The sequence below is a fragment of the Ahaetulla prasina genome, chromosome 3, assembly GCF_028640845.1.
Source record: "Ahaetulla prasina isolate Xishuangbanna chromosome 3, ASM2864084v1, whole genome shotgun sequence".
Taxonomy (NCBI): Eukaryota; Metazoa; Chordata; class Lepidosauria; order Squamata; family Colubridae; genus Ahaetulla; species Ahaetulla prasina.
Window position 1 is genome coordinate 9,318,544 of NC_080541.1, and position 576,716 is coordinate 9,895,259.

The window sequence follows — 576,716 nt, forward strand, 5'->3', positions numbered from 1 at the left end:
TGCACTACATCTTACAACATCTTGAATCTCCAAAGACCTATGTAAGGGTCCTCTTTGTAGACTTTAGTTCAGCATTCAATACCATCATTCCAGACACTCTTCTAACTAAGCTAAACCAGCTACAGGTACCTGAACAGACTTGTAAGTGGATCACAAGCTTCCTAACAAACAGGAAGCAGCAGGTGAAGCTAAGCAGGATCACATCAGATACCTGTACAATTAGCACAGCCCCCCCCCCCAAGGCTGTGTGCTCTCCCCACTTCTCTTCTCTCTGTATACCAATGACTGCATCTCCAATGATCCATCTGTTAAACTACTGAAGTTCGCAGATGACACAACAGATTGGTCTCATTCGAGGCAATGACGAATCTGCATATAGATGTGAGGTCGAACGACTAGCCTTGTGGTGAGACCATAACAATCTGGAACTGAACACACTCAAAACTGTAGAAATGGTGGTAGACTTTAGGAGAAACCCTTCCATACTTCCACCTCTCACAGTACTTGACAACACAGTATTAACAGTAGAAACCTTCAAATTTCTAGGTTCTATCATATCACAAGACCTAAAATGGACAGTTAACATCAAAAACATCATCAAAAAAGGACAACAAAGAATGTTCTTTCTGTGCCAACTTAGAAAGCTCAAACTGCCCAAGGAGCTACTGAACCAGTTCTACAGAGGAATTATTGAGTCTGTCATTTGCACCTCTATAACTGTCTGGTTCGGTTCTGCAACCCAACAAGAAAGACACAGACTTCAGAGGATAATTAGAACTGCAGAAAAAATAATTGCTACCAACCTGCCTTCCATTGAGGACCTGTATACTGCACGAATCAAGAAGAGGGCCGTGAAAATATTTACAGATCCCTCACATCCAGGACATGAACTGTTTCAATTCCTACCCTCAAAACAATGCTATAGAGCACTGCACACCAGAACAACTAGACACAAGAACAGTTTTTCCCCTGAAGGCCATCACTCTGCTAATAATTCCCTCAACAATGTCAAACTATTTACTAAATCTGCACTACTATTAATCTTCTCATCGTTTTCATCACCAATCTCTTTCCACTTATGACTGTATGACTGTAACTTTTTGTTGCTATCACTAAGGGTTCAATTGCAACCTATGACCATCATTTGTGTTGTAAATGTTGTACCTTTGATGAAGGAATTTTTTTTGTTTCTTTTTCTTTTCTTTTATGTACGCTGAGAGCGTATGCACCAAAACAAATTCCTTGTGTGTCCAATCACACTTGGCCAATAAATTCTATTCTATTCTTCTATTATTTTTACCTTTTCCCCCCTGGCTTTCAAGATTTATCTTAACTTTTTTTTTTTTGCCTTTTTGATTTTTGATTTTCTTTTTTCCTTCATTTTTTATAATTGGATTGGTAATAGTTTTGGCATTTGATTTTTTTTTTGGGGGGGGTGATTGATTTTAATTTGTTTATTTTTCTATTTTTTATTTTTTTCTAATCCAACCATAGAGGAGGATCTATGGGATCTATCTATCTATAATCTCAGGGGTTGCCACAAAGAAGAGGGAGTCAAGCTATTCTCCAAAGCACCTGAGGGTAGAACAAGAAGCAATGGGTGGAAATTGATCAAGGAAAGAAGCAACTTAGAACAAAGGAGAAATTTCCTGACAGTTAGAACAATTAATAAGTGGAACGACTTGCCATTTTTAAGAAAATGTTGGATAACCATCTGACTGAGATGGTGTAGGGTTTCCTGCCTTGGCAGGGGGTTGGACTAGAAGGCCTCCAAGGTCCCTTCCAACTCTGTTGTTATATTATATTGTATTATATTTGGATTACAAATAAACCGTAAGTGGATTACAAATTTATTTATTATTGAAAAAAGTCAAATATTTAGGAATATGTTTAACTTCAAGATGTGTAACGATAAAAGAGGATAATTATTATAAGCTAAAAAGACAAATTGAGAAAGACTTAGAGAAATGAAAAAAAATTATTATTTATGCAATTATCATTTATGGGAAGGATTGCAACAATCAAGATGAATATATTGCCAAGACTATTGTTTTCATTCCAGACAGCCCCAATAAAAATTGAAAAGACTTATTTTCAATATCTTAACAAGACAATAAGGATATTTATATGGCAAGGGAAAAAAGCGAGAATAAACATAAAAATGCTACAAGATGAGGGACTACGTGGAGGATTTGACTTGGATGAGAGAATGGATTGAATTAAGAAATACAAGATTATTAACTTTGGAAGGACATGATTTACAACTGGGTTGGCATGCATTTTTATGGTATAGTAAAAGTAAGATGCATACCTACTTTCATAGACATTATATAAGAAATCCATTGTTATCGGTGTGGGAGCAGGTTAGAGATAAATACTATTTGAAAATACCAATATGGTTATCAACAACGGAAGCTTTAATGTACCCAAATACTATTAATTTTAGAAATATTGTTAGATATAAAGACTTATTAACAGATCAGGGGGAATTGAAAAGGAAATGAGAACTGGAAGAACAGGGGGTTGAGATGGATTGATATATGTGTATGCAAATACAACAAGATATGAAAAAGATGTTAAACTATATGGTTTGTACTTAGAAATGACAGAGTTGGATAGGATACTCACAGGAACAGAGGATAAAAGAATTTTTAAAAATTATAATTTTTTTACTTGGCATTGAACTAGAAGAAGAACAAGTAAAGGAAACAATGATAGCCCGAGCAAAAAATTTTGGATATTCAATTGACCTAGATAGATGGCAACAGTTATGGGAAAGGAATTATAAAATAACAATGTCCACTATATATAAAGAAAATCAATATAAAATGTTCTACAGATGGTATATGCCTCCTGAAAAATTGGCAAAAATGTTTAAAGATAAATCAGCTAAATGTTGGAAATGTCACCAGATACCAGGATCTTACTATCATATGTGGTGGACAGATTCAGAAGCTAGAAATTATTGGAGTAAAATTAAGATATGGTTAGAAGAAATGACTCAACAACATATTGATTTAAAAACGGAGCTGTTCCTATTGGGTATCCTTCCAGAGAAAATTAGTAAAGAAAATATATACTTTATTATACATGTAATAACAGCAGCAAGGATAGTATTTGCACAAAATTGGAAAGCGGAGAAAATCCCCTTGGAAGGGGAAGTAATTAAGAAATTTCTAGATTGTGCAGAAATGAATAGATTAACTTTGATAATTAAACAAAGAGAGGATAAAGAATATTTTAAGTTATGGGGTCAATTTTACCCCATAACTTAAAATATTGGCTAGAAAAGAGATATAGATGAATAAATTAATAGTTATATAAGAGAATGGTATAATAAAAATATTGTATTTTTGGAGAGAAGTGGTAATAGATTAAGAGAAAATGAAGATAGAAGGAGCAACAAGAAGAAGAAGTCACTGAAGAAACACTGAAATGATACACGGAACAACTGATGTATTAAGTGTTTGTTTGTGTATAAAATAAACATAAAAATAATAATTCCTCAATCATAGAATCATAGGGTTGGAAAGCATCTCAGAGGTCTCCTAGTCCAGGGGTCTGCAAACTTGGCTCTTTTAAGACTTGTGGACTTCAACTCCCAGAGTTCCTCAGCCAGCTGGCTGAAGAACTTTGGGGGTTGAAGTCCACAAGTCTTAAAAGAGCCAAGTTTGCAGACCCCTGGACTAGTCCAATCCCTAGCTCTAAGCAGGAGTCTTAGACTATTCCAGTCAAATACTTGTCCAATCTATTTTTGCAAACTTCCAGTGATGGAGCATGCACAACCCTGGAAGGCAAGCTATTCTATCAGATGTCGGTCTCACTGTCAGAAAATTTCTCCTTATTTCTCTCTTTGAGAAAAATAATCTCTCTTTGAGAAACTTCAGAATAGCAGAATAACAGCCCTTGGAGGCCTTCTAGTCCAACCTCCTATACAAGCAAGAGCCCCTATACCATTCTGGACAAATGGCTATCCACTCTCTTCTCAAAAATCTCAAAGTCTTCCAACGTTGGAACACTCATAACTCCTGAAGGTAAGTCGTTCCACTGGTTAATTGTTCTCACTTACAGGAAATTTCTCCTTAGTTCTAGATTACTTCTCTCCTTGATGAGTTTCCATCCATTGTTTCTTGTCCTCCTTCTGGTGCTTTGGAAAATCAAGGAGAGAAGCAACCTAGAACTAAGGAGAAATTTCCTGACAGTTAGAACAATTAATCAGTGGAACAACTTGCCTGCAGAAGTTGTGAATGCTCCAACACTGGAAGTTTTTAAGAAGATGTTGGATAACCATTTGTCTGAAATGGTGTAGGGTTTCCTGCCTGGGCAGGGGGTTGGACTAGAAGACCTCCAAGGTCCCTTCCAACTCTGTTATTCTATTCTATTCTATTCTATTCTATTCTATTCTATTCTATTCTATTCTATTCTATTCTATTCTACATTAACCCCCTCTTCTTTGTGGCAAGTTCTTAAATCTTAAACTCTGCTATCGTGTCATCCTTAGTCCTTCTTTTTACTAGACTAGAAATACCCAATTCCTGCAACCATTCTGTATATGTTTTAACCCCCAGCCTTCAGCACTCTTTCCAGAGTCTCAACATTATTATTATTTTGTATTTAGATATTCCACTAATTATGTCTTGTCCTACCCTCTGGCGCTCTAGAGAATAAGTCAATTCCCTGTTCTTTGTGACGACCCCTCAAGTACTAGAAGGCAGTTATGTTCATAGTCAATTTATTCTGTTCCCGCAGAAAGCTGAAAAGAAAGAGAAATAAGTTCTCAAATCAGTTGAAGCTGGATTACCAGAGAGATCCAACCCAAAACCAGAAATATTGCAAAGATATTGCTTACATTTAAACATACAACATGTATGTTCTTCTCTGTTTTTTGCAAGGAGATGGAGATGCAGGAGCAGAGAAATGCCAAGCGTTGGATTCCAGACTCTGCACCCTAGATGTAAACAGTTGTGTGCAAAACGCCGGGGATTTTGTGGTAATCTCCATACACAATTACAAAGGGAGAACTTTATGAAAGAAATAAAGTGGCAAACTAGCTGAGAAATTACTTTGGGGAATCTAAAAGGAGAAAATCTGGAGTATTTCATATCTTTTCACTAGGACTGTTAACATTGTGAGGTTTCTGCTATTTTAATTCTTCTGAGATATGTAAATATCTCAGAAGAATATGAGAATATAAGAATATGAGATATGAGATATGAAAAAAGAATCCTATCAACAAGTACAAACTTGATGGTCATTACCTTACTGATGACCTTCACCCTGTCAAAGATCTTGGAGTTTTCATATCAAATGACCTTAATGCCAAAGCCCACTGCAACTACATAGCAAAAAAGGCTCTAAAAGTAGTAAACCTAATTTTACGCAGCTCCTTTTCCAAAAACTCTACACTACTAACTAGAGCATACAAAACATTTGCCAGACCTATTCTTGAATACAGCTCATCCGTCTGGAACCCATACCACATCTCTGACATAAATACAATAGAACGCGTCCAGAAATATTTTACTAGAAGAGTTCTTCACTCCTCCGAAAATAACAAAATACCTTATACCACCAGACTTGAAATCCTGGGATTAGAAAATTTACAACTCCGTCGACTTCGACATGACCTGTGTTTAACTCATAAAATCATCTATTGCAATATCCTTCCTCTAAATGACTACTTCAGCTTCAATCGCAATATTACAAGAGCAAAAAATAGATTCAAGCTTAATGTCAACCGCTTCAAACTTCATTGCAGAAAATATGTCTTCTGTAACAGAGTTGTTAATGCTTGGAACTCATTACCTGACTCCATAGTCTCTACTCAAAATCCCAAAATCTTCAACCAAGAACTGTCTACTATTGACCTCACCCCATTCCTGAGAGGACTATAAGGGGCATGCATAAGAGCACAAAAGTGCCTACCGTTCCTGTCCTATTGTTCCCTTTATTATATCAAATTAATATAGCTAATGCATATTCTTTACTTATATATATATATATATATATATTTTCTTCATGATATGTTTTTTTACTTTTGACAATGTTTATATATACTGTTATGACAAAATTAAATAAAAAAATGTACACAGTTTTGTTTAGATAGATAGCATTACATTGGAAAGTTAGTCCGCATGAAATCAGCTGAAATTTAGGTGCCTATCAAGATATAAATATCACAAGAAAGATTTTGATATGAAACATCCGGTATGGAAATTGCTACTTAAGTGGACAAAGATTAATGCATTTGCCTATGCCTAAATTAGATTAGTTCTTCCCAACTTGTTACCTACCTGAATCTATTAATCCAAGGTCTTCAATGTTGGTGAGAAGACATGCTGTTGACGACCAGAATGATGGATGGAAAGCAGTACAAGTTGCAGAGAAAATACGATTGTTTTTAAGTCCTTTTTTTTTAAGGTTAATTGTAGTTCAGCAGATGACGAACAGTAGCTTCCAATCCTAATAGGCTTTTCTTACAACGTCCAAAATTTTGTCCATCATTGAGGCAAACCTGATACATATGTTGTTGAATACCTCACGGGATTTAATATCAAAGTAGCAGGTGATATAATAAGCGGATCTTTTGAAGCAAATATTCTTTCTGCTCTTGGACAGGGAAGCAGATCTTGCTAAAAGGTTGACACAATTAAATATATGCTGCATCTTGCCTAATCAGCAGGAACATCAAGTGATAAGAAGACCTAGGTCTTGTCTTTGCAAGATAATCTCCAATTGTGAACAAAGAATGAGGACATGCATGCAAACCTAGGCAGATAGCAGAAAATGGAATACACACACACTTGTGTTGGTCTCCTCATCTAAGAAGATTTATCACGAACCTCTGCTCCGATATCACTGATCTTCAAGCTAAAAATGACACAAATTCCTCTTTGTTTTTAGCTTTCCTCTACCCTGGCTCAATTAACACTTTAGTTAATTGACAGTTCTGGATTTAGGTAAAGGTAAAGGTTCCCCTCGTACATACGTGCAAGTCGTTCCCAATTCTAGGAGGTGGTGCTCATCTCCATTTCAAAGCCGAAGAGCCAGCGCTGTCCGAAGATGTCTCCATGGTCATGTGGCCAGCATGACTCAACGCCAAAGGTGCACGGAAGGCTGTTACCTTCCCACCAAAGGTGGTCCCTATTTTTCTACTTGCATCTACTAGCTGGGACAAGTAATGGGAGCTCACCCCGTTACCCAGCACTAGGGATTCGAGCCGCTGAACTGCCGACCTTTTGATCAACAAGCTCAGCGTCTTACCCACTAAGCCACCACATCCCTGTTCTGGAAGGTTCCTGCTGTTACCACCCTCCAAGGAGATTCCTCAAGGGACTTTCATATCAAGTATGGACTAAATGGTACAAGTGGTTGGAGAATAGGAAAACTAAATAGAAATAAAGGATGGAGAAGAGAAGAAAACAAATGTGTAAAATATTGTAAATAAAAAAAAACTAGATATAAAGAGATGATAAAGTCAAAGACAGTAAAAAGAAGGGAAAAGGGGAATATATAAAGATGAAAGTAGATGGAATGAAACCATCATGTAAAAAGAAAACACATATTATGTTTTTATGTTATGTATGTTTGTGTTGTGTTGTGTCGTTGTAATAAAATCCATAAAAACTTTTAAAAAAAGAAGTAAAGAATGATAAGTGAATTCATAATTCCTCAAAATTGGTCATGTCTTAATAATTACAACTTGTGAAGAGTGTCTTGACGACAAGCAATTCCATTTAATGGGAGTCCTATGCATCAGATAATAAATGCAACTGAGAATACAATAACACTTAGTATAAATGAACCCCGATTACTGATAGTGTCATAGTCCAAATATTCTCCAGTAGCATTCACGTTTGCCAGGCTGAAATTCATCAAGAGATTTTTGTAATGCTCCAATAATATCTTCTTTTAGAACGGAAATTCAAATTAAAGGGGAAAAAAAGTGGATTCAATAATTCCTCAGTCATAGAATCGTAGGGTTGGAAGGCACCTCAGAGGTCTCCTATTCCAGCCGCTAGCTCTAGGCAGGAGTCTTAGACTATTCCAGTCAAACACTTGTCCAATCTATTTTTGCAAACCTCCAGTGATGCACAACTCTGGAGGGCAAGCTATTCCATTAATTGTCTGTCTCACTGTCAGAAAATTCCTCCTTATTTCTAGGTTGTATCTCTCTTTGAGAAACTTCAGAATAGCAGAATAACAAGAGTTGCAAGTGACCTTGGAGCTCTTCTAATCCAACCTCCTACACAAGCAGGAAAACCTGTAGCAGGGGTGAAACGTAAAATTTGTTACTACCAGTTTTGTGGGCGTGGCTTGCTGGTGGTGGTGGGGCAATGTGATTGGGTGGGCGTGGCCAACTTTTTTTAAAAAAAAAAAGCATATTTTTTTTGCCTTTAAAAGAAAAAAAAAAGCCTCTGACAATCAGGCAATTCAGCTGAGATGGTCAGAGGAGCCTTTTAAAAGCATTTTTTTCTCAGGCCGAAGCGGTTGTAAAAAAAATTGCTTTTAAAAGCCTCTGATGAGCCCAGTTGAGCCAAATGATTATCAGAGGCTTTTTTTTTAATTTTTAAAAGCATTTTTTCGGTTGAAGAAAAAATGCTTTTAAAAGTAAAAAAAAAAAAACAACCTCTGATGATCGCACGGCACAGCTGGGCACGGGGGTGGGGAGCAGGGATTTTTGCTACCTGTTCTCCAAACCACCTGCCGCCATCGCTACTGGATCGGGTGATTTGGTCCGAACCGGGAGCATTTCAACCCTGCCCTATACCCATGAGGGCGAACCCATGGCAAGCATGCCACAGGTGGCACACAGCGCCCTCTCTGTGGGCATGCGAGCCATCGCCCGAGTTCAGCTCTACCGGGCATGCACCTCCTGTCGGCAAGCTGGTCATTGTGTGCAGAGGGGCATGTGCATGGGGGGCAGAGGCCACGTGCATGTATGGGGTGCATTGCATGTTGTACCCCCCCCCGAGCCGGGCCTCCTGCCAGAAAGTGACTTGGAGCCGGGCCTGCTGCCAGAAAGTGACTTGGAAAGTGAGGGGGAAGGGCCGTCAGGACTTATCTCAGGAGCACCGGCTTCCCTGGCTCAGCTCCAGGAGCCAGAGGCAGGCCAGGTGGAGGAGATAACGAGGCCTCCTTCCCCTGACTCTTTCCCCCTCCCCAGGCCACGCCTCTAGACCCAGCTGATGGCAATCAGGCTTGGTTGAACCCTAGGTTTCATAGGCAGGAGAGGAGGAAACAACAGAAGCAGGGGTGGGGCAGGCCTAGGAAGTGCTGAGTCATGGAGCCACACTCCACAGGATATAAAGGCAGTGAGCACTGTTGTGTCTCTTCGTAGCCGGCAAATCATCTGATTAACTAAGAGCTGAAGTGACTCACCAGCGTCGAGGGAGATATCAGAGAACTTGGCAGATGTTCGCTATTCTGCTGCCAGAGCTGATAGTGCCGGCTAATTAAGCCATCATTCGGATAGAGGCGAAGGAGGACAGAACATTGCATTTTGAGGGTTTAAGCATGCATTCACATGCGCACGTTGGGCACTTGCTCTGGAAAAGGTTAGTCACTGCCCTATACCATTCTGGACAAATGGCTATCCAGTCTCTTCTTAAAAACCTCCAATGTTGGAGCACTCCTAACTCCTGAAGTTAAGACATGACCGATTTTGAGGAATTATGAATTCACTTATCATTCTTTACTTCTAACAGGAACCTTAAAGCTCCTGTTATACAGCCATATATAACAAATTATAAAGCCATAATGCTCTATAATCTCTAAAGGAGAGATTAGAGAGCATTATGAAAATCTCTTGAGGAATCTCCTTGGCAGGGTGATAACAGCTATCAGAAAATGTATACACAGAGGAGTGGAGTGGGGGAGAGAGAAAGAGAAAGAGAGATGCATTGGTCTCCTCATCTAAGAAGATTTATCATGAACCTCTGCTCCCTTTTATCTTATCTTCATGCTAAATATGACACAAATTCCTCTTTGTCTTTAGCCTTCCTCTACCCTGGCTCAATTAACACTTTAATTAATTCAAAGTTCTGGATTTATTGGAGCACAAAGAGGTCTTCTGAAAGAAGTTTCAGGCTGTTACCCCCACTACCAAGGAAGCACTGTAAGAATTGCTAGACATGGTCTTCTGCTATTCCACAATCCACCTTCATCTCTAGCTTCATAGAGATAAGAAAAAGGTGGAATTAGGGATTTATTTATTTTTATAAAAAAGTTTTATTTTTTCTTTCATATCCAACAACTCATCCAATGTACAGTCATATACAATTAGTCGGGCTTGCCCAGTCACCGCCCCCTCCTTTTAACTCTCTTCCCTCATCTACCTTCTTCTACTTTCCAGACCTTCCTCCCCTTCTCTTATCTACATCCTTTCCTCCCTCCACCCTATACCTTCCTTCTCCCTCTTCTCCCCCTCTTCCTTCCTCTTCTCCCTCTTCTACCCCTCTTCTCCTCTTTCCTACCTCCTACTCTCTCCTCTTTTCTCCCTCCCCACCATTCTAAAATGGTAGCTGGGCAGACCCAACCCTACATTAATTATATTTATATATCTTCAACAATCCCTGTACATTAATCATCACTCCATCCTCTACCCTCAACCTCCCCCCAATTCCCCCCCTTATCCCCCACCCCTCCCCCTGACTTCCCAGATCAAAATGCAGGGTATCAAAACTAACAATCATAATCCAAAATAAATCCTAAATTATAATCTCTAGTCACTCCACACATAATCACACTCTCAATTCCCCTCTCCTTCAAAAATATATCTAATACAAAATATTTCCTAAATTTACTCATATGCTATTCGGTATTTTTTTATCTGATACTTATTTTGAATATAATCAATCCACATTTTCCATTCTAAAATATATTTTTCTTGTGTATAGTTTTTCAAATAACCAGAAATTTTTGCCATTTCTGCCAGATTTTTTTGCACAATTATAGAGATGAAAATTTGTTGCTTAATACGGTGTGTGTGTGTAAATACAGACACACACACACACACACACACACACACACGAAGGCACAATGTTAGAGGAAGAAAATAAAAGGAAATCAAAAGTCAAATCGGGCAGAGTTAATTCTGAAGCACTGCTCAGGAAATGCAGTGTCTTCTTATAAACAAAGACTGGATGGGGTCACTGAAGCAGTCTGCGTGAACTTAAATGGACTCCAGAGGATGGTAAGAGGACAGAAAGGCCTGGAGGAATGTTGTCCATGGGGTCGGGATAGGTCGGACATGACTTTGCAACTAACAACAAAAAGCAAATGTGCTCCAGACTTCTTTCAAGAGCTCTAATTGGGTAGACCGTTTGCCAATAGATGCGAGAAGACCAAAGACCAAAACTTCGATGACAGTTGGCTGATAAATCTGACCACTGAGGAAGCAACTCAGCTGATCATAATCATTCAACAGTGCAGCCTGTCCTTTCATTTTGATAATATCTTCTCCTTAACGTTTATTTGCCCTCCTTGGTCATTAGAAATGGGTATGCTTTTCTGACCATGCTGCTGCAGGGGACAAGGCAAAAGGGTTGGGTTGAAAGCCTGTTGTGAGAATTTTCCACTGAGTTTTCAATTAGCATAGCACACAATTTTATTTTTTTTTGTTTACATTTATATCCCGCCCTTCTCCGAAGACTCAGGGCGGCTTACAGTGTATAAGGCAATAGTCTCATTCTATTTGTATATTTTTACAAAGTCAACTTATTGCCCCCCCAACAATCTGGGTCCTCATTTTACCTACCTTATAAAGGATGGAAGGCTGAGTCAACCTTGGGCCGGGCTTGAACCTGCAGTAATTGCAGGCTTTGTGTTCTTAATAACAGGCTTTACCAGCCAGAGCTATCCGGCCCTTCAAAATTGACTTAAGCCCTTCAAAACAAGACCCTGCAGAAGAACCGCAGAATAAGAAAAAAAAAGAGTCATCTACAACAGTGCCTCCCCCCACAATTTTTGGGGCATCAGGAACTTCAACCACAATAATACATGAGCACACAATAGATACAAACTCAAGGTAAACCACTCCAAACTCGATTGCAGAAAATATGACTTCTATAACAAAGTGGTCAGTGCCTGGAATGCACTACCTGACTCTGTAGTTTCTTCCCCAAACCCCCAAAACTTTAACTTTAGACTGTCTACTGTCAACCTCACCCCATTCCTAAGAAGTCGGTAAGGGGGCGTGCATAAGCGCACCGACGTGCCTACCGTCCCTGTCCTACTGTCCCCATTTATTTGTATCCTTACCCTGTATTCATAATCGTGTTTATACTTATATCTGTTACACACGTTTCACAAATAAAATAAAATAAAATAATAAATAAATAAATAAATAAATAAATAAATAAAATAATAAAGTAAAATAAATAAATAAATAAATAAATAAATAAATAAATAAATAAATAAATAAATAAATAAATAAAAATCTCTCTTCTGTCTCTTTTGTAGGGACAGGGAGACCCAGGTATAGAGAATGACAAAGGTTTGTGTTTCCTATTCAAAACACCAGAAGGCAAGTCAAGAAACAGTGGATGGAAATTAATAAAGGATAGAAGCAACCTGGATTTAAGGAGAGATCTAACAGTGAGAACAATTCATTAGTGCAGGGATCTGCAAAGTTGGCTCTTTTAAGACTTGTGGACTTCAACTCTCTGGGAGTTGAAGTCCACAAGTCTTAAAAGAGCCAACTTTGCAGACCCCTGCACTAGTGGAACTAGTTGCTGTCAGAATTTGTAGGTGCTGCATTACTGGAGATCTTTAAAGTCTTTAACAGCACCTATCTCTTGTCTTCAACACAGTCCTTTCAACAGTCCCAAGAAGGCTCCGCACCATTTGCACTCTGATTCCGGTAACCCTGAGGGTACAGATGAATCTTCAAGTGGACTCTATGAGTCTCAGAGAGCTAAGGACCAACCTTCAAAGTGCTAACAACCAGATGACTGCAAAGAATGTATATCCTTCTATTCACCACCATTCAGTCGGAACTGAAGAATCTTCTTGGATGAGAAGCAAAATATTTTCAAGGAAAAGAAACCAAGAACGTCCAGTTGCCTTTTGAAAAGCACCTCTGCGATTACATTGAAAAATGATCCTAGAATAAGACAATTGAGATTTAAATGTCACAAAATATTCCGATGTGAAAAAATCAGGAGGAGAAAATACTAGTTAAGCAGATGAATATTATTGCATTGGTCTAAAATCTACCAAACATCTTACCTTTCTGAAGCAATTGGTCCAGGGTCTTCAGATTTGATGAGAAGAAGTTTGCTACAGGTATATCATGTAATTGACTGCTACAGTCAATTTTGCCACTGACAATGGCCAAAGCAGAAGACGTTGTAGAGAAAATATGATGGATTAGTATGAAAAGTGCATTAAAAAACCCAAAACCATCCATGACATAAGACCGTGATGGCAAGCCTATGGCATACATGCCACAGGTGGCACACACAGCCATCTCTGGGGGCACATGAGCCAATGCCCAGGTCAGCTCCACTGCACATGTCCATGCGCCTCCTGCCAGCCAGCTGATTTTTGGGTGTCTGCCAGGAGGTTGGGGGGGGCATCCTCCCGTGCCCTGTTTTTGGTCCCAGGAGGCTTTAGGGCAGGAATAAAATATAAAATTTTTTCCTACCGGTTCTGTGGGCATGGCTTAATTGGTGGGCGTGGTTTGGTGGACAGGTGACTGAATGGGCATGGCCAATAATAATAAATAATAAAAATAATAAAGTATACAAAACTTGGGAGCGCACCGATCTACCTTCTTTAAAAATAGAGGCACCAGTCTACTAATTGCCTTTTTTTGGATGGCACCAGTCTATCTTCTTTAAAAATAGAGGCACTGGTCTACTAATTGCCTTTTTTTGGGAGGCACCGGTCTACCTTCTTTAAAAATAGAGGCACTGGTCTACCAATTGCCTTTTTTTGGGTGGCACCAGTCTACCTTCTTTAAAAATAGAGGCACTGGTCTACTAGCAGCCTACAGTGCTGATCAGCTGTAGTGCAGGCCTTTGAAGTGCCGTGGCAGTCATTTAAGGCCGTTTGCAGCTATATCACCACTGAGAGCTTCAGGGGCAGAGAAGAGGAACAGCGAGGTGTAGGCTATGGGGTGGGGGGGGGCAGGGATTTTTGCTACTGGTTCTCTGAACTACCCGTCCCCATCGCTACCGGATTATGTGATCTGGTCCGAACCGGGAGCATTTCACCCCTGCTTTAGTGAGGTGTGCTATCACCAAAATGGAGCTGGAAAATCAAATCTAAATCTTTCCTGAAGTTTCAGTATAATTAAACTAGGAAATAACCACCATCCCGAAGTCTTACAGATCACGTTGGCCAAATGGGTTAGTTGGTGGGCTCTCCAGGCACTTCTTCCCCAACCTTATCCCTTGCCAGCAGAGATGACCTTGGTTCTCAAGAGAAAGCTCTCTGTTGTGTCTAGTATGGCATTCCAACCTCCCTCCCCCCTTCCCCCTTTGTGTGGCAACTGAGGAACAGAAAAATGGCTGCGGCCAGGTTCAGTTCGAAGTTGACAAATGTATTGCAACATTTACCAATAGTGTCAAATTCAGTCACTTTATCTCAGATTGAAAAATGAACGAGATTCAGTCTGTTCTGCTGCCGAGTGGGAATACTGTTGCCTCCAGATGTTGCAGAACTGTCTCTGGTATGAATCCTGAGACAGGTGATTCCATAAGTGGTGTCCTGAGGGGGTCTGCAGATATATCCATCTGACTGTAAATACAGGTAGTACTTGATCTACAACCACTTGTTTAGCGGCCATTCAAAACTGTATGTCAAAGACTGTGTTTGAATAGGAAAAAAATATGTAAACATATGGCTTGATGCTTCAGTTTTTGGATGGGGTCCAGGACCAGTTTTTTTTGTTCTTTCAGAAACAAATATACAAAGACACACAGACATGTACACACTCACAACCTTAATCTACCTAAATATATAGCATTTCCTGTAGGTGTATGTGTGCAAATCGCTCCGGTTAACGCAGGAAACAAATGGGATGAAGTTTCATATGGAAGAGAAGAGACAAAACTGATACAAGGGACAATGATGGGTAAGCTAATAAGGAAACGATAGGGCACCTTTTTCCCTTGATCTGAGGTTGCAGAGAGTTTATTTGCTGTTGTGATTCCTGTTTTATTTTGTTATGAAGGCTTCAGTTAGGTTGGAACCAGTGGTGGGATTCAAATAATTTAACAACTGGTTCTGTGCCCTAATGACCAGCTGGGTAGGTGTGGCTCGGTGGTCATGTGACCGTGTTGGCGTGGCCAATTAAATGTCACTCACATCAATGGTTGGTTCACCTTAGCTGTTACAATGCTCTCTGGGTTAACCAGAGAGGCAGTTTCTGTAAGCAGGACGATAAAGATTAGGCTAGAAACAACACCAGAATGTTTCAGTTCCTTACAGGATTAGCCCTGTAAAGTGGGGAAAAACAAAATAAGATTTCTTCCAACAACGGTTCTCCAAACTGCTTAGAAAGTTAACAACCGGTTCTCCCGAATAGGTGCGAACTGGCTGAATCCCACCACTGGTTGGAACACCCGAAAAAGTCAACTGCTCACTGATGCCACTGCCAAACTAAGAATTGGAGATTCTCTCCCATCCATGCCCTCTCCCCAGGTCCATCTGCACTTGTGCCATCCCAGTTACTCAGTGCACCATCCTTGACCCACCTTCCCCTGTTCATACAAAATCCCACTGGGGTAGGTTCCACTTACCTTCACTACTTGTTCACAATGGGAGTGTGTTTGTGCACTTCTGCTCATGTGCAGAGCATCTGTGATGATGTCTGGGTGGGTGGGCGGAGCCTCCTGCTGCCATTACTACCGGTTTGCAAGATCCGAACTGAACCAGTAGATACCTACCACTGAATCCCACGCTGCAATTTGCCACTTGCTCGCCTTCCCCAACTCCCTCACACATTTACCACCTTACCTGGCGGTAGCCACTTTCTCACCTAGTGCCTGGGACTGGCGATTTTCTGCCAGCTTCCCCACTGACCATTGTTGCAGGAAGCCAACAAGGAGATGCCATACCTCATGACTGTGGGATCCTGTTATTGGCAAACTTTGGAAGGAACAGTCTTGTTTCCCACACCTTTCTCCCACACATCTTCAAAATGAACTCTGATAGCATTTTTTTTTTGAGGCAAACAAAACTTGGCTATACTTTATTTCTGCAGCAAAAAAATAATAAATACAGTTTTGTATGCATAAAAGGTATCCAGCTCTAAAGAAAAGATAAAATATTGCATTTACAGAGGGTTTGAAATTGTCTTGATACGCTTTTATCAGATCTCAGGAGCTTCCTCTTCTCTGAAGACTCTTTGAAAAATGACTTTGATGCTCTCCCTGGTCCGAGCTCGTTTCTTTTTCCCAACCAGGAAATAGATCACCGGGTTAATGCTGCTGTTTAGGGAAGCACCCAGATCTAAGTAGCAAACCAGTCCATTAACATCAAACAAATCATTCTTGTTAGGAAAAAGAGTAATGAACACGTAGATATATAAAGGAAGAGAAAGAATAAGGAAACAGAGAAGAGTAATTAAGATCATCATTAAGAGTCTTCTACGTTTGATCTGTTCGGCTTTAAGACATATTTTGATGATCAGGATCACGGTAGAAATTGTGATCAGTGGAAGGCAAAGCACAGCAGTCACAATCAAATGGAGATCCCAGGTGGCGTTATATGAAAACAAACATGATATAATGTTATTTATTCCAAGGAGAAAAGAAAAGATCCAGAGGGAAACACAGACAGCAGAGGACAAATATTTTGGCCGGGAACAGTGATGCCAGATTGGGAAGAGGACAGCCACACATCGGTCAATGCTGATGGCCGTCAGAAGAAATAGACCGTTGATATAGGTAATAATGAAGAAAGGAGAAAGGATTTTCCAGAAAATTCCTGGCTTTGTACCATGTATAAAATGTCGAATGCAATTTAGAGTCATTGATATGAGAAATCCAAAGTCGGCAATAGCTAAATTAAGAATCAATATGGTGAAAGGGTTTCTCTTAATTTGGAAGCCAAGAAACCAGATAACAATTCCGTTTAAGGGGACTCCAATACAGCAGATGAGGAATACGACTGAGAAAATGATTTTTTCATAATAGCTGGGCCTAATTTGGTATTCGCCGAAACCTTTGGTAGTATTAGAGTCCAAATACTCTTCTGTAGCATTCATGTTTGCCAGGCTGAAATTCGTCAAGAGACTTTTACAATGCTCCAATAATCTCTTCTTTTAGAAAGGAAGTTCCTATTTTAAGAAAAGATAGCAGATTGGATTAAATAATTCATTTCCATTTCATTTCATTTCATTTCATTCATTCATTCATTCAGCCATTCAGTCATTCATTTCGTTCAGACATAATTGCACGTATAATATCATCATCGACATTAGCCAGAGGAGCTAATTTTGGCTGCACGAGATCAAGACTTAAAAACAGATGCATGCAAATCCAGAATTGCAACACATGGCAAGTGCCGTCTCTACAAAGGAGATAAAGAAACAGTTGATCACCAGATTAGCTGCTGCAAAAAGGTTGCACAGATGGGGTACACAACACAAAGACATGCAAATAGAAATAAAACAACTGTGGCAAAAGAAAGCAAAGGTAATATCAATAGTAATAGACACCTTGGGTTCAATCCTAAAACAACTGGAGAAGAAGCTTCTTGGATGAGAAGTGAAAGGTCTTCAAAAGAAAAAAACAAGAAAGTCCAGTTGTCTCCTGAAAAAAGCACCTTTGGGACAAACGTGACCTGGATGACTGAGAATCTCTACAGACTTTTAGCTATACAACTTGGGATGGACACCCTTGGAATGGTGTGGGAGTAGGAATGGATTTCCAGAAAAAAAAATGCAGACTACAGGAACCAGGAGCACTACTAGGTGACCATGACGATGCAGATAAATCTCCAAGTGGCCTCAATGACTCTCTAAAAGGATGCAAATGACCAGCTGTCTGCAAGGACTATCAATCCTTCCATTCCCCACCATCCAGCCAGAGCTGAGGAAGCTACTAGGATGAGAAGCAAAACGTCTTCAAAAGAAAAAACAAGAAAGTGCAAGTTGCCTCCTGAAAAAAGCACCTTTGGGACAACTGGACCTTGAAGCCCATTGGCATTGACAAATTCATCATCGGTCAATTGCAAAAGGCAGCTTTACTCAGAACAGCTTACATCCTGTGACAATACCTTTAACACCATCAAACATCAACATCTGCCTATCCCAAGTCTTTGGGAAGGACTCGATAAAGAGACAAATCACTTGTCACGGTTCACCCAGGTATAATGAGAGTTCAAATCCCAAGAAATAGGGATTGAGATTAAAATGGTCCTTTTTCTATGGCATCTCAAAATAATTATAAGTAAATATATATATTGGTAGTTGTTCCATATCTAAATGGCACCACAACCGCTGAATCCATTGCATATGCTAGATGTTTATTTCTCAGAAGCATCACCTACATTCTCATCATCCCTAATCCATGAACAATAAAAATCCACACACAACCAAAAAAGAACACAACATACAACCTCCCAGACCTTCCCTCAACCAAAACACCAAAACCTGTTTGTTTGTTTTTAAAACAAATGTATTAAAACTCAAACCAGCAAACAAATAAACAAAAGGAATCCTGTATGCTATTGGTATGTCTTTGCATTCACGTTTTTGTTAAGTGTTTTTAAGTGGAGGAATTTAAAATTTCCTTTTAAGGAAGCCCTCAGAACTTGTGGATATCCCACTGGGCCTTCATCAAATTCAGAAAAAGATCCAGAAGGAGCTCCTCCATAACCAACAAAGAAGAGAACAAAAAATTGTTGTTCCATACTTTGCAGGAATATCTGAAAAGGTCAGGATGATTTTCAACAACTCAACATACATGCAACCCAAGAATAACACTAACATAGAAGCTTGTCCATCCCAAGGATTAAACACCCAAAGCAAGGTAGTATATGCAATACAATACAGTGAAACATTTGCAGATCAGTATATTGGAGAAACAAAACAACCACTTCACAAATGCATGGCACAACATAGAAGAAGAAGAAAAACACCAGGACAAGTTTCAGCAGTTTATCTGCATTTGAAAGACAAAGGCCACTCTTATGAAAACAGCAAAATCCACATTCAGGACAGAGAGGACCACTAGTTTGAAAGAGGAGTCAAAGAAGCCATCTACTTTAAGATTGAATGGTCCTCTCTCAACAGAGCGGGAGGGATACAGCAACACAGATCTCTTGTCTACAAAAGCATTCTCAAAAAGGCTCCATACCATTTGCACTCTGATTCAAGTAACTCTGAGGATACAGATGAATCTCCAAGTTGACTCAATGACTCTGAGACAGCTAAGGACTAACCTTCAAAGTGTGAACAACCAGATTTATTTATTTTATTTATTTATTTTGTCACAACATCATACAAAAAGATTATATAGTATATACACATATAAACATATATAGGAAGAAGAAAAGAAAAACAATAGGACAGGAACGGTAGGCACGTTTGTGCGCTTATGCACGCCCCTTATGGTCCTCTTAGGAATGGGGTGAGGTCAATAGTAGAAAGTTTTTGGTTAAAGCTGATGACTGAAAAGAATGTAAATTCTTCTATTCTCCACCATCCTGCAGAAGCTTCTTGGATGAGAAACAAAATATATTTAAGGAAAAAAAAAACAAGGAAATCCAGTTGCCTTTTGTAAAGCATCTTTGGGATTCCAGTAGAAAATTATTCCAGAAAAAGACAATTGAGATTTAGATCACTATCAGCATATTAAATGTCACAAAATATTTTGATGTGAAAAACCAAGAGCAGAAAATGCTAGTTAAGCAGATGAATATTATTGCATTGGTCTAAGATCCACCAAACGTCTTACCTTTCTGAAACAATTGGAGCAGGATCTTCAGATTTGATGAGAAGACATTTGCTATATCATGTAATTGACTGTTACAGTCAATTTTGCCACTGACAATGGTCAAAGGAGAAGAAGCTGTAGAGAAATTATGATGGGTATTATGTCTTGTTGGACATACATCAAGGAGAACCTGTCAGATGTGTTGATGGATAATTTACAGGATTAAATGTCAGAGTATCAGGCGATCATAAGCAGATCTTTTGAAGAAAATATTCGTTCTGTTTTGGGAAGCAGATCTTGGTAAAAGGATCACACAAATATTTATTCTGTATTTTGCATAAACAGTGGGAACATCAAATGATAAGAAAATTTGGTTCCTGTTTTTGCAGGATAACCAGCAGCCACAGAAGGAGGAGACTTCCCATAAACCCAGACAACTCTGAGGATAAGGAAAATTATTTTCTATTTCAACTGGACTGGTTTCCTCATCTGAGAATTTTTATCATGAATCTCTGCTCTAAAAGCTTTGATCTTCATGGTAAAGTTTAAAACAAAAATGGGCTAAAACCATAAAAAGTCAATTGAGAAAACCCACAAGATATTTTTAGTAGCTATGCATTTCTAAATGGAAGATTTCAATATGAAATATCAAATGCCGAAAAACATAGCTACTAAAAATATCTGTTATTATATTTGCATATCTGTAGGTCAGATTAAGTCATCCAAAATCATGACACATGGTAGTGATGGATTAAGCCTTTCTCAGTTGTGAGTGGAAGATTATTGTCCTGGTATTATTATTTTTATTTATTTATTATTTTATTTGATTTTTATACCGCCCTTCTCCCGAAGGACTCAGGGCGGTGTACAGGCATAATAAAACCAACAATACAGTATACAAGTTTAAAATACAATTTAAAAAACTTATTTTAAATTAGCCCCATGATTAAAATTTACCATGCTAAAAACCCCGTTTAAAATTAATAAATTTACAATTAAAATCCCAATTTAAGCCAGCCCCGCGCGGATAAAAAGATGAGTCTTGAGTTCGCGACGAAATGTCCGAAGGTCGGGTATTTGGCGTAAACCGGGGAAGCTCGTTCCAGAGTGTGGGAGCCCCACAGAAGGCCCTTCCTGGGGCCGCCAGCCGACATTGTTTGGCGGACGGCACCGGAGAAGTCCCTCTCTATGGGAGCGTGCGGGTCGGTGGGAGGCATGTGGTAACAGCAGGCGGTCCCGTAAGTACCCAGGTCCTAAGCCATGGGCGCTTTAAAGGTCATAACCAACACCTTAAAGTGCACCGGAAGGCCACAGGCAGCCAGTGCAGACTGCGCAGGAGGCGGTGTTACATGGGAGCTACGTAGCTCCCTCTATAACCAGCGCAGCTGCATTCTGGACTAACTGAAGCCTCCGAGCGCACTTCAAGGGAGCCCCATGTAGAGCATTACAGTAATCCAAGCGAGAGGTAGCAGGCGCATGAGTGACTGTGCATAAGGCATCCCGATCAAGGAAGGCGCAACTGCGAACCAGGCGAACCTGGTGGAAGGCCCTCCTGGAGCGGCCGTCAAATGTCTTCAAGCGACAGCCGATCATCCAGGAGGACACCCAAGTTGCGCACCCTATCCTTTGGGGCCAGTAACTCGCCTCCAACAGCCAGCCGCGGCTGCAGCTGACTGAATCGGGGTGCCGGCATCCACAGCCACTCCCTCTTGGAGGGATTAAGCTTGAGCCTGTTTCTCCCCATCCAGACCCGTACACCCTCCAAACACGGGACAGCACTTCAACAACTTCATTGGGGTGGTCCGGGGTGGAAAAGTACAGCTGAGTATCATCAGCGTACTGCTGGTATCTCACCCCGAAACCACTGATGATCTCACCCAGCGGCTTCATGTAGATGTTGAACAGCAGGGGCGAGAGAATCGACCCCTGTGGGACCCCACAAGTGAGGCCCCTCGCGGTCGACCTCTGCCCCCCTGTCAACACCGTCTGCGACCGGTCAGAGAGATAGGAGGAGAACCACCGATATACGGTGCCTCCCACTCCCAATCTCCCCAACCGGCGCAGCAGGATACCATGATCGATGGTATCGAACGCCGCTGAGAGGTCTAATAGGACCAAGGCAGAGGAATATCCCCTGTCCCTGGCCCTCCAGAGATCATCCACCAATGCGACCAAAGCTGTCTCCGTGCTGTATCCGGGTCGGAAGCCGGACTGGAACGGGTCTAGATAGACATCTTCATCCAGGTGTTGGGGCAGCTGTCGCGCCACGGCACTCTCTACAACCTTCGCAACAAAGCGAAGGTTGGAGACCGGACGATAGTTACCCAAAATAGCTGGGTCCAAAGAGGGCTTCTTAAGGAGGGGTCTCACCACCGCCTCTTTCAAGGCGGCAGGGAAAACCCCATCCAACAAAGAAGCGTTGATAATCCTCTGGAGCCAGCCTCGTGTCACCTCCTGAGTGGCCAGTACCAGCCAGGAAGGACACGGGTCCAGTAAACATGTCGTGCCGTGAAGCCTCCCCAACAACCTGTCCACGTCCTCGGGAGCCACAGGGTCAAACTCATCCCAAATGTGCTCAACAAGACGTGCCTCCTCTCCCTCGCTTGGATCATCCCAAATTCGGTCCAGACCGTCCCTCAGCTGAGCGATTTTATCGTATAGATAACCACTAAACTCCTCGGCTCGTCCCTGCAAGGTCATCCGCACCTCCTGATGTAGGAGAGGCGGGTCACCCAGCTGGGGCGGCGGGCGGTTATCTGCCGGCGCAATGAGGGTGGAGGCGTAGGGCGCCTCGCTTCCTCATTGCCACTAGGTAGGTCCTAGAATAGGTCCTAACTAGTGTCCGATCAACCGGGCGACTGGACCTCCAGGTGCTCTCAGGCGTCTTCTCCGGCGTTTCATCTCCCTCAGCCCCTCGGAGAACCAAGGGGCGGACGAGATCTCGCCGGGTCAGAGGCCGCAAAGGCGCGACACGGTCCAGGGCCCGGCGCGGCCGCTCCCAGGCCGCGACCAGTTCCTCAGTCGTGCCGTGGGCCAGATCCTCAGGGAATGGCCCAAGCTCCGTCTGGAACCTCTCAGGGTCCATCAGGCGCCTGGGACGGAACCACCGTATAGGTTCCGTCTCCCTGCGGTGGTGAATGGCGGTTCGGAAGTCTAGGCGAAGGAGAAAATGATCCGACCATGACATTGGTTCTGTTACTAAATCATCTAATACCAGATCATTTAACCACTGTCCAGAGATATAAATCAGATCCAGCATGCCTCCCCCCATGTGCGTAGGGCCATCATTTACTCGAATCAGGTCCAAGGCCGTCATGGAAGCCTGGAACTCCCGAGCTGCCGTCGATGACAAGCCAACTGATGGCAAGTTGAAATCCCCCATGACTATAAGTCTGGGGGTCTCAACCGCCACAGCAGCCAGTACCTCCAACAGCTCGGGCAGGGCTGTGGTCACGCAGCAAGGAGCCAGGTACGCGATCAACAAGCCCAACTGATTCCTATGGCCCCACCTCACATAGAGGGATTCACAGCCGGCAATCTGAGGAACAGTGGCCTCCCTCGGCTCTAGATCTTCCTTAATAACAACCGCCACCCCCCCACCCCTACCTTGGGCCCTCGGCTGATGAAATGCTTGGAAACCTGGAGGGCACAACTCAACAAGGGGCACCCCCCCCTCCGGGCCCAACCAGGTCTCCGTAATACCCATAAGGTCCGCGGACTCCCCCTGAATAAGATCACAGATCAGGGGAGCTTTATTAGCCACGGACCGGGCATTACATAACATCAGCCGAAGATCCAAGCTCTGAGGATCATGGCCACCCGAGGAACGGGTAGGGACTGAGGGGCCGGAGCACGCGATCGCTTTGAGACATCGAACGCGTGCTCCCACAACTTGGTACGGCCCCTCCCCCCCGCCATATCTGCCTCTCCCACTTACCGTACAGATCGAACATCCCTCTAAACCTGGAACGTCCTCCCCCCCTGCCTTCAGACAAGATGGAATGATGTCGCGAACTAGCACAGGGGCTGGATCCCTCCCCGACGGGTTCTCACCCCCACCCGTCGAATCCCTCCCCCCCCTTAAAAAACCCTTGTTTAAAAAACGATTTAAAAAACCCCACAGATTCTTCTTCCTCGCATGCCACCTCTCCGGGTCCCAAGACCCCTCGTTAAGGCCGGCCCTCGATAACCCAGAGGGCCATTCCTGCGAGGCGGGGGAACCTCGCAGTCGGAGAAGGTCAGCGGACGAATATTTCATGCTAAAAATTAAATAACAGTGGGAAAAAAAAAGGTGTTCCCTAGCCACTTGATGTTATCGTAGTCTGTGGACAAAGTCAGGACAGTCACAAACCAGGGCCCAATGCCCGGTAAGGGCAATAAATAAGATGGAGGTTTGGCTGATGGATTCCGCCATTCAGTACTGCCCATAATGGATACAGCAAAAGTTTTTGCCCGCTGGTGCCGCCCATGATCAGGTCCAAGGCCGTCCAAGATTGATGCCATAAATAAATAAATACCGGGGACAGGAAAAAAGTTTTTCAGCCGCAGATGTCACAAGATGGTATATATAAGAGTCAGCTAAAATTCTAAGTTCCATAATGTCCAAGTATTGAGGGTTGGAGTGAATGGCAATGGCAAACCTATAGAGAAAATGTGATAAAGTCTTATTTAGATGAAATTCAGACAGTTCATTGACAAGAAGGAAAGTCCATTAACCCATCATGAGTGATAATGTTGAAATAATTGCCTGTAGAATTTGATACAGATGGAAGTAGAGACTTAACAGAACTCTTCAGAGGTGTTGGTTGGCTTGAACTATGTCAGTACTGATCCAGTTCTACGGAGGAATTATTGAGTCTGTCATCTGCACCTCTATAACTGTCTGGTTTGGTTCTGCAACCCAACAAGACAGACACAGACTTCAGAGGATAATTAGAACTGCAGAAAAAACAATGGCTACCAACCTGCCTTCCATTGAGTACCTGTATACTGCACGAATCAGGAAGAGGGCCGTGAAAATATTTACAGATCCCTCGCATACTGGACATAAATTGTTTCAACTTCTACCCTGAGTTGATTTCCTTTAGGACTGACCAGTTTGATCTCCTTGCAGTCCAAGGGACTCGCAGGAGTCTTCTCCAGCACCAGAGTTCAAAGGCCTCCATTCTTCGGCACTCAACTTTTCTTATGGTCCAACTTTCACAGCCATACATTGCAACTGGGAAAACCATAGCTTTGACTATACACACTTTTGTTAAACCTAGGCAATCATGAACCTAGGGAGCTGGAAAGAAAAGGGAAATTATTTTTTATTTCAGTTGGACTGGTTTTGTCATCTGAGAAGTTTTGTGTTGAACTTCCACTCATAAACCTCTCATTTTCATGCTAAACATATTGGAAATTCCTCTTTCTTTATAGTATTCCTATACTTTGGTTCATGCAGACCAAAGTGCTCATTTAAGGGTCCAGAATTATTGGGACCCGAGGGCCCCTTTGAAATGAAAATTATTTTTCATTCCACAATTAATCAGGGGAAAGACTTACACAACTCCAGAAGTTGTGGGTTCTCTAACACTGAAGGTTTTTAAGAAACGATTGGAGCACCAATTCTTTGAAATGTTAGAAGGTTTTCCTGCTTGAGCAGGGGGTTGGACTAGAAGATCTCCAAGGTGCCTTCCAACTCTGCTATTCTGTTATTCATCATCTCTCAGGGGAAGAGAACAACGATGGTTTAGCAATTCACAAATCGTGTGCGTTGAGTCCCCTTCTGCAAAATTATTTTTGTAATAGTACAGTAATGCCCTACTCTTAAAAATATCACCGGCTATGGCAAACCTCCTTCCCAGGCTGAAGGTAATCAACAACTGGCAGATGACCTGAATGAGTTTTACTGCAGGTTTGAAAGGAAACTACAGCCACCTATCTCCACAACCCCCATCTCAGACACACCAACAACAGCCAAGCCTCCTACAACTGACCCCATTTCATTGGGTTCACAACCCCTAGTGATCACAGAAAAGGAAGTGCAGGACCTATTTCACAGACAAAAGCCAGGAAAAGCTCCAGGCCCAGACAAGATAACTCCTTCTTGCTTAAAAGTCTGTGCTGACCAATTGGCCCCCATCTTCACCCATATTTTCAATAAATCACTAGAGATGTGCTATGTTCCTTCTTGCTTCAAATGCTCTACCATCATCCCAGTGCCGAAGAAGCCCACCATCAAGGAACTGAATGACTACAGACCAGTTGCTCTAACATCTGTAGTCATGAAAACCTTTGAAAGGCTAGTGCTTTCCTACCTGAAAACCATCACGAATCCGCTCTTAGACCCCTTGCAATTTGCATACCGAGCAAATAGATCAACAGATGATGCTGTTAATATGGCTCTGCACTACATCCTACAACATCTTGAGTCTCCAAAGACCTATGCAAGGGTCCTTTTTGTAGACTTTAGTTCAGCATTCAATACCATCATTCCAGACATTCTTCTAACTAAGCTAAACCAGCTACAGGTACCGGAACAGACTTGTAAGTGGATCACAAGCTTCCTAACAAACAGGAAGCAGCAGGTGAAGCTAAGCAAGATCACATCAAATACCTGTACAATTAGCACAGGGCCCCCCCAAGGCTGTGTGCTCTCCCCACTTCTCTTCTCTCTGTATACCAATGACTGCATCTCCAATGATCCATCTGTTAAGCTACTGAAGTTCGCAGATGACACAACAGTGATTGGTCTCATTCGAGACAATGACGAATCCGCATATAGACGAGAGGTCGAACGACTAGCCTTGTGGTGCAACCAAAACAATCTGGAACTGAACACACTCAAAACCGTAGAAATGGTGGTAGACTTTAGGAAAAACCCTTCCATACTTCCACCTCTCACAATACTTGACAACACAGTATCAACAGTAGAAACCTTCAAATTTCTGGGTTCTATCATATCGCAAGATCTCAAATGGACAGCTAACATCAAAACATCATTAAAAAGGACAACAAAGGATGTTCTTTCTGCGCCAACTCAGTAAGCTCAAACTGCCCAAGGAGCTGCTGATCCAATTCTACAGAGGAATTATTGAGTCTGTCATTTGCACCTCTATAACTGTCTGGTTCGGTTCTGCAACCCAACAAGAAAACACAGACTTCAGAGGATAATTAGAACTGCAGAAAAAATAATTGCTACCAACCTGCCTTCCATTGAGGACCTGTATACTGCACGAATCAAGAAGAGGGCCGTGAAAATATTTGCAGATCCCTCGCATCCTGGACATAAACTGTTTCAACTCCTACCCTCAAAACGACGCTATAGAGCACTGCACACCAGAACAACTAGACACAAGAACAGTTTTTCCCCGAAGGCCATCACTCTGCTAAACAAATAATTCCCTCAACACTGTCAGACTATTTACTGAATCTGCACTACTATTAATCGTTTCATAGTTCCCATCACCAATCTCTTTCCACTTATGACTGTATGACTATAACTTGTTGCTGGCAATCCTTATGATTTATATTGATATATTGATCATCAATTGTGTTATAAATGTTGTACCTTGATGAACGTATCTTTTCTTTTATGTACACTGAGAGCATATGCACCAAGACAAATTCCTTGTGTGTCCAATCACACTTGGCCAATAAAAAAAATTCTACTTTCTTTCTTCATTCTGTGACTACTAAGTATAATTTCATAATCACTGATTATGGTTTAAACCTGGAACGAACAGAGGCCACTTCCTCTGGGACTACCCTTGATGATGATCACACATAGTACTTTCCAATAGCTCTGCCGAACTGTATAACTTTTGACAGTTAGATATATTGATAATATAAATAGCTTATTTTAAGTCATCTCTCCTTTTGCATAATTGGTGCCATTGCTGTTTAGAAAGAAAGAACCAAAGAACGTGTTGAAGTGGTTGGCCTTAACGGTTAGGCCCTTTTAGGGGTGGGATGGAACTCGAGTCTTTAAGTTTGTTGTTTACAAAATTATAGAAGGAGCGGGTGGATTTTGTGCATAGTAGGTTTTCCTCTGGCTGGCTCTGGTAATTGATGCATTCTGCCTTTATCTTAATAATATATACTTAATAATATCAGAGTTGGAAGGGACCTTGGAGGTCTTCTAATCCAACCCCCTGCCCAGGCAGCAAACCCTACACCATTTCAGACAAATGGCTATCCAACATTTTCTTAAAAATTTCTGGTGTTGGAGCATTCACAACTTCTGCAGGCAAATTGTTCCACTGATTAATTGTTCTAACTGTCAGGAAATTTCTCCTTAGTTCTAGGTTGCTTCTCTCCTTTATCTGATGGCATAACGTCTTGTAGCGGCTTTTAAAGTTAGCAACGTAGCTGGTTTTGTTTTTCTGCCATAGAGATTTTTTTTTAAATTTGCATTTATATCCCACCCTTCTCCGAAGACTCAGGGCGGCTTACACTGTGTTAAGCAATAGTCTTCATCCATTTGTATATTATATACAAAGTCAACTTATTGCCCCCAACAATCTGGGTCCTCATTTTACCTACCTTATAAAGGATGGAAGGTTGAGTCAACCTTGGGCCTGGTGGGACTTGAACCTGCAGTAATTGCAAGCAGCTGCTGTTAATAACAGACTGCATTAGTCTGTTGAGCCACCAGAGGCGCCTTTTTGATTGAAGCTTCCTTATTGTTATAGGTAATTTGTTTTTTCTGGTTTTGGGGGTTATTAGTGGTATGTATAGTTTAATGACTCTTTTGACTTAGAGCAAAGAACAGCATTATAGTCAGTGAACAGAACTTGCCAATCAAGAGATGAGAGGTCGGCAGCTATGAGATCATAGTTGGCTTTTTAAAGTTATAATTTGGGATTCCGTCCTTATGATCATCATTGTAAGGACGTACATTGAGAAAAAGCCGATCATGCTGTGGTCACTGTTGGAAAAGGGTTCTTTTATTTGTAGACCATGAATTAAGTTTAAACTCTTGCAAAAGATGAGATCAAGGCAACTGTTGAGTCTAGTGTTGTTTATTACTATTTGATCCAATCCCAGACTGGTAACAGCTAGTCTAATTCTTGTTTCCCACATCTTTCCCCAAACTTCAGAATGAACTCTGATAGCATTCTTTTGCGGCAAACAAAACTTAGTTATTCTTTATTTCTGTAGCAAAAAATAAATAAAAACCCACAGTTTAGTATTCATAAAAGGTATCCAGCATTAAAGGAAAGCTAAAATATTGCATTTACAGAGGGTTTGAAATTGTGTTTGTACACTTTTATCACATTTCAGGAGCTTTTTCTTCTCTGAAGACTCTTTGAAAAATGACCTTGATGCTCTCCCTGGTCCGAGCTCGTTTCTTTCTCCCAACCAGGAAATAGATCACTGGATTAATACTGCTGTTTAGGGAAGCACTCGGACATAAGTAGAAATTCAAGTCAACAATATCAAACAAATTCCTCTTCTTAAGAAAATGAGCAACGAACACGTAGATATATAAAGGAAGAGTAAGACTAAGGAAGCAGAGAAGAGTAATTAAGATGATCATTAACAGTCGTCCACGTTTGATCTGTTTGGATTTAAGACATATTTTGATGAATAGGATCACGGTAGAGATTGTGCTCAATGGAAGGCAAATCATGGCAGTCACAGCCAAATATAAATTCTGGATGGCATCATATATATAAAAATATTGCATAATGTAACTCATTCCAAACAGGAGGAAAGAGAAGATCCAGAGGAAGACACAGACAGCTGAGGACAAATATTTTGGCCGGGAACAACGATGCCAGATTGGGAAGAGGACAGCAACACACCGGTCAATGCTGATGGCTGTCAGAAGAAATAGACCGTTGATATAGATAACATTGAAGAGACAAACGAGGATGTGCCAGAGAATTTCTGGCTCTATAGCACGTACAAATTTTTGAATGCAAATTATACCCATTAATATGAGAAATGCAAAGTCGGCAATAGCTAAATTAAGAATCAATATGGTGAAAGGGTTTCTCTTAATTTGGAAGCCAAGTAACCAGATGACAATTCCATTTAATGGGGCTCCAATACAGCAGATGATGAATACAACTGAGAAAATGATATTTTCATGATAGTTGGACGTAATTTGGTATTCGTAGAAATCTTCAGTAATATTATAGTCCAAATAATCTTCTGCAACATTCATGTTGGCCAAACTGAAATTCATCAAGAGACTTTTATAATGCTCCAATAATCTCTTCTTTTAGAGTGGAAGCTCCTGTTGGAAGAAAAAAGAGCAGATAGGATTAGATAATTCATCAATAATTGTCATATATTCATATCTAACAACTTTGTATACAGACTGAACCAATTTTTAGACCTCTGTTAATAATAATAATGATAGCAGTAGGTGCCTTGGGTGCAGTTGTGAAAGAACTGGAGCACCACTTGAGCACCATCAACACTGACAAATTCACCCCCAGCTAATTGCAAAAGGCAGCTTTATTTGTAACACCATGAAACATCAACATCTGCCTATCCCATATCTTTGGGAAGGACACTACGGATGGATATAATTTCCAACTCCAGTCTGAATTTCTGGCTGACAGTGTGACAAAACATAGTAAACAACAACAACAACAATAATAGAGTCAAGATGAAGATGATTACTACAAATTTATTTTATTTTTATTTATTTTATTTGTCACAACAATATATATAAGCATCACACAAAAAGATTATATAGTATATAAACATATATATGAGGGAATATTAGGAGGTATAAGCAGTGATGGGATTCAAGTAATTTAACAACCGGTTCTCTGCCCTAATGATTTCTTCAAACAACCAGTTTGCCAAACTGCTCAGAAAGTTAACAACCGGTTCTCCCGAAGTGGTGCGAACTGGCTGAATCCCACCACTGGGTATAAGCATATACAATTGCTCCCAGAAGCACGAAGCTGAAGCCTGAAGATGACGAATGAGACTTCGTCGAAACGTCGCCAAGACACTTCCAATTTTACACGGGAGAAAACCCGAATAACCAAAGACCTACATATATATTCCGCCGCGAGCTTAAGACACATCTATTTATCTGCGCAGGACTGGACTAGAATTTTAGAATTTTAAATTTTTAAATATTTAAATTTTAAATTTGGTTTTAAATGGGTTTTATTATTTATATCTCTATTTTAAATATTCGGCCTATGTAATACGTTTTTTAAATTAATGTTTTACCCTGTATATATATATGTTTTTTATATGGCTGTAAACCGCCCTGAGTCCCTAGGGAGATAGGGCGGTATAAAAGTATGAATAATAAATAAATAAAATAAAATAAATATATAAACATATATATATATATATATATATATATATATATATATATATATATATATATATATATATATATATATATATATATATATATATATGAAGAAAAAAAAGAAAAACAATAGGACAGGAACGGTAGGCACGTTTGTGCTCTTATGCACACCCCTTATAATCCTTTTAGGAATGGGGTGAGGTCAATAGTAGAAAGTTTTTGGTTAAAGCTTTTAGGATTATGGGAAGAGACCACAGAGTCAGGTAAAGTATTCCAAGCACTGATGATTCTGTTACAGAAGTCATATTTTCTGCAATCTAGATTAAAGCGGTTAACATTAAGTTTAAATCTGTTTGTTGCTCTTGTATTATTGCAATTAAAGCTGAAGTAGTCTTTAACAAGAAGGACATTTTTCAAGATGGCAACGTCAAGCCCACTGGGGTTGACGTTTAGAGCTGAATACATCAAGAGAGTGAAAAAGATCTTAAAATACAAACTCAGTGGAGGAAATACTATCAAGGCAACCAACAACTGGGCGATACCGGTCATTAGATACACAGCTGGAATAGTGAACTGGACTCAAACAGAATTAAAAGCTATGGAGAGGAAGATCAGAAAAATAATGACAATGAATCATCCCCTTCATCCTCGCAGCGACATTGACAGACTCTGCCTACCAAGGCAAATAGGTGGACTGGAGAAGATAACAAAATAAAAAATACCTACAAATAGAAATAGAATGACTATGGCGAAGGCAAGCAAGGGTAGTACCATTAGTAATAGGTGTCTTGTGTGCAATCCCAAAACAACTGGAGCACCACTTGAACACCATAGGCATTGACACATTTGCCATCAGTCAATTGCAGAAGGCAGCTTTACTTGGAACTGCTTCCATCCTGCAACGGTCAAACATCCAGTTTGCCTATCCCAGGTCCTTGGTAAGGATAGGTAGACCAAAATGCCAAACACCAGTCTGAATATCTGACTGACTGTGCTACGATTGATAACAAATAACCCATACCACATTTCAGACATCAATACAATTGAACGTGTCCAGAAATATTTTACAAGAAGAGTTCTCCACTCCTCTGAATACAACAAAATACCTTATGCCACCAGACTTGAAATCCTGGGTTTAGAAAACTTAGAACTACGCCGCCTCCGACAGAATCATCTATTGCAATGTCCTTCCTGTTGAAAACTTCTTCAGCTTCAATTGCAACAATACAAGAGCAAACAATAGATTTAAGCTTAATGTTAACCGCTTCAATCTTGATTGCAGAAAATATGACTTCTGTAACAGAGTTGTTAATGCTTGGAACACACTACCTGACTCTGTAGTCTCTTCTCAAAATCCCCAAAGCTTTAACCAAAAACTGTCTACTGTTGACCTCACCCCATTCCTAAAAGGTCTGTAAGGGGCGTGCATAAGAGCCCAAGCGTGCCTACCGTTCCTGTCCTATTGTTTCCTTTCGTTATATCCAATTAATATAGTTATTACATACTTATGCTTATATATATGCTTATATATTATATAGTTACTTTCATGCTTATGCTTATATATACTGTTGTGACAAAAGAAAGAAAGAAAGAAAGAAAGAAAGAAAGAAAGAAAGAAAGAAAGAAAGAAAGAAAGAAAGACTGGAGAGACCAAACTGACCTACAAGAAAGACCAAATGAAGAACAGAAATGAGTGATGGGAAGAAAAGACTTATATCGTCAGAACGTTAAAAAGGAAAAAATAGCATCAGAACAAATAATAACAAGGTCTTGCAATGCTAAGAGCAAGTAAGTTGAAGAAAGAGGCAGAGGGGCTACTTCTGGCTGCACAAAATCAAGCCTTAATAACAAATGCACACAAAGCTGGAGTTGAGAAGATAATAAGAGACGGCAAGTGCAGCCAAATGCATTTATGTTGACAATTCAGTCAGAACTGAAGAAGCTTCTTGGATGAGAAGCAAAATATTTTCAAGGAAAAAAACCAAGAAAGTCCACTTGCTTTTTGAAAAGTACATGTGCGATTACATTGGAAAATTACACCAGAAAAAGACAGTTGAGATTTAGATCATTATCAGCATATAAATGTCACAAAATATTCTGATTTGAAAAATCAGGAGCAGAAAATACTAGTTAAGCAGATGAATATTATTGCATTGGTCTAAGATCTACCAAAGGTCTTACCTTTCTGAAACAATTGGTCCAGGATCTTCAGATATGATGAGAAGAAGTTTACTATATCATGTAATTGACTGCTACAGTCAATTTAGCCACTGACAATGGCCAAAGCAGAAGTAGTTGTAGAGAAAATATAATGGACACACTCAAGGAGAAGCTGTCAGATGTGTTGTTGGACAATTTACAGGATTAAATGTCAGAGTATCAGGCAATCGTAAGTAGATCGTTTGAAGAAAATATTCTTTCTGTTTGAGGACGAGGAAGCAGATCTTGCTAAGTCTCCCACAACTATACTTATTCTGTGTTTTTCCTAATCAGCATGAATATCACATGATAAGAAGATTTGGTTCCTGTTTTTGCAGGATGATCAACAGCCACAAAAGGAGGAGACTGCCCATTAACCAGACAACTCCGAGGATAAGGAAAATTAATTTTTATTTCAACTGGACTGGTCAAATTATGACACATCTGAAAGTGATATCTTCAAAGTAGTGAGTGGTAGATTATCGTCCTAGTGTTGAGGGCTGAAGAGACTGGCATTGGCTATAGGAAATATGTGATAAAGTCTTATAACATAACATAACAACAGAGTTGAAAGGGACCTTGGAGGCCTTCTAGTCCAACCCCCTGCCCAGGCAGGAAACCCTACACCATCTCAGTTCTTATTTAGATGAAGTTCAGACAGCTCATTGACAAGAAGGAAAGTCCATTCACCCATCATGAGTGACAATGCTGAAAGAATTGCCTGTAGAATTTGATACAGGTGAAAGTAGAGACTTAACAGAAATCTTCAGAGGGGTTGAACTGCTTGAAGTATATCAGTACTGATCCAGTTCTACAGAGGAATTACTGAGTCTGTCATCTGCACCTCTATAACTGTCTGGTTCGGTTCTGCAACCCAACAAGAAAGACACAGACTTCAGAGGATAATTAGAATTGCAGAAAAAATAATAGCTACCAACCTGCCTTCCATTGAGGATCTGTATACTGCACGAGTCAGAAAGAGGGCTGTGAAAAATGACACTATAGGACACTGCATATCACAACAACTAGACACAAGGTCAGTTTTTCCCCGAATGCCATTACTATGCTTAACAACTAATTCCCACAAAACTGTCAAACTATTTACTGAGACTGTATAACTATGATTCTTCTCACCCTTCCTATTGCTTATCTCCTCCCACTTATGACTATAACCGTATTGCTTGTATCTTTATGATTTATATTCTTTTATTTAGTCTCCTAGTATGATTTGATTGCTTATTTAGTATCCTATGACTCTCCCTAAGTGTTGTCTCTTATGATTCTTGATGAATGTTTTTTATGTACACTGAGAGCTTATGCACCAAAGACAAATTCCTGGTGTGTCCAAACACACTTGGCCAATAAAGAATTATATTCTAGTTTTATAAAAGTCAAAGGATTAAGCATCATCATAGCAAGTGAGGATCAATCTGTTACAGAAAACATGGATCACTTTCTCTTTCGGCATGAAAAAGTAGGTCTAAAATACACGGACACATTCTGTGCCTTGCCTAAGTGACACCCAAGATGTGATCATTGGCTTCTTCAGAAAATCATGATTAATCAAATAATCATGCAACTGTCAACAAAGAGGAGGAGACATGCCAGGAATCCAGGAAGTTAGCATGAAAAGTGCATTTTTTAAAAACATCCATGACATAGGAACTCTTATCTACAAAACCAGATAATGAATTTCTTATCCAGATGTCTTATTTCTCATCCCAAAGATATAAGACAATGCAAATTCCTAGTTTATGCTAGAGAGAAGTTCCCTGGGGATGGTCTCCATCATTGGTCTGAAAGCGTGGAAGACAGAATCTCTTGGACCTGTGACCAACTCAGATTGGATTTGTCTTTTGTTTGTTTGTTTGTTTTATTCCTTTCTTCTTGTTGTTTATTATTTCATTTTAATGGTTTATTGTGTGCGTGTGTGTGAGAGAGATGAAAGACCTCTTTTAGGTTTTCAGGATTTGGGTGTTTCTGTTCCTGTCTTGTTTGCCACTTTTATTCCTTTGTTCCTATTTGGCATTTTGCTGTTTTCTCCTTTTAATGAGGTTTATTAAAATGTAATAAGACACTTTGGGTTCAATCCCAAAACAACTGGAGCTTGAACCCCATTGGCACTGAAAAATTCACCATCAGGCAATTGCAAAAGGCAGTTTTACTCAGAACAGCTTACATCCTACAACGAGTGGGATACCTTTAACATCATCAAACAGCAACATCTGCTTATCCCAGGTGTTTGGGAAGGACTCTATAACATGCCAAATCCAGTCTAATCCTGAAACATCTGGAGAACTACTTGACACCATCGGCACTGAAAACTTCACTATCAGTCAATTGCAGAAGGCAACTGCACTAAAAACATCTGACATCCTGAGATGATACCTTTAAGATCATCAAACACCCACATCTGCCTATCCCAGGTCCTTTGCAAGGACTGGATAGCTGGATAAAGATATCAAATTAAGTCTAAATATCTTGCTGATTGGAAGAAAGGTGTTTCAATACACAGGAAAAAGTGGTTTTTATATCTAATATTAAATTTCAGGACATTCTTCTTTCGAAGCTTCATTGGGATAAAAGAAAAGCTAAAATATTGCATTTACAGAGGGTTTGAAATTGTGCTTGTACACTTTTATCAGATCTCAGGAGCTTTGTCTTCTCTGAAGATTCTTTGAAAAATGACCTTGATGCTCTCCCTGGTCCGAGCTCGTTTCTTTCTCCCAACCAGGAACTAGATCACTGGATTAATGCTGCTGTTTAGGGAAGCACTTGGAGATAAGTAGAAATTCAAGTCAGCAACATCAAACAAATTCCTCTTCTTAAGAAAATGAGCAATGAACACATAGATATATAAAGGAAGAGTAAGAATAAGGAAGCAGAGAAGAGTAATTAAGATCATCACTAACAGTCGTCCACGTTCCTGTTTTTGCAGGATGATCAACAGCCACAGAAGGAGGAGACTGCCCATAAATCAGACAACTCCGAGGATAAGGAAAATTATTTTTTATTTCAACTGGACCGGTCAAATTATGACACATCTAAAAGTGATATCTTCAAAGTAGTGAGTGGTAGATTATTGTCCAAGTGTTGAGGGCTGAAGTGATTGGCATTGGCTATAGGAAATATGTGATAAAGTCTTAATTAGATGAAGTTCAGAAAGTTCGTTGACAAGAAGGAAAGTCCATTCACACATCATGAGTGACAATGCTGAAAGAATTGCCTGTAGAATTTGATACAGGTGGAAGTAGAGACTTAACAGAAATCTTCAGAGGGGTTGATCTGCTTGAAATATATATATATGTAGCACGACCAGAAAGCCAAACAACAGCTATGCAACTCACCAGCTCAAATCCCCCTGCAACACAGACTAAACTGAGCACAACCAAGCCCCCACCCAAACAGGACACACCCCCAGCCAATCAGAGCACAAAAAAAACCCCAGCCAATCAGAGCACAGCCAAGCTCCCACCCAATCAGTTCAAACCCCCACTAGCAGTTAAAAGGAAGAAACAGCTGCGATCACACATTGCTCCCAGAAGCACGAAGCTGAAGCCTGAAGATGACGAATGAGACTTCGTCGAAACGTCGCCAAGACACTTCCAATTTTACACGGGAGAAAACCCCGAACAACCAAAGACCTACACACATATATATATATATATATATAAAATATTGCATTTACAGAGGGTTTGAAATTGTGCTTGTACACTTTTATCAGATCTCAGGAGCTTTGTCTTCTCTGAAGATTCAGGCTTCTGAAGATTCAGAAGCCTGAAGATGATGAAGCCTGAAGATGCTTCAGAAGCCTGAAGATTCAGGCTTCTGAAGATTCAGAAGCCTGAAGATGATGAATGAGACTTCGTCATCTTCAGAATGAGACGAATGAGACTTCGAATGAGACTTCGTCGAAACGTCGCCAAGACACTTCCAATTTTACGCGGGAGAAAACCCGAATAACCAAAGACCTACATACAAACACCCGCGAAAACCTCAGAAAACAAATATATATATAAAATGCCTTGGTAAGGCCACACTTGGAATACTGCATTCAGTTTTGGTCACCACGATGTAAAAAAAATGCTGAGACTCCAGAAAGAGTGCAGAGCAGAGCAACAAAGATGATTAGGGGACTGGAGGCTAAAACATATGAAGAACGGTTGGAGGAACTCGGTATGCCTACTTTAATGAAAAGAAGGACTAGCAGTGTTCCAATATCTCAGGGGTTGCCACAAAGAAGAGGGAGTCAAACTATTCTCCAAAGCACCTGAGGGTAGAACAAGAAGCAATGGGTGAAACTAATCAAGGAGAGAAGCAATTTAGAACCAAGGACAAATTTCCTGACAGTTAGAACAATTAATAAGTGGAACAACTTGCCTGCAGAAGTTGTGAATGCTCCAATACTGGAAATTTTTAAGAAAATGTTGGATAACCATCTGACTGAGATGGTGTAGTGTTTCCTGCCTGGGCAGGGGGTTGGACTAGAAGTCCTTCAAGGTCCCTTCCAACTCTGTTGTTATATTATATTAACTGTATCAGTACTGATACAGTCCTACGGAGGAATTACTGAGTCTGTCATCTGCACCTCCATAACTGTCTGCTTTGGCTCTGCAACTAAACAAGACAGACACAGACTTCAGAGGATAATTAGAACTGCAGAAAAAACAATGGCTACCCACCTGCCTTCCATTGAGGACCTGTATACTGCACGAGTCAAAAAGAGGGCTGCAAAAATATCTACAGACCCCTCGCATCCTGGACATAAACTGTTTCAACTTCTACCCTCAAAACCACAATATAGGACACTGTACATCAGAACAACTAGACACAAGAACAGTTTTTCCTGAATGCCATCACTCTGCTAAACAACTAATTCCCACAACACTGTCAATGTTGTGACCCAGGCCCCCGGATCTGGCATCCTGGAGGAGGATGACTCAGAGAGTGAGGAGGAGGAGCTGGCAAGGCCTGATTCCCCCGGCCCCTCTTTCTCCCTGGCACCGCCGCAGGAGGAGAAGGAGGGGCTGACAAGGCCTGATTCCCCCGGGCCCTCTTCTTCCTTGGCAATGCCCCAAGAGACAGTTGTTGAGGACCAATCCTGGCTCGATGTGAGACTGCGAAGACGTGATAGGCGCGCGCAGAAGAGGAAAAGATGGGGCAGTCCCAGGGAGTGCTGAGTAATGGAACAACACCTCACACAGAGGATAAAAGCAGGAGGAGAAGCTCCGTGGCTCTTTGTGTTGGACAAAGCTGCAAACTCCTCGGACAATCATGGATCGAAGACTGAATCTCTTTTTGAGTGACTTTTGCTTTCTCTATAATTTCCTGGTTACCTCGGTAACAGACCGTCTCAGCTCTCTTCTACGAGATAAGAGATTTTGGCAGGCGCGTGGGGAAATGTGGCCAGAATATTTCTGTGCCAAAGGGAATCTGGCCAAGTGTATATAAACTTTTGGCAGAATGCCTTCGACTGGCTTATTTTCTTGGGAGTGTTGGGGGGGACAGAACAGTCAAACTATTTACTAAGACTGTATTACTATGATTCTTCTCATCCTTCCAGTTACCTATCTCCTTCTACTTATGACTATAACCTTATTGCTTGTGTTTTTATGATTATATTGTTTTATTTAGTCTTCTAGTATGATTTGATTGCTTATTCAGTATCTTATGACTATCACTAAGTGTTGTCGCTTATGATTCTTGATGAATGGTTTTTTTATATACACTGAGAGCATATGCACCAAAGACAAATTTCTTTGTATCCAATCACACTTGGCCAATAAAGAATTCTATTCTAGTTTTATAAAAGTCAAAAGATTCAGCGTCATCATAGCAAGTGAGGATCAATCTCTTACAGAAAACAAGGATCACTTTCTCTTCCAGCATGAAAAAGTAAGTCTAAAAAGATGCTGAGACTCTAGAAAGAGTGCAGAGAAGAACAACAAAGATGATTAGGGGACTGGAGGCTAAAACATATGAAGAACGGTTGCAGGAACTCAGTATGTTTAGTTTAATGAAAAGAAGGACTAGGGGAGACATGATAGCAGTCTTCCAATATCTCAGGGGTTGCCACAAAGAAGAGGGAGTCGGGCTGTTCTCCAAAGCACCTGAGGGTAGAACAAGAAGCAACGGGTGGAAACTGATCAAAGAAAGAAGCAACTTAGAACTAAGGAGAAATTTCCTGACAGTTAGAACAATTAATAAGGGGAACGACTTGCCTGCAGAAGATGTGAATGCTCCAACACTGGAAATTTTTAAGAAAATGTTGGATAACCATCTGTCTGAGGGTTTCCTGCCTGGGCAGGGGGTTGGACTAGAAGGCCTCCAAGGTCTCTTCCAACCCTGTTGTTATTATTATTATTATTAAAATATGCGCACACACTCTGTGCCTTGCCTATGTGACACCCAAGATGTGATCATTAGCTTCATCAGAAAATCATGATTAATCAGATAATCATGCGACTGTCAACAAAGAGGAGACCTACCAGGAATCCAGGAAGTTAGCATGAAAAGTGCATTTTTTAAAAACATCCATGGCATAGGAACTCTTATCTACAAAACCTGATAATGAATTTCTTTTCCAGATGTCTTATTTCTCATCCCCAAGATATAAGACAATGCAAATTCCTAGTTTATCCTAGAGAGAAGTTCCCTGGGGATGGTCTTCATCATCAGTCTGAAAGCTTGGAAGACAGAATCTCTTGGCCCTGTGACCAACTCAGATTGGATTTGTTTTTTGTTTGTTTGTTTGTTTTATTCCTTTTTTCTTGTTGTTTATTATTTCATTTTAATGGTTTAGTGTGTGTGTGTGTGTGTGTGTGTGTGTGTGTGTGTGTGTGTGATGAAATACCTCTTTTAGGTTTTCGAGATTTGGGTGTTTCTTTTCCTGTCTTGTTTGCCACCTTTATTCCTTTGTTCCTATTTGGCATTGTACTGTTTTCTCCTTTTAATGAGGTTTATTAAAATGTATTTGTTCATAAGATTTGCATCGCTTTCTATCTCACACAATGTGTAAACTATAATTGAGTAAAACAACATATATGAATACGATGGATCAACAGTGGGATTCAATTCCCGTCGCTACCGGTTCGCTCATGGGCACATGAGCAGAGACGTCAGGGCAGGTGGGCGGAGCTTTCCGCTGCTGCTAAGGTTCACCTGATTTGGGGTGAACCGGTAGCAACTCACCATTGCAATGGATGTAAAAAAAGGTAAAAACTATAAAAAGATACTTGTCAACAGTCAAGACAAATTGATAGGGAGGAACAGATAAATGTAATTATTCCTCCTCCTCTTCCTCCTCCTCTTCTTCCTCCTCTTCCTCCTCCTCTTCCTCACCTGATTTTTATGTCTTTCTCTCTCTTTGCTTACCTTTTCATCCCTTTTTCCTACTGAAGAGTTTCTGCTCAACTGCTCACTGATGCGACTGCCAACCTAAGAACTGCCGAGTCTTCCCTCCCCTCACCTGACAGCAGCCACTGTCTCACCTGAGTGTCTGGAACTTGCAACTTCCTGTCAGGTTCCACGCTGACCTTGGTTGCAGGAAGGCAGCAGGAAGTTGCCACATCTAGTGACGGTGGGATTTCCTCCATCTTCAAAGTGAACTTTGATAGCTTTTTTTTTTTTTTGAGGCAAACAAAACTTGGTTATACTTTATTTCTCCAGCAAAACATAATAATAATAATACAGTTTTTTATTCATAAAAGGTATCCAGAGTCAAAGAAAAGCTAAGTATTGCATTTACAGAGAGTTTGAAATTGTGTTTGTACACTTTTATCAGATCTCAGGAGCTTTGTCTTCTCTGAAGATTCTTTGAAAAACGACCTTGATGCTCTCCCTGGTCCGAGCTCGTTTCGTTCTCCCAACCGGGAAATAGATCACTGGATTTATGCTGCTGTTTAGGGAAGCACTCAGACTTAAGTAGTAATCCAGTTCATGAACACCAAACAAATCCTTCTTGTTAAGAAAATGAGTAATGAACACGTAGATATATAAAGGAAGAGTAAGAATAAGGAAACAGAGAAGAGTAATTAAGATCATCACTAAAAGTCTTCCACGTTTGACCTGTTGGGATTTAAGACATATTTTGATGAATAGGATTACAGTAGTGGCTGTGATCAATGGAAGGCAAAGCACAGCAGTCACCACCAAATGGAGATTCCAAAAGAAATACTGCATAATGTAATGTGTGCCAATTAGGACGGAAGAGAAGATCCAGAGGAAGCCACAGACAGCAGACGACAAATATTTTGGCCGGGAACAATGATTCCAGATTGGGAAGAGGACAGCAACACAACGGTCAATGCTGATGGCTGTCAGAAGAAAGAGACCATTGATATAGGTAACATTTAAGAGAGAAAAGACAATTTGCCTGGGAATTCCAGACTCTATAATATGTATAAAAAATTCAATGCAAAGTATAGTCATAAATACGAGAAACCCGAAGTCGGCAATTGCTAAATTAAGAATCAAGACTGTGAAAGGATTTCTCTTAATCTGGAATCCAAGAAGCCAGATAACAATTCCATTTAAGGGGACTCCAATAGAGCAGATGATGAATACCACTGAGAAAAGGATAGTTTCAGAATAATCTGACGTAATTTGATCGTCGTAGAAATCTTTGGTAGTATTATAGTCCAGGTACTCTTCTATAGCATACATGTTTGCCAAAAATTGAAATTCCTCAAGAGACTTTCATAATGCTCCAATAATCTCTTCTTTTACGATGAACGTTCCTATTTAAAGACCAAAAAAAAGAGCAGATTAGATTAAATAATTCATCAATAATTTCACAACGTCATATCTAAACAGGGACGCGGTGGCTCAGGGGCTAGGATGTTGAGCTTGTCGATCGAAAGGTCGGCAGCTCGGCGGTTCGAATCTCTGGTGGTGCCGTGTAACAGGGTGAGCTCCCGTTACTTGTCCCAGCTTCTGCCAACCTAACAGTTTCGAAAGCACGTAAAAATGCAAGTAGAAAAAATAGGGACTACCTTTAGTGGGAAGGTAACAGCGTTCCGTGCGCCTTTGCCGTTGAGTCACATGACCACGGAGACGTCTTCGGACAGCGCTGGCTCTTCGGCTTCGAAACGGAGATGTGCACCGCCCCCTAGAGTCTGGAACAACTAGCACGTATGTGCGAGGGGAACCTTTACCTTTACATTACATATCTAAACATCCTTGTAAGTGGAGCACCACAACGCCAGTAGCATTGACATATTCACCATCTGTCAATTACAAAAGGCCTACATCTTGCAACAATAGCCCCTTGGCCGGATAGGATGTGAGGAATGAACAAACAAACCTCACTCCTACAGCGTGTGAGCAGGGAGCCAGCCACGTGCTGGAATTACCGGCAGCAGATCCAGTGGAAGAGAATTCACAGTGGGAGGATCCCCGCTTCTAGTACAGGGGTGTCAAACTCAAGGCCTGGTGCGGGCCAGATCCGGCCCAAAGGGTGCTTAGATCTGCCCTGTGGGGTTGCCCTGGAAACAGCAAAGGACCGCCCGTTGTTGCCTCTGCCAGTGAAAATGGAGCTCAGGAGGACCATGGGCAGCCTTCCTGAGCTTCCTTTTCATGGGTAGAGGAGTGCAGGAAGCTGTCACAGCTGAAAACAGAGCTCGGGAGCCTGTTTTCCCTGGCAGAGCAATTGGACCGTTCCAGGCGCCCCCAAAACCCTAACCCACCCTGGCCCACCAAAGTCAAACACAGCCCTGATGCGGCCCTCAATGCAATCGAGTTTGACACCCCTGCTCTAGTACCAGCAAACATCCAAATCTGCCTCTCCCAGATCCTTGGAAAGGAGTCAATGGGTAGATAAAAATGCCAAATCCAGACTGAAGAGCTGGCACTCTGTGACAACATATAATAATAACATACCAGGAAGGCTTACTGAACATTGGAGAAACCAAAGGGTTGGCAAGAAAAGCAGTAAATGCCCAGTAAATAAAATAAAAATAAAAAACATATTTATTTATTTATTTATTTATTTATTTATTTATTTATTTATTTATTTATTATTCATATTTGTATACCGCCCTATCTCCCGAAGGACTCAGGGCGGTTCACAGGCAAGTAAAACAGATATATACAAATTAAGATAACCATTAAAAAACTTATTCTAAAAGCCAAATTATTAAAAATAGTATAAATATTAAAACCAATTAAAACCCCTGTAAATTTAAAATCTAGTCCAGTCCTGCGCAGATGAATAAATATGTTTTAAGCTCGCGACGGAAGGTTCGGAGGTCCGGAAGTTGACGGAGTCCTGGGGGGAGTTCGTTCCAGAGGGTGGGAGCCCCCACAGAGAAGGCCCTTCCCCTGGGCGTCGCCAGACGACACTGCCTAGCTGACGGCACCCTGAGGAATAGTCATTGAACCTTTGTCATGGTCAGATCACTCTCTCCTTCGCCTGGACTTTCTGGCCGCCATTCAACACCGCATTCAACCGCCATTCAACACCGCATTCAAGCAAAGCAGATCGTAACAAGACCTGCCAATGGCTAAGAGCAGGAAAGTTGAGTAAAAGTGGTAGAGCGACTAATTCTGGCTGCATGAGATCAAGCCTTAAGAACAAATGCATACAAAGCCAGAGTTGAGACGAAAGCAACAGACAACAAATGCCGTCTTTGCAAAGAGGCTGAAGACAACAGGGGATCATCATTGGAGAGACCTGGCCCATGCCAAGGGTCAGCTATAATTGAATGGATAATATCATCATTGACATTAGCCAGAGGAGCTAATTTTGACTGCACGAGATCAAGCCTTAAGAACAGATGCATGCAAATCCAAAATTGCAACACATGGCAAATGCCGTCTCTACAAAGGAGCTGAAGAAACAGTCAATCACCAGGTCACAAAAGATTGTACAGACTGGTTATGCAACGCAAATAGAAATAAAACAACTGTGGCAAAAGAAAGCAAAGGTAATATGAATACTAATAGACACCTTGGGTTCAAAATCCTAAAACAACTGGAGCTGAAGAAGCTGAAGAAGCTTCTTGGATGAGAAGTGAAAGGTCTTCAAAAGAAAAAACAAGAAAGTCCAGTTGTCTTCTGAAAAAAGCACATTTGGGACAACCATGACCTGGATGACTGAGAATCTCTACAGACTTTTAGCTATACAACTTGGGATGGACACCCTTGGAATGGTATGGGAGTAGGAATGGATTTCCAGAAAAATATCAGACTACAGGAGCACTACTCAGCTGACCCTGAGGATGCAGATAAATCTCCAAGTGGCCTCAGTGACTCTCTAAAAGGATGCAAATGACCAGCTGTCTGCAAGGAGTATCAATCCTTCCATTCCCCACCATCCAGCCAGAGCTGAAGAAGCTTCTTGGATGAGAAGCAAAACGTCTTCAAAAGAAAAAACAAGAAAGTCCAGTTGCCTCCTGAAAAAAGCACCTTTGGGACAACAGAGCCTTGAAGCCCATTGGCATTGACAAATTCACCATCAGTCAATTGCAAAAGGCAGCTTTACTCAAAACAGCTTACATCCTGTGATAATAGCTTTAACACCATCAAACATCAACATCTGCCTATCCCAAGTCTTTGGGAAGGACTCGATAAAGGGACAAATCACTTGTCACGGTTCACCCAGGTATAATGAGAGTTCAAATCCCAAGAAATAGGAGTTGAGATTAAAATGGTCCTATTTCTATGGCATCTCAAAATAATTATAAGTAAACATATATGTTGGTAGTTGTTCCATATCTAAATGGCACCACAACCGCTGAATCCATTGCATATGCTAGATGTCTCTCATACACAATGTCTCAGAAGTATCAACAGTGAGCCCTTATGCCTCCAACATTCTCTTAACCCCTAATCCATGGGAAATAAAAATACACACATATGAAAAGCATACAACATACAACCTCCCAGACCTTCCTTCAACCAAGACACCAAAACTTGTTTCTTTTTAAAGCAAGTGCATTAAAATACAAGCAAGCAAAAAAGCAAGCAAGCAAGAAGCAAAGAAGCAAAGAAGCAAAGAAAGAAAGAAAGAAAGAAAGAAAGAAAGAAAGAAAGAAAGAAAGAAAGAAAGAAAGGGCCTCTGGTGGCTCAACAGACTAATGCAGTCTGTTATTAACATAGCTGCTTGCAATTACTGCGAGTTCAAGTCCTACCAGGCCCAAGGTTGACTCAGCCTTCCATCCTTTATCAGGTAGGTAAAATGAGGACCCAGATTGTTGGGGGCAATAAAAGTTGACTTTGTATATAATATTAAAATGGATGAAGACTATTGCTTGACATAGTGTAAGCCGCCCTGAGTCTTCGGAGAAGGGCGGGATATAAATTCAAATTAAAAAAAGAAAGAAAGAGAGAGAGAGAGAGAGAGAGAAAAGGAATTATGTATGCTATAGAATAGAATAGAATAGAATAGAATAGAATAGAATAGAATAGAATAGAATAGAATAGAATAGAATAGAATAGAATAGAATAGAATAATTTTTTTATTGGCCAAGTGTGATTGGACACATAAGGAATTTATCTTTGGTGCATATGCTCTCAGTGTACATAAAAGGAATAGAATAGAATAGAATAGAATAGAATAGAATAGAATAGAATAGAATAGAATAGAATAGAATAGAATAGAATAGAATAGAATAGAATAGAATTTTTTATTGGCCAAGTGTGATTGGACACACAAGGAATTTGTCTTGGTTCATAGGCTCTCATTGTGGATAAAAGAAAAGATACCTTCCTCAAGGCACAACATTTACAACACAAATGATGGTCAATATATCAATATAAATCATAAGGATTGCCAGCAACAAAGTTACAGTCATACAGTCATAAGTGGAAAGAGATTGGTGATGGGAACGATGAGAAGATTAATAGTAGTGCAGATTTAGTAAATAGTTTGACAGTGTTGAGGGAATTATTTGTTTAGCAGAGTGATGGCCTTCAGGAAAAAACTGTTCTTGTGTGTAGTTGTTCTGGTGTGCAGTGCTCTATAGCGTCGTTTTGAGGGTAGGAGTTGAAATAGTTTATGTCCAGGATGTGAGAGATCTGTAAATATTTTCACAGCCCCTCTTCTTGATTCGTGCAGTATACAGGTCCTCAATGGAAGGCAGGTTGGTAGCAATTATTTTTTCTGCAGTTCTAATTATCATCTGAAGTCTGTGTTCATTGGTATGTCTCAGCCTCCATGTGTTTGTGAAGGGTTTTTAAGTATATTTGGCATCATATACAAACAGATGCTACAAGGAGGAGCAGTGAAGTGAATTCACATTTGTAAAAATATGAATCAAATTGCTCTGTTGCTACTATGACACTGTTGCATTTAATATACCTTTGTTAGGTGTGCAGTTCAGAAAACGCCACCATCTAGATCAGGGGTAGTCAACCTTTTTATACCTACCACCCACTTTTGTATCTCTGTTAGTAGTAAAACTGTCTAACTGCCCACCAGTTCCACAGTAATGCACTGTGTATTGTCATCTACGCATGCCTCTCGCGTATCGTGGATTGGGTTGTGGAGGGGGGGCATTGGCTACCAGCTCTGCTTGTCTGTTACAGCTGGGTGGTGTGGGGGGAGATGCGCGAGCTATTCTGGGACGAGGCTCTTTTGTTTGCGGTCGCACTATAGCGCCATTTAGTTTCACTTACGTAACGTGAACTAAACTTATGCGCGGGCAATACAAATAGTATATTTTCAGAAATTTAAATTGTCAAGGGGAATTTTATGAAAACCTAATGAAAATGCTTTTAAATAATGCTGTGATTTTTTTTAAAAAAAAGTCAATTAAATTAAAAAAAAGGAAAGTGCTTCAGTATCGGACAAAACCCCTACCGCCCACCATGAAAGCTGGAATGCCCACTAGTGGGCAGTAGGGACCAGGTTGACTACCACTGATCTAGATAACTCCACCATAAATGTTCTTTTATGATTGTTCCATGGTGCATTAAGGGGGGGGGGGGTTCAAAGGGGAGGAAGATCTGAAGAATGCATCTAGAGAAATAAACCAGCAAAGGAGTTGAAAAATAAAGTTGAATGAGCGAAAAAGAGGACTTTTGCAGAAATTCTCATTATTATATCAGGGCTGTTAAAATTGGGGATTCGGATAATTTAATTGCTTGTGATATATTTGCAAGATGATTTGTTTTGATGGACAGCATTACAGAAAAAAAATCATCAAATTTTAGGTAACTCTCAACATATAAATATCACAAAAAACTGATATGAAAAATCAGGTACAGAAACCACTAGCTTAGGGGACAAATATTATTGCATTTGCTTTTGCCTAAATTAAATTAGTTCTTCTTCAAAACCTCTTGCCTATTCTTACCTATTGGTCCAAGGTCTTCAAAGTTGGTGAGAAGAAGATTAATATTTCATGTTATTGATGGATGGAAGGACCGATGATGGTCAAGCCAGAAGAAGCTGCAGAGAAAATGTGATGCATTTTAAGCCCTGCTCAAGCTAATTATACTTCAGCATATGAAGAGCAGTAGGCTCCACCCATAATATGCTTTGTCAACTAGGTCCAAAATTTCACATATCAAGCAGAAACTATCACATGTGTTGTTTGATAACTCATAGTATTTAATATCAGAATAGCAAGCAGTGATAAGCAGATCTTTGCAGCTTTTGTATATCAGTGGATCTCGTGAAAAATTTTATGCAACTAGACATTATGTGAACATCAAGTGATAAGAAGATATCATTTTTGTCTTTGCACAATAATAATCAACTATGAATGTAGAAGGAGATTTCCCATGAACCTTGTTGTTGTTAGTTGCGAAGTCACGTCTGACCCATCACAACACCATGGAGAACGTTCCTCCAGGTCTTCCTGTCCTCTACCATCCCCCAGAGTCCATTTAAGTTCTCGCCCACTGCTTGGTGACTCCATCCAGCAACCTCATTCTCTGTCGCCCCCTTCTTCCCAGCATTAGACTCTTCTCCAGTGAGGCCTTCCTTCTCATTAGGTGACCAAAGTATTGGAATTTCATCTTCAGGATCTGGTCTTCTAAAGAGCAGTCAGAGTTGATCTCCTCTAGGACTGACCAGTTGGATCGCCTTGTAGTCCAAGGGACTCGCAGGAGTCTTTTCCTGCACCAGAGTTCAAAGGCCTCAATTCTTTGGCGCTCAGCCTTTCTTATGGTCCAACTTTCACAGCCATCCATTGCAACTGGGAAAACCATAGCTTTGACTATACACACTTTTCTTAAACCTAGGCAACCATGAACCAAGGGAACTGAAAAGAAAAGGGAAATAATTTTTTATTTCAATTGGACTGATTTTCTCATCTGAGAAGTTTTGTTTAGTTTAGTTAGTTTAGTTTATTTAGATTTTTATACCGCCCTTCTCCCGAAGGACTCAGGGAGGTTCACAGCCAAAATAAAAACAATACAATATACATAATAAAAACAATTATAAAAATCAGGCCAGATTAAAACTATTAAGAACATAAAAACCCCAAATTAAATCAGAATATTAAAACTGCTAAAAATTTATTTTTAAAAATTTCTATGCCAGTCCTGCGTGAATAAATAGGTAGGTCTTCAACTCGTGGCGAAAGGTCCGAAGGTCAGGTAGTTGTCGTAGTCCTGGGGGAAGTTCATTCCAGAGGGTGGGAGCCCCCACAGATTAAGACCCTTCCCCTGGGGGCCGCCAGCTGATATTGTTTGGCGGACGGCACCCCGAGGACTCCCTCTCTGTGAGAACGCACAGGTCGGTGGGAGGTCATCAGTAGCAGTAGGCGGTCCCGTAAGTAACCCGGTCCTAAGCCATGGAGCGCTTTGAAGGTAGTAACCAAAACCTTGAAGTGCACCCGAAAGACCACAAGTGCAGTCTGCGCAGGAGTGGTGCTACCTGGGAGCCACGAACAGCTCCTTCTATCACCATTCTGCATTCTGAACCAACTGGAGCCTCCGGGTGCTCTTCAGTGGGAGCCCCACTCATAAACTTCCACTCATAAACATTTTCATGCTAAACATGTTGCAAATTCCTCTTTCTTTATAGTATTCCTACACTTTGGTTCATGCAGACCAAAGTGCTCATTTAAGGGTCTAGAATTATTGAGACACAAAGGCCTCTTTGAAATAAAAATTATTCTTCATTCCACAATTAATCAGGGGAAAGACTTACACAACTCCAGAAGTTGTGGGTGCTCTAACACTGAAGGTTTTTAAGAAACGATTGGAATACCATTTCTTTGAAATGTTATAAGGTTTTCCTGCTTGAGCAGGGGGTTGGACTAGAAGATTTATATTTATTTTATTTTATTTATTTGTCACAATAATATATATAAGCATAAGCATGAAAATAACTATATAATATATAAGCATATATATGAACATAAGTATGTGATAACTATATTAATTGGATATAATGAAAGGAAAGGTAGGCACGTTTGTGCTCTTATGCGCGCCCCTTATAGACCTCTTAGGAATGGGGTGAGGTCAATAGTAGACAGTTTTGGATAAAGCTTTGGGGATTTTGAGAAAAGACCACAGAGTCAGGTAGTGTGTTCCAAGCACTAATAACTCTGTTACAAAAGTCGTATTTTCTGCAGTCAAGATTGAAACGGTTAACATTGAGTTGAAATCTATTGTTTGCTCTTGTATTCCCACTCTGCTATTCTGTTATTCATCATCTCTCAGGTGAAGAGAACAATGATGGTTTAGCAATTCACAAACCATGTGCGTTGAGTCCCCTTCCGCAAAATTATTTTTCTAATAGTATAGAGGAAAACTTCTGGTGCCCTTCTTCCTTTCTTCATTCTGTGACTACTAAGTATAATTTCATAATCATTGATTATGGTTTAAACCTGGAACAAACAGAGGCCACTTCCTCTGGGACCACCCTTGATGATGATCACACATAGTGCTTTCCAATGGCTCTGCCGAACTGTATAACTTTTGACAGTTAGATATATCGATAATATAAATAGCTTATTTTAAGTCATCTCTCCTTTTGCATAATTGGTTTCCAAATGCTGTTGGTTTTAAGGGCTTTGAAGAGCTGTCTGTTTAGATGGTGGGATGAAAAACCATATTAGGTTGGATGTTTTTTTTAAAAAAAAATCCTGTCCAATTTACCATCTTTTATTCCTTGATTCTTGATTATTCTTATTCTTTTATTGCATTATTTGTCTGAAATGGTATAGGGTTTCCTGCCTGAGCAGGAGATGGGAGAGGGGGGTTGGATTAGAAGATCTCCACTCCAAAGCTTCTCCTAACTCTGTTGCTCTTCAAATATTCTGTTATTCCTTTTCAGGTTCTCATTTGTAAACTGTCCAGAGGCATTGAGAAGTCGCAGTATATAGATTTAATTTTTCCTCCACCTCCACATAATTGTGAATAACTTAGGGCCTGACTTTTATCTCTGAAATTCAAAATGAAAGAGGCAACGTATTTGGACTATCCTGTACCAGAGTGGGAATACTCTGTGGCTCAGACTGGTAAGACAGTCTGTTATTAACAGCAGCTGCCTGCAATTACTGCAGGTTCTAGTCCCACCAGGCCCAAGGTTGACTCAGCCTTCCATCCTTTATAAAGTAGGTAAATGAGGACCCAGATTGTTGGGGGCAATAAGTTGACTTTGTATATAAATATACAAATAGGATGAAGACTATTGCTAACATAGTGTAAGCCACCCTGAGTCTTCGGAGGAGGATGGGATATAAATGCAAAAAAAAAAAAAAAAAGAATACTGTTGCTTTCGGCCTCTGGTATGAATGAGACAGGCAATTCCATAAGTGATGCCCTGATTTGTGTGCAGGTTTTTCAAGAGACTAACGAAACACAGGTCACCCTTGACCTATGATCATTCTTTCAGGGACCGGTTAAATTTAGGACAGGGTTACTACAACCTGTCTTTGGAATTCTGGCTACGCCAGTATCGCTATGGTCCACACAATTCTCATCTTGCTATTGATAGCTTGGGTTGAAGGCATCATCCTCAATTTTTTAACCTTTCCTGCTGGCTTGCCCAGAAAATCAGTGGGGAAGCTGGTAGACAAGATCACAGGTTGCTGGGATATGTCTTTTCCACTTATCCACCCTCTCCCAGCCACCCTGATTACTCGGACACTCCTACACATCTTCTTTGACTCTCCTCCACATGCCCATACTAAGCCTCAGATTGGGCTTTGTCAGTTGCTCACACTCCCCCAACTCCCACACACCTCTCACTTCCTCACCTGGCAGCAGCCACTTATCCACCTGCAGACCTGGGACTTGCAAGTTCCTCCCAGCTTCCCCACTTATTATGGTTGCAGGAAGCTGGCAGGGCTTCCTAACTGTCTCATCTAATAACTATGGCACGGGACCTGATTATTTACGGGACAGCCTACTGCGACCGATGGCCTCCCAGGGACCAGTGCGCTCCCACAGGGTGGGCCTCCTTGGGGTACCGTCAGCTAAACAATTTCGGCTGGCGACCCCCAGGGGGAGGGCCTTCTCTGTGGGGGCTCCAACCCTCTGGAATGAATTACCATCTGGTATTTGCCAACTCCCCGATCTCCGGACTTTCCGACGTGAGCTGAAAACATGGCTGTTTCATCGCACAGGACTGGCCTGATAGTTTTAATTGGGAATTTTAAACGGGTTTTAAGGAGTAGCCTAAATTTAAATATTTCGTTTTAAATTATTTTAATGTTTGTATACTGTTTTTTATACGGCTGTAAACCGCCCTGAGTCCTTCGGGAGAAGGGCGGTCTAGAAATTTAAATAATAAATAAATAATAAATAAATAAAAATAAAATGGCATTCTGTTAATGGCAAACTTTGGAGGGAACATTCTTCTTTCCCACATCTTTCCCCAATCTTCAAAATGAACTCTGATAGAGTTTTGTTTTCGGGCAAACAAAACTTGATTTCTGTAACAAATAATCCCACAGTTTTGTATTCATAAAATAGAACAGAATAGATAGAATAGAACTATTTATTGGCCAAGTGTGATTGGACAGACAAGGAATTTGTCTTGGTGCATATGCTTTCAGTGTACATAAAAGAGAATAGAATAGAATAGAATAGAATAGAATAGAATAGAATAGAATAGAATAGAATAGAATAGAATTGAATTTTTTTTATTGGCCAAATGTGATTGGACACATAAGGAATTTGTCTTGGTGCATATGCTCTCAGCGTACATAAAAGAAAAGATACATTCGTCAAGAATTATATGGTATACTAGTCATAGGATACGAATAAGCAATCAGGAAACAATATCAATATAAATCGTAAGGATATAAGCAACAAAGTTACAGTCATAAAATCATAAGTGGGAAGAGATGGGTGATGGGAACGGTGAGAAGATTAATAATATTGCAGTCTTAGTAAATAGTTTGACAGTGTGGAGGGAATTATTTGTTAAGCAGAGTGATGGCGTTTGGGAAAACACTGTTCTTGTGTCTAGTTGTTCTGGTGTGCAATGCCCTGTAGCATCATTTTGATGCTAAAAGGTATCCAGGATTAAAGAAAAGCTAAAATATTGCATTTACAGAGGGATTGAAATTGTATTTGTACACTTTTATCAGATTTCAGGAGCTTCGTCTTCCCTGAAGATTCTTCGAAGAATAACCTTGATGCTCTCCCTGGTCTGAGCTCCTTTCTTTCTGCCAGCCAGGAAATAGATCACGGAATTAATGCTGCTTTTTAGGGGAGCGCTCAAACGTAAGTAGTGATCCAGTCCATTAAGATAAAGCAAATTCCTCGTCTTAAGAAAATGAGTAACAAACATTAAGGTATATAAAGGAAGAATAAGAATAAGGAAGCTGAGAAGAGTAATTAAGATCATAATTAAAAGTCTTCTATGTTTGATCTGTTTGGATTTAAGACGTATTTTGATGATTAGGATCACCGTAGAGATTGTGATCAATAGAAGGCAAAGCATGTCAGTCGCAGGCAAATAGAAACCCTGGGTGGCATCATATATAAAAAAATATTGCATAATAGGCTGAATTCCAAACAGGAGGAAAGAGAAGATCCAGAGGAAGGCACAGACAGCAGAGGACAAATATTTTGGCCGGGAACAACGATGCCAAATGGGGAAGAGGACAGCAACACACCGGTCAATGCTGATGGCTGCCAGAAGAAAGAGACCATTGTTATAGGTAGCATTTAAGAGAAAAGAGAGGACGTTCCAGTGAATTTCTAACTCTATAAAACGTATAAAACTTTGAATGCAATTTATAATCATTAATATGAGAAATGCAAAGTCGGCAATAGCTAAATTAAGAATCAATATGGTGAAAGGGTTTCTCTTAATTTGGAAGCCAAGCAGCCAGATAACAATTCCGTTTAATGGGACTCCAATACAGCAGATGATGAATACAACTGAGAAAATGATATTTTCATGATAGTTGGACGTAATTTGGTATTCGTAGAAATCTTCGGTGATATTATAGTCCAAATAATCTTCTGCAACATTCATGTTGGCCAAGCTGAAATTCATCAAGAGACTTTTATAATGCTCCAATAATCTCTTCTTTTAGAGTGGAAGTTCCTGTTGGAAGAAAAAAAGAGCAGATAGGATTAGATAATTCATCAATAATTGTCATATCTTCATATCTAACAGCTTTGTGTACAGACTGAACCAACTTTTAGACCTCTGCTAATAATAATAATGATAGCAATAGGTGCCTTGGGTGCAATTCTGAAAGAACTGGAGCACCACTTGAGCACCATCAGCACTGACAAATTCACCCCCAGCTAATTGCAAAAGGCAGCTTTATTTGTAGCACCACGAAACTTGGACGAGGGGATAGATGGGGAACTCATCAAATTTGCAGATGACACCAAGCTGGCAGGAATAGCCAACACTCCAGAAGATAGGCTCAAGTTACAGAAAGATCTTGACAGACTTGAACATTGGGCGCTATCTAACAAAATGAAATTCAACAGTGAAAAAAGTAAGGTTCTACATTTAGGCCAAAAAAACAAAATGCACCAGTACCGTATATGTGGTACCTTGCTCAATAGTAGTACCTGTGAGAGGGATCTTGGAGTCCTAGTGGATAACCATTTAGATATGAGCCAGCAGTGTGCAGCAGCTGTTAAAAAAGCCAACACAGTTCTGGGCTGCATAAACAGAGGGATAGAATCAAGATCACGTGAAGTGTTAGTGCCACTTTATAATTCCTTGGTCAGGCCACACTTGGAATATTGCATCCAGTTTTGGTCGCCACGATGTAAAAAAGATGTTGAGACTCTAGAAAGAGTGCAGAGAAGAGAAACAAAGATGATTAGGGGACTGGAGGATAAAACATATGAAGAACAGTTACAGGAACTGGGTATGTCTAGTTTAACAAAAAGAAGGGCTAGGGGAGACATGATAGCTGTGTTCCAATATCTCAGGGGCTGCCACAAAGAAGAGGGAGTCGGGCTGTTCACCAAAGCACCTGAGGGTAGAACAAGAAGCAATGGGTGGAAACTGATCAAAGAAAGAAGCAACTTAGAACTAAGGAGAAATTTCCTGACAGTTAGAACAATTAATAAGTGGAACGACTTGCCTTCAGAAGTTGTGAATGCTCCAACACTGGAAATTTTTAAGAAAATGTTGGATAACCATCTGACTGAGATGGTGTAGGGTTTCCTGCCTGGGCAGGGGGTTGGACTAGAAGGCCTCCAAGGTCCCTTCCAACTCTGATGTTATGTTATGAAACATCAATATCTGTCTAGCCCATATCCTTGGGAAGGACACTACGGATGGATATAATTTCCAACTCCAGTCTGAACTTCTGGCTGACTGTGTGACAAAACATAGTAAACAATAATAATAATGATAAGAAGAAGAAGAAGATGAAGAAGAAGAGGAGGAGGAGGAGGGGGAGGAGGAGGAGGAGGAGAAGGGAAGGAAGGAAGGAAGGAAGGAAGGAAGAAAGAAAGAAAGAAAGAAAGAAAGAAAGAAAGAAAGAAAGAAAGAAAGAAAGAAAGAAAGAAAGAAAGAAATGGAAGGTTCTAGCTGCTCAAGAACAAGCACTACAAACTAATGCCATGAAAGCAAAGATACAAAAATCCACCGACAATCCAAACTGCCGACTTTGCAACAACAAAATTGAAACTGTTTCACATTTAATATGTGAATGCAGCAAAATTGCAGAAACTGATTACAAAGCTAGACACAACGGAGTTGCTAAATTAATCCAATCATTATGTAAAAAATACGACTTGCTTGTATCCAAAAAGTCATGGGAACATAAAGTGGAAAAAGTTATAGAAAATGAGAAGGTGAAGATCTTGTGGGACTTTCGAATACAGACAGATCGTCACTTGGAAAACAACATACCAGATATCACAGTTGTAGAAAACCGAAACGTACAATTTATTGACATCGTGGTACCAGGAGATGCCAGAGTTGGAGAAAAAGAACTGGAAAAAATCATGAAATATCGCGATCTGGCCATTGAAACTACGCAATTATGGATGAAACATGGAACCATGATACCCATTGTCAATGGGGTACTTGGTACCATGTCCAAGAATTTTATAAAATATATCAACAAATTGCAGCTTCCTGCAATAACACCAGCGGAACTGCAAAAAAACTGCATTACTTGGAACATTGTACATCTTAAGAAGGTACTTGGTTGATACCTAGGCGGCAATCTGCATCAACCATTAGCACCAGCCAATGGTATTTGTGATGCATTTTTGAATGTTCAGTTGACTGAGTTTCATGTTTGATGAATAAAGTAAATAATAATAATAATTTTACAGCGTACATGCTGCGGCAATACCTTTAACACCATCAGATATCAACATACCTATCCCAGGTGTTTGAATAAATGGATTGAATAAATTGACAAAATGCCAAATCCAGTCTAAATATGTGGCTGACTGTGTGAGCAAACAATCAGAGCTGCTCTGTTATAAACCATCAAATGAGATGAAATTTACAGAAACCTCTACCAAATGAGTTGTCATCTGGGTTAACAAGAACCACGCTGGGTGCTGGAATTCCTAGACATCTGGTGCCAAGGGAGCTATAGGATTTTACATAGTTGGCTGAGCAACCAGGGCTGGCAGCTGCAGGACTACTGGAAGAAGTTGTTGACTTATCACAAATATAAAAAGACCGAAAACAAAGAAAAAACCTGATCTGCTATTACCAGTAGTAATAGGCTCCTTAGGTGCAATCCTAAAACATCTGGAGAACTACTTGAATGCCATCGGCACTGAAAACTTCACTATCAGTCAATTGCAGAAGGCAACTGCACTAAAAACAACTTACATCATGAGATGATACCTTTAATATCATCACACCCACATCTGCCTATCCCAGGTCCTTTGCAAGGACTGGATAGAATAGAATAGAACAGAATTTTTATTGGCCAAGTGTGATTGGACACACAAGGAATTTGTCTTGGTGCATATGCTCTCAGTGTACATAAAAGAAAAGATATGTTCATCAAGGTACAACATTTACAACACAATTGATGGTCAATATATCAATATAAATCATAAGGATTGCCAGCAACAAGTTATAGTCATACAGTCATAAATGGAAAGAGATTGGTGATGGGAACTATGAGAAGATTAATAGTAGTGCAGATTCAGTAAATAGTTTGACAGTGTTGATGGAATTATTTGTTTAGCAGAGTGATGGCCTTTGGGAAAAAAACTGTTCTTGTGTCTAGTTGTTCTGGTGTGCAGTGCTCTATAGCGTCGTTTTGAGGGTAGGAATTGAAACAGTTTATGTCCAGGATGCGAGGGGTCTGTAAATATTTTCACGGCCCTCTTCTTGATTCGTGCAGTATGCAGGTCCTCAATGGAAGGCAGGTTGGTAGCAATTATTTTTTCTGCAGTTCTAATTATCCTCTGAAGTCTATGTTTTTCTTGTTGGGTTGCAGAACCGAACCAGATAGTTATAGAGGTGCAAATATAGCTGGATAAAGATATCAGATTAGGTCTAAATATCTTGCTGATTGGGAGAAAGTTGTTTCAATACATAGGAAAAAGTTGTTTTTATATCTAATATCAAATTTCAGGACATTCTTCTTTCGAAGCTTCATTGGGATAAGGAACCCTTTGAAGTTCTATGTAACCTTTCTGTTCAGTCCTTAGAAATAACTGAGGCTTTCAGACCCCAGAAGGCTATTGGCCTTTATGGATATTCCAGGTCTTTGTCCCAGGTGAAGCAGACTAGGAATATGCAAATGCATCCACGTCGATTGGTGGACATTTGCTTCTAACTAAGCTCTTCTCGCCTAAATATGTGGAGGTTCCTATCTGTTCCTTTCTTGGTATATCATAAAAAGAGATTCTTCAGATTATGTACCAAAGTTTGTCACAGTTCACCCAGTTAGAATGAGAGTTCAAATCCCAGGAAATAGGGGTTGAGTTTAAAATGGTCCTATTTCAATGGCATCTCAAAATAGTTATAAGTAAACATATACGTTGGCAGTTGTTCTATGTCTAAATGGCACCATAAAGACTGGATCCATTCCATATGCTAGATGTGTATTTCTCAGAAGTATCAACTATGAGCCCTTATCCCTCCTACATTCTTATAATCTCTAATCCATGAGCAATAAAAATCCACACAAACACAAAAGCACACAACACACAACCTCCAAAACCTTCCTTCAACCAAGACACCAAAACCTGTTTGTTTGTTTTTAAAACAAATGCATTAAAACTCAAGCAAACAAGCAAACAAAAGGAATTATGTATGCTATTGGTATGTCTCAGCATTCATATTTTTGTTAAGTGTTTTTAAGTGGAGGAATTTAAAATTTCTCCACTTAAGGAGAAGCCCTATGAACTTGGGGATATCCCACTGGGCCTTCAACAAATTCAGAAAAAGACCCAAAAGGAACTCCTCCATAACAGACAAAGAAGAGAACAACAAATGTTGTTGTTCCATACTATACAGGAATATCTGAAAAGCTCAAGAGGATTTTCAATAATGCAAGATAAGTGCAACCCAAGAATAACATTAACACAGAAGCTTGTCCACCCCAAGGATTAAACACCCAGAGCAAGGTGGTATATGCAGTACAATACAGTGAAACATTTGCAGTACATTGGAGAAACAAAACCACCACTTCACAAACACATGGCACAACATAGGAGAAAAAACCCACCAGGACAAGATTCAGCTGCATTTGAAAGACAAAGGTCATTCTTTTGAAGACAGCAATATCCACATTCAGGACAGAGAGGAACAATAGTTTGAAAGGGGGATCAAAGAAGCCATCTATGTTAAGATTGAACAGCCATCTCTCAACAGACAGGGAGGGATACAACAATACCGATCTCTTGTCTACAACACAGTCCTTTCAGCAGTCTTTCCACACCATTTGCACTCTGATTCAGGTAACCTTGAGGGTATAGATGAATCTCCAAGTGGACTCAACAACTCTGAGAGAGCTAAGGACTAACCTTCAGATGACTGTAAAGAATGTAAATCCTTCTATTCTCCACCATTCAGTCAAAACCGAAGAAGCTTCTTGGATGAGAAGCAAAATATTTTCAAGGAAAAAAACCAAGAACGTCCATTTGCCTTTTGAAAAGTACCTGTGCGATTACATTGGAAAATTACACCAGAAAAGGACAACTGGGATTTAGATCAGTATCGGCATATAAATGTCAAAAAATATTCTGATGTGAAAAATTAGGAGCAGAAAATACTAGTTAAGCAGATGAATATTATTGCATTGGTCTAAGATCTACCAAACGTCTTACCTTTCTGAAGAAATTGGTCCAGAGTCTTCGGATTTGATGAGAAGAAGTTTACTATATCATGTAATTGACTGCTACAGTCAATTTAGCCACTGACAATGGCCAAAGCAGAAGTAGTTGTAGAGAAAATATAATGGATATTGAACTTCGTTGGACATACATCAAGGAGAACCAGTCAGATGTGTTGTTGGACAATTCACAGGATTAAATGTCAGAGTATCAGGCAATTGTCAGTAGATCGTTTGAAGAAAATATTCTTTCTGTTCGAAGACAAGGAAGCAGATCTTGCTAAAAGTCTCCCACAACTATATTTATTCAGTGTTTTTCCTAATCAGCGTGAATATCAAATGATAAGAAGATTTGGTTCCTGTTTTTGCAGGATAATCAACAGCCACAGAAGGAGACTGCCCATAAACCCAGAAAACTCTGAGGAAAAGGAAAATTATTATTTTTATTTCAACTGTACCGGTCAAATTATGACTCATATAAAAGTGATGGATTAAGCTCTTCAAAGTAGTGAGTGGTAATTATCGTCCTAGCATTGAGGGCTGAAGTGATTGGCATTGGCTATAGGAAATATGTGATAAAGTCTCATTTAGCTGAAGTTCAGACAGCTCATTGACAAGAAGGAAAGTCCATTCACCCATCATGAGTGACAATGCTGAAAGAATTGCCTGTAGAATTTGATACAGGTGGAAGTAGAGACTTAACAGAAATCTTCAGAGGGGTTGAACTGCTTGAAGTATATCAGTGCTGATCAAGTTCTACAGAGGAATTATTGAGTCTGTTATCTGCACCCCTATAACCATCTGGTTTGGTTCTGCAACCCAACAACACAGACACAGACTTCAGGGGATAATTAGAACTGAAGAAAAAACCATGGCTACCAACCTGTCTTCCATTGAGGACCTGTATACTGCATGGGTCAAAAAGAGGGCTGTGAAAAACGACACTATAGGACACTGCATATCACAACAACTAGACACAAGGTCAGTTTTTCCCCGAATGCCATTACTATGCTTAACAACTAATTCCCACAACACTGTCAAACTATTTACTGAGACTGTATAACTATGATTCTTCTCACCCTTCCTATTGCTTATCTCCTCCCACTTATGACTATAACCGTGTTGCTTGTATCTTTATGATTTATATTCTTTTATTTAGTCTCAGTATGATTTGATCGCTTATTTAGTATCCTATGACTCTCACTAAGTGTTGTCTCTTATGATTCTTGATGAATGTTTTTTTATGTACACTGAGAGCTTATGCACCGAAGACAAATTCCTGGTGTGTCCAATCACACTTGGCCAGTATTAGATTCTAGTTTTATAAACGTCAAAAGATTCAGCATCATCATAGCAAGTGAGGATCAATCTCTTACCTAAAACATAGATCAAGCATTTCTCTTCCGGCATGAAAAAGGATGTCTAAAAAAGGCACAAACACACTCTGTACCTTGCCTATGGAACACCCAAGTTGTGATCATTGGCTTCTTCAGAAAATCATGATTAATCAGATAATCATGCGACTAGTCAACAAAGAGGAGGAGACCTGCCAGGAATTCAGGAAGTTAGCATGAAAAGTGCATTTTTAAAAAACATCCATGACATAGGAACTCTTATCTACAAAACCTGATAATGAATTTCTCATCCAGATGTCTTATTTCTCATCCCAAGAGTATATAGCATAATGCAAATTCCTAGTTTATGCTAGAGAGAAGTTCCCTGGGGATGGGCTCCATCATCAGTCTGAAAGCTTGGAAGACAGAATCTTTTGGCCCTGTGACCAACTCAGATTGGTTTAGTGTGTGTGTGTGTGTGTGTGTGTGTGTGATGAAAGACCTCTTTTAGATTTTCGGGATTTGGGTGTTTCTGTTCCTGTCTTGTTTGCCACCCTTATTCCTTTGTTCCTATTTGGCATTTTGCTGTTTTCTCCTTTTAATGAGGTTTATTAAAATGTAATAAGACACTTTGGGTTCAATCCCAAAACAACTGGAGCTTGAACCCCATTGGCACTGAAAAATTCACCATCAGGCAATTGCAAAAGGCAGTTTTACTCAGAACAGCTTACATCCTACAACGAGTGGGATACCTTTAACATCATCAAACAGCAACATCTGCCTATCCCAGGTGTTTGGGAAGGATTCTATAAGTGGACAACATGCCAAATCCAGTCTAATCCTGAAACATCTGGAGAACTACTTGAACACCATCGGCACTGAAAACTTCACTATCAGTCAATTGCAGAAGGCAACTGCACTAAAAAACAACTTACATCCTGAGATGATAGCTTACATCCTGAGATAATACAGAAATCTTCAGAGGTGTTGATCGGCTCGAACTATATCAGTGCTGATCCAGTTCTACAGAGGAATTACTGAGTCTGTCATCTGCACTTCTATAACTGTCTGATTTGGTTCTGCAACCCAACAAGACAGACACAGACTTCAGAGGATAATTAGAACTGCAGAAAAAACAATGGCTACCAACCTGCCTTCCATTGAGGATCTGTATATTGCATGAGTCAAAAAGAGGGCTGTGAAAATATTTACAGACCCTTCACATCCTGGACATAAATTGTCCTCTATCTATCTCCTCCCATTTATGACTATAACCGTGTTACTTGAATCTTTATGATTTATATTGTTTTATTTAGTCTCCTAGTATGATTTGATCGCTCATTTAGTATCCAATGACTATCACTAAGTGTTGTCACTTATGATTCTTGATGAATGTTTTTTTTTTATGTACACTGAGAGCTTATGCACCGAAGACAAATTCCTGGTGTGTCGAATCTCACTTGGCCAATAAAGAATTCTATTGTAGTTTTATAAAAGTCAAAAGATTCAGCGTCATCATAGCAAGTGAGGATCAATCTCTTACCTAAAACATAGATCAAGCATTTCTCTTCCGGCATGAAAAATTATGTCTAAAAAAGGCGCACACACACTCTGTACCTTGGCTGTGGAACACCCAAGATGTGATCATTGGCTTCTTCAGAAAATCATGATTAATCAGATAATCATGCGATTAGTCAACAAAGAGGAGGAGATCTGCCAGGAGTACAGGAAGTTAGCATGAAAAGGGCATTTTTTTAAAAACATCCATGGCATAGGAACTCTTATCTATAAAACCTGATAATGAATTCCTCATCCAGAAGTCTTATTTCTCATCCCCAAGATATAAGACAATGCAAATTCCTAGTTTATGCTAGAGGGAAGTTCCCTGGGGATGGGCTCCATCATGAGTCTGAAAGCTTGGAAGACAGAATCTCTTGGACTTGTGACCAACTCAGATTGGATTTGTCTTTTGTTTGTTTGTTTGTTTTATTCCTTTCTTCTTGTTTCATTTTAATTGTTTATTGTGTGTGATGAAAGACTCTTTTAGGTTTTCGAGATTTGGGTGTTTCTTTTCCTGTCTTGTTTGCCACCTTTATTCCTTTGTTCCTATTAGGCATTGTACTGTTTTCTCCTTTTAATGAGGTTTATTAAAATGTATGCTTTCATAAGATTTGCATAGCTGCCCATCTCACACAATGTGTAAGGAATAATTGAGTAGAACAACATATATGAATATGATGGATCAATAGTGGGATTCAAATCCCGTCGCTACCAGTTCGCTCATGGGCACATGCGCAGAGACGTCCGGGTAGGTGGGCAGAGCTTGCTGCTGCTGCTAAGGTTCACCCGATTTGGGGTGAACCGGTAGCAACTCACCACTGCAATGGATGTAAAAAAAGGTAAAAACTATAAAAAGATACTTGTCAACTGTCAAGACAAGTTGATAGGGAGAAGCCGATAAATCTAATTATTCCTCCTCCTCTTCCTCCTCCTCTTCCTCCTCCTCTTCCTCCTCCTCCTCACCTGATTTTTATGTCTTTCTCTCTCTTTGCTTACCTTTTCATCCCTTTTTCCAAGTGAAGAGTTTCTGCTCAACTGCTCACTGATGCAACTGCCAACATAAGAACTGCCGAATCTTCCCTCCCCTCACCTGGCAGCAGCCACTGTCCCACCTGAGTGTCTGGGACTTGCAACTTCCTGCCAGCTTCCCCACTGACCTTGGTTGCAGAAAGCAAGCAGGAAGTTGCCATATCTAGTGATGGTGGGATTCTGTTAATGGCGAATTTGGGAGGACAAACTCTTGTTTCCCACATCTTTCCTCTATCTGCAAAATGAACTTTGATAGCCTTTTTTTAGGCAAACAAAACTTCTTTATTCTTTATTTCTCCAGCAAAATAATAATAATAATAATAATACAGTTTTTTATTCATAAAAGGTATCCAGAATTAAAGAAAAGCTAAAATATTGCTTTTAAAGAGGGTTTGAAATTGTGCTTGTACACTTTTATCAGATCTCAGGAGCTTCGTCTTCTCTGAAGATTCTTTGAAAAACGACCTTGATGCTCTCCCTGGTCCGAGCTCGTTTCTTTCTCCCAACCAGGAAATAGATCACTGGATTAATGCTGCTGTTCAGGGAAGCACTCGGACGTAAGTAGAAATCCAGTTCATGAATACCAAACAAATCATTCTTGTTAAGAAAATGAGTAATGAACACGTAGATATATAAAGGAAGAGTTAGAATAAGGAAACAGAGAAGAGTAATTAAGATCATCACTAAAAGTCTTCCACGTTTGATTTGTTTGGATTTAAGACATATTTTGATGAATAGGATCATGGTAGAGATTGTGATCAACGGAAGGCAAAGCACAGCAGTCACAACCAAAGGGATATTCCAAAAGAAATACTGCATAATGTGATGTATTCCAATTAGTACGGAAGAGAAGATCCAGAGGAAGGCACAGACAGCAGACGACAAATATTTGGGCCGGGAGCAACGATGCCAAATTGGGAAGAGGACAGCAACACACCGGTCAATGCTGATGGCTGTCAGAAGAAAGAGACCATTGATATAGGTAGCTTTGAGGAGAAGAAAGATAACTTTCCTGGGAATTCCATACTCTATAAAATCTATAAAAAAATCAATGCAAAGTAGACTCATAAATACGAGAAACCCAACGTCGGCAATTGCTAAATTAAGAATCAACACTGTGAAAGGATTTCTCTTAATTTGGAAGCCAAGTAGCCAGATAACAATCCCGTTTAATGGGATTCCAATAAAGCAGATGATGAATACCACTGAGAAAAGGATAGTTTCAGAATAATCTGACGTAATTAGATCTTCATAGAAATCTTCGGTAATATTATAGTCCAGATACTCTTCTATAGTATATAGATACTCTTCTGTAGTATTCATGTTTGCCAAAAATTGAAATTCCTCAAGAGACTTTTATAATGCTCCAATAATCTCTTCTTTTACGATGAACGTTCCTATTTGAAGACAAAAAAAGAGCATTGAATTAAATAATTCATCAATAATTGTCACAACGTCATATCTAAACATCCTTGTGTACAGGCTGAGCCAAGTTTTGGACCATTGATGATGATGATGATGATGATAATAATAATAATGATGATGATGATGATGATGATAATGATGATGATGTAATTCTAAAATAACTGAAGCACCATAATGCCAGTGGCATTGACAAATTCACCATCTATCAATTCCAAAAGGCATCTTTACTCAAAAAAATCTACCTCTTCCAACAATGCCTCTGTTGTGCCTCGTCCTCCCTCCTCTCCTCAGCCGGGCCCCTCCCATCTCCTCCCGGGCCTGCTATCACATTCAGAGTCTGATAATGAAGAGGAACGGCCTGTCATGCCTCCAGCCTCCAGCCCCCAGCCCTGGCCCCTTGGCCGGATAGGATGTCAGGAATGACCAAACAAACCTCATTCCTACAACGTGTGAGCAGGGAGCCAGCCACGTGCTGGAATTACCGGCAGCAGATCCAGTGGAAGAGAATTCACAGTGGGAGGATCCCCGCTTCTAGTACAGGGGTGTGAAACTCAAGCCCTGGGGGCCACATTGGGCCCATGGGGTGCTTAGATCTGGCCTGCAGGGATGCTCTGGAAACAGCAAAGGACTAGCCCCGCGGTGCCTCTGCCAGTGAAAACAGAGCTCGGGAGGGCCATGGGTGGCCCTCCAGAGCTTCCTTTTCAAGGGCAGAGGAGTGCAGGAAACTGTCACAGCCGAAAACAGAGCTCGGGAGCCTATTTTCACTGGCAGAGCAATTGGGCCGCTCCAGGCACCTCTGATGCAAGTGATGTCGAGCTGGCCATGCCCACCCTGGCCTCCATGAAATTGAGTTTGACACCCCTGCTCTAGTACCAACAAACATCAAAATCTGCCTATTCCAGATCCTTGGAAAGGAGTCAATGGGTAGATAAAAATGCTTAATCCAGACTGAAGACCTGGCACTCTGTGACAAAATATAGTAATAATAGAATAGAATAGAATAGAATAGAATAGAATAGAATAGAATAGAATAGAATAGAATAGAATAGAGTTTTTTATTGGCCAAGTGTGATTGGACATACAAGGAAATTGTCTTGGTGCATATACTCTCAGTGTACATAAAAGAAAAGATACGTTCATCAAGGTACAACATTTAAAACACAACTGATGGTCAATATATCAATATAAATCATAAGCAACAAAGCAACAAAGTTACAGTCATACAGTCAGAAGTGGAAAGAGATTGGTGGTGGGAACGATGAGAAGATTAATAGTAGTGCAGATTCAGTAAATAGTTTGAGAGTGTTGAGGGAATTATTTGTTTAGCAGAGTGATGGCCTTCGGGAAAAAACTGTTCTTGTGTCTAGTTGTTCTGGTGTGCAGTGCTCTATAGCGTCGTTTTGAGGGTCGGAGTTGAAACAGTTTATGTCCTGGATGTGAGGGATCTGTAAATATTTTCACGGCCCTCTTCTTGATTCGTGCACTATACAGTTGAGAAAGTTGAGCAAAAGTGGTAGAGCGACTAATTCTGGCTGCATGAGATCAAGCCTTAAGAACAAATGCGTAAAAAGCCAGAGTTGAGACGAAAGAAACAGACAACAAATGCTGCCTTTGCAATGAGGATGAAGACAACAGGGGATCATCATTGGAGAGACCTGGCCCATGCCAAGAGTCAGATATGATTGAATGGATAATATCATTATCAAGATTAGCCAGAGAAACTAATTTTGGCGGATCAACCCTTAAGAACAGATGCATGGAAATCCAAAATTGCAACACCTGGCAAGTGCCGTCTCTACAAAGGAGCTGAAGAAACAGTCAATCACCAGCTTAGCTGCTGCAAAAAGATTGCACAGACTGGTTACACAACGCAAATAGAAATAAAACAACTGTGGCAAAAGAAAGCAAAGGTAATATCAATACTAATAGACACCTTGGGTTCAAAATCCTAAAACAACTGGAGCTGAAGAAGCTGAATAAGCTTCTTGGATGAGAAGTGAAATGTCTTCAAAAGAAAAAAAGAAGAAAGTCCACTTGTCTCCTGAAAAAAGCACATTTCGGACAAACAAGACCTGGATGACTGGAATGATGTAGGAGTAGGAATGGATTTCCAGAAAAAAATGCGGACTGCAGGAACCAGGAGCACTACTCAGGGGACTCTGAGGATGCGGATAAATCTCCAAGTGGCCTCAGCAACTCATCAAATTTTAGTTAACTCTCAACATATAAATATCACAAAAAAACTGATTTGAAAAATCAGATACAGAAACCACTAGCTTATAGGAGAAATATTATTGCATCTGCTTATGCCTAAATTAGATTAGTTCTTCTTCAAAACCTCTTGCCTGTTCTTACCTATTGGTCCCAGGTCTTCAAAGTTGGTGAGAAGAAGATTAATATCTCATGTTATTGATGGATGGGAGGACCGATGATGGTCAAAGCAGAAGAAGCTGCAGAGAAAATGTGATGCCTTTTAAGCCCTGTTCAAGCTAATTATACTTCAGCATATGAAGAGCAGTAGGCTCCACCCATGCTATGCTTTGTCAGCTATGTCCAAAATTTCACATATCAAGGAGAAATTGTCACGTGTTGTTTGTTAACTCATAGTATTTAATATCAGAATAGCAAGCAGTGATAAGCAGATCTTTGCAGATTTTTCATATCAGTTCCGGGATAAAAAGCAGATCTTGCGAAAGGTTTTATGCAAGTTCAGACAGTTCATTGACAAGATGGAAAGTCCATTCACCCATCATGAGTGACAATGCTGAAAGAATCGCCTGTAGAATTTGATACAGGTGAAAGTAGAGAAATCTTAAATATTCAGAGGGGTTGATCTGCTTGAACTGTATCAGTGCTGATACAGTCCTACAGAGGAATTATTGAGTCTGTCATCTGCACCTCTATAACCATCTGGTTTGGCTCCGCAACCCAACAAGAAAGACAAAGACTTCAGAGGATAATTAGAACTGCAGAAAAAATAATTGCTACCAACCTGCCTTCCATTGAGGACCTGTATACTGCACGAATCAAGAAGCGGGCCGTGAAAATATTTACAGATCCCTCACATCCAGGACATAAACTGTTTCAACTCCTACCCTCAAAACGACGCTATAGAGCACTGCACACCAGAACAACAAGACACAAGGATAGTTTTTTCCCGAAGGCCATCACTCTGCTAAACAAATAATTCCCTCAACACTGTCAAACTATTTACTAAGACTGTATTACTATGATTCTTCTCATCCTTCCAGTTACCTGTCTCCTTCTACTTATGACTATAATCTTATTGCTTGTGTCTTTATGATTTATATTGTTTTATTTAGTCTTCTAGTATGATTTGATTGCTTATTTAGTATCCTATGACTGTCACTAAGTGTTGTCTCTCATGATTCTTGATGAATGTTTTTTTTTTATGTACACTGAGAGCTTATGCACCAAAGACAAATTCCTGGTATGTCCAATCACACTTGGCCATTAAAGAATTCTATTCTAGTTTTATAAAAGTCAAAAGATTCAGCATCATCATAGTAAGTGAGGATCAATCTCTTACAGAAAACAAGGATCACTTTCTCTTCCGGCATGAAAAAGGATGTCTAAAAAAGGCACAAACACACTTTGTACCTTGCCTATGGAACACCCAAGATGTGATCATTGGCTTCTTCAGAAAATCATGATTAATCAGATAATCATGTGACTGTCAACAAAGAGGAGACCTGCCAGGAATCAAGGAAGTTAGCATGAAAAGTGCAATTTTTAAAAAACATCCATGACATAGGAACTCTTATCTATAAAACCTGATAATGAATTTCTCATCCAGATGTCTTTTTTCTCATCCCCAAGATATAAAACAATGCAAATTCCTAGTTTATGCTAGAGAGAAGTTTCCTGGGGAGGGGCTCCATCATGGGTCTGAAAGCTTGGAAGACCGAATCTCTTGGCCCAACTCTGTGACCAACTCAGATTGGATTTGTCTTTTGTTTGTTTGTTTCTTTTATTTAGTCTTCTAGTATGATTTGATCGCTTATTTAGTATCCTACGACTGTCACTAAGTGTTGTATCTTATGATTCCTGAGGAATGTACCATTTCCTTTTATTTACACTGAGAGCCTATGCACCGAAGACAAATTCCTGGTGTGTCGAATCACACTTGGCCAATAAAGAATTCTATTGTAGTTTTATAAAAGTCAAAAGATTCAGCGTCATCATAGCAAGTGAGGATCAATCTCTTACCTAAAACATAGATCAAGCATTTCTCTTCCGGCATGAAAAATTATGTCTAAAAAAGGCGCACACACACTCTGTACCTTGCCTGTGGAACACCCAAGATGTGATCATTGGCTTCTTCAGAAAATCATGATTAATCAGATAATCATGAGATTAGTCAACAAAGAGGAGGAGATCTGCCAGGAGTACAGGAAGTTAGCATGAAAAGGGCATTTTTTTAAAAACATCCATGACATAGGAACTCTTATCTGTAAAACCTGATAATGAATTTCTCATCCAGTTGTCTTATTTCTCATCCCAAGAGTATATAACATAATGCAAATTCCTAGTTTATGCTAGAGAGAAGTTCCCTGGGGATGGGCTCCATCATGGGTCAGAAAGCTTGGAAGACAGAATCTCCTGGCCCTGTGACCAACTCAGATTGGATTTGTCTTTTGTGTGTTTGTTTATTTGTTTTATTCCTTTCTTCTTGTTTCATTTTAATTGTTTATTGTGTGTGTGATGAAAGACTCTTTTAGGTTTTCGAGATTTGGGTGTTTCTTTTCCTGTCTTGTTTGCCACCTTTATTTCTTTTTTCCTATTTGTACTATCATCTCCTTTAAATGAGGTTTATTAAAGTGTATTTTTTCATAAGATTTGCATAGCTGTCCATCTCACACAATGTGTAAAGAATAATTGAGTAGAACAATATATATGAATATGATGGATCAATAGTGGGATTCAAATCCCGTTGCTACCAGTTCGCTTATGGGCACATGTGCAGAGACGTCAGGGCAGGTGGGCGGAGCTTTCTGCTGCTGCTAAGGCTTTCTGCTGCTGCTAAGGTTCACCTGATTTGGGGTGAACTGGTAGCAACTCACCACTGCAATGGATGTAAAAAAAAGTAAAAACTATAAAAAGATACTTGTCAACCGGCAAGACAAGTTGATAGGTAGGAGCCGATAAATATAATTATTCCTCCTCCTCTTCCTCCTCCTCTTCTTCCTCCTCTTCCTCTTCCTCCTCATTTGATTTTTGTGTCTTTCTCTCTCTTTGCTTACCTTTTCATCCCTTTTTCCTAGTGAAGAGTTTCTGTTCAACTGCTCACTGATGCGACTGCCAACCTAAGAATTGCTGAGTCTTTCCTCCCCTCACCTGGCAGCAGCCACTGTCCCACCTGAGTGTCTGGGACTTGCAACTTCCTGCCAGGTTCCTTCCACACTGACCTTGGTTGCAGGAAGCCAGCAGGAAGTTGCCACATCTAGTGACGGTGGGATTCTGTTAATGGTGAATTTGGGAGGGCAAACTCTTTTTTCTCACATCTTTCCTCCATCTTCAAAGTGAACTTTGATAGCTTTTTGTTTTTGTTTTTGAGGCAAAAAAAACTTGGTTATACTTTATGTCTCCAGCAAAACATAATATTAATATTTTTTTTATTCATAAAAGGTATCCAGAATTAAAGAAAGGCTAAAATATTGCTTTTACAGAGGGTTTGAAATTGTGCTTGTACACTTTTATCAGATCTCAGGAGCTTCGTCTTCTCTGAAGATTCTTTGAAAAACGACCTTGATGCTCTCCCTGGTCCGAGCTCGTTTCTTTCTCCCAACCAGGAAATAGATCACTGGATTAATGCTGCTGTTTAGGGAAGCACTTGGACTTAAGTAGTAATCCAGTTCATTAATACCAAACATATCATACTTGTTAAGAAAATGAGCAATGAACACGTAGATATATAAAGGAAGAGTAAGAATAAGGAAACAGAGAAGAGTAATTAAGATCATCACTAAAAGTCTTCCACGTTTGATTTGTTTGGATTTAAGACAAATTTTGATGAATAGGATCATAGTAGAGATTGTGATCAATGGAAGGCAAAGCACAGCAGTCACCACCAAATAGATATTCCAAAAGAAATCCTGCATAATGTGATGTATTCCAATTAGGACGGAAGAGAAGATCCAGAGGAAGGCACAGACAGCAGACGACAAATATTTTGGCCGGGAACAGTGATGCCAGATTGGGAAGAGGACAGCAACACAACGGTCAATGCTGATGGCTGTAACAAGAAAGAGACCATTGATATAGGTAGCTTTGAAGAGAGAAAAGACAATTTCGCTGGGAATTCCATACTCTATAAAATCTATAAAAAAATCAATGCAAAGTAGACTCATAAATACGAGAAACCCAATGTCGGCAATTGCTAAATTAAGAATCAACACTGTGAAAGGATTTCTCTTAATTTGGAAGCCAAGTAGCCAGATAACAATCCCGTTTAATGGGACTCCAATACAGCAGATGATGAATACCACTGAGAAAAGGATAGTTTCAGAATAATCTGACGTAATTTGATCTTCGTAGAAATCTTCGGTAATATTATAGTCCAGGTACTCTTCTATAGTATTCATGTTTGCCAAAAATTGAAATTCCTCAAGAGACTTTTATAACGCTCCAATAATCTCTTCTTTTACAATGAACGTTCCTATTTGAAGACAAAAAAGAGCATTGAATTAAATAATTCATCAATAATTGTCACAAGGTCATATCTAAACATCCTTGTGTACAGGCTGAGCCAACTTTTGGACCATTGATGATGATGATGGTGAGGATGATGATGATGATAATAATAATAATAATGATGATGATGATGATGATGATGATGATGATGGTGATGATGATGGTGATGATGGTGATGGTGATGATGATGGTGAGGATGATGATGATGGTGATGATGATGATGATGATGTAATTCTAAAATAACTGGAGCACCATAATGCCAGTGGCATTGACAAATTCACCATCTATCAATTCCAAAAGAAAACCTGCATAATGTGATGTATTCCAATTAGGACGGAAGAGAAGATCCAGAGGAAGGCACAGACAGCAGATGATGAATACCACTGAGAAAAGGATAGTTTCAGAATAATCTGACGTAATTAGATCTTCGTAGAAATCTTCGGTAATATTATAGTCCAGGTACTCTTCTATAGTATTCATGTTTGCTAAAAATTGAAATTCCTCAAGAGACTTTTATAATGCTCCAATAATCTCTTCTTTTACGATGAACGTTCCTATTTGAAGATAAAAAAAGAGCATTGAATTAAATAATTCATCAATAATTGTCACAAGGTCATATCTAAACATCCTTGTGTACAGGCTGAGCCAACTTTTGGACCATTGATGATGATGATAATAATAATAATAATGATGATGATGATGATGATGATGTAATTCTAAAATAACTGAAGCACCATAATGCCAGTGGCATTGATAAATTCACCATCTATCAATTCCAAAAGACAGCTTTACTCAAAAAAGTCTACCTATCCCAGATCCTTGGAAAGGAGTCAATGGGTAGATAAAAATGCTTAATCCAGACTGAAGACCTGGCACTCTGTGACAAAATATAGTAATAATAGAATAGAATAGAATAGAATAGAATAGAATAGAACAGAATAGAATAGAATAGAATAGAATAGAATAGAATTTTATTGGCCAAGTGTGATTGGACACACAAGCAATTTGTCTTGGTGCATAGGCTCTCAGTGTACATAAAAGAAAAGATACGTTCATCAAGGTACAACATTTAAAACACAACTGATGGTCAATATATCAATATAAATCATAAGCAACAAAGCAACAAAGTTACAGTCATACAGTCAGAAGTGGAAAGAGATTGGTGATGGGAACGATGAGAAGATTAATAGTAGTGCAGATTTAGTAAATAGTTTGACAGTGTTGAGGGAATTATTTGTTTAGCAGAGTGATGGCCTTCGGGAAAAAACTGTTCTTGTGTCTAGTTGTTCTGGTGTGCAGTGCTCTATAGCGTCGTTTTGAGGGTAGGAGTTGAAACAGTTTATGTCCAGGATGTGAGGGGTCTGTAAATATTTTTACAGCCCTCTTCTTGATTCGTGCAGTATACAGTTGAGAAAGTTGAGCAAAAATGGTAGAGCGACTAATTCTGGCTGCATGAGATCAAGCCTTAAGAACAAATGCGAACAAAGCCAGATGAAAGCAACAGACAACAAATGCTGCCTTTGCAATGACACTGAAGACAACAGGGGATCATTGGAGAGACCTGGCCCATGCCAAGAGTCAGATATAATTGAATGGATAATATCATTATCAAGATTAGCCAGAGAAACTAATTTTGGCTGATCAACCCTTAAGAACAGATGCATGGAACTCCAAAATTGCAACACCTGGCAAGTGCCGTCTCTACAAAGGGGCTGAAGAAACAGTCAATCACCAGCTTAGCTGCTGCAAAAAGATTGCACAGACTGGTTACACAACGCAAATAGAAATAAAACAACTATGGCAAAAGAAAGCAAAGGTAATATCAATACTAATAGACACCTTGGGTTCAAAATCCTAAAACAACTGGAGCTGAAGAAGCTGAAGAAGCTTCTTGGATGAGAAGTGAAAGGTCTTCAAAAGAAAAAAAGAAGAAAGTCCACTTGTCTCCTGAAAAAAGCACATTTCGGACAAACAAGACTTGGATGACTGGAATGATGTAGGAGTAGGAATGGATTTCCAGAAAAAAATGCGGACTGCAGGAACCAGGAGCACTACTCAAGGGACTCTGAGGATGCGGATAAATCTCCAACAACTCATCAAATTTTAGTTAACTCTCAACATATAAATATCACAAAAAAACTGATTTGAAAAATCAGATACAGAAATCACTAGCTTATAGGAGAAATATTATTGCATCTGCTTATGCCTAAATTAGATTAGTTCTTCTTCAAAACCTCTTGCTTGTTCTTACCTATTGGTCCGAGGTCTTCAAAGTTGGTGAGAAGAAGATTAGTATCTCATGTTATTGATGGATGGAAGGACTGATGATGGTCAAAGCAGAAGAAGCTGCAGAGAAAATGTGATGCCTTTTAAGCCCTGTTCAAGCTAATTATACTTCAGCATATGAAGAGCAGTAGGCTCCACCCATGCTATGCTTTGTCAGCTATGTCCAAAATTTCACATATCAAGGAGAAATTGTCACGTGTTGTTTGTTAACTCATAGTATTTAATATCAGAATAGCAAGCAGTGATAAGCAGATCTTGCGAAAGGTTTTATGCAAGTTCAGACAGTTCATTGACAAGATGAAAGAAAGTCCACTTGTCTCCTGAAAAAAACATATTTCGGACAAACAAGACCTGGATGACTGGAATGATGTAGAAGTAGGAATGGATTTCCAGAAAAAAATGCGGACTGCAGGAACCAGGAGCATACTCAGGGGACTCTGAGGATGCGGATAAATCTCCAAGTGGCCTCAGCAACTCATCAAATTTTAGTTAACTCTCAACATATAAATATCACAAAAAAACTGATTTGAAAAATCAGATACAGAAACCACTAGCTTATAGGAGAAATATTATTGCATCTGCTTATGCCTAAATTAGATTAGTTCTTCTTCAAAACCTCTTGCCTGTTCTTACCTATTGGTCCCAGGTCTTCAAAGTTGGTGAGAAGAAGATTAATATCTCATGTTATTGATGGATGGGAGGACCGATGATGGTCAAAGCAGAAGAAGCTGCAGAGAAAATGTGATGCCTTTTAAGCCCTGTTCAAGCTAATTATACTTCAGCATATGAAGAGCAGTAGGCTCCACCCATGCTATGCTTTGTCAGCTATGTCCAAAATTTCACATATCAAGGAGAAATTGTCACGTGTTGTTTGTTAACTCATAGTATTTAATATCAGAATAGCAAGCAGTGATAAGCAGATCTTTGCAGATTTTTCATATCAGTTCCGGGATAAAAAGCAGATCTTGCGAAAGGTTTTATGCAAGTTCAGACAGTTCATTGACAAGATGGAAAGTCCATTCACCCATCATGAGTGACAATGCTGAAAGAATTGCCTGTAGAATTTGATACAGGTGAAAGTAGAGAAATCTTAAATATTCAGAGGGGTTGATCTGCTTGAACTGTATCAGTGCTGATACAGTCCTACAGAGGAATTATTGAGTCTGTCATCTGCACCTCTATAACCATCTGGTTTGGCTCCGCAACCCAACAAGAAAGACACAGACTTCAGAGGATAATTAGAACTGCAGAAAAAATAATTGCTACCAACCTGCCTTCCATTGAGGACCTGTATACTGCACGAATCAAGAAGAGGGCCGTGAAAATAATTACAGATCCCTCACATCCAGGACATAAACTTTTGCAACTCCTACCCTCAAAACGAGGCTATAGAGCACTGCACCCCAGAAGAACAAGACACAAGGACAGTTTTTTCCTGAAGGCCATCACTCTGCTAAACAAATAATTCCCTCAACACTGTCAAACTATTTACTAAGACTGTATTACTATGATTCTTCTCATCCTTCCAGTTACCTGTCTCCTTCTACTTATGACTATAATATTATTACTTTTGTCTTTATGATTTATATTGTTTTATTTAGTCTTCTAGTATGATTTGATTGCTTATTTAGTATCCTATGACTGTCACTAAGTGAGAGCATATGCACCAAAGACCAATTCCTGGTGTGTCCAATCACACTTGGCCAATAAAGAATTCTATTCTAGTTTTATAAAAGTCAAAAGATTCCGCGTCATCATAGTAAGTGAGGATCAATCTCTTACAGAAAAGAAGGATCACTTTCTCTTCCAGCATTAAAAAGTATGTCTAAAATACGTGCACACACTCTGTGCCTTGCGTATATGACACCCAAGAGGTGATCATTGGCTTCTTCAGAAAATCATGATTAATCAGATAATCATGCGACTGTCAACAAAGAGGAGACCTGCCAGGAATCAAGGAAGTTAGCATGAAAAGTGCAATTTTAAAAAAAACATCCATGACATAGGAACTCTTATCTATAAAACCTGATAATGAATTTCTCATCCAGATGTCTTTTTTCTCATCCCCAAGATATAAAACAATGCAAATTCCTAGTTTATGCTAGAGAGAAGTTTCCTGGGGAGGGGCTCCATCATGGGTCTGAAAGCTTGGAAGACTGAATCTCTTGGCCCAACTCTGTGACCAACTCAGATTGGATTTGTCTTTTGTTTGTTTGTTTCTTTTATTCCTTTCTTCTTGTTTCATTTTAATCATTTATTGTGTGTGTGATGAAAGACTCTTTTAGGTTTTCGAGATTTGGGTGTTTCTTTTCCTGTCTTGTTTGCCACCTTTATTCCTTTTTTCCTATTTGTACTATCATCTCCTTTTAATGAGGTTTATTAAAATGTATTTGTTCATAAGATTTGCATCGCTTTCCATCTCACACAATGTGTAAACAATAATTGAGTAAAACAATATATATGAATACGATGGATCAATAATGGGATTCAAATCTTGTCGCTACCGGTTCGCTCATGGGCACATGCGCAGAGATGTCAGGGCAGGTGGGCGGAGCTTTCTGCGGCTGCTAATGTTCACCCGATTTGGGGTGAACCAATAGCAACTCACCACTGCAATGGATGTAAAAAAAGGTAAAAACTATAAAAAGATACTTGTCAACTGTCAAGACAAGTTGATAGGTAGGAGCCGATAAATCTAATTATTCCTCCTCCTCTTCCTCCTCCTCTTCCTCCTCCTCCTCACCTGATTTTTATGTCTTTCTCTCTCTTTGCTTACCTTTTCATCCCTTTTTCCAAGTGAAGAGTTTCTGCTCAACTGCTCACTAATGCAACTGCCAACCTAAGAACTGCCGAGTCTTCCCTCCCCTCACCTGGCAGCAGCCACTGTCTCACCTGAGTGTCTGGGACTTGCAACTTCCTGCCAGCTTCCCCACTGACCTTGGTTGCAGGAAGCCAGCAGGAAGTTGCCACATCTAGTGACGGAGCGATTCTGTTAATGGCGAATTTGGGAGGACAAACTCTTGTTTCCCACATCTTTCCTCTATCTTCAAAATGAACTTTGATAGCCTTTTTTTAGGCAAACAAAACTTCTTTATTCTTTATTTCTCCAGCAAAACATAATAATAATAATTTCTTTATTCATAAAAGGTATCCAGAGTCAAAGAAAAGCTAAGTATTGCATTTACAGAGAGTTTGAAATTGTGTTTGTACACTTTTATCAAATCTCAGGAGCTTCGTCTTCTCTGAAGATTCTTTGAAAAATGACCTTGATGCTCTCCCTGGTCCGAGCTCGTTTCTTTCTCCCAACCAGGAAATAGATCACTGGATTAATGCTGCTGTTTAGGGAAGCACTTGGACTTAAGTAGTAATCCAGTTCATTAATACCAAACATATCATACTTGTTAAGAAAATGAGCAATGAACACGTAGATATATAAAGGAAGAGTAAGAATAAGGAAACAGAGAAGAGTAATTAAGATCATCACTAAAAGTCTTCCACGTTTGATTTGTTTGGATTTAAGACAAATTTTGATGAATAGGATCATGGTAGAGATTGTGATCAATGGAAGGCAAAGCACAGCAGTCACCACCAAATGGATATTCCAAAAGAAAACCTGCATAACGTGATGTATTCCAATTAGGACGGAAGAGAAGATCCAGAGGAAGGCACAGACAGCAGACGACAAATATTTTGGCCGGGAACAGCGATGCCAGATTGGGAAGAGGACAGCAACACACCGGTCAATGCTGATGGCTGTCAGAAGAAAGAGACCATTGATATAGGTAGCTTTAAAGAGAGAAAAGACAATTTCGCTGGGAATTCCATACTCTATAAAATCTATAAAAAAATCAATGCAAAGTAGACTCATAAATACGAGAAACCCAATGTCGGCAATTGCTAAATTAAGAATCAACACTGTGAAAGGATTTCTCTTAATTTGGAAGCCAAGTAGCCAGATAACAATCCCGTTTAACGGGATTCCAATACAGCAGATGATGAATACCACTGAGAAAAGGATAGTTTCAGAATAATCTGACGTAATTTGATCTTCGTAGAAATCTTCGGTAATATTATAGTCCAGGTACTCTTCTATAGTATTCATGTTTGCCAAAAATTTAAATTCCTCAAGAGACTTTTATAATGCTCCAATAATATCTTCTTTTACGATGAACGTTCCTATTTGAAGACAAAAAAAGAATTAAATAATTCATCAATAATTGTCACAACGTCATATCTAAACATCCTTGTGTACAGGCTGAGCCAACTTTTGGACCATTGATGATGATGAGGAGGAGGAGGAGGAGGAGGAGGAGGATAATGATGATGATGATGGTGATGATGATGATGATGATGGTGATGATGCCCTATGCACGGTCAATCACGCCCTTGTGACGTCTCGCCTGGATTACTGCAACGCTCTCTACATGGGGCTCCCCTTGAAGGGCATCCGGAGGCTGCAGTTAGTCCAGAATGCGGCTGCGCGGGTGATAGAGGGAGCCCCTCATGGCTCCCGTATGACACCTATCCTGCGCAGACTGCACTGGCTACCTGTGGCCTTCCGGGTGCGCTTCAAGGTCTTGGGTGGCCCTCCAGAGCTTCCTTTTCAAGGGCAGAGGAGTGCAGGAAGCCATCACAGTTAAAAACAGAGCTGGGGAGCCTGTTTTCACTGGCAGAGTAATTGGGCCGCTCCAGGCACCTCTGATACAAATGATGTCGAGCTGGCCATGCCCACCACTAGAGCAGGGGTGTCAAATTGAGTTTGACACCCCTGCTCTAGTACCAACAAACATCAAAATCTACCTATCCCAGATCCTTGGAAAGGAGTCAATGGGTAGATAAAAATGCTTAACCCGGACTTAAGACCTGGAACTCTATGACAAAATATAGTAATATTATACCAGGAAGGCTTACTGAGCACTGGACATACCAAAGGTTTGGCAAGAAAAGCAGTAAATGGCCAGTAAATAAAATAAAAAATAAAAAAACATATCAAGTATAGCAGATCACAATAAAACTTGCCAACAGCTAAGAGCAGGAAAGTTGAGCAAAGTGGTAGAGCGACTAATTCTGGCTGCATGAGATCAAGCCTTAAGAACAAATGCATACAAAGCCAGATGAAAGCAACAGGCAACAAATGCTGCCTTTGCAATGAGGCTGAATAGAACAGGGGATCATTGGAGAGACCTGGCCCATGCCAAGAGTCAGATATAATTGAATGGATAATATCATTATCAACATTAGCCAGAGAAACTAATTTTGGTTGATCAACCCTTAAGAACAGATGCATGGAAATCCAAAATTGCAACACCTGGCAAGTGCCGTCTCTACAAAGGAGCTGAAGAAACAGTCAATCACCAGCTTAGCTGCTGCAAAAAGATTGCACAGACTGGTTATGCAACGCAAATAGAAATAAAACAACTGTGGCAAAAAAAAGCAAAGGTAATATCAATACTAATAGACACCTTGGGTTCAAAATCCTAAAACAACTGGAGCTGAAGAAGCTGAAGAAGCTTCTTGGATGAGAAGTGAAATGTCTTCAAAAGAAAAAACAAGAAAGTCCACTTGTCTCCTGAAAAAAGCACATTTGGGACAAACAAGACCTGGATGACTGGAATGATGTAGGAGTAGGAATGGATTTCCAGAAAAAAATGCGGACTACAGGAACCAGGAGCATACTCAGGGGACTCTGAGGATGCAAATAAATCTCCAAGTGGCCTCCACAACTCATCAAATTTTAGTTAACTCTCAACATATAAATATCACAAAAAAACTGATTTGAAAAATCAGATACAGAAATCACTAGCTTATAGGAGAAATATTATTGCATCTGCTTATGCCTAAATTAGATTAGTTCTTCTTCAAAACCTCTTGCCTATTCTTACCTATTGGTCCAAGGTCTTCAAAGTTGGTGAGAAGAAGATTAATATCTCATGTAATTGATGGATGGAAGGACCGATGATGGTCAAAGCAGAAGAAGCTGCAGAGAAAATGTGATGCCTTTTAAGCCCTGTTCAAGCTAACTGTTCCTCAGCAGATGAAGAGTAGTAGGCTCCACCCATGCTATGCTTTGTCAGCTATGTCCAAAATTTCACATATCAAGGAGAAATTGTCACATGTGTTGTTTGATAACTCATAGTTTTTAATATCAGAATAGCAAGCAGTGATAAGCAGATCTTTGCAGATTTTTCATATCAGTTCCGGGACAAAAAGCAGATCTTGCGAAAGGTTTTACGCAGCTAGACATTGTGTGTACATCAAATGATAAGAAGATGTCATTTTTGTCTTTGCACAATAATAATCAACTACGAATATAGAAGGAGACTTCCCATGAATCTCATTGTTATTAGTTGCAAAGTGGTGTCCATCACGACCCCATGGACAATGTTCCTCCAGGCCTTCCTGTCCTCTACCATCCTCTGGAGTCCGTTTAAGCTCACATTAACTGCTTCAGTGACTCCATCCAGCCACCTCATTCTCTGTTGTCCCATTCTTCTTTTGCCCTCAATCTTTCCCTGCATTAGGCTCTTCTCCAGTGAGTCCTTCCTTCTCATTAGGTGGCCAAAATATTTCAGTTTTGTTAAGTTCGGGAAGTAACGAGGCTGGAGACCAGGGTAGTGACAACAGCTCTTTAATATATGGTGAACCCAGCGACCAGGCTGGGGAAAAACCTCTCCTTATATACAGTTCAACCGGCGGCTTTAACCAATCAGCAACGTGCTTGTTTCCCGCCGAAACCATTTAAAGATACATTACACTCCTTCCCTCCCAGAAAACACTTTACCCATATTTACATATTATTTTTCAACGTAATCACGCAAATAGACTGGGCGTCTCCTGACTCTTTCGGACCTGCGCAGTACATTCCCTGGGAGTGGGTCGAGCTGACCGGAGGGGCTGTTTGCTCCTCTCAGCTCCTTTTCTAGGCCATCCGGCCCTGGATTATTAGCAGAGTCGTCCCTGCTGTTTTCTACTGGAACCTGTGGGCGTCGCTGGACCTCCGGAATTTCAGATAAGTCCTGCGTTTTTTCCGGGTTTGAGTCAGCTGTGGAATCAAACATTGTATAGTCAGGGCCCGTTTCGATTAGTTCAGATTGTTCGGCTATGCGCCAGATTTGGTCTATGTGGCGCCTCCATACTCGGCCGTCCTTTAACTCTACCAAGTATGATTTTGGACCTGTTCTGTTGAGGATTTGTCCTGCTATCCAGGTTGGGCCTTCACCATAGTTGTGTGCCCACACTCGGTCGCCTATGTCCATTTCTCTTGTTTTTCCTATTTCCCCCTTGTAACCCTCCGGCGTATAGTTTGGGTTTAGACGGTCTAGGGGGCACCTGAGCTTTCGGCCCATTAATAATTCGGCTGGGCTTCTGCCGGTTGTGACACAGGGGGTTCTGTGTTGGACGGCCAGGAAAACATCGATTTTTGTTTGCCAGTCGCCTGGCTTAAGTCTGGACAATGCCTCTTTTGCGCTCCGGACGGAACGCTCTGCAAGGCCATTCGTCGCAGGGTGGAAAGGCGCCGAGAGGGCATGTCGGATGCCCTCCTCTGCCAAGTACTCCTCAAATTGGGTTGCCGTGAATTGCGGGCCGTTATCGGAAACTAGCGTGTCGGGCAACCCATGGGTTACAAATAGGTGCCGTAGGACTGAGATCACGGCCTCGGCTGTCATGGATCTCATGAGAATGATTTCCAGCCATTTGGAGTAGGCATCTACTACGACCAGGAAGGTTTGGCCGTGGAAGGGGCCGGCAAAATCAATGTATTCTAGACCAGGGCCCTGGGGTTTCTCCCATTCGAACCGGGGCCGTTGGGGTAGAGGTCTGGACTCCTGGCAGGCCTGGCATTTCCCTACCCTTTCAGCAATTTCTGAGTCCATTAAGGGCCACCACACATAGCTTCTCGCTAGACCCTTCATCCTAACGATCCCTGGGTGACCCTCGTGGAGGAGGTCCAACACCCTTTTCCTCAATTTTTCTGGGATCACCACTCTATCCCCCCATAGCAGGCACCCCCCTTGAGCCGAAAGTTCCCCACGTTTTTTTACAAATTCTTTTAAACGCTCGCCGGGCCCAGCGGGCCACCCTCTTTGTACCCAACCGAGTACAGTTCTCAAAGTAATGTCCCGGTATGATGCCCGAGCCACCTCCTTAGATGTGACTGGGCCAGAGTCCAGAGAGTCAATTAACAGTATGGGCGTCCCCGGAGTGGGGTCTTCGATCGCCCCTGGTAGTGGGCATCTGCTTAATGCGTCCGCATGCCCCAACTCTTTTCCCGGCCGATGCTGCAGTTTGTAGGAATAGGCGGCTAAGAAGATAGTCCATCGGGTCAATCGTGGCGAAAGTGCCACAGGCGTTGGTGGGCGTCGCCAGCCAGTATCCCTAACAGTGGTCTATGGTCTGTCACAATTTCAAAGTCTCTACCAAAAACGATTCGTGTGAAACTTTTTTACCCCTGACACAATAGCTAGCGCTTCCTTATCCAACTGGCTATAGTTCCTCTCTGTCGAGGACATTGTTCTGGAGTAGAAGGCTATTGGGGCTTCTGTGCCATTTGGAAGCCTGTGACTGAGCACAGCCCCCACCCCGTAAGGGGAAGCATCGCAGACTAATACCAATGGCAATGAGCTATGATACTGAATCAGTAAGCTATCGCTCGAGAGTAGGTTTTTTACTGCTTCGAAAGCCCTAGCTTCCGACTTTCCCCAAGACCAAGCAGTATTCTTTCCCAGTAACTTATGTAGCGGCTCGCAACGGTTGCCTTATTTTTAAAAAGACCGTAAAATTCACTAGACCCAGGAATGCCTGTAGCTCTGTTTTGTTTTGGGCGCTGGAGCCTTTTCAGATTGCCTTGACCTTGCTTTCAGTGGGGTGAATTCCTCCTTGTCTATTCTGTAGCCCAAGAACTCTACGGATTCTACCCTATCTGGCATTTGTTCACTTTAACCTTTACCCCGGCAGACCGGAAAATGCCCAGAACTTTTCTCAACCGCTCCCCCAATTCTTCTAAATTTTCGGCTGATATCAATACATCATCGAAATAGGGGACTACCCCCGGGAGCCCTTGCAGAAGTCGCTCCATTAAATTTTGGAATAGACCAGGTGCCACACTCACCCCAAACTGTAACCGGGTACACTTGAAAGCACCTCTGTGAGTCACAATCGTCTGGGCTTCGGCTGTGTTACGCCTCACGGGCAGTTGTTGATAGGCTTGAGCCAAATCTAACTTGGCAAAAACGTGTCCTTGCCCCAGCGAGTGCAGCAAGTGTTGCACCACGGGGACCGGGTAAGCGCTTTTCTGCAAGGCTTTGTTTAACGTCGCCTTGTAGTCAGCGCAGATTCTAACTGACCCATCTGGTTTCACTGGGGTGACGATTGGCGTCTCCCACTTTGCGTGATCGACTGGCACCAGAATCCCCTGACTGATGAGCTTGTCTATCTCCTTGTCAATCTTAGGTTTAAGGGCAAAAGGGACTCTCCTTGCCTTTAACCTAATGGGGGCTACCTGGGGGTCTAAATTGAAGGAAATAGGGGTCCCCTTGTACTTGCCCAGGCAGTCCTTGAAGACATCTTCGAACTCGTTCATGAGTGTGTCTTTTAGGTTAAAGTCACTTCTGTAGATGCCAGTCACTCCCATGCCCAATGCACGGAACCAGTCTAGTCCCAACAGACTTGGCAGGGTCCCTTCGACTATCGTGATGGGCAGGGTCTTCTTGTGTGGTCCGTAGACGCCGGACGGAGGTGGTCCCTCGAACAGGGATGCGATTCCCTTGGTAGTCGTGCACTCGTAGCCGTTGTGTTTGCAGTTTGCGTTTGGCGATTCTCGGCAAAGCTTTTGCAAAAGTGTCCCAGGACATGATTGTGATCGCTGACCCTGTGTCCACTTCTAGTCGGCACGGCACTCCTTCGATTTTCAGTTTAGTGAAAATTTTCTTCTCGACGTGGGTTGCTGCACGGCCTATGATCACGGTCGTTCGATTTGAGTTCGCGCCCTTTTTGTTTTGACCAATCGCGGGTCGCCTTGCCGATCCTGCGCTCTGATTGGTTGGTTTGAATTTTCGGCGGGAAGGTTGGGGTGCTCGACAGACTTGAGCCAGGTGCCCCTTCTTCTCGCACCGCCGACATGTAGCGTCCTTGAACTTTTATTTATTTATTTATTTATTTATTAATTAGATTTCTAGACCGCCCTTCTCCCGAAGGACTCAGGGCGGTGTACAGCCTTATTAAAACACATAGGTGCACAATAAATTTAAAATACATTTAAAATGAAATATTTAACCGGCCAATTTAAAACTAAAAACGGTCAAACGACCGATATAAAACCCTAAACTATAAAATCACCATTAAAAACCCATAACTTAAAAAACTAACCCAGTCCAGCGCAGATAAATAAGTAAGTTTTGAGCTCGGCAAAGGTCTGAGGTCCGAAGTTGACGAAGTCCTGGGGAGCTCTGCTCCAGAGGGCGGAGCCCCCACAGAGAAGGCCCTTCCCTGGGTGTCGCCAGACGACACTGTCGCTACCGACGGCACCCTGAGGAGTCCCTCTGTGAGAGCGCACGGGTCGGTGAGAGGTATTCGCAGCAGCAGGCGGTCCCGTAAGTAACCCGGCCCTATGCCATGGAGCGCTTTAAAGACGCTCACCAACACCTTGAAGCGCACCCGAAGGCCACAGGTAGCCAGTGCAGCCTGCGCAGGATAGGTGTCACTCGGGAGCCACGAGGGCTCCTCTATCACCCGCAAGAGCTGCATTCTGGACCAACTGCAGCCTCCGGATGCCCTTCAAGGGAGCCCCATGTAGAGAGCATTGCAGTAGTCCAGACGAGACGTCACAAGGGCGTGAGTGACTGTGCACAAGGCATCGGTCAGAAAGGGCGAACTGGCGCACCAGGCGAACCTGGTGGAAAGCTCTCCTGGAGACGGCCGTCAAATGATCTTCAAAAGACAGCCGTGCATCCAGGAGAACGCCCAAATTACGCACCCTTTCCATCGGGGCCAATGCACAGCCGTGCATCCAGGAGAACGCCCAAATTACGCACCCTTTCCATCGGGGCCAATGACTCGCTCCCGACAGTCAGCCGCGGACTCAGCTGACTGTACCGGGATGCCGGCATCCACCGCCACTCCCGCTTGGAGGGATTGAGCTTGAGCCTGTTTCTCCCCATCCAGACCGCGGTTTCCAGACACCGACAGCACTTGATAGCTTCATTGGGGTGGCCCGTGTGAAAAGTACAGCTGGGTGTCATCAGCGACAGCTGGTACTCACACCGAAGCCACTGATGATCTCACCCAGCGGCTTCATATAGATATTGAACAGAAGGCGAGAGAGACCCCGGCACCACAAGTGAGGCGCCACGGGGTGATCTCTGCCCTCACAACACCGCCTGCGTGCATTGCATCGTTGACGCTGGTGTTGCCCTCCGCAACTTCCGCATTCATCCCGGTCTTTGCCCCTTCTCTCGTGAGGCAAACTCCTTCCTCATCCTCGCCGTCTGATTCGGTCTGGATTTCTTCATTGTGGACCGGGGTTGATTTCGCTTGCGCCGCCGCTGGCGTGAGTGGCTTTGTAGGGTTTCCGCCGCTTGGGTGGACATCTCATGAGCTCTGGCTTCGCCCAGAGCGCTTGCCAGCGTTAGATTGCTTTTGATAGCAGCCGCCTCCACAAACGAATGTCTCTGACCCCACGGATGAGTTGCTCTAACAGCTCCTCATCCAAGTCTCGTACCCACAGTCCTTGAGGCTTTTTCGCAGGGCGGCCATGTAATCGCTGATGGATTCGCCTCTTGCTGTCTGGCGCCCCAAATTCAAAACGCCGTACGTATTTGGACGGTGTTGGCGCGAAATGGTTCTTCAATAGATTTTGCAGAGTTTGCCACGATACCGATTGTACCGGCGTTGGCTCTGCCAGGGCTTCCGCAATGTCGATGACCTCAGGACCGCAGTGGCTCAGGAAATATGCCCTTTTGCGGTTGTCTGGAACTCCTTGCAGTTCGTTTGCTTCTAGGAAGCTTTCGAAACGGGTCATGTACGTTCCCCATTTCTCCCTGGCTGGGTCAAACGGCGCGGGCGGAGTGTAGCTGGCCATCTCCGCGTTTCTGCCCTGAGTTTGCTGGGTTCGGTTCCTCCGTGCTTCAGCTCGTTCCTGGTGCTCTTTAGCCTCGAGATCCCATCCTCGTCGCCAGTGTTAAGTTCGGGAAGTAACGAGGCTGGAGACCAGGGTAGTGACAACAGCTCTTTAATATATGGTGAACCCAGCGACCAGGCTGGGGAAAAACCTCTCCTTATATACAGTTCAACCGGCGGCTTTAACCAATCAGCAACGTGCTTGTTTCCCGCCGAAACCATTTAAAGATACATTACAAGTTTCATCTTCAGGATCTGGCCTTCTAAAGAGCAGTCAGGGTTGATCTCCTCTAGGACTGACCGGTTTGTTCACCTTGCAGTCCAAGGGACTCTCAGGAGTCTTCTCCAGCACCAGAGTTCAAAGGCCTCAATTCCTTGGAGCTCAGCCTTTCTTATGGTCCAACTTTCACAACCATCCATTGCAACTGGGAAAACCAGAGCCTTGACTATACGCACTTTTGTTGGACCTAGGCAACCATGAACCTGGGAACTGGACAGAAAAGGGAAATTATTTATTTATTTATTTATTGACTGGCAATTTTCATGCATTTATTTATTCACTGAAGTTATACACTGCAGTAATAAAAAACAGACTCCTTGAATTTTCATTTTTTCCCCCTATGGAAGACATGGTAGCATCTAACGTTATTTTTTTTTTAAAAAAAATACTTTTTATTAAACAGTTTTTAAAAACGAAAAGGAATCTTTAACAATTTTTTCTTTCCAGCAAGTTCACATCGGCAAAACATTTCTTAGTTATCCATTTTTCTCCCTTATTTCAATGCATCTTTTATTCATACAATTCTAATATTTATTTATTTACATGTATACATATAAATAACAGTATACACAATTTCATTTCTCCAATTTCTGTTTTCTCTTTTTCTTACGTTTCTACTCCTATATCTTCCACTATTTGATCTTTCTCCTCTAGCCATTCATACCATTTCTCCCATACTATATCATATTCTGCTTCCTCTTTTTCTTTGTATCTCTTTTGTAAGTTATTATTTGTAAATTATTTTTTATTTCAGTTGGACTGATTTTATCATCTGAGAAGTTTTGTGATGAACTTCCGCTCATAAACCTCTCATTTTCATGCTAAACACGTTGTAAATTTGTCTTTCTTTATAGTATTCCTACACTTTGGTTCATGCAGACCGAAGTGCTAATTTAAGGGTCTAGATCAGGAGGGAAATGCTACCGGTTCGGACCGGTTCGGCCAAACCGGTAGTGACGGTGACACATAGTTCGGAGAACCAGTAGCAGCGGCAGTATGAGGCTCCGCTCACCCGGCCAGACGTCATTACTTCCTGTTTTTTTACCAGGAAGTAACCTGTTTTTGAGCCTCTGAGCATGCGAAGAAGGCTTTGCACATACACAGACGGTCCAAGCATGCATGTGACCGCGCCCTTCCAAACCAATTGGGAAGGTAAGTAGATTTCACCCCTGGTCTAGATTTATTGAGACACAAGGGCCTTTTTGAGATGAAAATAATTCTTCATTCCATAATTAATCAGTGGAAAGACTTGCACAACTCCAGAAGTTGTGGGTGCTCCAACCCTGAAGGTTTTTAAGAAACGATTGGAGCACCATTTCTTTGAAATGTTGTATGGTTTCCCTGCTTGAGCAGGGGGTTGGACTAGAAGATCTCCAAGGTGCCTTCCAACTCTGCTATTCTGTTATTCATCATCTCTCAGGGGAAGAGAACAATGATGGTTTAGCAATTCACAAACTGTGTGTGTTGAGTCCCCTTCTGCAAAATTATTCCTGTAGTAGTCCACGGTACAGAGGAAATCATCTGGTATCCTACTTTCTTTCTCCATTCTCTGACTACTATGCATAATTTCATAATCATTGATTATGGTTTAAACCTGGAACAAACAGAGACCACTTCCTCTGGGACCACCCATTGATGATTATCATACAATGCAGTTTCCAAAGTTCTGGTAAACGGTATAACTTTGGGCAGTTCAATACATTGATAATATAAATAGTTGATTTTAAGTCATCTCTCTTTTGCACAGTTTGTTTCCACTGATGTTGGTTTTAAGGGCCTTGAAACCTGTTGCTTTTAAGGGTCTGTTTGGGCAGTGGGATGAAAGACCCCTATTATGTTGAATTGTTTTTATTCTTGTCCAGTTTGCCATCTTCTATTCCTTTATTCTTGTTTATTCTTAATCTTTTATGGAATTATTTTTCTGAAACGTTATACAGTTTCCTGCCTGAGTAGGGGGTGGTGGGTGATGGGGATGGATTAGATGATCTCCAAGGTCCCTTCCAACTCGGTTATTCTGTTGAATATTCTGTTATTCCTTCTCAGGTTCTCATTTGCGAACTGTCCGGAGGCATTGGAAAATGGAAATATATAGACTGAATTCTTCCTCCACCTCCACATTCTCAGGAATAATTCATGGCCTGATTTCTACGTCTTTTTCTGCTTTTCCCTATTATTTTCCCTTTTTTTCCCCAAATGAGTAATTTTTATCTTTTCTGATCATTAACAAATAAACTTCCAGCTATTTTTTTTTTAAAGTAGCTGAACTGGGAGGGGCATATGGGCTCACTGTAATATGGATTTAGAGATTAGCTGGAACGGTGCTGGCACTAAAAAGGAACAGGAAGGAACCACAATATTTACTGATAACGTAAAACTGAGTCAGTTTTTCTCAGAGATTCAGAATGAAAGATGAAATATATTCAGTCTATCCTGTAGCGGAGCAAGAATATTGTTGCTCCCAGATATTGCAGAACAGCCTCTGATGTAAATGAGAGCAACAATTCCATAAATTGTCCCTATTTATTTATTTATTTGCAGATTTTTCCATGAAACTGGAAATACAAGTCATTCTTGACCTATGACCATTTTTCTCAGGGACCATTTAAAGTTATGATAGTGTTGTGACCAAGGCCCAAGTAGTGATTACTAAACACAATTCAGTCCTCAACAAACTTATTTTATCCAAAACTTCATCCAAAGTTGAAGTTGGATCCAGCTTCATCCAAAACAAAATTCTTAATAACCAGTCTATCACCAACCTTTGATGTCTTTGGCAACCTGCCAAGGGCTTTTCTTGGCAAAACCCCCACAAAATTCAAGAGACGCTGACAAGAAGCATGGAAATCAATGTTGCTTTCCTATAAAGAACCCAATGGCTCGTTGCTGCTCTTTTAAGACTTATGGAAGGGGCCAATCATCTTCTGGCCTTACTCCCGAGTTGTCCTTTTTTCTTCAGCTGCTCTTACCTTCTGGCAACTCTTCGCATGCATGCACTAGGAACAGACTCCTCCTGTTCCTCTGTGTTGTGGTCCTCAGCAGCCTATGAAGCTGGCAACGAAATTGGACAGTGATGAGGCTGAGGTGAGGCCAGGGCCATCAGGAAGTGAGGTGCGGACTCCAGAGCCTCCAGAGACTGATAGTAGTGAGGCAGAGGATCAGAAGGAGCCTGTTCCTAATGCACACATGAGAAGAGCTGCGAAAAGGCAAGAGCAGCTCAAGCAGAGAGGACAACTCAGGAGTAGGGCCAAGAGATGATTGGCCCCTCCCATAAGGCTTAAAACAGACCAGCACTGGCATTTCAACTTTGTCGGAAAACAACGTTGTAGCTGCGTCTTCTGCTCCATCTTCTGCTTCATGTACGTCTTTGTTTTTGTGGCTTCTGGATGTTTGCCAGGAAGGGCCTTTGGCAGTTTGCCTAATTGAACTAAGGTTTGTGAGATAACTGAGGAATTTGTGTTGGGAGGCATTTGTTTTACTTGGAGTTGAATGACGCTGGTAATGAAGTAATTCCCAGCTGTATGAATAAAATTTGTTTTTCCATGGACTAAGTTTATTACTACCTACTTGTGCCTGGGTCACAACACTCTGCCTCTATGCTGTCCACCTCTGGAGGCTCTGGAGTCTGCACATCACTCCCAGATGGCTCTGGCCCAATCTCTGCCTCTGATGCAGAGCCCTCGTCCAGACCTTCCCCTGACTCCAGTACTGGCCCATTTTCTTCCCCAGCCTCCTCACTCTCTGACTCTGCTGCCAGGTCCTCAGGCTGCTGGTGGACCACAACAGATAAGGTTACTATAACCCTTCTTTGGAGTTCTAACCATGCCAGCTTCCCCATGGTTTGTCAGAGTTTGCAGTAGAAATCAAATCCAGAAAGCACACACAGGCAGACCGATGCAACAGGATTCATTCACTTCTTTATATACATAATAAAACATGAAGTACATTTACAATACCAATAGCAGATTTCTTCCAAGGTAGCAGTTACAAGCAAAACACAAGCAGAGTATAGCAGGCAGACAAGTTTGCAGCTTCAGAGCTCAGAGCTTAATACCGAGCCACGCCCAGGCTCTTTCCAGTTTCAGTTTCAATTCACCAATCAGCTCCCATTGGCTGATTTAGTTGCTATGCCTCTTCATTGGCTGACCCTGTTACCATGTCTCCATTCAGTCCTGATCTATTCCAGTCTATGAATATTCATACTCTGATTTCACACGAGGGCTTTCTTGGTGGCAACTTGTTTGCACTTATGATCCCCATTTCCAACTTTTCCTGCTGGTTTGCCCAGAGAGTCAATGGAGAGCTTGGCAGGGAAGGTCATAGGTTGCTGGGGTAAGTCTGTCCCACTCATGCACTCTCCCCCAGCCCATCTCCATTTGTGGCATCCCAGTTACTCAGACCCCTCCAAACCTTCCTTGGACCTCTTTCACATGTTCCTACAAAGTCCCACACTGTTGTTTGTCACTTGCTCACTCTCCCCAACTTGTTCAAACCCCTCACTTCCTCCCCTGGCAACAGCCAATTTCTCACCGGAGTGCCTGAGACTGGCTACTTCCTGCCAGCTTCCCCAATGACTTTAATTGCAGGAAGCCAGCAGGGAATTGGCTTAAGATAGCATCAGTGGTGAAATCCATTTTTTTTTACTACCAGTTCTGTGGGCATGGCTTGGTGGGCATAGTGTGGTGTGGCTTGGTGAGCATGGCAGGGGAAGGATACTGCAAAATCTCCATTCCTACCCCACTCCAGGGGAAGGTTATTGCAAAATCTCTATTCCTACCCCACTCTGGGGCCAGCCAGAAGTTGGTATTTGCCGGTTGTCTGAACTACTGAAAATTTCCGCTACCGGTTCTCTGAAATGCTCAAATTTTCTGCTACCGGTTCTCCAGAACCTGTCAGAACCTGCTGGATTTCACCCCTGGCTAGAATTACCTAATGACTGTGTGATTGTGTTAATGGCAAACTTTGGAGGGAAAATTCTTGTCTCTCACATTTCCCCCCAATCTTCACGATGAAGTTTGATAACATTTTTTGAAGCAAAGAAAACTTGGTTATACTTTATTTCTGTAGCAATAATTTTGTACTCAAAAGAGATATCCAGAGTTAAAGAAAAGCTGAAATTTTCTATTTACAGAGGTTTTGAAACTGTTTATAAATTTTTATATGGTTTCAGGAGCTTCATCTTCCCTGAAGATTTTTTGAAAAACGACCTTGATGCTCTCCCTGGTCCGAGCTCGTTTTTTTCTCCCAATCAGGAAATAAATCACTGGATTAATGCTGCTGTTTAGGGAAGCACTTGGACATAAGTAGAAATTCAGTTCATTAGCATCAAACAAATTCTTCTTGTTAAGAAAATGAGTAGTCAACACGTAGATATATAAAGGAAGAGTAAGAACAAGGAAACAGAGAAGAGTAATTAAGATCATCATTAAAAGTCTTCCACGTTTGACCTGTTGGGATTTAAGACATATTTTGATGAATAGGATTACAGTAGTGGCTGTGATCAATGGAAGGCAAAGCACAGCAGTCACCACCAAATGGAGATTCCAAAAGAAATCCTGCATTATGTAATGTATTCCAATTAGGATGGAAGAGAAGATCCAGAGGAAGGCAAAGACAGCAAAGGATAAATATTTGGGCCGGGAACAACGATGCCAGATTGGGAAGAGGACAGCAACACACCGGTCAATGCTGATGGCTGTCAGAAGAAAGAGACCATTGATATACATAATGTTGGCGAGAGAGAAGATGATGGCCCATGGAATTCCTCTATGTATAATATATATATATATATAAATCTGTGCAATATATAGCCATAGATAGAAGGAACCCAAAGTCGGCAATAGCTAAATTAAGAATCAACACCATGAAAGGGTTTCTCTTAATCTGGAATCCAAGAAGCCAGATAACAATCCCGTTTAATGGGACTCCAATACAGCAGATGATGAATGCAACCAAGAAAATGACGCTTGCAGAATAGTTGGACGCAATTTGGTATTCGTCGAAAACTTTGGTAGTATTATAGTCCAGATATTCTTCTATAGCATTCATGTTTGCCAGGCTGAAATTCATCAGGAGACTTTTATAATGCTCCAATAACCTCTTCTTTTTAGAATGGAAGTTCCTATTTGAAGACAAAAAAAGAGCAAATTGATAGATAATTCATCAACAATTGTCATATCTTCACATCTTTGTGTACTGAGCCAAGATTTTGACCTCTGCTAATAATAATAATAAGAGTAGTAATAAGTGCAGACTTCCGGTTTGGCACCGTAGGTGATGGCGGTGATCTTTACGATCACCAACCTCTGGATTATGTGGAATCGCTAGGACAGCTTAAATCTGCTGTCCAGCGGTTCGGAAAACCCCCTCTTCGGGAGAAGGAGAAGGGGTGAGCTGAGGCAGAGGTTGAATTCCCCTAAGGCCCCTGAGAAAAAAGGGGTTTGAAGGGTTAAGTTCCCTCCAGTAACCCGAAGTGCTCCAGATCCGAGGATTCTTCTGCTTTGGCGGAACCAATCACCACGACCAAACGCCGAGATTTATTTTGGACAATAAAGGATTATACCGGACAGAACGAAAGTGGGAGAACTTTAAGCAAGTAGCCAAGCCGATTCCCCGATACTTTGTAACAAGCTTGAAAACAGCAAGAAAATGGAGGCGAATTGTTAACAAGTTAACGAGTGGAAAGCGAAAGTGATACTTTCAGCGTGTGCCTCTGCAGTTGGTAATTTGCATGTTACTTGCTGCTTTAACTCTTTGCTGCCTGCTGATAGAATCTAGGAGATTTTTAAATACTGCTTTAAAAGACTGTGTTTTCAGAAGTTAAGAAGATTTAAAGTGAATATTAAGTTGGAAATAAATAAATAAATAATTTTATAGAAGATGGCAGCCAAACAATTAAAGTCTACTGTAACAAAGAGCTCTGGAACTTTATCAGCTGGTGCCTCTCCAGCTCATACAGCAGAGACTAGAACATTGAATTTAGAGGCGTTACAAGAGAACTTAAAAGGCTTTATAGAAGAAAAATTTAAAGTAATAACTGATGAGATGTCTGAAATGAAAGAGCAGATATCAGAAATTCAAGTGGGAAATAAAGAAGTTAAAGAAGGATTTGTAATGGCAGTACAAAGTTTGGCAACGAATGTGATTTTATTAGAAGAGGAGGTTGAAGTAATTAAGCAACATAATTTAAAATTAGAAAATAAAATGGCTGAATTTCAAAGTAAAATGGAAAAACAGATGATGAAATAGTTTTGATACAATACAGAAATATGGAATTTGCTCTAAGAATTCGTGGTCTGAAAGAGAATAAAGAAGAGGATTTAAGGAAATTTTTCTGAAGTATTTGCTGAGATATTAGCAGCTCGTCCAGCAGATGTGGCTTATCAAATTGATAAAATATATCGTGAATTCTTGGATAGCAAGGCAAAAAAGTTGCCAAGGGATGTTGTTATTTATTTTACAAATAGAACAGTGAGAAATCAGATTTTGCAAGCCTCATATAAGGGGAGAAGATTCAGATTGCTGGTCAGGATATTTTAATATTAAAGGAAATTCCACCAAAATGTTAAGAGCTAGAAAGGAATTTGCCTTCCTGGTGAATGAACTTAAAAACGTCAGATTGAATATAGATGGGATATTCCAACTGGTATAATAGTATATTATGCAGGAAAGTACATCGTCTCAATACAGTTGGAAAAGCAGAGAATTTTATGTTGAGGCATTAAAGTTGGAAGTCTTTCTCCACTGGATGCTAGAAGAAAGGAGACTGAAGTGAAGGAAAGAGAAGTGAAGCAGGTTCAAGAACAGATTGTGATGGAAGAAGATTTATTACAAGTGTTGGAAATACCTATGACGGGTCCAGATTCAAAAGAACAAAGGCTGACAAGAGCTGCTGCTAAACGCAAGGAACAAGAGATGAAGGCACAACAACAACTGGCAACTACTACAACGGAAACAGTGGGAGGAGCAAGGCCTAAAGCAAAATGTGATTTGCGGCTAGTGTTCCAAAAGTTTCCTTTGGCCGATAATGGCAATTAAACTATTATCTTGGAATGTTAATGGTTTGAATTCACCAGAAGAGAAGGAAAGTATTTCATTATTTGAAACAATTTAAAATGACATTACTTGTTTACAAGAAACACATATTAGATCTTTAGACCAGAAATATTTGATAAATTCAAAACTGGGAGTACATTTTGTTGCCTCCTCTTTGGAGAAAAAATGGTTTAGTTATATATATAAAGAAGGATATATCAGTAAAATTAATTGAGGTGGATAAGCAAGGAAGATACATTGCTATTGAACTCTTGTTGGATGGAAAGAAGACAATATTAATAGGAGTTTAGGCTCCAAATCAACAACAAGAAATTTATTTCAAGTTTTTACATAAATGAATAGTATTTTGGGATTATAAATCATATATATTAATGGGTGATTGGAATGGTGTGTTGGATACTCAAAAGACAAAAAGTTTAAGGAAGATATCAAGCGGAAATTACCAAAGGCTTTTTTAGAATTGATGGAGGACTTGGAATAAAGAGATATTTGGAGAGAACATAATACAGAAGAAAGGGATTTTAACTTCTTTTCTGATAGACACAAATCATTTTCGAGGATTGTTTTTATTTAGATTTCTAATGATTTGTATTCTAGAGTGAAGAAGACTAAGATTTGTTCAAGAACTTTATCTGATCATAGTCCAGTTTGGATTGAATTTGATCGGAAAAGGAGGCTAGGAGATCATGGAGGTTGAATGAGAATTTGTTTAAATATGAACAAAATGTAAATGAATGTAAAAACAAATGAAAGAATTTTTTATTATGAATATGAAAAAAGAGACATCTATAGAGATGATTTGGGACTCCAGTAAGGCTTATATGAGAGGAAATCTTATACAAATGAATATTAAATACAAAAATAAATTGCAGAAAAAGAAAAAGGAACTGGAAGAGGAAATTAAAATGAAAGAACAATTATTGATAAATAGCCCAGGAAATAGTAAAATAAAAGAATCAATAAATATATTGAGAGGTCAGTTTAATATGTTGATGGCAGATCAAGTAGCAATTAATTTACAATATGTAAAACATAATATGTTTAATAATGCCAATAAGCCAGGAAGATGGCTTGCCTATTTAATAAGGAAAAAACAGAAATCACGAACGATTGATAAAATAGAATATAGGGGTAAGGAAGTTTATCAAAAGAACTTGATTAAAAAAGCATTTTTAGAGTATTATAGTAAGTTATATTCTAGGGATATGGTTGATGATACAGAGATAGAAAGATATTTACAACAACAAAATATTTGTGAGCTTACAGAAAATCAAAGAGAAGAATTGAATCAATTAATTACTTCAGAGGAAATTTTCTTAGCAATTAAACAACTTAAAATCGGTAAAGCACCAGGAACAGATGGTTTAACAGCTGTTTATTATAAAACTTTACAAAATGAGATGGTTGAACCACTTAAAGAGTTATTTAATAAAATTCAAATGGGAGGAGATGTTCCCCCTTCATGGAGGACAGCCTTTATTTCGTTAATACCGAAGGAAGATCGAGATGGTATTAAAGCAGAGAATTATAGGCCTATATCACTTTTAAATACTGATTACAAGATATTTACCAAGATATTGGCTAATAGATTAATGCCAGTGATGAATCAAATAATTCATAATGATCAGTCAGGATTTATTAAGGGTAGGCAGATGAGATATAATGTGAGGCAAATCGTAAATTTACTTGAATATTTGGAACGAAACAACCAAGTATCAGCGGCATTCCTTTTTGGATGCTGAAAAAGCTTTTGATAGATTGGATTGGCAGTTTTTATTTAAAGTAATAGAAAAAATGCAATTTGGGGATTATTTTATTCGTGCAATTAAAGCAATATATCAGAAGCAAACAGCACAAATAATAGTAAATGGCGGGTTAACAGAAACTTTTAAAATTGAGAAAGGGACGAGACAGGGATGTCCCTTGTCCCCATTACTTTTTATTTTAACTTTAGAAATTCTTCTGAATAACATACGTGGTTCCGATCGAATAAAGGGAATTAGAGTTAAACATCAAGATTATAGATTAAGAGCTTTTGCAGATGACCTGGTTGTTACTGTATCTCAACCAATATACTCAGTAACTGGTTTAAAAGATATAATTGGTCAGTATGGTAAAGTATCTGGATTTAAGGTGAATCAGCAAAAGACAAAGATGATAACTAAAAATATGAATATACAACAAAAGAAGAGTTAGAAAGAACTTCAGGTTTTGAAATCGTTAAAAGGTTAAATATTTAGGAATATATATTACAGCTTCAAATGTTAAATTATACAAAAATAATTATGAGGTATTGTGGCAGAAGGTATGGAAAGAAATGGAGAGTTGGAAGAAGTTACAACTATCTTTGCTGGGAAGAATAGCGGCTATAAAATGAATGTTTTGCCCAGGTTTTGTTTTGTTTCAAATGATACCGGTGTTTAAGAATGATATTAAATTACAGGAATGGCAAAAGGGATTAGTAAATTTGTATGGATGGGCAAAAACCAAGAATAAAATTAAAAGTAATGCAGGATATAAGGGAAAGGGGGTCTTAAAATGCCTAATTTAAAATTGTATTATGAAGCAGTTGTTTTATCATTAATTACTGATTGGATTAATTTAACTGAGGAAAGAGTTCTGAATATAGAAGGTTATGGTTTGTTATATGGGTGGCATGCCTATTTATTATATGATAAGAAAGTTGATAAAATATTTAAAAATAATATAATTAGAAATGCATTATTGAGGGTTTGGAGGAAATATCAATACAAATTAGATGGAAAGATTCCAATATGGGCAAACCCGAGACACATGATAGAAAATATAAATATATATCAAAAGATGGAGGTAGTTACTTATAAAGAACTTCTTTGTATGGAAAAGGGGGAGTTACAATTAAAATCTAGAGAAAAGATGGGGGAAGAAGGGAAAAATTATACATGGTTCCAATATGGACAACTACAAGCTAGATGGAAATTAGATCAAAAAATAGGTGTTAAGCAAATTGAGGATAATTTGTTAAAACAAATGAGAGATCAAGGTCAACAGCATATTAAGAGGTTGTATAATGTATTAGTAGAAATAGATTCAGAGACTGATTTGGTTAAGGATTGTATGATTAAGTGGGCACAAAATTTTCAGCAACCAATAATGTTGGAAACTTGGGAAAGAATTTGGGTGAGGAATGTTAAATTTACACAAGCGCAAAATATGAGAGAAAATTTTATAAGATGTTTTATAGATGGCATTTAGACCCCAAAAATTGTCATGTATGTATCCTAATGTACAGGCTAAATGCTGGAGATGTGATTGTGAAGATGCTACTTATTATCATATATGGTGGACTTGCAAAAAAGTTAAAGCATTTTGGATTAAAGTATGGTGGATCATGCAGAATATTTTGAAAAAGAAGATTAAGTTTACCCCGCAGTTCTTTTTACTAGGAATAATTATGGATTGTACAGCTATAGAGACTAAATTGATTCTGAACTTAATAACAGCCACAAGACTTTTGATTGCTCAATATTGGAAGAAAGAAGAATTACCTACAATTGAAGAATGGACTCTTAAAGTATCAAATCTGGCAGAAATGGCAAAAATGTCTGCTTACTTGAAAGACTATACACAAGAAAAATATATTTTAGAATGGAAAATGTGGATTGATTATATTCAAAATAAGTATCAGATAATAAATATCAAATAGCATATGAGTAAATTTAGGAAATAATTTGTATTAGATATATTTTTGAAGGAGAGGAATTGAGAGTGTGAATAAGCGTGGAGAGACTAGAGATTATAATTTAGGAATTATTTTAGATTATGATTGTTAGTTTTGATACCCTGCATTTTGTTCTGGGAAGTCGGGGTGGGGGGTGGCGGGTAAAGGGGAAGGGAATTGGGGGGTTGAGGTTAGTGATGGAGTGATGGTTAATGTACAGGGATTATTGAAGATGTATAAATATAATTAATGTAGGGTCGGGTCTGACCAGTTGCCATTTTAGAACGGTGGGGAGGGAAAAAGAGAGTAGGAGGTAGGAAAGAGGAGAAGAGGAAGGAAGAGGGGTAGAAGAGGGAGAAGAGTGTAGGGTGGAGGGAGGAGAGGAGGTAGATAAGAGAAGGAGAGGAAGGTTTGGAAAGTAAAAGAAGGTAGAAGAGGGAAGAAGGTTAAAAAGGGGGGTGGTGACTGGGCAGGCCCGACTAATTGTATATAACTGTACATTGGATGAATTATTTGATAAGATTGTAAAAATAAAACTTTTTTATAAAAAAAAAAAAAAAGAGTAGTAATAAGTGCCTTGGATGTAATTCTAAAACACTGGAGCGTTACCCTAACTTGAACACCATCGACACTGAAAAATTTGCCACCAGTCTAGTGGTGGGTTTCAAAAATTTTTACTACCGGTTCTGTGGGCGTGGCTTGATAGGCGTGGCATGGCTTGATGGGTGTGGCTTGGTGGGTGTGGCAGGAGAAAGATACTATAAAAACTCCATTCCCACCCCACTCCAGGTGAAGGATACTGTAAAATCTCCATTCCCTCCCCAATCCAGGGAAAGGTGTCTGCAAAATCCCCATTTCCTCCCGATCAGCTGGGATTTGGGAGGGAGAGAATAGATGGGGGGGAGGCAGTCAGAATTTTTACTACCAGTTCTCCGAACTACTCAAAATTTTTGCTACCAGTTCTCCAGAACTGATCAGAACCTGCTGAAACCCACCTCTGCACCAGTCAATTGCAAAAGACAGCTTTATACTCTGAACAGTTTACCTCCTGCAACGATACCTCTAACACCACCAACAATCAATACCTGCCTATTTCAAGTCCTTGGGAAGAATTGAGTAGGTGGATAAAAATGCCAAATTCAGTCTTAACATGTGGTTGACTGTGTGACAAAACAGAGTAATAACAGACCAGGAAGGCTTATTGAGTGCCAGAGAGATCAAAACTGGCCTGTAATAATGACAAGGAGAACCCACCCACCAGATTGGAAAAAAAATAGTAAAAAATATTCTCTAATTTGTTGGAAATGTGAAATCAAGTTAGGATCATACTATCACATGTGGTGGAAGTGCCAAAAAAGCTAAAAAAATTCTGGCAGTAAATAAGAAACTGGTTAGAAGAGATGTTAATGGTCAAAACAGAGGTCAAACCAGAATTTTTCTTATTGGGCATGATGGATGGCAAATACGATAAAAATGTAACCTACTTATCATTGCATATATTAACCGCGGCAAGATTAGCATTTGCTCAAAAATGGAAGTGTAAAGAAATACCCTCAGAAGAAGTAGTAATAAGCAAAATTTACAATTGTGCAAAGACGGACAGACTTACTTTAGAACTCAAAGATAAAAGCAAATCAAGGTACTTTGAGGTCTGGAATAAATTCTATGAATGGCTTGATAGGAGGAAGAACGCCAAAAACAAGAGGTGATGAATGTCTGGAAATGTATATATTAACGTATATTGTACTTGTGAGGGTATAATAGATTTATTAAATATGTAGATAGTTGTAGGGGAAGTAGTAATATAGTATATCCTTAATATATAAGAAATTAGGAGAGATGTAAATTTGTATATAGACTGAGGAATATATGATATAGTAAGTTGCACTTGACGTAAATGTTAGAAACCAGAGATGTGGAGCAATATCCATTGTTTTTGTTTGTTTTTAAAACCAATAAAAAAATTCTTAAAAAAGAAAGAATGACTAGGAAAACAGAAAAGAGGAAGAAAAGCCTTATATTTTCAGTACATTAAACAAAAATAGCAGGCAAAGCAGATAATAACAAGGCCTGACAATGGCTAAGAGAAGAAAAGTTGAAGAGACAGAGACAAAAGGCTGGCTGCACAAGATCAAGTCTTTAGAACAGGAATGAAATGCTACCGGTTCAGACCAGTTCGGCTGAACTGGTAGCGGCGGCGGCACATGATTCGGAGAACTGATAACGGCGGCAGTGCGAGGCTCTGCTTATCCACCCGGATGTCATTACTGTTGTGTCTTGCCCGCTCTCAGCGCAGCCGGGGTCTTCTTATCTGCTTCCGAACGCTGAAGAATGTCCTAGTATGCCTCCCGGCCCCAGCCCTGGCTCCATGCCCAGACAGGCTGAGGAGGAGGGGGCACCTCCCGGCCCCAGCCCTGGCTCCATGCCCAGACAGGCTGAGGAGGAGGGGGCACCTCCCGGCCCCAGCCCTGGCTCCATGCCCAGGCAAACGGAGCAACTAGACCCCTCCCCCTCCCCCCACAGCATGTGAGCCTGAGGGAGGTTTATTACCAACAGCTGCCGACTGGAGTGACCCTCGCTTCAGAAGAATTGATAGGCAGCGGCGGCAGAAGGAAGGGAGGGGCAGGCCTGGATAAGTGCTGAGTCATGGAGCCACACCCCATGGCCTATATAAAGGATCTGCTTTCTGGCATTCTCTGAGTCAGGCAAAGTCTAATATATCTTGCTGAAGTCACTTTCTGGTCTCCTGCCTGCCTTGAGGACTTTGCTAGGACTTTGGCAGAGCTGCAGAGGCACGCCTGATTCGGATTTCCCTGACCCGGCCGTCAGCGGAGGAGTGGGACACGACAATTACTTCCTGGTTTTAACCAGGAAGTAACCTGTTTTTGACCTTCCGGATGCAAAATGCACAGTGGGTCCAGCTGCTTGTAGGGGAAGGCAGATTTCAAAATTTTTGCTTCAAAACAAATGCATTACAAATAGCAATAGCACTTAGTCTTATATACTGCTTCATAGTGCTTTACAGCCCTCTCTAAGCAGTTTACAGACTCAGCATAAATTCAATTCAATTGCTTAAATTCAAACTTGCAAAGTTTATTGCCTCCCTTTTCTTTCTCTTGTGCAGTACTGGAGATCCCCATCTTAGAATAGATAGAATAGAACAGAATTTTTTATTGGCCAAGTGTGATTGGACAGACAAGGAATTTGTCTTGGTGCATACGCTCTTGGAGTACATAAAAGAAAAGATCAGCAAGAATTCTAAGGTACAATACTTAATGATAGTCATAGGGTACAAATAAGCAATCAGGAACCAATCAATATCAATATAGACTCTGCAATCTTGCAAGTAAAGAGTGAGGCAGCTGACCTATTTCATACACAACCATGAAGGGAGAACTTTTGTCATGAAAATGAAGTAGCAAAGTAGTTGAAAAATAAGGTTGAATGAGGTAAAAGGAGAAATTATGGAGAAACATCAGGACCGTTAAAATTGGGGTTTGGGATAATTTCATTACTTGTGGGATATTTGCACTGGTTTATTTTGATGGACAAACCAGTGCAAAAGAAAATATATACATATATACTCGGTTTCCCCCAAAATAAGACATCCCCTGATAATAAGCCCAATTGGGCTTTTGAGCGCATGGCAATAAGGCCAAGCGCTTATTTCAGGGTTCAAAAAAATATAAGATAGGGTCTTATTTTTGGAAAAACATGGTATTTTAAAAGTTTGGAGACTAAAACATACAGGATTATGGGTATAATTACAGGATTTGGATATAGCTAGTCTAGAGAAAAGAAGGACTGGGGGTTACATGACAGCAGTGTTCCAATATCTAAGGAAAGAAGAGGGAGTCAGTCTATTCTCCAAAGCACCAGAAGGCAAGAGAAGTATAAGGGATGGAAACTAATCAAGGAGAGACGCAACCTGGAATTAAGCAGAAACTTCCTAACAGTGAGGACAATTATTCAATGGAACAACTTGCCTTCAGAAGTTGTGGATGCTCCATCACTGGAGGCTTTTAAGAAGAGACTGGACAGCCACTTGTCTGAAATGGTATAGGGTCTCCTGCTTGAGCAGGGGGTTGGACTAGAAGACCTCCAGGGCCCCTTCCAGCTCGATTCCAAATTGAATTGACAGCATTACAGAAAATAGTCATTGAGTTTTAGGTAACTATCTACATAATTATCCCCAAAAAGATTTTGATATGAAAAATCAGGTGCAGAAATTACTAATTTAGTGGACAAACATTTTTTTTTTTTGCATTTGTTTATGCCTAAAGTAGATTAGTTCTTCCAAACTTCTTAACTATTCTTACCTACTGGTCCAAAGTTGGTGAGAAGAAGATAATATCTCATGTCATGGATGGATGGCCGGATCATTGATGTTCAAAAATAGAAGAAGTTGCAGGGGAAATGGGTTGCATTTTAAATCCTGTTCCGGCTAACTGTAGTTCAGCAAATGAAGAACAGTAGGCTCCACCCATACGACGCTTTGCTAATTATGTCCAAAATTTCACATATCAAAGAGACACTGTCACATGTGTTGTTTGATAACTCGTAATATTTAACATTGGAGTAGCAAGTGATGGTAAGGAGATCTTTGCAGATTTTGCATATCTGTTCTTGGACAGGAAGGCGGATGTCGCTTTCTCATACAAGTCACACGCAACTAAACATTGTGTGAGCATCAAGTGATAAAAGAGTCTGATTGTTGCCTTTGCACAGTAATCAACAGTGACTGTAGAACAGGGGTCTCCAACCTTGTGAACTTTAAGCCTGGCAGACTTCAACACCCAGAATCCCCCAACTCCCAATTCTCCCAATCCCCCAACTCCAATTCTGAGAGTTGAAGTCCGCCAGGCTTAAAGTTGACAAGGTTGGAGACCCCTGCTGTAGAAGGAGACTCCCCATGAATGCAGGCAGCTGGAAAGAAAAGGGAAATTATTTTATATTTCAGTTGGACTGTTCCCCTCCTCTGAGAAGTTTTATGATGAACGTCTGCTCATAAATCTCTCAACTTCACGCTAAACATGATACAAATTCCCCTTTCTTTATAGCCTTCCTACACTCTGGCCCATGAAGACCAAGGTGCTAATTTAAGGGACTGAATTTATTGGGACACAAGAGGAAGTCTGCCTCTTTGAGATGAAAATAATTCTTCACTTCTGACAAGCACATGAATCCTTAACCTGCTCTGTTCAGCCTCTTCTTGAAAATTTCAGTTTTTCGCCAAGGAACCCTATGCTGTCTCTCTGCATACCAGGCTTCTTCTTCTTCTTCTTCTTCTTCTTCTTCTTCTTCTTCTTCTTCTTCTTCTTCTTCTTCTTCTTCTTCTTCTTCTTCTTCTTCTTCTTCTTCTTCTTCTTCTTCTTCTTCTTCTTCCTCTTCCCCTTCCCCTTCCCCTTCCCCTTCCCCTTCTCCTTCTCCTTCTCCTTCTCCTTCTCCTTCTTCTTCTCCTTCTTCGTCTTTATTAGTTTGTCAAACATGTACAGGTCTAAATATAAACATGGACATGAATGAAAGAAACAAATGCATATAAATGGGGACAGTAGGACAGGGATGGTAGGCACGCTGATACACGCCCCTTTTACAGACCTCTTAGGAATGGAGTGAGGTCTACGGTAGACAGTTTAAGGTTGGAGCTGTGAGGGTTTGAGGATGTAACAATGGAGTCGGGTAGGGCATTCCAGGTGTCGACCACTCTGTTGCTGAAGTCGTATTTTCTGCAGTCGAATTTGGAGTGATTTACCTTGAGTTTGTATCGATTGTTTGCCCGTGTATTATTGAGGTTAAAGCTGAAGAAGTCATTGACAGGTAAGATTATTTGTCTGAAATGGTGTAGGGTTTCCTGCCTGGGCAGGGGCTTGGACTAGAAGACCTCCAAGGTCCCTTCCAACTCTGATATTATTATTATTATTAAGATGTTGTAGCAGACAATTTTGTGTACTGTGCTTAGATCGAATCACAGGTGGTGCAGTTCCAGATTGCCCAAGCCCAAAATTTCAAGCCTGGTGGCATAAGGGATTCTATTGTGAGTAGAGGAATGGAGTACTCTTCTCGTGATGTACTTCTGGACCCACTCAAATGTATTAATGTCCGATATACAGCATGGATTCCAGGCAGATGAGCTGTATTTGAGAATTGGTCTGGCAAAGGTTTTGTATGCCCTAGTTTTCAGTACAATGTTACTGGAGAAGAAGCTTTGCAAAATTAGGTTAACAACTCTTAATGCCTTTTTGGCAAAGCTTTTACAGTGGGCTCTGGGGCTTAGATCATTTGAGATGAGTACTCCTAGGTCCTTGACAGAGTGAGGGTCGTCTATGAGGTCATTTCCACCCAATTTGTATTTGGTGTTCTGATTCCTATGGTTTCATTTTTTACAATGTAAATCACCTTTTTATTCTGGCTAACAATGAAATTGACCGGTTTCTATTTCTAGCTCTGTTTCTAATGTCCTGTTCTCATTAATCTATTCCCCACACATGCAGGGTGCTACAAATATTCCCCATTTCTCCACACAGGTGTTTATTGATTTAAATAACTAAATGTTGATCTGGTGGTCAATCATGCCTGCAGTGTTTCCCAAAGCCAGATGGGGGAGCTCAGGGCTACAAAAGTGTATATGAAAAGACCTCTAATTTTGATTGTGACAATGGACGAATGGCTGCAAAAGTTGATGGAATTAGCAGAGATGGGTAATTTGATCAAAGAAAAGAACGTAAGTACTTTTGTTTCTACTTGGAAACCACTTCTGGACTTTGTGCTTGAGGTGGGAAACAATGAAGCCTTGATTTTGGGTTTTACTGATTAGATAGATTTGTTGTTATAGAAATGGTTAGTTTATACTAATATGGAAAAGTAAAAAGTTGAGGTTTGATGTTAATGCCTTATTCTACTGCACCAAAGTGAGCCGGAAGTCTACACTTTGTCCTCCTCTGCTTTTCCTCCCTTTTTTCCTCCTACGATTTGCTTTTGAATTTGATATTATAAACTAATAAAAAAAAACTGTCAACTTGACCAAAAGACCTCTAAGCAAACAGGAATCTAAGCTGTGGAACTCTGAGAAATGTAGTCCAGGCATATTAAGTTTCCAAGGTTGAGTAACACTGTTCAAAGGGCTTATGTCCATGTAGTTTTAGGAAATTTCCTACAGTCTAAGTTGGGTTTTTTGCAATTAAAGGTATATTATCAGTGAGCTTCATGGGTGTATTGGCTTCAAAAGCAGAATCCTGCTTTTTATAGCTTCCTTTGGAAAGAGGCAGTTGTAAAGGCTCTGTTAATTCCGAAGCGTTTTGATAGAAATGCGGAGTATTCCTTATTATTTCCTTTTGTTTATAATGCTCTTTGTGTGTCTTTTTTCCATGCAGTGTTTCTGTTCACTTTTTCGCACTGTAGCAACATGACCATAGAACAGGGGTCTCCAACCTTGACAACATTAAGACTTGTGGATTCAACTCCCAGAATTCCTCAGCCAGCTTTGCCTTCAACCTTGAGCTTTGCCTTCAACCTTGAGCCTGGTGAGATTTGAGCTGTCAAATTCTTGGTAACCGACAGTCAGCAAGAAGTAGCCTGCAGTACTGCGCTCTAACCACTGCGCCACCCCAGCAAGAATCTTACTAGACCAGAGATCTTCAACCTTGGCAACTTTAAGACTTGTGGACTTCAACTCCCAGAGTTCCTCAGCCAGCTTTGCTGAGGTTTGAGACCCCTGTACTAGACTAACTGCATTCTTTTAGGAACCAGCAAATAAAGGATTCCAGAGTTTGGCTTCTTTCTTTTGACCATGGAATGACTCCAAGCTAGACTACCTCTTTACTATTTTATTTTATTTTATTTTATTTTATTTTATTTTATTTTATTTTATTTTATTTTATTTTATTTTATTTTATTTTATTTTATTTAATGTTTTATTTTGTTTTCTTTTATTCTTACTTTATTTTAGATTTTATTAATTTAATTTAATTTAATTTAATTTAATTTAATTTAATTTAACATAACATAACATAACATAACATAACATCAGAGTTGGAAGGGACCTTGGAGGCCTTGTAGTCCAACCCCCTGCCCAGGCAGGAAACCCTACACCATCTCAGTCAGATGGTTATCCAACATTTTCTTAAAAATTTCCAGTGTTGGAGCATTCACAACTTCTGCAGGCAAGTCGTTCCACTTATTGATTGTTCTAACTGTCAGGAAATTTCTCCTTAGTTCTAAGTTGCTTCTTTCTTTGATCAGTTTCCACCCATTGCTTCTTGTTCTACCCTCAGGTGCTTTGGAGAACAGCCCGACTCCCTCTTCTTTGTGGCAGCCCCTGAGATATTGGAACACAGCTATCATGTCTCCCCTAGTCCTTCTTTTTGTTAAACTAGACATGCCCAGTTCCTGCAACCGTTCTTCATATGTTTTATCCTCCAGTCCCCTAATCATCTTTGTTGCTCTTCTCTGCACTCTTTCTAGAGTCTCAACATCTTTTTTACATCGTGGCGACCAAAACTGGATGCAATATTCCAAGTGTGGCCTTACCAAGGCATTATAAAGTGGTACTAGCACTTCACGGGATCTTTTTTTTTTTTTTTTTTATTTTATTCAAAAAGTTTTACAAAAAAATTTTTCCCCCTTTCCCACCAACCCCTCTCCCTTCACAAACCCCTCCCTCCCCTGGCTTCCCGGAAGAAACACAAGGTATAGTTAAAAATAAAACAAACATATGCTAAAAAAATTTTTTTCCCCAAAACTATTATACCAATTCTCCCTCTCTAACTCTGACTTCCTCCTTACATAACCAAATCCTTCAAAAAATTAACAATAAACAGTAATAAAATATATAAATCAGTAAAACAAATTATTCCTAAAATATTTAAAACCAGCTAAAGCATAAAAATCCAATCCAGTTCAGAGAATATCTCCCTTATAACTTCTATAACCATATAACCATATAATTCCCCCCCCCAAGTCCTTCTTACATAAGATCTTTCAAGAATATTCTATTTAAAATTCAATACAACAGATTATAAAATTTATAAAAATTCAATAGAGAAAATTACAATATTATTTAATTAATTACAATATCTATTCAACTTTAGTCCTTCCTCGTCAAAGTCCAGTATATCCAAATATCTAGTCTTTTATAATCACAAATTGCCTTTCGGGGACACTAATATTTTTGTCTATTAATATTTTAAAAAAACCTTGTTTCAAAAATAATACTTTGGTCTCTTGCCATTTTTTTTGGTGCATTAATCTCTGTCTTTCCTTCGTTGCTCCTTTTAAAAAGTCAATCACAATATTTCCTAGTAATTCCTTATGTCCAGAAATCCAAAAATTACTGCCGTATATTCCATCAGTCCAAAAAGAGAACTCTTGGGAAACATTAAGCTTGTGAGTCTTTTCCATTTGAGGAACAATCTCCTGTAGCACAAATTCAGGCAACTCATCCAAACTGTTTAAAGAAAACTTCTTTAGATCACCTTGTTTCTTCACGATCAAATCTTCATATTTATCCACTTTTATTTGTATATCCTCCATTCCATTTTCGAATAATTGCACTGGTTAATTTGCTCCAAACTCTCATCCAAAACGTCCCCATTTTTATCAATTTGTATTTTGAATAATTAAATACATTCTTTCTGTGTAGTCCTGTATAAAGTCACGAATCCATTCTTCTGAAAGAACCTCCATAACAAAATTCCTGCTGAGAATCCCTTGTAAAGTACTTAAACAGCGTAATATAATCCAACAATCCACAGTCAAACACAATAAGATAAAATCTCCATTCAGTTTCGATTCAACAGCAAAGCTCCCTTTGATGTATCGCTCTGCTTTCAGTTTCTCTAAAACGAAACTGAAGGGGGGGGAAGTCAGAAAATCAAAAATACTTGCAAACCAATAATTGTTCCTCACACTCTTCCGCCTGCTTTTCGTATCCACAAAAAGAAATCAATTGTTAGCAGAAGTGGACACCCTCCTCTTTTCCTGCTTTTTCAGGAGCGCAGAGAATACTGGAGGTGGGGGAGGGGTAAATAAGGGGATTCGACCGTTCAGGGCTTTGTATTACAAAAACAAAGCCCCTAGGAGAATCTACCCAAATCCTCCCCCTTGCTCTGTCTCTCTCTTTCAACCAGAGAGAGAAATGAAGCCGGGATCAGTTGTTAATTCCGGCTTCTACCATATTCAATGCGGAGTGCCATAAATTAGCACCCAACGAGGAGGGTGGCGCCACCCGGAAGCCACTTCACGGGATCTTGATTCTATCCCTCTGTTTATGCAGCCCAGAACTGTGTTGGCTTTTTTAACAGCTGCTGCACACTGCTGGCTCATATCTAGATGGTTATCCACTAGGACTCCAAGATCCCTCTCACAGGTACTACTATTGAGCAAGGTACCACATATACGGTACTGGTGCATTTTGTTTTTTTGGCCTAAATGTAGAACCTTACTTTTTTCACTGTTGAATTTCATTTTGTTAGATAGCGCCCAATGTTCAAGTCTGTCAAGATCTTTCTGTAACTTGAGCCTATCTTCTGGAGTGTTGGCTATTCCTGCCAGCTTGGTGTCATCTGCAAATTTGATGAGTCCCCCATCTCTCCCCTCGTCCAAGTCATTGATGAAGATGTTGAAGAGTACTGGGCCTAAAACAGAGCCTTGGGGTACTCCACTGCATACTTCCCTCCATGTGGATGTAGTTCCGTTGAGGACTACACGTTGAGTGCGGTTGGTCAGCCAGTTACGAATCCATCTGGTGGTGGTGCTGTCTAACCCACATTTTTCTACTTTATCTAGTAGTAGGTTATGGTCTACTTTATCAAATGCTTTACTGAAGTCCAAGTAAATTATATCAACAGCATTCCTCTGGTCTACTAATTTTGTCATTTTGTCAAAGAATGCGATAAGATTAGTCTGGCATGATCTGTTTTGACAAACCCATGTTGGCTTTTGGTTATTACTTTGTTTGCTTCTAGGTGTTCGTGATTCGTTGCTTGATTATCTTTTCCAGAATCTTCCCGGTATTGAGGTCAGACTGATAGGTCTGTAGTTTCCTGGATCTGTTTTTTCCTTTTTGAAGATGGGAACTACATCAGCTCTTTTCCAGTCCTCTGGCAGCTCCTGTGCTCCAGGATCTTTGAAAGATATAGTTCAGTGGTTCTGAGATCACGTCTGCCAGTTCCTTCAGAACCTTGGGGTGTAATCCATCCGGTCCTGGTGATTTGAACTCGTCTAGGGTAGACAGGTGTTCACTTAGCATTTTCTTCCCTATTTTAACTTGTGTTTCTAATCTGTTTTTTGTAGTGCTGTTTTTGATAGGTTGGATTGTTTTTTCCTTTTGTGTAAAGACAGATGCAAAATATGAGTTAAGTAGATCTGCTTTCTCCCTGTTGTTTGTCATCTTCTTGCCACTTTCTCCCAGCAATGGGCCAATTGTTTCCTTGACTTTTTTCTTGTTTTTAACATGTTGGAAGAAGCTTTTTTTGTTATTTTTTACTTTTGTCGCTAGCCTTTGTTCATTGTGAGCCTTAGCTTTCCTCACTTCATCTTTACAGGCTCGGGCTATTTGCTGATATTCTGCCTTAGTTATTTGTCCCTCTTTCCATTTAATTTAATCTAATTTAATTTAATTTAATTTAATTTTGGAAAGCCTTTACAAGAACAAGATTTGAGCAGTTGGATTCAATAGTTAAATATGGATAATACCACCAACTGTCATACTATAAGGAAATGTGTCTTCATGGAGCACCAAAAATAGAAGACATTGAATATTGTCCTGTTTGGCTGCCAATCATTTTCCTCACTAAGGAATCAGTATTTACTGACACTACTTGATGAATTTACAGACTGAGATCCATTGAGGACCTATATGCTGCACGAATCAAAAAGAGGGCTGTGAAATATCCTGGACATAAATTGTTTCAACTTCTACCCTCAAAACAACGCTACAGAGCACTGCACACCAGAACAACTAGACACAAGAACAGTTTTTTCCCGAATGCCATCACTCTGCTAAACAAATAATTCCCTCAACACTGTCAAACTAGTTATTAAGTCTGCACTACTATTAATCTTCTCATCATTCCCATCACCCATCTCCTTCCACTTATAACTGTATGACTGTAACCTTGTTGCTGGTATCCTTAAGATTTATACTGACTGTTTCCCTATGACTATCATTAAGTGTTGTACCTTATAATTCTTGACGAATGTATCTTTTCTTTTATGTACTCAGAGAGCGTATGAACCAAGACAAATTCTTTATGTGTCCGATCACACTTGGCCAATAAAAAATTCTGTTCTATTCTATTCTATTCTATTCTATTCTATTCTATTCTATTCTATTCTATTCTATTCTATTCTTATTTTGAAACTGTAACAAAAGATTATTTTATATCCTCCAAGGCAGATGTATGTAGTCCTTAGAACTGCTAAATTTAAAATAAGGGATGTTCAATTGAGAACGCATTTCACAGAACACATTGGGCCATTTTTCTTTTGATTTATTAAATATATATATGTCACCCATTTCCCTATTGAAACCACTCTAAGTTGCTTACAAAAGGGTAATTTTAGTTCTAGTACCACTAGAACTAATAGTACATAATAGCTAATAGTAGTAATAGTACTAATAGTACGTGTAGTTCTAGTACCGCTTTACAAAGCATTAGTAACACCACACTTGGAATACTGCATCAAGTTGTGATCACCATATTATTAAAAAAGATGTTGAGACTCTAGAAAGAATGCAGAGAAGAGCAACAAAGATGATTAGGGGACTGGAGGATAAAACACATGAAGAACGGTTTCAGGAATTGGGTTTGTCTAGTCTAGTGAAAGGAAGGACTAGTGAAGATATGATAACCGTCTTCCAGGATTTGAGGGGCTGCCACAAAGAAGAGGGGGGTTAACCTGTTCTCCAAAGCACCGGAAAGCAGAATAAGAAGCAATGGATGGAAATTAATCAAGGAGAATATAAAATCTAGAACTAAGGAGAAATTTCTTAATGGTGAGAACAATTGAGTGGAGCGGCTTCCCTTCAGAGGTTGTGGGAGCTTCATAACCAAAAACTTTTAAGAAGAGATTGCCCAGCCACTTTATTTATTTATTTACTTATTTATTTATTTATTTACTTATTTATTTATTTATTTATTTATTTATTTATTTATTTATTTATTTATTTATTTATTTATTTATTTATTTATTTTGTCACAACAATATATGTAGGTATCATACAAAAAGATTATATAGTATATAAACACATATATGAGTAAATATAAGGAGGTATAAGCTTATATATATATAGGAAGAAGAAAAGAAAAACAATAGGACAGGAACGGTAGGCACATTTGTGCGCTTATGCACGCCCCTTATGGTCCTCTTAGGAATGGGGTGAGGTCAATAGTAGAAAGTTTTTGGTTAAAACTTTTAGGATTATGAGAAGAGACTACAGAGTCAGGTAAAGTATTCCAAGCACTGATGATTCTGTTACAGAAGTCATATTTTCTGCAATCTAGATTAAAGCGGTTGACATTAAGTTTAAATCTATTGGTTGCTCTACTATTATTGCAATTAAAGCTGAAGTAGTCTTTAACAGGAAGGACATTACAATAGATGATTCTGTGAGTTAAACTTAGGTCTGAAATGGTACAGGACAGGGCAACCTTGGCAACTTTAAGCCTGGAGGACTTCAACTCCCAGAATGTTTAAGCAGGGGGCTGGACTTAGAACAGCCCCAAAGTCTTCTCCTCCCCTCCCCTCTCCTCTCCTCTCCTCTCCTCCCCTCTCCCATTGAATTCCATTCCATTCCATTCTGAATTTTTGATCAATGAAAAAGCCACAACTTAGATTCAGGTGACGTGCATTGTTGTACACCGTCCAGAAGATGGCACTGTAGACTTATTGAACTGGCCCTTGACCCACTAGTGATGGTCAATTAGACATTGCCAGGGAAATTCTATTTTTGCAAATTCTTGGTGATACAACCTGCTGCCCTGTTGTTTTTAAAAGCACTGATTAGTACTTTAAATTGGACCCAGAAGCCAAGTGGCAGCCAATGTGGAAACTTCAACATAAACATGTTTCTTTCCTATTGGAGTTGTCCCATTAGAAACCATCTTCCTTCCTTCCTTCCTTCCTTCCTTCCTTCCTTCCTTCCTTCCTTCCTTCCTTCCTTCGTTCCTTCCTTCCTTCCTTCCTTCCTTCTTCCTTCCTTCTTCCTTCTTCCTCCTCCTCCTTCCTTACTTCTTCCCCTCTCTCCTTTCTTCCTTCCTCCTCCTTCTTCTTCCTCCTTCCTCCCTCCTCCTTCCTCCTCTTCCCTCCCTCCCTCCCTCCCTCCCTCCTTCCTTCCTTTTACCTTTTTTAAAACTCTCCACTGTCTATATATGCAATTTTACCAGATCTTGAAAAGCTCAACAGAATCAGATATGGTCAGTATCTGGACAGAAGACCTCTAGACAATTCCCCAACCAGAGGTTAAAATAGGCAGCTCAAGAAACATCTAAAAGATACCAAGACATTTTGAATGAAAAAGGGGGAACTCAAAACTAAACAAGAATTGAGTAGTCAAGATATTGGCATAGCATGGTGGCCACAAGTGAAGATCCAATCTCGATATGAGAAAGATGCTAAAATGTATGGTTTTTACAAAGAATTAACCGAATTAGGTCAGATATTAACAGGGACGGATGAAAAATTAATAAAGAAAATATATCACTATCTACTAAGTATCAAAATGGAAGGTGAGCAAGTAAAAGAGACAATAATAGTATGGGCTAAAAATTTTGGTTACACAATAGAGTTAGATAAATGGCAGAAATTGTGAGATAGGAATTATAAATTAACGATGTCAACTGCATGTAAAGCAAATATTTCTAAAATGTTTTATAGATGACATTTTTCACCCACAAGGTTGGCAAAGATGTTTAAGGACACGTCCGCTAAATCTTGGAAATGTCATCAGATACCTGGTTTGTATTATCATATGTGCTGGCCATGCCCAAAAGCAAAAAAAAATTGGACAAAAATACACACACGGTTGATAAAAAATGATAAAGCAACATATAGATTTAAAACCAGAAATATTTTTGTTGGGCATTTTACCAGATAAGTATTACAAGGGGAATACATATTTGATTCTACATCAGAGGTGGATTTCAGCAGGTTCTGACCAGTTCTGGAGAACCGGTAGCGGAAATGTTGAGTAGTTTCGAGAACCGGTAGTAAAAATTCTGACTGGCACCGCCCCCATCTATTCTCTGCCTCCCAAGTCCCAGCTGATCAGGAGGAAAAGGGGATTTTGCAGTATCCTTCCCCTGCCACACCCACCAAGCCACGCCCACCAAGCCATGCTACACCCACCAAGCTACACTCACAGAACCGTTAGTAAAAATTTTGAAACCCACCACTGTTCTACATGCATTAACTGCAGCTAGAATTGTATTTGCACAACAATGGAAAAGGGAAGTGATCCCTACAGATGAAAATGTGATTCAAAAAATACTGGAATGTGCAGAAATGGATAGACTAACACTTACAATTAAGGAATAGGAAGAAACTGAAAACTTTTTGACATGAGACTTATTTTATCAATGGCTAGTTAATAAAAACAGAAGTTAGAAACAAGTCAATGAAAGAAAAGGACTAATGATATAAGGGAGGTTTGTTAAAATCGATAAGCAAATATATTATTATTATTATTGTTGTTATTATTATAGAACTAAAACCAATGCAATGAATATTGTTATAAACACTTCAATTATTATTTCCTAAAAATATTTGTACCCAGACTACACACTGTTTAACTAAAAATGGAATCTTTGATCGTTATAAAACAAGATAAAAATGCATATTTATAAAAAGAGCCAGTCCTAGAGGAGATCAACCCTGACTGCTCTTTAGAACAGGGGTCTCCAGCCTTGGCAACTTTAAGCCTGGCAGACTTCAACTCCCAGAATTCCCCAGCTGGCTGGGGAATTCTGGGAGTTGAAGTCCTCCAGGCTTAAAGTTGCCAAGGTCGGAGACCTCTGCTTTAGAAGGCCAGATCCTGAAGATGAAACTCAAATACTTTGGCCACCTAATGAGAAGGAAGGACTCACTGGAGAAAAGCCGAATGCTGGAAAAGATTGAGGGCAAAAGAAGAAAGGGATGACAGAGAACGAGGTGGCAGGATGGAGTCACTGAAGCAGTCGGCGTGAGCTTAAATGGACTCCAGAGCAGGGGTCTCCAATCTTGGTCCCTTTAAGACTTGTGGACTTCAACTCCCAGAGAATCTGGAAGTTGAAGTCCACAAGTCTTAAAGGGACCAGGGTTGGAGACCCCTGCTCCAGAGGATGGTAGAGGACAGGAAGGCCTGGAGGAATGTTGTCCATGGGGTCGTAATGGGTCGGACATGACTTCACAACTAACAACTAACAACAACAACAATATAAAGAAACATCCAGAAGATGACAATGGCGAAGAAACACCCAAAATGTGGTCAAATTTGGAGTTCAGATCTATATATGAGAGTATCTATGTGCTGATTATCTTAACAGGACAACTTTTTTTTTACAGGAATGCTCAAAAAAATAATCCCCGCTGCATGAAATTGGACTTTCCTGGAAAAACGAAAGAAAGGGGGAAAAAAAGAAATGTATTCAAGGTTACAAGTTGAGACATTTACCTATATCCTCTCCCCCCCTACTTTCTCCTTAAATTCCACTCCAGCCTCCAGCCTCCACCTCACCTCCCTTTACACACCCTCATTCCTCCCACTGACCCCTCCCAAAATCTCCTGCTTGTCTTTCAGCTCGCTCTCTCTCTCTCTCTCTCTCTTGCTCTCTCTCTCTCTTTTGGCTTTGCATCTTTCCAAAGTTAGCTTCACTCCGAGCAAGAGGGATATTGAGATAGGGTGCTAAGAGGCTGCCTCCTCTCTCTCTTGCCATTTCTCTTTGAATCTGGTTTCTTTCTTTCTTTCTTTTTTAAAAAAAAGAACTTGTAAGGAGTGCCTTCGACTCTTATGGATAGAAGAGAGTATTTTTTTCCAGCTGTCTTTTTCATTTGAAAATTGTCCCGCGCTCTGATTGGAATTGGTTTGCATTACATGCTGGCTGTAAATTTAATCTGAAGGGCTGGACTTAACCTGATTCTCCAAGAATTGCTGGAAGATTTCACCCACATAACAGGTAAGAGGCATCATACAGAAGAGAAAAGAAAAGACGCTTGAGAAACCTGGAAGGTGACTAGCACTTGCTTTTTAATAACAGCTTTGGTGGGAAACGCACAAGATTTTCTTTCCGGCATGGATGTGGATTTATCTGTTTCTGCGTAGAATAGAGTTTAACGAAGTTGGAAGGGACTTTGGAGGTCTTCTAGTCCAACCCCGTATATCATTCCAGACAAATCGTTATCCAATCTCTTAAAAAAAAACCTACAGTGATGGAGCACCCACAATTTCTGGAGAAAAGTTATTCCACTGATTAGTGGAATTAGAATAGAATAGAATAGAATAGAATAGAATAGAATAGAATAGAATAGAATAGAATAACAGAGTTGGAAGGGACCTTGGAGGTCTTCTAGTCCAACCCCCCGCTTGGGAAGGACACCCTACACCACTTCAGACAAATTGTTATCCAACATCTTCTTAAAAACTTCCAGTGTTGGAGCATTCACAACTTCTGCAGGCAAGTGGTTCCACTGATTAATTGTTTTAACAGTCAGGAAATTCCTCCTTAGTTCTAAGTTGCTTCTCTCCTCGATGAGTTTCCACCCATTGCTTCTTGTCCTGCCCTCAGGTGCTTTGGGGAATGGTTTGACTCCCTCTTCTTTGTGGCAGCCCCTGAATTAAATATGGAAGGATCTGCTGCTTCAGTCTGGTTATCTAAGTGACTCAGGTCTAGGTGACACTTCAGTTTGTAGAATCAGCTTGGTCTTCTTCTGTGCTTTTAATGCAATTGGGCCAATTTTTTTTTAAATTTACATTTATATCCCGCCCTTCTCCGAAGACTCAGGGCGGCTTACAGTGTATAAGGCAATAGTCTCATTCTATTTGTATATTTACAAAGTCAATTTATTGCCCCCCCAACAATCTGGGTCCTCATTTTACCTACCTTATAAAGGATGGAAGGCTGAGTCAACCTTGGGCCGGGCTTGAACCTGCAGTAATTGCAGGCTGCTGTGTTCTAATAACAGGCTTCTAACAGCCTGAGCTATTACGGCCCTTCATGTTGGGTTGTCTACTCGGCCTGGAGGAAAGAGAATCCGGAGCAGGTGAATGCAGGCATTGAAGAAGCTTATTTTATTAGATCAATTGAAGTGAGATAGCTACATAGCTGCTCTGACGTCTTGACCCAGGACACATTTTCAATTTGTTTCAGGAGCTGCTTTGATTGAAGGTTTCAGTGACTAGAAACACTTTTTCAATTTGATTTTCAGGCTGCCTTCCTGTTCAGAAAGAACATATTGAGTGTCTGTAGAGATTCTCAGACATCCAGCTCAGGGGTGTCCCAAAGGAGTTTTGGGTTGTTGTTTTTTTTTCAGGAGAAAAACTGGACTTTTTTTGTTTTTCTTTGAAGATGTTTCGCTTCTCATCCAAGAAGCTTCTTTAGCTCTGACCGAAGAATCAGAGTCAGAGCTGAAGAAGCTTCTTGGATGAGAAGCAAAACATCTTCAAAGATAAAAAAGAAAGTCCAGTTGCCTCCTGAAAAAGCACTTTTGGAGCGTACTGAGTGATTTACGGTTAAATTAAATTAAGCTTAGAAGGAGTGATTTTGTGATTCCTTCTACTAAATCTAGAAATATCTGACGTACTGCATGCAACTCTTAGAATAGAATAGAATAGAATAGAATAGAATAGAATAGAATAGAATAGAATAGAATAGAATAGAATTTTTTATTGGCCAAGTGTGATTGGACACACAAGGAATTTGTCTTGGTGCATATGCTCTCAGTGTACATAAAAGAAAAGATACCTTCACCAAGGTACAACATTTACAACACAAATGATGGTCAATATATCAATATAAATCATAAGGATTCTTTCTTATGCTCTTCCTGATGAGCAAACGTTCTTTGGGTGCATTCAGCTGATAAATTTGGATGACTTTCTTTGAAAGAATAAAGAAAAAAATCCACTTTTCCAGCTAACCCTATTTGTCCGCAGAATCGCGTCTGGTTTAAAATGCAGAAGGGTTTTTTTTTCTCCCCTAACCTGCTTGTTTTCAGTATTTTGGTCATGTTTATTTTCCTCCTTCGTTGCTAACCGATATATGATCTACTTTGCTGTAAATAGCTGGTAGAATAAAAATGCAACTCTGCTGTAAATTATAGGTGGATTCTGGCTTCGGCCAATGTCACATTGCAAACTGAGTTACACTGATTTTCTTTGCTATGTAACTTCATAAAGTAGGGTCCATATTCCCATTTTTAAAAAAAAAAACAACAGCAACACACCAAATACTGCTTTGTGCGATATTTAATACATGGTCCTGTTTGCTATACTCAGCTGCTCTCTAATTATAAGCTACATACTTGGGTTTCAGCATTTAAGAATAGTATGCTGCAGTAGGAAAACCCAGCCCATGGAGAGAAGCTAAGGGTGATACCACCATGGTCAGTAAGAGAAATAGCTTCTACCAAATATTTTCTAGAGGTACAGATTAGATACAGATTAACAGAGTTGGAAGGAACCTTGTAGGTCATCTAGTCCACCCCACCCACCCAAGCAGGAGACCCTACACCATTTCTGACAAATGGCAGTCCAATCGTTTCTTGAAAGCCTCCAGTGATGAAGCTCCCACAACTTCAGAAGGCAAATTCTATTCCACTGGTTGATTGTTCTCGTTGTCAGAAAATTCCTCCTTATTTCTAGGTTGAATCTCTCCTTGGTCAGTTTCCATCCATTATTCCTTGTCTGGCCTTCAGGTGCTTTGGAAAACAACTTGATCCCCTTCCTCTCTATGGCAGCCCCTCAAATATTGGAAGACTGCTATCATGTCTCCCCTGGTCCTTCTCTTCACTAGACCAGCCATGCCCAGTTCCTGTAACCGTTCATAAAGGTGGCCCCAACATTGTGGACCTCACCTGGTGTTCTGTCAGGTTGTCAACACAAAACATGAATGGAAGCTGCAACCATTCATGTGGGATACTGATGGTGAAGAAAATGACATCCATTCAAGGCCTTCTCTCTCTCTCTCTCTCTCTCTCTCTCTCTCTCTCTCTCCCTCTCTCTCTCTCTTTCTTTCTCTCTCTCTCTCTCTCTTTCTTTCTTCTTCCTCTCTTTTTCTTTCTTTCTTTCCTTCCTTCCTTCCTTCCTTCCCTCCCTCCCTCTTTCTTTCTTTCTCTCTCTCTCTTTCTTCTCTCTTTCTTTTTCTTTCCTTCCTTCCTTCCTTCCCTCCCTCCCTCTTTCTTTTCTTTTCTTTTCTTTTCTTTTCTTTTCTTTCTCTCTTTCTTCTTTCTTTTCTTTTCTTTTCTTTTCTTTTCTTTTCTTCCTTCCTTCCTTCCTCCCTCCCTCCCTCTTTCTTTTCTTTCTCTCTCTCTCTTTCTTCTTTCTTTTCTTTTCTTTTCTTTCCTTCCTTCCTTCCTTCCTCCTCCCTCCCTCCATCCCTCCCTCTTTCTCTTTCTTTTCTTCTTTCTTTTCTTTTCTTTTCTTTCTGTCCTTCCTCCTCCCTCCCTCCCTCTTTCTTTTCTTTTCTTTTCTTTCTCTCTCTCTCTTTCTTCTTTCTTTTCTTTTCTTTTCTTCCTTCCTTCCTTCCTTCCTTCCTTCCTTCCTTCCTTCCTTCCTTCCCTCTCTCCCTCCCTCCCTCCCTCCCTCTTTCTTTCTTTCTTTCTCTCTTTCTTTCTCTCTTTCTTTCTCTCTCTCTCTTTCTTCTTTCTTTTTCTTTCTTTCTGTCCTTCCTTCCCTCCCTCCCTCTTTCTCTCTCTCTCTCTCTCTCTCTCTCTTTCTCCTTCTTCCCACTAACCATGACTTCCTCGATCCTGGGTCCAGTTTCTCCAGCCAGAGGGCATGCTTGGATGCCATTGTGGTGGCTTTTCTGCATCGTTTAGACATTTGCATGGATTTGGAGGAGCTGCTCTTGCAGGAAGGTGTGGTCCTGGCCAGCAGTGGAACAATGCTTCCCGTTACAACTCATGCTCGCTCCTTCTGGACAAGTTTCTCAGTTGGGCTTCATGCGAATGGCTTGTCCTTTTGCTTGACAAGAATCCTACCCAACTGAAAGCAGAGTCAATGAGGATAATTCTGAATATAGATGGTTCTCAGATAGCTTTGAGGCTTTCTATTTATTACAGAGAGCCAGTTTCATGTAGAGGTTAAGGAACCAGAAGATTGTGAGATCTAGATCCAGGTGCAGTCCAGTCTTGGGTAGGAAGCCAGGGGTGTCACCTTGAGCCAGTCACTCTCCCTCAGCTCCAGGAAGGAGGCAATGGCAAATAAACCATGCCAAGAAAACTTCAGGGACTATTCTGTGCAGTTTCCAGGAATCAAAAACTGATTCAACAGTGCCCAAACAAACAAATAAACAAAAAATCCTTCCATAAACCATAAATATTCTCTCCTTGGTTAGTTTCCATCCATTGCTTCTTGTCTTGCCTTTTGGTGCTTTGGAAAATAACTTGACCTTTCATCTTTGTAGGTGTTGTGTCTGCGCCCCTCGAGCTGGGCTCTCTGCCAAAAAGTGACTTGGAAAGTGAGGGGGAAGGGCCATCAGGACTTACCTCGGGAGCACCGGCTTCCCTGGCTCAGCTCCAGGAGCCAGAGGCAGGCCAGGTGGAGGAGATAACAAGGCCTCCGTCCCCTGACTCTTCCCCCCCCAGGCCACGCCTCCAGACCCGGCTGATGGCAATCAGGCCTGGCTGGACCCTAGGTTTCGTAGGCAGGAGAGGCGGGAACAACAGAAGCAGGGATGGGGCAGGCCTAGGAAGTGCTGAGTCATGGAGCCACACCCCACAGGATATAAAACCAGTGAGGGCTGCGATGCCGCTTCGTAGCAGGCAAAATCAACTGCTTAACTAGAGATGAAGTACTGTTTGTTCCTGGGTGACTCATCGGCATCAAGGGAGATAACAGAGTCACTTGGCATATGCTTGCTAGTTTGCTGACAGAGCTGATAGTGCCGGCTAATTAAGCCATCGCTCGGATGAAGGCGAAGGGGGACAGAACAATAGGAGCCCCTGAAATATCAGAACACTCCTATCAATGGCTAAATACTCAGAAGCATCTAGGATGAATGGATAGATGGATGGATGGATGGATGGATGGATGGGAAGTTCTTGAAATGCCACATAAATCCCTTCTGATGCAAATGTGCTCCCATAAGGCTTCCCTCAATGATCTGCTCTTGCTTGTACTTGCAAGTACAATATTCTATACCAGCGATTGCTAAGTGTGAGCACCTGAACCCCCAAAATGCAATGTGTGTGCAGTCCCCTGCATGCTCCCTGTGCATGCACACAGCCCCCCTCAAGTGCCCTGCTCCTCAGTGCATGTGTGCAGCCAGTGTGCAGCCAGTGGTGTGCAGCCAACTTAATGTTGCTCACGCCGATGGGCGCTTCACATTACTGTTACAATGTAATAAGGGTTAACCAGAGAGGCAGTTTCTGTAAGCAGGGCAATAAAAATTAGGCTAGAAACAACACCAGAATGTTTCAGTTCCTTACAGGATTAGCCCTGTAAAGTGGAAAAAAACCAAAATAAGATTTCTTCCAACAATCGGTTCTCCGAACTGCTTAGAAAGTTAATACCCGGTTCTCCCAAATAGGTGTGAACCGGCTGAATCCCACCACTGTTTGCAGCCCACCACATGCACCCCAGTCCCTGCACATGTGCACGTGCCCCTCGTACACACCCCGCCCCCCCCGCATGCGGCCCCAGCATGTGCCCCACGCCCCACAAATGCATGCGCAGCCCCCTGCAAGCATTCCCTGCATGGGCATGCACCCCCACCGCACACGCCCCACCCCCTGCGCATGCGCAGCAGAGGCCCAAAGATGAGCTGGTCAGTGGGAGATGTGCGTGCATGCGCAGCAGAGCTGAAGAGGGGCGGTGGCTCACGTGCCATACTGTAGGTTCGCCATCACGGTTCTATGCAATATAAATATAAAGAAAGGACTTTTTATCATGTATGGTGGACGTGTGATAAAGCAAAGAAATATTGGAGTAAGATTCATATCTTAATACAGAAAACTTTTTTTTTTTTTTTTAGTAAAAAAGTTTTATTTTCATTTTTCAACAACCTATTCAATATACAGTCTCTTATTCAACATTAGTCATTAACTTTCATTTGTTACTTATTCGGACCTGCCCAGCTACCACTTCCTTCCTTAACAAACCTTTCCTCCTCCCTTCTCTACTTTCTTCTACTTTCTTCATCCTTCCTTGCCTTCGCTTTTCTACATCCTCTCCTCCTTCCCTACTCTTCTCTTCCACCCTTTCTAACCCTCTCTCTTTCCCTTTCTTCTTCCTCTCCTTTCCCCTTTTCTTCCCCTCTCTTTCCTATCTACTTTCTTCCTTCACTCTCTCCTCTCCCTTTCCATTCCCTTCTGAAATGGCAGCTGAGCAGCCCCGATTTCATTTCAAATTATTTCTATTTCTTAATTACATATCTTCAATCATTCCTTTACATTGATCCTTCATCTCCCCCCCTCTCCCCCCTTCCCCTCCCTCCCCCCTCCCACCCCCCAAGACTTCCCAGAACAAAGTACAGGGTATAAGATTAACAATCATAAATTAAAATACAACATAAGTCATAATCCATAGTCACTCCTCTCTCTAAGACCTTAACTCCCCTTCCAGAAACAAAAAAGTACATTCTTCTTCCAGTCCATTATATATCAGTCCATTCCACTCCTAAAATCTTCAGAATCTTCCAATTACCGTATATACTCGAGTATAAGCCGAGTTTTTCAGCACGTTTTTTGTGCTGAAAAACGTCCCCTCGGCTTATACTCGGGTCTATACGGCTTATACTCGAGTTTTGTTTTTTTTTAAGCCCCTCGGCTTATACTCGAGTATATACGGCTTATACTCGAGTTTTTTTTTTTTTCTTTTTTTCACATTTTACCGGACGGCGCGGGGAAGCCCTGCCGGTGCAGTGAGAGGGCGGGGCGGGGGACCCGCCAGCCTTCTCAGCTGAGGGAGGGAGGCTTTCCCCAACCGGTAGGTGCCTCATTTCCCACCCTCGGCTTATACTCGAGTCCCCAGTTTACCCCAGTTTTTGGGGTAAAATTGGGGACCTCGGCTTATACTCGGATCGGCTTATATTCGAGTATATACGGTATATACATTGTAAGCCGCCCTGAGTCTTCGGAGAAGGGCGGGGTATAAATGTAAACAAAAAAAAAAAAAATAGTATTTCCAGTTCATCAATAAAATACATAGTTTTTAATATCCAATCTTCATCAATTAACACCAAATATATATCAATCCATTCCACTCCTGAAGTCTTCAGAATCTTATAGTTTTTAATATCCAATCTTCATCGATCAAGACCAAGACGATATTCCATCTTCCAGTATTCATCAGAAATTCTTTTATAATATACCTTTCTTCCTTAAACAGTCTCCCAAATATAATTCATATTTCCAGCTTAAATTCTTAAATTTTTATCCAATCTCCAAAAATAAACAATATTCTATCTTCTCATATCTTTAATATCACTTACATAAATCAAATAACATTGCTAATATTAATATTTCTTCAATTTACCTTACATCTGTCAAATAACATTATTAAAATTATAACTTATATCCAAAATATATAAATTATAACAATTAAATTCTATTAAGATTCATATCTTAATACAGAAAACTTTTAAAGTAAATATAGAAAGAAAAGAAAAGAAAACCAGAGACTTGGTTCTTTTGGGAACAAGACTTGGGGGGAAAAAATTTGGAACTCTGATATTTTATATGTTGATGGCAACAAGACTACTGTATGCACAGAAATGGAAGGTCATCTCAATTTCCACCATGGATGAATGGCTGCAAAAAAGGATGAAGTTAGCAGAGATGGGCCTCTGGTGGCTCAGCAGACTAAGTCTGTCTGTTATTAACACAGCTGCTTTCAATTACTGCAAGTTCAAGTCCCACCAGGCCCAAGGTTGACTCAGCCTTCCATCCTTTATAAGGTAGGTAAAATGAGGACCCAGATTGTTGGGGGGCAATAAAAGTTGACTTTGTATATAATATACAAATGGATGAAGACTATTGCTTAACACAGTGTAAGCCGCCCTGAGTCTTCGGAGAAGGGTGGGATATAAATTCAAATTTAAAAAAAGGAAAATGGCCAAATCGACTGCTTTGATGAAAGAAACAAAATGCAAGTACTTTCATTTCTACTTGGAAACCGTTTCTGGACTTTGTGCTTGAGGTGGGAAAAATATGAAACTTTGATGTTGGGCTTTACCGATTAGACAGACTTGTTATTATAGAAATGGTTAGTTTCTATTATTATGAAAAAGTAACAAGTTGAAGGTAGATGTTAATGCTTTATTTTACTGCACCAAAGGAGTTGCAAATCAATGCCACTGTTTTTCTTTTTCCTGTGTTTTCCCCCACTGTCCTACTTCCCTTTTTCCTTCAATAATTTTCCTATTTACTTTTGTATTCTCTTTGTATGTCGTATTATAAATTAATAAAAAAATAAGGAAGATTGCAAATGCAATATTCTGCTGGCACTTCCAAGTGAAACAGGTTGTAAAGCAGGTGGCAAGGAATGTTGTTGCTCTAGAGAAGACATGCAATGATTAGACGAAGGAGCTTTGCAAAGTCATTAATAGTCTTCGATTTACAAGAGTTCGTTTAGTGACTGTCCCAAGTTACACCAACATTGGGGGAAAAAAAATGACTCATTTTTCACACCACCATTGCAGCATCCCCATTGTGGTCACGTGATCAAAATTTGGATGCTTGGCAACCAGTTCATACTGATAATGATTGCAATGTCTCGAGATCATGGGATCACCAGACAAGCAAAGTCAATGGGGAAGCTGGATTCACTGAACGTGTTTCTAACCTAACCACTGCAGTGGTTCACTTAACAAGGGTGGCAAGAAAGGTCATAAAATGGGGCAAAATTCATTTAAAATTGTCTCTCTTAACAACTGAAATTTTGGGCTCCCATGCGATTATAAGTAGAGGACTACCTTTATTGAAAATCTTTACCGCCTTCAGAAGTTGTGGGTGCTCCATCACTGGAGGATTTTAAGAAGTTGCTGGACAGCCACTTGTCTGAAATGACATAGGGTCTCCTGCTTGAACAAGGGGTTGGACTAGAAGACACACACACACACACACACATATATATATATATGTTTTCTGAGGTTTTCGCAGGTGTTTGTATGTAGGTCTTTGGTTATTCGGGTTTTCTCCCGCGTAAAATTGGAAGTGTCTTGGTGACGTTTCGACGAAGTCTCATTCGTCATCTTCAGGCTTCAGCCGTGCTCCCAGAAGCACGGCTGAAGCCTGAAGATGACAAATGAGACTTCGTCAAACGCCGCCAAGACACTTCCAATCTTACACGGAGAAAACCCGAACAACCAAAGACCTACATATATATATATATATATATATATATATATATATATATATATATATATATATATATATATATGTCTTTGGTTGTTCGGGTTTTCTCCGTGTAAGATTGGAAGTGTCTTGGCGGCGTTTGACGAAGTCTCATTTGTCATCTTCAGGCTTCAGCTTCGTGCTCCCAGAAGCACGAAGCTGAAGCCTGAAGATGACGAATGAGACTTCGTCGAAACGTCGCCAAGACACTTCCAATCTTCTAGGAAGTGACAATGATATTTGGTATTGTGTTGGTTTTCCTTATTCTCCTTTGTATGATATTCTGATTATTCTTGACCCTTCTTTATTGCGTATGTAAGATTGATAAACTTAGCTACTTCGTATCACCTGCTTGCCATATGGCTGTTGTATGTGTTTAAAATTTTGAGTAAAATTCTTATCTTGTATAAGAAAAATGAAAATTTACCATACCTGATATGTATTTGTATAAACCTTTTTTGACCAATAAAAACTTTTTGGAAAAGAAGACACTTCCAATCTTACACGGGAGAAAACCCGAACAACCAAAGACCTATATACAAACACCCGTGAAAACCTCAGAAAACATATATATATATATATATATGTATGTATGTATGTATGTATGTATGTATGTATGTATGTATGTATGTATGTCTGTCTGTCTGTCTGTCTGTCTGTCTGTCTGTCTGTCTGTCTTTGGTTATTCGGGTTTTCTCCCGCGTAAAATTTGAAGTGTCTTGGCGATGTTTCGACGAAATCCCATTCGTCATCATCAGGCTTCAGCCGTGCTCCCAGAAGCACGGCTGAAGCCTGAAGATGACGAATGAGACTTCGTCAAACGCCGCCAAGACACTCTAATTTTACGCGGAGAAAACCCGAACATATATATATATATATATATATATATATATATATATATATATATATATATATATATATAGGTCTTTAGTTGTTCGGGTTTTCTCCGTGTAAGATTGGAAGTGTCTTGGCGACGTTTCGAAGTCTCATTTGTCATCTTCAGGCTTCAGCCGTGCTCCCAGAAGCACGGCTGAAGCCTGAAGATGACGAATGAGACTTCGTCAAACGCCGCCAAGACACTTCCAATCTTACACGGAGAAAACCCGAACAACCAAAGACCTATATACAAACACCGTGAAAACCTCAGAAAACATATATATATATATATATATATATATGTCTGTCTGTCTGTCTGTCTTTGATTATTGGGTTTTCTCCGTGTAAGATTGGAAGTGTCTTGGCGACGTTTTGACGAAGTCTCATTCGTCATCTTCAGGCTTCAACCGTGCTCCCAGAAGCACGAAGCTGAAGCCTGAAAATGACGAATGAGACTTCGTCGAAACGTCACCAAGACACTTCTAATTTTACGCGGGAGAAAACCCGAATAACCAAAGACCTACATACAAACACCTGCAAAAACCTCAGAAAGATAGATAGATAGATAGATAGATAGATAGATAGATAGATAGATAGATAGATAGATAGATAGATAGAGCTAGCAGTGTGCAGCGGCAGCTAAAAAAGCCAACGCAATCCTAAATTGCATTAATAGAAGGATACAATCAAGATCAAGGGAGGTACTAATACCACTCTATAAAGCCTTAGTAAGACCACAGTTAGAGTACTGCATCCAGTTTTGGTCACCACACTATAAAAAAGATGTTGAGACTCTAGAAAAAGCGCAGAGGAGAGCAACCAGGATGATGAGGGAACTGGAGACTAAAACATACGAAGAACGGTTGCAGGAACTGGGCATGGCTAGTCTAGTGAAGAGAAGGACCAGGGGAGACATGATAGCAGTCTTCCAATATTTGGGGGGCTGCCACAGAGAGGAGGGGGTAAAGCTATTTTCCAAGGCACCCGAAGGCCAAACAAAGAATAATGAATGGAAACTCACCAAGGAGAGATTCAACTTAGAAATAAGGGGAAATTTTCTGACAGTGAGAACAATCAACCACTGGAACAAAAGTTGCCTTCAGAAGTTGTGGGAGCTTCATCACTTGAGACTTTCAAGAAAAGATTGGACTGCCATTGGTCAGAAATGGTGTAGGCTCTCCTGCTTAGGTGGGGGGTGGGTTGGACTAGGTAACCTACAAGGTCCCTTCCAACTCTGTTAATCTATTACCCCCAAGGTCCCTTCCAGCTCCATTCCGAATTTGAATTATGGCCCACTCAAGCCTGGATGACATTTTTGTCTGTTGCAGCTGACCAAAATGAGTGGGTTTCCTTCAGGTGAGATGATGGCCACCTCTAGTATGTTGTGTATTCTCACCCTGGAGATCCTGCAGGACTTCACAACCATTGTGAGCGGCGGTGGCACAGTGGTTAGAGTGCAGTACTGCAGGGTACTTCAGCTGGCTGCTGGCTGTGTGCAATTTGGCAGTTCAAATCTCACCAGGCTCAAGGATGACTCAGCCTTCCATCCTTCCGAGGTGGGTAAAATGAGGACCCAGATTGTTGGGGGCAAATAGGCTGAGTCTGTAAACCGGTTAGAGAGGGCTGTAAACCACTGCAAAGCAGTATGTAAGTCTAAGTGCTATTGCCCTTCCTTCCTTCCTTCCTTCCTTCCTTCCTTCCTCCCTCCCTTTCTCCCTCCCTCCCTCCCTCCCTCCCTCCCTTCCATGGTGTGCAGCAGTGGTGGGTTGAATTTTTTTTTTACTACCGGTTCTATGGGTGTGGCTTGGTGGGCGCGGCATGGCTTGGTGGGTGCCTTTGTGGGCGTGGCAGGGGAAGGGTACTATAAAATCTCCATTCCCTCCCCAATCCAGGGGAAGGTTACTGCAAAATCTCCATTCCCTCCTGATCAGCTGGGACTCGGGAGGCAGAGAATAGATGGAGGCGGGGTCAGTCAGAACTTTTACTACCGGTTCTCCGAGCTATTCAAAATTTCCGCTACTTGTTCTCCAGAACTGGTTAGAACCTGCTGAAACCCACCTCTGGTGTGCAGTGGTTATTATTTATTTATTTATTTATTTAATCATATTTATATACCGCCCTATCTCCCAAGGGACTCAGGGCGGTTTACAGGCACTAAAAACAGATAAATAGAATATAAATACAATATAAAACATTTAAAAAACTTATTCTAAAGCCCGTCCAATTAAAAATAGAGATAAAACCCAATTTAAAACCCAAAATTTAAAATCTAGCTCAGTCCTGCACAATTAAATAAGTATGTTTTAAGCCCGCGGTGGAAGGTCCGAAGGTCCGAAAGCTGACGAAGTCCGGGGGGTAGATCGCTCCAGAGGGTGGGAGCCCCACAGAGAAGGCCCTTCCCTGGGCGTGCCAGACGACATTGCCTCGCTGACGGCACCCTGAGGAGACCCTCTCTGTGAGGCGCGGGACGGTGGGAGGTATTCGGTCGCAGTAGGCGGTCCCGTAAATAACCCGGCCCAATGCCATGGAGCGCTTTGAAGGTGGTCACCAAAACAGCGCACCGGAAGGCCACAGGAAGCCAGTGCAGTCTGCGCAGGATAGGTGTCATATGGGAGCCACGAGGGCTCCATCTATCACCAGCGCAGCTGCATTCTGGACTAACTGTAGCCTCCGGATGCCCCTCAAGGAGCCCCATGTAGAGCATTGCAGTAATCCAGGCGAGACGCCACGAGTGCGTGAGTAACCGTGGATAGGGCATCCCGGTCCAGAAAGGCGCCATGCACAGGCAACCTGGTTAGAATGCAGTATGGCAGGCTAACTCTGCCAACTGCCAGTAGTTTGAATCTCACCAGGCTCAAGGATGACTCAGCCTTCCATCCTTCCGAGGTGGGTAAAATGAGGACCCAGATTGTTGGGGGCAAATAGGCTGAGTCTGTAAACCGGTTAGAGAGGGCTGTAAACCACTGCAAAGCAGTATGTAAGTCTAAGTGCTATTGCCCTTCCTTCCTTCTTTCCTTCCTTCCTTCCTTCCTCCCTCCCTTTCTCCCTCCCTCCCTCCCTCCCTCCCTCCCTTCCATGGTGTGCAGCAGTGGTGGGTTTAATTTTTTTTTACTACCGGTTCTATGGGTGTGGCTTGGTGGGCGCGGCATGGCTTGGTGGGTGCCTTTGTGGGCATGGCAGGGGAAGGGTACTATAAAATCTCCATTCCCTCCCCAATCCAGGGGAAGGTTACTGCAAAATCTCCATTCCCTCCTGATCAGCTGGGATTCGGGATGCAGAGAATAGATGGAGGCGGGGTCAGTCAGAACTTTTACTACCGGTTCTCCGAGCTATTCAAAATTTCCGCTACTTGTTCTCCAGAACTGGTCAGAACCTGCTGAAACCCACCTCTGGTGTGCAGTGGTTAGAATGCAGTATTGCAGGGTACTTCAGCTGGCTGCCGGCTGTGTGCAATTTGGCAGTTCAAATCTCACCAGGCTCAAGGCTGACTCAGCCTTCCATCCTTCTGAGGTGGGTAAAATGAGAACCCAGATCGTTGGGGGCAAATAGGCTGACTCTGTAAACCGCTTAGAGGGGGCTGGAAAGCCCTGGAAAGCAGTATGTAAGTCTAAGTGCTATTGCCCTTCCTTCCTTCCTTCCTTCCTTCCTTCCTTCCTCCCTCCCTTTCTCCCTCCCTCCCTCCCTCCCTCCCTCCCTTCCATGGTGTGCAGCAGTGGTGGGTTGAATTTTTTTTTTACTACCGGTTCTATGGGTGTGGCTTGGTGGGCGCGGCATGGCTTGGTGGGTGCCTTTGTGGGCGTGGCAGGGGAAGGGTACTATAAAATCTCCATTCCCTCCCCAATCCAGGGGAAGGTTACTGCAAAATCTCCATTCCCTCCTGATCAGCTGGGACTCGGGAGGCAGAGAATAGATGGAGGCGGGGTCAGTCAGAACTTTTACTACGGTTCTCCGAGCTATTCAAAATTTCCGCTACTTGTTCTCCAGAACTGGTTAGAACCTGCTGAAACCCACCTCTGGTGTGCAGTGGTTATTATTTATTTATTTATTTATTTAATCATATTTATATACCGCCCTATCTCCCAAGGGACTCAGGGCGGTTTACAGGCACTAAAAACAGATAAATAGAATATAAATACAATATAAAACATTTAAAAAACTTATTCTAAAGCCCGTCCAATTAAAAATAGAAATAAAACCCAATTTAAAACCCAAAATTTAAAATCTAGCTCAGTCCTGCACAATTAAATAAGTATGTTTTAAGCCCGTGGAAGGTCCGAAGGTCCAGCTGGCGAAGTCCGGGGTAGATCGTTCCAGAGGGTGGGAGCCCCACAGAAGGCCCTTCCCTGGGCGTGCCAGGCAACATTGCCTCGCTGGCGGCACCCTGAGGAGACCCTCTCTGTGAGGCGCGGGACGGTGGGAGGTATTCGGTCGCAGTAGGCGGTCCCGTAAATAACCCGGCCCAATGCCATGGGCGCTTTAAAGGTGGTCACCAAAACAGCGCACCGGAAGGCCACAGGAAGCCAGTGCAGTCTGCGCAGGATAGGTGTCATATGGGAGCCACGAGGGGCTCCATCTATCACCCGCGCAGCTGCATTCTGGACTAACTGTAGCCTCCGGATGCCCCTCAAGGGGAGCCCCATGTAGAGAGCATTGCAGTAATCCAGGCGAGACGTCACGAGTGCGTGAGTAACCGTGGATAGGGCATCCCGGTCCAGAAAGGGGCGCAACTGGCGTACCAGGCGAACCTGGTTAGAATGCAGTATGGCAGGCTAACTCTGCCAACTGCCAGTAGTTTGAATCTCACCAGGCTCAAGGTTGACTCAGCCTTCCATCCTTCCGAGGTGGGTAAAATGAGGACCCAGACTGGCAAATAGGCTGACTCTGTAAACCACTTAGAGAGGGCTGTAAAAGCGTTGTGAAGAGGTCTATGTCTAAGTGCTTCTGCTATTGCCATTGTCTATTGAAAGAGTGCTAGGAAAACATATAAACAAATTCCTTTCGGATTCCTATTGCAGATATTCTGAGGGCACGCATTTCTCTGCTACGTGTCAGAGCTGGAATTTGATGCCGGGGAGGAAAAAAAAGAAAAAAAGAAGAAGAGTTGAGACTTTTTCAAAAAAATATTTGTGCCTTTCCTACCAGCACAGGCTATAAAACTGCCCCACACATTACAGTAATTCTTGTGGAATGTTTTGGAGACAAGTATTTTCCTCCCCCTAAAACATCCTTTTTTTTCTTTTATTTCATTAAATGTCAATGTCTTATAAGTGCCACCTTAAGGCACTTGCTCGATCCCATTTAAGTCTTGCTAAAGAGAAAGGAGCCTCTTTCTCTTGAGAATGGAAGCAATCGCTGAATTGGCCGGGGGAAACGAGGGTGGCCATTTAAGGCCAAATGTCCTGAATCTTGTATCTTAAGCATTGGGACATATTTTTTAATCAAGCCTCCCAGAGTTACTAAGAGAGACTGAGACCTCCTTGTCGAACCTTCTGCTCAATTCAATTAGCTCTACTTGATTAAAGTGACCAGATTTCAGCGATGGCAAAGCGGGACACCATTGACCGGGGGGGGGCTGCGCATGTGCGCTGAGTCTTAATAATAATAATAATAATAATAATAATAACAACAACAACAACAACAACAACAACAACAACAACAGATTTGGAAGAGACCTTGGAGGTCTTCTAATGCAACCCCCCTGCCCAGGCAGGAAACCCTACACCATCTCAGACAGATGGTTATCCAACATTTTCTTAAAAATTTCCAGTGTTGGAGCATTCACAGCTTCTGCAGGCAAGTCGTTCCACTTATTAATTGTTCTAACTGTCAGGAAATTTCTCCTTAGTTCTAAGTTGCTTCTTTCCTTGATCAGTTTCCACCCATTGCTTCTTGTTCTACCCTCAGGTGCTTTGGAGAACAGCCCGACTCCCACTTCTCTGTGGCAGCCCCTGAGATATTGGAACACTGCTATCATGTCTCCCCTAGTCCTTCTTTTCATTAAACTAGACATACCCAGTTCCTGCAATCGTTCTTCATATGTTTTAGCCTCCACTCTCCTAATCATCTTTGTTGCTCTTCTCTGCACTCTTTCTAGAGTCTCAGCATCTTTTTTACATCGTGGCGACCAAAACTGGATGCAGTATTCCAAGTGTGGCCTTACCAAGGCATTATAACGTGGCACTAACACTTCATGTGATCTTGATTCTATCCCTCTGTTTATGCAGCCCAAAACTGTGTTGGCTTTTTTAGCAGCAGCTGCACACTGCTGGCTCATATCTAAATGGTTGTCCACTAGGACTCCAAGATCCCTCTCACAGGTACTACTATTGAGCAAGGTACCACATATACGGTACCTGTGCATTTTGGTTTTTTTGCCTAAATGTAGAACCCTACTTTTTTCGCTGTTGAATTTCATTTTGTTAGATCTTGCCACCTGCCTGAAGGAGGAGGAGCGGCTGCTGCTTCTCCGCTCTTCCAGGCAGGCTCAGCTCTCCTCTCGGCTCTTCCAGGCAGGCTCGGCTCTCCTTGGCTTTCCTCTCGGCTCTTCTCTTCCTCTCAGGTGAAGTCAAGCGGCGTCTCTCCTCCCTCTCACGCCCCCTTCTCCGCCACTCCCCCTTCTCCGCCTTCTCCTCTTGCGTTGCCGCCTCCCATTTTCAGAATGGGAGTGAAACAAAAAAAAATCGGGACTTTTTGGAATTGCCGCGGGACGCGGGACAAATTATTAAAAAACGGGACTGTCCCACCAAAACAGGATGTCTGGTCACTATATGCTTGATGCCATCCAAGTTGAGAGCCTTCCTGTTACTTAAGACCGTGATTCTGCATTGTGTACTTTGGAACAAGAGAAAACATCTCTCTCACACACACAAACACACACACACCTCCTCAATTCCCTTATTTTTCACTTCACAAGGCTAGACTTAGTTTCAAGTCCACAGCTTAGTTGTCAGGATTTGAAGTAATACCCCCAACGAAAGAAGACTCCGAGCCTTGAGTTTCCTCAAAATTCCACTTGATTAGAGATGTCATATTGGCACATCTGGGAAAACCCGAATCTGAAAGCTTCCATGTTTCCCCACCCCAAAGGAAAGTTCAAGTCCCTGCCCAATACCCACATGTCCATCACATGGTCCAATCAATGCACCACCCAAACTGGAGATGCCTCCCAGTTCCAGCCCTCCAGATGTAGGGCAAGATGTCCTTGAATCTCTGAGAAATGAATGTTATTATGACTATATATCACCCATGCTCCATACAACCCTCCCTTCCAGTTTCCCACAGCAGTAAACATGGCAGGTCTGAAGGCCTAATACAAAAGATGGCTTCCAGGCCTGATGTTAGTCTCATTTCCATTATCTGAATCTTTAGTAACAGTAACAGAGTTGGAAGGAACCTTTGAGATCATCTAGTCCCATGATGGTGAACCTATAGCACATGTACCACAGGTGGCACATGGAGCCATATCGGTGGGCATGCGAACATTGCCCTAACGTGTGTGCCAGCCAGCTGACTTTTGGGCCTTCCAGGCCCACCAGAAGTCAGGAAACAGGCTGTTTCTGGCCTCCTGAGTGCCTCTGGAGGGCCTCTGGAGGGTGGGGAAAGCCGTTTTCACCCTCCCAAGGCTCCAAGAAGGCCTCTGGAGCCTGGGGAGGGCAAAAAATGGGCCTACCGGGCCATTATGTCCCAAAAGCAGGGGGGAACGCGAGGGGGTTGCATGCGCATGCACGGGGGGATTGCATGCACATGCGCAGGAGGGCACATTGAATTATGGTGGTGGGCACAAGCATGTGAACCCCCCCCCGTGCTCCCCTTGCTTTTGGCATGCAATGGCAAAAAGGTTAGCCATCACTGATCTAGTCCAACATCCTGTTCTTGCATAGACCTGATGTTCTGTCCCCCCTCGCCTCCGTCCGAGTGATGGCTTAATTAGCCGGCACTATCAGTTCTGGCAGCAAACTAGCGAGCCTCTGCCAAGTGTCTCTGTTATCTCCCTCGACGCCGATGAGTCACCCAGGAACAAACAGTACTTCAGCTCTTAGTTAAGCAGTTGATTTGCCTGCTACGATGAGGCACAGCAGCTCTTGCTGCCTTTATATCCTGTGTGGTGTGGCTCCATGACTCAGCACTTCCTAGGCCTGCCCCACCCCTGCTTCTGTTGTCCCCGCCTCTCCTGTCTACGAAACCTAGGGTCCAGCCAGGCCTGATTGCCATCAGCTGGATCGGGAGGCGTGGCCTGGGGGGGGAAGAGTAAGGGTTACCTGGCTCCTTGCGGCGTGGCAGCAGCCCTGCCCGAGCTCCTGGAGGTGTTGGCTGGAGTGGCGGTGGAGACCCCCAGACTTATTGTCATGGGGGACTTTAACTTGCCATCGACCGGCCTGTCATCTTCAGTTGCTCGGGAGTATACGGCTTCCATGACAGCCTTGGACCTGACTCAAGTAGTTGATGGCCCTACTCACAGTGGGGGTGGCACTCTGGATTTGATTTTCATCTCTGGACAGTGGTTGAAGGATCTGGACTTGAGGGATTTAGTCATTGAGCCTTTGTCATGGTCAGATCACTTCCTCCTTCGCCTAGACTTTCGGACCGCCACTCAACACCGCAGGGAGACTGAACCAATTCGTTGGTTCCATCCCAGGCGCCTGATGGACCCGGAGAGGTTCCAGACGGAGCTTGGGCCGTTTCCTGAGGGTCTGGCTCACGGCACGGCCGAGGAACTTGTCGTGGCTTGGGAACGAGCCGCGGCGGGGGCCTTGGATCGTGTCGTGCCTTTGCGGCCTCTGACCCGGCGTAGGTCTCAACCAGCTCCCTGGTATTCAGAGGAGCAGAGGGAGATGAAACGCCGGAGAAGATGCCTAGAGAGTTCTTGGAGGTCCAGTCGTTCGGAGGCTGATCGGACACTAGTTAGGTCCTATACTAGGACTTACCTAGTGGCAATGGGGGAAGCGAGACGTTGCTACATCTCCTCCCTCATTGCGTCGGCAGATAACCGCCCAGCCGCCCTGTTTCGGGTAACTCGCTCCCTCCTTCAACAAGGGGAGTGGGATGACCCGTTGCAGGGACGTGCTGAGGAGTTTAGTGGTTATCTATACGACAAAATCGTTCAGCTTCGGGACGGTCTGGACCAAAATTGGGTAGATCCGGTTGGGATGTCTGAGAGCCGTCTTGTTGAGATTGTTTGGGATGAGTTTGACCCTGTGGCTCCCGAGGACATGGACAGGTTGCTGGGTAGGCTGAATGCCACCACATGTTTACTGGATCCGTGTCCCTCCTGGTTGGTGCTGGCCGCACAGGATGTGACACGAGGCTGGCTCCAGGGGCTTACAAATGCCTCTTTGTTGGAGGGGGTCTTTCCAGCCGCCTTGAAAGAGGCGGTGGTGAGGCCTCTCCTCAAGAAGCCTTCCCTGGACCCAGCTGTGTTAGGTAATTATCATCCAGTCTCCAACCTTTGCTTCGCGGCGAAGGTTGTAGAGAGTGTGGTGGTATGTCAGCTGCCCTGGTACCTGGAGGAAACCGTCTATCTAGACCCGTTCCAGTCCGGCTTCCGGCCCGGTTATCGCGTTGGTGGATGATCTCTGGAGGGCCAGGGATAGGGGTTATTCCTCTGCCTTGGTCCTATTAGACCTCTCAGCGGCTTTTGATACCATCGACCATGGTATCCTGCTGCACCGGTTGGAGGGATTGGGAGTGGGAGGCACCGTTTATCGGTGGTTCTCCTCCTATCTCTCCGATCGGTCGCAGACGGTGTTGACGGGGGGGCAGAGGTCGGCCCCGAGACGCCTCACTTGTGGGGTGCCTCAGGGGTCGATTCTCTCGCCCCTCTTGTTCAACATCTATATGAAGCCGCTGGGTGAGATCATCAGTGGTTTCGGTGTGAGGTACCAGCTGTACGCTGACGACACTCAGCTGTACTTTTCCACACCGGACCACCCCAATGAAGCTATCGAGGTGTTGTCCCGTGTCTGGAGGCCGACGGGTCTGGATGGGGAGAAGCAGGCTCAAGCTCAATCCTCCAAGACGGAGTGGCTGTGGATGCCGGCATCCCGGTACAGTCAGCTGCAGCCGCGGCTGACTGTTGGGGGCGAGTCATTGGCCCCAATGGAGAGGGTGCGCAATTTGGGCGTTCTCCTGGATGGACGGCTGTCTTTTGAAGACCATTTGACGGCCGTCTCCAGGAGAGCCTTTACCAGGTTCGCCTGGTTCGCCAGTTGCGCCTTTCTAGACCGGGATGCCTTATGCACGGTCACCATGCCTCGTGACATCTCGGCTGGACTACTGCAATGCTCTCACATGGGGCTCCCCTTGAGGAGCACCCGGAGACTCCAGGTAGTTCAGAATGCAGCTGCGCGGGTGATAGAGGGAGCCCCTCGTGGCTCCCATGTAACACCTCTCCTGCGCAGACTGCACTGGCTGCCTGTGGTTTTCCGGGTGCGCTTCAAGGTTTTGGTAATGATCTTCAAAGCGCTCCATGGCATAGGGCCGGGTTACTTACGGGACCGTCTGCTGCCACCGAATGCCTCCCACCGACCCGTGCGCTCTCACAGAGAGGGACTCCTCAGGGTGCCGTCGGCCAGGCAGTGCCGACTGGCGACGCCCAGGGGAAGGGCCTTTTCTGTGGGGGCTCCCACCCTCTGGAACGAGCTTCCCCCAGGACTTCGTCAACTTCCTGACCTTCGGACCTTCCGCCGTGAGCTTAAGACACATCTATTCATTTGCGCAGGACTGGACTAGGGTTTTAAATTTTTAAATGACTAAATTTTAGCTTTGGTTTTAAATTGGGTTTTATTATTTATATCTTATTTTAAATATTTGGCCTTTATAATAAGTTTTTTAGATGAATGTTTTATTTTGTATATTTGTGTGTTTTTATATGGCTGTACACCACCCTGAGTCCTTAGGGAGATAGGGCGATATAGAAATACGAATAAATAAATAAATAAATAAATAAATCATTATCTCCTCCACCTGGCCTGCCTCTGGCTCCTGGAGCTGAGCCAGGGAAGCTGGTGCTCCCAAGGTAAGTCCTGACAGCCCTTCCCCCTCACTTTCCAAGTCACTTTCTGGGAGGAGGCCCAGCTCGGGGGGTGTGTGTGCAGACACAACACCTATACTCTTGCTGATAAATGGTTGTCTAGTCTCTTCTTAAGAGCCTCCAATGATAGGGCACCCACAACGTACAGAGACAATTTGTTCCATCGGTTAATTATCCTCACTCTTAGGAATTTTCTCCTTAATTCTGGGTTCTCTCTTTGGTTAGTTTCCATCCATTGCTTCTCGTCCTGCCTACAGTTACTTTGGTAAATAAGTTGCCCCACCCTCTTCCTTGTGGCTGCCCTTTAAGGATTCTTTAAATGTGTGCCCAAAACTGAGTAGTATGAGAGGTCCTTGGTGTTCTCTTGTTTTCTTGCAGACATTTCATGACCTCAACTCCGAAAAAATAATCAGTGCTAGTGCTATCACCAGGACTAGCGCCGATACTACCTGGTTTGGGTTTTCTGCCAGAAAACAACCAAGTTCAGAGAGCACCAAAAACTTCTCTTTTCAATCCGGAGTTACAAATGTCCCATAGGTGCTTTTTTTTTTTTCAAGAGGCAACTGGACTTTCTGATTTTTCACTTCTCATCCAAGAAACTTCTTCAACTCTGATTGGGTGGTATGGAATGGAAGGATTTGTACTCCTTGCAGATAGGTGGTCCTTTGCATTCTTTTAGCGAGTTGTTGAGGCCATCTGGAGGTTTATCTGTGTCCTCAAAGGCACCTGAGTAGAGCAAATTTATTTTATTTATTTATTTATTTATTTGATTTTTATACCGCCCTTCTCCCGAAGGACTCAGGGCAGTGTACAGGCAAAAGTAAAAACAGACAATACAATATACAATTTAAAATGCAAATTAAAAAACTTATTATAATTGGCCTAAAACTTTAAAATATATAAAAAACTAAAACCCCATTTAAAAATTAGTAGTAGAAAATTTAAAATCAATAAAATTTAAGCCAGCCCCGCGCGAATGAAAAGATATGTCTTCAGTTCACGGCGAAAGGTCCGAAGGTCAGGTATTTGGCGTAAACCCGGGGGAAGCTTGTTCCAGAGTGTGGGAGCCCCCACAGAGAAGGACCTTCCCCTGGGGAGCCAGCCGACATTGCTTGGCGGACGGCACCCTGAGAAGTCCCTCTCTGTGAGAGCGTACGGGTCGGTGGGAGGCATGTGGTAACAGCAGGCGGTCCCGTAAGTACCCAGGCCCTAAGCCATGGGTATGAAGCCTTCTTGGAACTGTTGAAAGGACTGTGTGGTAGACTGGAGATAGATGGTGTCATATCCCTCCCCCTCTTTTGAGAGAGGGCTGTTCAATTTTGACAAAGATAGCCTCTTTGATCCCTCTTTCAAACCAATGATCCTCTCTGTCCAAAATGTGGACTTGGCTGTTTTCAAAAGGCTGTTTTAAATACAGATGGACTGCTGAATCTAATCTTGATGGGTTTGTTCTCCTATGTTGTGCCATGCATTTGTGAAGTGATTGTTTTGTTTCCCCTATGTATGACCTGAATGACCGAGAATCTCCATAGATACTGAGTTAAAAATATTCTCCTTTATTGGTACTGAGCACTATACTCAGTAACGGGACATGGTGGCTCAGGGGCTAGGACGTTGAGCTTGTCGATCGAAAGGTCGGCAGCTCAGCGGTTCGAATCCCTAGTGCTGCCGTGTAACGGGGTGAGCTCCCATTACTTGTCCCAGCTTCTGCCAACCTAGCAGTTTCGAAAGCACGTAAAAAAATGCAAGTAGAAAAAATAGGGACCACCTTTGGTGGGAAGGCAACACCGTTCCGTGCGCCTTTGGCGTTGAGTCATGCCAGCCACATGACCACAGAGACGTCTTCGGACAGCGCTGGCTCTTCGGCTTTGAAACGGAGATGAGCACCGCCCCCTAGAGTCGGGAACGACTAGCACATATGTGCGAGGGGAACCTTTACCTTTACCTTTACTATACTCAGTGTAGCTTAAAAAACATCTCTTTTGAGTCTGAACCTTGAACCTTCAAACTATCACATCCTAGGTCTATTTTGTACTCTATTTTCTTCCAAAGAAGCAGGGTTATCCTGTTTTTCCCCATGCATAAATATCCTATGAAATAGAGCCACTTGATACCAACTAGAGGTTCATTCGGTGAACATCAAAGGTGGTTAAATTCAGGTGCTACGTTGTTCTTGTTCTAACTGAATGTCCTACACCAGGGATAGCCTCCCAGATGTTTCTTTGTGTCAGACCTGCCACAAATTACATTTTTAAATAGAAACAATCCTTGGCTCCATTTGTTGAGAAAGGTATCTATTCTTATAGTTCAAGCATGTTGGCAGTAATGAATTAATATGAATATGAATAAATATTTTAATTTGTATACTGCCCTTCTCCCGAAGGACTCAGGGCAGTGAACAGGCAGATAAAATACAGATATACACAATAGTTAAAAACATCCCTTAAAAAAAAACTAATTTAAATTTGCCCAAATGTTAAAATAACATACTCCCCCATAAAATTACAAAACTTTAAAAACCCATCAAAATTCAATTTAAAATTTAAAATCAGGCCAGTCCAGCCATACGAAATAAATAGGTTTTAAGTTCGCGGCGAAAGGTCCTAAGGTCAGGTAGTTGTCGAAGTCCGAGGGGAAGTTCGTTCCACAGGGTCGGAGCCCCCACAGAGAAGGCCCTCCCCCTAGGGGCCGCCAGTCGACACTGTTTGGCTGATGGCACCCTGAGGAGTCCCTCTCTGTGGGAACGTACCGGACGATGGGAGATAGAGGCCGGCAGTAGACGGTCCCGTAGATAGCCCAAACTGAGATGCAAAGCCAGAACTGAGAATCGAGTGCTCAAATCCCCAAGTTCTACTTTTCCCTCCCTTAACTTTTTCTCATTGCCCACCCCAGTATAACCAGTCAGGTTCAGGCAAGATGTCTCCATAATTGTTCAGTCCAAGTGCAGTTTGGAATGCAGCTCCCTCCTTATTCCAGATGGGTGACCTTGAGGCAGCATCTCAAAGAGATGCAGTACTTACTTTCATTTCCCCAAAGTCTTCCCCCTTTCATTCCCTCTCCCCTGTTTATGGCAGTCCATCACTGCATAGCAGCGAAGCACAAGCAAGCATAAGGTGGCAGGTGACAGTTTATTTATTTATCTCAAACATTTACACAGCCTCCCATCTTAAAAACAATTCTGCATGGCTTACAAGTTTTTAAACTTTATTGTTTTTTAATGTCTGGTTCTTAAATCAACACTGCTTGAATGACCCAATTTTATTTATTTATTTTATTTATAATTTAATTTCTATACCGCCTTTCTCCCGAAGAACTCAGGGCGGTTTACAGCCATATTAAAACACATAATATAAATAGCAAATTTAAAAAGGAATTAAAAACAAATGTTTAGTAGGCCAAATTAACTTAAATTTCTTTTAACTGATTGATTTCAAGTTAATTTCCAAACTCAGAGGGTTTCATGAAAGCGTGTATAGGGTTGTTGTTGTCAGTTGCAAAGTCATGTCCGACCCATCGCGAACCCATGGACAATGTTCCTCCAGGTCTTCCTGTCCTCTACCATCCTCTAGAGTCCCTTTAAGCTCACACTGACTGCTTCAGTGACTCCATCCAGCCACCTCGTTCTCTGCTGTCCCTTTCTTCTTTTGTCCTCAATCTTTCCCAGCATTAGGCTCTTCTCCAGTGAGTCCTTCCTTCTCATTAGGTGGCCAAAGTATTTGATTTTCCTCTTCAGGATCTGGCCTTCTAAAGAGCAGTCAGGGTTGATCTCCTCTAGGATCCATGGGTTTAATCGCCTTGCAGTCCAAGGAACTTGCAGGAGTCTTCTCCAGCTCCATAGTTCAAAGGCCTCCATTCTTTGGTGCTCAGCCTTCCTTATGGTCCAACTTTCATGACCATACATTGCAACTGGGAAAACCAGTTGCAATGTATAGGGTAGCATTGTTAATTTATGGCAGATCATGGATTATTCTCTTAGATTTGCAGAAAGAAAAACTACAACCCATGAAATTCTTTTATAAGGATTTTTTTTTCTCCCAACATGCCTTTCGTGTAACTAAAGGGACATTTTAAATGAACTTCTTTCCCTCCCATAGGTTCAGTTCACAGGATCCCAGCACATTTCCTAGTTGGGCTGGAAATAGAATTAGCTGCTGCAGTTTCTCGTGCAAATTATAATCATTGGAGTTCCACAAAATTATGGGTGGTCCCCCTTTAATGACCATTTGTTCAGCAACTGTTTGGACTTGTGACGGTGGTGAACAAGTGATAGTTATGACCACTCCTCATACTTAATCACCATTACAGTGTCCCACAATCCTGTGATCATGGTTTGCAACCTTCTCTACCAGTTTCCAAGAAGCAAAGTCAGTGGAGACCCTGGCAGATGTGCAAGTGGTGTGGTTAATGAGGTTCTCACTTAATGACCCATGCAGTTCTTACTCAGGGAAACAACTGGAACTGTTTGAACTGCTTTTTCTAAGTAGAATGGACATGGTGGTTTTTTTTTTCCACTTATAACTATCACACATACGTGTGTGTGTGTGTGTGTGTGTGTGTGTGTGTGTAACATGAATATATGTTTGTTATGTATGTGTTGGATAGATATACCCTTTCTTTTGAGAGCAGGCAACAGGGCCGGATAGCTCAAGCTGGTAATAGCCTGTTATTATTGCAGGTTCGAGCCCGGCCCAAGGTTGACTCAGCCTTCCATCCTTTATAAGGTAGGTAAAATGAGGACCCAGATTGTTGGGGGGGCAATAAGTTGACTTTGTAAAAATATACAAATAGAATGAGACTATTGCCTTATACACTGTAAGCCGCCCTGAGTCTTCGGAGAAGGGCGGGGTATAAATGTAAACAAAAAAAAAAAAAAAAAATCATTTTTAATGTGGGACGGTGTGCTCGCAATAAATAAATGTCAATAAAGTTCTCTTCTCTTCTCTTCTCTTCTCTTCTCTTCTCTTCTCTTCTCTTCTCTTCTCTTCTCTTCTCTTCTCTCCTCTCCTCTCCTCTCCTCTCTCCCTTTCCCTCCCCCTCCCCTCTCCTCTTCTCTCTCTTCCCCTCTCCCTCCCCCTTTCTCCCCTCCTCTCCTCGCTCTTCCCCTCTCCCTCCTTTCCTTTCCTGTCTCCCTTTCCTCCCTCCTCTCCTCTCTTTCCCCTCCCTTTCCTCCTTTCTCCCTTTCCTTCCTCTCCCTCTCCTCTTCTCTCTCTTCCCCTCCCTCCCTTTCCTCCTTATCTCTCTTCCCCTCCCTCCTTTCCTTTCCTGTCTCCTCCTCCTCTCCTCTCTTTTCCCCTCCTTTCCTCCTTTCTCCCTTTCTCTCCCTCCTCTCCTCTCTCTCTTTCCCTCTCCCACCCCCTTTCCCTCCTCCTCTCTTCCCCTCTCCCTCCTTTCCTTTCCTCTCTCCCTTTCCCTCCCCTCCTCTCCCCTCTTTCTTCCCCCTCCCTTTCCATCCTTTCTCCCTTTCCCTTCCACTCTGCTCCCCCCTCCTCCCAGCCAGCATGGGGAATTGTGACAGACAGTTCACACTTCTTAAAGTTGCCAGGTTTGGAAACCCATGCTCTTGGTCCATGTGCTTCTACACATGCTTTTCGCTTCAAAGTATAGCTTCTTTTCTATGTGTGATATGAGATCTCATTCACGTTTGGCCTTCGCAATAGCACTTAGACTTGTATACCACTTCACAGTGCTTTACAGCCCTCTCTAAGCAGTTTACAGAATCAGCCTCTTGCCCCCAACAATCTGGGTCCATCTTTTACCGACTTCGGAAGGATGGAAGGCTGAGTCAACCTTGAGCCGGTCAGGATCGAACTGCTGGCAGTGGGCAGAGTTAGCCTGCAATATTGCATTCTAACCATTGTGCCACCATAGCTTTTAGGACATGACATTATGGTCTCGGCTTGTTTTTGAGAACAATAAAGGTAAAGGTAAAGGTTCCCCTCGCACATATGTGCTAGTCGTTCCCGACTCTAGGGGGTGGTGCTCATCTCCGTTTCAAAGCCGAAGAGCCAGCGCTGTCCGAAGACGTCTCCGTGGTCATGTGGCCGGCATGACTCAACGCCAAAGGCGCACGGAACGCTGTTACCTTCCCACCAAAGGTGGTCCCTATTTTTTCTACTTGCATTTTTACGTGCTTTCGAAACTGCTAGGTTGGCAGAAGCTGGGACAAGTAACAGGAGCTCACCCTGTTACACGGCAGCACTAGGGATTCGAACCGCCGAGCTGCCGACCTTTCGATGAACAAGCTCAACGTTCTAGCCCCTGAGCCACCGCATCCCCTTTGAGAACAATACAGGGCTATAATTTATAGTAACTGTAATACGATCCCCTTTGGAACCTTTTCATGATTTTGCACATCTGGCTGAAGCTCAGTTAGTGGCTGATGGTTCTCTTAGCCCAAGAATCCCATGTCTCTGTAGCACCTGAAGCTGTCAATCAACTGTCCAAGCAACATCCTCTAATAACAGAGTTTAGGACTTCCTGCCTTCTCCTCCCATCTTTGGGCAAACGTAGCTGCTGAATTACAGACCACATAATAACAAGTAGCCGACCACTTAATGGCAGATGCCAGAAAAAGAACAGCAGCCCAAAATAAGACATATTTCGTGTGAAAAGAAATAGCCGGTGGCCACTTTCCAGCTTGGAGGGACAGCTGGAAGATTCATCTGACTTAAAAAAAAAAAATCTTGTTTAACAGCTTTTGCCTTTTTGTGTTTAACCTATCCATAATCTTTCCTTCTCTTTTGGAGCGAAAGAGTTAATTGTAAATGAGGCCCTTTTCTGCTAAAGTTGGGATTTAAACTGCCACTTAGAAAGCAGCCTAGGAAATAGTAAGACATTGCAGAGATAAAGACTGGGAAACAAAGCAGAAATTCAAAGCGGAAATGTCCTGACATCTGTTTTAGGAGAAATGTCAGGGCGGGAGAGTAGAGTATATATTTTAAACTACATCTTAAAGAGGGTGAGGTTTACACTAATTATATACAGATATATTGCTGAATGTTGTTTCTTGCATCCAAGTTGATTTCTTGGGCAGCATTTTGTTGAGTGACTATAAAGCTGATTTTTTTTTCTTTAGATACAAATAGGCACGTGTGACTTTCTCTTTCATGGCTAGAGAAAAATCTTCCAGTGCAGTATAATGGAAATATAGGGGCTGCAGAATTTATCTTCGACGACAGATGTTAAATAGACTTGCATAATCTATGAATGCTCTGGCCAATCAGCTTTCATGAAGTGAAATGATATAAGTTCTCCTGCTTGAGCAGGGGGTTGGACTAGAAGATCTCCATGGTCCCTTCCAGCTTATTCTATTCTATTCTATTCTATTCTATTCTATTCTATTCTATTCTATTCTATTCTATTCTATTCTATTCCATTCCATTCCATTCCATTCTATTCTATTCTATTCTATTCTATTCTAGTCTTTTTGTTAATCAAGATTTTTATTTATATATAAGTATTTTGAAAACGGTGTAATGTCTGGACATTTCATTTTACAAAGGAAAAAAGAAAAATAACAGATATACTGATAGTAAACGGTAATACACATAGTAATTATATATATTTATAATTGTATTTGCTTATTTATGATCATATTAATTATACTAGCATACTTTTAATTATGAACATTCATATTTTACTTATACATAACAATGATCTTTCTTCATCTAATTTCTACCATTTATCTCTAACCATTGATAAAACCTATTCCACATTGAAATTCTATTCTATTCTATTCTATTCTATTCTATTCTATTCTATTCTATTCTATTCTATTCTATTCTATTCTATTCTATTCTATTCCATTCCATTCTTTTTTCTTTTCTTTTCTATTCTATTCTATTCTATTCTATTCTATTCTATTCCATTCCATTCCATTCCATTCCATTCCATTCCATTCCATTCTATTCTATTCTATTCCATTTTTTCTTCTATTCTATTCTATTCTATTCTATTCTATTCTATTCTATTCTATTCTACTCTACTCTACTCTACTCTACTCTACTCTACTCTACTCTACTCTACTCTGTTCTATTCTTGAAATCAACTATAGTACAACTAAGATCCTGATCTTTGCAAATAGGCCTAAACTATACTCCTGGTGGATAAAAATGATTGAACAAGTAAAATCTTTAAAATATTTGAACATGGTTGTCCATAGCTCCACAAAATGCCGTGCATACTAATAGCAATAGCACTTATTGTAAAACTATACTACTTCAGGGCGGGAAAATCCTTTGTCCCTGTGTCTAGTTGTTTTGGCAGCCAACCAGAAGTGGGATTCAGCCAGTTCAGACTGGTTCAGGTGAACCGGTAGTTGTGACCTGTGGGTGGGCCTGCCCACTCACCCGCCCGGGTGCAATTCCATCCTATATTGCTGTGTTTTTGATGCCTCATACATGTGTGGATAGCGCACGTGAGCGAATTGCCGTGTTGTTTGACGTCGCACGCATTTGTGGACGATCCATGCACACCAATGGTGGGTTGCCCTGGTTCGATCCGGTTCTTGCGAACCGGTAGTAAAATCAATGGGAGGCTCCGCCCACCTGCCCGGACATCACTATGGAGGATCTGCGCATGCTCAGAAGAGTGCATGCTCGCGCTCGCGAAGGAAGCATGCGTGTGTGCTCCCCTTGCGAACTGGTAGTAAAGGTAAGTAAAACTCACCTCTGACGTGCACATTTCTGGGGCTGGGCGAACCGGTTTTTCCAAGGGAAGGAGTTGAAACAGTTTATTTCCAGGATATGAGGGGTCATTTCAGCCCTCCTTCTGACCTTCACAATATACAGGTCTTCTATGGAAGTCAGGCTGGTTGTAATGATTCTTTCTGCAAAATGTAACTGTTTGCTGTGCCAAACTAGACATTTTCCAGATTATAATGAGACTCACTGAAGTTCTTCTTAAGAGATACATATCTCGTGCATCTATTTTCACATGGGCCTAATTTTTCCCCCTATTCTTGACAGATTGATTGTTATCTCTGAACTCGACACAAAATGGTGAAACATTTATGGATGTAGACTTTTCAGCACATGATCTGTTTTTTAGCATTTCATTTAATTGGCCTCCGCCAATGCATAAAATTTGAGGTGAAACAGTGAAAGTGGATATAAAATATATATTTGATATCATAAATCTGCAGTGCCAAAATAATCCACCAGTTTATCAACCAAATCTTATCCAAATATGAATATCTTTGTCCGGACATGAAAAATATCAACATTAGAACTAGCCTGAATTTCCTTAGCAGAAAATCTCAGAGTTTGGGAGTGGCCATCTCTTAAGGTCTAACTCAAAAAACCCCAATAACAACAATCCTTTTTTCTAATTAGGGTGGCAGAGATTGGAGATATTCAAATGTATCTTGCTGAATATTTCCAGGAATGGTGTAGTTGTGGCACTAAATTTAACTCGGAAGACATGTACACATAAAACATATATCCATAGTTACTTTATCATTTGTTTGTTTGTTAGGTCCAGAAAAAAATGTATTTCATGGTTCCATAAGATAGTGGCTTGGTTATATTTCTGACTACACCCAAACATGAACCTCAGGACACAGGGCTGCCTCCATGAAAACACCTAAAAATCTGAGTCTTCAGGAAATTTGTTGTTGTTAGTTGAGAAGTCGTGTCCAACCCATCGCGACCCCATGGACAATGTTCCTCCAGGCCTTCCTGTCCTCTACCATCCTCTGGAATCCATTTAAGCTCACGCCAACTGCTTCAGTGATTCCATCCAGCCACCTCGTTCTCTGCCGTCCCCTTCTTCTTTTGCCCTCCGTCGTTCCCAGCATTAGGCTCTTCTCCAGGGAGTCCTTCCTTCTCATTAGGTGGCCAAAGTATTTCAGTTTCATTTTCAAGATCCATCCTTCTAAAGAGCAGTCAGGGTTGATCTCCTCTAGGACTGACCAGTTTGATCACCTTGGAGTCCAAGGGACTCACAGGAGTCTTCTCCAGCACCAAAGTTCAAATTCTTTGATGCTCAGCCTTCCTTATGATCTAACTTTCACAACCATACATTGCAACTGGGAAAACCATAACTATTCTTCAGGAATAGTTTCACCTTATTCAGGATAAACTGAATATCTATATATTGATCTATTTTTGCAGTGAGTATATTGAAACACTTCTTAGTGTGTTTCAATATACACTTCAGTTTGTTCATCTTCTTAAATATTAGATTCTAAGTCATTTCCTGACAGTTTTAAAAATATTCTCCTAAATAATACAGAAAAAAGGGGAAAAAAAACCCAATGCATGTAAGCATATTATTCCCTTAATTGAATATTGATTAATACATTAGTAGATCTGTCAATTTTTTCCTTCCAACTTTTTATTTTCCATCTGTGACAAAGTATGGCTAATTTACATTCTTGGTCATCCATCTCACTCTGCAAAAACAAAAACAAAAAACCCTTTTCTATTTCTATTTGCTCCAAATTCACCCCTCTGTCTCATACTTTCTCTCTCGTCTACAAATTCCAGAGAGTGAGAAAAAAACCCAATGCATGTAAGCATATTATTCCCTTAATTGAATATTGATTAATACATTAGTAGATCTGTCAATTTTTTCCTTCCAACTTTTTATTTTCCATCTGTGACAAAGTATGGCTAATTTACATTCTTGGTCATCCATCTCACTCTGCAAAAACAAAAACAAAAAACCCTTTTCTATTTCTAACACTATTTGCTCCAAATTCACCCCTCTGTCTCATACTTTCTCTCTCGTCTACAAATTCCAGAGAGTGAGAAAAAAAGCCCACACTTTGATCAATGATAAGCAGGGGAAATTCCTCAGCCACAGGAAAAGGTTTAAAGACCTGTTTCCTCCACTTTGCTTCATCTTTCCAGACATTTTTATCCAGTTCTTTCATTTATCTCTTTCGGCTGTCTGTCATTCGTGCTTGTCTTCTGGCCACCAACGTGTAGGGAAGAGATGTATCTCATCGCAGGCAAATGCCAGACTTTTGAAATTCTGCATTAGTGCACATTTGTGAGTTGCCACAGTCAAAAAGGATTTGATTTATTGTCTTGGAAATTACGTTGAGAGTAATGAGCAAAAAAAATAAATCCCAAAAGTGATTATATATGAACTTGCACTTTAGCAGAAACAAGGAAGTTTTCATACACCAAAGGCAGGGGTGTCTATGGTAATGGTTAGTGGCCTGAACTTATATAGAAACTAATTTATATAGAATAACAGAATTGGAAGGGACCATGGAGGTCTTCTAGTCTAACCCCTTGCTCAGGCAAGAAACCCTACACCACTTCAGACAAATGGTTGTCCAATCTCTTCTTAAAAACTTTCAGCGTTGGAGCATTTATAACTTCTGAAGGCAAGTGGTGGGATTCAGCCAGTTTGCATCACTTCGGGAGAACCGGTTGTTAACTTTCTGAGCAATTTGGTGAACTGGTTGTTGGAAGAAATCATTAGGGCAGAGAACCGGTTGTTAAATTATTTGAATCCTACCACTGCCTTTACCTTTATCTTTATACATAATACTATTTTCCCAGTTTCCACTTTCTACCTCTTTTTTCTACCTCTTAATAAGATATCTACTCTATTAAGAAGTATTCTATATCTATCCATCATCTCTTTCCCTTTTTTAGAATTTCAACTCTTCTTGACTTTTTGGTAAATCTTTCATGCTTCTTCCTTGGCATCTTGTAACTCCTTACATCACATTTATTTAATCTAAGTATTTCATCTGCCACAACACCTATCTCTTGCTGTTGGATCTCTAGGGTACCCATTTGTAGTTCTTTCATCATTTTTACGGGAACTTTCTCTTTCTTCTCTTCTATGTTTTGAACTCTCAGAGGATAATCTGTCTGTTGGTGTCACCTTTCATGGTGTCCAGCCACCATGCTCCCATATAACACATCTCCTGTGCAGGCTGCACTGGCTTCCGCTGGTCTTCCGGGTGCAATTCAGGGTGTTAGTTACCACCTTTAAAGCGCTCCATGGCATAGGACCGGGTTATTTACGGGACTGCCTGCTGCTACCGGTGGCCTCCCATCGACCAGTGTGCTCCCATAGAGCACGTAAAATTGGAAGTGTCTTGGCGACGTTTCGACGTTTCAACGTTTGCTCCCAGAAGCACGAAGCTGAAGCCTGAAGATGATGAATGAGACTTCGTCGAAACGTCACCAAGACACTTCCAGTTTTACGCGGGAGAAAACCCGAATAACCAAAGACCTACATATATATATATGCTTATACCTCCTTATATTTCCTCATATATATGTTTATATACTATATAATCTTTTGTGTGATGCTTATATATATTGTTTATTTATTTTTATTTATTTATTTTATTAAATTTTTATACCGCCCTTCTCCCGAAGGACTCAGGGCGGTGTACAGCCAGAAATAAAATACAAGATATATACAATTAAAAGGAATTAAAATATAGCAATTACTAAATGGCTGATAGTTAAAAATGAATTTAAAATTTAAAATATTAATAAAACCCCAATATAAAATCAAACTATTATGCCAGTCCCGCTTGAGTAAATAAATATGTTTTTAGCTCACGACGGAAGGTCCGAAGATCAGGCACTTGACGTAGGCCAGGGGGGAGTTCATTCCAGAGCGTCGATGCCCCCACAGAGAAGGCCCTACTCCTGGGGGCCGCCAGCCGACATTGTTTGGCGGACGGCACCCTGAGGAGACCCTCTCTGTGAGAACGTACGGGTCGGTGGGAGGCATACGGTAACAGCAGGCGGTCTCGTAAGTACCGGGTCCTAAGCCATGGGCGCTTTAAAGGTGGTAACCAGAATCTTGAGCGCACCGAAGACCACAGGAAGCCAGTGCAGACTACGGAGCAGTGGTGTTATGTGGGAGCCTCGGCGGTTCCCATTACTACTCGCGCAGCTGCATTCTGGACTAACTGCAGCCTCCGGGTGCACCTCAAGGGCAGCCCCATGTGAGAGCATTGCAGTAATCCAGCCGAGGCGTAACCAGAGCATGAGTGACTGTGCATAGGCATCCCGGTCAAGGAAGGGCGCAACTGGCGGACCAAGCGAACTTGGTAAAGGCCCTCCTGGAGCGGCTGCCAGATGTTCATCAAAGGACAGCCGTCCATCCAGGAGGACGCCCAAGTGCGAACCACCTCCTTTGGGGCCACTAACTGCCCCCAACAGTCAGCTGCGGGTGCAGCTGACTGTACCGAATGCCGGCATCCACAGCCACTCCGTCTTGGAGGGATTGAGCTTGAGTCTGTTTCTCCCCATCCAGACCCGTACAGCTTCCAGGCACCGGGACAGCACTTTGACCGCTTCGTTGGGGTGGTCCGGGGTGGAAAAGTACAGCTGAGTATCATCAGCATACAGATGATAACTCACCCCGAAACCACTGATGACCTCACCCAGTGGCTTCATATAGATGTTGAACAGGGTAGGCGAGAGAATCAACCCCTGAGGTACTCCACAAGTGAGGCACCTCGAGACGACCACTGCCCCCCTGTCAACACCGTCTGCGACCGGTCGGAGAGATAGGAGGAGAACCACCGATAAACGGTGCCTCCCACTCCCAATCCCTCCAACCGGCGCAGCAGGATACCATGGTCGATGGTATCAAAAGCCGCTGAGAGATCTAATAGGACCAAGGCAGAGGAGCAACCCCTGTCCCTGGCCCTCCAGAGGTCATCCACCAACGCGACCAAAGCAGTCTCCGTGCTGTAGCCGGGTCGGAAGCTGGACTGGAACGGGTCTAGATAGACAGCTTCCTCCAGGTGCCGGGGGAGCTGCCATGCAACCACACTCTCTACAACCTTCACCAGAAAGCGAAGGTTGGAGACTGGATGGTAATTTCCCAAAATAGCTGGGTCCAGGGAAGGCTTCTTCAGGAGAGGTCTCACCACCGCCTCTTTCAAGGCGGCAGGGAAGACCCCTTCAACCAAAGAAGCATTTATAATCCCCTGGAGCCAGCCTCGTGTCACTTCCTGAGCAGCCAGCACTAACCAGGAAGGACACGGGTCCAGTAAACATGTAGTTGCATGCAACCTCCCCAGCAACCTGTCCACGTCCTCGAGAGCCACAGAATCAAACTCATCCCAAATAACCTCAACAAGACGTGTCTCCGCCATCTCGGCTGTCATGGTCCAAGCCATCACGAAGCTGAACGATTTTATCGTATAGATAACCGTTAAACTCCTCAGCTCGTCCCCGTAGGGAGTCATCCCATCCCTCCTGTTGAAGTAGGGAACGGGTCACCTGAAACAGGGCGGCCGGGCAATTATCTGCCAATGCAATGAGGGTGGAAATGTAGGAACGTTTTGCCTCCCTCATTGCCACTAGGTAGGTCTTAGTAAAAGACCTCACTAGTGTCCGATCAGCCTCGGAACGGCTGGACCTCCAAATACTCTCTAGGCGTCTTCTCCGGCGTTTCATCTCTCTCAGCTCCTCGGAAAACCAGGGAGCCAATTGAGATCTACGCCGGGTCAGAGGCCGCAAAGGCACGACACGGTCCAAAGCCCCAGCCGCGGCCCGTTCCCAAGCCGCAACCAGTTCTTCAGTCGTGCCATGGGTAAGATCCTCAGGAAACGGCCCAAGCTCCGTCAGGAACCTCTCCGGGTCCATCAGGCGCCTGGGACGGAACCAACGTATTGGCTCCGTCTCCCTGCGGCGGGGAGCGGCGGTCCGAAAGTCTAGGCGAAGAAGGAAATGATCTGACCATGACACCGGTTCTTTCACTATATCTCCTAAATCCAGATCATTTACCCACTGACCAGAGATAAAAATCAAGTCTAGCGCGCCTCCCCCAATGTGTGTAGGGCCATCAGTTACCTGAATCAGGTCCAAGGCCGTCATGGAGGCCTGGAACTCCTGAACCACCGTTGATGACAAGCCGGCCGATGGCAGGTTGAAATCTCCCAAGACCAAAAGTCTGGGAATCTCAACCGCCACGCCAGCAAGCACCTCTAGTAGCTCAGGTAGGGCTGTAGTCACGCAGCAAGGAGCCAGGTACGTGATCAACAGCCCCATCTGATTCCGATGGCCCCACTTCACAAGGAGGGATTCACAACCAGCTATCTGTCTGTTATGACAAATAAATAAATAAATATAAATAAATAAAACAGAAACGGGTGGTTTTTCTCTAAACCAATTTAAGCTTAGGGGCTCCCCATTTCTTCCCCTGCCCCGTGTTCAACACCTATAAAAAGACATGACACATTCGTTCTTTTATTAACACAATTCCTGTACTGTACTAAAAAAGAAGAGGTTAGATTTCATCCCAGGGAGCCAGAATAACTTCCCTCCAAAATATAAATAGCAGAAGGCCATTGGCTGTCTCCTCCTCTCTGTGTCTCCCCCTTCTCTATATTGGTAAAAACCGTGTCCTGTGAACAAAACTCTTAGTAAGCATTTTTGGAAACAGAGAATCCCTTTGGAGATTATTTTGGTACTCCTCAAAAACGCTCAGGCACAATCACCAATTCAAATTCGGCTTGACTTTATTTTTTTTGTTTTAACTCCTGTTTCATTCCAAAGATGATCCCGAAGTTTATTTGGAGAGCAACGCAGGGTTTTTTCTATCTCCCTCCCCTTTTGTACAATACAGGTCGTTGTTGTCTTACAACAGTTCATTTACTGACCGTTCCAAGTTACAACGGCACTTGGGCAGGGGGTTGGATTAGATGACTTTCCAACATCTGGAGAAAAAAAATGACTCACGACCTTAAAATTTACTTACAACTGTTGCAGCATCCCACAGTCACGTGATCAAAATTCAGCTGCTTGGCGGCTGACTCATATTTATGACGGTTGCAGAGTCCCAGGGTCATGTGATCGCTTTTTGTGACCTTCTGACAAGCAAAGTCAATAGGGAAGCCAGATTAATTTAACAACCTTTTTTTTTTTTTCCAGGGCAAATTTTTTTATTTTCCATAATAATTCCCACAATTTGACCATGGTACAATACAATCACTTATCCAACAATCGATCCTATACTCAAATTATACTCAATCAGGGCTGCTCGACCGCCACTCCCTCCCTTAATCCTTTCTACCCTTCTCATCCTTCTTCGACTTTCCCCACCATCCTTCTCCTCGCTTTCCTACTTCCTCTCCTCTTTCCCACTTCTCACTACCATCCTTTCTAACCCTCTATCTTCTCCTCCTCCTATCCTTTCTTCTCCTCCCTTCTTTCCTACCTACCTACCTGCCTACTTTCTTCCTTCTTTACTCCTCTTTCCTTACCCTTTCCCTTCGGGAGTGGTTACCGAGCAGTCCCGACTTTACACCATTCCAACTTGTTTAATTCTACCATTATTCCTGTACAATGGCAATCAATCAATTTATAATCTTCCCTTCCCCCATTTCCCCCTCCCGAGACTTCCCAGAACAGAATACAGGGTATTGTAACTAACAAACATAATCTAAAATATAACATAAAACCATTTCACACCATCACACCATCACACTATCAATTCCCTTCTTTCTTAGAGATTCACTTAACAACCTTGATACTAACTTAACAATTGCAGTGATTCCCTTAACAATTGAGGCAAGAGAGGTCGTAAAATGGGGCAAAATTCACTTAACAACAGAAATTTTGGGCTCAATTGTGGTCGTAAGTTGAGGACTCCCTATATAGCCCTGAAGTCTGTAAGAGGATTCTAAAGTTCAGAAGATTCAGAGGGAGCCACGTAGAGTCTCTTAAATACTTTACAACCAAATTATTGCTTTAATGTGGTGAAAGGGGGGGAAAAATATAAAAGTTGTGGGAAACTTTCATTCTAATTTGGTTGCATTAACTTCATTGTAATTAAATTGAAATATAACGTTAAGTAAATAACTTGTAAATGTAATTTGTTTAGGTCCTTCTTATTTTAGGTGTCTGGTATCGTATGTGTCAACAATTCTCAGGCATTGTGAATTCTTAAAAATGATTTATTTTTATATTCTTAAACATGATGGAGGACCCCAAAGAGTTTTGGTGTATTTTTTTTTTATTTGCATTTATATCCTGCCCTTCTCCGAAGACTCAGGGCGGCTTACACTATGTTAAGCAATAGTCTTCATCCATTTGTATATTATATACAAAGTCAACTTTTATTGCCCCCAACAATCTGGGTCCTCATTTTACCTACCTTATAAAGGATGGAAGGCTGAGTCAACCTTGGGCCTGGTGGGACTTGAACTTGCAGTAATTGCAAGCAGCTGCTGTTAATAACAGACTGTCTTAGCAGTCTGAGCCACCAGAGGCCCTATAGTCATTCATGATTACTATATTAAGAATCTGAAACTGAGAAATTTAAACATACTTATTTGACTTCGCAGACCCCTTGAAAGTGTCTCTAATATACCGTAGTTAAAACCATCCATTGCTGTTTTTTCTTTCCTTTTTAGAATTACTTTTAATTTACTTTAGTTACAATCAGGAGTGGCGTTCAGAGCCTTTAGTAATGGGTTCACTGCCCTCTTGCTGGGTGGGCGTGGCCATGATGGACATGGCCTACTCGGCCGCTTGCACTACAGCAGGGGGTGGGGAGTGGTGTTTTTTGCCCTCCCCAGGCCCTGAAGGTTTTCCTCGGGCCTCCAGGAGGGTGAAAACAGCTTCCCAAAACAACTTTGACTAGTCACTAAAGGAAAGGTTGTAAGTCAAGGACTACCTGCAATCGTAACAGTTGTTTAATAAAGGAAGTTTAGAATGAATGAGCTGGAAGGGACCTTGGAGGTCTTCTAGTCCAGCCCCCTCCTCAAGCAGGAGAACCTATACTATTTCAGGTAAGTGACTATCTAGACTCTTCTTAAAAATAGCGCCCACGTTTTCTGAAGGAAAGTTGTTCCACTGGTTAATTGTCCTTATGGTTAGGAAGTTTCTCCTTAATTCCTGGTTGCTTCTCTCTCTGATTAGTTTCCATCCATTGTTTCTTGTCCTGCTCTCTGGTGCTTTAGAGATTAATTTGACTCCCTCTTCTTTGTGGCAGCCCCTCAAAAATTGGAATACTGCTATCATGTCGCCCCTAATTCTTCTTTTCTTTAGACTAGCCAATCCTAAAACTGCAGCCGTTCTTCATGTGTTTTAGTCTCCAGGCCTTTGACCAATTTAGTTGCTCTTCTCTGAACTTTTTCCAAAGTCTCAACATCTTTTTTGTAGTATGGTGACCAAAATTGTTTTTTTTTTTAAATTTGAATTTATATCCCGCCCTTCTCCGAAGATTCAGGGCGACTTACACTGTGTTAAGCAATAGTCTTCATCCATTTGTATATTATATACAAAGTCAACTTTTATTGCCCCCAACAGTCTGGGTCCGCATTTTACCTACCTTATAAAGGATGGAAGGCTGAGTCAACCTTGAGCCTGGTGGGACTTGAACTTGCAGTAATTGCAAGCAGCTGTGTTAATAATAGTTTTAAATCGGGGTTTTGAATTAGGGGTTTTAAACGGGGTTTTAATTGTATTTAAAAAAAATTAGGCCATTAATCGAATCAGTTTTTTATATAGTTTTTAATTTGTATTATATGTATTTTGTCTTTTATTGGCTGTGAACCGCCCTGAGTCCTTCGGGAGAAGGGCGGTATACAAATATAATAAATAAATAAATAAATAAATAAATAAATAAATAAATAAATAAATAAATAAATAAATAAATAAATGACAGACTTAGTCTGCTGAGCCACCAGAGGCCCTTGCGGTATGCGGTTGCAGTATTCCAGGTGTGGTCTTACTAGGGTTTTATAAAGCGGGTACTAAGTACGATAGTTTGGAGTGAGCAGAACAGTGGTGGGCTGCTCCCGGTTCTGTCCGGTTCTTGCGAACTGGTAGTAATGGCGGTGGGAGACTCCACCCACCCGACCCAATGTCATCATTGACGATCTGCACACATGCACACTCCCCTTGCAAACCGGTAGTAAAGGTAAATGGAAGCTACCCCTGGAGTAGAACATAAAGCTAAATTTCTGTCCATAACCAGAGATTGTCCTAAATGGTCTATGAAATCCACTTCTCATAGTTAGAGCTGCAGAAAGGCTTCTCTTACTGATCTAACCAGTCAGATTCTCAGAGAAAGAAATACGATCCCTCAGACAATCCTGCAGCCAGGAGACCTCACTTTGTTAACACTTGTCCGCTGTGTCTATTTTGAAATTAAAAAGTTCCCACATCAATGCAGGGGTTTAACCTCACATTCCTTCTGTCTCCTCTGCTTAAAAATCTAATCCCTTCCCCTTCAAATACCCGTAAATTTGAGGTTCAGCAGAAATTCTGATTGAAGCTGGGTTAAAAATGCCCCAGCGGATCTTAAGGAGAATTAGTCATGAATGAAAACGACCGTTTAGGAGGGGTGCCAGATCAGTACGGCCGCATCAATGGTGACTTTAAAAAACGGAAATTCCCTGCTTTGGAAAAAGGGAATGAAGGTATAGACAACAGCCCAGCTATTGTAATAAAATATGAATGAATGGCATCACTGTTATTTTTCAACTGTTTTTATATAGCTTGCAGAGGGGGGTTTCAGCAGGTTCTGACCAGTTCTGAAGAACCGGCAGTGGAAATTTTGAGTAGTTCGGAGAACCGGTAGTAAAAATTCTGACTGCCCCCACCCCATCTATTCTCTGCTTCCTGAGTCCCATCTGATCGGGAGGAAATGGGGATTTTGCAGTAAACTTCCCATTGAGTGGGTTGGGAATGGAGATTTTACAGTATCCTTCCCTTGCCATGCCCACCAAGCCAAGCCACGCCCACCAAACCATGCCATGCCCACCAGCCACACCCACAGAACCGGTAGTAAAAAAATTTGAAACCCACCACTGATAGCTTGTGATGTCCTTGACTATCAAAATCAGGGATCTTGGGGGCATACACTAACATTTGGCATAGTATATACCAGGGGTCTCCAACCTTGGTCCCTTTAAGACTTGTGGACTTCAACTCCCAGAGTCCCTCAGCCAGCAAAGCTGGCTGAGGAACTCTGGGAATTGAAGTCCACAAGTCTTAAAGGGACCAAGGTTGGAGACCCCTGGTATATACAGTTTTATCATTGGGGTTCAGCCAAGATGGAGGAGGGTTGGCAACTTGTCAAAAAAAAAAAAGACTCAAATATAATTCATAAAGATGAATTCGTAAGATTTGTACAGCAATGAGGAGCGGTAGATGCTCAGCTCCAGAAATAATTTCCCACACAGTTTAGTCCTTGACTTATAACCATTTGTTTAGTGACCGTTGAAAGTGATAACAGCACTGGACAAAAATTGACGTATGACCATTTTTCACACTTACGACCGGCACATCATCCCCATGATCATGTGATCAAAAATTAGGATGCTTCTTAACTGATTCATATTTATGACCGTTGCCGTGACCCAGGGTCACACGATCCCTTTTTTGCGACCTTCTGACAAGAAAAGCCAGTGGGGAAACCAGATTTACTTACTAACTTAACAGCTGAGGTGATTCAATTAATAGCAGTGGCAAGACAGGTCACAAAATCAATTATTATTAATTAATTTATTGATTAATTATTAAAAATCGTAACATGGGGAAAAAACCCACTTAACAACTTTCTTGGTTAGCAATGGAAATTTTGGCCCCAAATATATCAAGGACTTGCTTTCGAAGGCACAGAGAGATTCGGAAGAAAAAGATATCCTGCCAATAACTGCTAAGCAGTGGTGGGATTCCAGTCATTTAATAACCGGTTCTCTGCCCTAATGATTTCTTGCAACAACCAGTTTGCAAAACTTCTCAGAAACTTAACAACCGGTTCTCCCGAAGTGGTGCAAACTGGCTGAATCCCACCACTGCTGCCAGGTATCCTGGCCGTTCCGACATTGCTTATCTCCAGTGGCTGCTCCTCCCACCTATGACTGTATGAATATAACCCTGTTGCTTGTATCCTTATGATTTATATTGACTGTTTCCTGATATGATTTGATTACTTATTTGTTCCTTATGACTACCATTAAGTGTTGTACCTTATGATTCTTGACAAATGTATCTTTCCTTTTATGTACACTGAGAGCGTATGCACCAAGACAAATTCCTTGTGTGTCCAATCACACTTTGTCAATAAAGAATTCTTATTCTATTCTATCCTATTCTATCCTATTCTATTCTATTCTATTCTATTCTATTCTATTCTATTCTATTCTATTCTATTCTATTCTGGATGAACAGTCCATAACTACAGCGCAGGTGGCTAGATTCTGCGCAGCAGCACTGGGGATTCGTCAGAAACACGTGTCCAATCCACCATAGTTATGTTATATAAGAAATGTGGCAAAGCCTTTGCACAGCTTATTTTAGTATTAAACTGACAATGGGCCACACGGTTATTATTATTTTATTATTATTATTATTTATTGGATTTCTAGACCGCCCTTCTCCCGTACAGCCAGGATAAAACATAAACAATATACAATTAAAAACTGAGAATAAGTTAAGAAACTTATTATACAATTGGCCAAAACATTAAAATTTTTAAAATCTAAAAACTCAATTTAAAACATAAATAGAATTTAGAAATTTAAAAATTTAAGCAGTTTAAGAAAAACTTAAGCCAGCCCCGCGCGAATAAACAAATGCGTTTTCAATTCACGGCGAAAGGTCCGAAGGTCAGGTATTTGGCGTAGACCAGGGGGAAGTTCATTCCAGAGAGTAGGAGCCCCCACAGAGAAGGATCTTCCCCTGGGGGCCGCCAGCTGACATTGTTTGGCGGACGGCACCCTGAGAAATCCCTCTCTATGTGAGCGTATGGGTCGGTGGGAGGCATGAGGTAACAGTAGGCGGTCCCGTAAGTACGGTTTATGGATTGTAATTTTAGTATAGTCAGACCGTGTATAATTGACAGGCTGGGTTTCATCATAGAATTTAGTTGTTATTTATTATTTTCGACTAGAATTTTTAATTGTATATTGTTTTTATTTGTTACGGACTCTGGTCTATGACTGTAATAAACTGAATTGAATTGAATTGTATTGCTTTCGAAGGTGGAAACTGAGCGTAAAAGGGACATTATATGGATTGCAGAAATGGATACACTATCAGTTTTGAAAATGTGGATGAAGATATACCCAGGGGGTGGGCTGCTGGGGGTTTGCAGGGGTTCGGGAGAACCTCTAGATAAGATTCTGTGCAGTTCGGAAAACCCCCAAATCCCACTCCTCGCTGGCCCTGCCCCGCCCACCCTGCCCCACCCCTCCCAGGAGTCTCCACGTGGCCCATTTTGGATGCAGGTAAGTGCAGGGTGCGTGCGGAGGCTCGGGGAGGGTGAAAAACGGGCCTACCGGAAGTTCTGGAACACCGGAGAGCCTCCAAAGCCTGGCGAGGCCATTTTTAACCTCCCAGAGGCTCAAGGAAAGCCTCCAGAGCCTGGGGACAGCAAAAACGTCCCCACCCCCCGTGGTGCAGGAGGCTGACTAGGCCACACCCACAATGGCCATAGCCACGCCCACCCAGCAACCAGGCTGAGAACCCCTTGCTAAAATTTTTGCATCACACCCGTGGATATACCATATATTCTTGTGATGTCATTACATGATAAAATCATTATACCGGTGATGTCATGCGCTTTCTTCCCTCCTTGCTGGTGGTTGTCCGTGACGTAATTTTTAAAGAGGAAAAAAAAAAAAAAGGAACACCATTTTACAAGGGCAACAAGTTACGATCCTGAAAATATGGGTGAATTGATTGTATGCCAGGGAATTCCATCAGTATTTAGCCACAGACACCGTGTCTCTGTTTCCAGTGGGCAAAAATATATTTTCAAAGTCTCAGCTGGTCCTTGTTCAGGAATGTCCAAACTTCGTCTATGTCAGGGACCATTAATAGATTCTTTTAAGAGCAAGAGATCAATATGGGTGAGAATTCTATTCTAAACATAGTATTTGGAACAAGGGATTGTACTCAACAACTGCAAAAGATGTTAAGCTTAAATTCCATGTTTATTAAAGTTTTTATTTGGTAGTAATTTTATGAAAATTTATAATTACAACCGTATAAACTAATACAAACTGAAAAAAATCGAAGGGAAAGAGTAAGAGGTGCAGTAAAAACAGACACAGAGAAAAGAAAAAAGTAAGAATAAAAACAAGTATTTTCCCACTTCCTACCTTCATTCATAGTTAATTTATAATAGATACAGATACATTTTAACAGAGTTGGAAGGGACCTTGTAGGTCATCTAGTCCAACCCCCACTCAAGCAGGAGACCCTACACCATTTCTGACAGTTGGCAGTCTAATCTCTTCTTGAAAACCTCCAGTGATGAAGCTCCCACAACTTCTGAAGGCAACTTCTGTTCCATTAGTTGATTGCTCTCACTGTCAGAAAATTTCTCCTTATTTCCAGGTTGAATCTCTCCTTGATCAGTTTCCAGCCATTATTCCTTGTCTGGCCTTCAGGTGCTTTGGAAAATAGCTTGACCCCCTCCTCTCTGTGACAGTCCCCCAAATATTGGGAGATGGCTATCATGTCTCCCTTGGTCCTTCTCTTCACTAGACCGGCCATACCCTGCAACCGTTCATTGTATGTTTTAGTCTCCGGTCCCCTAATCATCCTGGTTGCTCTTCTCTGCACTCTTTCTAGAGTCTCAACATCTTTTTTATAGTGTGGTGACCAAAACTGAATGCAGTATTCTAGGTGTGGTCTTACTAGGGCTTTATAGAGTGGTAGATCTCAAGGCCTCTTTGATATATCCTCCAGAAAGTGCTTTGGAGATGCTATCGTCTTTCACGTCATTCAAGAGTCAAAATGTCAATTTAAATGCCAGTTGAATCTCAGCAAACTGGAACCATATCTAGCACTTGGTTTACCCAGTACATCAAGCCGTGATTTCATTTTGCTAGGATTTATAGAAAAAAAATCCCTACTGCTTAAACCGTACATTGTATTATTGTAGAATAATGGCTTACAACTGCAACAGACAGATACAATCTTTATTTTATTTATTTATTCATTCATTCATTTTGTCAAACAGTATATATAAGTATAAACATGAAATAATTATACAATATATATATAAGCATATATATAAGTATGAGTATATAATAAGTATATTAATTGGATATAATGGAGGGAAACAATAGGACAGGAACGGTAGGCACAATTGTGCTCTTATGCACGCCCCTTACAGACCTCTTAGGAATGGGGTGAGGTCAATAGTAGACAGTTTTTGGTTGAAGCTTTGGGGATTTTGGGAAGAGGACACAGAGTCAGGTAGTGTATTCCAAGCATTAACAACTCTGTTACTGAAGTCATATTTTCTGCAATCAAGATTGGATCGGTTCACATTAAGCTTAAATCTATTGTGTGCTCGTGTATTGTTGCAATGGAATCTAGTCCTGGATAATAAACCAAATTGAAACATGAATATATTTAATCCAGTCTCCTTTAATAGTTTAGCTTTATAGCTTTTCCCAATAAGGTAATTGTAACAAACTGGGAATGGACATAATTTAAAACCTCCCGGCCAAAACCTTCTTTTCAAGAGCTCCCTTAAGATGCTTAGCCAGGAAACAGTGGAATAGCTAAATCCTCTCTTAAGATATTGAATTTAGTAGCTGGAATGGTAAAGTATACAATGGGCCAGAACAAAGGTGTCCAACCTTGGCAACTTTGAGCCTGGCTGGGGAATTCTGGGAGTTGAAGTCCACCAGGCTCAAAGTTGCCAAGGTTGGAGACCCCTGGGCCAGAACACACAGTGGTAGTTGATTGGTTGACTGGCTCTTCCATGAGGCAATCTGCACTATGATTGGTTGCCCTAAGTATAAAGGGGGAATTTCTTTTTTCCCCCCACCTTTTTCTTCTGTGTGATCTGAATGCTGTCTGATTTACCTCATGATGTTCCTGACTATCCTGTCTGCTATAAGTTTAAATGTTAAACTTATTTAACATTATATGATATTTATTTATTTATTTATTTATTAGATTTCTAGACCGCCCTTCTCCCGAAGGACTCAGGGCGGTGTACAGCCTTGTTTAAAACACATAGATACACAATACAAATCCCAAATTTAAAATACATTTAAAATGAAATATTTAACAGGCCAATTTAAACTAAAACGGTCAAAGACCGATATAAAACCCTTAGAATATAAAATTATAAATAGATTAGTACAATTAAAATTCAATTAAAATTCAATTAAAATAAATATTAAATTAAAATAAATATTTAGGCTAATCCCGCCCGATTGAATAGCAGAGTCTTCAGTTCCCGCTTGAAGGTACGGAGGTCAGGATATAACACTATACGCAGTGGTGGGATTCAGCCAGTTCGCACCACTTCGGGAGAACCGGTTGTTAACTTTCTGAGCAGTTTGGCAAACTGGTTGTTGGAAGAAATCATTAGGGCAGAGAACCGGTTGTTAAATGACTTGAATCCCACCACTGACTATACGATATTAAATATATCAATAAAGGAGAATATTTGTAGCACAGACTATAAACTGACAGCAAACAGCACTCCTTACTAGCACTGATGATTATTATTATTTTATTATTATTATTATTTATTCAATTTTTATACCGCCCTTCTCCCGAAGGACTCAGGGCGGTGTACAGCCAAGGTAAAACAAAGTGCAATATACAATTTAAAATTCGAATTAAAAAACTTATTACATAATTGGCCTAAAACTTTGGAACATATAAAACTAAAACCCATTAAAAATTAATAATAAAAGTTTAAAACCAATAAAATTTAAGCCAGCCCCGCGCGAATAAATAAATGTGTTTTCAATTCGCGGCGGAAGGTCCGAAGGTCAGGTATTTGGCATAAGCGCAGGGGAAGTTCGTTCCAGAGGGTAGGAGCCCCCACAGAGAAGGAGGCCGCCAGCCGACATTGCTTGGCGGATGGCACCCTGAGAAGTCCCTCTCTGTGTGAGCGTATGGGTCGGTGGGAGGCATGAGGTAACAGCAGGCGGTCCCGTAAGTACCCAGGCCCTAAGCCCTGATGTTACTAGTTAGGGTAACAAAACGTCTGCAAGAAAACAAGCAAGCTCATAGAGCACCAAGGACCCCTCATATTTATTTATATAAAACTACAACATTGTGTCAGTCTCTCCCACTTCATTTGGGCGCCTGCTGCACAATTTCTTGACATCCCCTATCAGTTTAAGTGCTCCGTGCATCTGATGCTGCAGCTTATGAAAATGTTTCCCTTTTAATAAACCTGGTTAGTCACCCAACCAGTATATATAAGCAAAAGCATGTAATAACTATACAATATATAAGCATATATATGTATGAGTATGTAATAACTATATTAATTGGATATAATGAAAGGATACAATAGGACAGGAACAGTAGGCACATTTGTGCTCTTATGCACGCCCCTTACAGACCTCTTAGGAATGGGGTGAGGTCAATAGCAGACAGTTTTTGGTTGAAGCTTTGGGGATTTTGGGAAGAGAACACAGAGTCAGGTAGTGCATTCCAAGCATTAACAACTCTGTTACTAAAGTCATATTTTCTGCAATCAAGATTGGAGCGGTTAAATCTATGGTTTGCTCTTGTATTGTTGTGATTGAAGCTGAAGTAGTCTTCAACAGGAAGGACATTGTAATAGATGATTCTATGAGTTAAACTCAGGTCATGTCGAAGGCGGCATAGTTCTAAATTTTCTAAACCCAGGATTTCAAGTCTGGTGGCATAAGGCATTTTGTTGTATTCAGAGGAGTGGAGAACAATATATCTCTCATAAGAGAGAGAAATGGGCATCAGGTTTGTTAAATCATTTTAAATGGACATCATTGGTATTTTCCAAAACGTTTAACACCAGAATTTGCTGAACTGGATTGCAGTACTGTGTCACTGTTTTTGGGTGTGTGTTTGTGCACAAAAGCTTCAATTGTATCTTACGGTGTTGCTGAGACACCTACTGGACAATGGTTAAAATATACAGCCTGGCACAAAACTCAAGTTTTTAAAACCAGCTGCTTCCAGATTCTGAAGATGACTTTAGAATTTGATCTTGAAAAGGGAAAATGTTGCAACTTCATCCAAGATACGGGAAGTAAGTCCCACTGATTTTGGTGTGGTTTACTCATTGGAGAAAGGTGCATAAAATTGCCACGTTATGTATGATTAAACAAATTGTGACATCTTACGATATTAAAAATCTGTATCTAACTGAAATGTTAATGAAGATCGTAACTGATGGGTGTTGAAGTGCAACGCCTATGGCTGATACCACTTTTACGTTTACATCTAAATTTGGTGATAGCGCTACTAGATTTTGATGCTTGGTACAAAAATGCAGCAACATGAAATGAGGAATGGTGAAGCTGTTCAGAAAGACAAAAATAGCACATAAAATAAGATTTGCTGTTTTTCAATTAGTTTTGTTTTTAAAAAATAGATCTACGTGCACCATATAATTAATTCAGGACAACTGTTCTATAGCTATTCCTTCTAGTATCTTGTCCTTTTTCATGCTTATATTTGAGCTTAAAAAAGGTGCAGCTAGTTTAAGAGCCACAATTTATGTGCTACCTCCCCAAGCTGGCGTAGAAACTTGGAAAAGGTCCTGCTGCTTTAAAGCAGAGGAACGTCTCTTTTTAGCAGAGACATTCTTGGTTCATATTCAAGCAACATCTGAAGCGCTTTTTGCAAGTTATTTCCAAAAATAATATATATGTAGAAACCCAACGTCGTAAGACATTTCCTGCCAGATGTCCTACCTGCATTGAGGCTAGGAATAGCTCATTTCTCTCTTTACTGACACTTCTATTGAACAAATATTCTCAGTGGTTTGGAGACACCTTTATCCCTGATAGAAACTGCCATTAAAAAAAAAATCTGTCATTCTTTACTTACTTTCCTGGAAAAACCTGTATTTGAAAACCCTTTAAAGGTGTAGCTATAAAAAAAAAAATCACAGACCTACAACTAGGGCCACAAATGTGGTTTCCGATGAATAAGCAAAATTGCTTTACTTATCAAAACCTAGCCCAAAATGGAAGGATTTCTGTGGGATCCTTGAAATTCTCTGAACTTGGTTGTTTTCTGGCAGATAACAAAATAACAGAGTTGGAAGGGACCTTGGAGGTCTTCTAGCTCAACCCCCTGCTCAGGCAGGAAATCCTCAGACAAATGGTTATCCAATCTCTTCTTAAAAACCGCCAGTGTTGAAGCATTCACAACTTCTGCAGGCAAGTTGTTCCACTAATTAATTGTTCTAACTGTCAGGAAATTTCTCCTTAGTTCTAAGCTTGATTAGTTCTAAGCTTGATTGATTAAGCTTAGTTCTAATCTCCTTGATTAGTTTCCACCCATTGCTTCTTGTCCTGCCTTCAGGTGCTTTGGAGAATAGTTTGACTCCCTCTTCTTTGTGGCAACCCCTGAGATATTGGAATCCTGCTATCATGTCCTTCTTTTCATTAAACTAGGCAAACCCAGTTCCTGCAACCGTTCTTCATATGTTTTAGCCTCCAGTCCCTTAATCATCTTTGTTGCTCTTCTCTGCATGCTTTCTAGAGTCTCAACATCTTTTTTATATCATGGTGACCCAAAACTGGATGCAGTATTCCAAGTGTGGCCTTACCAAGGCATTATAAAGTGGTATCAACACTTCATGTGATCTTGATTCTATTCCTCTGTTAATGCAGCCTAGAACGGTGTTAGGTAATATCAGTGGTAGGAGGATTTTTCCCCCGCCACTGTAGACAGCGCCAACATGAAGACACTAATGAGCTCTTCCTCATGTTCCTTGTAATTAGTATCTCTGATAACAGAGGATGGAGTGAAGAACTTCTCCACCAAATTCTACCACCCAAACAGATTTGTCGAGAAAAATGTGATTGCCAGCAATTCAGGATTTATTTATTTTTTTATTTATTTTATTTATTTATTTTGTCACACAGTATATATAAGCATAAACATGAAATAACTATACAATATATAAGCATATATATATAAGCATGGGTATGTAATAACTATATTAATTGGATATAATGAAAGGGAAACAATAGGACAGGAATGGTAGGCATGCTTGTGCTCTTATGCACGCCCCTTACAGACCTCTTAGGAATGGGGTGAGGTCAATAGTAGACAGTTTTTGGTTGAAGTTTTGGGGATTTTGGGAAGAGACCACAGAGTCCGGTAGTGTATTCCAAGTATTAACAACTCTGTTATTGAAGTCATATTTTCTACAATCAAGATAGGAGCGGTTAACATTAAGCTTAAATCTATTGTGTGCTCATGTATTGTTGCGATTGAAGCTGAAGTAGTCTTTGACAGGAAGGACATTGTAATAGATGATTTTACGAGTTAAACTCAGGTCATGTCGAGGGTGGCGGAGTTCTAAGTTTTCTAAACCCAGGATTTCAAGTCCGGTGGCATAAGGTATTTTGTTGTATTCAGAGGAGTGGAGAACTCTTCTTGTAAAATATTTCTGGACATGTTCAATTGTATTGATGTCAGATATGTCAGATATATGTCAACATATTTTATATGTTACGAACACCCACTGTTCCACATCCCATCTTACTTTTGATCTATGGCAATCCTTTGTATCTGCATGTATGTATTTATAAACAGACAGATCTTTTTTTTATAGAAAGTTTTTTTATTTTTTTAAAAACATACAAACGTAAAAGTATCTTCCATTCAAATTTCAAATACAATGTGCCGGTGTGTGTGTGCATACAATTACCCATCATTAATTTGTTTAATCATCCATTTTGTCGTCCAATTATAATCAAATATTTTGGTTAATCAATCTCTAATGTTCCTTCTGGAACAATATTTTATCTTATTCCTCTATTTTGTCCATCATTTTGAAACAATTATATCGTTCAATAATTTATAACCTATTAAAAAGTATGCCTTTCTTTATCATAATTTCCCTTCCAACCATTGGTAGAATAAGTCCCGTACTTTATAAAATTGCTTGTCTTCCTGTTCTCTAATTTCAAGCGTCAGTTTACTCATTTCTGCACAATCCATAATTTTCTTTATAATTTCATCCTGCAATGCAATTTCTCATTTTTCCAATTCTTGCAAATACAATTCTAGCTGCTTTTTATTACATTCACAATCAAATATTTATTTATTTATTTATTTATTTATTTATTTATTTATTTATTTATTTATTTATTTATTTATTTATTTATTTATTTTGTCACAACAATATATAAGCATATATATATAAGCATGGGTATGTAATAACTATATTAATTGGATATAATGAAAGGGAAACAATAGGACAGGAATGGTAGGCACGCTTGTGCTCTTATCCACACCCCTTACAGACCTCTTAGGAATGGGGTGAGGTCAATAGTAGACAGTTTTTGGTTGAAGTTTTGGGGATTTTGGGAAGAGACCACAGAGTCCGGTAGTGTATTCCAAGTATTAACAACTCTGTTATTGAAGTCATATTTTCTACAATCAAGATAGGAGCGGTTAACATTAAGCTTAAATCTATTGTGTGCTCGTGTATTGTTGCGATTGAAGCTGAAGTAGTCTTTGACAGGAAGGACATTGTAATAGATGATTTTACGAGTTAAACTCAGGTCATGTCGAGGGTGGCGGAGTTCTAAGTTTTCTAAACCCAGGATTTCAAGTCCGGTGGCATAAGGTATTTTGTTGTATTCAGAGGAGTGGAGAACTCTTCTTGTAAAATATTTTTGGACACGTTCAATTGTATTGATGTCAGATATGTCAGATATATGTCAACATATTTTATATGTTACGAACACCCACTGTTCCACATCCCATCTTACTTTTGATCTATGGCAATCCTTTGTATCTGCATGTATGTATTTATAAACAGACAGATCTTTTTTTTATAGAAAGTTTTTTATTTTTTTAAAAACATACAAACGTAAAAGTATCTTCCATTCAAATTTCAAATACAATGTGCCGGTGTGTGTGTGCATACAATTACCCATCATTAATTTGTTTAATCATCCATTTTGTCGTCCAATTATAATCAAATATTTTGGTTAATCAATCTCTAATGTTCCTTCTGGAACAATATTTTATCTTATTCCTCTATTTTGTCCATCATTTTGAAACAATTATATCGTTCAATAATTTATAACCTATTAAAAAGTATGCCTTTCTTTATCATAATTTCCCTTCCAACCATTGGTAGAATAAGTCCCGTACTTTATAAAATTGCTTGTCTTCCTGTTCTCTAATTTCAAACGTCAGTTTACTCATTTCTGCACAATCCATAATTTTCTTTATAATTTCATCCTGCAATGCAATTTCTCATTTTTCCAATTCTTGCAAATACAATTCTAGCTGCTTTTTATTACATTCACAATCAAATATTTATTTATTTATTTATTTATTTATTTATTTATTTATTTATTTATTTATTTATTTATTTATTTATTTATTTATTTATTTTGTCACAACAATATATATAAGCATCATACAAAAAGATTATATAGTGTATAAACATATATATGAGTAAATATTAGGAGGAATAAGCATATATATATATAGATATATATAAGAAGAAGAAAAAGAAAAACAATAGGACAGGAACGGTAGGCACGTTTGCGCATTTATGCACGCCCTTTATGGTCCTCTTAGGAATGGGGTGAGGTCAATATTAGAAAGTTTTTGGTTAAAGCTTTTAGGATTATGAGAAGAGACCACAGAGTCAGGTAGTGTATTCCAAGTATTAACAACTCTGTTACAGAAGTCATATTTTCTGCAATCTAGACTAAAGTGGTTAACATTAAGTTTAAATCTATTGGTTGCTCTTGTATTATTGCAATTAAAGCTGAAGTAGTCTTTAACAGGAAGGACATTACAATAGATGATTCTATTAGTTAAACTTAGGTCTTGTAGAAGGCGACGGAGTTCCAAGTTTCCTAAGCCTAGGATTTCAAGTCTAGTGGGATAAGGTATTTTGTTGTTTTCAAAGGAATGAAGAACTCTTCTTGTAAAATATTTCTGGACACGTTCAATTGTATTGATGTCAGAAATGTGGTGAGGGTTCCAGACAGGCAAGCTGTATTCAAGAATTGGTCTAGCAAATGTTTTATATGCTCTGGTTAGTAGTGGAAAAAAAGCTACGCAAGATTAGGTTTACAACTCTTAGAGCCTTTTTTCTATGTAGTTGCAGTGGGCTTTGGCACTTAGATCATTTGATATGAAAACTCCAAGGTCTTTAACAGGGTGGGGGTCATCTGTAAGGTAATGTCCATCAAGTATGTACTTAGTGTTTGGGTTCTTTTTTCCAATATGTAAGACTGAGCATTTGCTGGTTGAGATTTGGAGTTGCCAAGTTTTAGACCAAGCGGTTAGTTCTCTACTATAGGTTTCAGGTATAATTCCCAATAAAAAAGACTTATGGTTTAAAATCTATATGTTTCTTTATCATTTTCTCCAACCATGTATGTATTTTAATCCAATATCTTTTAGCTTCCACGCAAGTCCACCACATATGATAGTAGGATCCAAAAATAGTCAGATCTATACATTCATTTATGTCCTGTGGGGGAAACACACTGTTTTGTTTTGTTTTTTTAAAGTCAAGGATGTCCTAGCTATGCTCAGAGAAACAAGAGAATTGCTACTGCATTTCTACATGAAATGTTTCTGCCAGTTCAGCTCAGAAAGAGCTACTGTAAATAGACTCAAGTCTCCACAGAAGAAGACAGAAAAGCCCTGAGGATAATTTCCAGTCTTCTGTCCTCAACAGTCTTCTGTTCTTTTCCCATAATCTTCTCCCTGTGGTCCTTCAACAAAGACTTTTTAAGCTGCTCTTTCAGAACCAGTAACTTTGCAGTTGCTATGTCTGTATATAAAGCCCAACCACATCCGTTGGAAAGGATTGACAATTATTCCCTTTCTTTCGGGGGTGATTATCAAGGAACAAGGTATCCCAGGAGAAAGCCACACAGCTGAAAGTTGTTTCATGTACAAATGCTTTTGTGTGAGGTTCAACTTTTGTTGTTCAGTCGCTAAGTCATATCTGATTCTTCGCGACTCCCTATTGTCTCCTGCAGTTTGCTCAAATTCATGTTCATTGCATCGGTGACCCTGTCTAACCATCTCATCCTCTGCCATCTGCCTTCTCCTTGGGCCTTCCATCTTTCCCAACATCAGGGTCTTTTCCAATATTTTTGCGTGAAGACCGATGCAAAGAATGAGTTAAGCAGCTCTGCTTTCTCTCTATTGCCTGCTAAAGGTAAAGGTTCCCCTCGCACATACGTGCTAGTCGTCCCCGACTCTAGGGGGCGGTGCTCATCTCCGTTTCAAAGCCGAAGAGCCAGCGCTGTCAAAAGACATCTCCGTGGTCACATGGCCAGCATGACTCAACGCCAAAGGTGCACGGAACACTGTTCCCTTCCCACCAAAGGTGGTCCCTATTTTTCTACTTGCATTTTTTACCTGCTTTCAAACTGCTAGGTTGTCAGAAGCTGGGACAAGTCACAGGAGCTCACCCCGTTACGGGCACGAGGGATTCGAACCGCTGAACTGCCGACCTTTTGATCAACAAGCTCAGCATCTTACCCACTAAGCCACCGCGTCCCTTTTTATTGCCTGTTTACTTCCTAATTAATGGAAGTATTAGCATTAATTAAAATACTAATTAATGGATTCCAAGCCTTAAATCCTAAATTAACATAACATAATAACAGAATTGGAAGGGACCTTGGAGGTCTTCTAGTCCAACCCCCTGCCCAGACAGGAAACCCTACACCATTTCAGACAAATGGCTAGCCAACATTTTATTGATTGTTCTAACTGTCAGGAAATTTCTCCTTAGTTCTAATTTGCTTCTCTCCTTGATTAGTTTCCACCCATTGCTTCTTGTTCTACCCTCAGGTGCTTTGGAGAACAGCCCAAACTCCCTCGTCTTTGTGGCAACCCCTGAGATATTGGAACATTGCTATCATGTCTCCCCTAGTTCTCCTTTTCATAAGACTAGACATACCCAGTTCCTGCAACCGTTCTTCATATGTTTTAGCCTCCAGCCCCCTAATCATCTTTGTTGCTCTTCTCTGCACTCTTTCTAGAGTCTCAATATGTTTTTTACATTGTGGCGACCAAATTAATTCCACACCAATATAATAATGATGGTCTTACCGACATAAAATCCTATTCATTAGTACAGAGTTTGTGGGGAGCGGTGTCATAGCTGTTCCATGTTCATCTTGTGTGGGTGATCTTCCTTCCCTCTTTCTTATGCTTCCTTCAAAGGGAGTGTCTCAGAGGTGGCATTCAGCCAGTTTATGCTGGTTCGGGCAAACCTGTAGTGGAAATCACAGATGGGCCCGCCCTGCCCACCCACTCTGGCTCTATACTGTTCTATTTAGGCACGTTTTTGAGGTTGGCCGCATGCGCGGAAGGCACACGCATGAGCAAATTGCAAGCATGGAAGGCCAGGTGCGTGCGTAAAGGTGGCACATGCAAGCGAAGCATCTGCGCATGCGCACAGGCTCACATTTTCGGTGCTGGGTGAACCGGTAGGTAAATTATGTGAATCCCACCTCTGGAGCGTCTGCTTTCTCTCAAGATCTGCAAGGGGAGATCACTAGGAACACAACTTCAAAGTGTTTCCAGAATGAGGCCCCTGGCTATCTTTCCAATAAGTCTCTACAGACCCCTAGTGACTTCTGCCCTGGTTGTTCTCTAAGCAGAATTACTGCTAGACTTCATGATTAAGTCAGGGTCCTGTGTTTTCACATCTCTTTTATCAGATAGCTCCAGTAGAATGTGTCTGCTTTCCATGCAAATCAATTGCTCAACTTGAACGTGGCCGAGGTGTTTCATTTCTCAATGAAATACAGTATACCGAGAGTCCTTCAAAAAAACAGTCAGAGCAAAGAGAAACCAAAGGCAATAATGTACCTTTGGGCAATCATATCTGATATTGGTTCAGTTCTGCAACCCAACAAGACAGACACAGACTTCAGAGGATATTTAGAACTGCAGAAAAAATAGTTGCTACCAACCTGCCTTCCATTGAGGACCTGTATACTGCACGAGTCAAAAAGAGGGCTGTGAAAATATTTACAGACCCCTCACATCCTGGACATAAACTGTTTCAACTCCTACCCTCAAAATGATGCTATAGAGCACTGCACACCAGAACAACTAGACACAAGGACAGTTTTTCCCTGAATGCCATCACTCTGCTAAACAAATAATTCCCTCAACACTGTCAAACTATTCACTAAGGCTTCATTACTATTACTATTAGTCTTCCCACCATTCCTATCCCCCATCTCCTCCCACTTATGACTGTATGATTGCAACTTTGTTGCTTGCATCCTTATGATTTATATTGATATTATTTCCTGATTGCTTATTGTACCTTATGACTATCATTAAGTGTTGTACCTTATGATTCTTGATGAACATATCTTGTCTTTTATGTATACTGAGAACATATGCACCAAGACAAATTCCTTGTGTGTCCAATTACACTTGGCCAATAAAAATTCTATTCTATTCTATTCTATTCTATTCTATTCTATTCTATTCTATTCTATTCGATTCGATTCGATTCGATTCGATTCTATTCGATTCGATTCAATTTGATTCTTATGCACCAAAGACAAATTACTTGTGTGTCAAATCACACTTGGACAATAAAGAATTCTATTCTATTCTATTCTATTCTATTCTGTTCTGTTCTGTTCTGTTCTGTTCTGTTCTGTTCTACTCTACTCTACTCTACTCTACTCTACTCTACTCTACTCTACTCTACTCTACTCTACTCTACTCCATTCCTTTCCTTTCCATTCCATTCCATTCCATTCCATTCCATTCCATTCCATTCCATTATTCTATTCTATTCTATTCTATTCTATTCTATTCTATTCTATTCTATTCTATTCTATTCTATTCTTTCTATTCTATTCTATTCTCCCTATCTTCTTGGTGTTACCCTTTTAAGTGGTGATTTTTTAGTTGAAGAATTTCGTTACATTATTCTCATGTCTCTCTCTCTCTCTCTTTAAATCTCCTTTTCTCAGGCATGGATTTGTAGAAGAATTCCATATACTAAAGAGGAGAATAAAAAAAAAAGTGGTGTTATCTCTGGGAAGTGAGAAGCAATGTCTTTTGTAGGAAGATACTTGATCACTTCCATCTTGATGCTGCTTCTTCTCTGGGGTGGAGAGAAGATTAAAGCTCACAGGGCAGGTAAGTCCCGGTATTATTTGCAAGAAATTTTCATTTAAGATGGTCTTTACTTTTTACTTCTTACAAAAAGTTCTGCAAATTACAGTAGGCAATACAATTGTGATTTGTATTCACCATTTAAGTTTATTTTACGTATAGAGATAGTCCTCAATTTACAACAATTCCTTTAGTGACTGTTCAAACTTACAGTAGCACTGAAAAAAAGTGATTTATGAATGTTTTTTACACTTAGCAACTGTTGCGGCATCCCCATGGTCACATGATCAAAATTCAAATGCTTGGCAACTTTTCCATTCTAATTTCTAAATTCTACAGAGGAATTATTGAGTCTGTCATCTGCACCTCTATAACTGTCTGGTTTGGTTCTGCAGCCCAACAAGACAGACACAGACTTCAGAGGATCATTAGAACTGCAGAAAATACAATGGCTACCAACCTGCCTTCCATCTATATACTGCACGAGTCAAAAAGAGGGCTGTGAAAATATTTACAGATCCCTCACATCCAGGACATAAACTGTTTCAACTCCTACCCTCAAAACGACGCTATAGAGCACTGCACACCAGAAGAACTAGGCACAAGAACAGTTTCTTTCCTAATGCCATCACTCTGCTAAACAAATAATTCCCTCAACACTGTCAAACTGTTTACTAAGTCTGCATTACTATTAATCTTCTCATTGTTCCCATCATCCATTTCCTTCCACTTATGACTGTAACTTTGTTGCTTGTATCCTTATGATTTATATTGATATTGATTGTTTTCCTGATTGCTTATTTGTACCCTTTGACTATCATTAAGTGTTGTACCTTATAATTCTTGATGAACGTATCTTTTCTTTTATGTACACTGAGAGCGTATGCACCAAGACAAATTCCTTGTATGTCCAGTCACACTTGGCCAATAAAAAATTCTATTCTATTCTAACTGGTCCAGGTTTATGATGGTTGCAGTGTCCCAGGGTCATGTGATCCCCTTTTGTGACCTCCTGACAAACAAAGTCAGTGAGGAAGCCAGATTTGCTTACTAACCATGTTTGCCAATTTAACAAGTGCTGTGATTTGCTTAACAACCGTGGCAGGAAAAGTCTCAAAAGGAGGCAAAGCTCACCGAACAACTGTCTCACTTCACAACCGAAACGTTGGGCTCCATTGTGGTTGGAAGTCGAGGACTATCTGTATGGCCTCGGCATTATTTATTGCTCTTGAGCAAAGAGGATATGTTCTGCTTCGACACATCAATTGGAAATATTGGAAAAGCATTGGTTTTTTGTTTTTTCATAGATTTGTTTATTATTATTATTATTATTATTATTATTATTATTATTATTATTATTATTATTATTATTATTATTATTATTATTATTATTATTATTATTATTATTTATTCGATTTTTATACCGCCCTTCTCCTGAAGGACTCAGGGCGGTGTTCAGCCAAAATAAAACAAACAATACAAATATACAATTAAAACCGGAATTAAAAAACTTATTACACCATTGGCCTAAAATTTTAAAACATATTAAACTAAAAACCCATTAAAATTCATAATAAAAATTTAAAAACCCAATAAAAACCCAATAAAATTTAAGCCAGCCCCGTGCGAATAAATAGATGTGTTTTCAATTCGCGGCGAAAGGTCCGAAGGTCAGGTATTTGGCGTAAACCAGGGGGAAGTTCGTTCCAGAGGGTAGGAGCCCCCACAGAGAAAGATCTTCCCCTGGGGGCCGCCAACCGACATTGTTTGGCGGACGGCACCCTGAGAAGTCCCTCTCTATGTGAGCCTACGGGTCGGTGGGAGGCGTGCGGTAACAGTAGGCGGTCCCGTAAGTACCCAGTGTTAGATTCGGGCAATAACGAGGCAGGAGACCAGATGAGTAACAACAGCTCTTTACTATATGGTGAACCCAGCAACCGCAAACGGTAAAAACCCCTCCTTATATACAGCTCAGCTGGAGGCTATCAGCCAATTAGCAACGTGCTATTTCCCGCTCTATTTTCCCTCCAAAACCCTTAAAGATACATTACACTCCTCCCCTCCCAGAAAACTTTTTACCCCTATTTACATAAAATGAATAATTATTTTTCAACGTAGTCACGTAAGCACAGGGCGCCTCCTAACTCTTTCGGACCTCGCAGTTCATTATCTGGGAGTGAGTCGAGCTGGCCGGAGGGACTGTTCGTTCCTCTCAGCTCCTCCTCCAGGCCATCCGGCCTTGGATTACTTGCAGAGTCGTTCCTGCTTTCCTTCGGAGGGACCGGTTGGTGTCGCTGGAACTCAGATAAGTCCTGCGGTTTTCTCGGGTTTGAGTTAGCTGTGGATTCAATCATTGGATAGTCAGGGCCTGTTTCATCTGTTTCTAGACTGGTGGCTATTCTTTTTCTTAACTGGTCCATGTGGCGTTTCCAAACCCGGCCATCCTCTATTTCTGAGATATGATTTGGGCCGGTTGTTTCTAGGATTGTTCCTTTTGCCAGTTTGGGCCTTCACCATAATTGTGTGCCCATACGGAACTCCCTACTGTCAATTCTCTTGTTTTGCCGGTGTTGTTTTGTACCCGTCTGGTGTGTAGTTGGGTTTAACGGTCTAACGGGCATCTAAGCTTTCTCCCCATCAGTAGCTCTGCTGGGCTGCGGCCAGTCGCTACACAAGGGGTTCTGTGTTGTACCGCTAAGAAGGTGTCAATTTTTAATTGCCAATCCCCGGGTCTGATTCTGGACAATGCCTCTTTTGCGCTCCGGTCGAAACGCTCTGCAAGGCCGCTCGCAGGGTGGAAAGGCGCCGAGAGGACATGCGGATGCCCTCCTCCGCCAAGTACCCTCAAAAGGGTCGCCGTGAACTGTGGCCCGTTGTCTGAAACGAGTGTGTCTGGTAACCCGTGTGTTACAAAAGGTGCCGCAGGACTGAAATTACAGCCTCTGCGGTCATGGATTTCATTAGAATGATTTCCAGCCATTTGGAAAATCGTCTACCACCACTAAGAATGTTTGGCCGTGGAAGGGCCGGCAAAATCGATATGGATTCGGGACCATGGGCCCTGGGGTTTCTCCACTCTCGGATTGGGGCCGTTGGTGGTAGTGGTCTGGATTCCTGGCATGCTTGGCATTTCCCAACCCTATCGCTAATCTCCATGTCCATCAAGGGCCACCACACATAGCTCCTGGCTAAACCCTTCATTCTCACGATCCCAGGATGGCCTTCGTGCAGAAGTTCCAGAACTTTTCCATAATTTCTCTGGGACCACCACTCTATCCCCCAGAGCAGACACCCCCTTGCACCGACAATTCCCCGCTTTTTACAAATTCCTAAAACGCTCACCCCGCAGCGGCCATCCTCTTGCACCCAACCCATTACAGTCCTTAATGTAATGTCCTTGTAAGCCGAGCCACCTCCTTGGAAGTGACTGGACCAGACAGTTATAGAGGTGCAAATGACAGACTCAATAATTCCTCTGTAGAACTGAATCAGCAGCTCCTTGGGCAGTTTGAGCTTTCTGAGTTGGCAGAAAGAACATTCTTTGCTGTCCTTTTTTAATGATGTTTTTGATGTTAGCTGTCCATTTGAGATCTTGCGATATGATATAACCTAGAAATTTGAAGGTTTCTACTGTTGATACTGTGTTGTCTAGTATTGTGAGCGCAGAACTGAGCGCAGAATTTCCACTGCTAAGCAAAATAGTTGTTCAGTGAGTTTTGCCGCATTGTACAATTTTTCTTGCCACCATTGCTGTTACGTATTTGAATTTTGGAGGGAACTTTTGGAGGGAAAATGCACGTTGATGATTGGCCGGTGCCTCAGCCTGAATGGTATATAAGGAGGACTGTTCCCCTGTTTCAGTTACTTTACAGTAAAGTAAAGAGCTGTTGTCACAGATAACCTGTCTCCTGCCCCCTCATTTCTCAAACCCAACAGTTGCTAAGTGAATCACTCCGTCGTTTAGTTAATACAACAGTTGCTCAGTGAATCTGACTTCTCCATTGACTTTGCTTGTCAGAAGGTCACAAAAAGTGATCACTTGATCCCAGGGTATTGCAACCATCATAAATATGAGTCAGTTGCCAAGCGTCCAAATTTTGATCATATCCAGCCGTAGGGAAGCTACATTAGTTGTAAATGTGAAAAATTGACACAGGTCACTTTTGTTTTCAGTGCTGTTGTGACTTTGAATGGTCACTAAGCAAATGGTTGTAAGTTGAGGACCATCTGTACTTCAGAAGCAACTTTCCTACCAGGATCTGTTGTGTCTTGCCCGCCCTCAGAGCAGCCGGGGCCTTCTTATCTGCTCCCGAACACGGAGGAATGTATGCCTCCCAGCCCCAGTCCTGGCTCCATGCCCAGACAAACTGCAGAAGAAGGAGCATCTCCCTGCCCCAGCCCTGACTCCATGCCCAGGCAAACGGAGCAGTTAGACCCCTCCCCCTCCTCCACAGCAGGTGAGCCTGAGGAGGTTTACTCTAACAACAGCTGATTGGAGTAATCCTCACATCAGAAGATTGGATAGGCGGAGGCAACAGAAGGAAGGAGGCAGGCCTTAATGAGTGCTGAGTCATGGAGCCACACCCATGACCTATATCTACTTTCTGGCAGTCTCTGTGTCAGGCAAAGTCGAACTTATCTTGCTGAAGTCACTTACTGGTCTCCTGCCTGCTCTGAGGACTTTGCTAGGACTTTGGGCAGAGCTGCAGAGGCAAGCCTGATTCGGATTTCCCTGACCCGGCCGTCAGCGGAGGAGTGGGACACGACAGGATCCACCAAACAAGACTTAGAAGAACCATGTTTAAAGTCTCAAAGGTGCTTTTCAAGAGGCAACTGGACTTTCTGATTATTGTTTTTGGGAAGTCATTTCGCTTCTCATCCAAGAAGCTTCTTCAGCTCTGTTTTAAAGGTTTGTTAATATATATAAATAACCACGACACCGAGCTTGTCGATCAGAAAGGTCGGCAGTTCGGCGGTTCGAATCCCGAGTCTCCTGTGTGAGCAGGGGGTTGGGCTAGATGACCTCCAAGGTCCCTTCCAACTCTGTGACTGTTATTAAACTATATGGGGAGACACTGATCCAGAAGGTAGGCACTGTGACAGAAAACACCAGCTTTCTGGATCAATTTTCCAAAAACACTACACTACTAACCAGAGCGTATAAAACATTTGCTAGACCAATTCTAGAATACAGCTCGCCTGTTTGGAACCCTCACCACATCTCTGACATCAATACAATTGAGCGAGTCCAGAAATTTTTTACAAGATGAGTTCTCCAATCCTCTGAACACAACAAAATACCTTATCCACCAGACTTGAAATCCTAGGCTTAGAAAACCTGGAACTCCGTCGCCTTCGACAAGACCTAAGTTTAACTCACAGAATCATCTATTGTAATGTCCTTCCTGTTAATGACTACTTCAGCTTTAATTGCAATAATACAAGAGCAACCAATAGATTTAAGCTTAATGTGAACCGTTCCAATCTTGATTGCAGAAAATATGACTTCTGTAACAGAATCATCAGTGCTTGGAATACTTTACCTGACTCTGTGGTCTCTTCCCATAATCCTAAAAGCTTTAACCAAAAACTTTCTACTATTGACCTCACCCCATTCCTAAGAGGTCCATAAGGGGCGTGCATAAGCGCACAAACGTGCCTACCGTTCCTGTCCTATTGTTTTTCTTTTCTTCTTCCTATATATATATATATATATGCTTATACCTCCTAATATTTACTCATATATGTGTTTATATACTATATAATCTTTTTTATATGATGTTGTGACAAAATAAATAAATAAAAATAAATAAAATAAAATTCAATTCAGTTCAATTCAAACCTTTATTGTCAGAGTACAACATGTGTACTGAGGTCGGCTGAGTCTCCCTTAGTGTACACACACACACCTCAAACTCAATACAACTCACAGTGAAAAACAGAAAATCCCTCTCCTGGTGCATCCTGCTGACAAACACCCAATCCTATCACACCATGTGAACTTATTGCACGTTGTGCTGGCCCCGCAAGTCCATCGTACTGTGTTGTGGTGGTTATATTTCATTCAGGAGTCTGACAGCCCATAGATAAAAACTGTTCTTCAGCCTCTTTGTGTGGCTGCCTATGCTTCTATATCTCCTTCCCGATGGTAGGAGAGTAAAGAATTGCTGACCAGGGTGTGAGTCGTCCCCGAGGATTGTCCTCACTCTTCTAAGGCAGTGAGTCCTAGCGATGTCATCTACCGGTATCAGGGGATAGCCCACGATGTTTTATGGTGTGCTCACACCACCCTCTGTAATGTTTTTCTATCCACGGCTGTCAAGCCAGCATAAGGTAAAGGGAAAGGTTCCCCTCGCACATATGTGCTAGCCGTTCCCGACTCTAGGGGGCGGTGCTCATCTCCATTTCAAAGCCGAAGAGCCAACACTGTCCGAAGACGTCTCCATGGTCATGTGGCTGGCATGACTCAATGCCAAAGGCGCACGGAACGCTGTTCCCTTCCCACCAAAGGTGGTCCCTATTTTTTCTTCTTGCATTTTTTACGTGCTTTTGAACTGCTAGGTTGGCAGAAGCTGGGACAAGTCATGGGAGCTCACCCAATTACGTGGCACTATTTATTTATTTTATTTATTTATTTATTGTTTTAATTTCTATACCGCCCTTCTCCCAAAGGACTCAGGGCGATTTACAGCCGGATAAAACAACAGATACAAAAATTAAAACAAAAGTTAAAAGACTAATTTAAATTTGGCTGAAAACTGTAAAACTCTAATAAAAAAAACCCGTTAAAAACAATTAGGCCAGTCCTGCACGATGGAATAGAACGTCTTCAACTCACGTCGGAAGGTCCGGAGGTCAGGGAGTTGGCACTAGGGATTCGAACTGCTGAATTGCCGACCTTTCGATCAATGCCTTTAGCCCCTGGGCCACCACATCCCCACTCAAGCTAGCATACCACACCATAAATGCACTGAGTGAGGATGCTTTCTAGTGTGGATTGGTAAAAGGAGGTCATCAGTTGTTTGTTTGTTTGTTTGTTTGTTTGTCGAGTACGTATTAGATAATATATATAAATATAAGCATGGATTGGATACATAAAATAGAAACAACATTAGGGCAGGGACGGTAGGCACGCTGGTACACTTATGCATGCCCTTTACAGACCTCTTAGGAATGGGGTGAGGTCAACAGTAGCCAGTCTAAGGTTAACATTTTGGGGGTTTGCGGATGAAACCACAAAGTCAGGTAGAGCATTCCAAGCATTAACCACTCTGTTGCTGAAGTCATATTTTCTGCAATCGAGTTTGGTGCAGTTTACCTTAAGTTTGTATCTATTATGTGCTCGTGTATTGTTGCGGTTGAAGCCGAAGTAGTCCTTGACAGGTTCCTAGGACACTGCAGTAGATGATTTTATGAGCTACGCTCAGGTCATATCGAAAGCAGCGGCGTAGTTCTAAATTTTCTAAGCCCAGCATTTCAAGTCTGGCGGCATAAGGTGATTTGTTGCGAGCGGAGGAGTGGAGGACTCTTCTTGTGAAATATTTCTGGATATAAATGAAAAATATTTCCATTTTGTTTTGTTTTTTTGGGTTTTTTTTTTTTTTTTGCAAGACTCTGAGGAAGTGGAGTCTCTGTTGGGCCTTTCTGGCCACCTGGGTGGTATTGATTTTCCAGGTGAGATCTTCACTGAGATAGATGCCCAGGAATTTAAAGGCATTTATGGGGTCCAAAGCATTCAGACTTTGCCAAATTGTATAGATGAAACAAAAGCTTTTGGAAGGCAGATGCCATGGTGCCTCTATTCCAGTAGAAATGGAATTCACACCCAGCTAAATTAATGGTCTATTTGTTGAAATACGTACTTCTGAGGACATCGTTTGTAAACCCTTATGACAGCAGCCGCCGCCGCAAACGGATGTCCCTGACCCGCAAATTAGTTGGTCGAGCAACGCGCCTTCCAAGTCTCGGTACTCACAATGGTTCGCGGCTTTCCTCAGTGCTGCCATGTACACACTGATGGACTCGCCCTCTTGCTGCATGCGCTGCCTTAATTCGAACCGTTGAGCGAACTTGGAAGGCGTTGGTGCATAGTGGGCTTTCAAAACAGTCTGCAGAGTTTGCCACGGTACCGCCTGTACGGCGTTGGCTCAAGCGATTCAGCGGTGTCGAAAACCTCGGGACCGCAGTGACTCAGGAAGTACGCCTGCTTCCTGTTGTCCGAGACTCCTTGAGCTCGTTGGCTTCGAGGAAACACTGCGAGCCATGTATGACCCCCATTTTTCTTTGGCTGGGTCGAATGGCGCTGGCGGTGTATAGCTGGACATCGTTGCTAACCGCCCTTATTTTGCTGGGTTCGTTCCTGGTGCTCTTTTGCCTCGAGATCCCACCTTCGTCGCCAGTGTTAGATTCGGGCAATAACGAGGCAGGAGACCAGATGAGTAACAACAGCTCTTTACTATATGGTGAACCCAGCAACCGCAAACGGTAAAAACCCCTCCTTATATACAGTTCAGCTGGAGGCTATCAGCCAATTAGCAACGTGCTATTTCCCGCTCTATTTTCCCTCCAAAACCCTTAAAGATACATTACACCCAGGCCCTAAGCCATGGAGCATTTCATTTCATTTGTCATCAATTCCATTTATCGGAACAAAGTGAAACAGCGTCTCTGCTGCTTTAAAATGGAGAATAACTTCCTACTTCAATGGGCCACTTTTGAAAACATTGTTGAATACAGAGGACCAGATTTAGAAGGGACCTTGGAGATCTTCTAGTCCAGCCCCATACTGTGTGAGATTTAACAAAGAAGCTCAGGTTGGCCTCTTTGTTAAATCATACTAAAACACCAATGTTTGAAAGAAAGAAAAAATATCCAAATTGATTTGATGGATTACATTTGGCAGATCAGATTCTTTCAGTGATGCAGTTCAAAGGGTTGTTTTGAAAAGATGATTGGGTCAAATTGTTTTCAGATCCATTCTGCAGCTTGCCAAATTCTTCTAGAAACTCTTGCTCAAAGTGAGAGCTTCATCAAGGACTTTCACATGAATATCCTAGCTGAACTCTACTGAACATGACAAGACTTGCTTGGAGAAGTATGCATGCAAATACCGTTGTAGCTCTCACATACTAGCTACACAACCCTGCAATTGTTGAAGCATTTTTGGAATGAATAAAATTATAGATTAACAGAGTTGGAAGGGACCTTGTAGGTCATCTAGTCCAACCTACCCCCTGCCCAAGCAAGAGATCCTACAAAATTTCTGACAAATGGCAGTCAAATCTCTTCTTGAAAGTCTCAAGTGATGAAGCTCCCACAACTGCCAAAGGCAACTTCTGTTCCACTGGTTGATTGTTCTCACTATCAGAAAATTTCTCCTTATTTCCAGGTTGAATCTCTTCTTGGTCAATTTCCATCCATTGTTCCTTGTCTGGCCTTCAGGTACTTTGAAAAATAGCTTGACCCCTTCCTCCTCTCTGTGGCAGCCCCTCAAATATTGGAAGACTTCTATCAACTTCTGAAGGCAACTTCTGTTTCATTGGTTGATTGTTCTCAGTGTCAGAAAATTTCCCCTTATTTCTAAGTTGAATCTCTCATTGGTCAGTTTCCATTTATTATTCTTTGTTTGGCCTTTGGGTGCTTTAGAAAATAGCTTGACCCCTCCTCTATGTAGCAGCCCCTCAAATATTGGAAGACTGCTATCATGTCTCCCCTGGTCCTTCACCTCACTAGACTAGCCATGCCCAGTGTCAGTTTTGGAAGGCAATTTTCTTTTTGCTTCTTAACTGCCACATATTTTAGCTGGGGAAGTTGGGAGGGGGTTGTGGTTGGAGCGGTAGAAAGTTAGTCATAATAGCATTCCATATTCAAGGACATTTGCCTGTCTGAGGTAGACTTCCTGAAGACTGTATCCAATTGAGTTTGAAGAGTTGATTGGACAATGTGATGAACTTGTGGATGTGGGGCAGGGCTGTGAACTGTCAACTGGGTGTGAAAATCCTGGAAGCTTTCAGTTTCGGGTTTTCCCAGCTGTGCCAACATGACATCTCTAATAAATTGGAGCTTTGAGGAACCTCAAGCCTCAGAGCTTTATTTTGTTGGGGGTGTTCCTTGGAATCCTGACACCCAGTTCCTGTAACTGTTCTTCATATGTTTTAGCCTCCGGTCCCCTAATCATGCTGGTTGCTCTTTTCTGCACTTTTTCTAGAGTCTCAACATCTTTTTTATAGTGTGGTGACCAAAACTGGATGCAGTACTCTAGCTGTGATCTTACTAAGGCTTTATAGAGTGGTATTAGTTCATTTTAATCTTGGAGCTAAATTACTGATTCATATAAAGGGTATGTCCAATCTCAGTCATCTCTAGCAAGACTTCAGATGTGACAAACATTCATCCTGCTATTTATTTATTTAAATGGACTGCCTGAAATTTGGGCAGTAGAAAACAACGACAAATAAAGTAGGAGAATACAAAGAGCTCATGAAAGAGATATCCCGGAAAAGAACACCCAGCTATATAGGTAGTCTCAATTTATAGAATAGAATAGAATAGAATTTTTATTGGCCAAGTGTGATTGGACACACAAGGAATTTGTCTTGGTGCATATGCTCTCAGTGTACATAAAAGAAAAGATACGTTCATCAAGGTACAACATTTACAACACAATTGATGGTCAATATATCAATATAAATCATAAGGATTGCCAGCAACAAGTTATAGTCATACAGTCCTAAATGGAAAGAGATTGGTGATGGGAACTATGAAAAGATTAATAGTAGTGCAGATTCAGTAAATAGTTTGACAGTGTTGATGGAATTATTTGTTTAGCAGAGTGATGGCATTTGGAAAGAAACTGTTCTTGTGTCTAGTTGTTCTGGTGTGCAGTGCTCTATAGCGTCGTTTTGAGGGTAGGAGTTGAAACAGTTTATGTCCAGGATGCGAGGGGTCTGTAAATATTTTCACGGCCCTCTTCTTGATTCGTGCAGTATACAGGTCCTCAATGGAAGGCAGGTTGGTAGCAATTATTTTTTCTGCAGTTCTAATTATCCTCTGAAGTCTGTGTTTTTCTTGTTGGGTTGCAGAACTGAACCAGACAGTTATAGAGGTGCAAATGACAGACTCAATAATTCCTCTGTAGAACTGAATCAGCAGCTCCTTGGGCAGTTTGAGCTTTCTGAGTTGGCGCAGAAAGAACATTCTTTGTTGTCCTTTTTTAATGATGTTTTTGATGTTAGCTGTCCATTTGAGATCTTGCGATATGATATAACCTAGAAATTTGAAGGTTTCTACTGTTGATACTGTGTTGTCTAGTATTGTGAGCGCAGAACTGAGCGCAGAATTTCCACTGCTAAGCAAAATAGTTGTTCAGTGAGTTTTGCCGCATTGTACAATTTTTCTTGCCACCATTGCTGTTACGTATTTGAATTTTGGAGGGAACTTTTGGAGGGAAAATGCACGTTGATGATTGGCCGGTGCCTCAGCCTGAACGGTATATAAGGAGGACTGTTCCCCTGTTTCAGTTACTTTACAGTAAAGTAAAGAGCTGTTGTCACAGATAACCTGTCTCCTGCCCCCTCATTTCTCAAACCCAACAGTTGCTAAGTGAATCACTCCGTCGTTTCGTTAATACAACAGTTGCTCAGTGAATCTGGCTTCTCCATTGACTTTGCTTGTCAGAAGGTCACAAAAAGTGATCACGTGATCCCAGGGTATTGCAACCATCATAAATATGAGTCAGTTGCCAAGCGTCCAAATTTTGATCATATCCGGCCGTAGGGAAGCTACATTAGTTGTAAATGTGAAAAATTGACACAGGTCACTTTTGTTTTCAGTGCTGTTGTGACTTTGAATGGTCACTAAGCAAACGGTTGTAAGTTGAGGACCATCTGTACTTCAGAAGCAACTTTCCTACCAGGATCTGTTGTGTCTTGCCCGCCCTCAGAGCAGCCGGGGCCTTCTTATCTGCTCCCGAACACGGAGGAATGTATGCCTCCCAGCCCCAGTCCTGGCTCCATGCCCAGACAAACTGCAGAAGAAGGAGCATCTCCCTGCCCCAGCCCTGACTCCATGCCCAGGCAAACGGAGCAGTTAGACCCCTCCCCCTCCTCCACAGCAGGTGAGCCTGAGGAGGGTTTACTCCCAACAACAGCTGATTGGAGTAATCCTCACATCAGAAGATTGGATAGGCGGAGGCAACAGAAGGAAGGGAGGGGCAGGCCTTAATGAGTGCTGAGTCATGGAGCCACACCCCATGACCTATATAAAGGATCTACTTTCTGGCAGTCTCTGAGTCAGGCAAAAGTCGAACTTATCTTGCTGAAGTCACTTACTGGTCTCCTGCCTGCTCTGAGGACTTTGCTAGGACTTTGGGCAGAGCTGCAGAGGCAAGCCTGATTCGGATTTCCCTGACCCGGCCGTCAGCGGAGGAGTGGGACACGACAGGATCCACCAAACAAGACTTAGAAGAACCATGTTTTAAAGTCTCAAAGGTGCTTTTTCAAGAGGCAACTGGACTTTCTGATTATTGTTTTTTTTGGGAAGTCATTTCGCTTCTCATCCAAGAAGCTTCTTCAGCTCTGTTTTAAAGGTTTGCTTAAATAGGGTCAGGATAAACACCACAACACTGAGCTTGTCGATCAGAAAGGTCGGCAGTTCGGCGGTTCGAATCCCGAGTCTCCTGCGTGAGCAGGGGGTTGGGCTAGATGACCTCCAAGGTCCCTTCCAACTCTGTGACTGTTATTAAACTATATGGGGAGACACTGATCCAGAAGGTAGGCACTGTGACAGAAAACACCAGCTTTCTGGATCAATTTTCCAAAAACACTACACTACTAACCAGAGCGTATAAAACATTTGCTAGACCAATTCTAGAATACAGCTCGCCTGTTTGGAACCCTCACCACATCTCTGACATCAATACAATTGAGCGAGTCCAGAAATATTTTACAAGAAGAGTTCTCCATTCCTCTGAAAACAACAAAATACCTTATGCCACCAGACTTGAAATCCTAGGCCTAGAAAACTTGGAACTCTGTCGCCTTCGACAAGACCTAAGTTTAACTCATAGAATCATCTACGGTAATGTCCTTCCTGTTAAAGACTACTTCAGCTTTAATTGTAACAATACAAGAGCAACCAACAGATTTAAACTTAATGTTAACCGCTTTAATCTAGATTGCAGAAAATATGACTTCTGTAACAGAATCATCAGTGCTTGGAATACTTTACCTGACTCTGTGGTCTCTTCCCATAATCCTAAAAGCTTTAACCAAAAACTTTCTACTATTGACCTCACCCCATTCCTAAGAGGACCATAAGGGGCGTGCATAAGCGCACAAACGTGCCTACCGTTCCTGTCCTATTGTTTTTCTTTTCTTCTTCCTATATATATATATATATATATATATATATATATATATATATATATATATATATATATATATATATATATATATATATATATATATATATATATATATATATATGCTTATACCTCTTAATATTTACTCATATATGTGTTTATATACTATATAATCTTTTTATATGATGTGACAAAATAAATAAATAAAAATAAATAAAATAAAATAAAATTCAGTTCAATTCAAACCTTTATTGTCAGAGTACAACATGTGTACTGAGGTCGGCTGAGTCTCCCTTAGTGTACACACACACACCCCAAACTCAATACAACTCACAGTGAAAAACAGAAAATCCCTCTCCTGGTGCATCCTGCTGACAAACACCCAATCCTATCACACCATGTGAACTTATTGCACGTTGTGCTGGCCCCGCAAGTCCATCGTACTGTGTTGTGGTGGTTATATTTCATTCAGGAGTCTGACAGCCCATGGATAAAAACTGTTCTTCAGCCTCTTTGTGTGGCTGCCTATGCTTCTATATCTCCTTCCCGATGGTAGGAGAGTAAAGAATTGCTGATCAGGGTGTGAGTCGTCCCCGAGGATTGTCCTCACTCTTCTAAGGCAGTGAGTCCTAGCGATGTCATCTACCGGTATCAGGGGATAGCCCACGATGTTTTATGGTGTGCTCACACCACCCTCTGTAATGTTTTTCTACCCACGGCTGTCAAGCCAGCATAAGGTAAAGGGAAAGGTTCCTCTCGCACATATGTGCTAGCCGTTCCTGACTCTAGGGGGCGGTGCTCATCTCCATTTCAAAGCCGAAGAGCCAACACTGTCCGAAGACGTCTCCGTGGTCATGTGGCTGGCATGACTCAATGCCAAAGGCGCACGGAACGCTGTTCCCTTCCCACCAAAGGTGGTCCCTATTTTTTCTACTTGCATTTTTTACATGCTTTTGAACTGCTAGGTTGGCAGAAGCTGGGACAAGTCATGGGAGCTCACCCAATTACGTGGCACTATTTATTTATTTATTTTATTTATTTATTTATTGTTTTAATTTCTATACCGCCCTTCTCCCAAAGGATTCAGGGCGATTTACAACCGGATAAAACAACAGATACAAAAATTAAAACAAAAGTTAAAAGACTAATTTAAATTTGGCTCAAAACTATAAAACTCTAATAAAAAAAAAACCCGTTAAAAACAATTAGGCCAGTCCTGCACGATGGAATAGAACGTCTTCAACTCACGTCGGAAGGTCCGGAGGTCAGGGAGTTGGCACTAGGGATTTGAACTGCTGAATTGCCGACCTTTCGATCAATGCCTTTAGCCCCTGGGCCACCACGTCCCCACTCAAGCTAGCATACCACACCATAAATGCACTGAGTGACGATGCTTTCTATTGTGGATTGGTAAAAGGATGTCATCAGTTGTTTGTTTGTTTGTCGAGTACGTATTAGATAATATATATAAATATAAGCATGGATTGGATACATAAAATAGAAACAAATAGAGAAAACATTAGGGCAGGGATGGTAGGCACGCTGGTACACTTGTGCACACCCCTTACAGACCTCTTAGGAATGGGGTGAGGTCAACAGTAGCCAGTCTAAGGTTAACATTTTGGGGGTTTGAGGATGAGACCACAGAGTCTGGTAGTGCATTCCAGGCATTAACAACTCTGTTGCTGAAGTCATATTTTCTGCAATCGAGTTTGGTGCAGTTTACCTTAAGTTTGTATCTATCGTGTGCTCGTGTATTGTTGTGGTTGAAGCTGAAGTAGTCCTTGACAGGTTCCTAGGACATTGCAGCAGATGATTTTATGAGCTACGCTCAGGTCATACCGAAAGCAGCGGCGTAGTTCTAAATTTTCTAAGCCCAGCATTTCAAGTCTGGTGGCATAAGGTGATTTGTTGCGAGCAGAGGAGTGGAGGACTCTTCTTGTGAAATATTTCTGGATATAAATGAAAAATATTTCCATTTTGGTTGTGTTTTTTTTTTTTTTTTTTGCAAGACTCTGAGGAAGTGGAGTCTCTGTTGGGCCTTTCTGGCCACCTGGGTGGTATTGATTTTCCAGGTGAGATCTTCACTGAGATAGATGCCCAGGAATTTAAAGGAATTAATGGGGTCCAAAGCATTCAGACTTTGCCAAATTGTATAGATGAAACAAAAGCTTTTGGAAGGCAGATGCCATGGTGCCTCTATTCCAGTAGAAATGGAATTCACACCCAGCTAAATTAATGGTCTATTTGTTGAAATACGTACTTCTGAGGACATCGTTTGTAAACCCTTATTTAGCTACCGCATATTGAGTAAAACACCCAGAGGGAGAGAGATGCTTCTTCAGATAAAATAGCGATTCTGAATATTTTGCACTCAGTGAGTCACCCACCCACCGACCAGGTTTTGTCTTTAACCTTGTTTTGTGAAATCTTTCAAATGGTGTTTTAAAAAACCAACAACAACAGTTCTCCAGACTAATGATTAATAAAATATAACAACCCTGGTTAAGAGAGAATATCTAGAACTGTGGAAACAGCGTGATTGGGTCGAAGGCAGATAATCTGATATGCCCAGGCATTTTCAGCTTGTGGCATATTAAAGGGGAAAGGAAGGCGGGAGAACAGAGCATAGTCTGTTGGGAGTTTCTTTCTTTTTCTTTTTTTTTTAAGTTGCCTCATAGACATGCAAACAGAGTAGACAAAAGGAGGCTGAGCCAAAACAGCAGCCGCAAGGGAGAGAGAAGGTGGGGGGAAGAGAAAGTTTGCAAACCACAGCAAAAAAGCTGGATTCGGAACTAGTTTTAGACACCGCCATAAAGACAGAACCTCTAAAGAAATACTTAGCAGGAGGGTCTGCCAGGTGAAACATGTTCAATGCTTTGGAGAAAGAGAGAGCCGCTGAGTCATTTCTTCAGGTAGACTTTGCTATGTTGGAGAGAAATGTCTATGAATGTTGCCCTTCTCCTGGCTGTCTTTCTCGGCCATGTCTCAGGAGTGTCTCGTGTTTCCCTGGCAGGTTGTAAGAACGTTCACTATGACCTGATCTTTCTGCTGGACACTTCCTCCAGCGTCGGCAAAGAAGACTTTGAGAAGGTCCGCCAATGGATAGCTCACCTGGTGGACACTTTTGAGATTGGACCAGACAAAACCCGCGTCGGGGTCGTCCGGTACAGCGATCATCCAACCACTGAGTTTGACCTTGGAAGTTATGGGACTCAGCAAGAGATCAAAGAAGCTGCAAAGGGCATCAAGTACTACGGAGGGAACACGAACACTGGAGATGCCCTGCGGTACATCAATAGCTATAGCTTTTCCACACAGGCCGGCGGGAGGCCAAATGATAATGCCATCAAGAAAGTTGTGATCCTCCTGACGGACGGCAGGAGCCAGGATTATGTCTTGAGTCCTGCCACGGCGGCGCATAAGGCCGGCATCCGGATTTTTGCGGTGGGTGTCGGGGAAGCCCTTAAAGAAGAACTGGATGAAATTGCTTCCGAGCCAAAATCGGCCCACGTCTTCCATGTCTCTGATTACAACGCGATTGATAAGATACGGGAGAAGCTGAGAAGACGGCTTTGTGAGAGTAAGTAAATAAACCATGAACCAAGAAATGGTCCTAACTGGAGCCTCCTTTAACTGGAGGCTAAAACGTATGAAGAACGGTTGCAGGAACTCGGTATGTCTAGTTTAATGAAAAGAAGGACTAGGGGAGACATGATAGCAGTGTTCCAATATCTCAGGGGTTGCCACAAAGAAGAGGGAGTCAAACTATTCTCCAAAGCACCTGAGGGTAGAACAAGAAGCAATGGGTGGAAGCTAATCAAGGAGAGAAGCAACTTAGAACTAAGGAGAAATTTCCTGACAGTTAGAACAATCAATAAGTGGAACATCTTGCCTGCAGAAGTTGTGAATGCTCCAACACTGGACATTTTTAAGAAAATATTGGATAACCATTTGTCTGAAGTGGTGTAGGGTTTCCTGCCTGGTCAGGGGGTTGGATTAGAAGACCTCCAAGGTCCCTTCCAACTCTGTTATTATTATTATTAAATTGTGGAAAGGTGCATTGGTTGGTTTAATGAAGAGTGAGCCTATGAATTTTAGCTCTCGCTCTCTCAGTGTGGGAAAAGGACCGGGTTCCCAAAAGCCTCACCAGTAAAATTAGACCACCCATTAGTAAATGCATTGCAAAAGTCATGCCTTGGTTATTTATGTAGCCATTTAAAATGCCGTGTTTCCTTTCTGCAGGGAAACAAATGGAAGTGTTGTCTATGGAGATTATCAATCATCCAGGTCGTGGTTTTCCCAAAAGTGTTTTTCCCAAAAGGCAGCTGGATTTTCTTGTTGTTTTTTTCTTTGAAAACATTTCATTTCTCATCCAAGAAGTTTCTTCAGTTCTGACTTCAGTGAGAACTGAAGAATATTTTTGGATGAGAAGTGAAATGTTTTCAAAGAGAAAAAAACAAAAAAACCCCAAAAAAGTCCGATTGCCTTTTTCGGAAATGCACCTTTGGGACAAACTGAAGTGTTTTGCATCAAAGTTTAGAGAGAAATGTGCTATTTGTTATTATGGATACTTCTGGATATTCTTAACTGGGGAGAGCTCAACTTGGCGCTCTTTCCTGTTCTTTTAGATTTTATCAGGATAAAGTTTGAGAAAATAATCTTTGCAAGGAACTGAGCAAAATATTGACTAGATTTAAGGCTTGAGGGAGAGCTGGCTGGATAATCTTCATTATCGTTCACTGTGAATGTTATCCATTGATTATATTATGGAGAGCATTGTAATTTGTAATTTTTTTTAGAAAGGAATAAGCACTGATATGACAGAGTAACAACTGAACAATAACACAAGTAGGTTCCTATAATGAGTTTGCTCAGATGTTTCCATTTGGGGTAATGGATGCATGAAGTTAGAAGCTTGGAAATAAATTTAATTAATTAATAGATTTAGGCTTAATGTGAACCGCTCCAATCTTGATTGCAGAAAATATGACTTCAGTAACAGAGTTGTTAATGCCTGGAATGCACTACCAGACTCTGTTGTCTCTTCCCAAAATCCCCAAAGCTTTAACCAAAAACTATCTACTATTGACCACACCCCATTCCTAAGAGGTTTGTAAGGGGCGTGCACAAGAGCACCAACGTGCCTACCGTTCCTGTCCTAATGTTCCCTTTGATTTGAAATGGTGTAGGGTTTCCTGACTGGGCAGGGGGTTGGACTAGAAGACCTCCAAGGTCCCTTCCAACTCTGTTATTATGTTATGTATCCAATTTCATATAGTTATCACATACTTATGATTATATTTATGCTTATATATCGTATAGTCATTTCATGCTTATGCTTATATATACTGTTGTGACAAATAAATAAAATAAAAATAAATAAAAATAAATAAAAAAGGAGAAATTAGAAGCTTTGGTGCTGCATTTAGAAGAGCCAATAAGATTTCCCCAGCCTTTACATCATTCAGGGGTATATATCAGCTTATAGTTACAAAGTCAAGATGGTGGCCGCAATAATATGAATGAAGCTCCACTTAGTTTTTCTGTTTTGCTTCTTAAACTTTTGGTTAAAATTAATGTAGCACATAAAAAGTAGAATTGTTGGAAGAAATGTCCACATGGATTCAGTTCCAAGTGGGGAGAAAGACATTGGAAACATGGAGGGTGATTGGAAAGATGGTTTGATGGTGGACAGGACCACATGGGTTTTTTGGGTCCTGGGCAAATGAGCACATAGAAGAGAGAGAGAGAGAGAGAGAGAGAGAGAGAGATGTATACCCTCTTGTGGGCCCCACCTTAGAGCTTCCTGTTCCTGTGTAAAGGCAGGTATCCTGATTGTTGTAAGACTCCTATGGGGCCATGCAGGGGTAACTTTGTAGGTTGTCTTGAGTCCCTGGCTTGGTTGACTCTTGCTGGGTGATGATATAATGAAGAGGATTGTGTTCTGAAAGGGTGTTGGACAATTCCTATTATGGCTTAATGGCTTTGTCCTGGTTTGGATCTTGAGTGCGGGCTAATCCTATCATGTCCTGATGGGCCATGTCTTTTGTTTTGTAGATAAGCTGGCCCAGCCTTTTGTCTTGTAGATAGGATGGCCCAGTCTTTCTGGGGCTCTTAACAAAGGTGGGGGCTGCTTTCCAAGAGCGTGTTTCTCCTTTTCTCATTCAGGGAGGTATAATATTCTTCCTTTTTAATATTTCCCAGAATATTTCATTCTTCTAGGAGAGGGGTGGGTGCTAGCTTTTACAGTAGGCAGGAGCTTTGTTCACACTATTGCAGCCACCAACCTGGCTGTTTCGACCTCACCCCACAGACCACTTTCATACCATGGATAAACAACTGTTGGAAGAAATATCCATCTGGGTTCAGTTCCAAGTGGGGATAAAGACACTGGAAACATGGAGGCTGCTTGGAAAGATGGTTTAATGATGGTCAGGATCACATGGCTTGAGTTCCTGAACAGAAAAAGGGATGAGATCCTGTGTGCTCCCTGGCTTTATGCTTTCTCTGAGCTTTGAACTTTCTGGGGCACAGGAAGAGTATCCTGATTGGTTGTCAGACTCCCAGGAGGTGGGGGTCTTAGCTAGCCTTGCTGTCTGATGTAATCTTCCCAGGTGTCATGTGGTGAGTTTCAGTTGCTAGATGGGTCCTATTATGTTGCAGATGATGGTCCCATTGACACAGGTGGGGAGAATGAGTTTCTACCTCTGACCCATTGACAAAGGTGGGGGGAAATGAGTGAGCTAGGCTGAGGCTTTAATGGCCCATTGACAAAGGTGGGGGGAGTCAGAAAGCTGCTTTGTCTTTAAAACATGTTTCTCCATTTTTCATCCAGGGAAATATATTCTGCCTTTTTAAATATTTTCTAAAATATTTCATCCTTCTAGGAGGGGGGTGGGTGCTAAATTCCTACACAACCATGCAGCTGCGTGAAAACCGTGGCAACTAGCTTGCTGTATAGGAATAATCCACACTCTGTAGAAGCTTGCTGGTGAATGGTGACCAGTGACAGAACCATCACTAGGTTGGATTGTGATATTCTGCAGCTAAGCAGTTGATTGACAGACTGACAGTTTTATTGGACTTGGAAAACCATTTTACTCATTGCAATAATGATTTGTGGTTTGACAGGCAGCCAGAGAGAGAAGAATATAAAAAGAAATATGTGTGTCTTTGCAGACGTTCATTCCCTTATGTGGCAGGTTCTGCGCTTTTGATCTATGTTACGTTCAGTTTAACCCAGGGGATCAACAGGTGGACAATTAGAGCAAGATTTTAGATGATCAGTATGTTATTCAGATCACATAAGACTTTGCACTTTAATCAAAGTTAACAACTTTGCCTGATATTTTTTAAAACCAATAAGTCTTGAACCTAATTTTGTTTTACACGCCCTTTGCATACCTAAAAAGGTAAAGGTTCCCCTCACACATACATGCTACTCGTTCCCGACTCTAGGGGGCGGTGCTCATCTCCGTTTCAAAGCCAAACAGCCAGCACTGTCTGGAGACGTCTCCGTGGTCATGTGGCCGGCATGACTCAATGCCAAAGATGCATGGAATGCTGTTACCTTCCCACCAAAGGTGGCCCCTATTTTTTCTACTTGCATTTTTTACATGCTTTCAAACTGCTAGGTTGGCAGAAGCTGGGACAAGTAACGGGAGCTCACCCCATTACACGGCAGCACTAGGGATTCGAACCGCTGAACTGCCAACCTTTCTATCGACAAGCTCAGCATCCTAGTCCCTGAGCCACCGCATCCCTCCCTTTGCATACTTAGTAGTGAGTAAATTGGATTGTGTGGATAATTAATGTCCCTTACTACTTTCCGTAGTGCAGCACATGGCTCGTTTTGAAACTGCTTTTGTTATTTGTGTTAGTTAAAATTGCTGGGTTTATCCAGGGTCCTGAACTCTCCTTAGACCTCACAAAGTTATACCCAAAGGCGAAATTTCCTACTTTCAAGCTACAGAAAAATCTCCAGATGTTACACAATGGCGAGTCGAGTCTGGCTGACATTCTCCTTCGATCGATGTCGCACTTCGCTGTGATAATACATCACTCCATTTTGGAATTTACAACTTGAAGGAGGAAAATAATAACCTTCTAGGGAATCCGGCATTACAGATGAAAGGAAAATTATTTTCTGTCTTCTCACACAGAATGACTCTGTCAAATATAATGATATCTCTACTTGCAGTGCAGCTTGGATGCAATACAACAAGACGTAGCCGTTTTATCATTTTTCTCCCCAAAAGAATTGGAACTTTTAAAAAAAAAAAATCCTTAATGATGTTACGGTCTTTGCTTTGGAACTTCATTTCAAGAAATGATGTTCCCCTTCCGAACTGACTTTGCCTCAAGTGACATTCAGATTTATCAAAATCTGAATATGTCTCGTAGTGTAGTATTCATCTTATTTTTATGAGACAGAGTGAAAAAAAATCATCTAGTCTATTATTTTTTGAATATGAGAAAAGATTTATTGAATATGAGAAAAGTCCTTCCTGTTGAAGACTACTTCAGCTTCAATTGCGACAATACACAAGCACACAATAGATTTATTTATTTATTTATTTATTTATTTATTTATTTATTTTATTTTATCACATTTATAACATTTATAACATTTATAACATTTAAGCTTAATGTTAACCGCTCCAATCTTGATTGCAGAAAATATATCTTGATGAAGGTATCTTTTCTTTTATGTAAACTGAGAGCAAATTCCTTGTGTGTCCAATCACACTTGGCCAATAAAAAATTCTATTGTATTCTATTCTAGTCTAGTCTAGTCTAGTCTAGTCTAGTCTAGTCTAGTCTAGTCTAGTCTAGTCTAGTCTATATGACTTCAGTAACAGAGTTGTTAATGCTTGGAATAAACTATCTGACTCTGTGGTCTCTTCCCAAAATCCCCAAAGCTTCAACCAAAAACTGTCTACTATTGACCTCACCCCATTCCTAAGAGGTCTGTAAGAGCACAAGTGTGCCTACCGTTCCTGTCCTATTGTTTCCTTTCGTTATATCCAATTAATATAGTTATTACATACTCATACTTATATATATGCTTATATATTGTATAATTATTACATGCTTATGCTTATATATACTGTGTGACAAAAATAAATAAATAAATAAAAATAAAATTTAATACTGTCTCCACCAAAACTAGGTAATACTTTCAAATGTATTGCTCTTTCTTCTAAATCTGTTTAAACAAAAAATGTATACAGGCTCCCCTCGACTTAGAACAGTTCATTTAATGACCATTAAAGTTACAACAGCACTGAAAAAAAGTGACTTATGACCATTTTTCACACTTATGACCATTGCAGCATCCCCAGAGTCACAAAATCAAAATTCAAACATTTGGTAACTGATTCATAATAATGAACCGGAGTCATGCAATCAGCTTTTGTGACCTTCTGATAAGCAAAATTAATGAGGAAGCCAGATTCACTAGACATGTTATTCACTTAACGACTGCAATGATTCACTTAACAACAGTGGCAAGAAAGGTCACAAAATGGGGCAAAACTGAGGGCCGCGGTGTGGCTCAGGCTGTAAGAAGCCTGTTATTAAAACACAGCTGCCTGCAATTACTGCAGGTTCTAGTCCCACCAGGCCCAAGGTTGACTCAGCCTTCCATCCTTTATAAGGTAGGTAAAATGAGGACCCAGATTGTTGGGGGGGCAATAAGTTGACTTTGTAAATATACAAATAGAATGAGACTATTGCCTTACACACTGTAAGCCGCCCTGAGTCTTCGGAGAAGGGCGGGATATAAATGTAAATTAAAAAAAAAAAACCTCCCAGAATTCCTCAGCCAGCATGAATTCTTGGACTTGAAAGCCACATCTTAAAGTTGCCCAGGTTAAGAAAGACTCTTCTAGAATCTTGGGCAAAGAGTCTTTCGGTTGAATGATAGAGCTTAAATCAACCCTTACAACATGGTGTATCATCTGCTAATAAATTCTGGAAAGTGACATGTTGCTTGTAGAGGTGAGTGCAGTAAGACAGTACAGTAGTGGCCAAAATTGTGGAACCTTTTGGGGAAAGTGTATTTTCTAAAACTAGCTAATAACGCCACTTTTTTTTTTTTTTTGGAGTAGTACCATAAAATTATATATTGATATTATTATATTGAATATTATATTATTATTATTATTATTTAATCAAGAATGCAATGCAATAGCTTTTATGAATGATTTGAGATATATTATGAATGAGATATACAAAAATGATCACCATGTCAGTTAATCCTGAGTTGGGTCACCTTTAGCATGAATGACGGCCTTACGACGTCTTCTCATGGAATGAACCAAGTCTTTGAGTTCTGCAGCTGTTATAATGTGAAACCAAGATTGAAGGATAGCTTTTATTAATTGGGTTTTATTGCTGGGTCACGTCTGACTAACAAGTTTCTTTAGTCATCTCCATAGATTTTCAATTGGGTTAAGGTCTGGGCTATTCCCAGGCCATTCCAGTAGTAGAATATGATTATCTTGAAACCCCCCCCCCCAAAAAAAGTGATATTATTAGTCATCAAACCTCAAAAATACACTTTTCCCAAAAGGTTTCCACAATTTTAGCCACTACTGTATCTGCCTGACTCTGGCTGATCTCTGGCTGGCTAAGTAAATGGGTGGGAGATAACTAAGAAGCCCCATGGCGAACTGGGAAATTGAAATAAAACATCTAGGTAGAAAACAATCTTGAACCACTCTAAAAAGAACAATTCAGGAAAACCGTTTAAGTGTCCTATATGTATGAACCCATCAGAAGTCAAGAGCAGCTCCAAGGAAATATTACTGCTTAACTTTAGAGACATGGATTTATACTCCTAAACAGAGATTGTGTCATACATAATCTTTATTACTTGTAATTGGAAAAAGGATGTTATTAAAAAACCTAATCTGTATCTCCCAGTAATAGGCAGGTAGCAATGTTTGCCTATCATTACTTTTACATTGATTAAAATTGGATATAGACAGATTCCTTCCTTCCTTCCTTCCTTCCTTCCTTCCTTCCTTCCTTCCTTCCTTCCTTCCTTCCTTCCTTCCTTCCTTCCTTATTGTTTGAAAACATCAGTTTTGATAGATACCATTCCCTCATCCTTTAAAGGTTCCCCAATCTAACATAAATGAGTAGCATCAGAAGAATAACTCAAAGCATTCCATAGTCAAGAATCCAAGATAAAAAAAAAAAGTTAAAATTATATGACAATTGGATTGTGCCAGATTTGGGAAGGCTTCTCTAATGTCTACCTATTAAACATGGTTTACTTTCTGTTTTATTACTTTCTGCTAAGTAACCCCAAGAAAATAGAAGACTTAAAGAGTTGTTTTGAAACAAGATGGGAGATAGATGACAGATGATAGATAGATAGATAGATAGATAGATAGATAGATAGATAGATAGATAGATAGATAGATAGATAGATAGATAGATAGATAGATAGATAGATAGACAGATAGACAGACAGACAGACAGACAGACAGACAGACAGACAGACAGACAGACAGACAGAGGTAGGTAGGTAGGTAGGTAGGTAGGCAGGCAGGCAGGCAGGCAGACAGACAGACAGACAGACGGACAGAGATAGGCAGACAGATAGATAGAGGTAGGTAGGTAGGTAGAGAAACAGACAGACAGACAGACATAGATAGAGAAACAGACAGACAGACAGACATAGATAGACAGATAGACAGACAGACAGATAGACACAGAGACAAAGACAGACAGACAGACAGATAGAAAGATAGAGGTAGGTAGGTAGGTAGGTAGGTAGACAGACAGACAAATGTAGGTAGATTGATGGGAGAGAAAGAGAGAGAGAGGTAGGTAGACAGACAGACAAATGTAGGTAGATTGATGGGAGAGAAAGAGAGAGAGGGAGAGAGAGGGAGAGGGAGAACCAGAGAACCACTGTACCTATATTTTTTTCTACTGCAAAGGACATTCCATTAGCAGTTTTAACGCACTCTCGATTCCAGAAAACCATTTCATGAATCAAGAATGGAGATCAAAAATACTCCTTTTGAATTCAAATATAACAGTTTCTTGTTAGAAAATGCAAAAAAAATTTTTTTTACAAAAATCTGTAACCACTCCAGCAGTTATTTTTATGGTTAGTGAGGAAAAATTGAGTGATCTTCTGAAAACAATGCTTGCCTTTATACTCCATCCACCCTTCATCTCCAGGGCTGGCACCCACAATTCCAGAATCCATGCCATGTCAAAAAAACTGGATGGTCATTATGTATCTATTTACCTAGTGATTTATCAAGTTATTTCTCAGATACCGAGAAACAAAAACCCACACAGGCGTGGAACTTCTCTGAAGACCTTTGTCTGCTTTCTGAATGGCTTTTCCTTCCCTGACCGCATTTCATCCTTCTGACACTTTGAAGTCTATGAAAAGCCTTCTCATGTGAGCTCACTCCAAAGGAAGAGACAAGAATCTGGAAAATGTGTTTCTGCAATGCTGCCAGATGTTTGGGTGTCGTAGGCACTAGATACTTTGAAGCTAGAAGTTGTTTGCTCATTAAAGGGGCAAATTCCCAGGGCCCTTTTGGGAAAAAAACAAGTTAACATGCTTCCTTTTAAATTTCTCAGCCTGGAGGTTAATAGGAATGGGAAAACCTAATATATCTATTGCAATAATAATAATATATCTATATTTCTATTGAAACCCTAATATATATCTACCTAATATATCTATTGCAAAAAATGCACAGGTACCATATATGTGGTACCTTGCTCAATAGTAGTAACTGTGAGAGGGATCTTGGAGTCCTAGTAGACAACCATTTAGATACGAGCCAGCAGTGTGCAGCAGTGGCCAAAAAAAGCCAACACAGTTCTGGGCTGCATAAGCAGAGGGATAGAATCAAGATCACGTGAAGTGTTAATACCACTTTATAAGGCCTTGGGAAGGCCACATTTGGAATATTGCATTCAGTTTTGGTTGCCACGATGTAAAAAAGATGCTGAGACTCTAGAAAGAGTGCAGAGAAGAGCAACCAAGATGATTAGGGGACTGGAGGCTAAAACATATGAAGAACGGTTGCAGGAACTGGGTATGTCTAGTTTAATGAAAAGAAGGACTAGGGGAGACATGATAGCAGTCTTTCAATATCTCAGAGATTGCCACAAAGAAGAGGGAGTCAAACTATTCTCCAAAGCACCTGAGGGTAGAACAAGAAGCAATAGGTAGAAACTAATCAAGAAGAGAAGCAACTTAGAACTAAGGAGAAATTTCCTGACAGTCAGAACAATCAATAAGTGGAACAACTTGCCTGCAGAAGTTGTGAATGCTCCAACACTGGAAAAAAATTTTTTTATTGTGCATGGCACGTAAACATTTCTTATGGATGTGCCGATTTTTTTATGTTGAATCTTATGTACAAAAATATGGAAGGGCATTTTGATTCCCACCATGAATTAATGGCTGCAAAAGTTGATAGAGTTAGCAGAGATCGCTAAATTGATTGCTTTGATTAAAGGAGAAAAAAAAAACACAATTACTTTTGTTTCTACTTGGAAACCGCTCTGGGACTTTGTGCTTGGGGTGGTGGACAAAAAAACCGCAGCTTTGATTTTGGGTTTTACCGCTTAGATAGGTTTGTTATTCTAGAAATGGTTAGTTTATATTACCACCCTGTTCCCCCAAAATAAGACATCCCCGGATAATAAGCCCAATTGGGCTTTTGAGTGCACGGCAATAAGGCCAAGCGTTTATTTCAGGGTTCAAAAAAAATATAATACAGGGTCTTATTTTCGGGGAAACATGGTATGTAAAAGTAAAAAGTTGAGGTTTGCCCCTTGTGAAACCAGATTCACTTAATAACTGTGTTACCAATTTAACCACTGCAGTGAACTATGGCAAGGAAGGTTGCAAAATGAGATAAAACCAGTGGTAAGATTCAGCCGGTTCAGGCCGGTTTGAGAGAACCGGTAGTTAAATTGCTGGCTGGCCCCACCTCTCCCCTCCTAGGTAAGCTTCAGGGAGGCCTTTTAGGCCCAAAACAGGACACAGCAGGGGCGCATTCCCCCCACGGCCTGTTTTTACTCCCATGGGGGTACAGGAGGCTAAGTACTGCCTGTATCACCCCCTGGCCATGGCCACCATGGCCACACATACCCAGCCTGTCACTAGGGTAGAGAACCGGTTTTTAAATTATTTGAATCCCACCACTGGGAAACTCACTCGACAGCTGTCTCGATTAGCAATGGACATTTTGAGCTTAATTGTGGTCGTACGTCGAGGACCATCTGTATAGCAAGAAAAATAAGAAGGTGTCAGGGTTCCTCCTTTTGCTGTCATCATAAGGCTATTTCAGAATAAATGCTAAGTTTGTTTTTCCTTCCAAAATGGGTCTATGCTTAAATGCTATGTTTAAGTGGGTGTAGATACAACATTCTAGGACACTGAAGAGACTGGTCGCTTGTGACCACAAGAGGAATTAGCTTCCCTTTTTATAGCTTCAGCTAGAGGGGTGGGGGCTCCCTCCCCCAATGTTAGTTTGGGAAACCCACCTTACTTTGGTAAAATGAGATTTCTCCTTTCCCAAAAGGCAAATATCACTGGGACCATAGGAGTGACCAAATCCGCTATTCACAATGGGCGATTTAGCTAACCAGACCCTAGTTTTCAAATACCAGGGAAAGGTTCTTGCAACAAATTAGGGGTAGCAAACTGTGGCTTTTCTGATCCACCTATTTGTGGTCTCTGAGCCCCCTCCAGGGACTTATACTATAAGGCTCCAGCATTTTAGATGGGGCGGGAATAAACACCGCACTCAAAATAGGATTAGCATGCGGGTTGATTGGGGAAGAGGGTGGAGAGGGGGGGAAAAAAGGAAGAACTGCAGCTTAAAACCGGGAGGAAAACAAAATTTCCACAGGCAAAGATGGATGAGATGCTCACCCCACCTCTTAAGTCATTGCTCTCTTGGGAGGAAAATATTTCTGGTTCAGTTCCAAGCTGGGAGGAAAAGGCTGGAAACAAAATAGAGGATGATTGGAAAGAAAGTTCATTTATTGATGAAGCAGAACCACCATTTTTGTGGTTCCGGGGCAGCTGACCCAATGGTTGGCTGAGTGGATGGATCTTTATAGGTTTCTTTGACTTTGAAGTTTGAACTGTTCTGGGGGGGGTTGTGCAATGAAGGGGCGTGTGTCTTTTGCTAAATGGTGGTGGGTAATTCTTATTATTGTGGCTGGTAGCTACTGTATGTCTGATGTTAGATTTTTTTTGGGGGGGGTCAAGGGCTGCTTGCTCTAATCCCATCATTCTGCTTTTGTTAGCTGTCAAAATTGCTGTAAGGGGGTTTCGAAGTCTTGAATGGACTTCTGGCGGCAGTATTTGCTTTGCTTGTGAATGGAGCCATCTAGATAGCTGGCTTCCTCTTTCAATAAGCTATCTGTTTAAGTGCTAGCATCTGCTGTGGGCTATTAAGAAAGACTGGGGGCTGCTTTCTGCCTCTAAAAACATGTTTCTCCATTTCTCCTTTAGGAAAATATAATATTCTGCGTTTTTTTTTAAATATTTCCCAAAATATTTCATTCTTCGCGCAGGGGAGGGTGTTTCCCCGCAGTTCCATTGACTTGTCTCCTGTCAGGGAGTTTAGCTCCTGGCCATGGCCACTAAAAATTGCCCAGCCTTGTCATAATATTTAGTCTTTTTCCTTCACATTTATGAGCCCAGTGTTTCCCCTACAGCTAGGCCTCAACTTACAATCATTCGTTTAGTGACTGCTTAAAATCACAACAGCACGGAAAAAGGGTTTTATGACCGTGTTTCACACTGTTGCATGATCTCCATGGTCACAGGATCAAAATTTGGATGCTTGACAACTAGCTCATATTTATGATGATTGTCATGTTCCCGGGTCATGTGATCACCTTTTGCAACCTTCTTACAAGCAAAGTCAACGGGGAAGCCAGATTCACTTTGGGACCATCTTACTAACTTAAGAACTGCAGTGGTTCACGTAACAATGATGGCAAAAAAGCTTATAAAACAGGGCAAACAGGAAGCAGCAGGTGAAGCTAAGCAAGATCACATCAAATACCTGTACAATTAGCACAGGGGCCTCCCAAGGCTGTGTGCTCTCCCCACTTCTCTTCTCTCTGTATAGCAATGACTGCATCTCCAATGATCCATTTGTTAAGCTACTGAAGTTCGCAGATGACACAACAGTGATTGGTCTCATTCGAGACAATGACGAATCCGCATATAGACGCGAGAGGTCGAACGACTAGCCTTGTGGTGCAACCAAAACAATCTGGAACTGAACACACTCAAAACCGTAGAAATGGTGGTAGACTTTAGGAGAAACCCTTCCATACTTCCACCTCTCACAATACTTGACAACACAGTATCAACAGTAGAAACCTTCAAATTTCTGGGTTCTATCATATCGCAAGATCTCAAATGGACAGCTAACATCAAAAACATCATTAAAAAAGGACAACAAAGAATGTTCTTTCTGCGCCAACTCAGTAAGCTCAAACTGCCCAAGGAGCTGCTGATCCAATTCTACAGAGAAATTATTGAGTCTGTCATTTGCACCTCTATAACTGTCTGGTTCGGTTCTGCAACCCAACAAGAAAAACACAGACTTCAGAGGATAATTAGAACTGCAGAAAAAACAATTGCTACCAACCTGCCTTCCATTGAGGACCTGTATACTGCACGAATCAAGAAGAGGGCCGTGAAAATATTTACAGATCCCTCACATCCTAGACATAAACTGTTTCAACCCCTACCCTCAAAACGATGCTATAGAGCACTGCACACCAGAACAACTAGACACAAGAACAGTTTTTCCCCCGAAGGCCATCACTCTGCTAAACAAATAATTCCATCAACACTGTCAGAATCTGCACTACTATTAATCGTTTCATAGTTCCCATCACCAATCTCTTTCCACTTATGACTGTATGACTATAACTTGTTGCTGGCAATCCTTATGATTTATATTGATATATTGACCATCAATTGTGTTGTAAATGTCGTACCTTGATGAACGTATCTTTTCTTTTATGTACACTGAGAGCATACGCACCAAGACAAATTCCTTTTGTGTCCAATCACACTTGGCCAATTAATTCTATTCTATTCTATTCTATTCTATTCTATTCTATTCTATTCTATTCTATTCTATTCTATTCTATTCTGTTCTATTCTATTCAAAACTCACTTGATGAGTGTCTTGCTGGCAACAGGAATTTTGGGCTCATTTGTGATCATAAGTCAAGGACTTCCTGTACTGGGAGAAAACTATACTCCTTAAAGTAATATCTAGGCTTGGCTAAACCTTAATGTTTCCCTCAAGTCATGAAACTTGGTTACTCCATAGAAATATCCATGCAATTTTCTCTACTGCTGTTTTTTTTTTTAATTCCAACTCTAGCCTGAAGCCCTGAGACTCCTAATCAGATACAACTTTGCTTAGCCACTCAAGATGACTCATGAATGATGGTTAGTTACATGTAGCTAACTTTCTTAAGTTGAACTTATTTTCTAATGATTACTCGGAGTTGCTTTGCAACTGTTTCCCTTAAAACTACCCTATCATCTCCCTTTCCAGCACTAACCATACTCAAACTTCCATTGCTGTTTATGGAATAATCTAAGTTTGACTATGAGCTGCTATTGCTATAATTCAATGTTAATACCACTTTATAATGTCTTGGTAAGGCCACACTTGGAATACTGCATTCAGTTTTGGTCGCCACAATGTTAAAATGATGTGGAGACTCTAGAAAGAATGCAGAGAAGAGCAACAAAGATGATTAGGGGACTGGAAGATAAAACATATGAAGAACGATTGCAGGAACTGGGTATGTCTAGTTTAACGAAAAGAAGGACTAGGGGAGACATGATAGCAGTGTTCCAATATCTCAGGGGTTGCCACAGAGAAGAGGGAGTCAACCTATTCTCCAAACCACCTGAGGGCAGGACAAAAAGCAACTAGTGGAAACTAATCAAGGAGAAAAGCAACCTAGAACTAAGAAGAAATTTCCTGACAATGAGGACAATCAGTGGAACTGCTTGCCTCCAGAAGTTGTGGCTGCTCCAACACTGGAAGTTTTTAAGAAGAGGTTGGATAACCATTTGTCTGACGTGGTGTAGGGTTTCCTGCCTAAGCATGGGGTTGGACTAGAAGACCTCCAAGGTCCCTTCCAACTCTCTTATTCTATTCTATTCTACCCTATCATCTCCCTTTCTAGCACTAAACAGATTCAAACCTCCATTGCTGTTTATAGAATAATCTAAGTTTGACTATGAGCTGCTATTGGCTGTAATTCAAGCTCAACTATCCATACGTTATCAGAATAACAGAATAAAAGAGTTGGAGAGAACCTTGAAGGTCTTCTGCTATTAACTCCTTACTCAAGCAGGAGACCCTATAAGATTTTGGACAAATGGCTGTCCAATCTCTCCTTCAAACCCTTTGGGGATAGAACTCCCACAAGTTCTAGAGACAAGCCATTCCACTGAGAAATTGTTCTAATTGTCAGGAAACATCGCCTTAGTTCTAGGTTGCTTCTCTCCTTAATTAATTTCCATCCATTGCTTCTAGTCCTGCCTTCAGGTGCTTTGGAGGACAAGACAATTAATTCATATGCATGCTGCTTTTCATTTTTTTTTGTTCCTAGTTTTAATTTTAATAACCTGTTATTGGAGTTCAGTCTTTTGGATCCTTTAAGTCTTTAAGAGTTGTAAACCTAATCTTGCGTAGCTTCTTCTCCAAAAACACTTGCACTACTAACCAGAGCATTTAAAACATTTGCTAGACCAGTTCTAGAATACAGCTCAACTGTCTGGAACCCTCACCACATTTCTGACATTAATACAATTGAAAGTGTCCAGAAATATTTCACAAGAAGAGTTCTGCATTCCTCAGAATACAATAAAATACCTTATGCCACCAGGCTTGAAATCCTGGGTTTAGAAAATTTAGAACTACGTCGCCTTCGACATGACCTGAGCTTAACTCATAGAATCATCTATTACAATGTCCTTCCTGTCGAAGACTACTTTAGCTTCAATCGCAACAATACACGAGTACACAATAGATTTAAGCTTAATGTTAACCGCTCCAATCTTGATTGTAGAAAATATGACTTCAGTAACAGAGTTGTTAATACTTGGAATACACCACCGGACTCTGTGGTCTCTTCCCAAAATCCCCAAAGCTTCAACCAAAAATTGTCTACTATTGACCTCACCCTATTCCTAAGAGGTCTGTAAGGGGCGTGCATAAGAGCACAAGCGTGCCTACCGTTCCTGTCCTATCGTTTCCTTTCATTATATCCAATTAATATAGTTATTACATACTCATACTCATATATATGCTTATATATTGTATAGTTATTTCGTGCATATGTTTATATATACTGTGTGACAAAATAAATAAATAAAAATAAATAAATAAATCCTGCTTTCAAGCCGATCTGGCAAGGAAGTGATGTTGATTATTAGAAAAAGAAAATCCACACCCACGTGCACACATTGATTCTTCACACTGATCTCTTCGCCTCCAGCATTCCAACTCCCCTAAAGGGAGTCTAGACTTGCAACTCTACCTCTTTGTTTATTCAATCAGTTCAAGTGAATCAGGGTATCCAAGCAGCAGAAGGATGTGGTCAAAGAGACAGGGGGTGGTTGTGGAAACAGCAGTCCTCTCTGCAGTCCCTTAGAAAGCAAGACAGGGATTTATATCGAGAGCGACAGGCAAGCTGGAAACTTTCTTTGTAACATAAAGTCGTGGAGGAGGACTCCAGCGGCTGCAAGCTCAGAAGCTCTCAAATTTTGCTTTGTTGCCATACACACAGGTGGGAGATTCAACCGGGAGGCCAAAGAAGGGTTTTACTTTACACTGAGCTTCTGTAAGTGCTGGATGCTTAAAGGCCATACACTGGCTAATTTTGCACCTTTGTTGTTTTTTTTTAACCCTCCATCCACTAGTCTCTGGAGAACCATCCGAGCGCAGCACACATGTCCCAAGTAAACATCTTGAAATGTACACTTGCAATCGCTTGCTTACTTGTTTTGTTCTCAGTCCTCCAGCATTTCAAACACTTTCATTTTGAGTCATCCAACATGCTAACAGTCAACAGTCAGTGTTCTATCCAGATATATACAGATTAACAGGGTTGGAAGGGACCTTGTAGGTCATCTAGTCAAACCCCCTGACCAAGAGTAGAATAGAATAGAATAGAATTCTTTATTGGCCAAATGTGATTGGACACACAAGGAATTTATAATATAATATAATATAACAACAGAGTTGGAAGGGACCTTGGAGGCTTTCTAGTCCAACCCCCTGCCCAGGCAGGAAACCCTACACCATCTCAGTCAGATGGTTATCCAACATTTTCTTAAAAATGTCCAGTGTTGGAGCATTCACAACTTCTGCAGGCAAGTCGTTCCACTTATTAATTGTTCTAACTGTCAGGAAATTTCTCCTTAGTTCTAAGTTGCTTCTTTCTTTCTTGGTGCATTTGTCTTGGTGCATATGTTCCCATCACCCATCTCCTTCCACTTAAGGCTGTATGACTGTAAATTTGTTGCTTGTATCCTTACAATTTATATTGATTGTTTCCTGATTGCTTATTTGTACCCTATGACTGTCATTACGTGTTGTACCTTATGATTCTTGATGAACGTATCTTTTCTTTTATGTACGCTGACGGTGTATGCACCAAGATAAATTCCTTGTGTGTCCCATCACACTTGGCCAATAAAAAATATTCTATTCTATTCTATTCTATTCTATTCTATTCTATTCTATTCTATTCTATTCTATTCTATTCTACTCTACTCTACTCTATTCTATTCTGTTCTGTTCTGTTCTATTCTATTCGACAATTTCAGCCAGCAAAACCTGCTTATCTAATAAATAAACATATTTTGACTTGCCTCCAAAGAGATAACAGGAAGATAAGAAAACTGGTAACTATCCATAGTCCGAATCCTTCTTTCTGTGGCTCCATAAACCCATTCAGCCAAGTCAATCAATGTAGGAGAGTCATCCCAGGTCAAATGTATTTTGAGTTGCATAAATAAACAAATCTGAACATAGCTCAGGAATAGGAAAGCCAAGTCTTTTCCCCGACAAAATTCCCAAACCTCAGAAAAAGCTCAGAGAATAAGAATTCAAAGTCATGATATTGTGGGAACACCCCCACCCACCAGAAGAATGAAATATTTGGGGAAATATTAAAAGGCAGGATAGAATATTTAATTTCCCTAAAGGAGAAATTAAAAAAAAAAATCTTAAGGGAGAGAGAAACCAGACCCAGTCTCCCTGCCCCAAGCAGAAACCAAGGAGGCCAGCTTTGAGAAATGCAGATTTGGTAATCCATTCAGAAAGGCTGAGCCAGACAGAAATGCAAAATAAGCAACAAATAAAAGGTTGACAAAATTGGCTCAGAAAAACACCTAGGATTTGCATGTCCCCTTTTGCCCATAGAGCCAGCCATGACCCTATAGGAATCTGACAACAGCCAATAGAAAATTAAAGGACATTGTTGTGTCTTGTACGCTCTCACCGCAGCCGGGGTCTGCTTATCTGCTCCCGAACACGGAGGAATGTATGCCTCCCGGCCCCAGTTCTGGCTCCATGCCCAGACAAGCTGCAGAGGAGGGGGCACCTCCCGGTCCCAGCCCTGGCTCCATGCCCAAGCAGGCTGCAGAGGAGGGAGCATCCCCCGGCCCCAGCCCTGGCTCCATGCCCAGGCAAACGGAGCAGCTAGACCCCTCCCCCTCCTCCACAGCATGTGAGCCTGAGGAAAGTTTACTTCCAACAACAGCTGATTGGAGTGACCCTCGCATCAGAAGATTGGATAGGCAGAGGCAACAGAAGGAAGGGAGGGGCAGGCCTTAATGAGTGCTGAGTCATGGAGCCACACCCCATGGCCTATATAAAGGATCTGCTTTCTGGCAGTCTCTGAGTCAGGCAAAGTCGAACTTATCTTGCTGAAGTCACTTACTGGTCTCCTGCCTGCTCTGAGGACTTTGCTAGGACTTTGGGCAGAGCTGCAGAGGCAAGCCTGATTCGGATTTCCCTGACCCGGCCGTCAGCGGAGGAGTGGGACACGACAGACATGTTCTTAATCAATAGAATAGGGACAGGAAAAGTGGTTAGTTTCAAAAAAAATTTACTACCGGTTCTGTGGGTGTGGCTTGGTTGGCGTGGCAGGGGAAGGATACTGTAAAATCTCCATTTCCAACCCACTCCAGGGGAAGGTTACTGCAAAATCCCCATTTCCTCCCGATCAGCTGGGACTCAGGAGGCAGAGAATAGCTGGGGGCAGGGCCAGTCAGAATTTTTACTACTGGTTCTGTGGTGTGGCCTGGTGGGCGTGGTGTGGCATGGTGGGTGTGGCATGGTGAGCGTGGCAGGGGAAGAAAAGCGTGGCAGTTCTGGAGAACCGGTAGTGGAAATTTTGAGTAGTTCAGAGAACCGTTAGTAAAAATCCTGACTGGCCCCGCCCCCATCTATTCTCTGCCTCCCGAGTCCCAGCTGATCGGGTGGAAATGGGGATTTTGCAGTAACCTTCCCCTGGATTGGGGAGGGAATGGAGATTTTACAATATCCTTCCCCTGCCACACCCACCAAGCCACACCCACAAAACCGGTAGTAAAAAATTTTGAAACCCACCACTGTCCCACTGGAATCACTTTCTGGATATCCTGAGTGGTTAAGGATCCAGATGCGATTGCACAATTAAATCTGATGGATTTTATTCAGAGAAAAGAATGTTCTATCCTATTTTAAAATGGCCAAGGTTGAGAAACACTGTTCTAAACTTTTTTTGTCATCTAAAAACCATCTGGAACTTTGTAGACAGGACAAAAATTGTAAACTGTCTGGATTGCTTCAGAAGTGGGACAAGCAGAAAGCCAAAATAAATCTTTAAAGTTATTTCCATTGATTTTGTGTTGGATGCCTTCCCTTTGATCATATACAGTAGCTGGCATCTTCAGGCACACAATTTCTTACTAACAGAACTGATAAGGTGCCACTGCTTCTCTTTATTTATTTATTTTTTCCAATCACCATTTTCTTTTCAAACCTGAAAACCGCAGTTTTTCACCCCACTAAGACTGAAAAACGAGCAAAAAAAAAAAAAAAAAGCTGTGATGACAACAGTTGAAAGCTTTTAAAATTTCAAGGGCTTTTATTGGGAAAGTCTGTTTTACCGTGACAATAAAATGTTCTGCACACAACAGTGATTTTTATTGAAACACTTGAGTTGAAGGTATGTGCGGCCCCAGTGAAAGCAAAAATAATTTTTCAATGTCACAGGGAGCAAGGGAGCTGGTGACTGGAAAAATAGAACCGTAAAAATTCAGATTTTTCAGCCTTCTGTGTAAAAGCATTTATTTGCACAGGTGAATCTGTTTGCCAGTAGATCCGTGCTGTTAACACTAAGCTTCTCAGAAGCTTTAAATTAGTGTTTTTCCAACCTGACACCTTTTAGTTGTGTGGACTTCAATTCCCCTTGCTGGACAGAAAATTCTGGGAATTGAAGTATACGCTTCTGGAAGGTGCCAGGTTTGAAAAACAGTTATTTAACAGAATAACAGAGTTGGAAGAGACTATGGGGGTCTTCTAGTCCAGGGGTCTGCAACCTTAAACACTCAAAGAGCCATTTGGACCCATTTCCCACAGAAAAGAAAACACCGGGAGCCACAAAACCCTTCATGTGCCTGACTATTTCTTGAGTTGCCACAAAACTAGCATATGTAGTTGAATTAACAGTTTTTTCCCGAAGGCCATCACTCTGCTAAACAAATAATTCCATCAACACTGTCAAACTATTTACTGAATCTGCACTTATTAATCGTCTCATAGTTCCCATCACCAATCTCTTTCCACTTATGACTGTATGACTATAACTTGTTGCTGGCAGTCCTTATGATTTATATTGATATATTGACCATCAATTGTGTTGTAAATGTTGTACCTTGATGAACGTATCTTTTCTTTTGTGTACAGTGAGAGTATATGCACCAAGGCAAATTCCTTGTGTGTCCAATCACACTTGGCCAATAAAATTCTATTCTATTCTATTCTATTCTATTCTATTCTATTCTATTCTATTCTATTCTATTCTATTCTATTCAACGTTCTGTTTTCTTCTGAAACTTTTCTTTTGTTTTTCTTATCTATGGTTGGCCTACCAGGGGTTGAAAAGCTCGATAAATTGCATGCCAGCGGGTGTCGCACATTGGTGGTTGTGACACTTATTTTGAGTGACAGGGAGTCACGGCAGAGGGGTGAAAGAACCACTTGTGGCTCCAGAGCCGCAGGTTGCTGACCCCTGTTCTAGTCCAACCCCCTGCTCAAGCAGGAGATCCTACATTTCAGACAAATGGTTGTCCAATCTCTTCTTAAAATGTTCCAGTGTTGGAGAACCCACAACTTCTGGAGAGAAGTTGTTCAACTGATTAATTGTTCTAACTCTCTTTATTTAAATCATATAATTATTGGAAGGGGCCATTGAGATAATCTAGTTGAATTCCTGCTCTTTGAAGGAATAACTAGATTGAAGATCCAGTCAAGAAGAGTTACTGCCCTAAGTGGCAGCCTCTTTCATTGGTCACAGAAATTCACCTAGTGTCTACCTAAACCCGGTGGTGGGATTCAGCCAGTTCGCACCACTTCGGGAGAACCGGCTGTTAACTTTTTGAGCAATTTGGCAAACTGGTTGTTGGAAGAAATCATTAGGGCAGAGAACCGGTTGTTAAATTACTTGAATCCCACCACTGCCTAAACCTATTTCTTTTATTGTTTTAATCTATTGATCTTGGTTTTCTCAGTTGCGTTTTCATCTTGGGGAAGATACCTCCCCAAATTTGCTTTGCAAAATAAAATGGTTCCCTAATTTCTATGAATTGGGTGAAAGGGACCACCTGGTTGGCTTTGGACTCCTCAAACTTGTAGAGCTTGAACTATAAGATAAGATGGAGAGACACATTGTCCTAAACTGTTGGCCAAGATGGTGCCCATCAGGCATATGATATTAGATTCCTTTGGTTCATGCTAAAAGGTTTTCCCACTGAACCACCTCAGTGCACCTTAGAACTGGCGAAGATTGTAGAGAGTATGGTGGCATATCAGTTCCCCCTGCACCTGGAGGAAACTGTCTATCTGGATCCATTCCAGTCCGGCTTCCGGCCCGGTTACAGCACTGAGACGGCTTTGGTCGCGTTGGTGGATGATCTCTGGAGGGCCAGGGATAGGGGTTATTCCTCTGCCCTGGTCCTATTAGACCTCTCAGCGGCTTTCGATACCATCGACCATGGTATCCTGCTGCGCCGGTTGGGGGGATTGGGAGTGGGAGGCACCGTTTATCGGTGGTTCTCCTCCTATCTCCCCGACCGGCCGCAGACGGTGTTGACGGGGGGGCAGAGGTCGACCCCGCGGCGCCTCACTTGTGGGGTGCCGCAGGGGTCGATTCTCTCGCCCCTTCTGTTCAACATCTATATGAAGCCGCTGGGTGAGATCATCAGTGGCTTCGGTGTGAGGTACCAGCTGTACGCTGATGACACCCAGCTGTACTTTTCCACACCGGCCACCCCAATGAAGCTATCAAGTGCTGTCCCGGTGTTTGGAAGCCGACGGGTCTGGATGGGGAGGAACAGGCTCAAGCTCAATCCTCCAAGACGGAGTGGCTGTGGATGCCGGCATCCCGCACAGCCAGCTGAGTCCGCGGCTGACTGTCGGGAGCGAGTCATTGGCCCCGATGGAGAGGGTGCGCAACTTGGGCGTTCTCCTGGATGCACGGCTGTCTTTCGAAGACCATTTGACGGCCGTCTCCAGGAGAGCTTTCCACCAGGTCCGCCTGGTGCGCCAGTTGCGCCTTTCTAGACCGGGATGCCTTGTGCACAGTCACCACGCCTTGTGACGCCTCGCCTGACTACTGCAATGCTCTCTACATGGGGCTCCCCCTGAGGGGCATCCGGAGGCTACAGTTAGTCCAGAATGCAGCTGCGCGGGTGATTGAGGGAGCCCCTCGTGGCTCCCGAGTGACACCTATCCTGCGCAGGCTGCACTGGCTACCTGTGGCCTTCCGGGTGCGCTTCAAGGTGTTGGTGAATGTCTTTAAAGCGCTCCATGGCATAGGGCCGGGTTACTTACGGGACCGCCTGCTGCTACCGAATACCTCTCACCGACCCGTGCGCTCTCACAGAGAGGGGCTCCTCAGGGTGCCATCGGCGCGACAGTGTCGTCTGGCGACACCCAGGGGAAGGGCCTTCTCTGTGGGGGCTCCCGCCCTCTGGAACGAACTCCCCCCAGGACTTCGTCAACTTCCGGACCTCCGAACCTTTCGCCGCGAGCTTAAAACCTACTTATTCATCTGCGCTGGACTGGGTTAGTGTTTTAATGGGTTTTAATGGGTTTTAGTTCTAAATTTTAATTGTGGCCAATTTTAATAAGTTTTTTAACTGTATTTTAATTTGTATTTATTGTATTGTATTTTTACTTGGCTGTGAACCACCCTGAGTCCTTCGGGAGAAGGGTGGTATACAAATTTAAATAATAAATAAATAATAATAAATAAATAAACAGGGGTCTCCAACCTTGGTCCTTTAACTAGGACTTCAACTTCCAGAGTCCCTCAGCCAGCAAAGCTGGCTGAGGAACTCTGGGAGTTGAAGTCCACAAGTCTTAAAAGGACCAAGGTTGGAGACCCCTGCCTTAGAAGCAATCTTGAAGTCACCCAGTTTGGAAGAACTTCATGCAGCACTGGGGGAAAAGGACATTTTCTTCTGAAAGGCACCTTCTTCACTGCAGTGTCCCAAAGTAGTCTAAGTCCACATCAGAAGGTAAAATAAATTAGACAACTACCAATATAGCTGTATCCATCCCCATTTTTCTACCATTGTCTTATTTCTGCTAACTGTCAACCTTCTGGTCCACTCCAGAGGTGTGATTCACATAATTTACCTACCGGTTCGCCCTGCACTGACAATATGAGTGTGAATGTGCACATTCGCTTTGCTCACTCGCAAACCTTCCGCACATGTATGTGGCCTCCCGCACATGCACTTTGCTTGTGCGGGAGGTTTGCACACATGCGCGCAGCTTAGAAAACGTGGCTAAATAGGACGACATAGGACCGGGTCGCTATTACCAGTTTGCTCAAACCGGTCCGAACCAGCTGAATACCATTTCTGGTCCACTCTCTCATCTTCTCACCATCTTTTTGATCTTTCTGCTAATTCTTTTTTTTTTTTTTATTTGATTTTGTCACAACAGTATATACAATCATCAACATAAACAATAACTCATCATGAGAGAAAAATTATATATAAGTAAAAGTATGCAATAACTATGTTAATTTGATATAATGAAGGGAACAATAGGACAGGAACGGTAGGTACTTTTGTGCTCTTATGCACGCCCCTTATAGTCCTCTTAGGAATGGGGTGAGGTCAATAGTAGACAGTTTTTGGTTGAAGATTTTGGGATTTTGAATAGAGACTATGGAGTCAGGTAATGAGTTCCAAGCGTTAACAACTCTGTTACAGAAGTCGTATTTTCTGCAATCAAGTTTGAAGCGGTTGACATTAAGTTTGAATCTATTGTTTGCTCTTGTATTATTGCGATTGAAGCTGAAGTAGTCTTTTACAGGAAGGATATTACAATAGATGATTCTGTGTGTTAAACACAGATCATGTCGGAGTCGGCGGAGTTCTAAGTTTTCTAATCCCAGGATTTCAAGCCTGGTGGTATAAGGTATTTTGTTGTTTTCGGAGGAGCGAAGAACTCTTCTAGTAAAATATTTCTGGACGCGTTCTATAGTATTAATTAATTAATACTATTAATTAATTAATTAATTCATTCATTCATTCATTCATCCCTATCTTCCTACCCAACCACTCACCCCAAAAGTGGTAAGTGGTTTCTATGCACCAGATTAAACAGGCTGAATAATATAATACTCGTGCCTGAGTCAATTCCTTTTTTAAGGGGAACTGAATGGCCTCTCCACAGCATTTTTTTCTGAGTGCAAATCACACTGATGAAGCAAATCTAAGTTCACACAGACCTAGCTAGCATCAATAGAACTGTGCAAACATTGACTTGGCAGGTAGCTGCAATGAAAAAATGACTTGGGTCAGACTCAGAAAAGGTGTTCACCTTCAAAGCTGGGAAAAGAACAGCGAAGAGATTATTGATTTATAAAAGTTGGCAGAAAACCCACTAGAATTTTTCAAGGCTGAAAGGCAGAGGATTCGATTCCGACAAATGGGTCTCGTCCATGCTTATCACTCCTTTTGTATCCACCATAAAAGCTATTTATTTAGCCCTGCTGTGCATGTGAGGCATCTGCATTTAGGTTATTGAGCTGGGAATTGAATCCTTGAGAGGAGCATTATTCCTGGATCTGACAGCATGGCGTTGTTCATGGTTTTGAGATGTTAAGTGGAGAACAACAGAAGGGAGGTGACAGGAAGGCCGCTTGCAAAATGAAACGGAAGAGAAATTGTAATCGAATTAAACCATGAACTTGTGAGCACTGCCTAGCAAATGTAGAATAAGAAAACAACATTGTATACGATGTTGGGATAAATATTGGAGAAAGTGCCAATCAATGTACTCACTAGTGATGGACTTTTTCTACCCACTCTCCTATGGACACTATTGTAAAAGCATTAGGAATGGAGGCAGCGTCTGAGGGACTCCCTGGCTGATCCTGTCTTTCTCCATAGGTTTGGAAGACAGAAGTCTTTCTTTCAACTTCCCTCCTATAGGATCAACAGAGTCCATCTTTCTTTCAACTCCTTCCCTCTCCTGCCTCTTTCCTTCCTCCTCCATTCCTCCCCCTCTCCCTTCCCCCTCTCCTTCATTTCTCCCCTTCTCCCTCTTCTTCTCCCCCCTCTCCCCTTCTTCCTCTCCCTTCCTTCCTTCCAGGGGTGAAATCCAGCAGCTTCTGGAAAACCGGTGGCGGAAATTTTGCGTAGTCCGGAGAACCAGCAAATGCCACTTCTGGCTGGCCCCGGAGTGGGGTGGGAATGGAGATTTTGCAACATTCTTCCCCCAAGAGTGGGGAGGGAATGGAGATTTTGCAGTATCCTTCCCCTGCCACGTCCACCAAGCCATGCCCACCAAGCCACACCCACAGAACCGGTAGTAAAAAAAAAATGGATTTCACCACTGCTTGCTTGCTTGCTCCCTCCCTCCCTCCCTTTCTTCCTTCCATCTTTCCATCCTTCTCACTTTCTTTCCTTTCCTCTCACCTTTTTTCTCCCACCTAACCAGCGGTGGGAGTCAAATAATTGAACAACCGGTTCTCTGCCCTAATAATTTCTTCCAACAACCAGTTCACCAAACCGCTCAGAAAGTTAACAACCGGTTCTCCCGAAATGGTGCGAACTGGCTGAATCCCACCACTGCACCTAACCCAAGGCAGAAAGCTTGGAAATAAAGGCTATTAGAACCCAGGGTTTTTTATTCTTTTAAAAAAGTACATCTTTCTGCAAATAACATTTTGTTATATCTATGTAAGCCTTTTTTAAAGTAACGTCATTTCACTTTGTGTATGCAATTTTCAGAACCAGGTTCTTTTTAATACTTTTCCATAAATTCTCTCTTCCTTTGTTTCTCTCTCTCTATTTCTCTCTCTCTCTCTCTCTGTTTCTCTCTCCTCTCTGTTTCTCTCTCTCTCTCTCTCTCTCTCTCTCTCTCTCTCTCTCTCTCTCTCTCTCTCTCCTTCCCTCCCTCCCTCTCCCTCTCTGTACACCAAAGTGCTATCAAATAGCAAAGTTCTGACAAATCCACTTACAAATACTTGTCACATTTCTCCCTTATTATTAGTTAGCAAACTTTGGTCTTTTTTTTCTGCCTAGACACTAATCACACATTCATCAATCATTTCTCCATTCATTCAATGCCCGTGTAAATCCAACAAGCCCTTTGTGCAACCTTGAAAAAGTGAAAATATATTTTCACATCACAGTCCAGCTTTGCATTTAGGAGCTTTCTTGGTGACTCCCACCTTCCAATATTATATACTGGTGTGTGTGTGTGTGTGTGTGGTCCTTGGTGCACCTGAGTTTGGTTGCTTTCTTGCAGACATTTCATTACCCAAACTAGATAACATCATCCATGCCCTGATGAGATTACCTAGTTTGGGTAATGAAACATCTGCAAGAATACAACCAAAAACGACTGTTACGTATTTGAATTTTGGAGGGAACTTTTGGAGGGAAAATGCACGTTGGTGATTGGCTGGTGCCTCAGCCAGAATGGTATATAAGGAGGGTTGCTCCAATGTTCCAGCTGCTGGGTTCACACCATACAACAACTAGACACAAGACCATACACACCATACAACAACTAGACACAAGACCACACAAGACCATACAACTAGACCATACAACAACTAGACACAAGAACAGTTTTTTCCCGAAGGCCATCACCTGCTAAACAAATAATTCCATCAACACTGCCAGACTGTTTACTGAATCTGCACTACTATTAATCGTTTCATAGTTCCCATCACCAATCTCTTTCCACTTATGACTGTATGACTATAACTTGTTGCTGGCAATCCTTATGATTTATATTGATATATTGACCATCAATTGTGTTGTAAATGTTGTACCTTGATGAAAGTATCTTTTCTTTTATGTACACTGAGAGCATATGCACCAAGACAAATTCCTTGTGTGTCCAATCACACTTGGCCAATAAAATTCTATTCTATTCTATTCTATTCTATTCTATTCTATTCTATTCTATTCTATTCTATTCTATTCTACAATAAAGAGTTGTCGTTACTGATGACCTGCCTCCTGCCTCCTCAATCACCCGACACAACAACAACCCAGCTCAGAAAGCACCCAGGACCCTTCACTTCAACTCTGAGCTACAAATATTCTCCTTTATCGATGTTAAATATGCACAGTACAGCATTAGGCGCTAAACAGCGCCATCGTGTCACGGCCACAAAATATAGCCCAAAACTGTTTGATGGTAGTAAATTTTTGCTGCAGAATGAGGGTGGGGCTTTTTTTTTCTTTTTCTTTTTGATGTGGACGTCAAAGGTTGGTAGGTTTCACAGAACTTTGGCTTTGACATCAAAAACGTGCTTGCCAAAAGTCTGAACTTGGAAAGGGACAAAGACAAAATAAAATTCCAAAGCTCAGTTAGCAATTTTTGTGGGAACATATGACCAAGCCAGGCCCTTGCAGTTACCAACTCTTGGGTAAAATAAGACTAAGAGAAAAAAAAAAGTGCATTCTTTACCCATGGAGAATTTTGACTATGTGATGGCGAAACCTGCATTTTTTTGCAGATTTGGCAAGGCCACTTTTGAAAGTATTTTTTTCCCGTCATATTGCCTAAAGCTTCAAACCTTTCTCTTGTTCTTATGAAAGTTCAGAATAAATAGTGCCTCTAAAATTTTTTCCTGCCAATTTGTGTTGTATACTGAGAGCTTATGCACCGAAGACAAATTCCTTGTGTGTCCAATCACACTTGGCCAATGAAGAATTCTATTCTATTCTATTCTATCCTATCCTATCCTATCCTATCCTATCCTATCCTATCCTATCCTATCCGATCCTATCCTATCCTATCCTACCCTACCCTACTCTACTCTATATTCCATTCCATTCCATTCCATTCCATTCCATTCCATTCCATTCTATTCTTATTTGTACCCTATGATTATCATTAAGGGTTAAATTTGTGCCCTATGACTATCATTAAGTGTTGTAAATGTTGTACCTTGATGAAGGTATCTTTTCTTTTATGTACACTGAGAGCGTATGCACCAAGACAAATTCCTTGTGTGTCCAATCACACTTGGCTAATTAAAAAAATCTTCTATTCTATTCTATTCTATTCTATTCTATTCTATTCTATTCTATTCTATTCTATTCTATTCTTTTAGAGAATGGATTGTCCAGTCATGTCCCAATTCTGCTTGTTATTGTTCCTAGTTTACTTGGTTATCTCTCTTAATACCAACTTTTTTTTACCAGTTTTTATTATTTTTATTTCAGAGGAATTGATTGATTTTATCCAAGAAGGCTTAATGAAACAGGGAGTCCTTTTCCCTACTTTAATTTACAAAATTTTAAAACATAGCTCCAGGAATGTGATTGATTCTGCTATAAGGATGAGAACTGAGTCCAATACTTGGAATGTACAAGGTTTCCTTTCTCTAGACCTGACTTCATTTATCTATTTTTATTTATTATTTTTCTATTTACCTGTGTATTAATCAGCTTGTCTATCTTCAGTCTTTCTTTTTTGTTAACATTCAAAGTAGCTTATTATAATTACCATATTTTTTGGAGTATAAGACACACCTCCCCCCCCCAAAAAAAAGATGGTGAGAATTTGGGTGTGTCTTATACCCCAAATGTAGCCCCGCCCATCCACTGGCCCTCATGCCTCCCAGCAATTTACCTCCTTGCAGCAAGCAGCAAGAAGAAACAGCCCATTTCAGCTTCAGCACAGCCTTATTAGCACAAGTTGATTGTCGGTTGGATCGGCCTCCCGACTCTCAGCTGTTTCAGGCTGCAGGGATTGTCTATTGCTGTGCGGGCCTCTGCTGCTTGCTGCAAGGAGGTAAATTGCTGGGAGCAATTTTTTTTTTCTTGTGCTAATCAAGCTATGCTGAAAACGAAAATGAAAGTAAAGCAGGTTGTTTGCTGTTTGCTGCAACAAGGCAAATTTGCTGGGAGGCAGAGGCAGATTGCAGTATCTTCCCCCAAGAGTGGAGAGGGAATGGAGATTTTGCAGTATCCTTCCCCTGCCATACCCACCAAGCCACACCCACAGAACGGGAGTAAAAAAATTCGGATTTCACCTCTGAGACAACTTTCAGTCACTCCCATCCAGGTGCAGGCTGAATGCCTTTGACACTCAGAGGAAAAGAATGTTGTTATGTCTATATATTTTCACCAACTCCTTGCAAATCCCCCCTCCCATTTTCCCAGGCTCTAAATGTGGCAGCCCTGAAGCTCCAAAGAAAAGATGGCCTCCATGGCTGATGTAGGGAACAATCCTAAAATTTGTAGTCCAGGGTTTTTCAACCTTGGTCCCTTGACGATGGGTGGAGTTCAACTCCTACCCATCCCCTGCATTGCTGGCTGGGGAATTCTGGAAATGGAAGTCCGCCTATTTTCAAGAGGTCAAGGTTGAGAAATGTTGCAGTAGCCTATTCTGACTGTCAAAATTCACTGAGGTTTGTCAAAGTTAAAATCTGTTTAGTAAGTAGGCCCAGAGGATGAAAAGAGCAGAGCGAGTAAATCAACACCTGTCTAATTAAGAATATCACCTTCTCTGTTTTGTCTTTTTGATGGTAAAGATGCCAGGATTAAATCTAATAGCCTTTTGCCTGTGTGGGTCATTAAAAGTCTCCAGTTGCAGATCAAACGTTAAATGAACTGGTCTTTTAATTATTGTCGGTGCCCAGGAATTTTAACCCCACTGAGCAAGATTAACTATTCACCATTATTTCTTTTCCTTTGCTTTGAACTGATGTCACATTGAATAAGAGGAGAAATGAATAGAATAGAATAGAATTCTTTATTGGCCAAGTGTGATTGGACACATAAGAAATTTGTCTCTGGTGCATAAGCTCTCAGTGTACATTCAAACAAACAACAAAGTGATATAATCATAAGATACTAATAGGAGAAGATAATAGAAAACATACAATAGTAACACAGCACTACACCATGGGTAAATAGAATAGAATAGAATAGAATAGAATAGAATAGAATAGAATAGAATAGAATAGAATAGAATAGAATAGAATAGAATAGAATAGAATAGAATTTTTATTGGCCAAGTGTGATTGGACACACAAGGAATTTGTCTTGGTGCATACACTCTCAGTGTACATAAAAGAAGAGATACGTTCATCAAGAATCATAAGGTACAACACTTAATGATAGTCATAGGGTACAAATAAGCCATCAGGAAACAATCAATATCAATATAAATTGTAAGGATACAAGCAACAAAGTTACAATCATAAGTGGAAGGAGACGGGTGATGGGAACAATGAGAAGATTAATAGTAGTGCAGATTTAGTAAATAGTTTGACAGTATTGAGGGAATTATTTGTTTAGCAGAGTGATGGCCTTTGGGAAAAAAACTGTTCTTGTGTCTAGTTGTTCTGGTGTGCAGTGCTCTATAGCGTCGTTTTGAGGGTAGGAGTTGAAACAGTTTATGTCCAGGATGCGAGGGATCTGCAAATATTTTCACGGCCCTCTTCTTGATTCGTGCAGTATACAGGTCCTCAATGGAAGGCAGGTTGGTAGCAATTATTTTTTCTGCAGTTCTAATTATCCTCTGAAGTCTGTGTTTTTCTTGTTGGGTTGCAGAACCGAACCAGACAGTTATAGAGGTGCAAATGACAGACTCAATAATTCCTCTGTAGAACTGAATCAGCAGCTCCTTGGGCAGTTTGAGCTTACTGAGTTGGCGCAGAAAGAACATTCTTTGTTGTCCTTTTTTGATGATGTTTTTGATGTTAGCTGTCCATTTTAGATCTTGTGATATGGTAGAATCTACAAATTTGAAAGTTTCTACTGTTGATACTGTGTTGTCTAGTATTGTGAGAGGTGGAAGCATGGGAGGGTTTCTCCTAAAGTCTACCACTATTTCTACAGTTTTGTTCAGTTCCAGATTGTTCTGGTTGCACCACAAGGTTAGTTGTTCAACCTTCCATCTGTCTGTGCATGTAAATGACTGTATAAAAGTCATTAAAAGCCTTTCTCCAGCATGTTTCATGACCAAAACACATGGAATTAAACTGCTAAGACAATGGACAACTCCTTTAAAGGCAGCTATAATTTCACAATTCTTTAAAAAATGATTTGAGGGTGGCCACTTACCTATTCCTATAGATAAAGGTTAACCCCAAAGAACTGCTGATGTTGCTGGGCGTCAGGTGGCATATGAATGTAATAAATTATTAATATTATTATTTCTATAATATTTTCTATTTCTATAAGAAAGAACAGTTTGCTTTCTACATGTAAGAACAATTCATCTGATTTTGTAGCTTGCTTTGAAGGAATCTCATTTATTTCATTTTTCATGTGTCCATTCATACGGCATAAGACACATGTGTACCAAAGAGATACATGCAAATATGGGGGTGAAATGCTACTGTTTTGCTGCGGTTCGGGCAAACCAGTAGTGATAAAAACTACCGGTTCAGTGAACCGGTAATAAAAAAATGCCTTAAAAAGTAAATACAAGGTTCTGACAATCACAGCTGTGCTGCGCGATAATCGGAGCCTTTTTTTTTTTTACTTTTTTAAAGCATTTTTATACTACCGGTTCGGGCAAATAGGTAGTAAAAAATGCTTAAAAAGTTTTTTTAAAAAAAAGTTTGCCACGCCCAACAAGCCACGCCCACAGAACTGGTAGCAAAAGACTTTGCATTTCTCCACTGGTAGACACATACAAAACAAAATTACACATACACATCCATATACATATAGTGTATGCGCATACTAACCACGTCCTTGTAAAAACTCAAGCACATTGTTCTACTTCTGTTTTTATTTTTATTTGCAAAGCATGAAGTCTAAATTCCTAGAAAGAGAGAAGGGAAATAAAATAATCCACTTGTAGCCTCTTTGTCACTTTGGCCTTATAAATAGTCCTCGACTTACAACAGTTCATTTAGTGACCATTCAAGGGCACTCAAAAGAGTGACTTATGACAGTTTTTTATATATATATATATTTATAAGCATTGCAGCATCCCCATGGCCATGTGATCAAATTCTGGATGCTTTATTTATGGCGGTTGAAGTGTCCTGGGGTCATGGGATCAGTGGTGAAATCCTACCAATTTGCACCAGTTTGGGCATACTAATAGTGATAATTAGTCCACTAGTAAAAATAAAAAAGAATTCCCTCCCCCTCGCTGTTCTACTTACCCCCAAACAGCCCCTTTTTCCGCACGAAGTGTGCGTTTGGTGCGCACTAATGCACACGTGTGTGCACAATGTATATCTGGTGCGCACTGCGTATGTACATCCAGCGTCCATCTGGCGCGCACTGCGCATATGCGGGCAGAGAAACGGTACTGACAGTGGTGAAATCTAAATTTTTTTCCTACCGGTTTTGTGGGTGTGGCTTGGTGGGAGGGGGGTCATGTGACTGGGTGGGCGTGGCTATGTGATTGGGGGATCAAAAGACAGAAACTCACTAACAGTGTCCTGCTGGAGCAGGGTTGGATTAGATGACCTCCAGGTCCTCTGAAGCTGTGTCTAGTGCCAGGTTTGCAGTCCTTCCTTCCTCTCCTTTTTCCTCCCTCCCTCCCTCCCTCCCTCCCTCCCTCCCTCCTTCCTTCCTTCCTTCCTTTCTCGCTTTCGCTTTATCTCTCTCTCTCTCTCTCTCTCATATCCCCTCCCCTCAATTTTTTTTGCCTACACCCCCCATTTTTTGCCTAGCAGGCTTCAGCTTTTTTATCTTTTAAAAATGCTTTTAAAATTAAAAAAAAAAAACAACCTCTGATGATCAGGCACCTCAGCTGGGATCGTCAGAGCCTTGTTTTAACCCGTTAAACTCTAGAACCCTTTTAACCCTTTAAACTCTGAGACTCTCGAAAGAGTGCAGAGAAGAGCAACAAAGAGGATTAGGGGACTGGAGGCTAAAACATAGGAAGAACGGTTGCAGGAACTCGGTATGTCTAGTTTAATGAAAAGAAGGACTGGGGAGACATGATAGCAGTGTTCCGATATCTCAGGGGCTGCCCCAAAGAAGAGGGAGTCAAGCTATTCTCCAAAGCACCTGAGGGTAGAACAAGAAGCAATGGATGGAAACTAATCAAGGAGAGAAGCAACCTAGAACTAAGGAGAAATTTCTTGACAGTTAGAACAATTAATAAGGGGAACGACTTGCCTGCAGAAGTTGTGGCTGCTCCAACACTGGAAATTTTTAAGAAAATGTTGGATAACCATCTGTCTGAAATGGTGTAGGGTTTCCTGCCTGGGCAGAGGGTTGGACTAGAAGGCCTCCAAGGTCCCTTCCAACTCTGCTATTATTATAAAGCATTTTTTTACAACCTCTTTGGCTGAAGAGATTGTTTAAAAAATGCTTTTAAAAGTAAAAAAAAAAGGCTCTGACGATCGCGTGATTCAGCTGGGCATGGGGGGGTGGGCAGGGATTTTTGCTACTGGTTCTCCGAACCACCCACCGCCATCGCTACCGCATCGGCCGATCGAGTCCGAACCAGGAGCATTTCACCCCTGGGTAATGGCCCACAGAGGATTTCACCACGGCATGGGATCCACTTTTGTGACCTTCTGACAAGCAAAGTCAATGGGGAAACCAGATTCACTTAACAACCATTTTACTAACTTAACAACCGCAGTGATTCGCTGAACAACTGTGGCAAGAAAGGTCATAAAACAAGACAAAATTCACTTAGGAAATGTTTTACTTAGCAACAGAAATGTTGGGTTCAATTGTGGTCATAAGTCGAGGTCTACCTGTACTAGATTAGTCTTGTAACATTTTTTTTATTTATTTATTTTGTCACACAGTATATATAAGCATAAGCATGAAAGTAACTATATAATATATAAGTATATATATAAGCATAAGAATGCAATAACTATATTAATTGGATATAATGAAAGGAAACAATAGGACAGGAACGGTAGGCACCCTTGTGCTCTTATGCACACCCCTTACAGACATCTTAGAAATGGGGTGAGGTCAATAGTAGACAGTTTTTGGTTAAAGCTTTGGGGATTTTGGGAAGAGACCACAGAGTCAGGTAATGTATTCCAAGTATTAACAACTCTGTTACTGAAGTCATAGTTCCTGCAGTCAAGATTGAAGCAGTTAACATTAAGCTTAAATCTATTGTTTGCTCATGTATTGTTGCAATTGAATCTGAAGTAGTCTTTAACAGGACGGACATTGTAATAGATGATTCTATGAGTTAAACTCAGGTCATGTCAGAGGCGACGTAGTTCTAAGTTTTCTAAACCCAAGATTTCAAGTCTGGTGGCATAAGGTATTTTATTGTATTCAGAGGAGTGGAGAACTCTTCTTGTAAAATATTTCTGGACACGTTCAATTGTATTGTTGTCAGAAATGTGGTATGGGTTCCAGACAGTCGAGCTGTATTCTAGAACTGGTCTAGCAAATGTTTTATATGCTCCGGTTAGTAGTGTAGTGTTTTTGGAGATTTTTGGAGATTTTGGAGACTTTCCTAGATTTTTCCGGGGCAATCTTGATGGTGACACCTGTTCAACATTCACTATACAGCATAGTTCCCAAAGGAATCTTTGACGGATAGAAGCCTACCTGTTCTTGAAAGCAAATAAAATCTGAAGGAAATTGAAAAGAAAATCTCAGCTTAATGTGGGACAAAAAAACAAACAAACAGATATTAATAGTAGCGTGGGCAGATTGGAAGAGACTTGTAGGTCAAAGATTTATTACCACAACTGGAAGCTGTAAATGTTCTTAAATGTAAACAAAAGCTCTTTCTTTTTTAAGGTCTTGTTCATATCCAAACAAATTTCTCCAGCCCTTTTAGAAGATTCTATATGTGTGTTATAAACATATACAGGAGTGGCCAAAATTGTGGAAACCTTTTGGGAAAAGGATTTTCTAAAACTAGCTACAGCAATAACACCACTTTTTTTTTGAGTTGTACCATAAAATTATATATCAGTGGAAAGATAATTTAGTCAAGAATCTAATGCAATAACTTTTATGAAGGATTTGCTATTAGAATAGCAGTTACAGTATAAAGAAGAAAAGTGAAACACGTAGAAAAAATGAGATATACAAAAATTATCGCCATAGAAAAAAAGAGGTATACAAAAATTATCACCATGTCAGTTAATACTTTGTTGGGTAACCTTTAGCATGAATTACGGCCTTACAACATCTTCCCATGGAGTGAACCAAGCCTTTTAGTTCTGCAGCTGTTATAATGTGAAACCAAGATTGAATGATTGCTTCTATTAACTGGGTTTTATTGCTGGGTCTTTTCTGACTAAGCAGTTTCTTTAGTCGACTCCATAGATTTTCAACTGGGTTAAGATCTGGACTATTCTCAGGCCATTCCAGCAGTGGAATAGGATTATCTTGAAACTGGGGAAAAAAAGTGGTGTTATTAGCCATCAAACCTCAAAAATATACTTTTCCCAAAAGGTTTCCACAATTTTGGCCACTACTGTATGATGCATCCATTTTCCACAAAAACTTGATACATCTGTCATTATCGAAGCCACAGATACAGGATAGTGAAACACAATATAGAAACTCTCAGTGGCTGATTTGAGTGGTACCTCAAAATATGGAGCGCTGAATTAACCAAAAATGGTGCAACAGATGCTCTTGCGACTACTCTGAAGTCATCAAATTCCCTTCTATTCAGGACCCCCATATCAGCAGAGCCACATCACAGCAACTTCTGTGAGAATACATTGCTGAATGTCACACTGAAAAAGAGTGTGAGAAGCAAAAACTAACATCGGTGCCTGTAAAATTAGAAATAGTTTCATTCCATCTGAAACAACTTCAGGTTTCCATTGGACTTTGGATGCTAGGTGTCTCCAGTTCAAAAAGGACTAATCAATAGCAATTGCAATAGCACTTAGACTTACCTGTATTTTTTGGAGTATAAGACACACTGGAGTATAAGATGCACTGGGGTATAAGACACACCTTAGTTTTTTTGGGAGGAAAATGGGGGGGGGAATTCTACCTACCAGGTATTCATCTGGCTAGTCCCAGCACATTAGTTCACTCACTGGTTTTGAAGTTGGGGCTGGTCGTAGGAGGGAGCAGCGATTAGAAAACCAGGCAAAGCCCAGAAGATTGCTTCACTCGCGTTGGGGCTGAAAAACAGCTTCAAAAGTACAGCTGATCCTTGAAGGGAACTCCAGTGACTGAAACAGGCAAAGTGCAGAAGGGGTAAGAGAAGACAGCAGCTGTTTCAGGTAGCCATTCTGGGTACTGCGGGGGGTTATTTTTTATTTATTTTATTTTTATTTATTTATTTATTTTGTCAAACACAACCATATATATAAGTATAAGCAAGAAATAACCACACAAATTGAATACAACCAAAGGGAACATTAGAACAGGGACGGTAGGCACCTCCTAAGAGGTCTCTTAGGAATGGGGTGAGGTCAACAGTAGACAGTCTTTGGTTAAAGTTTTGGGGATTTTGGGATGAGACCACAGAGTCAGGTAGTGCTTTCCAGTCATTAACAACTCTGTTACTGAAGTCATATTTTTTGCAATCAAGATTGGAGCGGTTCACTTTAAGTTTAAATCTACTGTGTGCTCGTGTATTGTTGTGGTTGAAGCTGAAGTAGTCTTCGACAGGAAGGACATTGTAGCAGATGATTTTATGCGTTGTGCTCAGGCCATGCCGAAGGTTACATTCGGAGTATAAGACACTTCCTAATTTTCAGCTTTTAGGAGGGAAAAAACTGCATCTTATACTCCAAAAAATATGGTACATACCGCTTTACAGTGCTCTAAGTGGTTTACAAAGTCAGTCTATTGCCCACAACAATCCCCGTCCTCATTTTACCCCACCTCGGAAGGATGGAAAGCTGAGTCAACCTTAAGCCCGGTGAGATTCGAACTGCCAAGTTGCAGACAGCCGGCAGACAGCAGAAGTAGCCTGCAGTACTTCACTCTAACCACTGCACCACCGTGGGTCGATAGATGACACCTAGAGGAAGATAGACAGACAGAAAGACAGACAGACAAACTTTGGACATGCCTTTCAGCAAAATCTGATCCGCTCTTCCACTGAAATGTTTCCGCATTCCAAGGGTTGTTGTTTTTCTCCCCCCTTAAGTACTCGGTTTGGTCTGAGGTCTGAATTCTTGCCAGGAGCCAAATGAGCAGAACAGCTGCCGTTCCTGTCTCATCTCTAATTTTGCCTCTGGAAATAGCATGAGCCGAACTTCCAGCTGACTCTGACTCTGACTCACTCGCTCTCCAAATTGGCACTTGGTTTACGGAGACACGACTGGTGAAATGAAAGTTACAGGGTCCGGTTTTATAAGCAGACAAGTCGTCACTGTAATTGTTTCGTCCTTCCCTGTAATTTGCTGTAGACAAAACAGGGGTAAAATACAAGCTGGTTTTAGGTCTGCGTAAGGGCCTTTGTACGATCCGTTAACATTTTCAAAACGCTCGCTTAATTGGTTTGCTTCGAGTTGTGAAACCTCGCCATTTTACTTAACCCTTTTACCTTTTATGAGAGTAATGGAGTGTTTTCATGAACGGGTTTAAAAGTCTGTAGAGATTCTCAATCATCCAGGTCATGGTTGTCCCAAAGGTGCTTTTTCAGGAGACAACTGGACTTCCTTATTGTTGTTGTTTTTTAAACTGGTCTTCCTTGTTGTTGTTGTTTTAAAACTGGACTTCCTTGTTGTTGTTGATTTTTTTTTCTATTCTCCAAAGCACCTGAGGGTAGAACAAGAAGCAATGGGTGGAAACTAATCAAGGAGAGAAGCAACTTAGAACTAAGGAGAAATTTCCTGACAATGAGAACAATTAATCAGTGGAACAATTTGCCTCCAGAAGTTGTGAATGCTCCAACACTGGAAATTTTTAAGAAAACGTTGGATAACCATTTGTCTGAAATGGTGTAAGGTTTCCTGCCTGGGCAGGGGGTTGGACTAGAAGACCTTCAAGGTCCCTTCCAACTCTATTGTTGTTGTTGTTGTTGTTGTTGTTGTTGTTGTTGTTGTTGTTATTATTATTATTATTTTATTTACACAATACATAGCGAACGAGATAATTATGCTGGATTTCGTATCACAGATCACTAGTCGAACACTTCCCAAGCGTTTAGGACTGCGCGATGTATCGGCAAATTATGCGAGCAGATCCCAGTAATAATAATAATGATGATGATGATGATGGTGGTGGTGGTGGCATTTCTCATCCAGGAAACTTCTTCAGCTCTGACATTCCCCACCATCCTGTCAGAGCTGAAGAAGCTTCTTGGATGAGAAGTGAAACGTCTTCAAAGAAAAAAACAAGAAAGTCCAGTTGCCTCCTGAAAAAGCACCTTTGGAAAATTCATAAAGGGGTATAAGATTCCCACCCACCCCTGTTTTTCCACCTATCAAAAATTCACATTTGATGGCAGTGGATAGGAAAAAATACAAACAAACAAACAAACAAACAGAAAAAGACCAAGGGGTCCTTGGTGCTCACATTTAGAGCTTGGATGTGCTCTGGCAGACGTTTCATGACCCAACTAGGTAACATCATCAGTGCTAGTGAGGGGTGGGGTTTTCTGTCATTTTATAGTCTAATGGCTTGCCCTGTCGGTATTGATGGGAGTGACTTAGATTTAGAATAACTTTATTGTCCCTTTAAATGTACACTAATTGGCATACATTATAATGAAATTTCACTGCATAAAGGTAAAGGTAAAAGTTCCCCTCGCATATAATTGCTAGTCGTTCCTGACTCTAGGGGGCGGTGCTCATCTCCGTTTCAAAGCCGAAGAGCCAGCGCTGTCCGAAGACATCTCCATGGTCATGTGGCCGGCATGACTCAATGCCAAAGGCACATGGAACGCTGTTACCTTTCCACCAAAGGTGGCCCCTATTTTTTCTACTTGCATTTTTACGTGCTTTCAAAACTGCTAGGTTGGCAGAAGCTGGGACAAGTAACGGGAGCTCATCCCGTTACATGGCAGCACTAGGGTTTCGAACCGCCGAGCTGCTGACCGTTCGATTGACAAGCTCAACGCCCTAGCCCTTGAGCCACCGCGTGCGCCTTCACTGCATACAGCTCTCAAAGGGTCATCACCTCTGATATACACTACACAAACATGGCCAAATAAAAAAAGAAAGAAATACAAAATTATGCATGTACCCACATATGTTAAATGACGCAGAGAAGCAACACAGTCTAGTTTGGAGGTACATAAACAAAATGCACCGGTACCGTATATGTGGTACCTTGCTCAATAGTAGTACCTGTGAGAGGGATCTTGGAATCCTAGTGGATAACCATTTAGATATGAGCCAGCAGTGTGCAGCAGCTGCTAAAAAAGCCAACACAGTTCTGGGCTGCATAAACAGAGGGATAAAATCAAGATCACGTGAAGTGTTAGTGCCACTTTATAATGCCTTGGTAAGGCCACACTTGGAATATTGCATCCAGTTTTGGTCTCCACGATGTAAAAAAGATGTTGAGACTCTAGAAAGAGTGCAGAGAAGAGCAAAGATGATTAGATCATATGAAGAACGGTTGCAGGAACTGGGTATGTCTAGTTTAATAAAAAGAAGGACTAGGGGAGACATGATAGCTGTGTTCCAATATCTCAGGGGTTGCCACAAAGAAGAGGGAGTCAGGCTGTTCTCCAAAGCACCTGAGGGTAGAACAAGAAGCAATGGGTGGAAACTGATCAAAGAAAGAAGCAACTTAGAACTAAGGAGAAATTTCCTGACAGTTAGAACAATTAATAAGTGGAACGACTTGCCTGCAGAAGTTGTGAATGCTCCAACACTGGAAATTTTTAAGAAAATGTTGGATAACCATCTGACTGAGATGGTGTAGGGTTCCTGCCTGGGCAGGGAGTTGGACTAGAAGGCCTCCAAGGTCCCTTCCAATTCTGTTGTTATGTTATGTTATGTTATATGTACATGGCAAGAAAAATGAATCTTGCGAGTTACCAGACAGATGGCACAGGCTTGGCAACAAAACTGTTACAGAATCTGGTAGTCCTGCTAGAAATACTTCAAAACCTCCCCACCAGAGGGGAGCAACAAGTATGATCTTGGCAGTTCCTTGAATAGGTTGTTTACTGGTAGCTTGTTTGGCATCTTTGAATTCCTCACCCAACTGTCTTGTCAGGCGCAAGGAAGTATGGGAAAGGTTGACCTAGAACTTCAGGAACTAGGGACTCTATAATATTCCTTGCATTTTATGACTGAGATCATTGTTATGTATTCTTGTATGTACCTTTAAATATTTGGGCGGGAAATCAGCACGTTGCTGATTGGACGAAGCCGCCAGTAGAACTGTATAAAAGGAGAGGTTTTTCCCCCAGCCTGTTGCTGGGTTCACCCTATATTAAAGAGCTGTTGTCACTACCCTGGTCTCCAGCCTCGTTACTTCCAGAACATAACACTGGCGACGAAGGTGGGATCTCGAGGCTAAGGAGAACCAGAACCGAGCTGAAGCACGATAGACCCGAACCCAGCAAACACAGGGCAGAAAAGCGGAGATGGCCAGTTACACTCCGCCCGCACTGCTTGACCCGCTAAAGAGAAATGGGGAACGATATGACCCGTTTGAAAGCTTTCTAGAAGCCAACGAACTGCAAGGAGTTCCAGATAACCGCAAAGGGCTTATTTCTTAAGCCACTGTGGTCCGAGGTCATTGATATCGCGGAAGCCCTGGCAGAGCCAACGCCGTTACAATCGGTGTCGTGGCCAACTCTACAGACTTTACTAAAAACCACTGCACCAACGCCGTCCAAATACGTGCGGCGGTTTGAATTGGAGAGCGAAGGCAGATGGAGGGCGAATCCATCGGTGACTACATGGCCGCCTAAGGAAAGCGCCCAAGGACTGCGGATACCGCGACCTAGACGAGGTGCTCCTCGAGCAACTCATCCGAGGGGTCAGAGACATCCGCTTGCGCGGCGGCTGCTAGCAAAGAGCAACCTAACGCTGGCCAACGCCTGGACGAAGCCAGAGCACATGAAATGTCCACCCAAGCGGCGGAGACACTGCAAAGCCTGTCCCACCAAAGGCGAAGCCAACCCCAGTGCACCAGGAGGAGGTTCAGACCGAATCCGACGGTGAAGATGAGGAAGGGGTCTGCCGAACCGAGAAACGCGACAAAGGGGACCGAGACGAATGCGGAAGCTGCGGTGGTCAACACCAGCGCCAACGCTGCAAGTTTAAGGACGCGACATGTCGGCGGTGCGGAAGAAAGGGCACCTAGCTCAAGTTTGTCGAGCGCCCAACCTTCCCGCCGAAAATTCAAATCGCCAATCAGAGCGCGGAATCGGCAAGGCGACCGCGATTGGCTCAAACAAAAAGGCGCGGATTCAAACCAAACGACTGTGGTCATAGGCGCGCCCGAGTGGAGAAGAAGATCTTCACCAAACCAAAATAGAGGGAGTACGGTGCCGGCTCGAAGTAGACACGGGATCAGCGATCACCATCATGTCCTGGGACACTTTGGCGAAGTCACTGCCGTCAGTCGCGAAGCGCCACCTGCAAGCACAACGGCTATGAGTCCACGACTACCAAGGGAATCGCATCCCTGTTCGAGGGACCACCTCCGTCCGAGTCGAGTACGGACCACACAAGAAGACCCTGCCCATCACAATCGTCGAAGGAACCCTGCCCAGTCTGTTGGGACTAGACTGGTTTCGTGCCCTGGGCATGGGAGTGACTGGCATCTACAGAAGTGACTGTAACCTGAAAGACATTCTCTTTAACGAGTTCGAAGATGTCTTCAAGGACTGCCTGGGCAAGTACAAGGGGACCCCTATTTCCTTCAACTTAGACCCCCAGGTAGCTCCCATTAGGCTTAAGGCGAGGAGAGTCCCTTTTGCCCTAAAACCAAAAATTGATAAGGAGCTAGATAAGCTCATAAATCAGGGGATTTTGGTGCCAGTCGATCACGCAAAGTGGGAGACGCCAATCGTCACCCCAATAAAACCAGACGGGACAATTAGAATTTGCGCTGACTACAAGGCGACGCTTAACAAAGCCTTACAGAAAAGCGCTTACCGGTTCCGTGGTGCAACACTTGCTGCACTCTTTGGGGCAAGGGCAAGTCTTTGCAAAGTTAGACTTGGCCCAAGCCTACCAACAACTGCCCGTGAGCGCCCGCACAGCCGAAGCCCAAAGCGATTGTAACGCACAGGGGGCCTTCAAGTGCACCGATTGCAATTTGGGGTGAGTGTGGCACCAGGGCTGTTCCAAAACCTAATGGAACGACTTCTGCAAGGGCTCCCAGGGTAGTTCCCTACTTGATGATGTCCTAATTTCAGGGAAAACATGGAGGAATTGGGGAGCGTTTGAGAAAGGTTCTGGGCATTTTCGGACAGCGGATTAAAAGTCAAGGTAAACAAATGCCAGATAGGGGTCGAATCCGTCGATTTCTTGGGCTACCGGATAGACAAGAAAGGAATTCACCCACTGAGAGCAAGGTCAAGGCAATTAGAAGGCTCCAGCGCCCAAAAACAAAGCAGAGCTGCAGGCATTCCTGGGGCTAGTGAATTTTACGCGGTCTTTTTAAAAAACAAAGCGACCGTTGCTGAACCGCTGCATAGGCTTTTAGGAAAAAATACTGTTTGGTCTTGGGGAAAGTCGGAAAATAGGGCTTTCGAAGCAGTAAAAAACCTGCTCTCAAGTGACAGCCTGCTCATCCAATATCATAACTCATTGCCCTAGTGCTGGTTTGCGATGCCTCCCTTATGGGGTGGGGGCTGTACTCAGCCATAGACTTCCAAACGGCACAGAAGCCCCTATAGCTTTTTACTCTAGAACGATGTCCTCCCCAGAGAGGAACTACAGCCAATTAGATAAAGAAGCACTAGCCATTGTGTCAGGGGTGAAAAAATTCCACGAATATGTTTTTGGGCGGGATTTTGAAATCGTGACTGACCACAGACCGCTACTAGGGATACTGGCTGGCGATCACCAACGCCTGTGGCACTTTCGCCACGCTTGACCCGATGGACTATTTTCTTAGCCGCTTATTCGTACAAGCTGCAGCATCGACCAGGAAAAGAAGTGGGGCATGCAGACGCGTTAAGCAGATGCCCACTACCAGGGGCGATCAAGACCCCACCCGGGACGCCCATCCTGCTTATTGACTCTTTGGACTCTGGCCCAGTCACATCTAAGGAAGTGGCTCGGGCATCATACCGGGACATTATGTTAAGGACTGTACCGGTTGGGTACAAGAGGGTGGCCGCTGCGCCGGGCGAACGTTCAAGAATTTGTTAAAAAGCGATGAGCTCTCGGCTCAAGGGGTGCCTGTTATGGGGTGATCGTGTAATAATTCCTGATAAATTAAGGGAAAGGTACTGGACCTCCTCCACGAGGTCACCCAGGGATCGTAAGGATGAAGGGGCTAGCGAGAAGCTATGTGTGGTGGCCACTCATGGACTCAGAGATTGCTGAGAGGGTGGGAAATGCCAGGCTTGCCAAGAGTCCAGACCCCTACCCCCAACGGCCCCAGTCAGGGAATGGGAAAAACCCCAAGGGCCCTGGTCAAGAATCCACATTGATTTTGCTGGCCCCTTCCATGGCCAAACTTTCCTGGTGGTTGTCGACACATTCTCTAAATGGTTGGAGATCATACTCATGAAATCCACTACGGCCGAGGCAGTAATCGCAGCCCTCGCCACTTATTCGCAACCCACGGGTTGCCTGACACTCTGGTGTCCGACAACGGGCCGCAATTCACGGCAGCCCAGTTCGAAGAATACTTGGCAGAGGAGGGCATCCGACATGCCTCTCTGCGTCTTTCCACCCTGCGTCGAATGGCCTTGCAGAGCGTTCCGTCCGGAGCGCTAAGGAGGCATTGTCCAGGCTCAAGCCAGGTGACTGGCAAACAAAGATAGACTTCTTTCTGGCCGTTCAGCACAGAACCCCAAGCACTGCTACAGGCAGAAGCCCAGCCGAATTATTGATGGACGGAAACTCCGGTGCCCACTTGATCGTTTGAGTCCCCATTACACACCAGAGGGTTACAAGGGGGAAATAGACAAAACAAGGGAATTGGGCATAGGCGACCGAGTGTGGGCCCGCAACTACGGGGACGGCCCAAGTTGGCTCGCAGGGCAAATAATAAAAGCAACCGGCCCAAAGTCATACTTGGTGAATTACAAGACAACCGAGTATGGAGGCGCCACATAGATCAGATAAGGAGACGAATAACTGAACAAACTAAGCCACAGGAAACAAATTATGACCCCTCCTTATTTGAACCCACAGCTGACCATGACCCGGGGGAGGCGCAAGACTTAGCTGAGGTCCCGGAGGTCCAGCGACGCCATCAGGTTCCCGAGGGAAACGACAGGGAAAATTACAAAAGTAATCCAGGGCCGGATGGCCAAGAAAAAGAATCTGCAAATAATCCAGGGCCCGATGGCCTAGAGAAAGAGCTGGGAGGAGAAAACAGACCCTCCGAACAGCTCAAAACACCACCCAGGACTGAACCGCGCAGGTCTGAAAGAACTAGGAGACGCCCAGGTTATTTGCGTGACTACGTCGAAAAATAACATGTAAATAAAATGCAATAGAGGCAAAGTGTTTTCTGGGAGGGGAGGAGTGTTATGTATTCTTGTATGTACCTTTAAATATTTGGGCGGGAAATCAGCACGTTGCTGATTGGACGAAGCCGCCAGTAGAACTGTATAAAAGGAGAGGTTTTTCCCCCAGCCTGTTGCTGGGTTCACCCTATATTAAAGAGCTGTTGTCACTACCCTGGTCTCCAGCCTCGTTACTTCCAGAACATAACAATCATGATATCAAATGATTCTGCATGAAGGGTCTTTGTCTCATCTGTCTGGAACCCGCACTGCATATCGGACATTAATACAATTGAACGAGTCCAGAGATATTTCACAAGAAGAGTCCTCCATTCCTCTGCTCGCAACAAAATATCTTATGCCACCAGACTTGAAATTTTGGGCTTAGACAACTTAGAACTTCGCTATCTTCAGTCTGACCTTAGCATAGTACATAAAATCATCTGCTACAATGTCCTACCAGCCAATGACTACTTCAGCTTCAACCAAAACAATAGAGGAGCACACAATAGATACAAGCTCATAGTAAACCGATCCAAACTAGACTGCAGAAAATACGACTTCAGTAACAGAGTTGTCAACGCCTGGAATGCACTACCTGACTCTGTGGTTTCTTCCTAAAATCCCCAAAACTTTAACCTTAGACTGTCTACTGTAGACCTCACCCCATTCCTAAGAGGTCTGTAAGGGGGCGTGCATAAGCGCACCAGCGTGCCTACCCTCCCTGTCCTAATGTTTTCTTTTAAATAAAATAAAATAAAATAAAATCAATGAAAAATATAATAATGCAACTCATAGCTGGATTATAAATGATTTGATTAACAAGAGGGAACACAAAGAGATCTAGCTATTACCATTCCCAATCTACAGGGGCGTCACATGCGATTCAAAGAACAATAGTTCACTATTAATTAATCTGCCTACATACATCGGCAATTGTTTGCCATTAATTAAAGATTTCAGATATTGGACTAAGTCTTGCAAGCTTGAGTGCCTGCTCTACTAGAGGCTCATTGTCTCCAAGGACATGACTTCACTTTGGTCTCTCTCAACATTTGAGTTTCCTGCTTCTCGTTCCTCTTCATTTCCTCAAATCAATTCTGGGGCTCAGGTCTTTGAAGACCAGCTGGAAGGCGAAGAAACTTGTACGCTTTGACTTGAAACTCGTTAGCGAGGGAAGAAGCTGTTTTTCTTGGCGCTGGCAATTTGAATGCCTGATGAATGGATAGGAAATAAAAGCTAGTTAGGCAGGGTTTTTATAAATTATGTTTGCCCTCTGTGTCTTAAGGTGTTATTTTCAATTTTGGTTGTGGTTTTAATAATTGTGGTCGATGTGCTTTACCAAAAACAATAGGAACGGATACAACATGAATACATCAATTATGAAAATTGTATTACTTGGAACAGCACAAATATTATGAAAACATCTTTAAGTACTTTAAGACCTTTGGGAATGATCCAATAGTTAAAAAGGAAAGTTTTTTTTAAGAAGTCACAACTTGTAGATTGAATGTAAACGATTTAATTACCCAATCTACAGGGAGCTTCACATGTGATTCAAAGAACAATATAGTTCACTATTAATTAATTTGCCTACATACATTGGCAATTGTTGCAATTAATTAAAGGTTCCAGACAATGCTGCTGCTACTGTTGCTCATCCTCCTCCTCTTCTCCACAAATCCCGCTTCCTTCAAGCACTGATGATGTTCCCTAGTTGGGTCATGAAACATCTGCAAGAAAACAACCAAGCTCAGAGAGAGAACCAAGACCTCAGTCTCCTCCTCCTCCACCTCCTCCTCCTCCTCCCAATATTTATCTTATGTCCAGCTCTATAAAATTCTTCATCTATTTATATCCAAAGAAGTTCAACTTACGAGAATTTTAATAGTGTTTATTTCCTCCAACTTTGGTGTTTTCCGAGAAAAAAATATTGGATCTAAAAAAGCAAGTTTGCCTCCTTTTGCCACGTTGAAATCAATGATGTGTTCCACATTCCACATTCCATATTTCACATTCCACATTCCAAGGAAAGGAAAGGAAAGGAAAGGAAAGGAAAGGAAAGGAAAGGAAAGGAAAGGAAAGGAAAGGAAAGGAAAGGAAAGGAAAGGAAAGGAAAGGAGGGGAGGGGAGGGGAGGGGAGGGAAAGGAAAGACAGGAAAGGAAAGGAAAGGAAAGGAAAAGAAAGAGGAGGGGGGAAGAAAAGAGGAAGGAGGAGAGGAAAGGAAAGGAAAACTGTTTTTCAGAGCTGGACTAAGCTGGACCATTCTGTTGCTTCGGAACTTTTTTTGATATTTTGCCAATCACTGTGACTTTTTCTTGTGTCTTGAGTCATCACACAGATATAGTCTGTTTCGATACATCCCCGTTAATGATTGCTTCTTAGCTGAAAGTCAATAGACATGGCTGTTAACCACTTTATACACATCTGGAAACCCTGAGAACATTTGGGGATAAAATCAAGAAGCAACCTGCTCACCCTCTAACAGAGGGAAGAGATTCCATATTTATAACATGAGCTTATTGCATGAATAAGCCTCTGTTGGTTTCATTTCTTTCTCCCCTGCATGTATTTGTGTATCTGTTTATTCATACCAGTGGTGTACCATAATCTGGTCATAATTGTTAGATGCGTAGTATCTTGCATTGGTTGAACAAACATACGGTCTGGTGATGCATACTGTATTTGTTAAAGTCAGGTCCAAAATTACGCACCTGATCTTGGTCAATCAGTTTTGGGTTTTTGTTAGGGTATGTGTGCCATTTCTTCTGCTTCTCAGTCAGCTGTTGCGGCCTTGTGAGGTTCATTTTGCAAACAATATAATGTCCGGTTTCATGATTGCATAAGGTCTACTTGCATTTTTACATGCTTTCAAAACTGCTAGGTTGGCAGAAGCTGGGGCAAGTAACGGGAGCTCACCCCATTACACAGCAGCACTAGGGATTCGAACCGCTGAGCTGCCGACCTTTCGATTGACAAGCTCAACGTCCTAGCCCCTGAGCCGCTGCGTCCCATTGCATAAGGTAGGGCAGGATTATTGCAGAGTTCAGCAGGCAGCAGAGTGTCAAGACCTTCCCTCAAAGGGCAACGGTATATGTCAGAGGGCAAGAATCCTTGGAATGAGATTAGTGAGTTAAATGATGCATGCCATAGATGAAAATAATGTGCAAACTGCTTTGAACTATGTGACCCTAACTTGTTCGAGTGCTATATATTGATATGCATGGCTTAGCACTTCTTTAGCTAGCTGACTTCAGATGTTGTTGGGTGGCTTTCTTCAGAATAACAAAATAATTGAGTTGGAAAGCACTTTGGAGGTCTTCTGGTCCAAACTTCTGCCCAAGCAGGAGACCCAGAGGTGAGATTCAGCCGGTTAGGACCGGTTCGAGTGAACCAGATATTAAATTTACATCTGGTTCGGCGAACCGGTTGTTCCGACGACTGGCTGGCCCACCCCCACCCCGCCCCTCCCATCCCAGGAGTCTCCATGCTGCCTGTTTTGGATCCTTGGTAAGTGCAGGGGATGCGTGGAGCCAGGGTAGGTGGAAAATGGGCCTCCCAGAGGCTTGTGGAAGGTGAAAATGAAGCTATTTCCTGCCTCTGGAGAGCTTCCGGAGCCCGGGGAATGGAAAATGGTCCTCCCAGAGGCTCATGGAAGGCTGAAAATGGGTCTATTTCCAACCTCCAGAGAGCCTCCAGAGGCCAGGGAGGTGGAAAATGTGCCTCCCAGAGGCCTGTGGAGGGCAAAAATGGGCCTATTTCCAGCCTCCAGAGAGCCTCCGAAGCTTCGGGAGATTGAAAGCGTCCCCTACAGCCCATTTTTCCTCCCAGGGGAGTGCAGGAGGCCAAGTGCTGCTTGTCACCCCCTGGCCACGCCCACCATGGCCACGCCCACCCAGCCGGTCATTAGGGCAGAGAACCATTGTTAATTCATTTGAATCCCACCACTGAGGAGACCATATACTCTTTCCGACAAGTGGCTGTCCAGTCTCTTCTTAAAAACCTCCAGTAATGGAGCACCGACAACTTCTGAAGGCAAGCCATTCCATTGGTTACTTTTTCTCACTATGAGGAAGTTTCAGACCCAGCTCACTTTGCTTGTTAGAGCGACTTGGATTTTTCTTTTCCAAGTTGACCAAACAAGGTAATTTCAATCATTCCATATTTATGTCTGTAGACCAGCAGGATGGACAGAAGACCAGAATAATTTTTTCCATAATTAAGTAGAGGGTTTTTTTGTGTGTTATTTTAGATTTGATCATTATCTAATCCAGGGGTCTCCAACCTTGGCAACTTTAAGACTTGGGGACTTCAACTCCCAGAATTCCTCAGCCAGCAAAGTAGAGTCCGGCGAGGCACCCCTCGACATGAGTGATATCAAGTTGACCATGCCCACCCAGTCACATGACCACCTAGCCACACCCACCCACCCAGTCATTAAGCAGATCATATTAGTGGTCCGCGAGATTTTAAATTATGAATTTAGTGGTCCCTGAGATCCGAAAGGTTGGTGATCCCTGACCTATAAGGTCCCTTCCAACTCTGTTAATCTGAAGCCATCTTGGAGCTTCAGAGCTGCCACACTGGAGTTGAGAGATAGGGAGGGAGGGATTCGTGATAGCTTGGGTTGTGTAGTCAAAATAAAATACTTTCTCTTGGGAACCAAGGAAGTTCTCACACCTGGTTGGAGGAAGGAGGAGTGATGTCACCAGACCAGTGGACGCTGCCTTGATTGGGCCATGTGACTGATTGTTTGGGATTGAGGGGAAATCTTTCACTTTTAATTAGGTGAAAACCGTGGGAGACTTCAGAGTCGGTTTTCATCAGGACTGGGCCAATACGATACTTCCAATAAAGCTATTCTTTGAGGAATCTCCCTGCCTTGGAGTTTTGCTTGACGTGGGACTATTACTTGAAACCCTGACATCTGCCTTGATGTGGAAAGATATTTTATTATCTAGCTAACTGCTGTGTTATGCAAAGGTTCTTTCCCAAAGAAGAGAAGGTGAAGAAAATAAAAATAGTCTTGTTTCCAGTGGAAACCAGAACTGGTGTATTCATCTCTTGGAATAGTGGTAGACCAGTCTTTCCTTGAAGATCTCTGGGCTTGGAAAAGTCAGCACCAAAGTCTAGATTCTACAGATTCTATAATTCTACAGAGGAATTATTGAGTCTGTCATTTGCACCTCTATAACTGTCTGGTTTGGTTCTGCAACCCAACAAGAAAAACACAGACTTCAGAGGATAATTAGAACTGCAGAAAAAACAATGGCTACCAGCCTGCCTTCCATTGAGGACCTGTATACTGCACGAATCAAGAAGAGGGCCGTGAAAATATTTGCAGATCACTCGCATCCTGGACATAAACTGTTTCAACTCCTACCCTCAAAACGACGCTACAGAGCACTGCACACCAGAACAACTAGACACAAGAACAGTTTTTTCCCGAAGGCCATCACTCTGCTAAACAAATAATTCCCTCAACACTGTCAGACTATTTACTGAATCTGCACTACTATTAATCGTTTCATAGTTCCCATCACCAATCTCTTTCCACTTATGACTGTATGACTATAACTTGTTGCTGGCAATCCTTATGATTTATATTGATATATTGACCATCAATTGTGTTGTAAATGTTGTACCTTGATGAACGTATCTTTTCTTTTATGTACACTGAGAGCATATGCACCAAGACAAATTCCTTGTGTGTCCAATCACACTTGGCCAATAAAATTCTATTCTATTCTATTCTATTCTAGATCACAAATTCTGCAGACATTTCCCTGTCCATCCCAATGTAGCTTCATCTGTAGAATGGTCCAGAAATGGGGCTTGCCATGCTATACTTATAATCTATGTGAGCTTGAATTCTTCGTTGTTGGTTGGGGTTAATTCTGTTCTGATTGGTCTGCCTTGTCAATCTGATGTGAAGGGTTTGGATCTTGTGTCTGATAGAGTGTAAATCCTATCCAACCTAGTGTTAGACTTTCCAAAATTCCTGACTCTTCTGCCGTTTGTTGTTTGTTTGATTCTTTTCTTATTCCAGTCAAATGTGTGGAATAAGAGCGTAGGTAGCTATGAATTATTCTGGTTTTGGGTTTTTTGCAGTTACGTGTTCATTATTACTTTAGTGTAATTGGGGCAGTGCAATTTTTGCTACTGGTTCTATGGGTGGGCATGGCATGGCTTGGTTGGTGTGGCTTGGTGGGCATGGCAGGGGAAAGATACTGTAAAATCTCCATTCCCACCCCAATCCAGGGGAAGGTTACTCCAAAATCTCCATTTCTTCCCGATCAACTGGGACTCGGGAAGCAGAGAATAGATGGGGGTGGGGCCAGTCAGAATTTTTTACTTCCAGTTCTCTGAACTACTCAAAATTTCCACTTCCAGTTCTCCAGAACTGGTTAGAACCTGCTGAAACCCACCTCTGGATTGGGGCCTTATTTACCCTATGTGGTGTTGGTTGCAAGCTTGGCAGTTGATTCTGTTTAAGATGCCAGTTCTTTAAGATGCCAGTTCACACCTCGGTGAGGTGTGCAATTTTTTACTTTTTTATACAACTTTTTTTGTGGTGTTTTCATGGGCAACGTGGATACCCAAGACTCATAAAGTTTCCGCAGTGCTATCAAAAGGATATAAAAAGTACTAAATATTGGTTCTACTTTGCCAAGAGGTGATTAAAAACAAGAGGAAAAATAAATCTGTGACGTTCTTAGCAATAACACTAGTTTAAATGTCTCTTCCTTTCTCTTCCCTCTCTTTGCAGATGTCCTGTGTCCAAATGTCCACGTAGAAGGAGACAGGTTCAGACACACCAATGGAGAAAGGGATGACATACCAGGTAATGTAATATTGGCGACAATCAGTTCTTCTTCTCGTCACATAAGAAAGCAGAGATATGTTATATAGAGAGACTGTATTAAGCCTCAAAGTGGCCAAAACAGTACCTTCTTTTGCAAATTATTGCAAGAATTATTTAAGAGTGCCAGGCTGTCTTTACTGATCAAGGAACAGAATCATCAGTGCTTGGAATACTTTACCTGACTCTGTGGTCTCTTCTCATAATCCTAATAGCTTTAACCAAAAACTTTCTACTATTGACCTCACCCCATTCCTAAGAGGACCATAAGGGGCGTGCATAAGCGCACAAACGTGCCTACCGTTCCTGTCCTATTGTTTTTCTTTTCTTCTTCCTATATATGTTTATATGTGTATATACTACATAATCTTTTTGTATGATGTTGTGACAAAATAAATAAATAAATAAATAGAATATTAGATGGGAATAGTTTGGATCCATTTCCCTGCTTAGCATCAGCTTCAGGAATACGCAGCATTGAAACAAAGCTTTCTTTTGCTGGAGTTTATGTTTGGGAGAGTTAGCAGTAAAAGGAAACCAGGCCGCCAAAGAACACGGTGGCTGGACACCATCAAAGCTGACCTCTAGTCAGGGCATAGAAAAACTCAAAGAAGTAGTGCAAGATAGGAAGCTGTGGAGAGACCTGCTCCGTAGGATCGCCAAGAGTCACACATGACTGAATGGATAACATCATAATCATCTTCAAAAGGATAATGAATAATAATGAGATTCAAAAAAAAAATAGGGTTTTGTTTCTGCACTGAAGCACTTCAAGGGGAGTTTAGGCAAAGTTGGGTCTTTGTGTGTGTGTGTGTGTGTGTGTGTGTGTGTGTGTGTGTTTACTTTGTTTCATATCTGTGTCTCTTTTGGTGGGGAAAGGATTTTTACAAGGTTGCAAAGAGCAGTGCTGTTTCCATACATTATATTTTTCCCATCTCATAAAGCTCTTAGAACTGTGACGGCGAACCTATGGCACGCATGCCACAGGTAGCACATGGAGCCATATCTGTGGGCACGCGAGCATTGCCCTAGGACAGCTCCAGTGCGCATGCATGTACCAGCCAGCTGATTTTCAGGCTGTCCAGGCCCATTGGAAGTCGGGAAATGGGCCATTTCCAGCCTCCAGGGGCCTCCGGAGTGTGTGTGGGTAAGGCCATTTTCACCCTCCCCAGGCTCCAAGAAAGGCTCTGGAGCGTGGGGAGGGCGAAAAACCAGCCTACCGGGCCCACCGTGTCATCACGTGCCAAAAGCGGGGGGGGGAGTGTGGGGGGGTCATATATGCATGTGTGGGGGGGTGGGGCACATTGAATTATGGGTGTGGGCACGCACGCACGCGACCCCATCACGCTCTCCCCACTTTTGGCGCATGACGGCAAAAAGGTTAGCCATCACTGTCTTAGCATAACATTTTGTACTCCAGAAATAACATTTGGGGAAGAAATATGACAAATTCATTTGGCCAGCAATGACAAAACATATATTTGATAGAATGCAGAGGACAAAACCTGGCCCTATTAATATTGGCAATAAGTTCTTCTCTCATGCAATATATAAATATATAAATATGACATTTTAAAATGAGCAGAAGTCAAAGTCAATAGAGATTTCCCTTTCCGGGAAGATCTGATGAAAATTTTCGGAAAAAGAAGAAGGAGAAGGAGAAGAAGGAGAAGGAGAAGGAGAAGAAAGAAGGAAGGAAGGAAGGAAGGAAGGAAGGAAGGAAGGAAGGAAGGAAGGAAGAAAGAAAGAAAGAAAGAAAGAAAGAAAGAAAGAAAGAAAGAAAGAAAGAAAGAAATGAGTCAGAGTGTGCACAGTGTGACTGCTAGTTTGAGACAACCCAGAAGCAAAATACAGTACACAGAGGTTTTGTCTTTCAAACAGTGGTTTATCTACAAGTTATATACAGTATACATATATACATATGCGAGCTAAGCAAAGCCAGGCAATCAATCTTCAACTATAACAGGAAGTACACACAGAGAGAAATACATGAAGAACTACAATAGAGATAGAACATGAGGAGAGAGAGACGCCCTCACATGACTGCCCCTATATAGACAGCCTAAAGCAGTGCTTCTCAATTATTTTCTGTCATGCCCCCCTAGGAAGAAGAAAACATTTTTCCCTGCTGACTCATTCTCATTGCATCATCTCGGTTTACAGCCTTACAGCAGCTGGTCAGCTATTAAATCATCATTACCTTAACAAAATGCATTCCCAAATGAAAAAATAAGACATATGTGTCTCTCTTATTATTAAAGTATTTCCACAGCTCAGTTATACTTTTCTATGTTTGAGCCAGTAAGGTTCTCTCAAGCAGCAGTAAATCAAGGGTGCAGTTCACACGAACCGTTTGCAACAATGGCAATATATCAAAAAATGATCCCATTAAAGTTGTTTTCAGGGTCTTTCATGGGGTGAAGCCGATGAGCACTGGACAAGAATAAATGCTTTATTACTACTTCTGAATGGAAAAAAAGCTCAGAGGAAAAACATTCCAGAAAAGAAAGAAAGTACCTAACAAAGTAATTATTTGCAAACTGTAATATATCCAAAATTACAGTTTTGGCAAAGGATCACAGTGCACCATCTACCATGCCAAATGATATCATCTTTTTGAAGAGAGTGAAAGCTCTAACAGAGAGTCTAGAATTGAAACCTTTTGTGTGTTTTTACATGTGTGTGTTTCTGTAAAAAATTCTGCCTGAGTTTATACAGCCTCCAAATCTTAAAACTGGATAACAAAGTGCTTTGTTTGTATAATATGCTAGACCCAAACCAATTAACCATGATATGGGTGATAGCCAAGGTTATGACAAATGGTTGGGTTCTCTTCAACATGTTGCATCCCAAATGGATCAATCTTAGTTTAGATCAGTGGGAGTTAACCTGGTCTCTACCGCCCACTAGTGGGCATTCCAGCTTTCATGGTGGGCAGTAGAGACCAGGTTAGTTTCACTTACGTAACGTGAACTAAACTTATGCGCGGGCGATACAAATAGTATATTTTCAGAAATTTAAATTGTCACGGGGAATTTTATGAAAATCTAATGAAAATGTTTTTAAATAACGCTTTGAAAATTTTTTAAAAAGCCAATTAAATTAAAAAAAAAAGAAAGTGCTTCAGTATCGGACAAAACCCCTACCGCCCATCATGAAAGCTGGGACACCCACTAGTGGGCAGTAGGGACCAGGTTGACTACCACTGCTTTAGAGATAACTTGAGGTGGTGAACATACATACATACATACATACAATCTTCACTCATCCTATTTATCTGTTTTCCCTGCAAGAATGCCTAAGACGAGACTAGAACACCCAGGCTCCTGGTGATTGGCCCAAAATCACCCATCCTAAATTGAAATTAGAACTCAGAATCTCCTGGTTTCTAGGTCAGCGTTTTCAGCACTACACCAAACTCTCCCGCTTTTAATATTGGCAGATACATTAATTTTAATCAATTATTTTAATTATTACTGGTAGGTATTAACAAATAATAAATATCTATCAGCAGCTAAACATTAAAGTCTCACTTTGGTCTTTCATGCTTTCTTTTGTTGTTGTTGTTGTTTTGGTAGGGTTTGACTTGATGGAATTATTCCGTGTACGGGAGATATTCCGAATGAAAGACGACGGAATCCAGAGCTCTTATGTGCGGCTAGGAAGTTTTCCCATTGTTCAGCGGACACAGTAAGTTCCCCCTCTTCCTTTGAACCATTTCTTCAATTGTTCCATTTCCCTAATATGGTCCTTTTCCAGTCAGAGTTAGAATTGAAATCATCCAGGTTTAATAACACACCAATAAAGTTTATGAGCCTTGGTGGCGCAGTGGTTAGAGTGCAATACTGCAGGCTACTTCTGCTGACTGCCAGCTGCCTGCAATTTGGCAGTTCGAATCTCACCAGGCTCAAGATTGACTGAGCCTTCCATCCTTCCGAGGTGGGTAAAATAAGGACCCAAATTGTTGGGGGACAAGATGCTGACTCTGTAAACCGCTTAGAGTGGGCTGTAAAACACTGTAAAGAGGTATATAAATCTAAATGTTATTGCTATACAGTCCAGAACTGTGATTCTGTAAATTTCCACAAGATATTGATCCCATCTTGTTCAAACAGGAAATGAAAGTCATAACAAAGGACTTAATGAATGGAAACACCCATCTCACACTTGGTTTTAAAGGATTTCTCCTTTTTCTATTATCTTTTAGGACCATGGAAGTAGAAATATATTTTCTATTTATTCACAACAAAGAGGTAATGACTGTGCTCTAGAACAGGGGTCTCCAACCTTGGCAACTTTAAGACTTGTGGAATTCTGGGAGTTGAAGTCCACAAGTCTTAAAGTTGCCAAGGTTGGAGACCCTGCTCTAGAACAGCAGGCCATGCAAGTAAAAAAGAGGAAATACTTTTGGACATGATCCTAAGGAGTAGGATGGGCCACATGAGCGTTACTATCGATCTGAGCATATTGATCTGTTTCTTTTGAAAATAGTAGGGCTGTTAAAATCTATGGATACAAGTGTATTGCCATCAAATTCAAGTCTAGTCACGACAAAGAGACAATCAAAAAGCCAAAATGGAACAAAAACACCAAAAACACCTTCCCACTAGCAATCAACACCCAGATGAGCACAAATTAACATTAAAATAACATCCGACCAACAATCAAGAATTAATCGAAGAACTGCCAAACAAACAGCCCAACCCAAAAAAAACCAAGAACACTCTCACCAACACTGACAGGGCAAAACCACTAGAATATAAAAGTCTGTAGAGATTCTCAGTCATCCAGGTCATGGTTGTCCCAAAGGTGCTTTTTCGAGAGGCAACTGGACTTTCTTGGTTTTTCTTTGAAGATGTTTACATTCCTCATCCTTCCATTCCCCACCCACCAAGAAAGTCCACTTGCCGCCTGAAGAAGCACCTTTGGGACAACCATGACTTAGATGACTGAGAATCTCTACACATGTTTAGCTATACAATTTGGGATGAACACCCTTGGAATGGTGTGGGAGTAGGAATGGATTTCCAGAGAAAAAAAAATTACAGACTACAGGAACCATTTGCACTACTCAGGTGACCCTGAGGACACAGATAAACCTCCAAGTGCTTCAATGACCCTCTAAAAAGATGCAAATGACTAGCTGTCTACAAGGAATATAAATCCTTCTATTCCCCACTATCCTGCCAGAGCTGAAGAAGCTTCTTGGATGAGAAGCAAAACATCTTCATAGAAAAAAACAAGAAAGTCCAGTTGCCTCCTTTTGTTTGTTTTGTTTTGTTAACTAACTTGCATAATGAAACATTTTTATTTTTATTTATTTATTTATTTATGTCAAGCATGTATTAGATAACATATACATTAAGTATAGACATAATTCATGAGGTGGATACAAATAAAAGAAAACATTAGAATTTTTATTTTTATTTTTATTGGCCAAGTGTGATTGGACACAAGGAATTTGTCTTGGTGCATATGCTCTCAGTGTACATAAAAAAAAAAGATACGTTCATCAAGGTACAACATTTACAACACAATTGATGGTCAATATATCAATATAAATCATAAGGATTGCCAGCAACAAGTTATAGTCATACAGTCATAAATGGAAAGAGATTGGTGATGGGAACTATGAGAAGATTAATAGTAGTGCAGATTCAGTAAATAGTTTGACAGTGTTGATGGAATTATTTGTTTAGCGGAGTGATGGCCTTCGGGAAAAAACTGTTCTTGTGTCTAGTTGTTCTGGTGTGCAGTGCTCTATAGCGTCGTTTTGAGGGTAGGAGTTGAAACAGTTTATGTCCTGGATGCGAGGAGTCTGTAAATATTTTAGGACAGGGACGGTAGGCAAGCTGGTGCTTTTATGCATACCCCCTTACAGACCTCTTAGGAATGGGGTGAGGTCAACAGTAGACAGTCTAAGGTTAAAGTTTTGGGGGTTTGGGGAAGAAACCACAGAGTCTGGTAGTGCATTCTCGGCATTGACCACTCTATTGCTGAAGTCATATTTTCTGCAATCAAGTTTGGAGCAGTTTACCATAAGTTTGTATCTATTGTGTGCTCGTGTATTGTTGTGGTTGAAGCTGAAGTAGTCATTGACAGGTAGGACATTGTAACAGATAATTTTATGTACTATGCTTAGGTTGGACTGAAGATGGCGTAGTTCTAAGTTGTCTAAGCCCAAAATTTCAACTCTGGTGGCATAAGGTATTATGTTGCGAGAAGAGGAGTGGAGGACTCTTCTCGTAAAATATCTCTGGACTCGTTCATTGTATTAATGTCCGATATGCAGGGCGGGTTCCAGACAGATGAGCTGTATTCAAGAATTGGTCTAGCAAAAGTTTTGTATGCTCTAGTTAGCAGTACAATATCACCAGAGAAGAAGCTATGCAAGATTAGGTTAACAACTCTTAATGCCTTTTTGACAATGTTGTTATTTTATTTATTTATTTTTATTTATTATTTATTTTATTTGATTTTTATACCGCCCTTCTCCCGAAGGACTCAGGGCGGTGTACAGGCATAATAAAAACCAACAATACAATATACAAGTTTAAAATACGATTTAAAAAACTTATTTAAATTAGCTCAGTGATTAAAATTTAACCATACTAAAACCCCGTTACAGTGAGCTCTGGCACTTAGATCATTTGAGATGAGTATTCCAAGGTCTTGAAGAAAGCAACCAAGCTCCGAGAGCATCAAGGATCCCCCAAAGAATCTTAGCTAAAATGTGTACTGCAGATGAAGACAAGTGGATTCCAACTTCATTAGGAAAACTGAAGAAGAGAAACAATGAGGACGAAGCTCTGCTTAGAAATGGAAGTTTGTCCAAATAAGGAGAGTGGAAAAACCACAAAATCTAGCAGAGACATCCTTAGCAGACAATAAAGGCTGTGTCTGTGTAAGTCTGAAAGAGAGTGAGAGTTTCATATGATAAAATAATTTGAAACAGCTCATGTCCAATTAGGTCACAATGGTAGAATTAAATGAAACAATGTGTTTTCTGCGCCAGGCAACTGGAATTAATATCATTAGTTCATTTAATTCTGCATTAGCATGTAGAAGTAGATTTTTCACTGAGCCCCTTTCATTCTAGAATATCACAGAAGAGTGGGCATCATTTAAAGCCAACCGAGAAAAAGGTATTTCCATTCATTATACCCATTGCTGCTGCTTTCATTTCCCATTTGAATAAGGCAGCACTGTTTCAATCGCTCACTTTCCAATACATGCTGCCAATTATTACTGAAGTAGCAAAACGTCCAAACATGTTTTCTGACCTAGGCTTCCTTAGAAAGCACAAACTTAGTCCTGGCAAACCTCTTTTAATTCATACGGCTGTGAATTATTGTCATTCTCAGTCTGAAGGGCTTCTCAAACAGTCTTGCAGGGGGGTGTTTACAAACACCCACCTTATCTCCCTTGGAATGCTGCCAGAGAACTAATTACCACATGCAGGGCAAGGCCAAACTTAGCACAGAGTCAAAAAGAACTTTTCCACAGCTTTTACTGACCAGATGAACTAACTGCTTCCTGCAAAAGCTCACCTCCCTTTCACTTCTCATTTCTATCTTATGGGAGGGGCCAATCATCTCCAAGCCTTACTCCCAAGTCGACCCTGTTTCCTTAATTGTTCCTGTCTCCTGGCAGCTCTGAGCATGTGAACACTGGGAACTAGCTCACGCTGTTCTTCTGCCTTGCTGATATCAGACTCCGGAGGCAGCAAAGAACTACCAGATGGCCTTGGCCCCCCTCTCTGCTTCTGACTCAGAGCCATCATCCGAGCCTTCCCCAGACTCCAGGACTGGCCCACGTTCCTCCCCAACCTTCTCACTATCCGAATCTGCTGCCAGCTCTGCTGGCCACTGGCGGGCCTCAACAACATGAAAACTGAAGTACCCATAACTACTGGTCACGGCACCAGAGGTTCTCAGATATTCTGTCAATGCAGGAGTTTACAAACATCCAGGGGTTTCTTCTCAAATCAAGTCTCACTGTTTATTGAGTGTGCTTAAGGACATACACATATAATATGTGAGCTCTAGTAATGAAAGCACAATTAAAAAAGGAAGCAAACTGAAACAGAAAGTAGAATAATGTTAACAGGTACAGGAACCAACCATTACAATGTGAAATGGTGAATAACTTAAAGAATCATAGGGCTGAAAGTGACCTCGGAGGCCATCCAACTTAACGGAATAAAAGAGTTGGAAAGGACCTTAGAGGTCTTCTAGTACCCCTTGCTTAAGTAGGAGACATTACACCATTTCAGATAAATGATTATCCAATCTCTTCTTAAAAGGCTCCAGTAATGGAGCATCCACAAGTTTTGAAGAAGAAAAGGATGACCAGTTATAAATTGGATAAACTCAATTACATGGCAATGTTGTAGTACTGGGTGACCTGAAGGACCAGGATGGAGACTAGAGGTGACTAGGGTGGTTAAGAAGAACTAGGAGTGATATGATATCAGTGTTTCAATATAAGGGGCTGTCACAAAAAAGACGGGAGTCAAACTATTCTCCAAAACACCAGAAGGCAGGACAAGAAGCAACAAATGAAAACTAATCAAGGAAAGAACCAACCTAGAACTAAGGAGAAATTTCCTAACAGTGAGAAGAGTTAATCAGAGGAACTACTTGCCTTCAGAAGTTTGGGTGTTCCATCACTGGAGTTTTTTTAGAATAGACTGGATAACCACCTGTCTGAAATGGTATAGAGGTTGGACTAGAAGATCTCAAAGTCCCTTCCAACTCTGTTATTCTGACTGATAATCCTAGATAAAATCTATTTATGTGTGATACCTATTTCATTGTGTTAAACCTTGACATCAGCTTGTTGGCACATAATCAATCTCTCTATGTCTCTCTCCCTCTCTTGCTCTCCCTCCCCCCCTCATTCTCTCTGTTTATATATATTTTATAGTAGAGAAACAAATGGAAGAAATTCAGAAAAGACACCAAGTCTTCAACTATTTCATACACTAGTCATTCCCGTTTCTCTTTGGGTTGAAAAAGGGGTTGCAAAATTGGGAGCAGTTTAACTTCTAAACTAATTTTTCTTTACTTTCTTATGTTGGGGAAGCAAAACTTCTCATACACTCTTGTTAAACTGTTTATTGCAGATATTTATCAACTTCCTTCTTTCTCCGCCAGGAGAGTTAGTGCTTCCTACATATCCAATCCTTCCTACATATTCCTACATATCCTACAATTCCTACATATTCCTACAATTCCTACATATCCAATCCTACATAAGGCAATCCTTATGATTTATATTGATATATTGACCATCAATTGTGTTGTAAATGTTGTAACTTGATGAACGTATCTTTTCTTTTATGTACACTGAGAGCATATGCACCAAGACAAATTCCTTGTGTGTCCAATCATACTTGTCCAATCAAAAATTCTATTCTATTCTATTCTATTCTATTCTATTCTATTCTATTCTATTCTATTCTATTCTATTCTATTCTATTCTATTCTATTCTATCCATGGCCAGTTTGATTAATAACCATTATAGACTGCAGGGAACAAAGAATTTATTCTCCCACGTTGTGATTTTGAGGATTGGTTGCCCAGATGTATGTAACTTAAATACTTTTCATTACTTTCTCTTCCCCCACCACCTCCGTCCACCTCCTTCCTCCAGAGATGTCTTCCCACAAGGACTTCCGGATGAGTATGCTTTTGTCGCCACTTTTAAATTCCGGAAGTCATCCAAGCGAGAAGATTGGTACCTTTGGCAGATCATTGACAAATACGGCATACCACAGGTAAGGTTGCCTTTTCAGCCTTAAAGAATTCGAGTTAGTTCTTCCCAGCTTGTTCTGTTTCCCTCCCCCAATACTCCCAACAAAGAGTCAGTGAAAGGCCTCCTCTTCTACTTTATTTACATAGATAAATGTCCTGGCCACGTCTACCCACGGGCCTGCCAAGTTTCTGGAGATAATGAGGAAATTATAGATAAGGCCAGAATTACTCACGAATATATTCTTCCCTCCATTGATACAGTTTGCCCGCGCAAATTCATTGCTTTGTCCAAGGCAAAAAACCAGGAAGTCCCGCCTCCTATTTATAGTCTCTGCAGATGTCCATCATTCCTTGGCCTTATCCCAACGCTGTTTCTGCTGCGCGCGCCAGTCACGTCTGCGCAGTCTTGCATCACTCCAAAACTGTTCTTGGGGCGTTGCCAAATCAGAAGAAGGCTCGAGAGAATCAGGCCTTGCCGGCCCCTCCTCCTCCCTTTAGTGGGTGCCAGGGAGGGAGAGGGCCCAAGAGAAGAAGGGCTTGCCAGGTCTTCTCCCTCACTTTCTGAATCATCCGAGTCCAGGAGTCCGGGTCCAGGAACCTGGGTCACAACACAGCTTATTAGAATAGAATAGAATAGAATAGAATAGAATAGAATAGAATAGAATAGAATAGAATAGAATAGAATAGAATAGAATAGAATAGAATAGAATAGAATAGAATAGAATTTTTTATTGGCTAAGTGTGATTGGACACACAAGGAATTTGTCTTGGTGCATATGCTCTCAGTGTACATAAAAGAAAAGATACATTCATCAAGGTACAACATTTACAACACAATTGATGATCAATATATCAATATAAATCATAAGGATTGCCAGCAACAAGTTATAGTCATACAGTCATAAGTGGAAAGAGATTGGTGATGGGAACTATGAAACGATTAATAGTAGTGCAGATTCAGTAAATAGTCTGACAGTGTTGAGGGAATTATTTGTTTAGCAGAGTTATTACCCAGCACTGTTGGCCTTCTGTTGACTGTAGCACCTTGATGAACAAAACTGGTTTATTTGTACTAGCCTGGGCTAGGTGCCAACATATAGGAAGGCCTAACTCTCCAAAAGTTAAGGAATATTAAGAGTGGTTACTTAGAACATAGAATAATAGACTTGGAAGGGATCTTGGAGTTCTTCTAGCCCAACTGTTCTGTCTCCTTCCCCACTTCGGATTAATGAGCTGGCCTTTAGCCAGTGGATTCTCAGCTCCTATCAGTCCTGGCAGAGACTTGCTGACTCACATAGCAAGACTTTCAGCTCTTTTTGAAACGGTTCAGCTAAACTTTTGCTTCCCGTGGAGTGTCAGCAGTCCTAAAGCTCCTTATAGATCCTGTGGGATGGGGCTCCTGCCCCATCCCTCCCTTTGATGACGCCGCCTCTCTAATCTTCTGAAGCGCGGGTCAATCCAAGCTTGATTATTATTATTATCAGCTGTGTCTGAAGGCGTAGCCTGGGGAAGGGAGGAATCAGGGGATGACGGCCTCATTACATCCTCCGACTGGTCTGGTTCTGGCTCCTGGAGCCAGGCCAAAGGAATCAGTGCTCCCGAGGTAAGCATTACCAGCCCTTCCCCCCTCACTTCCTGAGTCACTTTCGGGCATGGAGCCAGGTTTTGGGGCTGGAGTCACAACACCAACCCTGTGCTCTAGGAGGAGACCCTATGTCTGTGATTGGAACACAGCACCCTCTTTGATGGAGCGCTGGGTGGTTGTGCGTGCATGCACAGGGGGAGGGGCGCATGGGTGGCACACACACATTGCATTATGGATGCGGGAGCGCATGTGTGTTGTCACGTGTGCACACTTTCGGCATGTGGCAACAAAAAGGTTAGCCATCGCTGCCCTATGCCATTTCAGACAAATGTTTGTCCAGTCTCTTTTTGAAAGCCTCTAGTGATGGAGGCAAGCCGTTCCACTTTTTTTTTTATTTGAATTTATATCCCGCCCTTCTCCGAAGACTCAGGACGGCTTACACAGTGTTAAGCAATAGTCTTCATCCATCTGTATATTATATACAAAGTCAACTTATTGCCCCCAACAATCTGGGTCCTCATTTTACCTACCTTATAAAGGATGGAAGGCTGAGTCAACCTTGGGCCTGGTGGGACTAGAACCTGCAGTAATTGCGAACAGCTGTGTTAATAACAGACAGAGTTAGTCCGTTGAGCCACCGGAGGCCCTTTGTTGATTGCTCTCACCATTAGGAAATCTCTCCTTAATTCTAGATTGCTTCTCTTCTTGGTTAATTTCCAACCATTGTTTGTACTTCAGTGGGAGTCCACACGCCGAAAAGAACACGGATAGTTCCATGAGGCTTTATATTGTACTTGGAAAACTGTATCCAGTTTTGATCACAAAGCTGTTGAGACTCTAAAAAGAGTGCAGAGAAGCACAACAAAAACGATTGGGGACTGAAGGCTAAAACGAACAGTCACAGGAACTGTATAAGTCTAGTCCAGGGGTCTGCAAACTTGGCTCTTTTAAGACTTGTGGACTTCAACTACCAGAGTTCCTCAGCCAGCTTTGCTCTGAAGTCCACAAGTCTTAAAAGAGCCAAGTTTGCAGACCCCTGGACTAGTCTAACAAAAAGAAGGGACAGACATGACAGGATAGCAGTCTCCCAATATTTGAGCGGCTGTCACAGAAAAGAAGAGATTGACCTATTCTCCAAAGCACCTGAGGGCAAGAGAAGAAGTAATGGATGGAAGCTTATTAAAGAGAGATCCAACCTAGAATTAAAGAGAAATTTCCTGTCACTGAAAACAATTAATCAGTGGAATGGCTTGCCTTCAGAAGTTATGGGTGTTCATCACTGGAGGTTTTAAAGAAGGGAGTGCATCCATTTGTCCAGAATGGTATATGGTCTCCTGCTTAAGCAAGGGGTTGGACTAAAAGACCTCCAAGGTCCCTTCCAACTCTGTTATTCTGTTAAGTCACCTGGAGTTGACTCTGATTCAGAACAGAATGGTTCAAAAATGTCTTGGTTGCATTAGGTTTCTTTGCTTTCCAAGGACTCTACACAGCACAACGTAGCAATTCTAAACGCAACACTTTAATTACAACACACACCTTCCTTATCCACAGGCTATTGCTTTGGATCACTTCCACCCTTCTAGGGTTTTGCAAGGTGACGTTGCCAACTAAAAATGCCTTTGATATTCAGTCCTTTATATCTAGTTTAAACAGAGCCTTTAAAGTAGCATACACCCTTTCTCCAAACACCTTTCTCCAAACGTTCTTGGGATAATTGGGATGAGGTATAGCTTCAGCGTGGTTGTTCCTTTTTGTAATTGCTATTGAGCTTCCAGCAAAGTTCCAAACTCCTGGCAGGACTTCTACCAGGACATGCTGCTCACCGTAGCTTGCAGACCTGGCAGTTGAATGAAAGTCCTCATGCAAGATTGTAATCACTGCCAACCTGCACCCATCCCCTCCGCTTCTCTGTCTGTAGGTGATTTGCATTCATGCTTTTTATTAAAATTTGCATTTATATCCCACCCTTCTCCGAAGACTCAGGGCGGCTTACACTATGTCAAGCAATAGTCTTCATCCATTTGTATACTATATACAAAGTCAACTTTTATTGCCCCCAACAATCTGGGTCCTCATTTTACCTACCTTATAAAGGATGGAAGGCTGAGTCAACCTTGGGCCTGGTGAGACTTGAACCTGCAGTAATTGCAAGCAGCTGCTGTTAATAACAGACTGCATTAGTCTGTTGAGCTACCGGAGGCTTTGTGCTACACACCTTTCCCCCCATTCTGTCTCAGCGTTGACTTTTTGTAAGCTCGAAAGACTGGGCAGAGTGAAGTTGCCTCTGGACATCAGCATGTCCTTGAAAGCACCAGGGTGTGGCTCAGGTAACACAACAAGGGCTTGGATGCTTGTGAGTAAGTGTATGACTGCATGTCTGAATGCATGAAGGAAGTGCAGAGATGCATTTCTGCCTGGCTGCAGCAGACTGCAGAGTTGTTGGTGGCGCAGTGGTTAGAACGCAGCATTGCAGGCTACTTTTGCCGACTGCCAGCAGTTTGATTCTTACCGGCTCAAGGTTGACTCAGCCTTGAAGCAATGCAACCTATAGAAGCAATGCACGAGGCAGTCTCCAACTCCACATGCATTGTAAAGATGAAGTTATTTCTTTGTACCTTCCAGTTTGTTTTTAAATAGATCTTTCCATCTGCCGAAGTGGCAAGGAAGTTTTGTCCCACTGGAAGCACGATCAAGAATTAAAGTGGCATTAATCACAAGCGTATCAGTGCAACAGATAAATAGGTTTCCAGATCAATTCAGAAATCAAATGCCACAGATCCAGGTTGAGATTTGAAGGGTTCTTAGTGCTCTCTGTGATTGGATGTTTTCTTACAGATATTTCATTATCCAATTATCAGAGCTACTTTGAGTAATAAAATGTCTGTAAGAAAACAATGAAGCTCAGAGAACACCAAAGACCAGGGGTGAAATGCTCCCGGTTTGGACCGGATCACGCGATCCGGTAGCAATGGGGGCGGGTAGGATATCGGAGAACCGGTATCAAAAATCCCTGCCTCCCCCACCGCCCACACCTCGCTGTTCTTCTTCTTCTCTTCTTCAAATGGCCTTAAATGATTGCCCTGGCGCTTCAAAGGGACGCACTACAGCTGATCAGCAATGTAGGCGGCTAGTAGACCGGTGCCTCTATTTTTAAAGAAGGTAGACCAGTGCACTCCCAAAAAAGGCAATTAGTAGACCGGTGCCTCTATTTTTAAAGAAGGTAGACTGGTGCGCTCCCAAAAAAAGGCAATTAGGAGACCGGTGCCTCTATTTTTAAAGAAGGTAGACTGGTGCGCTCCCAAGTTTTGTGTAATTTGTTTATTATTTTTATTATTTATTATTATTGGCCATGCCCATTCAGTCACCTGACCATCAAGCCATGGCCACCGGGTCACCTGACCACCAAGCCACACCCACCAATTAAGCCACGCCCGCAGAACTGGTACGGAAAATTTTTAGATTTCACTCATGCCAAGGACCCCTCATTGAAACCTTGAACTACAAAGATTCTCTTTTATGGGTTGAGATTTATATTAATCAAGACCATCGGAAAGATGACCAGATCATTGAAATGTTCTATCATTGTTTTCTAGACAGTGATTTGTTTTAAAAAAATCCAGAACTTTAACAATACAGCCAACCTCAATTGCAGATGATCCTGGCTTGCTGGAAGGAATTCATTTGATCAACTCATGAGCATGGTGGGTGGTAGCATGGCCAATGATTCTCGTATTACGCCAATTGAATTGTTGCTGTTCAATGTCAGTGTGAGTCAGAGGTGGGTTTCAGGAGGTTCGGACCAGTTCTGGAGAACCGGTAATGGAAATTTTGAGTAGTTCGGAGAACCGGTAATAAAAATTCTGACTGGCTCCGTCCCCATCTATTCTCTGCCTCCCAAGTCCCAGCTGATTGGGAGGAAATGGGGATTTTACAGTATCCTTCCCCTGGAGTGGGGAGGGAATGGAGACTTTACAGTATCCTTCCCCTGCCATGCCCACCAAGCCACGCCCATCAAGCCATGCCACACCCATCAAGCCATACCCATAGAACCGGAAGTAAAAAAAATTGAAACCCACCACTGGTGTCAGTAGAAATTAGAGATTTGGGATCGTGGCATTTGACTGCCAGCTGGTGTTCATGGATTCTGGTTTTCAATCGACATGATGTTCGTTCCATGTAGAATTGGTTGCAAATCAAGTTATATATGATTTTGTAAATTACATTGTTTCTTTCATCCTTCTGTATCTTTGGTTCCTGATAATTCCTGGTGGAGTATGGCTGTGGGTTTGTGGGCTATTGATATTCCTAGAGGTTATCACTCTTCAATATCTTTTTACTTTGTAGGAAATTTCTAAAACAGGGGCATCAAACTTGATTTCATTGAGGGCTACATCAGGGTTTTGTTTGACCTTGGGGGGCCGGAGTGGGCATGGCTAGGATGGGTGTGGCCAGCTCGATATCACTCGTGTCGGGGGACGCCAGTGCTGGCCTGACCACTCTGCAAGAGAAAATGGGCTCCTGAGCTCTGTTTTCTCTGGCAGAGGCAGTCCTTTGCTGTTTCCAGGGAAGCCCAGTGGGTCAGATCTAAGCACCCCACAGGCTGGATCTGGGCCCCGGGGCCTTGAGTTTGACACACCCGTTCTATCTCATCTGAACATTTCTTCATTACAATGGGCAGTTCACCATCCTGCACAGTCATGCTTTCTTCTTGACTTTTGTGTCTAGCATGTTGATCGTATATAGCGCCGGGATGGCGAACCTATGGCATGTGTGCCACAGGTGGCATGCAGAGCCCTCTCTGTGGACATGCGAGCCATTGCCCCAGCTCAGTTCCACGGTGCATGCACAGGTGCCTCCCGCTGGCCAGATAATACTCGGGTCCCTGCCGCATGTGCGTGAGAGGCAAGGGGCATGCGGGGGGGACACGTGTGCATGTACAGGGAGTGGGAGAGTCACACTTGCATGTAGGAGGGGGGGTGAGCACAGGAGGGTTTTTATTTTATTTTATTTTATTTGAATTTATATCCCGCCCTTCTCCGAAGACTCAGGGCGGCTTATAGCCACAGTAAAATACAAAAACTACAAATACAGTGCTATTTATTTATTTATTTATTTATTTATTCATATTTTTATACCGCCCTATCTCCCTAGGGACTCAGGGCGGTGTACAGCCATCTAAAAACAAAATAAATATACACAGTAAAACATTAATCTAAAAAACTTATTAAATAGGCCGAAAATTTAAAATAGACATAAATAATAAAACCCCAAGTTAAAACCAAATCTAAAATTTAAACAATTAAAATTTAAGAATCTAGTCCAGTCCTGCGCAAATAAATAGATGTGTCTTAAGCTCATGTGGAAGGTCCAAGGTCAGGAAGTTGACGAAGTCCTGGGGAAGCCTGCTCCAGAGGGTGGGAGCCCCCACAGAAAAGGCCCTTCCCCTGGGCGTCGCCAGTCGGCACTGCCTAGCTGACGGCACCCTGAGGAGTCCCTCCCTGTGGGAGCGCACGGGTCGGTGGGAGGCATTCGGTGGCAGCAGACGGTCCCGTAAGTAACCCGGCCCTATGCCATGGAGCGCTTTAAAGATCATTACCAAAACCTTGAAGCGCACCCGGAAAACCACAGGTAGCCAGTGCAGTCTGCGCAGGAGAGGTGTTACATGGGAGCCACGAGGGGCTCCCTCTATCACCCGCAGCCGCATTCTGAACTACCTGAGTCTCCGGGTGCTCCTCAAGGGAGCCCCATGTAGAGAGCATTGCAGTAGTCCAGACGAGATGTCACGAGCATGAGTGACCGTGCATAAGGCATCCCGGTCTAGAAAGGCGCAACTGGCGGACCAGGCGAACCTGGTAAAAGCTCTCCTGGAGACGGCCGTCAGATGATCTTGAAGACAGCCGTCCATCCAGGAGAACGCCCAAGTTATGCATTCTCCATTGGGGCCAATGACTCGCCCCAACAGTCAGCCGAGGCTGCAGCTGACTGTACCGGGATGCCGCATCCACAGCCACTCCGCCTTGGAGGATTGAGCTTGAGCCTGTTTCTCCCCATCCAGACCCGTCGGCTTCCAGACACCGGGACAGCACCTCGATAGCTTCGCTGGGGTGGTCCGTGTGGAAAAGTACAGCTGGGTGTCATCAGCGACAGCTGGTACCTCACCGAAACCACTGATGATCTCACCCAGCGGCTTCATATAGATGTTGAACAAGAGGGGCGAGAGAATCGACCCCTGAGGCACCCCACAAGTGAGGCGCCTCGGGGCCGACCTCTGCCCCCCCGTCAACACCGTCTGCGACTGATCGGAGAGATAGGAGGAGAACCACCGATAAACGGTGCCTCCCACTCCCAATCCCTTCAACCGGTGCAGCAGGATACCATGGTCGATGGTATCAAAAGCCGCTGAGAGGTCTAATAGGACCAAGGCAGAGGAACAACCCCTATCCCTGGCCCTCCAGAGATCATCCACCAACGCGACCAAAGCCGTCTCAGTGCTGTAACCAAACATTTACAGCTAAAAACAAACATTAAAAAACTTATTCAAGTTTTTCAAGTTTTCAAGTTCAAGTTCAACTTATTCAAGTTTTTAAGCAATAGTCTTCATCCATTTGTATATTATATACAAAGTCAACTTTTTATTGCCCCCAACAATAGGATGGAAGGCTGAGTCAACCTTGGGCTTGGTGGGACTTGAACCTGCAGTAATTGCAAGCAGCTGTTGTTAATAACAGACAGACTTAGTCTGCTGAGCCACCAGAGGCACCAGAGGTTGCGGGTGCATGTGCAGGGGGTGGGGGAGCGTAGGCAGTTGGTGCGCATGTGTGGGGTCAGGGCACACAAGGGGACACACGCGTATTGCATTATGGCATTATGGCATGCGATGACAAAAAGGTTAGCCATCACTGGTTTATAGCAATGGACCAGGAATAATGAATTCTCAGAATCAGGGACACCTCTAGCTGCAGATCAGAACTTTTTAAAGCCATCAACTCTCTGGGTCCTGCGACACTGTTAAATTTGATTTAGTGCTGTACTAAACCTAGGGTCTTCCCATAATTCCTCACAATTGGTTATGCCAGTTGAAGCAGATGAGTTTTGTGGTCTAAAGCAGGGGTCTCCAACCTTGGCAACTTTAAGCCTGGAGGACTTCAACTCCAGAATACCCCAGCCAGCAAAGCTGTATCTGTATCATCAATCTATCTGTCTGTCTGTCTGTCTATTTATCTATCTATCTATCTATCTATCTATCTATCTATCTATCTATCTATCTATCTATCTATCTATCTATCTATCTATCTATCATCTATCTATCTATCTATCTATCTATCTATCTATCTATCTATCTATCTATCTATCTATCTATCTATCATCTATCTATCTGTATCATCTATTTGTATCTCTCTCTCTCTCTCTCTCTCTCTCCTATCTATCTATCTATCTATCTATCTATCTATCTATCTATCTATCTATCTATCTATCTATCTATCTATCTATCTATCTATCTATTATCTGTCTATCTATCTATCTGCTCAGAAAGTTAACAATCGGTTCTCCTGAAATGGTGCGAACTGGCTGAATCCCACCACTCTATCTATCTATCTATCTATCTATCTATCTATCTATCTATCTATCTATCTATCTATCATCTACCTATTCATCATCTGTTCTTGGTTTTGAGATACCTTTTCTTCATTCCTGCCTACATAATATCCTGTAAGGCAGGGGTCTCCAACCTTAGCAGATTTCAACTCCCAGAATTCAACTCCCAGAATCCCCCAACCAGCAAAAGCTGGCTGGGGAATTCTGGGAGTTGAAGTCCACCAGGCTTAAAGTTGCCAAGGTTGGAGACCCCTGGTCTAAAGCATCTGGGACACATAGAAATAAATGGATTCTATGTTTGATGAACTTTGTTCTTATCCTTCTTCTTGCGATTGATTAGCTCCTTTGTTGGATATTCATTCCATAAAGAGTCCTGTCCTTACAGTGTTATGTCTGCTTTCAAAGGTTTCTATCCGGTTGGATGGGGAGAACAAAGCCCTGGAGTACAATGCAATTGGACTCACCAGAGATGCCGTGAGAGTCGTTTTCAAAAACGGACCCGTCAATGACCTGTTTGATCGTAACTGGCATAAGATTGCACTGAGCATCCAGGCCCAGACCGTCTCCTTGTACATCGACTGCAAATTAGTCCAGACATTACCTATTGAAGACAGAGAAAATATCGACATTCAAGGGAAAACGGTGATCGGCAAACGCCTTTACGACAGTGTACCAATTGATGTAAGTACCAGGGACAAAGCTCACCCCCCAAAAATAGGGGGAGGGATCAGTTCTACCACCAATCGTATTTCTAAAATGTCATGTTAAACTATGAATACAGCATTTGTAATTCCATTACAAATTTTCAAGAACTGTGTGGCACTAAAATAGCTTCAATTCAGTATAGATGTCAACTCTGAAGCTGGCCTGACCGAGGCCGTCTTGGAGGCTTCAATGTTTCCACAATGGTGCTGAGGGATAGGGAGGGGGGAATAGAGATTGCTGGAGTTTTGCAGCCAAAATAAAATACTTTCTCCTGGGAACCAAGGTCATTCCTGCAGGTGGTCAAACAAAGGAGGAGTGAAGTTTCCTAGCAATCAGACAGCACCTTGATTGGACCATGTGACTGATTCTTTGGGAAAGGGAGAAAAAACCTTTACTTTTAATTAGGTGGAAACCGCAGGAACCTTTAGAGTTGGTTCTCACCAGCCTGTGCCAATATGATATATCCAACAAACCTGTTCTTTGAGTAATCTACTTGCCTAGGAGTTTTGTTTGCTATGGGTATATTACTTGGAACCTGACAATAGAATAATGACAGATTTAACATTTCTTGACTATGGGAGACATGATAGCAGTGTTCCAATATTTGAAGGGCTTCTACAAAGAAGCTTTGTAGCTATTGGTGCTTTGGTTTCCAAGTCATATTTCCTACAATTAAGATTTGAGCGAATTATATTGAGTTTAAATCTATTAATAGCCCTTGTGTTATTATGGTTGAAATTAAAGTATTCATTTACAGGTAGAACGTTTTGATAAATAATCTTATGAACTAAGCATAGGTTGGAACATAGACGACGTAGTTCGAGTCTATCTAGACACTATGAGGATTGGCGTTATGTCAGCAAATATTCTTGTGGGCCCATTATTTTGCTACAAAGTCAGGTCAGAAGTGAACTAACGCCATTTCTTTTTCTTTCAGTTTGACCTTCAGCGGATGGTTATTTATTGTGATTCACGACATGCCGAGCTTGAAACCTGCTGTGATATTCCTTCTGGACCTGTAAGTTTAAACTGTAGACCTGCTTTGCAAATGTGCTTAAGGACATACCCATGTGACAATGGCTCTTTGTTATACCTTCCAATTGAAGGGCTGTATTTGATTGAGATACATGCACACACTAGCCACCATTCTAGAGAAAACATAAGTAATCTTCAATTTACAACTACGGTTTGCTTTGAAATTTACATCGTAAGCCATTGTTGCTATAAGTCAAACCGGACTTGATTTTATAACCATTTTTACAACGGTTCTTAAGTGAATCCAGCCATCCTGCATGAATTTTTGGCACAAAAAGGGTCACTAATCATGACTACAGGATATTGCAACCAGCTGTAAGTGTGAGCTGGTTGCCAAACACACAAATCGCTATCACGTGACCATGTGGGTTCAGCAACAGCTGTTAATGCAAGTACAGGTCACAGGTCACTTTTTCTGGGGCTGTCATAAACTCGGAGCTGTTGTGAAACTAAGAGTTGTAAGTTGAGGGCTACCTGTGTTGATTTTAATAGTGAAGAATATATGTAGTTCAAGGTTAAATTGTTTGGTTCTTAGCATTCTCTGCATTCCAGATATGTCATTACACGCAATGAATCATCAGTGCATGGGGGAATAAAGTTGGTAAACCTTCTTCCCTTGTGCTCTGATTTTGTTACTTAGCCTGGTGATGAAATGTCTTCAAGATCGTCAAAATAGTCATTGCCACGTGGTTGTGGTACAAATTCAATCAGACAGAATAATCATCTTTGATGGCCACTTTGTTGTCTCCAGAATTTTCTTGGAGCATCATTTACACTGTTAAAGGAAACAAAAACAGATGTTTTTCTTACTCCTTCCCCTTTTCTTCTCCTTGTTCCTTACTCCTCCATTTCTGTGGCCTTGGCAAGGTGAAAAGCCCAACCACAAATCTTTAGAGAAGAGCAATTTTTGCAGGATCACCTGAAGATGTCATCCCTATGCCAGAATCAGTACAGTGGTATAGCATCTTTACAGGGGTGAAGCATGTTCTGTATTCATACAACATGGTTATCTGGAGTTGGTTTGGTTTAAAATTAGGGGACTGGAGGCTAAAACATATGAAGAACGGTTGCTGGAATTGGGTATGTCTAGATTGATGAAAAGGGATGACATCATGGGGTGACATGTTAGCAGTGTTCCAATATCCAAGGGGCGGCCACAAAGAAGAGGGAGTCAAGACTCAGGTCCTTGACTCCAGAGTACCTGAAGGCAGGACAAGAAGCAATGGGTGGAAACTAATCAAGGAGTGAAGCAACTTAGAACTAAGGAGAAATTTCCTGACAGGTAGAACAATTAATCAGTGGAACAACTTGCCTCCATAAGTTGTGAATGCTGCAACACTGGACATTTTTAAGAAGAGGTTGGATAACCATTTGTCTGAAGTGACGTAAGGTTTCCTGCCTAAGCAGGGGGTTGGACTAGAAGACCTCCAAGGTCCCTTCCAACTCTGTTATTCAATTCTATTCTAATTGTGGTCATAGATCAAGGACTAGCTGTAGTGCCAAATATTCTCCAGATATCAATTGTTGATAAAAGCGAAATATTTCTTTTTCATGAAAAACATGTCCATAGCCATCTTTTCTTTTTAAAGTCCTATTAAAATCCTATTTATGCGGTGCTATTATTGTTTCTGATTTTTTTAACCCTTGTAGTGTCAAGTGACCGTTGTTACAGATGTCCCCCCTCCTGTAATTCCACCAACTGTCGAAAATGAGCACATTGGACCTACCAAGACAGTCAATTGTTCCTGTCCTCCAGGAGAAAAGGTTTGTAACTGAATTCACCCTGTTATAAATAGAGAATTGAGATACTTGATTGTGAATGTAATAACAGCAGCCAGGATTGCATTTGCTAAGAACTGGAAAAGTGAGAAATTACCATTGCAAGATGAAATTATTAAGAAGATAATGGAATGTGCAGAAATGTGTAAATTGACATTTGAAATTAGAGAACAGGAAGATAAACAATATTATAAGATATGGGATTTATTTTATCAGTGGCTAGAAGGGAACCTATGTTTTAAAAGATTAGAGTTTTTTACGAGGGAAGAATTGTTGAATGATACAATTGATTTAAGATGATGGAATAAATGATGTAATAAGATGAAATATTGATTTAGAATAATTTACATGAAATGAGAGAATAAAATACCATAGTTAATTCTAGGATTAATTGATTAAAACATTTGGATATATATCAGATGATAAAATGTAAGCTTAGATAAACCAACGATATGCATATGTTGAAATTGCACAAAAGATTTGTAACCAACCTACCGACACACTGTATTTGGATGGAAGGTGCTTTTATGTTTGTTTGTATTAAAAATAAATATTTTTTTAAAAAATAAATAAAAATAAATAAATAAGAGCCACTAAACTCAAGGGAATTGGCTCCAAGGGATATTCTTTGAATTGTGGTTACTGAAAGCCCAGCATATCATCACAGGAATGGACAACCTGTAGCCCTGGAATTGAATATGGCCCCTTACAAATCCCACTGGATGACATCGCCAAGTCTCGCTGTTTCAGCAGAGTAAGGAAGGTACTTAGGGGATGATTCACACCCTGGCCAGTGTCTTTTTTCATTTTTACCATTGGGCAGAAGACGCAGAAGTATAGCCAGCCAGACAAACAGGTTTAAAAACAGCTTCTGCCCATGGGCTGTCAGACTCCTAAATACAATATAGCACCACAAATTTTACTGGTGCCTTTGTAGTGTGTAATACGTATATACCATAATATAAGATCATAGGTAAAGGTTCCCCTTGCACATATGTGCTAGTTGTTCCTAACTCAAGGGGGCGATGCTCATCTCTGTTTCAAAGCAGAAGAGCCAGCGCTGTCTGAAGACATCTTCGTGGTCATGTGACCAGCATGACTAAACACCAAAGGTGCACAGAACACTGTTACCCTCCCACCAAAGGTGGTCCCTATTTTTCTACTTGCATTTTTTTTTATGTGCTTTCGAACAGCTAGGTTGGCAGAAGCTGGGACAAGTAACGGGAGCTCACCCCGTTACACAGGACTAGGGATTCGAACCGCTGAGCTGCTGATCTTTCAATCGACAAGCTCAGTGTCTTAGCCACTGAGCTAATATACATGTTGCACAGAATATGTTGTAGATATGGAAATGTATGACTAGTTTTTTCTCTAACTACTTGTATAAGGATTATCCTTTATTATATTCACATTGTCTTGTATGAACTGCACCAGTAGAGGCTATACCAATTTCACTGTATACATGATGTACGATGACAATAAAAGCTTTGACTTTGACTTTACTCACTCGGGGGGAGAAGGGTCCTTTTCTAAAAGCTGCAGGGCTAGTTTTGTGCCTCTTTTGACAGGGGAAGTTAGTGAAAACTCTAGTTGTAAGCCCTAAAATAAGTATAGAACTATCAAAATCCCCATTTCCTCCCGATCAGCTGGGACTCAGGAGGCAGAGAATAGTTGAGGGTGGGGCCAATCAGAATTTTTACTACCGGTTCTCCAAACTACTTAAAATTTCCACTACCGGTTCTCCAGAACTGGTCAGAACCTGCTGAAATCCACCTCTGAGTCCCATGTAGTCGTTTCAGAAACTGCTTTCAGTAATTATTGCAGATGTACAGAACGCTCACACAGAGCCACTAAGTCAGGATTCATAGCATGCGAGAAGCCATGATGAATTTTGCTATTAAACAGTCTCCATTTTTCATTTCAGGGGGAGAGAGGCCTTCCTGGATTTGAAGGATTGAGAGGACAAAAGGTTAGTGTTGCCCAAGGAATAAAACGTATTTTAAAAAATGAAACTTAAACTGCATACACTTTCTTAAGGATTTCTTCTTCTTTTCGGTATAACCTCTGTGTCAGCATTCCAAGTAATGCAGTCATTGAAAGCAGAACTCCGAGGCAGGTAGATTCCTCAAAGAAAAATTTATTGGGTACATCATATTGGCACGAGTGGTGAAAACAGACTGAAAGTTCTCATGGTTTTCACCTAATTAAAAAGTGAATGTTTTCCCCCTTCCCTCAAGTCATCAGTCCAAATAGAGGTGCTGGTCCGTTGCTTGGTTACTTCACTCCTCCTCTCCCAGTCATCTGTTGGAACGACCTTGGTTCCCACAGGAAAACTTCTTGTTTTGACTGCAAAGCCCCAGTTAATTACTTCCCACTCCCTTCCCCTCTTCTGCCTTGTGGCAACCCACAAAGATAGCCAAGTTCGCTTCAGGGTTGACAGTCTACTGTTTTTGCAGCCTTAAATACAGCAGCCATTTTTTTTTAACTATAGCACTTTAACTAATAAGGGAGGCTTTCACAGAAAGACATGAGAAATTGCTAAAAGAAAAAGCAACTATTGTGTGATGACCACAAAACCTTTATCTTTTAATAGCCATCATCTTAACAATGGCTGGAATAGAAGATGTGTCCAAAAATGCTAAATCGCAGCCAACAATAGAATAAAATGAAATTATTGAACAAGAGGCCTGTGTAAGAAATCAACCTTAAAAACTCATTCCATTTAGAGTGTCCCACAGCATCTCTAAAACAGTGCCAGATAGAATACAGACCTGTTTAACACTCAAAGCAGGCCTGCCTACGCAGTTGGTCCGATGTGTGGAGTGGTTTGTTTGACATTGGCATTGTATTAAAGGGTTCTATTTTTTTTTCTTCTTTTAATGTTTTTTCACCCATGATTTATGTTTGCACAGTATAATGGCTGGATGATGATATTTTCCATTACTATCTTTGCAGATGGCATCTGTAAATGCTTTACAGTTATGTTGCTGTCTTAGTTCATTAGAATTTAGGGCACTAGGACAAGACAGTCCAATAAGACCAAGGATCAGATATATTGTAGGTTTATTTATTCAAATTTATTCATACGATTTGTGGATGCATATTTTCTGACTAACTCTCTAGCTTTGGAAATAGCAGATACCGTTTCAGCATCTGCATGAAAGCAATATTCTTGGCTATACAGTATTTATCCCCACCATCCTCCTCCTCCTCCTCTTCCTCCCCTTCCTTCCTTCCTTCCTTCCTTCATCCCTCCCTCCCTCCCTCTCTCCTTCCCTTCTTTCCTTTCCTTTCCTTTCCTTTCCTTTCCTTCTCTTCCCTTCCTTTCCTTTCCTCCTCCCTTCCTTCTTCCTCCTCCTCCTCCTCCTCCTCCTCCTCCTCCTCCTCCTTTCTTGTTATTCCTCTCCATGTTAGATGAAAAAGTGCATGTTTTGCCATTCAGTTTTTATTTAAAAAAACTGGCTATGGTAATAAAAGTCAATGGGGGAAAACCATATCCTTCTTGCTAACGTATCTTTATTTTTGTCAAGGGAGATATTGGACCAGCTGGACCTCCTGGCCCAAAGGGAGACAAAGGAGAACCGGTAAGAAAATTTATGAGACCCTCAAATATTCTTTTTTTTTTTTTTATCCTAATGTAATCATGCACTTGTGAGAAAACTCATGCAATTTTTTTAAAAAATCAGAAAAGGGCCTGATGGACTAACTTAAACCAAAATTCTAAATCCAGATATTAAAGACCCCAGTGGAATATTTTAAAATAATTAGTACGGAGGGGATCTGTAGTGGTCTCATGAACTCTGCCCACGGTAACATCCCTGACCTTCTCATCATAGAAAAAGCAGATGGTAGAAACTTCCTTTTCAGAGAGCCAGAGTCATAGTCATGTAAACATAGTTATACATCCTGTTTAGATCTGTGATATCCAACTTTGGCAACTTTTAAGATTTGTGGACTTCAACCCCCAGAATTCCCCAGCGAGCCATTCTGAGAGGTGAAGTCCACAGGTCTTAAAATTGTTAAGGTTGAACACCCCTGATTTAGATCTTTGCCTATCCATATGGAGAAATCTTTAAAGCGCTCCATGGCTTAGGACCGGGATATCTTCGGGACCGCCTTCTGTTACCACATGCCTCCCACTGCCTGGTGCGCTCCCACAGAGAGGGTCTCCTCAGGGTGCCGTCAGCCAAACAGTGTCGGCTGGCGACCTCCAGGGGGAGAGCCTTCTCTGTGGGGGCACCTACCCTCTGGAATGAGCTTCCCCCAGGACTTCGACAGCTTCCTGACCTCCGGACCTTTACGCCGCGAGCTGAAGATGTATTTATTCTTCCGAACAGGACTGGCATAAAAAAGGGTTTTTTTAAAATTGGATTTTAAATGGGGTTTTATTTTATAATATGTATTTTATAATTTAATTTATTGGCCATATCGAAAAAGTTTTTTAATAGTGATTTTATTGTATTGTATTTTATCTGGCTGCTAACCGCCCTGAGTCCTTCAGGAGAAGGGCGGTATAAAAATTAAAATATTATTATTATTATTATTATTATTATTATTATTATTATTATTATTATTATTATTATTATTATTATTATTATTATTATTATAAGACAATATGTGTTCATATACGCGTACTTTCCCCGATTCAACATCTCACTACTGCCAAAGTTTTGTTATGAATGATTTCTGCAGGGATTGAAAGACTAGCTTTTAAAAAAATGGGAACAGAGATAATATTGACTTTCACAAAATTAGAGAGATTGTCCTGGAATCCACCCAGGAGAAATTCTAATTAGAATTTTTCAGATCTCATTTACCAGGACATTTATCTAAAGTCTTGCAACCCTTCATAAAATATTTACCTCAGCTATCTTTTAAAAGCCACTTGTTATAATTGTGAAATATAAAATAGTGTTCTATTTGAGACGCTATAAGAAAGATGTTGAGACTCTAGAAAAAGGGCAGAGAAGAGCATCCAAGATGATTAGCGGACTGGAGGCTAAAACATACAATGAATGGTTGCAGGAACTGGGCCTGGCTAGTCTAGTGAAGAGAAGGATCAGGAGAGACATGATAGCAGTCTTCCAATATTTGAGGGGCTGTCACAGAGAGGAAGGGGTCAAGCTATTTTCCAAAGCACCTGAAGGCCAGACAAGGAATAATGGATGGAAATTTACCAAGGAGAGATTCAACCTAGAAATGAGGAGGAACTTTCTGACAGTGAGACCAATCAACCAGTGGAAAGCTTGCCTTCAGAAGTTGTGGGAGCTTTATCGAGACTTTCAAGAAAAGATTGGACTGCCATTTGTCAGAATGAGCCGGCGGTTAAACTAGATGACCTATAACGTCCCTTCCAAATCTATTAATCTGTTATCTGATTCTTCCCAGTTTCAAAGCAATTAAATGGCAGGGCTAATAAAGATGAGGCTTTCAAGTGTTAAGTTCTAGACCACGCTGTCAATTTGGTTGTAATCCAATTGTATCAAAGAAACTATCTCTTCCCCCTACAATTAAACTATATTAGCTAAGGATTATGGAAGCTGAAGTCCACCAGTTCGATGAAGTGTCCTCTTGATGATAGTTAAGGTCACAAAACTAGAGACCTTTTCTTAACAGCTTGGTTAGAATCTTCCATATAATCTGATTCATGCTTCACAACTTTGATAGTAGCAGAAGATACCATGATTTATTAATTGAATGTGTTCGATTAGTCAGTGTGCTATTCCATAGCCTGATAAAGCTATTATTATTTAACATTATTTCTGATCTTGCACATCGTTATTGCATCTGCTGACCCTGGTTTTATGAATTTCTTTTTTCAGGGTGGGGAAACATTTGGACGAGCAGAAAAAGGACAAAAGGTACCATTAAAATATAAGTCGAAGAACATCTTGAGGATATGGTCTAGTTTGTGTTAATTTCGTGTGTCTCCCAGTTTCATTCTAGGTGCAGATTCAAAATCCTGATTAGCACCTTCAAAACTCCACCTGGCACGAGGCCAGATATTATTAATGGACCACCACTCCCATAGGGTATCTGCCAATCTCACCAAATCCAATAGTTTGGGTGTTTTCTAGGTCCCCTCTAATAAATGTTATCAATTGATTAGGGCGTGGACTTTTTCAGTAGTGGTATCTGCCTTATAGAATAGCGTTCACCAGATATCCAGAAGGCCCTTACCCTCTTAAAATTACCTTTAAGACTTCATTGTTCCCCCAGGCATTCTCCCCCCACCTCTCCATCCACCCATCCTTTCATCCACCCATCCATCCATCTGCCATCTACCTGCCTAACCAGCTATCTATCTACTCTTCTACTCATCTCTCAGTCCATTCATGGATTAAAATCTGCAAGATGGAGAATTCAATATCACAGTCCAAGGTCTACCTTATTTGTATGTGTGTGAGAGACACACATATGTTGTTGGAAGGAATATCCATCTGGTTCAGTTCCAAGTGGGGGGAAAGAGACTGGAAACATGAAGGCTGATTGGAAAGATGGTTCTGGAGAACTGGTAGTGGAAATTTTAAGTAGTTCGAAGAACCGGTAGTGAAAATTATGAGTAGTTCAGAAAACTGGCAAATGCCACTTCTGGCTGGTCCCAGAGTGAGGTGGGAATGGAGATTTTGCAATATCCTTCCCCCAGAAGTGGGGAGGGAATGGAGATTTTGCAGTATCCTTCCCCTGCCATGGCCACCAAGTCACACCATGCCCACCAAGCCACTCCCACAGAACCACTAGTAAAAAAAATTGAATTTCACCACTGTCCTATGCTACTTCATACTGAAAAAGATCTGTCTTTAAAAGGCCTCAGAATGCAGGTTACACTACTAACCAGAGCATACAAATTATTTGCTCAACGTGTCTGGAACCCACACTGCATATCGGACATTAATACAATTGAGCACATCCAGAAATATTTCACAAGAAGAGTCCTCCACTCCTCTGCTTACAACAAAATACTTGAAATTCTGGGTTTAGAAAATTTAGAACTACGCCACCTTCGGTATGACCTAAGCATAGCTCATAAAATCATCTGCTACAATGTCCTACCTGTCAAGGACTACTTCAGCTTCAACCACAACAATACACGAGCAAATAATAGATACAAACTCAAGGTAAACCACTCCAAACTTGATTGCAGCAAATGTGACTTCAGTAACAGGGTGGTCAGTGCCTGGAATGCATTACCAGACTCCATGGTCTCATCCCAAAACCCCCAAAAACTTTAACCTAAGACTGTCTATTGTGGACCTCACCCCATTCCTAAGAGTTCTGTAAGAGTCGTGCATAAGAGCACCAGAATGCCTACCATCCCTGTCCTAATGTTCCCTTTAATTGTATTCATTTTATGTATTCAATTCATGCTTATATATTGTTCTGTCCCCCTCGCCTCTGTCCGAGTGATGGCTTAATTAGCCGGCACTATCAGCTCTGGCAGCAAAATAGCGAGCATTTGCCAAGTGTCTCTGTTATCTCCCTTGATGCTGATGAACCCAGGAACAAACAGTATTTCAGCTCTTAGTTAAACAGTTAATTTGCCTGCTACGAAGAGGCACAGCAGCTCTTATTTATTTTATTTATTTGCACAACATTATATACAGGAACATATATTGAAAGGAAACAATAGGACAGGAACGGTAGGCACTTTTGTACACTTATGCACGCCCCTTATAGTCCTCTTAGGAATGGGGTGAGGTCAATGGTGAGGTCTTGCTGCCTTTATATCCTGTGGGGTGTGGCTCCATGACTCAGCATTTCCTAGGCCAGCCCCACCCCTGCTTCTGTTGTTCCTGCCTCTTCTGCCTACGAAACCTAGGGTCCAGCCAAGCCTGATTGCCATCAGCTGGGTCTGGAGGCGTGGCCTGGGGGAAAAGAGTCAGGGGATGGAGGCCTCGTTAGCTTTTCCACCTGGCCTGCCTCTGGCTCCTGGAGCTGAGCCAGGGAAGCCGGTGATCCCGAGGTAAGTCCTGACGGCCCTTCCCCCTCACTTTCCAAGTCACTTTCTGGCAGGAGGCCCGGCTCAGGGGGCGCAGACACAACATATATATTATTTAAAATGTATGTGACAAAATAAATAAATAAATAAATACAAAGCCTAATACTGAAAGCCCTGATACAAAAGATGTCTTCCAGGCCTGACAGCCAGTTCTCTTGTCCCTTCACGACCAGATAAGAAAACTAAGATTTTTTTGTTTTGTTTTGTTCTGTTCTGCCTTTTGTCTTTTCCCTTTGGAACAGGGCAATTACAGGGTTTCTGTTTTATTCACTGACCCAAAATACTGAGCATATAATTGTTTTGAGATCCTGTAATTGCCTGTCTCAGCAGCTGATCTCTCAGCCACCACAGGAATTTCAGGGAGAGCAGATGGGCTTGCAAGTTTATTTGGCTTTTTCTTGGCTTTAGAGGGACCTGCAATATTTTATTCTGATTTGGTTTTTTTTCATCCATCCCAGGAAAGCTAGCAGTACTTTCATAGCGCTGCACTGACATCTACTGGTTGCTTTGATGTGGTGGAAATTTTTTTTCCTTACGGGAAACATTCAAGTGAAAATTGGCATATGAATCTTAAGAAACTGAGACATTTGTCTTATTGGCAAACCCTGTGATCAGGGGTGAAATGCTCCCGGTTCAGACCGGATCAGCCGATCTGGTACTGATGGCGGCGGGTGGTTTAGAGAACCAGTAGCAAAAATCCCTGCCCCCCACCCTATGCCCAGCTGAGCCATGCAATCGTCAGAGCCTTTTTTTTAATTTTTAAAAGCATTTTTTAACAACCTCTTTGGCTGAAAATGACAATAATAATATTTAATAATAATATTTTAATTTGTATACTGCCCTTCTCCCGAAGGACTCAGGACAAAAAATGGGGTGTAGGCAAAAAATGAGGGGGGGTTCGAGAGAGAGAGAGAGAGAGAGAGAAAGGAAGGAAGGAAGGAAGGAAGGAAGGAAAAGAAAGAAAGAAAGAAAGAAAGAAAGAAAGAAAGAAAGAAAGAAAGAAAGAAAGAGGGAGGGAGGGAGGGAGGGAGGAAGGAAGGAAAAAGGAGATGAAGGAAGGACTACAAATCTGGTACTAGATGCAGCTTCAGAGGATAATCCAGGGCTGGAAGGGACCTGGAGGTCATCTAATCCAATCTTGCTCCAGCAGGACATTGTTACTGAGTTTCTGTCTTTTGAGCCCCCATCACATTGCCACGCCCACCCAGTCACATGACACCCCACCAAACCACGCCCACAGAACCAGTAGGAAAGAAATTTAGATTTCATCACTGCCTGTGATTAAGTTCCTTTTCAAAAGGATCAACAGGATTCCTTGTGGATTTTAATGCTTGTATTCCTTTTACCTATTTTAAGACAATGCTATGTTTGATGCAAGTATTTTCCATTCTGCTCTTTTAGGGTGAAAAGGGACCCCAAGGTTTACCCGGCTTAATGGGCGAGAGAGGAGAAAAGGTCCCCGCCTGTCCGAGTGATGGCTTAATTAGCCGGCACTATCAGCTCTGGCAGCAAAATAGCGAGCGTATGCCAAGTGTCTCTGTTATCTCCCTTGATGCCGATGAGTCACCCAGGAACAAACAGTATTTCAGCTCTTAGTTAAGCAGTTAATTTGCCTGCTACGAAGAGGCACAGCAGCTCTTATTTATTTTATTTATTTGCACAGCATTATGTACAGGAACATATATTGAAAGGAAACAATAGGACAGGAACGGTAGGCACTTTTGTACACTTATGCACGCCCCTTATAGTCCTCTTAGGAATGGGGTGAGGTCAATGGTGAGGTCTTGCTGCCTTTATATCCTGTGGGGTGTGGCTCCATGACTCAGCATTTCCTAGGCCAGCCCCACCCCTGCTTCTGTTGTTCCTGCCTCTTCTGCCTACGAAACCTAGGGTCCAGCCAAGCCTGATTGCCATCAGCTGGGTCTGGAGGCGTGGCCTGGGGGTAGGAAAGATTCAAGGGACGGAGGCCTTGTTAGCTCTTCCACCTGGCCTGCCTCTGGCTCCTGGAGCTGAGCCAGGGAAGCTGGTGCTCCCGAGGTAAGTCCTGACAGCCCTTCCCCCTCACTTTCCAAGTCACTTTCTGGCAGGAGGCCCGGCTCGGGGGGGGGAGGGGCGCAGACACAACATATATATTATTTAATATGTATGTGACAAAATAAATAAATAAATAAATAAATAAATAAATAAATACAAGGCCCAATACTGAAAGCCCTGATACAAAAGATGTCTTCCAGGCCTGACAGCCAGTTCTCTTGTCCCTTCACGACCAGATAAGAAAACTAAGATTTTTTTGTTTTGTTTTGTTCTGTTCTGCCTTTTGTCTTTTCCCTTTGGAACAGGGCAATTACAGGGTTTCTGTTTTATTCACTGACCCAAAATACTGAGCATATAATTGTTTTGAGATCCTGTAATTGCCTGTCTCAGCAGCTGATCTCTCAGCCACCACAGGAATTTCAGGGAGAGCAGATGGGTTTGCAAGTTTATTTGGCTTTTTCTTGGCTTTAGAGGGGCCTGCAATATTTTATTCTGATTTGTTTTTTTTTTTTCATCCATCCCAGGAAAGCAAGCAGTACTTTCATAACGCTGCACTGACATCTACTGGTTGCTTTGATGTGGTGGAAAAAATTTTTCCTTGCCGGAAACATTCGAGCGAAAATTGGCATATGAATCTTAAGAAACTGAGACATTCGTCTTATTGGCAAACCCTGTGATCAGGGGTGAAATGCTCCCGATTCGGACCGGATCAGCCGATCCGGTACTGATGGCGGCGGGTGGTTCAGAGAACCAGTAGCAAAAATCCCTGCCCCCCACCCTATGCCCAGCTGAGCCATGCAATCGTCAGAGCCTTTTTTTTAATTTTTAAAAGCATTTTTTAACAACCTCTTTGGCTGAAAATGACAATAATAATATTTAATAATAATTTAATGTGGCTCAAGGTGAGAGTGCCTAGATTTATTTTTTTTTAATTTGAATTTATATCCGCCTTCTCCGAAGGACTCAGGACAAAAAATGGGGTGTAGGCAAAAAATGAGGGGTGGGGTTCGAGAGAGAGAGAGAGAGAGAGAGAAAGGAAGGAAGGAAGGAAAGAAGGAAGGAAGGAAGGAAAAGAAAGAAAGAAAGAAAGAAAGAAAGAAAGAAAGAAAGAAAGAAAGAAAGAGGGAGGGAGGGAGGGAGGGAGGAAGGAAGGAAAAAGGAGATGAAGGAAGGACTACAAATCTGGTACTAGATGCAGCTTCAGAGGATAATCCAGGGCTGGAAGGGACCTGGAGGTCATCTAATCCAATCTTGCTCCAGCAGGACATTGTTACTGAGTTTCTGTCTTTTGAGCCCCCGTCACATTGCCACGCCCACCCAGTCACATGACACCCCACCAAACCACGCCCACAGAACCAGTAGGAAAGAAATTTAGATTTCATCACTGCCTGTGATTAAGTTCCTTTTCAAAAGGATCAACAGGATTCCTTGTGGATTTTAATGCTTGTATTCCTTTTACCTATTTTAAGACAATGCTATGTTTGATGCAAGTATTTTCCATTCTGCTCTTTTAGGGTGAAAAGGGACCCCAAGGTTTACCCGGCTTAATGGGCGAGAGAGGAGAAAAGGTAACCATCCATAAAATAAAATAAACAAAAATTAAAATAAAATAATAAATGAAATTAAATTAAATTAAAAAAAAATTCTGCAGTATAAAAATCAATACCAACAGTGATGATAACAGCTGTGATTTTATATGGTATTTTTTTCTGCAATTCAATCAAAGGCAAAAATTTGAACATTGAACAAGTATGACATAAATAGAAAATTCAATAGAAATTGAAAACAGAACTCATAATCTTGGCGGTCAACTGCTTGAATCATAATAACACGTTCAATAAATTTTCAGATCTGGATAAGCAATAGCAATATTCCTTAGACTTATATGTCACTTCATAGTAGTTTACAGCACTCTCTAAGCAGTTTACAAAGTCAGCATATTGCCCCCAATTTGGTTTGGGGCAGTATGCTATCTATTTGGATATTCTAAAGCTTAAATATAAAATCTTCCATTTCCATTTTCATTAATTTCTTGACTCTGATTTAATATCTGTTCATTGAATCATTTTCGTATGAGATAGCTTGAAAGGAAAAGGAGAAAAGAGGAAAAATATATGAAGTGCTATGAAACCAGTTCTATTACCTGAGTGCTAAAATATTTCTTGGCTGTTATCATTAGAGAACATTAGGGATTTTTACTGGGCTTTTAAGCACCTCAGGGACAAAGAAATGATAATCTAATTGCCTTTTTAATATTTTATTTCTCTTAGTCAGGGGAAGTGTGGAGAAAGAAAAAGGGAAGAAAATTGAACAAATCTGATGGCATTTTTAAGCGTACCGAGACATGAGCAATCATTTATCTGGACTTGCTCATGATTTAGATAAGAGGGAAGTGGCTTTCTGCCAGTTTATCATAAACATCAGCTCTCTTGCATTTGCTGAACCTAGAAATCCTTCAATTCTCACACAATCTCTTTAGTAAGTTTGATTTAGTCCTTGCTGCTCCCTGAGCTTGGTTGTTTGCAGATATTTGAACATAATCAGTGTGAGGTTTACTACCATATATATATATGTATATATCTGTCTGTCTGTCTGTCTGTCTGTCTCTATCTATCTATCTATCTATCTATCTATCTATCTATCTATCTATCTATCTATCTATCTATCTATCTATCTATCTATCTATCTATCTATCTTGCATGCTCTGTCAATTTTAGTGGAGGTATGGAAAAGAGGAGGAGAGAAACCACACCACATGATATGGCACTCTTCCAATATTTGAAGGGCTGCCACAAAGAAGATGTTGGGGGGGGGTCAACCTATTTTCCAAAGTACCAGAAAGCAAGACAAGAAGCAGTGGGTGGAAACTAATCCAGGAGAGAAGCAACCTAGAACTAAAGAGAAATTTCCTGACAGTTAGAACAATTAATCAGTGGAACAAATTACCTCCAGAAGTTGTGGATGCTCCATCACTGGACGCTTTTAGGAAGAGACTGGACAATCACTTGTCTGGATAACATAGGATCTCCTGCTTGAGCAGAGGGTTGATCTAGATGACCTCGGAGGTCCTTTCTGACTCTGTTATTCTATTACCAAAACTGGCAGGGTACCTAGTTGAGTAATGAAATGTCTGCAAGCAAACAACCAAGCTCAGAGAGCATGAAGAATTTCAAAGTACATTCAAGTGGATTTTGCCCCCATTTTTGAAAAAAAAACAAACACAAAACAACAACAACCCTGTAAGCCCATGTATTAGTAGATCTCTTCATTAAGAAAGAAATTGCAATTAGTTATTTACAAACTAGTCCCGGAACTCTTTTGGAGTGTGGAAATTGACATTATGGTACACTACTCCAACAGCATTTATCAAATAATTAATTCACTGCTTAATCCCTGTATTTTGGAATAGATGATATACCACCTTTGAGATCACAAATTAATAATTATAATAATAATTATAAACATTATAAAATTATAATAAAATTATATTATATTGTTATAAATATTATAAAAATTAATAATAATTTAATGTGGCTCAAGGTGAGAGTGCCTAGATTTATTTTTTTTTAATTTGAATTTATATCCCGCCCTTCTCCGAAGACTCAGGGCGGCTTACATTGTGTTAAGCAATAGTCTTCATCCATTTGTATATTATATACAAAGTCAACTTTATTGCCCCCAACAATCTGGGTCCTCATTTTACCTACCTTGTAAAGGATGGAAGGCTGAGTCAACCTTGGGCCTGGTGGGACTAGAACTTGCAGTAATTGCAAGCAGCTGTGTTAATAACAGACTGCTTTGTCTTCTTCGTTATTCAGGTTTTCCTGCTTTTAGCCAATGTTATTTTTAAATATGATTATGCTTTCCCATTCATTTTGCTCTTGTAATCTGAATTCTTTTAGGGTTCCACTGGTACGGCTGGCATCCCAGGAAGCGATGGAGTCAAAGGAGAAATTGTAAGCTTTTTTTCCCTCCTCTCTTTTTAATCCTCTTTCGCTTGTAGCGTAAACCAGGTGTTTGGATCAATCTTCATTGCAAGGAATACGTCTAGGGGATTAATATTGTGGTAAGAAAACAGATTAAAAAAAAACAGGTTATTATATTATTTATTTTATTTTTTTATTTTATTTTGTCACAACAGTATATATAAGCGTCACATATAAAGATTATATAGTATATATTAACCTCAACAATCCTATCTTTGGGCCAAGGGAGCAAACATTGTTCTTATAGATTATTTGTTCTGTGAAGCTCTGAGGAGGAATTTTAGTTGTCATCCATTAAAATGCTGTGCCGTAGCTCGAGATTTCACAGGAGCAGTTGACCAAAACAGTTCAACAAAGCACAGCAATTTATTTCTCTGCAAAACAAAAGTTTGCCAGATGAAATTTGATGAGTGGAAACACAGGAACTCTGGTGGGATCTGAAAACAATAACTATCCACTTCTATGTCTACAAGTGTGCATGCAATCTTTTTCAGCAATAGAACAAATTTTTTTAAGGTAAATGTTCCCCCTGTCCAGTTGTGTCCAATTCTAGGACACTACCTCCATTGCCTGAAGATGTTTCCATGGTCATGTGGCCAGCATGACTATATGCCCAGAGGCATGGAACACTGTTATCTTCCTACCGAAGTGGTACCTATTTATCTACTCACATTTACATGCTTTAGAACTGGTAGGTTGGCAGCAGCTGAGGCAAGTAACAGGGGCTTATACCACATGATCGTAGCGTCTCAAATTGCCAACCTTCCAGTCAACAAACACAGCATTTTAGCAATAGCAATAGCACTTGGTCTTATATACTGCTTCATAGTGCTTTTCAGCCTTCTCTAAGCAATTTACAGCTTCATCATATTGCCCTCAACAACCTGGGTCCTCATCTTACCCACCTTGCAAGGATGGAAGGTTGAGTCAACCTTGAGCTGATGAGAATCAAACTGCTAGCAGTCAGCAGAATTAGCATGCAATACTGCATTCTAAGCACTGTACCACCATGGCTCACTAAGGTACCAAAAAAAATTGGATTAATGAAGTCAGTGAATCCTCTTTCCTTGGGATGTAGACTTCCATATTCCAAGATGTGACCTGATGTAATGGTATGTGAGAACAGAATGAAGACCAACACATTTATAATAAAAGATATTAAGAAGGACTGATTTTTAAAGTGCATACCTTGAAATCATATTTTACCACTGACACTTTGATGAAACCATACCTTTAAAGTTTGCTTAACAGGACTGAGCAACCAGAAGATCTTAAAAAATGTCCATCCTTGTTTGATGTGAAGAGATCTTTTTTTTTTTTCTAGACATAACTAGGGTGAGAGAAGACGTTTTTAAAGACACCGTCTTCAAAATGTCTTTCTTTGAAGATGTTTGGCTTCTCAGAACTGAAGGAGCTTCTTGGATGAGAAGCAAAACGTCTTCAAAGTCCAGTTGCCTTTTGAAAGAGCACCTTTGGGACAACCATACCTGGTTGACTGAGAATCTCCATAGACAAAACTAGTGAAGTTCCTGGGGAATCATACCTGAAACTTACAACAGAGAATTGAGATATTTGATTGTGAATGTTGTAACAGCGGCCAGGATTCTGTTTGCTAAAAACTGGAAAAATGAGAAAATACCAACGCAAGATGAAATTATTAAGAAAATAATGGAATGTGCAGAAATGAGTAAATTGACATTTGAAATTAGAGAACAGGAAGATAAACAATATTACAAGATATGGGATTCATTTTATCAATGGTTAGGGGAAGAAATACGTTAACGAAGTTGAGAGGTTTTTATAATGGAAGAATTGTTGAAATATATATTGATTTAAGATGATGAAATGAATGATGTAATATGATCAACACAAAACGTAGAATACTTTACATGAAATGAGGGAAGAAATACTTATAGTTAATTAAATGATTAATTGACCAAAATATTTGGATATATATCAGATTGATAAAATGTAAAACTAGATAAATTATATGTTATGTACATGCTGAAATTGCACAAAAGATTTTTAATCAACCAACCGACCCACTGTATTTGTATTGAAGAAGTTTTTATGTTTGTCTAAAAAATAAAAAAAAAACTTTCAAAAACAAACAAACAAACAAACTAGTGAAGTTCTCTCTTCCAGAAATCTTGGAGTAATTGTCTGAAAACTTTGCATTTCTCTCACAATAAGCATTGCTTTTGGTTTCATAGATCAACCAGTTTATGAGTTTTCAGTATACTCTGGTTCCTACGGTGTCCACAGCAAATCTTTGCAATGAGTATTATTTTGCCGTCTCTTTTAGGGAGCACCTGGTCTTCCTGGAGCACCTGGTCTTCCTGGCCCATCTGGCCCAAAGGTATATGAATATATTTAAACAATGAAAGAGTGAGATTCACAGGACCTTGAGGAAAGTTTTAGCTGTTTGGGATATAATATTGAAGGTGGTTTCCAGCTTAAATATGTCAAATGCACCCAGTTCCTGGTCAGGAGAAACTCCTACCCTGTTTCCCCGAAAATAAAACCCAACCGAAAAATAAGTCCTAGCATGATTTTTTTCAAGATGCTCGTAATATAAGCCCTACCCCCCCAAAAAAATAAGCCCCGGTTAAGATTGTCAGCCCAATGGGTGCATTTAGTACCGTATTTCCTCCTCCAAAATAAGACCTAACCAGAAAATAAGCCCTAATGTGTCTTATGGAGCAAAAATTAAATAAGACCCAGTCTTATTTTCGGGGAAACACAGTAATTCCTTACATAACGGTTTGTCTAAAATCTAATTCACTGGAAATTGTAGTATCTTTGATCATAACCATTTGTCTGAAATGGTGTAGGGTTTCCAGCCTGGGGAGGGGGTTGGACTAGAAGGCCTCCAAGGTCCCTTCCAACTCTGTTGTTGTTGTTGTTGTTGTTGCTGCTGCTGCTGTTATTATTATTATATATTGAATGCAAAGAACATGTATAGCAGCCTAATGAAATAGGGGATTTTATAAAAACAGTGTCGGTGGAAGGCAAAGGGAATAAACCTACTCAAGAATAGATGTAGTTTTGGAGGGGATAAGGGTACAATTGGAATATATTGTATCTCTTTTAGTTATTATAGAAGAAGAAATATAAGGGGGCGGGAATTGTCTTTGGCGGGTGTGTGTGTGTGTGTGTTTGTGGCTGTGGGTGTACACTGTAATATTTGTATTTTGTTTCCTTTTTTTCTATTTAGATTTATATGTATTATGTTTGTATTATTTGTATTCAAAATAAAAAGAAATATTATAAAAAAATAAGATAGTCCCTTTTCCCCATTAACCAATATTATTTTTCCAAATAGCTGCAAGGTAATATTTACTTATTTCCACTCTAATTATTATTATTATTATTATTATTATTATTATTATTATTTATTATTTATTAAATTTCTATACCGCCCTTCTCCCGAAGGACTCAGGGCGGTGTACAGCCAGAATAAAAACACAGAATATATACAATTAAAAGAATTTAAAATGAACTATTACTATATGGCCGATAATTAAAACAATTAAAAATTTAAAATATTATTAAAACCCCAATTTAAAATCAACTATTTATGCCAGTCCTGCTTGAATGAATAAATATGTTTTAAGCTCACGACGGAAGGTCCGAAGATCAGGCAGTTGACGTAAGCCAGGGGGGAGTTCGTTCCAGAGTGTTGGTGCTCCCACAGAGAAGGCCCTACTCCTGGGGGCCGCCAGCCGACATTGTTTGGCGGACGGCACCCTGAGAAGGCCCTCTCTGTGAGAGCGTACGGGTCGATGGGAGGCATAAGGTAACAGCAGTAGTACCACTGCAATACACAGTTCTCAGCATATTTCCCCCTTATTCCCTTACTTCCTTAGTCAGCTTTTATACTAATGTGATGGCTCATTTATTAATGAGCCAATATTTGACTCTACTGAGAATGTTGTGTTTGATTTCTAAAATACAGTAATAGCTTATCCGGCTGAAAAACGTATTTGAGTCATCGAAGATTAATAGCGATACTAATTTTGATTTGTAATCGCCTTTGTATTTAAGTTTCTGGAGTTTGTTTGTTTTTTAAATGTTTCAGCAAAGTATACGCCAGCATCTGTATTAATGTTTTTTCAACCTAAATAAGTCAATACAAACTCATACTGTTTCTTATCAAGTTTTGACTCGGGGAGTTGTAGACCATTTATCATGATCTCCAGACCAAGCGACACTTTGTTCTCTAGCGTGGAAAATGCAAGGCATGGGAATTAATTTACCTTAAAGGGCAACTAATTTGGAAATTCTTAGTGAAAATAATAACATAAATGAGCAATAGAAAAATTTCTGGGCTGCATAAACATAGGGATAGAATCAAGATCACGTGACGTGTTAGTACCACTTTATAATGCCTTGGTAAGGCCACACTTGGAATATTACATCCAGTTTTGGTCGCCACGATGTAAAAAAGATGTTGAGACTCTAGAAAGAGTGCAGAGAAGAGCAACAAAGATAATTAGGGGACTGGAGGCTAAAACATATGAAGAACGGTTGCAGGAACTGGGTAGGTCTAGTTTAATAAAAAGAAGGACTAGGGGAGACATGATAGCAGTCTTCCAATGTCTCAGGGGCTGCCACAAAGAAGAGGGAGCCAAGCTATTCTCCAAAGCACCTAAGGGCAGGACAAGAAGCAATGGGTGGAAACTAATCAAGGAGAGAAGCAACTTAGAACTAAGGAGAAATTTCTTGACAGTTAGAACAATTAATAAGTGGAACGACTTGCCTTCAGAAGTTGTGAATGCTCCAACACTGGAAATTTTTAAGAAAATGTTGGATAACCATCTGACTGAGATGGTGTAGGGTTTCCTGCCTGGGCAGGGGGTTGGACTAGAAGGCCTCCAAGGTCCCTTCCAACTCTGATGTTATGTTATGTTAATTTGGGGATCCGATACATGAAAAATTTTCCATGCCACCCTTTCCATCCTTCATATCTTAACTACTTTGGATTCACAAAGTTTATATCTTCCACATTCTTTCCTTCTATATAAATGACTACTGAAACCATCGTTTCGGGTATGTATGTATGTATGTATGTATGTATATATACATACATACATACATACATACATACATACATACATACATATAGATCTTTGGTTATAAATGCATACTTTTTTAAATTTCCCAGTCTTAGACCTTAGTTCTTAGATTATCTGAAGCTTGTGATTTCAGAGAAGATCAGCTAAGAGCCTTCTTTTAGTTGAGCCAGACGCATTCAGCCCCTCCTGAATCTGTTGTCGGTTTAATCCAGTTAATCCATGAGCACATTGTGTGACATGCATTTGATGGGAAATGATGGCTTCATCTAGTGTTGGAATAAGTAGCTGATCATCATATGGTGCAACATAAGGACATGTTTCATCTTGACGTTTCATCTTTATATCAGTTTACCCAGAATTACTTCATCACAAGCACAAAAATATGCTGGTGATTAGACACCTGGTTTTAACACATAAATAATTTGCTTTTCAGGAAAGTTTACCGTAACAAGATGTTTACAATACTGTCGAACTAACCTATTAAAGAGAATTCACATTTGTTCATGTAAATAATCTACCATAAATTTTGATTATCTTCTCAGATTTTGTTTTCCTTTCATTTTTGCCCAGGGAGAAGAAGGGCGTTCAGGTCTCCCAGGACGTCAAGGTTATGTTGGAGCACCTGTAAGTTAGGACTTGTTGTCATCATGAATTTAATATTCTAAGTGAATGCAGTATAGTTTTTAAAATTCAGTTGTCTGGCAAGAAGGTACATGATTCTCAAACCAGAACCAGAGCGTTGCATATTATACACAGATATCTGCTTAGGTTATCAAGTTAAGGAAGGCAGAACAATTCCACTCAAAGGTAGAGCTATGCAGCCCTTCTGATACAATTCCCAAGGTATATTTTCTGATAACCCAGCCCTGGAAGAGGAGCTCCTTTAATATCCCATGAAGTTTGGAATCAAAGAAAGGCAGAACGGATTTATTCAGAAGTCCCATTTAATTTCACAATACGAGTCATGTGCCTGAGAAGGTCAACGATGGACGTAATCATTCCTTAGGAACTTGTGTCTGAGCCAATCAGTTTTGCAATCTTCAGATAATATACAGTAGTGCAGTGGTGGGTTTCAAATTTTTTTTACTACCGGTTCTGTGGATGTGGCTTGGTGGGCGTGGCATGGCTTGGTGGGTGTGGCTTGGTGGGCGTGGCAGGGAAACAATTCTGTAAAATCTTCATTCCCTCCCCAATCCAATTTTCTCCCAATCAGCTGGGACTCGGGAAGCAGAGAATAGATGGGGGCAAGGCCAGTCAGAATTTTTACTACCAGTTCTCTGAACTACTCAAAATTTCTACTACCGGATCTCCAGAACTGGTCAGAACCTGCTGAAACCCACCTCTGCAGTAGTGGCCAAAATTGTGGAAATCTTTTTGTAAAAGTGTATTTTCTAAAACTAGCTAATAACACCACTTTTTTTGGAGTAGTATCATAAAATTATATATCCATGGAAAAATAATTTACTAATGTAATGCAATAACTTTTATGAAGGATTTGCTATTAGAATAGCACTTACAGTATAAAGAAGAAAAGTGAAACACGTAGAAAAAATGAAATATAAAAAATTATCACCTTAGGAAAAATGAGATATACAAAAATTATCACATCATTTAATACTTAGTTGGGTAACCTTTAGCATGAACCTTTAGCCTTACAACGTCTTCCCATGGAGTGAACCAAGTCTTTTTAGTTCTGCGACTGTTATAATGCAAAACCAAGATTGAATGATTGCTTCTGTTAACTAGGTTTTATTGCTGGGTCGCTTTTGTTTAACAAGTTTCTTTAGTCGGCTCCATAGATCTTCCGTTGGGTTTAAGGTCTGGGTTATTCCCAGGCCCTTCCAGCAGTGGAATATGATTATCTTGAAACTCCAAAAAAAGGTGGTGTTATTAGCCATCAAACCTCAAAAATACACTTTCCCCAAAAGGTTTCCACAATTTTGGCCACAACTGTATTTGTCTACTGTAGCTTCTTTTGCTGTCTTTAGAACTTTTAAGTCTCCATCAAATTTTCAGACGTCTGAACCAACTTGAGTATTTGCATAACCCAAATGGGCAAAATAGAAAAGGATTAGTAATTACATATGCCAGATTTAAATATTCCTTGTGGGCATGCCCTCTCTTCCCCATTCGTTCATCATATTCTAGACACATTGGTTAACAGTGTTTTTTTGGTTAATGAGAAATAAATGTATTTTTTTTAGTCTTTCATTTGCTATAACCTAATTGTTCAGATCCCCGATGAAACAATGTTTGTTCAGGAATTTATTTATTTATTATTTATTTATTTATTCGCATTTTTATACCACCCTATCTCCCAAGGGACTCAGGGCGGTTTACAGCCTGATAAAAAACATACATATAAATACAGAATAAAACATCAATTAAAAAACTTATTAAATAAGGCCGAATATTTAAAATAGCAATAAAAGTAATAAAACCCCAATTAAAACCAAATTCAAAATTTAAAATTCTAGTCCAGTCCTGCGCAAATAAACAGATGTGTCTTAAGCTCGCGGCGAAAGGTTCGAAGGTCAGGAAGTTGGCGAAGTCCTGGGGGAAATTCGTTCCAGAGGGTGGGAGCACCCACAGAAAAGGCCCTCCCCCTGGGTGTCGCCAGTCAGCACTGCCTGGCCGACGGCACCCTGAGGAGTCCTTCCCTGTGAGAGCGCATGGGTCGGTGGGAGGCAATCAGTGGCAGCAGACGGTCCCGTAAGTAACCCGGCCCTATGCCATGGAGCGCTTTGAAGATAGTTACCAAAACCTTGAAGCGCACCCGAAAGGTCACAGGTAGCCAGTGCAGTCTGCACAGGAGAGGTGTCACATGGGAGCCACGAGGGGCTCCGTCTATCACCCGCGCAGCCACATTCTGGACCAACTGGAGCCTCCGTGTGCTCCTCAAGGGGAGCCCCATGTAGAGAGCATTGCAGTAATCCAGACGAGATGTCACGAGAGCATGAGTGACTGTGCATAGGGCATCCCGGTCTAGAAAGGGGCACAACTGGCGAACCAGGCACACCTGGTAAAAAGCTCTCCTGGAGACGGCCGTCAAATGGTCTTCAAAGGACAGCCAAAGGACAGGAATAAAACCACTTCATAATAATTAGCCTTTTTGGACTCAGCTTGTCTTTTGTAGGTTGTAACTATATCCCATTTACCTGATATTAGTTTTTACAAAATGTTGAGGAATAATTTAGAGTTTTCTTTGCAGTAACTTTGAATTTATGCACATAGATTCATCCATCTGGCAAGCTGCCGTATGCAATTAAGTTCATGGAGATGGTCAGTTTTGTATGAATTATCCATAGCAAGTGTACACAAATTGACCTCAATAAAGCTCATAAAGATTGATAATATCATTCTAATTCTATGGGTTCTCATCACATTGATATGGGACGATGCCCACCTTCTCCGGTGGAGGAAAAAATATCACAAAGGATTAGAGAAACAGGAAGTATTTATTTAATTATTTGCACAAATAGGCACAGACCTCCACTTGCGTGGAAAAAGTAAGTCTGAACCCCTGGCACCACCCAAGCCTATACTTTTATAGCTTCAGATACAGAAAGTAGAAAGCAGGAAAACACGGAATGGTACATAATTGGTTTACAGTTAACATGTCTATATATGGCAGTTATCTTATACCTTAAGTCACCTTTCGCGACATGAGACATCCTTTGACACGTGTCATTAGTCACCTCCAGTACCCTATTCTTGTTCAGAACATTTCAGGGTTAAACAGTTAAGACGTAAACAGTTACAATATGTAGAAATATTCCCCTAAATTTGCAACACAAGGCTCCGTCAAGCACGATAACTTCTGCTTTCACATAGAAGTAATTTTTCCATTAGCATTACAACATCCTTACAGAATCATATTAGCAGTATAGGTACACACAGACCTTATTGGTATTTTAGGGTTGCATATATGTTGGGGGTCCTTTATCAACATGGATTATACATCTTTTTCCTTTATAATGTCAGCTATTACTTGTTGAATAATGTCACTGTTCATCAGATGAGATCATGTCTTTTGTTGAAGAAGGTCACTCAGTTTTCATTAGCTTCCTTTATCTGGTTATAAAACAGTTAATTTTTTTTAAAAAAATAGATTAAAGTCAAAATATTGAGTCTGTTGATTAATGCCCCAAGACCAATTAGCATAGACATTTTAAAAATTGTTGTATAGTTTTATTCTATTTTATCCTTGCTGTTCTCTGAGCTTTTTGCACTGATGATGTTACCTAGTTTGGTTTTGAAATGTCTGCGAGAAGACAACCAAGCTCAAGGGAATTTCAACAATCATAGAGTCTAAGATATCTTCTTTCTTCAACAGTACTCAACCTTTATTAAGCCACTCTGTGAACGTCCCTAGCCCGCCAATAGCTCACCTGGTTTTCCACAGAGGTGTTGGTGTCGATATGATTCTTGTGATTTCCTACTTTCTTTCTTTTTCTTTTTAGGGTTTGCAAGGGGAAAGAGGAGAAAAAGGACCACGTGGTGACAAGGTACAAATAATTTGTCAAATAATACGATGTAAATACGAATACAGTTTGGAACAGAATTGGCTCATGATGGACGTTCCATGTCAAATATGCTATACTTTGGACAATATATTTCTCTGGAAGTCCCACCTGAGTTAGATCATTTTAAAACTCATGTTAGATGTAATATATTCTATGCAGGCTACATACATGTAATATGACCAGGAATCTTCGCCCTTGTCATTGACCAAACATGGTCTGCATAAAGATACAAGTTCATTATTTGAATGTATCAAATTTATTGAATAATTAATTCACTGCCTTTCAGATGTTCTCAATCTCAGCCCTGAAACAAACATCATCTTTATTAATAATCCCATAATCCCTTGCGGGGTGGAGTCTGGGCAACTGAATGGAGCTAGCAGTGTTTTAATGGCCGGATGCCCTTCCTGTCGCCAATGCAGAGTTTTGTTCATCAGATATATTCTCATTGTGCCCAGAAAGAGAAATATCTGCCTCTACCTAGGATCGAACTCACAGCCTCCTGATTGTGAGGCAAGAGCTCCACCGCTAGGACACCACACCACTCTTCAGCAACGAAGCAAACAAGCATAGGTTTACCTTTAGAAACACTATATAGGGAATAGACTGATATAAAATATTGTCCAAAGATGGGCTGGTAATTGGGTGTCCTGCTGGCCAAAAGAGAAGAAAACAGTCAAAACCAGGAACACAATTCAGTGCAGATTGGAATTCAGAATCTACGACAGGAAATCAAACAAGAAATGGATGTTTAAAAAGTTAGCAGTTCAAATCAATCAACTTCCATATTTAATCCCAGGGAACTGTGTTCATAATATGCAGCTTTTGGATATCCATCCAAGACTATGTTGTGACCTAGGCCCAAGTAGGTAGTAATAAACTTACTCCGTGGAAAAACAAACTTTATTCAAACAGTTGGGAATTACTTCATTCTCAGCGTCATTCAACTCAAATTAAAACAAATGCATCCCAACACAAATTCCTCAGTTATCTCCCAAACCTTAGTTCAATTAGGCAAACTGCCAAAGGCCCTTACTGGCAAACGTCCAGAAACCACAAAAACAAAGATGTATACGAAGAAGAAGACGGAGCAGAAGACACAGCTACAATGTTGTTTTCCAGCAAAGCTAAAACGCCCCTTGCTTGTCTGTTTTAAGCCTTATGGGAGGGGCCAGTCATCTCTTGGCCCTACTCCCGAGTTGTTCTCTTTGCTTCAGCTGCTCTTGCCTTCTGGCAGCTCTTCTCATGTGTGCATTAGATACAGGCTCCTCCTGTCCCTCTGCCTCACTACTATCAGTCTCTGGAGGCTCTGGAGTCCGCACCTCACTTCCCAATGGCCCTGGCCTCACCTCAGTCTCATCGCTGTCCGACTCCGTTGCCAGCTCCGTAGGCTGCTGATGGACCACAAAAGACTACTTATGGAGTGAGATCTCCAACAGAACTTTTATGTTTGTTTGCTCAGGGAGAACGTGGCCTAGACGGTTTTCCTGGGAAGGCTGGCTTGGATGGGAAAGAGGTATGTGTTTAATTTTTAAGTTTAAAAAAATAGAATTCTTTTTAGAACAAGTTGTGCATATGCAATACAAAGACTTAGGACTGGTAATCAGCTCTTGCAATGCTTTGCATAAACCTAACACCAAGTTCTACCACACATCCTTTACATTTATTTATTTATTTATTTATTTATTTATTTATTTATTTATTTATTTATTTATTTATTTATTTATTTATTCCAATTTTTATACCGCCCTTCTCCCAAAGGACTCAGGGCCGTTTACAGCCAGATAAAACAACAGATATAAAAATTAAAAACGAATTTAAAAGACTAATACGAAATTGGCTGAAAACTATAAAACCAGTAAAACCCCCATTAAAAACTATTAGGCCAGTCCTGCGCGATGGAATAAAAATGTCTTCAGCTCGCGCCAAAAGGTCCGGAGGTCAGGGAGTTGGTGTAGCCCTGGAGGCAGTTCGTTCCAGAGGGCAGGAGCCCCCACAGAGAAGGCCCTCCCCCTGGGGGTCACCAGTCGACATTGTCTGGCCGACGGCACCCTGAGGAGGCCCTCCCTATGGGAGCGCACTGGTCGATGGGAGACCACCGATAGCAGCAGGCGGTCTCGTAAATAACCCGGTCCTGTGCCATGGAGCGCTTTAAAGGTGATAACTAACACCTTGAATTGCACCCGGAAGACCACCGGAAGCCAGTGCAGCCTGCGCAGGAGGGGTGTTATATGGGAGCCTCGAGTCGCTCCCTCTATCACCCGCGCGGCCGCATTCTGAACCAGTTGGAGCCTCCAGGTAAAATGGTGACTCCTTCAGTTGGCTGATGGGGCAACAGGAAAGCATTATGGACTACACAAAGTGGTTCACATGAACAACCATGATTCATTTCAGGTCCTCCATCTCACAGTTGAAAAGAACACATCCGTTTACTTCAGTTAATGTCCACTGCTAATTGGAGAAAATGTTTTCCCTCTAATTATTTATCATACCTCAGGCTTTCCAGTGAGTTTCAGAAAAATTTTTTCAGACTGGTCTACATGTGACTATCCTGCAAGACAAACATGTTGGTTATGTCCTCTGTGGGGACAAATTAATCATTTGGATCCAAGGTCCAATAATCAAATAAGCTTTGTGCTTGTTTTTTTCCCTACAAAGAGAAGGAATAGCAATCTTCCAATGTCTGAAGGGCTGTCACAGAGAAGAGGAGGAGGCATTCTATAGTAGTAGTAGTAGTAGTAGTAGTAGTAGTAGTAGTAGTAGTAGTAGTAATAATAATAATAATAATAATAATAATAATAATAATAATAATAATAATAATAATAATAATATCGGAAGGGACCTTGGAGGTCTTCTAATCCAACCCCCTGCCCAGGCAGGAAACCCTACACCATTTCAGACAAATGGCTATCCAACATTTTCTTAAAAAATTTCCAGTGTTGGAGTATTCACCACTTCTGCAGGCAAGTTGTTCCGCTTATTAATTGTTCTAACTGTCAGGAAATTTCTCCTTAGTTCTAGGTTGCTTCTCTCCTTGATTAGTTTCCACCCATTGCTTCTTGTTCTTCCCTCAGGTGCTTTGGAGAATAGTTTGACTCCCACTTCTTTGTGGCAACCCCTGAGATATTGGAACACTGCTATCATGTCTCCCCTAGTCCTTCTTTTCATCTTTTCTTTTCATTCATTCTCCAAAACACCTGAGGACGGGACAAAAAGCAATGGATAGAAGGTTATCAAGGAAAGATCCAACCTAGAATTGAGGAGAAACTCCCTGTTAGTGAGAACAATTAATCAGTGGAACGGCTTGCCTTTAGAAGTTCTGGATATTCCATCACTGGAGGTTTTCAAGCAAAGACTAGACAGCCATTTGTCTGAAATGGTATAGGGAAGTGATGGCGAACCTATGCCTCGCGTGCCGAAAGTGACACACAGAGCCATCTCTCTGGACACGGCAGCCATTGCCTGTTGCTCTTCTGGGTTCTGGCGTGCACATGCACAGCAGCCAGCTGGTTTTCGTGCACACGGGAGCCCCAGAAACCAGAAGAGCAGCTCCATGTCATACATGCACGTCCTGGGAAGCTGAGTTTCTGGTTTCCAGCGTGCACATGCATGCTGGCCAGGTGGTCTTCACGCGCGCATGTGCATCAGAAACCAGAAGACCAGGTGACCAGCATGCATGCGCGTGCTGGAAACCAGAAGCTCAGCTTCCCATGAGTGCCTGGGAACTCCTCTTCCAGTTTCTGACGCTCCCGTTTTGGATTCAATGCCAGAAAGGTTCGCCAATACTGGTATAGGGTCTCCTGCTTGAGCTCCAAGGTCCCTTCCAACTCTGTTATTCTACAATCTGTCCTATTAATCTTCTCATCATTTCCATCACCCATCTCTTTCCACTTATGACTGTATGACTGTAGCTTTGTTGCTGGCAATCCTTATGATTTATATTGATATATTGACCATCATTTGTGTTGTAAATGTTGTACCTTGAACGACGTATCTTTTCTTTTATGTACACTGAGAGCCTATGCACCAAGACAAATTCCTTGTGTGTCAAATCACACTTGACCAATAAAAAATTCTATTCTATTCTATTCTATTCTATTCTGTTCTGTTCTGTTCTGTTCTGTTCTGTTCTGTTCTGTTCTATTCTATTCTATTCTATTCTATTCTATTCTATTAGGTTTACATGCAGAACAAAACAGAAGCATACATGCTCCTGATTCTTCATGATCTCCTGGACATCCTTTAACCAGGATGATTCATCCATAACTACTACTTTGCAATTCTTATAGCTTTATGTTTCTGGCATTAATGTTCCATGCTTGGGAGTTTACTGAAAGAACCAGTTGGCCACTAAGGAATACAGAATGATGGATTAGTTGGGCCAACACAGTTCTTATATTGTTAGATGGGTGGAAGGTCAGGTATGTTTACCAGTCTAAGCTTGATGAATTAGTAGTCTCAGTAGAATAGGATTTCAAAAGTGAGTTGTACAGTTTTGATTTATTTGCCTGTACGTTCCAAAGACAAATTAAAAGAACAAAAATCTCTCATCTAAAAACTGCTGTTAAGACAAACCTGTTCCACCAAAACCTCCCCCCCCCACATATCATTACTCACTTTTAAAGCAGGCAAGTCTACACCTTTTTTCATAGGAAACTGCAAATCTTTTTTTTTTAATGTTAGAGGTAATTTTACAGTGCAACCTAACCTAGATTTGATTTAAAATTGGGATATTGAGTGAGTGTCAATATTGAAATAGCTTATGCTTCATGTGAATACTATGGCTCCTCAACTTGCCAAAGAAAGGGGGAAGTAGGGGTTGAGGTGGAACGCGGAGGTTCAACCATGAGATCCAAGTAGCCATCAAGGACACCTCTTCAGGTGTTGGCCAAGCCATGGACTGTTCTCAAAACAAAAGAATGATTCATAATTGGTTAATGCAGGGGTGTCAAACTCATGGCGTCATGTTGTCGTCATGTGACGTATTGTAATTTTTCCCCCCTTCATTAAATTGGGGGTGGGCATGGCCAGCTCATGACACATCTGGCCTGCAGACCGTGAGTTTGACACCCCTGGGTTAATGTGACACATTCCATGGGGAGCAAAGGAGACATCTATTCTTTAACTATATGGGATTGTGTGGGAAAAGTTAGAGCTGGTTTTGCATTTATCAGTGCCAAAATGATGTACTCAATAAAGTTTGCTTTCGGGATTTTAAAGTTCCTGAAGTTGTCTTCTTTTGTTGAATTCGTCAATTGGATCGTTGACCCTGAGGATATTACATGTTCTTTTATAACTTCACTTTTCTGGGCCTCTTAAGAAGACCCAATGCTCATCTCTTCTGAACTTTGTCTTTATTTTAAAGCTTATTACTCTCTTGAACACTTTTTGACATCTGGTTATTTTTATTTCAGGGCGCCAAAGGAAGTCCAGGTCAACCTGGACCTGTAGGACCACAAGGAGAGAAGGTAAAATGTTGATTATGTAAAGGACTGACGTATGTGTATTCATGCTTTGAAGATTATTTTTAAAAGAATTGGAATGTAGGAGACAGCAAACTTGAAACCAGATGCATCTTTTAAAAAATGCATTAAAGATACAGCTGGCATAAGTAGATGATCTCTTAAAACAATATCTTTTTCAGTCTAATGCCTGAAAATTTTCTGTTTTCAGGCTTGAAAATACTGTAGATGTTGCTGCTTTAAACAGGCCCTATGCTTGCAGTCCCTCCAAACCTCTTCTACATCATTTTTGTAACCTCTATACAAATATTGCATGTCTATAGGCATATATTTATTTGTTCATTCAGTTTATTCATTCATTTTCATTTATCATCAGGAACAAAATCTACTTAGTCAGTAAGAGTTCCTTACTAACTTGGTGGCAGATAGTCAATATTCTTTAAATCATTTTCATTATGTTGCCAATAGAGTAATCACATTTTTAGTGGCCAGATCATAGTTTTTGCACATTACAGTGGCTGAAATTGGCAGGGATTAAGCAATTGGTGTAGGATTTTCCTCTCTCTTTTTTTGCACATTTTTTGTTTATTCCCCACTGAAATCAGCAGGGGTTGTCTAATCTTGTAGTGGGACAAATCTATGGGATGTATCAAATCATTGCTTGAGTGGTTTCGGAAGGTCTAGGAATGCTGGGGGTTGCTCACCCCTTTTTAAGTTCTTCCCAGCCATTTTTTTTATGTAAATCTGGGTTTCTCAACATTGGAAACTTAAGAGATGACGACTTCACATCATATTGGTGGAGGAATGCTGACAGTTGATGTCCATACAGCTTATAATTGCAAGGTTGAGAAACACTGATATAAATCAGCTAACCAGGCTGCAGGAGACTCTTACCGGTTATCCATTTAATTATTTTTTCTTTGATTTGTTTCCAACTATAGGGTGATATCGGTCCCCCCGGTAAACCTGGCTCAGCAGTAAGATTTATTTTATACTCAGCTTTGGCATGGAATGATGAAAAATGACTTCTCGGGAATTGGTGTGGAATTAGGGATTTATAACCCTTGTGAATATCTCCTATCTTTGATAAAAGGAAGCCATATTCGTGTCCATGGATTAATGCTAAAAAATTGGAATGTGTCCAGCTGGTCTTCGTGCTTTGCAATTTGGGGATCAAGAGGAAGAAATCCTGAGTAGAGCTTGTGCTAGTAATTTAGTTTTAGTTTTTTAATTTTAGTTTTTAGTTTACTTTATTGTCATTGCACCTCGTACAACAAAATTAAATGCCATCTTCAGTGTACACTATAACTATAAAAATAAAACACAAACACACATCCTTCACAATCTATACAATTGAACTGAAAACTCCTGATATTGCATTAATAGTGCACTATAGAGTAGAATTCAATATAGTTACTCCTGTGGGATAGAAGCTGTTTTTCAGTCTATTTGTCCTTGTTTTTATTATCCTGTACCATCTGCCAGATGGTAATAGTTCAAAAAAAAAGGGTGCCCAGGATAAGACGGATCTAATGTGGGGATAATGAAGTGAAAGCAATTCCTGACACATGATCCTTATGATTAAGGATCATTAATCACGATTATGATTAAGTTTACAATCCTGAAATAGGTTGCAAACTGACGGGGAAGTCTACTATGTTGTACACATGCATATCAAACATCCTAATATAACATTAATGGTAACAATGATGATTAGATTGTACATGTTACATGTGTCACTTTTGAAAATATGTTTTGGATAACATTTTGAACTGCACTGACTTCTGTTACCATGCGTTCACTGTTCACGTTAGCCATTTTCAGCGGGTTTTGAAGTTGTCCTACAAATTCTATTAAAACCTCATTATTGATATTGTTATTTCAGTAGGTTATAATATAATATATAATATAATATAACAACAGAGTTGGAAGGGACCTTGGAGGCCTTCTAGTCCAACCCCCTGCCCAGGCAGGAAACCCTACACCATCTCAGTCAGATGGTTATCCAACATTTTCTTAAAAATTTCCAGTGTTGGAGCATTCAGAACTTCTGCAGGCAAGTCATTCCACTTATTAATTGTTCTAACTGTCAGGAAATTTAGAACAATTAATAAGTGGAACGACTTGCCTTCAGAAGGTATAAAGTACCACAGGGTGAAGGGAACATTTTATGTAGCAATTCAAAACAAAGTGGTCTCATTTTTCACAGTCATTACCATTTTTTTCGGGTAACCGCAATAGATTTCATAGGTTAACCTCCCACCAGCTTTTAAGATGAATTGCATTAAGCTTAAGCCAATCTGCAGTTTTATAAAACAGTTTAGCTGACTCATTACTTGCTTCCAATTCAGCTTGGTATCTCTGACTCCAATGTGTAATATGTAAGTTTACTCTTAGCTTTGCTACTCACAGTGGTCGTTATTGCTGGTGCCAAGTCAGATAGGAATAGTTTTTTCAAATGTAATTTCAAAGGGATTTTTCACACAATTGTTGAGATCCTGAATCATTAGTGTTTCATAATATGTTATACCTACTGTACATTGTTGCACTTTAAATGACTCTCACTGTCTTCCCTCCATTCACTCTCCCCCTCAAAAAACAACAACCACCCAGTATCCTCATATATGGACCTTAAATATAGTCCTTATATACATCGTTACTATCCAAAAAAAATCAGATTTCTTTTTCCCTTCTTTTTTTTAAATAGATAATCTTTTTTTGTTTCAGGTACAGATCGAAGGCTTGAAAGGAGAGCAAGTAAGTGTTCCTAATTTTTTTTTAGTACAGGTGATACATGTACAGGTAGAATATTCTCAAGGTTACTTAAATTCATTCTCTCTGTGTTCAGAAATGATATTGCTATGCCTTAATTTTTAAGTCATGAAAAACTGACCCCCCAAAAATAATACAAAGCATACCTTTCCCACTATAAAAACCAACAGCATCTAATAAAAGGGGTTTCTGCAAATGGTATCAAAACATAGTCAAGAAGTCTGCTGTGATCATGGGATAAGACCCCAGCCCAGGGGTGCTATTCAGCAGGTTCTGACAGATTCTGGAGAACTGGTAGCGGAAATTTTGAGTAGTTCGGAGAACCAGCAAATACCACCTCTGGCTGGCCCCAGAGCGGGGAGGGAATGGAGATTTTGGAATATCCTTCCCCAGGAGTGGGGAGGGAATGGAGATTTTGCAGTATCCTTTCCCTGGAGTGAGGTGGGAATGGAGATTTTGCAGTATCCTTCCCCTGCCACGCCCACCAAGCCACACCAAAGCCACGCCCACAGAACTGGTAGTAAAAAAAAATTGAATTCCACCACTGCCATCCAGCCCCTTTTATGTGTGTCAAATGCAAGATTATATAGTCATAGCCACCATCTTGATTTTTTTGACCTGCTGGATGGCTCTGGATGCAATTTCCCCCCTCATAATAGTATTTATTTCAAGGTTATACTCATCCCCCCACTGAATTGTTTATCCAATTCATCCAAACGAATTGTTCTTTGTCTTTTCATTAGGACAAGGTAGAGGAACAGCAGATAGTATACTTAAGTGAAATTTAGGCTCTAATGGGCTTTATTTTCTTCAGACTTTAAATTAATTCCCTCACATAGCTCTTGTGCACGCACATGCTCACCTACATAGAGGCATTTTTGTACAGTTCAACAGATACAGATTTAACTCTAAAAGGTCAATATATTAAAAAACCTGATACAGAAAAGCCAGTCATCTCAGATAATACTATGCTACACTTACCTTTAATGTTATTTTTGTTGTTTTAACTTGTGGTAGACTTGAGATGTAAAAAAGAAAGATTCTTCTGAGAGAATGATGAAAAGTGAATATTATAAATCTCAGACCCCAGGAATCATCCCATCAGGAGAGTTTGAATGCAAAGCAAAACTTCACCGTGCCTATTTTAACTTTGAAATTTGTTTATAGGGAGCTCCTGGCCCACGGGGACCTATGGGGCCTCCAGGAACTCCGGGTACCCCGGTAAGTAATTTTATTTCTGAATGAATAATTTGTAATCTGAATGACCTATTTGTCAGGTGCAAGTAACCGGGAACCAAGGTTGCTCAGATTTATTCAATGCTAGCTCTCTACAAGAATCTGAACTACTAAGGGTCAAGGGAATTGTTGTAGAGAAGAGCCAATGGAATTCAAGGAGGGCTGAATTTAGATCTTTTGTGGGCATGAGGGGACTCCAAATTGATGGCCCACTTGACCCCTCCCCCGGGCTCATACTGGTCATCTCGTACATTACCGTATACCCTGTTTCCTCCAAAATAAGACATCCCCTGATAATAAGCCCAGTCGGGCTTTTGAGCACATGGCAATAAGACCAAGAGCTTATTTCAGGGTTCAAAAATATATATATAAGACAGGGTCTTATTTTCAGGGAAACACGGTATAATATTAGAGTATATTAAATATCACTTGAAACTAGACTATGTTTCATTTTGAAGTCAAGAAATAATGTAGTGATGATTTGAGAAATACTTCTCTTAAAGATCTAAGGCAGCAGTTCTCAACCTGTGGGTCACGACCCCATTGGGGGTCGAATGACGATTTGCCAGGGGTTGCCTAAGACCATCGGAAATATGGGAAGTATACTTGCGAGTCGAAGAATCGCGCTCCAATGGTTGACTTCACAAGCCAGCTGCAGGCTCTTCAAATCGCTAGCCGAATTCGGTTTCAGGCGTGATGAATTAAAAAAGAGAGAAATCTTTGCTCTGATGTCTCCCTCTCAAGCCAGCTGCAATCACTCCCAATTGCTAGTCTAATCTGGCTTCAGGCACGATAAACTTAATAGGGGAGGAGTCTCCGCTTTAACGCTTCCGTCCTCAAGGCAATCGCAAGCAGTTCAGATCGCTAGCCAACATGGCTTCAGGCGCAATAAATTCAAAATGAAAATAATTTTACGGTTGGGGTCGCCACATCATGGGGAATTGTATTAAAGGGGACGCCACATCATGGGGAATTGTATTAAAGGGGTCGAAGCACTATAAAGGTTGAGAACCACTGATCTAAGGGAATCACTATAGTACACAGTACTGGTTTAACAGATCAATAGTATTACTTAATAGAAAGAAGGTAGGTGATAATGGCATTGCTTTTCTTGTTTGTATAATTTCATTATATAGTCGGCCTGGGGTCCCAATGGGGGAGCACTGTTCTGGAGGTGCCTACTGGATTAAGAGAAGACCTCATCTCCTCTGTGTATTTTGTACTCCCTTTCCCGATCTTTTAACTGTAACTTATTACTATTGTTCTTATTTATTGTTTTAATATTTACCAGGTTTTAATGTTTGCAAAGTTAGGGATGTGGTGTCTCAGTGGCTAAGGTGCTGAACTTGTTGATCGAAAGATCGGCAGTTCAGCGGTTCGAATCCCTACCGCCACATAACAGGGTGAGCTCCCGTTACTTGTCCCAGCTTCTGCCAACCTAGCAGTTCGAAAACATGGGAAAAAATGCAAGTAGAAAAATAGGGACCCCCTTTTGGTGGGAAGGTAACAGCGTTCCGTGCGCCTTTGGCATTGAGTCATGCCGGCCACATGACCACGGAGACGTCTTCGGACAGCGCTGGCTCGTCGGCTTTGAAACGGAGATGAGCACTACCCCCTAGAGTTGGGAACGACTAGCACATATGTGCAAGGGGAACTTTTACCTTTACCTTTATGTCTGTAAGCTAACTCAGATGAGACAGGCAGTACATAATTGTAATAAATAAACTAAGCTGAATTAATTATCCATCTCTCTTGATGCACCTTTTATTTATTTATTTATTTACATTTATATCCCGCCCTTCTCCGAAGACTCAGGGCGGCTTACAGTGTATAAGGCAATAGTCTCATTCTATTGGTATATTTACAAAGTCAACTTATTGCCCCCCCAACAATCTGGGTCCTCATTTTACCTACCTTAATAAAGGATGGAAGGCTGAGTCAAACTTTTCTATCTCCTATGTAAATCTTTGTCACTCTATTAGCAAAGTTCTCAGTTTGGCTATCACTATTTGAGGGGGGTTGTTTTGGATCTCCATTGTTTTGGTTCATATTATAGGGGATAGCTATTTTTTCCCCTATGACATCCCCCCCAAATAGAAACCATTCATATCAATATAAAGGAAAATATATATTGTTTTCAGGGATCACCTGGATCAGATGGCAAGATGGGACCTCCAGGTCTACAAGGTCTACGGGTGAGCAATCATTCTTGTTTTTAGATGCTTCCACCTAAAAACCTCTCCTTCCTAGTAGTGCTATCTGCTTTATTTCAGAAGATAAAAATGCTACCGATCTTCCTTTCCCTTTTCTTGCTTCGAGCTTAGAAAATTATTTTAAAAATCACTCGCCCAGTGGTGGGTCTCCAATATTCTTACCACCAGTTTGTTGTGTGTGTGCACATGCTCGCTTCGCGCAGGCATGCGCCACCCGCACGTGCGTGTGGCCTTCCACACATGTGTTTTTTTTCATGCACACGCCTTCTGCGCATGCCTTGAAAACGTGGCTAAATAGGGCGGGCCCACACACAGTCGCCACTACCGGTTCGCCTGAACCGGTATGAACCGGCTGAATACCACCTCTGCACTTGCCCCAAAGGTCCTTTTTCAAAAGGCAATTGGACTTCGTTTTTCCTTGAAGACATTTCACTCCCCATCCAAGAAACTTCTTCAGTTCTGACTGAATGGTAGAAGATGAAAGCAGGGGTTAAATCTTCTTATCTTCCTTACCAGTCCGGAAGTGCACTATGCACATGCTTGTATGTCACATGTGCGTGCAGACCTTCTGCGCATGTGCAAAACTTTCTGCGCATGCACAGAAAGTAAAAAACACATTACTTCCTGGTTAAAACCAGGAAGTAATGACACCCAGGCAAGTGGGCAGAGCATCGCTCCACGATCGCTACTGGATCACCAAACTACCAGCCACGATCGCTACCAGATTGCGCGATCTGGTCCCATCTGGGAGCATTTTACCCCTGGATGAAAAGATTTATGTTCCTTACAGTCATCTGGTCATTTGGACACTTTCTGAGAGTGATTGAGGCCACTTGGGGGTTTATCTTTGCCCTCAGGGTTGCCTGAATAGTGCAAATAGGTGTGGGTCCTTCTTGGAACTGCTGGAAGGACTAGGTAGTGTCATATTCCTCTCCTTCTGTTGAGAGAGGGGGCATACAGATAAAATGTCAAGTGGCCTCAATGACTCTCAAAAAGAGGGCTAATGACCAGAGGAATATAAACCTTTCCATTTTTCACGGTTCAATCAGAACTGAAGAAGCTTCTCAGATGAGAAGCGAAATGTCTTCAAGGAAAAACAGAAGTCTGGTTGCCTTTTGAAAAAGCACCTTTGGGACAAACCACGACCTGGAAAGCTAAATCTCTCCGCGGACATTAAAAACCACTTGTTGCTTCCCGTGCTAACATCGTGCAGCGATGTAAACTTTGTGCAACAGCTTTGCGAAGGAGATACTGCTTTAGACGGCCAGGTGTCCGGTAGAAATGGTTCATTTTCCTCTTCTCTCTTGCCTATTGCCATCCGTGTTTTATAATAGCTTCTGTGGTCCTGAGGTGTAACAGGAAATCCCCAAAAATTGTTGCCAATTCTGAGAATGTGTTCTTGCATTCATGTTCTGCCTCAGGGCTGGCTCTGGGCTCTTTGCTGATCAAATGCAGAAAGAGGAGGGTGGATGGTAAAAGAGTTTAGAATGACCTCCACAAAAGCAAATCATTATGTGAGCATTGTTAGGGATATAGTGGTAAAACGAAAGAGGTATTTGTTGCCGTGCTGATAAATGAACGTGTATGTTTACAATACGCAGAGGTGGGATATATTATAGATTATCAGAGAGATAGGTAGCATATTTATACACCAAGCAGGTTGCTCACTTCTCTATAAAATGTATTTTAAGAACACACAAAATAAGCAATAGAGCATAGCCTAATAAGAAATCTCATTTATAGCATTTATATTGCTCAGGGGCCTCCAACCTTGGCAACTTTAAGATTTGTGGACTTCAACTCCCAGAATTGCACGGTGCAGCAAAGCTGGCTGAGGAACTCTGGTAGTTGAAGTCCACAAGTCTTCAAGTTGCCAAGGTTGGAGACCCCTGATATTGCTCATTTATAGCAATAGCAATAGCACTTAGACTTATATACTGCTTCATAGTGCTTTACAGCCCTCTCTAAGCGGTTTACAGAGTCAGCCTCTTGCCCCCAACAATCTGGGTCCTCATTTTACAGACCTCGGAAGGATGGAAGGCTGAGTCAACCTTCAGCCTGGTGAGATTCGATCTGCCAAACTGCTGGCAACCAGCAGTCAGCAGAAGTAGCCTACAGTACTGCACTCTAACCACTGCGCAACCACAGCTCATTATGCTCCCCTTGTTAGATTTCTAGGCATTTTTGAACAGTTATTGTAAGAACAGCCAAGTTTTAGAAGATTTATTGACACATTCATGGAGGATTAAGCTACTAGTGAGTACAGTAATGATTTTAATGAGTGCTCACTACCTCTTAAATCCTAGGCACTATGTGTTCAAGAGGGATGTGGTAGCTCAGTGGCTAAGACGCTGAGCTTGTCGATTGAAAAGTCGTCAATTCAGCAGTTCGAATCCCTAGTGCCGTGTAATGGGGTGAGCTCCCGTTACTTATCCCAGCTTCTGCCAACCTAGCAGTTTGAAAGCACATAAAAAATGCAAGTAGAAAAAATAGGGACCACCTTCGGTGGGAAGGTAACAACGTTCCATGCACCTTTGGCATTGAGTCATGCCAGCCACATGACCACGGAGACGTCTTCGGACAGCGCTGGCTCTTCAGCTTTGAAACAGAGATTAGCACTGCCCCCTAGAGTCATATATGTGCGACTAGCACATCCTAGCATATATGTGCGAGGGGAACCTTTAGTTTTTATGTGTTCAAGACCTTCATTTTGTTTTCCTTCCTTGTACTTTACTTATATAAATTTTTACACAATTTTGGATTTTTTTTTTTCATTGCTAAAGAGCCGTGTTTGGGACTATTCTGAAAAGCAAATGGATCAACATGCTATTCTGTTGGTATTTTTTTCACCAAGGTCATGGGTGGCAAAGCCTATTAGAAATAACACACGTGGAGAGACTGCTCTTAGATGATATCTCTGGAGATTCTCAATCATCCAAGTCATGGTTTTCCCAAAGGTGCTTTTTCTACATCTACTGGACTTCTTGGTTTGTTGTTTTTTTCTTGAAAACATTTCACTTTTCATCCAGGAAGCTTCTTCAGTTCTAACAGAATGGTGGGGGAATGGAAGGATTTATATTCTTTGCAGTCATCTGATTGTTAGCACTCTGAGGGTCCTTGAGGCCACTTGGGGTGAGGTTTATCTGTATCCTCAAGTCACCTGAATCAGAAGGCAAATGGGAGTGGAACGTTCTTGGGACAACCAGATGACTGCAAAAAATGTAAATCGTTCTATTCCTCACCGTGCAGTTAGAACTGAAGACGCTTTTTGGATGACAAGTGAAACGTTTTCAAGGGGAGAAAAAAAACAACAACAAGTAAGCCCAGTTGTCTTTTAGAAAAACACCTTTGTTGTTGTTTTGATTTGCTTTTCCTTTTTCCTATCTTTCTTTTATAGCAATTAAATAGCATAGCAATTTTTTTTTATTTATTTTTAAATTTACATTTATATCCCGCCCTTCTCCGAAGACTCAGGGCGGCTTACAGTGTATAAGGCAATAGTCTCATTCTATTTGTATATTTACAAAGTCAACTTATTGCCCCCAACAATCTGGGTCCTCATTTTACAGACCTCGGAAGGATGGAAGGCTGAGTCAATCTTCAGCCTGGTGAGATTCGATCTGCCAAACTGCTGGCAACCAGCAGTCAGCAGAAGTAGCCTGCAGTACTGCACTCTAACCACTGCGCAACCACAGCTCATTATGCTCCCCTTGTTAGATTTCTAGGCATTTTTGAACAGTTATTGTAAGAACAGCCAAGTTTTAGAAGATTTATTGACACATTCATGGAGGATTAAGCTACTAGTGAGTACAGTAATGATTTTAATGAGTGCTCACTACCTCTTAAATCCTAGGCACTATGTGTTCAAGAGGGATGTGGTAGCTCAGTGGCTAAGACGCTGAGCTTGTCGATTGAAAAGTCGTCAATTCAGCAGTTCGAATCCCTAGTGCCGTGTAATGGGGTGAGCTCCCGTTACTTATCCCAGCTTCTGCCAACCTAGCAGTTTGAAAGCACATAAAAAATGCAAGTAGAAAAAATAGGGACCACCTTCGGTGGGAAGGTAACAATGTTCCATGCACCTTTGGCATTGAGTCATGCCAGCCACATGACCATGGAGACGTCTTCGGACAGCGCTGGCTCTTCAGCTTTGAAACAGAGATTAGCACTGCCCCCTAGAATCATATATGTGCGACTAGCACATCCTAGCATATATGTGCGAGGGGAACCTTTAGTTTTTATGTGTTCAAGACCTTCATTTTGTTTTCCTTCCTTGTACTTTACTTATATAAATTTTTACACAATTTTGGATTTTTTTTTTCATTGCTAAAGAGCCGTGTTTGGGACTATTCTGAAAAACAAATGGATCAACATGCTATTCTGTTGGTATTTTTTTCACCAAGGTCATGGGTGACAAAGCCTATTAGAAATAACACACGTGGAGAGACTACCCTTAGATGATATCTCTGGAGATTCTCAATCATCCAAGTCATGGTTGTCCCAAAGGTGCTTTTTCTACATCTACTGGACTTCTTGGTTTGTTGTTTTTTTCTTGAAAACATTTCACTTTTCATCCAAGAAGCTTCTTCAGTTCTAACAGAATGGTGGGGGAATGGAAGGATTTATATTCTTTGCAGTCATCTGATTGTTAGCACTCTGAGGGTCCTTGAGGCCACTTGGGGCGAGGTTTATCTGTATCCTCAAGTCACCTGAATCAGAAGGCAAATGGGAGTGGAACGTTCTTGGGACAACCAGATGACTGCAAAAAATGTAAATCGTTCTATTCCTCACCGTGCAGTTAGAACTGAAGACGCTTTTTGGATGACAAGTGAAACGTTTTCAAGGGGAGAAAAAAAACAACAACAAGTAAGCCCAGTTGTCTTTTAGAAAAACACCTTTGTTGTTGTTTTGATTTGCTTTTCCTTTTTCCTATCTTTCTTTTATAGCAATTAAATAGCATAGCAATTTTTTTTAATTTATTTTTTTATTTACATTTATATCCCGCCCTTCTCCGAAGACTCAGGGTGGCTTACAGTGTATAAGGCAATAGTCTCATTCTATTTGTATATTTACAAAGTCAACTTATTGCCCCCCCAACAATCTGGGTCCTCATTTTACCTACCTTATAAAGGATGGAAGGCTGAGTCAACCTTGGGCCGGGCTTGAACCTGCAGTAATTGCAGGCTACTGTGTTCTAATAACAGGCTTCTAACAGCCTGAGCTATTACGGCCCCTTATTAAAGTATTGAGCTTGTCTTTTCTTTTTGTTTCTCTTTCCCACATACGTTATTGCCAGTCCTCTAATAAATGCTTTGGCTGTATTCCAACCATTTTGTAATGAGGTTTCTTCTTTTCTTTTTTTTTTTTTTTTTTTTATTCAAAAAGTTTTACAAAATTTTTTTTCCCCCTTTCCCCCCCTCCTTCGCAACCCCCTCCCCGACTTCCCGGAACGAGCACAAGGTATAGTTAAAAGTAAAACAAACATATGCTAAAAAGTTTTCGTCCCAACAATTATACCCCTACAATCATCAATTCCTAACTTCCCCAAAAGCAATCAAAATAATACATCATAATCATTCAAAACAGTCTGATAACTCTTAGTCTGATATCTACGTTGAATATAGTCAATCCATTTTTTCCATTCCTTTAAGTATCTTTCTTGCGTATTGTCTTTCAAAAAGGCTGATATCTTCGCCATCTCAGCCAAATTGGCAACTTTCAATATCCATTCTTGTATTGTTGGTACTTCTTTTTTCTTCCAATATTGTCCTATTAGTAATCTTGCTGCAGTTATTAGATTTAAAATCAATTTAGTCTCAATTACTGTACAATCCGTAATAATTCCCAACAAGAAAAATTGCGGCAGGAACTTTATCTTCTTTAAGGTTTCTTCTTTTCTAATCTCTTTTTTTTTAAAAAAAAATCCTTTTCCATGTGCTGTAAGAGTTCTTTTTCATTTTTTTTTATTTATTTACATTTATATCCCACCCTTCTCCGAAGACTCAGGGCGGCTTACAGTGTGTAAGGCAATAGTCTCATTCTATTTGTATATTTACAAAGTCAACTTATTGCCCCCCCCCAACAATCTAGGTCCTCATTTTACCTACCTTATAAAGGATGGAAGGCTGAGTCAACCTTGGACCTGGTGGGACTAGAACCTGCAGTAATTGCAGGCAGCTGTGTTTTAATAACAGGCTTCTTACAGCCTGAGCCACACCGCGGCCCAATTTGACATTCAATGTCCGTCCTAATTTCTTTCTTTGTCCCTTCCATGTGATTTTCATCAGATTACAATCTGCCCATGTGCTTGTTTCAATATTTATTTTTTGTATGTTAAATAATAAGTCATCTGACATCCACATCGTATCAATTCTGAACTAAGACATAATTAAAGTATTGAAGCGGGCAAGAGAAGATGGATGAATTATTTCTCTTTTTTGTTGTTGTTCTGAGTTACTTTTCCATTTTTCTCTCTCTTTTCCTCCCCCCCCCTTTTTTTTTGTGGTAGGTGGCATGATTAGAAGTTAGATAGGAAAGAAAGAAAGATAAATAAAGGGTGATATGATTAAAAGCTAAATAAGTGATAGAAATAAAAGAAGGGGGAATATTAGTGTCTACATTTTTATATCATGAAGTGAAAGCAATAACAAGAGAAAATGTGGAATAATTGAACAATGATAGACTACGACTTAGATAGTACAAGTGTGGATTATTATTAGAAATGCATAAGTGGATTGAATGTAATGATTATGATTAACCTGATTAGCTTTATTTGTGTTAGAATGTATGACATCCAGGGGCCACAATGTTCATGCATTATTTGATATCTTTATAAAAAATAAAAAAACTTGGGATGGAAAAAGGAAATAAAATAAAAACACCTTTGGTACTATCCTTAGGTGATGTTGAAACAAGGAAAGAATTCTTTTTGTTAAATACCATTACAATTAAGAGTATTCTAAGACAGGGGTCTCCAACCTTGTCAACTTTAAGCCTGGAGGACTTCAACTCCCAGAATTCTGGGAGTTGAAGTCCACCAGGCTTAAAGTTGACAAGGTTGGAGACCCCTGTTCTAAGAAGCTTTTTTTAATTAAATCCGTAGTGAAGAGGAAAACAAGGGAAAAATCAGAAGGAAATAGAGACATGGTTATGCCTCCAAAATTGACACACAAAACAAAACAAAACAGATCATGTCTATAGGGTTGGTTGGCTTTGAAAGCTCATTCCCAAATTATATTTTGTCTTATCTTGGACGCGGTGGCTTAGTGGCTAAGCTTGTTGATCGAAAGGTTGGCAGTTCAATGGTTCGAATCCCTAGTGCCGCATAATGGGGTGAGCTCCCATTTCTTGTCCCAGCTTCGGCCAACCTAGTAGTTTGAAAGCACGTAAAAAATGCAAGTAGAAAAACAGGGACCACCTTTGGTGGGAAGGTAACAGTGTTCCGTGCACCTTTGGTGTTGAGTCATGCCGACCACATGACCACGGAGACGTCTTCGGACAGCGCTGGCTCTTCGGCTTTGAAACGGAGATGAGCACCACCCCTAGCACATATATGGGAGGGGAACCTTTGCCTTTTTATTATCTTGGAATTAAATATCTGGTTCCGTTAAAGTTTTCTCTGATAGAATACTTGTTTGGTTGAGTTTAAATTTGAACCATCTTCTTCAATTTCATTCCCTTCCCTATGCATTTCTCTCTGGTTTGCTTGTTTTTCTTAAAGCTAATTTCTGCGCTGCAGAATGAGAATTCATATTTTTTCTGGCATGATTCCATTCTGCTGTAGTAATCAAAATTGTACCAGGTAACCCATAAAAAAATAATGTAATGGACTCTGGGATAATAAATTCTCATATAGAAATGAGATTAAAATTTCCCTCGTGTGCTATAAATCTGTACTGAATTACAGGTTTATTTTTCCTAGCTCCTTCTTTGAGAGGAACGTGGTCTCTTTCAAGAAAGCAATTTATTTTTTTCTCGTTTACTCATGTTGTTCATTTGAATTGTATTTTGCACACACACAACAAATGCCTTCAGCACAGTGTGGAAACTGCACAGATGGTGGTACTCCAAAGCAATTGTTATGCCAAAAATCTAATCACACTAGTTGATAATTACATTCTATTTAAGTTGATAATTATGTTCTATAGCACCAACAGCCCTTTTCATCAGAAGTGGACAATTCCTTTCCAAGTCTTCATGAATTTTCATTGGCTTCTTCTAGTAATAGAATGATAAGAGTTTGAAAGGACCATGGAGGTCTTCTAGTCCAGGGGTCTCCAACCTTGGCAACTTTCAGACTTGTGGACTTCAACTCCCAGAGTTCCTCAACCAGCAAAGCAAAGCTGGCTGAGGAATTCTGGGAGTTGAAGTCCACAAGTCTGAAAGTTGCCAAGGTTGGAGACTCCTGTTCTAGTCCAATATGGTTGCAGCATTTTGGTCCAGTTGAAATATCTGGACACCTTTTTTAAGAAAAGCTCCCCATGAAGCATGTTGTAGCACTCTAATCTTAATTCATCAAAATTATAATTCTGTTTATATATATATGGATGTACGGCTGTGAAAGTTGGACCATAAAAAAGGCTGAACACCAAAGAATGGAGGCCTTTGAACTCTGGTGCTGGAGAAGACTCCTGCGAGTCCCTTGGACTGCAAGGCGAACAAACAAGTCAGTTCTAGAGGAGATCAACCCTGACTCCTCTTTATAAGGCCAGATCCTGAAGATGAAACTCAAATACTTTGGCCACCTAATGAGAAGGAAGGACTCCCGGACAAGAGCCTCATGCTGGGAAAGATTGAGGGCAAAAGAAGAAGGGGACGGCAGAGAACGAGGTGGATGCATAGAGTCACTGAAGCTGTCGGCATGAGCTTAAATGGATTCCAGAAGATTGTAACGGACAGGAAGGCCTGGAGAAATGTTGTCCATGGGGTCATGATGGGTCAGACGTGACTTTGCAATTAACAACAACAACAACAAATTCTGTTTAAAATGGATACTGTAAAATTAAGAAGACCCCTTGAAAATGCAAAGAATTGCCTTAATTAAGATCTAATTTTAGTTTATGACTCATAATGAATTGGTCGAATGATCAGTTCAACTTGTTTTTTTCCATGATGTGATTCATAACTTTCAATTCTGTCTTCTAGGGCAAAAAAGGAGAAGGAGGTCCCTCCGGAGTTGATGGATTATCTGGACCTCCTGTAAGTAAGACCAGTCTGATCTCTGTCCAAGGTGCTGAAAAAAAAATCAAGCTTATGATGTTTGTGTTGTGCGAGATCAAGAAGCTTTTTTTCTAGTGTGGAAACTTGAATCTTAGCTTTTGTGCTGTTTTATTTACAGAGCTTGGTTTGCTTGCAAAGCCCTTCATGACCACATTTACAAAATGCTTCTGGTTCTTCACCTCAGGCAAAATTCCCAAAGCCATTTGTTTACACTTTGTCAAGGAATTGCGCAAATGAAGTCATAGATGCTGACACATACTTGTAGTTTTATAAAAATAAATATAGTTTACATCAATATACACAGCAAACTAGATAGTCAGGCAAATAGGAGTATCATGAGGTAAATCACAGAGCATATGATGGACACAGAAGAAAAAAATGGGGGTGGGGGGGAGGGAAACTCCACCTCCACGCCCACAGCAACCAATCGCAGCACAGATTGCCTCACGGAGGAGCCTGAATTCTCCAATCAATCAACCACAACTGTGCGTTCTGGCCCACTGCACAATCCCACTGATCCAGCTGCTAACTTTAAATATTTTAACACACTTTGAATTGCCCTTTGAAGTGCAAATGATCTACACACAGAGGGCAGAGGGCCCCTTGTGTAAGTGATGCTTTAAAGAATATCAAAACACAAATTCCAGGCTTTGAGAATTTACTGTCTGAATTTTCTTGGAGAAGGCTCAAAACCTGCAATATGTTATGTAGTGTGAACTACTTGAATGAATTATTCACTTTTTTTCCTTTTAAATCGTGATTTCTTTTGTGATCACTGCGCCTGGAAATTCTTGCTCTTTGGACCTTTTATTTTGCATTAGATTTTTATTCCATGTTAGTTACTGAAAAAAAAAAAAGAACAAGAATGAGAAGCTGATGAAACATCCGCCTGGACATTTTCTCGTTACGGTTTGAAATGTGACATGAACCCAAATAACGTAGAACAAATCTTATAAAAGTTCTACCTTTTCCCATGTTAAGAGTAGATTGACCTTTTCCTAACTCAGTTTCCCTTTTAGGCTGGCTCGTCCTTTTTAATTACTATAAAACTTTTGGTAAATTGAGTTGCTTGGGGATAGAGCCTGGGCTGCCAGTTTCACCTTTGCTTCCTTTGGAGCCCTTGGGGTGAAAAAAGAGAAGACATAAGGAGCTCTGTCCCCCCTCGCCTCCGTCCGAATGATGGCTTAATTAGCCAGCACTATCAGCTCTGGCAGCCAAATAGCAAGTGTCTGCCAAGTGTTTCTGTTATCTCCCTCGACGCCGATGAGTCACCCAGGAACAAACAGAACTTCAGCTCTTAGTTAAGCAGTTAATTTGCCTGCTATGAAGAGGCACAGCAGCTCTTGCTGCCTTTATATCCTGTGGGGTGTGGCTCCATGACTCAGCACTTCCTAGGCCTGCCCCCCCTGCTTCTGTTGTTCCCGCCTCTCCTGCCTATGAAACCTAGGGTCCAGCCAGGCCTGATTGCCATCAGCTGGGTCTGGAGGCGTGGCCTAGGGAGGGAAGAGTCAGGGGACGGAGGCCTCATTATCTCTTCCACCTGGCCTGCCTCTGGCTCCTGGAGCTGATCCAGGGAAGCCGGTGCTCCCAAGGTAAGTCCTGATGGCCCTTCCCCCTCACTTTCCAAGTCACTTTCTGGCAGGAGGCCTGGCTTCAAGTCACTTTCTGGCAGGAGGCCCGGCTCGGGGGACGCAGACACAACAGCTGGTGATGAAAACATATCAATGAGTTTCATGTAATTTATCTATTCATTTATTCCATATCTATAGCAGCCTATCTCAATCAATGACTCTGGGCAGTTTACAGTTTAATGTATTTGTCTTCTACATTCTTTGCAGGGTTCCCCAGGGCCTCCTGGAATTGCTGGTTCTCCTGGACTTGCTGGCTCTCCAGTAAGGAAAAATATTTTATATATATATATATATATAAAAAACAGGAAAGTTAGCAATGTTAGAAAGCACTCTTCATCCGAGATTCAGAGGTGACCTCTTGCTGGAGATCCTTGTCTCTGATGGTGCAATCTGCTTGGCCATAGTCAACACATGACCTTGGTTCTGCAACCCAACAAGACAGACACAGACTTCAGAGGATCATTAGAACTGCAGAAAAAACAATGGCTACCAACCTGCCTTCCATTGGGGACCTGTATACTGCACAAGCCAAAAAGAGTGAAATTATCTACAGACCCCTCACATCCTGGACATAAACTGTTTCAACTCCTATCCTCAAAACGACGCTATAGAGCACTGCACACCAGAACAACTAGACACAACAACAGTTTTTTCCCCCGAACACCATCACACTGCTAAACAAATAATTCCCTCAACACTGTCAAACTGTTTACTAAGTCTGCACTACTATTAATCTTCTCATTGTTCCCATCACCCATCTCTTTCCACTTATGACTGTAACTTTGTTGCTTGTATCCTTACGATTTATAGTGACATTGATTGTTTATTTATTTATTTATTTATTAGATTTCTAGACCGCCCTTCTCCCAAAGGAGTCAGGGCGGTGTACAGCCTTATTAAAACACATAGGTACACAATAAATTTAAAATACATTTAAAATGAAATATTTAACCGGCCAATTTAAAACTAAAAACGGTCAAACGACCGATATAAAACCTAAACTATAAAATCATAAATAGATTAATACAATTTAAAATCAATTAAAACTAAGTTAAACTAAAATATCAAAATTAAAATAATATTTAGGCTAGTCCCGCCCGATTGAATAGCAGAGTCTTCAGTTCCCGCTTGAAGGTATGGAGATCAGGAAGTTGGCGTAACCCAGGAGGTAACTCATTCCATAGGGTCGGTGCTGCCACAAAGAAGGCTCTCCCCCTGGGGGTCACCAGCCGGCACTGTTTGGCTGATGGCACCCGGAGCAGGCCCGCTCTGTGGGAGCGCACAGGTCGTTGGGAGGCTATTGGTGGCAGAAGGCGGTCTCGTAAATAGCCCGGTCCTAAGCCATGGAGCGCTTTAAAGGTGAACACTAACACCTTGAATTGCACCCGGAAAGCTACCGGAAGCCAGTGCAGGCCGCGCAGGATAGGTGTTATATGGGAGCAACATGATGCTCCCACAATTACCCGCGCAGCCGCATTCTGGACTAGCTGGAGCCTCCCGGTGCTCTTCAAGGGGAGCCCCATATAGAGAGCATTGCAATAGTCCAGGCGAGAGGTAACGAGGGCGTGAGTGACCGTGCGTAAGGAGTTTCCTGATTGCTTAATTGTAGCCTATGACTATCATTAAGTTTGTATCATTAAGTGTTAAATTTGTACCCTATGACTATCATTAAGTGTTGTAAGTGTTGTACTTTGATGAAGGTATCTTTTCTTTTATGTACACTGAGAGCATATTCACCAAGACAAATTCCTTGTGTGTCCAATCACACTTGACCAATAAAAAATTCTATTCTATTCTATTCTATTCTGAAAGAGAAGTTAGATAAAGGAAGGAAATTTTTTCTTCTATTTATGAAAAAAAAAAGGCAGGGCTGGAAAAAGGAGAATGCAGATCTAACACAGGTCTAAATAATCTAAAAATAAGCATTATTCCATAGTGACAGCCAATTTGGTATAATGGGTAAGGCCCCAAACTAGAAGACTGTGAGTCATAGTTCTGCCTTAGGCACAAAGCCCACTGGATGATCTTGGCCAGTTACTCTCTCTCAGCCCTAGGAAGCAGGCAATAACAAGACACTTCTGAAATCTTGCCAAAAAAAACCCTGCATGGAGTTTTTCCAGGCAGTCACCAGGACTCGAGACTTACCTGAAGGCACCCCCAAAATGAAGTAGAACAGAACCCAGAATAGTTTTTGTTGTGACCTGGCTGAAAATGGGTAGCAGATAACACCAGGGAAACCTTGATATTATGGTCTGTTTTATTGTGTTTTGTCTTGTCTTATCCTAGGGTCAACCAGGAGAAACTGGCAGAAACGGTGAAAGTGGGCCGCCGGTGAGTTCATGTTCTTCAACCAACTCTAAATTTTCCTTTTAAACTGGTCCTAAAAATTGTACTAATTGTCTACTTTGGCTGTAAACCGCCCTGAGTCCTTTGGGAGAAGGGCGGTATAGAAATTGAAACAATAAATAAATAAATAAATGTCACAGAATCTTCACTGTTCATACATGTGCATTTGGGTGAATATACAGCTAAAATAAGCCAACAGCCTCTTCCAAGGTCAAGATAAACGATTATCTGACTTTATCTCTGATTGTTACTCTTTTAAATTATCTGAATATCTTTAAAAATAATATTTTTAAAAGTATTCAGATAATTTAAAAGAGTAATAATCAAAGATAAAGTCCAATAATGGTTAAGTCCCATTATCATTTGCTAGCATCAGCCCATATGCTTCCAATCCTTACTTATGACTCTGATTAATTCCACTGATTAATTGTCCTCCCTATCAGGAAATTTCTCCTTAGTTCCCGATTGGATCGCTCTTTAACGAGCTTTCGGCCATTGCTTCTGGTTCTACCTTCACATGCTCTGGAGACTAAGTCAACCCTCTCTTCTTTGTGACAGCTCTTCAAGTACTGGAACACAGCTATCATCCGGTCACCCCTAATGATTCCCTTTGTTAGGCTAAACATACCTAGTTCCCTTAATTGTTCGTTGTACAATTTAGCCTCCAGACCAGTGGTGGGTTTCACATTTTCTTACCACCCGTTTGCCACATGCACCTTCCATGCATGCGCCCGGCCTTCCGTGCATGTGTCGTGTCCCATTCCTCCTCTGACGGCCGGGTCGGGGAAGTCTGTATCAAGCGTGGCCACGAAGCCTCTGCAGCTTTGCCAAAGTTCTGTCAGAGTTCTCAGGGCAGGCAGGAGACCAGGATGTGACTTCAGCAATCCAAGTTAGACTTTGCCTGACTCAAAGAATGCCAGAAAGCAGATCCTTTATATAGGCCATGGGGTGTGGCTCCATGACTCAGCACTTATCCAGGCCTGCCCCTCCCTTCCTTTTGCTGACGTCGCCTCTCAATTCTCCGGAAGCGAGGATCTCTCCAGCCTCCAGCTGTTGGTAATCTGAGCTCATGACTGGCCTCACATTCTTCAGGCTCACATGCTGTGGGGGAGGGGATTAGTTGCTCCGTTTGCCTGGGCATGGTGCCAGGACTGGGGGCTGAAGGCTCGTCAGGCCCTTCGTCTTGCTCGACCTGTCCGGGCATGGTGCCAGGGCTGGGGCCTGGAGGCATGCCAGGACATTCTTCTGAACTATCAGCGTTTGGCAGGAAGTAAGAGGGGCCCGGCTGTGGCAGGGGGAGCGGGCGAGACACAACAAAACATGACTCTGAGTGGCATATAAGAACTGAATAATAAATACAAAAAAACATAAAATCCAGATGAAAATAAACATTATCCAAACAAATAGACCAACCCTAGTCAAAGGGAGGATGAGAATGAATATTTAGCAATGGAACTGTCTGAGCATATCCTAGCTCATGACTGGCCTCACATTCTTCAGGCTCACATGCTGTGGGGGAGGGGGCCAGCTGCTCCTGCATGGTGCCAGGACTGGGGGCTGGAGGCATGTCAGGCCATTCGTCTTGCTCGGTCTGTCCGGGCATGGTGCCAGGACTGGGGGCTGGAGGCATGCCAGGACATTCTTCTGCACTATCAGCATCCGGCAGGAGACAAGAGGGGCCCGGCTGCGGCGGGAGGGGGGGAGTGAAGCACAACAGCATGTGTCCGGCCTCAAAAATATAGTGTCTAAATAGGACGGCATAGAGCTGGGGTGGTCCCACTGATGTTTTCCGCTACTGGTTTGGGCAAACCGGTCCGAACCGGCTGAATGTTACCTCTTCTCCAGACCCCTTCGTTGTACTCTTTCTAGGGTCTTCTTTTATCCGGGTGACCAGAATTGGACACAATATTCCAAGTGTGGTCTCAGCAGTGCAGTACAAAGCAATATTATCACTTCCTGTGATCTTGATGCTATCCCTCTGTTGATGCAGCCTAGGGCTTTATTGGCCTTTTTGGCAGCTGCAGCACACTGCTGGCTCATACTTAAGTGGTTGCCCACTATTACACTTAGCTCCCTCTCACAGTTACAATTATTGAGTCAGGTACCGCCTATTCTGTATCTGTGCCTTTGGTTTGTCCTGCATAAATGCAGGAAAAGTGCAAGAATTTACCTTTTCTGATTACTGAATTGCATCTTGTTGGGTAGGGCTCAATTCTCGAGTCTGTAAAGATCCTTCAGAAATGTCAATCTATCTTCCAATGTGTTAACAATTCCTCATAACTTGCTGTCATTTGGAAATCTGATATGCTCCTTTCTATCCCCCTACTTATATCATTTATGAAGCTGTCGGGGTGTACTTAATTTTAAAAAGTCGAGAAGATTGGGAATTACTGCCTTAATGAAATAAAAATACAGCCCCTGTGGCTTATTCTGTTGAAGCAAGGTGTAGCAACTTGTATATTAAGTCGATCATAAGTGTCTGTAGTTTTTGCTGAACTTCATTCAGTAACTCTTTTTAACTCTTTCCAAGTTTCCAACAAGCCTTGAGATCCTTTTCTTTGCCATTGCTGACATCTTGTGGCCATTTTTGAAATTGCTCGCTAGAATTGTTTTAAGAGGTGTTCATGACCGTAGTTACTCATATAGCAAACCTGTTTTGCTCCTTGAGGTTTCTTGAGGTTTCTTCCCTCAGATATGTTCTTAGTCTTGGTTCCTTTTCTCCAAAAGGGATAAATTTCTAGCGCTGCATTGGCAAATCTCTGAGACAGAATCTCACCTTCCCCAACCTTAGCCTTATGCATAGGTTGCCATCCTTTCAAATGAGCGGTGTGCTTCTCAATTTGCTTTTCAGTCAATTTTGTGGAATGATAACATAATAACAGAGTTGGAAGGGACCTTGGAGGTCTTCTAGTCCAATCCCCTGCCCAGGCAGGAAACTCTACACCATTTCAGACAAATGATTATCCAACATTTTCTTAAAAATTTCCAGTGTTGGAGCATTCACAACTTCTGCAGGCAAAGTTGTTCCACTTATTGATTGTTCTAACTGTCAGGAAATTTCTCCTTAGTTCTAAGTTGCTTCTCTCCTTGTTCAGTTTCTACCCATGGTGGATGGTTTCCACCCATGGTTTCCACCCATGGTGGAAGGCTTCACAATCATTTGCCATCTCATTTGAAAGCTGTGTGGTGATGCTTTAGTAGAAATCAGTCAATTATCGCAGGTTGAGTCAAATTGCAATCTGGATGCAAATGTTCTTGTTCAAATCCTCCCTTTGATTTACTAAAAACAGCACTTGTGCAAAAATTTTGTCAATCAACAAATCTAACCTCACTCACCGAATCTGATTTAAAGAGGGAACTAGAGTGAACCATTTTTAAACCGTATCCTGTATCTGAACTGAAGCTTTACAGAATAACAGATTTGGATGGGAGCTTGGAGATCATCTAGTCCAACCCCTTGCTCAAGGAAGAGATTTTATACCATTCGGACAAATGGCTATCCAATCTCTACTTAAAAACCTCCAGTGATGGTCACCTAAAATTTCTGGAGACAAGCTATTCCACTGATTAATTGTTCTAACCATCAGGAAATCGCTCCTTATTTTTTTTTATAATGCATAAAATTATGCCCCCTCTATATAAAGTAAAATCAGGCATATCTGAACCCAGAAATTAATGTGCATGGCTTGTTTTTCTTTTTTTCTTTAGGGTTTGCCTGGGAAATCTGGTCAAGATGGTTTACCTGGTCTTCCAGGCTCAAAAGTAAGTAAATGTAGTTGCTAATCTTTGCTGATTTTATTGCTGGAAAGGCTTAAATTAACCATTCCATGGTCTGATAATTACAAACAGTCATTATGTTTCTTTTTTTTTAAATTTGCATTTATATCCCGCCCTTCTCCGAAGACTCAGGGCGGCTTACACTATGTCAAGCAATAGTCTTCATCCATTTGTACTGTATATTATATACAAAGTCAACTTATTGCCCCCAACAATCTGGGTCCTCATTTTAAATACCTTATAAAGGATGAAAGGCTGAGAACCTTGGGCCTGGTGGGACTTGAACCTGCAGTAATTGCAAGCAGCTGTGTTAATAACAGACTGTCTTAGCAGTCTGAGCCACCAGAGGCCCTTGCTTGCTTTCTTGCTTCCTTACTTAGTACTAAGATTCATGATGAATTCCTGCCTAAATTCAATGACTAATAGCTGAAACGTGGTGGCTTATTGATTCCAAAGCAGGAATGAAATCCAAAATTTCCCCTTAGCGGTTCTGTGGGCGTGGCTTAGTGGGCATGACAGGGGAAGGATACTGCCAAATCTCCATTCCCTCCCCTCTTGGGGGAAGCATTTTGCAAAATTTCCATTCCCACCCCACTCAGGGGCCAGCCAGATGTGGTATTTGCCGGCTCTCTGAACTACTCTAAATTTCTGCTACTGGTTCTCCAGAACCTGTCAGAACCTGCTGGATTTCATCCCTCTTCCAAAGTAAGCATATTGGAAAAGGGAAAAAAAAATCCAGAAGCCATAATAGGTGCTTCAAATATCTGGAAGGACATCAAATATAGAGGAGTTGTGTAAATTGCACAAATAAAGTAACGTCCACATTTGCATGTGTAAAACAGGTCAGCCCCTATTCTTCCACCTTTTCCGTACTTGAATTTAATAAAGCAAAATTTATGTTTCTTCATTTACTTAGAAGGATGAGCTAGAACTGATAAATGGAAATTACGAGAAAGCCGTTTTCAATAATAATAATAATAATAATAATAATAATTATTATTATTATTATTATTATTATTATTATTATTATTATTATTATTATTATTTAATTTGTATACCGCCCTTCTCCCAAAGGATTCAGGGCAGTTTACAGCCAAGATAAAAACAGTAAAGACAAATACAATACTAAAAACATACATTAAAAAACTTATTAAATTTGGCCCAATTTTTAAAATAAAATCAATCCCGATAAAAATTAATAAAATTAAAACCCATAAAATCAACTAAAAAATTAAAATTCAAGCCAGTCCAGCAAGACGGAATAGATAAGTCTTAAGTTCGCGGTGAAAGGTCCGAAGGTCAGGTAGTTGTCGAAGTCCAGGGGGAAGTTCGTTCCACAGGGTAGGAGCTCCCACAGAGAAGGCCCTTCCCCTGGGGGCCGCCAGCCGACATTGTTTGGCTGACGGCACCCTAAGGAGTCCCTCTCTGTGAGAACGCACAGGTCGGTGGGAGGTACCAGACGGCAGTAGACGGTCCCGTAAATATCCCGGTCCTAAGCCATGGAGCGCTTTAAAGGTGGTAACCAATACCTTGAAGCGCACCCGGAAGACAACAGGCAGCCAGTGCAGTCTGCGCAGGATAGGTGTTACATGGGAGCTCCGAACCGCTCCCTCTATCACCCGCACAGCTGCATTCTGGACTAACTGGAGCCTCCGGGTGCTCTTCAAGGGGAGCCCCATGTAGAGAGCATTGCAGTAATCCAAGCGAGAGGTAACAAGAGCATGAGTGACCGTGCATAAGGCATCCCGGTCAAGGAAGGAATGATGTCAAGAATAAAACTCTTGACATCATAGGCTCTCCTCTACTTTTGAGGACCCCAAGCGTTCTTTGAAACATTTAATTCTGTCCTTATTGAACAATTGTATTTCACATTGTCCTTTCTTTTTGGCTAATTTTCTTCTATTTTTTTTTTTTACAGGGAGAACAAGGGGAAAGGGGCGAAGTTGGTAAACCAGGCTCCAAGGTAGAAAAATAAAAGAAAATGCATTTCTTATAAAATATGAGAAATATTGTAAATAGGTAAATACTAGAGGTGGCTCTTGGGGTAGGAAAGAAGATCCCACATCTAATTCCTGGATTGATCTAATTCATATTAAACTTAACGGTTTTGCTGGAAGAATTATCCATCTGGTTCAGTTCCAAGCTGGAAGAAAGACACTGGAACCATGGAGGCTGATTGGAAAGATGGTTTATTGATGAAGCAGAACCACAGGGGGTTTGTGGTTCTGGGCAGCTGATAAAATGGAGTTGAGAATGGGGGGTTTTATACCTTCTTTCGGCTTCACTCTTGAGCTTCCTGTTCCTGTGCAAGAACATGTATTCTATTGTCTGTTGTCAGATTCCTATGTAGGGGTTATGTAGAGGTCATAGCTGGCTCTATAGGCAGAAGAGGAAATGCAAATCCTAGGTGTTTGTCTGAGCTCCCAGGTTTGGTTGAAGTTTGGACTGCTATCAGAATGGTGTAACGAAGGGGCTTTGTTCTGAAAGGGTGTTGGGCAATTCCTATTGTGGCTTAATGGCTTTGTCCTGTGTTGGATCTTGAGTGAGGGGCTACTCCTACCATTCTTCCTTTGTTCAGACTTTCTTGCAGGGATTTTCAAAATATCCTGTCTTGAATGGATTACCCAAATCTGCATTTCTAAAAGGTGGCACCTCAGTTTCTGCTTGAGGCTAGGAGACTGGGGCTGTTTTCTTTCCTCTAAAAAAACCATGTTTCTCCATTTGTTCCTTTGGGGAAATATAATATTCTGCCTTTTTAATATTTCCCAAACTATTTCATTCTTCGGGGTGGGGGGCTGACTTTCTACAATCCCCCCTTTGGGCCAGATAAGTGTGGGTGACACACTTTTTCTGGCCCAAGATTAGGAATTGATCTGATCAGGGACACTTGATGGGTGCTTTTAATTTTTTTTAATGCAAAGGGGAAGGCATTGATAGAGGCAGCAGAAAAGTATTCCTTTGTTGTTCCCCAAAAGGAGAGCTTTTAACCCATGACGGTCTGGCAGCCAGGGCAAAAGTTCTGGAAAGAAATTTACAATATCCAATTTTCTATGGCAATTATTTTCAGATGTTTGAGGTCAGTTTCTGTGAGCTTCCAGTCTGATCTGAAGCAAGCACAAGCCCCAAAATTCTTCCCAGCCATGGTTTTGCTTCAATAAATAACTACTGGCTGACCATTTCCAAGGGTTGCTTCCTGAACCTGCTTTAGCTCTTACTTTAGTGCATCCAGGGTTTGTGAGGCCAAGTTAAGGTTAGCCAGTGTGCAATCCAGGCTATTAATATATATTTTTTAATTGTTCACAATGAGTGCATCCAGGGTTTGTGAGGCCAAATTAAGGTTAGCCAGTGTGCAATCCAGGCTATTAATATTTTTTTTTAATTGTTCACAATGAGTGCATCCAGGGTTTGTGAGGCCAAGTTAAGGTTAGCCAGTGTGCAATCCAGGCTATTAATATATATTTTTAATTGTTCACAATGAGCCTTGGGACTTCTACTAATGAGACCACCAGTGCAACATATTCTGCCTTACTGGGCAACTAGGCAGCATCATTTGTGAGTCATAATCAAGGTTTGGGGTTTGAAGATCTCTTTTCTGCTACCTCTTCAGTGAGGGGATTGCCTGAGGGGGCATGCCCCCTCCCCCATGAAATTGGAGATATGATTGCTTGGGCCACAGAGCAAAAACCAGCCTAGGAGAACCTTTGTGTGGAGGTAACAGTAACAGAATTGGAAGGGATCTTGGAGGTTATCTAGTCCAACCCCCTGCTCACACAGAAGACCTGTACACAGAAGAACTGCTGAACTGCCAGCCTTTCTGATTGACAAGCTCAGTGTCTTAGCCATTGAGCCACCTAGGGGAAAGGGATAGCCTCATTTTGATTCTGAGGTGTGTGTGTGTGTGCGCGCGCAGTTACTTCTACAAGACAGACAATACAAACATCCTGGACAAATTTCCCTCCCACCTGATAGAAGTCCAAGGTGTTCAGAACTTGCTGTGCCAACCACTCCCAAATGCCATCCCTCCATGAATCCATTTAACTGATTAAATGAGGCAAGAAAGAAAACCTTACAATGAATTTCTGCCCTTCCCCCATAGTCTTTCCAGCTGTCTTCTGGGGATTGAAAGAGTCTTCACTGGTCTATCTCAGGGTCCTTTCTTTCATGTCCGCTGGGTGGCATTAGGCTTGGCTTGGTGGTAAGGCTGGTTAGTCAGGCTTGGGAAGATCTGCTCCATGCTGGTTGCTGTGATGATTTTTTTGGTAAATGAGTGGATCCAAACTCAACTCCCTGGCTCAAATGGATGGAGGATCTCTTCTGGAGAAAGCATCTGGGTCAGTGTGATCTTCTTCCAAAGGTTGCAGAGTTGTCTGTGCAGGGCTGAAAGATATGAGAATAGGGCCTCCTCCCCCCTTTGTCAGTGACTCTCCCAGAAAAGGCATTGTTGGGGGGATAAGTGATGGAGAGGTGGAGTGGGGGTGGATAGATAGCTTGCAGGCAGAGTTTGTAAAAAAAACATTAAGGTTAACATTGCAGATGTTAAATAGACAGATAAAACCACTTAAACACGTATAGTAAATGCAAGAATGATTTTTTTCCTGTAAATGGATTTAAAACATTCCCCTGTAACCTTGGGCTGTTCTTAAAGGTACAGAGAGGGAAGGAAAAAAAATTGAACACAATTCTCTTCACCCTGTTCTGCTGGCCAGGCAAACCCAGGGTAAAGGTATTTTTTTTCTTTTCATTGCTTTATCTTTTTTTCCTAACAATTTAAAATTCTTGTCTCTAGGGATCAGAGACACTTAACAATTGCAATTATCTCAAGGATGCACAAAGATTTTCACACACACACACACACACACACACACACACACGGAGAAAAGGAGAGGAAACAGAACTCTCAGGTGTACACCATGGTCTTTCCCACCATAAATCTCAGTTAAATCCCTGCCATGCCCATCAAGCCACTCCAACCAAGCCATGCTACACCCACTGAGCCCCACCCTCAGAACCGGTAGTAAAAAATTTTGAAATCCATCACTGAAAGGAGTCCTCTCTCTCATACAGGCGTACACACATTTCCCTCACTTTTCTGGGCTTTAAAAGTTAAAATTTAAAGGTACTCACCTTCTTTCCAAGAAGCCTTTGAGCTCAACACTCAACACTCCCTTTACTACCCTTGTTCCCAAGGGTACCCAAATTGCCAAGGTACGAGGGAACCCACACACAGACATGGGTCTGTTGCCAGCAAAGGAGGCTTACCTGGGCCAGGTCCATTGGTCAGTTTAGCTTAGAGTCCCATCTTGGGGTGCCAAATTGTGGGAAGAAATATCCATCTGGTTCAGTTCCAAGCTGGGAGAAAGACACTGGAAACATGGAGGCTGATTGGAAAGATGGTTTATTGATGAAGCAGAACCACATGGGTTTGTGGTTCTGGGCAGCTGACAAAATGGAGTTGAGAGTGGGGGGTTTTATACCTTCTTTGGGCGTCACTCTTGAGCTTCCTGTTCCTGTGCAAGAACATTTATTCTATTGTCTGTTATCAGATTCCTTTGCGGTCATGTAGGGGTTATGTAGAGGTCATAGCTGGCTCTATAGGCAAAAGAGGAAATGCAAATCCTAGGTTCTTGTCTGAGCTAATTTGGTTGAAGTTTGGGCTGTTCTGGGATGATGCAATGAAGGGGCTTATTTTCTGAAAAGGTGTTGGGTAATTCCTATTCTGGCTTAATGGTTTAATGGCTTTGTCCTGGTTTGGATCTTGAGTGAGGGGCTACTCCTACCATTCTGCCTTTGTTCTGACTTTGCTGCAGAGAGTTTCAAAATATCCTGTCTTGAATGGATTACCAAATCTGCATTTCTGAAAGGTGGCTCCTCAGTTTCTGCTCGGGGCTGGGAGACTGGGGCTGTTTCCTGCCTCTAAAAAACATGTTCCTTCATTTGTTCCTTTGGGGAAAATATAATATTCTGCCTTTTTAATATTTCCCAAACTATTTCATTCTTCTGGAGTGGTGGTGGTCCCGCTGACTTTCTACAGTTTTACATTTATGTTTTTATTGTATTGTAAGTCACCCAGAAAATAAACATTTTCAAGCAGGCAAGAATGACTTAAATAACTACCAATAACATTTAATGACGTATGTTTAATATAATACATCTTTCTATGTGCTTAATAAATACACACATAGTGTTCTTCGAAGAGACACGGTGGCTCAGGGGCTAAGACAGCTGAGCTTGCCGATCGAAAGGTCGGCAGTTAGGTGGTTCGAATCCCTAGTGCTGCCGTGTAACGGGGTGAGCTCCCGTTACTTGTCCCAGCTTCTGCCAACCTAGCAGTTTTGAAAGCACATAAAAATGCAAGCAGAAAAAATAGGGACCACCTTTGGTGGGAAGGTAACAGCGTTCCGTGCACCTTTGGCGTTGAGTCATGCCGGCCACAGGACCACGGAGATGTCTTCGGACAGCGCTGGCTCTTTGGCTTTGAAACGGAGATGAGCACCGCCCCCTAGAGTTGGCAATGACTAACACGTATGTGCGAGAGGAACCTTTACCTTTACCTTTATAGTGTTCTTCACAAATCCTTGTTTGAAAGAGATTCAAATGTCTGCAATAGCTTCTTCCTTCACCAGAGCGGTGGGTGGGGAATAACTAAAAAGAACTTTGCTTTCTTGATCTTACTTTAGTTTTGGAGACTGATATGTAAAAGTTTAGAAAATAAAATAGAAATCTTGGAAAACATGTTGCTTTGCTATTTTTCAGGGTGAATCAGGCCCCCCAGGACCCTCTGGCATAGTCGGGGAAAGAGTAAGTATTGTTCATGTCAAAGTAGTCAAAGTCTATAATGGTAATTTGTTATTTGTTAGATTTATAATGACCTTGCTTCTGAATGCTCAAGGCAGCTTACATGGAAATCTTCCTTTATCAGGGGAGGGCTGCTGGGGGTCCGCAGGGGTTCGGGAGAACCTCCAGCTAAGATTCTGTGCAGTTCAGAGAACTCCCAAATCCCACTCCTGGCTGCCCCTCCCACCTCACCCCACCCCTCCCAAGAGTCTCCACGCGGCCCATTTTGGATGCAGGTAAGTGCAGGGTACGTGTGGCGGCTCGGGGAGGGCAAAAAACAGGCCTACTGGAAGTTCAGAAAGGCCCATTTCCAGCCGTCTGAGGGCCTCCAGAGCCTGAAGAGGCCATTTTTACCCTCCTGGAGGCTCGAGGAAACCCTCCAGAGCCAGGGGAGGGCAAAAACACCCCCCCACACCATAGTGCAGGAGGCCTACTAGGCCATGATCCCCATGGCCACGCCCACCCAGCAATCGGGCAGAGAACCCCTTGCTAAAATTTTTGAAGCCCACTGTTGCCCTTTATTATATAATCACAAGAACGACCCCCAGGGGGAGGGCCTTCTCTGTGGGGGCTCCTGCCCTCTGGAATGAGCTACCTCCGGGGCTTCGTCAACTCCCCAACCTCCGGACCTTTCGCCGCGAGCTGAAGACGCTTTTGTTTCAGCGTGCAAGGCTAGCTTAAATGTAGTTTTAATTGGGGTTTTTAATTGGGGTTTTTAATTGTATTCAGATTTTTAGGCCATACATTGAATTAGTCTTTTATACTGTTTTTAACTTGTGTTATATGTATTTTTGTATTTTATTGGCTGTGAACCGCCCTGAGTCCTTCGGGAGAAGGGCGGTATACAAATTTAATAAATAAATAAATAAACACTCTACGGAAAAAGTTGAACTAACAGTGAGTGAGTGGCTCAAGGTCCTCCTTGAAATTGTTATGTGTCAAGGTGGACAACCTGGATTTTCCTTGTCTTAGTCCTATAGATGTAACCACTATTCCTCACTTATGGTGCTGTTTCTAAAGTGGTCATTTTATTGAAGCAAAAATCCTTCCCAAAACAACCAGCCGTCAGCAATGTATCTACAGCAGTGTTGGCAACAATCTTAATTGGAAAGATTAAGAGGGTACATGCATCGGGCCTCAAAAGAATATTTGTGTGACCCATATTGGATGCTAAAAATGAAATGAAACCTTGGCAGAAGTTATCTAGTAGGCTGGGTAAATCATGCCGAAACCACAATGATTTGAGTTGTGTGTAGAATGTGTGACCATAAACACGCGTTTGTCAAATTGCTGAATCAATTCAGGGGCACCCAGTCTGATTCCCTTCATTTAATCCACAGAGTAATAAAACTCTTGATGGTTACATTTGGTGTGTGTGTGTGTGTGTGTGTGATCAAATTTAAATTTCAAATCAGTTGAATTTTCTACAACTCTTAAGAATACTATATTCTCTTTTAGGGTGAAGCTGGTCTTCCAGGCCCACCTGGTTTGCCTGGTCCAAGAGGAGAAAAGGGAAACCAGGTATGTAATTAAAGATGTCTGTCTGTTTTGCTTTGATCCATAAAAGGAATGGAAACTTCTACTTGAAGAGCAGTTGGTATATATCAACCTTCTAGACCAGGGGTCTCCAATCTTGGCAACTTTAAGCCTGGCGGATTTCAACTCCCAGAATTCCACAACCAGCTTTGCTGGCTGTGGAATTCCGGGAGTAGAAGTCCACCAGGCTTAAAGTTGCCCAGGTTGGAGACCCCTGGTCTAGACCAGGGGTTGGCAATTAATTTTCACGTCAGAAACTGGGGCTGTTGTGGAGGGCCTCCACCACTGACCCACCCACTGCTGCCTCACAGTCCTGCTGTCCCACTCTCCACCATGGCCTACTCTGTGGACCAGAGAGGACATCTGAAGTACCAGATGTGGCCTGTGGGCTATAAAATGCCAAGGTCTGTTCTAGACTTTTCTACAAAGAAGTGATCTCTCTCTTGTTAACCTCTGTTTTACTCCAAATTATTGCTTTTTACATGTACTTTTTTTAACCCTGTGTTTGGGAGACACATCGTATCTGCTGCTTCACAGTTCTTTATTTATTTATTTATTTTTGTTTACATTTATACCCCGCCCTTCTCCGAAGACTCAGGGCGGCTTACAGTGTATAAGGCAATAGTCTCATTCTATTTGTATATTTTTACAAAGTCAACTTATTGCCCCCCCAACAATCTGGGTCCTCATTTTACCTACCTTATAAAGGATGGAAGGCTGAGTCAACCTTGGGCCGGGCTTGAACCTGCAATAATTGCAGGCTTCTGTGTTCTTAATAACAGGCTATTACCAGCCTGAGCTATCCGGCCCTTTATACCCCTCTCTAAGTGGTTTACAGAGTCAGCCTATTGCCCCCAACAATCTGGGTCCTCATTTTACCAACCTTGGAAGGATGGAAGGCTGAGTCAATGTTGAGCCAGTGAGAATCAAACTGCCAAATTGCAGGCAGCCATCAGTCGGCAGAAATAGCCTGCAGTACTGCATTCTAACCACTGCACCACCTCGGCGCTTTGATGGTGGTTGTCATCTTTAAACTTTTCATGCTTCAGGCTCTGGGGATCTACAGGTTGTTGTTGTTTTTTCTGCCCATCCAACTTGGTGAGGAAGACCAAGTTCACTTTCTTAAAGAATATCATCTACGTGCAGCAGCTGCCAAAAAAGCAAACACAGTTCTAGGTTGCATAAACAGACGGATAGAATCATGATCACGTGAAGTGTTAATACCACTTTACAATGCCTTGGTAAGGCCACACTTGGAATACTGCATCCAGTTTTGGTCACCATGATGTAAAAAAATAAAAATGTGAGACTCTAGAAAGAGTGCAGAGAAGAGCAACAAAGATGATTAGGAGACTGGAGGCTAAAGCATATGAAGAACGGTTGCAGGAACTGGGTATGTCTAGTTTAATGAAAAGAAGCACTAGGGGAGACATGATGGCAGTCTTCCAATATCTCAGGGGCTGTCACAAATAAGAGGGAGTGAAGCTACCATGCTTTCCTGAAAATAAGACCCTGTCTTATATTTTTGAACCCCAAAATGAGCATTTGGCCTTATTTTCGGGAAGGTCTTATTATTTTGGGGTGCGTGGAACAAGACGAAGCTCCTCTTGCCATCTTACCTGATTTCCAGCTCTGTCTCCCTAACCCTAACCAGAGGAAATGGTGGCGACTGGCTGCGCATGTGTTTAAATATTTTGGGGGAGGGCTTATTTTCGGGGTAGGGCTTATTTTTGGGCATGCACTCAAAAGCCCGATTGGGCTTATTATCCAGGGAGGTTAATATCTTGAGAAGGTCTGAGAAGCACAGCACCATTTACCTCCAAAACCTTCAAACCTCCTTGCAGACTGTGTTGTGATACCAAGTTTTAAAAGGCAAACCACAGAAGAGCCAAGTCGCCCTGAATTTCTTCAAAATTAATGCTCCCCAAAGTCAGCCCCCAACCCATCCAACCTTTAAATTAAATCCAGAAATTCCAACCCTGATCACTTCTAAGGCATTGACATCAGTCATGAGTGGACTTTAGCTACTGCCCGAAGTAAAATAAAAAAGTGTAATCTATGTTAAGTGTGCGAAGATACATCCTCTCCTGATTATTCAGCTTATTTTCCTGTTTCAAAGTCCAGAAATCCCAGCCCAGCAAAATTATTGTTCCCTTCTAACAAGTAAAGGAAGCCATGCTTTTTAATAAGACTTTGAATCTGTTTTAGAAGTCTGTACAGCTCAGTTGCCTTGGTCCTTTTTTGTCCTCAAACGGACTAGTGCAATAGATTGTTGTCGAAAGCAGAAATTGCAGCAAACGATATTTTAGATCTATTTTTGCCACCAAGGGTCATCATGCAAGCTCTTGGGTTATTTGTGTTTACAGGGCGAAAAAGGAAGAGCTGGGCTCACTGGCTTCAAAGGTGACAGAGGAGAAAAAGTAAGTTACCAGATAACTGATGAAATTCCATGGTTTATATGCACACTGATGAATTCAGTTGTTTTGTAGGTCACATCATTGTTTGTGTATGACCTACACCAGATCTTATATCCTTATAGGACAGGGATGGCTAACCTTTTTGCCGTCGTGTCTCAGAAGTGGGGGGAGGAGGGGGTCACGTACGTGTGTATCCACACCCATAATTTTATGCGCCTCCCCATGTATGCACATGTGACTCCCCACACCTCCTCGCACGCGATGGCCCGGTAGGCCCGTTTTTCTCTCTCACCGGCTCCAGAGTCTTTCTTTGAGTCTGGGGAGGGTGAAAACTGCCTTTCCCACCCCACCACCCCGAGGCCCTCCGGAGGCCAGAAATGGCCCGTTTATCAACTTCCAGTTGGACAGGAAGTGACATTTTTTTGCTGTACCCAGCCTCCAGAGACTCCTAGAGAGGCTCTGGAGCCAGGTGTGAGAGAGAAACGGGCCTTCCCCACCACCCCCCGGGCCCTCTGGAGGCAGGAAACAGCCTGTTTCCCTATTTCTGGTGGACCCAGAAGTCCTGAAAATCAGCTGAACCTGAGTGCCCACTGATATGGCTATGCATGCTACCTGTGGCACGCATGCCATAGGTTCGCCATCATGGTTATAGTATTATTATCTTGAACACAGCGGGTAGTCAATAAGTCAGACATCCCCAAATTTATGCTTTTGAACATTCAATGATTGGCTATTAGAACTGTCAATCAAAGCAAGATAAGGAAGAGTATTTTCTTCCAGTTTAAATTTCAGATTAATGAAATTTTAAAAATCAAGGATTTTTGTAAGGATTTCATGGGTTCATAGTTGTAAACCAAACAGAGTCATGTGGATAATGAGATGTGCAGTGTACAAATTTGGGAAAGAAAGGAAGGAAGGAAGGAGGAAGGAAGGAAGGAAGGAAGGAAGGAAGGAAATATCTATACATACAGACACACATAGTGTTGTACAGATGTCTGCATTTCTGTATATATAAAATGAAATGTATTTCCTTCTGAAAAGAGATCCCTGATTATTTCAGCTACATCTTAATTCTGAAGCAGGAAAAATCAGAGAAAAGGAGGCTACCCAACAGAGCATGGAAGGTGTCAATCAACTATAGCAAAATGGTCAAGTATCCAGCTGAGTCAAGTATATTGCTCTCTGGAGATCGTACATCCTTGAAGTGGAAATAATAACAACAATCAGAGCATAGGAGAAACAGAAGAAAGATTGAGTGGTCTAGACAAAGGAGACATATCTCTTTTTCTACTGCTACTGCTACTACTCCTACTCCTAGCAAAAGGCTTATTGTGGCTTCAGTCAGTGCTTGCCTGCCTTCAGAACTTGGGAATGTTCCTTCTGATCTGTGCCCAGAGATGATCTTGGAAAAACAGAGCTTTGAATGTGAGAATGGTGCCCACAAGACACGGGGTCAAAATTTAAGAGGGTAGACATGTATAAAATGCAAGCAAGACTCCCATTGTGCAGTTGCGACTTCCGCCTTTTGGAGTCCCCCCTAGAGGCTTTCTTGAGTTACTGTTATGGTCTGTCCATGGGAGACAAGAGGAGGAAGAACTGCCACCGGGGCAATAGAGAGATAAGAGACTTCTCAGCTAGCAAAAGGAATCCTAGAAGGGACCCTCCCTAGTTCCCTAGAAAGCAAAGGTAGTGTTGGGGGAGAGCGATGTGCTTTCACACTTGCAAGATTCTGTTAATGTAACCTTACAATAAAGTGAGTGCTTGTACCAGTGGTGGGATTCAACCAGTTCGCACCACTTTGGGAGAACCGGTTGTTAACTTACTGAGCAGTTTGGCAAAGTGGTTGTTGGAAGAAATTATTAGGGCAGAGAACCGGTTGTTAAATTACTTGAATCCTACCACTGGCTAGTACTCATAGACTACCTCTTGAAAGCTGTCTTGGAGCCATCTAAAACTAAAATCATGACCTAGGCCTGCGATGTCAAACTTATGGCACATGTGCCAGAGGTGGCAAGTAGCTGTTGTGGTCCTTCAGCAGCCTACGGAGCTGACAATTGAGTCGGACAGCGATGAGGCTGAGGTGAGGCCAGGGCCATCGGGAAGTGAGGTGCGGACTCCAGAGCCTCCAGAGCCTGATAGTAGTGAGACAGAGGAACAGGAAGAGCCTGTTCCTAATGCACGCATGAGAAGAGCTGCAAAAAGGCAAAAGTAGTTCAAGCAGAGAGGACAACTCGGGAGTAGGACCAAGAGATGATTGGCTCCTCCCATAAGGCTTAAAATAGACCAGCAATGGCGTTTCAGCTTTGCCGGAAAACAATGTTGTAGCTGTGTCTTCTACTCCGTCTTCTGCTTTGTGTACATCTTTGTTTTTGTGGCTTCTGGACATTTGCCAGGAAGGGCCTTTGGCAGTTTGCCTAATTGGACTAAGGTTTGGGAGATAACTGAGGAATTTGTGTTGGGAGGCATTTGTTTTACTTTGAGTTGAATAATGCTGGGAATGAAGTAATTCCCAGATGTTCGAATCAAGTTTGTTTTTCCATGGACTAAGTTTATTACTACCTACTTGGGCCTGGGTCACAACAGCAGCGCCCTCTCTGTGGGAATGTGAGCCGTCACCCCAGTTCAGCCCCGTTGCACATGCATGCACACCTCCCACTGGCCAGTTGGTCTTTGGGTCTCTGCCGTGCCGGGGCCGGGGCGCGTGCAGGGATCCCACGCATTCATGTGGGGGGCTCATGTGGGGGTGTGTGTGCATGCTCATGAGGGCACATGCATGGGGGTGCACAAGCATTGCATTTTGGAATTTTGGGTGCTTTGGGCACTCAGTCCAGAAAAAGTTAGCCATCAGTGACCTAGGCTGATATCAGCCAGGCCAAGAAAGGGGATGAGTTGGAAGAACTGCTTTAAGGTACAATAAAATAATCTTGAAAGCTAACTAAAGTAGGTTTAAAGTCGGTCCAAACATATACTGTCCAAACATATACTGCACAGAATTAAAATGGGATTATTTTGGGCTTCTTTATCACACTTTGCTCTTTCTCAGGATGAGTAGTCTTCTCTTTAAGTCCCCCCCCTTTTAGTGGATCATTTCTTCCTTCCCTAATCCCCAAATTCAGTTCCACATTCTTTTTCATCTGATCTCTAAACCAACACTCTTGAGTGCTGATACAACTTGATCAGTGTCACTTTTAGGGAGGTTAAAAGGAATAAGATTTAGGGTGAAGGTCATGATATAGGAAGAAAGGCATCTTATTTTTGCCCAGCGCTGGTCTAATTAAAACTTCCTATTCAAGGAGAAATCGTGATCAAAAAACGTATTTCTTTTATCATGTCTATTTTAATTGCATACCGTCAATTTAATGAAGGTAGGATGGAATGTAGCAACATAAAGATGTGATGAGTATTTCTTAGATTTATAGCAGATTGTCTCCTTATTGGAAGATGAATTTGTATACCTTAATTTAGATTTATTAAATTCAGATATGAAACTGGGTCTTCATTTCTTTTTTTAATCCTTCCTTCCTTCCTCCCTCCCTTCCTTCCTCCCTCCCTCCCTTTCTCTCTACCTCCCTACCTCTCTATTCCCTACCTTTCTCTCTCCCTTTTTCCTTCCCAGGGTGAAATTGGTGCTCCTGGCCTTCCAGGTCAACCTGGAAAAGTAAGTAGAACTGCATTTAAAAAGCTGTAAGGATGTCTAGTTAATCTCAGTTGCTTTCAATAAACTAAGCAGGATTAGATCCCATTATTTGCTGGTGGGATAATCCCACCACTATAGACTATAGACCAGAGATAGGTTTCAGCAGGTTCTGACCAGAAAACCGGTAGCAGAAATTTTGAGTAGTTCAGAGAAATTCTGACTGGCCCCACCCCCATCTATTCTCTGCCTCCTGAGTCCCAGCTGATCAGGAGGAAATGGGGATTTTACAGTATCCTTTTCCTAGAGTGGGGTGGGAATGGAGATTTTGCAGTATCCTTACCTTGGAGTGGAGAGGGAATGGAGATTTTACAGTATCCTTCCCCTGCCTCGCCCACCAGGTCATGCCCACCATGCCACACCCCCAGAACCGGTAGTAAAAAAAATTGAAACCCACCACTGCTATAGACCATGTCTCTCTGTGTGTTCAGTATGACTTGAACTCATTCCACCACCATCCATGAAATCACTACAAGTACAAGTGTCTTTCCCTTAAGAAAAACTGTGAGGATTATAAATGGAATGAGGACATGGAGGGGGAAGAAGTGAACCAATGTTTCTGAAAATCAAAGTTTCTTCTGTTCTTCAAAGTGAAGATGTGCTTCAGTCAGCCAACTGCATTATTCATTTTGTGTGGCCTCAAGGTCTTTAAAAAACAACAACATGTACTCTTACAAAATGTTGACTTTGTGTTGCAAGCTTTTGTGAAGCATAATTGCACAATGTGTAGCTCTCCCGGGAGATGCTGAGCCACAATTCTTGTTTCCCATCAATAGTAAGTAATACGGAGCATTGAAATTCAATGCATTTGGAGACCCACACTCAGTGAATTTCTATGATGAGTTTCCATTGCCTTTGAGATATGTTATATATTTGAACTATTTTGAAGTAATAATAAAAAAGGAGCATTGCCATGTGTTTGTCACCACAATGCAATGAACATTATGTTGTTGCTGTTATTATTTTATAACGTTGGTGCTGAAATCTCTTATTTCCATTGTTTCCATTCTAGACTACCCTATTTACACCAAGGCCTAGTATTCCTGTAAGTAATTTTTAATTCTTTGACATTCTATGATTATGCTTCTATTAAACATGCTTACACAGCCAAACTGTATTAAACATTTAGCAATGGAATTTCATATGCATGTACTTTTCAAAAAGATATACATAAAGAACAGAAGCTGATGAGACTCATACAGTTCCTATATAAAATGGGAAGGAAGATCCTACAAATATCCACGGAAGCCAAGAATTCATAGGAATCTGGGATCTTACAACAGCAGACCTTCAGTTGGATAAAATGAACCTCTGGAATGGCCAGAGATGGTATGGATGTCCACCTAACTTGAACATCAGATTAAAATCTCCAGGTTCCACGTCTACTTTAGCTCCATCAGCAAGATTTCATATTGCCCATGATAGATCTGAACTGAAATCCAAAGTCTGAGTGACATTTTCTCACTGTAATTTTAGGTCATTTGTTGAAAGCAAGTTGACCTACCAAAAAAAAATTAATTCTGTTGATACATCATCATCGTTCTGTACGATATACAAAAGTATTTTTTTGTTTGGGTTAGCAAATCCAGTTATTTCTTAATCACTCTTTATATTAACAGGTGGAATATCCACGCTTTTTCTAATCTTCTTTCCAATATGTCTTAAAATATTTCAAAACAAGCAAAGAACAACAATTGAAGGCAGGGAATATTAGGCCAATAATATTCCCAGGATTAACTTCCTGTCTTAGTTTGTGCAACAATCAGAGCTTCCTTTTATCCTTACTTAGTACCATCCTTTTCCTTAATCTAATTATTACAAAATATTGCACTTTAGGTAACATTACAGCTAAAGAAGGGATTGTAAGCTTGTGAAAGTGTTGTTCATATTTTCCCAAGTGAGCAATCAGAAAACCTATTAGCAAATTAAAGACAGTTCAGATAGTTTGCCTTAATTTAGATAGCTCACATTTCCCTGTCATGTTCCTCTAGACCAGTAGAGGACAGCAGATGTTCGTCATAAAAATATATATTTTAAATCTGTCTTAAAGTTTATCTTGCTTGCTATCTGTATTGGTTTATGACCGCAATAAATTGAAAATTAATTGAATTGATGCAGTCATGTTACAGGTAGTCCTCAACTTATAAGCACATTGGAGCCCAAAATTTCTGTTGCTAAGTGAGACATTTGTGAAGTGAGCTTTGCCCCATTTTATGACCTTTCTTGCCACAATTGTTAAGTGAATCACAGCAGTTGTTAAATTAGTGACCCGGTTGTTAAGTGAATCTGGCTTCCCCCTTGACTTTGCTTCTCAGAAGGTCGCAAAATGGTATCGCGTGACCCCCCGGGATATTGCAATCATCATAAATATGAACCAGTTGTCAAACATCCAAGTGTAGATCACGTGACCATGAGGATGCTGCAGGGGTGTAATGCTCCCGGTTCGGACCGGATCCAGTAGCGATGGTGGTGGGTGGTACTGAGAACCGGTAGCAAAAATCCCTGCCTGCCTGGCCCATGCCCACCCAATCACCTGGTTGCCCTCTTGCTCACTTGCCCGCTTGCCTGCTTGTCACTTCTTTCCGCCTCGCTCGCTTTTCTTGCCTGAATGGTAGGAATAGGTTGTAAAAAATGCTTTTAAAAGGTAAAAAAAAAAGGCTCTGATGATCGCGCACCACAGCTGTGATCGCCGGAGCCTTTTTTTTTTTACCTTTTAAAAGTATTTTTTACTAACTATTCACCCGAATTTTATACTTTACTTAGATATTTTAGATTTAGCAAAACCCTTTAAAACAGTAGAATAAGTGTTCCCTGTTCATCCACCCTCTTTCTGAGGGGTAGATTTCTGCTACAGTATTTTTTTTTCCTCTGTAGAATTTGTGTTTTGTAGTATTTTTCCACTGGAAAAAAATTGCACAATATTCATGGACTTTTGGGGGATTAACGAGTTAGAGGTGAAAGTTGTCCAGAACTTAATGATGCTTAATTTGTGTACTTAATAGAACTTCATCAGCTGCACCCTGAAAAATGATGTCATGCCCTTTCTATAGTGTTGCTAAGAAAATTATAGGAAATGGTCCAGGTCAGGCCCAAGTACTAGAGATGATACAATGAGATCTACTGAAGTCCAGTTCTTCATTTACAACTGTTAGACAGAATCTTGCCAGACTAAAACTATAACCTTCTAATTTAACAAATACCGTATTTTTCAGAGTATAAGACACAATGGAGTATAAGACGCACCTTAGTTTTTGGGGAGGAAAATAGGGAAAAAAATTCTGCCTACCAGGTATTCATCTGTCTAGTCCTTAGCCAGATCAGCTTCAGTACATTATTTCGCTTGGTGGTTTTGAGGTTGGGGCTGGTTGGGGCTAAAAAAACAGCTTCTAAAGCACAGTTGATCGCTGGAGGAAGCAGCAATTAGAAAAGCAGGCAAAGCACAGAAGATCACTTTGCTTGCGTTGGAACTGAAAAACAGCTTCAAAAGCACAGCTGATCCTCGGAGGGAGCTCCAGTGACTAAAGCAGGCAAAGCGCGGAAGGGGTAAGAGAAGACAGCAGCTGTTCCGGGTAGCCATTTTGGGCAATGCGGGGGGTTACATTCGGAGTATAAGACACAGCCAAATTTTCAGCCCCTTTTAAGAGGGGAAAAAAGTGTGTCTTATACTCCGAAAAATATGGTAAATCCTGGAAGTTTTGAAGGTATGGCTATCCTGAACCTTTTCCTCCTCACCCTATCCAGTTTAGGACTATGCAGTCTCTTGTCTTGGAGCTCTCCGGAATGTGCTGTCTCCATCATGGGAAATTGCAATCCCACTTGCTGATGTTCCCTTGCCTCTTCTTCTCCTTCAGTTGCATATTCCATCATAGTCCATGAAGCTGCTACAAGTCAAACTTGACTCTAGGGAGACTTTATTTTTAACCACTCTCACAAAATATGGAATCAGACCATGTCTCTGCAAAGTTGCCTGTGGCCATTTAATTAATATGAGTGTCACCTTTGGAGCAGAAGAATCAATTTTGCAATTGGAATGGACTTGCTAATGAATGTCTATCTCGTCACAGATAGGAGCTGTATGACTGTGTTGTCATGGAGGTTGTCGTGTTTACCAGTTCTATCACTCATTATCTAAACCAACATACAATTCTTTTCTTTTCTTGCTCAAGGGAGAACAAGGGCCCAAAGGTGAAAAAGGTGATCGTGGAGAAAGAGGTGAACCCGTAAGCAGATTATTATGTTCTTTCTTTTCAGATAAACCATTTCAAATGAGTAGAAAGTTAAAATATAGGTTGCATGATGATTTTTAAAAAAATTATAGAGGTAGATGGTAGAAGATAACCAGATAAGAGATCTGATTTAACTATTTATGTACAGTATCTACTTATGCATTATTTACGTATCATATACCATGGATAATACATCTGTAGTACGTAAGTAGATAGATGTATCATATCTACTCTTTCCAAATATTGTTTCTGAAAAATAATCATTTACATTAATCAACTAAAATGGACAACTTTAGGAATATAAACAAAGTGAATTGTTATTACTAAGGCCGTATTTGTCTTATGTTATGAACTGGAGGGGACGCGGTGGCTCAGCGGGTAAGACGCTGAGCTTGTCGATTGAAAGGTCGGCAGTTCAGTGGTTTGAATCCCTAGTGCTGTGTAACGGGGTGAGCTCCCATTACTTGTCCCAGCTTCTGCCAACCTAGCAGTTCGAAAGCACGTAAAAAATGCAAATAGAAAAATAGGGACCACCTTGGTGGGAAGGTAACAGTGTTCCATGCGCCTTTGGTATTTAGTCATGCCGGCCACATGACCACGGAGACGTCTTCGGACAGCGCTGGCTCTTTGGCCTTGAAACGGAGATGAGCACCGCCCCCTAGAGTTGGGAATGACTAGCATGTATGCGCGAGGGGAACCTTTACCTTTACTATGAACTGGAATTTTATTTATTTACATAGCTGCCCATCTCACAAAACATGACTCTGAGTGTCATATAAGAACTGAATAATAAATACAAAAAACATAAAATCCAGATGAAAATAAACATTATCCAAACAAATAGACCAACCCTAGTCAAAGGGAGGATGCGAATGAATATTTAGCAATGGAACTGTCTGAGCATATCTCCCGTTGAACTCATGGTGTGATCATATAACCAGGTCTTGAGGGATTTCCAGAATATCAAAAGGGATGGAGCTAATTTAATTTTGCAGGGAAGAATGTTCCATAAGGAATGCACCATGGCAGAAAGGCCTGGAATCACTAAATATAGATCTGTAGCTGATGGTAGTCACCGCGTGCCTTCTTTGCCAGATCTAATGGGGCAAGCTGATATCACTGGGGAGAGGCAAGTCCCTCAGATATAGAATAGAATAGAATAGAATAGAATAGAATAGAATAGAATTTTTTATTGGCCAGGTGTGATTGGACACACAAGGAATTTGTCTTGGTGCTTATGCTCTCAGTGTACATAAAAGAAAAGATATGTTCATCAAGGTACAACATTTACAACACAAATGATGGTCATATTAACACTTAATGATACAACACTTAATGATAAGCAAAGGGTACAAATAAGCAATCAGGAACAATCAATATCAGTATAAATCATAAGGATTACCAGCAACAAAGTTACAGTCATACAGTAATAAGTGGAAAGATATTGGTGATGGGAACGATGAGAAGATTAATAGTAGTGCAGATTTAGTAACTAGCTTGACAGTGTTGCTTGTTGTTTGATGGCATGCGGGGGGGAAACTGTCCTTTTGTCTAGTTGTTCTAGTATGCGATGTCCTATAGCGCTGTTTTGAGGGTAGAAGTTGAAACAATTGATGTCCAGGATGCGAAGGGTCTGTAGATATTTTCACAGCCCTCTTTTTGACTCGTGCAGTATTCAGGTCCTCAATGGAAGGCAGGTTGGTAGCCATTGTTTTTTCTGCACTTCTAATTATCTGTTGAAGTCTGTGTCTGTCTCATTTCTTATCTATCACAGATCACCCCAATCATTATCTTTGATCTATCCAGGATCAAATACTCTTGGCTCTTAATAATGAACTTTTTCTGGTGCGAATAGAATAGAATAGAATAGAATAGAATAGAATAGAATAGAATAGAATAGAATAGAATAGAATAGAATAGAATTTTTTATTGGCCAAGTGTGATTGGACACAAAAGGAATTTGTCTTGGTGCATATGCTCTCAGTGTACATAAAAGAAAAGATACGGTCATCAAAAATTCTAAGGTATAACACTTAATGAGAGTCATAGGGTACAAATAAGCAATCAGGAAACAATATCAATATAAATTGTAAAGATACAAGCAACAAAGTTTTAATCATACCGTCATAAGTGGAAGGAAATGAGTGATGGGAACGATGAGAACATTAATAGTAGTGCAGACTTAGTAAATAGTTTGACAGTGTTGAGGGAATTTTTATTCTTGTTTATAACAGAAAGAATGTCTCTTTCTTAGATCAAGATACTCAGATTCACTACAGTGGAAATATATATATATAAAACTGAGATCATTTATGTGTATTTCTTTTTCTGCCTCTTCCTTTCTATAGGGAGAACGAGGTGTTCCAGGAGAACAGGGTCCGATCGGACCAGCTGGGCAGCAGGTACGTTAAGCTAAAATGAAACCACTAAACTAGCTCATATATTGATATATATGATATATCATAGATACAAACTATTCATTGGACCACTGCTTGCGACGTTGATATAGCTAACCTAAAATCAACTTGTTCTGCCTGAACTGGCAATCCCAACTGAGCTGTCTTTTCTGTATGGATTTGCACACTTAGACCATGTGAGGAGATGGCCGTCCCAGTGCTTCAAGAGGATATGCTCACTTCACTGGTCTCCTTTAAAGTCAGATGATAAAACAACTGGAATTGATCTTTAAGAGGTTTACAAGTTAATATCCATCCATCTCTCTCTCTATTCCCATCTGTGGAGTGAAATCACAATAGTTAGACAATATGGAATGAGCTTAGGAATGGAACTGATTCAGTAGGGAGATATATATATATATATATATATATATATATATATATATATATATATATACTGTATATGTATGTATATGTATATGTATATATATATATATATATATATGTATATATATATATATATATATATATATAGGTCTTTAGTTATTCGGGTTTTCTCCAGCGTAAAATTGGAAGTGTCTTGGCAATGTTTCGATGAAGTCTCATTCGTCATCTTCGTTTCTAAACAGCTGCAGTCACACATTGCTCCCAGAAGCACGAAGCTGAAGCCTGAAGATGACAAATGAGACTTCGTCACGCCAAGACACTTCCAATTTTACGGGAGAAAACCTCAGAAAACAAATATATGTATATATGTATATATATATATATATGTATGTATATGTATGTATATATATATATATATATATATATATATATATATATATATATATATATATATATATATATATATACATATATATATATACATACATACATACATCTATATATATATATATACATACATACATACATCTATATATATACATACATACATACATACATCTATATATATATAAGATTATACTGATTTTCAAAATAATATAAAAACAAACATCCATTGTTTATAGATAGAAGTAAAAAATACATCAAACACATAAGATTACATTTGTCTATGTTGTTTTCATAATCGCAAATAATTCTAATCGTCAAATCAATTTTTCAGTGTTTTTTTTAATTTTCAATAGGAATATATATGTATGTATGCATGTATATATGTATGTATGTATGTATTGACTTTAACTATGTGTATTTGAATATAGAATAAGCAAAGGTTGTAATTTGTCACTCATTCTGACTGAATTTAAGATTCTAGGAACAGCTATTGTTGACCATGTGAAAAACTTTCTTGCTTTCTTGCTTTTCCATTATAATCATTTTTTTTTAAAAGATCTGCCATTCGTGTTTGAAAGTATCATCTGTGTCTTCTCCTTGGTTGGCCAGATTGTTGGCCAGGTTGTTGCGACCAACAACATTATAACTTTCCTTTGCTATTCATCTTATTGTTATCACGTCTCCAAGTTCTTTTAAGTGGATTGCTGAGCAAGAATAGATGCCCTTAACACTTCTCCTTTCCTTTTGCTTCTGTTCCTTTTGAACAAATAGTATCCTTTAAAATCGGATGATGAAGACCTAAGTATCTCAGCTTGATGCTCAGGTGTTATTATCTTTTAGTGAATGAAACCAAGGAGCAGCACTATTTTCCTTCAACCATTAAATCTCCTTCCACAGCTATCTTGGCATGGAGTCAACTTGCTTTATGGACTGCCTGAGCTTCTGCATCTTTGATTCTTCTATCTACTGGACTGAACCCTTGTTTCTTTTCTTTAGGGTCTGAAAGGAGAAGAAGGGGAAGTAGGTCAACCTGGACCTCCAGGAGAAATTGTAAGTAACTGCCTTAAGAATGTTTTTTTTTTCTAGGTAGATCAAGGTTTAACGAACACTTGGATATTTAAGAGCCTTTCCATATCTGAACCAGTGTCATTGCAATGTTGATATTGGGAATAAATGTTGGGTATGAGCATCAATATATTTTTTAAACCTGTGGCTATGATTTATTTTAACAGGGTACCCCTGGACCTGAAGGACCATCTGGCCCACGTGGTTTGCCTGGGAATGTGGTGTGTATACAGTGACAAGGAAATAGCTTCTTACCTGACAGAAGAGTAGTTCTGAATTTGGTCACTAGCTAAATGCAGACTGATTGTTCTGGTGGCACAAGTTCATCACCTTTGAAGGGGATAGAATTTTACCTCCATCAACTGCACCTACAACCTGCATTATTTCCTCCTTGAAACCTGTTGCTTCCTCCTCCTCCTCCTCCTCCTCCTCCTCCTCCTCCTCCTCCTCCTCCTCCTCCTCCTCCTCCTCCTCCTTCTTCCTCTTCCTCTTTCTCTTCCTCCTCCTCCTCCTTCTTGTTCCTCTTCCTCCTCCTCTTCCTCCTCCTTCTTGTTCCTCTTCCTCCACCTTCTTATTCCTCCTCCTTCTTCCTTCCTCCTCCTCCTCCTCCTCCTCCTCCTCCTCCTCCTCCTCCTCCTTCCTCCTCCTCCTCCTCCTTGTTCCTCTTCCTCCTCCTCTTCCTCCTTCTTCTTGTTCCTCTTCCTCCTCCTTCTTTTCCTCCTCCTTCCTCCTCCTCCTCCTCCTCCTCTCCTTATCCTCCTCCTTGTTCCTCTTCCTCCTCCTCTTCCTCCTTCTTCTTGTTCCTCTTCCTCCTCCTTCTTATTCCTCCTCCTTCCTCCTCCTCCTCCTTCTTTTTCCTCCTCCTCTTCCTCTTCCTCCTCCTCCTTTCTCTTTTACCACTTCAGATATTGAGGGAGATACAAAGTTCTGATTCTTGGTCTTCTAGAAGCCTCAGCCACTGTTATTTGATGCTATGGTAGTGTGCCTAACATTGTCTTTCAATTTTCTTCTGTGTCTGCCTTTGATCTTCTCCTGTTTTTGTATATGTCTTGCCCAATATGGAATCCCATCTTATTACTAAATATAGAAACAAGGGTGCCATGCATTGAAAGTACAGATAGTTCTCAAATTACAACTGGTCACTTATGATGGACTGAAAAAAAGATTATTTATGTCCCATCCTCAAAGTTATAACTGCCACACATCCCCTACAGTCATGTGAGAGGTATTTTGGCTGCTTGGCAACCAGGCCACATTTATGATGGGTTGCAGCATCTTGCAGTCACGTGATTGTGTTTTGCAACTATTTTGCTATTTTCCAGCAAAAAAGCTCCCACTGGATAAACTAGATTTGGACTACACAATCATGTGTGATATGCTTAATGATCACATGACTCATTTAGTAACTGTCATAAAACTACCATACAATCAAGTCCAGTCACATGGTGACATGACATATGACGGCAATGATTCCATAATGATTCCAGTATGAGTCTAATTTATTTTATTTATTTTATTTATTTATTTTATTTGCATTTATATCCCGCCCTTCTCCAAAGACTCAGAGCGGCTTACACTATGTCAGGCAATAGTCTTCATCCATTTTGTATACTATATACAAAGTCAACTTATTGCCCCCCAACAATCTGGGTTCTCATTTTACCTACCTTATAAAGGATGGAAGGCTGAGTCAACCTTGGGCCTGGTGGGACTTGAACCTGCAATATTGCAAGCAGTTGCTGTTAATAACAGGCTGCATTAGCCTGTTGAGCCACCAGAGGCCCTGATGATTCCAAAACTACAGGCAAAACTGAGGTTGTAAGTTGAGAACTACCTGCATTGCATTTGAAAATGCTGCGACAAGCTGGGGTTTATCCATAGACTTTGATGGAATTGGCTAAACATTTGGAAAAACTTTACTAGATTTATTAGAATTTACAGAATCATAAAAAGTTAGGATTTGAAAGGGTCACTAAGGCCATTGAATCCGGTCCCCAACTCAGTGCTGAAATGCCAATGAAAGCATCTATGATGGGTACTATGTAGTTTTTTTGCTTCAGAGAGATACAATCAAGATCAAAGGAGGTACTCATAGCACTCTATAAAGCTTTAGTAAGACCATACCTAGAATACTGCATCCAGTTTTGGTCACCACACTGTAAAAAATATGTTGAGACACTAGAAAAAGTGCAGAGAAGAGCAACCAGGATGATTAGGGGACTGGAGACTAAAACATATTAAGAACAGTTACATGAACTGGGCATGGCTAGTCTAGTGAAGAGAAGGACCAGGGGAGACATGATATCAATTTTCCGATATTTGAGGGGCTGCCACAGAGAGGAAGAGGTCAAGCTGTTTTCCAAAGCACCTGAAGGCCAGACAAGGAATAATGGATGGAAACTGATCAAGGAGAGATTCAACCTAGAAATAAGGAGGAATTTTCTGACAGTGAGGACCATCAACCCATGGAACAGAAGTTTCCTTCGGAAGTTGAGGGAGCTTCATCACTTGAGACTTTCTAAAAGAGATTGGGCTGCCATTTTTCAGAAATGGTGCAAGGTCTCCTGCTTGGGTGTGGGGTTGGACTAGATGACCTACAAGGTCCCTTCCAACTCTGTTAATCTGTTATTCTGTAAGCCGCCTTGAGTCGCCATAGGCGAATAGGCGCTATATAAAATAGATAGATAGATAGATAGATAGATAGATAGATAGATAGATAGATAGATAGATAGATAGATAGATAGATAGATTATTAACTCATCCAAGGAAAAGGAGTCCAACCACTTTCTTGCAGTCTGTTTAAACCAGAGGTCTCCAACCTTGGTTACTTTAAGACTTGTGGACTTCGTGTCCCAGAATTCCTCAGCCATCAAAGTTGGCTGAGGAATTCTGGGACTTGAAGTCCACAAGTCTTAAAGTTGCCAAGGTTGGAGACCTCTGGTTTAAACAGTTCTTATGATTCAAGCATGTGAAATCAACCTCCCACCCTGTAAAGTAGCTGCAAGGAGCAGATTTCCTAAGAGGCCCTGAAGTATTTCTTTGGCTGTTTCTATGCGGCGCCATTTTGTGGGAACAAGTCATCTTCCCAAGAAAAGGAAAGGAACATTGTGCTCAAAAATGATCCTTGCTGTTTTCTTATCCTTTTTCTCTCCTCTTCGAAAGAGCGATGGGACTTGGGTCACGTTCTTTGAAAAAGGATTGGAGCCCGTTGTAAACGTGCAAGACACAAAGCTATATTTTACTTCAACATGCAGCTGCGAGGATGAAAAAGTAGAGCATTTGCTGCACAATGTAGCATGCAAATATTTATGATAAACAGTTGGGAGATATATTTTTTTAATGGGAAATGATGTACAAATGTCGTAAAGGAATAAATGTGGAACATTTTAATAAAAATACCGCGACATAATATTCATGGGAAGTAATTAAAGGGAGGATTAGAAATAATTTCCATTAGTTTGTTTATTTGTTCATTTACTTATTTGTATCCTACCTTTATTATTATTATTTTACAAATAATTCAAGGTAGTCAATTTATCCAACACACCTTCCTCCTCCTATCTTCATCACAACAACCCTGTAAAGTGAGCTGTGCTGAGATCTAGTGAATGGCCCCGAGTCACCCAGCTTGCTTTCAGAGCTAAGGCAGGGTTACAAATTACAATCTCTTGCTGATTGGTCCAAAGTCACCCAGCTGGATTTCAGGCCTAAGGTGGAACTAGAACTCACGGTGTTTTGCTTTCTAGCCTGGTGCCTTAACCATTAGACCAAACTGTATCTTCGTGTTTATTGTTGCAAATAATCGATCTAATTTTTCACATGCCTGAATTAAGCTCATATCATTTCCGATCGACCTGTTCAGTAGCAAAATTTGATTTGGTGCATATTATTTTCTTTACAGGGTATACCAGGAGCTGCTGGTCAGCCAGGAATTGATGGACAAAAAGGAGAAAAGGTGAAAAGATGAATCCACAGCTAAAGTGTAATAGTTATTTGCAGGAGGGAAAGGATGAGGGCTAAACATTAAGAGAATTACAGGTAGTCCTTGACTTATGACATTTGAAACTATCCTCACTAAGTCACTAAAAGGGTTGTGCCTGATTTAATGATCTTTTTGTCACGGTTATTAAGCAAATCACCATGGTCCTTAAACAAATCATGATATCATTAAGCAAATATGACTTCTACTATTGACTTTGCTATTGGAACATCGCCAGGAAGGTTACAGATGGTGATCACATGATTCGGAGATGCTGCACAATTATTGTAAATACACAATAGCTGTCAAGTGTTCAAATTTTGACCAGGTGACACTGGGGTGGGCATAAGTGTGAGGAGTCAGTTTTTTCAGTGTTTCCATAATTATGAATGCTCATTAAATGGAGCTGAGTGTTTACTGGCCAGATGCCTTTCCTGTTTCCAATGAGGAGTTTTGTTCAGCAGATAAATTCTCATTGTGCCCAGAGAGAGAAATATCTTCCTTTATCTAGGATCGAACTCACAGCCTCCTGATTGTGAGGCAAGAGCGCCACCTCTAGGCCACCCCACCACTCTCAAGGACTACCTGTATAATGTCATCAAATGCTATATTTTATACTTGGCATCAAACACTGTGATGCTAGTACGTAACGGTGGCATTTGCCTGATGAAATTACCATCTATGGGTCATCATTTTGGCTTGCTAAAGATACTGCTTGAATAATATGCAAACCTTATTATGCATTAAGGGCCGGATAGCTCAGGCTGGTAATAGCCTGTTATTAAGAACACAGAAGCCTGCAATTGCAGGTTCAAGCCCGGCCCAAGGTTGACTCAGCCTTCCATCCTTTATAAGGTAGGTAAAATGAGGACCCAGATTGTTGGGGGGGCAATAAGTTGACTTTGTAAAAATATACAAATAGAATGAGACTATTGCCTTATACACTGTAAGCCGCCCTGAGTCTTCGGAGAAGGGCGGGGTATAAATGTAAACAACAAAAAAAGTAAAGCAAGTTACCTGTACGCTCTTTTATCTCCTCTATCTGATGTTGTGCATGTCAAATATTGTCCTGTACTAGCTGAGCAGAAGTAAGCAGGGTAGCAATTAGTACTCCTCAGACAGTTTTATTAGCTGAGCCTTAGCAGATAATGCTAGAGCTATCAGTTGTAAATTAGACAGAGAAAGCTCTACGGGGAAGGTACTTCTTCTTGTAGTTTCTAGCGGTGGTTTAAACACAGCCAAGAAAAGAGTGTCTGATAGTCTAAAGCCAAAGAAGTCTACAATATCCAGGCTGAGGGTTGTAATCCAAACAACAAGGAATAAGGAAAAATCAAGGATGTGAAGCCAAAGGAATGCAGGTCTAACATTGCAACCAGAGGCGGTTTCAGCCGGTTCGTACCATTTCGGGTGAACCGGTAGTGGCGACCTGCGGGTAGGCGCAATCCCGTCCTATATCGCTGTATTTTGACGCTGCACGCATGTGTGGATGGTGTGTGCAAGCAAGTGGCAACCTGCAGGCAGGCGCAATCCCGTCCTATATCGCTGTGTTTTGACGCTGCACGCATGTGTGGATGGTGTGTGCAAGCAAATTGCTGCATTGTTTGATGCACACTCACATTTCCGGAGCTGGGCGAACCAGTTGCTAGAGTATGTGAAGCCCCCTCTGATTGCAACTAGAGGAAAGGAGTTTGAACCATTGTATAATTAGAGCACTTGGTGCCGAAAAGGGAGCGCATGTGTGTGCGTCTGGGCCGCAATCCCGAAGAGGAGCAGCCCAGGGCGCATGGGCGTGCCCAAAAATGAACTTCCGGTTTCAGCTACTCAAGTTCTGGTTTCAACCAGCTACTCTTCCGGGTTTCTGGCGCGCATGCACACACGAAAATCAGCTGGGCAGCACGCATGCTCACGAAGGAAAATGGAAGACCAGGTCTTCTAGTTTCCAGCACTGCCGCATGCAAAAAGGCACCAGCTGGAACTTCTGAATGCTCTTCAAAGGTAGCCTCATGTAGTGTGGGAGGTATCTAAGGCAAAAGATCTCCCAGTCCAGAATGGATGCATTTCTGCCCAGTATGAACCTGTGAAAAAGCCCCTCTAGTCATTGCTGCCAACTGTTCTTTGAGCAAAAGCCAACTTCGAACTAAGGAGAAATTTCCTGCCAGTTAGAACAATTAATCAGTGGAACAACTTGCCTGCAGAAGTTGTGAATGCTCCAATACTGGAAGTTTTTAAGAAGAGATTAGATAACCATTTGTCTGAAGTGGTGTAGGGTTTCCTGCCTAAGAAGGGGGTTGGACTAGAACAGGGGTCTCCAACCTAGTCCCTTTTAAAACTTGTGGACTTCAATTCCCAGAGTCCCTCAGCCAGCAAAATTGGCTGAGGAACTCTGGGAGTTGAAGTCCACAAGTCTTAAAGTGACCAAGGTTGGAGACCCCTGCTCTAAAGGAGGTATGCCAATGTTGGTTGCTTAGCCCTCCTTAGCTAGCCATGTGTTTTAGGGCCTCCAGGTTCCTAAGTTGAAGATTCAACTCCTTATTCTCCAAATTGGCAATCATCATCTTCAATCATTGGGTCTCAGTCATCATTCCCGGGACGCTCATAGCGTACTTGCTACCTAACTTACAGGTTGAGACTCTGCCTCTTCAGCTTCAGAATCAGAGAAATCTATGATATATACTTTTCCTTTTGCTAGCCTTTATATGGACAGTCCAAATGTCTGCAGTAAAAGAAGGATTTAGCATTTCTGTTTACAAGACCTGAAATTGAGTGCTGTTGTGATATTGGTTCCTCCAAAACCACGGACTTCTGCAAGGGTGACAAAGGAGAACAAATGATGACAGCCTTCATATTTGTGCCAGACATTGCGATCTGATTTTATAATAGTTCCATTTGTGATGATATCATCATTACACAGGCAAAATCACTGGTTTTGGCCAATCTCAAAGGTGGTTTTTCAAGAGGCAACTGGACTTTCTTGTTTTTCTTTGAATATATTTTACTTCTCATCCAAGACACTTCAAAATCCAAAAAAAATCCAAGAAAAAAAAAAGAAAAATCCAAGAAACTTGATTGCAGAAAATATGACTTCTGCAACAGAGTTGTTAATGCTTGGAACTCATTACCTGACTCCATAGTCTCTACTCAAAATCCCAAAATCTTCAACCAAAAACTGTCTACTATTGAACTCACCCCATTCCTCAGAGGGCTATAAGGGGCGTGCATAAGAGCACAAAAGTGCCTACCGTTCCTGTACTATTGTTCCCTTCACTATATCAAATTAATATAGTTAATGCATATTTTTTTACATACATACATATATATATATATATATATATATATATATATATATATATATATATATATATTCTTCAAGATATGTTGTTTTATTTATGACAATGTTTGTGTATACTGTTGTGACAAAAAGAAATAAAAAAAAAGCTTCTTCAGCTCTGACAAGATAGTGCAGAAAAATTGCAGGCTACAGGAACCAAGATAAACCTCCAAGTGCTTCAACGACCCTCTAAAAGAACACAAATGACTAGCTTAGTCAAGGAATATAAATCCTTCCATTCCCCACAATCCAGTCAGAGCTGAAAAAGCTTCTTGGATGAGTAGCGAAACATCTTTCTGGAAAAACCAGAAAGTCCAGTTGCCCCCTGAAAAAACACCTTTGGGACAACCATGACCTGGATGACTGAGAATCTCCATGGTTTTGGCCACTATTTTTGCATTACTTCTGTGCCGTTATCCTCAAAGGCACATAGAGGGTAGACAAGAGTTAGTACATATCCAAATCATCCAGGTCAGTTTTGTGATATTATACCAATGAGATATTTCACACCTAGAGGGGAAAAGGGGAAATTATACTATAACACAAAATAAAAGTTTGTTAAAGATAACTTAATAGCAACAGCACTTAGACTTATATACCACTTCACAGTGCTTTCACAGCCCTCTCTAAGCAGGTTACAGAATCAGCATCTTGCCCCCAACAATCTGGGCCCTCATTTTACCCACCTCAGAAGGATGGAAGGCTGAGTCAACCTTGTGCCAGTGGGAATCGAACTGACAAACTGCTGGCAGCCAGCAGTCAGCAAAAGTAGCCTGCAGTACTATATGCTAACCACTGGGCTACCACAGTTCATTTTTACTAGCCTTTTCCATATCCTACATTCACCTCATTGATGGTCACTTGGTTTCATTATTTCTTTGTCATGCAGGTAAGATAATGGATGGATAAACCGAATAAATTCCATGCTCGCTGGTACAATGAGGCTATAAAAAGTCCATGTGATGTAAATAAATATTTGCAATCCAAATACTGAAGTGCTTATTTTGATTTCCACAAAGTTTTTAGGAGAAAGTTCTAGAATTGTTTTCTTGGCTTCTTTCAGGTGATGAACAATCCAGAGCCCTTCCCAGTCTGAGTGAAAACCCTTGGTGTTGATTAATGAAATCAATAGAAGATACTGCCTGCCTCATAGCTTGTCCTAATTGTCATCTATTCACATTGTCTCTTCTGCAGGGAGAACCTGGTAAGGAAGGAAAACCAGGCCCACCTGGGCCTACAGGTGAAGCAGGAGCTGTTGGAGAACCTGGATTACCTGGAAAGGGTCGAGATGGAGAGAGGGTAAATTTAATTCCTAAACTTGTACAAGCAGATACTTACTGTATTTTTTAGAGTATAAGACACACCTTAGCTTTTGGGGACGAAAATAAGAAAAAAGCTGATTGGCAGGTGGATCGGCCTCCCGGAATACCCCCAATCAGCTGTTCCCAGAGGTGAATTTTAGCAACAGGTTCCTTGGTTGTGAGCTCTGTGCCTGGTTTTTTTTTTTTTTTTTTGCTTTTTTTTCTGCCTCTGAAACTTCTAAAACTCCATTTCAGAAAAAAAAATTCTGCCTCTGAAAGCCTCCAAAACAGCTTCAGAAAAAAAGCCTCTGAAGCTCTCTTCGGGGGCTTTTTTTCTGAAGCTCTTTTTGGAGGCTTTTTTTTTTTAAGCTCTGTTTGGAAGCTTTTTTTTCTGAAGCTCTTTTTGGAGGCTTTTTTTTTGAAGCTCTGTTTGGAAGCTTTTTTTTCTGAAGCTCTGTTTGGAGGCTTTTTTCATGAAACTTCTTTTCTGATGCTTTTTTCAGCCTCTGAAACCTCCGTTTGAGAAGCTGGGCGAGGCTCTATTCGGAATATGATACACCCAGATTTTCACCCTCTTTTTTTTTTGGGAAAAGGTGCATCTTATACTCCGAAAAAATACGGTATTTAAGAAAACTCTTGAGAATCCCTTGGATTGCAAGGAATTCAAATCAGTCAATCCTACGAGAAATCAACTCTGCCCTTTGGAAGGACAGATGCTGAAGTTGAATTAGGTTCTTTGGCCACCTAATGAGAAGAGAGGACTCATTGGAAAAGAACCTGATGTCGAGAAAGAGGGAAGGCAAAAGGAGGAGGAGATGGCAGAGGATGAGATGGTTAAATAGTATCATTGACACAATGAATATTTTTTTTTTATTTGCATTTATATCCCGCCCTTCTCCGAAGACTCAGGGCGGCTTACACTATGTCAAGCAATAGTCTTCATCCATTTGTATATTATATACAAAGTCAACTTAATTGCCCCCAACAATCTGGGTCCTTATTTTACCTACCTTATAAAGGATGGAAGGCTGAGTCAACCTTGGGCCTGGTGGGACTTGAACCTGCAGTAATTGTAAGCAGCTGCTGTTAATAACAGACTGCATGAATATGAATTTGTGCAGACTCCAGGAGAAAGTGGAGAATGGAGGCGGGGGGAGGGGTCTGGCATGCCGTGGGCTGTGGGGTTGGAAAGAGTCAGGGACAACTTAGTAACTGATCAACAAAAACTTCTCAGTTTTGGAATGATCTGATTAAACCAATTTTCTCATTTTGTGAGTTATAATTCTATTCCACAGTATTCTCTACTACAGGGGTAGTTAACCTTTTTATACCTACCACCCACTTTTGTATCTCTGTTAGTAGTAACATTTTCTAACCGCCCACCAGTTCCACAGTAATGCGCCGTGTATCATTGTCTACGCATGCCTCTCGCGCATCGTGGATTGGATTGGGTTGGGAGCGCTGGCTACCAGCTCTGCTTGTCTGTTACAGCTGGGTGGTGTGGGGGGAGATGCGCGAGCTATTCTGGGAAAAGGCTCTTTTGTTTGCGGTCGCACTATAGCGCCATTTAGTTTCACTTACGTAGTGTGAACTAAACTTATGCGTGGGCGATACAAATAGTATATTTTAGGAAATTTAAATTGTCACGGGGAATTTTATGAAAACCTAATGAAAATATTTTTAAATAATGCTATGAATTTTTTTAAAAAAGTCAATTAAATTAAAAAAAAAGGAAAGTGCTTCAGTAATTGACAAAACCCCTACTGCCCACCATGAAAGCTAGACCGCCCACTAGTGGGCGGTAGGAACCAGGTTGACTACCACTGCTCTACTACTTTGTCATTGGTCTACCTGAACTATTTTTTAAAAAATTTGCATTTTCAGCTGTCATCCCTTCTCCTATGAACTGTTGCCCAGAAACACAATAGCAGGAAAAAGCATATTAAAAAGGCTATGTCAGAAATGCTGCTACTATTATTCATTCCTGTCAAGTTTTAATTTGATTGGGTTGCATGTATCCTCCTGCATCCTGGCAACCATTAGAGGAAAGAAAGTGAAATTGGAAGAACAATAGGTTGGAACAAATTATGAAATTAAAGACAAAAGCACAACATTTGTGAACTCCTGCAAACACAATTAGGCAAGCTTCTCTGTAATTCAATGGTTGTTTTTGCCAATGATTTAGTGATTGACGTAGCTGCTTTTTGTGGGTTCATGAACTACAGTGAATCATCAACGAACTAGTGGTGGTTGCTACCGGTTCACCCTGGATCAGGCAAACCAGTAGCGGCGGTGGCGGGAGGCTCCGCCCACCCACCCGGAGGCTTCTGTGCATGCGCAGAAGCGTCATGCACGCACACACGCGCATGAGCAAACTGGTAGCAAGCTAAATTGAAACCCACTATTGCAACGAACCCAATAAGCAGGGTTTGTAGAAGTGTTATGCCATAACCTACACACACACATGCACACAAAACCCTAAATAAAGTTAAAACTAGAATAGAATAGAATAGAATAGAATAGAATAGAATAGAATAGAATATGGAACAGAATAGAATAGAATAGAATAGTATATAAAATAGAATAGAACAGAACAGAACAGAACAGAACAGAATAGAATAGAATATGGAACAGAATAGAATAGAATAGAATAGAATAGAATAGAATAGAATAGAATAGAATAGAATAGAATAGAATTTTCTATTGGCCAAGTGTGATTGGACACACAAGGAATTTGTCTTGGTGCATATGCTCTCAGTGTACATAAAAGAAAAGATACCTTCATCAAGGTACAACATTTATAACACAAATGACGGTCAATATATCAATATAAATCATAAGGATTGCCAGCAACAAAGTTACAGTCATACAGTCATAAGTGGAAAGAGACTGGTGATGGGAACGATGAGAAGATTAATAGTAGTGCAGATTTAGTAAATAGTTTGACAGTGTTGAGGGAATTATTTGTTTAGCAGAGTGATGGCCTTCGGGAAAAAAACTGTTCTTGTGTCTAGTTGTTCTGATGTGCAGTGCTCTATAGCGTCGTTTTGAGGGTAGGAGTTGAAACAGTTTATGTCCAGGATGCGAGGGGTCTGTAAATATATTCACGGCCCTCTTCTTGATTTGTGCAGTATACAGGTCCTCAATGGAAGGCAGGTTGGTAGCAATTATTTTTTCTGTAGTTCTAATTATCCTCTGAAGTCTGTGTCTTTCTTGTTGGGTTGCAGAACCGAACTAAGTGAGATATGTGCGAACAGAGCCAATGTGTAAATTTGAAAGAAGAAAATTTATTAAGCACCCCATACAATTGACTCCAAAGAGGAGCTAATTATTGGAAGACTGCAGATGAAATATTGACTAGGCTTTTAGGAAACAAACAATATTTATTCATTTATTTAATGTATATGCCACCGATTTCACTCTAAAAAGAGGATAGCGGAGGAGATTAAAGGAATTTGACGGACACATAGGAAAGGAAAGTACTGTCAATTGGTCTCCCTCTAAAAGAGGACATATAAATTACTTCCTCAAACTTAAAGGGCCCTATTACATTCTGTTCAGTTCGAAAAAGAAATTACTGATTACTTGGTACACAAAGTATCATCATTTCACTCCAAATGTCAGAAAAGAGGAGGAAATCCTATTCCAACTGTGATCTATTCAAACATTTCCACCCTTACATTTTTTGCTGCATGGTTTAAAGCTGAATGCTTCCTGATTGGGTTTTAAAAAAAAAAGAATATCAGTGCTGCAAAAAGCTTCAAGATTTTCTGTTTCTTGTATATCATGGCTGGGATGAGATAACCCAATATGTTGGTTGGCGAACATGGCTTGAGTTTGTGGGTTTGAAGGCCATTGTCTTTGTATCAGTGGTGGGTTTCAATTTTTTTTTACTACCGGTTCCAGTGGTGGGATTCAGCCAGTTCGCACCACTTCGGGAGAACCGGTTGTTAACTTTCTGAGCAGTTTGGTGAACTGGTTGTTGGAAGAAATCATTAAGGCAGAGAACCGGTTGTTAAATTATTTTAATCCCACCACTGACCGGTTCTGTGGGCATGGCTTGATGGGTGTGGCAGGGGAAGGATACTGTAAAATCTCCATTCCCTCCCCCACTCCAGGGGAAGGTTACTGCAAATCCCCATTTCCTCCCGATCAGCTGGGACTTGGGAGGCAGAGAATAGATGGGGGCAAGGCCAGTCAGAATTTTTACTACCGGTTCTCTGAACTACTCAGAATCTTCGCTACCGGTTCTCCAGAACTGGTCAGAACCTGATGAAGCCCACCTCTGCTTTGTATGTTAAATGAACTGGACCATCAAATCAAGCAGCTAAAGCACCAATTTCCTTTGGGAATTCTGTGCCATGTTTTCTGAACATAGTAACAAAGTGAATCTCAATGAAATGGAAATGGGAGTGCTATATGCAAGTGGTGGGTTTCAAATTTTTTTACTACTGGTTCTGTGGGCGTGGCTTGATAGGTGTGGCTTTGCTTGGTGGGCATGGCTTGGTGGGTGTGGCAGGGGAAGGATACTGTAAAATCTCCATTCCCACCCCACTCCAGGTGAAGGATACTGCAAAATTCCCATTCCCTCCTGATCAGCTGGGACTCGGGAGGCAGAGAATAGATGGGGGCGGGGCCAGTCAGAGGTGGTATTTACCGGTTCTCCAAACTACTCTAAATTTCTGCTACCGGTTCTCCAGAACTGGTCAGAACCTGCTGAAACCCACCTCTGCTATATGCTACTAAATGCTTGTTGCATTTTAAAAGGTTGCATTAATTTATGTAATTTTGCTATAGGCATAAATACATCAAATTGAATGTAAATATAAATGGCCCATCAAGATTGCTTTGAGTAACTTGTTTATTATTTCAGGATAGAATTTCCAAACAAAAATGTTATCCATTGCATCCTATTAAATTAAGGGTTTCCTTGTAACAACCAAGATTAAGGGGTTATGATTTGTTCTCTGTAAATGGATTCAGGGTGGGCTTCAGATCCTTTAGCAATGGATTCACTGCCCTGTTGCTGGGTGGGCGTGGGCATGGTGGGCGTGGCCTAGTCAGCTGCCTGCACCACGGCTGGGGGGACAGGACATTTTTCACCCTCCCCAGGCCCTGGAGGTTTTCCTTGAGCCTCCAGGAGAGCAAAAACAGCTTCTCCTGGGGTCCGGAGGCCCTCCGGAGGCCAGAAACAGACCTGGTAGGGACATTTTTTGCCCTCAGAACCTCTGGTAGGCCCATTTTTTGCCCTCCCAGACTCTCTATGCAGTCCCTATATTTATTTGGAATGATGAACGGGCTGCGTGGAGATTCCTGGGAGGGGTGGGGTGGGGTGGTTAGGAAGGGTGGGATGGGGTGAGTGTGGCCAGCCAGGGGTAGCATTTGGGGGTTCACTGAACTCCGGCGATCCTTGGCTAGAGGATCGCCCGAACCCTGCCAAACCCTGAGGAGCTCACCCCTGAATGGGTTCCTCACATGCGTATTCTTGAGAGCCAACAGATTCAGGGCTGGAATTCACGTTTTCAGAGGTCTAATAAATGGATGCCTTTGGCTTTCCAGTTGGGAAGATCGTGTTAACTTCTTTTATATCTGTGTGTCTTTCTAGGGTGAAAGAGGTCCACCAGGTTTACCTGGATCCTTTGGGCCTAAGGTGAGTACCTGCTTTGCCACTCTATGATAAACTGAGGTGCATTTCCTGCTTGCAGACAAACAGGGCTGGCCAGACATTATTTCAGGAGGACAGAAATGAAAGATGTCATCTATTGCCCCCACCTTGCTCAGATATGCTCTCTATCCAAAGTCTCTCAATCAGATGTAATGAGTTCCCACCTCTGCTGGTTGTAAGAATGCTGTTCAGTCCATGTCTGGTCACTTTTGGGTTTCTGGCCATGGAATCTTGTTTTATGTTTAGCAGAGGAACCGCAACGATGGCAACAACCCCTTCATCGCTTTTTTTTCCCTTCCTTCCTTCCTTCCTTCCTTCCTTCCTTCCTTCCTTCCTTCCTTCCTTCCTTCCTCCCTCCCTCCCTCCCTCCCTCCCTCCCTCCTGTCGTGTCCCACTCCTCCGCTGACGGCCGGGTCAGGGAAATCTGAATCAGGCGTGCCTCTGCAGCTCTGCCAAAGTCCTAGCAAAGTCCTCAGGGCAGACAGGAGACCAGAAAGTGACTTCAGCAAGATATGTTTAGACTTTGCCTGACTCAGAGAATGCCAGAAAGCAGATCCTTTATATAGGCCATGGGGTGTGGCTCCATGACTCAGCACTTATCCAGGCCTGCCCCTCCCTTCCTTCTGTTGCCTCCGCCTATCAAGTCTTCTGACGCGAGGGTCACTCCAGTCTGCAGCTGTTGGCAATTGACCTCCCTCAGGCTCACATGCTGTGGAGGAGGGGGAGGGGTCTAGTTGCTCCGTTTGCCTGGGTATGGAGCCAGAGCTGGGGGCTGGAGGTACTTCTTCCTCCTCAGCCTGTCTGGGCATGGAGCCAGGGCTGGGGCCGGGAGGCATACTAGGACATTCCTCCGTGTTCGGAAGCAGATAAGAAGGCCCCGGCTGTGGTGAGATCGGACGAGACACAACACTTCCCTCCCTCCCTCCCTCCCTCTCTCCTTCCCTCCCTTCCAGGAGTGGGCTTCAAAAATTTTAGCATGAGATTCTCTGCCTGGTTGCTGGGTGGGTGTGGCCATGGTGGGCGTGGCCTAGTCAGCCGCCTGCACCATGGCAGGGAGGTGTTTTGGCCCTCCCCAGGCTCCGGAGACATTCCTCGAGCCTCTGGGAGGGCGCAAATGGCCTCCCCAGGCTCTGGAGGCCGAACTTCCAGCAGGCCCATTTTTCACCCTCTCTGAGCCTCCGCGCACACCCTGCACTTACCTGCATCCAAAACAGGCTGCGTGGGGACTCCTGGCAGTGGCGGGGTGGGCGGGGCCAGCCAGGAGTGGGATTTGTGGGTTCTCCAAACTGCACAGAATCTTAGCTAGAGGTTCTCCCGAACCCCTGCGAACCCCCAGCAGCCCACCCCTGCTCCTTTCCTTCCTTTTCCCTTCCTAAGCCAAGCAACAGGAAATGCTATGAAACTGTTGCCCTATTTTCCCCCCACCACTTTTCAAAAGACCTTCCCATAGAAGGGAAGGGACTTGGACCTTTGTTTTCTGGCACAGCTGTGTGTGTGTGAGTGAGTAAGGCAAGGGAATCCATTGATCACAGACTTTGATCATGAGGGTACAAGAGTATAGTGACCAGACGTCCCGCTTTTGGCGGGACAGTCCCGCTTTTTAATAATTTGTCCCGCGTCCCGCAGCAATTCCAAAAAGTCCCGATTTTTTTTTTGTTTCACTCCCATTCTGAAAATGGGAGGCGGCAATGCAAGAGGAGGAGGAGGAGAAGGGGGAGTGGCAGAGAAGGGGGCGCGAGAGGGAGGAGAGACGCCGCTTGACTTCACCCGAGAGGAAGAGAAGAGCCGAGAGGAGAGCCGAGCCTGCCTGGAAGAGCGGAGAAGCAGCAGTCGCTCCTCCTCCTTCAGGCAGATGCGCAGCCACCCCGCCCCATCAATGGTGTCCCGCTTTGCCATAGCTGAAATCTGGTCACTTTATAGAAGAGAGCTGGCCATCATTGCAGCAAACTAGAGCAAGGGTCTGCAGCCTTGGCCACTTTAAGACTTGTAGACTTCAACTCCCAGAATTCCTCAGCCAGCTTTGCTGGCTGAGGAACTCTGGGAGTTGAAGTCCACAAATCTGAAAGTGGCCAAGGTTGGAGACCCCTTTACTAGAGGAAGGGATTGAAATCTGGAAAACGGATTTTTAAAATCAGCTACATTTTTCAACCATTTACAAAGGCAAGAGATGAGATCTGATAGATGCAACGCAAAAGCTCTGATATTGTAGTAGGGGGCAGCATTTAACATAGCCGCTGTAAAACAATTGGGGGCTGCTAATGAAATGTCAGTTTTATCTTTTTGAACTGGAACTGATTTTTAATCGAAAACCATTTCTAGTTTGTCGGTGCAAATATTGATTGAAAGGTGAAGGGCCCTGTCACAGAGATGAAAATGAATTATGCACAGATTTGAATTTTTTTTTCTGAATGACTTAGCTTGGGTTCCACTCTATTTCAAGTGAGTGTTTACCTCGAGAAGTAATAAGTGCAATTTGTTTTAAAACATTAAAAAGAATAATATAAATCATCCTTTGTGATAAATTTTCAATTACATTATATACAGCTAAAAAAATCCAGCATTTCCACAACTGTTAAATATATGTGTTACATAAGTTCATTAGGTTTCAAATTTCAGTGTAGTTATACCCATATATTACAAGTTTCCTCAAACCTATTTTTTTCCTGCTAAATTCTGCAGTAGTTTAGAAATTAAAAAGAAAGAAAGAAACAAGGAAATAATGCTGATGATAAATTCTATCTTTTCTGTCCAGTAAGGAATTTATTTGCAAAAATGTAAGTTTAAAGAGACATTCATGTAAAATGCATGAATGTATACATCTTTATATTCCCACAACTCTTTGTAAAAATGAAAATATAGGAATAAGATGGAATTACTTTAAAATTGGAAAGACAAAGCACAATAAAAATCACCTTAATCATATCTAGCTATCCCTACTTCTATTTCTGTATTATTTATTTACTTACTTACCTTTTTTTTTTTTGCATTTATATCCCACCCTTCTCCGAAGACTCAGGGCGGCTTACACTATGTCAAGCAATAGTCTTCATTCATTTGTATATTATATACAAAGTCAACTTATTGCCCCCAACAATCTGGGTCCTCATTTTACCTACCTTATAAAGGATGGAAGGCTGAGTCAACTCTGGGCCTGGTGGGACTTGAACCTGCAGTAATTGCAAGCAGCTGCTGTTAATAACAGACTGCATTAGTCTGTTGAGCCACCAGAGGCCCCGTAAATAAGTACTTACTTACTTACAGTATTTACTTACTTATCCCCTAACATATAACAGGATGAATTTCATATCCAAAAGAATAAGCTAGTAAGATTCCTTGAGTGCCATTTCGTTTGGAGAGTGGAAGGGTTATTGACTCATAATTGACTACTAGTAAGGTTTGAAACAGTCCCTGTAATTTTCTTGGCAAGAATTCAGCATGCTTCCTAAGGCTGAGGAAGAGTGACTTGTCCATGGTTCTTCAGCTAGCTTTGTATCTAAGGTAGGATCAGAACTCAGTCTCCCAGTTTCTAGTGTGGAGCCATTTACACTACACCAAACTAGTTCTGCATTAATCATAACTTGAAAATGTCTAATAATGTCTCAGTTTAATAAACATCTATGGAGATTCTCTGTCATCCAGGTCATGGTTGTCCCAAAGGTTCTTTTTCAAGAGGCAACTAGACTTACTTGTTTTTCTTTGAAGACGTTTCACTTCTCATCCAAGAGGTGAAATGTCTTCTTCAGAGCTGTAGAAGCTTCTTGGATGAGAAGTGATACGTCTTCAAAGAAAAACAAGGAAGTTCAGTTGCCTCTTGAAAAAGCACCTTTAAGACTCAGGTTAATAAGCTCTTTTGATAAGTCACATTTATCAAATCACATATTATCTTTCATTCTATCCATAACTCATCATCCAGTGAATAGAATACCCTGTTTCCCCCAAAATAAGACATCCCCTGATAATAAGCCCAATTGGGCTTTTGAGCACATGGCGATAAGGCAAAGCACTTATTTCAGGGTTCAAAAAAATATAAGACAGGGTCTTATTTTCGGGAAAACAAGGTAGAATAGAATAGAATTCTTTATTGACCAAGTGTGATTGGACACACAAGGAATTTGTCTTTGGTGTGTATGCTTTCAGTGTACATAAGGAGAATAAAATACATTCATCAAGAATAAAAAGATACAACACTTAATGATAGTCAAGGTTACTAATAACCTATCAAATTGTACTAGGAAACAAAAACAATGTAAATTGAAAGATACAGGGAACATGGTTATAGTAATAAGTGGGAAGAGATAGAGAAGAGAATAATAATAGTAATACAGTCTTAGTAAATTTTTTGACAGTGTTGTGGGAATTAGTTGTTAAGCAGAGTGATGACATTCGGGAAAAAATCTGTTCTTGTGTCTAGTTGTTCTGGTGTGCAGTGCTCTATAGCGTCATTTTGAGGGTAGGAGTTGAAACAGGAGTTTATGTCCAGGATGTGTGGGATCTGTAGATATTTTCACAGCCCTCTTTTTGACTCATGCAGTATACAGGTCCTCAATGGAAGGCAGGTCGGTAGCCACTGTTTTTTCTGCAGTTCTAATTATCTGTTGAAGTCTGTGTCTGTCTTGTTCGGTTGCAGATCATGTAGAGAAGACTGTGTTCTAACGTAACATGGATATAGCATAATGAATATAATAGGTCTGTAAAATAAATTTATTGAAATATACACTATGTCACCTGTCCTTGTCAGGGAGATCGAGGTGCTCCAGGTGTACCAGGTCAACCAGGAGACAGAGGAACTCCAGGTGTTGGACTTTCAGGACCACTAGTAAGTATGGAACATATTACTCACTAATTTGTGATGGAGTTCAATATGTATTTCAAAGGTGAATCATGTGATCCACGTCATCTGCCTTTGAGGGGGGGACATGAATGATATCAATACACACAACATAGAGAGTGAGTTACCTGCATCTCCATTAGAAGCAAAAAAAAAAAAAAAAGGCTGATTATTTGACCAATAATGGATCTGTCATAACTACCATATTTTTCGGAGTATAAGATGAGGCACACCTTATTTTTTTGGGAGGAAAATAAGGAAAAAGCTGATTGGTAGGTGGATCGGCTTCCTGGAATAAGCTCTGTGCCTTGCTTATTTTTTTTGCTTTTTTTTCTGCCTCTGAAACTTCTGAAACTCTGTCTCTGAAAGCCTCCAAAACAGCTTCAGAAAAAAAACCTCTGAAACTCTGTTTGGGGGCTTCTTTTCTGAAGCTTCTTTTCTGATGCTTTTTTCAGCCTCTGAAACCTCCCTTTGAAAAGCTGTGCGGGGCTACATTCAGAATATAAGACGCACCCAGATTTTTACCCTCTTTTTTGGGGGGGGGAAAGGTGCGTCTTATACTCCGAAAAATATGGTATTTTTTTCCTTTTATCCTGCATCTTTAACACTTTCTGGGTAGCTTCTATTATTGCAAATAGTATATTAATGTTAAAAATTAAGCAAGTGGCATAATTAATTGTAACATTAAAATTGTTCTGTAGAAAATTCACCATAGATAAAAGTAAAAAAAAAAAAAGGCCAAACATTATCCTTTGGTGAATCAGTCATATTCTGAGTCAAATCATTGATTAGGTTTTCCAAATCAATCCCATTTGATTCAGTCATTCCTATTGAAGTGTCAAATTCAAAGGGGAAGGGCCTTATCTGTTGGAGCACCTACCCTCTGGAACGAAGTTCCCCCCGGTTTGCGTCAATTACCTGACCTTCGGACCTTTCGCCGTGAACTGAAAACGTATCTGTTTATCCAAGCGGGATTGGCTTGATTTTTAAATTTTAAAATCTTTGAATTTTTAATAATTTTAATGGGGGTATTTTAGTATGGGTCAATTCGACGGTTTTAATTCTCGGCCACTTATAGAATATGTATTTTAACTGTTGTTTTAATTTTGTATATTGTATTGTTTTAATCTGGCTGTACACCGCCCTGAGTCCTTTGGGAGAAGGGCGGTATAAAAATCTAAATAATAAAATAAATAAATACTGTAAATAAATTGTTTTGGGGAAAAAAAATTCTGCCTGTCTGCGAAAACATCCGAAACAATTTGGAAACAGTCAACTTTATGATTTAAGCAGACTTCTGGATTTTAATTGGAAAGTCAATTCAGTTCTAAAATCACATGACCTTCCAATTCAATTCCATCTTCAACCTGAATGTTTGTAAAATTGTATAATTTTCAAAACAATTAGCCAGAAATTTAGTGACCATTGTTTTGGATAACTGTATCCACTGATTAACATGTAATTTCAGAATTTGTCACAGTTGTAACATTTGTTTGCTATTTATTTGCCCAGTTGTCTCTGAGTTGAGTGGCTACAAAAATTGAATGAATCAATATTTGTTTGTTTGTTTGTTTGTTTAAAAGTGAATGATTATTATCCACATTTTTCAGGGACCAGTTGGACCTCCTGGAGACAAAGGGCCACCGGTACAGTAGGTCTTTCTAATTATATGCAGTATGTGGTAGGAAATAGGATGGAAATATTATTGTATTATATCACCTTTTGGTTTGCCAATGATAGTAGAAAATTCAGGTACATACAGTATCAGTAATATCAGTTAGTATAGAAATATTGACTTGACTCTATTCTTTACGTTCCCAATGCTTATGATCTATAGATATCCAGGTGCTAATGCTTTCTACAACTTCTGGGCATTTTCAGCAGAAGACTCAAGAGCTGGATTATGATGGGTTTTATGAAACCATAATTGTGCCGATCATCTCCATCTCCACAATTGCCACATGATTGTACCCGGGGGTGAAATGCTCCCAGTTTGGACCGGATCGTGCGATCTGGTAGCAATGGGGGCGGGTAGTTCAGAGAACTCATAGCAAAAATCCCTGCCTATCCCACCGCCCATGCCTCGCTGTTCCTCTTCTCTGTCCCTGAAGCTCTTGGTGGTGATATAGCTGCAAACGGCCTTAAATGACTGCTGCGGCACTTCAAAGGGCCGCACTACAGCTGGTCAGTGCTGTAGGCGGCTAGTAGACCGGTGCCTCTATTTTTAAAGAAGGTAGACCAATGCGCTCCCAAAAAAAGGCAATTAGTAGACCGATGCCTCTATTTTAAAGAGATTTCTGAGATTTCTGTGTTTCTGTAGTGTTTCACTCTAACTACACAAACACACAAAATCTCACAAAGCTGTATGTGGCATTTTGTGCGTGTATGAGAATCAGTTGTGTTGTGTTGTGTTGTGTGTGTTTGTGTAAAGTGTGAAAATTGATTTTTGAGCTTTTTGTGGCCGTGTGAGGTTCCTGCTTGTTGCAGGGGCCGTTTTGGGTGAGGTGCAGCTGCTTTTACATTGTGTGTGAGTCAGTTGTGTTGTGTTGTGTTTGTGTAAAGTGTGAAAGTTAGTTTTTGGTACCTCTTATTGTTTTGTATACTCTATTATTTTTTTTATTTATTGTTATTGGCCACGCCCACCCAGTCATCTGACCACCAAGCCACACCCACCAATTAAGCCACACCCACAGAACCGGTAGGGAAAAATTTTAGATTTCACCCCTGATTGTACCTCTTTAGAGAGATGGCAAAGCTAATAAACTTCTAGCCGTGTTCAGTGTATGATAAAACCTAGCAGGTGACTGTTAATGAGTGGTGTGTTATGTGTTGACCATAGTTATTTTCTTCTTAAATCAAAGATATACATGAGCACGCAGAACCACATGCGTGGTAGAAATTTGTTAGCAAACTGTAATTTTAATATGAGGAGAAATCATTAAATGCATGACCAGAGACTATTGGATTAATTAGTGATTAATGCTTATAGAAGCGTACATTAATGATTTCTTTCCTTCCTTCTCATCTTTACCACAACTATTTAGACTGGGGTTGAAGACCAAGGATAATTCTTGCCCCAAATAAGTGTCTCCATCCAGGACACAGAAAAATGTGGTATGTAAGCTTTGAGATAATGCGTCATGTTCTTCTCTGTTTCACCAGGGTCCCCGTGGCTTACCAGGAATCCAAGGTCCCCCTGGACAGACTGGTCACGATGTAAGTAAAAAGACTGATGGTTTGTCGATTTATGAACTACAGTAGATTGTTGATCAGAAATCATTATACTAGAAGAAGTATAGTCTTCCTTATCCCTTCAAAACTAAAACAACAACACATAGACAATGCAGTTTTTATTTACCTTCCTGCCAGGACATATAAGGGACACGGTGGCTCAGTGGCTAAAGCGTTGAGCTTGTCGATCAAAAGGTCAGCAGTTCAGCAGTTTGAATCCCTCGTTTATTTATAATTTATTTATTTATTTGTCACAACAGTATATATAAGCATAAGCATGAAATAACTATACGAATTGGATACAATCAAAGGGAACATTAGGACAGAAACGGTAGGCTTGTTGGTGCTCTTATGAACGCCCCTTACAGACCTCTTAGGAATGGGGTGAGGTCAATAGTAGATAGTCTTTGGTTAAAGCTTTGGGGATTTTGGGAAGAGACCACAGTGTCAGGTAGTGTATTCCAAGTATTAACAACTTTGTTACTGAAGTCATATTTTCTGCAATCAAGATTGGAACGGTTCACATTAAGCTTAAATCTATTGTGTGCTTGTGTATTGTTGCGATTGAAGCTGAAGTAGTCTTCAACAGGAAAGACATTGTAACAGATGATTCTATGAGTTAAACTCAGGTCATGTCGAAGGTGACGGAGTTACGTGGCGAAGTGCCATATAACACGGTGAGCTCCTGTTACTTGTCCCAGCTTCTGCCAACCTAGCAGTTCGAAAGCACATAAAAAATGCAAGTAGAAAAATAGGGACCACCTTTGGTGGGAAGGTCACAGTGTTCCGTGCGCCTTTGGTGTTGAGTCATGCCGGCCACATGACCATGGAGACGTCTTCGGACAGCGCTGGCTCTTCAGCTTTGAAATGGAGATGAGCACCGCTCCCTAGAGTCAGGAATGACTAGCACATATGTGCGAGGGGAACCTTTACCTTTACCTTTAGGACATATAAAAGAAAATTTTCATGAAATGTTCCAGTCAAAGTGTCATTGTAAAATGGGAAGCAGATAATGACTAAAGGCTAGGTGAATTGCTCAATGTTTAGATTAACTCTTATAAAAATTCACAAACCATGTGCAGTTGAACATTTGAAAATGTTTCTCAATTGCTTGTCGGTGAAGTAATCCCACAGCAGTGTACAAAGTAAAGGTTAAAACATAAGATGTAGTGTAATCATTTCAATAATGCAATATTTAACCCTAATTAACCCTAACTAACCCTAACCAGAACAACTAGACACAAGAACAGTTTTTTCCCGAAGGCCATCACTCTGCTAAACAAATAATTCCCTCAACACTGTCAGACTATTTACTGAATCTGCACTACTATTAATCGTTTCATAGTTCCCATCGCCAATCTCTTTCCACTTATGACTGTATGACTGTAACTTTGTTGCTGGCAATCCTTATGATTTATATTGATATATTGATCATCAATTGTGTTGTAAATGTTGTACCTTGATGAAGGTATCTTTTCTTTTATGTACACTGAGAGCATATGCACCAAGACAAATTCCTTGTGTGTCCAATCACACTTGGCCAATAAAAATTCTATTTCTATTTCTATTTCTATTGATGAAGCAGCCCATATAATCAATAAATAGAATGAATTAAAGGAAAAGGAAGTTTTGAGCAATGGAGGAAAAAAGTCTCAGGACACTAACAGCCCTACCTAAAGATGTGTGATTAACCACTAAAAATCTATTCTTTTAATAATATTGGATCTGCTTCATAATGCCCAAGGTTGTGTAATTCTAATAATCACTTATTATTCATAACTCATTTTTTCCAGGGCTTCAATCAGCAGTAATTGCTTTCTAGAAATCTTTCCTTTTTCTATTTATAAAGGAGAGGGAAGCATAGAATGATGCAAACTTGCAAAAAGGAAATAATCAGTGAATTTCTTCTTGGTTGCTCTTCCCGTGTGTCTTCTGTTCTAGCTGAGCTCAGCAAAGTAGAAACAGATAATTGCAGTAATCAGCCAGCAGCAAAAAAGAAGAAGAAGAAGAAGAAGAAAAGAAAAAAGAAAGAAAAAGAAAAGAAAGAAAAGAAAAGGAAAATGTAGACAGAAGTAGGGGGTAGAACTGATTCTCCCAGACTCTACTTTTATGCAAAATAACATTGATGCATTAACTGAAGAGCTTAACTGAATTAACTGAATTAACTGAATTAACTGAAAAGCAAAAAAGGCTTTAAGAGTTGTAAACTTAATCTTGCATAGCTTCTTCTCCAGAAATATTACACTACTAACCAAAGCATATAAAACATTTGCTAGACCAATTCTTGAATACAGCTCGCCTGTTTGGAACCCATACCTCATTTCGGACATTAATACAATTGAGCGTGTCCAAAAATATTTTACAAGAAGAGTTCTCCGCTCCTCTGAATACAATAAAATACCTTATACCACCAGACTAGAAATATTGGGTTTAGAAAATTTAGAACTCTGACGCCTTCGAAATGATCTGAGTTTAACTCATAGAATAATCTGTTACAATATCCTTCCTGTTGAAGACTACTTCAGCTTCAGTCGCAACATTACACAAGCACACAATAGATTTAAGCTTAATGTGAACCCCTCCAATCTTGACTGCAGAAAATATGACTTTGGTAACAGAGTTATTAATGCCTGGAATTCACTACCTGACCCTGTGGTCTCTTCCCAAAATCCCCAAAACTTTAACCAAAAACTGTCTACTATTGACCTCACCCCATTCCTAAGAGGTCTGTAAGGGGCGTGCATAAGAGCACAAGCGTGCCTACTGTTCCTGTCCTAATGTTTTCTTTTATTCATACCCTTTATATGTATTTATATGTATTTATATTCCTGTCCTAATGTTCCCTTTGATTATATCCAATTCGTATAATTTTTCTTTTTTTATACTTATGCTTATATATATGCTTATATATCGTATAGTTATTTCATGCTTACGCTTACATATACTATTGTGACAAATAAATAAATAAATAAATAAATAAATAAATAAATAAATAAATAAATAAATAAATAAATAAATAAAAAAATAAAAAAATTAAAAAAAAGAGCTCTAAGTATGATCGCTTCTCTTTTTCAAAGACCAGTTGGGAAGATTTCAAGTTACGATGGACTGTTTTCTCTTTAATGAGACAAGAAACGGTCAACAGATAGCCCCCATGTAACCTCCAAACTCTTTTTTTTTTTAAAAAAAATTCTCCCAGGTTACAACAGGCTCATTTCCCCAGAATTTAGCATTGACCCTTGAACATCAGCATATCATGTAGAAACATCTAAATGAAAAAAAAAACACACAAAGACATGAACTGGACAGAAAAACAGAGTTGGAAGACACTTTGGAAGTCTTCTAGTTCAACCCCCCCCTCCGCTCAAGCAGGACACCCCAAACCATTTCAGACAAATGATTGTCTAATCTCTTCTTAAAAACCTCCAGTGTTAGAGCTCCCACAATTTTTGGAGGCAAGTCATTTCACTGATTAATGGTTTTCACTGTCAGGGAAATGCCTCGTTAATTCTAGGTTGATTCTCTCCTTGATTAGTTTCCATCCACTGCTTTTTGTTCTTCCTTCGGGTGCTTTGGAGAATAGGTTGACCCTCCTCTTCTTTGTGGCAGTCCCTGAGATATTGGAACACTGCTATCATATCACTCCTAGTCCTTGTTTTCATTAAACTAGACATAGCCAATTCCTGTATTGATACAAGAAACTTTTCTTCTGAAGACTTCCTTCCTTCCTTCCTTCCTTCCTTCCTTCCTTCTTTCTTTCTTTCTTTCTTTCTTTCTTTCTTTCTTTCTTTCTTTCTTTCTTTCTTTCTTTCTTTCTTTCTTTCTTTCTTTCTTTCGTCAACAAGTACAAGGAAAAAAGCATCAGTATAGACATAGACATGGACACATGAAAAAATGGCACAAATAAATGGATATAAATAAGCAAAACTTAGCCATAAACACATAAAATGAGTACATATAAATGGGGACAGTAGGACAGGGACGGTAGGGGCACGCTGGTGCGCTTATGCACGCCGCCTTAGGGACCTCTTAAGAAACATGAAAAGTCCACAGTAGACAGTTTAAGGTAAAAGGTATGTAGAGAGACTAACAACAGGATCAGGTAGAGTGTTCCAGACATCTACTACTGCTGAAGTCGTATTTTCTGCAATCATGATTAGAGCGGATTACATTTAGTTTGCATCTATTGATAGCCCTTGTGTTACTGCAGTTGAAGTTAAAGTAGTCATCAACAGCTAGGACATTATGGTAGATTATCTTGTGTACTTAGGTCGGAACGTAGACGGCATAGTTCAAGGTTATCCAGGCCTAAAATTTCAAGCCTGGTGGTATAATGAATTTGATTGCGAACTTTAGGAAGTTCTCATAATTTCCTGAATCTTGTTACTGTGATCAATATGACTACTGTGAAAATAATTTCACTAATGGGACACATTGCAGCTAAAGAGAAAAATCTTGACATCTATGTGCCCCTGAGTCTAACTGCATTGTAGGGATGCACAACCCTATTCCTTTTGAAGTGTTTGATGTCCATAAGTAGTACCAATAGAAGATATGATTTGTAGCTCAGCATTCAACTGTGGGATCCTTGCATTGATAACGCTACGTAGTTTGGTAATGAAACAGCTGCAAGAAAACTATCAAGTTCAGAGAGTACTAAGGACCCCATTCTTCTTCCCCCCAACCTTCTCTTTCTACAGGGTTTACCAGGAAATCCAGGAGAAAGGGGACCACCAGGAAAACCAGTAGGACATTGCATGGTCTTTCTCTCTTTCCCTTCATTTTCTTTTCATTGGCACGTTTCATTAAGAAATGAACTATTTTGTTCCAAGCAAATATGGCAGGCCTGAAGATCCAATGCAAAAGATGGCTTCCAGGCCTGACATACTGCAGAACAATGTATGAATACCCAAGAAGAAAACCATTCTATGTTGTACAACATCAGGGGTGGACAACTATGGCCCCTTTACAACCTGTGAACATCAACTCAGAATTCCTGAGCCAAACATGCACAGGAATTATGGGGATTGAAGTCCACAGGTCATAAAGGAGCAATAGTTGCCCACCCATGATGTTGTAGATATCTCTACCACTCTTTCAACTTACAACAGTGGTAGTGGAGCTGTTCTTCCTTTGTGAGAGGTGCTTCAATAATGTGGTCCTTCAAAAAGACTTGAACCATGTAAAGTTGGCCGGCGGCTTTCATGTTCTACCTTTGATACCAGACCTTTTGAAATGATCTCCATAAATGATGTAGGTGGTTTTATTTTTTCTTCTCTTAGGGTTCCTCTCCACTCCTTAACCCTGATGACATCAGACTATTAGTTAAGGTAAGGCCTTTTTCCAGGTGTCCAAAGACCTAATACTTGGGGAGCATTAATGTAAATCATCAAAGTCTATAAATGCTTGTAAAATGTACTGTGCATGCAAAATATAAGAAGGAGCGTCTCAGGAGAAAACGTAAACATGTAGAGGATGTTCACGAGAGCAAAGGGAGACATTTATTTACTTCTTTTTGTGTTCTTCTCCCTTAAGTAAGAGAGAAAGAGAGATGATAGGTAGATAGAGATAGATGATAGATAAGTAGATAGATAGATAGATAGATAGATAGATAGATAGATAGATAGATAGATAGATAAACTAGATAACTAGATGATAGATACATATCTATCCATATCTATCTAACCAATGCGCTGGTTCCGTCCCAGGCGCCTGATGGACCCGGAGAGGTTCCTGACGGAGCTTGGGCCGTTCCCCGAGCACCTGGCCCACGACTCGACTGAAGAGCTAGTTGCGGCCTGGGAACGGGCCGCGGCTGGAGCTTTGGACCGTGTCGTGCCTTTGCGGCCTCTGACCCGGCGTCGGTCTCAACCAGCTCCTTGGTTCTCCGAGGAGCTGAGGGAGATGAAGCGCCGGAGAAGACGCCTAGAGAGTGCCTGGAGATCCAGCCGCTCTGAGGCTGACCGGACACTAGTTAGGTCCTATAGTAGGACCTACCTAGTGGCAATGAGGGTTGCGTTCCTACGTTTCCTCCCTCATTGCGTCGGCAGATAACCGCCCGGCCGCCCTGTTTCGGGTGACCCGCTCTCTCCTTCAACAGGAGGGGCGGGAGGACCCCCTACAAGGGCGTGCCGAGGAGTTTAACGGTTATCTATACGACAAAATCGTTCAACTTCGGGACGGATTGGATCAAAATTGGGTAGATCCAGGCGAGGGTTCTGAGGCCCGTCTTGTTGAGGTGGTTTGGGATGACTTTGATCCTGTGACTCCCGAGGACATGGACAGGTTGCTGGGTAGGCTGAACGCCACCACATGTTTACTGGATCCGTGTCCCTCCTGGTTAGTACTGGCTACTCAGGAGGTGACGCGAGGCTGGCTCCAGGGGATTACAAATGCTTCTTTGCGGGAGGGGGTCTTTCCCGCGGCCTTGAAAGAGGCAGTGGTGAGACCCCTCCTCAAGAAGCCTTCCCTGGACCCAGCTGTTTTAGGGAACTACCGGCCAGTCTCCAATCTTCGCTTCACGGCGAAGGTTGTTGAGAGTGTGGTGGCATGTCAGCTACCCCAGTACCTGGATGAAGCTGTCTATCTAGACCCGTTCCAGTCCGGCTTCCGGCCCGGATACAGTGCGGAGACAGCTTTGGTCGCACTGGTGGATGATCTCTGGAGGGCCAGGGATAGGGGTTATTCCTCTGCCCTGGTCCTATTAGACCTCTCAGCGGCTTTTGATACCATCGACCATGGTATCCTGCTGCGCCGGTTGGAGGGGTTGGGAGTGGGAGGCACCGTTTATCGGTGGTTCTCCTCCTACCTCTCTGATCGGACGCAGACGGTGTTGACAGGGGGGCAGAGATCGACTCAAGGTGCCTCATGTGTGGGGTGCCGCGGGGTCGATTCTCTCACCCTCCTGTTCAACATCTATATGAAGCCGCTGGGTGAGATCATCAGTGGCTTTGGGGTGAGATACCAACTGTACGCTGATGATACCCAGCTGTACTTTTCCACCCCGGCCACCCCAGTGAAGCTGTCAAGTGCTGTCCCGGTGTCTGGAGGCCGACGGGTCTGGATGGGGAGGAACAGGCTCAAACTTAATCCTCCAAGACGGAGTGGCTGTGGATGCCGGCACCTCGGTACAGTCAGCTGCAGATGCGGCTGTCTGTCGGGGTGAATCATTGGCCCGATGGAGAAGGTACGCAACTTGGGCGTGCTCCTGGATGGTCGGTTGTCCTTTGAAGACCATTTGGCGACCGTCTCCAGGAGAGCATTTTACCAGGTTCGCCTGATCCGCCAGTTGCGCCCCTTCCTGGACCGGGATGCCTTATGCACAGTCACTCATGCCTCGTTACCTCTCGCCTGGACTACTGCAATGCTCTCTACATGGGGCTCCCTTGAAGAGCACCGGAGACTTCAGCTAGTTCAGAATGCGGCTGCGGGTTATTGAGGGAGCGCCTCGAGCTCCCATATAACACCTATCCTGCGCAGACTGCACTGGCTACCTGTTGTTTTCCGGTGCGCTTCAAGGTATTGGTTACCACCTTTAAAGCGCCCATGGCTTAGGACCGGCTATCTACGGGACCGCCTACTGCCGGCTTCTATCTCCCATCGTCCGCACGCTCCCACAGAGAGGGACTCTCAGGGTGCCGTCAGCCAAACAGTGTCGACTGGCGGCCCCAGGGAGGGCCTTCTCTGTGGGGCTCCGACCCTGTGGAACGAACTTCCCTCGGACTTGACAATTACCTGACCTTAGGACCTTTCGCCGCGAACTTAAAACTTATTTATTCCGTATGGCTGGACTAGCCTGATTCTTATTTTTATTGGATGGGTTTTTAAAATTCTGTGATTTTACGGGGAAGTACGTTTTTTAATATTTTGGGCATTTAAATTAGTTTTTTAAGGGATGTTTTTAATTATTGTGTGTATGTATATTTTATCTGCCTGTTCACCGCCCTGAGTCCTTCGGGAGAAGGCGGTATACAAATTAAAATATTATTATTATTATTATTATTATTATTATTATTATTATTATTATTATTATTATTATTATTATTATTATTATTATTATTATTATTATTATTATTATTATATAGATGATAGATAGATAGATAGATAGATAGATAGATAGATAGATAGATAGATAGATAGATAGATAGATAGATAGATGATAGATACATATAGATGATAGATTAGATAGATAGATAGATAGATAGATAGATAGATAGATAGATAGATAGATAGATAGATAGATAGATAGATAGATGATATAGATTAGATTAGATATAGATTAGATTAGATATAGATAGATAGATAGATAGATAACTAGATAACTAGATGATAGATACATATAGATACATATAGATGATAGATTAGATATAGATAGATAGATAGATAGATAACTAGATGATAGATACATATAGATGATAGATTAGAGATAGATAGATAGATAGATAGATAGATAGATAGATAGATAGATAGATAGATAGATAGATAGATAGATAGATAGATAGATGATAGCTAGATCTGCCCCCAGTGATGGGATTCAAATAATTTAACAACTGATTCTCTGCCTTAATGATTTCTTCCAACAACCAGTTCACCAAATTGCTCAGAAAGTTAACAACTGGTTCTCCTGAAGTGGTGCGAACTGGCTGAATCCCACCACTGTCTGCCCCCCATCACAAAAAGTGTGTGTGTTTGTGTGTGTGTGTGTGTTTTTGTGTGTGTGTGTTTGTGTGTGTGTGTGTTTGTGTGTGTGTGTGTATGCATGCATGCATCATGAGCACATTTCTCTTATTTTTTGTGGTGGTGGTTAGCTTTATATAAATTAAAGCCTTCTTTAATTTACATTCAATTCATAATTCAATACAATGGAGCCAAGATAGATTGGCATTTCAGAAGAATCGCCTGCCATTTCAGTACTCTATGATTCTCCTCTTTAGGACGTTTGCACTGATTGTCCTCCTGGACCAGCTGGTCTCCCTGGAATCCCAGGACAGAAGGGTGATAAAGGCCTTCGAGGCCCACCTGGGAATGATGGACCAGTTGGAAAAAGGGTAAGAAGCATAAGAGACAGAATAACAGAGTTGAAAGGGACCTTGGAGGCCTTTTAGTGCAACCCGCTGCTTAAGCAAGAGGCTGTATACCGTTTCAGACAACGGCTGTCCATTTTCTCCTTATAATGGAGCACCACAGCTACTGGAGGCAAGCCACTCCACTAATTAATTGTGCTAATTGCCAGGAAATTTATCCTTAGTTCTAAGTTGCTTCTCTCCTTGGTTACTTTCCATCCCTTGCTTCTTGTCTTGCCTTCAGATGCTTTGGAGAATAGCTTGGCCCCCTCTTCTGTATGGCAGCCCCTTCAAATTTGGCTATTGTGTCACCTCTATGCCTTCTTTTCATTAGAATAGACTTAATTGCAGGTTTGCTGTCCTCCCTTGTAGATGTATTGCTACAGGCCAGAGGGAGAAAGAGATTGCCTCTGCTAGGATATTTGGCAGATTGCTCTTGCATTAATAATAATTGTTCTTTGAACACTTCACATTAGTGATTTATTGGGATGCCTCTGTGACCTGCATGCATTACTGACGTATCCAGAAGCAATGTTGAGGAGATCTTATAAATCACTTAGGCTAGAAGTCCGGCTGGATTCTGCTTGGGTAGTATCAAGATCTATGTCAACGTTGTGAAACTGGTTCTTCTATAATAGTGATGACGAACCTATGGCACACATGCTGGAAGTGGCATGCAGAGCCATCTCTCCGGGCATGCCAGCTGTCACCCCTTGCTCTTCCTGTTTCCAGCATGCACATGCGCGCTGGCCAGCTGGTCTTCGCATGGATGGGAGTGTCAGAAACTGGAAGAACAGCTCCCTGGCACACATGTACTGAGTCAGTTGGTCTTTGTGCACACCTGCACGCCAGAAATCAGAAGACCAGGTGACCAGTGTGCATGCGCACACCAAAAACCGGAAGCTCAGCTTCCTGGCGCGTGCATGCACGCCAGGAAGCTGTTCTTCTGATTTCCGGCACTCCCCCGCGCACATGTGCACGCTGCCATTTTGGCACTCAGTGCCGAAAATGTTCACCAACACTGTTCTATAAGGTCTTAAAGAACAGGCTTTTTCCCCCAAACATTGGGCCAAACTATGGGATACATCTAGATACAGGATAAGACTCTTGAATGAGACATCTACCAATTGGTTTTTCTGTTTCTATTATGTTCGTCATATATAGTCAGCCAGATGCTCAGACTGGGTTTGGCATTTCCCCCCCCCCACCTATTGAGTCCTTCTCAAAGACCTGGGATAGGCAGATGTGGATGTTTGATGGTGTTACAGATATTATCCCAGGATTTAAGCTCTTTCAAGTAAAACTACTTTTTGCAATTGACTGATCAATTTGTCAATGCCGATAGTGTTCCAGTCTTGGTCGAGTAATATTGGGATTGCACTCAAGGTGCCTATTACCATTGGTACTACCTGTTTCTGTTATTATAATAATAATAACAGAGTTGGAAGGGATCTTGGAGGTCTTCTAGTCCAACCCCCTGGCCAGGCAGGAAGCCCTACACCACTTCAGCCAAATGGTTAGCCAACATTTTCTTAAAAATTTCCAGTGTTGGAGCATTCACAACTTCTGCAGGCAAGTTGTTCTACTTATTAATTGTTCTGTCAGGAAATTTCTCTTTAGTTCTAAGGTGTTTCTCTCCTTGATTAGTTTCCACCCATTGCTTCTTGTTCTACCCTCAGGTGCTTTGGAGAATAGCTCGACTCCCTATTGTTGTTTTTATTATTACGTTAACCTGGGATATTTTGTTCAAATATTTATTTATTGTTGTATTTATTTTTCTTCTTTTCATCTTTCCTCAAACTGTAAGTGGTCCAAAGCCCCTCCTGCAAACTGGGCAGACCTATAAGTCTAATCAACCAATAACAAACAAGCAAACTTAGAGCCACCATTGAAATATTTTTTTTTGAAAGGGGATGATCATGTGGGTAGATGGTCAGTACAACAATGACTGTTACATTCAGGAACACAGAAATGAATTTAAAGAAAAAATTGCAAATCTCATCATCTCATGCTAACCTTTATGCTTTAAAATGGAAAGAAACAGAAATTCAGCAGTGTATTCTGCAGAGGTTCTCCAAATTTGAGGATTTGGCTAGCCATGTGCCATGGCTCAGAAGTGGAGTAAGCTCCACTTTTTTAGAAAATTAATTGCCACAGCTAATTCTGGCTCATGCTCACTGTTGATTAGACAGCCAAGGTCTCAAGTCCTCAGGCCATGTCCAACCTGTCTAAAAGGTTTGATATGTTGGTCTATTTCAAGCCTCATCACATTGAGGACCAGGAAAATGAATTAACACCTGAATCATGAAGCACAATCAAAGCCATGTTTTTGATCCCATGAATGGGAAAGGCTCCATTGGGATCTTTTCTTCTGGTAGTCACATTCTCTGCATGATGCTATTTCAGGTTCCCCACATCACAAGCTTTCCCCTTTCTCAGAGCCAGTTTGGTCTAGTAGCTAAGGCACAAGAATGGAAATGAGTTCTAGTCCTGGACCGGGATGCCCTATGCACCGTCACTCATGCTCTCATGACCTCTCGCTTGGACTATTGCAATGCTCTCTACATGGGGCTCCCCTTGAAGAGCACCCGGAGACTCCAGTTAGTCCAGAATGCAGCTGAGCGGTTCGGAGTCCCATGTAACACCCATCCTGCACAGACTGCACTGTTGTCTTCCGGGTGCGCTTCAAGGTATTGGTGACTACCTTTAAAGAGCTCCATGGCTTAGGACCAGGATATTTACGGGACCATCTACTGCCATCTTCTATCTCCCAGTGACCGGTGCGTTCTCACAGAGAGGGACTCCTTAGGGTGCCGTCAGCCAAGCAATGTCGACTGGCGGCCCCCAGGGGGAGGGCCTTCTCTGTGGGGGCTCCTACCCTGTGGAACGAACTTCCCCCTGGACTTCGTCAACTATCCGACCTTCGGACCTTTCGCCGCGAACTTAAAACCTATTTATTCCGTTTAGCTGGACTGGCTTGATTTTAAAATTTTTAATTGGCTTTTATGGGTTTTAAATTTTATAAATTTTTATAGGGTGTTACTGTATTTTAAAATTTTTGGCCAATCGAATAAGTTTTTTAAGGGGTTGATCTTAATATTATATGTACTGTTTTCTTTGTTTTTTATTCTGGCTGTGCACCGCCCTGAGTCCTTCGGGAGAAGGGCGGTATACAAATTAAAATATTATTATTATTATTATTATTATTATTATTATTATTATTATTATTATTATTATTATTATTATTATTATTATTATTATTAGCCATGAAAGCCGGCTGGGTGACTTTGGGCCAATCACCTGGAGACTGTGAGTTCTAGACCCGCCTTAGCCATGAAAGCCAATTAAGTGGCTTCGGGCCAGTCATTCTCTCTCAACCCAGCCTACCTCACCTGTTGTGTGGGGACTGTTAGGAAATTGTTATTGCCCAACTGGTTGGTCAGGAAATATATAAACCAACATTGTGTGTTTGTAGCTAAACGTATTATGTAGCTTTTAAAACTTTGTTGCATCATCATGCATCCTGATTGGCTGAGCTCTGTAGCCAATGTACTTAAGGAAAGCTGGATTATGGTTTGTGTGGACACTATACCATTTTTACCTGCTGATATGCTGTAACTGTATATTTGATCTCTATGCATGATCATTGCTTGATCATGGCTATTTATTGCTTCTTTAATATTTATTGACTGTTTTTATATTGAACTTTGTTCCTGAATGAAACTAAAGATCTGTTTCATTGTATTTTTCTACAACTGGTAAGAAGACTTTATATTTGAAAAATATCCCTGGACTGATCTTTATTTCACTTTATATGTGTATGACTTGGATTGTTTTTGGACTATAATTTTGCTTTTTCCCTAAAAGAAAAATATTATCAAAACCCAGTTGGTTTGTGTGTTAACTGTTATTGTCCACAGTCATTCTCAGTTGCTTTCATGCATAAACTCAAAGGATACTGTGCTCAATAGCCCACAACATTGGGGCTATCCTTAACAGGGACAATGGGAGGAGGGAGGATTATTAAATAGCACTTAGCAATAGCTCTTAGACTTATACACTGCTTTACAGTGCTTTACAGACCCCTCTAAGCGGTTTAGAGTGTCTCTAAATGTTGTCTCTAAATACACAATAGAGTATTGCCCCCAACAATCTGGGTCCTTATTTTACCCACTTCGGAAGGATGGAAGGCTGAGTCAACCTTGAGCCTGCTGAGATTTGAACTGTCGGATTGAAGTCAGCCGGCAGTCAGCAGAAGTAGCCTGCAGTACTACACTCTAACCACTGCGCCACCATGGCTCAATACGTTACATAAAAATAATAAAGGTAGACACATATTAATACAAATAAATAAAAAATATCAAAGGGTCTCGTGCAACAAACCCAACAGGAAGAGGGATCTCATCTGCACCAGCAAATGGCATGATGAAACTCTGTGGCAATCCTTCCTTACCAAGCTACATTAAGTCCGATTCAAAAGCAACATTAATTAATCAAGCTCATCATCTAACGTGATTGCCCCATTCTGTTTAAGCGTTATCTCCTATGTTTAAAAAAACAACATTAGCACTTTGGTGGCAACTGTAGAAAAGAAACTGGGAAATGTCTAGAAAGCTATGAGTATGGTCTGTGCCTATGGAAGGACTGGGTGACCCCATTTATCTGTGTAAGAGGAAGAGGGCACAGGTTGAAGCAATGGCATATGCTTTCCCATTGCTTCAACCTGTGCCCTCTTCCTCTTGAGCAGATAAAAGAGGTCACCCTGTCCTCTCATAGGCACAGACCATTTTAGGATACAAGATGCTATAGGAATGAACAATCAAGCTAGAAGACATCTGTTTGTAAACTGTGTTTCTTTCAGGGTGAACCTGGGCTCAGAGGTCCCCCTGGGCCTCCAGGAGCAGAAGGTCCCAAGGTAAGATGTGCATTCTGTCTTAATGACTCTTGCTTTCCTTCAAAAATGCATATTTGAAAGGAGCTGGTATAGGAAGGGAAGCAGAGGTGGTATTCAGCAGGTTCTGACCAGTTCTGGAGAACTGGTAGCGGAAATTTTGAGTAGTCTGTCTGGAACCCACACTGCATATCAGACATTAATGCAATTGAGCGCGTCCAGAAATATTTCACATAGAGGAGTCCTCCACTCCTCCACTTGCAACAAAATACCTTATGCCACCAGACTTGAATTTCTGAGTTTAGAAAATTTAGAACTACACCACCTTCAGAATGACCTGAGCATAGCTCATAAAATCATCTGTTACAATGTCCTACCTGTCAATGACTACTTCAGCTTCAGCCACAACAATACACGAGCACACAATAGATACAAACTTAAAGTGAACCACTCCAGACTCGATTGCAGAAAATATGACTTCAGTAACAGAGTTGTTAATGCCTGGAATGCACTACCAGATTCTATGGTCTCATTCCAAAACCCCAAAAACTTTAACCTAAGACTGTCTACTGTTGACCTCACTCCATTCCTAAGAAGTCTGTAAGGGGTGTACATAAGAGCACCAGTGTGCCTACCATCCCTGTCCTAATGTTCCCTTTAACTGTATTCATTTTATGTATTCAATTCATGCTTATACTTATATATCTATTATCTAATATGTACTCAACAAAATAAATAAATAAATAAAAATATATAAATATTTTAGAGAACCAGTAAATACCACCTCTGACTGGCCCCGCCCCATCTATTCTCTGCCTCCTGAGTCCCAACTGATTGGCAGGAAATGGGGATTTTGCACTAACCTTCCCCTGGAGTGGGGTGGGAATGGAGATTTTACAGTATCGTTCCCCTGCTCAAGCCCACCAAGCCACACTCCCAGAACCAGTAGTAAAAAAATTTGAATCCCATCACTGAAGGAAAGATTCTTTTTACCAATAGAAAAGAGCTATTCAAAAGAGAAAAACATTCCAATTTCAAGGTCCATCAAATCCTGCTTCCTACGAAAATACCCTTATTTATTCTAGCATTTAACAGTCTGAATATGTTCACGTCTCCTATTCCTTTTTAAAGAAAGGGGATCGAGGATGTTATACACAAAACAGTTTCGGGAGTTTGACCCCATTGGCATGCTCAGGTTAGCATGAAAGACAACTTCTTGTATATAGGGAATTGGCTTTCCAAAATACTTGTTCCTTTCAAAGCTTCGAGGAAAATAAAATAAGTTGGGCTTCCATGGAACACCTGTTTCCAGTAGATCTTGCATCTTTAAAAAGGAGTTTTCTGAGCCACAATGCTACTGTGTAAAACTAAGCATAAACCCTAATAATGCATCAGTTAGAAAAGGCTCCCCTAACCTGATGCCCTTCAATTGTATTGATTTCTCACAAGTCCCAAAAGTTAGCACTTCTCCAGTCAGATTTGAGGATCTTAGAATAGAACAACAGAGTTGGAAGGGACCTTGGAGGTCTTCTAGTCCAGGGGTCTCCAACCTTGGTCTCTTTAAGACTTGTGGACTTCAACTCCCAGAGTTCCTCAGCCAATTTTGCTGGCTGAGGGACTCTGGGAATTCCACAAGTTTTAAAAGGTTCTAGTCCAACCCCCTGCTTAGGCAGGAAACCCTACATCACTTCAGACAAATGGTTATCTAATCTCTTCTTAAAAACTTCCAGTATTGGAGCATTCACAACTTCTGCAGGCAAGTTGTTCCACTGATTAATTGGTCTAACTGGTAGGAAATTTCTCCTTAGTTCGAAGTTGGCTTTTGCTCAAAGAACAGTTGGCAGCAATGACTAGAGGGGCTTTTTCACAGGTTCATACTGGGCAGAAATGCATCCATTCTGGACTGGGAGATCTTTTGCCTTAGATACCTCCCACACTACATGAGGCTACCTTTGAAGAGCATTCAGAAGTTCCAGCTGGTGCAGAAGCTGCAGTTGGTACAGAATGCAAAAAATGGGGACGGTTTGGGGGCATCTTTCAATGTGCTCAATAACAAAACTATTCTGTGAACCATACTGGATCCTAGCAGGCTTCTGAGTCTACTTCAAGTTGCTGGTTACCTCTTAGCAAGCCTTAGATGACGTAAGATCAAGCTACTTGTAGAAATCCCTATCACCCACTAGGTCCAGAAGGGCGGGTATGCTCCTAATCTCTTCCATTAAATGAAGTCATCTTATTAGATGTTTTTCTTTTTTTATTATTATTAGGGTCCTAAAGGAAGTGATGGGGCACCTGGTGAAGCTGGATTGAAAGGTGAACAGGTGAGAGTAAATAAGGAATCCGCATGATTTCTTGAAACCATTCAGTAACAACAACTTCTCTATGAAAGATCTCTGCCCTGCTTTTGAGTTATTATGCTGAAATATTCATATGCCTTTAGTCTTTACCATGTTTCCCTGAAAATAAGATGGTGTTATATTATTTTTTGCTCCAAAAGACACATTAGGGCTTATTTTCTGGTTAGGTATTATTTTGGGGGAAATACGGTACTAAATGCATCCGTCTGGCTGACAATCTTAACCGGGGCTTATTTTTGGGGGTAGGGCTTATATTATGAGCATCCTGAAAAATAATGCTAGGACTTATTTTCCGGGTGGCTCCTATTTTCAGGGAAACAGGGTAGTCATCATGGATCCCTATAAGAATGAAAGTCATAGATTGTACAATAGAAAATGAAGACTTCACCATTACGAAGGCCTCTGATTTGCATAAGTAATAAAATATGAGAGAGAGAGAGAGGGAGAGAGGGAGGGAGAGGGAGGGAGAGGGAGAGGGAGAGGGAGAGAGAGAGGGTGGGAGAGAGGGAGGGAGAGGGAGGGAGAGGGAGGGAGAGAGAGAGAGAGAGAGATTATTCCATGACATTTGACTTTTTTGAATTGAGTTATTAAGCAGCAAACTTTATCTGAGAAGATAAAACTTGATGTTAATATGAAAAAAAAAATAGCAATGGAATAGCTGTTGATATTTCTCCTGAGAGTATTAGCAAGCCAAAAATGAAATCAAATTTTGTTCTGTCTCTTTACTGAGCTTCTATTACCCTCAAGATCTAGACATCTGCCTTGCTTCATCTGCCACAAGAGAGCTTTGATCCCGGCAGCTGCCATCCCATTTAAGTATGCTGTTTATCAAACTCTGCTGTGGACTGCGATAGAGAAAACACTTAAGATGCATCACAGCAGCACATAATAGCAAATGCAGCTGTTGCATACAGGTTTACACAGGGTGAGCGCGCAAGAGAGAGGAAGATTTAGAACTTCTCTGGAACTCCGAGTTGCTGTTTAGAAGCAGGGAGTTTGGTCTGGAGTGCATTTCTCAATTTCAACAACTTTTAAGATGTGTGAACTTCAACTCCCAGAGTTCTCCAGCCAGTTGAAATTAACACCTCCTATACTTGGTGAGGTTGAGAAACATTGCTGTAGAATTTCAAATCGCCCTTAAGCAACTCAGTCTAATGCTATCTCGCGATGAAATCGTTCGTTGCAAAGATCGCTTGGAGCTAGGAGAAACTTCTAACGTAATTTACCAGATTCTCTGCAGGGATTGTCCCTGTGGATATGTAAAGCAGATGGGGAGGAACCTAACTACCAGATTGCAAAAAAACATGAGCGAGCGGTTAGATGAGGAGACCCAAGCACATTGGTAGCCTCACATTGCAATGAACAAGGACACACATTCCATTACACAGCTACTAAGATTGTTGGCTGAGCAGTACAAAAATAACCAGGAAATAACTGAAGCCTGGGATGCAAGCTCCTTGTCAGTCAATAGGGGTAGTAATTTACCACTAGCTTACCAGGTACTTAGGAGCTGGTTTAGCAGCATTAGGGAACAACCAACGACTTAATAGCCACCCACCAACACTCCAATTAACAACTAAAAGTCAGATACAACCAAGCACCACATAAACACTATGCACGAAACAGTCCAGTACACACATATATATATAGAGAGAAGTTCCCTGAGGATGGGCTCCAGCATGAGTTCGAAAGTCTGAAAGACTAATAGCAATATCAAAAGCACTTAGACTTCTATACCACTTCACAGTGCTTTTACAGCCCTCTCTAAACAGTTTAAAGAATCAGTCTATTGCCCCCAACAATCTGGGTCCTCATTTTACCCACCTTGGAAGGATGGGAAGCTAAGTCAACCTTGAGCCTGCTGAGATTCGAACTGCCAAATTGCTAAATCTTTGGTCCCGGACTAACTCAGACTGGATCGTGCACGATATCTGGTCTCCAAGATAAACTTGGAAAATTTGGAAAGCCAGCTATAACAAATAGAATGCCATGATGCTTCAAAGGAAGAACAATGCATGAAATATATTTATCCCTCCATGGTAAAGGTAAAGGTTCCCCTCTCACGTATGTGCTAGTCATTCCCGACTTTAGGGGGTGGTGCTCATCTCTGTTTCAAAGCCAAAGAGCCAGTGCTGTCCAAAGATGTCTCCGTGGTCATGTGGCCGGCATGACTCAATGCCAAAGGCGCACAGAATGCTGTTATCTTCCCACCAAAGGTGGTCCCTATTTTTCTACTTGCATTTTTTATGTGCTTTCAAACTGCTAGGTTGGCAGAAGCTGGGGCAAGTAACGGGAGCTCACCCCATTACCCGGCAGCACTAGGGATTCAAACCACTGAACTGCCGACCTTTCGATCCACAAGCTCAGCATCTTAGCCACTGAGCCATCATGTCCCTCTGATCCACCGCGTCCCTTCCCTCCATGGTATCTATTTGGTATTTGGTCACCTTCAAGTACTGGGGGCAGGAAAGTGTGACATGATTTTTCCCCTGCCCCCTGCCTCCCCCCCAAAAAATCTATTTTCTTCAGAAGTAGTGTCAGGAAAATTTCACTAGCGCATAAGTCACCATATTCAGCCATCAGACACATTGCGAACAAACAGTATTGTGTTGTCGGAGTAATGGAACCTCCATGCATATCCCACACGTGATGTCCAGATTTAGCCATGAATTATTCTCAAATAGATGCTGTGAACGTTGGCTTTGTGCTATGATTAGGAGAGGAAAAATAACAGAAGCTCTGGTAGCTTCCAGATCCTTCGATCTCAAGTTGCTTTTCATAAAGAAGGTTTAAAATTGCAAGATTTTGGTCCTGTGGGGTTGAATTTTACTGCTTCAATTGAACCAGCTATGTTAGATCCCCAGGAAGGATTCAGCACCTCTTCAGAGTGACACATTGTCATTCCTCCAGCTTTTGTTCTTCACACACGACAAAAAACAAAACCCCACCAGTATAATTCAGATGTATTGCGGATGCTTATTTTTATTTACATGCATTCCTGATAGAGATACGCACAGAGAAGAGTATTTATTTATTCAGAAACTGTTCTTGCTATGTTCTCAAGGGAAAAATAACAATATACGCTGTATTATGTTGAAACCATTTTTCCTGGGGAAAATAATAGACACAACTAAGGTTGAATGTAGATGAGATACTTTGTCATTCGGATTTTTCTGAAAATAGTGATAGGGCCAAGAATGTAGTTTATAGTCTGGAACCCCAAAATTTTGGCTGGTGGATTGGTGTGCATACAGAAACGTATGCAAAGCCTTTACTCTGTTCCCTTTTGGCATCAGTAGCATAATGCAGAGTGCAAGAAAGCATAAAAAAAAATAGACAAAGCAATTAAAGACATTGGATCTTGTTAAGAAAGGAAAATATAGCCAAAACGAATTCATATCAAGACTTTTCCTCATTTTCCTCTTCTTACAAATCATCCATGCCCAAAAACTGCTTCCTACATTGCTTTTTCTTTTTCAAAGTACACAACATTTTCATTTTACAAAGATGCTATTCATTCCCTTCAGTCAGGTAAAGGTAAAGGTTCCCCTTGCACATACAGTATGTGCTAGTTATTCCTGACTCTAGGGGGTGATGCTCATCTCCTTTTCAAAGCTGAAGAGCCAGCGCTGTCCGAAGACGTCTCTGTGGTTATATGGCCGGCATGACTCAACGCCAAAGGCACACGGAACGCTGTTACCTTCCCACCAAAGGCGGTCCCTATTTTTTCTACTCGCATTTTTTACCTGCTTTTGAACTGCTAGGTTGGCAGAAGCTGGGACAAGTCACGGGAGCTCACCCCGTTACGCGCAGTGGTAGGATTCAAGTAATTTAACAACCGGTTGTCTGCTAATAATTTCTTCCAACAACCAGTTTGCCAAACTGTTCAGTAAGTTAACAACCAGTTCTCTCGAAGTGGTGCAAACTGGCTGAAACCCACCACTGGTTATGCGGCACTAGGGATTCGAACTGCTGAACTGCCAACCTTTCGATTGACAAGCTCAGCATCTTAGCCTCTGAGCCCTTCCCTTCAGTTACATCATTCTTAGTCTTCTCCTCATTTTTATCCTGTTCACTTTGCCTTTATATATTTGTCCGGTAACTTAATTCTCATCCGTATCTCTGTATGACAAAACAGCCACCTATTTAACATTCAATGCAAATAGCCAGAGTGTTAAGCACACACAGTTCTCTGCATATAACAGGTACATTGGTGGATTCAGGGATCCACCAATGTACCTATTAGATAATCACACAAGTATTCCTTACGTACCTGTTCATCAAAAGAACACCAAAAGAACAAAGAGGACATCGTATACCTCCTTAATTTACTCATTGCACAATGTCAAAACATCAGTTAAGCTATGTATTAATTCTCTCATTCTATCTTCACTTCTACCATAGGCTTCTTTCATTATATTCAGCAACCAGTCTTCAATTATATATTTTTTACAACAGTTGCATAATTAATTGTTAATAGCATTCATTGTTATCCCATGCTTTCACCAATTTTCATGCTTTCCTCAAGAACCTATTGCAGAGCAAAATCTAACTGGGCCTCTGGTGGCTCAACAGACTAATGCAGTCTGTTATTAACACAGCTGCTTGCAATTACTGCAAGTTCAAGTCCCACCAGGCCCAAGGTTGACTCAGCCTTCCATCCTTTATAAGGGAGGTAAAATGAAGACCCAGATTGTTGGGGGCAATAAAAGTTGACTTTGTATATAATATACAAATGGATGAGACTATTGCTTAACACAACGTAAGCCGCCCTGAGTCTTCGGAGAAGGGCGGGATATAAATTCAAATTTTTTTAAAAAACCTGCCACATTAGCAACAGCAATAGCACTTATATACCTCTTCACAGTGCTTTTACAGCCCTCTCTAAGCGGGTCTACAGAGTCGGCCTCTTGCCCCCAACAATCTGGGTCCTCATTTTACTGACTTTGAAAGGCTGAGTCCACCTCGAACTGCCAAATTGCAGGCAGCCAGCAGTCAGCAGAAGTAGCCTGCAGTACTGCATTCTAATCACTGGGCCACCACAGCTTAGTAAAGCTGCATTGCACTCAAATTTGGCTCACCATCATGTCTTGTGCCTTGTGAATTGTAATTCTGCAAGTCCCCTTGGCGACCTAAATCAAGTGATCTTCCTATTGCTTTTTTTTTTAACTAGACACAACAACTAGACACAAGAACAGTTTTTTTCCCGAAGGCCATCACTCTGCTAAACAAATAATTCCCTCAACACTGTCAAACTCTTTACTGAATCTGCACTACTATTAATCTTCTCATAGTTCCCATCACCTATCTCTTCCCACTTATGACTGTATGACTGTAACCTAGTTGCTTGTATTCTTACGATTTATATTGACTGTTTCCTAATATGATTTGCTTGCTTATTTGTACCCTATGACTATCATTAAGTGTTGTACCTTATGATTCTTGATGAATGTATCTTCTCTTTTTATGTACACTGAGAGCATATGCACCAAAGACAAATTCCTTATGTGTCCAATTACACTTGGCCAATAAAGAATTCTATGCTATGCTATGCCATGCAATGCCATGCTATGCTATTCATTCACTCTTGCTATATTTCCCTTGGTGTAGAGGAAAAGCAGCAGGGATTTTTATGTGTCAAGCATAGGTGTAGCCTTCATGTACATATGAAAATCTTGCAATAAGTCCAGAAGCAAACCCCATCCATATTTTGATTTTTTTTCAGTTGCACCATCTATACATATGGTGTTTTTAGCATGCTTTAGACTTGTTAACATGGTGTAGAACAGGGGTCTCCAACCTTGGCAACTTTGCTGGCTGAGGAATTCTGGAAGTTAAAGTCCCCAAGTCTTAAAATTGCCAAGTTTGGAGACCCCTGGTATAGAACATGAAAAACAGGATGTAAACTTGTTAATGTGTCTTAGTCATAATCACGCTTCATGAAACTTTCCAGCCTGATGATAAAGACAATTCCCATTAGTTTTGGCATATTGTGGCTAGTAGGCCAGAAGTCCAATCAAAACCTAATTTTACCCAAAGCCGGTTAAATGCAATCTTAAATCCCTTTCCAGGGACCATCTTGGAAATCCTGTCCCATTCGTGTCAGAAGCACCAAGACACTCTCAGGTTGAAAGGATTAGCCAGCGACTTTATCATTGCCTAGGCCAGGGGTCTCCAACCTTGGCAACTTTAAGACTTGTGGACTTCAACTCCCAGAGGAATCCACTGGGAATTGAAGTCCACAAGTCTTAAAGTTGCCAAGGTTGGAGACCCCTGGCCTAGGAGATGCCTGGGTGTGCTCCTTTCATGTCCCTGTTAATGTGCTTGCTGGAAGGGGTACCTATCTTTCTACTCGCGTTTGCACACTTACAAACTGGGCAGGAGCTATAGCAAATGACGGGAACTCATCCTCTTACACAGCAGCTCTTGGGTCTCGAACCCAAGCTTGCAAATTGTCAACCCAGTATTCTAACCACATGAGCCACCGTCCTCCCACCTTCAAATTAATGCTTGTTAGGTGTCCTCAAGAATTAGGTGGTTTGTGCAATGCTTGATACACATTTAGGGTGCTAAGTTATTTTCATGTAGCACTAAAGGAGAACATGTGCTATACTGTACAAATAATAACATGTGATAAATATTGTTCTTCTCTGTAGGGTCATCCTGGAATACCTGGCTTCACGGGTCCCCCTGGGAATCCAGGCCCAGCTGTAAGATTTTCCTTTGCATGTTAATTTTTAATTTTTATCTACTAGAATGTAAGGCAAATTGTTGTTGTAAATCTATTTGAGATGATGGTGATGGTGATGCGATGATGATTAACTTCTCATCGTTCCCATCACCCATCTCCTCCCACTTATGACTGTATGACTGTAACTTTGTTGCTTGTATCCTTACGATTTATATTGATTGTTTCCCGATTTCTTATTTGTACCCTATGACTATCATTAAGTGTTGTATCTTATGATTCTTGATGAACGTATCTTTTCTTTTATGTATACTGAGAGCCTATGCACCAAGACAAATTCCTTGTGTGTCCAAGCACACTTGGCCAATAAAAAATTCTATTCTGTTCTGTTCTGTTCTGTTCTGTTCTGTTCTGTTCTGTACTGTACTGTACTATTCTATTCTATTCTATTCGATTCTATTCTATTCGATTCGATTCTATATATTTGGTAATTGCTGATTATAATTCAATAACATTGTTGATGTTGTTGAGGATGATTCAATTATTGATGATGATTTCAATAATAATTTTGATGATGATGTTGTTCATGAGGATTCAATAATTTTGATGATTTGTTTTTGATGATAATTCAATAATTCAATATTTTTCCCCATAGTACTGGACTGTAAGAGTCATATAGACTCTTACAATCCAGATCTCAGAGCTGTAGCAAATGTTGTACCTCAATAGATGGACTGTCCTTTATAGTTGTTGCTCATCTTATTTAAGTCTGTCCATCTATTATGGTACAATGTTTGCTACAGCAAATACAGGCAGTTTCAGCACTAATGTGCAAAAAAAATATATATCTCCAAACCATATGAGAAAGAGGATTCTTCAGAGATATGAATTCTGCATCAACTATCAATTATCATGTGTGTTTTTTGTAGGGTGGGATATGATGATAAATGAAAATTTCAGGCCCACTCTATGTAGGACAAAGACATTGCTACATAAATATTTTTTTCACATTGTTGTTTAGGGACCAGAGGGCTCTCCGGGACCTATAGGCTCTCCAGGACCTCCAGGAGAAATGGTAAGTTGTTGTGCATTCATTCATGATATTGGACAATCCACACAAAAGGGGTCTCAGAACTTTTTGAACACCGAAAAAGATTTGAGATACTGTAGTTGATTCTTTGAGTGATTGAAAGTCTCGATCATCCAGGTCAGGGTTGATTACAAAAGTCAACTGGACTTTCTTGGTTTTTTTCTTTGAAAATGTTTTGCATCTCATCCAAGAAGCTTCTTCAGATTTTCTTTATTTAGAAAGAGCCGTGATGGCATAGTGGTTAGAATGCAGTACTGCAGGCTAATATTGCTGACTGCCAGCAGTTCAATTCTTACCAATTCAGCCTTCCGTCCTTCTGAGGTTGGTAAAATGAGTACCCAGATTGTTGGGGACAGTATACTGACATTATAAACCACTTAGAGAGGGCTGTAAAGCACTATGAAGCTATATGTCATGGTTCCAAGTAATGCTCCCAACCAATATAAGACTCTAAATTCACGGTTCCACAGTAATGCGCCGTGTATCATCATCTGCATATGCCTCTTGCGCATTGTGGATTGGGTTTGGGAGGGGGTGCCGGCTACCAGTTCTGCTTGTCTGTTATAGCTGGGTGGTGTGGGGGGAAATGAGTGAGCTATTCTGGGATGAGTCTCTTTTGTTTGCTGTCGCACTATATCGCCCTTTAGTTTCACTTACGTAATGTGAACTAAACTTATGTGCGGGTGATACAAACAGTATATTTTCAGAAATTTAAATTGTCACGGGGAATTTTATGAAAACCTAATGAAAATGGTTTTAAATAATGCTATGCATTTTTTTTAAAAAAGTCAATTAAATTTAAAAAAAAGGAAAGTGCTTCAGTATCGGACAAAACCCTTACCGCCCATCATGAAAGCTGGAACGCCCGCTAGTGGGCGGTAGGGACCAGGTTGACTACCACTGCTCTAAGGCCTTGGCTTCCTCAAAAATCTGGTTTATTGGGTACATCATATCAACACGGTCAAAGGTGAAACCAACACTGAATAATTCCCATGTTTTTGGTATAAATAAAAAATAGATACTGTCCACCCCCCTTGTGTCACTGGTCACGTTAGCCAACCATGTAGGTGTTGAACTTCTCAGCAGTCCATCCTGCCTTTGCTAGGGCACATTGATCTGGCCTTGGTTCTCAGGAACCTTATTGTTGCTATGTCTGGCACGTTGGAGGAGAACATTCTACATTCCATAAATCCCCCTCCCCCCCATAAATATGGCAACTAAAAAGTGAAACAAGAAAAATATGGCTTCAGCTAGAGTCGTTCTGAGAGTTAACAACAGAGGTGGGTTTCATAAAATTTTATATCAGTTTGCCATGTACCGAAAATGTGAGTGCACACACACACATCACTTTACTCGTGCACATGCCTTTCATACATGTACATGGCCTTCCACACATGTGCTTTGCTCATGCACGCATGTGCACGGCTTAGAAAACATGGCTAAATAGGACGGCATAGCACCAGGGCAGGCCAACCTGCAGATTGCCACTACCGGTTCACCCGAACCGGTCCGAACCAGCTTAATACCACCACTGGTTAACACTATATAGAAGTGCTATTGCTATTTTCAAATTTAAACAAATCAAAAAAGTCTAGTTACCTTTTTTTTGGGGGGGGAAAGCACCTTTGGGATGTCTGTGAGTGATGGGTTCCATGAAGGGGCAAATTCTGAAAATCTGTTCCGCTTTCACTGATGCTCTAAGAAATTTCTTATGATTCTGGAGTTTTATTTCTTTTCCCTCTGAATTGATCTTGGTGGTCAATTTGGAAAAAAATTGGGAGAGGGATGGATGAGGGTGTGCCCATTTCTTAGCAGAAAGCCACTGTAGTTCTTCAGATCTGAGGAGAGAGACAGGACCTGGTATAATGACAGTACAGAGCAAGGACTTCATCTCAGGTCTTCTTCATCCTAGCATCTTAAAGACTCTAACACGGTATCATGTTTGGGTTTCTTTCATAGGGGAAAGGAGGTCCCCCAGGACCTCAGGGACCCCCAGGATTGCCTGGACTTATGGTGAGTATGGACAATATTTGCAACTATGGATGCAAGATATCTGGAAAATAGGTTCTACTCTGAATTCCAGGGCCCTATAAAACTGTTGTGGCTCTGGCCCCTGGGCCTGGCCTCCTGGAGCCGGATGACTTGGAGAATGAGGAGGAGGAGCTGGTAAGGCCTCCTTCCCCCCCTGGATCTTCCTCCTCCCTGGCACCGTCCCAGATTACAGTTGCAGGCCAGGAGGAGGAGGAGGAGGAGGAGCTGACAAGGCCTCTTTCCCCCGACTCCGACTCCTCCCTGGCAATGCCCCAAGAACCAGTTGCTGAGGATCAATCTTGGCTAGATGCGAAACAGTGATGCCGAGAGAAGCGTGCGCAGCAGAGGAAAAGCTGGGGCAGGCCCAGGGAGTGCTGAGTCATGGAGCCACACCCCACAGGGAATAAAAGCAGGGAGAGTGCTCCGTAGGCCCTTGTGTCGGACAAAGTTACGGACTACTGGTTCTTTGACTGCTTTGGACTGAAGTCTGGGATTACTTGTGAGTACTTTAGATCATCCTGCAGACTCCTGGTTGCCCTGGCAACGGTCTGTCGGCACGCTGCTACTTGATAAGGACTTGGCTGGCACGTGAAGGAACGTTGCCGGAACTTTTGTTGCCAGAAGGAACTCGGCCAAGTGTAAATAAATTGCTGGCAGACAGCCGCGGCTGGCATATTGTTTTGGGAAGGAAGGGAGGGGACAGAACAAGAACAATGAACAATATTTCTGTTGAATCCTGAAATACTTCAACTGGAATGGAGGTGCATATGCATATCAGAGGAAAGGAGAAGCGTCCATGGACATCTACAAGCTTTGTCCCTATTATCTTTCTATCTTCACCCCATGTAGCTTCACAGCATGTTAAGATAGTAGGCTGTGCACATATTGCTTGGCATTTTTTTTTTAAAAAAACACCCTCTCAATTTGAATTGGCATACATGCAATCAGATTTTAATTAACATGTTTCAAACTTGATGACACAATGTACCGAAAGAAAGATAATTTGATTTGTGGAAGGAAAATATAAGAGGAGGAAAAGGTACAGATAAAGATAAATGTTTCTCCTGGTAAGGAGAGAGAAATCTATCAAGGTAGTCCAATATCATGGAGATAAAAAGAATGTTTTGCTTGTAGACAAGTCCAAAATCTCCACTGTCAAAAGATCTTAGGAGATCCTTTTACAGCCCGGCTTCTCATCATCCTGAAGATCTGTTCTACCAAGAATCAAAATTATTGGCCAAGATGAATCCATATTTTGATTCAAAATAGTTTTACAATTGTGTACAGATATCTTTACTGCTATGTTCAATCCTCTGCAACCCTCCCCTTCACTCAGTCTTCTTTTCTGGTTTTGCTTTTTACAACAAAGTGGAGCAAGGTGGTTAAAGGGTCAAAGCCATCCATCAGAATGAGCAGGGAGGGTGGGAACATGATGTCAAGGTTGCAGAAAGGAGAGAGGATTCCAGGAGTCAAGAGATAAGACAGAACAAACATTTCCACCTCTGGAAAACGTCCTTGCTAAACAGCTCTGGAAGAACCCTAGTGTTGGAAGAAATATCCAGGTCCAGGTCCAATCTGGGAGAAAGGCACTGAAGACAAAAATGGAGGCTGATTGGAAAGATGGTTTAATGATGAAGCAGAACCACATGGGTTTGTGGCTCTGTGCAGTTGTCCACATGGGGGTTGAGAGTGGGTGGCTTTTATACCTTACCTTGGGCTTTGCACTTGAACTTCCTGTTTCTGTGCAAGAACATGTATTCTATTGGCTGTTGTAGGGGTCATAGCTGGCTCTGTAGGTTGTCTGAGCTGCCAGATTTGGTTGAAGCTTCTGAGGGTGATGCAATATCCTTAGGAGATTGTGCAATGTAGTGAGCTCTGTGTCTTAGTGGGTTAATCCTATTATGTCCTGATGGGTCATGTCTTAATCCTTGGAGTTGAAGGACTTTTGTTTTGCAGATAGGCTGGCCCAATCTTTCTTAATGGGCACAAGATATCTGCTGGAGGCAGGGAGCTGGAGCTCTGAGTTTCTGTCTCCCTTAAAATTTTTATTTCTCTTTTAGGGGAAATATTTTATCCTGCCTTTTTTAAAATTTCCCAAAATATTTCATTCTTCTAGGAGGGGGATGGTTGCTAACTTTCCACACTACAAAACTGCCTTACAATCTTTGTGGCCAGAAAATGAACCAATAGTTAATCAATTTAGTTTTTTTAGTGCTCCCTGATTTCAAGGACGTATAGGAGACGCACTGATTTCAGATTAGTGGTGCTCTCCCATGTATGCAATGGCTCCAGATTATATTCGCCATGGAACCAGGACCTCAACTATATTATCATGTTTAGACATCTAATGGAAAAAGATGTGAATTTTTTTTTAAAAAAAAAGACTGAAATATGTGTGATGACTTAGGCTAACCTCGGTCTCCACCCCCTCTAAATGAATCCCTTCTGCACTCATGAATCTAGCTGTGGCTCTGGATCTTGACTAATAATGATGGATTTTCTAATTACGCACCTTGCGGTGAAAGATAATAGAACTATGAGGCATGGGGGTGGTTTAAATTTTAACACAGGGATATAAGCAGAACCTCAGAGGCTGAGTTAGCAAAATGTAGAATCATAACTAAAAGAGTATATAGAATAGAATAGAATAGAATAGAATAGAATAGAATAGAATAGAATAGAATAGAATAGAATTTTATTGGCCAAGTGTGATTGGACACACAAGGAATTTGTCTTGGTGCATATGCTCTCAGTGTACATAAAAGAAAAGATACGTTCATCAAGGTACAACATTTACAACACAATTGATGGTCAATATATCAATATAAATCATAAGGATTGCCAGCAACAAGTTATAGTCATACAGTCATAAGTGGAAAGAGATTGGTGATGGGAACTATGAAACGATTAATAGTAGTGCAGATTCAGTAAATACTTTGACAGTGTTGATGGAATTATTTGTTTAGCAGAGTGATGGCCTTCGGGAAAAAACTGTTCTTGTGTCTAGTTGTTCTGATGTGCAGTGCTCTATAGCTGCTTTTGAGGGTAGGAGTTGAGACAGTTTATGTCCAGGATGCGAGGGGTCTGTAAATATTTTCACGGCCCTCTTCTTGATTCGTGCAGTATACAGGTCCTCAATGGAAGGCAGGTTGGTAGCAATTATTTTTTCTGCAGTTCTAATTATCCTCTGAAGTCTGTTTTTTTCTTGTTGGGTTGCAGAACCAAACCAGACAGTTATAGAGATGCAAATGACAGACTCAATAATTCCTCCGTAAAACTGAATCAGCAGCTCCTTGGGCAGTTTGAGCTTACTGAGTTGGCGCAGAAAGAACATTCTTTGTTGTCCTTTTTTAATGATGTTTTTGATGTTAGCTGTCCATTTTAAATCTTGCGATATGATAGAACCTAGAAATTTGAAGGTTTCTATTGTTGATACTGTGTTGTCTAGTATTGTGAGAGGTGGAAGTATGGAAGGGTTTCTCCTAAAGTCTACCACCATTTCTACGGTTTTGAGTGTGCTCAGTTCCAGATTGTTTTGGTTGCACCACAAGGCTAGTCGTTCGACTTCTCATCTATATGCGGATTCGTCATTGTCTCGAATGAGACCAATCACTGTTGTGTCATCTGCGAACTTCAGTAGCTTAACAGATGGATCGTTGGAGATGCAGTCATTAGTATACAGAGAGAAGAGAAGTGGGGAGAACACACAGCCTTGGGCGGGGGGAGGGGCTGTGCTAATTGTACAGGTATCTGATGTGATCCTGCTTAGCTTCACCTGATGCTTCCTGTCTGTTAGGAAGCTTGTGATCCACTTACAAGTCTGTTAGATACCTGTAGCTGGTTTAGCTTAGTTAGAAGAATGTCTAGAATGATGGTATTGAATGCTGAACTAAAGTCTACAAAGAGGACCCTTGCATAGGATGTCGTAGGATGTAGTGCAAGCCATATTAACAGCATCATCTGTTGATCTATTTGCTCGGTATGCAAATTGAAAGGGGTCTAACAGCGGATCCGTGATGGTTTTCAAGTGGGACAGCACTAGCCTTTCAAAGGTTTTCATGACTACAGATGTTAATGCAACTGGTCTGTAGTCATTCAGTTCCTTGATGGTGGACTTCTTTGGCACTGGGATGATGGTAGAGTGTTTGAAGCAAGAAGGAACACAGCACATCTCTAGTGATTTATTGAAAATATGGGTGAAGATGGGGGCCAATTGGTCAGCACAGACTTTTAAGCAAGAAGGAGTTATCTTGTCTGGGCCTGGAGCTTTTCCTGGCTTTTGTCTGTGAAATAGGTCCTGCACTTCCTTTTCTGTGATCACTAGGGGTTGTGAACCCAATGAAATGGGGTCAGTTGTAGGAGGCTTGGCTGTTGTTGGTGTGTCTGAGATGGGGGTTGTGGAGATAGGTGGCTGTAGTTTCCTTTCAAACCTGCAGTAAAACTCATTCAGGTCATCTGCCAGTTGTTGATTACCTTCAGTTTGGGAAGGAGGTTTGCCATAGCCGGTGATATTTTTAAGATTTTTCCACATGTTTGCTGGTTCATTTGCTGAAAACTGATTCTTTAGCTTTTCAGAGTAGCTTCTTTTTGCTGCTCTGATCTATATATACACTAAAAAACATCCTGTCAAGCAGAATATTGATTTTTGCCAGGTGTATGAATGTGTAAAGCTATGTTAAAGGTAAAGGTAAAGGTTCCCCTTGCACATATGTGCTAGTTGTTCCCGACTCTAGTGGGCGGTGCTCATCACCGTTTCAAAGCCGAAAAGCCAGCACTGTCCAAAGACATCTCCGTGGTCATGTGGCCGGGATGACTCAACGCCAAAGGCGCACAGAACACTGTTACCTTCCCACCAAAGGTGGTCCCTATTTTTCTACTTGCATTTTTTACATATTTTCGAACTGCTAGGTTGGCAGAAGCTGAGATAAGTAATGGGAGCTCACCCTGTTATGCAGCACTAGGGATTCAAACTGCTGAACTGCCAACCTTTTAATCGACAAGCTCAGCGTCTTAGCCACTGAGCCATCGTGTCCCTGCAAAGTTATGTTAGCATGGGGCAAAAATCACAAAACTGTGTCTCACTTATTTCAGCCATGTCATCTGGGGAATTGACTGGAAAAAAGCAATTCTGTTTGGAAGGGTTAGTGGTAGAAGGAAACCAGGAAAGAACACAGTGACTGGACACCATCAAAGCTCACATCAGCCAGAGCATACAGCAACTCAGTGAAATAGTGCAAGATCAGAAGATATGGAGAGACTGGTGGCCCATAGAATCGCCAAGAGTCGGATGCTTGGCGCAGGAATTTGACGGAGAAATTTCCTGACAGTTAGAACAATTAATCAGTGGAACGACTTGCCTCCAAAAGTTGTGAATGCTCCAATACTGGGAGTTTTTAAGAAGAGATTGGATAACCACTTGTCTGAAATAATATAGGGCTTCATGACTGAGCAGAGGTTTGGACTAGATGACCTCCAAGGTCCATTCCAACTCTGTTATTCTGACTGAGGTGTTTATGAAAAGAGACACATCATTTTAGATAAGCGAAACATTATTTGTGCATGTACATCTTGCATTTGATTATGTGAAGCAATGAAGCTAATTGTTAATTTTTTCATATATATATATGTGTGTGTGTGTGTGTGTGTGTGTGTGTTTTCTGAGGTTTTCGCGGGTGTTTGTATGTAGGTCTTTGGTTATTCGGGTTTTCTCCTGCGTGAAATTGGAAGTGTCTTGGCGACGTTTCGACGAAGTCTCATTCGTCATCTTCAGGCTTCAGCCTCGTGCTTCTGGGAGCAATGTGTGATTGCAGCTGTTTCTTCGTTTTTAACTGCTAGTGGGGGTTTGAACTGATTGGGTGGGAGCTTGGCTGTGCTCTGATTGGATGGGGGTTTTTTTGTGCTCTGATTGGCTGGGGGTGTGTCCTGTTTGGGTGGGGGCTTGGTTGTGCTCAGATTAGTCTGAATTGCAGGGGGATTTGAGCTGGTGAGCTGCATTGCTGTTGTTTGGCTTCATGTTCGTGGTCATGCTACATCTTCATAGTGGGTGTCAGTCTGCTGCATGTATGGATTGGAGGGGTTTGAAATGGCTAATGTTGCAGTTACGGTCTGGCTTCTGGTATCTTGGTCATGCTTCGTGATCAGTGTGGGTTTGGGTCTGCTTTCTGGGTGGATGTGTGGTGGTGACCTCCTGTATGGACCTCGTGAGTGTGGGTCTGGTGTCATTCTTCGTGTTAGGGACTCGTTTGTCAATAAGGGCAGGTTTCCAAATGGCTGGTAGGCGGGAGGTATCATCTAGTTTGTTCATGCTGTGTGGGCGTTTTTCTATCAAAGTCAAAAAAGAGGAACCAACTTCTTCCCTAGTCCAACACCTTAAAGCCACAGGACACGATATTGACTTTAAAAAGACCAGAACTATCGCCAAAACTGAACATTTTAACAACAGAATAATCAGAGAAGCCATCGAGATAGAATTCACCTCTGGGAACAGCTGATTGGGGTATTCTGGGAGGCGGATCCACCTGCCAATCAGCTTTTTTCTTACTTTCCTCCCCAAAAACTAAGATGCGTTTTATACTCCGAAAAATATGGTATATATAATAATAATTATAGTTATTTGCTTTGACTTCCTCCTTTACATATAACCTAGTTTTTTTCCTCTGTGGATTTTCCACAGCATGGAGTTGGCAGGTTTGCTACTGGGTACAGTCTAATTTTGTTTAATTTTCCTAAATTAGTAATCTTTGATCAGTTTTTCCTTTTTTTTCTTACAATCATCTCTTTCTTTCTAAAAAAAAAATAAATGGCAGAATGTCTGCATCTTTAATCTTGTTTATCTGCTTGGCTTCTGTTTTAGGGTGAACCTGGAAAGGATGGCAAAGATGGAAAGCCAGGATCACCTGGGGAACCGGTAAGAAGATAGTTTGTTGTTAATTAGATATTAATTAACTGCTGGCTTAGATATGAGCCAGCAGTGTGCAACAGCTGCCAAAAAAGCCAACACAGTTCTGGGCTGCATAAACAGAAGGATAGAATCAAGATCACATGAAGTGTTAATACCACTTTATAATGCCTTGGTAAGGCCACACTTGGAATATTGCATTCAGTTTTGGTCGCCACGATGTAAAAAAGATGTTGAGACTCTAGATAGAGTGCAGAGAAGAGCAACAAAGATGATTGGGGGCTGGAGACTAAAACATATGAAGAACGGTTGCAGGAACTCGGTATGCCTAGTTTAATGAAAAGAAGGACTAGGGGAGACATGATAGCAGTCTTTCAATATCTCAGGGGCTGCCACAAAGAAGAGGGAGTCAAACTATTCTCCAAAGCACCAGATGGTAGAACAAGAAGCAATGGGTGGAAACTAATCAAGGAGAGAAGCAACTTAGAACTAAGGAGAAATTTCCTGATAGTGAGAACAATTAACAGGTGGAACAACTTTCCTGCAGAAGTTGTGAATGCTCTAACACTGGAAATTTTTAAGAAGATGTTGGATAGCCATTTGTCTGAAATGGTATAGGGTTTCCTGCCTGGGCAGGGGGTTGGACTAGAAGACCTCCAAGGTCCCTTCCAACTCTGTTATTATGTTATGTTAATATTAATAATACCTAATGTTCTTTGTCACTATTCTTTGTTCTTTGGCTATCATGTCACAAACTCTCCTTATACTCATACATTTGGGTGAGGAAAGACACTTTTCATGTTATGCTTTCATACTTTGGTCATTCAGTGGGGGACCTAAAATAGCATTTAGTCTCAGAAGAATAGCTCTGCATAAGTGAGACCAATGGTGGTTGAGCACGTAGATTGAACAAAGTCAACATGCTAGTTAAGGTCTGCAGCACAGGAAAATGGAGAATATTCCTGTTTTTACTTGTCAATTTGCCTTGACAAGTTTATTTGACCACAATCATAGGATTAATCTTGTGACTTTGAATCTTAGAAATATTATTGCAGTTTAGGCCTTTAAAAATGCAGTCACTTGTTTCCCTATTTACAATATTTACAATATTGTGAATATGTTTATATTCAGTACTTTAGAATCAATTTCTATTCAATATATCCTGGAAAATTAGGGTGGATTGGGCAAAAAATAGTGGACGAAAATACATACAGGGTTAGAAAACATGTTAAAGCAACACATAGATTATAAACCAGAAATATTTTTGTTCGGCATAGTACCAGAAAAATATGATAAAGGGAATATATAGCTAATGCTACATATCTTGACAGCAGCAAGAATTGTATATGCGCAACATTGGGGAAATGAGGAAACACCTCCATGAAGATGTAATTTAAAAAAATACTAGATTGTGCAGAAATGGATAGGTTGACATTGAAGATAAAAGATAAAGAAGATACAGAATACTTTCAAACACGGGATTTATTTTATCAATAGTTGGATCATAGAAGTAGAAATTGGAAAAATACTATTATGTATGTATGGTTTATGTTTAATATATTTTCTATTATATACTATTATGTTAAGCAAATGCAATACTTTGCTGTTCAAAAAGTATTAATGTATGTTAAGAAAAATATATAAATAATTAATATATATATATATATATAAATAAAGGCAGGATATGAATAAGAACAGTACTACATTATTGCTGATCAAAAAGTTTACAGTTCGGTCAGAATGTGTTTGTTTTTGTGTGGCATTGCACATTGTGTAAACTATGCCAATGCAGTATGGAAATTTGATTTATGGCTTAGCAGCGCAAGGATCTATTCTAAATGTACTTTGACTATTTCAGGGTAAGCCTGGAGAACCAGGGCTACCAGGCCAAGAGGGTCCCAGAGGACCACCGGTAAGTCCGGGACAGAAGAAATAAACATTTTTATTTATTTAACATATGGCATGAAATACACAGATAGCAGCAGTAATGATGTATGAAAAGAACACAGCAGAGAAGGGCAACAAAGATGATTAGGGGACTGGAGGCTAAAACATATGAAGAATGTTTGCAGGAACTAGGATGTCTAGTTTAATGAAAAGAAAGACAAGGGGAGAGATGATAGCAGTCTTCCAATATCTCAGAAGTTGCCACAAAGAAGAGGGAGTCAAACTATTCTCCAAAGCACCGGAGGGCAGGACAAGAAGCAATGGGTGGAAACTAATCAAGAAGAGAAGCAACCTAGAACTATGGAGAATTTTCCTGAAAAGTTAGAACAAGGAATCAGTGGAACAACTTGCCTCCAGAAGTTGTGAATGCTCCAATACTGGAAGTTTTAAAGAAGAGATTGGATAACCATTTGTCTGAAGTGGTATAGGATTTTCTGCCTAAGCAGGGGGTTGGACTAGAAGACCTCCAAGGTCCCTTCCAACTCTGTTATTCTTTCTATACATAGTGATAGGATACACATAAGAGGAAGATGTAAAAAAAAATTCAAGGAGTTCTGTATTAAGTTATACGTTACATTTTAAAATACATTAGCTCATAAAATAAAATAAGTGTTTTATATATGTCCCAAAGGTGCTTTTTTTCAAGAGGCAACTGGACTTTCTTGTTTTTCTTTTGAAGACGTTTCGCTTCTCATCCAAGAAGCTTCTTCAACTCTGAGAGAGCGTCAAGAGAGCTGAGGAAGCTTCTTGGATGAGAAGCGAAACGTCTTCAAGGAAAAACCAGAAAGTCCAGTTGCCTCTTGAAAAAAGCACCTTTGGGACAACCATGACCTGGATGATTGAGAATGTCCATAGACATTTGTTTTGTGTATGAATATCTAGGCCACTTATCCAATTAAGCACAGTATTCGTTAGTTGGATAAAATCTGCTTTTCCTCCTGCATAAGCTCTCAAATGGCTATAGCTCAGGGGTGTCAAACTCAATTTCATTGAGGGCCGCATCAGGCTTGTGTTTGACCTCAGGGGGACCATGTGGGAGTGGCCATGTGGGCGTGGCCAGCTCGACATCACTCGTGTTGAGGGCGCCTGTGGTGGCCTGAGTGAGGCTGGGGGAATCCACTGTCTCCAGTGGAGGAAGGTGAGACCAGGGAGAGAACCAAACCCTTCTCCTCCAGAGAAGCCTCCCTGTGGGTTGCCACTGGTTCGGACTGGTTCTTGCGAACCGGTAGTAAAACCAGGGGGGGGAGGCTCCGCCCACTGACCCCAATGTTATCAAGAAGCTCCTGCGCATGCACAGAAGCAAGCGTGCACAATCACGCTGCGAACTAGTAGTAAAGGTGAGTAGAACCCACCCCTGCTCCCTGTCTCTATCAGACCATGTGGAGGACCGCAGACAACAGTGCAGGCTGTCCAAAGCCCTAGGCAGCAGAAAGTGCCCAGCCTGGCCCTCAAACTCCCAGAGCACCGGGACCCCACAGTCCTGAGCTCCATTTTTGGCTGTGGTGGCCTCCTGCAGTGGTCTTCCAGCAAAAAAGGAGCTCAGGAGGCTGTTTTTGCTGGCAAAGGCACGGTGGGCCGGTCCTTCAATGTTTACAGGGCAGCTCCACGGGCTAGATCTAACCACCCCGCTGGCCGTATCTGACCCCTGGACCTTGAGTTTGACCCCCCTGCTACAACTGGTCACTATATGATCCAGTGTCTGATGAGGAGCACCACAGTCACATTCAGGAGAGGATACTCTGCCCCATTTAAATGTAAAGTTTTGGCAGCTGCCATGTAAGGTGTGGATCCTATTCAGAGTTTTCCAGCACTGTCTGGTAGCAGTTAGGAGGAAAGCGTTGACTTTTCCTCCTAGGGAAATCACACTCGTTGTGGAGTGGCTGATGTATAGTTTCACTCTCCGTGACTCTGGGCAGCTTAGAAACATAAAATCACAACACAAAAACAATAAAAACACAAAATTTCTCTACTCCCCTTTTCCGGCAACAACAATCAAATGAACTACTTCATGGGCTCTATTCCACCATGGGGCCCGCAATCTGTTGGCCAAACCAGGTTTTCAAGACCTTCAGAAAGAGTGTCAAAGCAGAGGCCAATCTTATCTCCATGGGGATGATGTTCCACAGGGAAGGAGCCACCACAAAGAAGACTCTTTTTCTTGGTCCCACCAGATGGAGTTCTTTAAGAGAGGGGACCTGTAATATTCCCTGCCTCAGGTTGGGTTGGGTAGAGGTGACTGGGAAAAGACAGTCCTTCAAATAACCTGGTACCAAACCATGTAGAGCTTTGAAGGTAGCAACCAACACCTTGTATTGGACCAGTGGTGGGTTGCTATTGGTTCGCCCCAGATCAGGTGAACTGGTAGCGGTGGCAACAGGAGGCTCCGCCCACCCACCTTGATGTTTCTGCACATGTGCAGAAGCGTTGTGCATGTGTGTGCCCACGAGCGAACCGGTAGCGGCCGAAATTGAAACCCACTACTGTATTGGACCCATTATTGCCCAATAATATTGCCCAAATATTGTCTCACCAATACTGCTGTGTGTGTGTGTTGTATTCCGTATGTGTCAGGCTCTGTCTTTAAACTTAGAAGCAAAGTAGACACCATCTCAAGGAAATGAGATAGTGAGATATAGAGATAAAAGGAATATGGGGACAGCGCTTAAGTCAAAGATTGGGAGGAGGTTAAGGAGCCATTTCCAGGGGTCAGTTTTGGAGGGAGAACATTTACAGATTTACATTTTATTTCTTTGTTTCAGGGTTTCAAGGGTCCAATAGGAGATGCAGGAACTCCTGGAATGAGAGTAAGTCATATGGATATGCACAAGTATAATTGGGGTGCAAAAAATGCCTTTTTGGGAGGTCACTGTTGCCCCGTATATCTTTGGGGTGGAGAAAATGGGATCCACTGGATTTCTGAAGAAGAAAATGTAGAGTTTGAAGCCATGTAAATAATAATAAACTGTGTTCCTTCTTGAAAGCTGATATGCAATTTTGCTGGGGAAAAGGATGTAGTATGAGCATCTCAAGAAGCATCTCATCCCCACCTTACGTTACCAGTGCCAAACAATAAAACACAAACAAATTTCAACAATGGAATTTGGTTCAGTTCCAAATGGGGAGAAAGACACTGGAAACATGGAGGCTGATTGGAAAGATGGTTTATTGATGGACAGGACCACATGGGTGTGAGGTCCTGGGCAGCTGACCATACGGAGTGGAGAATGAAGGTTATTTATACCCTGTCTTGGGCCCTGCCCTTGAGCTTCCTGTTCCTGTGCAAGAAATGCATTCTATTGTCTGTAGTCAGACTCTCATGGGGCCATGTGGGGTCAGTTTGCCTGAATCAAGTTTGATTGAAGCCTGGAGGGTCATGCAATGTCTCCAGGTGATTTTGAATGCAGTGAACTCTGCTGCTAGATAATCCTATTATGTCCTGGAGGGTCATGTCTTAATCCCATCGTCCTGGAGCTGAAGGTCTTTTGTTCTGTAGATAGGCTGGCCCCGTCCTTCTCAATAGGCGCCAAATATCTGCTGGGGGCAGGGAGCTAAAGCTCTGAGTTTCTGTCTCCCCTAAGATTTCTATTTCTCCTTTAGGGGAAATATAATATTCTGCCTTTTTAATATTTTCTAAAATATTACATTCTTCTGGGTGGGGGGAGTGGCTTTCCACACCATGGAAATGAGATGTTTGATGGAAGCTGTTGGAGTGACCAGAAGAGAGAAAATCACAAATGAGATCATAAAAGAAAGAATTGGCAAAGAACCAATCATGGACTACATATAAAAACAGAAAATAAAGTGGTTTGCTCACCTGGAAAGGATGTTTCGGATTCCATACCATACAAGTAAAGGTAAAGGTTCCCCTCGCACATATGTGCTAGTGATTCCCAACTCTAGGGGGCGGTGCTCATCTCTGTTTCAAAGCCAAAGAGCCAGCACTGTCCAAAGATGTCTCTGTGGTCATGTGGCCAGCATGACTAAATGCCAAAGGTGCACGGAATGCTGTTACTTTCCCACCAAAGGTGGTCCCTATTTTTCTATTTACATTTTTTACATGCTTTTGAACTGCTAGGTTGGCAGAAGCTGGGATAAGTCACAGGAGCTGCCCCACTAGGGATTCGAACCGCTGAACTGCCTACTTTTCGATCAACAAGCTCAGCATCTTAGCCACTGAGCCACCACCTCCCCACCATACAAGGCCTATACGAAAAGAGGAGAAGGCCAAAGAACATGAGGCAGACCCAGAAGAAGATGGAGAGACAACATCAAAAACACACTACAACAACATCAGTTAACAATAGTTGAGGCCTCCAGTAGAGCCAGTACCCGAAGCAATAAAAGAGGAAGTAAAGAAGAAGACAAGAAAGGATATAGTAGCACTGACATACTTTAAGTTACATGATAGTGAATAATAATAATAACAACAACAACAACAATAACAACAACAGCAACAACAACAATAATAATAATGGGAACATAAAGTGGAAAAAGTTATAAAAAATGAGAAGGTGAAGATCTTGTGGGACTTTCAAATACAGACGGATCGTCACTTGGAACACAACACGCCAAATATCACACTTGTCGAAAACCGAAATGTACAATTTATTGACATCACGGTACCAGGAGATGCCAGAGTTGAAGAAAAAGAACTGGAAAAAATCGTGAAATATTGCGACCTGGCCATCGAAACTACACGGCTATGGATGAAACATGTAACAATGATACCCATTGTCATCTGGGCACTTGGTACCATGTCCAAGAATTTTATAAGATACATCAACAAATTGCAGCTTCCTGCAATAACACCAGTGGAACTGCAAAAAACTGCGCTACTTGGAACATCATATATCTTAAGAAGGTACTTGGTTGATACCTAGGACACTGTCAACAACCCGCATCAACCATCAGCACCAGTCAATGTTATTTGTGATGGCTTTTGGAATGTTTAGTTGACTTGAGTTTCATGTTTAATGAATAAAGTAAATAATAATAATAATAACCTTTATTGTCACTGCACAACATATGTACAATGAGATTGGTGGAGCTCCCTCAGTGCACCTCACCAACGCAATACAACTCACAGTGGAAACAGAAAATCCCTAACCCAAGAAATCAGATTAACAAACACCTAGTCTTATTGCACCAGTTTGAACATGTTACACATTGGGCCGGCCTGCAAGTACTATGTAGTTATGATGTTATTTCTCATTCAGGAGTCTGACAGCCCATGGATGAAAACTGTTCTTCAGCCTGTTTGTGTGGCTGGCTATGCTTCTATATCTCCTTCCCGATGGTAGGAGGGCAAAGAAGCGATGACCAGGTTGAGAGTCGTCCCCCCTCTCACCGTGGCATGTAGAATTTGAAAAGGGGAGGATTTCATGTAGTTTAAAGGTTGTTTTTCTATCCTCCATTCTTCTTCTTTATCACAGGGAGAACCGGGTCAACCTGGAACTCCGGGCCGGGAGGGGCTTCCGGGAAAAGATGTAAGTATTAAGCACAATCAAAGCTCTATGTCAGCTGTTACTATTGGTAGTAACAGTAACAATATTTCTAAAATTTCCTTCCAAATGTCCATCATCTTGACCGTCATCTTATTCTCTAGGCCTGATTTATTTTATTAAATTTGTATCCCGACTCCCATTGACTCCGTAGCTCATCCCCCTGTTTTAACATTATAATTTAATCACAAATAAGCACTATTAAGATGTGAGTTGTTCCTGAAATGACCTCCAGAGGTAAAGACTAAGGAAGTATAGAGAAAGATGGCGGTGGGGGGGGGGGAGACATGATAACTGTCTTCCAGTCCTAGAAAAGGGGATTGACGTATTCTCAAACCACCAGAGGCAGAACATAGAAAAGAAGGGACTGACATAGTCATAGAATACATCATAGAAAAGAGGGGATTGACGTATTCCACCAGAGCAGAACAAGAAGTCACGGGTGGAAATTTGTTAAAGGGACATCCAACCTAAAAGTAAAGAGAAATTTTCTGACAATTAATCAATGGAATAGTTTGCCTCCCAGAATCGTGGGAGCTCCATTCCTGGAGGTTTTCAAAAAAGGTTGACCTAGAACAGGGGTCTCCAACCTTGGCAACTTTAAGCTTGGAGGACTTCAACTCCCAGAATTCTGACTCGGGTATTCTGGGAGTTGAAGTCCTCCAGGCTTAAAGTTGCCAAGGTTGGAGACCCCTGACCTAGAAGACCCCTGTGGTCCTTCCAGCCCCATGATTCTATGTTCTAAGATGGCTGCCTCCATAACAGCTTGGATCTGTGGCCATCACAAGACCAGTAGCATTGGCTCTCTGAAATCAGGAATCAGTTGTGAGTTCTAAGATAACTGTGACTTCTGACTTTCTTAACCTTCAATGAGGCTACGATGTATGATATTTTTCCCCTCTTCTATTCCAGGGAGATCCAGGGCCTGCGGGACCAGAAGGCCCCCGAGGAATTCGGGGAATAGCAGTGAGTTGTTTTGCCTAGTGAATGAGTTGTTCTGGTTCTAGGAGGCACCTTGCACTATCCAAGGGTTCAGGATAATCTGAACAGATTGTATGCTGTATCATGGTGAAGGTGTTGTGAAATGTTGATTGCATGGAGCAGAGACTTCCTTTCCTTTCCTTTCCTTTCCTTTCCTTTCCTTTCCTTTCCTTCCTTTTCCTTTCCTTTCCTTCCCTTCCCTTCCCTTCCCTTCCTTTTCCTTTCCTTTCCTTTCCTTTCCTTTCCTTCCCATCCCTTCCCATCCCTTCCCTTCCCTTCCCTTCCTTTCCCTTCCTTTCCTTTCCTTTCCTTTCCTTCCCTTTCCTTCCTTTTCCTTTCCTTTCCTTTCCTTCCCTTCGCTTCCCTTCCTTCCTTTCCTTTCCTTTCCTTTCCTTCCCATCCCTTCCCATCCCTTCCCATCCCTTCCCTTCCCTTCCTTTCCTTTCCTTCCCTTCCCTTCCCTTCCCTTTCCTTCCTTTTCCTTTCCTTCCCTTCCCTTCCCTCCTTTCCTTTCCTTTCCTTTCCTTTCCTTTCCTTTCCTTCCCTTCCCTTCCCTTCCCTTCCCTTTCTTTTTCTTTCCTTTCCTTTCCTTTGGTAGAGATTGAAAATTATCAAAAACATGATGAAGCTGGATGTTGCTGAACAGTAGGAGAGTGTGAGTTTTAAAAGAACTAACAAAAAAAGGCCTTTAGTTACTTATAAACAATCAATCTTGGATGTCATATATAAGTTTTGCATTATTTTGTGATTGGTCACCAAATTAAACCAGATGGCTGATGCTTGTCATCCAAAGGCTGCCAGAACAGTTTCTCTCTTAACCATTAGAGTAAAGGGTGGTGGCCCAAAATAAATTATCCAGAAGAGGAGTTTCTGGTCATAGGACTTTAGTTCCATTCATTAGTTCTTCATATATTTTGAGATTGATTGTTGCCTTCCTTTCTTTAGGGCAAGACTGGACCTCCAGGTGCACCTGGGGAACCTGGTCCTGCAGGTAACCCAGTAAGTATTGCATTTACCATCTCCATCACAAGTATGAGCTCACAATAGCATAGGCAACAGCACAGCAGCTGTATATATATGGAGATTCTCTGCCATTCATGGTTGTCCCAAAGGTGCTTTTTCAAAAGGCAATTGGACTTCCTTTGTTTTTTTTTTCTTGAAGACAAATTTCGCTTCTCATCCAAGAAGCTTCAGTCGGAACTATCAGACCTCAAGAGTCAGAACTGAAGAAGCTTCTTGGACGAGAAGCAAAATGTCTTCAAGAAAGTCCAGTTGTCTTTTGAAAAAGCACTTTTGGCACAGCAGTTACAGCAAGGCCATTATGCATCATGGTGTCCTTTTGTAATCTGCATAGTTAAAGATAAAGGTAAAGGTTCCCCTCGCACATACGTGCTAGCTGTTCCCAACTCTAGGGGGCGGTATTCATCTCCGTTTCAAAGCTGAAGAGCCAGCACTGTCAGAAAATGTCTCCGTGGTCATGTGGCCGGCATGACTCAATGCCAAAGGCGCACGGAACACTGTTACCTTCCCACCAAAGGTGGTCCCTATTTTTCTACTTGCATTTTTTATGTGCTTTCAAACTGCTAGGTTGGCAGAAGCTGGGACAAGTAACGGGAGCTCACTCCGTTACGTGGCACTAGGGATTCGAACCGCTGAACTGCTGACCTTTTGATCGACAAGTTCAGCATCTTACCCAGTGGTGGGATTCAACCAGTTCGCACTACTTCAGGAGAACCGGTTGTTAACTTTCTGAGCAGTTTGGTGAACTGCTTGTTGGAAGAAATCATTAGGACAGAGAACCGGTTGTTAAATGACTTGAATCCCACCACTGATCTTACCCACTAAGCCACCACATCCCTTAATCTGCATAGTTAACCATATATTATTTGTGTCATTTGCATGATAAAATGAAAGGCATCAGTTGTCCCATCCTGGCAGATAGTTGTATACAACAAGACTGTAGGAATGATAGGCCCTGATTTTAGCTGCACGTTGAGAAAAGCTCTTGAAGTTAGTGTTCTTCAGATGACACAGAAGATAGAGAATATAGCCAAGATATACAGGGCTACCTTTGAGGAAGGGATCCAGAATCTAATCTGGTTTAGTTCATGGAATTCCCATTTTCAGTCTTTGCTGAAAGAGATAGCCCTCTTCTATTCCCTTATTCTGGAAAGCAAGATATATACTATAATAATGGATTTTAAAATAAGAACAGTTGAAACAGAAAACTTGACAGCCATCCTTTGAAAGTATTTAATTGGGGTTCATCTGAAATGAGCAAGGGACTGGACTAAAGTATTAAGTGGATAGGAAATAGACCAGAATAATCCCAGAATTTATCCATGGAAAGAAATGTGAAGGAATGCTTTGGGGATTTATGGGGAGTTAAAGGTCAAGACACTGTGATAAAATTGGACAGATTCTTATTGGAATCAAATTGCCCTTGTCAAAACTCCAAGAAAGAGCATTCTTAAGATGTCTATAATCTTATTGATGTGTGAAGATAAGTATAGCAGTTCCTGGTTGCTTTTCAAGGCCAAATCAAAGTGCTCATTTTGATGTGCTGAGGCTAACATACATTTAGTCCAAACTACTTGTAAGAATATCTCTTCTCATATCGACAATCCCATCTGGTTGCAAAATTGGTGAATTTTTCATATATTAGGAAAGAACTGCTATTGAAGCTCAATCTTATCTGCTGTCCCATCCTTTCAGCCCAGGCTCAAAATGTATCTTTTTAAAGTCATTTTGAGATTATAAAAAATATTCTGTTGTCTGGATGGTTTTAATATCAATATCATAGCAAGCCGGCCAGAGTTATTTGGGAGTCGTTGATGTATACATTTGCAATATAATCTCAAAATAAAAATCACTACTTTTGATTACTGCTTTTGAGACCAGTTCAGGGTGAAATCCAGCAGGTTCTGACCGGTTCTGGAAAACCGGTAGTGGAAATTTTGAGTAGTTTGGAGAACCGGCAAATACCACCTCTGGCTGGCCCCAGAGTGCGGTAGAAATTGCAGTATCCTTCCCTTGGAGTAGGATGGGAATGGAGATTTTGCAGTAACTTTCTCCTGGAGTGTGGTAGGAATGGAGGTTTTGCAGTAACCTTCCCCTGCCACGCCCACCAAGCCATGCCCACAGAACCGATAGTAAAAAAAAATGGATTTCACCAGTGGATCAGTTTGTGGATATGGAAGCCACAGAAAGCCTGAAACTTGCAGAATATCCATCCTCTTCCTAAATTACAGTTCTCCCTAAAGGAGAAGAATGTCTGATGTATTGATTTGTTTATTTATTATTATTTAGATTTTTATACCGCCCTTCTCCACATCAAGTGGTCACAAGAACCAAGAGACTCCACATTTTTGCACACATGTCTCAAAGAACTATCTAAAATTAACATTTTTCTTCAAAGTCTTGCTTAGGGGACATCATCGGCATCTCTTATGCAAGTAATAAGGCATATAAATAGGTTTGTTGCATGCCGTATAGTCGCTGAGGTAATAGGTAATCTTTACTACTTGATTGTTTTGGGCAAGTCAGTTAGGGAAGAAGATGTCTCTTGACTCTGAACATAATGTTCTTTCGGAACGAGAGTGATCAGAGATTCCTTTAGCCCTTATGTTGTGTCTGCGCCCCCTGAGCCGGGCCTCCTACCAGAAAGTGACTTGGAAAGTGAGGGGGATGGGCTACCAGGACTTACCTCGGGAGCACTGGCTCCAGGAGCCAGAGACAGGCCAGGTGGAAGAGATAATGAGGCCTCCATCCCCTGATTCTTCCTCCCCAGGCCACACCTCCAGACCCAGCTGATGGCAATCAGGCCTGTCTGGACCCTAGGTTTCATAGGCAGGAGAGGCGGGAACAACAGACGCACGGGGGGGGGGCAGGCCTAGGAAGTGCTGAGTCATGGAGCCACACCCCACAGGATATAAAGGCAGCAAGAGCTGCTGTGCCTCTTCGTAGCAGGCAAATTAACTGCTTAACTAAGAGCTGAAGTTCTGTTTGTTCCTGGGTGACTCATCGGCGTTGAGGGAGATAACAGAGACACTTGGCAGACACTTGCTATTTGGCTGCCAGAGCTGATAGTGCCGGCTAATTAAGCCATCATTCGGATGGACGCGAGGGGGGACAGAGCTCCTTATGTCTTCTCTTTTTTCACCCCAAGGGCTCCAAAGGAAGCAAAGGTGAAACTGGCAGCCCAGGCGTTCCTGGTTTCATTGGGCCACGAGGTCTTCCTGTAAGTAGCAAATTGATGATGATCATACCACTTTATCATGCCTTGGTAAGGCCACACTGCATTCAGTTTTGGTCGCCACGATGTAAAAAAGATGTGGAGACTCTAGAAAGAGTGCAGAGAAGAGCAACAAAGATGATTAGGGGACTGGAGGCTAAAACATATGAAGAACGGTTGCAGGAACTGGGTATGTCTAGTTTAACGAAAAGAAGGACTAGGGGAGACATGATAGCAGTGTTCCAATATCTCAGGGTTTGCCCCAAAGAAGAGGGAGTCAAACTATTCTCCAAAGCACCCGAGGGTAGAACAAGAAGCAATGGGTGGAAACTGATCAAGGAGAGAAGCAACTTCGAACTAAGGAGAAATTTCCTGACGGTTAGAACAATCAATAAGTGGAACAACTTGCCTGCAGAAGTTGTGAATGCTCCAACACTGGAAATTTTTAAGAAAATATTGGATAACCATTTGTCGGAAATGGTGGTAGGATTTCCTGCCTGGGCAGGGGGTTGGACTAGAAGACCTTCAAGGCCTCTTCCAACTCTGTTATTATGTTATGTTATACTTAGTGTTAAAATACAAAATGTAGGGTAATTAGGAAGTCCTCATTAAGGTAAGGCAAAGAGGAATCTGAGAGAAGGCCGACTGGTATGGACATATCCAGAGAGCAGCACCTTCCACCATGGCCAAGCCTGTCTACTAACTAGAAGTCCATGACTGGTAACCTCACAGGCATCCAAAATAGAGATGGCAAGACACCATCAACAAAGATAGGCAAGCTGCGGGCTTGTGCCCTGGAGACGCAGCTAACAGTGCAAAGTGGCATTCAGCGATCCAAAAAGCAGACTCCAGCACCTGCAGGAATACTCAAGGAAGAAGAAAAAGGAATCTGACAGGTTTAACTCCAGATGCCTCTGCGAGAATATTTTTATAGCTTCCTTCACAGTCGTGCTGAGGGAGTTAACCATTGCTATCTTCCAGGATATTTCTTTGATTTTCCATTTACCTTGGGATACCTCCTAGTTTTAGCCCTACTTAGTTCCCATCCCAAGACAAAATTGGTCTTTCTTTTCTGTTGGAAAGAGGAATATATTGATATTTATTTGCTATGCAATAAAGGTTCAGTCTGAAGCTAAATTTCCAAGAGAGATAGGTGGTTAAAAATGTGAAATACAAAGGAAGAATGAATGAATGAATGAATGAATGAATGAATGAATCGCTTAACTTTAAAATCTCCATTGTACGGTATTATTGTTTGGTATACAAAATTGTGTGTGTGTGTTTACAAATACATGTCAATGAAAGAAAAAAAATAGATGAACAAAGTAAATTAAAAAATATATACCAAGAATTAAAAAAAAAGAAAAACTGATTCTCAAAAAAAAAAAAACTATTACATTTCTGACTGCCCCCTTTTCATGCAGTTGGTCATTTGCAATATTTGTCCATATTTCTCAATCATGGCCACTATAAGATGTGTGTATTTTGTGAGTTTAAGCCAACACACTAAAGTTACAAACATTAAAAAAATGTAGATTATCTGCCATGCTGCATAATCTAGTTTATCTTTCTTTTCCATAGGGAGAACCAGGTGAAAAGGGGGTCCCAGGGAAAGAGGTATGTATCTCATTACCTTCCTCCAGTGGTGCGGTCCACATATTCTTTCCACCAGTTGCTGCACACGTACGCTCGTTTCACTCTTGCATGCACCTTCTGCAGATGCGCCCGGTCTTCCACGCATGTGCCCGGCCTAAAAAACGTGGCTAAATAGGATGGCATTACACCAGGGCGGGGGCAGGGGTGGGGGCGGGCCCACCCCACCCACAGTTGCCGCTACCAGTTCACACGACCCAGTCTGAACCAGCTGTGTTCTGTTTCCCTCCCCCAATACTCCCAACAAAGAGTCAGTCAAAGGCCTTCTCTTCTACTTTATTTACATAGATAAATGTCCTGGCCACGTCTACCCACGGGCCTGCCAAGTCTCTGGAGATAACGAGGAAATTATAGATAAGGCCAGAATTACTCACGAATATATTCTTCCCTCCATTGATACAGTTTGCCTGCGCAAATTCATTGCTTTGTCCAAGACAAAAAAACAGGAAGTCCCGCCTCCTATTTATAGTCTCTGCAGATGTCACTGCATGACCATCATTCCTTGGCTTTGTCCCAACACTTCCTCTGCTGCACGCGCCGGTCATGTCTGCGCAGTCTTGCATCACTCCAAAACTGTTCTTGGGGCGTTGCCAAATCAGAAGAAGGCTCGGGAGAATCAGGCCTTGCCGGCCCCTCCTCCTCCCTTTGAGTGGGTGCCAGGGAGGGAGAGGGCCCAAGAGAAGCAGGGCTTGCCAGGTCTTCTCCCTCACTTTCCGAATCATCTGAGTCCAGGAGTCTGGGTCCAGGAACCTGGGTCACAACAAGCTGAATACAGACACACACACCTACACGCCTTCCATGCATGCGCCCAGCCTCAAAAACGTGGCTAAATAGGATGGCATTACACCGAGGTGGGCCCACCCCACCCCACCCCACCCACAGTTGCCGCTACCAGTTCACCCGAACCAGTCCGAACTGGCTGAATACCATCTCTGCCTTTGTCAAGGTTCCAGAAAAACCTCTTCTGCATAAAAAAAACTCAGAAGCCATTGTTTTCCAGAGTTCTTTACTAGCATGAGGAAACTGGCACACGATGAGTGAAATTCCAAAACTGAATTTCCGGATTCTTTTCCCCAGTTATACAAACCCCAAGAGTCCCACCCCCCTGACCCCTTTGATGGTCACATGGTCCCACGTTCTCCCAGTTCATTCGAATATCTTCTTGCCACTCTTCCTGCAGATGTGAACACCATCCGACCTTGACCGCTTGAAGAATGTTACCATACCCCTCAGCCCCCCTTCCTCCCCTCAGGGGAAAAATGTGGCAGCGTCTGGAACCCTAAAGTCTAATATGGTTTCCAGGCCTGACAGCCTTTCTCACACAAAAAGGTTGATGTCAGTGTTCCAGAAAACCCCTCTTCAAGTAAAGACTCTGAAGCAAGCATCTTTCAAAGTTCTTTTACCAGGATAGGTAAACTGGCACAACTGGGGAAACTCTGAATCTGGGAGATCCGGGTTTTTCCTCAGTGAAACACACTTCAAAACCACCACCCCTGATCCCTCTGCCGATCACATGCTCCAATCGCCAACCGTCCTGTCTCGAGACATCCCTCCGACCACTCCTTCTCCAGATACCGTCCTGGCCTGACCTTGACCGGCAGGAAGAATATTATTATATCTAATGGCCCCTTGTACCAAACCTCCCCTTTCTCCTACTTTTCCACACAGGAGAAAATGGCAGCGTGGAAGCCTTCGGCCTAGTATGGCTTCCAAAGCTGACAGTTGATTTATTAGTGCTACTAAGAGTGATTGCAAACTGCAAAAAACCTTTTGTTTCTTTTTTTCTTTTAAAAAAAAATCTGCTTGCTAGTACAAACACCGTTATAATTCATGCAATATAATTAATTTTCCCTTTCACATTAATACGTTAAAGAGAGATGAGACACACACACACACAAATTAGCTTTATCATTGTTCTTTAGACTCCCTCCTCTCTTTTCAGGGCACCTCAGGGAGTCCAGGAGAACACGGACAAAAAGGCGACAGGGTAAGTATGAGAGTTTCATTCATATCCCAAAATTTTAAACTCAAGCTGTCACATGTCAGCGCCAGCTTTCCGTGACAATTCAGTAGCAGATAACATGTAATCTCATTGTATTCCCTCATAGGTAAACACATTCTTGCTATTTAACATACTTCTGAATCAATTTCATTCAATTCATCATGACCCCAGCTACAATTTCATAATTTCTAGGGTTTCTCATATATTGTTGTGGCCCGCCGGTGGCCTGCAGAGCTGGCAACAGAGTCGGACAGTGAGGAAGTTGGGGAGGAATATGGGCCAGCCCTGGGGGCTGGGGAAAGCTCAGGCAAGGGCTCTGCACTGGAGGCAGAGAGGGAACTAGACAGCAGCGAGGCAGAGGAACAGCTGGAGCCCGTTCCCAGTGTGCATATAGCGCAGAGCTGCCAGAAGACAAGAATAACTAAGAAAGCAGGGTCGACTCACACACACACACACACACACACACACACACACACACACACCCTTAAAGTAGTAGGGTCTGGTCTATCCATCCAGCATTTTTAATGGGTCTCTTCTGAGTTATCACATTTATTATTATTTTTTGCTTAATTTGAGAGCCAGTTTGGTCTAGTAGTTAAGGCACTAGGCTAGAAACCAGGAGACTGTGAGTTCTAGTCCCATCTAAGGCATGAAAGCCAATCGGTAACTTTGGGTCAGTTTCTGTCTCAGCCCATGATGTTAGGCTCAGGTAAGAAGCCAGTCAATTAATCCCCTAGCAACCAATGGATAAACATTCAGTTGATTTTTTAAAAAAAAAATGGACCCTGAACTTGCAGGAAAATGGAAGGAGAAGGAGGAAGGTAAGAAGCAATGGGTGGAAACTAATCAAGAAGAGAAGCAACTTAGAACTAAGGAGAAATTTCCTGACAGTTAGAACAATGAATCAGTGGAATAATTTGCCTCCAGAAGTTGTGAATGCTCCAACACTGGAAATTTTTAAGAAAATGTTGGATAACCATTTGTCTGAAATGGTGTAGGGTTTCCTGCCTCGGCAGGGGGTTGGACTAGAAGACCCCCAAGGTCCCTTCCAACTATGTTGTTGTTGTTGTTGTTGTTATTGAGGAATTCCATTTTGAAGCAAGATGAGTGGCAATCAATCAATCTATCAAATAAATAAATCAGATTTTTTTAATGTTTAATCCAATCCAATCTGTTTTTTTTTCTTGATCAGGGAGATCCTGGAACTAAAGGTGAAAAAGGGCCAGCAGGAGTGAAGGGACCACCAGGTGATCCAGGAGTTCCTGGCCGCAAAGGACACACAGGATTAATGGGTCCCTCAGGACCGTCAGGAGAGTCGGGGCAAGTTGGCCCTCCTGGCCCTCCAGGCCAACCTGGATTTCCTGGGCCTAGAGTGAGTTTAGGGGGGGAACGTACCTTGGGTTGGCTACCCCAAAATGTCTGCCACTAGGAGGCCCAAGAAAACCAAATAATAGAACATGTGGAGATATTACGATGCAAACTCTGACCTAATTATATTTCCTTTGGAATCATGTCTGTCTGCAAATGTTGCCTCTGTATGCATCTTATCAGCTGTATTTTATTTTTTTTAACTCATCCCATATAAAAATGCAACTGAATATTGGGGAAAAAAACACTATTGTTGCATAAACCCAATCGTTTACATCCATTTCAATGTGAACCATTCCTTGTTATCAATTACAGGCAGCCTAGTTATTTTCATATATTGTTGAGGACGCCATGGAGAATTTGCTAAGGTTGGAGTATTTGGAATTCCTGCAAAGGACCAGTTTGAAGAATAGCTTCTGGAAGAAATGAACTTTGGGTTTCGGGTTTTCTTCAGCATCCCAAAATGCCTTCAAAACCCCTATTGCCATCACCAATTGGATCTATTATAGCATTTACAGTTCATGCTATTAAGATAGAGAAATATTGAGGAATAAGCTCATGCTTCCTTTATGAATGATTCAAACTTCTTTTTGTAGATATAGCATGCCTAACCATTTCTGGAACCATTTAGGATTATTACCTAATAGTTACTCCTATTCTTTCCAAGTTTTGTGACCGAAGGCCCTATGAAGTCTTTGAAAATGCTAGAGTGTGCCTCCTAAAGTCTTTTTTAAAAAAATGCTACTGTATTACATATTTTAGCTTTAGAAAGAATGAATAAACTTTCTTAATTGCTTAAGAAAGGAGTTAAGCTCATTCATAAACACCAGTATTTTAAATTCTGGTGTCTTAAGGCATTTTTTGTAATCTCCTAGGGGGATCCTCCATCGACAGAAACATTGCGAAGACTTATCCAAGAAGAGTTAGGAAAACAACTTGATGGTAAGGACTTGTATTATAACGTCCAAAAGTGGGCAAGTGATTCCAATGTGTTAGAGAGGAAGGAAGGAAGGAAGGAAGGAAGGAAGGAAGGAAGGAAGGAAGGAAGGAAGGAAGGAAGGAAGGAAGGAAGGAAGGAAGGAAGGAAGGAAGGACTTTTCTACTTCTGTTTTACACTATACATCTAAATGATGCTATGCTTTTTAATTTTGTCTCTTTCTTTTTACATGCATTTTATATATTTTTTTGTATTTGTAAAGCACCTAATGTCACTGCAAAAGTGATCAGTAGTGTATACATTTGATAAATAGAATAGAATAGAATAGAATAGAATAGAATAGAATAGAATAGAATAGAATAGAATAGAATAGAATAGACTTCTTTATTGGCCAAGTGTGATTGGACACACAAGGAATTTGTCTTGGTGCATACGCTCTCTGTGTACATAAAAGCAAAGATACATCTGTCAAGAATCATAAGGTACAATGCTTAATGATAGTCATAGGGAAACAATATCATATTGTTTTCAACTCCTAGCAAACACAGAGATAAGGCCCTTTAAAGTAAAGGTAAAGGTTCCCCTCGCACATACATGCTAGTCATTCCCGACTCTAGGGGGCGGTGCTCATCTCCGTTTCAAAGCCGAAGAGCCAGCTCTGTCCGAAGAAGTCTCCGTGGCCATGTGGCCGGCATGACTCAACGCCAAAGGCGCACAGAACGCTGTTCCCTTCCCACCAAAGGTGGTCCCTATTTTTTCTACTTGCATTTTTACGTGCTTTCAAAACTGCTAGGTTGGCAGAAGCTGGGACAAGTAACGGGAGCTCACCCCGTTACACGGCAGCATTAGGGATTCAAACTGCCGAGCTGCTGACCTTTCGATCAACAAGCTCAACGTCCTAGCCCCTGAGCCACCGCGTCCCTTTTAATAAGGCCCTTTAGCACCCTTCAAATACTATATCACTAATAACTTTGAGCTTCTCTTGAATTTTAAAATTCTTTCCTGACAATACTTTTCTTGTTGACTTTTCACCTTTTATATAAGTCTTTTTCCATAGCTGAAATGTCTTAAGCTTTTTTTTTTGCAGCTGCATTGTTTAAACTTCTAATTCTGTTTTTGAAGTGTCCCCCCCACATACACATCTATTTTGTTCTCCTTTTTCAGGAGAAAACAAATTACATTGATACTTGTTTGGAAAACAGTTTCCAAACAGGTATCAATGTAATTAAGATTCCCCATCACTATTCTTTCATGCCTCTTTAATTTGGTTGCATGAATTAAGTTTGTATAAGGACTAGGAATGACATGATAGCAGTATTTTTTTTTAATTTGCATTTATATCCCGCCCTTCTCCGAAGACTTAGGGAGGCTTACACTATGTTAGCAATAGTCTTCATCCTATTTGTATATTTATATACAAAGTCAACTTATTGCCCCCAACAATCTGGGTCCTCATTTTACCTACCTTATAAAGGATGGAAGGCTGAGTCAACCTTGGGCTTGGTGGGACTAGAACCTGCAGTAATTGCAAGCAGCTGCTGTTAATAACAGACTGCATTAGCAGTCTTAGCCACAGAGGCCTATGAGGGGCTGCCACAAAGAAGAGAGGGTCAACCTATTCTCCAAAGCACCAGAAGGTAAGATAAGACCAATTCTTGAATACAGCTCATCTGTCTGGAACCCACATTGCATATCGGACATTAATACAACTGAACGAGTCCAGAGATATTTCACAAAAAGAGCCCTCCGCCCCTCTGCTCTCAACGAAATACCTTATGCCACCAGACTTGAAATTTTGGGTTTAGATAACTTAGAACTTCACCGTCTTCAGTCTGACCTAAGTGCAGTACATAAAATTATCTGCTACAATGTCCTACCAGCCAATGAATGCTTCAGCTTCAACCAAAATAATACAAGAGCACACAATAGACGCAAACTCATGGTGAACCGATTCAAACTAGACTGCAGAAAATACGACTTTAGTAACAGAGTTGTCAACGCCTGGAATGCACTACCTCACCCCATTCCTAAGAAGTCCGTAACCAATTTGGCAACGAAGGCTCTGCAGCTTGCCAAGTTCCTCTGAGGTTTCTCAGGGCAGGCAGAGTCCAAGTTGTGACTTCAGCGATAGGGTCCGGTATCAGCAAACTCGATAAGACTTTGCTTGACTCAAGGTTGGAAAGCCAAAAGCAGGTCCTTTATATAGGCTGTGGGGTGTGGCTCCATGACTCAGCATTTATCCAGGCCTGCCCCTCCCTTCCTTCTGCTGGCGTCGCCTCTCAGATCTCCGGAAGCAAGGGTCTTCCCATTCTGAATTGTCTTCAGCTGGATCTGCTGGCAGCTTCTGGGAAAGGGAGAGGTCAGAAGGAGTAGGCCCGAGCAATTCCAATACCTGGCTGTTTTCCTGCTCTGACGGCTGAGCCAAAGGAACACACGCTGTATGAGTGAGATTTATCAGGCTTGTCCTTCCACTCCTGGAATCGTCTCTGGGCATGGGGCTAGGGCCGGGGGCTGGAGGCATGGTTGGCCGTTCATCTTCATTATCAGACTCGGAGTCTGATAACAGGCTCGGTTGGAGACGGGAGGGGCCCGGCTGAAGAGAGGAGGGAGGACGAGTCACAACAAGCAGTTGCTTTTAATTACGTTCTCATCAATTTTGTTCTGGAACTTAATTGTTCTCTACAACATTGCCAAGTTCATTAATTTGGGTTTCTGGAGGTGAATGTTTCTAACACACATACAACCAACGGTGGGTTTCAAATTTTTTTACTACTGGTTCTTGGTGGGCATGGCATGGCTTGGTGGGCGTGCCTTGGTGGGCATGGCAGGGGAAGGATACTGTAAAATCTCCATTTTGTCCCCAAACCAGGGGAAGGTTACTGCAAAATCCCCATTCCCTCCCGATCAGCTGGGACTCAGGAGGCAGAGAATAGATGGGAGTGGAGCCAGCCAGAGATGGTATTTACCTGTTCTCTGAACTACTCAAAATTTCCACTAGCGGTTTTCCAGAACTGGGCAGAACCTGCTGAAACCCACCTCTGCATACAACCATTCCTTTTCTATAGTTTCTGAATTCAACGTTAAGCAGAAGATTTGCTTGCTGTCTTTTCTTCAGTAGATTATAGAGTGGTAAATAATAAATATCCTAAAACAGTAAAATATGCATGAAAGAAAGAAAGAAAAAATTAACAATATTATGTGGCAGCAGCTAAAAATATTCTGCAAGCTAAAGCATTTTTCAAAGTAATTTCCCAAGGAAAATAAAAATGTCTTCAGTTGGTAGAAGAGGCACATAATATAAAGGTGCATTGTTATTTATTACTTTATAGTGGTGAGCGCTTTTTCCTTCTACTTCTTCTTCTTCTTGATCTCTTTTGAACATTTTAAAAAGGCAGGCTGTGTGCTTCTAGCCCAGCTGTTACGTGCTCTGAAGATTACGCCTAAGGGTATCAAATCTACCCCTAAGGATATCATTGTGAGCTTGTAAGCAAAACCTTTTCACATTGCTCCTTCGGCACACAACTTTTCAGCTTCTTTTGTTTTTAAAAACTAGGGAAATAAAAACTGCCCTTATCCCCCAAAGACCAAACCTTGCTCTGATTTCAAAGCAATAGATGAAGGAAGAAACTAGTTCTGGGATAAAAGAAAATCAGAGAAGAGTGGGGGAGAGAGGGAAGGAGAGATAGATAATATATAGATGATAGAGGGAGGGAGGGAGAGAGAGCAAGAGTGTGTGTGTGTGTGTGTGTGTGAGAGAGAGAGAGAGAGAGAGAGAGAGCGCAGTGCAGAGAGAAAAACAGAAAGAAATTTTCATTCTACCACAGCTGCTGCAATGAATTTTGGAAGAGTATTTATTTATTTATTTATTATTTACATTTCTATACTGACCTTCTCCAAAGACTCAGGGCGGTTTACAGCCAAGTTAAAAAGACATATACAAAAATTAAAACACATTATTTCAATTTAAAAATCTGATTCCATAGGCCGAATATTAAAATGACAAGTAATAAAACCACCCATTAAAATTACCCTTAGGCCAACCCTGCTCGGTGAAACAAAAAAGTCTTGAGCTTGTGCTTAAAGGCCCGGAGGTCAGGAAGAAGGCGTAGCCCCAGAGGCAATTCGTTCCATAGGGTAGGTGCCCCCACAGAGAAGGCTCTTCCCCTGGGGGCCGCCAGCCAACATTGTTTGGCTGACGGCACCTTGGGGAGAACCTCCCTGTGAGAGCGCACAGGTCGATGGGAGGCTATTAGCGGCAGTAGGCGGTCCCGTAAGTAACCTGGTCCCATGCCATGGAGCGCTTTAAAGGTGATCACCAACACCTTGAATTGCACCCAGAAGACCACCGGCAACCAGTGCAGCTTGTGCAGGAGAGGTGTTATATGGGAGCTCCGAGATGCTCCCTCTATCCCCCGCGCAGCCGCATTCTGTACCAGTTGAAGTCTCCTGGTGCTCTTCAAGAGGAGCCTCATGTAGAGAGCATTGCAGTAATCCAGGCAGGAGGTAACGAGGGCATGAGTGACTGTGCATAACGAGTCCCGGTCCAGGAGGGGACGCAGCTGGCGGATCAGGCGAACCTGAAAAAAAGCTCCCCTGGCGATGGCCGTCAAATGCTCTTCTAACGACAGCTGTGCATCCAGGAGAACACCTAAGCTGCGAACCAACTCCCTGGAGGCCAGTGACTCGCCCCCCACAGTCAGCGACGGAACTAGCTGACTGTACCGGGATGCTGGCATCCACAGCCACTCCGTCTTGGATGGGTTGAGTCAGTCTGTTCGTCCCCATCCAGACCCGAACGGCTTAAGGCACCGGGACATCACATCGACGGCTTCGTTGGGGTAATCCGGGGTGGAAATGTACAGCTGAGTGTCATCAGCGTACAGTTGGCAACTGATCCCAAAACCACAGATGATCTCCCCCAACGGCTTCATATAGATGTTGAACAGGAGGGGCGAGAGAACCGACCCCTGTGGCACCCCACACGTGAGGTGCCTCGCGGTCGATCTCTGCCCCCCCGCCAACACCGTCTACAAGCAGTCGGAGAGATAAGAGGAGAACCACCGAAAAATGGTGCCCCCCACTCCCAGGCCCCTAACCCCAACCGCTGCAGCAAAATACCATGGTCAATGGTATCAAAAGCCGCTGACAGATCTAGTAGGACCAGGATAGAGGAACAACCCCTATCCCGGGCCCTCCAGAGTTCATCAACCAATGCGACCAAAGCCGTCTCTGTGCTGTACCCAGGCCGGAAGCTGGACTGGCACGGGTCCAGATAGACAGTTTCATCCAGGTACTGAGTAAAGGAGAAGATGCTTGCTCCTGGGGAGGAAAGCTATGGCAAACCTAGACAGCGTACTAAAAAGCAGAGACATCACCCTGCCAACAAAGTGCGTATAGTCAAGGCTCTGATTTTCCCAGTTGCAATGTATGGCTGTGAAAGTTGGACCATAAGAAAGGCTGAGCGCTGAAGAATCGAGGCCTTGAACTCTGGTGCTGGAGAAGACTCCTGCGAGTCTCTTGGACTGAAAGACGAACAAACAAGTCAGTCCTAGAGGAGATCAACCCTGACTACTCTTTAGAAGGCCAGGTCATGAAGATGAAACTCAAATACTTTGGCCACCTAATGAGAAGGAAGGACTCACTGGAGAAGAGCCTAATGCTGGGAAAGATTGAGGGCAAAAGAAGAAGGGGACAACAGAGAATGGTGGCTGGATGGAGTCACTGAAGCTGTCGGCATGAGCTCAAATGGACTCCAGAGATGGTAGAGGATAGGAAGGCCTGGAGGAAAGTTGTCCATGGAGTCGTGATGGGTCGGACACGACATCACAACTAACAACAACAAAGGAGAAGTGGAATGATTAAAGAAGTTATTTGAGGAGAAAATTAAACATTTATGAAGGTATTTATACCAAGGTTCAGCTGTGTCCTTTAGATGATGTCCTGTTGTCATAGATCTGGCATATAGAAGGAGACTTTCTCTTCCATTGTTCCACAACTATGACATGTTCTGAATTGCTTGGGACTTACCTTGGGATTGGACTTTATTTTTCTTGATATTTGGAATATCTGAAAAGATGCATCTATTTTCCCATGCTTCTAATTCTTAAAATGGTTTTAGTCTGGACTTTAAGATGTGTTTTGAGTTTCATCTTGATGTCAGGTCCAGAGATGACACTGTGAGATCCCCTTGAGCCCAAATCTTTATCTGTTCAGTCACTAAATTTGGCCAACACTTCACAACCAAATGGATCAAAGTATGACAGGCCCATCTGGTCTTCGCTGTTTCCCAAAATTTGCCCAAATTCATGTTCATCTAACTAACCATATCATCCTCTTCTATCGCTTTCTCTCTTTGCTTTCAATAAATCTTTATTAGGATAAACAGGTTAAACTTAATAGATAGAAGGGGCATAATGATTAAAGATGCTGAGCTTACCAGGTTCGAGACCCAAGCACCACACAATGGGTGAACTGTTACTTACCCTAGCTCTTGCCAACCTAGCAGTTTGAAAGCATGCAAATGCAGGCAAATAAATACAGGCACCGCTTCAGTGGGAAGGTAACAGAGTTCCATGGATATCTTAAAATCCTTCTGGTGGTGATGCTGTCTAGCCCACATTTTTCTACCTTACCAAAGAAGTAGGTTGCGGTCTGCTAAATGTTGTCACAGTACAACAAATACTGGGACAACAACTTTGCATCGTAATGCATTGAGTACCAAATTCAACATAGAATAGAATAGAATAGAATAGAATAGAATAGAATAGAATAGAATAGAATAGAATAGAATAGAATAGAATAATAGATTTTTTATTGGCCAAGTGTGATTAGACACACAAGGAATTTGTCTTGGTGCATATGCTCTCAGTGTACATAAAAGAAAAGATACGTTCATCAAGGTACAACATTTACAACACAATTGATGGTCAATATATCAATATAAATCATAAGGATTGCCAGCAACAAGTTATAGTCATACAGTCATAAGTGGAAAGAGATTGGTGATGGGAACTATGAGAAGATTAATAGTAGTGCAGATTCAGTAAATAGTTTGACAGTGTTGATGAAATTATTTGTTTAGCAGAGTGATGGCCTTTGGGAAAAAACTGTTCTTGTGTCTAGTTGTTCTGGTGTGCAGTGCTCTATAGCATCGTTTTGAGGGTAGTAGCTGAAACAGTTTATGCCCAGGATGCGAGGGGTCTGTAAATATTTTCACGGCCCTCTTCTTGATTCGTGCAGTATACAGGTCCTCAATGGAAGGCAGGTTGGTAGCAATTATTTTTTCTGCAGTTCTAATTATCCTCTGAAGTCTGTGTCTGTCTTGTTGGGTTGCAGAACCGAACCAGACAGTTATAGAGGTGCAAATGACAGACTCAATAATTCCTCTATAGAACTGAATCAGCAGCTCCTTGGGCAGTTTGAGCTTACTGAGTTGGCGCAGAAAGAACATTCTTTGTTGTCCTTTTTTAATGATGTTTTTGATGTTAGCTGTCCATTTTAGATCTTGTGATATGATAGAACCTAGAAATTTAAAGGTTTCTACTGTTGATACTGTGTTGTCTAGGATTGTGAGAGGTGGAAGTATGGAAGGGTTTCTCCTAAAGTCTACCACCATTTCTACGGTTTTGAGTGTGTTCAGTTCCAGATTGTTTTGGTTGCACCACAAGGCTAGTCGTTCGTAGAAGCATTCATACTGACTCATTGTGTATTTTCTTTCCTACAGCTAGACTTCCCTACCTCATAAGTCAGTTACAGCCTTCCCAGATCAAAGCACCTCAAGGTAGACCAGGGCCTCCTGGATCACCTGGAAAGGAAGGCCTTCCAGGTAGAATTGGCCCTCCAGGAGAACCTGGCAGACCTGGGCAACCAGGTTCAGAAGGTCCTTTGGGACCTATGGGACCAAAAGGTGAGTAGCTCCTTAGCTGGAAAGCATCTTTAGATCCAAATGTTCCTTCTGATTTAGACCTTTCAAGGACTACAGACAATTTTTGCGATGTGAAATGCTGCGTGACAGTCTTGCTGCTGTCAACATATAGAGTAAGAATGATGGCTATCGGTATTGATAAGAAGGGGATGGTCAAGAATCTTTATATTTGCACTCTGTGAAACAGTAGAAGTCTTAATACTGTAGTTAAAATGTATTTTATTTTCTCCAACAGGTAACAGAGGGGAGAAAGGAGAGAAGGGAGATGCTGGCATTGGCCAGAGGGGTGAAACTGGTCCCCCAGGAGTAGCAGGTGGGTTGCTTATTCTCTACAAATACAGATTTTATAGTAGTGGCCAAAATTGTGGAAATCTTTTGGGAAAAGTGTATTTTCTAAAACTAGCTAATAACACCACATTTTTTGGGGGAGTAGTATCGTAAAATTCTATATCAATGGAAAGATAATTTAATCAAGAATGTAATGCAATAACTTTTATGAAGGATTTGCTATTAGAATAGCAGTTACAGTATAAAGAAGAAAAGTGAATCATGTACAAAAAATGAGATATACAAAGGTTATCATCGTATAAAAAATGAGATATACAGAAATGATCACCATATCACTTAATACTTAGTTGGGTAACCTTTAGCATGAATTACAGCCTTACAACATCTTCCCATGGAGTGAACCAAGCCTTTTAGTTCTGCAGCTGTTCTAATGTGAAACCAAGACTGAATGATTGCTTCTATTAACTGGGTATTATTGTTGGGTCACTTTTGACTAACAAATTTCTTTAGTCGGCTCCAAAGATTTTCAATTGGATTAAGGTCTGAGCTATTCTCAGGCCATTCCAGCAGTGGAATTGGATTATCTTGAAACTTAAAAAAAAAAAAGTGGTGTTATTAGCCATCAAACCTCAAAAATACATTTTTCCCAAAAGGTTTTCACAATTTTGGCCACTACTGTATGTGGCTTATGGCAACTTTCCCCAAACTTGACCAAACTACCAATAGAAGAGAATCTCTGTAGTACAGTTTGAACTTTAGAGTCCTTGTTGTTTTCTGAACTTGGTTTTATGTTACAAGCCAGAAGTTCCAGAATTTCTAGGCAACATCATTTGGAATATAGGTAGTCCTTAACTTACAACCATTCATTTAGTGACTGTTCAAAGTTAAAATGAGACTGCAAAAACAAAAACAGTGACTTATGACTGTTTTTCACAATTTACAACCATTGCAGCATCCCCATGGTCACCTGATCAAAAGTCAGACTCTTAACAACTGTCCAAATGCCCTGGGGTCATGTGATCACTTTTTCTTACTTTCTGACAAGCAAAGGTAATGCGGAAGCCAGATTCACTTAAATCCATGTTACCAACTAAACAACATCAGTGATTCACTGAACAACTGTGGCAAGAAAATGGAGCAAAACTCACTCCTTCTTAGCAACATAAATTTTAGCTCAATTGTGGTCACAAGTCAAGGTTTAATAGCAGTAACTGAATAGAATAGAATAGAATTTTTTTATTGGCCAAGTGTGATTGGACACACAAGGAATTTGTCTTGGTGCATATGCTCTCAGTGTACATAAAACTGTACATACTCTCAGTGTACATAAAACTGTACTGTGAGAGGGATCTTGGAGTCTTAGTGGACAACCAGCTAAATATGAGCCAGCAATGTGCAGCAGCATCCAAAAAAGCCAATGCAATACTAAGTTGCATTAACAGAGGGATATAATCAAGATTATTAAGGGTAATCTGGGTTCACAACCAAGGTTGTGGACTGTTGAGCAGAGTATCCTACACCCAAAAACGACTGAGACTGGTTGTATACAATAATAGTCACTTGCAGACAAACTGGGGTTTGATATTCCTTTACTTTTAGGGAAAAGGCAAAGACATAGTCCAAAAACAATCCAGGTCATACACATATAAAGCCAGTCAGGGATGTTACAAATATTAAGTCTTCTTACCAGCGTAGACTTGTACAACAAACCAGATCTTCTTTAGAAACACAGTTCAATACATAACAGTCAGTATCTTGAGGAATCAGTAACTAGCCATGATCAAGCAGCGATCATAAAGCTCAAATATACAGTTGCAGCATGTCATCAGGCTACAATGCTGTAGCGTCCCTGTAGATTCCCCACAAGCCATAATTTAGTAGTCCTTTTATACATTGGCTAGAGAGCTCAACCAATCAGGATGCTTGCATGATGCAGCACAGCCTTAAAGCAATATCATGCCTTTCTACAAACATACATAGTTAGTTTATATATTGCCTGCCCAACTAGTTAGGCAAATAACAATTTCCTGACAAAGATCAAGGGAGATACTAATACCACTCTATAAAGACTTAGTAAGACCACACCTGGAGTACTGCATCCAGTTTTGGTCACCACACTATAAAAAAGATGTTGAACCTCTAGAAAGAGTGCAGAGGAGAGCAACCAGGATGATTAGGGGACTGGAGACTAAAACATAGGAAGAACAGTTATAGAAACTGGGCATGGCTAGTCTAGTGAAGAGAAGGACCAGGGGAGACATGATAGCAGTCTTCCAATATTTGAGAGGCTGCCACAGAGAGGAATGGGTCAAGCTATTTTCCAAAGCACCTATCAGCCAGACAAAGAATAATGGATGGAAACTGAAGAAGGAGAGTTTTAACCTGGAAATAAGGATAAATATTCTGACAGTGAGAACAATCAGCCAATGGAACAGAAGTTGCCTTTGGACGTTGAGGGAGCTTCAACCCTGGAAGGTTTCAAGAAGAGATTGGACTGCCATTTGTCAGAAATGGTGTAGAGGCTCCTGCTTGGGGGGGGGAGGGGGTTGGACTAGATGACCTACAAGGTCCCTTCCAACTCTGTTAATCTGTTAAAACTGACTGACTGTATTCTGCAATAAGCTTCAACGATTCCTTGCTACCATCTGCCTCGTGATCAGGGATCCTATTTTCACAGATTTCTCTCTCTCTCTCTCTCCTCTAAGCCAGGGGTCTCCGACCTTGGCAACTTTAAGACTTGTGGACTTCAACTCCCAGGTTCCTCAGCCAGCAAAGCTGGCTGAGGAATTCTGGGAGTTGAAGTCCACAAGTCTTAAAGTTGCCAAGGTCGGAGACCCCTGCTCTAAGCCCTTTTCCTATAAATATTTGTGAAAGTGACCTTCCATGTACGCTTTGGTATTCATCAGTTGGCGGGAGTTCGACTTCCCTGCTCTAATGCCCCACCCAAAGCTTCCTTTTGACGTTCTCTACTTCCACAAGACAAACCTTTTGAGAGGCCCACATTTTCCCTTAAGAAGTAGAAACAGCGGTTTTAGGAGGAGGATGAAAACAAATTCTCTCTACCTTTTGCTTCGAACATTTTTAGCAGGTGGTGCTGCTAAAAAAAGGCACCATCCTTTGAAGCCAAGCAGGTGGCTAAAACAAAGAGGAGCTGTCACAGTTTTTGGTGTTTTTTTTTTAAAAAAAGGTTCCTGATAAATGGGGTGAAAATGAATGGATGGAAGTGAGTTGTTTCTCCGTGTCATATAATCTGTGACACGGGGTGGGTATACGCATAATTTTGTGGGTATATGCACAATTTTGTATTTATTTATTTTGTCATGTTTATGTAGTATACAGTATTGACCAAAATTATGGAAACCTTTTGGGAAAAAGTGTATTTTTGAGGTTTCATAGCTAATAACACTTTTTTTTTTTGGAGTTTCAAGATAATCCTATTCCACTGCTGGAATGGCCTTGAGAATAGCCCAGACTGTCACCCAATTGAAAATCTATGGAGCCAACTAAAGAAACTTGTTAGTCAGAAGCGACCCAGCAATAAAACCCAGTGAATAGAAGCAATCATTCAATCTTGGTTTCACATTAGAACAGCTGCAGAACTAAAAGACTTGGTTCAGTCCATGGGAAGATGTTGTAAGGCCATAATTCATGCTAAAGGTTACCCAACTAAGTATTAATTGACGTGATAATTTTTGCATCTCTTGTTTTTTCTACGTGATTCACTTTTCTCCTTTATACTGTAACTGCTATTCTAATAGCAAATCCTTCATAAAAGTTATTGCATTACATTTTTGATTAAATTATCTTTCCATTGATATATGACATGAGCCAGCAGTGTGCAGCAGCTGTTAAAAAAGCCAACACAGTTCTGGGCTGCATAAACAGAGGGATAGAATCAAGATCACGTGAAGTGTTAGTGCCACTTTATAATGCCTTGGTAAGGCCACACTTGGAATATTGCATCCAGTTTTGGTCGCCACGATGTAAAAAAGATGTTGAGACTCTAGAAAGAGTGCAGAGAAGAGCAACAAAGATGATTAGGGGACTGGAGGATAAAACATATGAAGAACAGTTGCAGGAACTGGGTATGTCTAGTTTAACAAAAAGAAGGACTAGGGGAGACATGATAGCTGTGTTCCAATATCTCAGGGGCTGCCACAAAGAAGAGGGAGTCAGGCTGTTCTCCAAAGCACCTGAGGGTAGAACAAGAAGCAATGGGTGGAAACTGGTCAAAGAAAGAAGCAACTTAGAACTAAGGAGAAATTTCCTGACAGTTAGAACAATTAATAAGTGGAACGACTTGCCTTCAGAAGTTGTGAATGCTCCAACACTGGAAATTTTTAAGAAAATGTTGGATAACCATCTGACTGAGATGGTGTAGGGTTTCCTGCCTGGGCAGGGGGTTGGACTAGAAGGCCTCCAAGGTCCCTTCCAACTCTGATGTTATGTTATGTTATATATAATTTTATGGTATTACTCCAAAAAAAGTGGTGTTATTAGCTAGTTTTAGAAAATACACTTTTCCCAAAAGGTTTCCACAATTTTGGCCATTACTGTATATTGGAGGTAGAGACCCTTTGAGAACTGTATGCAACAAATTTTTATTTTAATGTATGCCGATTAGTATGCCTTCAGAGTGACAATAAAGTTATTATAAGTCTATGTTCTAAGTAGTCTGAGTCTAAGCCTAAGTTCTACAGGTAGTCCTTGACTTACAACCGTTCATTTAGAGACCATTCAAAGTTACAACGGCACTGAAAAAAGTGATTTAGGACTATTTTTTCACACTTACGACCATTGTTGCATTCCTATCATCTTGTGATCAAAATTCAGATGCTTGGCAACTGGTTCATATTTACGACCGTTGCTATGTCCCGGGGTCATGAGATCCCCTTTTGCAACCTTCTAATGAGGAAAGTGTTGTGACCCAGGCCCAAGTAGGTAGTAATAAACTTAGTCCATGGAAAAACAAACTTTATTCGAACAGCTGGGAATTACTTCATTCTCAGCGTCGTTCAACTCAAAGTAAAACAAATGCCTCCCAACACAAATTCTTCAGTTATCTTATAAACCTTAGTCCAATTAAGCAAACTGCCAAAGGCCCTTCCTGGCAAATGTCCAGAAGTGTCGTGTCCCACTCCTCCGCTGACGGCCGGGTCAGGGAAATCCGAATCAGGCTTGCCTCTGCAGCTCTGCCCAAAGTCCTAGCAAAGTCCTCAGAGCAGGCAGGAGACCAGAAAGTGACTTCAGCAAGATAAGTTCGACTTTGCCTGACTCAGAGACTGCCAGAAAGCAGATCCTTTATATAGGCCATGGGGTGTGGCTCCATGACTCAGCACTCATTAAGGCCTGCCCCTCCCTTCCTTCTGTTGCCTCCACCTATCCAATCTTCTGATGCGAGGGTCACTCCAATCAGCTGTTGGAAGTAAACTTTCCTCAGGCTCACATGCTGTGGAGGAGGGGGAGGGGTCTAGCTGCTCCATTTGCCTGGGCATGGAGCCAGGGCTGGGGCCGGGGGATGCTCCCTCCTCTGCAGCCTGCTTGGGCATGGAGCCAGGGCTGGGAGCGGGAGGTGCCCCCTCCTCTGCAGCTTGTCTGGGCATGGAGCCAGAACTGAGGCCGGGAGGCATACATTCCTCCGTGTTCGGGAGCAGATAAGCAGACCCCGGCTGTGGTGAGAGCGGAAAAGACACAACAAGAAGCCACAAAAACAAAGACATACACGAAGCAGAAGACGGAGCAGAAGACGCAGATACAACATTGTTTTCCAGCAAAGCTGAAACACCAGTGCTGGTCTGTTTTAAGCCTTATGGGAAAGGCCAATCATCTCTTGGCCCTACTCCTGAGTTGTCCTCTCTGCTTGAGCTTCTCTTGCCTTCTGGCAGCTCTTCTCATGTGTGCATTAGGAACAGGCTCCTCCTTCTGTTTCTCTGCCTCACTACTATCAGCCTCTGGAGGCCACACCTCACTTCCCAATGGCCCTGGCCTCACCTCAGCCTCATCGCTGTCCATAGGCTGCTGACGGACCACAACAGAAAGCCGGATTCACTTAACAACCATGTTTCTAACTTAACAAATGTCATTGGTTCCCTTAACAACCGTGGCAAGAAAGGTTGTAAAATGGGGCAAAAATCACTTAACAAACGTCTCACTTAACAGAATTCTCGGGCTCAAATGTGGTTGTAAGTCGAGGGCTTCCTGTATCCGTAGGTGTGTCTACTAAACTTGTCCACACCACAGCAATCATGTTTATTCCCACCATTTTCTTCTGTAGGTGTTCCAGGTGAACCTGGCTACGGTAAGGACGGTATTCCTGGAATCCAAGGTGCTCAAGGTGAAGCTGGCCCTCCTGGCCTTATGGGCCCCCCAGGACCTCCAGGGGCCAATGGACAATGTGACCCCTCCCAGTGTGCTTATTACGCAAGTTTTGCTGCTCGGCCCAGCAACGTCAAAGGTCCTTAAAATTGTATCCTCCATTGCTGCTTGTGGACCTCTCGTGGACCTTCTTCAGAAAACTTGGATGAAGCAAGGGAGTTGGGAGATCCTGTCTCTTTTGCTTCTTCTTCTTTGACAAGGAGCACGGAGGCTCTGGAAATTAAATGCTGCCGGACAGTCGGGTTTTTATGATGAAGAAATGATTATAATTCACGTTTATTTTATGCAGTGAGAAGTGATTTTTCTGGGAAGGTTTTCTTTTTCTTTCTTTTTTTAAGAATATTTTTTATATAAAGATTGAGGTTGAATTTTTCCCCCTTTTGTAGATGGTCTTCTAAAAAGTTCACGTGAAACAGGAAAAAAAAAAGGAAAAGGTGGGTAAGTAGATGCAAGGGGCCTTTGTTGAGAGACATTTGGATGTCTGTTTGCTAGCTTAGTCACCATTCACATCTGGAGATGCTGTAATATTGGCTATCAAGGCTTTGTCCTATAAGTGTTCCATAGAAATTTAGATGTAGCAATCTCAATCTTTTAAGAGCATCAGGACAGAGGGAAGAGGACAATTTGCACGTGTCTTTGCACACTCCTTAGGAATCTATGGTATTTGGCTCACCATGGTTGAGCACTAACCTCTCTGTAAAAATTTCCTGGCATGAGAACAATTAATCATTGGGATGGGTTGTCTTCCAGAAGTTGTGGCTTCTCTATCACTGGAGGTTTTTAAAAAAGAGATTGGACAGCTATTTGTCCAGAATGATATAGGATGTCAGAGTTTCTTGCAAAAATCCAATCCAGAAACACACATAGATAACTGATTCAGCAGGATTCATTAACTTCTCTTTATATACATAATAACTGATGAAGTAAATTTTACAATACCAATAGCAGAGCTCTTTCAACGGGGTTGAAGTTACAGGCAAAACACACAGGCAGCGGTACAGTTAGTTTCATTTCAGCAGAGCAGACTAGTTTCAGTTTCTCTGCATAGACTCAGAAGCTGCAGACTAAGACGCGCCCTGGCTCCAGTCTGTCTCAGCTCCCAATTGGCTGACTTAGTTGCTACGACTAGTCATTGGCTGACCTTGTTACCATGTCTCCATTCAGTCCCCATTGGCTGATCTATTCCAGTCCGTGAATATTCATACTCTGACATAGGGTATCCTGCTTGAGTAGGGAGTTAGACTAGAAGACCTCCAAGGTCCTTTCCATTGCTGTTATTCTATTATTAGGAGAAAAATGAGGAGGAGGAGGAGGAAAGTCCTAGCAACAGTGTCAGACAGCAGCAAAAACTTTCTGTAATCCTAAGTACTTCTTTCTAATTGCAATCAAAGACCTTCACCAAATCCATTTTTTTTATCAACAGAACTGTTGATTTTGCCATTATTTGCTTGTTCAGTAAAATGCATCTGTGAAAATTCATTTTTCATCACTTTTTTTTAAAAAAATTCTTTGACCTAATTCCCAGTAGGGTAGGCGATCCTTTAGCAGTGCAACAGTGGGTTATGCCTGCTCTTAAGCGTACTTTTAGTATTTGATCTCTTATAAATATTATAAATACGACCAGCCATGCACCTTCAAAATAAATTTCTGGGAAACTGTGAAAATAATTATTCTACCACCATAATCTTTTCCCAAAGATTATTTAGCTAAGCTTATAACTGTCTTCTGTGGCTGCTTAGCAGCAGTTCCCTAATGAAACGAAGCAGCAAATGCAAGAGAGTAGCTCAGAATTGAACGGTGAAGTCCATAGTGCTCTCTGAGCTTGGTTGCCCCAAAGGTGCCTTTTCAGGTGGCAATTGGAATTGGTTTTTTTTTCTTTTGAAGATGTTTCACTTCTCATCCAAGAAGCTTCTTCAGCTCTGGCAAAATTGGGAGGAATGGAAGGATTTGGGATAACCATGACCTGGGTGATTGAGAATCTCTACAGACTCTGAATTTGGCTGTTTTCTTGCAGATCTGTTGTGACCCAGGCCCAAGTAGGTAGTAATCAACTTAGTCCATGAAAAAACAAACTTTATTCAAACAGCTGGAATTACTTCATTCCCAGTGTCGTTCAACTCAAAGTAAAACAAATGTCTCCCAAACATAAATTCCTCAGTTATCTCACAAACCTTAGTCCAATTAGGCAAACTGCCAAAGGCCCTTCCTGGCAAACGTCTAGAAGCCACAAAAACAAAGAAGTACACAAAGCAGAAGATGGAGCAGAAGATGCAGCTACAATGTTGTTTTCTGGCAAGCTGAAACACGGGTGCTGGTCTGTTTTAAGCCTTATGGGAGGGTCCAATCATCTCTTGGCCCTATACTCCCGAGTTGTCCTCTCTGCTTGAGCTGCTCTTGCCTTTTTGCAGCTCTTCTCATGCGTGCATTAGCAACAGGCTCCTCCTGTTCCTCTGCCTCACTACTATCAGTCTCTGGAGGCTCTGGAGTCCGCACCTCACTTCCCGATGGCCCTGGCCTCACCTCAGCCTCATCAATGTCTGACTCTGTTGCCAGCTTTGTAGGCTGCTGACAGACCACAACAAGATGTTTCATGATCCAACTAGGTAATATCATTAGTGCACAGCACAATACAGTACACTGACGATGTTACCTAGTTGGGTCATGAAATGTCTCCAAGGACACAACCCAGCTCAGAGAGCATCACGGACCCTGCAACTTAAGAAACATTGTTTTTTACATTTATATCCCGCCCTTCTCCGAAGACTCAGGGCGGCTTACACTATGTTAAGCAATAGTCTTCATCCATTTGTATATTATATACAAAGTCAACTTTTATTGCCCCCAAAAATCTGGGTCCTCATTTTACCTACCTTGTAAAGGATGGAAGGCTGAGTCAACCTTGGGCCTGGTGGGACTTGAACCTGCAGTAATTGCAAGCAGCTGTGTTAATAACAGACTGCATTAATCTGTTGAGCCACCAGAGGCCCTTTCTCAGCCCTAGCATCCTTTCTTCCTACAAGAAAGATAGCAAAGTTTGAACTAGGATCTTATGGATGCAGAGAAATTGTTTTCAGTTTGGGTTCTCGCAGGGCATGAATTGTATCTTTGAATACACAATGCCATGAAAAAGACGTGTGCTTTTGTGCTCAAGATCATCGTGCATGTGTGTGTATACACAGAGAAGGTCGTCTGGTTCCTTTGTAAAATGATCTAATTTTAAGTTTGTGCTCCGAAGCATGAAATGTATATAGGATCCGGCCAATTATTCATCAGTTATTTGGAGGCACGAGGGAAATTATTGCACATAAAGAAACAAAGTTCTACTATTTCAAATCTGGTTCTTGGATTACCCTGTTTAAAAATGCTTCAATGAGTACTTAGTGCCACAGCCAAATGTTATTTATGTGTTTTAAAAGGTGCTATCTTTAATGTGGATTCCATGGCATCAGCAAGAATTCTCTCTTTATCTTGCGTGCATGTGCATAAAATGTGTCTAAATTGTGTTTATAGCAGATGGGCTATTCTCCAAGTAATTATGATGCTTGCTTTGCTTTGTTTCTAGAAGATAAAGCATAGATATTTTTTTTCCTGGCAAAGAAATATGCTTGCCAAATTATTTAAAAGGGAAATAGTTTTTTTTTCTGTTTCAAATTGGATTGAATCATTTTTTTTCTTTCTGTATGGCAAGATTTGGTTGATACTGAGTGAGGCTGATGTGTGTGTTTTGGTGTGTGTGTGTGTGTTAAATTTATATTTACTGACAAAGAAATAAAAGGAGACTAGTATAGATCTATTTTAAGCTATTTAGTTCTTATCAGCTAACCATACCCTTCTGGGATTTGAACTCTAACCCTTTTGCCTTTCAGCCCCAAATATAAATTTTATATAAATATAAATTTAACACAAAATAGTTTGCTGTCAAAGCCTGTGAGGGCTCCTCGATTGGGGCTGAAAGTATGCTCCCTCCCATATTTAGGTAGACCAGGTTAATTCGATAGGAAAAAAAAAACCCACTTAATCTTTCCCCTGGTACAGCTGACAAAGCGAGGAGAAGAACCTGTGGCTTAGAGGTTAATAGATCTGCCCAATATGCAAGCAAGCCCAGGTTCAAATCCCAGAAGGGTATGGTTAGCTGATGAGAACTAAATAGCTTGACATAGATCTATACTAGTCTCCCTTTATTTCTTTGTCAGTAAATATAAATTTAACACAAAATAGTTTGTCGTCAAAGCGACTGCCTATGAGGGCTCCTGGATTGGGGCTGAAAGGCGAAAGGAAAGCAGTTCCCTCCCATATTTGGGTAGACCAAGTTGCTGGTCTAAGAAAAAAAACCTACTCGCCTTAAGATGTTAGTGGTTGGAAGTGGGGTTATTGTCGTTCCTAACAAGGCTCTTAATCTGGAAATGTAGATGTATAACAAAAGGTTGCTTTGTGGTCAGCATGTAGAAAAAAACTCAAACCAAAACATATATGGTGTGACCTCTTTCCCAGTCCATTTTGACTGTTTTCCGGTTGAACATTAAGAGTTTGGGATGCTAATCAAAGGCTAATCAAACTGCAAAATTGATTTAGATATTTGGAGTTTTAACGTAAGAATCCCATTGAATGTAGAGTTGCAAAATTAGGCAGTCCAGACTATGAGGAAGCGAGAAATAACACCGACTAGGGAGGTTAATTTGGTTTGGTTTAATTTTGTCTAACAATGTATGGTCATAGACCAAATAATGCAAAGAAAATATGTGCCTTCCAGTTAGAAGGAAGGAAGAAAGGAAGGAGGGAGGGAGGGAGGGAGGGAGGTAGGTAAGTAGGTAGGTGTTTGAATGAAGGAAGGTGTTAAGGAAGGAAAGAAGAAGGAAGGAAGGAAGGAAGGAAGGAAGGAAGGAAGGAAGGAAGGAAGGAAGGAAGGAAGGAAGAAAGGAAGGAAGGAAGGAAGGAAGGATACCTACACTTAGAGACACACATAGTAGTTATGGACATTTGCATTTCTGTGTATATAAAATGAAACACATTTCCTTCTGAAAAGAGATCTTTTTTTCAAGAACAAAGTGTTTATCTTGCTGGGTTATAAGTCTAAGAGACCTACAGTGAATCATCTTGAGAAGTTACGCAACCCATAAATGAGATGTGGATTGATATAATCCAGACATCCAGCAATATTGGATAGTACTTGATCCAGCTCCTACATCAAACTTGACATTCCCAAATTTGACCTCTTACAAATATGGACTTCAGCTTTCAACATTTCAAAAAGTGACTGGGGAATGTTGAATGTTAAATATTACACACAGACTAGGGAATGGAGCTATTTGCTCTTACTATAGAGGACAGGATGAGAACCAGTGAGTTAAGGTTATTGAGAAAGTCCTGCATAGAGGAATTAATTCTACAGTGCAGATGGCAGCCAGTGGAACAGGTGTATCATGACATGTTGTGTTCTTCTTCATTAAGGTATTCGGGCAGAGACCGAATGGTCCTCTGTTAGAGATGCTTGTATGGATCTTTCACTAAGCAAGGGTATTGGACTCTATGATCCTTAAGATCCTTTTCAGTTCTAAAAATCCTGGAACACCGGGGAACTACCAGAGGACTGGAAAAAAACTGATGAGGTTCCCATCTTCAAAAAAGGAAAACAAAAAACAAAAACCAGACCCAGGAAACTACAGACCAATCAGCCTAACATCAATACCTGGGAAGATACTGGAAAAGATAATTAAAAATAAACAGATCTGCCAACATCTAGAAACAAGTAAAGTAATAACTAGCAGCCAGCACAGGCTTGTTAAAAACAGATCATGCCAAACAAATCCTATTTCATTCTTCAACACATTGACTAAATTACTAGTCCAGCGAAATACTGTGAACATAATATATTTAGACTTCAGCAAGGCATTCAACAAAGTAGACCACAACCGACTTCTTTGTAAGCTAGAAAAAGGTGGGATAGATAGCATCACCACCAGATGGATTCGCAACTGGCTGACAAACCGTACTCAACGAGTACTCCATAATGGGTCTAAGTCTACATGGAGGGAAGTAAGCAGTGGGGTACCACAAGGTTCTTTCTTAGGCCCAGTACTCTTTAATATCTTTATAAACGACTTAGATGAGAGAATAGAAGGGGAACTCACCAAATTTGCAGATGATACTAAGCTGGCAGGAATAGCTAACTCCCTAGAAGATAGGCTCAAGATCCAGATGGATCTTGACAAACTTGAACACTGCGCCCTATCTATCAAAATGAAATTCAGTGTAGAGAAAAGTAAAGTCTTGAAATTAGGCAAGAAAAATTAAAAGTATAGACTGGATGAAACCAGGCTTAATAGCAGTAACTGTGAGAGGGATCTTGGAGTCTTAGTGGACAACCAATTAAATATGAACGAGCTGTGTGCAGCAGCAGCCAAAAAAGCCAATGCAATCCTAAATTGCATTAACAGAAGGATACAATCAAGATCAAGTGAGGTACTAATACCACTCTATAAAGCTTTAGTAAGACCACATCTAGAATACTGCATCCAGTTTTGGTCGCCACATTATAAAAAAGATGTTGAGACTCTGAAGGCCGGAAAAGGAATAATGGATGGAAACTGACCAAGGAGAAATTCAACCCTGAAATAAGGAGGAATTTTCTGACAGTGAGATCAACCAACCAATGGAACAGGAGCTGCCTTCAGAAGTTGTGGGAGCTTCATCACTGGACGCTTTCACGAAGAGATTGGACTGCCATTTGTCAAAAAAGATGTAGGGTCTCCTGATTTTTTTTTTGTTTACATTTATACCCCGCCCTTCTCCGAAGACTCAGGGCGGCTTACAGTGTATAAGGCAATAGTCTCATTCTATTTGTATATTTTTACAAAGTCAACTTATTGCCCCCCCAACAATCTGGGTCCTCATTTTACCTACCTTATAAAGGATGGAAGGCTGAGTCAGCCTTGGGCCGGGCTCGAACCTGCAGTAATTGCAGGCTTTGTGTTCTTAATAACAGGCATTACCAGCCTGCGCTATTCACCGGCCCTTGTTGATTGAGGGGGGGGGGGTTTAGACTAGATGACCTATAAGGTCCCGTCCAACTCTGTTAATCTGTAATCTATTATTCTGTCATTGCAGGTTGCCAAAATGGGGAACCCTTGTTCTCCTGTAGAGGTAGTCCTCAACTTACAACAATTTGTTTATTGACCGTTCAAAATTACAAAGGCTCTGAAAACAGTGACTTATGGCCATTTTTCACACTTACGACTGTTGCAGAATCCCCATGGTGATGTGATCAAAATTCCGATGCTTGGCAACTGACTCATATTTATGACGGTTGCAGTGTCCCTGGGTCATATGATCACTTTTTGCAACCTTCTGGCAAGTAAAATCAACGGGGAAGCTAGATTCACTTAACAACCGTGTTGCTAATTTAACTGCAATGATTTGCAATGAGTGGCAAAAAAAAAATGTTGTAGAAGAGGGCAAAGCTCACTTAATATAACTGCCTCACTTAGCAACAGAACCTTTGGGCTCAAAGATGGTCGTAAGTTGAGGACTACCTGTGCATGATTTCCTCCCATCTCTGAAGTCAGAGTTAAGCCAGTCTGTAGCTATTCAATGCATCCACGCATCCCTTTTGATCTCTTTTCAGAATTTATAAAACCACACCTTTTAAAATAGTTTTATTACTTTAATTATTTTATCTGGACTCTCTTTGAATGTATCCAAATCATGGAGTGATCACGAGTTGGTGGCATGTGAAATCAGCAAGTAGACACGTTCATAACTATGAAAGCACATAATTGTGCCACTAAAAATACCTGGGGGTCCAGGAGCCAGGTGTGCTCTCCATAAAATTTAATTAAGCATAAATTTAGGTTACATTAATTTTTTTTTCCCGGCATCTGACCCTGCCAAGCTACTTCTCCTGGCTACAAGCATTTGCGGAAATGTGTTCCCCAGCATGCCACCAAAACCCAAATATACTTGTGGGCTCCCTGCCCATTGAACATCTCTGTGTTATATGCAGAGAATAAGATATACCTACTATCTCTACCAACAAGATGGCATCGCTTTCTTGAGAAGTAAGAGGATTTTTTTTTTTACAGAGTCAAGTTATTTCCTTAAGAACATCCAAGAACTTCAACGAATCATCCAGATCAGGGGTCTCCAACCTTGGCAACTTTAAGACTTGTCTTAAAGTTGCCAAGGTTGGAGACCCCTGATCCAAAGTATTAGTAAAAATGAAGATGAGATGGAGAAGAAGGTTGATTCTCTTAAACCCTGTACCCACATTAAATTAATCACAGTAATGTACTAGCTACAGTGGAGGAAGGTGGGGTTAGTAGAGATATCTGTGGCAATTGCTGAGCATTATGCTATGATATGTCTTAAGAGAAAATCTATGTGGTGACTAAGAGTTAACACCAACTTGATGACATATAATTAACCAATGCCGTCTATGTAGGGATATTACGGACTTTCCACCCTTCATACTACTAGCATGTAGCCTGTTTCTCTTCCTATCAGCCTTTTAATATTCCCACGAGAGTTGGGAAATTCTCCTCAAAGTAGATTTACTGGTCCTTCTTGGTCAGTAAACTCAAAGCCCTCTAGATATTCGACTTTCGGTTCCCAATCATTGGTCCCAGGTCTACTGTCTGAGACTGATGAGAGTTAGAGACCAAAATATCTGCAAGACGTCAAGTTGACTACTTATCTTGTTTCCTCAAAAATAAGACCCAACCGGAAAATAAGTCCTAATGCATCTTTTGGAGCAAAAATTAATATAACACCAGGTCTTATTTTTGAAGAAACATGGTAGTTGATGTTCTCTATGATTTCATGTGCCTCACATCCTTTTCTCTGGAGATACTGCAGAACTGAAACCCGATTTCTTGATTGAAGAAAGCATCAGGGGTGAAATCCAGCAGGTTCTGGAGAACCAGTAGCAGAAATTTTGAGTAGTTTGGAGAACTGGCAAATACCACCTCTGGCTGGCCCCAGAGTGGGGTGGGAATGGAGATTTTGCAATATCCTTCCCCTGGAGTGGGGTGGGAATGGAGATTTTGCAATATCCTTCCCCCAGGAGTGGGGTGGGAATGGGGATTTTGCAGTATCCTTCCCCTGCCACACCCAACAACCTACTCCACGCCCAACAAGCCACGTCCATAGAACCGGTAATAAAAGAAATTGGATTTCACCACTGGAAAGCATGTATTTTTTTCCCAGTATATTATTTCATACATATTTTTTTTTAAAAAAGTGATCTATATAGACTTTCACTTTACTGCACACATGAATACAATTGTAGTGGAAGAATTAGCAAGAAAATGACAAAATCCGTTTCCTAATTTAATCCCAATTTAGTTAAAACTTTAGTGGTCCACTATCCCAAATAAATTTAGTAAGTACTATTTTCATAGTTTTCCCAAGGAAAACTATGTGGAATATTCATGAATTCATAAACAGTCCAACTCAATTTGAAAGAAATTTCACTTTATTTTTTTAAATAAAATAGCGCTCCAAAACATGATTGAAAATGAGAGACACAATGAGATGCAAAGCAGTACAAAGAACTCAATATTGGGGGAGATTATTTAAGCTACATCAAAAAAACAAAATCAGTAAAATGTTTGACACAAAAAATATTTTATGATTTGGGAAAGGGGGTAATATCTCTTCAGGAGATAGATAATAATAATGAGATTTTCAAAAGCATAAAAGAAAACCTATACTTGTTTATATTACTACTTTGCCTTTGTTATGTTTTGCTGTTGCTGTCATTTGTTTTGGTCTGTAATAGGTTTGTAATTTAGTAAAAAAAAAAAAGGTAAAAAAAGTCACTTCTACTCCGAAAAATGTTTTAAGAATAAATAATGTATGTGACTATATTCTAGCAGCCCAATGAATTGCTTTAGCTAAAACAGAATCACAATTCGAGTTTGTGAATATGGAACAATTATATATATGGGATTTTTTTTTCCTTTTTACAATCCTGTAATGGGTGCAGTCTGGGTGACTAAATGGAGTTGATCATCTATTGGCCGGATGCCCTTCCTGACACCTATGTGGAGTTTGCAGCAGATATTTTCTCTTTGTGCCTGAATAGAGAAATGTCTGTCGGTGCCTAGGATTGAATTCTCAGCCTTCTGAATGAGAGGCGAGCATCTTCACCTCTAGTCCACCAGTAATTCTGCAGGAATGACTTTGATAGACGGTGAGAATCAAGAACATTCAAGTCCAGTTTGGTGGGTAGAAATGGGCTTGCCTGCTGACTTTCCATCAGAAGCTGTACTGAAGATTTTAAACATTAGCCATCCCATGTTTACTTGCTGTAGCTGAGCAACCTACATGTTCTGCATAAGCATTAGTAAATAAAGAAGGAAGGAAGAAGTGGACTCAGAACTTAGCACTGGGAGCAGGAGATGGTAGAAAATGACTTTTTTCCACATGTTCCTACAAGAGGAAAGATGGATCTAATTTGGAATGGGTCTTCTATCCATCATGAAGCTATAGCCGAAATATCTGGCAGAACATGACTCCCAGTATGAAGGTGAGACAAAGCACAAGCTGAAAGGTAAGGTGCTCACATCCATTCCTCATCAGATGTTTACCCTGGAAGATTTTGGAGAAGAGCCCAGCGTGAAAAAGCTGCCTCAAGTACCAGATGGCTTTCATCCCTCATGAAATTGGCCACTTGAGGAACTTAACCTTGCTCTACCTGGACTCTAACAACTTTTTAAAAAAAAGTTCCTGTAGAAATTGTCAGTTTGACCAAATTAGATAGGCTCACCCTTAGCAGCAAACACTTAGTTTCTCTGCCTGAAGAAATAGGAGACCTCCAGAGATTCCAGCATCTGGAAGAACTTCCATTATTGGTTGGTTAACTGGTCTTCTTAGATACAACCAATAATCACATTCACACCATTCCAGAGGCCATTTGCCAGCTTCAGAAACTGCAGACTGTACAATTCTTTCAAATATCTACCCAAAGGACATTATTTTTTATAGGTCTGCAGCACCCTCTGGGTTGGTCGTAACAAGTTAACAGAGCTTCCACCAGATTTTGGTCAGCTAGTTAATTTGGACTGGGGTAACAACAATTGTTTTGGGAATTTTGATGGGAATCCATTGAAACATCCACCCCCTGAGGTATGTAGTGGGGGACCTGCTGAGATCAGAAAAAATATTTTGCCTCTCAAAGAAGATAAAAATATATATATATGGGGATGGGGAGAAGAAATCCATTGCATTTCCTGGAAAGAGACACATTAAAGTTTTGTGTGTACATGGTCGATAATCCAGGTCCTATTGTAGAATGACTGTGCAGTTTTCTTTCCATTTTAAAAATAAATTGAGAAGTTTATAATGCTGGGAGAGGTAAAAGAAGGGAGGAGAAGAGGACTAGAAGGAAGGCGGATGGTCTCAATTGCAATGGCAATGGGTGCACAGCTGAGAATCATAAAAGGCCAAGTTAAGGATAGATCCTCCAGGAGAAAGAAGCATCTTCATAGTCACTACGAGTTGACATAAACTTGATGTATGCATATGAGCATAAAAGGTAAAGGTTTTGTCTGCCCAGTTGTGCTCGAGTCTAAGCAGTGATGCTCATCTCCGTTTCTTAGCTGAGGGAGCCAGCATTGTGTGAAGATGCTTCCATGGTCATATGGCCGGATGACTATATGTCGAAGTGCACAGAATTGTGTTACCTTCCCACCAAAGTGGTACCTATTTATCTACTTCCATTTACATGCGTTCAGATTGCTAGGTGGGCAGGAGCTGAGGCAGGAACAGGATCTCACGCCATCACATGGTGCTTGGCTCTCAAACTGCCAACTTTTCAGTCAAGAAGCCTAGCATATTAATCATTAGGCCACCACATCCTCTTGTATATGTGTATGTATAAATGCATATATGCGTGCTTTTCTACATTTTAATCAGTTTCCTTCGATAGCTAGAAAATAAATTATTTATTTTTGTTCTCCCTTTCATAAAATTTGATTTCAGTTAAATACTCATGAAATGGATGCAGGGTCATTATGCTGCTGGGACAATAGTTACAGAACTAGTTTTTACTAGTTACTGCAGAACTAGAACTCTAGAATTTACTATACAAACTTTCTCTCTAAGCATTTACAATCTATTGACTTTCCACAGTCCCATTCAATCTTTAGGGCATTGGGTCCAAGCGCATTGAATTACCAAACAGCTGAGGCAAGGCAATCCTCTCTGCTACGCCTTTCAGCTGGGCTAAAAAAAAAGGAATAAAGGGGTGGGCGGGAGGGCCCAGCTGATGGTCGGAATGAACCGGTTCGCTCTCACATCAACATTTCCGCTACCGGCTCTCCTGAATCAGGGAGAACCAGTAGCAACCCACCACCAATTGTGTCTCAACCTTGGCGGCTTTAAGATGTGTAGATTTCAACTGCCAGATTTCTGCAGCCAGCAATTCTGTGAGTTAAATACACACATCTTACAGCTGGCAGGGTGGGAAATGTTGCTTTAGAATGTGGAAATGTTGCAAAGTATGGGATGCCACCAGACTTGAAATTCTGGGTTTAGAAAATTTAGAACTACGCCGCCTTCGACATGACCTGAGCATAACTCATAAAATCATCTGCTACAATGTCTTTCCTTTCAAAGACTACTTCAGCTTCAACCACAAGCATACACGAGCAAGCAATAGATTTAAACTTAATGTGAACCACTCCAATCTTGATTGTAGAAAATACGACTTCAGTAACAGAGTTGTTAATGCCTGGAATGCACTACCTGACTCCGTGGTCTCATCCCAAAATCCCCAAAACTTTAACCAAAGACTGACTACTGTTGACCTCACCCCATTCCTAAGAGGTCTGTAAGGGACCTGCATAACAGCACCAGCGTGCCTATCGTTCCTGTCCTAAGGTTCCCTTTGGTTGTATTCAATTTGTGTGGTTATTTCATCCTTATACTTTAATAATAATAATAATAATAATAATAATAATAATAATAATAATAATAATAATAATAATAATAATAATAATAATAATAATAATAATAATATTTTAATTTGTATACCGCCCTTCTCCCGAAGGACTCAGGGCGGTGAACAGGCAAAATAAAACAACAATCAAATACATACAATAAAATATTAATTAAAAAACTTATTTAAATTAGCCCGAATTTAAAATACCTTTAAAATCCCAAAAACCTAATTTAAAATTTAAAAATTTAAAACCCTAAAAACAACTAAAAAATGCAGTCCCGCACGGGTAAATAAATAGGTCTTAAGCTTGCGGCGAAAGGTCCGAAGGTCCAGAAGTTGGCGAAGTCCAGTGGGAAGCTCGTTCCATAGGGTAGGAGCCCCCACAGAGAAGGCCCTTCCCCTTGAAAGTTCCCCTTGACCAAATAAATAAAATAAAATAAAATAAAATAAAATAAAATAAAATAAAATAAATTCTGCAAAGCGGTAGAGTGATAGTGCAACAGCAAAATTAACACTCACAAAACTGGGGTATGTAAAATGATTCAACAGCCCTTCCATTTTTTTGCTCTCAAAATAGAGGCAGATTTTTATTTCTCTAGAAGAATCCATGGGGTGGGGGTGGGCGGCAGGGAGGGAACCCTAGTTACTAGTGAAGTCCACCAAGTGTGGTGGACTGTGGGATTAGTCTTACTTTAAATGTTGAAGGATGGCAAACATTTTCAGCAACACTAACTTTATTGAAACCATTAAAAGCCCATTCCACTTATAGTTCTGCTGAGCTTTACAGTGGAATTTCTTTCTTTCTTTTTTCTTCTAGTGATTCTTAGAATAAGGATGTGGCCAATGGGAAGCATGCATTCTTTCCATTCCAGGAAGTGTCAGGCTTCCTTGCAAAAATTTTATTGCTGCTGGGATTTTTTAAAGGTTAGACATCATCGGGAAGAGGTTTTATTTGAGCCTCTATGTACATTTTAGAAAGGTAATTTTATTTCCTGTCCATGTTGCCTGCTGTTTGTGTGAATGTATATGTATATGTATATGTATATGTATATGTATATGTATATGTATATGTATATGTATATGTATGCGGGACATGGTGGCTCAGTGGATAAGATGGTGAGCTTGTTGATTGAAAGGTTGGCAGTTCAGCGGTTCGAATCCCTAGTGCTGCCATGTAATGGGGTGAGCTCCTGTGACTTGTCCCAGCTTCTGCCAACCTAGCAGTTTGAAAGCATGTAAAAAATGCAAGTAGGAAAATAGGGACCACCTTTGGTGGGAATGTAACAGTATTCTGTGCGCCTTTGGCATTTAGTTATGCCGGCCACATGACCATGGAGATGTCTTTGGACAGTGCTGGCTCTTCAGCTTTGAAACGAAAATGAGCACCGCCCCCTAGAGTTGGGAACGACTAGCACATATATGTTACCTTTACCTTATGTATATGTATATGTATATGTATATGTGTATGTGTATGTGTATGTGTATACGTATACGTATACGTATACGTATACGTATATGTATATGTATATGTATATGAAAATGCTAAAGCAAAAATGCCCTGGCAACTAGATTTTTGAAGATCAACACATGCACACACATTTTAGAATACTTGGGCAGAAATTAGTATTATAAAAGTGAATTCAAGAATCAGAGCTTTGGAAAGCATCATTGAAGACTATTGAATCCAACTTCTTGCCTCACAGAGAGATCCAAATTACATCATTCCTGGTAGAAGATCAAAGTTTCTCTTTGATCACATCTAATAAAGAAAAACACACCTCTCAGTAGTGGATTCTACTCAGGGTGGTATTCACTTACCCTCCCTAGGCAAAGGTAAAGGTAAAGGTTCCCCTTGCGCATACGTGCTAGTAATTCCCGACTCTAGGGAGTGGTACTCATCTCTGTTTCAAAGCTGAAGAGCCAGCGCTGTCTGAAGACGTCTCCGTGGTCATGTGGCCGACATGACTCAATGCCAAAGGTACACGGAACACTGTTATCTTCCCACCAAAGGTGGTCCCTATTTTTCTAGTTGCTTTTTTTACATGCTTTTGAACTGCTAGATTGGCAGAAGCTGGGACAAGTAACGGGAGCTCACCCCATTATGTGGCACTCGGGATTCGAACCACTGAACTGCCGACTTTTCGATCGACAAGCTCAGCGTCTTACCCACTTAGCCACTGCGTCTCTTTCTCTACCATTTTCCCTACCAGTTCGCAAATGTGAGTGCATTTCTATGCACGCTCGCTTCGCTCACACGGGCCACTTCCGCACATGCGCACGGCCTTCCGTGCATGTGCTTTGCTCACGCGCATGCCTTCCATACATGTGCACAGCCTCAAAAACATGCCTAAATAGGACGGCACAGAGCTGGGGCCGTGGGCAGGCCCACTCACGATTTACACTACCGGTTTGGGCGAACCGGTCTAAACCAGCTGAATGCCATCTCTGATTCTACTGTTGAATCACTCTTAGTTCCTCTCCTCCATATTTTCAACCACAATGAGTCTTATATAGAATCGCATAGATTAGTTACCCAAAGGCAACTGTAATGAAGACCAAATGCTTTTTCTTGCTGATTTAGAATTTTACTACCTCCAAATTGTCAATCTGAAATACAAGAGTCCACAACTTACAACCGTTTGTTTAGTGATGAATGGTCACAATGGCACTGAAAAAAATTGGCTTAAGAAATGTAGAAGGCAAGAAAGCCCTGGTTATTTTTATTTATTTATTTATTTGTCAAACACAACAGTATATATAAGTATAAGCATGAAATAACCATACAATTTGGATACAATCAAAGGGAACATTAGGACAGGAATGGTAGGCACGTTGGTGCTCTTATGCACGCCCCTTAAAGACCTGTTAGGAATGGGGGAGGTCAATAGTAGATAGTCTTTGGTTAAAGACTTGCTCAATAGTAGTACCTGTGAGAGGGATCTTGGAGTCCTAGTGGATAACCATTTAGATATGAGTCAGCAGTGTGCAGCAGCTGCTAAAAAAGTCAACACAATTCTGGGCTGCATAAACAGAGGGATAGAATCAAGATCACATGAACTGTTAGTGCCACGTTATAATGCCTTGGTAAGGCCACATTTGGAATATTGCATCCAGTTTTGGTTGCCATGATTTAAAAAAGATGTTGAGACTCTAGAAAGAGTGCAGAGAAGAGCAACAAAGATGATTAGGGGACTGGAGGCTAAAACATATGAAGAACGGTTGCAGGAACTGGGTATGTCTAGTTTAATAAAAAGAAGGACTAGGGGAGACATGATAGCAGTGTTCCAATATCTCAGGGGTTGCCACAAAGAAGAGGGAGTCAAACTATTCTCCAAAGCACCTGAGGGTAGAACAAGAAGCAATGGGTGGAAACTGATCAAGGAAAGAAGCAACTTAGAACTAAGGAGAAATTTCCTGACAGTTAGAACAATTAATAAGTGGAACGACTTGCCTGCAGAAGTTGTGAATGCTCCAACACTGGAAATTTTTAAGAAAATGTTGGATAACCATCTGACTGAGATGGTGTAGGGTTTCCTGCCTGGGCAGGGGGTTGGACTAGAAGGCCTCCAAGGTCCCTTCCAACTCTGTTGTTATATTATTATATTATATTAAAGCTTTGGGGATTTGGGGAAGAGACCACAGAGTCAGGCAGTGCATTCCAGGCATTAACAACTCTGTTACTGAAGTCATTTTCTACAATCAAAATTGGAGCTGTTCACATTAAGTTTAAATCTATTGTGCGCTCGTGTATTGTTGCGATTGAAGCTGAAGTAGTCTTCGACAGGAAGGACATTGTAGCAGACGATTTTATGAGTTATACTCAGGTCATGCCGAAGGTCATGTTTAGAACAGAAGAGAGTAACAAGAGTTCGGAAGGGACCTTGGAGGTCTTCTAATCCAGCCCACTGCTTAGCCAAGAAACACTATCCCATTTCAGACAAATGGTTGTCCAATCTCTTCTTAAAAACCTCCAGTGATGACACATCCACAATTTCTAGAAGCAAGTCGTTCCACAGATTAATTGTTCCCATTGTCAGGAAATTTCTTCTTAGTTGTAAGTTGGTTCTCTCCTTGATGACGTCCCACCCATCATTTCTTGTCTTGCCTTTTGGTGCTTTGGAAAAATAGGTTGACCCCCTCCCTCCCCAGTTCTTTGTGGCAGCCCATCAAATATTAGAACACTGCTAATTTGGCTATTAGAGTTCTCCCTGAAGGTCAATTTTCCTTCCTTTTCCATGATTCTATCTCTTACAATAATTAATTCATCGAAACATATTTCTCCAAGACTAATTAAAACCTCTTAGCTTCAACTGAAAAAAAAAAACCCACACACACACACTGTTAATACAGATTTGCTTAATCCCCACAGGATTTGTTTACCCTGCAGGTTAATTTCCTCTGATATATTTCTGTAGTTATCTTTCTTACGCTTATTTGTATTCTTCTCTCCAAATGTGGACATCTATGGACAGATGTCACATCTGATACCTTTTGAGCACCGTGCAAGAATCCGAGCCCAATTGTGCACGGCTGGAGGTTGTTGAAAGGTTCCATGTCCGCTTTCTGCTTTTTTTGTCCTTGTTCTTCTGTACAAGCACATCTTGTAGATTCGTATGGTATTCATAAAAGGAACAAAAACAATGCAAGGAGACTTGTCCTCCTTCTTCTTCTTCTTCTTCTTCTTCTTCTTCTTCTTCTTCTTCTTCTTCTTCTTCTTCTTCTTCTTCTTCTTCTTCTTCTTCTTCTTCTTCTTCTTCTTCTTCTTCTTCCTCCTCCTCTCCTCCTCCTCCTCCACTGCCACCACCTCCTTCTTCTTCCTCCTCCTCCTCCCTCCTCCTCTTCTTCTCCTCCTCCTCCTCCACCACCTCCTCCTCCTCCACCACCACTTCTCCTCCTCCTCCTCTTCCTCCTCCTCCTCCTCCTCTACTTCTTCTTCTTCTTTGCCTTATTTCAGGAAGAATTCTATTCAAGTTTAACAGGTACATATATTAACATTTAAAATTCAGTCGCTCAGGATGGACCACAGTGTGTGTGTGTGTGTTTCTACAGATACACATATATACCATAACATACACAGAATAACACACTTGGAAAGGACCTTGGAGATCTTCTAGTCCAACCCGAGTGAAATCCAGCAGGTTCTCACAGGTTCTGGAGAATCGGTAGCGGAAATTTTGAGTAGTTCGGAGAACCAGCACCTCTGGCTGGCCCCAGAGTGGGGTGGGAATGGAGATTTGGCAATGTCCTTTCCCCCAGGAGTGGGGAGGGAATGGGGATTTTGCAGTATCCTTCCCCCAGAGTTGGGTGGGAATGGAGATTTTGCAGTATCCTTCCCCTGCCAGGCCCAACAAGCCACACCCACAGAACCGGTAGTAAAAAAAATGGATTTCACCATTGAGTCCAACCTTCTGCTCAGGGAAGAAACCCTATAACAGAGGTATCAAACTCAAGACCGGCGGACCACATCTGGCCTGTGGGGCTGCCCTGGAAACAGTGAATGACCAGCCTGCAGCACCTAAGCCTGGCTCAGACCACTGGGGCACTGATCTACAACCTAGTGGTGGCCATCCAGGGCGGAACGCGGTCAGCCTTAGATCCACGGGGTTGCCCTGGAGCCAACGAGAGTCTGCCCCCGCCCCGTCCCTTGGACACATGCATAAGAGGCGGCAAGCACATGGGGTCTGGCACCTCATAGACTGACTGCATTGTGAGTGCTTCCCTTTTACTCAGGGTGCCTGTGCTCGCGCCCTCCTGAGTGCACACCCAGGGGCTGGGGCAGGGGTGGCCCCTCTCTGGCTTCTAAGAACTAAGTCTTCTCAGATCTAAGGCTGACAACATTCTGGCCTGGTCATGCCCACCCCAGCCACACCCACTCAGCCCACCAAGGTCAACTACAACCCTGATGCAGTCCTCAATCAATGAAATTCAGTTTGACACCCTGTTCTACACCATTTCAGAAATGATTGTCCAATCTCTTCTTAAAAAATCTACTGTTGGAGCATCTAAAACTTCTGGAGGCAAGTTCTTCCACTGACTAACTGTTCTACCTGCTGTTGTGGTCCGACAGCGATGAGGCTGAGGTGAGGCCAGGGCCATCGGGAAGTGAGGTGTGGACTGATAGTAGTGAGGCAGAGGAACAGGAGAAGCCTGTTCCTAATGCACGCATGAGAAGAGCTGCCAGAAGGCAAGAGCAGCTCAAGCAGAGAGGACAACTCGGGAGTAAGGCCAGGAGATGATTGGCCCCTCCCATAAGGCTTAAAACAGACCAGCACCAGCATTTCAGCTTGCAGAAAAACAACGTTGTAGCTGCGTCTTCTGCTCTGTCTTCTGCTTTGTGTACATCTTTGTTTTTGTGGCTTCTGGACATTTGCTAGGAAGGGCCTTTGGCAGTTTGCCTAATTGGACTAAGATTTGTTAGATAACTGAGGAATTTGTGTTGGGAGGCATGTTTTACTTTGAGTTGAACGATGCTGGGAATGAAGTAATTCCCAGCTGTTCGAATAAAGTTTGTATTTTCTTGGACTAAGTTTATTACCACCTACTTGGGTCTGGGTCACAATATCTGCCAGGAAATTTTTTTCTTATTTCTAGGTTGGTTCTTTCCTTGATTACTTTCCATCCTTGATTAATTTCCATACACACACACACACACACACACACACACACTCACACACTTATGTGCACATACACACACTCACATATATATCTATGTACATGCATTTGTGATTGTGTGTGTGACAAAGAAAGAGATTATATATGAATTACTTTTATTTTATTTAAACTTATTATAACCATTCAACTCCCATGAAATGTAGGGTTATGTAGAATAGGCTTCTGTATATAGAAATAGATTCCCTATGTGTTATAAATTTACTGGTGGTTTTTATTAATTTTTCCCCAGTTTTTCATTTTTATTACCATCATAACTTCCTTTGGGACATGGTTATAGATGTACTACCAATGTTGTGACAGGTTAATAGATAGAGAGACAAGCAGGATTCTGAAAAGTTTTGAGTTAGACATTAAATTTGTAGGGATTAGAATCAAATCTGATCAGATTTGATTTTCAAATCTAATAAGCGATTTTGAAACAAATAATGTAATTCATTAGTTGGATCTGGAGTACTAAATCTAAATCAACTCAAATAAATTTTCTGAAACAAATAGATCTATTAGGAATGTATGAATCAGCTTAGAGGTGATTTCTGCCAATCAGAGAGACAAAATCTGACAACAGTTGCCTATTTTGGCAATGTCAGAAATATGAATGGCCAATTGCCTCCATCCCAAGAAATACAAAGCAACGTACAGAGATGAGAAGCAACAGATAGAAACTAATCAAGGAAAAAACCCAACCTAGAACTAAGGACAAATTTCCTGACAGTGAGTCAGGGGGTCAAGACAGAGAAAATAATTAATGAGTGGAATGACTTGCCTTCAGAAGTTGTGGGTGCTCTAGAGGTTTTTAAGAGGAGATTGAACAGCCATGAAATTGTATAGGGTCTCCTCAGGGGTGAAATCCAGCAGGTTCTGACAGGTTCTGGAGAACTGTAGTGGAAACTTTGAGAAGTTTGGAGAACTGGCAAATACCACCTCTGGCTGGCCCCAGAGTGGGGTGGGGATGGGGATTTCGTATTATCCTTCCCCCAGGAGTGGGGAGGGAATGGCGATTTTGCAGTATCCTTCCCCTACTATGCCCACCAAGCCACGCCCACCAAGCCACACCCACAGAACCGGCAGTAAAAAAAAATGGATTTCACCACTGGGTCTCCTGCTTGGGTGAGAGGTTGTACCAGGGGGATTTCCAGGGTCCCTACCAACTCTGTTTTTCTATTATTCTGGCTATAGTAGCAATAGCGCGTAGACTTATATATCATGTTACAATGCTTTACAGCCCATTCTAAGCATTTTAAAGAGTCAGCATATTGTCCCCAACAATCTGAGTCATCATAGAATAGAATAGAATAGAATAGAATAGAATAGAATAGAATAGAATTCTTTTTTGGCCAAGTGTGATTGGACACACAAGGAATTTGTCTTGGTGCATAAGCTCTCAGTGTACATAAAGAAAAGATACGTTCATCAAGAATTATAAGGTACACCACTTAATGATAGTGATAAGATATGCCCATGTCATGCAGTAAATAAATAAAGCTATTCAATAGAATAGAATAGAATAGAATAGAATAGAATAGAATAGAATAGAATAGAATAGAATAGAATAGAATAGAATTTTATAGAATGAATTTGGATGAATAAAAATAGAGGATAACTAAATACCCCCCACCCCCACCCACACACATATAAAGTCAAAATAATACTGATCTTTGCAATATTAAAGTTTTGGAGTGTTTTGTCAGAGCCATCAAAAATGACTTTTATATATGGAAAAGAAAAAGACTCAGCAAAGGAATTCATTTCCATGAATGTTTTATAAATCAGTTATGTTACATCTTAAATAATAAGTTCAATGTAAAAACAAAAAAAAAACACGCTAGGATTCTCCATGCAGGCAACCCAAGGAGAAATATGCCATATTGTGTGGTCTTTCCTAAAAAAAATATTTCTGAGTCTTCTTTAAAAGAGAAAGAAAAAATAATAGATAAGAAGAAAGAAAGATAGGAAGATTATGGATATCTTTGAACTTTAGTGGTTGTAAAAGACCATGAACAGCCAAGGAAACAAATCAATGGGCTGTTTTCCAACCAAGAAAATAAACCAACATTTAACCCAACATTTTCACTCAAAGCACAAATGACCAGGATCAAATTATTCTACACATTATGCAAAGACCCAGGTCTCCAGAGAAAGCTCGGTTATTAGGAAAGATGGAATGGAAAAAAGGAAGAGAACAACCAACAGCAAGGTGGAATTGGTCCTTCTACAATTAGTTGCACCCAGAGGCAAAATCCAAAAGGTTCTGATAGGTTCTGGAGAACCGGTAGCGGAAATTTTGAGCAGTTCAGAGAACTGGTAAAAACCACCTCTGGCTGGCCCCAGAGTGGGGAGGGAATGGGGATTTTGCAATATCCTTCCCCCAGAAGTGGGGAGGGAATGGGGATTTTGCAGTATCCTTTCCCTGCCACACCCACCAAGCCACACCACCTCCACCAAGCCATGCCCAGAGAACCGGTAGTAAAAAAAATTGGATTTCATCACTGGTTGTACCACTTGAAAGAACAGGATAATTTAATCTAGATTAACATTCTGTCCCCACTCGGCCTAAGCCATGCGAGCTGGCTAAACAAGCCAGTAATTGAGTTCACAGCTGCTATCAGTCCTGGCAGGGAATCTGCAGCTGCCTGCTAAAGTCTCCCTTATCTTGGGGTTGCCGGGCAACCAGGAAGTCAGCAATCCAGGCCGTATGTTCAGCTCAATTCTCCACGAGTCAAAGAGTTCAGCTCAATTTTTGCTCGTCATGGAGCAGAAGAGCAGCCAGGGCTGCTTTTATACTCTGTGGGGTGCGGCTCCATGACTCAGCACTCTCTAGGCCTGCCCCACCACTTCCTTTGTTGTAGCTGCCTCTCGTATCTCTGAAACCTGGGATCTAGCCAGGCCTGGTTGCCATCAGCCGGGTCTGGAGGTGTGGCCTGGGGGGGAGAGTCAGGGGACGGAGGCCTCGTTATCTCTTCCACCTGGCCTGCCTCTGGCTCCTGGAGCTGAGCCAGAGGAGCCAGTGCTCCAGAGGTAAGTCCTGATGGCCCTTCCCTCTCACTTTCTGAGTCACTTTCTGGCAGGGGTCCCTGCTTGGGGGTCGGGGTGGGGCGCAGACACAACAATTAATGTTAGCCACAAATAACCAGAAGCACTCACTGAATTCAAAGCACAGAACAGTTTATTATTGCTACCTATCAGAGGTGGGTTTCAGCAGGTTCTGACCAGTTCTGGAGAACTGGTAGCAGAAATTTTGAGCAGTTCGGAGAACTGGTAGTTAAAATTCTGACTAGCACCACCCCCATCTATACTCTGCCTCCTGAGTCCCAGCTGATCGGGAGGAAATGGGGATTTTGCACTATCCTTTCCCTGGTGTGGGGTGGGAATGGAGATTTTACAGTATCCTTCCCGTGCCACGCCCACCAAGCCACACCCACAGAACCGGTAGTAAAAAAAATTGAAACCCACCTGTGTTACCTATATACAACAATCTAGTTAACTAATTGTCCAAGCTAAATTGGTGCTAGATAAGGATCAATGGAATTTATGGGGGGGGGGAATGGGCTTGGGTCTCATATGGTAATGCAATGACTTCAAACTGATGACATGTTTAACTCTGCCTTCCAGCTCAGCTTGTGTCAGAGTTTGTTGCAGAAATAATCAAATCCAGAAAGCACACACAGGCAGACTGATGCGGCAGGATTCGTTAACTTCTTTATATACATAATAACACATGAAGATAAATGTACAATACCAATAGCTGATTCTTCCAACGTAGTGGAAGTTACATGCAGAGGAGAGAACAGTTCAGAGTTTCAGAGTTCAGAGCAGGCAAGTCTAGACTTGTTTAGTTCTCAGCACAGAATCAGATTCAGAGCTTTAAGCTGCACGGCTAAGCCATGCCCAGACTTCTTAAGTTTCTGTTTCTAAACAGTCCCCATTGGCTGACCTGTTACCATGTCTATCCAAAGTCCACATTGGCTGACTTAGTTGCTGTGCCTATTCATTGACTGATCTATTCCAGTCTATGAATATTCATAAGACAGCCGTGCATCCAGGAGAACGCCCAAATTGCGCACCCTCTCCATCGGGGCCAATGACTCGCTCCCGACAGTCAGCCGCGGACTCAGCTGACTGTGCGGGATGCCGGCATCCACAGCCACTCCGTCTTGGAGGATTGAGCTTGAGCCTGTTTCTCCCCATCCAGACCCGTCGGCTTCCAAACACCGGGACAGCACTTGATAGCTTCATTGGGGTGGCCGGTGTGGAAAAGTACAGCTGGGTGTCATCAGCGTACAGCTGGTACCTCACACGAAGCCACTGATGATCTCACCCAGCGGCTTCATATAGATGTTGAACAGAAGGCGAGAGAATCGGCCCTGCGGCACCCCACAAGTGAGGCGCCGGGCGACCTCTGCCCGTCAACACCGTCTGCGACCGGTCGGAGAGATAGGAGGAGAACCACCGATAAACGGTGCCTCCCACTCCCAATCCTCCAACCGGCGCAGCAGGATACCATGGTCGATGGTATCAAAAGCCGCTGAGAGGTCTAATAGGACCAGGGCAGAGGAATAACCCCTATCCCTGGCCCTCCAGAGATCATCCACCAACGCGACCAAAGCCGTCTCAGTGCTGTAACCGGTCGGAAGCCGGACTGGAGCAGGTCCAGATAGACAGTTTCCTCCAGGTGCAGGGGAAACTGATATGCCACCATACTCTCTACAACCTTCGCATGAGCGGGTTGGAGACCGGACGATAATTACCTAAAACAGCGGGTCAGGAAGGCTTCTTGAGGAGGGCCTCACCACCGCCTCTTTCAAGGCGGCGGAAAGACTCCTCCAACAAGGAAGCACTCGTAAGCCCCTGGAGCCAGCCTCGTGTCACCTCCTGAGTGGCCAGCACCAGCCAGGAGGGCACGGGTCCAGTAAACACGTGGTGGCATTCAATCTACCCAGCAACCTGTCCATGTCCTCGGAGTCACAGGGTCAAACTCATCCCAAACAACATCACCAAGACCGCCTCAGATACCCGTCTGAATCGCCACAATTTTGGTCCAGACCGTCCCTAAGCTGAGCGATTTTATCGTATAGATAACCGTTAAACTCCTCAGCACGTCCCGCAGCGGGTCATCCGCTCCCCTGGTGAAGGAGGGAGCGGGTCACCCGAACAGGGCAGCTGGGCGGTTATCTGCCGGCGCAATGAGGGAGGAGGCGAGAACGCCTCGCTTCCCTCAGTGCCACTAGGTAGGTCCTAGTATAGGATCTAACTAGTGTCCGATCAACCTCTGAGCGGCTGGACCTCCAGGAACTCTCTAGGCGTCTTCTCCGGCGTTTCATCCCCTCAGCTCCTCGGAGAACCAAGGGCGGTTGGGATCTGCGCCGGGTCAGAGGCCGCAAAGGCACGACACGGTCTAAAGCCCCAGCCGCAGCCCGTTCCCAGGCTGCAGCTAGTTCCTCTGCCGTGCCGTGAGCCAGACCCTCAGGAAGTGGCCCAAGCTCCGTCCGAAACCTCTCTGGGTCCATCAGGCGCCTGGGACGGTACCATCGTAATGGTTCCGTCTCCCTGCGGTGTTGGGTAGCGGTCAGAAAGTCCAGGCGAAGGAGAGAGTGATCTGACCATGACAAAGGTTCAATGACTATTTCCTTTAAGTCCAGATCTCTCGACCACTGACCAGAGACAAAAATCAGGTCCAGTGTGCCTCCCCCGATGTGAGTGGGGCCATCCACTACTTGACTTCTTTATATACATAATAACACATGAAGATAAATGTACAATACCAATAGCTGATTCTTCCAACGTAGTGGAAGTTACATGCAGAGGAGAGAACAGTTCAGAGTTTCAGAGTTCAGAGCAGGCAAGTCTAGACTTGTTTAGTTCTCAGCACAGAATCAGATTCAGAGCTTTAAGCTGCACGGCTAAGCCATGCCCAGACTTCTTAAGTTTCTGTTTCTAAACAGTCCCCATTGGCTGACCTGTTACCATGTCTATCCAAAGTCCACATTGGCTGACTTAGTTGCTGTGCCTATTCATTGACTGATCTATTCCAGTCTATGAATATTCATACTCTGACAGCTTGCTCTTCTCCTAGAGTTAGGGATTCATCATCATTGATAAAATCCATCTATGTGTTTGCTCGGAGTTGAAAATGACTTGATGGCACAAAAAAAATAATGTTTCTACTTGTACGGGAAAGCACCTATTATGGTCAACAGAGTTAAATACTCTTCCTCCAGCTTCAGGTTAGGTTAGTTTCCACTTCAAAAGCATTGTATGTGAAACACATGATAAACTGACCATGGGGGTCCCACTGGCTGCCAAAGAAACATACCCAAAAATCTTGGATGGCATTGAGAAAATCTGCATATTGACAAAATTTCCATCTGTCACTTGCTAAGGACCTGTCATGTCCCACTCCTCCGCTGATGGCCGGGTCAGGGAAATCCGAATCAGGCGTGCCTCTGCAGCTCTGCCAAAGTCCTACCAAAGTCCTCAGGGCAGGCAGGAGACCAGAAAGTGACTTCAGCAAGATATGTTTAGACTTTGCCTGACTCAGAGAATGCCAGAAAGCAGATCCTTTATATAGGCCATGGGGTGTGGCTCCATGACTCAGCACTTATCCAGGCCTGCCCCTCTCTTCCTTCTGTTGCCTCCGCCTATCAAGTCTTCTGACGCGAGGGTCACTCCAGTCAGCAGCTGTTGGCAATTGACCTCCTTCAGGCTCACATGCTGTGGAGGAGGGGGAGGGGTCTAGTTGCTCTGTTTGCCTGGGCATGGAGCCAGAGCTGGGGGCTGGAGGTACTTCCTCTTCAGCCTGTCTGGGCATGGAGCCAGGGCTGGGGCCAGGAGGCATACTAGGAAATTCCTCCGTGTTCGGAAGCAGATAAGAAGGCCCCGGCTGTGGTGAGATCGGACGAGACACAACAGGACCACACTATTTGGATTCGCACATATACTACTCTGATATCTTAGGACATCCTAGGTCTGTGATGGCGAAACTATGGCACGTGTGCCCAAAATGGCATGCGGAGCCATGTCACCTGGCACACAAGGTGTCGCCCGTTCCTGTCCTGGGTTTTTGGTGCGCATGTACGCACAATGATCAGCTGCCCTTTTTGCATGCGTCAGTGCCAGAAACTGGAAGAGCTGGTCTTCCGTTTTCCTGCATGAGCATGCGCGCCGGCCAGCTGATTATCAGGCGCACATGCGTGCCAGAAACCCAGAAAAATAGCTGGCTGAAACTGGAAATTCAGTAGCTGAAATTGGAAATTCATTTTCGGGCACGCGCATGCACCCTGGGCAGCTCCGTTTCCTGTTTGCAGCCCAGACACGCAGTGTCAAAAATGTTTGCCATCACTGTCCTAGGTCCTTGGAAAGAACTCTTATTTATTTGTATTAATTTGTGCTTATTAATTTATTAATTTTTTATGCTACCAATCTCCCTTAAAAGGTGACTGGCAGCTTACAAGTAATTCTATGTGTATCAAGGGCAATATCAGCTAAAGAACTGGTAACTGTCCCCATGTTGGACTAGATCAGGGGTCTCCAACCTTGGTAACTTTAAGACTTGTGGACTTCAACTCCCAGAATTCCTCAGCCAGCAAAGTCATGGTTGTCCGAAAGGTGCTTTTTCAGGAGGCAACTGGACTTTCTTGTTTTTTTTCTTTGGAGACATTTCACTTCTCACCCAAGAACTCTGGCTTCCCAGATCTTGTCTTCCCAGCTCAAGGTGTCTCTGAGCAGCTTAGAGTTCCTTTCCTTTTCTTTATACCTCTTTACACTTCTATCCCTATTTTCTTTTTATCCTTTACCTTTTCTATTTTGTCAGTTTAGCAGTTCTTATGTGTATGTTTTGTAAAATTTAATGAAACAATGGGCAAAAAATAAAGCAAATACTGGTCTTTACCATCAACGTCCTGATTTTTTTCTTCAAAAATTCTTCTGCCTCTTTCCCAAAGTTTATTCCATGAGAAGAAGCTCAAAGCAGAAGCATAAATTGGATCCCAAAGCACCAGATGGCTGAAGAGACAGTTTCTGTAGATAACAAGGCGCTTCCTTATTATAATAATATCTTGTTGTGTAAAATTTAATTATAATTCCCCTTGGGAGCAGATTTTTGGATGAGAGACAGATGTAAACAAACACAATTAAAACCCGAGAAGAATTTGACAGGTGATGTTATTTCCACCTTCATCAACTGCTGTCCTTGTTGAGTTCCTAGGATTCAAACAGATTAACAGAGTTGGAAGGGACCTTGTAGGTCATCTAGTACAAACCCCCGCTCAAGCAGGAGACCCTACACCATTTCTAACAAATGGCAATCCAATCTTTTCTTGTAAGTCTCAAGTGATGAAGCTCCCACAACTTCCGAAGTCAACTTCTGTTCCATTTGTTGATGGTTCTCACTGTCAGAAAATTTATCCTTATTTCCAGGTTAAATCTCTGCTTGTTCAGTTTCCATCAATTATTCCTTGTCTGGCCTTCAGGTGCTTTAGAAAATACCTTGACCCCTTCCTCTCTGTGGCAGCCCTTCAAATATTGGAAGACGGTTATCTTGTCTCCCCTGGTCCTTCTCTTCACTAGACTAGCCATGCCCAGTTCCTGTAACCGTTCTTTGTATGTTTTAATCTCCAGTCCCCTAATCATCCTGGTTGCTCTCCTCTGCACTTTTTCTAGAGTCTCAACATCTTTTTTATAGTATGGTGACCAAAACTGGATGCAGTACTCTAGGTGTGGTCTTACTAGGGCTTTATAGAGTGATATTAGTAGATCTTGATTGTAACTCTCTGTTAATGCAACAATTCTAATTAAATTCACATTGCATGATCTATCCCAACCCTTAAAGTCAAAGGACTTCTGGATCCTTCAAATAGCAATTTAAACAGCTGGACATTCCACATCATAATTTAATCCCTGATATTGTGTCCTGTTGGCCACAGTTTACTCCCTAGGAAAGAACAATCTTTGACTCTATGGGTGATAGAAAAAAGGTACTTTTACTAGAGATGCCGAGTGGAACGTAAATGAGGCGAGCTCTGAAGAAAAACCGCACAAAAATCAAATATTGAAAACAATCCCCAACGTCCAAAACCCTCCCTCCTGGGAGAACAATCCAATCAGGTCCTGCTCCAATGTTTTGGGAACCTGATGCCTCCAGTGCTGCGGTAAATTCCTTCCCCAGGACTGGTGTCCTTGAAGCTAGCCAGATGGGCTAGGTTTGGCACCTCTGGTTCCTGTCAGTGTCCATACCGCCTAATTTTCCATAGTGTTCTTTCACACTTCCAGCACTCTTCCCTTCCCAAATACTCCCTTCCCTCCACCCGCCCGGTTATGGCAGTTGCTAGCGAGCTTCAAAGAAAGCGAAGATAGGCAGCTGACACATTGGCTGTGCCCAATTTGAGCAGCTGGCCAGATTTTAAAAAAGGAAGTTTCCCACACTGGATCTCTGCCTATTTTGTAGGATCGATGAGTGCTTGGAAGAGTTTTCCCATGCCAGGAAATGAAAGGATTAGCAGAAGGCAAATGCTATTTTGGGCCCTGTGACTCATATTCTGAAAACACCCCCCATGTCCTGTTGAGACGTTCTGCATAGCGTTCATTAGAATTTGCACAATAACTGTGAGTGAATCTTTGATCTGAAGCAATTTACCTTTTAATTCCCTTGCCATTTTACCAGCTGCTCAAAGATTACTACAATCCTGTGTAGCTATTGCATGAGACTTCTTCCCTAGCCAACTCCTTGATGCGCAAATTGATCCAAAACCTTTCATGTACTCAGGGGTGGGCTTCAAAATTTTTAGTAGTAGTAATAATAATAATAATAATAATAATAATAATAATAATAATAATAATAATAATAATAATAATAATAATAATAATAATAATAATAATAATAATAATAATTTTATACTTCTCCCAATACAATATATTACAATAAAAACTATTTAAAAAACTTATTCAATGTGGCCTAAATTTAGATATAAAATACATAATATAAAATAACCCCATTAAAACCGAATTAAAAACCCCTATCAAGCCAGTCCTGCTCGGAAGAATAGGTACGTCTTCAGCTCGCGGCGGAAAGTCCGGAGGTCAGGAAGTTGTCGAAGTCCTGGGGGAAGCTCGTTCCAGAAGGTAGGTGCCCCCACAGAGAAGGCTCTCCCCCTGGGGGTCGCCAGCCGACACTGTTTGGCTGACGGCACCCTGAGGAGACCCTCTCTATGGGAGCGTACCGGTCGGTGGGAGGCATGTGGTAGCAGAAGGCGGTCCCGAAGATATCCCGGTCCTATGCCTATGCTTATGCAAGGGGTTCTCTGCTGGGTTGCTGGGTGGATGTGGCCTAGTCAGCCTCATGCACCATGGCGTTGGGGAGTGTTTTTGCCCTCCCTGGGCGGTGGAGGCTTTCTATAAGTCTTCAGGAGGGCAAAAATGGCCTCCCCAGGCTCTGGAGGCCCTCTGGAGGCTAGAAACAGGCCTTTTCAAATGTCCGGTAGGCCCTCCCTGAACCTCCGCTTGCACCCTGCCCTCAAAACAGGCCACATGGGACTCCTGAGGGGAGGCAGGGCAGGATGAGAGGGGCCGGCCAGGAATGGGATTTGGGGGTTCTCTGAACTGCACAGAATCGTAGCTAGAGGTTCTCCCGAACCCCTGCGAACCCACCGCAGACCACTCCTCCATGTACTCAACATCTTATATGGTGTAAGGTTATCCTAAGAATTTACTAATCATCAACTCCAACAATGCCACGACGCAGTCACAAACCGTTCTGTAAGACAAAGTTCCACTTATTTATTAGGCTAGTGCTCAGAATAGGGGCAGAAGATAAACCAGAACTGGATTTATTTATTTAATAAATAAATTGCACATGAAATCATTCTGTTGTGCTACTCCTTTCATTGCGCAAATCGATAAAGAATATCGGCAGTATAATATCTAGCATGCATTTTTTGGAGCACGGTAGAGAAGACTGGCTTTTTTCACAGGTTTATTATCAACTAATAGGTTATGACTAAGATGGACCGCCTTGGGAAATCCAGAGCTTTTGATTAGACTTGAAAAGCAAAAGATATCGCGAAAGAAAGTAATTTCAATCTGTGCATTGAATTGGAATATGAAATTAGATTGCAGGATCCAATCTAGATAGGTTACCGGGACCAGACATTTAATTTTTTGAGCTTTCAGACCTGTTTTCTGTACCAGAATGTCTGCTTTGAAGTATTCTATGCATCATATTTATAGGCATCATATGCATCATAGATTTAGATGGTGCCTGGTTGGGTGTGGCTTCTTATTGATTGATTGGGGAATTGATGACCAATTACTAAATTGTTGGCTGTTGTTTCCTTGTGCTGCCAAATCCTTGGCTCCTAAATACTTATAAGCTGGTGATAAATCAGCACTTCTGTTGACTGACAAGCGGCCCATTTCCAAGGATACAATCATTTTCTTGGCTGCCTTTGTACCTGCTCGGCCAACAATCTTAGTAGCTGCAAAATTGAATGACTAAACCTCTGGTCCTGATGACAAACCCAGATTGGATCCTGCAACATTATATCTTGGGACGTGTATATTTGCCTTCATTCATGTGAAATTTTTTTTCCCCCCCTCTGACGATCTCTAAATTTATTTATTTATTTATTTATTTTGTCACAACAATATATGTAGGTATCATACAAAAAGATTATATAGTAAATAAACACATATATGGGTAAATATAAGGAGGTATAAGCATATATATAGGAAGGAGAAAAGAAAAAAACAATAGGACAGGAACGGTAGGCACATTTGTGCGCTTATGCACGCCCCTTATGGTCCTCTTAGGAATGGGGTGAGGTCAATAGTAGAAAGTTTTTGGATAAAACTTTTAGGATTATGGGAAGAGACCACAGAGTCAGGTAAAGTATTCCAAGCACTGATGATTCTGTTACAGAAGTCATATTTTCTGCAATCTAGATTAAAGCGGTTGACATTAAGCTTAAATCTATTAGTTGCTCTAGCATTATTGCAATTAAAGCTGAAGTAGTCTTTAATAGGAAGGACATTACAATAGATGATTCTGTGAGTTAAGCTAACATTTCTCTCATCCACTGGTGAGCGATTCCTCCCTTAAACTCAAGAAAGCCATTAATAATCCTTATTGAAATTGTTCTAATAGGCGGATTATTATTGGACTAGATCAAGGATCTTAAAAATTTACAACTTATGTTTGCTGAAGGCTACTTGAATATCCAGGCTGCAGTACCGAAGCCTTTTTTTTTTTTTTTACATTGCTACAAAAGTCTCCAGTGAATTGAAAATGAAGAATATTTAAGGGACATTTAGCCCTAAAGCAGTGCTCGCTCTCACTCATGCTGAGTAGTTTCTGCAAAATAGGGTTACTTCACCTGGCCACATAGCCAGCAGCATTTTTCATTAAACGGAACACTAATCTTTGATTTTATGACTAGATGGAATTGCAATACATTTTCAAGGTCGTATCTAGTTTGTGTGTTGTGAGAAACCCATCCTTGTCATTACTGCCCAGATCCTACTTTTTTCTTTGTTTTACTACCTTACTGAGCAAAGAATAGAATAGAAAAACAAAGTTCGAAGGGACCTTGGAGGTCTTCTAGACCAACCTCCTAGGAGGGAAACCTTACACCACTTCAGACAAATGGTTATCCAACATTTTCTTAAAAAGTTCCAGTGTTGGAGCATTTACAACTTCTGGAGGCAAGCTATTCCATTGGTTAATTGTTCTAACTGTCAGGAAATTTCTTCTTACTTGTAAGTTGCTTCTCTCTTTGATTAGATTCCACCCATTGCTTCTTGTTCTACCCTCAGGTGCTTTGGGGAATAGCTTCTCCCTCTTCTTTGTGGCATCCCCTGAGACATTGGAAAACGGCTATCATGTCTCCCCTAGTCCTTCTTTTCAACCATTCTTCCTATGTTTTAGCCTCCAGTCCCCTAATCTTCATTGTTGCTCTTTTCTGCACTCTTTCTGGAATTTCCACAGCATTTTTATATCGTGGCAAAGAGCTTTCTTAGTTTTTTCTCATTCACTTTCCTTTCCTTGTCTGGCAAAGTTATTCTGTTTTTCATTTAGCTAAGCAATTGTTCAAGCTCACTTAAGTCCTACCTGGTCCTTGACCAAGATCTTCCATAGCAACAAATTGAGCCCTCCTCCTTGACTTCTTCATTCTTCTCTTCCTAACCTCCTAAATGGACTTTCCTCACCATACCTTGCTGCCCCATTGCCCCTGCCCCAAAGCAACCACCCACACAACACAAAGGTAGGTAGGGTTTCCCAGGAGTTAGAAGGACAGTCAGGGCACTGACTGGGCAGCTTGGCCAACCAACTCATGCAGTTTCTAAATGACTTGATGGATTGGACCAAGATGAGTCATCAAGCCATCACTATCATGATTCTCTTCTGGGATTGTTTCCATGACCCAACCTGTGCCCTCATCCTCTTGGGCAACATTGGCAGTTGGACAATATTATTGGAGTAGGGTCCTTGATGCTCTCTGAGCTTGGATGTTTTCTTGCAGATGTTTCATGACCAAGCTAAGTAGCAACATCGGTGCAGAGATGCTGTTACCTAGTTCGGTAATGAAATGTCTGCAAGAAAACAACCAAGCTCAGACATCACCAAGGACACTAGAGCAACCCAGATTGATCTATATTCTCTTCTGTTGGTAACACTGTCATTCCCTATAAATAAAGTCATGGGTTTAAGAAAATGATTTGGAGAGCTACATAAGGACCTTAAGCTCCAACTTTGAGAACTTTTGACTAGATAAATGCATGATTCAGTGGTCAGATCCACAGATTCCCCTAATCCATAAATATGGCTTTTTAAAAAATTAATATGTGAGTAGAATAGAGTAGAGGAGTGTAGAGTAGAGTAGAGAGTAAAGTAGAGTAGGGTAGAGTAGAGTAGTGTAGAGTAGAGTAGAGAGTAGAGAGTAGAGTAGAGTAGAGTAGAGTAGAGTAGAGCAGGGCAGGGTAGGGTAGGGTAGGGTAGGGTAGAGTAGTGTAGAGTAGAGAGTAGAGTAGAGTAGAGTAGAGTAGAGCAGAGAGCAGAGTCCCACCCCACCCCACCCCACCCCACCCCACCCCACCCCACTCTACTCTACTCTACTCTCTACTCTCTACTCTCTATTCTACTCTACACTACTCTACTCTACTCTACCCTACCCTACCCTACCCTACTCTACTCTACTCTACTCTACTCTCTACTCTACTCTACTCTACTCTACTCTACTAGAGTGTGGAGTTTGGAGTGCGGCGTATGGAGTGGAATAGAATAGAATAGAATAGAATAGAATAGAATAGAATAGAATAGAATAGAATAGAATATGCCAACATACATTCGACATTCAAATATAAGGTCTCACTGTATATACATAAGCTCTCAGTGTACACAAAAACAACAGTGATAAATCATAAATCATAAGATACAAAGCACAAAATAATAAATCATAAGATACCAACAGGAGAAGCTAATAGGAAATATGGGAAGGATACTACATGGGTAAATATCCTTAGGAATAAGACAGTTCTTGGCTGCTTATTGAGCAAAGGATAGTTAAAACTCAGTAAAAGCTATGCATTCTCCATTTCCCTGATTGGGTTGTTTCTTCTAAAAGTTTCCACAAGAAATTACAACCCCTCGATGTGTTGTTATCACGACTGCCCTGCAAGGGAACATTGATCAAGGAGCGACCTTTCCAATGAATTCCGAGACTCAAAATGTTGCTGTAATTAAGAGGATTCTGATCGGGCAGGCCCGATAATTGTCTTATTAAGTCTTTGCAAATTAGTTCATTATCGGTGCCTCACTCACTGATAGCAAGAGCAGCCTCTGTAATTCAGAAACGGCAAGTCACTGGTTTTTCAGAAATAAAGTACTCAAGGGAGGCCAAAGTTAAATCCAGGTGCCTTGGGGGACGTCAAACTGAACCGCCTGTCAGTCTACTCCTCTTCCTCTCCTTTGGCTTTGTCTGCTTTGGGTTCTCCTCTCCGAGATGCAGGAAATTCCCTCTAAAGCCGACAGCTGCAGCTTTGCTCCCTGTCTTCAACTCAGCAGGTTGCACCGCACTAAACTGTGTCAAGGCCGCACGTTCCAGCCGATAACATCCCCAAAGCAGATGGTAACAAGGTCCTTCCTGGACCGTTCACATTGTGCCAGTTGGCACAGAGCTCCGTTGCCTGCCTCCCTCTGCAGATAAAGTTTTATTGCGGTGGCAGCAAAATAAATAAATGTTTATGTCCAACTTGCAGGCGTGTTTCCAGCAGCAATTCCGGGTGCAATTCACCTTTAAACAGGGGTGGACTGCTGGGAGTTCGCAGCGGTTCAGGAGAACCTCTAGCTAAGATTCTGTGCAGTTTGGAGAACCCCCAAATCTGGCTAGCCCCACTCACCCCACACTACCCCTCCCAGGAGTCTCCACGCGGCCTGTTTTGGATGCAGCTAAGTGCATGCGAAGGCTCAGGGAGAGCAAAAAACAGGCCTACCGGAAGTTTGAGAAGGCCGGAAATGGCCCATTTCCAGCCTCCAGAGGGCCGCTTTCGCCCTCCCAGAGGCTTGAGGAAAGCCTCCGGAGCCCGGGGAGGGCAAAAACACTCCCACCGCCATGGTGCAGGAGATCGACTAGGCCATGCCCACCATGGCCACGGCACCCAGTAATCGGGCAGAGAACCCCTTGCTAAAATTTTTGAAGCCCACCCCTGCCTTTAAAGCCCTACATGGCTTGTGAGCAGCTTACTTGAGGGATTGTCTCTTTCCAAAAGTTTCTACCCATCCAACTTGATGGCTATGGAGATTCTCAATCAAACAGGTCATGGTTGTCCCGAAGGTGCCTTGTTCAAGAGGCAGCAAGACTTTTTTGTTTTTCTTTTGAAGATGTTTCACTTCTTATCCAAGAAGCTTCTTCAGCTCTGACTGGATGATGGGGAATGGGATATTCTTGCTGACAGCTGTTATAACCAAGGCTCAAGTAGTGATTACTAAACACAATTCAGTCCTCAACAAACTTATTTATTTAAAAGAGCTGAGAATTAATTCATTCTCAGCTTCGTTCAAAACAAAATTCTTCATAAACAGTCCGTTGGCCTTATCGCCAACCTTTGATGTCTTTGGCAACCTGCCAAAGGCTTTTCCTGGCAAAACCCCCACAAAGTTCAAGAGACGCTGACAAGAAGTACAGAAATCAACATTGCTTTTCTACAAAGAACCCAACAGTTCATTGCTGCTCTTTTAAGCCTTATGTGAGTGGCCAATCATCTTCTGGCCTTACTCCCGAGTTGTCCTTTTTTCTTCAGCTGCTGTTGCCTTCTGGCAGCTCTTTGCATGCGTGCACTAGGAACAGGCTCCTCCTGTTCCTCTGACTCTCTGCTGTCCGCCTCTGGAGGCTCTGGAATCCGCACATTGCTCCCAGATGGCCCTGGCTCCATCTCTGCCTCCAATGCAGAGCCCTCGTCTGGACCTTCCCCTGACTCCAGGACTGGCCCTGTTGTGCCTCGCCCGCCCTCCTCTCCTCAGCCGGGCCTCTCCCATCTCCTGCTATCTGAGCCAGAGACTGATAGTGAAGAAGAATGGCCTGGCATGCCTTCAGCTCCCAGCCCTGGCACCATGCCCGGACAGACTGAGCAAACAAAACCTCCCTACAGCGTGTGAGCACGAAGCCAGCCACAAGCTAGAATTGCCGGCAGCTGAGGATGAAAAGACACAGTGGACAGATCCCCGCTTCCGGAGAATGGAGAGGCGACGTCAGCAAAAGGAAGGGAGGGGCAGGCCTGGATAAGTGCTGAGTCATGGAGCCACACCCCATGGCCTATATAAAGGATCTGCTTTTTGGCATTCCTTGAGTCAGGCAAAGTCTCATCTGGTTGCTGAAGTTACACCTTGGATTCCTGCCTGCCCTGAGAACTCTGACAGGAATTTGGCAAAGCTGCAGAGCCTTCGCGGCCACGCTTGATACAGACTTCCCAGACCTGGCCGTCAGAGGAGGAGTGGGACACAACAGGCCCATTGTCCTCCCCAGCCTCCTCACTGTCCAACTCTGCTTCCAGGTCCACAAGCTGCTGGTGGACCACAACAACAGCTGGTCATATGTATTCTTTTAGAGAGTTGTCGAGGCCTGGGGGACCTGGAAGTCACAGGGGAGGCTAGTTGGTAATCTGATGGTCAATCAAGAGCTAACAGGATCCTAATGTCAGGGTTCCAAGTAACACCCCCAACAAAAGAAAACTCCGAGGCTTGATTTTCCTCAAAGTTACATTTTATTAGAGATGTCATATTGGCACATCTGGGAAAACCCGAATCTGAAAGCTTCCAGGTTTTCCCCATCCAAAGAAAAGTTCAAGTTCCTGCCCAACACCCACAAGTCCATCACATGGTCCAATTACAGTACAGTTTCAACTGGAGATGCCTTCCATTTCCAGTCTCCTAGGTGCAGGGCAAGATGGCCTTGACTTTCTGGGAAAAGAATGTTATTATGACTGTGTATCACCCATATTCCACACAATCCCGCCTCCCAGTTTCCCACAGTAGTAAACGTGGCAGGTCTGAAGGCCTAACGCAAAACGTGGCCTCCAGGCATGACACCTTCAGCGTCTGAAGGCTGAAGGCTCAAGCCAGTTTGAAATGCCAAAAAAGGTTATTATGAAATAAACATTAAGAGAGAGAACAGAGAGGGAAAAAATGTCAGTCACATCCTTTCAGCATGCCAGGAGACAGCACTTGAAGCCAGCACTTTCCCTGGTACCCTCCTAGGACTTTAGGTCTCTATGGAAATTCAAGCTATCTGAAGAGGAGGGGATGACCATCTTTGAAAAATTGTTCTTAAGAGGACAGGGAGTATAAGTAGTAATATCTGGGGATGGATTAGCAGAGCGTAATTATTGAGGACTTGGTCCATCACTTTAAATCAGGAGTCTCCAACCTTGGTTCCTTTAAGATTTGTGGACTTCAACTCCCAGAGTCCCTCAGCCAGCAAAGCTGGCTGAGGAACTCTGGGAATTGAAGTCCACAAGTCTTAAAGGGACCAAGGTTGGAGACCCCTGATTTAAAGTGATGGAACTCCTGCCAAGAATATTTTAAGGGAGGAAGGTCTCTAGCAAAGGGCATCTGAGGACGCTGAGGTGACATTAACATTGATTGTCTCTCCTCTCCTTGGCAGGTGATCAGTGATTGTCTCCCCCACCCCTCCCCTCAATTCCTTTGATTAGGAAGCCGATGCTGTCCTCTTTCTCTTAATGGTTGCAAGCAGCAATTCAGATAAGAAGCAAGCATTAAGAATACAATGGCGCAATCTGCAAAGCTCTGATAAGTAATTTCTTTTAAGCAGGCCTTTATTTGAGTGCACGGGTAGAGAAATAACGAAAATGCCTCAGCCAATCTATACAATCCTTTTTTTTGTGGGGGTGGCGGTGGGAACAGATATTTCTTGCATGTTCCAGGCAAAAAAGGAGTCCACATCACTGATCTTCTTGGGTATCAATAAAGGAACGGTGCTAGAAAGAAAGGTGGGTCCTTCAAGTGAAATGGCTGACTCATCACGAAATCTCCAGAACGGTAAAACTTACAAACTTGAAATTTGGCACGTATGTTCCTCTTGGCTTCTAGGTGCTTGCTAAGAAAGGATTTTTCGAAATGGCCTTCAGATCATTAGTATTTCATATACAGTATTATATTCACACGCTCTAGTGCTAAGGAGCTAGACATTCTACTCTCCCTCCCCAACTGCCAACTCTGTCCCAACTGCCAGTTGCCTTATATTAACATGCTCTGAATGCTACCCCTTCACCAAACCAGGCATGGGCGTGGCCAGCATGTGACTCATCCAGCCTGCAGGCTGGGACATTCTACTCCCATCCCACTCTGTTCCAACTGCCAGTTGCCTTATATTAACACGCTCTGATGCTACGGATTTACACGCTCTACATTAAGTTTCAGGCTTTAAGTGTCAATTTATCATGCCTGATCACATAGCTCCAAAGGTACTTGAAGTGAACTTAAGTTACTTGAAGTTAAGTAACTTGAAGTTAACTTAAGACTTAAGTTCTGATGCTATTTGGGAAGTAAGTCATCTAAGCAATAGCACTTAGGCTTATGTACTGCTTCACAGTGCTTTACAGCCCTCTCTAAGCAGTTTACAGAATCAGCCTATTGCCCCCAACAATCTGGGTCCTCATTTTACCGACCTCAGAAGGATGGAAGAAAGGCTGAGTCAACCTTGAGCCAGTGAAAATCGACCTACTGAACTACTGGCAGCCAACAGTCAGCAGAAGTAGCCTGCAGTACTGCATTCTAACCACTGAGCTACCATGACTTTCTAGATCAAACTAACACTTTGACAGGGGCTTGGGAGTCTCACATCAATCCGTGCAGAGGCTAGAGAGCAGATGTGATACTAGAAATCTTGCCACCTGCTAACATTCTGATGGCCATATTCGATGCTAAGGCAGCTCCTTGTAGTCACGTTAGTCTTGTGATGGCAGATCCATAGAATTGGAAGGGCCATTGATGTTGTTGAACTTCATCCCCTGCAGGAATCCAGATTAAAGTATTTTATTTATTTATTTATTTATTATTTAAATTTGTATACCGCCCTTCTCCCGAAGGACTCAGGGCGGTTCACAGCCAAGTAAAAAATGAAAATTCATTATAAATACAATTAAAATACTAGTAAAAAACTTATTTGAATTGGCCACAATTAAAATTTAGAGATAAAACCCATTAAAAACCCATAACTTAAAAAAACTAACCCAGTCCAGCGCAGATAAATAAGTAAGTTTTGAGCTCATGGCGAAAGGTCTGAGGTCCGGAAGTTGACGAAGTCCTGGGGAGTTCGCTCCAGAGGGCGGAGCCCCACAGAGAAGGCCCTTCCCTGGTGTCGCCAGACGACACTGTCGCTACCGACGGCACCCTGAGGAGTCCCTCTCTGTGAGAGCGCACGGTCGGTGAGAGGTATTCGGTAGCAGCAGGCGGTCCCGTAAGTAACCCGGCCCTATGCCATGGAGCGCTTTAAAGACGCTCACCAACACCTTGAAGCGCACCCGAAGGCCACAGGTAGCCAGTGCAGCCTGCGCAGGATAGGTGTCACTCGGGAGCCACGAGGGCTCCTCTATCACCCGCAAGAGCTGCATTCTGACCAACTGCAGCCTCCGGATGCCCTTCAAGGGGAGCCCCATGTAGAGAGCATTGCAGTAGTCCAGACGAGACGCCACAAGGGCGTGAGTGACTGTGCACAAGGCATCCCGGTTCAGAAAGGGCGAACTGGCGCACCAGGCGAACCTGGTGGAAAGCTCTCCTGGAGACGGCCGTCAAATGATCTTCAAAAGACAGCCGCATCCAGGAGAACACCCAAATTGCGCACCCTCTCCATCGGGGCCAATGACTCGCTCCCGACAGTCAGCCGCGGACTCAGCTGACTGTACCGGGATGCCGGCATCCACAGCCACTCTGTCTTGGAGGATTGAGCTTGAGCCTGTTTCTCCCCATCCAGACCCGTCGGCTTCCAAACACCGGGACAGCACTTGATAGCTTCATTGGGGTGGCCGGTGTGGAAAAGTACAGCTGGGTGTCATCAGCGTACAGCTGGTACCTCACACGAAGCCACTGATGATCTCACCCAGCGGCTTCATATAGATGTTGAACAGAAGGGCGAGAGAATCGGCCCTGCGGCACCCACAAGTGAGGCGCCCGCTGCTCTGCCCCCCTCCCGTCTGCGACGGTCGGAGAGATGGGAGAACCACCGATAAGCGGTGCCTCCCACTCCCAATCCCTCCAACCGGCGCAGCAGGATACCATGGTCGATGGTATCAAAAGCCGCTGAGAGGTCTAATAGGACCAGGGCAGAGGAATAACCCCTATCCCTGGCCCTCCAGAGATCATCCACCTGTGACCAAAGCCGTCTCAGTGCTGTAACCGGGCGGAAGCCGGACTGGAGCAGGTCCAGATAGACAGTTTCCTCCAGGTGCAGGGGAAACTGATATGCCACCATACTCTCTACAACCTTCGCGGCGGGTTGGAGACGACGATAATTACCTAAAACAGCGGGTCCAGGAAGGCTTCTTGAGGAGGGCCTCACCACCGCCTCTTTCAAGGCGGCGGAAGACTCCTCCAACAAGGAAGCACTCGTAATCCCCTGGAGCCAGCCTCGTGTCACCTCCTGAGTGGCCAGCACCAGCCAGGAGGGGCAGGTCCAATAAACACGTGGTGGCATTCAATCTACCCAGCAACCTGTCCATGTCCTCGGAGTCACAGGGTCAAACTCATCCCAAACAACATCACCAAGACCGCCTCAGATACCCGTCTGGATCGCCACAATTTTGGTCCAGACCGTCCCTAAGCTGAACGATTTTATCGTATAGATAACCGTTAAACTCCTCAGCACGTCCCCGCAACGGGTCATCCCGCTCCCCCTGGTGAAGGAGGGAGCGGGTCACCCCAAACAGGGCAGCTGGGCGGTTATCTGCCGGCGCAATGAGGGAGGAGGGGTGGCAACGCCTCCCTTCCCTCCCTGCCACTAGGTAGGTCCTAGTATAGGATCTAACTAGTGTCCGATCAACCTCTGAGCGGCTGGACCTCCAGGAACTCTCTAGGCGTCTTCTCCGGCGTTTCATCCCCCTCAGCTCCTCGGAGAACCAAGGAGCCGGTTGGGATCTGCGCCGGGTCAGAGGCCGCAAAGGCACGACACGGTCTAAAGCCCCAGCCGCAGCCCGTTCCCAGGCTGCAGCTAGTTCCTCTGCCGTGCCGTGAGCCAGACCCTCAGGAAGTGGCCCAAGCTCCGTCCGAAACCTCTCTGGGTCCATCAGGCGCCTGGGGCGGTACCACGTAATGGTTCCGTCTCCCTGCGGTGTTGGGTGGCGGTCAGAAAGTCCAGGCGAAGGAGAGTGATCTGACCATGACAAAGGTTCAATGACTATTTCCTTTAAGTCCAGATCTCTCAACCACTGACCAGAGACAAAATCAGGTCCAGTGTGCCTCCCCGATGTGAGTGGGGCCATCCACTACTTGAGTCAGGTCCAAGGCCGTCATGGAGGCCAGAACTCCCGAGCTACCGTCGATGGCCGGCAGATGGCAGTTAAAGTCCCCATGACTAAAAGTCTGGGGTCTCCACTGCCACCCGGCAAGCACCTCCAGGAGCTCGGGCAGGGCAGCTGTCACGCAGCAAGGAGCCAGGTCGCGACCAGCAAGCCCATCTGACATCTATGACCCCACCTCACAAGAGGATTCACACCCGGCAATCTGAGGTACAGTGGTCTCCCTCGGCTCTAGACTCTCTTTAATAGCAACCGCCACCCTCCACCCCTACCCTGGGCCCTCGGCTGATGGAATGCACGGAAACCCGTGGGCACATCTCGACCAGGGCACACCCCTTCAGTGCCCAACCAGGTCTCCGTAACGCCTATAATATCCGCACCCCTGAATCAGATCATGTATTAGGGGCCTTATTGGCCACGGACCGTATGTTGCATAACATCAGACGAAGGCCCAGGCTCTGAGGGTCTTGACCATCCGGGAACGGGAGAAGTCAGATCGGGCACGATCGCCTGCAGACATCGAACGCGTGACCCCCTATGTCGACACGATCCCCCTTCCGCCATATCTGCCCCTCCCACTTACCGTGCAAATAGACTCACCTCACACAAAGGAACACACCCCCATAACCTCCGAACCCATTTGATAGTCGCCACGAGCATGCGCTGGAACTGGTTTCCTCCCGACGGGCTACCCCTCACCCACCCTAACCTCCCACCCCACCCACACTACCCTCCCTCCAACCCAGACCCGTCAGTTCCCACCTCCTTAAAATTCCCATTAAAATTCCCTTTAAAACCCTATTAAAATAATTAATTAAAATCCCTGAGTCTCCTATTTTTGGCATGCCATCTCGGGTTCCAAAACCCGTCCTCAAGATGGGCCTCGATAATGTGAGGCCAGACCATGAGAGAGGGAATCTCGCAGGGCAAGAAGGTCAGCCGCTGTAAATGTCCGCATGATAAAGTCCGCAACGGACCCATCCTGGACCTGTCAAGATGGAAATTGACGCACCAGTGGTTCCGAGTAGAAGACAGACGGGATATAGGTCTTGGGCGGTAGATGAACAGACCGCCATGATTCAGTCAGAGCTCCAACCCCTCATCTCCAGTCCCGAGGGGTGGTCTATGAGGGGGAAGAGGATATAGTCCTACAGTAGACAAGCTAGGATTGTCCAGGACCATCCTCAATTCCCCCCAGCTGGGGACCAAAGGTCTTCAGATGATCCCCTTGCAGCCAGCCCATGGGCATCCTCAGAGATGGTAAAAAAGGTGCCTACATGGCCCGTGATCGTCCTTCAAGTTGACAAAGAGGACGAAACACGCGCCTAATGGGCCAAGCTGCTCCACCGACGAGGCATCTCTCCAAAAGTCCGGGGGCAAAGGACTCAAAGCCCCATAGACGGTCTATAGACGTCCTCTAGATGGTAGCGAGGGCGTCCCCTGGACCCGTGGACAGCCTTCAAGATGACAAAGAAGGCGACCGTCGGGCCTCTTCGTGGCCGCTAAGCCAGGCCTCCAGCTGGAATAGGCCACTCACCCGCCGGGTTTGCTGGGTCATGCCACAGTTCACCGGACCCAGTCAACCACCAACAGGCTAGGCCCTGGCCAAGCCGGTCCAGCCAGGCCGCCGCCACCGCCGCCACCGACACCGACACTACCGCTGCCGGGGAGAAAGAGCCTCCAGGCCAGGCCGCCGCCGCCACCGAAGAACTCGGCTGCCGCCGCCACTGTTGGATAAGGCCAGGCTGCTCACACCACCGGCACCGCAGACGAGGGGGGGACAAAGGGGAGAGAGGCTCTAGGCCCCTCCCGAAGCAGGGCCAAGCCAGGCCGCCGACCACCGCCGCCGGAAAGCCGCCGGAAAAAACCGGCCGCCACCGCCGCCGCCGCCGCCGCCGCTGGAAAAGCCGGGCCACTGCCGCCCAGCCAGGCCGCTGCCGCCCGGCCTGGAGAAGGCCGGACCGCTGCCGCTGCTGGAAAAGGCCTGGCCGCTGAAAGAGGCCGGGCCGCCGCCGCTGCCACCGCCGCCGCCATCGTCGGCCGCACCGCCGGAGGGAGAGCGCTCCGGGACTCCTCCCAAGGGAACCCGGAGACGCCCCGCCTCAGTTTGCCCATCCTCCGACTCACCGGACTCTCACCTACCCGGGCGGGGGGTCCAAGCTGTCAAAAAGACCCCCCCCACCCGGTCTGGCCCGAAATAGGCCCGTCGCCGCATCAGCTGTTCAGCGGTGCGGCCGCCATCTTGGACATGCGCAGTAGTATACCTGGTAGTTGGCTGTGCTTCATAAAAGATCTAATTTAACCACGAGGCAAAGCCAGGTTCTGCCAGATAGATACAGGTACTGTGTTTCCCCAAAAAATAAGACCCAGCTGGAAAATAAGCCCTAGTATGATTTTTCAGGATGCTCGTAATATAAGCCCTACCCCCAAAATAAGCCCCAATTAAGATCATCTCCCAGACAGACACATTTTAGTACCATATTTCCCCCCCAAAAAAATAATAATAATAATACTTAAGCGAAAAATAAGCCCTAATACATCTTTTGGAGCAAAAAATAATATAAGGTCTTATTTTCAGGGAAACACAGTAATCCTTGAGTTACAACAGTTCACTTAATAATGGTTCAAAGTTATGACACCCCGCCACCCAAAAATACTTATGACCAGGTCAGTGGTGGGTTACTGCCAGTTTGCCCTGGATTGGGGAAACTGGTAGTGGTGGTGACCAGAGGCTCCGCCCACCCACCCGGATACTTCTGCGCATGTGCAGAAGTGTTGCATGTGAGTGCACGTGTGCCCACGAGCAAACTGAAAGTGATGGGTTTTGAATCCCACAGCTAGACCCAATCCCAAAATTAGTTATGTTGCAGCACCACAGTTGTAGTTCGTCCTTATGACTGACCGTAGAGATACTGCAACATGCCTTCCCTTATTTCCTACCCATCCTGCCTTGCTGGGTGTTAGCCTTCGCATGCTGCTTTTATTATTTTATCACTCAGTTAATTGGTTTATTGCTGTCTTTAGTGCTAGGCATTGGAAAGGGGTACTGTACCTTTAATTATGGGCCAGCTGCTTCGGCTGCCATAGGTGGGTGTGTGGGGGGGAGGAGACTAATCCAGAAATGAAACTGATGAATTCAAAACCTAAGGAGCTGGCTGATAATCCTCGCAGCCAATCTCTTTCTACTTATGACTGTATGACTGTAACTTTGTTGCTGGCAATCCTTATGATTTATATTGATATATTGACCATCAATTGTGTTGTAAATGTTGTACCTTGATGAACGTATCTTTTCTTTTATGTACACTGAGAGCATATGCACCAAGACAAATTCCTTGTGTGTCCAATCACACTTGGCCAATAAAAAATTCTATTCTATTCTGGAAGAAGTCAGGTTATGTGAGAGAGAAGGATTATAATTGTGTTAGATTTTAAAAATTTAATGTATGACTGTTTGTTTATTGAACTATACCTTGTGTTTGCTCTGGGAAGTCGAGGAGGGGAGGGGGGTTTTGGAGGGAGGGGGGAAGGTGGAGGAGGGGGAGGGGAGGGGAAAAAATTAATTGTTATTGTAAAACTTTTTCAATTAAAAAAAATCTATTCTATTCTATTCTATTCTATTCTATTCTATTCTATTCTATTCTATTCTATTCAACGGTTCGTGCATAGCAGAGAAAGGACATCATCTGAAGATGACCTCCACGTGACGCTTGAGGGAGAAGTGGATTGGACCCAACTGTCTGACCTTTGGAGGGAGGTGAGATTTATGTGGGGACATGTATGTGTAAGACACACCTATTATTCAGAACTTGCTTTCCTTCGTTGCATTCAGTTCATTCTCAGTAAAAGATACCTTTCTCTACCAACAATGGAGTTGGGGTTTTTCTTTCTTGAGTTTTGAAAGGAGGAACGTCTGACACTGGGTCTCCACAGGCATTGGGCCTGCTTTGCTAGCCCATCAGTTACCATGTGCTCTTCCCCAACCCATCAATGATTGCTCACTTACCACTTGAAGATCACCAGATCTCCAGAATATGCTGGGCCATGCGGCACAAAAGCGGGCCATCTTTTTTCTGAAAAGATGCTGGCAAAGCTGTTTTCCTTAGATCTCATGTTCTGTTGTGTCTCACCCGCTTTCACCGCAGCCGGGGCCTTCTTATCTACTTCCGAACGCTGAGGAATGTCCTAGTATGCCTCCCGGCCCCAGCCCTGGCTCCATGCCCAGACAGGCTGAAGAGGAGGAAGTATCTGCAGCCCCCAGCTCTGGCTCCATGCCCAGGCAAACGGAGCAACTAGACCCCTCTCCCTCCTCCACAGCATGTGAGCCTGAGGGAGGTCAATTGCCAACAGCTGCAGACTGGAGTGACCCTCGCATCAGAAGACTTGATAGACGGAGGCAACAGAAGGAAGGGAGGGGCAGGCCTGGATAAGTGCTGAGTCATGGAGCCACACCCCATGGCCTATATAAAGGACCTGCTTTCTGGCATTCTCTGAGTCAGGCAAAGTCTAAACATATCTTGCTGAAGTCACTTTCTGGTCTCCTGCCTGCCCTGAGGACTTTGCTAGGACTTTGGCAGAGCTGCAGAGGCACGCCTGATTCGGAATTCCCTGACCCGGCCGTCAGCGGAGGAGTGGGACACGACATGTTCTTACACATGCTCATTTCTGTACAGAGGGTGGAAGCACCTGTAAGCATGCGAGATCTACTGCGTCCTTCCAGGCCTTGTCTTCTCCCAACCTGGGTGATGCCACGGGTGACTTCTGCATCTGGTTTGAATAAGCCACTTTAGAGATTGTGGTGTGAAGGCAGTGTTGGCAGTCACTCAACATGGGGCGATGCGTTTGATTAGTGAATGCATTGGGGTGAGCAGGGATGGGGGTTCATTCATTTAATGTGATTCACTTAATGTTATAACCAAAACAATCTGGAACTGAACACACTCAAAACCGTAGAAATGGTGGTAGACTTTAGGAAAAACCCTTCCATACTTCCACCTCTCACAATACTTGACAACACAGTATCAACAGTAGAAACCTTCAAATTTCTGGGTTCTATCATATCGCAAGATCTCAAATGGACAGCTAACATCAAAAACATCATTAAAAAAGGACAACAAAGAATGTTCTTTCTGCGCCAACTCAGTAAGCTCAAACTGCCCAAGGAGCTGCTGATCCAATTCTACAGAGGAATTATTGAGTCTGTCATTTGCACCTCTATAACTGTCTGGTTCGGTTCTGCAACCCAACAAGAAAAACACAGACTTCAGAGGATAATTAGAACTGCAGAAAAAATAATTGCTACCAACTTGCCTTCCATTGAGGACCTGTATACTGCACGAATCAAGAAGAGGGCCGTGAAAATATTTGCAGATCCTTCGCATCCTGGACATAAACTGTTTCAACTCCTACCCTCAAAATGACGCTATAGAGCACTGCACACCAGAACAACTAGACACAAGAACAGTTTTTTCCCGAAGGCCATCACTCTGCTAAACAAATAATTCCATCAACACTGTCAGACTATTTACTGAATCTGCACTACTATTAATCGTTTCATAGTTCCCATCACCCATCTCTTTCCACTTATGACTGTATGACTATAACAGTTGCTGGCAATCCTTATGATTTATATTGATATATTGATCATCAATTGTGTTGTAAATGTTGTACCTTGATGAACGTATCTTTTCTTTTATGTACACTGAGAGCATATGCACCAAGACAAATTCCTTGTGTGTCCAATCACACTTGGCCAATAAAATTCTATTCTATTCTATTCTATTCTATAATGGGGGAGGCTCCATCAAGGTCATAACTTGAGGATTACCTGTATTCCTAGTTCGATTGCCAGTGAGAACACTTGCAGAAACACAGATAGATCAGTGTTTCTCAACCTTAGCAATCTTTTTTTTTAATATTCAAGGTATTTTTATTTATATATAAGTATTTTGAATGCAGTGTATTGTTCAGGCATACCATTTTACAAAGAGGAAGAAAAAATAACACATATACTACTACTTCTACTACTACTACTACTACTACTAATAATAATAATAAAATAAAAATAATAAAAATAATAAAAATAAAAATAAATCCAAACTGCCGACTTTGCAACAACAAAATTGAACCTTTTTCACATTTAACATGTGAATGCAGCAAAATCGCACAAACTGATTACAAAGCTAGACATGACTGAGTTGCTAAATTAATCCACTGGTCATTATGTAAAAAATATGACTTACCTGTATCCAAAAAGTCATGGGAACATAAAGTGGAAAAAGTCGTAGAAAATGAGAAGGTGAAGATCTTGTGGGACTTTCGAATACAGACGGATCGTCACTTGGAACACAACAAAGCAGGTATCACAATTGTGGAAAAACCGTACAATTTATTGACATTGCGGTACCAGGAGATGCCAGTGTTGAAGAAAAAGAACTGGGAAAAAATCATGAAATATCGTGACCTGGCCATCAAACTACACGGCTATGGATGAAACATGTCAAAGTGATACCCATTGTCATCGGGGCACTTGGTACCATGTCCAAGAATTTTATAAGATACATCAACAAATTGCAGCTTCCTGCAATAACACCAGCGGAACTGCAAAAAACTGTGCTACTTGGAACATCATATATCTTAAGAAGGTACTTGGTTGATACTTAGGACACTGGCAGCAACCCGCATCAACCATTAGCACCAGTCAATGTTATTTGTGATATATTTTTGAATGTTCAGTTGACTGAGTTTCATTTTTAATGAATAAAGATAAATAATAATCATAATCATAATATAATTCTAACTATATTTATAATTATATTCACTTGTTTATGTTCCTATTAACTATTACGCTTGTAATTAAAAAACAACGTTCATATTTTGCTTAAACATAACAATACTCTTTCTTCATCTAAGTTCTACCTCTTCTCTCTAACCATCGATATAGCCTATTCTACGTTAAGTAATATTCGGTGTCTCCTTTATCTTTTATTTTCAATGTCAATCTATCCATCTCTGCACAAGCCAATATTTTTCCGGATTATGTTTTCATCTGGTGGGTGTGGGTGTGTTCTCATTTTTCCAATATTGTGCAAACACAATTCTCACTGCTGTCAATATATATAACATTAAATATATAGTCCCTTTGTCATAACTTTCTGGTATTATACCTAACAAAAATATTTCTGGTTTAAGATGTATGAGGTGCCTTTTCCTGTTCCTAGTCTGGCAAGCCATAGATCAGTGCAATCTTAAAATATATGGATGTCTATTCCCAGAATTCTGTAGCCCCTGCAAGGTGGAATATCCAAGTTGACATCTATACATCTTAATTTTCCCAAGGCTGAGAAACACTGCCATAGATCCTTCCTAACAGTTCAATTCATCCTTACTCACTCTTTACTGCTTCAACATTTCTGCCCCTAAAACAATGGTGAAATCCTGCCGGTTCTGTCCGGCTTGCGCGAATCGGTAGCAATGACGGCACGTGGTTCAGTAGCGGTAGCGGTGGCAGCGTGAAGCTCCACCCACCTGCCTGGATGTCCTTACTTCCTGGTTTGAACCAGGAAGTAACCTGTTTTTGACCCTCCGCGCACGTGCAGAAGGCTTTGCGCATGCACAGAGGGTAAGAAAATCGGACGTGACAATGGCACGCACGCTTCCGAACCGGTAGGAAAGGTAAGTCGATTTCACCCCTGCCCTAAAAATATTCCTATCTGGCAATTTCAACTAATCCAATGAAGGAATCAGTTGGTTAGACACTTGAGAGTTTAGATCTGACTACATACACCTACATTTTGGCAATTGGAAATGCCCAGTAATTGACTTGCAACAATTCCATGAAACTATCGAGTCTTATAGAATATAATAGAATTTTTTTATTGGCCAAGTGTGATTGGACACACAAGGAATTTGTCTTGGTGCATATGCTCTCATTGTACATAAAAGATACCTTCATCAAGGTACAATGTTCTATTCTATTCTGTTCTGTTCTGTTCTGTTCTGTTCCACTCTACTCTACTCTACTCTACTCTACTCTACTCTACTCTACTCTACTCTACTCTACTCTACTCTACTCTATTCTATTCTATTCTATTCTATTCTATTCTATTCTATTCTATTCAGTTGTGTTTTAAGTTCTAATCATTTCAAAACTCTCTTTCCTGCCTTTCTCCCCCCCATAATGTATTTTATTCATGTAGCCTTTTCTGAACATTCCCCATGGCATCATTTCTATTTTGATGTTCCTATTTTCACCATTTGTGGGTTTTTATATTCTTCCTGGCGTCAAAACCTCAGTCAGAGAGAAGCGTTTCCATTAATTATATTTTTCCCTTTGGAGTCCTGCCTGATTGCACAACGAATTCACACACACTCACACACGCCTACATAATAATTTTTTTTTTTTAGTTTGGTTCTCAGTCAATTGAAACTGAACGGATATAAAGCCCCCTGAGACGTAATAAACCACGCATTTCTAAGAGAAACAGCAAATTTTGAGTCAGGAGGTCGTTAGATGACTTCAGGAACCTGCTAGCGTATACTTTTTAAGTGAAGGAAGTGATCTGGCTGCAATATCTATTTTATTATCCTGTTGATTGCCAGGGTTGATTCATTGATGGGTGTCGTTGCTTTATATGGGTGCTCGGTGGAAGTTATAGTATGTACTTTTTTGCTAACAATTACTACCAACCTGCCTTCCATTGAGGACCTGTATACTGCACGAGTCAAAAAGTGGGCTGTGAAAATATTTACAGACCCTCTCACGTCCTGGACATAAACTGTTTCAACTCCTACCCTCAAAACAATGCTACAGAGCACTGCACACCAGAACAACTAGACACAAGAACAGCTTCTTCCTGAACGCCATCACTGTGCTAAATAAATAATTCCTGTTATGTCCTCCTCGTCTCCGTCCGAACGATGGCTTAATTAGCCGGCTCTTATCAGCTCTGGCAGCAAAAGAGCCAGCGTCTGCCAAGAGCCCTCGTTAGCTGCCAAGACGCTGGTGAGTCACAACCTTCAGCTCTAGTCAATCCATGGATTTGCCTGATACAAAGAGACACACCAGCTCTTGCTGCCTTTTATATCCTGTGGGGTGTGGCTCCATGACTCAGCACTTCCTAGGCCTGCCCCTCCCCTGCTTCTGTTGTTCCCTTCTCTCCTGCCTATGAAACCTAGGATTCAGCCAAGCCTGATTGCTGTCAGCTGGGTCTGCAGGCGTGGCCTGGGGGGGGGGAAAGAATCAGGGGAAGGAGGCCTTGTTATCTCTTTCACCTGGCCTGCTTCTGGCTCCTGGAGCTGATCCAGGGAGCCGGTGCTTCCGAGATAAGTCCTGACAGCCCTTCCCCCTCACTATCCAAGTCACTTTCTGGCAGCAAGCCCGGCTCCGAGTCACTTTCTGGCAGCAGGCCCAGCTCCAAGGCACTTTCGGGCATGGGGCCAGGTTCGGAGGTGGGAGCCACAACAATTCCCTCAACACTGTCAAACTATTTATTAAATCTGCACTATTAATCTTCTCATCATTCCCATCACCCATCTCCTCCCACTTATGACTGTATGACTGTAACTTTGTTGCTTGTATCCTTAAGATTTATATTGGTATCGTTTCCTGATTATTTATTTGTATCCTTTGACTGTTGTACCTTATGATTCTTGATGACACTATTCTACTCTACTCTATATTCGATTCCATTCCATTCCATTCCATTCCAGTCTTTTCTTCTCTATTCTATTCTATTCTATTCTATTCTATTCTATTCTATTCTATTCTATTCTATTCTATTCTATTCTATTCTATTCTATTCTATTATTCTATTCTACTTTTGAAAGTGGACAACATTTTCATGTACTATATGATGGTAATGTTTTCAGGCGAATAGAATAGAATATACTAGCACTTCTGTTCTCCTTCCAATCAACTGAATAATCATAATGTACAAGAACACGTCAACCACACAATGATTAGGAATGAATTTAAATGACCGGCCAATAGAAATACAAGCAATAATACACCACAAAGCATATGAAGAACGGTTGCAGGAACTCGGTATGTCTAGTTTAATGAAAAGAAGGACTAGGGGAGACATGATAGCAGTGTTCCAATATCTTAGGGGTTGCCACAAAGAAGAGGGAGTCATTGGGCCTCTGGTGGCTCAACGGACTAAGTCTGTCTCTTATTAACACAGCTGCTTGCAATTACTGCAAGTTCAAGTCCCACCAGGCCCAAGGTTGATTCAGCTTTCCATCCTTTATAAGGTAGGTAAAATGAGGACCCAGATTGTTGGGGGCAATAAAGTTGACTTTGTATATAATATACAAATGGATGAAGACTATTGCTTAACACAGTGTAAGCCGCCCTGAGTCTTCGGAGAAGGGTGGGATATAAATTAAAAAAACAACAACAACACCTATTTTCCAATGTACCTGAGGGTAGGACAAGAAGCAATGGGTGGAAACTAATCAAGGAGAGAAGCAACTTAGAACTAAGGAGAAATTTCCTGACAGTTAGAACAATTAATCAGTGGAACAACTTGCCTGCAGAAGTTGTAAATGCTCGAACACTGTAAATTTTTAAGAAAATGTTGGATAGCCATTTGTCTGAAATGGTGTAAGGTTTCCTGCCTGGGCAGGGGGTTGGACTAGAAGACCTCCAGGGTCCCTTCCAACTCTGATATTATTATTATTAAATAGCACAGAGTGTCCTGTAACATAAAAACCTTTGGCATTTAAATATTATAATGGGCAAGAGAGATGGATTGTCCAGTTTTGTCATTTCTCCCTCATTCTTGTGGCAGCGCAGTATGCACTGCCATGCCTAGCATTGCCACATTCTTGGTAATAGTAGTAGTAGTAGTAGTAGTGTGTTTATTCTAAATGTAAATGAATGAGACGAAATTCATTTGGGTGACCTTGCAAGCTCACTAAGAGGGCATAGGAAGTCTACAGAAATGATTCCTGTTATATTTGCATTGGAACAGCTCCTGCTCATCTGTTTCAACATCTGCTGATGTTGAATTTTGATGTTGCAACTTTGCTGAGCTGCAAAGAAATGATGACTAAAAGGAAATTTATTTAGCCAAGCCTGTCACTGGGCAGAGATAGATAAATTTCCTTGGTCAGAGATGCAGAAACCCAATGGTGGCAACTCTAGGTTGCCTTTCTTCAGCTACTGGGTCCTTCCTTCCTTCCTTCCTTCCTTCCTTCCTTCCTTCCTTCCTTCCTTCCTTCCTTCCTTCCTTCCTTCCTTCAATGAACAAACAACTAAACAAACACACACAGAGAGGGGGAGAATCATAATATGTAAGGAACCTTAGTAACCTTCTAAACTGGCTCAATCCAGTAATATAGATATAAATATCTACACATACTTAAAGAAATTGAAAAAAAAGAGGTGATGGAAAAGGATGGTATGGTGACCAAAATCTTCTCCAATGGATAGCACAGATGCTACCATCAACTGTGACCTGATGTTCCTTGTATGGACACTCGAGGACATCTTGGTTGTAGATCTATTTCTCATGCTTTTCCTGATTGATTGATTGATTGATTGATTGATTTGCTCCCTGATCTTTTCTCCGAATGGCAAACATTGGATTCTCCCTTAATTTTACGTCCAAAAATACAATATCCCTAATGAGGTAAGTTGGGTTGTAAGAAAGGCGACGTGATGCAGAGATTAGACCCAAGTCATTTGTGAATACCTACCAGGCGCAAGGAACCAGAATGACTCTGAACAAGCTAAAGCAATTTCTTTATTGTTGATCGACTATTTTACAGGAATCTCACCAGACTGACAGCCTTCTCTTGGGAACCAGTGACAAAGGCTTCAATAGTTTAGCCTCTGCCATTTCCTCCCATGAAACAGCTCCATGCTGCAACCCTGTTTTTTATTTCCACCTCTCTTTTTGATAATGATTGCACCACAATTCCCCAGTTTAGTGGAAACTTGCATATAGCTTCCCCTTGTCTCTATTCAACCTTCAATGACAACTCTGCATCAATTCTTTCCTTTTTTCCTGCATTTTAAACATTCGATTGGATTTGTAGAATAAAATACAAAAAAGGCAAATGTAAAGCAAATAGTAAGACGCAATGGGGAGGAAAAGGGGAAAGACTAGTGAAGAGGGGAGGAAGAAGTTTTTTCCCGAAGGCCATCACTCTGCTAAACAAATAATTCCCTCAACACTGTCAAACTATTTACTAAATCTGCACTACTATTAATCTTCTCATCGTTCCCATCACCAATCTCTTTCCACTTATGACTGTATGACTGTAACTTTGTTGCTTGTATCCTTACGATTTATACTGATATTGATTGTTTCCTGATTGCTTAATTGTAACCTATGACTATCATTAAGTGTTGTATCATTAAGTGTTAAATTTGTACCCTATGATCATCATTAAGTGTTGTAAGTGTTGTACCTTGACCAAGGTATCTTTTCTTTTATGTACACTGAGAGCATATGCACTAAGATAAATTCCTTGTGTGTCCAATCACACTTGGCCAATAAAAAAATCCTATTCTAAAAGAAAAAAAAACATTCTTGATTACAGGAGGTTTTTTTCTCTCCTGGCCTGCCAGGCTGAGGTAGCCAACTATGTAGAGATCCTACAAAAGACAGCTTTAAATCAGGATTGCCGATGCCAGCAGGGGGGGGGGGACCCAACCCTCATTGAGATTAAAAATATTGCTCCCCATGTAAACATTGTCCCATTCAACTACCATAGGGAGTAACTCAATTGAAATTGATCTCAGTTGCCTGCCAAGGCGATGCAGAATTCTGTTTACTGGGCGATTTGTGCAGGATTGTGCTGACGGATGGGTTCTTATTTTTTTCCCCCTTCCTCTTCTACACCAAGACTGAAAGAGTCTCTTTGCTGTCGCCAGAAATTTGACTTTTGCAAAACTCTATTTTCTTGCCGTGATAGATTTAGCCTTGTAATACTGAGCTCCTTTATTGCTTCTTTATCAAGAAGAAGCATTAGTGTGAAACTACAACAGATGGACCTCATTGAAATTATATTCTCCTTTTAACTATATGTCTTCCCTATGGGTTCTGGAGTCATGAGATCCAATTTAACCTAGCTAAACAGCATACCAATTGCAATGTATGGCTGTGAAAGTTGGACCATAAGGAAGGCTGAGCGCCAAAGAATGGAGGCCTTCGAACTCTGGTGCTGGAGAAGACTCCTGTGAGTCCCTTGGACTGCAAGGTGAACAAACAAGTCAGTTCTAGAGGAGATCAACCCTTACTGCTCTTTAGAAGGCCAGATCCTGAAGAGGAAACTCAAATACATTGGCCACCTAATGAGAAGGAAGGACTCACTGGAGAAGAGCCTAATGCTGGGAAAGATGGAGGGTAAAAGAAGAACGGGACAGCAGAGAACGAGGTGGCTGGATGGAGTCACTGAAGCAGTAGGCGTGAGCTTAAATGGACTCCGAGGGATGATAGAGGACAGGAAGGCCTGGAGGAACATTGTTCCTGGGGTCACGATGGGTCAGACACGACTTCGCAACTAAGAACAACGAAACAGCATACATAGGAAGTTCCACTTTTTATCTTCAACATCCCCAGTACAAGAATGGGAAAAGTTACCCCTAGTTCTGGGGAAGTATTGTCAGGGAAGATTACACATCTCTACTACTTCCACCTTTTATTCTCAGCAGCTTAGCCAGCATTTTGTGAATTGTCCATTTGTGAGTTGTCCATTCAGAGAAATTCTGACAATTCTTCCTAACAGTGAGAACCATTAACCAGAGGAATAGCTTGCCTTCAGAACTTGCGGGTGATGTTTTTAAGACAGCAACACATCTCAAATGGTATGGGGTCCCCTGCTTGAGCGGGGGGTGGGGGTTGGACTAGAATACCTCAAAGGTCCTTTGCAGCTCTGTTTTGATTGGTTGTTTGATATATATAGTCACAGATGAAAATTGAGTTTGGTTTATCCATGAATGAGCTTAGCTATGAATATATAGGTAGTTCTCGACTTATGACCACAATTGAGCCCAAAATTTATGATGCTAAGTGAGAAATATATTTAGCGAATTCTGCCCCCTTTCTTGGCATGGTTGCTAAGTGAATCATTGAAGTTATTAAGCGAGTAATGCAGCAGTAGGTTTTACGTTATGTTACTACTGGTTTGCTATGCGTGTGCACACTCGCTTCGTGGTTTGCATGTGTGCCTGCTTTCCACGCATGTGCTTTGCTCGTGCGCGCACCTTCCATGCATGCCCCTGACCTCAAAAAGGTGCCTAAATAGGATGACATAGAGTTTTCCACTACCGGTTCGGGCAAACCAGTCCAAACTGGCTGAATACCACCTCTGGAGTAATGGTAGAAATGGTTATCTTTAACCATTTCTAGCAATGCTCCCAGAAGCACGAAGCTGAAGCCTGAAGATGACAAATGAGACTTCGTCGAAACGTCGCCAAGACACTTCCAATTTTATGCGGGAGAAAACCCGAATAACAAAAGACCTATATACATGTATATACATATATACATACATACATATATACATACATACATACATACATACATATATATATTATATAGACATATAGTACTTTCATGACTATCTATATGACTATCTATATAGTCATATAAATAGTCATGAAGGGACGCGGTGGCTCAGGGGCTAGGACGTTGAGCTTGTCGATCGAAAGTTCAGCAGTTCAGCAGTTCGAATCCCTAGTGCTGCCGTGTAACGGGGTGAGCTCCCGTTACTTGCCCTAGCTTCTGCCAACCTAGCAGTTTCGAAAGCACGTAAAATTGCAAGTAGAAAAAATAGGGACCACCTTTGGTGGGAAGGTAACAGTGTTCTGTGCGCCTTTGGCATTGAGTCATTCCGGCCACATGACCACGGAGACATCTTCGGACAGCGCTGGCTCTTTGGCTTTGAAACAGAGATGAGTACCACCCCCTAGAGCAGGGGTGTCCAAACTTGGTCCCTTTAAGACTTGTGGACTTCAACTCCCAGAGTCCCTCAGCCAGCAAAGCTGGCTGAGGAACTCTGGGAGTTGAAGTCCACAAGTCTTAAAGGGACCAAGTTTGGACACCCCTGCCCTAGAGTCAGGAACGACTAGCACGTATGTGCGAGGGGAACCTTTACCTTTACCTTTATAGATAGTCATGTATAAGTCCATCTATGATAAGCAGACTCTCACATTTTTAATCGAAATGTCATGAAAATATGCCATCCACAGATAAGACAATTGGGGAAGGGTTTTTTTGGCAATTGAAGTCAAGACAAATCTGAAGGCCTGTTGTGTTGTTTGGGTTAGAACTGAATGGTGATCAGGAAAATTGAGCACCACCCAAAAGACAATATAGTAAAAGCCTGGAGATTCACTCCAATGCTCCCTGACCATCTTATTAGTAGATCAGCAGGGGAGAAAAATCCATTGCATTCTGATGTCCAGAGATCCCAAATTATAGGAAAACCCTTGTTGGGCGACCTTATAAATCAGTGGTTCTCAACCTTTATAGTGCTGCAACCCCTTTGATACAATTCCCCACGATGTGGCGGCCCCAACTGTAAAATTATTTTTTTTAGGCAGTGATCTCAGTGCGCCTCAGCAGCCGCAGAAGGGGAGAAAAGCAGCAAACTGTTTTTTTGAATTTATCGTGCCTGAAGCCGTATTGGCTAACAATCTGAACTGCTTGCGATTGAGGACGGAGGCATTAAAGCAGAGACTCCTCCCCTATTAAGTTTATCGTGCCTGAAGCCAGATTAGGCTAGCGATTGGGAGTGATTGCAGCTGGCTTGAGAGGGAGACATCAGAGCAAAGATTTCTCTCTTTTTTTATTCATCGCGCCTGAAGCCGAATTTGCGATTCTTCGACTCGCAAGTGTCCTTCCCATATTTCCGATGGTCTTAGGCGACCCCTGGAAAATCGTCATTCGACCCCCAACGGGGTCGCGACCCACAGGTTGAGAACCGCTGCTATAAATGATCTGACATGGTTTATAAACGATGCAGAGTTAAGGCTGAACAGAGAAGTGGCCAGATCTACCGGCGATAATGAATCTATTCAGGGAGGAAAGTAATTGTTGTGGAGCCTTCAAAAGAATTTCTCGGGACGTGATGAATGGGTCTTGAAATGGAAAGTGGAGATCAGTGTACGCAAGCGGGGCATGGCGCTTGTTGGTTTTAAAATTCAGACTCAGCAATATGTTACATTATATTAATGGAGTCTGAGCTTGTGCTTGTGCTAATCAGGACATGTATTTCAAAATCCTGCTGGATGAATGTTGATCAAACTGCTGGGAGAAGATGAAATGCAAATTAAATGTGAAGGACCCTTGGAAAAAGAAATTGACAACGAAACTGCCAATAAATTAATATTCTGATGTGATTTGTCCTTGAAATGTTGGACAGAGTACACAGAGTAGACTCTCATGCACAGCGTAAGCTGGAGAAGGTGCAGAAAAGGAAAATCAAAATTGAGAATGGAATAGAGCAATAAAGCTCTTTAGCTTAGTGGGTGGGTAAGAAGAAGCTGCCTTAAACTGTGTTGCATGTACGGAGAAGGTTTATCTCCCCATCTTAACATCCCAAGACTGAAGTTGGCAAACAAAATAGAAGCAATGTAGGAGATGATGAGGCTGTGCTTGCAGGAGGGGTCAAATGCATTATCAGTCATGAGTCCAGGGGTGAAATGCCGCCAGTTCGGATCGGATCGCCCAATCCGGTAGCAATGGTGATGGGTAGTTCGGAGAACTGGTAGGAAAAATCCCTGCCTTCCCCATGCCCAGCTGAGCCACATGATCATCAGAGGGTTTTTTTCCCCCTTTGGCCAAAAAAAATGCTTTTAAAAGTAAAAAAAAAGTCTCTGATGATCGCGTGGCTCAGCTGGGATCGTCAGAGGCTTTTAAAACCTCTTTGGCAGAAGAGGTTGTAGAAAAAATGCTTTTAAAAAGCTCCTCTGATGATCCCAGCTGAGTTGCCTGATCATTAGAGACTTTTTTTTATTTTAAAGGCAAAAAAAAATGCTTTTAAAAGAAACGAAAAGCCTCTGAAGATCAGACAACTAAGCTGGGATCGTCAGAGGAGCTTTTTAAAAGCATTTTTTCTACAACCTCTTCAGCCGAAGAGGTTGTAGAAAAAATGCTTTTAAAAGTAAAAAAAAAAAAAGTTGGCCATGCCCACCCAGTCATATTACCCCCACCACCAAGCCATGCCCACAAAACCGGTAGTAACAAATTTTACATTTCACCCCTGCACGAGTCCCTGTGTGCCCACAAGAGATTTAAGTCCCGCACCCCCCCACACACCCGAATCCCTTTCTATTTTAACTCCTGCTAATTTCCCTTGACCGTTTTGATTTCAGATTCTTGTAAAAAGCGTAAGCTGCAATAAATCTTTATACTCATTTGAACTGCCTAGAATCTCCTGATTTCTCCAGCTCTTGACAGGCAGAGTTATGAGAAAATGTAAACACACACACACACACCTTTACAAAGTGTGGAACCTCATCCCAGAATTTAATGACATTAGATGTATTGACAGAACAATTAATCAACAGAACAACTTGCCTCCAGAAGTTGTGAATGCTCCAACACTGTGTAGGAAGTTAGCACCCACCCACCTCCTAGAAGAATTATATTTCCCTGGATGAGAAATGGAGAAACTGGTTTTAAGGACAAAGCAGCTCCCTGCAGCTTCCTGCCTCCCCCCACCTTTGTCAATGGGCCATTAAGGCCTCAGCCAAGCTCAGTCATTCCCCCCACCTTTGTCAACGGACCATCATCTGCAACATAATAGGACCCATCTAGCAACAGAAACTCACCACATGACACCTGGGAAGATTACATCAGCCAGCAAGGCTAGCTAAGATCCCCACCCCCTGGGAGTCTGACAACCAATCAGGATACTCTTCCTGTGCCCCAGAAAGTTCAAAGCTCAGAAAAAGCATAAAGCCAGGGAGCGCACAAGATCTCATCCCTTTTTCTGTTCAGGAACTCAAGCCATGTGAACCTGACCCTCATTAAACCATCTTTCCAAGCAGTCTCCATGTTTCCAGTGTCTTTATCCCCACTTGGAACAGAACCCAGATGGACATTTCTTCCAACAACTGGAAGTTTTAAAGAATAGAATAGAATAGAATAGAATAGAATAGAATAGAATAGAATAGAATAGAATAGAATAGAATAGAATAGAATAGAATAGAATAGAATTTTTTATTGGCCAAGTATGATTAGACACACAAGGAATTTGTCTTGGTGCATATGCTCTCAATGTACATAAAAGAAAAGATACGTTCATCAAGGTACAACATTTACAACACAATTGATGGTCAATATATCAATATAAATCATAAGGATTGCCAGCAACAAAGTTACAGTCATATAGTCATAAGTGGAAAGAGATTGGTGATGGGAACTATGAGAAGATTAATAATAGTGCAGATTTAGTAAATAGTTTGACAGTGTTGAGGGAATTATTTGTTTAGCAGAGTGATGGCCTTCGGGAAAAAAATGTTCTTGTGTTTAGTTCTGGTGTGCAGTGCTCTATAGCATCGTTTTGAGGGTAGGAGTTGAAACAGTTTATGTCCTGGATGTGAGGGATCTGTAAATATTTTCACGGCCCTCTTCTTGATTCATGCAGTATACAGGTCCTCAATGGAAGGCAGGTTGGTAGACAACCATTTGTCTGAAGTTGTGTAGGGTTTCCTGCCTAAGCAAGGGGTTGGACTAGAAGACCTCCAAGGCCCCTTCCAACTCTGTTATTCTAAATTCTGTTGAAGGCCTCCCACGCAGGCAATCTAACAGAGCGCTAGAGAAATTCATGGAAGATATTATAACCTATTATGCAACCTCACATGAGAGGCATTAAATGGTTTTGGACAGAGTTCTTGCTGGCTAAGAGCTGTGGTGTTTTAGTAAATGTGTCACAACTGGTTCTGCCAGCAACGCTGATGTTTCACCAGCTGCCAAACAGCTGACTGACACATTAAGATCTGCTCTCATCCATCTAGTGAAAGGCCAAAGCATGTAACAGTTAGCTTTCATGAGCAAAATCCTGCATATTTACTGATCAAGAGGATTCTTCTCCTTTTAGAAAATCATTGTCTTTCTCCTTGCAACCTTCATGAGAAGAAACCTGAATTAGTAATTTCAGCTGGGGAGAGCGAAATGGACCAACTAATCCAATGATATGGCCTATTGTAGTTGTTTACTCCCTAAGTTGTGTCCGACCGCATGGACCATAATACTCCAAGACCTCACTGTACTCCACTGTCTCTCAGAGTTTGCCCAAATTCATGTTCGTTGTGTCGCTGACGCTATCAAACCAACTCATCCTCTGCCATCTCCTTCTCCTTTTGCCTTCCATCTTTCCCAACATCAGGGTGTTGTTGTGGTCTGCAAGCAGCCTGTGAAGCTGGCAATAGAGTCGGACAGCGATGAGGCTGAGGAAGAGCGTGGGCCAGTCCTGGAGACTGGGGAAGGTCCGGATGAGGGCTCTGTGTCAGAGGCTGAGGTGAGGCCAGGGCCATCGGGGAGTGATGTACAGACTCCAGAGCCTCCAGAGGCTGACAGTAGTGAGGCACAGGAACAGGAGGAGCCTGTTCCTAATGCATGCATGAAAAGAGCTGCCAGAAGGCAAGAGCAACTCAAGCAAAGAGGACGACTCGGTAGTAGGGCCAAGAGATGATTGGCCCCTCCCATAAGGCTTAAAAGACCAACAGCAGCATTTGGGCTTTGCCGGAAAACAACGTTGCTTTGTCTTCTTGCATTTATTTTTGTATCGGTGTCTTCTGAACGTTTGCCAAGAAAGGCCTTTGGCAGTTTGCCTAATTGGACCAAGGTTGATGATAGGACTGAGGAATTTGTGTTGGGAGAAATTTGATTTAATTTAATTGAACTATGCTGAGAATGAAGTAATTCTCAGCTGTTTGAATTTTTTTGACTGACTGAGTTTCCTACTACCTACTTGGGCCTGGGTCACAACAGGTGTTTTCCCATGACGCCCCTTCACGGATCACAACCTTCTTGTGGTAAAAGATCTTGCATAGCCCAAAGAAGCTATGAACTGAGCTGTGGAGGGCCACTCAAGACAGACAAGTCATAGCGGAGAATTCTGACAAATTGTGTTCTACTGGAGTAGGAAATTGCAACTCATTCCAGTATCCTTGTCAAGAAATCTCCCCTGGACAAAAATCCACAGCGTATACCAAAATATATACAGTATTTTAAGGGTCATAGGATTGATTGGGTGTTGAGGAAGACCCATGAATTCTCCCACTACTCTCCATTTCTACACTATCAGCATCAATAGGGAGCAACTAATGTCCTACACGGCCAAAAGAGGCTATCAAAAAGATAGGTTTGAAAAACCTGAGATTCCTTGGTTCCCAAGTTATCTCAGTTCTTTACTATATTCCCTGAAATGCCAAGGGTAATCTATTCTATTATCTTACTATAAATTGGGCCAATAGCTTGGATTTCATTTCAGGGGTGTCAGAACTCAGGAAAAAACCATATCTGTGTCTTCCTACTTTTACCACAATGATACAAAGGGTTTAGTGAGGTTGAAGAATTGGTGCTCCCCAGTTCCGGTGTGCCCCAATAAGACTTTTGGATTGCTCTTCTTCGTTGGCCACTGGTGACACTTGTGGCGTTATTCTCTCAGTCTACAGCTGCTGGTTGGCTTCTGTAGAAGAACTTCTGTCTTTATCAAAGGCTGAAGATTGCTTCATCTCTTCAAGCTCGGAAATCAGGACAAACTCCATGGTTGTGATGAGTTCCAGTTGCACAGTGGTTAAATGCTATTGCAGGTAAATTCTGCCCACAGACTGAAGTTCGATCCTGGTGGGCCTTAAGGTTGACCTTGAGCAGTCCATCCTTCTGAGGTTGGTAAAATGAGAAGACCCAGATTGTTGGGGGAAATATGCAAATAATGCTTACCTTGTAAACTGCCCAAAGAGTACTGTAAAGTGATAATGGGGCAGTATATAAGCCTAAGAGGTGGCTCAGGGGCTAGGATGTTGAGCTTGTCGCTCAAAAGGTCAGCAGCTCAGCGGTTCAAATCCCTAGTGCTGCAATGTAATGGGGTGAGCTCCCGTTACTTGTCCCAGCTTCTGCCAACCTAGCAGTTTCGAAAGCACGTAAAAATGCAAGTAGAAAAAACAGGGACCACCTTTGGTGGGAAGGTAACAGCGTTCCGTGCGCCTTTGGCATTGAGTCATGCTGGCCACATGACCACGGAGACGTCTTCGGACAGCGCTGGCTCTTCGGCTTTGAAACGGAGATGAGCACCGCCCCCTAGAGTCGGCAACGACTAGCACGTATGTGCGAGGGGAACCTTTACCTTTACCTATGTAAGCCTAAATGCTATTATTGTTGCTATTACATTTCTGCACCTTTTCTGTCAGGGTAATGATTTAAGAGCTGACCAGCTGCTATGATGATGTAATGCTGGGAATGAGTCAGCAAGGTTTTTGGGCTGATATCACTTTAAGAGCCTGTAATAAGAAGAGGCCCTGTTGGGGCGTATCTGTGTGTGTGTGTGTGTGTGTGTGTGTGTGTGTGTGTGTGTGCTTCCATGCTGTAATTGCTAATTACTGTTTGTCTGAGGTCTGACTAAAGTACATGTATGTATATATCCTTTGTAGATAAAACCACTATTTAAATACAAACCTCTGTTTTACTGTATTTGTTTCTGGGTTGTCTCACATAGTCACACTGTGCGCACTATGACATTTTCTGTCTTTTATTGTTTTACCTCTTAGTTCCTCTTCCTTCTTGCCTCTACTTTTTATTTCTCCATGATTAACTCAAGGTTTACCCCCTCCCTCCACTGCCTATGTCTCTTCACCCTTTTGAAAACCATTCATCTTGAAAGAAAAATCTATTTTCTCAGGGTGAATTCTAAGAAAAAAGATTTTACTAAGAGAACGGCCATCAGGAAGATATGAGGGCCTTGAAATCTCAAACGACAGGCCTTTTGTGTGCTTGGGGTTCTTTTTTATTGTTATTATTTGATGCAAGATTTTTCCAGTCCGTACTTAACATAATACTGAGGTAAGAGAAGCATAAAAATCAATACCTACTAAAACTGATCTATAACCGCTCCATTCCCTTCGGCTTATATAAGGGAGCTGAAGAGAACATCAGATTTTATTTGATGATTACTTTTATGGTTCTGGCTCTCAAACAGTGTCCACAATTTAACAATAGGGAAGAGGCAAAGTCTTTGAAAAAACACTAAAGGAAAAAATATTAAGTCTCCTTTGAGTAGAATTGGCTCCTGGTAACTTAGATACATCCATATAATGTTTCCTAGCAGCTGTTCAAAAGCTGTTAATCATTGCCTCCTCTCACAATGTTTACCCACTTCAGCTATGAGTCTACTCATGTCTTCATGGGTTGTTGTTGTTATTTGCACTCAATACTAACCAGGTTGAAATCTGCTTCACTGTTTATTGCATTCCACCTTTGAGTCAATCTTGACTCCTGGTGACTACACTGATACATCCCTGTAGGCAGGGGTGAAATCTACTTACCTTCCCAACCGATTCGGAAGTGCATATCTGCATCGCTCACTCGCTCGCACACGTAAACATCATGTGCACACGCTGATCTTCTGCATATGCGCAAACCAGTGGTGGGATTCAGCCGGTTCGCACCTATTCGGGAGAACCGGTTGTTAACTTTCTAAGCAGTTGGGAGAACCAGTTGCTGGAAGAAATCTTATTTTGTTTTTTTTTCTCCCACTTTGCAGGGCTAATCCTGTAAGGAAGGCAGGAAGGAAACATTCTGGTGGTGTTTCTAGCCTAATCTTTATTGCCCTGCTTACAGAAACTGCCTCTCCGGTTAACCCTTATTACATTGTAACAGCTAAGGTGAAGTGCCTATCGACGTGAGTGACGTTGAGTTGGCCACGCCCACACGGTCACATGACCACTGAGCCACGCCTACCCAGCTGGTCATTAGGGCAGAGAACTGGTTGTTACATTATTTGAATCCCGCCACTGGCGCAAACCCTTCTGCACATGGGCAGAGGATAAAAAACAGGTTACTTCCTGGTTAAAACAAGGAAGTAACGATGACCGGGTGCATGGGCAGAGCCTCGCGCCACCATCGCTACCGGTTCTCCAAACCACCGGCTGCCATCGCTACCAGTCCAGCCGAACCGGAAGCATTTCACCCCTGCCTGTAGGTTTCTTGGCAACACTTTTAGAAATTGTTTTCTCTTGCCTTCTCCATTCTAGGGCCAAGAAAAAGGGATTGGAATTCAGACTCCACGTTTCTAGCCCAAAGCCTAGCCCACTGTACCAAACTGTGGTGTTTTTTTTGCTTAGCTTTTGAAGACCAACCAAATCTACTCCAATGTCCCGAGTGAAGCTCGACTCCTTTATATCTTTTCTTAGAAACAGGTTATGTTCTTCAAAAATGCTAAAACACCTGGGAACTTCGTACCTCTAAATATATGAAAGAAAACCAAGCATTTTGCAAATCGGAAACCGGGCACAGCATTCTGGTATTCTGGTACCCATCAGTTAAAGGGTGCTATTCATTCTGCAGCTACAACCTCATAACAACACACCAGGTGTTTTTTTTATTATTATTTCATTTTGTCACAACAGTATACACAAACATTGTCATGAATAAAAAATACATATTTTGTTTTTTTATTGTTCTTTGTTTTTATTGTTCTTTCAGGCAAATTAAAAAAAAACAACCTCTAAAATTATCTGAATGAACCTACATGCAAATAATGTGTGTGTGCGAATTGTGAATTGTGAAATGTGCTGTATGTTTACACTAGGATCGTAGCATCATAGTGTTGTGATCCAGGCCCAAGTAGATAGTAATACACTTAGTCCAAGGAAAAACAAACTTTATTTGAACAGATGGGAACTACTTCATTCCCAGCATCATTCAACTCAAAGTAAAACAAATGCCTCCCAACACAAATTTCTCAGTTATCTCCCAAACCTTGGTCCAATTAGGCAAACTGCCAAAGGCCCTTCCTGGCAAACGTCCAGAAGCCACAAAAACAAAGACATAGACGAAGCAGAAGATGGAGCAGAAGATGCAGCTACAATGTTGTTGTCCCGCAAAGCTGAAACACCAATGTTGGTCTGTTTTAAGCTTTATGGGAAGGGCCAATCATCTCTTGGCTCTACTCCCAAGTTATCCTCTCCGCTTGAGCTGCTCTTGCCTTCTGGCAGCTCTTCTCATGCGTGCATTAGGAACAGGCTCCTCCTGTCCCTCTGTCTCACTACTATCAGTCTCTGGAGGCTCTGGAGTCTGTACCTCACTCCCCGATGGCCCTGGACTCACCTCAGCCTCATCGCTGTCCGTTTCTGTTGCCAGCTCCGTAGGCTGCTGATGGACCACAACACATAGGTCTCAAAGCAGTGGTGGGATTCAAATAATTTAACAACCGGTTCTCTGCCCTAATGACAGCTAGGTGGGCGTGGTCATGATGGGCATGGCTAGGGGGTGCGACAGGCAGCACTCAGCCTCCTGCTCCTTTGGGAGCAAAAACGGGCCATGGGGGGGAACACGCCACCCCTCCTGGCCCCCACCCCCTGTTTTGGGCCTAGTAAGCCTCTCTGCAGCCTCCTGGGAGCAAAAATGGGCCTTGGGGGACTGTGGCACCCCCCCTGCACCCCATTTTTGCATAGGGGGCCTCCCTGTAGCCTCCTGGGAGTGAAAATGGGCCATGGGTGGGGGCACGCCAAACCCATCACACCCCATTTTGGGCCTAGTAGGCCTCCCTGCACTTATCTGGGAGCCAAAAGGAGGCATGTGGGGACTTCTAGAAGGGGCAGGGCAGGGAGGGGCCATCCAGCAATTTAACTACCGGTTTGCCCAAACCGGCCTGAACCAGCTGAATCCCACCATTAGTTGGAAGGGACCTTGGAGGACTTTTAACCCAACTCTCTTGCCAAAGGCAGGAGATCTTATACCATCCCAGACAAATAGAGTGATGTTTCTACCCATTTGTGAATCCTGACAATTTTTATTTATTTATTTTTATTTTATTTATTTTGTCAAACACATACTAAACAATATATATAAGTATAAGCATGAAGTAAACCCACAAAATGAATACAACCAAAGGGAACATTAGAACAGGGACGGTAGGCACGCTGGTGCTCTTATGCACACCCCTTACAGACCTCTTAGGAATGGGGTGAGGTCAACAGTAGACAGTCTTGGGTTAAAGTTTTGGGGATTTTGGGATGAGACCACAGAGTCAGGTAGTGCATTCCAGGCATTAACAACTCTGTTGCTGAAGTCATATTTTCTACAATCAAGTTTGGAGCGGTTCACATTAATTTTAAATCCATTGTGTGCTCGTGCATTGTTGTGGTTGAAGCTGAAGTAGTCTTTAACAGGAAGCATACTGTAGCAGATGATTTTATGAGTGATCATGCCGAAGGCGGCATAGTTCTAAATTTTCTAAATTTTAGTAGTTCTAAAGCACGAAGCACGAAGCTGAAGCCTGAAGATGACGAATGAGACTTCGTCGAAACGTCGCCAAGACACTTCCAATTTTACACGGGAGAAAACCCGAACAACCAAAGACCTACATATATATATATATATTTTCTGAGATTTTCGCGGGTGTTTGTATGTAGGTCTTTGGTTATTCGGGTTTTCTCCCACAGAGTGTCTTGAAAGACACTTCCAATTTTACGGGGGAGAAAACCCGAATAACCAAAGACCTACATATATATATATATATATATGTGTGTGTGTGTGTGTGTGTGTGTGTGTGTGTGTGTGTGTGTGTTTTCTGAGGTTTTCGCGGGTGTTTGTATGTAGATCTTTGGTTATTTGGGTTTTCTGCTGCGTAAAATTGGAAGTGTCTTGGCGACGTTTCGACGAAGTCTCATTCGTCATCTTCAGGCTTCAGCTTCGTGCTTCTGGGAGCAATGTGTGACTGCAGCTGTTTCTTCCTTTTTAACTGCTAGTGGGGATTTGAACTGATTGGGTGGGAGCTTGGCTTTGGTCTGATTGGATGGGGGTTTTTTGGTGCTCTGATTGGCTGGGGTGTGTCCTGTGTTGGTGGGGGTTTGGTTGTGCCCAGATTAGTCTGGGCTGCAGGGGGATTTGAGCTGGTGAGCTGCATAGCTGTTGTTTGGCTTTGTGGTGGTGCTACATCTTCATAGTGGGTTTCAGTCTGCTGCATGTATGGATTACAGAGGTTTGAAATGACTAATGTTGCAGCTGCGGTCTGGCTTCTGGTCCTTGGTCGTGCTTCATGATCAGTGTGGGTTTGGGTCTGCTTTCTGGGTGGATGTGTGGTGGTGACATCCTGTGTGGACCTCGTGAGTGTGGGTCTGGTGTCATTCCTCGTGTTAGGGACTCGTTTGTCAATAAGGGCAGGTTTCCAAATGGCTGGTAGGCGGGAGGTATCATCTCGTTTGTTCATGCTGTGTGGGCGTTTTTCTATCTCGATGGCTTCTCTGATTATTCTGTTGTTAAAGTGTTCAGTTTTGGCGATAGTTCTGGTCTTTTTAAAGTCAATATCGTGTCCTGTGGCTTTAAGGTGTTGGACCAGGGAAGAAGTTGGTTCCTCTTTTTTGACTGAGTTCTTGTGTTCTTCGATGCGTGCACTTATTCTTCTGTTGGTTTGTCCAATGTATTTGGTGGGGCAGGCGGTGCATGGGATTTCATATACTCCTTGATTTTCTAACTCAAGTTAGAAGTTAGAAAATCAAGGAGTATCAAGTTAGAAAAATCAAGTTAGAAAATTAAGTTAAAAAGGAAGAAACAGCTGCAGTCACACATTGCTCCCAGAAGCACGAAGCTGAAGCCTGAAGATGATGAATGAGACTTCGTCGAAACGTCGCCAAGACACTTCCAATTTTACACGGGAGAAAATTCGAATAACCAAAGATCGATCTATCTATCTATCTATCTATCTATCTATCTATCTATCTATCTATCTATCTAAGTTTTTACCTATGGCATCTTACTATTAGATGTCTTACCACAGGTGCTTCTGTGGTATGAAGAATTTTTTAAATGTTTAGGTTCGTATGCAGTCTACTCTTCTTCTGGGATCAACCTGTTTAGCCATCTTCCACTTAGATTAAACTGAAGTGCAACCTAAGTTGACTTTATTAGCTAAGCTTTCCCCATTTCAGTTCGTATAAAAACTTTGATGCTTTGAGCACTATCTCAACTTCTGATCGTATTTGGTTGGGATTATATGTGTTTTCTCATCTTGTTTCCAGGCCCTGATAATGTTAATCTATAAATGCTATCACAGCCCAGGATGCGTTTGCTCTCATAATCTTTAGTGAGACTTGTAAATATCATCAGAAGCCTTGTACCATGTGCTTTCTTTAATAGTGACATGATTGGGGTGATCTTTTTCCCCAGTACTCTAAAATATGCAACACTATCAAGCACTTAGTATATTATTTCTTCTGTGTCAGATTAAGCCTGTTTTAATCTCTCAGTTCATCTTGACGTCCCCTCCTGCCGCCGTTTCTCTTTCTAAATCTTATCTACACATAATTATTAATCTCTCTCTTGTTTCAGCTTCAGCTGTTTTCAGTGGTTTCATTGATACAGCTGATTTTACTTGATTGATACGGCATTGTGATTTTCCTTTTGGGATTGTACTGGAAGCTGCTTCAAGAGCTGTGAACCCTGGGTTTATTTATTTGGTGTAAGGGAAGGAGTGGCAGAACCTGTGGGTGGAGTGAAAAGAGGAATTGGCCTAGAATCTCTACATAACCACAAGCGAGCTAAGTCTAACCTCCCTTGAATTCTGTCCACCCTTATCTAACTCCCAGCATGTGCTGACGGTTAGTTGAGAATTCTCCTTCATGTAGGCATGAGTAGCAATAAATCAGTTTAATCGGATCTTCACGTGCCTGACAATTACTTGCTTATTGACATATAAGAGTGACCTACAGTTTAAAGTATGGAGAGCTTAGAAATTGAATTAGGTAGATAAGGCAGGTCTGTCCAATGTCATATTTGGATCTCTTGTCATTGTAGGAACTTAGCACCTACCCGCCTCCTAGAAGAATGAAATAGTCTAGGAAATATTAAAAAAGCAGAATATTATATTTTCCTGGATGTGAAATGGAAAAAAACGTGTTTTTAAAGACAAAGCAGCTTCCTTCAGCTCCTGCCAGGCGGTGCATGGGATTTCATATACTCCTTGATTTTCTAACTCAATTTTGTCTTTGGGGTTTCTTAGGATGGTGGATATTTTTCTGTTTGTGCAGAATGCTGTCTTGATGTTGTGTTTGTGGAGGATCTTGCTGATTCTGTCTGTGGTGCCTTTTATATATGGGAGGAGGGCTGTGCCGTATTCTTGTTCTCTGTCTTGGATTTTAGTGGGGGTTCTTTTGGATTAGCTTGGTAATCTTATTTGTTTTGGAATCCATTGGATGTTAGTACGTTAGTGACAGTGTCTAGTTCGGGTTTTAGGTGTTGTTCATCAGCTAAGCATTTTGTTCTGGAGATGAGTGTCTTGGCTACGGAGTTGATCTGTGCTGGGTGGTGGTGTGAGTGCGTGCAGATAGCGGTTTGTGTGTGTTTTCTTCTGGTAGATGGTGTGTCCTAGGGAGCCATTGGGTTTCTGTAGACTAAGACATCCAGGAAGGAAGTTGGTTATTAACTTCTGTTTCCATGGTGAACTGTATTTTGGGGTGTAGGCTATTGAGGTGTGTGAGGAAGTTGTCAAGTTTTTCTTTCCCGTGTGGCCAGATTATGAAGGTGTCGTCTACATATCTGAGCCAGAGTTTGGGTTTGTGATCAGATTTTTCTAGTGCTTGGGTTTCAAAGTGTTCCATGTAGAGATTGGCAATGACAGGTGAGAGGGGTGATCCCATGGGTGCTCCTTCTACTTGTTTGTATTTTTGTCCATTATAGATGAAGTATGTGTTGGATAGGCAGTGGTTGGTCAGATCTAGGATGTGCTTGGGGGGGTTATATTTGTTTTGGATAGCTGTCAAGGCTTCTTTGATTGGCACTTGGGTGAAGAGGGATATGACATCAAAGCTCACTGGGCTTTAAGGTCGCTGGGCTGTAAGTTTTGTTTCTTTATGATCTCTATGAACTGGAATGAGTTTTTTACGTGTGAGGTGATGGATTCTGCATAGGGCTGTAGTTGTTTGGCGAGAAATTTGGCTAGGTTTTGTAGAGGTGAGCCTATGGAGCTGACTATGGGTCTAAGTGGGGTTCCTTCTTTGTGTATCTTGGGGAGACCATAGAGCTTAGGGCATCTGGATGATTTCTCTCTGGGAATGATTCTTTGTTGGATTTCTTCGCTGATGGGGGAGGCTTTTATTTTGGATCTAGTGGTTTTTTCTAGGTAGGTGGTGGGGTCTGTGTTTAGGGGCTTGTATGCAGGGTCTTGGAGTAGGTTGGTTAATTTGGTTTGGTAGTCAGATGTGTTCATAACCACCGTGGCGTTGCCCTTGTCTGCTGGTAGGATTATTATGCTGGTATCTTTTTTCAGGTTAAGTAGTGCTGTCTGTTCCTCTTTGGGTAAGTTGCTTTTGGGTGGCTTGCTGGTGCAGAGGATGTTGGAGATCTCGAGTCTGATTTTGTTAGCGTCATCGGGGTTGATTTTGGTCAGGCTGGTTTCAACTCCGCATATAATGTTTTCGGTGGGGATGTATTTGGGAGTGACTGCAAAGTTGAATCCTTTGGAAAGGACATCGGTTTCAGCTTTGGTGAGGATCCTATCTGAGATGTTATGCACTGTTTGTTTCATGTGTTGCTGTGAGGGTGGAGGGGTTTGTTTCTGGCGTTCTTGTAGTCTTCGGAGTTTGTTGGTGTGCGTGTCTGTCTTGAGGGTGGTCTGTGTTTCGGCTCTCCAGACGGCAAGTTGTTTGGATTTGTCCCAAAGTGCAGGGTGCACGGGAGAAAACCCGAACAACCAAAGACCTATATATATATAGGAGGGGTTTGAAATGGCTAATGTTGCAGCTGCGGTCTGGCTTCTGGTCCTTAGTCATGCTTCATGATCAGTGTGGGTTTGGGTCTGCTTTCTGGGTGGATGTGTGGTGGTGACATCCTGTGTGGACCTCGTGAGTGTGGGTCTGATGTCATTCCTCGTGTTAGGGACACATTTGTCAAAAAGGGCAGGTTTCCAAATGGCTGGTAAGCGGGAGGTATCATCTCTTTTGTTCATGCTGTGTGGGCGTTTTTCTATCTCGATGGTTTCTCTGATTATTCTGTTGTTAAAGTGTTCAGTTTTGGTGATAGTTCTGGTCTTTTTAAAGTCAATATCGTGTCCTGTGGCTTTAAGGTGTTGGACCAGGGAAGAAGTTGGTTCCTCTTTTTTGACTGAGTTCTTGTGTTCTTCGATGCGTGCACTTATTCTTCTGTTGGTTTGTCCAATGTATTTGGTGGGGCAGGCGGTGCATGGGATTTCATATACTCCTTGATTTTCTAACTCAAGTTAGAAGTTAGAAAATCAAGGAGTATCAAGTTAGAAAAATCAAGTTAGAAAATTAAGTTAAAAAGGAAGAAACAGCTGCAGTCACACATTGCTCCCAGAAGCACGAAGCTGAAGCCTGAAGATGACGAATGAGACTTCGTCGAAACGTCGCCAAGACACTTCCAATTTTACACGGGAGAAAACTCGAATAACCAAAGATCGATCGATCGATCGATCGATCGATCGATCGATCTATCTATCTATCTATCTATCTATCTATCTATCTATCTATCTATCTATCTATCTATCTATCTATCTAAGTTTTTACCTATGGTATCTTACTATTAGATGTCTTACCACAGGTGCTTCTGTGGTATGAAGAATTTTTTAATTGTTTAGGTTCGTATGCAGTCTACTCTTCTTCTGGGATCAACCTGTTTAGCCATCTTCCACTTAGATTAAACTGAAGTGCAACCTAAGCTGACTTTATTAGCTAAGCTTTCCCCATTTCAGTTCGTATAAAAACTTTGATGCTTTGAGCACTATCTCAACTTCTGATCGTATTTGGTTGGGATTATATGTGTTTTCTCATCTTGTTTCCAGGCCCTGATAATGTTAATCTATAAATGCTATCACAGCCCAGGATGCGTTTGCTCTCATAATCTTTAGTGAGACTTGTAAATATCATCAGAAGCCTTGTACCATGTGCTTTCTTTAATAGTGACATGATTGGGGTGATCTTTTTCCCCAGTACTCTAAAATATGCAACACTATCAAGCACTTAGTATATTATTTCTTCTGTGTCAGATTAAGCCTGTTTTAATCTCTCAGTTCATCTTGACGTCCCCTCCTGCCGCCTTTTCTCTTTCTAAATCTTATCTACACATAATTATTAATCTCCCTCTTGTTTCAGCTTCAGCTGTTTTCAGTGGTTTCATTGATACAGCTGATTTTACTTGATTGATACGGCATTGTGATTTTCCTTTTGGGATTGTACTGGAAGCTGCTTCAAGAGCTGTGAACCCTGGGTTTATTTATTTGGTGTAAGGGAAGGAGTGGCAGAACCTGTGGGTGGAGTGAAAAGAGGAATTGGCCTAGAATCTCTACATAACCACAAGCGAGCTAAGTCTAACCTCCCTTGAATTCTGTCCACCCTTATCTAACTCCCAGCATGTGCTGACGGTTAGTTGAGAATTCTCCTTCATGTAGGCATGAGTAGCAATAAATCAGTTTAATCGGATCTTCACGTGCCTGACAATTACTTGCTTATTGACATATAAGAGTGACCTACAGTTTAAAGTATGGAGAGCTTAGAAATTGAATTAGGTAGATAAGGCAGGTCTGTCCAATGTCATATTTGGATCTCTTGTCATTGTAGGAAGTTAACACCCACCCACCCTCCTAGAAGAATGAAATAGTCTAGGAAATATTAAAGAGGCAGAATATTATATTTCCCTGGATGAGAAAAGGAGAAACACCTTTTTAAAGACAAAGCAGCTTCCTGCAGCTCCCTGCCCTCCCCCACTTCAGCTCCAGGGTGATGGGATTAAGACATGGCCCTTAGACATGATAGGCAGTGGTGGGATTCAGCCAGTTCACACCACTTCGGGAGAACCGGTTGTTAACTTTCAGAGCAGTTTGGTGAACTGGTCGTTGGAAGAAATCATTAGGGCAGAAAACCAGTTGTTAAATTATTTGAATCCCACCACTGATGATAGGATAAGCCCTCTACCCATCTCACCACATGGCACTTGGGAAGATTACATCACCCAGTAAAACTCAACCAAGCCTGGGACACAGACAGCCTACAAAGCAGGGGTGAAATCTAAAAATTTTCCCTACCAGTTCTGTGGGCGTGGTTTAATTGGTGGGCATGGCTTGGTGGTCAGATGGCTGGGTGGGCATGGCCAATAACAATAAATAATAAAAATAATAAACAAAGTATAAAAAAACAATAAGAGGTACCAAAAACCAACTTTCACACTTTACACACATACAACACAACTGACTCATACACAATGTAAAAGCAGCTGCACTTCACACTTCACACAGCCACAAAAAGCTCAAAAACCAACTTTCACACTTTACACACACACAACACAACACAACTGACACACACACACACACACACAATACCACATACAGCTTTCTGAGATTTTGTGTGTTTGTGTAGTTAGAGTGAAACACTACAGAAACACACCAAATCTCAGAAAGCTGCACAAATATTTTATTTTATTATTAAGGTTTGTGGACTTCAATTCCCAGAATTCCTCAGCCAGGAAAGCCAGCATTAATCACTCAGTGATGAAATAGATTAGCTAAATTAGATTAGTTCTGTCTGGTGCTGAAAAAGAAATTGGGGCTTTCTGGCTGCGAAAAAAGCCATGAGGTCGATCAGTAATCAGATAAGTGTCTTAGACTCTCTTAAAAGGAGGTTTTCTACATGTTTTCTACATTTAAGGTTCTGCTGATGAGGAACTCAGGTGAGATCCCCAGAGTAGCCTTTAAATATTTTTTTTTAAGTTTAAAGGCTCTGCCGATCTCAGCTGAGGGGCGGGATCCTCAAAGGCTTTTTTTTTTTACTTTTAAAGGCATGCTGAAGCAAAACCTTCTTTTAAAAGTAAAAAAAAACCTCTGCTGATGGTGTGGCTTTCTCCCCACTTGGAACTGGACCCAGATGGACATTTCTTCCAACCTCATGTCTCTTGTGAAAGCAATCAAGGCTGAAGATGCAAATGGGAAGAAGGCACGGGTTAAAGCTGACGCTTGCAAGATGAAGCTTGCAAGCAACCTCGCTGGAGTTATGCTTCTCCAGGGACATCAGTTGTCTCCAGCTGCTGTGTTCTTTAGCACCATTTACCTGTTCCGTAATAACAGCACCCATGTAGAGTCCTTTCATCTAACGATAATTGACTGTGTGTATTCCAATATGCCAATGGCTTGATATCCCAACATTGCAAAATAAAAGGCTAGGAGATCACAGCATGACATATATTATTAACATCACAAGAATTCTCTGCAGGTTTCAAATTGCAAATCTGTTTAACACCTGCTTGCTTCATACCACGGGTGGGCAGCTGGGGGTTCGCAGGAGTTTTGGAGAACCTCTAGCTATGATTCTGTGCAGTTTGGAGAACCCCCAAATCCCACTCTTGTCTGGCCCTGCCCACCCTGCCCCTCCCCTCCCAGGAGTCCCCACATGGCCCGTTTTTTTTATTTATTTATTTATTTATTTATTTATTTATTTATTTATTTATTTATTTATTTATTTATTTATTTATTTAGTCACACAGTATATATAAGCATAAGCATGAAAGTAACTATATAATATATAAGCATATATATAAGCATAAGTATGTAATAACTATATATATATATATATATGAATTTATATCCCGCCCTTCTCCAAAGACTCAGGGCGGCTTACACTGTGTTAAGCAATAGTCTTCATCCATTTGTATATTATATACAGTCAACTTTTATTGCCCCCAACAATCTGAGTCCTCATTTTACCTACCTTATAAAGGATGGAAGGCTGAGTCAACCTTGGGCCTGGTGGGACTTGAACTTGCAGTAATTGCAAGGAGCTGTGTTAATAACAGACAGACTTAGTCTGCTGAGCCACCAGAGGCCCCATATTAATTGGATATAATGAAAGGAAACAATTGGACAGGAATGGTAGGCACGCTGGTGCTCTTATGCACGCCCCTTACAGACCTCTTAGAAATGGGGTGAGGTCGATAGTAGACAGTTTTTGGTTGAAGCTTTGGGAATTTGGGGAAGAGACCACAGAATCAGGTAGTGTATTCCAAGCATTAACAACTCTGTTTCTGAAGTCATATTTTCTGCAATCAAGATTGGAGCAGTTCACATTAAGCTTAAATCTATCGTGTGCTCGTGTATTGTTGTATTGTTTCGTTGTATTGTGCATCGTGTATTGTTTTGTATGCAGGTAAGTGCAGGGTTTGTGCAGAGGCTTGGGGAGAGTGAAAAACGCGCTTACCAGAAGTTCAGCAAAGGCCTTCAAAGACTGGGGAGGCTATTTTTGCCCTCCCAGAGGCTCGAGGAAAGCCTCCAGAGCTCCAGAGCTCGGGGAGGGCAAAAAAACACACACACCACCTTGGTGCAGGAAGCCGACTCTGCCAGCAACCAGGCAGAGAATGCTTTGCTAAAAAAATTTAAACCCACCCCTGGCTCATACCATATCTTTCTGAAAAGTAAGTGTTCATTCCATTTCTGACTTTTCTTTGCATCTTCAATTGCTTCAGCTAAGTTCCCTTCAGCGCATCATAGGATTTACCTCAGACAAGCAAACATTAGGAATTTATAATGTTCACCTGACGTTTTTATTCTGGATTCCAGAGATAATAATGGGTGGTTTCCATTTCCAATCTTCCAGGGACTTTTTGAATTTATAGATCAATCAATCTTTCCCCCCCTCTCCTCCTCCAAGAAAAATTCCCCTATGTTCAGAGAGTTTCTTGGCCGTTTGAGTATATTTTTATTCTGTCCCACTCTCACGGGTGATGTGATCTGCATACTATAAACCGGATTACGTCTAATAGATTTTTGTGATGTGCAGGAGATAGTACATTGTGTTTTTTTCTTAAAGGCAACATCGTGTTCAGGGTAGTGACATTAATTTGCAGGTACGTTCTGTTCTCACAGAATGTTTGGAGCACCCCATGAAGGCTTACAAAACAGAGAACTGCATCTTCATAAAAATAAGATTGGGGCTAGAAAGGAAACACACTTTTAAAAACCTATGATCTCACGCAAAGAATGCATCTTCCACTCTGGCCCAAAGTCTTCAGGGTAGCGCCGTGTTTTTTTTTTTTTCATAAAAAAGTTTTATTTTTACAATCATATCAAACAGCTCCTCCAATGCACAGTTATATACAATTAGTCGGGCTTGCCCAGTCACCACCCCCTCCTTTTAAATCTCTTCCTTCTTCTACCTTCTTCTACTTTCCAGACCTTCCTCTCCTTCTCTTATCTACATCCTCTCCTCCCTCCACCCTACACCTTCCTTCTCCCTCTTCTCCCCCTCTTCCTTCCTCTTCTCCTCTTTCCTACCTCCTACTCTCTCCTCTTTTCTCCCTCCCCACCGTTCTAAAATGGTAACTGGGCAGACCCGACCCTACATTAATTATATTTATATATCTTCAATAATCCCTGTACATTAACCATCACTCCATCCTCTACCCTCAACCCCCCAATTCCCCTCCCCCTTACCCATTTTTAAAATGGGTAGCGCCGTTTTTTAAATACAAATCGGAAGGGATGGAGTGGGGAATTGAGTTCCAGAAAACAAGTGCCTTGACAGAGAAGGTCAACTTCCTAGTTCCCACCAAGTAACATTGTTTGACCAAAGAGTTTTGAGCAGTTTAGTTTAATTTAGTTTAATTTAATTTCTATACCGCCCTTCTCCCGAAGGACTCAGGGCGGTTTACAGCCAGATAAAACACACTTATACGCATAGCACAGAATTAAAAAACCTGTTAAAAATCTAATTCAATAAGCCGAAATAAGACTAAAAACAATAATACTTAAAACAATACTAGAGCTATAAAACCCCTATTAAAATTACTATTACGTTAGGCCAGCCCTGCGCGGTAAAACAAAAACGTCTCGAACTCACGACGAAAGGTCCGGAGGTCAGGGAGTTGTCGTATCCCTGGAGGCAGCTCGTTCCAGAGGGCAGGTGCTCCCACAGAGAAGGCCCTCCCCCTGGGGGTCGCCAGTCGACATTGTTTGACTGACAGCACCCTGAGGAGGCCCTCCCTATGGGAGCGCACAGGTCGATGGGAGGCTATTGGTGGCAGAAGGCAGTCCCGTAAATAACCTGGTCCTAAGCAGTGGTGGGCTGCAATTGGTTTAACAACCGGTTCAGTGATTGAATGCGGACCTAACACACTTGCGTGCAGCATTTAAAATAAAGCAATTTGAAGCTCAGCTGCTTACCTTCTAAGGCAGCCCTGGTAAGTAGAACAGCGGAGGTGCAGAAATCAGCTGTGCCATGCAAATCAGGTCAGCCAGAAAGAAGGAAATATAGGACAGGACCAGCAGGACCAGTTTGGGACCAGCTGATCGTTGGAGCTACCAGTTCGCCCGAACCAGTCTGAACTGACAGCAGCACACCACTGGTCTTGAGACATAATGGCCTTGTCTAAATATGTGAGATGGGCAAAGAGACAAGTGAACCCTCAAACAACCAGGTCCTATGCCACGAAGATTTTTGCAGTTGACAATCAGCATCTTTAATTACACTCAGAAGCTCATTGGTAGCCAGGGCAGTTCATGAAGTAGAAATGTTACATAGACCTGCCAACGCAAGCCCATATCGGTCCATGCGGCTGCATTCTGAACCACCTGCACCTTCTAAGTGGTCTTCTAGAGCATCGCCATAGACCAGTCATGGGGAAAACAAAACATGAATGGCTGTTTTAAGGACCTTCTGACCTAGGTTTGGGCACAAATAGCTTACTTATTTGTGGAAAGACCATTCTAAGAACAACTGCACTTATTGCTCAAGCAGGAGTTGGCTGTCCAAAAACATTCCACAAATTGTGTTTTATTCCTGAAAAGGGGAATGCACTCCTATTCCGGAGCAAAGATTGAACCAAAAATTCACGATCACTCAGTTTTGCTAAGATTGAGCCCCAACCTTTTCTTCCCCATCCAAGCCCATCCAGGCACTGGAATATGATCTTGACAGCATCACCTGGCTGGTCCAAAGATGAAATGCGCTGTGTAATTTTGTCAATGTTTTTATTGTTTTAATGTCTTTTGCATTGTTTTAAAATTTTATACTCGTAAGCTTTCTAGAATCACTTGGTTTAGTACAACAGCTGTAGAATTTGAATGGAGGGATCATATTACCATATTTATTTATTTATTTATTTATTTATTTATTTATTTTGTCACAGCAATATATATAAGTATCATGTATGTATATATGTGGTGGACATGCGTTGAAGCGAAAAGATATTGGATTAAAATACACATGTGGTTGGAGAAAATGATTAAAAAACACATAGATTTTAAGCCAGAAGTCTTTCTGTTGGGAATTAGTCCTGAAATATATACCAGAGATGTAAAATATTTGATTGTGAATATTATTACAGCAGCCAGGATTGTGTTTGCCAAAAATTGGAAAAATGAGAAAATACGAAATAATTAGAAAGATGATGGAATGTGCAGAGATGAGTAAATTGACATTTGAAATTAGAGATCAAGAAGATAAGCAACATTATAAAACATGGGGTTTATTTTACTGCTGGTTAGAAGGAAAGATACGTTAGAAAAGACAATATAAGATCTATGTATGTATGAAAGAGATGTTTATTTTGAGATAGCACAAGAAGAAATGTTAACACCCCTTCAGTACAATGTAATTGTTTGTTGAGAATGTGTTTTGTTGTTGTTGTTGTGGAAAAATAAAAACTTTTATAAAAAAAAAAGAAATAGAATAGAGGGAGGGAGGGAGGGAAAGAGATGAGAGATAGAGAGATGAGAGAGAAAAATGAGGGAGAGATGAGAGAGAGAGAGAGAGAAACAGTAGACAGACAGACAAATAGATTTTTTTAAAATTTGCATTTATATCCCGCCCTTCTCCGAAGACTCAGGGCGGCTTACACTATGTCAAGCAATAGTCTTCATCCATTTGTATATTATATACAAAGTCAACTTATTGCACCCAACAGTCTGGGTCCTCATTTTTCCTACCTTATAAAGGATGGAAGGCTGAGTCAACCTTGGGCCTGGTGGGACTTGAACCTGCAGTAATTGCAAGCAGCTGCTGTTAATAACAGACTGTCTTAGCAGTCTGAGCCACTCAAGGACCCTGCTCTTAGTGTACTGAGTGAACGAGCAAACTAGTGAATGAGCTCAGCCAGTGACATCATAGATATATTAAACAGGAAAGATGTGATTGGCAAGTCTTGAAGCATTTAATAAAAAAGGGGAACTCTGGCTTGACGTCTTCCTTGTCAACCTCAACTGACCTTAAGGAAAGGAGGAGAACCAACAAAATACCTTGTTCCCCCTCCTAATCCCTTCAAGTGGTCCAGAACGATACTCTAATTGATGACATCAAAACTTGCCAAGAAATCAAGTAGAACTGCTTCTGTCTCAGATCTGTAAAAGAACATCGATAGGTGCCATTAATGGACAGATTGGAAACTCAGCATTTTTTTTTTAACCTGGCGTGTCTGCAGCCTGCAAAAGTGTAAAAATCCAGAGTCACTAAATACCTCAAGCGATTTTTCTTTTAATCCCTATTGAACATCATTCTTTTGTTTTTCGGTGTTTTGATCTTGGCCTAAATCCTGACAGCCCAACATCACCTTGGCTTACTATCCCAAGAACAAGGAGTATAAATAGCTAAAAGCTGCAAAACCTTCTTTTTTATTATTTATTTGTCACAACATTATATACAGGAACATATATTGAAAGGAAACAATAGGACAGGAATGGTAGGCACTTTTGTGCACTTACGCACGCCCCTTATAGTCCTCTTAGGAATGGGGTGAGGTCAATAGTAGACAGTTTTTGGTTAAAGCTTTTAGGAGTCGGAGAGGAGACCACTGAGTCAGGTAGTGTATTCCAAGCATTAACAACTCTGTTACTGAAGTCATATTTTCTGCAATCAAGATTGAAGAGGTTGACATTAAGTTTGAATCTGTTGTTTGCTCTTGTATTGTTGCTATTGCGGAGTTCCAGAGGTCTTGTCCAGAATAATCTAAGAGCTAAGTAGCTGCAACAGAGTGTTTGTTTATGAAGTTATTTAAAGTATCCCCACCCTACCTCCTAGTCCAGGGGTGTCAAACTCAAGGCCTGCGGGCCAGATCTGGCCCGTGGGGTGCTTAGATCTGGCCCGTGGGGCTGCCTTGGAAACAGCGAAGGACCGGCCCATGGTGCCAGCAAAAACGGAGCTCAGGGAGGCTACACAAAGCCCACCCGGGCTTCATTTTTGGCCACAACGGTCTCCTGCAGCCTTCTGCCAGTGAAAACACATGCAGCCCCCCTCCCCAGCTCCATTTTCACTGGCAGAGGGCTGCAGGAGGCAATCTCAACCGAAAACAGAGGCTCACTGAGTGATGTCGAGCTGGCCACATCCACTCTGGCCACACCTCCAGGCCACCACCTCTGAGGTCAAACAGGCCCCCGATGTGGCCCTCAATGACTTTGACACCCCTATCCTAGTCCATTCTGCTCCCATTCCTCTCCTCTTCTTACTGTGCTCCTTAGGGAAGTTCTTCAGTTTTGTTTGAAGTTTAGAAACGTTCTCTCTCTTTGTAGTATCTCAGAATTCCTTCAAGGATGCTGGCAGGACAACTTAAGGTTGTGGGTTTGGGTAACATTCAGCCCCCTGGCAACTGAATTGAAATTAATTAATTAATAGAAGGGAAGGTGATGGATCCCCTGGTCTAATATTAATGCAGATGAAGCTCATGGACTGCAATCTCTAAGAAGAAATGGGAAAGCCGAGATCGGTGAAGCAAATTGCTTCCAAGTGCCTTGTCTGCAAACTTCTAGCCAGAAACATCTCATACGACAGTGCCAAAAAGTACTTTTGCACTGTCAACTCAAAAAAACTATTAAAAAGCACTAGGGAAAACAAACCCTTAAACAAACAGCCAATCTGTCAGCTCCGTCAATTTATACATCCGTTGTAGAAGCTTGGCAAATCATAATTTAGAGACACACATGTGTGAATGTTTCCCTGCAGGACCATCAGTCAAAAGGCTCATAGAGAATGAGAGCTCTTGAAATTCCCTTGCAGTCCTAAGAACTGCAGAGATCAATCTGCAAATAGGAGATAGATACATTACTGAGTGGTGGGTTTTTCTACAAAGTTCTGGTACTTCTTGGTTTTACCTGCCATACCATCCTCTATCTGCAAGTAGCATGCAGATCATTTCATGCTTCTCAAAATTTGAATTGCAAGTACGCACAACAAATTCTTACCAGTCTTTAAAGGTACAGGTACTTTTCCTAAGTAGAAACAATTTTTTTTTCCTAAGTAGAAATAAAGAAAGAGTGCAGAGAAGAGCAACCAGGATGATTAGGGGCCTGGAGACTAAAACATATGAAGAACAGTTACAGGAACTGGGCATGGCCTAGTCTAGACACAGACTTCAGAGGATAGTTAGAAAAAACAGAATAGAAAAAACAGATAAAGCAGAAAAAACAATTGCTACCAACCTGCCTTCCATTGAGGACCTATATACTGCACGAGTCAAAAAGAGGGCTGTGAAAATATTTACAGACCCCTCACATCCTGGACATAAACTGTTTCAACTCCTACCCTCAAAATGACGCTATAGAGCACTGCACACAACTAGACACAAGAGCAGTTTTTTTCCCGAATGCCATCACATTGCTAAATAAATAATTCCCTCAATACTGTCAAACTAGTTACTAATTTTGCATTACTATTAATCTTATTGTTCCCATCACCCATCTCCTTCCACTTATGACTGTATGAGTGTAACTTTGTTGCTTGTATTATTACGATTTATATTGATATTGATTGCTTCCTGATTGTTTATTTGTACCCTATGACTATCATGAAGTGTTGTACCTTATGATTCTTGATGAACATATCTTTTATTTTATGTACACTGAGAGCATATGCACCAAGACGAATTCCTTGTGTGTCCAATCACACTTGGATAATAAAGAATTCTATTCTATTCTATTCTATTCTATTCTATTCTATTCTATTCTATTCTATTCTATTCTATTCTATTCTATTCTATTCTATTCTATTCTATTCTATTCTATTCTAGTGAAGAGAAGGACCAGGGATGACATGATAGCAATCTTTCAATATTTGAGGGGCTGTCACTAAGAGGAGGGGGTCGACTTATTTTCCAAAGCACTTGAAGGCAAGACAAGGAACAATGGATGGAAACAGATCAAGGAGAGATTTAACCTAGAAATAAGGAGAATATTTCTGACAATTTGAACAATCAATCAATGGAACGACTTGCCTTCAGAAGCTGAGAGAAAGGTGAAACATTTAGGGGTTATGTTGACAAATACAAATATAAAACTGTTTCAAAATAACTATGTCCCCCTTTGGGGGGGATATTAAACAGGATTTAGAGAGATGGGATCAATTGCATTTATCATTATTGGGTAGAATTTCTATAATTAAGATGAATATTTTACCAAAGATGCTTTTTTTAAAATTCCAGATGTTACCAATACTTATAACCGATAACCCATTTAAACAATGGCAGAAGGATATTTCTAAGTTCATATGGCAAGGGAAAAAAACACCAAGAATTAGATATAAGCTATTGCAAGATGCTAAGGAAAGAGGTGGGGGTTGGGTCTGCCAGATATGAAATTGTATTTTGATGCATGCTGTTTGACTTGGGCAAAAGAATGAATGAGCCTCCAGAATAAGAGGTTACTTGAATTAGAGTCTCTCTCTCTCTTCTCTCTCTCTCTCTCTCACTCTTTCTCCCTCTCCCTCCCTCCCTCTCTCTCTCTCTCTCTCTCTCTCTCTCTCTCTCTTTCTCTCTCTTTTCTCTCTCTCTCTTCTCTCTCTCTGTCTCTTTCCCACTTCTCCCTCTCCCTCCAACCTCCAAGAGTATTGGCTGGGGATCCCTGCGCACAGCATTCCACTATGAAATGTAACTCAATAATAAGCAATGGTTAATCTGGTAAGGAGCCACACATGATGGAACAATGGAGGTCCAATTTGCAGTGTCCATTCCTGCTCCTGAAGAGTTCTTTGAATGCTTCACTTTTACTGCACATTTATTTACTGCACCTTCCATTGAGGACCTGTATACTGCACGAATCAAGAAGAGGGCCGTGAAAATATTTGCAGATCCCTCGCATCCTGGACATAAACTGTTTCAACTCCTACCCTCAAAACGATGCTATAGAGCACTGCACACCAAAACAACAAGACACAAGGACAGTTTTTTTCCCAAAGGCCATCACTCTGCTAAACAAATAATTCCATCAACACTGTCAGACTATTTACTGAATCTGCACTACTATTAATTGTTTCATAGTTCCCATCACCAATCTCTTTCCTCTTATGACTGTATGACTATAACTTGTTGCTGGCAATCCTTATGATTTATATTGATATATTGACCATCAATTGTGTTGTAAATGTTGTACCTTGATGAACGTATCTTTTCTTTTATGTACACTGAGAGCATATGCACCAAGACAAATTCCTTGTGTGTCCAATCACACTTGGCCAATAAAATTCTATTCTATTCTATTCTATTCTATTCTATTCTATTCTATTCTATTCTATTCTATTCTATTCTATAATTTCAATAAGAATAGAGTTGGAAGGGACCTTGGAGGTCTTCTAGTCCAACCTCTGCTCAAGCAGAAGACCCTATACCATTCCAGATGAATGGTTGTCCAATCTCTTCTTCAAAACCTCCAGTGATGGAGCACATACAACTTCTGAAGGCAAGCTTGTCCTCAGTGTTCGGAAGATTCTCCTTAATTTCAGGTTGCTTTTTTCCTTGATTAGTTTCCAGCCTTTGTTTCTTAAACTGCCTACAGGTGTTTTGGAAAATAAGTTGACCCCCTTGAATTGAATTAAAATCAAAGATCTGTTCCCAGACTTCAAAAAATCCTAACATTGGCAGCTTAATGTCCTCTCAACTATATAATGCCCTTTCAACAGCCGTTTTACAGGAGCAAATATAAAAATGTCCATATGAGGTTTATACTGCACGTGTCAAAAAGAGGGCTGTGAAAATATTTACAGACTCCTAACATCCTGGACATAAACTGTTTTGACTCCTACCCTCAAAACGATGCTATAGAGAAAGGGTCTCCAACCTTGGTCCCTTTAAGACTTGTGGACTTCAACTCCCAGAGTTCCTCAGCCAGCTTTGCTGACTGAGGGACTCTGGGGGTTGAAGTCCACAAGTCTTAAAGGGACCAAGGTTGGAGACCCCTGCTATAGAGCACTGCACACCAGAACAATTAGACACAAGAGCAGTTTTTTTCCCGAATGCCATCACTCTGCTAAACAAATAATTCCCTCAACACTGTCAACTGTTTACTAAATCTACACTACTATTAATCTTCTCATCGTTCCCACCACCCATCTCCTTCCACTTATGACTGCATTACTGTAACTTTGTTGCTTGTATCCTTAGGATTTATATTGATATTGATTGTTTCCTGATTGCTTATTTGTATGACTATCATTAAGTGTTGTACCTTATGATTCTTGATGAACGTATCTTTTCTTTTATGTACACTGAGAACGTATGCACCAAGACAAATTCCTTGTGCGTCCAATCACATTTGGCCAATAAAGAATTCTATTCTATTCTATTCTATTCTATTCTATTAGTTAAGGCTGTCTTCATGGACAAGAACACGTTAAACCCATAGCCTATGTTCTCTTAAATTGTATTCTCTGTAAAAATGCCAGCACCCACTTCATAACTTCCTTTTTGTGGATCTACCTATACAATTCTGATAATTATGGTAAGACCAGTAGAATTGTCCTACCCTAAAAGTGGCATAATGTTGATATGTCACCTGTGAGTAGCTTTGATTCAGTGTTAACTCCTCACAACTGTGTGGACAAATTCCTGAAATTTTCTTGATGAGATTTCAGAACTGCCCTTGTTTGAGAGAGAGTGACTGGCCCAAGAGCACCCAGTTGGCTTCATGCCAAAAATGGAACTAGAACTCTCAGTCTCCTGACTTCTAGTCTGGTGTCTTAAGTGCTACACTAAACTGGCTGTCTGTGTCGATATGCTACTTGTAAAATTCAGCATATCTAAATTAACTTTCAGTTTTAGTTACAATTTCATCCTTGCATTTGAGAAGAGAAGTTGGACATTATATTATGGTAAATTTCAGAATTCTGGTCAGCAGACACGATAAAAAAATAATTGCGAAATCAGTAAAGAACTAAGTAAAAGATCTCACTACAACTCTAATTGAATACCCCACCCTTCAACTATCTTGGCTATTTCTTGTTAATTTTAATGTACTTCTTGCTTTACTATTTGAATCTTTTATGCTATAATTTTATTGGATTGCAAGATGCTCAGAATCGTTTGATGGCAAGGTGGATGGTAAATTAATTTAATGAAAAATTAAATAACATTAATTTAGACTGAGTTGTGGGTTGGACTTTACTGATTGTCTAAAATTGTATCCTTAATTCCTTTCCTTTCTTTCCTTTAAATAAATATAAATTTTGTGTGTGTATATATACATATGGTTAAAAATCTCTAACATACTTGAAAATATTTCTGCTGTTCATTTATATATTTATTCCCATTTTCTTAAATGAAGTAACATCTGTCAAAATAAGTAAAGGAACATTAAAAAATTGTAAGCAATCTAGTCAGCTATTTTTAAAACATGAAAATTTATCTCCAACATATAGTATGTAAAGGGAAAAAAAGTTTGTAAAAAGAGGGAGGGAGGAAGATACCTTAACAAAATCTTGTCAGTTCCACTGATACTGTAGATAGAAAGAAAGATAAATAGATGGATGGTGAGAGGGAGGGAGGGAGGGAGGAAGGAAAGAAGGAAGATATCTTAAAATCTTGTCAGTTCCATTGATACTGTGGATAGATGATGATTGGATAGATGATGATTGGATAGATAGATAGATAGATAGATAGATAGATAGATAGATAGATAGATAGATAGATAGATGGATGGATGGATGGATGGATGGATGGAGGGAGGGAGGGAGGGAGGGAGGAAGGGAGGAAGGAAGGAAAATCTTGTCAGTTCTTGATTCTGCCTAGGACAGGTCAAATCACTGCCTTCTCCTTTATTTGTTAAATGTTCTAATCGTTTCTATTTTGCTTAGGGGAATTTTTCTAATTTTTATAAATCTTTATGCAAAAAATAAAATAAAATGATATTTTTGATCCAGATTCATTTGGTGGAAATGATTTCTGCATTGGGAAGGCTATTCTTTCTTTTTTCTATCTATCTACCTGTCTGTCTGTCTATCTATCTATCTATCTATCTATCTATCTATCTATCTATCTATCCATCCATCCATCCATCCATCCATCCATCCATCCATCCATCCATCCATCCATCCATCCATCCATCCATCTATCTATCTATCTATCTATCTATCTATCTATCTATCTATCTATCTATCTATCTATCTATCTATCTATCTATCTATCTATCTATCTTTTATCACCAATCTTATACAGCTAGTAAAACTGAAAAACCTGGCCCTAAAAATGAGATGACAAGTCTAATTCAACATCCGATCCTAAGGTTAAAAAAATAATTGGGGCTGAGGGTTTTTTGGTTTTGTTTCACTAATGAAAAATTTCATCTACTTTGATCGTTTCTCATTTTAAAAAACAACAACAAAAAACCCAAAACATAGCTGAACAAACATTTGACTGTCTGCCCCATAATTCTTAACTCCTTTTGAATGAAATAAAAAGACAGCTGGAAGATTTGTCTCTGCATTGTCCGCCTTACACTTTCTAAGCCTCTTAGATTCTATTAAAATAGCAATTTGCAAACTTATTTTAGGATAAACATTTTGTACGAAGTCCCATGGGGAATGTTAGTTGGTTTCTCTATTCTTCTTTAAGTTTCCTGGATGACTTCCTCCATTTACCTCCCCTGTTTTTATGAGAATATAATTTGGTCTTGTAGATCTCAGGTACGCCATGAAATTGATCATCATTGCTTTTCATTGCTGGGTTGTTGTTTAGCCTCACTTGTGTGTGCCATCTTCTTGGGTCTGGCTGCATGATTCCTGGTTTTAACATGGATGTTCTTTTTTTTTTAGGAGACTAAATAAGCAATATATCATTTTGGCAGTTCCTAAGGTTCTTTCTGTTCCATGTTCTTCCTGTTCTTCTTGAAGATACTTTCTGTCTCCATCTTCTGAGAAAGAGATGGATCCAGAAGCTTGGTCCCTGACCAAGAACTGCTGTATGGCACCACAACTATACCTGGCAATTACTTTCGGATTGAACTGCAACTAACTTTGGGGTCCTGCCTGGAAAAGAAAGAACCAGGAGTTCTAGCAGCTGTTGCACTGTGGAGTACTGCCAAGTTCCGTCACCATAGCAACAGCATCAGCACCATCCACATCCTCCTCCTCCTCCTCCTTCTCCTCCTCCTCTTTAGCATCATCGGTATCAGGAAAAGCGGCAGCAGTCCTGGTAGGAGCCAGAGGCTGCATTGGCTGCATTTTTACAAACTGGCTTTGTCGGACTGCTCAGCCGCTACAACCGAGAGATGCAGCAGTCACTACTCTGTCGTTTTCTGGGAGATGGACAGATAGAAAAGGAGGGAGAAAGAAAGAGATGAAAAGAGAAGAGTGCACTGCAGAGGAGCCAAAGGATACCCAGGTAAATTTCCCCACCTCCTCATTTCTGTTCACCAATCTCTCACCCTTGGTTGCACTGGGATTATTGATGTATTTTTTGGATTGCTAATATCTTTAAAACAAATAATATTTTTTTTCCTGTCAGCAATGCCTGCTTCCTCCCTCCTCCTTCTTTCTTTCTTGCTTCTTTTTTAAAGAGAAGCTTCTGTTTTTCCTCCTTTATCGGGGGTTGTGGGGGGGAGGAAATTCCCATATGTTCAAAAAGCAAAAAAATAAAAATAAAAATAAAAAAAAGCTTTGTCAAATGTTGATATAGGTTGTTGAAGGGAGATGCTCTGGAAGAGCTACAGTATTGTACACCGAGAAGGTGAAAAAGATGCTGGCAGAGTTTATTTGGAATAAAAAGTGAGCAGTTGCTTAGATAAGAGGCTGACATAGCAGCGGATAATCTTCTTAAACACACATACACACACACACACAAAGAGAGAAACGGGGATATTGCTACACTTTGGCAGAACATCTGTCAGAATGATTTAATTGACATTGACTCAGATCTGTTTGTGTGTTGTCTCCCTGTCTGTGTGTTGTTGGTGTGTAGTAAGTTCTGTATACTGTATGCAATGCCAAAAGGTTATATATTGGGAAAAATAGGGGGGGGGAAGCAAAAATGGAATTGTGTGTGTGGTAGTGGTGGGTGAGCTCATGAAAGCCCATGTTAGCAAAACACTGGGTTACATAGTTGATGTTTTATCATGCGTCAGAGTATTGGATCACCTAATGTAGTATTAGGTACATAGAGAGGCAGCCCCTTTCTCCAAGCTTCACGGATTCTCTTCAGCTTTTCCAGCTCTGATGTTTCAGCAATCGAAATCAATAGCGAGAGGCATCGCTTGCGAGCTTCTCTCTAACAAAACATGTGCACCTGACTTGAGGCGAAGATACGTTCGGTCTAGTGTGTCTCGGAGAGCGGGCACTCTTGCGTGCCCACTGCCCAAAATCTCCAGTTCAGGGATGAATTCAGTTTGGATTTCTTGAGGGGAACAGGGGGCTAAAGTGGACCACAATATTATACACCTTTTAGTTGGGGGTAGATCCAGGTTAGGGACACGGTGGCTCAGTGGTTAGGATGCTGGGCTTGTCAATTGAAAGGTCGGCAGTTCAACGGTTCGAATCCCTAATGCCGCGTAATGGGGTGAGCTCCCGTTACTTGTCCCAGTTTCTGCCAACCTAGCAGTTTGAAAGCACGTAAAAAATGCAAGTAGAAAAATAGGGACCACCTTTGGTGAGAAGGTAACAGCGTTCCATGTGCCTTTGACATTTAGTCATGATGGCCATATGACCATGGAGACGTCTTCAGACAGCGCTGGCTCTTCAGCTTTGAAATGGAGATGAGCACCGCCCCGTAGAGTTGGGAACGACTAGCACATATGTGCGAGGGGAACCTTTACCTTTACTTTTAGATCCTGGTTACAACACTGGGATTTGTTTGGGGGGTGAGCAAGTCCACAGTTCTGCAGCAAATCCAGTGCGTCCAATCTAGCTGAAAGAAGCTAAGTTGAAAGAAGTGTTATTAGTTGCATTTTTCCTAAATGTAAGTTGTGCATTAGGATCCACAATCACACCATCTCTTGTCTGTGCTCCTATGATCCAATCACTCAATCAATAAATAAATCAATCAGAATAGAAATGGAAGGGACTTTGGAGGTTTTCTAGTTCACCCTCCTGCTCAAGCAGCAGACCCAATACCTTTCCAGACAAGTGGCTGTCCTGGCTCTTCAGTTCAGGGATGAATTCAGTTCATATTTTTTTGGAAGAATGGAAATTGTGATGGTATCTCTCAGCTCCTAGCTTCTGAATACCAAAGACAGACTAATCTCGACCTACTAAACTGGATTTCATGCCAGTGTTTATAAGGAAAGAGGAATCTCTTTCTGAGTTATTATTATTATTATTTTTATTATTTATTAGATTTCTATACCGCCCTTCTCCCGAAGGACTCAGGGCGGTGTACAGCCAAAGTAAAAACCCAAACAATACAATATACAATTAAAAACAAAATTTAAAAACTTATTATACAATCGGCCGAAAACTTTAAAATGCTTAAAATTCTAAAAAACCCATTAAAATTCTAATATATATAAAATTTAGAAATATGAAATATAAATTTAAAAATACAACAAAATTTAAGCCAGCCACGCGCGAGTAAATAAGTACGTTTTCAATTTGCGGCGAAAGGTCCGAAGGTCAGATATTTGGCGTAAACCAGGGGGAAGTTTGTTCCAGAGGGTAAGAGCCCCCACAGAGAAGGATCTTCCCCTGGGGGCCGCCAGCCGACATTGTTTGGCAGATGGCACCCTAAGAAGTCCCTCTCTGTGTGAGTGTACGGGTCGGTGGGAGGCATGAGGTAACAGTAGGCGGTCCCGTAAGTCCCGTAAGTTGATCAAAACTATTCTTGAAAATAGCAGCCATGGTTGCATCTATCGTGAAAAATCCTTGCACTGTTTTAGATCCGGCAGCTCTATATGCCCGGTATTAAAACTTAGAACTTAGAACATAGAATAACAGTTAAAAGGGACCTTGGAGGTCTTCTAGTCCAACCTCCTGCTCAAGCTGGAGACCCTACACCATTTCAGAGAAAAGTCTGTCCAATTTATTTTTGAAATCCTCCAGTGTTGGGGCATCCACAACTTCTGAAGGCAAGACATTTCACTGATTAATTGTTCTGTCATTAATTATCGCCTCCTCCTCCCCCCATACTTATGACTGTATGACTGTAACTTTGTTGCTGGCAATCCTTATGATTTATATTGATATATTGACCATCAATTGTGTTGTAAATGTTGTACCTTGATGAATGTATCTTTTCTTTTATGTACACTGAGAGCATATGCACCAAGACAAATTCCTTGTGTGTCCAATCACACTTGGCCAATAAAAAAATCTATTCTATTCTATTCTCCTCCTCCTCCTACATGGTTTACAAGAAAATTAGCAGTTTTCAACAACTTTTAATTTTAAAAATCAGGAACCGAACTAAAGGCTAAAACATACAAAGAACAGTTGCAAGAATTGGGGATTTCTAGTTTAATGAAAAGAAGGAGTCATGATAGCAGAGTTTCAAAATTTTAGGGGCTGCCACAAAGAACAGGGGGAAAACCTATTCTCCAAAGCACCTGAAGGCAGGACAAGAAGCAATGGGTGGAAACTAATCAAGGAGAGAAGCAACTTAGAACTGAGGAGAAATTTCCTGACAGTTAGAACAATTAATCAGTGGAACAAATTGCCTCCAGAAGTTGTAGGTGCTCCAAAACTGGAGGTTTTTAAGAAGAGGTTGGACAACCATTTGTCTGAAATGGTGTAGGTTTTCCTGCTTGAGTGGGAAGCTGGACTAGAAGATCTCCAAGGTCCCTTCCAACTTTTTTATTCTGTTTTTCTGATAGGCCTATAAAGAGAGGCTTTAGAATAAGCAAAACACATTCAGAAAGCCTGTACTGTTACTGAAATTATTAGATAAGGCCTTGCAGTTAATCCATGTTGTGTAGCCTGGGATTAAAAAAAAAATGGCTGCTTCAATTTGAGAAACACAAAACCCTACATTCACAATATATTTTTGAAGGGGTCCCTTACTCTAAGCCAAAGAGCTATTTGAAGATTCATCATTCTATTTAAACTATATTTTTTTATGACTTCAAACCAAACATAGGTTTTTTTTTCAAAAGAGATGTTTCTAAATATAGATACCCCAAAACCACTATTGAACAAAAGGCAGCGATTAAGGAGGGTGACTTCCTTGTTAATGCTGTTGTTTGTCTTTATGTTTTTCTTTGGTTGATTAGTTTAGCATAATGAAATAGCATGAAGAAGATGAATGGTTTCTACTGAAGGAAAGAGAATGAATGGGATCATGTTGTAGACCTTTGGATCTGGCCCTTTGGAAGTTGAACCCATGGACATTCTCAGGGAGGGAGGGAGGGAGGGAGGGAGGGAGGAAGGAGATGGAAAAAAGGAAGGAAGATAGGAAGGAGATGGAAAGAAGAAAGAAAGGAAAGAAAGAAAGAAGGAAGATTGGAAGGAAGGAAGGAAGATAGGAAGGAAATGGAAGGAAGGAAAGAAGGAAGGAAGGAAGGAAGGAAGGAAGGAAGGAAGGAAGGAAGGAAGGAAGGAAGGAAGGCAATGTGCTGAAACATTCATGCATTTCCCTTTGATTGAGTTTAGGCAGAAATGCCAGGGGGAGGAAGAATTATTTCTTCCTAAGAAACTAGCTAAAATGCAAGTGTTAAACATTCCTCTATATGTTCATGTTTCATTTGAATGGGAAGTTTTAAGAACTTTATTGCAGAACGAGAAATATGAATTTCAGAGGGGCGTGTTGTAAGAAGCTTGGCTTGAATTAAAAAAATCAAATCTGGGCCTGAGAAGAATATTTGATGCAGCCTTCCCCAAAATGTGGCTTCTTACTATTTCTAAAATTTTCCCACAATTTGGGAGAGGTAAAAAGCAACTCTATGATTTCAGTGTCTTGGGAAAACGCTCTGAGCAACTATGCCAGGAATAGCTAGCCCTCCCTTCCCCTTCCCCTTCCCTCTTCCTATATCCTTTTCCTTCCCATCTTCTCAGTTGTACTAATGTGCAGACTTTCTTCGATGTTGACCCCCAATATTCTTTTCCTTTTTTTACTCAGCAGTTCGGGATAAAAAGGTAATGGAACTGGACCTCCATAATTGTCCCACCATTGCAATTTGCTTGGTAACTAAAAAGAAAGGTGGGATGAGATGAGAGAGAGAGAGAGAGAGAGAGAGAGAGAGAGAGAGAGGAGGGAAAAGGGAAAGAGGGAGAAAGGGGGAATAGAATAGAATAGAATAGAATAGAATAGAATTTTTTATTGGCCAAGTGTGATCGGACGCACAATGAATTTGTCTTGGTGCATATGCTCACAGTGTACATAAAAGAAAAGATACGTTCATCAAGAATCATAAGGTACAACACTTAATGATGGTCATAGGGTACAAATAAGCAATCAGGAAACAATATCAATATAAATCATAAGGATGCAAGCAACAAACTTACAGTCAAAAACGTCATCAAAAAAGCACAACAAAGAATGTTCTTTCTGCGCCAACTCAGAAAGCTCAAACTGCCCAAGGAGCTGCTGATCCAGTTCTACAGTGGAATTATTGAGTCTGTCATCTGCACCTCTATAACTGTCTGCTTTGGTTCTGCAACCCAACAAGACAGACCCAGACTTCAGAGGATAATTAGAACTGCAGAAAAAACAATTGCTACCAACCTGCCTTCCATTGAGGACCTGTATATTGCACGAGTCAAAAAGAGGGCTGTGAAAATATTTACAGACCCCTCACATCCAGGACATAAACTGTTTCAACTCCTACCCTCAAAACGACGCTATAGAGCACTGCACACCAGAACAACTAAACACAAGAACAGGTTTTCCCCGAATGGCATCACTCTGCTAAACAAATAATTCCCTCAACACTGTCAAACTATTTACTAAATCTGCACTACTATTAATCTTCTCATTGTTCCCATCACCCTTTTCCTTCCACTTATGATTGTAACCTTATTGCTTGTATCCTTAGGATTTATATTGATTGCTTCCTGATTGCTTATCTGTAGCCTATGACTATCATCAAGTGTTGTAAATGTTGTACCATGATGAAGATATCTTTTCTTTTATGTACACTGAGAGCATATGCACCAAGACAAATTCCTTATGTGTCCAATCACACTTCGCCAATAAAAAAAATTCTATGTTAGCTATCCATTTTAGATCTTGCGATATGGTAGAACCTAGAAATTTGAAAGTTTCTACTGTTGATACTGTGTTGTCTAGTATTGTGAGAGGTGGAAGTATGGAAGGGTTTCTCCTAAAGTCTACCACCATTTTTGTGGTTTTGAGTGTGTTCAGTTGCAGATTGTTCCAGTCACACCACAAGGCTAGTTGTTCAACCTCCCGTCTGTATACGGATTCATCATTGTCTCAAATGAGACCGATCACTGTTGTGTCATCTGCAAACTTCAGTAGTTTAACAGATGGCTCATTAGAGATGCAGTGGGGAGAGCACGTAGCCTTGTGGAGGGGTGCTGTACTAATTGTACAGGTATCTGATGTGATTCTGCTTAGCTTCACCTGCTGCTTCCTGTTTGTTAGGATGCTTATGATCTACTTGCAAGTGTGTTCAGGTACCTGTAGCTGGTTTAGCTTAGTTAGAAGTGTGTCTGGAATGATGGTATTGAATGCTGAACTAAAGTCTACAAAGAGGACCCTTGTGTAGGTCTTTGGAGATGTTGTAGGAGGTAGTGCAGAGCCATATTAACAGCATCATCTGTTGATCTATTTGCTTGGTAGGCAAATTGCAAGGGGGTCTAACAGCGGATCTGTGATGGTTTTCAAGTGGGACAGCACTGGCCTTTCAAAGGTTTTCATAACTACAGATGTTAGATGTTAGAAAGAGGGAGAGAGAGAGAGAGAAGAAGGAGAAGTGGGAAACTTTTAACAAGGGCAGCCAACATGTGACATTCCAGGTATCGCTGAACATGGCTCACCTTACTGGAATGCAACCAGGTCATTGGCTTAGCAGCGACTATGAGATTAGCACCTACTTTGGGTAATGAAACGTCTGGAAGAAAACAACCAAGGGTATCTCATTTCAATTCTGAGCTACAAATATTCTCATTTATTGAGTCTTGTTAAAGCTTTGAAGAATTTTTTGAGAAGCGACAAAGCAAAAATGAAATGAAAGGATTTCAAAATCTAAGACATTATTTGAAGGGACTAAATATTGAGATTGTTAAAAGTAAAAAAGAAAGAATATAAAGTTTGCTTAGCTGGTCAAGGTTAAAATAGATACGTTATCCCCCAATGGAGTTTTGCTGATCATTTGCCGAAATTATTAAGTTTTAAGGATTTGTTTATAAACATGAAATAAGATGTGGGATGGATTTCATTTATTTTACAAGATGGTAATAAGTTATTAACACTGTTGTAACTGGTGGTGAAGGGGATAAAACGTTTGCTTATATATTTATTTTCTTTTTCTCCACTTTTTTATTTTGTTTTGACTTTATTTTTTTTTAGCACAGTCGACGATAACAACATTGCAGACTCAACTTTTACTTTGACATAGTACAGGTGGTCCTCAATTTACAATAGGTTATTTAATGACTGCTCAAAGTTGCAACAGTACTGAAAAACATGACTTATAATCTTTTTTAACACTTACGACTGACATAGCATACTCATGGTTACGTGATCAAAATTCAGAGACTTGGCAACTGACTCTTATTTATTTATTTATTTAATTTATTTATTTTATTTTATTTGTTGAGTACGTATTAGATAATATATATAAGTATACGCATGAATTGAATACATAAAGTGAATACAATTAAAGGGAACATTAGGACAGGGACAGTAGGCTCGCTGGTGCTCTTATGCACGCCCCTTACAGACCTCTTAGGAATGGGGTGAGGTCAACAGTAGACAGGTTAAAGTTTTGGGGATTTTGGGATGAGACCACAGAGTCTGGTAGTGCATTCCAGGCATTGACCACTCTGTTGCTGAAGTCATATTTTCTGCAATTGAGATTGGAGCGGTTCACTTTAAGTTTGTATCTATTGTGTGCTCGTGTATTGCTGTGGTTGAAGCTGAAGTAGACGTTGACAGGTAGGACATTGTAGCAGATGATTTTATGAGCTATGCTCAGGTCATACCGAAGGCGAAATAGTTCGAAATTTTCTAAACCCATAATTTCAAGTCTGGTGGCATAAGGTATTTTCTTGCGAGCAGAGGAGTGGAAGACTGTTCTTGTGAAATATTTCTGGACGTGCTCAATTGTATTAATGTCCGATATTCAGTGTGGGTTCCAGACAGATGAGCTGTATTCGAGAATTGGTCTAGCAAATGTTTTGTATGCTATATTTATGATTTATATTTATGATGGCTGCAGTGTCCCGGGGTCATGTGATCATCATTTGTGACCTTCTGAGAGGCAAAGTCAATGGGAAAACTAGATTCACTTAATAACCACATTACTAACTTAACAATTGCAATGATTCACTTAAGTATGGCAAGAAAGGTGACAGAATGGGGCAAAACTGAATAACTGCTTTGCTTAGCAACATACATTTTGGAATCAATTGTGGTCGTACTTCTAGTATACACTAGCCATTCGTATATTAGTATAGTAGTATATTGTGTTTTTAAGTATACTGGAGAGCAACAAAGATGATTAGGGGACTGGAGGCTAAAACATATGAAGAATGGTTGCAGGAACTCGTTTCTAGTTTAATGAAAAGAAGGATTAGGGGGAAATGATAGCAGTGTTCCAATATCTCAGGGTTTGCCACAAAGAAGAGGGAGTCAAGCTATTCTCCAAAGCATCTGAAGGCAGGACAAGAAGCAATGGATGGAAACTAATCAAGGAGAGAAGCAACTTAAAACTAAGGAGAAATTTTCTGACAGCTAGAACAATTAATCAATGGAACAACTTGCCTCCAGAAGTTGTGAATGCTCCAACACTGGAAGTTTTTAAGAAGATGTTGGATACCCATTTGTCTGAAGTGATGTAGGGTTTCCTACCTAAGCAGGGAGTTGGACTAGAAGATCTCCAAGGTCCCTTCCAACTCTGTTATTCTATTCTATTCTATTCTAGTCTAGTCTAGTCTGTATTTTATTATTCTATTCTGTATTTTATTATTCTATTCTATTCTATTCTATTCTATTCTATTCTATTCTATTCTATTCTATTCTATTCTATATACTGTAGTATATACTGGCCATTTCTATAACTACAGACCTATCTAATAAGCAAAACCAAAACCAAAGTTTCATTTTTTCCATCACAAGCACAAAATCCAAAAGCGGTTTCCAAACAGAAACAAAATTAGATATGTTCTTTTAATAGAATAAAACAATCAATTTAACCGTGTCTGCTTTTTTTCCTTGCTGCGGGAAGTAATATGTATTCCTGTTTGCACTTATTAATCTTTATAGACTATCATCATTTATATTAACAAAATTCACTATATTCTTTCAGATTCTTTACCCTTAAAGGGAAAATCACTTTGTGCTCTCAATGTATATATTTTATATTAAGTGTGTATGTATGTTTGTAATCATGACTGGTTTATGCAATTAGTGTATTTATGGCAAATCTTAAAGGGAAGTTTCTAATGCAAAAATAGTTATATTCAGGACTTAAGCAACAATAGCTACTAGGATTGCTCTGTAAGACTTAAAGGAATCCTTCAGTTATGACCCTTTCTCCCCTTTCTCAGGCAGCTCGTTCTCTAAGTAAATTTTGAAATATTGTGATAGAGAAATCCTCCGCAGATTGCCACCAGTTCGCTGCCTGCGCATGCGAGGTGCACCAAATGGGCACTGCACGTACACATGTGCAGTGTGTGCCAAAATCACACTGCACTGTGCATATGCACAATGCACACCAAAAGCACACTGCATGTGCATACACAGTATGTGCCAAATGCACGCATTCACAGTGCATGTCAAATGCATGCTGCACACACGCATGCGCATTGTGTGCCAAATGCGCACTTCACATGGAAAGAGGAGGCTTAACAAGGTAAGTAGAACAGTGAGGGGGGAAACAGCGAATGTAAATCGTGCGGCACAGCTGATCATCAGAAATACTGGTTCTGTTCTGTTTCCCTCCCCCAATACTCCCAACAAAGAGTCAGTCAAAGGCCTTCTTTTCTAATTTATTTACATAGATAAATGTTCTGGCCACGTCTACCCACAGGCCTGCCAAGTCTCTGGAGATAATTAAGAAATTATAGATAAGGCCAGAGTTACTCACGAATATATTCTTCCCTCCATTGATACAGTTTGCCCGCGCAAATTCACTGCTTTGTCCAAGACAAAAAACCAGGAAGTTCCGCCTCCTTTTTATAGCCTCTGCAGTTGTCACTGCATGACCATCATTCTTTGGCTTTGTCCCAACGCTTCCTCTGCTGTGCGCGCCGGTCACGTCTGCACAGTCTTGCATCACTCCAAAACTGTTCTTGGGGCATTGCCAAATCAGAAGACGGCCCGGGAGAATCAGGCCTTGCGGCCCCTCCTCCTCCCTTTGGGTGGGTGCCAGGGAGGGAGAGGGCCCAGGAGAAGCAGGCCTTGCCAGGTCTTCTCCCTCACTTTCTGAATCATCCGAGTCCAGGAGTCTGGGTCCAGGAACCTGGGTCACAACAGGTTCAGATGAACCGGTAGCATTTTTTTACTACCATTTTGTCCGAACTAGTGCGAACCGGTAGCATTTTACCCCTACTTTAACCTGTTACTTTCATTTCATGCATCACCCTTGCCGCAATCATGTAGAAAGCTGATTTTAAACATTGCCCTTAGATGCAATTTTAAGAGAATAAAATAATTCAATAGCTGGATTCCATAACCTTGCCAACTGCAGCTTTTCAACGGGATTTGGTTTTATTTCATGCATCCCTGGCTTATGAAAAGCTGTGCTGGCAAACATATCTCAGAGAATGTATCCATGGCTGAGTACAGATAGAAAAAAAAAAACAGGAATAAAAATGTAACCGTGAATAAACTAGAACATTAGGGAAAAACACAAGCTACCTTCTCTTCCTTACAAGTCCTGTATTATGTGCCCAGTATAGGTGTACCTTTAAAAAGATCTGAGATCATTTAAACTTGCAGTCTTCTTATTTATAATCTGGAGCCATACCTATTTGAAACACATTTTTCATGACACAAGATTAATGCTTGGTGCCAGAGGTGGGTTGCGCATATTTTTACCACCGGTTCGCTGCGCACCGAAAATGTGAGCGCCGGTGCGAGCCTTCCGTGCATGCGCTTTGCTCGGGTGCACAGCTAGCATGCATGAACACAGATAAGAAAACTTGGTGCTCTCTGAGCTGGGTTGTTTTCTTGCAGATGTTTCATTAACCAAACTAGGTAACAACATCAGTGCTAGTCTAGTTCGGGTAATATAATATCTACAAGGAAACAACTAAGCTCAGAGAGCACCAAGCAGTGGTGGTATTCAGCCGGTTCTGGGAAACCAGTAGTGGTGGCTACAGGTGGGCCCGCCCATCCACCCTGGCACTATGCCATCCTATTTAGCCATGTTTTCTTTTTAACCTTTTTATTTTTATTTTTTATTGAAAATGTTTTACAAAACTTTTCCCCCTTTCCCCCCTCCCCCCTAACTCCACTCCCCCCTCCCTTCACAAACCCCCCTCCCCCCCCCCGACTTCCCAGAACAAACACAAGGTATAGTTAAAAATAAAACAAATAAAACAAACAAATAAAACAAACAAATAAAACAGGGCCGCGGTGTGGCTCAGGCTGTAAGAAGCCTGTTATTAAAACACAGCTGCTTGCAATTACTGCAGGTTCTAGTCCCATCAGGTCCAAGGTTGACTCAGCCTTTATAAGGTAGGTAAAATGAGGACCCAGATTGTTGGGGGGGCAATAAGTTGACTTTGTAAATATACAAATAGAATGAGACTATTGCCTTACACACTGTAAGCCGCCCTAAGTCTTCGGAGAAGGGCGGGATATAAATGTAAACAAATATATATATATATATAACTAATTTTTTTTCCCTCCTAACTGAATTATACTCCTACAATTCTCATCAATTCCTAACCTCCCCCAGAACAATCAAAAATGATACATCCTAATCATTCAAAGGCAGTCTGATAACTCTTAGTCTGATATCTGTTTTGAATATAGTCAATCCATTTTTTCCATTCATTTAAATATCTTTCTTGCGTATTGTCTTTCAAAAAGGCTGAGATTTTGGCCATCTCAGCCAAATTGGCAACTTTCAATATCCATTCTCCTATTCTAGGTACTTCTTTTTTTCTTCCAATACTGTCCTATCAGTAATCTTGCCGCTGTTATTAGATTTAAAATCAGTTTAATCTTTTTAAAGGTACTTTTCAAAAGGCAACTGGACTATTTTTTTTCTTCGATGAAGAAGAAGAATACGTTCTGCTTCTCATCGAAGAAACTTCATCGGCCAGAATCAATGAAGCCTCTTGGATGAGAAGCAAAACATCTTCTTCCTCAAGGGGGGGGAAAAACCCAGTCCAGTTGCAGTTGCCTTTTTTGGGGGAAAATTAAAAAAGCATCTTTGAGACAACGCTGACCTGGATGATTGAGAATCTCCACACATGCCATCTTATTTTACACAATAACGCACAGTTGCACTCATAACAAAAATCTGAATTAAGGCATTACCCCAATGCTGTTGCTGCATCTCATTAGTGTCATATCTCTAATGACATTACTGTATCATTTAACCAAGCTGAACAGGGTGTACTTCAGGATAATGGTACCGTTTTAGTTATAACTGTGAGCTCCATCAACCCTAGAAGAAAATATTTGGGAGACTGCTTATACATACAGCATCTTGCTAGAGCTGTCAAGGAGTGAAAAGGTACCCTAGAGTCAGGATTTAAATAAAATGTCTACCTAGCTTGCAGTAGCTGTGGAAAAATGTCAAAATTTCATTTTAGGAAAGTCAAGAAACATAAAACTGCTAGGGTAATGAGATAGTTATGTAAATCTTAAGTGCAACGGTTCTTGGAATGTATGTAAAGTTCTGGGAAGGATGCAGAGTTCTAGCTACCACCTTCATTTTTTTTTTAAAAAAAAAGGTGTATCTGAAATAAGGCTAGAAAAGAACAGTAATAAATTAATATGCGACCGTAAGAATCATGGCTACAGTATTTGATGTTCAGAACAAAGTTAAACAAAGTAAAGGGGTGATAGAGGTCTATGAATCATGGGTAACATGGCCAGAGCAGTTTCTGTCCACATCTAACAAATGTTAGACAAATTAACAAATGTTAGACAAACGTCTAACAAATGTTAGACGTTTGAGTCACCCACTGATAAAAAAATAATAATATACAGTAGGATTCAGAATGATCTGTTTACCTACATCAGGGGTCTGCAAACTTGGTTCTTTTAAGACTTGTGGACTTCAACTCCCAGAGTTCCTCAGCCAGCAAAGCTTTGTGTTGATTACCTTGCAGAAAAAAAAAATACCAAGTTCTTTTTATTTATTTTATTTTGCCAGCTTTTGTTCAGTTTGCTGAGGTAAAATGGCTTTTGAACGTTCTTTCACAGGGAAAGAAAATTACAGTGTAATCATCTTTCATTCCTTTATCGCCTCCACAGTGTCTCTGTTAAAGATATTATGGTGGAAGTCCTTCCACTGTGCTTTCTAAAATTGGTAAGGTCAGCAGTGAGGTGTCAGAGGGATGGAAATATGAATGAGATAAAATAGCGGTCACCCTTTGACCACTTCCAAAAATCAAATAATCTTAAAAGCTGGCTGCCAAGAAAATTTGGAAGGGAATTCTTAAACCCTGTGAGACTACGGTAAGCACTTTAATAAGTAGAGCTGGTGGGAGAAAGTATTTTTAAAATCTCATCCAGTGTTCTGATTCTACATTTTCATGATGGGCATTGAGGAGAAGTTGAGTCTTGGAGTCAAGCCAGCAACCCAGTTGTCATGGGGGAAAAAAAAAAGTACAAGAGTGATATAATCGAGTTCACAAATCTGAACTTCTTTTGTTTGGGTTAAGCTTCAGGAAATTAGTTCTGTAGGAAGTTAGTACCCACCGTTCTTCTAGAAGAATGAAATATTTATAGGAAATATTAAAAAGGCAGAGTATTATACCTCCCTGGATGAGAAAAGGAGAAACATCCTCTTGGAAAGCAGCCCCCACCTTTGCTAATAACCCTAGAAAGGCTGGGCCAGCTTATCTACAACACAAAAGACCTTCACCCTCAGAACATAATAGGATTAACCCTCTACCAATCTCACCACATGATACCTGAGATTACATTACCCAGCCATATTCAACCAAGCCTGGGACTCAAGACAACTTACAAAGTTACCCCTGCATGGCCCCATGGGAGTCTGACAACCAATCAGGATACATTACTTGCCACAGGAGTAGGAAGCAAGTTCAAAGCTCAACAGAGGGTATAAATCTCTCCCCTGTCTCACCCATATGGTCTTTTTGCCCAGGACTTCAAACCATGTGGTCCTGTCCACCATTAAACCATCTTTCCAACAGTTCTTTACTGACTTCAGAGATAGATTCTGGACAATGCACTATTGACAATGAACTTCAATAAGAATTATGACTTAGGAAGGAACATAAAATTGCTGGACATTGCTGTCAAGGGTTTGTAGCTTTACATCCCTATCACTCTATTTTGCAAAAATAAATATTTTAGGAGTGCCTCGGTTGTTATTTTCATAATTCCATAAAATAATGCAACAATTTAATTTTTGGGGGTTGCATTTCCAACATTTGCTAGACATATTTTTTTATTTATTTTTTTATTTATTTAATCACGTTTGTATACTGCCCTATCTCCCGAAGGACTCAGGGCGGTTTACAGCCTAATAAAAACATACATATGAATACAAAATAAAACACCAATTTAAAAAAACTTATTAAATAAGGCCGAATATTAAAAATTGCAATAAAAATAATAAAACCCCATTAAAACCAATTTAAAATTTAAAATTCTAGTCCAGGCCTGCGCAAATAAATTGTCGTGTCCCACTCCTCCGCTGACGGCCGGGTCAGGGAAATCCGAATCAGGCTTGCCTCTGCAGCTCTGCCCAAAGTCCTAGCAAAGTCCTCAGAGCAGGCAGGAGACCAGTAAGTGACTTCAGCAAGATAAGTTCGACTTTGCCTGACTCAGAGACTGCCAGAAAGCAGATCCTTTATATAGGCCATGGGGTGTGGCTCCATGACTCAGCACTCATTAAGGCCTGCCCCTCCCTTCCTTCTGTTGCCTCCGCCTATCCAATCTTCTGATGCGAGGGTCACTCCAATCAGCTGTTGTTGGAAGTAAACTTTCCTCAGGCTCACATGCTGTGGAGGAGGGGGAGGGGTCTAGCTGCTCCATTTGCCTGGGCATGGAGCCAGGGCTGGGGCTGGGGGATGCTCCCTCCTCTGCAGCCTGCTTGGGCATGGAGCTAGGGCTGGGACCGGGAGGTGCCCCCTCCTCTGCAGCTTGTCTGGGCATGGAGCCAGAACTGGGGCCGGGAGGCATACATTCCTCCGTGTTCGGGAGCAGATAAGCAGACCCCGGCTGCGGTGAGAGCGGACAAGACACAACATAAATAGATGTGTCTTAAGCTCTGGTGCCTTAAGCTCTAGCATTTCAGATGAATGGTTATCCAATTTCTTCTTAAAAATTTCCTGTGTTGGAGCATTCACAACTTCTGGAGGCAAGTTGTTCCACTGATTAATTGTTCTAACTGTCAGGAAATTTCTCCTTAGTTCTAGGTTGCTTCTCTCCTCAATTAGTTTCCATCCATTGCTTCTTGTCCTGCCTTCAGATGCTTTGGAGACTAGGTTGTCTCCAGGGTGGGTCGCAGCCGGTTCGAACCAGTTCGGGCAAACTGGCAACTCCGACGATCAGCTGAGAATGAACCGGTTCACTCCAACGATCAGCTGGTGGGCCCACCCTCCCACCCCTGCACTATACCGACCTATATTTCTTTTCTTTTTTTAATTTGAATTTATATCCCGCCCTTCTCCAAAGACTCAGGGTGGCTTACACTGTGTTAAGCAATAGTCTTCATCCATTTGTATATTATATACAAAGTCAACTTTTTATTGCCCCCAACAATCTGGGTCCTCATTTTACCTACCTTATAAAGGATGGAAGGCTGAGTCAACCTTGGGCCTGGTGGGACTCGAACCTGCAGTAATTGCAGGCTGCTGTTTTTGACGCACGTGCGCTCAGTGTTACACCAGCTGAATCCCACCACTGGTTGTCCCCCTCTTTTTTGTGGCAGCCCTTTAGATATCGGAACACTGCTATCATGTCTTTTCATTAAACCAGGCATATACAATTCATGCATCCGTTCTTTGTATGTTTTATCCTCCAGTCCTCTAATCATCTTTGTTGCTCTTTTCTACACTCTTTCTAGAATGTAAACTTCTTCTTTTTTTAAAAAAAAAATAATTTTTATTATTTTTTGTTTTTCACCCTTAAAAACAAAATGAAGAAAAAACACAACAACAACAAAAAAAACACATTAAAAACACATCACAAATATTGTACCTTGATGAACGTATCTTTTCTTTTATGTACACTGAGAGCAGATGCACCAAGACAAATTCCTTGTGTGTCCAATCACACTTGGACAATTAAAAAGTCTATTCTATTCTATTCTATTCTATTCTATTCTATTCTATTCTATTCTATTCTATTCTATTCTATATAGCGTTACATATTTTACAGTTTGTCGTATCGGCAATGGTATGTATTCTCTGTTCTTTTTTTACTCAATCCTATACATACTTATATTTACATTCTATTATTCTATTTACCAATCCAATAATTTACATTTCCTAATTTTAACTTAGTTAGATTAACAATCCAATTTATAATTTTGATTTCTTTTTTCCAACCAATCATATAATTTATTTCATACTTTGTAATATTCCGACTCTTCCCTTTCCTTAATTTCTAATGTCATCCTGTCCATTTCTGCACACTGTAAAAAAAATTTGAATGATTATTTCCTCTCCTGGAACATTATTTTGTTTCCATACATGTGCTATAGCGATCCTTGCTGCTGTTAATAAATGAAGTATTAGGTATTGCAAAGATGTATTCATTTTTGAACTAATTATTCCCAATAGAGTAAACATCTTTTTTTAACACTGTGGTGTCCAAAAGTGGATGTAGTATTCCAAGTGTAATCTTACCAAGGCATTATAAAGTGGTATTAACATTGGATATGAACTTGATTCTAGGTAAAGGTAAAAGTTCCCCTCGCACATACCTGCTAGTCATTCCCGACTCTAGGGGGCGGTGCTCAGCTCCGTTTCAAAGCTGAAGAGCCAGCACTGTCTGAAGATGTCTCCGTGGTTATGTGGCCGGCATGACTTAATGCCAAAGGCGCACGGAACGCTGTTACCTTCTCACCAAAGGCGGTCCCTATTTTTTCTACTTGCATTTTTACGTGCTTTCGAAACTGCTAGGTTGGCAGAAGCTGGGACAAGTCACGGGACCTCACCCGGTTACACGGCAGCACTAGGGATTCAAACCGCTGAGCTGCCGACCTTTCGATCGACAAGCTCAACGTCCTAGCCCCTGAGCCACCGCGTCTCTTCTGAACTTGATTCTATCCCCCTATTAATGCAACCTAGGACTGCATTGTCCATATTTCTATTACATTTCAGTTACTAAAATGTTGCCTGAATTCCCGCCATTGCCCAAAGCCACGATGATTTAGTTAAGAATTTCTGCAGAAGCCCTAGAATTTAAATTCATCTATCTTACTCAGCTGTGAAGCATGAAATATCCTCCTGAGATCCTGGTCAGTTTAGAATAATTATAGTGATAATTATAAATTATAGTTTATAATTATAAATTTCATTTGGTTTTGATTTCATGCAATATGTCAAGCCAAACCAAGAAAACCACAGGATAGCTTAATGAATTAAAAGATAATTTCATAGAATTATGGATAACTGGATAACTCTCCTTTTCCCATTGACAGGAAAACACGCTCCTAGCAATGGGAATAATGTAAAGTGGAAGATTCCAGCTACATTATTAAAACAAGCAAACAATTCTACTGGGTATGGTTGATTTAATACTTGGACAAATAACACGGAAGTCCAAAATTATCATTTTCAGTGATGTAAAAAGGGAAAGGGAAAGGTTCCCCTCGCATGTATGTGCTAGTTGTTCTCAACTCTAGGGAACAGTGCTCATCTCCGTTTCAAAGCCGAAGAGCCAGTGCTGTCCAAAGACGTCTCCGTGGTCATGTGGCCGGCATGACTCAATGCCAAAGGCACACAGAACGCTGTTCCCTTCCCACCAAAGGTGGTCCCTATTTTTCTACTTGCATTTTTTACGTGCTTTCAAAACTGCTAGGTTGGCAGAAGCTGGGACAAGTAACGGGAGCTCACCCCGTTACACGGCAGCATTCGGGATTCAAACCGCTGAGCTGCCGACCTTTCGATCGACAAGCTCAACGTCCTAGCCCCTGAGCCACCGCGTCTCTTCTGAACTTGATTCTATCCCCCTATTAATGCAACCTAGGACTGCATTGTCCATATTTCTATTACATTTCAGTTACTAAAATGTTGCCTGAATTCCCGCCATTGCCCAAAGCCACGATGATTTAGTTAAGAATTTCTGCAGAAGCCCTAGAATTTAAATTCATCTATCTTACTCAGCTGTGAAGCATGAAATATCCTCCTGAGATCCTGGTCAGTTTAGAATAATTATAGTGATAATTATAAATTATAGTTTATAATTATAAATTTCATTTGGTTTTGATTTCATGCAATATGTCAAGCCAAACCAAGAAAACCACAGGATAGCTTAATGAATTAAAAGATAATTTCATAGAATTATGGATAACTGGATAACTCTCCTTTTCCCATTGACAGGAAAACACGCTCCTAGCAATGGGAATAATGTAAAGTGGAAGATTCCAGCTACATTATTAAAACAAGCAAACAATTCTACTGGGTATGGTTGATTTAATACTTGGACAAATAACACGGAAGTCCAAAATTATCATTTTCAGTGATGTAAAAAGGGAAAGGGAAAGGTTCCCCTCGCATGTATGTGCTAGTTGTTCTCAACTCTAGGGAACAGTGCTCATATCCGTTTTAAAGCCGAAGAGCCAGCGCTGTCCAAAGACGTCTCCGTGGTCATGTGGCCGGCATGACTCAATGCCAAAGGCACACAGAACGCTGTTCCCTTCCCACCAAAGGTGGTCCCTATTTTTCTACTTGCATTTTTTACGTGCTTTCAAAACTGCTAGGTTGGCAGAAGCTGGGACAAGTAACGGGAGCTCACCCCGTTACACGGCAGCATTCGGGATTCAAACCGCTGAGCTGCCGACCTTTCGATCGACAAGCTCAACGTCCTAGCCCCTGAGCCACCACGTCCCCATTTTCAGTGATGACCATGCTTGTAAAATGTCTTATAGCTTGGATGTCCTATTTTAACTGAATCAAGTTTTACAAATGCAAAGAAGAGGCTTTGCTTATTAATGCTTGTCATCAGCTAATGTCTAACAATATATAAACAGGGTTCCAATAAAGGACAATGATTTGTAGCTCAGGATTGAGACGATGGATTTTTGGTGCTCTCTAAATTGTTTTATTTTCTTTCAGATGTTTCATTACCCAAACTAAGTAATATGCTCTTACTTAGTTTGGGTAATAAAACATCTGCAAGAAAGCAACCAAGGTCACAGAAGCAAAGCACCAGAAGGCAGGACAAGAAATGATGGTTGGAAACTAATCAAGGAGAGAAGCAACCTGGAATTAAGGAGAAACTTCCTAACAGTGAGGACAATTAACCTGTGGAACAGCTTGCTACCAGAAGTTGTGGGTAATTCACCAATGGAGGTTTTTAAGAAGAGTTTGGACAGCCATTTGTCTGAAATGGTATAGGGGGTTGGACTAGAAGACCTCCAAGTTTCCTTCTAGCCCTATTCTGATTGAGTGAAAGAGCACCAAGAACCCCACGTAAACAGGGATACTAAGAAATATACTAAAGATAACTTTATTGTAATTTTTTTTTTTACTGTGAGCACACTGGCCCACATTAAAAATGAAATTCTGGTGCCTGATCTCAAGAGAAAGTATATATCTACCTAAACACATGCATAATATGTGGGTCCTTAAGTGGCTCAGGCTGCTAATGCAGTCTGTTATTAACAGCAGCTGCCTGCAATTACTGCAGGTTCAAGTCCCACCAGGCCCAAGGTTGACTCAGCCTTCCATCCTTTATAAGGTAGGTAAAATGAGGACCCAGATTGTTGGGGGCAATAAGTTGACTTTGTATATAAATATACAAATAGAATGAAGACTATTGCTTAACACATTGTAAGCCACCCTGAGTCTTCGGAGAAGGGCGGGATATAAATGTAAATAAATAAAATATATATATACATACACATTTGCTCTCTCTTTCCCTCCCTCCCTCCCTCCCTCCCTCCTGCCTTCTCTCATTTCCACCCTCCCTCCCTCTCTCCCTCCCTCTCCCTCCCTCCCTCCCTCTCCCTCCCTCCCTTACCCTTCCCCCTCTCTCTCTTTGAATACATAGCGGAAAGAGGAAACTTGAGAGTTCCCAAGATTGATCAAATGAGTACTTTCTCCATGTTTCTAACTCTTCCAACTCTTTACTTAATTGCCAGTAAAATTCTCACAAATATATGTTCTTGTTGTTTTGTTGATGTTTTTGGAGCTCACCATGAAATATATAAGGAGTTAGGGAAGCTTAATCATCTCAGGGCTAGTAAAGGCACAAACACCAAATTTCCACCATGAAAATTAATAGAATAACAGGATTGGAAGAGAGTTTGGAGGTTTTCTAGTCCAACCCCTTACTCAATAGCATCTTGGCATGATGGATTGATTCTTATATTAGCAATAGCAATGGCACTTAGACTTATATGCCGCTTCACAGTGCTTTTACAGCCCCCTCTAAGCAGTTTACAGAGTCAGCCTATCGCCCCCAACAATCTGGGTCCTCATTTTACCCACCTCGGAAGGATGGAAAGATGAGTCAATTGTGAACCTGGTGGGATTTGAACTGCCGAATTGCAGGCAGCTGACAGTCAGCAGAAATAGCCTGCAGTACTGCATTATAACCACTGCGCCACTGCAGCTGATCTTGTCAGTTGGAAAGCTGATAACCTGGGTTCAAGATCCAAGTGCTGTGCAGTGGAGTGAGCTCCTTGCCCCAGTTCCCGCCCACCTAGCAATTTGAAAGCATGCAAATGCAAGTAGATAAATAGGTAGCACCTCGGTGAGAAGGTAACCACTGGGCCCATTGTGGCTCAATCAGGAGACCCTGTACCATTTCAGACAAATTGATGTCCAAGGTCTTCTTTAAAAGAGATTTCATTTTCTGAAATGAAGTTTGAACGTATTGAATATACATAGATGTACAGGAGCATCTAAACAGAATCTGGCCCAGATGGGAGATTCCATAGAAGGTCATGGAGAATATGAAAGCTAACGATCCTATGGGACTTCCAGATCCAGACAGACAAGCAGGCACTAGCCAATCAACCAGACATCATGGTAGCTGACAAAGATCAAAAGATCCTTGATGGTGATAGATGCAGCAACATCAGGACGAAGAAACATAAGAAGCTGGAGAAGTATATTGAAGTCTGAAGGAGGAACTGGGGAGGTGTGGAAAGACAATGCCAAACTGGTCCCAGGGATGGTAGGACACTCAAGGCTGAAACCTCTAAGTTGGAATACTGGCTTCAACAGATCCCAAGAACAACCTCAGATCTCTTTATCCAGAAAGTGCAATGCTAGGAAGTTACAGCGTAGAACCTTCAAACTCCAGGGACTCCGGTAGAAGAACCAAGATTGAGGAAGACACAGACTTTCCATATTGTTGAGAAAGGGATTTTATTTAATCAGATCAAATAATAATAATAATAATAATTTAATTTTTATACCGCCCTTCTCCCGAAGGACTCAGGGCGGTGAACAGGCAGATAAAATAATACAATATATTACAATAAAAACACTCTTTAAAAAACTTATTCAATATGGCCTAAATTTAAAATACAATACAAAATATAAAATAAACCCCAATAAAATCCATATTTAAAAAACCCTATTTAAGCCAGTCCTGCTCGGAAGAATAGATATGTCTTCAGCTCGTGGCGAAAGGTCCGGAGGTCAGGAAGTTGTCGAAGTCCTGGGGGAAGCTCATTTCAGAGGGTAGGGGCCCCCACAGAGAAGGCTCTCCCCTTGGGATAAATAAATTCTATCGGGGAAAAAAATACAGATCAACCAACTCCTTTGGCTGGAACTTGTTTCAATAATATACTAATAACCTAAGACGTGGACTTAGTTGCACTGGGATTTTTATTTTTTTATTTTTTTTGAATTTATATCCCGCCCTTCTGTGAAGACTCAGGGCGGCTTACATTGTGTAAGGCAACAGTCTCATCCTATTTGTATATTTATATACAAAGTCAACTTATTGCCCCCCCCCAACAATCTGGGTCCTCATTTTACCTACCTTATAAAGGATGGAAGGCTGAGTCAACCTTGGGCCTGGTGGGAGTCGAGCCTGCAGTAATTGTAATTGCAGGCAGCTGTGTGTTAATAATAGGCTGCATTAGCCTGGTGAGCCACATCCCACCCAGTTACAGTGGTGGGTTTCAAATTTTTTTTACTACCAGTTCTGTGGGTGTGGCTTGGTGGGTGTGGCATGGCTTGGTAGGCATGGCTTGGTGGGCGTTACAAGGGAAGGATACGGTAAAATTGTGAAACTACTGTGAAATTAATCAAGGAGAGAAGCAACTTAGAACTAAGGAGAAATTTCTTGACAGTTAGAACAATTAATCAATGGAACGACTTGCCTGCAGAAGTTGTGGCTGCTCCAACACTGGAAATTTTTAAGAAAATGTTGGATAACCATCTGTCTGAAATGGTGTAGGGTTTCCTGCCTGGGCAGAGGGTTGGACTAGAAGACCTCCAAAGTCCCTTCCAACTCTGTTGTTATTATTATTTAAATCTTTTTTCCCCCACTCCAGGGGAAGGTTACTGCAAAATCCTCATTTCCTCCCAATCAGCTGGGACTTGGGAGGCAGAGAATAGATGGGGGCAGAGCCAGTCAGAATTTTTCTACCGGTTCTCTGAACTACTCAAAATTTCCACTACAGGGGTCTCCAGAACTGGTCAGAACCTGCTGAAACCCACCTCTGGATTGTTGTGATGTGATTCTTCCTTCCTCCAACATATAGAGTGAGCATGGTTCATCTAAAGGGTGAATTTGGGAAACTGTGACCTGTTTCTGAATGACACAATTTTAATGGTATGGAGTATATGAACCAGGCCTTTGCTTTTAAAAATAGGACTCACAACACTTGGGATTCAAGGGGAAATTAATAACTGTGTAGGACAGGCATTGAGAATGCACTTTCAATTCCTTCCAGTCCTTGGAAATGTTAAAGTTACTTTAAGTAGTTGTGGGCATTTGTTAGAATAGAATAGAATTCTTTATTGGCCAAGTGTGATTGGACACACAAGGAATTTGTCTTTGGTGCATACGCTCTCAGTGTATATAAGGAGAATAAAATACATTCATCAAGAATAAAAAGATACAACACTTAGTATAGTCAAAGTTCCTAATAAGCTATCAAATCATATTAGGAAACAAATAAAAACAGTATAATTGAAAGCTACAAGCAACATGGTTATAGTAATAAGTGGGAAGAGATAGATCCTAGAAAGGAAGAGAATAATAATAATAATACAGTCTTAGTAAATTATTTGACATTGTTGTGGGAATTAGTTGTTAAGCAGAGTGATGGCATTCGGGGAAAAAACTGTCCTTGTGTCTAGTTGTTTTGGTATGCAGTGCCCTATAGAGTCTTTTTGAGGGTAGAAGTTGAAACAATTTATGTTCAGGATGTGGAGGGTCTGTAGATGTTTTCACAGCCCTCTTTTTGACTCGTGCAGTATACAGATCCTCAGTGGAAGGCAGGTTGGTAGCCATTGTTTTTTCTGCAGTTCTAATTATCCGTTGAAGTCTGTGTCTGTCTTGTTTGGTTATAGGAGGTTTTCGAACAATATTTTCCCTTGAAATCAAATGCTTCGCCCTCCCCCCCCATTAAAAGCATTGCAAGACCTTCAGAAGAAGAAGAAGAAGTAGAATTGGTGGCTCAACAGACTAAAGCAGTCTGTTATTAACAGCAGCTGCTTGCAATTACTGCAGGTTCAAGCCCCACCAGGCCCAAAGTTGACTCAGCCTTCCATCGTTTATAAGGTAGGTAAAATGAGGACTCAGATTGTTGGGGGGCAATAAGTTGACTTTGTATATAATATACAAATGGATGAAGACTATTGCTTGACATAGTGTAAGCCGCCCTGAGTCTTCGGAGAAGGGCGAGATATAAATGCAAATTAAAAAAAAATTGGCCAAGTGTGATTGGACACACAAGGAATTTGTTTTGGTGCATATGCTCTCAGTGTACATAAAAGAAAAAGAAAAAAAAATACCGTCATCAAGATACAGCATTTACAACACAAATGATGGTCATAGGTTACAATTGAACCCTTAATGATAGCAACAAAAAGTTACAGTCATACCCTAACTTTAACTTTTCAACTTTAAACACTGAAAAGTATGTTCATTAGATTAAGAGGAAAATGCTTCTAAACTCAATCTGTCAACAGAGAACTGAGGTTCATCTGTAAACACATAGCCATTCTAAGTTAGTCAACACCTCAGTAGGTTAGATAAGTTCACCGTTTTCAACTATTGTGCAGTATGTAGTATGTATCTTTGTGCAGTATGTATCTTTAAATTCCTTGTGTGTCCACCCACACTTGGCCAATAAAGAATTCTATTGTAAACTCAAGTCTTTAGCCTTCAACCAACTAAATAATCCTGTCATGTTCTAAAACTGCTATGAACATGGCTATCTGGAAAAACAGGCAGTGCAGCAACATTATCGCAAAACACAGGAATTTTCATTGTGATAGTGAAGAAGCAGAAAACATTAAAGATGCACCAACAAATGATGATCATTTGGGGAGATTAGAGAATGTCTAGTAGGAATCAGGGAGAGTGCTTTTTTTCTCTTGTAACACCTATTTTTGGAACCCTGACCTGAGATTAGATGGCTCCAACTTTGGAGAAATCTCTTCAGATGTGGCTGTTTTCCCAGGCACAAGGGCTATGAATTTGTTGTGCCTGGGTTAATTGAGGGTTGATGGGTTTATCCCCAGTTGCTATTTTCTGCTTTATATTATATGCTTTATATTTTTTGTAGTAACTTTGGTTTTGATATGTGAGATTCCCAGAGTTGTTTTGTGAGAAGGGAAGCTATACAGAAGGAAGGAAGGAAGGAAGGGAAGGAAGGAAGGAAGGAAGGAAGGAAGGAAGGAAGGAAGGAAGGAAGGAAGGAAGGAAGGAAGGAAGGTAGGTCCCTCTGTGACTCAGACTGGTAAGACAGTCTGTTATTAACAGCAGCTGCTTGCAATTACTGCAGGTTCAAGTGCCACCAGGCCCAAGGTTGACTCAGCCTTTCATCCTTTATAAGGTAGGTAAAATGAGGACCCAGATTGTTGGGGGCAATAAGTTGACTTTGTATATAATATACAAAAGGATGAAGACTATTGCTTGACATAGTGTAAGCCGCCCCGTGTTTTCGGAGAAGGGCGGGATATAAATGAAAATAAAAAAAATTTTTAAAAAGGAAGGAAGGAAGGAAGGAAGCAAGGAAGGAAGGAAAGAGAGATGGAAGGAAATAAAGAAAGAGAGAGAGAAGAAGGGAGGGAGGGAGGGACAGAGGAAGAAAGGAAGGGAGAAAGGAAGGAAGGGAGAAAGGAAGGGATGGAGGGATGGCGAGACAGAAGAAGAAAGGAAGGAAGGAGGGAAGGAAAGAAGGAAGGGAAAGAGGGAGGGAGGGTGGCAGGACAGAGGAAGAAAGGAAGGAAGGAGGGGGGGAAGTCAGCCACTCTGCTATCACCTCAGCCCCAGCCTGGGTTTCAGATTGTGCAAATCTTCTTAAAAGCATCCATTTTTTGCCAACGTTAGCGCTTTTCAATGTACTTTTGTTCATTTCATGCCTTCAATTCAGCCTTGACTCATGAGCATTGTCCAGGACCTGTCCCTACAGTTTTCTTTGTTTTAGGAGATAATTTCCATAGTCTTCTCCCTATGGTTGAAGCAGAGTGATTGGCCCAAGGTCAGCCAGATAACTTTTATATGTAAGAAAGGACTGGAACTCCAGTTTTCCTGCTCCTAGTCCAGTGTCTTTAACAACCACAATTTCTGGAAGCAAGTTGTTGTAATTGTTGTAACTGTCAGGAAATTTCTCCTTAGTTCTAGGTTGATTCTCTTCTTGGTTAGCTTCCAACCCTTCTTTCTTGTTCTATCTTTAATGCTTTGGCGAATAGATTGACCCCCCTCTTCTTTGTGGCAGCCCCTTAGATATTGGAACACAGCTATCATGTCATCCCTAGTTCTTAGCAAGCTTTTTTTAAGGCAAAAATCAACTAATTCCCACTCAATGTTTTGCTCTAAGGAGCCAGAAAGAACAGTTCTGCTGGTATTTTCTCCATGGCAGCTTTTCAAATATATAACATCTATAATCTCTCAACTACATCATTTCTTCTTCTTCCACCATAAAGAAGCTAAAAAAGAAAGAAAGAAAACTTCTCTATTTCCTACTTTTCTATGTGTCAAATATTTTCCCCCCTCAAAGTTGGCTTTCTTCTCCAAAAAAGGAAACAAAAAATTATCTTATTTAGTTCCATGGAGTTCAATTGCTGGTGGTTTATCCATGCATCCCAGCTCTGAATTCTGATTTGCAGCTGCATTGAAGGGAGAAAAGAGAAACAATGAAGAAAGGGAAGGAAAACAGAGGATAACAGAGGGATGTGGACAAAAGAAATGTTTGAAGCTTACTGTTTAGCCAAAGACAAAGAGATAATAAACACAACACTGTGTTTTCATTTCAACAGCCATAAAAATAGATCCCCTGCTACTCACAATCTTCTTACTCAGGCTTGTTTTCTGCATTTTTAACCATTTCCTTTAAATTAGATTTTTTTTTAAAAAAGTAAATTGGCTTTGATTTTTCCTCCCAAAGGAGGAGGGGGAAAAAACACCCGGTGAAATATTCATTGCTGAATTGCAAAATTTGGGTTTTTACTTTTGTTGTAAGACAATTAATTATGTGTATGGTTAAATACCACATTTAATCATCTGCATTTCATTTCAATCCCAAGGGAAAGCATGATGAGAAAAACCTGGGTCTATTTTGTTATTAAAAAAATCTCCAAGGTATGGGAAGAGGGAGGATTGTAGAATGATTGTAGAATATAGAATGGATTTTGAAGTATTAAAAACAAAAAAAGTAAAATATTCTGAGACATACAGTAGTGGCCAAAATAATTCCTACAGAGGAATTATTGAGTCTGCCATCTGCACCTCTATAACAGTCTAGTTTGGTTCTGCAATCCAACAAGACAGACACAGACTTCAGAGGATAATTAGAACTGCAGAAAAAACAATGGCTACCAACCTGCCTTCCATTGAGGACCTGTATACTGCACGAATCAAGAAGAGGGCTGTGAAAATATCTACAGACCCCCTCACATCCTGGACATAAACTGTTTCAACTTTTACCCTCAAAACGATGCTACAGAGCACTGCACACCAGAACAACGAGACACAAGAACAGTTTCTTCCCAAATGCCATCATTTTGCTAAACAAATAATTCCCTCAACACTTATTTATTTATTTATTTTATTTATTTTTCATATTTTTATACCGCCCTATCTCCCTAGGGACTCAGGGCGGTTCACAACCAGATAAAAACATACATATAAATACAAATAAAACATCCATTAAAAAACTTATTATAATTGGTCGAATAATTAAAATAATTAAAACAAAAATAATAATAAAAATAATAAAATCCCCATTAAAACCAATTTGAATTTAAAATCTAGTCCAGTCCTGCGCAAATAAATAGATGTGTCTTAAGCTTGTGGCGAAAGGTTCGGAGGTCGGGAAGTTGGCGAAGTCCTGGGGGAAGCTCGTTCCAGAGGGTGGGAGCCCCCACAGAGAAGGCCCTTCCCCTGGGTGTCGCCAGCCGGCACTGTCTGGCCGACGACACCCTGAGGAGTCCCTCTCTGTGAGAGCGCACGGGTCGGTGAGAGGTATTCGGTAGCAGCAGACGGTCCCGTAAGTATCCCGGCCCTATGCCATGGAGCGCTTTGAAGATAGTCACCAAAACCTTGAAGTGCACCCGGAAGACCACAGGTAGCCAGTGCAGTCTGCGCAGGAGAGGTGTCACATGGGAGCCACGAGGGGCTCCCTCTATCACCCGCGCAGCCGCATTCTGAACTAACTGGAGCCTCCGGGTGCACCTCAAGGGGAGCCCCATGTAGAGAGCATTGCAGTAATCCAGACGAGACGTCACGAGAGCGTGAGTGACCATGCATAGGGCATCCCGGTCTAGAAAGGGGCGCAACTGGCGAACCAGGCGAACCTGGTAAAAAGCTCTCCTGGAGACGGCCGCCAGATGATCTTCAAAGGACAGCCGTTCATCCAGGAGAACGCCCAAGTTGCGCACCCTCTCCATCGGGGCCAATGACTTGCCACCAACAGTCAGCCGCGGCTGCAGCTGACTGTACCGGGATGCCGGCATCCACAGCCACTCTGTCTTGGAGGGATTGAGCTTGAGCCTGTTTCTCCCCATCCAGACCCGTACAGCTTCCAGACACCGGGACAACACTTCGATAGCTTCATTGGGGTGGTCCGGTGTGGAAAAGTACAGCTGGGTGTCATCAACTGTCAAACTATTTACTAAATCTGCACTACCATTAATCTCATCATTTCCATCACCCATCTCCTTCCACTTATGACTGTATGACTGTGACTTTATTGCTTGTATCCTTAAGATTTATTTATTGATTTATTTATTTTTCGCATTTTTATACCGCCCTATCTCCCTAGGGACTCAGGGCGGTTTACAGCCAGATAAAACATACATATAAACACAAAATAAAACATCAATTAAAAAACTTATTACATAAGGCCGAATATTTAAAAATAGCAATACAAATAATAAAACCCCATTAAAACCAAATTCAAAATTTAAAATTCTAGTCCAGTTCTGCACAGATAAATAGATGTGTCTTAAGCTTATTTTAAATAAAATAAATAAATAAAAATAATGAAACATCTGCAAGAAAACAACCCAGCTCAGAGAGCACCATGTTTTCTTATCTGTGTACATGCATGCTAGCTGTGCACCCGAGCAAAGCGCATGCACGGAAGGCTCGCACCGGCGCTCACATTTTCGGTGCGCAGCGAACCGGTGGTAAAAATATGCGCAACCCACCTCTGGCATCAAGCATTAATCTTGTGTCATGAAAAATGTGTTTCAAATAGATTTGGCTCCAGATTATAAATAAAAAGACTACAAGTTTAAATGATCTCAGATCTTTTTAAAGGTACACCTATACTGGGCACATAATACAAGACTTGTAAGGAAGAGAAAGTAGCTCATGTTTTTCCCTAATGTTCTAGTTTATTCACTATTTAGTCAATAGTTTATATTGACTGTTTCCCTATGAATATCATTAAGTGTTGTACCTTATGATTCTTGACGAATGTATTTTTTCTTTTATGTACACAGAGAGTGTATGCACCAAGACAAATTCCTTGTTTGTCCAATCACACTTGGCCAATAAAAAAATTCTATTCTATTCTATTCTATTCTATTCTATTCTATTACTAGCTAATTACACCACTTTTTTTTGAATGGTACCATAAAATCATATATAAATGGAAAGATAATTTAATGAAGAATGTAATACAATAACTTATATGAAGGATTTGCTATTAGAATAGCAGTTACAGTGTAAAGAAGAAAAGTGAAACACGTAGAAAAAACAAAATATACAGAAATGATCACCATGTCAGTTAATATTTCGTTGGGTAACCTTTAGCATGAATTACAGCCTTACTATATCTTCCCATGAAGTGAACCAAGTCTTTTAGTTCTGCAGCTGTTATAATGTGAAACCAAGACTGAATGATTGCTTCTGTTAACTGGGTTTTATTGCTGTGTTTTTCTGACTAACAAGTTTCTTGAGTTGGCTCCATAGATTTTCAATTGGGTTAAGGGCTGGACTATTCCCAAGCCATTCCAGCAGTGGAATAAGATTATCCTGAAACTTCAAAAAAAAAAAAAGTGCTCAAAAATACACTTTTTCCAAAAGGTTTCCACAATTTTGGCCACTATTGTATTGCAATAATTGTGGACAATTAATCGCTGGAACAACTTGCCTTCAAAAGTTGAGGGTGCTTTATCACTGGAGGTTTTCAAGAAAAGATTGAACAGCCACAACGGTATAGGATCTCCTGCTTAGCTGTGGGTTGGATCAGAGGATAACCAAGGTTCCTTCTATCTCTGTTATTCCGTTACAAGCTTTAAAATCTTCCTGGAAAAAAAAGTTGTAAAAGATGCTGGTAATAGATTTTGGAAAATAGAAGAAAACAATAGAAAATTGGAGAAAAGATCTCAACAGAGGCTTTTAACATTCTAACCGAGTAGAAGGAAACTCACAATTAATTAAGTATACCAAAAGTGTTTTGTTTTTGTTTTTTTGTAAAAATGCACCTCCTCTAAAAGAGAAATTGTATGATTGCTGTGCCAAAAATGGTCCCATTTCTCTATATAATTTTAATTTCAGCCAGGCTGCTTTGGAAGTTAAGACTCTACAGGGTAGATAAAGGGGTGAAATCCAGCAGGTTCTGACAGGTTCTGGAGAACTGGTAGCGGAAATTTTGAGTAGTTTGGAGAACCGGTAAATGCCACCTTTCCTGGCCCCAGAGTGGGGTGCGGATGGAGATTTTGCAATATCCTTCCCCTGGAGTGGAGTGGGAATGAGGACTTTGCAGTATCCTTCCACTGGAGTGAGGTGGGAATGAGGACTTTGCAGTATTCTTCCCCTGGAGCGGGATGGGAATTGAGGTTTTCCAGTATCCATCCCCTGGAGTGAGGTGGGAATGGGGATTTTGCAGTATCCTTCCCCTGGAGTGGGGTGGGAATGGGGATTTTGCAGTATCCTTCCCCCTGGAGTGGGTGGGAATGGGGATTTTGCAGTATCCTTCCCCTGGAGTGGGGTGGGAATGGAGATTTTGCAGTAGCCTCCCCCTGGAGTGGGGTGGGAATGGAGATTTTGCAGTAGCCTCCCCCTGGAGTGGGGTGGGAATGGGGACTTTGCAATATCCTTCCCCTGGAGTGGAGTGGGAATGGAGGTTTTCCAGTATCCTTCCCCTGGAGTGGGGTGGGAATGGGGACTTTGCAATATCCTTCCCCTGGAGTGGGGTGGGAATGGGGACTTTGTAGTATCCTTCCACTGGAGTGAGGTGGGAATGAGGACTTTGCAGTATCCTTCCCCTGGAGTGGGGTGGGAATGGGGACTTTGCAGTATCCTTCCACTGGTGTGAGATGGGAATGGGGACTTTGCAGTATCCTTCACTTGCCACACCTACCAAGCCACTCCCAGAAAGCCACACCACTCCCACCAAGCCACGCCCACAGAACCGGTAGTAAAAGAAATTGGATTTCACCACTGAGGTTTCCTTTTCCATGGAAGTTTGCAAAATGACTTTAAGTCAGCCATTGTCTTCCTCAGTTCACCCTACATCATAAGGTTGGGTGGGGTGGAAAAATCGGTTTTTCTCTGCACTTAGATATAAATAAAAATATATTAAAAAATTGCTTCTAAATACGAAAGGTCTATAAAACAACATTGGTCTCATTTGCAATGATGCTAATTTAAAGAGGCAAACATATTCATCACTTTTACACTCATTTAATTGTATTGTCTTGTTCTCTCTGGTCTCCTAGACTCAACTTTCTCCTGGGTATTTTTCAAGTCACACAATTTTCCCAGAGGAGAGTTTCTTTCAAAATGGTGATATGTTCTTTTTAATATTTTTAAGCAGCCCACAGGAAATAGTCTTTGAAGTCTCTCAAGCCACAATCAACATTCTCCTTTCGAGAGACGACTTCCGGTGTCCAGCGGCAACGGACGTCTGGAAGGCTTCTCCTGCCTCCAGCGCCCGAATCCGGCCGCCGCCGAGGCCCTCAGGGGCCAGGTGTTCCGAAAAGGACACCTGCCGCACGGACGGCTCGCCAGGGGTCTCCCAGCCGACATACAGGACTGTGGGGACCGATGCTGGCGCGTCCTAGGCTTGGCGGGGTTTGGAGGCCACAGGCCGCGCCATTATTTTGGTCGCCGCCTGGGCCGCTGTGCCGTGACACCGGGCATTGGATTTATAACTGCAGCAGCCTGGTGGTGAACAGGAACGGAGAAGAATTGAGGAGGAGAAGGAAGGAATATCGGTAAACGTGAGTGGAGTGCTCCGGAGTGCGGGGGTTTTCTCCCCTGCGGTTGGAAGGAGCACGAGTTATTCTGGAGAGAGGAGAACTTAAAATAAGAAGATTACCGGTTTTGTGGAGCTCTGGAGAAGAGGTGATGGAGAAATTTAGGAGGGAAGGTTTGAGGCCCCCTCCTTCTGGGGAACAGTGGTGGCGCCCAGCCTCCGCCTTCACTATGAGAATTTTGATGACATCACTTCCCTTCGGCTTCCTGGTTGACTAACTGTACTCTGGACTCGTTGCTCCTGTGAGTGCCCCCTGGTGGATCCGGAGGAAATTACAAGGATACTGTGCCTGCCTGAGGATTTTGTATTTTTTTTTTTCCTTAATGGCAAAAGGTCAGAGACCAACTACTGGAGAGATGGAGAATTTTGGAAAAGTTATCTAATATGGACAAGAAATTGGATGAAATAAGAGCAGAAATTGTGACTATCCAAAAGGATTTAAAGGATACTCAACAAGTTTCAGCAGAAAACAAGCAGAAAGTGGAAGGTTTGGAGGGTGAGATGCGGGCAGTGCAGAAAGAGAGGAGACGACAGGCAATGCTGTGCTTGGACTACAGATGGATAAAATGTCTTATTTCCTTAGGTTTCAAAATTTGGAAGAAGTGGACCAAGAAGACTTGAGAGATGTTGTGACTAAATTGTTGGGAGAATTTCTTGGGAGAGGTGTTGATTTCATGAATTGGGATGTGGATCGAGTTTATAGAGTTAATTCGCAATATGCACGCACGCATGCAGTTCCCAGAGAGGTTCATGTCAAATTTGTGAGAAGAGGCGAGATGAAATTCTTAGAAAACATAGGAGTGGGGCACTGATTTACAGGGGCAGGAGATAGCCATTCTGAGGCAGATTCCCAGACAGGTGCGTGAAAAAGAAAGAAATATTATTTTTGTCAAGCAAATTGTACCAGAAGGGAGTGGGCTTCAGATGGCTGATGCCAGAGGGATTGATGATTTTCCGGAGGGCATTACGAAAAAATTAGTACAATTGCGGAGGCTACGGCCTATGTGGAGGAACACAAAGCCTCCTGGAATCAGATGACCCAGGAATTGAAGAAGGGGAGGTTATAGATCATGGGGCGGAAGCGGCTGCCGCTGTTGCGGCCCTGGAGTTGGGTCAGGCTGAACCCAGAGTTCTGAGATCCAAAACTAGGAAGTGACAAAGATATTTGGGATTGTGTTGGTTTTTCTTATTCTCTTTTGTACGATATTCTGTTTATTCTTGACCCTTCTTTATTACGTATTTAAAATTTGTAAACTTAGCTACTTCGTGTTACCTGCTTGCCATATGGCTGTTGTATGTGTTAAAAAATTTGAGTAAAATTCTTATTTTAGATAAGAAAAATGAAAATTTACCATACCTGATATGTATTTGTATAAACCTTTTTTTTGACTAATAAAAACTTTTTGAATAAAAAAAAAAAAAAAAAAAAAAAAAAACATTCTCCTTTCATTGTTAAAGTTTTTCCTCTTAATCAGTGGTGAGATTCAAATAATTTAACAACCGGTTCTCTGCCCTAATGACCAGCTGGGTAGGTGTGGCTCAGTGGTCATGTGACTATGTGGGCGTGGCCAACTCAATGTCATTCACGTCGATGGATGCTTCGCCTTAGCTGTTACAATGTAATAAGGGTTAACCAGAGAGGCAGTTTCTGTAAGAAGGGCAATAAAGATTAGGCTAGAAACAACACCAGAATGTTTCCTTCCTGCCTTCCTTACAGGATTAGCCCTGTAAAGTGAAAAAACAAAAACAAAATAAGATTTCTTCCAACAACCGGTTCTCTGAACTGCTTAGAAAGTTAACACCCGGTTCTCCCAAATAGGTGCGAACCGGCTGAATCCCACCACTGTTCTTAATCCTTAAATTTACTTAATTTAAGGATTAAGTAAAAAAAAAAGGATTAAAGCTTTGTTACTGGTAATCATTATGATTTATATTGATATTGATTGTTCCTGATTGCTTATTTGTACCCTATGATTATCATTAAGTGTTGTATCATTAAGTGTTAAATTGTACCCTATGACCGTCATTTGTGTTGTAAATGTTGTACCTTGATGAAGGTATCTTTTCTTTTATGTACACTGAGAGCGTATGCACCAAGACAAATTCCTTGTGTGTCCAATCACACTTGGCCAATAAAATTTCTATTCTATTCTATTCTATTAAGAGTTTCTATCATTCAAAATAGAAGGAGATTCTCTTGGTGTATTGTAGCATTGCCTTTTGGAAGGCTCTTCATATCTCAAAACTCATTAACGAACAACTACCTAATGTAGATAAGACAGGGAGTTGATGAACCCAGCATCCGTTAGAAGATACCAAAGATGGGCAGTCATGGCTATACAGTTGGCTGCAGTGAGTTGGCCACAGCGAGTTGTCCTAGAGCTCTCTGTCATCTTCATTTAATAACTCCATAATCTCTTGTGGGGTGGAGTCTGGGCAACTGAATGGAGCTAGCTCAGTGTTTACTGGCTGGATGCCTTTCCTGTCGCCAATGCAGAGTTTTGTTCAGCAGATATATTCTCATTGTGACCAGAGAGAGAGAAACATCTGCCTGTAGGGTATCAAGGATCGAACTCACAGCCTCCTGATTGCGAGGCGAGAGCTCCACCTCTAGGCCATCGCACCACTCTGACCTAGACACCTCTGTGAACCCTGCAAATTTGTTTTCAAATGAGATGAAAGGGAGAAGTAAAGAGAAGTGAAATAGACAGGGGGGAAAAACCAATAAGCGGTATGGTCAGAGTCTTGATATTTCAGAAAGAACTTTAGCCTGACCTGAAATATTTATAGCCTGGCTCAATCAGGAAATGCTTCTTGATTGAATCATCTTTTGAAAGAAAATAAGAGTCGGATGTAAGTACTCTGACAATAATGAAGATATAACTCAAGAGTAGCATATTGTAAAAAAAAATAAATCAGAAGTAATCAAGAGACATGACCAAGTAACTGAATAATGAATCTGTAATGCATTAAAAATACCGCTAAAGAGATAGATAGATAATAAAACCCTTCATATTTTCTTTCTATAAAAGCGTTGCTAATAGAAGATCATTTCAATTAAAATTATGCATAAAATATATCAGATATGGTTGAATCTTGCCTCTGATGTTTCATTATTTTATCTGTATTTTGAATTTTTTTTTTAGAATTTTTAAAACCTTGCCTTTATTTTATTTTTTTATAAATAACTAAAAAAAGTGAACATATCTTCATAGCAACAACCCTGCGAGGTGATGAGGGCTGAGAGAAAGAGAGTGATTGACTGAAAGTCACCCAGCTGGCTTTCATGCCTAAAGGCAGGATTAGAACTCAACACCTCCGTGTTTCTAGCTTGATTCTAGCCTGAAACATTATACCAAACTGACTCAAAGCTATTTTTAATTATTATTATTATTTGTCTCAGATCACAATTAAAGAGAACTGGTCCACATCTCCCTCTCCCTCTCCCTCTCCCTCTCCCTCTCTCTCTCTCTCTCTCTCTCTCTCTCTCTCTCTCTCTCTCTCTCTGGCTGAGCAATTCTGATTTCAGTTGCTAAGATGAAGTGTTTAAAAACTTTTCTATGTTTAGGCTTCAGATTTAGACTTACCAACCACTGAACCTCACTTCCTAAAATTCCTGCATTGAGAATGTTACTGTCAGGCTGCCTCTGATTATATCTAGGAAAGAATACACCTTGACTTCATTTGAAAATAAAGAAAAGTACTTTTACTAGGTACATCTTGATTGCAGCAGTATAAAGTTGAATCTGAGACAAAATATGGCTAACAATCTATATCCCCCCTATTTCTCCCTCCTCTTCCCCAAGAGGTCATCAGGTCTGGTCCAATGCCAGCTCCTTCCCGGGGTCCCGTGGTAATCTTCTTCCGCAGGTCTCTGGCTGTCAATCATATCAGGAATGCAATGTCCGTTAGAGTTCACGCTCAAACATTCCTGTTGAATTCAAAACATTAATCTCCCCTCCCCCCTTAATTATGTCAGACCGACACTCTTAAAGGGCCCTCTCTACTTAACTTGAATCCAAGAGCTATTTACATTAGAAATAAAATCCCATGCTATCTAACAACTGAATATAAGAAGTACAAAAAGATATGAAGATTGGAGTGGAGGCTGACAGTTACTTCCCAGGGCAATCATGGCTAACCTTTTCAGCACAGAGTGCTGAAAGAGTGTGTGTGCGCACAAACACCCATAATGCAATGCGCATACAACTCCCCCAAGCACCCCACTCCCTGCATATGTGAGTGTGACCCCCCACAGGCACTCATAGGGGCACTGCCCATGAGTGCTACCACCACATATATGCGCATGACCCCCCATGAGCGCACCGCGTCTTCCACAATGCATTGCGTCTCCCACATTCGCCCCTCCCCCTGTGCATGCACGGTAGAGACTCAAAAACGAGCTGGTCAGCAGGAGGCAGGCCTGCATGTGCAGCGGAGCTGAGCTGGGGCAACGGCTCACGTGCCCAAAGAGAGTCCTAGGGGTAATTAAAGATCTACAATCCAGAGGCTTGTAGAACATCCACAAGTCAACATGCAATAGAGTCAAAGCAACTCTATTTTTTTGATAACTAAAATTGAAATAGTATACAATGTACTGCATTTAGTTTAAGATTAGAATGTTGTAGGACTTGTCTGAGGATTAGGCGAGGGGTCGTCTTGTTTTGTTGGCTTACATTTATTTATTTGTTTTATTTTGTTTTTCTTTACCACTGATAACATCACTGTAACATCATCAGTGCTATGACCTTGGAGCAGTCAGAGGTTGGGGTCCTTCCAGCCTTGTAAGTGATTGGGTGGACTGCAAAATTGGGTATGATTATTTTATATATGACTAGCTGATAACCCGGCGTTGCCCGGGTATTTATTTATCCCAATCCTATATTAGATAGGAAGAGCAACTTCACCCTGACTCCTGATTCCGGTGACAATTAAATTAGTTAGAAATGCTTTCCCTGTGGCCCCAGAAGTGTCAGGTAACATGATACCACCTTGTTGGTTTGCTAGCTGATCCGTGATCATTTGGACGTTGTAGTTCTTTTCTTGTATGTACGCCTTGTTGAAAATATCCAGACCAAACGTAATTTCTAATGTTAGATTTTCCCCCTTACCAGAGGGAGCCCCGTTGTGGAGTACTGTGAAACCATTACCATGGCAACTCCACTGTGTGTTACAGTAGAAGCCATTTTAAGGGAGTCCAGTAGAAGCCATTTTAAGGCAAAACAGGCTGTATCTTAACAGAACACATACATTGAAGGGTGTTTTTTATTAATTTTTAGAGTTTGCTTGTATTTTAAAATTGGGCCAAATTTAATAAGTTTTTTAATGTCTGTTTTTAGTATTGTATGTGTTGCTGTATGTTGTTGTTGTTGTTGTTGTTGTTGTTGTTGTTGTTGTTGTTATTATTATTATTATTATTATTATTATTATTATTATTATTATTATTATTATTATTATTATTATTATGGGTGTCTTACCCCCACAGTATTTCTTTCCAGAAAGTAAGTCATCTGTGTACCAAGTTTGGTTGAAATTGCTCAAGGCGTTCCAGAGTTATGCTGGAACATACACACACACCCACCATTTATAGATAGATAGATAGATAGATAGATAGATAGATAGATAGATAGATAGATAGATAGATAGATAGATAGATAGGTTTACTAATTCTTCCCCTGCTGATGTACCTACTCAGAAGCAGCAATGGTATCTTTGTGTTTCCAGTCCAAAAGACTTACAACTTACAAAAACTGTCGACTTACAACAGTTTTGTTTAGCGACCGTTTGAAGCTACAACAGCACTGAAAAAAGTGACTTATGGCCATTTTTCACACTTATGACCATTGCAGCCTCTCCATGGTCAAAATTCAGATGCTCGGCAACTGACTCATAGTTATGACAGTTGCGGTGCCCTGGGATCATGTGATCACTTTCTGAAAAACAAAGTCAATGGGGAAGCCAGATTCCCTTAAAGAACGGTTGCTGGAATTCGGTATGTCTACTTTGGTGAAAAGAAGGACTAGGGGAGACACGATAGCAGTATTCCAATATCTCAGGGCCTGCCACAAAGAAGAGGGTTTCAAGCTATTCTCCAAGTAGTGGAAACTAATCAAGGAGAGATGCAACCTAGAACTAAGGAGAAAAATATCCTGAATGTTAGAAAAATTAATCAGTGGAACAACTTGCCTGCAGAAGTTGTGAATGCTCCAATGTGGAAGTTTTTAAGAAGATGTTGGATAACAGTTTGTCTGAAGTGGTGTAGGGTTTCCTGCCTAAGCAGGGGGTTGGACTAGAAGACCTCCAAGGTCCCTTCCAACTCTGTTATTCTATTCTATTCTATTCTATTCTATTCAACAACCGTGTCACTAAGTTAACAACTGCAACGATTTACTTAACTATCACAAGAAAAGTCATAAAATGGGACAAAATTGACTTAACAAATGCCTCATTTAGCAACAGAAATTCTGGGCTCAATTATGGTTGTAAGCTGAGGACTATATTACACTCTTCCTACTGATGACATTAGCTTTCTTTTAGTATGTACTCTCTCTGATGACACAAATATTTCCCTCCCTCCCTCCCCCTCTTCCCTCTTCCCACTTCCTTCTTCTCTCTTCTCTCTTTTCTGTATGAAGTCTAATGTTGCACTCAAAATTGAATCCAATCTGGTTAATAAAGTTGCAACCCAACTAATACATTAGGGGAGGGGGGGGGAACTCTACAGCTTTTTAAGAGATTCCCTGTGAACAAAACGATCGTCTTAAGTTCAAATTTGACCCGAGATTGGATGCTTTGCCTCTTAATTAAAAACAAGGCCCTTTTTATCAAACAGCCACCACGGGTATCGGCTGATGTCCGCCTGCCAGCAGAACCCCTTATTCCTTGTTTTGCTTAGGAAATGGGATTACATTAAAATTGATTCTCCTTCCGTGCTCCATTTGTGCACTCTTCCCTTTGATTCAATTAGATGGCTGGCCCGGTGCCTCACCCTGACTTCGGGATAGCAGGATCGCTTCTGTTCTGTCCGGTGACTTGCGTCATATTGTCAATTGATCGCTGGCAGCTCGGGAAGCTTAACCCAAGGGTGAACTGTAATTTGTAAATGCATAGCTTTATCCACCGGTCCTTCTGGCCATCTGAGCTGGCTTAATATAGGATCCCCATTAGTGATTTATGGTATCTTCCAGCATTAGCCAGCTGTCCTTGAGGTAATAAAAAACTCCTGCGTGATTATTGTTATTTCAGCACAACTGTTGGTTGATGACTTTAGAAGATGCTAAAGGTTTTCCAGTGAGACTCTGAGTAATGTCTTCGCATAGAACAATTGCTCTGCTCTAGAATAGAATAGAATAGAATAAAATAGAATTTTTATTGGCCAAGTGTGATTGGACACACAATAGAATAGAATTTTTTATTGGCCAAGTGTGATTGGACACACAAGGGATTTGTCTTGGTGCATATGCTCTCAGTGTACATAAAAGAAAAGATACGTTCATCAAGGTACAACATTTACAACACAATTGATGGTCAATATATCAATATAAATCATAAGGATTGCCAGCAACAAGTTATAGTCATACAGTCATAAATGGAAAGAGATTGGTGATGGGAACTATGAGAAGATTAATAGTAGTGGAGATTCAGTAAATAGTTTGACAGTGTTGATGGAATTATTTGTTTAGCAGAGTGATGGCCTTCGGGGAAAAACTGTTCTTGTGTCTAGTTGTTCTGATGTGCAGTGCTCTATAGCGTCGTTTTGAGGGTAGGAATTGAAACTGTTTATGTCCAGGATGCGAGGGGTCTGTAAATATTTTCACGGCCCTCTTCTTGATTCGTGCAGTATACAGGTCCTCAATGGAAGGCAGGTTGGTAGCAATTATTTTTTCTGCAGTTCTAATTATCCTCTGAAGTCTGTGTCTTTCTTGTTGGATTGCAGAACCGAACCAGACAGTTATAGAGGTGCAAATGACAGACCCAATAATTCCTCTGTAGAACTGAATCGGCAGCTCCTTGGGCAGTTTGAGCTTACTGAGTTGGCGCAGAAAGAACATTCTTTGTTGTCCTTTTTTAATGATGTTTTTGATGTTAGCTGTCCATTTTAGATCTTGCGATATGATAGAACCTAGAAATTTGAAGGTTTCTACTGTTGATACTGTGTTGTCTAGTATTGTGAGAGATGGAAGTATGGAAGGGTTTCTCCTAAAGTCTACCACCATTTCTACGGTTTTGAGTGTGTTCAGTTCCAGATTGTTTTGGTTGCACCACAAGGCTAGTCGTTCGACCTCTCGTCTATATGCGGATTCGTCATTGTCTCGAATGAGACCAATCACTGTTGTGTCATCTGCGAACTTCAGTAGCTTAACAGATGGATCATTGGAGATGCAGTCATTGGTATACAGAGAGAAGAGAAGTGGGGAGAGCACACAGCCTTGGGGGGGCCCTGTGCTAATTGTACAGGTATTTGATGTGATCTTGCTTAGCTTCACCTGCTGCTTCCACGTGCTCCCAGGAGCACGAAGCTGAAGCCTGAAGATGACGAATGAGACTTCATCGAAACGTCGCCAAGACACTTCCAATTTTACACGGGAGAAAACCCGAATAACCAAAGATCTACATATAACCAAAGACGTACATACAAACACCCGCGAAAACCTCAGAATATTCTGAGGTTTTCGCGGGTGTTTGTATGTACGTCTTTGGTTATTCAGGTTTTCTCCCGCGTAAAATTGGAAGTGTCTTGGCGACGTTTCAACAAAGTCTCATTCGTCATCTTCAGGTTTCAGTTTGGTGCTTCTAGGAGCAATATGTGATCGCAGCTGTTTCTTCCTTTTAACTGCTAGTGGGGGTTTGAACTGATTAGGTGGGAGCTTGGCTGTGTTCTGATTGGATGGGGGTGTGTCCTGTTTGGGTGGGGGATTGGTTGTGCTCAGATTAGTCTGAGTTGCAGGGGGATTTGAGCTGGTGAGCTGCATTGCTGTTGTTTGGCTTCGTGTTCGTGTTCGTGCTACATCTACATGGTTGGTGTCAGTCTGCTGCATGTATGGATTGGAGGGGTTTGAAATGGCTAATGTTGCAGCTGTGGTCTGGCTTCTGGTCCTTGGTTGTACTTCATCATCTGCTCTCTGAGTGGATGTGTGATGGTGACATCCTGTTTGACCCTCGTGAGTGTGGGTCTGGTGTCATTCCTTGTGTTAGGGACACGTTTGTCAATAAGGGCGGGTTTCCAAATGGCTGGTAGGCGGGAGGTATCATCTCGTTTATTCATACTGTGTGGGCGTTTTTCTATCTTGATGGCTTCTCTGATTATTCTGTTGTTAAAGTATTCAGTTTTGACGATAGTTCTGGTCTTTTTAAAGTCAATATCATGTCCTGTGGCTTTTATTGATATTTTTAAACCAAAAAATATCCACCATCCTAAGAAACCCCAAAGACAAAATTGAGTTAGAAAATCAAGGAGTATATGAAATCCCATGCACCACCTGCCCCACCACATACATCGGACAAACCAACAGAAGAATAAGTGCACGCATTGAAGAACACAAGAACTCAGTCAAAAATAGGAACCAACTTCTTCCTTGGTCCAACACCTTAAAGCCACAGGACAGGATAAGCTGGTTGGTTGGCTGTGTTGTTACATCTTGATTGGTTGGTGGAGTTGATGTTTGCAGATTATTCGGCTGTTTTGTAGCACCCTGTGTGGGTGTGGTCCTAGTTGTGTGCCCATTAGTCTTCTGTGTTTTAACGACCTGGGTAATGGGCTGTGTGGTAACATCATGAGCTCTAGTATTGTGACATCCTGAGTCTTGTGCTGCAACATCCTGGGTGGTAGGTTGTGTTTTAACATCCTGAGCTTTAGTGTTGTAACCTCTTGAGTTCTGTGACGTAATGTCCTGAGCCTATGGCTGTGATGCAACATCCCGACTTTTGGTTTGGCTCTGAGTTTGAGGTCTTGTCATGTGTTCATGGCGTGTGTCAGTTTGCTTTGTGTGGAGATTGGAGGGGGGTGCAGCAACTGGTGGTGCCAATGTGGTCTGGCTTCTGGATAGTGGCTGTATTTCGTCTGAGGGATGGGTTTGGGTTTGAATCTTGTGAGGATGATTGGTGGTGGCGTCTTGTGTTATCTTGGGTCCAGTGTCAATTTTTGTGGCATACATTGGACAAACTAATAGGAGAATAAATGCACACATTTCAGAACACAAGAACACAGTCAGAAAAGAAGAAAAAACTTCCTCCCTTTTCCAGCACCTTAAAACTACAGGACATAAAATTGATTCTGAAGGAGCCAAATTAATCTTCAAAACTGAACACTACAACAAGAAAATAATTATGGAAGCCATCGAAATGGAGAAACACCCTCACAACATGAACAAACGTGATGATACCTCCCACCTACCAGACATCTGGAAACTAGCCCTAGTCAACAAACAAGTCCCAGCCACGAAAATAGCCACCGGACAAGGACATAAGTAAAAGAGTAAGTAAAAAAAGGAATGTTAGGACAGGGACGGTAAGCATGCGGGTGCACATTCATGCCCCTTACAGACCTCTTAGGAATGGGGTGAAGTCAGCAGTAGACAGTTTAAGCTTAAAATTTTGGGGGTTTGGGGAAGAAACTACAGATAGTACATTCCAGGCATCGACCACTCTGTTACTGAAGTCATGTTTTCTGTAATCGAGTTTGGAGAGGTTCACTAAGTTTGTATCTATTGCGTGCTCATATATTGTTGTGGTTGAAGCTGAAGTAGTCATTGACAGGTAGGACCTTGTGGTAGATAATTTTATGTACTATGCTTAAGTCAGATTGAAGTCTGCGTAGTTCTAAGTTGTCTAAACCCAAAATTTGGAATCTGATGGCATAAGGTATTTTATTACGAGCAGAGGAGTGGAGGACTCTTCTCGTGAAATATCTCTGGACTCTCTCGACTGTATTTGCAATGTATATGCAGTGCGGGTTCCAGACAGATGAGCTGTATTCAAGGATTGGTCTAGCAAATGTTTTGTATGCTCTAGTTAGTAGTACAATATTACCAGAGAAGTAGCTATGCAAGATTAAGTTAGCAACTCTTAGTGCCTTTTTGGCAAGACTTCTTTTGAAAGCTGATCTGTTATCTTCCATGCCAGCAGTGGGATTCACTTACCTTCCCTATCAATTCACAAATGTGAGTGTGTGCACGCTCGCGCTCTCTTTGCTCACCCCAGCTTTGCTTGCCCCTGCCTCGTCTGCACATGCACACAGCCTTCCGTGCATGTGCAGTGCTCGTGCATTACATCCAGCAGGTGGGCGGGGCCTCTAGCAATCGCTGCTACCTGTTCGCCCGATCTGGAGAGAACTGGCTGAATCCCACCACTGTTCTATGCACAACTGAATTAGACTGTAGATGAAATCAGAGATATGAGCCAGACTTTAACTGCTTTGCACATTTCTCATTTGATCCAGATTCAAGGGAGAATTCTACCCCTATTATTAGGTTATTCTATCAAAAGATAAGAGATCTTTTGAAGTTAGTTAGAAAGAGACAAGCACCATCAAAGAGGAGAAAAAAATGATCATTGATGCCGTCTGAAGTCTTTTTCTGACTCTGAGTTGTTTGTTTGTTTTTTTATCTTAACCAATCAATAAATAAATTACTACCACTTCTCTGTGTGGACTAAAGCATAAAACTACACATTTGAATGGACAAGGATGTTAATTGCCCTACTAAACGTCAAGCTAGAGATGGCTCTTTCATTAGACAAAAGAGGCAGGCATCCAACACAATTTGGACAATTCAGTGGGGTATTTTTCCCTCTTCAGTGTCAGCAGAGTGGAAGCCAGCTTTGGACTGAATGTTTTCTTCTCGCTGAATCAGACAGGCAGGATCCACAGGCAATGCCACGTCAGTTGGAAATCAAGCCATGGATCTGTTCAGCGGCATATAAGTAAGCATCCCTCAGCAAATTATTCTCTAGATAAATCAAGTTGCGATTCCAGTAATTGCAAATTATAGCTTGAGCTCTTTGGTGGAAAATAAAGGAAGGGGTAATCCATGGTATATCTGGAGGGTGACCAGTAAGCCAATTGTACAAATTTAATAATATTCTAGAGTTAGAGAATAACAGAGTTGGAAGGAGGTCTTCTAAGTCCTTGCTCAAGAGGAGATCATTTACCATTTCAGAAAAATGGCTGTTCACTCTCTTTATTTTTTTTATTTTTTTTTATTTGTCATAACACCATACATAACTATAAGTATGAAGCAACAGTAGGACAGGAATGGTATGCACATTTGTGCTCTTATGCATGCCCCTTATAGACCTCTTAGGAAAGGGGTGAGGTCAATAGTAGACAGTTTTTGGTTGAAGCTTTGGGGACTTTAAGAAGAGACCACAGAGTCAGGTAGTGTATTCCAAGCGTTAACAACTCTGTTACTGAAGTCATATTTTCTGCAATCGAGATTGGAGCGGTTAACATTAAGTTTAAATCTATTGTTTGCTCTTGTAGTGTTGTGATTGAAGCTGAAGTAGTCTTCAACAGGAAGGACATTGCAATAGATGATTTATGAGTTAAACACAGGTCCTGTCAGAGGCGGCGGTGTTCTAAGTTTTCTAAACCCAGGATTTCAAGTCTGGTGGCATAAGGTATTTTGTTGTATTCAGAGGAGGGGAAAACTCTTCTTGTAAAATATTGCTGGACACGTTCAATTGTATTGATGTCTGAAATGTGGTATGGGTTCCAGACAGACGAGCTGTATTCAAGAATTGGTTTAGCAAATGTTTTGTAAGCTCTGGTTAGTAGTCTAGTGTTTCTGGAGAAGAAGCTACGTAAGATTAGGTTTACAACCCTTAATGCCTTTTTTGCGATGTAGTTGCAGTGGGCTTTGGCACTTATGTCATTGGATATGAAGACTCCAAGGTCTTTGACAGGATGGGGATCATCTGTAAGATAATGTCCGTCGAGTTTGTATTTAGTGTTTAGATTCTTTTTTCCAATGTGTAAGACAGAGCATTTGCTGGTTGAGATTTTTCTTCTTCTTAAAAGCTTCCAGTGATGGAGCAACTTCTGAAGGTAAGCCCTTCCACTGATTAATCATTGTTACCAACAGGAAATTTCTCCATGGTTCTCGGTTGGATCTCTCCTTCATAAGTTTCCATCCGCTACATCTTGTCCTGCCCTCAGGTGCTTCTCTTTGTTAGAGTATACATACCCAGTTCTTGCAACTATTCTTCATACGTTTTAGCCTCCAACTCCTAATCATCTTTGTTGTTCTTCTTTGCACTCTTTCTAGAGTTTCAACATCTGTTTTGTGTTTATGATAACCAACCTGTCAAACATTCGTTGCTCAATGAGAAGTCCATCTTCAACAACCTCTGAAAGACCCAAGTGTGATAAAGCATTTTTATCCAGTTGGGATGACCCACAATTTACCCACTTTTTTAAGGTAGGTAAAATGAGGACCCAGATTGTTGACTTTGTATATAAATATACAAATGGATGAAGACTATTGCTAACATAGTGTAAGCCGCCCTGAGTCTTCGGAGAAGGGTGGGATATAAATGCAAATTAAAAAAAAGTGTGTGTCTAGTTTTACTTTCTAGTCAATATTTCCCAGTCAATAATGTCCTTCCAAAAGGGATACAAATTTGAAGAATATGAACAAAAGCTTAACAAGAAACCTTGTCTAGTTCCTCATCGAATAAACCACTAAAAAGTATTCTAAAGTGAAGCTTTGTTTTTTGTTTTTTTTTGCATTTATACCCCGCCCTTCTCCGAAGACTCAGAGCGGCTTACACTATGTCAAGCAATAGTCTTCATCCATTTGTATATTATATACAAAGTCAACTTATTGCCCCCAACAATCTGGGTCCTTATTTTACCTACCTTATAAAGGATGGAAGGCTGAGTCAACCTTGGGCATGGTGGGGCTTGAACCTGCAGTAATTGCAAGCAGTTGCTGTTAATAACAGACTGTCTTACCAGTCTGAGCCACATAATTCTGTAGAATTACTTTTCTCTACATTCCCAAACAACCATGCTCCACAGCTACATCTTTTATCCTGTTAATCTTGGTAGGGATCAAATGATACCACCACCATAAGCCCACAACTTCTTTACTACTTCTTGCTGTTATTATCTGACAAAGACAGAACCTTGTGAAAACAAACAGCTATGGAGCAGCCAGAGATGGTATTCAGCCGGTTTAGACCGGTTCGCCCGAACCGGTAGAGGAAATCACGGATGGACCCACCTACTTGCCCTGGCTCTATGCACTCCTAAGTACTCATTTTTTTGAGTCTGGGCACAAGAGCGGAAGGTGCACATGCCAGCAAAGTGAATGCCCAGAAGGCCTGGTGCATGCATGGACATGCACACACTTTGCGAACCGGTAAGGAAAGTAAGTGAATACCACCACTGGGGGCAGCCCTTAGTGCTGCATGACCTATGGTAATCTGCATTTTTTTTTTCTTTTGCATTCTGGTCTATCCATTAAAGGGACACGGTGGCTTAGTGGGTAAGACGCTGAGCTTGTCGATCGAAAGGTCGGCACTTCAGCGGTTCGAATCCCTCGTGCCTCGTAATGGAGTGAGCTCCCATGACTTGTCCCAGCTTCTGCCAACCTAGCAGTTCGAAAGCACGTAAAAAAATGCAAGTAGAAAAATAGGAACCACCTATGACCACGGAGATGTCTTCTGACAGCACTGACTCTTTGGCTTTGAAACGGAGATGAGCACCGCCCCCTAGAGTCAGGAACGACTAGCACATATGTGCGAGGGGAACCTTTACCTTTTACAGTACCTATCCATTAAAAAATAGCAAAGGAACCAAAGAGGACCACTAATGTTTAAGGACCAGTGGTGAAAGGCAACTAGCGTGGAATCATCTAAAACATGAGATCAGGTTTTCTTCTGCTTATTCCTTCCTTGGTTTTGTATTCTTTTGATTTTTATTTTTTTAAAAAAATATTCCCTTGCTATGAAAGAGTAATCAAACCAGCATAGATGGCACTAACCAGTTCTACACTGAAGTAGGTACAGGGTTAAATTATTTGCAAACATTAGGAAACACATGAAGGCACGCTTAGGCTAATTAAGTAATTAACTGTGACCCGGGTCTCCAACATAGCTTTTAGAGTGATCAATTTACCCATTGACTTTTCTATTAATATATCCATGCCCCCATGCTATTTTCATTTATTAAAACGTATCTACAGAGCTAATATGCTACAAAGTAAAATTCTGGCTTCTGTGGTCCTTGGTTTTACATTAGTGATGGTATTCAGTCGGTTCAATCCGGTTCAGGCAAACCGGCAGTGGCGGCTGTGGGAGGCTCCGCCCACCCACCCGGATGTCATCATGTCCCATTTTTTGATGCTCTGTGCATGCACGGAAGACTCTGTGTATGTGTGGTGGTGGCTTGTGCAAGTGAATGCTCACATTTGCAAACCAGTAGCGGAGGTAAGTGATACAAACCCTTCTAAAATTGTAAGAAAAGACCTGCAACTAGAAGTAGAATAAAAGAAAGCAAAGATTATACTAACAGTAATAGGTGTCGTTGCAGCATCCCCACGATCATTTGATCAAAATTCAGACCCCTAGCAACTGGTTCATATTTGTGATAGCTGCAGTGTCTGGGGAGGGTCACCTTTTGTGACCTTCTGATAAGCATCTGGGAAGCCAGATTCACTTTACAATCGTGTTACTAACCCAAGGGTCGGCAAGCTGCAGCTCTGGAGCCACATGTGGCTCTTTCATCCCTCTGCTGCGGCTCCCTGTCACTATTCGGCTCCACAATTGATAGGGTTAGGACAGGTAGAGGAAAAAGGACGCTGTGCTAGGAGGAGACTCTATGGTGCGGGAAACCTGTTGTGTCTGCACCCCCCGAGCCAGCCCTGCTGCCAGAAAGTGACTTGGAAAGTGAGGGGGAAGGGCCGTCAGGACTTACCTCAGGAGCACCGGCTCCCCTGGCTCAGCCCAGGAGCCAGAAGCAGGCCAGGTGGAAGAAATAATGAGGCCTCCATCCCCTGACTCTTCCCCCCCCAGGCCATGCCTGCAGACCTAGCTGACAGCAATCAGGCTTGGTTGAATCCTAGGTTTCGTAGGCAGGAGAGGAGGGAACAACAGAAGGAAGGGTGGGGCAGGTCTAGGAAGTGCTGAGTCATGGAGCCACATCCCACAGGATATAAAAGGCAGCAAGAGCTGGTGTGTCTCTTTGTAACAGGCAAATCCACTGATTGACTAGAGCTGAAGTTTGTGACTCACCAGCGTCGTGGAAGATAATGAGGGCTCTTGGCAGACGCTGGCTCTTTTGCCGCCAGAGCTGATAGTGCCGTATAATTAAGCCATCATTCAGATGGAGGTGGAGGAGGACAGAACAAAACCAGACTTCTGGTTGGCAGAGGAAAAAGAACACTGTGCTAAGAGACTCTGGGGAAAACGGACTTCCGGTCGGCTCCAGAATTTAAAGGGGGGGGAGGCTTCCAGTTAGGACTTTTGTGGCTCTGAGTGTTTAAGGTTGCTGACCCTTGTACTAACCAAACAACTACATTGATTCATTTAACAACTGTTTCGCTTAGCAATGGCTATTTTGGGCTTAATTGTGTTTGTATGTTGAGATCTACCTGTAGGCTGTACACTCGGGATGAAATTAGGATAGGAGCCAGAGTTTGCCTGAATTTGTGCCTCCCGTTTGAACCAGATTCAAGAGCGAAAAGATGATTTTGAGTAAACATGGGCCCGTTTGCTGGAATTATCAGCAACTCCTTAAAGAAGCTATTTCTTTTCCTGGGTGTAATTTCAGGAAAAGATATAATTGATTTAAGGAGATGCCAACATGTACAACATGCATGCTCTCTGCTTGAACTCTGGAGCAAGAATATTGAAATTTCTGATTTATGGGTAGTTTGTATTTAATGCCTTGTTGATCCTAAGATGCCGCAAATGTTCAACGCCAGGTTGTACCGGTGCATACGTGGAAATTATAATTAGATGTAGGACTTTGGTTATTCGGGTTTTCTCCCACGTAAAATTGGAAGTGTCTTGGCGACGTTTCGATGAAGTCTCATTCGTCATCTTCAGGCTTCAGTTCGTGATTCTGGATTGCTCCCAGAAGCACGAAGCTGAAGCCTGAAGGTGGCGAAAGAGGCTTCGTCGGAACGTCGCCAAGACACTTCCAAATTTACGTGAGAAAACATATAATTAGATGGTTTCTACGTGCGATATCACCTGATTAATTGGAAATCTTGTTCTGTTCAAGTAACAGTTTGCATAACAGAATATAATTTATGTTCATTTCCTTTTAAAAAAAATTAACAAACCTTCAGAACAATAGGAAACATCGTGTCAAACTAATTGTGCATGTAGATGTTTGCATGTCGTTATTAAATGACAAAGGAAATACAACATCCCTGAAAACGTGTATATTTGGTGCAGGTTTAATTTCCCTTTCTAATTGATGAAGTGAATCATACTAGAACATCGAACCCTCCAAAGGACGTGCCAATGTTGTTTAAATCAGAGTTACCTGGTTTCTGAGAGCTGCAACAGACCGCTCTTGATTTAAAAATCTCAAAATGATGCACTATAAAAGAAAATCCGCTCAAATGATTCCAAAACTATCCTTTTGTGATTGCCCCCTTGAGCTATGGGTTTATGAGCAATTATGTTGCCTCAACCATTCTCTATATCCGCACTCATCAAATTTTAGGATCACGGGGCTGGAAGGGATTGTGATGACCCAGGGCCCGGCACGGAGATAACACAAACAGCTGGCAGTTCAAACAGCCCCTTTATTGCTCCAAATCTCCCCAAACGCTCCCACGTTACTGGCCAATCCTAATGCAGAGTGAGAACAAACCCCACACAAACCTCAAGCAGCTTCTGGCTGCAATTAGTCCATCCCAGCTCTGTCTGCACCCAGGCTGTCCGGCAATAAATCCCAAACGTATTTGGCAAAACAAGAGCCAAGCAAGGAGTTCAGGGAGCAGAATATCCAGATAATGCCAGTCCAGAATGCCAACAAGGAAGGCAAGGACTCTTGGCAAGTTCAAATGTCAGCACACAACACTTCAGGAACTCAGTGTTTGTTTCTAACAGTGTCTCCTTAAGTCTCATTCCCCAGGTGTTCTTGGTAAAGCTGGGCAGGGCACTCTCTTTGCATTGGCCTTCTCTGCCTGCACCTTCTCTATGCTCTCCTAGCCCTTGCATCAGGAGGGGGGTGGTTCAGTGGTGAAATCCAATTTTTTTTCACTACCGGTTCTGTGGGCATTGCTTGGTGAGTGTGCTGTGACTTGGTGGGCATGGCAGGGGAAGGATACTGCAAAATCCCCATTCCCTCCCATCTCCTAGGGGAAGGATATTGCAAAATCTCCATTCCCACCCCACTCTGGGGCCAGGCAGAGGTGGTATTTGCCGGTTCTCCGAAGTACTCAAAATTTCCACTACCGGTTCTCCAAACTGCTCAAAATTTCCACTACCGGTTCTCCAGAACCTGTCAGAACCTGCTGAATTTCACTCCTGGGGTGGTTCTTGTTCCTTGTCTGAGCTCTGTCTCTCCTCCCTGCCTGCAGGCCTTGCTAATTCCTAACAGCCTTGCCTGGACTGACTCTGCCCTTCCTCAGTTTTCTCCAAGATCAATGGAGCTGCCTTCTCACTCGCTGTCAGTTCTTGTTCCAGCTCATCTTCCTCCGCAGATTCAGACTCCGACGGGAGCATGACAGGGATCCTGCGGGTCTTATATTCCAAGCCCAAGCCCAAGGCAGGAGTCCTCATACCATCCAGGACAAATGATTGTCCCATCTTTTCTTGAAAATTTCCAGCAATGGAACATCCATTAGTGTAAGAGGCAAGTCATTCCACTGATTCATCATTCACACTGTCTCGATTCTGTCTACCTCTAAAAGAACCTTGGTTCTATTTTTAGCCCTGTTTTGTCCTGCTGACCAAACTCTTTGAACCATTTATGTGAACCAAGAAGTTATCGCATAACAAACATCTGTTTGGGACTAGAAAATCTACTGGCGTCCCCATGTTTAAACTCCCAGCATTGGTTTATTTAGCAACCGGAGAAGAACTTTTTATGAATCCACCCGTTGTTTAAAATAAAGGGATTAATCTAGAGTGGTTTTGAGCACCCTATCATTTTATAGGATCATGCAGCAGATGCTGGGGTCAACCACATGATCCTGGGAGAAGATATGGGGCAGATGGGTTATAGGCAGTACTTTAACAAGTTCTTATATGGAGGTTGCATCCTGTATTATTGGTTTATTTCCTCAAATTATTATATTTTAGGCAAGAATAGTGTCAGGCCTGGAAGTCATCTTTTGCCTTGGGCCTTCAGGCCTGCCTCATTTAGTGCTGTGGGAAACTGGGAGGGGGGATTGTATGGAGCAGGGGAGATATATAGTCATAATAACATTCCTTTCTCTGAGAATCAAGGACATCTTGCCCTGCACCTGGAGTGATGTGACTTGGAGGCATCTCCAGTTGGGACCATAAATTGATTGGCCCATGTGATGGACTTGTGGGTGCTGGGCAGGGATTTGGACTTTCCTATGGATGGAGAAAACCTGGAAGCTTTCAGATTCAGGTTTTCCCAGATGTGCCAATATGACATCTGTAATAAAATGGAACTTTGAGGAATCTCTAGCCTTGGAGACTTCTTTCGTTGGGGGTGTTACTTGGAACCCTGACAAATAGAGGTATCTGTTGGAAGTCACAATGATGTCAACAGAAAGGCAATTCTGGGCTTAAATTATGCCATTGGCATGAAGATACCATAAGAGATGAGTCATAAATTACACACTGAATCCCTCTATTGATGCCTATGGACCCAAGAGATAGCATTTTCTGATTTTCATAATAGTTGCCAACAGCATCACTGGTCTCTCTTTACTTATTTTTATATATTCTGAATTTTTTGTTCTGCCCTCCTTTCTCTGTCTTCAAGTTCATTTAACTTTCTGCCTTCTAAGGCTCGATTAACACTTCACAGAGTATACAGAGTATATAGATTAACAGAGATAGAAGAGACCTTGTATATCATCTAGTCCAGGGGTGAAATCTACTTACCTTCCCTACTGGTTCGGAAGTGCACATGCAGTCTTGGACCCTCTGCGCATGCACAAACCGTTCTGTGCATGGGCAGAGGGTAAAAAACAGGTTACTTCCTAGTTAAACCAGGAAGTAACAACATCCAGGCAGGTGGGCGAAGCTGTTGTGTCTTGCCCGCTTTCACCGCAGCCGGGTCTTCTTATCTGCTTCCGAACGCTGAGGAATGTCCTAGTATGCCTCCCGGCCCCAGCCCTGGCTCCATGCCCAGACAGGCTGAGGAGGAGGGGGCACCTCCTGGCTCCAGCCCTGGCTCCATGCCCAGACAGGCTGAGGAGGAGGGAGCACCTCCCGACCCCAGCCCTGGCTTCATGCCCAGGCAAACGGAGCAACTAGACCCCCCCTCCCCCACAGCATGTGAGCCTGAGGGAGGTCTATTATCAACAGCTGCCGACTGGAGTGACCCTCACTTCAGAAGAATTGATAGGCGTCGTCGTCAGAAGGAAGGGAGGGGCAGGCCTGGATAAGTGCTGAGTCATGGAGCCACACCCCATGGCCTATATAAAGGATCTGCTTTCTGGCAGTCTCTGAGTCAGGCAAAGTCGAACATATCTTGCTGAAGTCACTTTCTGGTCTCCTGCCTGCCTTGAGGACTTTGCTAGGACTTTGGCAGAGCTGCAGAGGCACGCCTGATTCAGATTTCCCTGACCCGGCCATCAGCGGAGGAGTGGGACATGACAGAAGCCTTGCACTGCTGCCGCTACCAGTTCTCCGAACCACCCGCCGCTGCCGCTACCTGTTCGCCTGAACCGGTGCGAACCGGTAGCATTTTACCCCTGATCTAATCCAACTACCAGTTCAAGCAGACCCTAAACATTTTTTGACAGATGGCAGTCCAGTGTCTTCTTGATGGCTTCCAATGATAAAGCTCCCACAACTTCTGGAAGCAAGGTGTTCCATTGGTTGATTGTTCTCACTGTCAGAAAAAAAATATCCTTATTTCCAGACTGAATCTCTCCTTGTTTGGTTTCCATCCATTATTCCTTGTCTGGCTTTCAGATTCTTTGGAAAATATATTGACCCCCTCCACTCTGTGGCAGCCTCTCAAATACGGGAACACTGCTCTCATGTCTCTCCTGGTCCTTCTGTTCGCTAAACTAGCCATGCCCAGTTCCTGCACCTGTTCATCTATGTTTTAGCTTTCAGTCCCCTAATCATCCTGATTGCTCTTCTCTGCACTTTTTCTAGAGTCTCAACTTCTTTTTTATAATGTGGTGACCAAAACTGGATGCAATACTCGAAGTGTGGTCTTACTAAGGCTTTATAGATTGGTATTAATACCTCCCTTGTTCTTGATTGTATCCCTCTGTTAATGGAGTTTAGGATTGCATTGGCTTTTTTTGGCGGCTGCTGCACACCGTTGTCTCATATTTAATTGGTTGTCTACTAAGACCCCAACTTTGCTTTAGCAGAATGGAAAGAATGGAAAGAACCCACCATTTCCATCACATGGACATCAAAGCAGAAGAGCTTTTCTGAAGATTCAAATCTTCCTCTTTGCAAAAGCCTTCTGTTGGGCCATGTTCCAACCCTTTGTTGCTTCAAATGTTTGATGCAGCTAAGCCATTAATTCAGTTAATTACTATAGAATGGGGGTCAGCCGAGGTCCTGATGAAAGCAGACACATATTTAGCATAATAAGCTGTGCGCTTTATCTCTCCATTTCCTCGTGTGTTATCTGCAACAATACCCAGCCCAGAAGGAGAGAGAAAGCATGAACAACTTAAGGCATCAAGTTCTGAAGTTTTAAAAGCTTCAAAGATCCTTGAGGTTTGATTGAAAATGTCAGCTTTTTAAGCTTTCTGAAAACACGGTGCTACAAAATCAGGCCCACGTGTTCCTTCAGCATCCTAATAAGATCCCAAAAAGGCTGAGATGTAGCAAGCTCAGAAGCACCTGGATGTGTTTCTGCTCTCTTCTCTCTCCTTCGCCATGGATAATTCTGGCCAAGATTTCGATTCCGCAGAGTCTCTTTCTTAGCTCAGCTTTGCAACGCCCAGATTATGAAAATCCTTCTATATGCCTATTTTGATCACTGGGAGGTGTTGAAAGGAACTGTATACAAACATGCCAAGCTGGTGTCAGAGTTGAAAACAGACCCTATGCTGTCAAAACTGTTTTGTTACTCAGCAACAAGATTCCAGCAATTTGCCATCACAACCTCACATCTTCCAAGTGTCCTACTTACCAGGAATAGTCACTACGTATAAGAGAGAAAGTGAGCAAGAGATAAAGATTAGAAAGTTCCATCTATAGCAAATGGTTTGATTTCATATTTGCTTTTAGAGAAGATACTAGAAGGGTATCCTGCCTGACAAGCAGTCAAATGTCTATAGAATGTACCATTTTTCTTCCATTTTTCTTCCTTTCTTTTCATCAGTCTTTCTTACCACCATCTAAAATAAAAGTTTCAGGAGGGGGGGGAGGGGAATGTAGATCCAGGTGACACAATGGCTTAAAATAGAAACTATTAATAGATTGGGGATGTTGGTTAGATATAAATAACAAAAAGACAGAGCTCTTGGGAAAAACCATGAGCGATTTCTTGCTAAGTTGACCAATACTGTAGAATACCAATACCATTTAGATTAGATTAGATTAGATTAGATTAGATTAGATTAGATTAGATTAGATTAGATTAGATTAGATTAGATTAGGGTAAGGTAGGGTAGGGTAGGGTAGGGTAGGGTAGGGTAGGGTAGGGTAGGGTAGGGTAGAATAGAATAGAATAGAATAGAATAGAATAGAATAGAATAGAATAGAATAGAATAGAATAGAATAGAATAGAATAGAATAGAATAGAATAGAATAGAATAGAATAGAATAGAATAGAATAGAATAGAATAGAACAGAATAGAATAGAGAATAGAATAGGAATGCAGAATAGAGTAGAGTAGAGTAGAGTAGAGTAGAGTAGGTAGAACAGAACAGAATAGAATAGAATAGAATAGAATAGAATAGAACAGAACAGAACAGGAATACAGAATAGAATAGGAATGCAGAATAGAGTAGAGTAGAGTAGAGTAGAGTAGAGTAGAGTAGAGTAGAATAGAATAGAATAGAATAGGATGGACTAGACTAGACTAGACTAGACTAGAGTAGAGTAGAGTAGAGTAGGGTAGAGTAGGGAAGGATAGAGTAAAATAGAGTAGAGTAGAGTAGAGTAGAGTAGAGTAGAGTAGAATAGAATAGAATAGAATAGAATAGAATAGAATAGAATAGAATAGAATAGAATAGAATAGAATAGAATAGAATAGAATAAACAGAGTTGGAAGGGACCTTGGAGGTCTTCTAGTCCAACCCCCTGCTTAAGGCAGGATACCCTACACCACTTCAGACACCATGATTATCCAATCTCTTCTTAAAAACTTCCAGTGTTGGAGCATTTACAACTTCTGGAGGCAAGTTGTTCCATTGATTAATTGATCTAACTGTTAGGAAATTTCTAAGAGAAGAGAATATTTGTAGCTCAGGGTTGAACTGTGGAGTCCTTGGTGTTCTCTGAACTTGGTTGCTTTCTTGCAGATGTTTCATGATCCAACTAAGTAACATCATCGATGATGATGATGATGATGATGATGATGGAGTCAGGGTAAACCTCAAGGTTGAACGGTGCAATCCTGAATGCTCTCTGAGTTTGTTTTCTTGCAGTGGTTTCATGACCCAACTTGGTAACATCATCAGTGCTGCTTGAGTTCCTTCATTGGAATATATACATTTGTTGAAACCTCCTGCAATAAAACAACCAAACTCAGAGAACACCAAGGACTCCAGAGATGAGCGTGATTTACTGAAACAGGCCCATCTGGAGAATGAACAAGTATTTTGGCTCCAGCTGTTGCTAGCAATAAGTTCTGAAGTTCAGCTAGACCAGTGATGGCTAACCTTTTTTGGACCAAGTGCCCAAAGTGCGCGTGTGAATGTACACATAGGCGTCTGAACCCCAAAATGCAATGTGCATGCCCCCCTGTGCAGGTGCCCCACCCCCTGTGCATGTGCACACACCTCGCATACACCCTGCCCCCTACATATGCGCACGTACCCCCCTACTTGCCCCCCATCACCTAGAGACCCGAAAACTAGCTGGCTGGCAAGAGGTCTGTGCCCATGCACAGCAGAGCTGAACTGGGGCAACGGCTCACGTGCCCACAGAGAGGGTGCTGTGTGCCACCTCTGGCACAGTGCCACAGGTTCGGCATCATGGAGCTAGACGCTTGGAGGGAATTTGTGTGTGGCTTTCTTAGCAATAGTTCAGAAGTGGGTAATCATCACATACTTCTGCTATATAAGTTCAGCTTCTTTTTCTTGCTGATAGTTTTGATATTTCCTGGAAGTTTCCCCCATCTAAGTACTAACCAGGATTGGCTCTCATTTTCAGGGTCAGAGAGTGTTGGCTTGTGTTACCACCTCCTGAGATTGCCTAGCAAAGGGGTCTGCAAACTTGGTTCTTTTAAGACTTGTGGACTTCAACTCCCAGAGTTCCTCAGCCAGCAAAGCTTTGAAGTTGAAGTCCACAAGTCTTAAAAAAGAGCCAAGTTTGCAGACCCCTGGCCTAGCAGAAGGTTTTTCTCGGTTCAAAAAGTGTGACTCTGATAAACTCTAATAAAGAATAAAGAAATAACAATAAAAAAATAATAAAAAATAACAGAACAACCAGTTGAAAGCAAGCCGGAAACATCTTTACTAGGAATCTTTATCAAGAACATACACCAAAGAAATAAAATATCTAATTCTATACATTGTAACAGCTGCACGAATAACTTACGCACAAAATTGGAAACAGGAAGAGATACCAACAGAGGAAGAAGTGATAGGGACAGTTTTAGAGTGTGCCGAAATGGACAAGTTAACGAGAGAAATTAAAGAGAAAGAAGAGACAGATTATTATATAATCTGGAACAAATGGTATGAATGGCTTGAGTCTAGAAATAAAGGAAAAAAATAAAGGGGAGAAATTTGGGAATTTCTTGCCTGCGGAAGTTGTGAATGCTCCAACACTGGAACAACTTGCCTGCAGAAGTTGTGAATGCTCCAACACTGGAAATTTTTAAGAAAATGTTGGATACCCATTTGTCTGAAATGGTGTAGGGTTTCCTTCCTGGGCAGGGGGTGGATAGAAAACCTCCAAGGTCCCTTCCAACTCTGTTGTTATTATAGAATGTACAGAATGTATTAGGAATGTACAATATGTAAATAATAAATATATAAGAATCTAGAAAAGCAAAGCTATTAATATTAGATAATTTAATGTAAATAAAGAAAAGGGGATAAGAAAGAAAATAAAATAACAAATGTGATAGGGAGGGAAAGGTATAAAAGCGAGAGAAGACCACTAAGAAACACTGTTTAGAAATAGGAAATATTTATATGTTATACGTTGTGTGTCTGTCAGATTGTGTAAAATAAAAAACAAAACAAAATTTCATGCTCTTCAAATTTAAAAAAAAAGAACTGATAAAGAAAATCTTAGATTGTGCCGAGATGGACAAATTAACAAAAGAAATTAAAGAAAAGGAAGATACAGAATATTATGTAATATGGGATAAATGGTACATGTGGCTGGGGACTAGAAAAAATGAACAGTGATGAAAGGGAAGAAACAATAATTGCAAGATGTCTGTAAGATAGTGTATAAAATGTATAAATTTGATATGAGGAATGATAGGAATTATAGAGTAATAAGGGATAATGGGACAAGAAGAATATCAATATTATAAGGGGAAATGGGAGAAAATGTAAATAATAGGAGATCACCGCTATGAAACAGTCATATACAGGGAATGTATGTTATGTGTTTTGTGTTTGTTATGTTGTGTTGTGCTATAAATAAAAAACTTTTTTAAAAAAACCCAAAAGTGTGACTCAACATTCCACTTAAAAACTGGGGTTATTTGGAGATTTTACATGCAAACACAGATAGGTGTGCACAGAGGAGAAAGATGGCTACAAACTGAACATGTTAAGGACAGCTAGCATATTAAAATATATTTTATATTTTATATATTGTATAAATTGTACAATAAATTGTTTCTTATTGTAAAAATTCCATCAAAATGTGGAATTTTGATGGAACAAAGCCCCAGATAAAATAATAGGAGACATATATAGACCAAGCTGTACATCTTGACAGAAAAACGGTGCTAAATAGGTATTGTGAACACTTGATGAATTTTATCTTCATCTAAATTTTACATAGCCTGGAGAACATTTGCAAATCAAAACCGGAATGGAATATTTCATTAGGGAGGTTCGTCCTAGCTCCTGAAATACAACCCACAAATGAACAGTTGCTTTCCTTATTAGGAAACAATATAATGAATCTCTCTCTTTTAACATAGTAGTTGCACTTTCATTGCTATAGTTACTGCAGACAAAGCACGCAACTTGGAACCGCAATTCAGCTTGTGTAACCGGATGCTTCCATCTACAGTTAAGCCCAATCTGCATGTGATGTATAACAAGGATGCATTGAAGATATTCATTAACTTTAAAAAAAAAGAAAGAAAGAACTGAAGAAATACTTTCTGTTGTTACTTATTCTTCCTAATGTGTCCTTTGTGTTCTTCCTAGAGGAAGAGAAATAGGTTGCTACAACTGTACGTAAGTGCGTTCTCACAGAGAGGGACTCCTCAGGGTGCCGTCAGCCAAACAATGTCAACTGGCGGCCCCCAGGGGGAGGGCCTTCTCTGTGGGGGCTCCTACCCTGTGGAACGAACTTCCCCCTGGACTTCGACAACTATCTGACCTTAGGACCTTTCGCCGCGAACTTAAAACCTATTTATTCCGCCTTGCTGGACTGGCTTGATTTTTAAAATTTTAATTTGATTTTATGGGTTTTAAATTTTTTGTCAATTTTATAGGGTGTTATTGTATTTTAAATTTGGCCATTTGAATAAGTTTTTTAAGGGTTGTTCTTAGTGTTGTATGTATTGTTCCTTTTGTATTTTATTTTGGCTGTTCACCGCCCTGAGTCCTTCGGGAGAAGGGCGGTATACAAATTAAATAATAATAATAATAATAATAATAATAATAATAATAATAATAATAATAATAATAATAATAATAATAATAATAATAATAATAATAATAATTACTCAGCTGTACTCAGCTACGGATTTCTGATATTTTGCCTACTGTATGAAAAAAAGGTAGAACGACTGAAAATTGTTCCCTCAGTGCGATAGGAGGGAGTCACAATATTGGGGAACAGATCTTGTGCCCTTTTCTACATCTGTCCTGACATTACACCACTACGCCAAAAGAGCCATGGCGTCAGGACAACCATGTTTATCAGAAGGCTGAAAGTAGTAAAGTCCTTTAGATGTTGGTGTCTACCAGAGGTGGTATTCAGTAGGTTCTGACCAGTTCTGGAGAACCAGTAGTGGAAATTTTGAGTAATTTGGAGAACCGGTAAATACCACCTCTGACTGGCCCCATCCCCATCTATTCTCTGCCTCCCAAGTCCCAGATGATTGGGAGGGAATGGAGATTTTACAGTCTCCTTCCCCTGGAGTGGGGTGGGAATGGAGATTTTACAATAACCTTCCCCTGCCACGCCCACCAAGCCACACCATGCCCACCAAATCACGCCCACAGAACTGGTAGTAAAATTTTTTTGAATCCCACCACTTGTGTCTACCATGGTAAATCTTGGTTTGTTTGCTTGAAACCTAAATCATCACCCCAATTCTGAAAGACTTTAGGTGGTTTACAATATAACAGATATGTCCCATACCTGTTGATCTATAAAATCCAGATCAATAAAAATGATTCATCCCACTCCCTTCCAGCAGTGATGACATTACCAAGTCTGGTAATGAAAGTCTGTAGAGATTCTCAGTCTTCCAGGTCATGGTTGTCCCAAAGGTGCTTTTTCAGGAGGTAACTGGACTTTCTTGTTTTTTGTTTTTCTTTTGAAGTTGTTTTGCTTCTCATCCAAACAGCTCTGACAGGATAGTGGGGAATGTTAATGAAAACATCAGCAAGAAAACAAACCAAGCTCAGAGAATGCTAGGGACTCCACAATTCAACTTGAACCTGAGCTACAAATATGGTCTTCTATCAATGTACAATCAACCCAATTAAAGTACACCAAAACAAATTAGTCAATACCACTAACAGGTGCCAATGGGTCTGCTAGAAGAAGACTGTTTCACCCAGTGATGAGTTTCAGAAATGCTTATTACCAGTTTGCCACGTGTGTGTGCCTTTTGCACATGTGCCCGGCGTACCCCATATGTGCTTTGCTTGCATGCACACCTTCTATGCATATGCCCAGCCTCGATAATGTGGCTAAATAGAACATCTTTATGCCAGGGCAGGTGGGCGGGGCAAGGCAGGGCGGGCCCGCCTGCAGTTGCTACTACCAGTTCGCTTGAACTGGTTCAAACCGGCTGAATACCCCCTTCCGGTTTCACCCATTTCTTGAAATGCAAGTAAGTTGTTTGGCAAAACGAAATCTTAGGGAATCTTTCCATAATGTTGAAGCTGCAACGGAGAAGGACCAGCTAGACCCTGATCCCTGAACCTTATGAAATGGGAATCCTAAGCCTCTCCACATAGGATGGGCTGAATGTGGCCAGTGAGATAGAGCTGTGTCTTGTCCCACTCCTCCTCTGACGGCCGGGTCGGGGAAGTCTGTATCAAGCGTGGCCACAAAGCCTCTGCAGCTTTGCCAAAGTTCTGTCAGAGTTCTCAGGGCAGGCAGGAGTCCAAGATGTGACTTCAGCAATCCAAATTAGACTTTGCCTGACTCAAAGAATGCCAGAAAGCAGATCCTTTATATAGGCCATGGGGTGTGGCTCCATGACTCAGCACTTATCCAGGCCTGCCCGTCCCTTCCTTTTGCTGACGTCGCCTCTCCATTCTCCGGAAGCGTGGATCCGTCCATCCTCCAGCTGCTGGCAATTCCAGCTCGTGACTGGCTTCATGCTCCTCATGTTCACATGCTGTGGGGGAGGGGTTTATTTGCTCGGTCTGTCCGGGCATGGTGCCAAGACTGGGAGCTGAAGGCATGCCAGGCCATTTGTCTTGCTCCGTCTGTCCGGGCAGGGTGCCAGGACTGGGGGCTGGAGGCATGCCAGGCCGTTAGTCTGCACTATCAGTCCCTGGCTGAGGTAACAGGAGATGAGAGGGGCCCGACTGCGGAGAGGGGGGCGGGCGAGGCACAACAGAGCTGCATGTCCAAAAGCACCAAGCCACCCAGGGCTTCACGGATTGAAATCAACAGCTTGAATTTGTGAAGTGGAACAGGAGCAGACAAGCTGTGTCCCTGGTATCACTGAATGATGATTAATAAAGATAAAAATAAACAGAGCAGGCCGTAAAATGGTGGAACCATTTAACACACCATGCAAAGTACTGGTTGCTACTATAAGTAAGTGCATTCAAGATACAAAACGCCTTACAATATTTATGGTGCAACCAAGTGCTTTACAATATTTATGGCGCTGTCTCAGTGCATATAATTCACTGTGTTCAAATGTTTTGACAAGACTGAAGAGGACAGAATCTGCGAGTAATTTCCATAGTGTAAGCTGATCA

The 576,716-nt window shown here is 41.7% G+C and overlaps 7 protein-coding genes across 8 annotated transcripts; 1 reads left to right on the forward strand and 6 right to left on the reverse strand.

Annotated features, from left to right (window-relative positions):
- Nucleotides 1–16,205: 16,205 nt before the first annotated feature.
- Nucleotides 16,206–20,493, reverse strand: LOC131195726 (mas-related G-protein coupled receptor member H-like). Of its 2 annotated transcripts, none has more exons than XM_058177874.1 (2): nt 19,914–20,493; nt 16,206–17,290 (listed from the first exon to the last, which is right to left on the reverse strand). In XM_058177874.1, exon 2 carries the CDS (start codon nt 17,216–17,218, stop codon nt 16,322–16,324), a length of 897 nt encoding a protein of 298 aa, XP_058033857.1. In that variant the 5' UTR covers nt 17,219–17,290; nt 19,914–20,493; the 3' UTR covers nt 16,206–16,321. The 2 variants fall into 2 exon arrangements, with proteins under 2 accessions (XP_058033857.1, XP_058033858.1); XM_058177875.1 differs by lacking the exon at nt 19,914–20,493 and adding an exon at nt 19,399–19,410.
- Nucleotides 20,494–29,066: 8,573 nt separating this feature from the next.
- On the reverse strand, nt 29,067–33,620 carry LOC131195675 (mas-related G-protein coupled receptor member H-like). The gene is made up of 2 exons (XM_058177774.1): nt 33,349–33,620; nt 29,067–30,120 (listed from the first exon to the last, which is right to left on the reverse strand). The coding sequence occupies exon 2, from the start codon at nt 30,067–30,069 to the stop codon at nt 29,149–29,151; it is 921 nt and encodes a 306-aa protein (XP_058033757.1). The 5' UTR covers nt 30,070–30,120; nt 33,349–33,620; the 3' UTR covers nt 29,067–29,148.
- A 29,645-nt stretch (nt 33,621–63,265) lies between these two features.
- Nucleotides 63,266–64,195, reverse strand: LOC131194192 (mas-related G-protein coupled receptor member H-like; the record flags this gene model as incomplete). Its single annotated transcript, XM_058174916.1, has 1 exon — nt 63,266–64,195. A coding segment is annotated over one exon (837 nt), but the record flags the coding sequence as incomplete, so codon positions are not given.
- A 5,891-nt stretch (nt 64,196–70,086) lies between these two features.
- On the reverse strand, nt 70,087–70,971 carry LOC131194193 (mas-related G-protein coupled receptor member H-like). The gene has a single exon (XM_058174918.1). It carries the CDS (start codon nt 70,969–70,971, stop codon nt 70,087–70,089), a length of 885 nt encoding a protein of 294 aa, XP_058030901.1.
- Nucleotides 70,972–76,583: 5,612 nt separating this feature from the next.
- On the reverse strand, nt 76,584–77,468 carry LOC131194195 (mas-related G-protein coupled receptor member H-like). The gene has a single exon (XM_058174920.1). The coding sequence runs from the start codon at nt 77,466–77,468 to the stop codon at nt 76,584–76,586; it is 885 nt and encodes a 294-aa protein (XP_058030903.1).
- Nucleotides 77,469–90,746: 13,278 nt separating this feature from the next.
- LOC131194196 (mas-related G-protein coupled receptor member H-like) lies at nt 90,747–91,483 on the reverse strand. Its single transcript, XM_058174921.1, has one exon. The coding sequence runs from the start codon at nt 91,481–91,483 to the stop codon at nt 90,914–90,916; it is 570 nt and encodes a 189-aa protein (XP_058030904.1). The 3' UTR covers nt 90,747–90,913.
- Nucleotides 91,484–114,437: 22,954 nt separating this feature from the next.
- On the forward strand, nt 114,438–430,482 carry COL22A1 (collagen type XXII alpha 1 chain). Its single transcript, XM_058177405.1, has 65 exons — nt 114,438–114,662; nt 171,837–172,005; nt 188,358–188,924; nt 240,432–240,506; nt 244,103–244,214; nt 250,183–250,306; nt 259,870–260,145; nt 261,107–261,187; nt 262,855–262,968; nt 264,908–264,952; nt 266,514–266,567; nt 268,806–268,844; nt 274,531–274,584; nt 276,919–276,972; nt 279,308–279,361; nt 282,651–282,704; nt 286,544–286,588; nt 288,069–288,122; nt 292,021–292,074; nt 293,010–293,045; nt 294,796–294,825; nt 296,008–296,061; nt 298,218–298,271; nt 307,431–307,484; nt 309,344–309,397; nt 311,423–311,467; nt 315,191–315,244; nt 317,178–317,222; nt 322,013–322,057; nt 323,552–323,614; nt 325,996–326,049; nt 329,663–329,704; nt 330,753–330,785; nt 333,907–333,960; nt 336,315–336,368; nt 338,133–338,186; nt 338,369–338,422; nt 342,103–342,156; nt 346,703–346,807; nt 352,415–352,459; nt 357,213–357,290; nt 358,913–358,948; nt 360,465–360,518; nt 365,234–365,278; nt 365,816–365,863; nt 369,467–369,580; nt 374,457–374,510; nt 376,754–376,807; nt 383,500–383,553; nt 384,553–384,606; nt 386,581–386,634; nt 393,506–393,559; nt 395,409–395,462; nt 398,257–398,301; nt 400,930–400,983; nt 401,911–401,964; nt 402,925–402,978; nt 406,148–406,219; nt 407,795–407,830; nt 409,809–409,853; nt 411,061–411,240; nt 412,112–412,178; nt 419,897–420,079; nt 420,333–420,410; nt 426,660–430,482. Exons 2-65 carry the CDS (start codon nt 171,918–171,920, stop codon nt 426,845–426,847), a joined length of 4,836 nt encoding a protein of 1,611 aa, XP_058033388.1. The 5' UTR covers nt 114,438–114,662; nt 171,837–171,917; the 3' UTR covers nt 426,848–430,482.
- Nucleotides 430,483–576,716: the final 146,234 nt, after the last annotated feature.

Coding starts and splice junctions, on each gene's coding strand:
- LOC131194195 (XM_058174920.1), bottom strand. CDS start 77,468: ATGAATACTATAGAAGAGTACCTGGACTATAATATTACCGAAGATTTC.
- COL22A1 (XM_058177405.1), top strand. CDS start 171,918: ATGTCTTTTGTAGGAAGATACTTGATCACTTCCATCTTGATGCTGCTT. Junction 261,188..262,854: donor GTGATATTCCTTCTGGACCT/GTAAGTTTAAAC, acceptor TAACCCTTGTAG/TGTCAAGTGACCGTTGTTAC. Junction 309,398..311,422: donor CTGGACTTGCTGGCTCTCCA/GTAAGGAAAAAT, acceptor GTCTTATCCTAG/GGTCAACCAGGAGAAACTGG.
- LOC131195675 (XM_058177774.1), bottom strand. CDS start 30,069: ATGAATTTCAGTTTGGCCAACATGAATGTTGCAGAAGATTATTTGGAC.
- LOC131194196 (XM_058174921.1), bottom strand. CDS start 91,483: ATGTATATCAATGGTCTCTTTCTTCTGACAGCCATCAGCATTGACCGG.
- LOC131194193 (XM_058174918.1), bottom strand. CDS start 70,971: ATGAATACTATAGAAGAGTACCTGGACTATAATATTACCGAAGATTTC.
- LOC131195726 (XM_058177874.1), bottom strand. CDS start 17,218: ATGAATGCTACAGAAGAGTATTTGGACTCTAATACTACCAAAGGTTTC.